We start from the raw sequence: 576,716 nt of genomic DNA on the forward strand, positions 1-576,716 counted from the left end.
GTAGGTAATTCTTCCAAAGAACTGTTCAGTCTCCACATGTACAACATACGGCACTCTGAAATTCATTGAAATGCACTAGCTGTGTTAGTATGCCGTCTTGTGTGTCTGTTACTATTGTCATTCAGATACGCCTGTGTCTTATGTTTCGTATCCATGTACGCTGCTAGGAACAGTAGACTTCTGTTTTTAAGCACGTTAGATATTGTTATTATTGTTTTATCGATTCCAAAGCTAGTAAATTGTTACTAGTCTGTTGCTCAAATAGTTAACATCCCTCCAATTTTCATCCACAAATATTTGTTTCATTAGCGTCTTTTAAAGATTTTCATTTCTTATTTTCCATGCATGTAGCTTGGTTGTCAATTATAGTGGACGAGCAATGAACGTATGAAAAAATGAAAATGCACACACCTTTTATGCAGTCATACTTACGTCGATTTTTCAAACGAATTTATTATAAAGTTTTCTGTAACACATCTGAAGTAGTACAAAAACATTGTTATTGTGATTTCTTTGGTGGTGTAATACTTACAACTAACTCTCTTTACATAAACAAAAAGAGATCACATTGATAAGTTCAAATACTACATTAAATATGTTGTATTTGTTTGAAAGGGAGGCGCGAGCATGCATTATTTCATGCTTCTGTCCAAAATTTCTAAAATTTGCATAGATAACTGCAGCTGCTATAGCGATGGGTAGCAGTTCCTGAAAAGTAATATTTCAGGCAATATTTTTCGTTCTCTTTCTGTAACATAGAAAAAATAAAAGACATTTTCTTGAAAATTAGAATAATAAAGAAAGCTATAAAAGCATTTCTTCACCTCCTCTATGATAGGAGGTTTCGAAGCTCAGGCTGGTTACACCTTCATGTTCATGATAGGAGGTTTCGAAGCTCAGGCTGAGTACACCTTCGTGTTAACTTTATTAAATGCTTGAAAGGCGAAAATGCGTTCCTACTACTTTATCTCTTATATGAAATGGCATCTTCCTCAAGTAATGCCCTCTTGCTATATTCCAGCACTTGTCGCACTGAAATCTCGGCAACATTTTCATCGATGAATCCTTTAGAACTTGCTACCGAGGTTTGAATATTGACTATAGAAGAAATACACACTCTCTGTAACCTAGCGGCTGCTCGCGGGCGATCGCACACCGTGGGGCCATTGTTAAAATAGCCTGCTACAATAGAACGCCTTCATTAACGTAGTCTGTAGTGTATGCACACGGTTTAAGTTATGAAATGTTCTGTCACGATGGATTGTGTGCTGTAACACCGTTAGGTCGCAACAGCTCTTAAGGTAAACGTCGTAACATCACATTATTTTGGAAAGTATGCAGGGAACTCAGGTAACCATCCTATGTCTGCCATTCCCGTTGACGGTCAATGTGCGTATGTGGGAATGTTTCCATTCTTTTCTTGGCAAGTGGTGACGCAAATCACAGTAGAAAAAAATCTACTCAAGGAATGTGGCGGCACGTCTAGGTGTAGTAGGGCGGGTAGCAGTCCCTGCCGGCGTTCCAGAAGTCGCCGAGGCGGCTGTACACCTTGGGCGTGCGTTCGTTGTAGTTGAGGGCCTCGCACAGGCGGCAGTAGTGTCGGCTGGGCGCGCCAAAGTAGCCGTGCTCGTTGAGCACGCGGAAACGGCGGCGCCAACGGAAGAAGGCGGCGTAGTCGCGCGGGGATCTGTCCAGGTGCTGCAGGTAGCGCGCCAGGTCCGCCAGGCTCGCGAAGTCCGCCGCGTGCAGGTAGGACCCGGGCGGCAGCAGCCGCTTGCAGTCTGCAACCGGCCGACACGTTCAGGGATGCACAAAATCTCAAATGTTTATAAGCGTCTGTGAAAATGATAAGAAGGGCGTTCAATAAAGAATGCAACAATTTTTTTCTCGACCAATTTCGGTTTAAAAAATGCGAATTTTGTTCTGGGACATCATGCAATATTCCCGTGTCAGGCCCTATAAATTCATGAAATTCCGACAGGTGGTGTGCTATATGTAGCCTTCAAAATGGCGTCTGGAACGGAGGGGCGTTCGAAGCAGAGAGTTCTCATTGAGTATCACACATATTCATAGGCGCTTGTAGAATATCTACAGAGACCTGGCAGTGAACAAAACAACGGCGAGTCGTTGGGCGAGAAGTCTGCCATCAATAACACCCCAACGACTCCTTAAAGTGAATTAAGACAGAATATCATAATATGAAGTAGGGAAGAGTTATCTTGAAACGGTACAGTAGTTTCCGCTCTATAAGCAGCAGGTTTCGCTGCTCGCTCGTACCGGGAAATAGAAACAGAGGCGGCTCCGCAGCCAGTTTTATTACACGACGCGGCCGGCCGCAGGTGCAACGGAACCCATGTGGACGGGTGGAAAGAAATGTGTCAGGCTTCATAACACGTATTTATATGTGTCGTGTATTACGCATTTCTTGTACGTGAATGTGAATCTGCACATTAACTTTCCTAATCCTCCTCACACCTTTCCGTAAAGCGTGGCCAAATCTTTAATGGGAAGTAGTTCTGTACTATAGTAGTGCCAACCTTACTCCTGGGTGGGGGACCAGAGAGACAGCACAGGCAGGTAAAAGTCAGACTTTCCAGTGTCACAAGATTTGGGGTGGAGAGGTTGGTCACTGCCAAGGGGTTCGACCACCCCCTCCACTGGGGCCCATGAAGACCTCCGGGTGCCCGCCATATTCTTAGAGTGTTACAGAAAACGGGTAAGTGAGCAGACGTGCCCTCAGTGCGTCTCTCTCAATGTTCACGCATGGAAGAGAGGTATTTGAATATTTGTACTAATTCTTTTATTTCCAGCTTCGGATTGTGTAACGTAATGAATGTGCTCGTTTAATTCCGGAAATTTGACCCCCTGTGTTAAAGTATCTGGTCCCCAGTTTGCCCGTTATCCTCCTCACATAGTGAATGTCCTATGTAAAATAAAGGATGACTTTGGTGGTATACATTTGGCCAACGCAATTCCGTCTTACCCGTAGAAATGTGCGTTGAGATTAGTATATAATATACCCGAGCTATATGTTGTAAAATTGCAATATCTGTAAACTGAAACAATTGCTGCAATCGCTGTAAAATCGAGTGATAATATTTAAAATAAATACGTAATCAATTGCCATCAATCTTTAACATACTTAAAAAATCACAAAGAAGTCAAGTTAAAGGAATTCATTTAAAATAAAAGATATAGAATGCAGGGACCCACACATCAGCGTGCGAGCCCTCCAGCCCCTTGCCTAATATCGTACAGAAAGTACACGCTCTCTAGGTAGCGCTCTCAAGTTCCTCTCCCCAGTTATCCGTTGCGCGATTTTGATTCAGGGCTTGACGACATCAACTTTCATCTGGCGTCCCTATGCAAGGAGGTAAGACGGTAAACTTTCAATCTTGGCAAATACGACATCTTTGCCGATAAGCTAACACCAAGAAGTTTTGATAACAACAACATTATACATCACTGAGAGTTTTTATTTTGAAAAGAGGAGGAAGAAAGCTTAGATTTAATTAATGGACAAATATCCAAGTAATAATTGCAATTAATATCTTGAAAGCTAAGTCCAAGGTGATGTTAGTCAGAGATAACTTTTATGTGGAAGAGAGTTGTAAGCGCCTACAATACTCTTTCACAGAAGAAGTCGCTTGCTGGCTCTCGTCCTGTAAAGACGTGAGAGAACAATTCTTGTCTTAGTTATTGAGAGTACGGAACGCGACGAGATTGTTTTGCGTTCAGAAGTGTTTCTTGCGTGACGTTATTCACAAACTTCGGAAATTGATTTTCTAAGCTGAGACAGGAAACGATAGACGCGTTTAACCGCGCATAACGGGTTAATTGAAGTTTATTGACGAAACTAGTGAATATTGGACTTGACTTTCAAATAGTTGGAACTAAAAGAAGAGTGGATAGTATATCAAAGGACTACACTCAATTAGTCTAGAGTAGGACACAATTACAAGACTTCACGAAGATAATACAATTACGCTGAAGAGTCAAGTTGTCGTAATTGCCAAGAAACTTAATTTTAATAGAACTGACTTTACCAGCCAACTGCGTGTGCGTTTGGTGCGAAAGTTATAAAGTATTTAGTGGCCAAGGAACAATAAACTGTTCGTTCCAAGTGTAATATCAAGCGTGGACTACATTATTAAGTGATTTAATCAATGATAGTTAACCTACGACTGTTCAGCAGGGACAATTTAATCTGAATATCAAAATACCTACTTCATTAACTGAAAAGAGAACTTCTGAACATTTTTTTTAAACATTACGGCGTAGGTTCACTCAGACGTGATCAAAGAGTATCCGTGGATCTCGCTTCATACAGGTTCAACAACTCTATAGCAACGAGCCAACAACGTACGAGAAGACTGATAATTACAATGTTTCCTCGCAATTGGTGGTGTGTACGATGCGGATGAGATAAGATTTAACAACTACTGCATATCGGGGAAATGAATCATTCAATCTTAAAACAGAAGAAGCATCCATCGTACGAGTTCGCATTTCTGTCTCCCGTTCACCAACGGGGACCCACGTCATCGCGCATCGTGTCTCAACTCCACTGCGAGAGCTGTGGCAGTAGCAGCTCTACGGTGTCGACAATATCAGCACGTGGCTGGAGTGCGGGGACGCCACACACATCATCGGAACAAGGTCGCGCAAACCTGTCCGATCTCCCGCGTGCCGGCCGGCAACACCCAGCCGTGACCCTCTGCAACGTTGGAACGTGTGGACACACTCATTCGAGGTGATCGAGGATCACAGTCAAACACCTTACTGCACAACTGGATGTATCTGTTGATAGATATGACTCACTCATCCACCAGTTGGCGTATTCAAAAGTGTGTGCTCGCTGGGGTCCTCATCGCCGAACAGAAGGCCACAAAAAGCAACGAAGAAGCAACTGCGCGGAATGGCTTGCTCGTCATGAGGCTGATCGAGACAATTTTTCTTGAACATCGTCAGAAGCCGTGAAACATGGATTCATCACTTCGAACCGGAAATAAAACGGCAATCCATGGAGTGAAGCCACACCACCTCTCCTCCGACGAAAACGTTGAAAGTCTCACCCTTAGCCACTAAGCCATGGCGACGGTCTTCTGAGACTCTGTCAGCCTTATTTACTTGATGTACTCCCTCCTGGTGCAACGATAAACTCTGAAGTGTATTGTGCTATCCTCAGAAAAATGAAGATACGACTTCGGCGTATTCTTCGGCACAAAAATACAAACGAATTTCTCCTTCTCCATGGCAACTCAAGGCGTGACAAGTCCGCGAAGCTTAGAGGAGTTCACAAAACTTCATTGGACTGTTCTTTGCCATCCACCCTACAGACCGTATCTCGCACTTTCCGACTTCCATCTGTTTGGCCCAGTGAAGGATGCACGCCTCGGGAAGCAGTACGTGGTTGATGCAGCAAGTCTTTGGTTCTGGCGTCGATGCGTGCATACAGGTCCTCCCAGTGAGATAGTGTAAGGCCGTCGCATTGAACGGACCTTATGTTGAAAAATACGCTTTTGTAGTCAAGAGAGAGGGGAATAACATGTTTTATCGGAATACTGAATGAAACCATCCTGTTTTCACAAGAAAGTGTTGCATCACTTATTGATAAGCCCTCGTAAAACCTAGTAACAAGTCCTATATCAATGCAGAGGCATAATGAGAAGTGAAAGTAGTGTCTGTCCTATCTCAAGGCAGCAATGGCATACGTTTGAGTTCTAAGAACATAGTTTCGGCGTACTTCATTCCTATAAAGAATGGCTAGAGGTTCAGACAAAAGGAAAAGTCGAGATATGAAAGTTATATATCTCTTTGAGCATAAAGCATTACATGTGATGTGTGTAGTTAAAGTTATATCGTTCAAATCTGTAGAAATTTTGATATATATTTTAAGAAGCACATTAACTCAGGCTTCAAATCAGCCTTAAGTACCAACTCACAGGAAACTGGGCATTCGATTACGTATCTTCTCGCTAATCTTCAGGTTTTACATCGAGAAATCAATGGCAATGACTTAATATTTTGGAAGAACTAAAAATCTGTCGATCATTAAAAAATTTTTCTGACGAAACACGTAATGTACAGGCGGATTTACGCCATAGAAACCTACTGGGCATTTCAGTTGTTTAAATAAGTAGTTTAGTGGTTTCCAGAGGCATATTCTTTAGGCATTGCCTTTAGATTTCTGTATATTCATCCACTTGCTTATTGGAGGGTTAATTTTAGTAACACAGAACAGCCACTTTCCATCCTGCTCGTCGGACACACGATTCAGCCCTTATGTAACTTTGCGCATGAGCCATTTCCAGCACTGTGTTATAACAGCGTTATATTGTGAGTTTCATGCCCGTATCAGCTACCTCAGCAGTCTACGGATTACATATGTGTTCAGCCTTCCTTCTTTCTTTCTGGCTTTACTTGAAGTTGGGCTACGTTTATTGAACTTCGTTTGTTCGGATATTCTTATGACACCTGTGGATTTTCCGATTTCTTCAGTTTTTCATAGTTACTTAGATATGCCTTTATTTTTTTACATTTTAGCTTGGACCACCGCTTAACAGCGACTTACTTTTTTTATTGCTTTGACGATGAACAACGGAATTTGCCTGCAGCTGTCTTTTCTGTATACTGCAATGATTTGAAAGGTAATGTAAAGGTACTGTTCTTAGCTGCCTTGCTTGATTACGATCGCTTATTTTTAAAAACTGTTTTTTTCCAAAGAGTAAATATGTTATTTTTCCAGTGTTCATATCACTTGATGGTTCATTTTACGAATGCGAACCGGTCGTGATCCTTCAATGACGAACTGTAACGGTGAGCAGAAGACGTTTTATCCAACATCCTGTTGTAGAATGCTACAAATCGTTTTATACTCGCATGTTATGGCTCTCCAAGATCCTAAAAGTCTCTTAGGAAGGAATTAACATGGATTCTGCGAACAACGGTCGTGTGAAATCCAGTTCGGTCTGTTCGCCCACGAGACTGACAAGGAAGTAGATGGGGGACGCACAGTGTTCATGAAGTGTTGCTTGACTTCCAGGCGCCATTCGATACCGTTCCGCACTCCCACCTAGTGAACGCATAAGAGCATACTGTATCTCAGATCATATTCTGATGTGACTGAAAAGTTTCTAGTAAACAAAACACAGCACACCATTCTTAACGAAGAGAAATCTGCTGACGCAAAGGTAACGGAGGATGTACTCCAAGGGAGTGCTGTAGGACAATTACTGTTCACAAGAGACGACCTGGTGGATAAGGTCGGAAGTTCTAAGAGGCTGTTCGCAGATGGTGCTGCTATAAACGGAGAAAATTGAAGCGAAATGCAAGAAGGCCAGCAGAACGTCGAAGCTTCGTCCAGGGACTGTCGCTTGATCCTCAACATAAACAAATGTAGCAAATTTTGCATAAATGATGACCCATCAATGTATGATTACATGATTTCCGAACAAGTACTAAAAGCGGTGCCATCCATTAAGTATCTGGCAGTGTTGAAATGTAACGGTTCAAACCGGAACGAGCGTATAAAGGAAATCGCAGGATGAGCAGAAGACAGACTGAGATTAATTGCAAGAATCAACACGAAATTTAGTTCCCCACGAAGTAGGTAGCTTACGAAGAACTTGATCGATCTTGTTCGACTAATACTTCAGTATTACTTGTTGTCCTGGGACTTACCCCTTATAGAATTAATACAGTAAACAGAGAACAACCAAAGAAGAACTGCACGTTTAATCAAAGGTTCGTTTGCTAAATGCGAAAACGTTACGGAGATGCTCATCCTACTGCAGCGGCGGATGGTGTAAGAGAGTTTGCTGTAGAAATTAGGAGAGCACGCTTTGCTAGAAGAAATATCAATGTATTACTTCCTCCTACGTATGTCTCCCGAGAAGACCAAAAAGTTAAAATGAGACAGGTTAGAACTCACTCGGATTCCTAGTAGCGATCGTTTTCTCCGCACACGATTCACGACTGGAGCAGGTCATGGAGGGGGGGAGAGGGGGGGGGGGGGGGGAGGGCGTTGAACACAGTGATACACAAACTACTCTCTGCCACGCATTATAAGATGGCTTGCCGAGTATAGATGAAGATGCAGATAAGGCCTGTACTGTTAAAGATATATTCGGAGCGAGCCAGCTAAAGCTTTCATCGAACTTATTTTGTGCACTATTCAAGATTCTGAAACGAGGATTTTGGCAAATGAAAGTAGCCAGAGAAGCACGCAGTTTTGTTGCACGTAAATCCTGCATCAATCGAATATTAGAACAAGTATGTTTGCTTTGCTGTAGAACGATATACTTTAGCTGCCAAAACTGCTCTTGAAAAGGCGAATGTAGTGGTAAAATGCTCGTTAACGTCGGCGATGAAACTTTTCGGAAAATCATCGGAGAAAGGTGGTAAAATTGAAGAGCATCGCGCTAGAATCTGCTGTTGTAGTGTAAACACCACCTAGTATGACTTTGTCTGCACAAAAGGTCTCCAATTAACCATGGGCATGTACACATATCTGACGTGGTTCAGCTAATTCGCTTCTGATGCTCTGGAAATTAGGATATAGTTGTATTTATAACTATCGTTGCTACCCCTGTATGTATCTCGCATAAAGCAGGGCCAAGTGTAAATACGTTTCATCTTTGTAGATTAAGTCGATCTTCTTGATGCATAAAACTCCCAGCCTGGCATGAGAGCACCGCAATAGCCGATTCCGCCGTCTGGCTTTCAGCTTTAGCGGATTTTTCGGGCACTTTTGCGTACAATATCGACGTCAGTCTTAACGAGCGCTGTATCACAGTACTAGTTTTTCAAGATTTTTCGAATGCCGTTAAAGAATATGGTTCCATTTAAAAAGAATCGTACTTCCTTAAATATTTCGTTTAGCACAAGAGTCAAGAGTATTCCAATGAAACGTGATTGCAAGCCTCTGAACATACTATCGTTTACACCTCGTTTAGGTATCTTGAACCATTCGAGAAATTAAAGTGGCCAAGTTTCAGGTAATTTATTCAGCATAAACGATGAGGCGGATTAAAGTCTGCCACCAAAATGAGGCAGTTATCTGATGACGTAGCTGCCTTAATGGAGGTGACATCGTAAGAAATTCGTTACGGAATGCATAGAGATTTGCAGACGGTCAGTGCCTCGTACAAAAATTGGCTGCTGGCCCTTGACGTAAATAAGAGCAACATAATGCGAATAAACCGACGAAAGTATCTGATAGACGGTACCCTTTCACAGCCTATGTCTACTACAGTTAAAATTCTGGGCTGAGAGGTCGTTCTGACCGTGCCCATGTGGGCAGCTGGTGCGCACATGCGCAGAATGCATGTAATAAGGTCGACCAGCGGGTAGCGTACACTACTAACACCTGCCCACGAGCTAGCTTAGGGATACTTAGGAATGCTCACATCCTAAGGAGTAAAATGCGAATAGTCTAGTCGAGTGCGTGTGTAGAACAAAAATTGCAATGAACGATTAATGCTGCACAGAGACATCATATGTATAGGCCATAAAGCGTCCACCCTTATGCACTGTGAAGGTCGATGTTAGGCCAATGTAGAGTAGCCATGCAAGGAAAAAGTATTAATGCAGTGCTAGTATGTCTCTTTCATGTGAAAGGGTGGAATATCAGCAGATTAGTGAGACCGAACGGGGCAGAAACATCTGCCTCTGGAAAATGACTATTGTCATACTGTAAAATTCGGCCTCATACATAACAAGCTAAGTGATGCATGTGTTGAGTCATCGGATAGGAAAGAGTACTGGATCACAGAATGAGGTCATAGAACAGGATGATCGCCAACTTATGTGCATGCGCATACCAGTCAGATCCCATTTGAGTACTATTCTGCTACAACCTGTTCTGAAGTCCATGTTACTGAGTGGCATGGCAGTGAAGTGCCTAGAGCGTTTATTTAGGGCACTGTTGCATAACACTCACGAACTTGACGCCTACATACCAAAGGCAGACTTAACATTTGCCCTTCCTTCAAGCAACTCCCCCGCAAGCTGAGCTTCAGTAGGACAATGTCCAGTCGATGAGACGAGGGATTTGGAAGTCCTTTGCGAAAAGCGATGGGTGCACCACTTCACTGGTCTGCATCCTCCAAATATTATGGAAAAGGAAGAGGAGGTAGATGAAGATGAAATGGGAGATATGATACTGGGTGAAGAGTTCGACAGAGCACTGAAAGACCTGAGTCGAAACAAAGCCCCGGAAGTAGACAACATTCCATTAGAACTACTGATAGCTTTGGGAGACCCAGTCCTGACAAAACTCTACCATCTGGTGAGCAAGATGTATGAGGCAGTCGAAATTCCCTCAGATTTCCAGAAGAATATAATAATTCCAATCCCAAAGAAAGCAGGTGTTCACACATGTGAAAATTACCAAACTATCAGTTTAATAAGTTACAGCTGCAAAATACTAACGCGAATTCTTTACAGACGAATGGAAAAACTGGTAGAAGCTGACCTCGGGGAAGATCTGTTTGGATTCCGTACAAATGTTAGAACACGTGAGGCAATACTGACCCTACGACATCTCTTAGAAGAAAGATTAAGGAAAGGCAAACCTACGTTTATAGCATCTACATCTACATCTACATCTACATGACTACTCTGCAATTCACATTTAAGTGCTTGGCAGAGGGTTCATCGAACCATAATCATACTATCTCTCTACTATTCCACTCCCGAACAGTGAGCGGGAAAAACGAACACCTAAACCTTTCTGTTCGAGCTCTGGTTTCTCTTATTTTATTTCGATGATCATTCCTACCTATGTAGGTTGGGCTCAACAAAATATTTTCGCATTCGGTAGAGAAAGTTGGTGACTGAAATTTCGTAAAAAGGTCTCGCCGCGACGAAAAACGTCTATGCTGTAATGACTTCCATCCCAACTCGTGTATCATATCTGCCACACTCTCTCCCCTATAACGTGATAATACAAAACGAGCTGCCCTTTTTTGCACCCTTTCGATGTCCTCCGTCAATCCCACCTGGTAAGGATCCCACACCGCGCAGCAATATTCTAAGAGAGGACGAACGAGTTTAGTGTAAGCTGTCTCTTTAGTGGACTTGTTGCATCTTCTAAGTGTCCTGCCAATGAAACGCAACCTTTGGCTCGCCTTCCCGACAATATTATCTATGTGGTCCTTCCAATTGAAGTTGTTCGTAATTTTAACACCCAGGTACTTAGTTGAATTGACAGCCTTGAGAATTGTACTATTTATCGAGTAATCGAATTCCAACGGATTTCTTTTGGAACTCATGTGGATCATCTCACACTTTTCGTTATTTAGTGTCAACTGCCACCTGACACGCCATACAGCAATCTTTTCTAAATCGCTTTGCAACTGATACTGGTCTTTGGATGACCTTACTAGACGGTAAATTACAGCATCATCTGCGAACAATCTAAGAGAACTGCTCAGATTGTCACCCAGGTCATTTATATAGATCAGGAGCAGCAGAGGTCCCAGGACGCTTCCCTGGGGAACACCTGATATCACTTCAGTTTTACTCGATGATTTGCCGTCTATTACTACGAACTGCGACCTTCCTGACAGGAAATCACGAATCCAGTCGCACAACTGAGACGATACCCCATAGCTCCGCAGCTTGATTAGTAGTCGCTTGTGAGGAACGGTGTCAAAAGCTTTCCGGAAATCTAGAAATACGGAATCAACTTGAGATCCCCTGTCGATAGCGGCCATTACTTCGTGCGAATAAAGAGCTAGCTTCGTTGCACAAGAGCGATGTTTCCTGAAACCATGGTGATTACGTGTCAATAGATCGTTCCCTTCGAGGTGATTCATAATGTTTGAATACAGTATATGCTCCAAAACCCTACTGCAAACCGACGTCAATGATATAGGTCTGTAGTTAAATGGATTACTCCTACTACCCTTCTTGAACACTGGTGCGACCTGCGCAATTTTCCAATCTGTAGGTACAGATCTATCGGTGAGCGAGCGGTTGTATATGAGTGCTAAGTAGGGAGCTATAGTATCAGCGAAATCTGAAAGGAACCTAATCGGTATACAATCTGGACCTGGAGACTTGCCCGTATCAAGCGATTTGAGTTGCTTCGCAACCCCTAAGGTATCTACTTCTAAGAAACTCATGCTAGCAGATGTTCGTGTTTCAAATTCTGGAATATTCCATTCGTCTTCCCTGGTGAAGGAATTTCGGAAAACTCACAGTCGTCGATAACAGTACCATCGGCACTGCGCAGCGAAGGTATTGACTGCGTCTTGCCGCTTGTGTACTTTACATAAGACCAGAATTTCTTCGGATTTTCTACCAAATTTCGAGACAATGTTTCGTTGTGGAACCTATTAAAGGCATCTCGCATCGAAGTACGTGCCAAATTTCGCGCGTCTGTAAATTTTAGCCCATCTTCGGGATTTCGCGTTCTTCTGAACTTCGCATGCTTTTTCCGTTGCCTCTGCAACAGCGTTCGGACTTTTTTTGTGTACCACGGGGGATCCGTTCCATCTCTTACCAATTTATGAGGTATGAATATCTCAATTGCTGTTGCTACTATATCTTTGAATTTGAGCCACATCTCGTCTACATTCGCATAGTCAGTTCGAAAGGAATGGAAATTATCTTTTAGGAAGGCTTCTAGTGACACTTTATCCGCTTTTTTAAATAAAATTATTTTGCGTTTGTTTCTGATGGATTTGGAAGAAATGGTATTGAGCCTAGCTACAACGACCTTGTGATCACTAATCCCTGTATCAGTCATGATGCTCTCTATCAGCTCTGGATTGTTTGTGGCTAAGAGGTCAAGTGTGTTTTCGCAACCATTTACAATTCGCGTGGGTTCGTGGACTAACTGCTCGAAATAATTTTCGGAGAAAGCATTTAGGACAATCTCGGAAGACGTTTTCTGCCTACCACCGGTTTTGAACAAGTATTTTTGCCAACATACCGAGGGTAGGTTGAAGTCCCCACCAACTATAACCGTATGAGTGGGGTATTTATTTGTTACGAGACTCAAACTTTCTCTGAACTGTTCCGCAACTGTAACATCGGAGTCTGGGGGTCGGTAGAAGGAGCCAATTATTAACTTAATTCGGCTGTTAAGTATAACCTCCACCCACACCAATTCGCACGGAGTATCTACTTCGACTTCACTACAAGATAAACCACTACTGACAGACACAAACACTCCACCACCAATTCTGCCTAATCTATCTTTCCTGAACACCGTCTGAGACTCCGTAAAAATTTCTGCAGAACTTATTTCAGGCTTTAGCCAGCTTTCTGTACCTATAACGATATCAGCTTCTGTGCTTTCTATTAGCGCTTGAAGCTCAGGGACTTTTCCAGCGCAACTACAACAATTTACAACTATAATTCCGACTGTTCCTTGATCCAAGCACGTCCTGTATTTGCCAAGCACCCTTTGACATTGCAGCCCATCCCGCACTTTCCCGAGGCCTTCTAACCTAAAAAACCGCCCAGTCCACGCCACACAGCCTCCGCTACCCATGTAGCCGCCAGCTGAGTGTAGTGAACTCCTGACCTATTCAGCGGAACCCGAAACCCCACCACCCTATGGCGCAAGTCAAGGAATCTGCAGCCAATACGGTCGCAAAACCGTCTGAGCCTCTGATTCAGACCCTCCACCCGGCTCTGCACCAAAGGTCCGCAGTCGGTTCTGTCAACGATGCTGCAGATGGTGAGCTCTGCCTTCATCTCGTAAGCAAGACCGGCAGCCTTCACCAAATCAGATAGCCGCTGGAATCCAGAGAGAATTTCCTCAGATCCAAAGCGACACACGTCATTAGTGCCGACATGTGCCACCATCTGCAGCTGGCTGCACCCTTTGCTCTTCATGGCATCCGGAAGGACCCTTTCCACATCAGGAATGACTCCTCCCGGAATGCACACGGAGTGCACACTGGATTTCTTCCCTTCCTTAGCCGCCGTATCCCTAAGGGGCCCCATTACGCGCCTAACATTGGAGCTCCCAACTACCAGTAAGCCCACCCTCTGAGATTGCCCGGACCTTGAAGGCTGATAATGATCCTCTGAAACAGGGCAGGCAGCTGCATCTGGCTCAGCCAGAGACAGTGCCTGAAACCGGTTTGTCAGACGCACCGGGGAGGCTTTCTGATCAGCCTCCGGGGACGCCTTTCGCTGCCTGCCACGCCTTGGAACAACCTCCCAATCAACCACAGGCGAGGGCTCAGCCCCACTGCGGGCAGCAACCGGGGCAACCACAGCGGCAGACCGATCTGGGGACAGACGGGACGAGGTTGACATCCCCGTGATACCCAAGTCCGGCTCCCCACAGTGGTGCCCATTGGCAACAGCCTCAAGCTGCGCATCCGAAGTCAGCGCCGATTGCAGCTGTGAGCGAAGGGATGCCAAGTCAGCCCTCATCCTAACACAGCAATCGCAGTCCCTGTCCATTCTAATCGATGTTGAACAACAGTTACTGAAACACGAGTCCGTGCCTAGATAACACAAGCGAAACACGCAAAGAATGTATCAACTAACCTGTACAAATGCCTAACGACTGCGCTACAATCTGCTGAATTTACGATTACAGTAACTAAAACTCGAAATTGCACCTGCTATACGAAACTCACACGCAATTTAAATAAGAATCTACCAAGTAAACACTAAAGCGCGATGCTACAACGGTCAAATACTATAATACGCCCGAAATATATGAATTAAAAATTGCAAGTACCCAAAAAACGCCAAGAAATTCATTAAACTATCTAACAAATAAGTAAGCTAGGGTTATACGACTTGCTGCTGCAGCTGCTTATCCAACGGCGGCAGGGAGCACAATGGCTGTTTGTAGACTTAGAGAATGCTTTAGAAAATGTTGACTAGAATACTCTCTTTCAAATTCTGAAGACGGCAGGGGTAAGATACAGGGAGCGAAAGGCTATTTACAATTTGTACAGAAACCAGATGGCAGTTATAAGAGTCGAGGGGCATGAAAGGGAAGCAGTGGTTGGGAAGGGAGTGAGAGAGGGTCGTAGCCTCTCCCCGATGCTATTCAATCTGTTTATTGAGCAAGCAGTAAAGGAAACAAAAGAAAAATTCGGAGTAGGTATTAAAATCCATGGAGAAAAAATAAAAGCTTTGAGGTTCGCCGATCACATTGTAATTCTGTCAGAGACAGCAAAGGACTTGGAAGAGCAGTTGAACGGAATGGATAGTGTCTTGAAAGGAGGGTATAGGATGAACATCAACAAAAGCAAAACGAGGATAATGGAATGTAGTAGTATCAAGTCGGGTGATGCTGAGAGAATTAGATTAGGAAATGAGACACTTAAAGTAGTAAAGGAGTTTTGCTATTTGGGGAGCAAAATAACTGATGATGGTCGAAGTAGAGAGGATATAAAATGTAGACTGGCAATGGCAACGAAAGCGTTTCTGAAGAAGAGAAATCTGTTAACATGGAGTATAAATTTGTGTCAGGAAGTCGTTTCTGAAAGAATTTGTATGGAGTGTAGTGTATGGAAGTGAAACATGGGCGATAAATAGTATGGACAAGAAGAGAATAGAAGCTTTCGAAATGTGGTGCTACAGAAGAATGCTGAAGATAAGGTGGATGGATCACTTAACAAATGAGGAGGTATTGAATAGGATTGGGGAGAAGAGAAGTTTATGGCACAACTTGACTAGCAGAAGGGATCAGTTGGTAGGACATGTTCTGAGGCATTAAGGGATTACCAATTTAGTACTGGAGGGCAGGGTGGAGGGTAAAAATCGTAGAGAGAGACCAATAGATGAATACACTAAGCAGATTCAGAAGGATGTAGGCTGCAGCAGGTACTGGGAGATGAAGAGGCTTGCACAGGATAGAGTAGCATGGAGGGCTGCATCAAACCAGTCTCAGGACTGAAGACCACAACAACAACAGCCTGTTAGTCTGCCATACTCTGGCATATCGTTTTATTGAGAGCAGCATATCCAAGGTATACAGGATAATTTTAACTCAGAAGGTACATAAAATATATAATAGCACATGGAAACTGTAAGAGGGCTCGTGAATCATGCTAGAATAGCTAGTAAGGTAACTGCCTACGGAAAACATATTTTCCAGTTGGAATTGTAATTTGATACACAACTGAAATCTGAAAAGTAATTTCATAACAGCGCACACACTTCCACAAGATAAGAGATTTATTTTGCTTTCATTCCCTCAATTTATTTACCTTTGAATCATAGATAGAACATGTCCCATATAACGTAAGCCAGCAACTTCTTCTTGTGTTTCTCCAACAAACACTGTTAATGATTATGGATTTCCATCATACTGAGTTAATAACGGGAGAGCGACTTGTGTTAACCAGTTTGATGCAGAAACAGCCGAAGTTGCAAGATTTAGTTTTTCTGTTTAATTGATGACTAGTTTCGGTTACCTGAACCCAATTAAATAATAAAAAAATGGTTCTTGCAGCTTTGGCTATTTCTACATGAAACTGTTAATGTTTTCTGCTTATTCGTAAGACGACGATTCAGATGCTAATCCGTGTGTAGAGATTCCTGTAATTTCTCTAAATCACGTAGGCAAATGGTGGTATGGTTTCTGCTTGTAGGGCAGGGCCCATTTCCTTATACGATTGTCTTGTGAATATGAAATCAATGAGCTCAAGAGGGCAGTACTCAACATCATGCATTAACTCCGTGGCAACAAGCGACTAGCACCGTAGAAGACAGACGTGTTGTTTCCTTAGTCATGCTGGATCGTGCAGGCACGTCACGTGCCTTGAGACAGGTATCCACACAAACATTGCGACAATGTATGTAGTACCACAAACTGTGAACAGAGAAACCGTTGGTGCAGGCTCCCGTGAAGTCGCAGCAGGTAGCCACGCCAATACTGAAGCACCAAACGACAACATTGGACACAGAATGCAACCACATGGCTGATCGTGGTAATCGTTTGACACCATGACAGACGCATTTGTATGTTAAGGGTCACAGGAGAATAAAGTTGCCAGGTTGCGTCCGTGATTAGACCAGTGGCTGCAATCTTTCTTCGATGTGTCCGTGAGCTGTATTTCAACACGATAACGCAAGACCGCATACTCTAGTGTTGCCTGGACCTACCTTGTTCAGAGCTGGTCGACTGTTTCCCTGGCTAGCGGATATTCCGCACTTACTGAAAATGTCTGGCTGTAGGTTGCTGAGAGACTGGAAAGTCACCACCCGCCAGACCGATGAATTATAGCATGGAATAGCATACCCGCATCTGTCATCGAGATCATTTCGACTCGACCCCCAGCCGCATTAGAGCCATTACTGTTGCGACGGATGGCAGCTCTGTGCACCAATTTCGCACACTGTATACCTCCACATACAAATTTAATAATGTATCCACCCTACCATATTGTATAAGCCCAGTAAGTAATTTTTGTTATTTGCTATCATGGTTGGTGTAGCAGTTTTAATGGTCAACTGTGCAAATCACCAGTAGCCAATATCATGTTCATCTGTTCTAGAGTTTCAACGAAATCAAACTTAAAGTAATTAATAATTTTTCCCGCTTTTTTGTACAAAGTAACTAGATTCATCAATAGGTCCTCGTTTAGTTAGTCCTCTCACGCCTCATGTTTAAGAGGAACAGCACGAAACCGCAGTACATGTGATTACGACGTCTGTACCGCGCTTTATAGTTATTTTGAGACTGTAGACAGACGTACCTTGCTGGGAGGCGCCCATGACGACGGGCACCGCGCCGTGATGGTAGGCGTTCCACCACAGCTTCTCCGTGACGTACTCGCGACAGTTGCTGTTCTCGAACGACAAGTAGAACTTGTACTGCGACAGCGCAGGGCAGTCCTTCGTGAAGTGGCCAGGGCAGCTGTAACAAAGAGGCGGCGGTTCTGTTTCATGATGATTCACACTGTTTTGGACTAGTGCTAATGCTGGGGTGCATGCGGTACATTGGAGTAGGTGTTTTTATGTTTCTAAGCATACAGTAAAATAAGTTAGGTTATTTTTCAAAATGATCAAAGCTGCAGTCTCTAAAACTTCCAAAGCAATGCGGAAATACCATCTCACACCGGTATCTTGCAGAAGCACTAATGGAAATCATCGGGAACTGTAATTTGGCGCTAGAAGTTAGAAAAGATGAAACATTGCTGTTTCGTTACTGAAATACAGATACCCCTTGACATGTAAACGCGTTCCCCTACTTCCTTCTCTTCACTTTTTCCTTCTGCTTATTAATCTCGATTTAATTGTAAGATGAGTCTTTAGTCGTCGTCAATCTGTCGCTCCCTGGTACCTGAGTGGTCAGGGCGACGGAATGTCATGCCTAACGGCCCGCGTTCGATTCCCGGCTGGGTCGGAGATTTTCTCCGCTCAGGGACTGGGTGTTGTGTTGTCCTAATCATCATCATCGTTCATCCCCATCGCCTGCCGGAGTGGCCGAGCGGTTCTTGGCGCTTCAGTCTGTAACCGCGCGACCGCTACGGTCGCAGGTTCGAATCCTGCCTCGGGCATGGATGTCCTTAGGTTAGTTAGGTTTAAGTAGTTCTAAGTTCCAGGGGACTGATGACCTGAGATGTTATGTCCCATAGTGCTTAGAGCCATTTGAACCATTTTTTTCATCCCCATCGACACCCAAGTCGCCGACGTGGCGTGAACTCGAAAGACTTGCACGAGGCGAACGGTCTATCCGCCGGAGGCCCCAGCCACACGGCATTTTCATTTCCAATCTGTCGCTTGAACATGTGTTGGAAGTTAAGGTTTTCATGAGATCCTGGCTGAACAATTTGTGCACAGTGTGTGGATTAACGAGACATTCTTAGCTCAAGATTAATGACAGTATCAACGCTGAGGTGGTCAGCTCGAACACAGGAGCTTAAAGACGACACCCATAGCCACTCTCTATGCTGAGGTTGTGGAGCCGCCACTGAAATCTAGATGCCACTTATTATGGAGCATCCGGCTTATGATATCTTTGATGTTCTAAATTGACTGATTCACCATACCGTTGCTCGCCTAACAATGGCAGAAGTTTTTCAGATCGTCTGAGATTAGCGATCTGTGTAGATTACAAGCTAGTTACTTGGTGTTAACAAGTACAAATCCAAACCCAAGTCTGGATCGACTGCCACTGTAGATACTGAATAATTCCAGAGAAATTTTTGATTTAATGAGTCCTAGGAGATACTGGACACCGGCACATGTTCTTTATATAAAGTTTTATGAAACCTTATATCACCATCGCAACTACACAAGGTGGTCAGAAACAGTCTGGAAAGCTTGTAAGAAGTGTTGCAGGGAAGCCTGTGCTGAGAAGTAAGTTTTAGGACAAAGATTCGATACGTTGCGTCGGTTCCGAATTAATAAGCATTGAAGTAATTCAACCAGGCCATTACGGGCATACGTAAGAGGCCCGCATGATATAATTAGTGTCAGTTCTTTTTACAGTGCAGACGATTGCCGATGAGACTACTCAGCCTTTGGGTCAGTTTCGATCCATCTCTTGTTCAGTTGTAGCAAACCAAACGAAAAATACGTTTGGGGGCACTGCCTCTGGCGGGTCGCTTGAATTTGTGATCGCAATAGCCTTATTGACTAACTTAAATGCTAATTAACCCAGAAAAGGTGCAACGTACCGAAATTTTTTCTTAACGATTATCAGCACCACCTACACTGCAGCCCATTTATGAGCTTTTCACATTGTTTCTAACCGCCTTGTATAGCTATACTAACAGTTTAACTGACTGGCAGTACTACTTCGTTGTCTGCTCTGCGGTTTTTGGTGATTGTCTCCTCAAGATCCGGTTACCTAAGAATTCACTGCATACGATGTAGAATTACAGGTGGTGGACAAAAGTACGGGAATACGAAAAATACAACACATTACCGTGACTAATATGTTGTATGAAAACCAGTTGCATTCAAAGCATCTTCCTGTCGTCTCGCAATGGATAAATACAAGCCCCGTGTGGTTTTCAGAGAATCTTACACCATTTTTCCGTAAAATAGTGGCCAGTTCAGCTAACGATGAAGATGGACAGCGATCACGCACCATTCTCTCCAGTGTAGACCACAAAGCAAGGCACTCCGTCTTCAGGCCACAAGTTGCCCATCGGGACCAACCGACCGCCGTGTCATCCTCAGATAAGGATGGCGATACGAGGGGTGTGCGGTCAGCACACCACTCTCCCGGTCCTTATGATGGTGTTCTTTGACCGGAGCCGCTACTATTCGCTCGAGTAGCTCCTCAATTGGCATTATGAGGCAGTGTGCACCCCGAAAAATGGCAACAGCGCATGGCGGCCACGCCCGACAGCGCTTAACTTCGGTGATCAGACGGGAACCGGTGTATCCACTGTGGCAAGGCCGTTGCCTTAGACCACAAAGACTCAATAATATTTAGATCTGGTGCAGTGGTGACCAAAGGACATTTTCCAATTCATCCTCGCACTCACAAAACCAGTCCTGCACCATGTGGACTGTGTGAACAGGGGTCCTGTCGTAGTGAAACACATCATCACTATTGCGGAAACGTGGTGTTAATTTGCGTTGAAAGGGTTCGCAAGTGCGATTTTCAGTTATACAGTGACTTTTGTCCTCTTATTTTCCTTCCTAATCCTCTTCAATAATCGCCCGTCATGATCACTCAACACACACTGTCGCCAACGTTGTGACTTAGCAGATGACGTTTTTCCGGTTTCCCTATAAGTCATATAAATCTAAACACGAAGCACTTCGGCTAATTTGGTTACGGAAGTAGCCAAATGTTCAAATGTTTGTGAATTTCTAAGGGAGCAAACTGCTGAGGTCATCGGCCCGTAGACTTACACACTACTTAAACCAACTTATGGTAAGAACAACACACACACCCATGCCCGAGGCAGGATTCGAACTTCCGGCGGGAGGGACCGACGGAAGTACCCACAATATGAGCAATTAGCCCATGCTCGAATGAACTGAGCGTCGACGTAATGTCCTCACAACTACATATAACACTTTTCTGAATGCGCCTGACACCTGCAACTCATTGAACATCGCACTACTGCTTTTCGTGGTCAAATACAACTCTGCTTTCTGCAGAGGGCACTCTTGAGGGAACTGGGGGTGTTTTCATACTGTGAAATTCCTAATCCTTTAACCCACTGTAACGATTTTACCCAGCAGATAACGTAGTCAAGAGTACCCTGGACGCCCTTCACCGGCTACATGAAAAGGAGACGTTGTTCTGCTGATACCAGAGCACATGGGTATTAAGGGAATCGAATTAATGTGGGAGCTAAGGTGATGTGTAGTGTTAAGTAGAGGGTTCAGTATGTCGTCCCCCTACATGCTAATACTTCATTGTTGAGGCACAGAGCAATTTGCAAATGGGAAGAGGTTGTTGGAAGTGATGGACAATAAGCTGCAGCTAGTAAAGTCAACAACATGACTTTGACGTACCTTACATTCACAAAGAAGAAGAGGCCCTTCTCATTTGTCTTCGCATAGAACACAGCACTCTGATCATGACATCTGGCTCCAGCGGGAGGACACTGTAGCATGTAGCGCTTGCGCTGCTCTTATCGAAATGAACAACACTTCTCTTAATTGTATTTTGTTTTCGGAAAAGTGGACAACGACTAATTTATCTGCAGATTTGCCCTCTGTTTTAACTGAGAATGAGACGATACTGAACTCCTTCATACAAGTAGTTGGACAGCCTAGGTAAAACAGAAATATTACGGATCTCCTTGCTACAACTTAATCGATCTTTTCGGGAATGTTACCGAAGAAATAACGTTAGAAAACACTGACGCTATTACAGCCGTGCCAAGGCCAATCTTTTATTTAGTCAATCTGGCTGTATTTGAATACGGTAGTAATAACTGACAGTCACTTGAATCCTCCTTAAGAGGGAAAATAGAAATATTCAATTTCAATCTGATAAACGTAGGCAAGTTGGAATTAAATTTCAACAAGTAACATAAATCACGCTCTAAATAACACAATTCTAAATAAGTTAATAATACGGGGGAGCCACGCAGCGTCATTTAGGAATAAACACTCCTGGAAATTGAAATAAGAACACCGTGAATTCATTGTCCCAAGAAGGGGAAACTTTATTGACACATTCCTGGGGTCAGATACATCACATGATCACACTGACAGAACCACAGGCACATAGACATAGGCAACAGAGCATGCACAATGTCGGCACTAGTACAGTGTATATCCACCTTTCGCAGCAATGCAGGCTGCTATTCTCCCATGGAGACGATCGTAGAGATGCTGGATGTAGTCCTGTGGAACGGCTTGCCATGCCATTTCCACCTGGCGCCTCAGTAGGACCAGCGTTCGTGCTGGACGTGCAGACCGCGTGAGACGACGCTTCATCCAGTCCCAAACATGCTCAATGGGGGACAGATCCGGAGATCTTGCTGGCCAGGGTAGTTGACTTACACCTTCTAGAGCACGTTGGGTGGCACGGGATACATGCGAACGTGCATTGTCCTGTTGGAACAGCAAGTTCCCTTGCCGGTCTAGGAATGGTAGAACGATGGGTTCGATGACGGTTTGGATGTACCGTCCACTATTCAGTGTCCCCTCGACGATCACCAGAGGTGTACGGCCAGTGTAGGAGATCGCTCCCCACACCATGATGCCGGGTGTTGGCCCTCGGTCGTATGCAGTCCTGATTGTGGCGCTCACCTGCACGGCGCCAAACACGCATACGACCATCATTGGCACCAAGGCAGAAGCGACTCTCATCGCTGAAGACGACACGTCTCCATTCGTCCCTCCATTCACGCCTGTCGCGACACCACTGGAGGCGGGCTGCACGATGTTGGGGCGTGAGCGGAAGACGGCCTAACGGTGTGCGGGACCGTAGCCCAGCTTCATGGAGACGGTTGCGAATGGTCCTCGCCGATACCCCAGGAGCAACAGTGTCCCTAATTTGCTGGGAAGTGGCGGTGCGGTCCCCTACGGCACTGCGTAGGATCCTACGGTCTTGGCGGGCATCCGTGCGTCGCTGCGGTCCGGTCCCAGGTCGACGGGCACGTGCACCTTCCGCCGACCACTGGCGACAACATCGATGTACTGTGGAGACCTCACGCCCCACCGGTTGAGCAATTCGGCGGTACGCCCACCCAGCCTCCTGCATGCCCACTATACGCCCTCGCTCAAAGTCCGTCAATTGCACATACGGTTCACGTCCACGCTGTCGCGGCATGCTACCAGTGTTAAAGACTGCGATGGAGCTCCGTATGCCACGGCAAACTGGCTGACACTGACGGCGGCGGTGCAGAAATGCTGCGCAGCTAGCGCCATTCGACGGCCAACACTGCGGTTCCTGGTGTGTCCGCTGTGCCGTGCGTGTGATCATTGCTTGTACAGCCCTCTCGCAGTGTCCGGAGCAAGTATGGTGGGTCTGACACACCGGTGTCAATGTGTTCTTTTTTCCATTTCCAGGAGTGTAATTCTGAGGATTTGGAACCAGAAAACCGCTTCGCTCTCCCTCCATAAGATAGTGTAGGGAAACTAACACAGAAAGATTAATGGCAACTCGTTCATTCGCAAGAGTGGCAATACATCAAGTCTGCAACAAAATCCACAGTCAGATCTTGGCGAAAGATATACTAGAAAATAATAGGAAGTTTTTATCGTATATTAAAACGAAGAACGTATCCTAATTCGCGATTTAGTCTTTGTTGGGTTCGTAGGAGTTGTTTTTAAAATACGAAAGTACTTGCGTAAATATCTCTAATCTACGACTTGCCTGCGGTCAGAATTTTGTATGGTACTAGTATGCATTTTAAATGCAGAGTTTAATATCTCGTCTTTCTGTACGTTGTCATCACTCTTTCGAAACTCACATCTGTGTTAGAAGTCATCTCGCAACTCACCTCCTAAACGTTGTCATGGTATGCCGGGAGAATACGATTTTGGGATTTTACTTCCATCACTCCTCTGGGCACTGGGTTTCGGACATCATAACTGGCTGTCCATCTCACTGATTCTGCTTGCTTCCCACTGTGTGTGAATTATGGTGCTCTGCCATAGTTCTGTCACTTCATAACCACAATCAATTCCAAATCCTTACGCAGGATCATCAGTGAAGAACAACACTTAAGCATTGAAAGCACATTTATTACTGACACCTACGTACAGACATGACTGAACTGAATTCTGGACGGAGAGTGCTGATATTTACATATTCACCGAATATTCCAGAATATGAAAACGTTAAAAACGTAAGGAATTTGAAGAAACTTGCAGAAATGATATGTATATAATAACTTGCCGCGTCGGGTAGCCATGCGGTCTGAGGCGACTTGCCAAGGTTCGCGAGGCTGCCTCTGTTGGAGGTTCGAGTTCTCTTGGGCATGGGTGTGTGTGTTGTCCTTAGCGTAAGTTAGTGTAAGCCAGATAAATAGTGTATAAGCTTAGGGACCGATGACCTCAGCAGTTTGGCCCCATCGGAACTTACCACAAATTTCCAAAAATTTATAATAAATAACAAACAGTCCCACTCCTGGAGCAACAGCGACTCACTGTTTGAGAGGTTCTTGTTGGAGTCAACTACAGCTTTCTGGATGTAGATCTTGTTAGGATCCTCTGTGTAGCAGCACTAGTGGATCCTCGCATTGTGGTCGCATTGTCACATCCTCTACACTATGATGATCATGAGAGGTAGCTTCTGCCGTCGAAGCTTCGTGATCGTCGAGCGGATCTTCATTTTCTTTTAACGAGAAGTCTCCATCGACACTCTGTTCCTTAGTACCATAGTAGGGCTTCATACGCAGGACATGAAGACGTGCTGCACTTTTGCCTTCTTGATAAAAGGTTACAATCCTCAGCTTCATGCGTGACGTCTGACAAGCAATGAAGGATACGACGCTGCTCAAAGTATCACTTCAGCGTCTTTTGCAATAGTTCCAAAGGGGTGAAGTTCCATACCAAGTCTCCTGGGCTAGGTTTATAGCGCTCTCGGGACATCTCCTGGGCCTCAAGGGTTCGTATTGAGCCAACCGTCTTGCTTCTTCGAACCTAGCGATGATATGTTTCATGTAATCAACCTGAATATCGTCACGTTGAAATGGGGTCAATGTGTCGATTGTCATTTCGTTCTCACGACGGTGGAGCAGAAAGAACAGTGTGAAGGCTGTGGAGTCTTCCTTCTCTATGTCGTATGTGAGCGTCGTGATGGGCAGTATTGTAGCCCAGTCTCTCTGTTCAACATCAGTGTGCGTAAAGAGCATATCTGACAATACGTTATTAAGCCATTCTGTCAGGCTATTCGTCTGTGGATGCTAGGCAGTTTGTATCCTGTGGGTGATGTCGCAGCGTGACATTACCTCTGATACTAGTCTCGCGTGGAAAACTCTTTCAGAATCAGAGCTTATCACATGGGATGCACCATGCTTCAAAATGATGTCTTCTACAAGGAACCGCAGCCTTAGTGACAGCTTAGCAGGTGACGTAATCAGCGTAGACTACTCTCCATCGATTTCCGTTTGTCGACTTCGGTATCCCGCCCAAGAGATCGATTCCATTTCACTATAATGGAATTGCCGCAGGCGGAATTCGTACGAGATGCCCAAAAGGCAGGTGGTTCTGTCGTTGTCTTCATTATTATTATTATTATTATTATTATTATTATTATTATTATTATTATTATTTTATTTTATTTTACAGAGGCTCACATAGCGTCTAACGGATGAGCAGAGACCTGGACAGTAATACCTGCGTCTCTTACTGTCTACAGTCTTCACAAACTCCAGGCGACCAGATGTTGGGGCATCGTGTAAATACTTCAGGATAGCTGACAATAGATGAGCTTTGAAGACGAGTAACCATTTCTGCCCTGTTGCATCATAGCTCCTCTTATACAATGTTCCACCTATTAATTATAATTCTTCTTTGGTCGGTTCCTCCTTCTTAAATGATTCTGTCGTAGTCAGCAATGCTGGATTTTACCTTCGTTCAACAGCAACGTCAACCAATGCAATGATGACTGAGATACCGTTCACACTGCTGTGTTCCTCCAAAGGATTCTTTGAAAGACAGTCGATGTCCTTGTGTTTGCGTCCACTTTTGTATACCACTGTGACATAGTACTTCTGAAGTCTCAATGTCCATCTCACCGGTGGATCCGAAGGATCCTTCTGGCTAGTCAGCCAGCACAGCGACTGGTGGTGTGCCACAATTATGAGTGGTTTGCCAAACAAATGTGATCAGATGTTTTTGATGGCCACACAAATGCAAAGCATTCTTTTTCCGTCGTAGAGTTGTTCATCTCGGACTTGGAGAGTAATCTGGATGCATAAGCTCTCACGAGTTCAGCACATTTTCCAAATTTGTATCAGAACTGCACCTGTCCTATACACGGTAGTGATGCATGAAATTCTGTCTCTACATTATCGAATACAATGCTAGGACTGGAGATGATGTTAATGCCAAGGAAATGAAAGCTCTTTCTTGCACCTCGTTCCAAGAAAATTTGGCGTCTCGCAGCAATAAATAGTTCTTGCAAAGGACGTGTCTAAGTACTGAAGTCCTTTACGAATTGCCAGTATTACGAGCACATTCCAAGAATACTTCTCACATTACAAATGTGTCAAGGATTGTGAAAAGATCTGTGACTGTTCATATTTTCTCTGAATTGGGGCGACAGACTCCATTACTGTTCACTAGGTCTCGAAAATTTTACATTTACATGGCGAAGGCCTGTCTCAACACACATTGACACGTTGTCATGTGGCTTAGATCTTCTTCAAATGTTTTCAAAAATCAACAGTGATATCAAACAGAAAAGAAACGTCGTTCATTTAAAGAGGCGAAGCAGGTTGTCCATCATACAATCAAAGACGGCTCGAGCGTCAAATAGTAAAAACGGAATGTAATTGAAATCATACAGGCTGTCAGTTGTTATGAAGGCAGTCTTTTCCAAGTCAATCTTGTCGACCTAGATTTGTCCGTAGCTTGCCTGCACCTCTATAGCTAAAAAATACTTCGCTTGTTTCAAATAACCTAGGATTTCATCAATACGTGGCAACTTGTAGACACCTTTTCGTGATTTTGTTCGGTCGTCTCTTGCTTACATGAAATGCCATAAGCCATTCTTCTTCTTCACAAGGACCACAGGAAAGGAAGATGAAGTCTTTTGAGAGTTTAATGATGTCATCTTGCAGTATCTTCTTCACATCAACCTGACTTACCCGTCCTTTAGCTGATGATACCCTTTATGAGCACTGGCTAAAAGATGTATGATCCCCATTGTTAATGCAGTGTTTTATAATTTGCCGCACAGTCTGTCTTTTCTCCACTTCAGATTTAAAAGTATGTGTAAATGGGCCACTAGCAGTTGCCGTCATGGACAGACCAGATCTTATTGGCACTTCGATAATAGCGTCCTCCATTTCGTTGTTTGTAATGGTAGCGGACCACGATTCTTCATCGATGGCCCTAAGCTGCCTTTCGCGGGTTGAGTCGGATGATCCTATGCTCATACAGAAATGAACTTTGTCTGCTCGAGGCAGTTACTGATCCAAAATTCTCCTTCATCAGCTTATGATCGTCGCTGGCATGCAGATTTGTATAGTGAGTCTTAATAGATTTTTGCAATTGGCGAAAGTTTCACAGCTTTACTCAGCATCTAAATTGACAACTGTAACCCCTCTCGTTGACGGCGGTGGGATAACAACATCTATAATGGTAAACAACGGCCCAGAGCAATCTTCGATACTTGTGGACGTTAGAGTACCTTCATCGCTTTGAAGCTCTGGTCTTCCACAGTCTATGACTGTTTGTGTGCCTGCAGGAACTCTCATCCGGCAACATTATGACTACATTATGTTAAAACGAGAAATTCGAGGGCTATATTTTGTTACTGTTGGTTATTTTTGCTATACACGTTCTTTTTGACTGGACATATTTGCCGTTTCCGACTTTCAGGACAATCGACTTCGTATCACGGAAGATAATAGTCTTCTTTGGCTGGGGACAACAAGCCTTTGACATCATAGAAAAATAAGTCACTGAGTCGACCATCACCTGGACAAATTAACTGTCGATGATTACATATAGCCGGCCGGGGTGGCCGAGCGGATCTAGGCGCTACAGTCTGGAACCGCGCGACCGATATGGTAGCAGGTATGAATCCTGCCTCGGGTATGGATGTGTGATGTCTTTAGGCTAGTTCCGTTTAAGTAGTTCTAAGTTCTAGGGGACTGATGACCTCAGAAGTAAAGTCACACAGTGCTCAGAGTCATTTGAACCATTTTTGATGACGACATAAATAAGATTTCTTAACGTATTGTTAACTGTCACTTTTGGAGGATTTTTGATCTGCAGTGTTCTCTGCCTCTCGTCCATAGATTTCTCACCTCGCTTAATTTACCACTATTCGAGTGGTTGGTACCTCTATTCTGCGGTGAGGAATGCCTACGACGTGTTGGGGAGCGACATCGTCCAGGCCGCGGCGGTGGGCTTTGTCCCACCGGTCGAATATAATCGTCTCCACTTGACTGGGTTGAATAGGACTGTTGTGAGGCTGGCGTCTGGCGGCGTAGCAGCCGTCGAACACTCGCCTTCTTTCTCTGAAGACCCATACGAGTCGAGGGCGTCCACAGCGAAAACAAACTAGTGTGTTGCATTACGTCTTCTGTGGGGCGCTATACTTCGGGCAGGAGTTGGTTCTAATTGCGTGATCCGGTGCCAGGTTGTTGTTTGACAGCTGCGGCCTAAGTTCGAGGTGACCGTGTCCATTCTTCAAGACGAGCGAGGCGCAGACTGGTGCTAAATAACGATACATCTTTTCTTCAACTTTTTCTTTTACCTTCTGACGTATGGGGTCAGCGGTCATAGCTGTTATCTCTTGCTTACGCAGTCTGACGGTTCTGGCTTCTGTAAACTGCAGTATCTTTTGTCTTACTACCGGGCGTATGAGAGAAACGACTCATTGTCGTTTTCCACAAATGTCATAGGCACAACAGTCGGCAGTCTGTCATACTTCTTTTGTCCAACTCATTTTCTGTTGCATTTCCTGGATGCGCTGGCACAGCTTGATGTATTCCTCTGTTACTCTGGCATCCATTGCCAGAATAGCTTGTTACCTGTCTTCTGGGATCCATTTGATCAGCTTCTGGAAAACTCGGATTCACATTGTGGCATAGGGCCGTATCATTAAATGTGTAAGATGATATCGTTTCCCTGTGACTTTGGGCTATATTCTTCAATTGTTCTTCGCTAAGAGAATTTCCATCTAATTGTCACCAAATGTTTTCTTCAGTCTGATCTGGAATTTGTCCCAGCCGCCGTGCTTCTTTTTGTTGTTCTCAGACCACTGCTAGGTCGTGTCGTTCAGCTAAAAGTATACATTTGCCAAACGTATAAAGTCATCCGACCTTGGCAATTAGGTCGAATCTTTTCACACGTTTCGTCTGGTCTTAACCAGAGCGCCTCTGGGAAACACTGGTGGCTGCCAGATGTGTAACCGATTTCTTGCTGTTTCGGAATCCATTGCTCTGCTGAAGACTCAGACAGACCTGCGGAACGACGTACTGCTTGTATTCTGGTTACTCTCCGTGTAGGCAAAGACTTTTGCTTCGTCTAATTGGAGCCGCGGTAAGTGTATATTTTGGAAGTACCCGGCATCTCTATTAAACAAAGCCATGTGGTAACTACAGTCAAATCCAAATCCGAAAGCAGTATCGTCAATGATGTACAGCCCTCAGCACTGCAACCACGTTTATTACTGACATCAACGTACAGATAAGACAGAACTGAACGCACACCAGTATTTACGTTTGTTTAATATAAGGCCAAGTAATTCTAAACAGTGTAAACTTTTATCGCAGCTGTGAATACTTTTGACATGAGCTGTATTAGGCAACGAAACCACATCAATTAGTGATACATGAAAATTTGTGCTGGACTGGGATTCGAACCCGGATTTCCTGTTTATCGCGAGAGGTTGCCTTACCAATACTGGCTATCCAGGCATGCTTCCAGGACCGATCCAAACATCATATGCTACAGTGTCTACGGCCCCCCTGCTCACAGCTTACCTGGGTGTCCGCAACAGGAGTAATGAGACAAACGTGTTCAACTCTACTATTACCATGGTTTTGCATGAGTGCATGTTTGAAGAAACAAATATCGTAATAATAAACACATAACTGTATAAATCGTGAACTGATGCGAAAATTTCCGTTATTTTCGCCAGCAACAGGACCCCAATGCCTACCTGCACATAATCCATAAAATAATGTTCCTGTACTACGTACATCCGATGACCAGCGTGAGTGACTCGATAAATAGGCCACGGTACAATAAACAGTATTAACTTCAAAAAGCGAATGACTGTATATTATACATACACCGTCAACGATGTTTTCGCAAATACGTCACACTGCAATCAGATTTTTGTAATTTTTTTAATTTATGATATGTGAAGTTCAGAACTAAAACATCAATTGGTCAAAGCAGTTTGATGCAACTCTGAAGAATTCTCGAAAATATCGACCTTGAGGTTTTCCGACTTCCTTTAACATCCTAACTAAGTAAGATAGATTTTTCTGTAAGGCAGCAAAGCTCTGTGGTAGAATGCTTACGTCCCATTAAGGGGTCTTCGGTTCGATTCCTGGTTTATGCACGTTTTAAACATGGATTCATGTTCTATTAGCATTACAGTGAAGCGTAAAATACATAAAGGTGGAAATAAATCTGTAACGCTCGAAACTGATAATCTCAGGTTCGACCCTTGTCTCACACATACATTTTTCGTTTCTTTCCGTTCAATTCGATTATTTACGTCATTTAAACATAAAATTCATCACATATATGCTAATTAATACATATCTAATTGATATTTTTACGAAAAATTCACGTCTTCTTATTTCTACTTAGGTATAGTCTACAAAAATTTCGTTTTTGTTGCAAATATAAATTCATAATTACCGATTAATAAAAACATTAAAAATTGATTTTTTCATTCTTACGTATTTTTATGCTTCACGGAAATCTTCATGAAACCTGTACCTTTGTTTAAAATTTTACCGTGTTTGGGAATCGAACCGATGCCACGCATATCGTACATAAGTAGTTTACCTTAGAGCCACACGGCGCACCAGACTTGTTGGTTTGCTGTAGGGTATTACGGAAGTTCAGGCAACACCAATAGTCGATTTTCTCGAGAATTTTTGAGAATTGTATCGTTTTGCTTTCACTAATAGATGTTTGAGTTCTGAACTTCACGTTCCATAAATATAACAAAGTACAAATATCCGATTGCCGTGTAGTCCCCTAGTCATTATATTCTGCGACCTTATATAGCTACGACTTTTCATATCGTCTTGGAGGATAATGTTCGAGTCTATGAGCTTCCTGCCACTGTGGCAGTGTCGTTCCATAATGGAATATATTGGACTTGAAGAAGAATGTCAACTGGCATAGCGACAGACAACGCCGAGAAAGTCAGACATAGTTGCATAAAGTCAAAGACTACGTCTGACATTGATATCAGCAGAATATTTGATTAGCAATAACACTGAAAACACCATCATTTACCAAGACTTTAGTATCCTCAGTAACTGTTTCATGTTTGTGCAACAAAATTAATCGACGAGTAGAAGGTAACGTAATTGAAAAATGATGGCAGATTTTAGTGAACGTATGACAAGGTTGTAGTATTTCCGCCTGATATAACCACAAGTGTTGAGATACACTGCTACCACATCGATTCAGATTTTGAGATTTGGGTAGGCAACGACAAAGGTCAGAGTTCACAACTACTGACGCAAAATTCCGATGCACATCTAAGGACTTATGATGCTTGTATTTCAAACGGTTCTAAAAATAACCTACGATGACAATTTCCAGCAGTTTTATACAAAAGTGTGTTGTGGCTGTTGATGGTTGCTTTGAGGCTAAGGAAAATGATCAATAACTAATGAAATACCTTTACATAAACAATGAAAATGAACCATCTTTACGTTGTGAAAGTGAAACACATTAATTAATTAAAAGTCCTGAGACATCAGTCAAAAGTCACACTCCAAGTTTTCCTTAAGGAGCATTTTATTAAAGAAAATCCGCATAATTTAATGTGTGTGATAACGATCATTAAACTTATGGGACTTCAATAGGACTTATCACAGCTAATAGTTCACTGTCACTATTGAAAACGTTTCATAGCCATTCACATATTTTCTTTTAAAGTGAAATTCCTGTAGGATAGCACAATACAAGCGTTTATTGTTAGATTATGGTATTCACCATCAGTTCAGTCTCTCAATTTAGTACTGAAAAAAGGCAACAGATCGTCAATATAACTACACTTTGTCTCTATGCCACTATCTTTCTTTGTATAAATGGTAAATTTTTTGTGCTGACTATAACAGACAGAACAATTACGTTACTAATAGCATAGAAATAGATAAAAAGTACAACTTGGCAGCTAACACGAAATTTCATTTATCTAATCCTATTTAACATTTGCAAGATATTTTAGTAGTTCTCTTTGTATGAGGTTGTAACATTCATGGTATGAGGAAGTAGATGGAGAGTCGAATTGGAAAGGAAGAGGATGAAGACAGAAGCTGAATAAAAAGAAGAGCAAGAAGTATGTGTACATTGAGGAAGAAGGATGAAGAGATGAAAACAGTAGGGTGAGATATGATAGGATGAGTAGAGAAGGAGGATAACAAGGAGAGAAAACTGGAAAATAAGAACAAAGTAACGAGAACAATAAAAGTAACAAGAAATCCTAAAAGAGAAGTAACAAGAACGAGAAGAATAAGTTAACAAGAGGAGAAGGAAGAGGCAAAAGGACGGTGAGGAAAGAGGCAAATGTAAAAAGGATAAGAAGGAAGGGAATAACAGAATGTGGAGGGGAAAAGGGTCAGGGAGAAGAAAAACAAGAACTGAAAGTAAAGAAGAGGAGAAAGACTCTTAGAAGAATGATATTAAAAATCAGGAAAAGGAAGGAGACGAACACTAACACAGAGGAACATTTAAGATGTGACAAATAAAAGATGTGGTATGATAAGAAGAGGATAGAGTAAAAAAAATTATGATGGGAAAAGCAAAATTGAGTAACAATCAAATGCATGAAATGAGAACAGAAACAATGGAATAGGAGGAGCAGCAGAGAGATGTAGAGTAGACTATGAGAAAGAATGAACAGATAGAAGAGTAGAAAGAAAATTAATACCACAAGAAAAGGGAGCAGAAGGAGTACATGAAAAAGAGAAAAGGGGGGGGGGGGGGGGTGTAACATCATAGATTAAGGCTCGACCAGCGACAGCAAACGCACAACTTGCGTACGGGACACTAGACGCCGCAGCGAACGCTAAGAGTGCATTGCGATAACAGTCGCGCGTCTTGCGTACGGGCCGCGAGGTGCCGCCACGAGCGCAACTGTATATTAGTGCAAACGGAGTTCGGCCAGCTTACTCCCAAAACTGTAAAGCCCGACCCCCTCCGACCACTCCTGAACCCACCGTCCCTGTCCGCCCTCTGGACGCCCCCACCCCTCCTGGCAATTCCCTTCGTCTCCCCGCCCCCACCACTGAGGACATCATCAGGTTCCTCACCATTGTCCTGCAAAACGTCCACCCCTTCCAACGCCCTCACACCCTCCAACAGGTCTTCCGCGCCGCCCGTTCCGTCTTCCACCTAAAGATGTATGCCACCTACTCCCACAGCCCGGCCCATTTCCCCTTCTCCCGTCTCCACACCCTCGTCTAAATCCCTGTCATGGCGCGACAGCACCGTATCCTGTTCAACAACATCCGTTCCCTTCTCGCCAACAGGAACCCTTTCATGCACACCCTTGCAACCTACCGTGTGGATGCCTTCCTCCTCAATAAAACCTTCCTCCAAACCCCCCCACACCATCCACACTTCACCCTACCTTCTCCACCACTCCGATAATCTTCTCCCGATTGTGCGTGGTGGAGTTGCCATTGGTCACCCCTGCCAGATCCCGGTTCGGCTCCAACCTCTCCTTCCCGACCCCACCAAACACCTGATCCTTAGTCCGTTCTTCCCTGGCCTTACCGTCACCTGCGCCACCATGTATGTCCGCCCGAACACCCCTATTCCTTTCGACTTCCTCTCCCACATTGATCGGACCTTCTCCTCCTATGTGATCGCCGCCGACCTCAACATCCATAGTCGTTCCGCCACCTAGTTACGGCGGTGGCATTGGTTCCTCTCCACCCGCCAAGGCGACCTCGTCCCCATTCCCCAGCACACGTGCCCCAAATCCAACTTCACTCTCGATGTCATCCTCTCCTCCCCCAACCTCCTTGACCACATAGCGGTGGATGTCCTGGACGCTATTGGTAGTGACCAATCTCCCGGTCCTCCTCACCGTTTCAGATGGTTGTCACCCATGCCCCAACCCTCGTAATGACTCTCCCCCAAAGTACGTCCATGATTATTCCCGTGCCAACTGGAATGCCTACCAGGATACCCTCTCCACCCAGGTCGAAGGCCACCTCTTCACCTACCACCACCCTGACGATGTTACCCATGCCGCCTCCTTTCTCCAGCAGACCTTGTCTGAGGCGGTGGGGGCCCACGTCCCTACTGTCGTCATCCATCCCCACCGTCCTGCCTTACTCCAACAGGCTGTCCTCCTCCGTGAATCCCACCGTCACTACCATGCCTTCCTCTAGACGCGTGACTCGGACACACTACGACGCCACCGGCAACTCCAGCGACACATCTGCAACTTGCTCGCGGCTAGGAAACGCCGAGACTGGTGACAGACATGCACCCGTTTAATGTTACCCTGCCTATAAACTCGTCCAAGTTCTGGTAAGCCTTCCGTCGCCTTACCGGAACTAAACCCTCCCCCTACTATCCTCTTCTCCATGATGTTCACCCCTTCCCTGACACCCTTAGTAAGGCCAATCACTTTGCCTCCTAACTCTCTGATGTCTTTTCCATCCCCGACGATCCCCATTTTGATTACTCCCTCTTCCCGGATGTCCATGATCGAACTGACACCTCAGTCCCTCCCCTCGCACCTGGTTTCCAGTACTTGGACAACATTGAACACACGGAACTCAATGCCCGTATCACTCCACAGGATATCATTGCTACACTCCGCACAAAACGCAACACCGCTCCTGGTCACAATCGTGTCACTTACTGCCACCTTCATGAAGCTCCTGTCTCTTTCCTCTCCACCCTGGCCAGGTTCTACAATGTATTCCTGTCCACTGGCTACTACCCCGACCTGTGGAAAACCTCCCATATCTTGATGTTCCTTAAACCTGGCAAACCGCCGTCCACTGTCTCCTCGTACCATCCCATCAGTCTTACCTCGGTCTTCAGCAAGGTCCTGGAATCCATCCTCACCTGACGCATCCACCAGCATCTCCGCCAGCACCGCCTCCTTCCCGTTACCCAGTGTGGCTTTCAGCCGTCCTCCTCTTCCGATGATCTTCTCCTTCACCTCACTCATCTCCTTTCTGAACAGCTTAATTCCCATCACTCCACAGTCTTCCTCTCCCTGGACCTCGAACGTGCCTATGACCACGTATTGCATTCTGGTCTCCTCTTCAAGCTCCAAACCTTTGCCCTTCCATCTGACCGGCTCCTTTCTCTCCCACAGTCCTTCCTACATCACCATCCATAACACGGATTCCTACACCTTTTTTCCCTCCGCCGGTGTGCCCCACAGTTCCGTCCTCTCCCCCCTTCTGTGCCTTTTGTATACGGAGGACATGCCGCCGCCGTTACCCCCGTCCACCTTCTCCAGTTTGCCGATGACACCGCCTTCCTTGCATTCGCCCCCACCCTGCAGCGTTCCCAACACCTTCTCCAATCCCATCTTGACCAGTTTGCCGCTTGGTGCAACCAGTGGTTGCTCAAGGTCAATCCCTCCTAAACCCAGGAGATCATTGTAGGCAAAAGCACCCCTTCCTTCCTCCTCCTTGATTTCTATCTAACCATCTATGGCTGTCCTATCGCCCTCACCCCCACCCTAAAGTACCTGGCCGTCACCCTCAACCATCGACTCTCCTGGACTCCCATCTCCAGACAATCCAAGCCAAGGTACGCTCCCGACTCTGACTCCTCAAGCTCCTTTCCGGCCGTATTTGGGGTCTGGACCCCTCCACCATACTCCACACCTATAAATCCATCATCCGCCCTATCCTCTGTTACGCCCATCCTACCTGGATCTCCGCCCCCCTACCTTTTACAAATCCCTTCAGATCCTTGAACGCCATGCTCTCCGCCTCGCCTATCGCATCCGTCTACCCTCCCCCACGCAGATCCTTACGACCTCACTCTGTTCCCCCACCTCCTCCTTTTCCTTGAAAGGATACAGATCCTCTACACCTCCCATAAACTCGATCCTCCTCACCCACTTTTCTCCCCCATCCTCTCCCACCCCCGCTCACTGCCGCACTTGTATTCCCACATCCCACCTGCTCTCCATCTCTCCACCCTCCTTATCATCTCCCAAGGTGGCTTCCGCCAGCTCCCCCTGCCTGATGATGCCCTCCTCCCGTACATCCTCCCTCGCTCTTCCTGTGTTTGTTCCTTTGGGCACCCTCCCTCCCTTCTCTCCCCCTTCCCTCCCTCCTCCATTTCTCCCCCGGGCTTCCCCTCCCCTGTCCCTCTACTACTCCTCCCATCTCCTCAGCCATTGGCATCTTTCTTCTCCCCCCTCCCCTTCTTCCCCTCTTGGCAGGTCCCTCCCCCCCCCCCCCACACACACACGCTACGTGGACATTCGCGCGCCAGAGATCATCGTCATTAGTGTCTTGTGTGAGCCGTGGTGTTTATTGTTCAGTGTTCACCGTCACACTCCATCGTTCACCTGTGCCATCGGCACCTTCAGTGTTTGTGCATCGTGTCAACAGTTTGTAGTGTGGATTATCGTCAAGTGTGAACGGATCCGTGTTTGTATTTATGTGTTTACTGTTTTATTACCCACCGTTATATAACTTATGTTTCCTCATTGTCTATTCTATGGCTGAAGAGCGGCGTAGAAAGCTGCTGACAGCCTGCCTGTTGTACAGGGCCGGCTGCGGTGGTCTAGCGGTTCTAGGCGAGCAGTCCGGAAGCGCCCGACTGCTACGGCCACAGGTTCGAATCCTGCCTCGTGAATTGATGTGTGTGATGTCGTTAGGTTAGTTAGGTTTAAGTAGTTCTAAGTTCTAGGGGACTGATGACCTCAGCAGTTGAGTCCCATAGTGCTCAGAGCCATATGAACCATTTTTTGTTGTTGTACAGGTTTTAAATTAACAATAAAGAAAAAAAATCGGCGAGATCTCATTTTGTTGGCATCTCATTTTTGCCTATTTTCTTATTTGCTTAGTTGCTTAGCTCTCATTCGTTTATGGCGCATGTTATTGTGCTCTCTTTCAGCCATTCTGATTGTTTTGATTTACTCCCAATTGAGAAGTGCTCATTTTGGCATTTCACTTTTGCCTATTTCTCATTTTGCTAATAATATGCTCCTTAGCTTTTTACAGTTAAATTGCTCAACATAGTTTCATGTACTACTTGTTCATTTCAGCCTGTTCATATTTTGATGTTCTTTAAATACTGTATAATTATCGGAAGCATTTCTTCCCTTAAACTTGTGTAGAGTATTCTCGGTGTAGGGTTTGTTCTGTGACACAGGTGTGAGGTTTTGAATATAAATCATATAGGAAACTATGCTTTAAAAGGAATTTATTTTTTCTGTTTGTACTACATCGGACGACAATTTTGTGATATGAGGTAGAAATTTGAGGGGCAAACCCATGGAAATAGACTTAAGTGATCCCCTTTAAAAATAAAAAATTGTGTGACACTGAAAGACGTGACACTGTAGGCATCGAAAATTTTATTAATAAGATTATACGTCACAAGGGGTTAAGAGGTGAGAAGACAGTGGAGGAATAGAACTTGAATAAAAGAAAGTAGAGAGCAGGAGAACGAGAAGTATGAAGAAGAAAAGGAGGTAAAACGCACATGAAGAAAAGGAGCGGAGGTTAAGAAGAAGAGAGAAGGGGAAACGCAAACAACGAAAACCACAAGTAAGTGGGATAAAGCGGAAGCAGACGGGGGGATTAAGTGGTTGAAGAAGGAAAGGAGGAAGAAGGAAAGGAGGAAAAAGGAAAGAAGATGAGGGTTTTGCATCTGGTGATATGGGATCGCCTTAAAGTAAACAAAAAAAAAGATTAGGGTTCAAAGTCCCATTGACGATGCGCTTACATGAGACAGATGAAAAGCTCTGTTAGGCATCTGTATCAAAGGACTTGGGGAAAACTAAGAAAACCTAAATCACGATAGCTGGACACAAATTTATTCAGGGCGGAAGCGGTTTAAGCAGAGAGGCAGCGTACGCACCTGAGAGTGCCGCAGCGGCCGTAGACGTCGACCTGGCCGGGCAGCAGCTGCTGCAGGCGGCGGACGTAGTCCCAGCGGTGGTTGCCGCTGCGGGCGCAGTTGGAGCCCATGATGACGGCGAGGCGCGTCCGCGGCTCCGGGGGCTGCCAGCCGCGGTCGCCGTCCGCGGGCAACGCCAGCGTGCGCCCGTACGGCACCGGCACGTCAGAGTCCATCCTGCGCCGGCCACAACGCCAGTTTGGAACACAACAATCAAGTCTAAAGGCCGTAAATTCAACTAAATGCCTAGGAATTATAATTACGAGCAACTTAAATTGTAAAGAACATACCAAAATATTGGGGGAATAGCAAACTAAGGACTGCGTTTTATTGGCAGAACACTTGGAAAGTGTAGCAGATCTGCTAAAGAGACTGCCTACATTACGCTTGTCAGTCCTATTTTGAAGTACTGCTGCACGATCTGCGATCCCTACCAGATACGATTAACGGAGTACATCGACAAAGTTCAGAGAAGACCTGCGCGTTTTGTATTATCCCGGTGTAGGGAAGAGAGTATCACTGACATGATACAGGGTCGGCGTGGACAAGATGAAAAGGAAAGGGTTTTTCGTTGAAGCGGAATCTTCTTACGAAATTTCAATCCTCAACTCTCTCCTCCGAATGCCACGCGGGATTAGCCGACCGGGCTAAGGCGCTGAAGTCATGCACTGTGCAGTTGGTCCCGGTGGAGGTTCGAGTCCTCCCTCGGGCATGGGTGTGTGTGTTTGTGCTTAGGATAACTTAGGTTAAGTAGTGTGTAAGCTTAGGGACTGATGAACTTAGCAGTTAAGGCCCATAAGATTTCACACACATTTGAACATTTTTTTTCTCCTCCGAACGCGAAAATATTTTTTTGACGCCGACCTATATAAGGAGAAACGATAATCTTAATAAAATAAGGGAAATCAGAGCTCGCACGGAAAGATGTAGGGTGTTCGTTTTTTCCGGGCGCTATTCGATTTTGAAACAATAGAGAATTACTGTGAAGGTGGTTCTATGAACCCTCTGTGTGGAATTTATGTTTGATTTGGAGAGTACCCATGTAGATGTACGTGATCTGCGCACACCCACACACCTTAGTACAGGATAATCCGACTGTGCGGCAGAAGGTACAACTGAAAATTGCTTCTAACGCATGGTGAGGAAATAATAAATAGGGTTGAAACTTTAAAATCAAATAAAACCTTCTCTCCAACCTGTAATGCATAAAATTCAGTTTAAAGAAACAGAATTATATCGAATGTGATATTCAAAAATAAATACACCTTAACGTCACTGATCTATTATTTCCAGTGATTTTACCCTTTAGTGGTTAAATTTAATTTTACACCTGTTTGAAGAGTAAAAGGTCAAAAATTCTCTTTTGTTACGGTCAATAATGCACTTCCAATTTAAAAAAAATTTATAGTTGACCGGTACTGAAAATCGTGCGACGTGGAAAACATGTGGCTCACGAACGTAACCAAGTCCATGTTTTCATGTGAAAGTAGGATATTCAAAATTACATTTTTACAATATTACTAATCTTGGGCACAGCATATTTATTCTCGCGACAGTGAAAATCACGAAATAGCTCACAAATTTCCAACTTAAGACTTCAAGATGGCTTTGACATATCACGTACCAATGTTTTAACATTCTAGGAACTTTTCCAGGGCATATACATCACATTAATACAAGTTACGTACAAAGAATTAGAATCACTGATGAATATGGTAATGCTCAAAACAATTTCTATGATGAATAAGAAAACAAATTACTTTTCAGACAGTCTAGGATCGAAGAAGATGATGATTTGATTTCACTTTTGAGAAAGAGACGAACTGAACTAGCTATTCGTACAAACACATGCAGCCGCATTTGATCCCTCACACTCTGCTATATATCAACCATATGGTCCATAGTATTTATATGCAAGTCGCGAAAGCTTCCCGGTACAGGGTAGCTTTAAACAGATACGGGATATAGACGTCCCAACAGCCAAAAGTTCGTATTACTGTATGGGAACATACAGGGAGGGCATTAAAATATGGAAACTCTAAAAAAAGCCGGCAGCGGTGGTCTCGCGGTTCTAGGCGCGCAGTCCGGAACCGTGCGACTGCTACGGTCGCAGGTTCGAATCCTGCCTCGGGCATGGATGTGTGTGATGTCCTTAGGTTAGTTAGGTTTAAGTAGTTCTAAGTTCTAGGGGACTGATGACCACAGCAGTTGAGTCCCATAGTGCTCAGAGCCATTTGAACCATTTTGAACACTAAAAAAACAACACATTACCATGCCTAACACGGTGTACCCGACCAAAACAGACATGACTTGCCTTGGCTCAAATTCAAATGGCTCTAAGAACTATGGGACAGCATCTGAGGTCATCAGTCCCCTAGACTTAGAACTCCTTATACCTAACTAACCTAAGGACATCACACACATCCATGCACGGGGAAGGATTCGAACCCGCGACGGTGGCAGCAGCGCGGTTCTGGACTGAAGCGCCTAGAACCGCTCGGCCACAACGGCCGGCACTTGTCTTGGAATGGATACATGCAGGTGCTGTATGATTATCAAGTGAATCTTATATCGCTAGTCTTGCAAAACAGTGTCAAGTTCAGGAAACGAAGATAGAGGTAGATCGATCACATACCCTATTCTCCAAAATAGACCACACAGGCTCAATAAATTGAGATCTGGTGACTGGTGGGCAGAGGAAATGTGAACATTCATCCTCGTGTTTTAAAACCAGTCCCGGAAGATGCGAGATGTATGAACAGGGGCCCTGTAACCTTGGAACACAGCATTACCACTGGAAAACAAACATAGTACAATCGGATGGACCTGACCATCCAAACTAGTCATAATCCTTGACGGTAATGCGACATTGCACGGTAACCATGGGGCCCATGGAATAGTACGTTATGGCTGACCCAATCATCACCGACCACCAGCCATGTTTCAGTCTTGTCAGCAAGCAGTCTGAATCGTAGGCTTGGGACGGCGTACGCCAGACGTAAAATCGGCCAGAAGCTGGAAGCAGCAAGAAACGAGACTCATCCAACCAAACAACTACCTTCCATTGCTCCAAGGTCCAGGTTTTATGGTTTCGGCACCATGTTTTCATGTTACGGGCATTTGAATGACTGATCTTTGGTTTTGGAATTGCAGCTCACCTTACGATTCCTTTCTTAAGGACCTCTCTTCGCGTTGTTTTGGTGCTGGCGGGGTTCGCGAGTGCTACATTCATTTCTGCAGTGACTTTTGCAGCGGTCGTCCTCTTATTTTTCGTCACAAACCTCTTCAATGATCATCTGTCACACTTTCGTCTGCGTTGTGACTTAGCACATGACAGTTTTTCGCTTTCCCTGTATGTGGTATAAATTTACGACACGGTGCCTCTGGAAACACCAGACGCTTCGACTACCTTGGTTAGGGAAGCACTCCCCATACGGTCACCAACAACTTGCCACCCTTCCAATTCGGTTAACTCCGACGTAACGCACACACAACTACGCCGAACACTGTTATGACCGCTGATGACACTTTAACGTATTGCGGGCACTGCACATGTCGTGTCTGTGGTCAAATACAACAGCGCCACCTGCAGACTCGTATACCATCTGCACTTATGTTCAAGCGGGTATATCTTGTCTAGCCCCGGTACGTCTCTTATCAATAACAAAAGGATCATGAAGCACTTCACAATCAAGTGCACATAATCTCCACAGTGTTATTTTCATTTCAAAGCTGCATACTTACAGCAAACAAAGTTCATATTGCGGGCAACCACAGCTGTAAGAATACATTCTTGTTAAACAAAACCGCAGCAGCTGTTGAATCATCCTTTATTAGTACAACCGGTTACGCAACAGTAAAGCTGCATCATCAAGAACTCGCAAGAGAATCGGAAAGTCAAAAAGTGAAATACTCAAATTAATATCATTTACAGCGAAACGTAGACTTTATTGAATGTCTCCAATACTTTCAGTCGAGTTGTATTAAATTGTCCTTTAAAAGGAGTGATAGTGAAAATATGAGTGGCAGAATGAAGGAGACGGCCAAGGAAACGGTCAAGGTAAATATCTCAATCCTGGAATGAAATCTGAAGAAAAATATTACAGAATTATATCAATCGGATCAATAACTGTATCGGCCATGGTAAATACCTCAATCCGTAAATGAAATCTGAAGAATAATATTACAAAATTATATCAATCGGATCAAGAATGGTATTGACTATAGCTTATATCACTCCAGTACTCCTGTAATATAGTGCATTTCATAGCCCTACACAATGCAATAGACTTTCAAGACACTTTAGTTTATATCACTCTAGTACCCTTATAGTACTGCCAATTTCAGAGTCCTTCACAATACCATGGTTATTTTATCCAGGTGAGCAAGATGCAACAGACTTTCTCGACCCATATTCATTCATTGATCCGGTTGATGGTATTCTCCATGTTTCTTAACGCATTTATCGTAACTGTCTCCTTAATTTCAGCACTTATTTTTACGACCACTCCTTCTCAAGGACTTTTTAATACAACATGACAGACTGATCTGGGCGTCCAATGATCTCTACATGTCACTGTAAGTGATTTTAGTGTCAGTTTCTGCTGACTGCCTACCCGATTCTCTTGAGATTTATTGTCCATTTCGTACATTTAGCATCTAATTTTTCCTGAGGGCATGCAGCTTTACTGTATGGTTAAATGATGATGGCGTCCTGTTGGGTAAAATATTCCGGAGGTAAAATAGTCCCCCATTCGGATCTCCGGGCGGGGTCTACTCAAGAGGATGTCGTTATCAGGAGAAAGAAAACTGGCGTTCTACGGATCGCAGCGTGGAATGTCAGATCCCTAAATCGGGCAGGTAGGTTAGAAAATTTAAAAAGGGAAATGGATAGGTTAAAGTTAGATATAGTGGGAATTAGTGAAGTTCAGTGGCAGGAGGAACAAGACTTTTGGTCAGGTGAATACAGGGTTATAAATACAAAATCAAACAGGGGTAATGGAGGAGTAGGTTTAATAATGAATAGGAAAATAGGAATGCAGGTAAGCTACTACAAACAGCATATTGAACGCAAGGCCAAGATAGACACGAAGGCCATGCCTACCACAGTAGTACAAGTTTATATGCCAACTAGCTCTGCAGATTAGGAAGAGATTGAATAAATGTATGATGAAATAAAATACATTATTCAGATAGTGAAGGGAGACGACAATTTAATGGTCATGGGTGACAGGAATTCGGTAGTAGGAAAAGGGAGAGAAGGAAACGTAGTAGGTGAATATGGACTGGGGCAAAGAAATGAAAGAGGAAGCCGCCTGGTAGAATTTTGCACAGAGCACAACTTAATCATAGCTGACACTAGGTTAAAGAATCATAAAAGAAGGTTGCATACATGGAAGAAGCCTGGAGATACTGACAGGTTTCAGATAGATTATATAATGGTAAGACAGAGATTTATGAACCAGGTTTTAAATTGTAAGACTTTTCCTGGGGCAGATGTGGACTCTGACCACCATCTATTGGTTATGAACTGTAGATTAAAACTGAAGAAACTGCAAAAGGTGGGAATTTAAGGAGATGGGACCTGGATAAACTGACTAAACCAGAGGTTGAACAGAGTTTCAGGGAGAGCATAAGGGAACAATTGACAGGAATGGGGGAAACAAATAGCGTAGAAGAAGAATGGGTAGCTTTGAGGGATGAAGTAGTGAATGCAGCAGAAGATAAAGTAGGTAAAAAGGCGAGGGCTGCTAGAAATCCTTCGGTAACAGAAGAAATATTGAACTTAATTGATGAAAGGAGAAAATATAAAAATGCAGTAAATTAAGCAGGCAAAAAGGAATACAAATGTCTCAAAAATGAGATCGACTGTAAGTGCAAAATGGCTAAGCAGGCATGGCTACAGGACAAATGTATGGATGTAGAGGCTTGTATCACCAGGGGTAAGAGAGATACTGCCTACAGGAAAATTAAAGAGACCTTTGGAGAAAAGAGAACCACTTGTATGAATATCAAGAGCTCAGATGGAAACCCAGTTCTAAGCAAAGAAGGGAATACAGAAAGCTGGAAGGAGTATATAGAGGGTCTATACAAGGGCGATGTACTTGAGGACAATATTATGGAAATGGAAGAGGATGTAGATGAAGGTGAAATGGGAGATATGATGCTGCGTGAAGAGTTTGACAGAGCACTGAAAGACCTGATTCGAAACAAGACACCGGGAGTAGACAACATTCCATTAGAACTACTAACAGCCTTGGGAGAGCCAGTCCTGGGAAAACTCTACCATCTGGTGAGCAAGATATATGAGACAGGGGAAATACCCTCAGACTTCAAGAAGAATATAATAATTCCAATCCCAAAGAAAGCAGGTGTTGACAGATGCGAAAATTACCGAACTGTCAGTTTAATAAGTCACGGCTGCAAAATACTAAAGCGAATTCTTTACAGACGAATGGAGAAACTAGTAGAAGCCGACCTCGGGGACGATCAGTTTGGATTCCGTAGAAATATTGGAACACGTGAGGCAATACTGACCCTAAGAGTTATCTTAGAAGCTAGATTAAGGAAAAGCAAACATAAGTTTCTAGCATTTGTAGACTTAGAGAAAGCTTTTGAGAATGTTGACTGGAATACTCTCTTTGAAATTCTGAAGGTGGAAGGGGTAAAATACAGGGAGCGAAAGGCTATTTACAATTTGTACAGAAACCAGATGTCAGTTATAAGAGTCGAGGGGCAGGAAAGGGAAGCAGTGGTTGGGAAGGGAGTAAGACAGGGTTGTAGCCTCTCCCCGACGTTATTCAATGTGTATATTGAGCAAGCAGTAAAGGAATCAAAAGAAAAATTCGAAGTAGGTATAAAATCCATGGAGAAGAAATAAAAACTTTGAGGTTCACCGATGACATTGTAATTCTGTCTGAGACAGCAAAGGACTTGGAAGAGCAGTAGAATGGAATGGACAGTGTCTTGAAAGGAGGGTATAAGATGAAAATCAACAAAAGCAAAACTAGGATAATGTAATGTAGTCGAATTAAGTCGGGTGATGCTGAGGGAATTAGATTAGGAAATCAAACACTTAAAGTAGTAAAGGAGTTTTTCTATTTGGGGAGCAAAATAACTGATGATGGTCGAAGTAGAGAGGATATAAAATGTAGACTGGCAATGGCAAGGAAAGCGTTTCTGAAGAAGAGAAATTTGTTAACATCGAGTATCGATTTAAGTGTCAGGAAGTCGTTTCTGAAAGTATTTGTGTGGAGTGTAGTCATGTATGGAAGTGAAACATGAACGATAAATAGTTTGGACAAGAAGAGAATAGAAGCTTTCGTAATGTGGTGCTACAGAAGAATGCTGAAGACTAGATGGGTAGATCACATAACTAATGAGATGGTATTGAATAGGATTGGGGGAAGAGAACTTTGTGCCACAACTTGACTAGAAGAAGGGATCTGTTGGTAGGACATGTTCTGAGGCATCAAGGGATCACCAATTTAGTACTGGAGGGCAGCGTCGAGGGTAAAAATCGTAGAGAGAGACCAAGCGATGAATACACTAAGCAGATTCAGAAGGATGTAGGTTGCAGTAGTTACTGGGAGATGAAGAAGCTTGCACAGGATAGAGTAGCATGGAGAGCTGCATCAAACCAGTCTCAGGACTGAAGATCACAACAACAACAACAACAAAAACAACAACAGTATCTAAATATCAATGGAGTTACGTATTGATTTAAATGGATCCCTTTTCCAATTTTTTTAAAGTTTTTCTCCTGTCTCTATCTCCCCAGTCAGATATACCTGCTGATGGAACTTTACTGTTGCGAAACCGGCTGTACTGATACAGGATTACTCATAAGTTGCTGTAGTTTGGTTTAACAACAATGTTAACGAATAATTTTCCTCCGAAAAAACAGACATTTCAGTGCGCCTCCAAGCCTCCACATACACACATAACGTGGGGCCCGTAGGATGTGCTACACGTGCTATATATGTAAGTAAACCGCCTCTGGTTAACAGTAACATGTGAAACCAATACACTACTCCCCTTCCTCCTCCATACTAGTAGCCAACCACTTAGAATCTTCATTCAGACGAATCTGCGACGTTCACTTTTGGTTCATCCTCGATACTGCTAAATTCAATAATTAAGAGGTCCTGCTGCGAGTGAAAACACACGGATATAGTTGTCTGGAATACATTCAAATGTTTCTGTTGGTTTGTTAGAAAACTGCTTCTCCGCAGACGGAAGTTTTGTACGGATAGCTAAATTTCATTACGCAGTTGATGCGAGATAGGAACATGATGTGGGGTGGTCACTTTTGGTCGATCATCTAATGCTTGCACTTAAATTCTTTGCATCTCAGAACCGTCATCAAGGCACTGTAGTGTGCCTTAGAGACTTCTAAATGTCCTTATATTCTACCTTGTTAAACAGGCTACAGATGGCATATCTGCGACAATGGGCTTTAAACATTACCAAAAGATAAAAAAATCGCACAATGGAAGAGCAGACAGCACAGAGATATTATGCATCTAATGTACTGTATTTTACTATCTATAATCATTCCCCTACAAGTAATTAGGTGTGCTCTTCCCCTGCACAGATAGAGAAAAGTAAAAGACGTAAAATAGAAGGTGAAAGAAGGAAAGACGCTTTAGAAAATAATTGCCTCTATGTTGAACAGGCGTTTGTTCATTAAAATTTCATTCCTCACAGGAGATCAAAGGTACCGCAATCACAGTCTCTTTGTAACTCGGTTCTACGTTGTCCTCACGTTTCCTCGTTTGTGTAGCTTTTTCGCAAGAAGGACACAGGACCCTGGATATCAGCAATATTCGCTTTGAAATTGACTGAAAGCTAATCCGGAACGCCCTGTTGTCTTAACTTTATAGCAGTGACGTCATAAAACCCAACTACGGTACCAGAACAAAATGACTCAATGAAGCCATTTAATAACTTCTGAAGTAGTAGCTCGCTCATTCAGATTATCTGGATATAGGAAGGCGGCTGTTTCGGCTGTTTGTCAAATGAATTCCTTCCATTTTTATCAATACAAAGAGAATGTGGTTAACAGGTGGCGTCCTGCCCACGCTGACTCTTCCCCAATGGTATAACTGACATGAAGTGTTAGAATATTTCGGTGCCTTCTTTGGTTGAATGTGGTTTCTCAGGACACACGCAGTATCCTTTTTGAGTATGACCGATGTGTGCTAAATCTGTCGCATAAGTGTGCCTGGGAAGTACATACACCCGAACAGAGATACCTGATCAGGATTTAGTATTTTGTACATCACAACCTAATGAATTATTTCTTCTTTTGGAGTATTCAGACGGTGCATTTTTATCATAAAACGATATGAGAATGAGTGATTGAATCTCCTTAAAATTACTAACGTCAGTTTATTAGAGACATGTACGGGATGGGGGGAAATGTTTCCAAACTTTAGAATTGGTTCCAGTAGTTGTGTATGATTTACTTTCCCCCAATTTTATGTGATAAATCGCTTATGTATATTTAGACATTAGTGGTCCTATTACACTTTCTTGGGGTATGAGGATACTGTGTACTACAAGCAAAAATTCATCAAGGCAGACGCTTATCGTAGATCACTCGAATAAGTAAGTACGTCAAGTGATTTACAGCAAGCACACGTTGCATCCGTTTACAAAAAGTGTAGCAGAAGCGATCCAGTATCTTAGAACATATTCGGAGCTCAAACATAATAACGTATCTCGAAATGAATGACCTATATGCTAACCAGCATCTATTCCGTAAACAATGGTCACAAGTAATCCAACCCCCACTTCTGCCGTATGACATCCTGAAAGCCATGGAACACGGGAATTAGCTAAGTGCAGTATTTCTTACAATTCAGAAAGTATTCTTCTCAGTACATAAGTCAACACTTAAATTTGCGAATGTACTGTCATAAGGGGTAACAAACTAAATTTGTGACTCGACCTAGATTTTCTTGGTAGGATGGACACTATATATTAGGTTGGATCAAGCATCATTGCCAGGCGTAATTTCAGGCGTGTCCCAGTAAAGTGTGTTGGACCCTTGCTGTTAATGTTAAAATGAACTTGCAAGCAATAGTAATAATAACTACAGAAATTTTGCAGGTGACACTGTTATCTGTAATGAAATGCCATCTGAAAAAATACAAAGAATTTCTGGTCATATTTAAAGGCTGTCAGTGACTCTAAATTTAGTTTCCAGACACTTGTAGATAACACAGGAACTGAAATCGAGGGTAGCAAGACAAAAGAAGAAATGTTAATCTCTGTTTTTTACTCCTCCTTTAGAAAAGATAACAGAGGCATATTGCCCCATTTTGATTCTCACATTACTGTCAATATGAGTGATACAGAAATCAGTTTCAGTGGTGTTGAGAAACAATTGAAATCAATAAATCTGATCAAAACTGCAGGACCCAATGGAATACCTGTCAGATTCTTGTATTTTGTTTCCTTTAAAGAATTTTTTTTTAAATATTGAAGGTTTATTTTTACAGGTTCATGAATCATCATTAAGTTTTCTAAATTGAATTTGGTGAGGAATTTACTTAAACACCTTAAGGACTGTAACTGTGAATTTAGTAATTGCTTTTTGTTGGAGTTGTTTTTAATCAAATTCATTTCGATCGAAATTATTATTTTCTTTCATGCAATGTGGACGTCTTGTATTGTGAAAGAAAATGTTAAAGCTGATTCCACGCTCTGTTTTTTTAATATTAAAATAAATTTGTTGAAATTAGAGAGCGCCACTCCACCACGTAGCTCCCTATCAGATTAGTTTGGATGGTGTGATAACGTTGGAGGAATGTTTCATTGAAGATGAAGGTGTGGACTCGGTATTGCAAGAAGGTGTGCAAGTGTACGGAAATAACTGTTTGTTTGTTAAAAAGAAACGCATATTATGGAACAGGATGGTATACTGCTCCAACGTCATTAAGATGTTTAGGCGGCGGCGAGAACAGTGAGCAGTTTAAACTGAGGTCTCAAAGTGGTTAACAACAAAATGTATCTGGTCGTGGGAATAGCAGGCTTGTATGTATAGGTGTAACTTTTCCTGCCTGGAAGGGAGATTGATTTGAGGCTGTGTGATCTCTGGAAATAGCAAGTCATTGGCAAAACGATGATTATGAATCAATCTGATTATCCTTCAGCACTGAGATCTGGGCGGAGGCAACTGTTAGGATGGATGGGACTACCATAGGACGAATGGGTACAGACAATTCTGGTTTTGTGGGCGGAGGTTTGGGTTTACATTTAGAGGAATAAGTGGGATGGAAATGGTCGCAGGTGTTGCAGGAGAGAGAGGAGAAAAGACTGGGGGAATATGTTAGGGGATGAGCGCTTCTGCAATGGGATCAGTTTGGTGGATTTGCACAATTGGTGATGAGATGGTTATACGAGTAGATCAGGTATTTTTAGCAATGGCAGGACCAGAATTTCGAAGAGGATTTTGAAAGTTCAGCTTTACGAGGGCGATAGTAAAACAGGACTCCTATTTAAACGAATCTCTTTTGATTCAGAGAGCTTTAAAGATTTCGATGTCATGGTGGGGGTTGCGTTCGGATTTTACCACCTCTCCTGTGGTCTCAGGTTTGACCTTAGTGGCCATAGCAGTGATGGTGGACAGATGGAGGGGAAGTCATGGTTGTTTGACCTGGGGGATTCTGAGAGAAGCTGTTTGGGACCGAAGGTAATACATGGGAGTTTATGGAGGAGATTGGAGTAACTGTTGGGACTGTTTTATCAGGACCAAATGGTTCCTGGGCATTATTTACTGGATGGTGCAGTTTGGGATGTATTTTTTGTTTTCTAGAACTAAGGTTCTGGCGTTCTGAAATTCTGGTTCTGAGTGGGTGAAGATGAAGGTGTGAAACTTAGGAAAAGGTAGAGGAGGAGTAAATATTGTATCTAAATATTCAGTGTTACCGGGTTTTGTATGGGATTTTGGGGATGATGTTAGAGATAATGTCTGTATTTAGTTTAGAAGGCGTTTTGGTTCCAGTAGGATAGGAGGTGGCGGGTTGCTATGTCCTGAGAGATGGTGGAATGAGTCGGTATTGGAAGTTACCTCAAGACGTTACAGTTCACTTGGGATAGTTTTGTGATGGTGTAGCTACAGTTGCTTCTTGGGTATTTACTCTTGCTAGGGTAGCAATAGACTGTTCTGAGGATGTTGCTGTAGAGGCACATGTTGGCAGGGTATGGTACAGAGTGGGGGTGGGGGGTTGGATTGGATTGGATTAATTTGGGAAAGAGACCAAACAGAGAGGTCATCGGTCTCATCGGATAAGGAAAGGACAAGGAAGGAAATTGGCCATGCCCTTTCAAAGGAACCATCCCGGCATTTGCCTGGAGCGATTTAGGGAAATCACTGAAAATCTATATCAGGATGGCCAGAGATGGGATTGAACTGTCGTCCTCCCGAATGCGAGTCCAGTGTGCTAGCCACTGCGCCACCTCGCTCGGTGTGGGGTGGGGGGAGTAAGGAGGGCTTTAGAGACTAGATGAAAGTATTAGTTGGGAGTTCATCTGGAGAGTGGCAATTCTATGAAAGCGAAAGGATGAGTTTGAGGTTAGTGACGTGAGGGACGGCACTGCTGGTCACTAGCAGGCCATGAGGACGCAAACGTGATGAGAAGAGACGTCTGATATGGAGGTGAGTAGTCTGACATATAGATGAGCATGAGATGAAACACAGCCACGGTGAGGATACCAACATATAGGTGAGCAGACGACGGCACGAAGCCCCGATGGAGACACGGACGTGTAGACGGGATGCGATAAACTAAGCAATGGAGAGTAGCACCAGCCAGCCTAGGCGACAAATAAAGGACGAAAACGCATAGTAACTTTTTGACTAAAGTGAGAGAGTGGCTCTAGACTCTCTAGGAAGAGAGGATATATGGGATACCATCCCACAATGTACATATTAGTCTTTTGCACATTTGCATTTGAATTTTGTCCTCAGTTATTGTATTAATGAGGACAAATGTTAGAATTGTAATGTACCGTGTAGCACTAGCATCATTAATACGGGTGTATGTTACATACGACTTACACATTATGACCGGATAATAGTTCATGTGGGCATGACACTGATATGGTACAGGCTTTTATTACAATTATGACATTTACCCTCACAAGTGCAATGGTGCAACAATCTTCAAGAGAACATGTGCAAGAGACTAGTATGGAATAATGTAAAATCGCTGATTTTTGATAAGGGTATTGTCTACAAATGTCCAAAAGCCCCAAAGCCGAAATTGTACAAAAGTACAAAAAATATGTAAAGTTGACAGATTGAGATGGTATACAACCTACTGTGGCCTTCTACACCAGACATCACGGCGCCTAGAGTGTCAGCAACCAAACTGACAGCCTGCAGCCATGGGTTGCCCGCTTCGCAGGCACACCGAAGCACTACGCAACCGACAGGCAATATTGATGAACAGCCACAACAACAACAACACAGAAAAGAAACCAGCGGCCACCAGGAGCCACTACCGACCCACATAAACATAAGGAAGAGGTCGCTGCAGATCCCGGAACTATTTTCACCCGTCAAACCACGTGGTGGAAAATAGTTCTGAGGTACTCATCCGCCCAAGCGCTACAAAGGCCGGAATCGGCCGCCAGCAGACGTGGATAGCTGCCACCCCGGCAGCCCGGCTTGGATCTTCTCGCTGATCTCTGGATTAGGCTTGGTATATCGGAGAAGTCTCTGACGGAGACTAGTAGGAAATTATTTCAGTTGTTTTCTATATTATTCTTGTGTGTAGTTGGGATTCGAAGACGGATCACTGTTTTGTGTTGGCGTTATACTTGGAGAATTTTTTTTGGTTAATTGAAGAGTCCAATAAATTGTTTTCGGGCTTTGATCGTTAGTTTCTTCTGCTTAAGCCGACATATCACAATCTTTGAAGGATTGGTTGTAGGTACAAGTTCAATGAAAGTTATATTACTGTCAATTTTATATCCGCCAATTTGCCGTAGTTTACAAGGTAGAAGTGTTACGAGCGCAGCGGACGAGGTACGTCAGTGTTAAATAGAAGTAACAGAGGAGCAAGACGCAACAGATGTGTGGCGGACCTGTACGTCATAGACCAGTTGAAGAGGCCGTCGAAGTGTGAGAGCTTGGTGCCCTTGCGAGCCTTGAGGAAGGTGTGCAGGGGGCTCTCGTCGGTGAGGAAGACCCAGCGCTGGTGCGCGTGCTGCGGCCCCCGGGCGGGCAGCGCGGCCGGCGACTCCGTGCGGTGCAGGTGGAAGACGACGGCGTCGGCCACCGCCAGGTCCACGTCCGCGTACGTCAGCCGGCAGTTGGACACGGCGCACCCCTCCCACGGCGACAGCCTGCGCAGCGGGGAGGACAGCTGCATTAAACACCTCCCTACATTCAGCTAAACCAGTAATATGAGCTGTGGCAATTAAACAACCGGACTGGTGCCACAAAACATTTTATTGATCACCAGTACATTACAAAGTTTGTCACCTCCAGTGCACTCACCTTGCCGATTCTCTACATTGTTCAGTTTTCCATTGTTCAAGGCAGTGCTGGAAGTCCGGTTCTGTCAGGGTGTTGACAACCTCCGTCGCTTTTGTTTTCGCTGCTTCCACACTGTCGAATCCTGTCTCCTTAAACGCCAATTTGACCTTAGGAAATGAAACGAGTCACAGGGGGGCAGGGGGAGGGGAGGGGAGGGGGCAGGTGGGCGAATACGACGGGTGATGCCGCATATTTAGTAAAGGACGCCTTTACAGGCAAGGCAGAATGGGTGGCGCATTGTGTTATTGAAGCATCCAAGACTTTCCGTTCAACAAATCGAATCTTTTTGGTTCAAATGGCTCTGAGCACTATGGGACTTAACATCTATGGTCATCAGTCCCCTACAACTTAGAACTACTTAAACCTACTAATCTAAGGACATCACACAACACTCAGACTCGAATCTTTTTCCTTACTCGTTCACGAACAACAGTCTGAATCTTCGGGGACCCAGAGAACGTAAGAAAATAAAGTTGGGCGCTTCCAATGCATCGCTTAAGACTTTGTTTCAGAATCGTAGTTGAAAAAACCCATGATTCACCACAAGTAATTACCCCGCGTAAAAATCCTGGATTATTATCAGTGTGGTGTGTGTTCGTAGATTTTCCCGGCGAATGAGATGCTTGAAGGTCTCTCGGGCATGCAGGTGGGTTGACTGGTCGTTGCAGAACGAATTTTCGACGGCGTAACGTGTCATCATCATCAGGTTACTCCTGTTCACTGACGTCCAAGGCCGCCGGGTGGTGTGGTACATATATACCTGTCAGTGGAGGGGAGAGGTGACAGGTATATATACCACACCACCCGCTTGCCTTGGACATCAAAGGAGTAACCTGATGATGATGGCACGTTACGCCGTCGAAAATTGGTTCTACAACAACCAGTCCACCCGCGTGCATGCCCGAGAGACCTTCAAGCATTATCAGTGTTGTTTAAAATGTGAGCAGAATTGTCTGTTTTTACGCAAACTTTGTGCATGCTGAATGGTTTATGCAAAATCTGTTATGTATATGTCTCTTTTCTGGAGACTAGAAATCTACTCTGTAGGAATCAGCATGGGTTTCGAAAAAGACGGTCGTGTGAAAACCAGCTCGCGCTATTCGTCCACGAGACTCAGAGGGCCTTAGACACGGGTTCACAGGTAGATGCCGTGTTTCTTGACTTCCGCAAGGCGTTTGACACAGTTCCCCACAGTCGTTTAATGAACAAAGTAAGAGCATACGGACTATCAGATCAATTGTGTGATTGGATTGAGGAGTTCCTAGATAACAGAACGCAGCATGTCATTCTCAATGGAGAGAAGTCTTCCGAAGTGAGAGTCATTTCAGGTGTGCCGCAGGGGAGTGTCATAGGACCGTTGCTATTCACAATATACATAAATGACCTGGTGGATGACATCGGAAGTTCACTGAGGCTTTTTGCAGATGATGCTGTGGTGTATCGAGAGGTTGCAACAATGGAAAATTGTACTGAAATGCAGGAGGATCTGCAGAAAATTGACGCATGGTGCACGGAATGGAAATTGAATCTCAATGTAGACAAGTGTAATGTGATGCGAATACATAGAAAGATAGGTCCCTTATCATTTAGCTACAAAATAGCAGGTCAGCAACTGGAAGCAGTTAATTCCATAAATTATCTGGGAGTACTCATTAGGAGTGATTTAAAATGGAATGATCATATAAAGTTGATCGTCGGTAAAGCAGATGCAGACTGAGATTCATTGGAAGAATCCTAAGGAAATGCAATCCGACAACAAAGGAAGTAGGTTACAGTACGCTTGTTCGCCCACTGCTTGAATACTGCTCAGCAGTGTGGGATCCGTACCAGATAGGGTTGATAGAAGAGATAGATAAGATCCAACGGAGAGTAGCGCGCTTCGTTACAGGATCATTTAGTAATTGCGAAAGCGTTACGGTGATGATAGATGAACTCCAGTGGAAGACTCTGCAGGAGAGACGCTCAGTAGCTCGGTACGGGCTTTTGTTAAAGTTTCGAGAACATACCTTCACCGAAGAGTCAAGCAGTATATTGGTCCCTCCTAGGTATATCTCGCGAAGATACCATGAGGATGAAATCAGAGAGATTAGAGCCCACACAGTGGCATACCGACAATCCTTCTTTCCACGTACAATACGAGACTGGAATAGAAGGGAGAACCGATAGAGGTACTCAGGGTACCCCCCGCCACACACCGTCAGGTGGCTTGCGGAGTATGGATGTAGATATGGGTGTGGAAAGTACACAGTGTCCTGTTAAATGAATGTGCAAAGGCTAGTAAGCTTCCTGTTAGTAAGGTTCTTCGTACATTAAGTGTTGTGAAAGTTGTTCTTGTACGCTGATTGGTATGTGCAAGATTAAATCCATAAAATTCGAGATGTGTACGTCTGGGAACGTATATTTCCCCACGTAACACGCGACAAAATTTTTAAATGTGATTGACAATTCACCAATATCAAACAGTCGGTAAGGGCCTAAGACCGAATCTGGCCAGTAATGTAATTTATATGCATAGTCCATTAAGGGAATAAAACTGAAAGCCTACGGTGGTTAAAATGGTGACATCATTTATAGGGAAAAGACAGGTAAATAAGGAGATGAGACGTTAATAAAATGAAGGAAGCATAGGTTGTTAAGAATTTCAGAGGGAGCGATAGAGAACGAAGGACTGAAACTGAGGAAAGGAATACGGCAAAAGACTAAATGGCAACTTCGACAGATGAAATACTGAAGGTAGCACATGATTACAGGAGACAATCTCTAGCAGAAATTCCTGGATAACATAGGAGATATTTAATTTAAATGATTAAAGGAGAAAATATAAAAATTCAGCAAATTAACCAGGCGAAAGGTAATACAGATATCTAAAATAAGAGCACCAGCAGAGGCAAAATGGCTGCACAGGAATGCTCAGAGAACAAATGCAGGATTGTAGGAGAATGCATGGCTACGGAAATATAGACGCCACCTACAAAAAATTAAAGGGACCTTTGAAGAAAAGGAAAGTAGCTAAATCATGTAAAGATTTCGGATGACAAGCCACTACTGAATAAAGAAGAGAAAGCTGCAGGATGGAAGAATTAATTAGAAGGGCCATATAAGTAAAATAACCTTGAAGCCATTCGATTCCCGGCGGGGTCAGGGATTTTCTCTGCCTCGTAATCACTGGATGTTGTGTGATGTCCTTAGGTTAGTTAGGTTTCAGTAGTTCTAAGTTCTAGGGGACTGATGACCATAGATGTTAAGTCCCATAGTGCTCAGAGCCATTTTTGAACCTTGAAGCCATTACTGCAGAAAGGTAAACGGAAGAAATGAAGATGAAGTGGGAGATATGATACCGCGAGAAGATTTAACGATCATCTGTGGGCGCTACATATACGAGCATGGGCATGTGCGTAAGTTGCCTCTGATGCCTCTTTTTTTTACATTGAGCTGTTTCAACATACCATTTCAGGTTAAAAAAAAAAAAACGGTGAAGAAACATCGTCCGCAAGCAGCTGCGCCTCCTAACCCTAACGGACTACCTAAAGCCAATAACGAAGGAATGTCTCTTCGCCCGATTGTAAGCAACACTGGAACACCAACATACGATTTAGCAAAACACCTTACGGCGATGTTCAGTCCCTTTGGCGCAAATGTGAGCACCACATTAGAAACTCGACGCATCTCGTCCAGCAGCTCCAGAACTTCCGACTGGGCCGAGAAGATCTCACGCTGAGCTTTAACGTGATATCCCTCTTTACTAGGGTACCTCGGAGAGGCTCCCTAAGACTCGTAGGAGAAAAATTCGGAGCAGCGTTAACGAAAGTTTACGGATTCGTGCTTACATCAACATACTTTCTGTTCGACGGGAACTATTATGAAGAAACATATGGAGAAGGGATAGGCTGTCTGCTATCACGAATAGTGGCCAATATGTGTATAGAGTCTTTTGAAGTAGAATATCTCGAGTCGCCAGCCTACAAGCCCTCTTGCTTATTTCGATACGTAGACGATACATTTGTAATTTGGTCGCACGGACGACATCGTCTTCAAGATTTGCTGCAGCATCTGAACACGCTGCACCACAATATCAAGTTCACTATGGGGGTAGATGGAAGCAACCAGCTTCCATTTCTAGATGTGCTCGTCAAGCGAAGACCAGATGCCACACTAAGACACATGGTCTACCGCAAGCCGACACATACAGATTTTTACTTGCATGCCTCCAGCTGTCATGCTTGTTCACGGCGAGAGGGAGTCCTGAGCACACTGGTGCACAAAGCACGCGAAGTCTCGGACCGTGACAGCCTAATAGCTGAATTGCAGTACTTACAGGCCGTGTTCCGCACGAACGGTTACAACAGCTGCCTTAAGGCCGAAGAAGCCGAGACCGCAGCCTTCCCAGGACGAAGACAAGCCGTCTGCTACGGCGATTATACCATACGTGGAGAACACATCGGCAAAGATATGCAGAATACTCCTAAAATACAATGACAAGTGCGTGTTTCGCCCTCCATCCAAAACAAAGACGTTATTTGGATCAGTCAAGGACGACTTAGGATTCCGAAAACAGGGAGTTTCCCGCTTCCCTTGCCAGTGCCGGAAAATGTATGTAGGCCAGACCGTCCGGACTGTACAAGAGAGATGCTGTGAACATAAACGCCACGAAGACAACGCACAGCCGACCAAGTCCGCCGTGGCAGACCACTACATTTCACATGGACATGACACGAGCTACGATGGCACAAAGCTATTACAGCAATAGAACACCTTCTGGGACGGTATCCTAAAAGAGGCAGTGGAGATCCGGCCGCTTAACGAGCTAATAAGAAAGAGCGGTTTCCAGTCATGCAAGGCCTGGGATCAAGCCATGAGTATGATTAAAACAGTCAACACAGAAATCCGCCCCTGTCAGAACACCTGATGAAGAAGACGCATTGTCACCATGGCGGCAGAGTTCCCCAGACGGCCGTAGCCGCGGAAGGACTGCTGTCCACAATATCTGTCGCGGGGCGCCGCGCTTCCTCCACGATCCGGCGCAATGCTTCCCCCACCACCGGTGGCGGACGCACGGAAGAGCTAAGACAGAGACGCGGGAGAGGGGTAAACATTATATAAAGTCGTCATCTATCAGTGATTAATCAGACTCCAGGGAAACCTGAAGTTGGCAAGAAGTTGGCTTGCCGAAATATCGTACCTGTTGGAACACGCCACCCGTCTGAATACCCCCAAATTTTCAAGATTTCCGTGGGCCGGTAAAACCTCTGATCACACATCAAGATGCCTTTAATTTTAAATGTTTTATTTCTTTCAAACCTTTTATGAAGTACTACATTTTATCCACTAATATCGCAACATAGCATGTGGCTCTTACTCACAACGAACATGTATTGTAACAAATATTGTAAAGGGAGAAGAAGACAGCAAAGTCAGTCGAAAGCAGTAGTCGAAAGTAAAAAAGAATTTATGCGATATTGGCTATAGGGAGTTCTTTCTTTTACGATGTAAAACAGATCGCTCCTTCTAATTTCTCATGTTGAGAAAAGTCAATCACTGTGAGAAGAATTTGACAGAGCACTGAAAGAGTTAAGAGGGAACAAGACACCTGGAGTAGATGACATTCCCTCAGCATTACTGAGGTCCTTGGGATAACTAATCAGGCAAAATTATTCCACCAGGTTTGCAAGATAGATGAGACAAGGAAAAAAGCCTGAGCCTTCAATAAGAATGACTTCAATTCCAAAAACATGCAGGTGCAGACATACACGAATACCGCCGAACCATCAGTTTAGTAAATCAAAATTGCAAAATACTGATATGAAATATTCACAAAACGAATGTAAAAACTGATAGATCAGTTTGGGTTGTGCAGAAAAGTAGGGATACGCGAGACTATACTGATCCTACAACACATCTTAAAAGGTAAGCTAAAGAGAGAAAACCGTACGTTTATAGCATTTGCAGATTTTGAGGAATATTTTGGAATTCTGAAGGCAGCAAGGATAAAACATAAGGAGGGAAAGTCATTTATGTGCAGAAACCAGACTGCAGTTATAATTGTCGACGGTCATGAAACAGAAGCAGAAATTGAGAAGGGAGTGAGATAGGGTTGCAGCATCTCCCCTGTGTTATTCGATTTGTACGTTAAGCAAGTAGTAAATGAAACGAAGGAGAAATTTGGAAACGGAGTTATAGCTCAAGGAGCAAATAAAAACTTTGGGGTTTGTTGCTGATATTATAATTCTGTCAGACACAGCACAAACTTGTAAGAGCAGCTGAACGAGATAAACAGTTTCTTGAAAAGGGGTTGTAAGACGAACAGCAACAAAAGTAAAACAAGGGTGATAAGATGCTGAGGGAATTTGATTAAGAAATGAGATTGCAAGAGCAGTAAATGAGTTTTGCGTTTTGGGCAGCAAAATGGCTCAAATGGCTCTGAGCACTATGGGACTTAACATGTGATGTCATCAGTCCCCTAGACTTAGAACTACTCAAACCTTACTAACCTAAGGACATCACATACATCCATGCCCAAGGCAGGATTCGAACCTGCGACCGTAGCAGCAGCGCGGTTCGGGACAAGCGTTTACAACCGCTCAGCTACAACGGCCGGCTTTGGGCAGCAAAATAACCGTTGATGGGCGAAGTAGAGAGGATATAAAATGTAGTCTCGCGACAGAAATAAACTCGTTTTCGGAAAAGAGGTATTTATTATATCTAATACAAATTTTGGTATCAGGAAGCCTTTTCTGGAGATATTTGTCTGGTGTGTAGTCTTATATGGAATTATAGCTCAAGATAAGCAGTTCAGGCGATAAGAGACTAAAAGCGACAGAAGAGTGCTGATGATTAAAGGGTATATCGAGTAAGTGATGAAGAAGTACTGAATCAAAATGAGGAAAAAAGAAATTTACTTGATTAAAAAAGGGATGTGGTTAATAGGACACATCCTATGGCATCGAGTAATAGTCAATTTGGCAGTGGAAAGAGAAGTGTGGGATAAAAATAATTGTACAGGGAAATCTAGGCATAAATACTGAAACAATAAGTTTTTAATTTATTGGACGACCGTTTTGGAAAGATAAAGTTTTCATCTTGAGGTGTCGCCAAATAATTAGAGGAACATAAACGTGTAGCGGTCGGGCCAGTCAGTCATGGGAGAGGGGTGGTGACACCCACGTCAAACAACAAACAAGCCCATTGGAGCGTAAGACTAGAAAACACAGCACCCACCTTGACAACACGATGCGGAAGTGACTAGTGCAGATGTCCCAGACACATTTATATTCCCACTATTTGATAGCGCCTGAACACGAAGCTTTATCCTTCCAAACCGGTCGTGGAATGAATGAAGAAATTACTAACAAATGAAGTAGTATTCTATAAATATGTTCCCCAGTTGTTGAATTTCACTGGATCAAATATTTTGTACAGTAAGTATGTTGAAATGATGTAGGTTGCAGGTGTTATTCGGAGATGAAAAGACTTGCACAGGGCAGACTATAGCACCAGTCCAGTATTCAGGCTGAAGATCACAACAATAGCAACAAGAGCAACGTAAGTTACTCTGGGCTCTGGTATGTATAGAAGGAAGTACCGTGAATTTTCAGTATTGTAAATAAATTATAACATCTAAATCATAATAATAATGAAAAATACAATGCTTGGGTAATGGGATAAACATTTATAATACTCATTGCTGAATAAGGAATGCTGTTTAGAGCTTGACGTTTCGTCGAGGACGAGGTCAGTACAGATACAACAGAAGCCTACATAGGACAAAGACAGAGCAAGAAATCTATGGCTTCTTTTCTAGAAAAGCAAACCGATCATTATATCCTAACTGCTTTAGGCAAAAAAATCAGTTCGGAATCTGTATCGCTGAACTGGGAATCAAAGCCCAATCCTTACGGAGTATTAACAACTGAGATGCTTCAAATGGCTCTGAGCACTGTGGGACTTAAGATCTGAGGTCATCAGTCCCCTAGAACTTAGAACTACTTAAATCTAACTAACCTAAAGACATCACACACATCCATGCCCGAGGCAGGATTCGAACCTGCGACCGCAGTGGTTGCGGCATTACAGACTGATGCGCCTAGAATCGCTCGGCCACAGCGGCCGGCAACAACTGAGACAAATAACTTGCTGCCTTACCTTGAGAATCACTTAAAACGGAGAATAACTAGGCAGACGCTTTTTCATTAAATTGCCATTCCTATTTGCTACCAAGACATTGAGTTATCGTCCTGGGAGACACATCATAACAGAAAATGATTTATTGCTCACAAGTAAACAATATAGGTATATCAAACGAACAAAAGTTTACTTAAATGAAGAAGAACACAACACAACTTATTAAAGGCACGTTTTGTGGATGATGAACAAAAATAAGCTCCGCTGAGTAAACACAAAAATCCTTCATACCCATGAAAGGAGAAAACCAGTTCTCAAGGTTTTGATCAATCTTCATTAAAGGAAGTCCAAATAAACTGTTCTATGTAGAACACCCTCCCAGAAAAAACAGTGAATTGCCTGGTAATGAGGAAAACTAGGTATTGTTCTAAGTCTTGGTACACCGTTTTGAGTAAAGTTCACAACGCATTTAGTATGAGGACAAAGTCTGGCAGAAAATCTAAACACCTCTAGCATAAAACAGAGTCGGGCGCTGAACAGTTACAATCTAATTCCAACCAAAAAAATTATCCAACTCCAGTGAGGCCGAATTACAGTCAGTCACAGAAATATTACGACTCCGATAATCAGATTCCCAGACAGGCCGCTTTTTCTTGAGAGAGGCCACGCTGCAGGATCCAGAGCGAGGAGGCTGGCTCGGACGGCGATTGCAGCATAGCGTCGACTACGGAGTGACTTCCTGAATATGGAAATGCATAAACATTCAGCAGCTGGCACCAAGAAGCCAGCTCAGAGAGAATTCCCCCCCACCCCCACCCCCACCCCCACCCCTCCCCTCCACCGCCCCCTCTCCTAAGGGCCGCGCTTCGTTGTTAAGTACAGCCCTCGGCGCCGGAATATGGTTTGTTTTGCTTTCTGTCACGTGGCTGGCGTGAGTAAGAGGTACCCGATACCATCAGCCTCTGCTGGCGCTTTGATAGACATCTAATGGTCTGGCCAGCATGCTGTTGGGACCCTCTGCTGATGTGGCAATGGTATTCCATCGTTCCTAAGTCTCAAGGCGTCTGCTCCCTAGCAGATGGGCTTGTGGCAACCAGAACGACTATGTGTGCGTGGTGCCCTTGGCGCATGATATCTAGCATGCCATGACCTTCCCCCCCCCTCCCCCCCGTCCCCTCCCACCTCCCACCGAGGCGAAAAGGTGGAGGACTGTGTGACTGTGTGACGTCCGAAGGCGGAGTCTGTACCTACAACCTGCCTGAAGTGCTATGAGCATAGCGTCGAAAAGCAGGCAGGCCAGGACCTGCGGCTGCGGCGTCCAGGACGTCTGGTGGCCACGGCCAAAAAGATGGGTAAGCAGGCCTGGGGCGGCTGGTAAGAGAGGCAGTGGCCATTGGGCAGGCTTTCCGAAGCCAATCTGGAAGGAGACCATACCAGAACAGTGACAGACTGGACACGGATGGCCGAAAAACGCAGGGAGGGAAGTTTTCCAAAGCAAGTAGGAAGGATACGAACTGTGCAGTAGCGCAAGGGACGATAAATTGTCGTGCAAAAACACATAAGATAAAAAGCTGCTCTGTGGAAGCAATTGATAAGAAACATTGTTGTACAGAACCACGTGGGAGACATAAACACATGAAGTGCATAAACTATGCACAGTAAGTACATTGAATAGGAAGGGACTGGACCACTTGATGACATCCGGAACACCGAGAGGAGAAACCCCAAGGCAGTGCAGAAACATGTAAGGACGGCAGCGCAGTGTCCAGAGAAAGAGACGGCGACGGTGCAGTCCGGTGGCAGAGGACTCAGGCGGAGTGACGGTGACGGCGCCAGGAATCCAGCTAGCAGCAGAATGCTGTCTAGTGCTACGCCAGGAACGAGAGGCTGCACTGGTGGTTGTGGTCGAACGCGGCTCATCAAATTGCCGGCCGTTGGTTAGCGTGCTGAGCCATAAACTGCAGCGATGCCAGGAGAGCAACTTCGACGGGCAGCTCCTGCATCGTGGGATAACAAGCCAACAAGTCCAAAGGCGGCGTTCTATGTGCCAACAGTCGCACGAGAAGTAGAAGATCGACAGCTACTTCAGTGCAGCAGGCAGACTGGATTAGGCACACTACGCACTGATTCAATCTCGGGATGCAAATGTACCGGACACTGGTGACGTTAACTAACATAAACAAGTCGAAAGTCACACAAACTACAAGAGGCTCCCACATAGTGTCCAGTCTCAATGAACGAAGTGAAGTTCCGAAAACAAAATGGTCAACAGTAGAAGATGGGAAACGAAAAAGCGTCTCTAAAGTTACAGGACAACATAAAAACGAAACGAAACGAAAACGCACTATGTATCTGGGCGAGAGACATACTGGAAAACCAAACAAACCCTTTTACCTCGTTGCCAGTTAATGTACGGCGGACTAGACAAGAGACAACATCAAAGTGCACTGACAAACGACACTAAACTTTATCCTCATGGCCATTTGATGAATCCACCACACGCAGGCCGCAATTAAACAGGCCATAATGTAAAACAAACAAACGTTTATTTAAATAAAGATGAACACAGTCTTGGGAGTCATTAACAAAAGTAAACTCCGTTGAGTAGACACAAATAATCCTTCAGCCATTGGGAGGAGAAAACAAGTTTTCAAGATTCTGAGCAACCTTAATTGAAAGAAGTCTAAAAAACTTTTCTAATTAGAACACAAACGCTCGCGCGAACGCACAGACACACACAAACACAATCTACTGTCTGGTTATGAGGAAAACTAGGTACTGAACTAAATCTTGGCACACTTAATATAAAACACTGTTGTGAGTAAAGGTCTTCACTAAATCTGTTCGAAGTATAAGGGAAACGTCTGATAGAAAAAACACCTCCAACATCAAACAGAGTCCAGTACAGAAAAGTTGGGGCCTAAGTTCGTAAGAAGAATTTTCTAAGTACAGCGAGACTGAACCACTGGCAGTCAAAGAAATATTACAACTCAGATAATCAGACTTCCTCTTGTAGACACTTCTTCTTCCGAGAGGCCACGCTGCAATATAAAGGGGGAGGAGTTAGGTTCGAAAGACGATTGCAATGTATCGACGAACCAGGAGTGATTTCCTGATTGTGGAAATGCGTAAGCATGCGGCGCTTGGCCCAGGAAGCCCCCTCGGAGTGAACTGGCCCCATTCAGTGTACCTGCAAAAAATGAGCTACTGTACGACACATACTTTAGGAGATTTGACGTGAAACACTCACTTTCGAGAAAAAACTGCCGCATCATGCACGACGTTTTAATTTATTGCTTCTGTGTTACCAACTCTATCCACAACACATTTCGTAGGAGGTATCTAAATATTCCTCTGAATGCACAAAAATATATCACTGTATGATACGTAGTTCATCAGATACGACGTCAAATACTAAGATGCGTAAACAACTGTTACATCAAGTATGACGTTTTATTTTACTACGTATCTGCTACTAACTCTATTTGCAACACTTTTCGCAGACGACATTCGCATATGACGAATAGTGTACCTAGAAAAATGTATCTTTTCATAACAAATAATGCAGGAGATATGACGTCGTATGGGAAAATGAAACTGCAGGGCAAAAAACAGCTAGACATGCAGGTGAGATATGCATAGAAATACGCACTAAATTTTGTTAAATATGTACGATATATGGGTACATCGGCAACGCCACTGGGGAAAATTTCTTCCTAAAGTCTTGGCTCGTTTCCAACCAAACTTGGTACATGTACCAGTAACTATCTGAAAAGAAATACTTTGAGGGTAAGAACCAGCAACGTCTTACTGGTGTAGGGGTGATAACGCGGAGAGAGAAGGGGGAAGATGGACTTATGGAGAGGAAGAAGGAGAAGATGGACAGAGATAGGGGACGACGAGCACGACAGAGAGAGGGGGGGGGGGGGGGCAAGGAGAAATTTACAGAAAGAGGAGGAGATGGACAAAGAGGGGGAGAGGAGATCTGGACAGGGAAAAGAAAGAGGAGGAGATGGACAGAAAAAAGGAGGAGAAAGAGAGGGAACATGGGAGGAGGAAATGGTCAGAGAAGTGGAGGAGGAGATGAACAGAGGGAAAGGAGCAGATTGACAGAGGAGACAGGAGAGGGGGGGGGGGGGCGAGCAAGAGTTGGATAGAGAGAGAGAGAGAGAGAGAGAGAGAGAGATGGAGATGATGGACAAAGAGGTGGGAAGGTGTGCGAGGAACTACTTCTAGAGTAAAGGAAACTAGTATGGATCTAAATAGTAGTATCTGATGACTCACTTGCGGTCGCCGAAGCGGCGGAGGTGCCTCCTCTCGAGCAGCTTGCCGTGCCTCCAGACCAGTATGGTGAAGTTGCGGGGGCGTGGCGGTGGCCGCAGCGACGGGTCCACGAACAACAGCCGGCCCAGCTCTGACATCTGGCCGATCTGAACACACACCACACCGAGTCGCTCTAAACTTGGTTCCTTTAGTAGTTTGTAACGTAGCTATACTGTCAGACACATACAAATACCACATATCTGCTTATTTTTAAATACATAATTTCAGTATACTCGTATAACTTTCTATTATACTTGTACAGCGTTGGTCTAAAGTACATTCAGGCTTTTAGAACGCGAAAACTACATACACCCAGAAGAAAACACCCATCAGTGGATAGAGCTACTACCACTTGCCAGGTTAGCTGAGATCGCTAATGCACTGCTGCTGCTTCCTGGACTCCGCCTGGCGGATTAACGACGAGGGCCAGCCCAGCCTCGATGTGGTTTTTAGGCCGTTTTCCACACATCCAGAGGTGAATACCGGGCTGGTCCCCCCGTTCCACCTTCGTTACACGACTCGCAGACATTTGAAACACATTCGCACTCTCTTGAATTACACTAGACGCAAACAGCTGGGGTACAGTAATTCCGTTCCGGGGGGGTTGGGGTGGCGGAAAGAACAGCATCCGGCCACCCCTTAATCGTTAACCAAGCCAAATCCGTCCTTAACCGTGCCGACCCTGCGCAAAGCGGGACCACGGCAGTAGCGAAAGAAGAATAACAAGTGGATAGAGCTACTTCCCAAGTGTTTGACTCACATTACACGTAATGAATAAGGGCACTTGTGACGAGGCAAAACGTCAATACGCTAGTCACAGTGTTGCCATACAAGACCCAACACCTTACAGCTTAGATCATCGACATCATTATTTGTCTTTTCTTGCAACTCTTCCAAATGAATTGGAAATGGAGACAGGAATACTCGATCTTTGACATAATATACTAAGAGGAAATCACATGGAGTTAATTCCAGCGAAAGGAGGGGCGGAGCATAGAATAAAAGGAGAGTCGTGACTCATGATGGGAAGCACGTCAGACCCAACCCTGAGGCCGTTCGGCACTGAGGTAATCATAAATGTCTGAAAGAAAGTGTGGTGGAGCACTGTCTTGTTGCAAAATGAAGTGTCCACTGTCTTGCTGTAATTGCGGCATAAGCCATTACTGCAGCATGCCCAGATACACAAAATCAGTCACAGTTTCCTCCGCCAAGAAAAATGGCACATAAACTTTTGAAGAAGGCATGGCACAAAAGATCTTAACTTCTGGTGAAGCACAAACGCCTTCCTCAATCTCGTACGGATGTTCTGTGAAATAAATACGCAAACTAGGACTATTCACTTTTCCACAGGCACGAAACGTGACTTTTCCATTAAAAACCTACTTCTGTGAAAAACCGTCATCCTAAAGTAGCCACTAAAACTCACTGCAAATGTCGGAACGGAGTTCATTATCTCGAGTAGTTAGAACATGTAACACGTACAACTGGTACAGTTTTTCACGCAGACCTAGGGTTCATGAGACAGCTTGCAATGACTGCACCCAGAAATTCAGTATGTAAGTCAGAGTGGGCGCTGTTTTAACATACGGTTTAAAGAACAACTAAACCTTGCTGGCCCTAAATCAGCTAGCTCAGCTCATCTGAACGAAACGGGTCATTTATACCGAATGTTAAGAAAAATTTCCTTATTATATTTAAGGAAACAAAAGGAAATGTTTTAAATGTTTTGGAAGAAATACATATCACGAAGGTATTAAAGCGAGCCCCAGGTTCAACTCTGAATAATCAGATTGACTTGTGTGATTTCCCTAAATCACTCCAGGCAAATGACGGGAGGGTTCCTCTGAAAGGGCACGATCGACTTCCTTCCCCATCCTTCCCTAATCCGATGAGACCGATGACCGCGCTGTTTGGTCTCCTTCCCCAAAACAACCAACCAACCAACAGATTGACTTGAGACACTATTCAATTTGAATTGTCGCCAGTAGCGATTAGGATGATTTTAACATCAATTTAGCAACCGTTTAATACCCAAATACTACTCCGTTGGTAATTTTAGAATACTGAGGTACTGATGATTATTTTTCATATATACCTACAACAAACTATGGATTTTAAAAGTTATGTATTACGGTTCCCAGGCTTCGGTTGTTTCCCTAGTTACAATTTCCTCCTCGCAGTAGCTCGTAAGTTTAGTTTGGTTGCCTCTTAGCCAACGACCTCTTCCGCCTTCCAGTGTACTGCTAGCCTCCACGGGCTGCTCATCATCCGGTTCTCAATACGACGAAAGCACGCACATTTCGTGGGATTTTGAGTTATACTTCATTGGCTTTATGCAGTTGGTGTCCCCCGGATCTTACAATATACCCCACGTGGTGTTTTACGGTAAGTTATGTTTCAGATTTCTTCCATTCTCGACGTTTTGGTTACGTACTGGATTTTTATTTTTGGGATAATATTTCCCGCATACTTATAGTACTCTATGTAGAAGTAAATTCTCTTTAGACATTCTCAATGTTTTGATTCCATACTGAAATATTATTTTTGGGATAATATGTACTATAAGTACTTTCCCTAGCCGTTAGTTATTTTCAGGCATTTTATACCTTGTCCAGTAACGCTCCGTTCATTATTAGTTTTCCTCCCTCTTTCGTCTAGGCCTGGCACATTCAGTAGTCATGCTCTGTATATTTTTACAAGAATTTTTTGAGTGCACTCAGTTTCATTACAACCCACCACTGTGGCTTGAATTTTACCCTGGATAACTTTCCGAAAGCTGTGACTCCTTAATAGTCCATCTACATTACGGAAATATAACCATTGTGAGTACTCGTCGTTGTTTCTTGTTGAATGTCAACACTATAGTTTTTGTGTTTCTACCATTTCGAAAACTCCACACAGTGATTTGTATTTTTGGTAGTTAAACCTGAAGATGTGTGTATACTGACATGGAACCGGTAGTTGCGAATAAAGCACCTTCATACAAATATACAACTTTTGGAAACGCCTTATCATTGTTGACTTTTTAATTTTAATTTTTATGACAATTGGAACGGGTATTGAGGGCTCAGTTTTGCTATTGTTCTTCATAATATGTCTGAGCTGCGGTTGCCGTCCCAGTGAAGTTACCCGCATGTGACGTCGATTGCTTTAGACTCCAGACAAATGATTCCTGCACGCGCCCTGCCCCCTGGCTGTGCTTTCTGCAACCACGACACGGTGCTTTTTATGAATTTAAATTTCGAGAGATGTTCTACCTACTGATACATGCAATCTTTGCGCAGTACTCTGCTGACAACCTAGAGGTGCTCATGAAATATCTGTTCTATGATTGTATCCCAGGTATTTGAATGAATTGTTCTTTTTTTGTGACTGCGACAGTGAAAAGATCCAAAACTCATGTCACCAAGGTCTTATGATTTATAGGATTTGTGATCTCGCCCTGAGTGGCTAGTACTTTCGTTAATATTTAAATCCAGTTAATATGTCGCACTAAGGTTGGTGCCCGCGCTTATAGGCGCTTCAGAATAAGCAATACTCATGGTCGAACGTGCTAACGAGGAGAATACGGCATGTGCTACAACCAGATTTCTCAGGAACTTCGCTTAGAGGAAGAGGAGTAAAAATAACCGAACACGTGTTTCAGCTTATTCGTTGATTCTCGGCCGTTTGCGAGAAAAGGGCCGTCAAAGTTTTTAAGTTAGTTTATATGCCGTTTAAGGAGTAAACAGTTCCACCAAAGCAATGGCATAGTGGCCAACGTCGCGGCTTCACACATATGCGTCCCGTGATCGGAAACCTATCATTTATTTTATTTTTCATTTACCCACCCATGTCCGTAGAAGACTACTAAACGAATTGTGTTCGGTGAAATACCTACAGTGTATTTTGAATCAGTCATTTGCAATCGCTAGTTTTTGGAAAAATGATCCGTTATGCGTGGTTTCTCGTGAAATTATTGCCAACGCGCAAAATCTTCAGCATTGATAGCGACGTGTCTTTTCTGAGTAAAATTCATACGAAGAAATGCCACTGTGACAAACGTGGCTACATGCGGTGCTCGTGATGTTTGGAATTTCTATGTTTCTAACATTACTACGGTCGGCATCATACAAGGGAGTGCACAAAACTTTTCTGAAGAATAAACGTAAGAATAAAATATAAGAACTAATTTAAGAATTGATATATGAATTAAATATAATAATACGGGAATTTAAAAAGATTATAACCCTTGGAAATACCATGCGCACTTTCAGAAGTGATGGTCAATGTTCAAGGATATGACAAGAATTTTCATTTGAAACAAAAGTGGTTCAAATGGCTCTTAGCACCATGCGACTTAACTTCTGAGGTTCAAATGGTTCAAATGGCTCTGAGCACTATGGGACTTAACATCTGAGGTCATCAGTCCCCTAGAACTTAGAACTACTTAAACCGAACTATCCTAAGGACAGCACACACATCCGTGCTCGAGGCAGGATTCGAACCTGCGACTATAGCGGTCGCGCGGTTCCAGACTGAAGCGTCTAGAACTGCTCATCCACTTCCAAAAGTTGTGAATAAAGCAATTAAATGAAAATAGTGACTTTGTAATTACTTTTCTTTATGGCATCAACAAAGGAATTTCAATATACAGTGGGGAATAACATATCAGTAAGAACATCAGAAAACGGAGGCGATCAAAGTAGTATATTTCTCTCCAAAATTTGTAATTCACTTAGATCTTAAAATACGATAAGAAGGAAAAATTTGCAAATAATCAAGTAGATTATTAGACTCATTATTACGGTGGATACTGTTTACCCATACTGAGTAATATTGTTGTTATAATTGTTCAATTTCCTCTCATTTAGATTACAGTATGAGGAATTTCACTGGAACCATTGACTTAAACTTCGGAGGCTGTAACAGAAATCTCACACCAGTGCATGCTGTTTTACTAACTAATATTACTGTAAAACTGCAGTGACTGAACATCTTCCCATGCTGGGCCAAAGTGTTTCTACATGAGACTTTTTTATGTATTTTCTTTTAGGGACAGAAAGCGTAATGGCTTTCACCACTGTGTGATCGCGATAAGAAGCCCGCGAATACAGAAATTAGTGCAAAAGATTGGTGTTGCCAACTTACAAATGAAATATTGTGACTTAAAGAATATAGAATACAATGAATTATTTTTTCTTTTATGTACATAGACTGAAAATTTGTACCGAGACTGGGAATCGAAACCAGGTCTTCTGCTTACTATGCAGGTGCGTTAGCCATTAAGCCACCTTGGCACAGCAGTTCACACAACTGTACGGATTACTCTGGCACGCCTCCATCCTCCATCCAACTTCTCACTTCCGCCCCAGTCTACTTTAAATTCTCCCTTACACACGAACCAAATTGCCAAGGCTCTTAATCTTCTGGAATTGCACCTCAACAACGAAGGTAAAAAGGGGGGAGTTGGGGGGGGGGGGGGGGGTTGTCCAGCCTGAAACCCAGATGCAGGTACTTACACAAATGTAGTGACAAATTTCAGAGACTTTACTGGCCTCAAACATGTATAATTTTAGGCATATCGTTCGTGTGTAAGGTGGAATTTAAAGCAGACTGGGCCGGCGTGAGAAGTTGGATTGAGGAGAGAGACCTGCCAGGGTAATCCGTACAGTTGTGTGACCTTATATGCCAAGGTGGCTCAGTGGCAGTTAGCTGTCAGGGACGGAGCGGTGAGGATGTATGCTTAGCGTTCAGCCGGTCTGGTGGCTTACGCGAGTTTGCGCGAGCGCCAGTCGCTTACAGGAAGTTCATGGAAGTAACATGACGAACTCCTTTAGGAAGAACACTATCAAGGTTACGCTCAAGGCCGAATATCCACGTCCGCGAGCATTTGAAGTATAAAACTTCTTGCGTCATGAAATAAATATAGATCCACATGACATCATAGGTATTCTCTTTTCGATCACGACCAGTTTCGTAAATGATTAACGAAGAAGCGTGCACGAAGTTTGTTACTGATGTCGCCTTCAGACTCCAGTTTAGGCACTCCTATGGACATATCGGCGCTTTTACTGTTGAACTTGCATGCCTGACCACGAGAAACCTCTGGATTTCCCAGCTACCTTTTGAGAACTCGCCGATTCTGTTATCTCCACTCTTAAGCCGTACAGGACTGTCTTTAATCACATGGCTGTGGTGGCAGACTTTACAATGTATTCCATATGCAGTGGAGTAACCGGTCAAAATTGACCTCACGAAGCATGTTCCTTCATACCTAAACATTGCCGGTTGTCGCTCAATTATCATGTACGATGGAGAACTGTGTACATGCTCAGGATATGGGCAGGATTGTTTGCAGTGGCAGGTCACCCAGATTCCATCGGGCGGAGAGGTACATTTTCCTCCTCCGATTCTACCAATTACGTATGCACAAGTGACGGCACCTAGGACGCCTGGAGCCGGCCGTTGCGGTCCTGCGGTTCTAGGCACTTCAGTCTGGAAGCGCGTGACCGCCACGGTCACAGGTTCGAATCCTGCCTCGGGCATGGATGTGTGTGATGTCCGTAGGTTAGTTAGGTTTAAGTAGTTTTAAGTTCTAGGGTTCTGATGACCTCGGCTGTTAAGTCTCATAGTGCTCAGAGCCATTTGAACCATTATAACGACGCCTGCAGGTGGTAATCGGGAAAGGTTACCACCTCAGACAAACCGACACGTTATTGACGGGGCACATACCGTCCACTCGCTGCAGAGGGAGGTGCCAGATAACCCCGAATGGCAACTGTCGCCGCAGAATGAGCGGATGGATATTAATCCACGACTCGTGTGAACTCAGTCTTTGGTCTCAGAAGGTCCAGAGAAGTCGGATCTACACTCACATTCTAACATGGAGATGTACATCCGGAAGCACCGTTTACCTCGCAAGCACTAGAAACGCCGACAGACGCCGTCTGACGACTGTCTCTTGAGCAAAGATAAACGCGATCCTACTGATTTTGACCGTGTTGTAAATGCAGCTGCTACGGAGGCGTAGACCGACAATGCTTTCCCTTTAAGAACTGCGATGACGTATTCTTCTTCTCCTGGAAACACGTTCGGAGATGGAGAGGGCGATGGAACACCGTCGCAGCCGCGAGAAACAGGTTCAGTCGTGGGTAACGCAGGTGGCAGACTTCGGTTTATTGGTAGAATACTGGGGAAGTGCAATCAGTCCACAAAAAAGATTTCTCACAAACCACTCGTGCTACCGCTTCTAGAATATTGCTCAAGTGTGGGACCATAACAGATAGGACTAACAGGGGACACTGATCGTGTACAGAAAAGAGCGCCACGAGTGGTCACAGGTTCGTTTAATACGTGGGAGAGTGTCACAGAGATACTGAAGAAAGTGAACTGGCTGACTCTTAGAAGACAGAGGTAAACTACCCCGAGAAATTCTATTAACAAATCTTCAAGAACCAGCTTTAAATGATTACTCTACGGATATACTACAACCCACCTCGTATCTCTCACATAGGGATTGTGACGATAAGATTAGAATAACCACTGTACGCACAAAGGCATTCAAATAATCATACTTCCTGCGCTCCGTACGTGGGTTGAACAGGAATAAACTGTAATAACTGGTTCAATGGGACGTACCACTGCCATGCACCTCACCGTGGTTTGCAGAGTATAGATGTAGATGTAGATGCACACAAAGGCTCTTTGGTAGACGCTGTAAGGGACGGCTGCTTGTCCCCAGTGACTCGTGGGCCGATGTCGTAGAAGACGACTCTTTAGCGGGGACAGTACTTGTAGAAGAGGTAAGATACACAATCCCCTCCGCCCCCCCCCCCCCCCCCACACTTCCTGCGGACAATATGATAATACGCTACTGGCCATTGAAATTGCTACACCACGAAGATGACTTGCTACAGACGCGAAATTTAACCGACAGGAAGAAGATGCTGTAATATGCAAATGATTAGCTTTTCAGAGCATTCACACAAGGTTGGCGACGGGGGCGACACCTGTAACGTGCTGATATGAGGGAAGTTTCCAACCGATTTCTCATACACAAACAGCAGTTGACCGGCGTTGCCTGATGAAACGTTGTTGTGATGCCTCGTGTAAAGAGGAGAAATGCGTACCATCACGTTTCCGACTTTTATAAAGGTCGGATTGTAGCCTATCGCGACTGCGGTTTATCGTATCGCGACACTGCTGCTCGCGTTGGTCGAGATCCAATGACTGTTAGCAGAATATCTAATCGGTGGATTCAGGAGGGTAATAGGAACGCCGTGCTGGATCCCAACGGCCTCGTATCACTAGGAGTCGAGATGACAGGCATCTTATCGGCACGGCTGTAACGGATCGTGCAGCCACGTCTCGATTCCTGAGTCAACAGATGGGAACGTTTGCACGAACAGTTCGACGACATTTGCAGCAGCATGGACTATCAGCTCGGAGACCATGTCTGCGGTTACACTTGACGCTGCATCACAGACAGGAGCGCGACTCAATGAAGAACCTGGGTGCACGAATGGCAAAACGTCATTTTTTCGGATGAATCCAGGTTCTGTTTACATGATGGTCGCATCCGTGTTTGGCGACATCGCGGTGAACGCACAATGGAAGCGTGTATTCGTCATCGCCATACTGGCGTATCACCCGGCGTGATGGTATGGGGTGCCATTGGTTACACGTCTCGGTCACCTCTTGTTCACCTTGACCGCACTTTGAACAGTGGACGTTACATTTCAGATGTGCTACGACCCGTGGCTCTACCCTTCATTCGATCCCTGCGAAACCCTACATTTCAGCAGGATAATGCACGACCGCATGTTGCAGGTCCTGTACGGGCCTTTCTGGATACATGAAATGTTCGACTTCTGCCCTGTGCAGTACATTCTCCAGATCTCTCAGCAATTTAAAACGTCTGGTCAATGGTGGCCGAGCAACTGACTCGTCATAATACGCCAGTCCCTACTCTTGATGAACTGTGGTATCGTGTTGTAGCTGCATGGGCAGCTGCAACTGTACACGCCATCCAAGCTCTGTTCGACTCAATGCTCAGGCGTATCAAGGCCGTTATTACGGCCAGAGGTGGTTGTTCTCTGTACTGATTTTTCAGGATCTATGCAGCCAAATTGAGTGAAAATGTAATCACATGTCAGTTTCAGTATAATATATTTATCCAATGAATACCCGTTCATTATCTTCATTTCTTCTTGGCGTAGCAATTTTAATGACCAGTAGTGTAGAAACGACAAGGTGGCGTTGGATTGACCGCAGTCGTCGCCACTGCTTACGCTGATGACAGCCACTGCGTTAAGAGGCCGAACGACAGTCATATCGATTCGCGACTATCAAGATCAATACCATCTGGTCGCGCAAGAATCTGTCACTGCTACGCGACACACTTTAGGCGGGCGATACTGACTTGGACAAACTGCAAGAGGTATACCGTTTTGGCTTCCTGGAATTTTCTGGATACATGATATGCATATCACATGAGGCGGATACGGGTAGTGGGTCGCAATACTTCTCCAAGAAGGTTCAGTAGCAACCGATGTACGTTACCTACCAAATGCCAGGTGTATGGCACTTTTGGTCCAAGAGATACACCTCGTCAGTGTCTACGTATCGTCCTGTGCCAGTAACAGGCGGAACTTTTGCTGTTTTTCACTGAGGAATTATCGCAGATATGGCAAGGCAGGGTAGATGATGTGGTGACTGGGGGCAATTTTAATTGTACACAATCCTCAGCATTCACCGTGCCGAACACGCGCTGTCATTCGTGAGCTCGGACTGATAGAAACTTGGGTCATTATCTGTGCTGATGGAAGGGGTTCCACATACTTTACGAAACATTTGTTCATCAGAATGGGCAGGATGTATACCTCCCGCTCTCTCTGGGATGTGGTCACGGCATCCGAATTGTGCTGCAGCATTTACTGACCACATTGCTTACATCTGTACCATCACTCTTGGACGCCAACGGATGCGGTGCAGCCGCAACCCGTGAAAATTTATCACTGCTCGCCTGGCCTCACCGGAATGTTGAGAGGCGGTGGGAGAAACGTGGAGGCTGTGTCTACGACGACGAAGAGCATATACGTCCCTTTACTGTGGTGGCTGGACTCTGCCAACCCGAGCCTTCGCCGCATCTTTAAGACGTTGAGCATGGAAGCTGCGGCGTGGAGGCGCAGCACTACAGAGTTCTGCTACGCCATCCTCGGGGAATGTTCCGTTATGCCTCCATCACCGGACCACCAGGTGACTGTCAGTCGAGCAAAAGCAAAGATTGTGACTTTGATGCGTCAGCATTTGGAAGGTTTTGTTTTGTTGTAGGGCGCAAAAACAACTTAGGTCATACGCGCCCATGTCAAAACCTTAGAACGCTAATACGAAAATGGAGCTAAAACGACTACACGTTAAGCCCAATCGATGGGAAGAAAGAGAGCTAAGAACATTGACTTCCTCTTGGAGAAAAGTCCATAAAATACGCCGTAGAGACAACAGGGGTTCTGAACTAAAGATTAAATGTCCTTGGCCATATTGCTGCGACGGATAAAAAGTAAAACCCGGGCGACAGCCAGGACTTTGATCCATGATATGACGTCAGAAGGTGGCGTGCGTCAAGTCACGCAAGGAGACTTAAGCAATTCATACTTTACCCATTATTCTCACCTGTACACGGAGAAGAGATCTATTCCACAGATCAATGCTACGTTCCCTGGTTTGACGCACGCTACGGTTACTCCGGAACTCCAAAAGGAACTGCCAGAAGCGATGATTCAAGAAGAAGTGTTGTATGTCATAGGAAAAGGGACACCCACTAAGACACCAGGTCCAGGTGGGCTACCCTTGGAGTTCTATGGGACGTTCCAGAGGCTACTGGTACCCTTTTGATGTAGTATATGTCAAGACCTCATGATGCCAGAGGTGCAACTTCGGACTGCCTTTGTGGAAGCTGTCATCATCTCAATCCGAAAAACTTCGCGGAGGATCACGTATTAAGAACTACCGACCATTAACTTTGTTGAACTGTGACATAAAAATCTTCACACGTCTAAGGGCAGCTCGAATTAGGCCTACGACGTCTCGTTTCATATCAATGAATCAGTTATCGACGTGTGGTACGCATAATATCCGCGCCGCACTATGTCGCTAAGAAACCTGATTACCCACTCTAAGAGTGTCTTGTACCGGGAGCACTGGCTGCAACAGACTTAAGTGTTTATTCGTTCAGTCAAATGTACTTAACTGCTGTTCTTCAGAATACCGAACATTGAAAGTGCTTGTCAACGGTAGACTGTCCACCTCCTAGTAGATTCGCGGCTCTTTTAGACAGGAATGCCCTTTATCGACGGTATCCTATGCTTTAGCATTGGAGCCTTTGTTGTGGGGTCTGCAACGAGATTCTCTCTTGGTGGCGTCGTTTTTAGGTGAACTGCCTATGCAGATGATCTGATGTTAATTCTTCGCGTTGAAAATGATTTCCGCATAGCCACTCATGGGGAGCCACAAAAATTTACATAAGTCGGTGGCCTTGAATATTGGCACTGGGATGACAACTGCAAGCGTCGCCCCAATCAGGCTTTGCGATAAAATCCGTTGCCTTGGTATCGACTTCACGGACGACATTTCACGCACGGCGACCATTATTATCGGAGACACTTGCAACAAATGCGTGCTGGACTTGTAGATCATCATCTCCGTGCTTTGGACCATCATCGACGGACCGCATTTATTTATATCAATCAGGCTTCACGAATTCCGCATGTAGCACAAACGCTACAGATGCCTAAATACACAGCTCGGAGTCTCACAGTGGTGTTCGGTCAGAGCGGGATGCTATTCAAGGTTCGATACGAAACCGTTACCCCTACTAAAGAACGTGGCGGACTTTGCCTTGTCAATATTCGTGATAGAGCAGTGTCTCTGTATGTTGGAATGCAACTCAAGCTTTGACTTCGATGACCGACCAGCCTCACGGGCTTTCTGATAGAGGCTCTGGCACAATCTTCCCTTGACCCTCCGGTGGAGCTTACTGAGATGTCGGTGACATTTTCCTACTTTGGTAGGTTTTTATCTGGAGTACAGCTACCTACGGAACGACCAACGGCCAGTGACATTTACCGCACCCTACTTTGCCATCGATGAACTAATGTCGTCGAACTGACAGAGCCTAACGTGTATTGGAAGTTAGTTAGTGCACTGTCAAAGAGGTAACGCTAAATTCAGAAGTGCGTTCAACTTGGTACGTGATGGTGAACAAAGAAACAGATTACTCGAGATAGAATCCATGGGATTCATCATGCCGAATCACCTTTATGTGTGAAGTGCAATGTTCGGGATACAGAACAACACCGGCTACATTGTGGGCCGGCTGAAGAGATATGGTATTTTTTGCGTCAAATTTTGTCACCCACTTACGTCGATTCCCGCACTCTCCTCTACTCGGACGTTGTTTATTACCCGAGGGCGAAACACACCGCTGTCGCGTTGATCAGAGGTCACCCGACTCGTTATTTGTTTGGAGGTGGTGTCATAGGACTCACGGATTTTTGGCACTATTTAAACGATTGTCATTGTGCTGTTGTGAAGAACTCGAAGTACAGCCAACACTTTAGAACTTTTGCGGAGCACATCAGCCCTGTAGATGGATCATCCATAGCAGAAGGTAAATTTGATGCAGCCACACATAGGAGGTTGAACAGATAACCTTAGCTACGTGACAGACCGAGAAAACATGCCATGAAGATGGATCGGGGGCGTCCGTGGAATATCGACGCCGCAAGTGCGTGTTCTAGAAGTTATACTTTGTGTTTGTGTACTTTCTTTTTCAAGTAAGTAGTACATAGCCCTTCCTCTTTTAAAATCTTGGCGACGGAGACAATTTAAGGAAAACACGGATTTATTTGTTTGTCAATAAATAAATGAATACTCTCCTGTTACCATTTACTTCTTTTATATGAGATAACGTGGTCAGGCCTCGTAAAATCACCCCTGCCCATTTTGTCCCGGGCACCATCCAATTTTTCTTTTTTTTTCTTTAATAAAAAAGTGGTCAGAGCATTAAAAAAAGTAAAAAATGTCGCTAAGACGCCTTCCTAGTAAGCAAGAGACCTGGGTTCGATTACCGGTTTTCGTATAAATTTTTACTCGGCGATTCAGTGTATATACATAAAATCGTCCCTGCATGAGATCAGTAAACTCCCTGAAATTATGTCATTTCATTTGTAATTCTTTTTCTTGCTGATATGGTCACACCATTGTGTAATGTAACACAAGATTCCAGACATAAATTATAACATGAAAAAGTCTATTGCTCGTTCCTTGACATAGCCGATTCAGTGCCTGCAAAACATGGCCCATTCTGCTGCACAACCAAGATCTCAGCGGTTTGTAACACGAACACACAGCCGCTTTTGAAAGATATTCTTGTTTCTCCTAATAGTAACAAAACTGTAATTTAAACTGACAATTTTAACTCGTTTTTGTAAATTTTGTGGCGGTAGATTTTGATAGCAGACGCTAATGGCTTCCGTGTGTAAGTTTAACTCATTTCATGTATGATTATGACAATAATAAATGATCTCAAATTAAGATAAAATGACTGTTAAGCATAAGTAACTACTGTTAGTAGTATGGATACGGCATTAGCGTTAGCAGAATAAGTATTAATAATAGTCAGAAAAATAAAGGTAACGGAAGTAGACTTCGATCCTGTGAGAGTAGTAAAGTTGTATGGCATAACTGATTGCGAGGTAGTTTAACCGCTGAACACAAAATGTTTTTTTCCTTGGAGCACTATGGCACCTTTCCTTCACGAAACGAACGTTGTATGTCTGTTCAAGAAAGACAAAGGAAGCTTAGGGTTTAACGATCTGTCAACGACAGGTTCTTACTAGGGAAGGATGAGGACGGATATAGAGCGCATCCCTTTCCAAAGAACCATCCCCGTATTTGTCAAAGAAATTTGGGAAACCACTGTATCTGTTCAGTGTAGCTGATTATGAAGAGTGATTATAGAGTATAGTGTCATGTTTATGTTATTGATAACGATGAGAGAGAAAGGGGTGAACGAAACCGGGTGCCAGCATTCTCCTCAAATAATACCAAAGGAACTGTGTCGTGTGCCCACACTCTGAGATACTGCGGAGAATTTGGAACGGAATCCAGGACACTCGCGTCAAGTTTCATAATCGCAGGCTGTACGTCAGTACACCTCACGTTGTCGGCCAAAAACTAGCTATAAAAATACCTTACACCACGTGGACTGGAACTGAATAACTTCCAGTCAAATGCCAACGGACAAGCGTGAATTGGTGACACCGAATACGAAGGTGAGTAATTAAGAACTAACAAAATTAATAATGATTATTGCAGTTGCAATGTCCATTATTACTCAGAAAGGAAATTATTGTTTTATTAGTACCGAACAGTAGCAGATCATACAGCTCAATGAAAGAAAAATAAGAATAGATAATACAAAGAGAAAACTACCTACTTTTCTTGTTACAAGAAACAAAGTACTCGCCAGGGAGTGTAAAATATTACCACGAATACCTGTATGTAGAGCAGCGTCCAATGAGCTACTAGCAACTGGAATGTTTTATTGGTAGTGTTATGAGTAAGTTAAATGTATCAAAATTAATATGATATGTACAAAGTGATGTTAATACGAGCTGACAAACTCGACGTTGCCCACGTATTTATTTATTCCAGTGTTCTGTTAGTCAATCTCTTCCTTTCCCTTCTCTCTGTCCATCTCATTCTTCCCCTTCTTTCTGTCTATCTCCTCTTGCCCTATCTCTCTGTCCATCTCCTTCCCCCTGTCTTTATCTACCTCCTTCTCCTCCTCCTCCTTCTCTCTACCCATCCACTCTCACTTGATCGACATCAGCTCCCTCCTTTCCTATCCCCCTGTCATTTTCCATCACTTAAAGCCCTCCCTCTCTCTGCCCATGTCCACTGCCTCCCACTCTCTGTTCATCCTCTCCTACATTTCTTTCTGTCTGTCTCCTCCCCCCCCCCCTAATTCCATCTCCTCCCCTCCGTCTTTTTCTCTCCTACTGCCCCATCTCTCTCCCTGTCTCTTCCTCCATTTATCTTTTTCCACCCCCTCCTCTTTCCTTTCTCTGTCTTATTTCCTCCTTCCCCTTCTCTTTGTCCATTTCTCTCTCCTCTATCTCTACCTATCTCATCTTTCGCATATCTATGCACACCTTCTACTTCTCCATCTATCCACCTCCTCATCCTTCTCTCTCTCTCTCTCTCTCTCTCTCTCTCTCTCTCTCTCTCTCTCTCTCTCTCTCTCTCTCTCTGCAAGTTATTACACTCATCCCAGTAGGAGGCTGGTGGTTCTTACCTCTCCATTATTTCTTTCCAGTTTGTAAACAATACGTGTACCAAATGTGATTGAAATTCTCCCAGGGGCGAAGGGTGAGCTTCTTACCTGTGGCTTTCCTCGCATACGCACGTGTCATGTATACACACATCAAAAAACGTTTTCCATCACTTCGATTCCAAGAGTTCGGGAGCCTGTACAGAGAATTGGAACACAGATCAACGCAAACATCATTTCCGCCCTTTTTATTGCTCATGAAAACAACGCATTGCATGTTTTACTACCATACAACGAGACCTATTGAGGTGGTGGTCAGATTGCTGTACACACCGGTACGTCTAATACCCAGTAGCACGTCCTCTTTCATTGATGCATGCCTGTATTCGTCGTGGCATACTATCCACAAGTTCATCAAGGCACTGTTGCTCCAGATTGTCCCACTCCACAACGGCGATTTTGTGTAGATCCCCCAGAGTGTTTGGTGAGTCACGTCGTCCATAAACAGCCCTTTTGAATCTATCCCAGGCATGTTCGATACGATTCATCTCTGGAAAACATGCTGGCCACCCCAGTCGATCGATGTCGTTATCCTGAAGGAAATCATTCACAAGATGTGCACGATGGGGGCACGAATTGTCATCCATGAAGACGAATGCCTTGCCAATATGCTGCCGATATGGTTGCACTATCGGTCGGAGGATGGCATTCTCCATGACCACCAGCGACGTACGGCGGCCCGACATCATGCCACCCCAAAACAGCAGGGAACCTCCACCTTGCTGCACTCGTCGGACAGAGTGTCTAAGGCGTTCAGCCTGACCAGGTTGCCTCCAAACACGTCTCCGACGATTGTCTGGTTGAAGGCATATGCGACACTCATCGCTGAAGAGAACGTGATGCCAATCCTGAGCGGTCCATTCGGCATGTTGTTGGACCCATCTGTACCGCGCTGCATGGTTTCGTGGTTGCAAAGATGGACGTCGCCATGGACGTCGGGAGTGAATTTGCGCATCATGCAGCTTATTGCGCACAGTTTTAATCGTAACACGACGTCCTGTGGATGCACGAAAAGCATTATTCAATATGGTGGCATTGCTGCCAGGATTCCTCCGAGCCTTAATCCATAGGTAGCGGTCATCCACTGCAGTAGTAGCCCTTGGGCAGCATGAGCGAGACATGTCGTCGACAGTTCCGGTCTCTCTGTGTGTCCTCCACAACATCGCTTTGGTTCACTCCGAGACGCCTGCACACTTCCCTTGTTGAGAGCCCTTCCTGGCACAAAGTAACAATGCAAACGTGATCGAACAGCTGGACTGACCGTCTAGGCATGGTTGAAATACAGACAACATGAGCCGTGTACCTCCTTCCTGGTAGAATGACTGGAACTGATTGTCTGTCGGATACCCTCCGTCTAATAGGGGCTGCTCGTGCATGGTTGTTTACATCTTTGGATGGATTTAGTGACATCTCTGAACAGTCAAAGGGACTGTGTCTGTGATACAATATCCACAGTCAACGTCTATCTTCAGGAGTTCTGGGAACCGGGGTGATGCAAAAGTTTTTCTGATTTGTGTATTTCACACATATATAACATATTTCACGCGATTTGTACACATGTCATCTGTATGTCTATGGAATTTCGCCCTGTAGTTTCATTTCACGCAGTTTAGCGGTTATGACATCATATCCGCTAAACCATGTGCCGTATAATGATCTATTTGTGTAGGTACATTTAGCAACAAATGTGGACACAGCCTACGAAAAATGTTGCGAATATAGTTAGTAGCAACGAAGCAATAAATTTAAATATCTTGCATGATGCGGTAGTTTTTAACGCATTCAGTGTTTTTGACGTCGTATCTTCTGAACGAAGAATTGGCTAATAATGTAATTTTTCTGGTTTATTCAGTGGTATATGTGAATACTGTCTGTGAAATGTGTCACGAATACAGTCAGTATTAAAGAAGTAATAAATTAAAAGCCATGCTTCATGTATAACTTTTACTCCATGAACAGTGAAAATATACTAAGCGACAAACGTTCTTCCTTTCATCATTTCGTGGATGTAGTAAGCGAGAAAAAGTTTCATGAAGGCTTGAAATAATGCGTAAAGTTTGTTGCAAGTCCCTGAGTGCTCTCGTTCCGAAATACTCAGTAACTAAGCATGAGTATTCTGGATTAATGGCCCACACTGCTTTTTCATTCCCACGCCCGCCCCTTTGACAGGTGGATGATTTTTACCCCACTCTGGTTCTGTCTAGACGGTAAACATAATGTGCAACAAGTTTGGTTGAAATCGGTGCAGTGGTTTAGGACGAATACATACGTATGTAATCCATTTTTTATAATTAGTATGGTTTAGTGCAGAGTTCAAGCACAATGAATTGGAAATGATACACCTGTCTACTTTTTGAATAAATGTCAGTTTTGACAGCAACAACTAATTTTTGCTCCGCGGATATTAGATTGCAACGAATAAAAAATCTCGTTATATAGTGGTTCATTCGAAGTTCTATATCAAGTACCATTGTGACGGCACTTCATTGAGAATACTGCAGTATGCAGTAGTGCTAATGTGCGGTACACAAAGTGTGTGTCGTCCTTGTAAGGAAATCGTCTTCCATTGCCTCATTGTAGCTGTGGACAATAGAAAGAACACTTGCCTCTCAATCATCGACTTAAAATGTCTTCTCTTCAGATATTTCTGGGGTTTTATTTCAGGCACTGCTAATCGCAAACCGGTAACATATAACTGCATGAACTTCCGTATGCGAAACTGGCTGATTAACATCTTGTGTAGAGGTGTCGGGAATGTAATCGAGGATCAGTACAACTTCGCTAAGAAGAGCTTTTCCTGTGGCGACGCCTACATCGTCGCAATAGGTTTGCACCTTTTCGACGAGCAGGATCCTTTGGATAGAGTATATGTTAAATGCGATTGGTCACGAGTACTCCTCAAGTTAACAGCTCGTCTCATGAGTTCTGAACGTGTGATAAACCACTATACTGAGAATATTGCAAGAACAAAGACTGCATCCATATCATATCAGAAGATAGAATCATCTCATTTAACGGAATTCCTACAACGAGCGGAGTTTTCGTATATTAGCAAGTGCAGCAAACAGATTTACTTTCTACTTATTTTACGCAGAGTAGGCCACTCAATCTCTGGCTCTTTGACTATTCCTGAGAGAACAATGATGTAAAGGGCAAAAATTAATTTTTCATTTCTTCTTCATGAACTTTAGTTCGCTTTACAGAAGTTCTCTTTAGTTTATTTTGCTACTTGATGAATTTACAGACTGAACATTATGATGATAAGTAACAACACGATGCGATGGCGTGAAGTGACACCATACAGAGGGCTATAATTAGCGAGGTTCCCGGGTTCGATTCCCGGCAGGGTCAGGGATTTTCTCTGCCTCGTGATGGCTGGGTGTTATGTGTTGTCCTTAGGTTAGTTAGGTTTACGTCGTTCTAAGTTCTAGGGGACTGATGACCATAGATGTTAAGTCCCATAGTGCTCAGAGCCATTTGAACCATTTTTTTATAATTAGCGAAATAGGAGTTACAACAAATGGGCATTCCTGTAATAGAAGCAAAAGACAATCTAACCACAGCTGCAGTTCTGACCAGGTGAAAGGATGAAATGTCAGCCAATGTACGAGGATTACTTTGTACTGACCTTTAGTTGGAGTCAAGCGTAGGTTCCTGCAGGTTTACGAGTTACTGCGTGACTTTCACAACACGGAGCTGCGAGGGCAGAGGTCTGGCACTTGTGCGGTGTTTGAAGACTGGGGTCCAGAAGGACAGACGGACTTGCAACTCAGGTACGCAGAGTGAGAGTCAGGTTACGCTTACGTTTATTTTTCCTGGCGTCTAATGCAGAAGAGACATCTAGGAGGACTGGCTGCGTTTAGTCAAAGGACTTGAGACATTTTTTGTTGGAGCACTATGTAGATGAGTTAATTAAATGAAAAGTTGAGAGAGATACTGGAAACCAAATCACGAACAACCTTAATTTAAAGCCTTCAAGAATGTGGTAAAGGAACTATGACGGTAAGGTCGCTGGCCTCATATTTACGATTAGTCGCCTGAGATTCGCGAAAGAACGAAACTGTAGTGTGCGAACCTAAGTTGAGGTACGATCCATTTCACAAAGGAAACGGCCAGACAGGTTTGAGGTCAGTACACCAGATCATCTTGTGTTACCGTGTCGTCTGAGCTGTGCCTGGACTAGGATTTTAGGGGCAACAATGTGTAACGCCACGTGTTCGGACATTGTGTGCGCTCCTCACTAGGATTCATTCAAAGAAAAACACTAACAATAATCAGTAATCAAGTAATGCGATTTCAAATTCAGGAACCTTTGGTAATGAAAAACGTACGTAGGCAGCTTCGTCGGCAAGGAAGGCGTGACCATCTCAATTTAGGTCCGCAAACTGACAGCGCCAGCCAAGCAGTCATGTTTCAGTACGACAAACCAATTTGCAGCCTTGGTCGGTAACTTGTGGATCAGTACTCTGTCTGTGGTTTAACGGAACTTCGTCACACGTTATACACTTACCGCAGAACCTTCGTTTGTACAGTCCAAGTATCTTTGTTTCAAACTATGTGGTTTTTACTCACCTTAGCTAAAATCTTTGTACAGCTAGTGTCCTGTACGGCTTAAAGTCAGTAGAGGCTGCCCTCAGCTACTAATATTGTGTGTAATTTCAGAATAAAACTGTACAATAATGTGCAATAGAAATCAGAAAAGCATTTGGTTTCGATGACGCCGCACACATTTTAAAACAGCTGTTTTGCCGCGTAACACTGATTTCATGGTGTGGTACACAACGCAAAAAAGAAAAAAAAAACTATTTAATTGCAAACTGTTGGTACTATTTTTTGTGTGTGAACCAGAGTACTGATTGAACAGATCTTAGTCAACTACTTTCCGTGTGTAATAAAGGACGATGTCCAGTACATGAAGAGTTACTCGCATTTGTTCCGATGCTCAGAACAACGCGTTTGGATCTTTTAATGCAGTTAAAAAGTACGTTGACAGAATTAGTGGTTTTAAAAAATGTTTTGCAATTTTTACCTATGGTGCACAAGTTGTGATCGGTAGGTAAAATGGATACGTTGGTCTATTATGAAAACACGCAACAGTTTCATTTTCGTTGCACTATTAATTAGGAAGTACCATGTGTGAAAAGACGGACTGAGATTCGTAATGAAAGGCGTAACGAAAACTACGAATAAAATATGCTGAGGAAATCGAGTTCTACCTCATCGAAAATTTAAATAATTTTGGAAGAAGTTAACACGGTATACGGAGATACACTTCTTCTCTCCGAAAACCGTTGGTTGAGTGCAGGAAAATGTGTAACTAGTTTTTTTGCTCTTAGACTATAAGAACACAACTTTTCAAGTTTCTAAATAGAGGAGAAGAATCAGATAACACGGAATTAGAAGACGAGCAGACTGATTAACACCTGTTTACAAAATCTGCATTTCTAATATATTTTACAAATCATTTACGTAATGTGAATTTACGTCTGCAAGGAAAGGAACACAATATTTGCGATATATTCGCGGATATTAATGATTTCCTTTGAAACTGACGTTGTTTAAATTATAACTAAACAAGAGAGATTTTTATTATTTGCAGAGTTGCTATGAACTGAAAATGGTTCAAATGGCTCTGAGCACTATGGGACTTAACTTCTGAGGTCATCAATCCCCTAGAACTTAGAACTACTTAAACCTAACTAACCTAAGGACATCACGCACACCCATTCCCGAGGCAGGATTGGAACCTGCGACCGTAGCGGTCGCTCGGTTCCAGACTGTAGCGCCTAGAACCGCTCGGCCACCCCGGCCGGCTGTGAATTGAAACAAGAATACGCGAAGGTAAACTTCTGAAGTTCTACTTCCATTATTGGTGAAACCTCCAATGAGTTTCATGGTTGTTTTCTGTATTATAGAGCCGAATATAATTTTATTTCATAATCCAATGAATATCAGTTTTCTTCGAGAAGAAGTTTTCAGGTTATACAACGATGCATTCATGCTATCCACAGCAGAAACAGATGCTGAAATTTTTTAATTATGCCACAACATCGGTGCCCAAAAATCACAGACTTCACTCTTAAAACAAAATAATTTTCGGGTCAACATACGTTTGTGAAACTACATTTTCTTCACTAAAGTACATTAACTCTGCTGAGCATAATGGAAGGTCGAATGAGTAGATTGAACGTACACTCTGTTTCGCTACAATGCAAGCTGAAATCGAATTGCAGATCTTGTCAGCATCAAAAATAAATCTAACTTAAATATTTAATTAGCTCATTAATGCAAGTACACGACTCTGAGACAAATAACTAAATAAAAATCAACGTTTTAGTATTGTATGTCTTTTGGTGTTTGCGTCTAGGAAGCTGATGATACAGAGCTTACGATCCACTGCGACTGACACTCGTCCGGCGTGGCCGTGTCGGGGCTGTCACGTCACCGCGCGAGTCGAGTTGGAGGGGGAAGCACTCGCTGGAGGGGGATGACTCGTGAGCCACGCTTTGCCAGCCCTGGTTTAGACAAATTAACCTTCGCAGTACCACTGGGGTTAATAAACTCCCTAAGCACACAGGAAATACACAGGGTGAAGCGAAATTCGCGCACTCGGGATTCGCAGCGCGACTCCTCAAATGTCAACAATAAAAAAATGTTGTCCGACGAGTACATCCGGCAGAAAAAGGTCGTTAAAGAGAGTCAGTCTGGCAACAGTGTAACAACATGTAGGGTAACTACCTCTGTCAGAATCTGATAGTCGCGCTGTACAGTTGATGCAATAGAGAAAGTTCTGGGTTAGCATGCAGGAGGTCGATCGTTCGATCCTGGATCGAGGCATTTGTTTTTTATTTGGTAAATATAGTCTAGGTGGTACGGTATCTGGCATCTTAATCGTCAACAGGGATTTCAGAGGGTCCTCTAGAAAACATTTGCGCTTACATACTACACTCGTAGAAATGGAAGATTGGTCAGCTTCGAAAGAAGCCCATTTCACGTCGTGTGCGTGAATTCATTCGCACCTCTTCATCTACTAGATATTAAACCTGTTTCCTTTGTACCTTCCTCCAATGGTCCCATAGATAAGTACCAACTATTATTCTTGCCTCGTTCAGGTCCACTACATTTCGTTAGGGCCTTACGTTACCAGAAGGACTAGCAGCATGCTTTCCGAATAATGTCCAAACTCGGTTACTATTTGAATGTGTTATCACCATGGTCCCACTAATTATGCCTTTCAACAATGAGCCTGGTATTCGCATGCTGTTTGGTACGTATCTGAGTGCATTATTATTATTATTTTATCGATGGGATTGTGGAAACGTCATATCTGTTACTGTTAGGGAAACAATGTAATTCGAAACCGAACATTTCACAATTAGCGGTATCGGGATGAATCATGCTAAAAAATATCTGTCGGAGGGGTAATGCGCGTTAGGTGGAGCAGTGTGCCGGACTGACGGCGTGTTTACACTGTATGCGCTGTCCACCAGACAAGGACTAGTTGCGAGCGGAGTAACGCGCCCGTGACAGACTCCACTGTACATGTGTACACGTATTGAATTCCAATAACAACAGGAAGCCAAAGATGACTGCGTGAACATCGCAATATGGTCAGATGACGCAGCATTCACTCGTGAGGTGTCTTCAATATGCACAGTGCCCACCGTTGGTGTAAGGTTAACCAACACGTCACCAGCGACCGTGGATATCAAGTTCCCTTTGGTTTCAACGTCTGGGCTGGAATATTGGGCGACAGGTGTTTGGGCCCCTACATGTTGCCTGAACGGTTGACTGCATGAGGCTCTCATGTATTCCTCTCAAACTATCAGCCTGATACGCTGGAAGATGTTTCACTAAATGTGATGGTTCCAACATGATGGTGGAGGAATTAATGTGCGACAGTATTTGGACAGAGCATTTCCAGGGAAATGGCTCAGGCTTGGAGGTCAATTTGTATGGCCACCACGTTCATCTGACCTAAATCCCTGGATTTCTTCCTGCGGGGACATCTGAAGGAGCACGTGTACTGTATTCCACCGACGAATGGGGAAGAACTGGTAGCTCATGTTAATGCTGCTCTTGTTACTGTGGACACAGCTTTGCTGCAAGGGGTCCAGAGCTGTATGATCCGGCAGGTTGCGCAATGTTTGGACGTGCAGAGATCGTTTTGAGTATCTGTTGTTCTGAGGGTAACGTATTCTGTTGTGAAGGTCACGCGGTCTTTAGTATGGACATTATTATTGTCACAATTTGCTAATGTGCGACATCTGACGCTCATATTACATGTTGTATGAATGAGAAGTAGATGTTGTGTTATTGTACTGTGCCATCATCTGTATCATCTCGAAATTGATAATGTTTTTGAAATTATTCTGTTCTATGGCACGTCGTTTCAACTGTCTATTTCTTATTTGTATAACCACGTACTTGTTATGCTCAGAGTTACAAAATGTTGTAAATTTAGGATACATGTCAGATAAAAAACTGTGTACATTACAGTATGAAATTATCAATTAAAAAAAAAATGCGCCTCAATCCTGGATCGAACCCACGACCTCCTGCATGCTAACCCAAAACACTATACACTGCACCAATCGTACAGTACAACAAACATGTGCTGACAGAGGTAGTTACCATACATGTGGTTTCAGTGGTGCCAAATTGCCACTCTTTAACGTCCTTCTTCGCTGGAGGTACTCGCCGGACGAATTTTGACGAGAAATTTCTTGTCGCTGACATGTGAGGAGTCTCGGTGTGAAGCCCGAGTGCCCGAATTTCGCTCTGTGTAGTTTTTAAAACTATTATTTTCAAAATACATGACTTTGTACCTCGTGTCTGTCCGTTGTGTCTGGCTCTAAGCACCATTGGACTTAACATCTGAGGTCATCAGTCCCCAAGAACTTAGAACTACTTAAACCTAACTAACCTAAGGACATCACACACATCTATGCCCGAGGTAGTATTCGAACCTGCCACCGTAGGGGTCACGCGGTTCCAGATTGAAGCGCCTAGAACCGCTCGGCCACCTCGGTGGCTCCGTTCGTTGTATCCAGTGATTTATTGTCCATATTTATATCAACATTACATTAAAATTCATGGTGTTTGCAATGAGTACCATTCGGTTAATAGGATACTAATTTAAATTGTTTGTTCTTGTTTATTTCTGTACTCACTGTTAGGGTATCTTGTCTTAGCTATTGGTGTACCCTTCCTAGCACCACTCGGATTAATATGGTTCCCTAAGTCTATTTGTAACATTTGCCTCCCTTGTTTACAATACTATTAACTTCCAAAAATGTTACTTTCTTTCTCTGTGTCAATTGTATCCAGTGACGTTTTGTTCGATACTGTATTCAAAATAAATTAAATTTTACTCTTGGTTCTTTTACTGATTGTTACTGGGGTCGATATAAACCAACCTAATTTTCTTCTCGTTTATTAAATGTAACTGTTATGAAAACAGAATAAGGAGTGTTACGTTTTCTTCATGTGGGGTACCACAGCCTAATGTTTTTGATAAGCATTCACGTTATCATATCCCGTACGATTGCCAATTTCGGCTTTACAGGTCATTTGCAATCGCAGTCTACAAAGAATCAGATCAAAGGTACAGTAAATACAAGTTTGGTTTACTGAAATACGAAAATAATATTTTACAATAGACAGTCGCCGGCCGCGGTAGCCGTGCGGTTCTAGGCGCTTCAGTCCAGAACCGCGGGTCTGCTACGGTTACAGGTTCGAATCCTGCCTCGGGCATGGATGTGTGTGATGTCCTTAGGTTAGTTAGGTTTAAGTAGTTCTAAGTTCTAGGGGACTGATGACCTAAGATGGTAAGTCCCATAGTGCTCAGAGCCATTTAAACAGACAGTCTAAAATTGTTACTGTTACATTGAACACCTGTAATTATGTTTTCATGTCTGTTAAAATGCTTAGAATGTATCCCATGTAAATTACTTGGGGTTTTTAACACCCAAGTGGACTCAGTGAAACAGAAATATCCTGGTAGCAGGAAAGTTAATCAAAATGGTTCAAATGGCTCTGAGCACTATGGGACTTAACATCTGAGATCATCAGTCCCCTAGAACTAAGAACTACTGAAACCTAACTTAACCTAAGGACATCACACACATCCATGCCCGAGGCAGGATTCGAACCTGCGACCGTAGCGGTCGCGCGGTTCCAAACTGTCGCACCTAGAACCGCTCGGCCAAGGTTAATCGGTCAGCTTCAGAAACCTATGAAATCTGGTATAATATGTATAATAAAACATACATTTATGTATAGTCTAGGAAGTGTGTTAGAAAAACTTACTTAATATTGGTTTACTACAATACATGGCAATGTCTTCTTCAAGAAAAATAATGCCATGACATCTCCAAAAATGTACGTACTGGATGTGAATCACAAACTGGTAATGCACAGAAAATGTATCACGGAGGATGGCCCAGCCACAACTTGGGACCTATTTGCAGAATAAATCTTTACTTCTGTAGATAAGTGTAATCTTTTGGGAAACATCTTGACAGGCTGACACTGTCTGCCAGACCAGATACTAACCGCGACCGTTGTACTGTGCCAGAGTACTAGGAAGCGGAAAGGAAGTACCTTCAGAACGTATGCTGAAAAGACGAGTTGAGTCACGCCTTGATGGCAGCCTGGTTAAACCACTGTCCTCGATAGAAAGGGGTGTGCGTATGTGTGTCAAGCGGCACACAGATTTAATCTTTCAGGGAGATTATACACTCTGCTGCAGTATGACGAACTAATCGTAGACTGGCGCATTGGATCGACGTGGGATGCCCCCTTAGGTGCAGGTTCTGTATTACTAGTCGTCCAGAAAATAATCGACAATGAAGATAAAACTCATACAGAACAGGTTTTTAAATTTGTGACAGACGTTCTGCGTAATAGAACGCTGTACATTATCGTTGATGGCAGATGTTCATCAGAGACAAAGTCAGGAGTGCCGCAGAGAAGTATTGCTGGACTACTACTGTACTGGTGACGTCTTAAAGTCTTCTCTCACACTGACTGATTTCTAAAGTTCCTTGGTTTCTTATGTGTCTAGGGGACGGCCAGACACTTGTTACATTACTCGTTTATTGTTCTGTTGACTACCTGCAAATATTCAAATGTGTGTGAATTCCTAAGGGACCAAACTGCTGAGCTCATCGGTCCCTAGACTTACACACTACTGAAACTAACTTACGCCAAGAACGACACACACACCGATGCCTGAGGGAGGACTCGAACCTCCGGCGGGAGGGCCCCGCAATCCGTGACATGGCGCCTCAAACCACGCGGGCATTCCTCGCGCCTAACTTCCTACGACTTGACTAAACTGCAGTTAGGAACACGGTTGGTGAAATGAATAAATGTCTTTAATTTACTTTGAGTATTATTTAGTAATTAAAATGTTTATTCAACCATTGCTTAATGCCGCGAGAACAATGACAGACGCAATCACTTCCTAGATTAAGAATGCACTAAGTCTGGCACATCACGATGCTGTTCCGAGTTCGAAAAATCAGTTTTGAAATACTTTTCCAAGTCCACGAGCCTATGCTGAAATTCAAGAAGTCTGTAAACACGACACTGCAGGTCGTAGGTAAAGTCTAAGAGTGCTATTGCTGAAAGAGAGGGGAAAGAGGAGGTGGGGAGTGGTATGGGGAAGGGAAAACAGATAACCAGAGCGGGAAGGAGGTCTTAGAAATACGGAGAGGGAGGACGAGATGTGCCAACGAGAGGGGGTTTGAGAATCCGCACAGAGATAGGGGAGAAGAAGATGGGCTGAGAGAGGGGAGGAGGGTGGAAGAGGAGATGTACCAGGTGTAGAATAATGAAATAGGAATTTGGTTGCAATTATTACACGTCTGGTGTGTGAAGCTTATAAACAATATTATATTCAAAATAATCTCTATTGATGTTTATATATTTCTCCCACCTCTCCAGCAGGCGATGAATGCCAAAAAGAAAACCGTTCTTCTTTTGAAGCGAAACAGTCAGCGAGCCATTTTCGTACGTTTTCATGAAGCGTTGTCCTGCGAGAGCGTGTCCCAGTGATGCAAACAGATGATAATCGGAAAGAGCCAAGTGGGGAGAATAACCTGCATGCTCTAGTATTTCACAACTGAATTTCTCGATCGTTTCCCTGGCCCATTTTTCTGTGTGTCATAGGGCGTTTTGAAGGAGCAATATGACTCTGTGTTGCCTTTTTCCATATTCCGGTCGTTTTCACGTAATGCTCGATTTAAATCGATTATTTGCTGTTGGTAGCAATCAATGTTAATGGTTTCACATGGTTTTATCAGCTCGTAATAGATGACACACTTATGATCCCACCAAACACAGAGCACTGTCTAGCACTGGATGTCGATGGTTTGCCTGGATTCATCCATGATTTACGACGATTAGGATTCTCAAAACAGCTCCGTTTTTCATCACCTGTCACTATTCGATGGACAAACGACTTTCGTTTGCATCTGTCGAGCAGCATTTCTCAAGTGGTCCCTCGAGTTGCTTGCTGTTTTTCATTCAGTTCGTGAGGAACCAATATTCCCACTTTCTGCATCTTTCCCATAGCTTTCGACCGAAGAGAAACGGCTTTCTGCGTCACATTCAATTGTTTCACGAGTTCTTGTTGAGTCTGAGTATCATCATTATACAACAAGGCCTGCAATTCATTGTCTTCGAGCGTTTTCGGTGGTTTCCCGCGCTCGTCGTTTCTCACGTCAAAGTCACCACTTTTGAATTTTTTGAACCACTGGAAAAACTGTGTTTTCCCAAGAGCATGTTCGCCGAAAGCTTTGACAATCATTCGACACGATTCTGCAGCAGTTTTCTTCAATTGATAACAGAAAACCAATTATATCCGCAAATCGTATTTCGTAGGTATAAAACTCGACATGTTTACAGGTTTGAAACAGATACCGATGTATGGAACTTGGGCTACTGTATTTTGACTTTCGCCGTCAGCCGTCACAGGAAGCAGATGGTCTTTCTGCTCTGGTGATGGCAACCTCTCTAGAGGTTGTCTGTATTCTGGAGTTTGTTGTCCTTGGACATTTATTCCACTGGTACTGGTTGAAGTTGGTTTCCGGGACAAAAAAGTAAAGAAATACGGGAATATGAAGGAACAGAAAGAAACAGACAGTATGGGAGCATTTGGACAACTGCGAGGATTAAATGATGGTCAGAAGAGGGGAAGTGTTGAGCTGCGTTTGGTGATTCAAGATTATAACAGCACTATGTTCCAGATGTTTGTTGCGTTCCAGGGCTTCTAACAGTTTGAGTTTTTTTTTCCTACCTGAAGGACATGAGACTGTTGCTGGTAGCTGTGGTCCTCACTCAATACATGCTCAGCAAATGTGTAGTCATAATATTGCAACCTCAAGCCATTTTTATGTTCAACCAACGTAGATGCGATTTCTCTACCTGACTGACCTACATAAAACTCATCACAATCAGGACGAGTAATTTTGTATACCCCGATGTTGGCTAGTAACTGGGTCTTATCTTTGCTATTGAGAATACAGTATGCTGTAATGTTACCCACATAGCAGAAAATCCTGTAGTTGCAGTATTTCAGTCATTTTGCTACACTCTACAATGCCTATCTTAGGTATGGCTACTGTACACCACTTCCTGCAGACAGTGGTAGGAATAGCAGAGGGATCATACAAGAGGTGTATAAATTCGATTTTTGTTTCCCATGCAAGATGTGCACAATCAGGTCAGGACTGCATCCATTGGCCATGGCAATAAATTTTAGTATGTCTAAGCCTGTTCTGAAATCTTCCTTGAACATAGGAACAAATATCAGATGGTGCACCATTGAAAGGAAAGTTGCATGTTACTGGTGTTGTAAGCAAGGAGGTACTAGTATGTCTGTAGTTGTAGCATTTCTATGAATTTTGAAACAATGATAAGATGTTTATATATTTGTTGCCTATCTCCATTGAAAACTGAGTATTTTCATGTTGATTCTTTAAGCAATGAAAAAAGTTTTCACCTGTTTTGTAGTGCCTGTTCGCATACATGCTACATCATCTACGTGGTTGAAACAGTATTTTGTACTCAAAACGTTCGTTAGTGCTCTTGTCAAGTATTAATATTATTTTATTTGGATTGTTACGTTAAACTGAATTTTCATATAGGCACTGTTGTTCGAGTTTAGTGAAAACTTTTTTCCTGGTATGCTTCCTTTAAATTTATATTTATTTGATATTCAGATTTTTACCTTCTTTATTGCATTAGTGCTGCACTGTCAAAAATCACATTTACTGTGTGTTAGTGCCTCTGTCTAAATGAGTAACACCTTTTTCAGTATTCTACATAAATACTGTAACTTTTTTGAGACAGAACTCACAAGGGAACCTCCACATCGCACCCCCCTCAGATTGAGTTATAAGTTGGCACAGTGGATAGACCGTGAAAAACTGAACACAGATCACTCGAGAAAACAGGAACAAGTTGTGTGGAACTATGAAAAAAATAAGCAAAATATACAAACTGAGTAGTCCATACACAACACAGGTAACATCAAGGACATTAAGAGCCCAGGAGCGCCGTGGTCTCGTGGTTAGCGTGAGCAGCTGCGGACCGAAAGGTCCTTGGTTCATGTCTTCCCCCAAGTAAAAAGGTTTTTATTTTTTATTTTCGCAAAGTTATGATCTGTCCGTTCGTTCATTGACGTCTCTGTTCACTGTAATAAGTTTAGTTAGTGTCTGTGTTTTACGACCGCACAGCAAAACCGTGCGATTAGTACGGACGTGCCTCTCCAATTGGAACCGAAAACGTTTGATCGCAAGGTCATAGGTCAACCGATTCCTCCACAGGAAAACTCGTCTGATATATTCTATACGACACTGGTGACGGCATGTGCGCCACATGACAGGAATATGTTGTCGACCCACCTAACTTGTACACTTGGCGAATGGGTAAAAAGATTCTTCTACCTTGCCCGATTTAGGTTTTCTTGTGGATGTGATAATCACTCCCTAAAAGTGATGAAACCATAAGAGTTTGTCACATAACTGCAACAAAAGAATGCAACAGTTTCATAGTCGCACAGTTTACTCTGTGCTCTGTCACAACATATGTTTTTAACGTTTTCAAATTTTTCCGTGTGTAGACCGTCAAATCCTGCATATATCAAAGCAATCTGAACATGTCCTGGAATTTTGGAGAGCGAAGTTGATTATGTGTAAGTGGCTGAACTTTGATAATTGTCTGAAAATAAAAAATTAAAATTTTCACTCCAGGGAAGACTTGAACGAAGAACCACAAGAGAAGCGAAGAACCACAAGAGAACGGCAGAAAACTGATAAATTACGTGAGCACTGTCAGATTGTTATAATGTTGGAGAATATATATAGCTGATGGTTAATTTCTGTCTTATCTTTACTATTGGTTTACAAAGACTAATAGAGAAAAGTTTTTGAAATATGTACTGTTCTGATATAGATCTGTTACGGCTCACTACGATAATCTTCCATAAAATGTAAAATATCCACAACATGAGCGTGCCTAAGTCGGCATGTATTAGATAGATATTATACATTTTGGACTCCTAAACATACTATGTTTATGTGGTGTCCTGCATCATACTCAAGTAGTATGGAATTGGGGCAACTCAGTTAATGAATTATTCATGTAACTGCATGTCTGTATTTACCAAAACCAAAAATTATCAGTAGAAGCATAAAAGGCAATATCATATATGCAGTACCAAAAGTTTGTTGCCCTTTCCTTATGGGGTACTGGAAGTAGTGAGATGACTAACAAAGGAGAAATATCCTAAGCTATCTTAAATAATTTTCGGTATGGCTGTTTGTAGTTCTGTCACAGAACAGATAAAAATTTGGTCTACATTGAGTCTGAAATAGAAAACGAATTCAGCCATTACTTTACAGTGGGATTCCGTAACTCAGAGGGAACAAAGAGCTATGAATTCCTCTGTCCTTTAGTGCCATAGTAGTGAGTATGACAGACACACTGAAGACCCAAAGAAACTGGTACACCAGCCTAATATCGTGTAGGGGCCCGCGAGCAGCCAGAAGTGCCTCAACACGGCGTCGCATGGACTCGAGTAATGTCTGAAGTAGCGCCGAAGGGAATTGACACCATGAATACTGCAGAGCTGTCCATAAATCCATAAGAGTACGAGGGGGTGGATATCTCTTCTGAACAGCACGTTGCAAGTCACTCCAGATATGCTCAATAAAGTTCATGTCTGGAGGTTTGGTGGTCAGCGGAAGTGATTAAATTCAGAAGAGTGTTCCTGGAGCTATGCTGTAACAAATCTGGCCGTACCGGGTGTAGCATTGTCCTGCTGGAACTGCCCAAGTCCGTCGGAATGCACAATGGAGATGAATGGATGCAGGTGATCAGACAGGATGCTTACGTATATGTCACCTGTCAGAGTCGTATCTAGACGTATCAGAGGTCCCATATCACTCCAACTGCACACGTCCCACACCATTACATAGCCTCCATCAACTTGAACAATCCCCTGCTGACATGCTGAGTCCGTGGATTCAAGAGGTTGTCTCAGTACCCGTACACGTCCATCCGCTCGATACAATTTGAAAAGAGACTCGTCCGACTAAGCGACATGTTTCCAGTCATCGAGAGTCCAATGTTGGATTTTACGGGCCCAGATGCGGCGCAAAGCTTTGTGTCGTACAGTCATCAAGGGTACTCGAATGGACATTCGGCTGTGAAAGCCCATATCGATGATGTTTCGGTGAATGGTTCGCACGCTGATATTTGTTGATGGCCTAGCATTGAAATGTGCAGCAATTTGCGGAAGTGTTGCATATCTGTGACGTTGAACGATTCTCTTCAGTCATAGTTGGTCCCATTCTTGCAGCATCTTTTTCCGGCCGCAGCGATGTCGGAGATTTGATGTTTTACCAGATTTCTGATATTCACGGTACACTCATGTTATGGTCATACGGGAAAATCCCACTTCATCACTACCTCGAAGATGCTGTGTCCTGTCGTTCGTTCGTCGACCGTAAGACCACATTCAAACTCTTAAATGTTGATAACCTGCCATTGTAGCAGCAGTATCGATCTAACAACTGCGCCAGACACTTGTTGTCTTACAGAGGCGTTGCCGACTGCAGCGCCGTATTCTGCTTGTTTACACATCTCTGTATTTGAATATGTATGCCTGTACCAGTTTCTTTGGCGAGTGTGTAATTCTATTTTATACCAGTACTTCAATTTAAAGGTGTCGTGGTGGTTTCACTTACAGTTTATCAGAAATTAGCGATGTTTGCGTTATTACAGAGTTGATATGCAGATCTTTCATTATTCATGTGTCAGCCCGTAGAAGTTCTATGATGTCCTTTTACAGTCAGCCTGTAGTTCCCAGAAAGATGGACGATAACATTAATAGGTCTAGTGAAATTGCCAGTATCGGTACATAACTCGGGGTTATAGCCAAATTTTGCTTTCGTAAATGTAATCTTGCATGTAGTTATTGATACCAACAATACATACATTGCAATTAGCATATAAAAATAATCATTTGAATATGGAGAAGAAATCATTAACATTGATGGTGAATATAAATGTCGTTTTACATCACATTGCAATCTCTAATGTGTAGGAAGAAAAACAAGACATTATTTAAAAAGAAATACGTCCTTACGTTCAGTTCATAATGCGATTCACGATATAATTTTTTAAATATTGGAGCTCAGCTCTGTTGTATCTTTTTTGCTTTACCCAAGAACTTTAGTGTAAGCAGCATCTTCAGCAGCATTCATGCGCTCTTCGTGTAATGAGACAAGCACTTTCGGATATTAGATTGAGAAAGTTGACAGATGCTTCCTACCAAATGTTACCAGTTTTTGATTCCATTTTCTGCTCGTTCTTAATGGAAACGCAATACCCAGCGTAACATCCATACGGCACGAGGTCAACCCGTCCTATTGGCACGTGTGTGCGTGGAGGGTACTGCTTGCAGAGCAGGATGAAATTGGTAGAGCCTAACCAGAGTTGTTGCTCATAAAAAGTGGAGACGCCTCTACGCTATCTTTATTTACGTCCTCAGCATTGGATCAGGTACAGCACAACTAACGTCATGCGGAGCATTCAGCCAGTGTGACATCGCGTCATTCACTCAGCACCCGTACAGTTCTCATCATAGAGTTGTTCATGTCATCTCGCATCGATCACATATAATTGCTGCTGACGCTTTTCCAATAAAATCGAAAAGATCCTTATAAATTGTATTTTTCTGTTTACAGTACGCCTGTCGTGTTTAATGCTAGATCTGAATATATTTTCTTTATCTAATAAAATATCGGATTCCGAGTGTCACATGCCTAACACGAGTGGATTTGTGGCGACACCACAGTATATTTCGCCGCGATAAGTGAACAATAGTGTGCTGACGATTATAATCATCTTTGCCGCTGTCGGCATTGTTTCTTGTTACAGCCGTTCAGTTTTCTGTGTTTTGCCTTCCTATTCTTGCACAGTAAAGTTCATTATCGAATACTGAACTATATTTATTGCAAACGCGAGAATAAGTAGCGTTCCCATAGTGGTAACCCCTTAAAGGCAAAGAAGCAAAGGAGAACAGGGAAACCTATCGTCAGAAACAATGCATCCGTTAACGCAAGTACTGGAAACGAAAATCGGGACAGATCAAAGCTTATTGCTCGACAATGGATCACCACTTGACAACTTCTAATTAGCCGCGAAACGACATGATAAATGTAAATACGCAAGAAGAGAATATGTATGCGCGAATGGAAATGTTAAGCGTCAGTGTTCCGGTCGACGAGGCATCAGCTTTGGTTTACGCAAATCGAATGCATATTTCAGCCTCGTCGGCTGTTCGATAACATGGACAGATTTAATATTGTGGTTTATCATTTGGATTCAGAAGTGATTGAGGATACTGAAGAAATATTGTCACAATAAAGTTAGGCTGCGCTAAAGGAAAATCTTGTACGGCGCTACACACTGTCACCAGAACGGCCATTACAAAAGATTTGCGCAGATGGAAACATGGGCGATATATCTTCGACATAACTGCTCAAAACTTTACCTTCACAAGCACGTCCGAAACTTCTGCCTCAACACTCTTTTCTCACATTGTGGCTTCATAAACTATCAACCACTACCCAAGCCATCATTGTGGCACAAACAGACGTTCTACTGCAACACTTCGCAAAGAAGGCAGATACCATATAATACAGCTGTGAGATTTCCTCGTGTGCAAAATTCAGCAGGAGTCAAGACAAAGACGCTGGAACAGACAAGGCAGTGGAAGGTCACGTCGCTGGTCCTGTAGCGTGTATGAATATTTCTGACCAACAGCACGCATCGGGTGAACCCACCAAGGACCAGCTAGCAACACAAGTGGCAAAACTAAATATGCAGGAAGCCGCACATCAACAGCGACTACAAGATGGCTGTTTGAAAAATAGGAAGACTGTCATGGAACAAGACTCGCTGGAACGGTGGTGCTGGTATCATAGGCGTTTCGGCAACTCAGCACGTCAATGACCTCAATCCTTTAATTACCCAAATTTCAAACGCGAACGGTAGAAGGCGCTAATGTCCATCAGCAGCAGGACAACAGCCCAGACCCGAATGGGAAGCAGAAGATACATGCAAACGCCACGTTAGCAGCAATCAACGAGTCACATGAATTGATTATCAGATGGCAAGTGTCTTATCGATACAGTTTCGGGAGTTAGTGTCTGAGCAAGATATGTCGGTGACATCCTGGCGACACGCAACATAAACTTACTGTGGCCAACGGTTTCAGGACCGCTACCAACAGTGAAGAACATTTAGCGCTATTCCTCGATTCAAACTTCCACCCGTCATGGGCTTCTGTGATCGCAGACGTGTCTGATCAAGTGATCTGAGCGGACATTTTACGTCATTATTTATGCCCAACAAGGTCTACCCATCGAATAGTACCAGTACTCACACATCCACACAATGAATAACACTTGCCGTGAGTTCCGCGCTTGAGCAAAAGCAGTTCGACATGCCCGTTACGTTCCACACGAAGATGTCCGGCGTCTCCATCGCGTCATCCGTGCCGGAGTATTGATTAGATTCTGTACCCGCAATAACGCGAGGCGCACACGTGTGAGTCACACACGAAGATTCCCGGGAGTCTTGAAGCTTCATGGCGTCATCTGAGGACTCATCTTTTCGTAATCTACTCCTAAATTTTCAAGCATTCACTGAACCCTTCTGTGCCACCACGAAACGCTGACACAATGCACAGCGTCACATCCATACGACACGATCTCAACCCGTCTCATTTCCGCCTGAGGCGTCTCCTTTCAGAGAAGCTACTTGTAGGACGAGTAGGGTTCGATTAGCAGCTGAAAGCGGGTATCGTGACCAGATCGGATAGTTGATAGGCCTCCCCGATCAACGTGGTTCGTAAAAAGGATAATTCCTGGAGAAAGATGGAGATTATAGAGTGCTTAACAGAATCACAATTCAAGACCGCTACCCCGTACCTAACGTAACTGATTTTAGCAACACCATTAGTAACGCATAAATATTCGGTGTGATATATTGCACCAAAACCATGGAGAAGAAATAAAAACTTTGAGGTTCGCTGATGACATTGTAATTCTATCAGAGACAGCAAGGGACTTGGAAGAGCAGTTGAATGAATGTACAGTGTCTTGAAAGGAGGGTATAAGATGAACATCAACAAAAGCAAAACGAAGATAATGGAGTGTAGTCGAATTACGTTGGCTGAAGCTGAAGGAATTAGATTAGGAAATGAGACACTTAAAGTAGTAAAGGAGTTTTGCTATTTGGGGAGCAAAATAAATGATGATGGTCGAAGTAGAGAGGATATAAAATGTAGACTGGCAATGGCAAGAAAAGCGTTTCTGAAGAAGAGAAATTCGTTAACATCGAGTATAGATTTAAACGTCAGGAAGTCGTTTCTTAAAGTATATGTATGGAGTGTAGCCATGTATGAAGTGAAACGTGGACGATAAATAGTTTACACAAGAATAGAAGTTTTAGAAATGTGGCGCTATAGAAGAATGCTGAAGATTTGATGGGTTGATCACATAACTAATGAGGAGGTACTGAATAGAACTGGGGAGAAGAGAAATTTGTGGCACAGCTTGACTAGAAGAAGGGATCGGTTGGTAGGACATGTTCTGAGACATCGACGGATCACCAATTTATTATTGGAGGGCAGCGTGGAGGGTGAAAATCGTAGAGGGAGACCAAGAGATGAATACACTAGGCAGATTCAGAAGGATGTAGGCTGCAGTAGGTACTGGGGGATGAAGAGGCTTGCACAGGATAGAGTAGCATGGAGAGCTGCATCAAACCAGTCCCAGGACTGAAGACCACAACAACAACAAACAACAACAACATATTGCACCAAAGCATATTCACAAATTTCCATAGCGCCAGCTGATGTTAAGAAAACAGCAGTGACCCCACAATTCGGCTTGTACGAGTATCAGTAATACCATCTGACCTCAGGAATGTCGCACGTACTTGGCAACGGTTCCTGCACGAAGTGCTTAGATAATTACCGTTTGTTTTTTGTTATGTGGACGACATTCTCGTATTTTCGGATACAGTACAACAGCAAACGCACACCTCTGATAGCTTTTCAGCAGCCGTAAAGAATATGACATAATTCTTAATGTAGCAGAGGGTGTATTAGGAAAACGTAAATTCCTGTTATACTTTATCTCCACAGCAGGATTGCAGGATTGTCATCAGAGAGGGTCGAAGTAGTACGACAGATGCCTCTTCCCAAAACTTATAAGGCGCTTGGAAGATACTTAGGCACTCTGAACTATCATGGACGATACATGATTCACCTAGCTGCTGTCCAAGAGCCGCTCACAGCGCAACTCACTGGCAAGAACCCAGCAGGGATTCGTAAGGCACCGTAGATTCTGAGTATCGAAACAACTCTCCAGGACCCCAGGAACACAGGTAACAGGTAACAATGCTGCGAAACCGTCGACTGAAAGCCGCCTCGGTAATTTTCAAGTAACTATTGTGATAGTCTAGAGGCATTGGTCATATGAAACCATCAGGGAGTAAATTAATAACTATGCAGCAATTGTGAGGCACTGCTTAGAAATTCAGCAGCACTCTTTGCTTACGGAACCTATTATTATTTCGCGTTCTTTTTTTATTTTATTTTTTTAAGTGTGCTGTAAGTTGCAAAGTTCTTCAATTTAAGGCCGCGCGGGGTGGCCGAGTGGTCTAGGGCAAATTGTCACGGTTTGAGCGGTTCCTCCGCGTAGGAGGTCCGAGTCCTCCCTCGAGCATGGGTGTGTGTGTTGTACTTAGCATAAGTTAGTTTAAGTTAGATTAAGTAGTGTGTAAGCTTAGGGACTGATGACCTCAGCAGTTTGGTCCCATAGGAACTTACCAAAAATTTCCATTTTCTTCAATCTAGGCACATTTCATTTTTTTTTGGGGGGGGGGGGGAGAATCAGCATTGCTTACACTGTAATCATTAGGAACAGAAGATACTTGTCTTGCAGTATCTACAGACGGAGTGACAGTGTTGCTTAAGGATGACTTTTTCTAGACATTATTGTCAGAGTTTCCTGTTCCTTGTTGTACATTCTGATAACAATTACTTTTCCTTTAATGTTAGCAGAGGATGGAATCGAACTTCGGTTGCACACGTTTCATTTTCTTCACAGCTGTTTGAGCCGGTTTTTGGTCGCTGCATATGGTTCCCTTGTACAACAGACTTCGTTGATTTATAATGTACTGTTATTCGTAGCTCTCTGTAGATGTTCTCGTTGCGAAATCAGTGTTGTGTTGTTAATATTGCATTGTCCGCCTGCTTAGCTGGATGGTAACGTGCTCGCCTCACATGCAAGCAGGCCCGGGTTTGGGATTTTCTGCGTTTGGGGACTGGGTTTGTGTTGTCCTCATCATTTCATCCTCATCACGGGCACGCAAGTCGCCCGATGTGGCGTCGACTGAAATAAGATTTGCACTCGGCGGCCAAACTTCCCCGGATGGGGCCTCCAGGCCATCGATGTCATTCGCTCATTTCATTTTCAATTTCTCATTTGTTTTAATGTGTTTTGGGGATGGTACCAATGACAATATTCTTAAGAAAAACGTTTTCCACAATCATGATGATCAAAGGACGTGATTACTACTCTTTGTTAACTGTGTAACCGCCGGCCGGGGTTGCACAGATAGCCGCTACGGTCGCAGGTTCGAATCCTGCCTCGAGCATGGATGTGTGTGATGTCCTAGGGTTAGTTAGGTTTAACTAGTTCTAAGTTCTAGGGGAGTGATGACTTCAGAAGTTAAGGCCTATAGTGCTCAGAGCCATTTGAACCATTTGAACAGTGTAACAGAGGTTCCAAAAAATGTGAATCACGCATGGTGAAACCAGAGATGGAGAAACCAGAGATACGAAAGTAACTGTGGTATTATCGGTTTATGATGTTTAGTTTGCAGTAGGTTCATCTGATTATAATGAACAACAACGCTGTAGCCGCTAAAGCTATTTACAGGGGTGGTAATAAAACTGCTTGGCTTATGCTTTCGGTATTTTGGCCCTCGGCGGCCGCGTCTTTGAGACACTGGCTGTATTCTGTATCGATCACTATCAAGGATCACATAGCCGTGGAAATTATTTTTACTGTTGGTAGTATAACTGTAAATTGGCACTAACGCAGAATACACTCCTGGAAATGGAAAAAAGAACACATTGACACCGGTGTGTCAGACCCACCATACTTGCTCCGGACACTGCGAGAGGGCTGGACAAGCAATGATCACACGCATGGCACAGCGGACACACCAGGAACCGCGGTGTTGGCCGTCGAATGGCGCTAGCTGCGCAGCATTTGTGCACCGCCGCCGTCAGTGTCAGCCAGTTTGCCGTGGCATACGGAGCTCCATCGCAGTCTGGTAGCATGCCGCGACAGCGTGGACGTGAACCGTATGTGCATTTGACGGACTTTGAGCGAGGGCGTATAGTGGGCATGCGGGAGGCCGGGTGGACGTACCGCCGAATTGCTCAACATGTGGGGCGTGAGGTCTCCACAGTACATCGATGTTGTCGCCAGTGGTCGGCGGAAGGTGCACGTGCCCGTCGAGCTGGGACCGGACCGCAGCGACTCACGATGCACGACGCACGGATGCACGCCAAGACCGTAGGATCCTACGCAGTGCCGTAGGGGACCACACCGCCACTTCTCGGCAAATTAGGGACACTGTTGCTCCTGGGGTATCGGCGAGGACCATTCGCAACCGTCTCCATGAAGCTGGCCTACGGTCCCGCACACCGTTAGGCCGTCTTCCGCTCACGCCCCAACATCGTGCAGCCCGCCTCCAGTGGAGTCGCAACAGGCGTGAATGGAGACGTGTCGTCTTCAGCAATGAGAGTCGCTTCTGCCTTGGTGCCAATGATGGTCGTATGCGTGTTTGGCGCCGTGCAGGTGAGCGCCACAATCAGGACTGCATACGACCGAGGCACACAGGGCATCATGGTGTGGGGAGCGATCTCCTACACTGGCCATACACCTCTGGTGATCGTCGAGGGGACACTGAATAGTGCACGGTACATCCAAACCGTCATCGAACCCATGGTTCTACCATTCCTAGACCGGCAAGGGAATTTGCTGTTCCAACAGGACAATGCACGTCCGCATGTATCCCGTGCCACCCAACATGCTCTAGAAGGTGTAAGTCAACTACCCTGGCCAGCAAGATCTCCGGATCTGTCCCCCATTGAGCATGTTTGGGACTGGATGAAGCGTCGTCTCACGCGGTCTGCACGTCCAGCACGAACGCTGGTCCAACTGAGGCGCTAGGTGGAAATGGCATGGCAAGCCGTTCCACAGGACTACATCCAGCATCTCTACGATCGTCTCCATGGGAGAATAGCAGCCTGCATTGCTGCGAAAGGTGGATATACACTGTACTAGTGCCGACATTGTGCATGCTCTGTTGCCTGTGTCTATGTGCCTGTGGTTCTGTCAGTGTGATCATGTGATGTATCTGACCCCAGGAATGTGTCAATAAAGTTTCCCCTTCCTGGGACAATCAATTCAAGGTGGTCTTATTTCAATTTCCAGGAGTGTATATTGTCAACTATGTGATCATCGCATTACTTTCTGGATGGCACAGAACTATCGTGTTAAATTCACTTGATATTTTGTTGTCACGGAAGGTGGATTACAGTTCAATGTTCCATCATTACAGACTAAGCAAACGCTGGAATGTTTCAAACATGGGGACAGAAATCGGCTGTGCCCTTTCAAAGGAACCACCCTGGCATCGGTCATCTGTCTTGAAAGAATTATGGAAATCACGGTAAACCTATGAATCTGGATGGCCTGGTATAAATTTAAACCGTCGTCCTCTAGAATGTGAGAATTGTGTGCCAACCGTTGTGCCTACTAGCTATTGTATTGTTATTTCCACTGAATAATCCGATTTTCCCTTTAGGGATGACATCAGGTTATCAATTTATGGTTTTGAAACCACAAACCCCGTTCCACGCTGAAAATGCAACTAATCTCGTCTTTTGCATTCGTATATATGTATAGGTCCTAATAACTACTACAGCACTAAGGGAGAGACAGATGCCGCAACACTTCGCTAGTGCTGGGGGAAAGCGATAGCGCTGTAATGTAAACGCTGCAATGGTTCTCGGTTGCAGTCTAGGATCATCACCAAGTTGGATTAAAGTAAGACATAGAGGTAATTCAGAGGTGTGCTGACAGATTTTATATCAGTTGTTTTAATGAGGGTGTTGCGGAAACTGTGCGTGATCTTAGATGGGAGTCATTGGAAGGAATAAGTCGCAAAACGTTATTGACCAAGTTCAGTGAATAATACTTTGATACACGACACGAGAGCGAGTACTGTACTTTTGCCAGCTTCCGTCCATGATAATAACCATAGGAATAAAATAAGAAAGATTAGGGCTCGTATAGAAGCATATAGGGAATTATGTTTTCCCTTGCTCCATTTGTTTCAGGGGCAAGAAAGTGAATGACTAAAGCCCCGTACACAGCAGGCCAGCCAAAGCCAACTAACGATTGACAGAAGGTTCGGCAGGACGTTGGTCGTCAATGCTCTGGCTTTTGGCCTCGCATCCTCACCAAACGAAGGGTTTGGGGCCAAGAGAAACGGCCATTTGGAACTGCAGTTGGCTCTGATGACTTGTCGAGGTTGTTCCCATTTTGTTAATGGTATAAAGAAGCATTTTAACTGCATTTTTACCCGTCGATATTACGAGGACAGAAGAGGATTTAGCACTTGTCACATTTGTGGCATTTATTTTATTGTAAGTAGCTCTCACTCCCTCCGTCCGAACAGGCCTTGGAAGGCCCAACGGAACCTACCGGCCGACGTGTCATCCTCAGCCCACAGGCGTCACTGGATGCGGATATGAAGGGGCATGTGGTCAGCACACCGCTCTCCCGGCCGTATGTCAGTTTACGAGACCGGAGCCACTGCTTCTCAATAAAGTAGCTCCTCAGTTTGCCTCACAAGGGCTGAGTGCACCCCGCTTGCCAACAGCGCTCGGTAGACCGGATGGTCACCCATCGAAGTGCTAGCTCAGCCCGACAGCGCTTAACTTCGGTGATATGACAGGAACCGGTGTTACCACTGCGGCAAGGCAGTTGGCATTATAAGTAGCTGATTAACAGGAAAAGAAGAAGAAGAAACGGTGATGGTCGACGACATATCTTCTAAAAAATAGTGAAAAGCATGGCGGGTCAAAATTAATGTCTGACAAAGACGAAATGTAATATCGGCTATTTCATAATTTTTCCGAACGAAAGAAACAGATGTCAGTTCAGGTTTCATTTTCTTTTTCACACCGTGGACATTACTTTCTAATAGCTCGCTTATTTCCCACCAGCCGTCTAACCTATTCAGTTGGTTTTTATAGTAGCAGTTCATAGGATTCCATAAACACTCACATTGACGGTAAAAATCTGTCAGCTTACCGTTGAATCCACATTCCACTCCACAGACCAACATTTTTAAACGCAGTAAATACAGACACACACATGTTCAAATGTGTGTGAAATCTTATGGGACTTAACTGCTAAGGTGATTAGTTCTAAGCTTACACACTACTTAACCTAAATTATCCTATGGACAAACACACACACCCATGCCCAAGGGAGGACTCGAACCTCCGCCGGGACCAGCCGCACAGTCCATGACTGCAGCGCCCTAGGCAGCTCGGTTAATCCCACGCGGCCACACCCGTTCAACAGACACAGCAAATAGTTACTGAACTACGACCATGCGACCCGACGTCCATACTAGGAAAGGGGACCCAAGGCCAACCCACCGCCAACGCTTTGATGTAGGGCTGGCAGTCAGAACAACAGCCAAGGCCAACTGCTCCGTTGATACCGATTTGCTGCCCACACACTCTAAGCACATCTCGGCCAACAAAGTGGTTGGTTGTAGTTCGTTGGCCTTTGTTGGCCCAGTGTGTGCGCGCCTTAACTGTGGCACAGGATACGTCCCATAATTTGGTACTCTGTGGCCAGCGGCGTATGCAAGTGGATGTAGAACACCTCAGGGAAGGCAGCGGTCGCCACATAACACACCTGTTCGTCGGTGAGGCCGCGCCAGTTGGCCAGGGTGCCATCCAGGTCTCCATCAGGCTCGTCGCTGTCTTCCCAGGCGTTGTGAACAGGGGCATCGGACAGGCTGTTGTTGTAGACGTCGTTGACGGACAGCAGCGTCCAGCCGCACACCAGCGCCGCCACCACCAGCAGCGACCACACCGCGCGGCTCCTCCGCATCCTGTACAACAACACCACTTATCATTGGGCAACTACAAACCGGCTGACACAGACTTCGATATTGCCATGTACGCTGAAGTGACGAAAGTCATCAGATAACGACATGCACGTACACAGATGCAGGTAACATCGTGCATACAAGGTATAAACGGGCAGTGTATTGGGGAGCTGTCATTTGTACTCAGGTGTTCCGTATGAAACGGTTTCCGGCGTAATTATAGCCGCACGGCGGGACTTTGAACGCAGAATGATAGTTGGATCTAGACGCAAGCGACATTCCATTTCGGAAATCGTTAGAGAACTCAATATTCTGCGATTCACAGTGTCAAGAGTGTGCCGAGAATACCAAGCTTCAGGCATTACCTCTGTACGCGGACAACACAGTGGCCGACGGCCAACTCTTGTTGGCCGAGAGCAGCAGCGATCGCATAGGGGTGTCAGTGCTAACAGACATACAACACTGCGGGAAATAGCCGCAGAAATCAATGTGGGACACACGACGTATGTATCCGTTGTGACCGCGCGACGAAATTTGTCTTTGGTGGCCTGTGGCAGCAGACGACCGACGTGAGTGCCTTTCATAACAGCTCGACATCCCCTGCAGCGCTTCTCCTGGGCTCGTGACCATATCTGTTGGATATACTTATATGGATATGATGACTGTCCTTTAGGACATGTCCCAAATAACAGACACCATTGATGACCTGCAGCCGTCTAGAACGAAATTAGAATTATATATTAATACCTTCAGCTGCTGACGGGTGTTGATGTTTATCAACGTGGAGTGGTAAAAATGTGTGCCCCGAACGGGACTCGAACTCGGGATCTCCTGTTTGCATGGCAGACGCGCTATCCATTCGAGTCCCGGTCGGGGCACACAATATCACCTGTCCCCGTTGATATATATCAACGCCCGTCAGCATCTGAAGGTATTAATGTATAATTCTAATATCTGTTGGATTCTAGACGCCTGTAAAACTGGTGGCCTGGTCAGGTGAGTGCTGATTTCAGTTGGTACGAGCTGATGGTATGGTCCGACTGTGGCGCCAGCACCACAAAGCAATGGACCCAAGTTGTCAACAACGCACTGTGCAAGCCGTGGTCGCTGCGTAATGGTGCGGGCTGTGTTTACATGGAATGGACTGAGTCCTCTGGTCCAAGTGAACTGATCATTAGGTGGAAACGGTTATGTTCGGCTACTTGGAGACGATTTGCAACCATTCATGGACCTCATTTTCCCATGGTAACGCGCCATGTCACCGGGCTACAGCTGTTCGCGATTGTTTTGAAGAAAATTCTGGACATGTGACTTTCATTCTTTCCCGACGGATGCGTTGCAAATACACTCCACGTGTTTTCCGACGAATCTCATTGTGTAAATCGCAACAATATTTCATCGATGCCACTGCTCTGCATCATCAGGTGATGGCAGTTGTACGGCGGACAATAAGCACCGCCTGGAATCCAGCACCGACTACAATTAAATCAAAACAGGGAAAACGAGAACTTCCAATTCATGCGACGCAGCGCACTGCTGAGATTTAATTCAGCTTTTAACCACAGGAGCGTCCGGCAGCACAGTCATTGCCCACAGGGCACACGTGGAAGGCCTTTCTGCTGCTCCGAGCAGGCGACACTAGGAGCGCCGGTTTCCCCCAACCGCGAGGGTCTTCCCGCGCACGCGTATTTCTTGCTCCCGACCTGATAAATTCCGATTATCATCAGTCACGCCTTGCATCAGTGACAGCAGCAACTGCCACCACCTGATGATGTCGAGCAGTTGCATCGATGAAACACTGTGCGGTTTACACAATACGACCCGGCGGCAAACTCGAGAAGTGCATTTGCAAATTCTGGACAGATCGAGAGAATGATCTGGTCACCGAGATCACTCGATATGAATTCAATCGAACATTTATGGGACATAACTGAGAGGTCAGTTCGTGCGCAAAATCTTGCACCGTCAACACTTTCGCAATTATGGACAGCAATAGAAGCAGAATGGCTCAGTATTTCTACGGGGACTTCCAACTGTTTGTTGATTCCATACCAGGGCGAGTTGGTGCACTACACCGGACAAAAAGAGATCCGACACTATTTTAGGAGGTATCACATGATTTTTGTCACCTCACCGCATTAGTGCCACCAGTAACAGATACATTAACGTTGTTGATATGCCCATTGTTCATTCCCATTCCCTCCCCCCCCCCCCCCCCCCCTCAAAGAAAAAGAAGCGGACTCTGTCCAGGTAATAGTAGCACAACAGACACAAAAGTAAAGTAGAATCAGACAGTTTGCTAACGTTACTGAGTGCAGAAGCTATTACTTGTAGAGTACACAAACGTTATTGCGAAGGTTACAGATTAAAATAGCAATTAGAAACATATGTAGAACGTTATGTTTTCTGAAAAAGAAATGTATTAAGCTACAATATAAATGTATTATAAACTCTTTTCCTATCTACTTTGTCCGGAAGTGAAACAAAATGTTTACATACTTTTTGTAAGTGTGATTCAATAGAAGAATGCTGAAGATCAAATTGGTATGCGCGTATATCGGATAATTCATGAAACGACACTGAACGAAATCGAAGAGAGAAGAAATTTATCGCACAGCTTGACTAAAAGAAGACATACTTTGACAGGATATATGGTTCAAATGGCTCTGAGCACTATGGGACTCAACTGCTGTGGTCATCAGTGCCCTAGAACTTAGAACTACTTAAACCTAACTAACCTAAGGACATCACACACATCCTTGCCCGAGGCAGGATACGAACCTGCGACCGTAGCAGTCGCACGGTTCCGGACTGCGCGCCAAGAACCACGAGACCACCGCGGCTGGCGATAGGATATATCATGAGGTATCAAGGAACAATTACGGCGGAGTGCTGAAGAGTAATACCACAGAATTTTTTTGGTGAAAACGCTTAAAGCTTTTTAATTAAATCAAATGTTATTAACATTCTACGTCTTTACATTCCATGTCTACATACTTATTTCTCAACGTAATCACCCTGGTGACGAACCACATTTTCCGCAACGACAGACCAATTTATTGATACCGTCACTGTAAAATGCCTGACTTCGTTGATAGAACCACAACCTGACCACTGCTCGCACCGCTTCATAACTATCAAAGTGAAGTTTTCGAAAGCGTTCTTTAAGCTCTGGAAACGGATGAAAATGGGATGGGACCAAGTCGGGACTGTATGGAAGATGAATCATGAGAGCGAAATCAACGATCGAATCGATTACAGCACTCTGTTTCTCACGCACCGACATATTTACGTTATACACCGTAATGTTACACATCACAATTCGGAGCTTTCTAGCGGCAGAGGATTGCAAATATAAAGACGTGAAGAATAAAGATGGAGAACGTTAATAACATTTGTTCTTATTTAAGAAGGTTTATGAATTTTCACATTAAAAAATTCGGATGCGTTTCTTGTCAGCATGGCCTCGTTATTTGGTAATGGCAAGAAGAGTGGGAGGATATAAACTGTAGAGAGAGACCAAGGCTACACCACACTATTTTTTCCTATGACCTGTTCTCTGCGATCAAGTCCTGACGACGGCGAGTTGATGACCGACCACCGTATCGCCTTCTTCTCAATGGCGTCATTTGAAGGTAGTACGGAAGAACATGGGGTGAGCACACCACTCTGCCTGCCGTTTTCATGTTTCCGAACCTACGAGCCATTACTAATCATTCCAGTAGCTTCTCAGTTGTCCTCACAAGGCTGTGGGCAACTCATTTCACTCCCCCTAACGAGGAAATACGTTGCTGGATATGCTGAAAGCTGAATACGGCTCCTTCAATGGACGTCGGACATGCTAACTGCTGAGCTACGGAGATCGACCTCGAATGCAGCGCCCATGTTCGAATCGCTGTGGGGTGCCGTATTATACAGACAAACAAAGTCTTGCATACGTTAGATAAGTTAGACTACCGTGGAGCGCTGCATGAAACCATTCTTTAACAACAACAAGAACAACAATGTTGACAAACATTCTTTTTTTAACCATAAGAAAAGCTCTTCGAAAAAGGCGAACGCAGTAAAACCTTCAAGAAGTAGAATCTGTCGAACATAGGAACCTACCTGAAGCCATTCATGGTCAATGCGTCAGCTATGCAAAGACTGACTGAGACAAACCATGTGTTGGTAGGACACATCCAGATGTATAAAGCCATACACCTCCACATCCTCATATCCTCTCTCAAAAATTTTGACTGTCTCCCTCGACAAATCATGCATCCGCACGGACATTTACCCATCCTACCAACTATAAATCCACCCCACTTTTTCGTTATTTCCGTTTCAAAGTAAAACCGAAGATATCCCTGTGTCTAGTACATAAAAACATCCTTTAATTTCATCTTTAAACATTTCAATTCACTTGTGAATATCTCATATTTGTATTAGTGTTTTATATAGTCTAGTTAGCTTAACATGTCACTTGACTGACAAGTAGGTTGAATTTACCGCTGACTGTCTACTGTGCCGCCCATATGGGCTGGGAGGGGGGGGAGGATAAAATAAGAAAGAAAAGAGTACAGCTATATAATAGATTTGCTCTGAACAATTAAAATTAAATGACAATTTAAAATTAGATTATGTCATTCTGTTCAGAAGTTTAAAACTTTAAAAGTAAGTGAAACTATTTCATAAATAACTCAAAATCGTCAGATGGAACCAAATGTACCGTGACTATTATTACGGACTTCGCATTAATTCTACTTCTGCAGTGCAATCTTTAAAACGCTAATCATTGCAAAATACAGGAACGTATTTTTTATTACTTCTTAACATAAATAGCAACTCCGGCCTAACCTCAGTTCTCGAAGTGGTTCCTGGTCCCTGAATATCTATAAATACTAAAGTAAATTTTTTACTCATCCCCCTAACCAATAGGTTCGATGTGCTGTCATTTACTGAAACTGGAACTTTACCAATTGGAAACCCGCCTTACTCTGTGTCAAGAAGAAGCAAATGCAAAAGGTTAGGTATATATTAATCGTTAGCGAATAAAGGTACCCCTCAGCAAAATGGCAGCAAGGGACAGGTAGAAACACCAGGTGTACTTAATGTGTACGCTTGGTGGCCTCGTTCAACATAATGAAGAGGCTATTCCGGCAGTCATTGAGGGAACATGGTGCAGTCAACTGGAGATCGTGGCGCAAGTTGGAACAAACGAGGCCTGTCTTCTGGCTTCCGAGATCATACTTGAGTCGTTTTCCAGCCACTGGCGGAGATAGTTGAGAAGACCAGCCTCGATCACAGAGTTTGAAAGAAGCTTACAATTTGCAGCATTGTCACCAGAAATTATCGTGACCGCTGGTTCTGAGTCGACTCGAAGGACTGAACCAGAGACTTCAAGGATTCTGTGACAAGCTAGGTAGCGACATCCTGGACTTTGGACTTGTAAGATCTTTCTAAATGGGTCAGATGTGCACTACACTTCAAAAGTTGCTACCCTGGTAGCTGACTGCTTGTGGAGGATTATATTAGGTTACTATCCATCCAGTGCAGATAAGAACAGCTGTATGAGAGGCAAAAGTATTAGAGTAAGATCCAAAGGAATGCCCACCATAAGGGAGAGTATTAAAATTCTAATAGTTAACTGTTAAAGCATTCGCAATAAAATCCCAGAATTTGAAGCGCTCCTGAAGAGCAGTGAACTTCACGTAATATTAGACTGAGAAAGCTTGTTAAAACTTGAAGCTGAGAGGGGGAGATTTTTTGAAAAATTTTAGTGTACATCGAGAGGATTGGTAAATAGAGGTGGTGTATTTGTCGCAGTACATAAGGCACTCAAATCTGCCGAAATAGAAATTGAAGGTGCATGCCAAATTAGGTATCAAATTGCAATTGAATCATTCTATCAACCACCAAACTCACCTCCAGACGTTAAAGACATCTTTAGCGATAAACTAAATTCGCTTGTACTTAAGTTCCACAATCATACTGTAATTACCATGACATTCTAGTGGCAACAACGATTATCGACTGCAAAGGGCAACTTAACCAAGTAGAAAAATATATACGTTCAGTAAACTAAATAAATAAGCAGTAGTGTCGTATCTCAATGAAGAAACTGAAACTTTTAGCTCAGGACAGGAGAATTTAGAGGAGCTATGGGTCAATTTTAATAGAACAAATGACAATGCACTGGATAGATATGTACCCAATGGACAGTTCATAATAAGAGAGAATCTCCAAGGTACACAGTCAATGGGAAGAAACTTCTAAGGAATTCGAGATAACTGCATAATAAGTACAAAACAAAGCATATGACTATAGCTAGAGAGATGCTGAAAGAAACGCGTTCGTAGCAGAATTTTGTTTTATGATATTACACAAAATTCGAAGCAATTCTGTTTGTATTTAAAGGCTTCTAGTGGCACCAAAGTGAGCGTCCAGTCACTCACAGATGAGACAGGAACTGAAATTGAGGGTAGGAAAGCAAAAGCAGAAATGCTCAACTCCGTTTTAAAATGTCATTTTACAAAGGATAATCCAGGAGACTTGCCCCATTTTAATCCTCGTACCACTGAAAAGATGAGTGAAGTACGTGTTAGTATCAGTAGTGTGGAGAAAAAATAGAGAATCAATTAAACTAAACAAACCTCCAGGGTCTATTGGAATTCCTATAAGATTTTATGCTGAATTTGCTGCTGCCTTATCCCCTCTTTTAACTATAATCTAGCGTAGATGCCTCAAACAATAATCCGTGCCCAGTAGTTAGAAGAAAGCACAGGTCACATCCGATCATAAGAATGGCGGTAGAAGTGATCCGCAAAACTACAATGCAATATTCTTGGCATAGATTTATTTTAGAATCTTAGAACATATTCTGAAGTCGAACATAAAGAGAAAGAATGACCTCCTGCATGCCAACCAACAGGCATGTTTTCCGAATCATCGATCATATGAAACCTAACTCGCGTTTTTCTCATATGACATGCTGAAAGCTTTGGATCAAAACAATCAGATAGATGCAGTTCAAATGGCTCTGAGCACTATGGGACTTAAAATCTGAGGTCATCAGTTCCCTAGAACTTAGAACTACTTAAACCTAACTAACCTAAGGACATCACACACATTCATGCCCAAGGCTGGATTCGAACCTGCGACGGTAGCGGTCGCGCGGTCCCAGACTGTAGCGCCTAGAACCGCTCGGCCACTCCGGCAGGCTGTAGATGCCGTATTTCTCGATTTCCAAAAATCATTTGACTCAGGACCATATCGACGGTTATTATCAAATGTAAAATCGTATGAGGTACCAAGAGAAATTTGTGTATGGTTCGAGGATTTCTTGTTAGACAGGGCTATGGAGAGTCATCGAAATATGTAAAAGTAACTTCAGAGTTGCCTCACGGAAATGTGTTGAGACCCTTACTGTTCATGGTGTGGATTACAGACTTCGCACACAGTATCAATGGTACTCTCAGAGTTTTTGCAAATAATAGTTATCTATAAAAAAGGACTATCTGAAAGAAGTTGCCTAAATATTCATTCGGAGCTTGATAAGATTTCAAAGTTCTGCAAAGCTTGGAAAATAGCTTTAAATGTTCAGAAATATAAAACTGTGCACTTCACAAAATGAAAAAAAAAGTGGTATCCTACGACCTAAGTATCAGTGAGTCAACGTTGCTATCTGTTGGGTGCAACACTTCGAATGGATAAGAAACTTACGATCACATAAGCTCAGCTGTGGGTAAAGCGATGGGTAAACTTGGGTTAATTGGGTGAATACTGGGGAAATACGATCAGTTTACGAAGGAAACTGCTTATATAGATAACTTGTTCTGCCCATCCTAGAACATCGCTCAAGTTTGTGGGACCCTTGTCAAATACTACTAATAGGGGATACTGAAAGTATAAAAAAACTGTCAGCACGAATAGTCACAGGTGTGTCTGATCCAAGGAAGAGTGTCACGTAGATGCTGAAGAAATTGGATTTGCAGAACCTTGATAGACGTAAACCGTCTTGAGAAAGGCTACATACAGGGATCGAAGAACCGGTTTTAAATTATGACACTAGGAATATACAACACCCATTTATTGATCCTGTAGGTATCGTGAGGACAAGATTAGATCAATTATAGCATGCTCGGAGGCATTGAAACTATCATTCTTTCGCGTTTCATACGTGAATGGAACCAAAAAAGCTAATAATTGTTAGATTTGGACGTGCCCCGCTGCCATAAGGTTGACAATGGTTTTCGCAGTATAGATGTAGATGCAGATGTTAATAACTAGGCAAACGAGTCGCAGCCAGACAGCCGTATTGCCACACATTGTATCACATAACCAGTCAGGCAGTCACGTTTCATGCACGAATATCATGTACAATCCATCAGGTTGCCTGTGATATCCATGTGATTTACGAAGTGATCCTTCAGCAATGCTCGTGTGGGTGGCACTTTAATAACTCTGGAACTAAAAAGAAGTAAAATACAATTGCAACCGACTATCGAGGATCGAATTAGCGACGTTACTGCTAAAATTTGATCACGCTATGATTGAGCAACCTATGTATTCAGTACTAACATAGATATGTTTTTAAGTAAACAGCGCTAGGAAATATTCTAAACTTCAAAATAGATTATTCTTTTTTATTTGTTTTTATAATTATTTTTATTATTACTTTTTTTGTTTTAGAAATGCGTCGTTTTGCTTTAAAGAAACTGATGTCTAGACAGGCACTGACCACATCCCAAAGTCGTAGGGAGCCACTCCATATGACCCATTGTTAGAACAAGAACCAAGCTACAATTTCATTGAATAACGTGTCTGCTTTGAAAAAGTGAAGTTAGCGCTTCTTTAGCAAATTTTGCTGTCGCGATGAATGGTATTCTGTGGAATCGCCAGATTTTAGTACGTACAGTAGGTGGACTGTCAAGGCGTAGTTAATTTAGAAGAATGACTGCCTATCGAACGGGAGGCCCCTAACGATATACATCGAACGTGTGACATGATGCTGACCATACGAATGTGATGGCGCGAGTTACCTATTCTGTGTACAGTGTTCACGAGAACAACAACAAAACACGAAAGTTTATTAAGTTACAGCTAATTACAAATGAAAGAAGTAACTTAAGTTTCTTTACTCGTCAGCTATGTCTTCGTCATGCACTATTACCCGTGCTGTGTAAGCCGCCAGCAGCAATTTTTTTCCATAATCTGGGTTCAGTCTTGCTATGTCAGTCAGAAACATCGGGAGAGTATAAAGAAGATCGATTTTTCCACGAAAGCTTAAGTTATGTAGATATTACAAGAGGTATAACTCCCATACTACATAACCGAGGAATTAGATTTTGTCATGTGAGGATATGGCACTCTGTTAAATTTTCACTCATTCTATTCACAACCGAAAATGATAAACTACTTTCCCCTGGTAACGCACTAAAATTTTACCATAATTCACGCCACCAGACTCAAGTGGTCGACATCGGGTGACATTCTACACACATATTTATGGACCCTTGCGTTAGATAGGCAAACCTTGGAAATTACTAACGTTTCCTGCTGCGGTGTAGCAGAGTTCTCTGTTTCGGTTGATATTTTTATTCACGACCTAATATCAAACAGATGTGTGTCAAATATACCCCATAAGATTTCTATAAACATGTTTGAGTATCAGCTCTACAGATTTTAATAATATGAGTTTGATTCGAGAGCTGCTGATGGCGGTTCCAGAAAAGAAGTACTGCAAAGTGGTCTTACTGACCAGCCCGTAATCTACAAAATCTAACTCACAATATAAATTGGTGTCTGCGGAAAAAAAACCTTCATTCGTTTACAATCCTGGCCACTTCAGGCATAATTGCATAATTATCGTTATGGAATAGTGGTATTGTTAGATAGCTGTATTAGTAATACACTGCACTGCACATTGTGCTAACTGTATAGAATTGGTAGTGAACTGCATTGTGAACTCAATAGCAATTTAACGGGTTTATGCGTATATGCATTGCCGATTCCAAACATCTATAATGACTCTCTAGCGTATGAAGGTGTTGTTTGTTAAAAGGAAATAAAAATGTAACAACAAGTTTGAAATACCTTACAAAAACGTCTTACATCTGTCAATCTGTTTGCGGCAGTTAAGTAATTATAGCACCATCAAAACGTTCACATTATTCGAATACTCATTCAACAAAAAGATAAAAAACTGAAATTATTTGATTTATGTCATATGTCTTACCTTTGCAACTGGCATGACTCTGGATAACAGTGAGTAAATAAAACTCTGAAGTACTCTACATTTCTCAAGAAAAGTAGCATCAGCGTTGACGAAAGATAAACGCTTAGTAAAACCGCAGACTGTGCCTGCTGCCAACAACATCTTTGACAGAGGAGAAGACAAAGTAATTGTTTGAGACGTGATATCTGAATATACGACAAAACTAGGAATTGATGAAAGTTGTATTTCGACGTGATTGTTATTGCATTGTTGTATGCAATAGGATGTCCTATTTTATAGGTATTTAAAAAGAATAACGCTGTGGACATTCGTACTTTCATCAAAATGGAACGAGTCAAGGTGTACATTAACAAAAGACAAGTACATCATTCATACTCAATGTTACACTGTATTAATAATAAAGGTTTCTTAAAGTTAGTCATGCTAATACCAGCTAAATTTAACCAAGACAATCAGACAGAAAGTTGCTGCTATGAAAAAAAAAAAAAAAAAGGTTCGAATGGCTCTGAGCACTACGGGGCTTAACTTCTGAGTTCATCAGTCCCCTAGGACTTAGAACTACTTAAACCTAACTAACCTAAGGACAAAACACACATCCATGCCCGAGGCAGGATTCGAACCTGCGACCGTAGCGGTCGCTCGGTGCCGGACTGTAGTGCGTGGAAGCGCTCGGCCACCCCGGCCGGCTATGAAAATTCTACTACTTTCCCGTTTATATTAAATATCCATAATTTATCTCCAACTGTTGGTTGGTTGATTTGGAGGAAGGGACCAAATAGCGAGGTCGTCGGTTCCGTCGCATGAGAGAAGAATGGAGAAGAAAGTCTGCCGTGCCCTTTCAAAGGAACCATCCCTGCATTTGAGTGAAGCGATTTCACGGAAAACCGAAATCAGGACGAGCGGACGCGGGTTTGAATCGTCGTCCTTCGCATACACGTCCAGTGTGCCGACCAATGCACCATCTTGTTGGGTATCTCCTACAATTAGGTTAATATTTACATGGTTGCACTGGTGTTTTAGAAAGCAAATAGTGCGATCCGCACACCGTTTTCCTCGCTGTTGTCGACGTTCTTGATCTCGGACCATCTTCGTACTCAAGTAGCTCTTCAGGTGGCATCACGAGGCAGAGTGAAACAAAGTTCAATCCTCCGTTCACAGAAAATACCCTAACAGTAAAGTGAATCGAACCCAGGTCCTCCGCACAGTACACATAAACGCTGATGACTGGGCTATGGCAATATTATTCAAAGATATAGACCAAGGGAACATTAAAAATAAAAACAGTTGTAAAAGCTGTAGTAGACTCCGGTATAAACTACACAGAACTGAAATTTAGGCAAATAAGTATTAATGAAGAAGCAGTAAAATATTCTTAAATAATTTACGACTGAGCAAAATAGATGTTAGAGATAAAATTTATGTTTGGCGGCGCATGGGTTGATGGTCACTTGCTCTTGGAGAGGTGTTTTGGAAGTTACTTAGGATGCACAAATTTGCGATACTTTTTATCCACCAAAAATTGCGCCCTGTGGCGAACAGGAATGCGGGAGCTCCATGTGTGATACAAAGATACAGTTGCTCCTTCAATTTGATTTATCACTGCCACAAAAAGGTTGACCAGTTTTTCATGCAGACAATATAAAGGAAAACTGCATAGGTGCTAGATAAACCTCGTGACGCGCTGAGGCAGCTCCGGTTTACATTTGAATGATATTTATGCTCATGAGCCAGGTAAATGTTTTACAATAAACTGAACTGCCAGCTGGAAGGCATGTATTTGGAACCACTCTATTAATTATCGGTCCTAGTATACGTTTGCTGCATTCGTCGTTAATCATTGATGTAGTATGTGGACATTAGCAAAAATATGAAACTAAGAAAAGAAAATAGACGCTTTCATTCCGAAGTTCTGAACACCAAGCTCAACGACGTTTTAGTTATGTCGTTAAAAATATTGAAAACAATGAAATTTTAGATTTGCTTGTAAGCGATATCTATGTAGGCATGAAGCTGTTTCCGTTCAGCGGTCATCTTTTTTGGGGTGAGGAGTATATGCGCATGTGCATATGTTGAGTTAGCGCATGCTAGTTTTTTTTACTATAAACCAACGAGAAATTTGGAAAAGGAAATAACATTCAAAATAAAAAAAAGCTTTGAGGTTTGCTGATGATATCGGAATTCCGTCTGGGGTCCAAACGGCTGAGAGCTGCCGCTGAACGTAATGAGTAGTGTCATCGAAAGTGGTTATACGATGTGTATCTACATAAACGTAAGAAGGGTAGTTGACTTTAGTTAAATTATATTAGCTGATGCTGAGAAATGCCAGCAGTGGTAACACCGGTTCCCGTCAGATCACCGAAATTAAGCGCTGTTGGGCTGGGCTAGCACTCAGATGGGTGACCATCCGGTTTGCCGAGCGCTGTTGGCAAGCGGGGCAGTCAGCCCTTGTGAGGCAAACTGAGGAGCTAATTCACTGAGAATTAGCGGCTCCGATCTCGGAAACTGACATACGGCCGGGAGAGCGGGGGCTGACCATATGCCCCTCCATATCCGCATCAAGTGCCGCCTACGGGCTGAGGATGACACGGCGGCCGGTCGGTCCCGTTGGGCCTTCATGTCCTGTTCGGGAGGAGTTTATTTTAGTTTTACATGTTGAGAAATCTAGATTTGGGAAGGAGACACTAAAAATACTAAATGAGTTTCGCTATTTGGACAGCAAAAGCCTGACGATGATTGAAGTAGAGAGGACATAAAATGCAGAGTGGCAACAGCGAGAAAAGCATTCCTGAGAAAGAGAAATTCATTACATCGAGTACATATTTAAATGTTGGAAGGTAATTGAAACATGGACAACAAACAATTCAGGCAAAAAGAGAACAGAAATTTTTGAAATGTGACGCTACCGAAGAAAGCTGAAGATTAGGTGCATCAATCGAATAGTTAGGAGGTATGAAATGAACTGTGGAAGAAAGATAATTATGATACAACTTGGCCAGAATAAGGGTTCGACTGACAGGCATTAAGAGATCGTAAGTTTGATAATGGGGGAATGGTGGGGGAAAGAATTGTAAAGAGAGACCAAAGTATGAATACAGTTTAAGTAGGCTCAAGTGGACGTGGGTTGCGGTAGTTACGCAGAGAGGAAAATACACGCACAGAATAGGGTAGCGTGGAGAGTTGCATCATGTCAATTTTCGGACTGAAATTCACAAAAACAAAAGCACAGTTTAAATTGCTGCGAGTGTAACGAAAAATATACAATCTTCGTTGTCACAAATATATTTCTGATTTCCCGTAAAATGTTGTAGTTTCCGAGGTTACAGTTAGGTAGGAAACTAATAGCACAGCTTAAGGGGAGTGTCATGGATTTTTCACTTTCTTTCGTAATATGCAGAGTTCAATCTATGTTATGTATAAAATTGATCTTTACAGTAGCATTACGACTGTCTTTAAAATGTTGAAATACTTAAATCTGCACCCGTAGTCATGCCCGACTCATTTCGGAAACTCAGTGTTTCAGCGGAATTTCTGTGTGTGTAAAGGATCTTTCCTTTCGATGATTTTGGTTGACAACAGTATCTTTGGTTGACATCTGTATCTTTATATATGTATGAAGACGGTATCTGTTCTTTCGGGCATGTCCGAAAGAACAGGCGAGATAAGTCCCTGCAGTCGCACTATTCTCCGTGTCCTCGGTGGCTCAGATGGACGCCGCCACGGTATTTCTGCGTGTTCGGTCAGGGTGTTAGTTGCCGTCTGTAATAAAAAGACTGAATTAATCGATCAACAGCGAACTTCAACGGGTGTCTTACGACGTCCGCCCCGAGCAGAAGCGACGAACAAAAAAAAAAAAAAAAAAAAAAAAAAAAAGATGGATAGAGCGTCTGCCATGTAAGCAGGAGATCCCGCGTTCGAGTCCCGGTTGGAGTCCTGTACCTGTTACTTATATCAACGCCTGTATGCAGCTAAGGGTATACATTTCATTGTAATCTACACTCCTGGAAATTGAAATAAGAACACCGTGAATTCATTGTCCCAGGAAGCGGAAACTTTATTGACACATTCCTGGGGTCAGATACATCACATGATCACACTGACAGAACCACAGGCACATAGACACAGGCAACAGAGCATGCACAATGTCGGCACTAGTACTGTGTATATCCACCTTTCGCAGCAATGCAGGCTGCTATTCTCCCATGGAGACGATCGTACAGATGCGGGATGTAGTCCTGTGGAACGGCTTGCCATGCCATTTCCACCTGGCGCCTCAGTTGGACCAGCGTTCGTGCTGGACGTGCAGACCGCGTGAGACGACGCTTCATCCAGTCCCAAACATGCTCAATGGGGGACAGATCCGAAGATCTTGCTGGCCAGGGTAGTTGACTTACACCTTCTAGAGCACGTTGGGTGGCACGGGATACGTGCGGACGAGCATTGTCCTGCTGAAACAGCAAGTTCCCTTGCCGGTCTAGGAAAGGTAGAACGATGGGTTCGATGACGGTTTGGATGTACCGTGCACTATTCAGTGTCCCCTCGACGATCACCAGAGGTGTACGGCCAGTGTAGGAGATTGCTCCCCACACCATGATACCGGGTGTTGGCCCTGTGTGCCTCGGTGGTATGCAGTCCTGACTGTGGCGCTCACCTGCACGGCGCCAAACACGCATACGACCATCATTGGCACCAAGGCAGAAGCTACTCTCATCGCTGAAGACGACACGTCTCCATTCGTCCCTCCATTCACGCCTGTCGCGACACCACTGGAGGCGGGCTGCACGATGTTGGGGCGTGAGCGGAAGACGGCCTAACGGTGTGCGGGACCGTAGCCCAGCTTCATGGAGACGGTTGCGAATGGTCCTCGCCGATACCCCAGGAGCAACAGTGTCCCTAATTTGCTGGGAAGTGGCGGTGCGGTCCCCTACGGCACTGCGTAGGATCCTACAGTCTTGGCGTGTATCCGTGCGTCGCTGCGGTCCGGTCCCAGGTCGACGGGCACGTGCACCCTCCGCCGACCACTGGCGACAACATCGATGTACTGTGGAGACCTCACGCCCCACGTGTTGAGTAATTCGGGGGTACGTCCACCCGGCCTCCCGCATGCCCACTATACGCCCTCGCTCAAAGTCCGTCAACTGCACATACGGTTCACGTCCACGCTGTCGCGGTATGCTACCAGTGTTAAAGACTGCTATGGAGCTCCGTATGCCACGGCAAACTGGCTGACACTGACGGCGACGGTGCACAAATGCTGCGCAGCTAGCGCCATTCGACGGCCAACACCGCGGTTCCTGGTGTGTCCGCTGTGCCGTGCGTGTGATCATTGCTTGTACAGCCCTCTCGCAGTGTCCGGAGCAAGTATGGTGGGTCTGACACATCGGTGTCATTGTGTTCTTTTTTCCATTTCCAGGAGTATATATATTTGTCTGATAACTCCCATTAATGTCCTTTCTTTCCGTTTCGTCGGTACGAAGGGATGTTAGAGAGTGGGGCAAATATGAGTGGCCCTGAGGAGTGGATACAATTAGATGTAAATGGATGCGTATAGCCACAGACCCACAGCCCATGGCACACACACTATGTGTACCGGGGCCACGCGATCCACACTGCTTCAGAGCGTAGTGCGGCCTGCCTCAGTGTGAGTGCAGCAGTGCAAAGAGGACGATGGCACTCACTGTGGAGCAGCGGGTGTTTGTTGTGGAAAGTCGCGTGACAACGAAGTCATGGAAACGGTTTGGTTAGTAGTGTGCTGAGAAGTTCAGTGATGTCGAAGTGACAGTAAAGACTGCCATGCAACACTTGGCCGAAAATGGGGTCAGACAGAAGCTGTTTTGAACAAGTCAAAAACATTCCGAAACGTGCCCACACACCACAAAATGTGGCTGCAGTTCACCAGAAAATGCTTCAGAGTCCTACCAAATCAGTCCGATCCCTGTCGCAAGAGACCGGCACGCGCTCCTGGGCGCGGACCGCAACCGGAACGGATGCTGGACGCTCTGTGTCCGGGCGCGGACGGCGTTTGGAGCCCCTGGAGGGCGGAGATAAAAGCCCAGCGCACGACCATTAGCACGTCTGCCAAGCATATTCCATACATTGGTTCAATGTCCACCGTTCGGAAGGCATCTCTGGTGACGCCCGTCACATGGGCCCTGGCATTATTGTGTATGATGAGGAATTTAGGGCCATCACATTATGCAGCAACTACCACATAGTACTTCGCTGTGTAGCCACGTGGTCTAGGGAGCCTTATCACGGTTCGCGTGGCTCCCCCCGTCGGTGGTTCGAATCCTCCCTTTGGCATGGGAGTATGTGTTATCCTTAGCGCAAGTTAGTTTAAGCTATATTAAATAGTGTGTGAGTCTAGAGACCGATGACCTCAGCAGTTTGGTCCCATAGTACGTCACCACAAATTTCCAAATTCCTACTACATGGTCGAACTCGATCTCCTCTATGTACTGCTTGGCGGTAAGGCGACCGTGGGCAACGACAAGATCTCTATGGCTGTCAACACTGATGCCTCCCCACACCATCACAGAACCTTGATAGGCTCTGTCGATTTTCTGGATACAATTTGGCAGGTACCGCTCACTGCGGCATCTCCATACACGAACACGGCCACCACTTTGCAGCAGAATAAATGTCGACTCGTTTGTGAAAAACACGTTTCGCCAGCAGTGACGAAGTTGCCAGTTGACGTGGGTACGACAGAACTGAAGGCGAGGTGCGATGTGCTGTCATGTCAAGCGGGAGTCTCGAACAGGACGTCTGGATCGTAAGGTCCTTCCTCGTAACCGTTTCCTTACAATCTCATCGGACGCAACAGCTCCCGTGGTCCTTCTGAGATCGTCTTTCAGAGCTCTGGCGGTAGCTCTACGTCGCCGAAACCCAGAGATGGCCATCTATCAGTCTTCACGTGGGATTGTAATGCTTCACCGACCTTGTCAAACTTGGCTTATGTACTGACTTGTTGACCCTGGAGCGTGTCCGCAACCTATGGATGACAAGTGGAATGATATTGACACGTGCAGCAACATTACGGAAACTCCATTCTTCTTTAATCAAACAGACCGCCCTTGCAACTTGCACTGCATTAAAATGTCGCATCACATGTGTTTGGTTGACTACAACGTCTTCAAATGACAACTGCCATCTGTGTGCCTCACTAGAGAACACTGCGACACAGATATTCACTCCCTTGTAAGGGATCACCTGATAGTGTAACGCATAAGACAGCCGACAGTTAGTGAACGACTTCAGTTGTTGCATACATTGGAAGCGGAGATTCTTGATTCTTGAAAAAGTAATGTATTCAAGAGTAGCATCACATATTTGTAAAAATGAAGTACTAACAAAATGTCACTTTGGTTTTCCAACCGGCTTTTCAACAGAAAATGCTATATATGCTTCCATTGATCAAATATTAAATGCAGTGAATAACCGAACATCACCCATTGGGATATTTTGTGATCTCTCAAAGGCTTTCGATTGTGTGAATCGTGGTAAGTATTGTGGTATGAGTGGGACAGTGCAAATGGTTTAATTCATACTTGACCGGAAGAATGCAGAAGGTTGAAATTAACAGTACAGATAGTCTAGAAAACCCAGCAGTCCTCTAACTGGGGAGATATCAAGAATGGTGTCTCACAGGGTTTAGTCTTGGGTCCGTTATTGTTCTTGATATATATTAACGACTTGCCACTCTATATTCATGAAGATGCAAAGTTAGTTCTTGTTGCTTATGATACAAGTATAGTAATAACACCCGAGAAGAAAGAATCAGCTGAGGAAATTGCAAATAATGTCTTTCAGAAAATTATTAAGTGGTTCTCTGCAAATGGACTCTCCCTAAGTTCTGAGAAAACAAAGTTCATACAATTCTGTTCAGTAAATGGCATAACACCATTGATACATATAGACTTTGAATGGAAGTCTGTTGGTAAGGTAGACTACTCAAAATTTCTGGGTGTGTGCACTGATGAGAAATTGAATAGGAAGAAACGCATCGATGATCTGCTGAAACGGTTAGGTTCAGATACTTATGCTATTAATGTTATTGCAAATTTTGGTGACAAACATATCAGTAAATTAGCCTACTATGCCTGCTTTCATTTACTGCTTTCATATCGTATCATATTTTGGGACAATTCGTCACACTGGCACAGAAAGAGGTGAATTATGCTGCCAAAAAAATCTCGTCATTTGCCAAAGATAGCCAACTAACATTTAAAAGAATATTAAAAAAATTATGAATGACAACTCCTTCTGTTCAACAGATGAATTCTTAGATATGAAGTAGTAACTGTAAATAATTAATTAATTAATTAATTTGTGTAAAGAAATATTATGTTAAAGTGACACGTTCCACATCATTAAGAAATGTCGTATTCATGGTCTATGGCACAACGATTAATGTGATGTAATGTGTAATGTCAGGCTATACAATTAGACCACAGGTGTCGTCTGTATCAAGATAGATTTAACATACCGAAAGTTGACACACATGTTCCCTAATTCTTTTGAGTATTATATTGAGATATTTAGTTTTTATTCTTCACAAAGTATGGTAGCATTAAAATCTTATACTCTACCGAAGTGTGCTTTCGACTGCAGAGCCTCCTCTGCCCTTTGCCACCGGCTCCCACGGCGGCACGCAACACGCGTCTTCCCGTAACGTTATGAAGTCGTCACAAGGCCGCCTGGTGTCCGCTACCTGCGCATTGCCGCAGTTGCGTCATCGGCCTCCGAAGGAGCGCTCTGTCCGTTAGCACAGCTGAGAGGCCGGTCTTTTCAAATCATGTCCACAATAAACAAACAGAGCCACGCCGTGTCACTCTGTCTGTTCATACGACAGGTACACTGTCATACTCTGAAGCGCCAAAGAAACTGCACATACAGATACAGAGATATGTAAACAGGCAGAATACGGCACTGAGCTCAGCAACGCCTATGTAAGACTAGTGTGTGGCGTAATTATTATATAGGTTACTGCTGCTAAAATGACAGGTTATCAAGGTTTAAGTCAGACTGAACGTGGTGTTACAGTCGTCGCACGAGCGATGGGACACAGCATCTCCGTGGTAGCAATGAAGTGAGGATTTACCCGTGCGACCATTTCACTTGTATACCGTGAATATTAGGAATACGATAAAACATCAAATCTCCGACATCGCTGCGACCGGAAGAAGGTCCTGCAAGAACGGGATTAATGACGACTGAAGAGAACCGTTCAGCGTGACAGAAGTGCAGCCCTTCCGAAAATTGCTGCAGATTTCAATGCTGGGCCATCGGCAACACATCGATATGGACTTTCGGAGCCGGAGGCACGTACGTGTACCCTTGATGACTGCACGACACAAAGCTTTACGCCTCGCCTGGGCCCGTCAACGCCGACATTGGACTTTTGATAACTCGAAACATGTTGCCTGGTCTGACGAGTCTCGTTTCAAATTGTATCGAGCTGATAAACGTGTATGGGTATGGAGACAACCTCATGAGTCCATGGACCTTGCATGTCAGCAGGGGACTGTTCAAGCTGGTGGAGGCTCTGTAATGGTGTGGAACGTGTGCAGTTAGAGTGATATGGGACCCCTGATACGTCTAGGTAAGACTGTCACTGGTGAAACGTACGTAAGCATCCTGTCTGGTCACATGCATCCATTCGTGTCCGATGGACTTGGGAAATTCCAGCAAGACAATGCGACACCCCACTTGTCCAGAATTGCTGCAGAGTGGTACCGGAAACACTCTTCTGAGTTTAAAGATTTCCGCTGGCCACCAAACTCTCCAAACATGAACATTCTTGAGCGTACCTGGGGTGCCGTGCAACGTGCTGTTCAGGAAAGATCTCCACCCCCTCGTGCTCTTACGGATTTATGGACAGTCCCACAGGATTCATGGCGTCAGTTGCCTCCAGCACTACTTCACACATTAGTCGAGTCTACGCCACTTCGTGTTCCGGCACTTCTGCCTGCCCGCGGAGGTCGTACACGATATTAAGCAGGTGCACCAGTTTCTTTGGCTCTTCATTGTAGCTCCAGAATACACAAGAGCGGCGCAACAGAATACGACGGATCTCTTTGACGGAACATGTGGGACATACAAATGATGTTGAATGCAGTCGAGAAGTTACACGCATGTCACATGTTCGATTCCTGTTCAGCGCAGTTTTGAAGTGGTATTTTCCGATCTGACGTAGTATAAACTACATCCATTTCTTTATGTCCATAAACAGTAGAAAATGTAACGAAAAGTACTCGGGTTTAACATGACTGCAGTGTGGAGCTCACATAAAGGTAAGCACGGGAAGGCTAAGACCTGTGATCGTGTGCCTGATACTCATCTCATGCCCTGTTTAGGTTTAATTATGGGTCGATTATGACTAGTTTCACTTACAGTGGTCAGTAATATGACAATGGTCAATATTCAGTTACTAACTGCTAGCAAAATATGTAAATATTGTCACTGCTTTTTGATAAGCAATTCATCCCGAACACTTCCACTTCGCCAATCACTCGTTACTATTTTTGCAATACTATTTTCGCTATAGTTCGATGTCAGTCTGTTTTTTCCTTCATGAAAACCACGAAAATTTATTTCAAATATCATCTACATTTCTTATCAAACAGAGGCAAAGGTTACCTTGAACGGCTGAAATATTTTCATCTGTGTTACTAATCAATATTCTTTCTTTCATCACATTTCCTCTGTTTTACTCATCGTCTACATTCAGTTCATATTTAATATTAATTCCTATTAAAGATATCATTCTTCTAAATTCTGACTGCCCCAGCTCCACTCGAACGACGCCCCCTGTAAAACCCAATGTGCGCTCGAATCAAAAGTTCGCGTTGTTCGCATTGTAATGCCCAAACAGTGTATGCCATATTACAAAAGAAATTAACCTCCGTAGGCAGTTAGGCTTTCAGGGGGTCGCTCACTAAGACTCTTTGGGAGCAGCGATGTTCATATAACTTTTAGGAAACGCTGCTTTATCTTTGGCACAGATATACCAACATAATTAATAGAAATGCCGGAATCGTTGTCAGGACAAGTACTTAGCCGTTTATCTTCCTTATCGATCTTCTGACAGATAGTGTTCTCTATCAATTCGAACGCTAATGAGATGTTAAACATCACCCCTCTGTATTCTGTTCCACTCTAAACTATATTGAAGGGGGCCTGCAAATGGATAGAAGGGGACCTGCAATGTGCATTGTGGCCGGTGAAAGTAAATTTTGCAGGCAGCTCGACAGTACAAAGGGAACAACGACCTAGCACTAGGGCTCGACCGGACGCTGCTCCTTTGTCAAATGGTTCAAATGGTTCTGAGGACTATGGGACCTAACATCTAAGATCATCAGTCCCCTAGAACTTAGAACTACTTAAACCTAACTAACCTAAGGACATCACACACATCCATGCCCGAGGCAGGATTCGAACCTGCGACCGGTCGCGCGGTTCCAGACTGAAGCGCCTAGAACCACTCGGCCACACCGGCCAGCTCCTTTGTCAGAAAACGAAGAAGACAGAAGCACATTGAAGTTAAGGTTAGTAAGTAATTTGTAAAAGGAACAGACACGGTATATGAGAAATGAGATGATGACTCCAGTTTCGTCAAAGCCTGTGAAATCCATATTTACATTTGTTGTACAAGTACGGTAGCCCTTGTAACACTACAGAAGGTGAATCAGTATTGTCCTGTTTGCATGTGCAAAATGGAAGAGGCAAAGACAACATTTTTTTACACAATTACGTCGTCTAAAATCAGAGTTTCCTATGAGTGCCACCATTCTATTTTCATCGAATGCTCCTCCCGAACAGGCCATGAAGGCCCACCGGTACCTACCGGCCGTCGTGTTATCCTCATCCCACATGCGTCACTGGATGTGGATATGAAGGGGCATGTGGTCAGCACACCATTCTCCCGGCCGTGTGTCAGTTCACGAGACCGGAACCGTTATTTCTCAATCAAGGAGCTCTTCAGTTCGCCTCATCAGTGCTAGGTTCTCCCCCCCCCCCCCCCCCCCCCCACACCTTGCCAAAAGCGCTCGGCAGACTGGATGGTCACCCATCCAAGTGCTAGCCCATCCCAACAGCGCTTAATTTAGGTAATCTGACGGGAACTGGCGTTACCACTGCGGAAAGACCGATGACCGTCTTAATACGAGGTATCTGTGTATCATACAACCATATTGGTGAAGTAACATATATTAATCTACTAAATGGGTAATCGTTCTTTAAGTGTCGAATGGTTTCATCAGTACTGAACTTCGTATCTACTGATGCTACAGATCAAGTGGCAGAAATGAAACAAAAGAAATGACGAAATAAATCTCAGGTGAACAGCCTGGTATGAGTGTGAATATGACACAATATTTCGGCAATCGGTCACGTTGCCATCATTAGTGCACCTGATGACGGCAACGTGGTCGATTGCCAAATATTGTGCCCTATGCACACTCATACCAGGCTGTTCACCCGAGATTTATTTCGTCATAAAATACGCCTGGAGGAATTGAAGAATCACAAACAAGAGAAATGTTTCACGATTCAGTATAGCAGTCTCCATTACATCTTGGGCCATCTGTAATCAGCCTCTACAGCCATCTTTGAAGAGGCAAATAGTAATATGAAGGAATAATAAACGTTTTAAAAATCTAGATAATGGTAAAGTAACAACCGACTGCCTGCAGGCGTTTCTGTTTTGAAATGTGCTGTACTCAGTTTGCCAACACAGTCGAAACAAGTGAAACCGTTCACCTGTAGACGACCTAGTTACACATCCACTTTCAGGCCGATACCAATTAGCCTGCAGACGGTGTGAGGCAAGATGGTCTTTTGCGGTCACGGTTGTACGTAAGGGTCGGGGGAAGGGGGAGGGGGGAGTAACCATATTTTCTTCAGGCCGCAGAACCGCTCAGTTACGCGGCACGTGTCAATATATTCAAAACGCTTCCTTTTGCTCTGAGAGCGCGCGGAATACCATTGCTGTTCAGATCTGACTGGCAAATTATGACTCGTATGTCAACATACCCACCTCCCCACCTCCTGCCAAACATTGACGTCAGCGATACGTATATACAACTATCTTCCAGATCAATCGTGTCAAACAACACATACGAATTTCATTTGCACCTACATCTACATTCATTCGCAGAAAACCACTATGAAAGGCTTATCAAGGCTATTTAGCGTGTGTGTGCTGTGATTAGTACAATCGTTTCTTCAAAGTCCCTATGGAAGCGGTACGTAGAGGAGATGAAGTTTATCTTGAGATGCTTCATTCAATACTGGTTCCTAAAACTTTGCGAACAGGCTCTAGCGAAATAATTTGCGTCTATCTTCAGGTGTAAGATAATCGGGGGTTTTCAGTATTTCCGTGACGCTCTACCGTGAGTCTATCTGACTTGTGACCATTCTTGCCGTCGCCTTCTCATACGTCCAAATGGTAGGTTTTTGTTAAAATTTACAGTATACCTTCGAACTTTGCCATGTTCAGTGCTGTATGATATCACTCCCCCATGTGGACTGCAGAAATGTCGGTAAGAGTATTCATTTAAGAACATGGACATATACAATGTTAAGAAATCCATAATCTCACACAAGTTCTTCAACAAAGGCAATTATTCAGAAATGGAAAAGGTGTTGCAGGCATGAAAAGACGAAAAGGAGGAAAATCTCACATGGAACGAGGGAACGATAAAAAGAAGGCGAGAGTTTCATGCAGTCGATTGTATCAACGTGAAAGAAGTTGCTCCGATATAGTTGGAATTGAAGGTGCGAAATTTACAGCGACGGTGCCATTCGTCCGGCAAAGACCTTTGTTACACTGATCATCAGCATTTCCGTTGCGAAGTATGTGAATGACTTTTTAACGAGGTTGTGGGTTGTTTATGCGAAAATGAAGCCATTTATACCTACCAGTGCAACGTTACGTGTATCTTGGCGAGCTAATCGGCTGCCTAGAATTGCTTCGAGGTTTAAGGTGAATTTGATGTATGGCTGAACGCTAGCTGCTCCAGGGCTCAGGGAGCGCCGCGTCTAGTCTGGTTAGCTGAAAGTTTCTGACCAGGTTTAGAGACAGTGAGCGCATCGCTTGAAACGGGTAAATCCCAGAACTGGGAATTTGGACCGCTGATGCTCGCAATGTTTTCGTGAAGAATATGCCTCATAAAATGGCGGAGTGTCAGACACTCTTAAAGATGGAAAAGTAACAGCTCTTTGAGATTCGACAACAACTCACATCGAATATTAATGCAAATCGGAATACATTTACAATCTCAGAAAAATGATGCACATCCAGTGACACAGCAACATCTCAATATCTTTAAAACTACAGGAGTTAATATCTCACAGCGAATAAACATTTTCACAGGGACCCACTGAATTAACACCTTTTAATAGCTTCATACAATTTCAACAAACGTTATTTCAGACGATATCATCGCGCTATAGCTACTTTCCCTGAAAGATACTTATCTGCATATATTTTATTTATTGATTTACTTCGTCTTATACATCTTCTTCATTATGCAAATTTTTGACAGAACATCTTATTTTCCACATTTTCACAGAAAATGCATCCTGCATGAGTGCTCATATTTTGTTATACTTGTGTTGCTGTTTACTGAATAGTTTACTGTTTTACCAGTAACTTTATTTAAATGGTGACTGCTAGTGCTATTGCCGGCCGCGGTGGTCTCTAGGCGCGCAGTCCGGAACCGTGCGACTGCTACGGTCGCAGGTTCGAATCCTGCCTCGGGCATGGATGTGTGTGATGTCCTTAGGTTAGTTAGGTTTAAGTAGTTATAAGTTCTAGGGGACTGATGACCACAGCAGTTGAGTCCCATAGTGCTCAGAGTCATTTGAACCATTTTTTGCTAGTGCTATTAAAAAACTGTGCCGATTTAAACGTGGTCAATCGCATATATTAGCGGACGCCACCTTTATAGGGGAAAGCCAAAAGCCTCTTCTGACAGGCAGGCCTAAATAATTGTTTAAACTATTTTTAACGACAGTTCGTTGTAATTTAAAGTGAGCACACTTGTACAAGAGTGCTGGCTGATTGATTTACGAGCCAATTATTACTTACAGTTGTTGTAAATGGCCTGAATGTAACCAAATGTTTATAATAATTCTTTTATTTAAATATTGTTATAAAGTATTAGTGTGGTGCGGGAAAGTGGTCAAGTGAGTCAAATCGTGTCTGTAGAGTCTGAGTACGAGGTATTTTTGGTGAGGATGGCCTTCAGCCAATTAGAGTTGGACAGTGGCGGATCACTGCTGAAGTCAAGTGGAGACTTTCTGAGTGAAGTGCTCGAGGGAGTGATTCTGAACGTTTTATGTCGATTTCTTGAGGAAGCGTGCGTGAACGGTAGCATAGGTGAACGGACGCTGCCCTCGTACTTTAACTTTTGAAGGGATTTTATTTTTCGAGAGGTCTGAGTGTGGTCTACTGTAGGACTCTTAACTTTTGCCGCTTGATTTACGGAACTGAGAAAAGACAGAGTATGAGTTACTATTCTTTGTATCGGGTGCGTTAATTTGTGAATCACCATGTTGAACTCTGAATCATTTTAAGCTGGTGAATGTTTGGTGTATTGTTATCACGAAATGGACTTAGTTTTTGCGTATTTTTGTTGAATATCTAGTTTACGGTTTTTGCCAGCATCCTCGTAACGCTATCAACGTAATTTTACTGCATTTGATAAGGGTATTTTCTGTGTGGATTGTAACTTAACATCTTAGGACCATTTCCCATTCATTTGAGATATTAATTCTTGAATAAAAGTTATTGAACACAGCTTGCTGCCGTCTTCATCATACAGACGTTAGAATAGAACCAATTTAATTAAATTATTCGTTTATCTTTTATTTTATATTTCTGTGTATTTTATTAACTTGCCTTTATAGCCAACGCACAGACTATATGACTGCAGGATCGCCGCTGCAGGTTATTATCTGCAGCGAGTTAGCTACGGGACATGAAAGCAGACGTGCGTGGCTCGACCCTATGACTACATCGAGCTATTCTTTTTTAAACAGAGCCGTGCACAGTCCCATTGCGTAACGTATGAGTAACCGCAGGTAAAGACGCAACTAGTTTGCTCGTATTGACTCTGTTTGCAAGAACAATCACACTTAGCAGTAACCATTAGGTACCGACGCACAGGGCTCAGCTTCCTTTTGACAGGCTACCCCCTACGTAGCGAAATTCTTCGGAACACTGTACCTTTGTTATTCTGATAGAGTTTAATTGAATTGCTCTGTAGATATAACAGTTGGAAAATAATGACATGATGAAATAGAAATTCTCGTATACGATCAGTAAACAGAAAGCGATTGTCAAATGATGCTCAGATGCCTTGTAGTTGTGTAAAGCAGCGCAACTTTATTTCCCTGCGAAGAGCTGCGTTATAAAGGAAAACTTAATCCTACCCTTACGCATGCTACCTGACATGTCACACTGCTTCGATAATTGCTTCACGCGTATATTGCCGCTTCAGTTGTGGGCGTAACGTCAGGCTTTCGAAGACTCATGCCTTCGTCATCGTTATTTGCCGGTAGATTGCGTAGAATTTTATGTAACTGAACAAACTGTAGTGGAGACGTATGGTACCAGTAACTATTTCTATGCCAGCTGCGGAGGAACATTTCCAGCGATGCTGATTTCATTACATAGTGGATAATTCAGATCATTTCTTCGTAACATTTCAGCGTCAAACGCCCGCACCTCTAATTAATGATATAGCTACTGTCCTGGTAAAAGATTTTGGATAAAGATATCAGTTTTATGAAACATAATCGTATGTTTGTTAGTGAGATGTGTTCAGCAACCACAGATTAACCGAAATCACGATATGTAATGTGGCGACGATGCTTTATGCAGCGTTCTGGAACCGTTCGTTTTGCCCCATCAGCGGAACTGCTAGCACAGCCACAAGGAATTTTACATATTCATGGAACACCGATACCGAGGTTGTCTTTTAGTGGGAGCAGCATCTCTGATTCTCTTGTGTGGTCGTAAAATGCATTTACACTACTAGCCATTAAAACTGCTACACCACGAAGATGACGTGCTACAGACACGAAATTTAACCGACAGGAAGAAGATGCTGTGTTATGCAAATGATTAGCTTTTCAGAGCATTCACACATGGTTGGCGCCGGTGGCGACACGTACAACGTGCTGACATGAGAAAGGTTCCAACCGATTTCTCATACACAAACAGCAGTTCACCGGCGTTGCCTGGTGGAACGTTGTTGTGATGCCTCGTGTAAGGAGGAGAAATGCGTACCATCGCGTTTCCGACTTTTATAAAGGTCGGATTGTAGCCTATCGCGATTGCGGTTTATAATATAGCGACATTTCTGCTCGCGTTGGTCGAGATCCAATGACTGGTAACAGAATATGGATCGGTGGGTTCAGGAAGGTAATACGGAATACCTTGCTGGATCCCAACGGCCTCGTATCACTAGCAGTTGAGATGACAGCCATCTTACCCGCATGGCTGTAACGGATCGTGCAGCCACGTCTCGATCCCTGAGTCAACACATGGTTTACAAGACGACAACCATCTACAAGAACAGTTCGACGGCGTTTGTAGCACCATGGACTATCAGCTCGGAGACCACGGCTGCGGTTACCCTTGACGCTGCATCACAGACAGGAGCACCTGCGATGGTGTACCAACGACGAACCTTGGTGCACGAGCGGCAAAAAGTAATTTTTTCGGATGAATCCAGGTTCTGTTTACAGCATCATGATGGTCGCATCCGTGTTTGGCGACATAGCGGTGGACGCACATTGGAAGCGTGTATTCGTCATCGCCATACTGGCGTATCACCCGGCGTGATGGTATGGGCTGCCATTGGTTACACGTCTCGGTCATCTCTTGTTCGCATTGACGGCATTATGAACAGTGGACGTTACATTTCAGATGTGTTACGACCCGGGGCTCTACCCTTTATTCGATCTCTGCGAAACCCTACATTTCAGCAGAATAATGCACGACCGCATGTTGCAGGTCCTGTACGGGCCATTCTGGACACTGAAAGTGATCGACTGCTACCCCGGCCAGCACATTCTCCAGATCTCTCACCAACTCAAAACGTCTGGTCAATGGTGGGCGAGCAACTGGTTCGTCACAATACGCCAGTCACCGCTCTTGATGAACTGTGGTATCGTGTTGAAGCTGCATGGGCAGCTGTACCTGTACACGCCATCCTGGTTCTGTTTGTCTCAATGCCCAGACGTATCAAGGCCGCTATTACGGACAGACGTGGTTGTTCTGGGTGCTGGTTTCTCAGGATCTATGCACCCACATTGCTTGAAAATGTAATCACATGTCAGTTCTAGTATAATATATTTGTCCAATGAATACCCCTTTATCATCTGCATTTATTCTTGGTGTATCAATTTTAATGGCCAGTAGTGTAATACAATGTCTGCACACGAATAAGCTTGTTTTATTTACTGTAGCTCCGAGGAATGAAAGGAGTACTACAGGCTGATCATCTTGTATGATTATCTCCGTATTTTAGTTGCTAACTTCATATGTGGTTCACTACAACAGTTCGCCGAGAACGCGTTTTTAGGATATCTGATCTCGTAATTGAAGTGATTCTTATCATATACAGTTTTCTGTAAACTGGAGGTGGAGGGGCAGAAAGCAAAGAAAAAGGAAAGAGCTGATGATATCAGCTGCATCAGGACATTATACAGAATCAGCAGTGACGACTGAAATTATGTGTCAAATTGTGACCCTAATTTGGGATAACCTCCTTAGTAGGCAGTTGCGATAATCACTGCTCCATCCTAGACACAGGGACAGTAGCAAACTCGCTGACCATCTCGCCATGCTACTCGACGTGTCCACATTCTCACCTCACCAGTCTGTAATCCATGTCCGTGCCCGCTAAATTTAGATTGCCGCCGGAGGTCGAACGTGAATGTGCACTGATGGTCGTGTATTCATAGCCCGTCAAGGCAAATCAGTTATATGACAGTGTAGTGTCTGTTCATTGGGACAAGCAACTGATATCATCAGTTCCTTCATATTCCTTTCCTTTCTGTCACTCTGCCTTCAGTTTAGATAATATGTATCACCGTTGCGGATTCCTCGTGGTGTCTGTTCTTTCGGACACATTCGTATGAACAGACACCACGCAAATCATATAGCTGAGATGTCTCGATGGTCTGTGAATCCACAACCAATAGTTCAGATGTACATTTATGTTAGGCCTCCGTTGGGAATCTAAAGTTAGCGAGCACGGAGAACATGGACAAGGACTGTGGATAAATGGTGGTGCTAGGTGGGAATTTGGGTCGGTTGATGAGCGTGCCGAGGTGTCCAGGCATTTGCGATTGACACTGTGCCCGCATGGTGCAGTGGTTAACGCAACTACCTAGTAAGCAGGAGATCCCGGGTTCGAGTCCAGGTCCGCACACGCTTTCAATCCTCTCTGCTGATTTCGCATAAAGTCCCGATGCAACTACTGTCGTCATTTCCTTCCCTTTGCTTTCCTTTCTCCGTTCTACATTCCCTCACTTTCTTTTCCTTGCTCTCCCTCCATTTTCAGTTTACGTAATAGATATCGCAGCTGTGGATTCCGCTGGGTGTCTGTTCTTTTAGATGTGTTCGAAATAAGACAGTACGCATTCATATAATAAAGAGTTTCAACTCATTGTATGAATATGTTTAGAACCACTCTCTTTTGGGCTGGCTAAATAAAGTTTAACATAATTTAGATAAAGGTCAGTATATGTTGAATTCCCAGTGGCCGAGCCACCCATCCTATTTTCGTTCAACTAAAACAACTACAAACAGTATTTTTTTGTTATTCTCAGCATTTATCCTAGAATGCCACCGTGATCAACTGTATTCTCATGTCACACTACTATCTGGCAGGGTAAAAGGATCAGGTTACACGTTGTGTTTAGTTCTTCCATGGAATGGAGGGGACTAACGGATCATATAACAGAATTTTATTTTCATCTTATAAAAATAGCTATATAGTGCAATGTACCAGTTTACCATTCACAGTAAGATTCATCACACTGGATAACTGCTGGTACCAGTCACTCCTGAAAACAGTGATTGGAGCTGAATAGAGTGACGAACACGCAGAAGAGAGAAGGACACAGTTGTGGTGATCTAATGTTTCAAGAACCCTGCTGTCCGAATATGAAAACAAATGTAAGAAAAATCACCTACTGTGAATGAACTACTGCCTGGCCGAAAAATTAAGGTAATTAACTAGAAAAGAGTTTACTAAACGAAGAAAAGGAAGAGAGATAAATTCATTGATGTGGAAGATGCTTACAACTTAGGCAAACAACACTAGAAATTAATGGACAGCTTAACAATAAATTCCGTCTATCTTTTTAATGGAATTTTCGCTACAACAGCGTACATTTCGAAGTCACAGCTTCATTATCGTGGCTTCAGTTGTAAGTAAGGCTCCTCCCTGCGTTGTCAAAACACCAAAAACGAGTAGTGAGGGTTATAGGGCGTTTCAGGTTCCATTGGCGAAATTATAGGGAAAATATACTGAATTATAGATGAATATACGTAGATTTCTCTTAAAACATTCAATATGGCTACGTGAAAATTTTCTGTTTTCTCTCGAAGATGATATTAGAATTAAGTAACTTTGACAAGTGGAAGTCAGAAATAGCGATTTTGAAGATTTATTTAAGAACATTAAGTCATGACAGACGCTCAGCACCTTAGACAATGTTTATCCACACATTGACAAAAAAAGAAAGAAATTTGTTCAAATGGCCAAAGATGTCGCAGCTGCGAAGACACCGGATGAAAGAAAATCTGGCGTTTGAACGAGGCAGCTACAAATAGAAGGCGACAGTTCCCAACATCCAGTAAAAGGAACATGAAAGAAAATTCTACATTGAATAAAACTATTCGTAAATGTCTTCGAGAGGATGTGAGAAAAAACAGCATAATAAAAATAACCGAAACAATTTTAAAGAAAAAAACGTACGAAGAAGAGAAAACGAAAACCTTTATTTTTTAGACACCATATTTCAACAATTAACGTTACAGAAACATAATAACCAACACCACAGAGAAAAATGTAGAAGAATTTCAAAGACTTGTTTAAATCTTTGTGTAGTTAAAGAGATGAATTGAAAACACACGTAGTTAATAATGAAAATAACATTTATGATGTAATACCGGATTGCAAAGCCATTGGAGGTGTGAAGAAATTGAAGATGCTGTACACACCTACGTTTCAATGAGATTTGGGAAATATGGATTGAAAATAATACTAAAGGAACTTGTAAAATATTTTACAGAATGTTTTTAAAGGAAGAAAATTTCCCGAAACTAACTATGCAGTATGTATGATGTTAACTACCAAAAGGCAGAAAAACAGACGACACATAAAAGAAACTACAGACTTGAAAACCTTCTCTCCGTAATGTACCTGATATTCATTAAAACTGTATCCAACCGCATACAACAACACTGCATTTTAATCAAGTAAAGAAACAATCTTAGAAGTCGTTGTGCCTCAATGAAGCAACGAGGTTGTAGACTGGAGCAGCCGCATAAATTACCACACTGACTGCTGTTCGTAGATCTTCAGAACATTTTGGACCGGATTTCAACGTAATTTGTACTCATAACCTCAGGAAAACGGGGCCACGATTCAGTTAATTTTAGTACGCTGAAGAGTGTACACCTAATTGTAAAACTTCCACTAGACTTAATCAACAGAGTGAGACGCTTAGAATTGAAGTGAGGGTAATGCAAAATGATTCCTTGTAACCAAAATTATTCTCAGTAGCTCTGGAGTAAGCTTTCGGGCGAATTGGGAAAACGAAGAACGAGCGCCTGTTACTAGAACATATAAGAAACAAGTCCATGTGCTGAAGTTTCGTTAGTTAGTCAGTTATTTTTATCGTAGATCAAATTCACGTTATGATATGGAACGTTTAAACAGAACAAACACGTAACACTTATAAGAAGTTACAACAAAAATTAAAAATAGTAAATAATATTTATGACCACATGCTGGCCTTTACAGGTTTTTTAATGACTAATTACATCTGCTCAAGCAATCCTCTATGGTTAGAACGATTTTTTTTCTATCAGTAGAGTGTGAAAGACGTTTTTAGCTGCATATTTCACTCCTTTCTGTGCCAAAGATATATTCATTAAAGGGTAATGCAGATTATTTTTCCTTTTTCCTTTTTATTGTCGAGAGCTCCACTCAATTTCTAATTACTTTCTTCTGCACAGCCGGCCGGTGTGGTCGAGTGGTTCTAGGCGCTTCAGTCTGGAACCACGCGACCACTACGGTCGCAGGTTCGAATCCTGCCTCGGGCATGGATGTTTGTGACGTCCTTAGGTTAGCTAGGTTTAAGCAGTTCTAAGTTCTAGGGGACTGATGGCCTTAGCAGTGAAGTCCCATAGTGCTCAGACCCATTTGAACCAAATCTTCTGCTCAATAATTGCTTTTTGCCTTAGCGAGGAGTTATCTCAGTATCTTGTCTCATAAGCTATGAACAAACGAAAATATGCGGAATACCTTAACTTACTGACTTACATATCCACAAATTTGGCTGTTTTACTGGGCTCTAAGCACTACGGGACTTAACTTTTGAGGTCATCAGTCCCCTAGAACTTAGAACTACTTAAACTTGACTAACCTAAGGACATCGCACACAGCCATGCCCGAGACAGGATTCGTATCTGCGACTGTAGCGGTCGCGCGGTTCCAGACTGTAACGCCTAGAACCGCTCGGCCACTACGGTCGGCGGCTGTTTTACACTCTGCTTCTATCGTGGATAAACTCCAAGAACGAATGGATGAAGTTAATATTTGACGTTTGAAAGCAAGCTTTAAAATCAATTAAACTAATAGTTAAACAACGAATAACAACTGTATCGGAAGAAAATAGTGCTGATTAACTATGAAGTGTTGACTGGTGGGTTTTGTATTGAGGGCGCAAAAAGACAATGCCGGGCTAGAAGTATGAAGTAGGAGAGCAAAAATTTCCCGGGATGCCTTTGGCTAACTAAATATGGTTTTCAAAGCCAAGCTTCCGATCAGTTTGTCAAGAATATTTCATAATATGTCGAACCGTGGCAATATGCCCAAGACCGCTCGGCTACACCGCACGGCAAATAGAAGGAGGTATAGGCGGGACTGTGGCCAAGCGAATGAATCTTAGTGAATTATGGAAGTAGTGGTCCGGAGGGCATTCTACAGTGCGTGAAGGAGGGTAAATCGTAACGATATTATCGATTTTCTTTACTATAATTGTTGTCTGTATGTCTCTGCAAGCGCCCTACACTCTCTCAGTGCCTTATTCTAATCACTCCAACACTTCTTCGAAGGAAGTCTTATTTCTTTTCTTTGCACTTTTTATTAGGTCGATTTTTTGTCTGATTGTTTAGTACAAATTTTGCAGTTGGCTTGACACTAATTTGGGAATGGGCTAGAGACTTTAAACTTTCGACGTAGCTCAGAGCTAGTTGACTGTGCAATATTAACTCATTTTCTTGCCTGTTTTGTGGCGAAGGGTACTTTGTGTACCACTGCTATTTTCCCCTTCTACTGTTGAAGCCGCGAATTTTTCGCTATAAGAACGATTGCTGAGAAGCCTCCATGTCAAGTCGATTCTCTCTCATTTTTACTTTAAGGGATATTCTCGAGATACACGTACGAGAAATAAATGTATTGCTAAGGTGAAGAGAAAGTGAAATAAACCGGAAATTTACGACATGTTTCTGTTGTAATCTCATCTAGATAATTGAAACCTACTGAAAAATTTGACACAGATGGCACTAAACAACAGTAAATCATGATTTAAATATGAAACTTATTAAAACTTTTTTAAAGAGGATTTAAAAAATGGGCAAAATGTTTCTTGTAGCCACGTACAGATTCCTACTCCCCCACACACAGTCCTCAAAATGTGTGTTTGTGAACTTTTAATTGCTATGACAATAGTTCTAAAGTTTAAGACGAAAAACAGGGGGCTCATACCATAGTAAGGATGTAGAGAATAATTGTTGTTCAGACAAATCAGTTCACATCACTATTAGTACAATAATATTGACTCTGACTTAAGTAAAGTATTCATGCCTCTATTATCTACTGGAAGCGCACTATGTGTTTTATTTAAAATTTTACAACTATTATCATAGCTATTAAAATTTAATGAGCACAAATTTTCAGTGTTATCCATCGGGGGCAAATCTGTATTTGGCAAGGAGAAATTATTTTATACTTTTTAGTCCGTTTTAAAAACGTGTTACGTTAGAAAGTTTTTATTTCAATTATTAGCTTTTTAAATTTACTCAACAGATTTTGTGAGAACTACGTCGTCTTTCTTCTAGGAATCGGATTTAAGTTTCCCTAGCATTTCAGTTGTGATTTCGTACCGTCTGAACCAAGCTGTTGATCCGAGCAGCACGTTAGACACCTGTTGTCGTACCTGTTCAGTAAGGACTCCAAACAAAGAAATGACACTCTAGAATAGGTCACGCTAGCGTCTTGTATGCGACTGCCTTGACAGGACCTTCCCAAAAACTCATAAATCTTCCATTCATCTTCGCTCATATCCGTTCATGTGATCGTCCAGTTCTGAATCGCTTCGTAATATTATCCCTAAATACAAGTAACATGTGGCGTGCTCAATATGTTCACCACTAATCTTGCAATCATACACTATCGGGTTCTTTCCCTTTGGCACAGACATTCCTTTACATTTATCGACATTTAAAGAGCAGTCATTTATTGTACAAAGTCGAAATTTTTCCCAAGGGTTTCAGTAGTTAATTACCATCGACCGTTAGCGAACTATCTTAGAGTGGTTCTCACTGTTTCTGATGCATCGTTTACGTATATTGAGAACAGTAAGGGTCCTATTATGCTGATGGTGCTGGTTGAGAAGAGAGGAGTTAAATAGCAGATGAGATCGAAGATGAAGGTGAAAAGAGAAGTCAGAAGAAAAGTGTGCTGGCGTAAGCTGTCGCCAGCAGACCGGTCGGCAAAGATGAAGCGCGAAGATCTATTAACAGATGCTGGATCAAGCGCTCTCTCATGAGAGAGGTCAGAGACACACCCACAAGCAATATGCCGCAAATGCCCTTTCAACAGCATGTATTTAGGCCAACACCACTGGCCACAAGGTCTCACTCACTCCCTCCCTCACTCATCCAGTTTGGCGTCTGTCAGTTTACTCTCGAAGTGGGTTTTGTTCATCACAGGTTACGACAGTACATAGCGACGAGATCAGTGACTATAGCGGGACTATTACTGATGAGCTTGTACCACAAGCATGGACTCTATTCAAGTTATGTAAATGTTTCAGTACATGTAAATAAAGAAGCGCAATAATCAACGTGTGCATTTGTGTTGTGGAAATAAGATAACGGCCACGTTTAACATCCTCTCCCTTGCTTCCTTGCAGTACAAGACTCCAACGTTAGGCACGTTATGGGGCCCCTTAGGGACTTGGTGACAAGAAGGGAAAGAAAACCATTGTGCACTCCCTGTGCATACAGGGTGGAGTTATTCCAGATGTGGAAAGGGTCCTCCCGGATGCCATGAAGAGCAGAAGTTGCAGCCAACTGTAGGTGGTTGCTCACGTCGGTACCAATGATGTCTGTCATTTCGTATCAGAAGAGATTCTCTCTGGTTTCGAGCGGCTAACAGAAGTGATAAAGGCTGCCAGTGTTGCCTGCATGATGAAAGCAGAACTGACCAATAGTCGGCAGGACTGATTGCGGACCTCTGGTACAAACGCGAGTGGAGGGTCTGAATCAGAGGATCAGATGGTTCAGCAACCGTGTAGGCTGCAGATTCCTCGACTTGTGCCAAAGGGTGTTTGGGTTTCGGGCTCCGCTGAATTGGTCAGATGACCACTATACGCAGGAGGCGGCTACACTTGTAGCAGGGGTCGTCTGGCGTGGACTGGCGGTTTTTTAGGTTAGAGGTTCTCGGGAAAACACAAGAAGGCCTTCAGTCAAAAAGAGAGCAGGCCGAACACAGGAAGAACATAGATACAGGAAGTATTGGTATAACAGTTGTAAATTGTCGTAGCTGTGTTGGGAAAGTAACAGAGCTGCAAGTGCCAATAGAAAGCACGGATGCTCAAATCGTTATAGACACTGAAAGCTGGCTAAAGCCAGACGTAAGCTCTGCCGAAATTTTTGCGAAGAACCTAACGGTGTTCCGAAAGGACAGGCTAAACACAGTAGGCGGTGGCGTGTTTGTTGCTGTCAGAAGTAGTTTACTTCCTGTGAGTTGGTATGGGCAGAGGTCGTTGTTGGCAACCGGAATAAAAGAATAATTGTATCCTTTTACCTACCTCCCAATTCAGATGACACAGTTGCTGAAAACTTGAGTTTGATTTCAAACACGTACCCGACTCATACGATAATAGTTGGTGGTGACTTTAATTTACCCTCGATATGATGGAGAAAATACATGTTCTGATCCGGAGGTACGCATAAAATATCATCCGAAATTGTGCTAAAGGCATTCTCTGAAAATTATTTCTAGCGGTTAGTTCATGAGCCCACTCGAGTACTAAACGGTTGTGAAGACACACCTGACCTCTTAGCAACAAATAATCCTGAGCTAATAACGAGCATCAAAACCGATACAGGAATTAGTGAACACAGGGTTGTCGTACGAGATTGAATATTGTAATCGCCAAATCCTCCAAAATTAATCGAAAAATATACCTATTAAAAAAAAGATAAAAATTCACTTGACGCCTTCCTGAGAGACAATCTCCACTCATTCCAAATTAATAATATAAGTGTAGACCAGATGTGGTTTGAATTCAAAGAAACGGTATCGGCAGCAATTGAGAGATTTAGACCAAATAAACTAACAAACGACGGAGCTGATCTTTCTTGGTTCACAAAACGTGTTAGAACACTGCTGCAGAAACAAACACGCCCAATTTAAACAGACGTAAAATCCCCAAGATTGGCGTTCTTTTACAGAAGCTCGAATCTTAGGGCGGGACTGAATGCGAGATGCTTATAGTAGTTTCCACAATGAAACTTTGTCTCGAAACCTGGCAGAAAATCCGAAGAGATTCTGGTCGTATGTGAAGTATGTTAACCGCGCGACCGCTACGGTCGCAGCTTCGAAACCTGCCGCGGGCATGGATGTGTGTGATGTCCTTAGGTTAATTAGGTTTAAGTAGTTCTAAGTTCTAGGGGACTGATGACCTGAGGGAAGTCCCATAGTGCTCAGAGCCATTTGAACCAATTTGAAGTATGTTAGCGGCAAGAAACAATGAACGCCTTCTCTGCGAGATAGCAATGGAGATACTATCGAAGACAGTGCTTCCAAAGCAGAGTTACTAATCACAGCCTTGCGAAACGCCGTCACAAAAGAAGACGAAGTAAATATTCCAGAATTCGAATCAAATTGGTTCTCTGAGCACCACGATAAAGTAAGGAAAATCAGAGCTCGTACGGAAAGATGTATGTGTCCGTTCTTTCCGCGAGCTATAAGAGATTGGAATAATAAAGAAATATGAAGGTGGTTCGATGAACCCACTGCCAGGCACTGTGGCAATACCTGTAAGACACCGCTAGCCCACGCCTCTCGCGGTGTGCGTTTAACCCCATTTAAATGACGCGCCAAGCGCGCGCCCAACGGCTGTACGATTAATTAAATAATCGGCGTGCTAATCACAGTTGAAATCTCTGGTCCAGAGGGACGTGAAGAGGCTGTGGTCCAGAGAGAGAGTAGAGTCAGTCGAGTCTTGTTCAGTCTTAAGAGTCAGTCGAACTAGAAAGTGTCTTGTGAAACGATCATTCTGTGGATAATATTAGTGTGATGATTTCTTTTATATGTGTTGTGTTGTCTTCTTCGATGAGTAAAAAAAAATATAGGTAAAATAAATTTTGGTGATGTCCATCAATAAGTTCATTCTAGTAAAAATAGAACCACTTCCCTTCACCTTTATTCACCCTTTTCTCTTTCTTTCCTTTCAACAAAACAAAAACAAAAAAAATTACCACCCACCCCTTTTTTTTAATTCCGGACATCACAGCACTTAAATGTGATTTGCATATTATCCATGTAGATGTAGAAACGACAAAGAGTTGTGACCTGGGAGTGACAGGAGAAGACACAAGAATGGTTGTACCTGAGGAGCGAGTGATTTAGATACTACGTAACGCCGAGCGTGGTGCACCGGTCGTCGGGTTGAAGTACGTACCGCCTAAAGGCCATTGCCCTACAGCTGGGACGGCAAGCCGCAGTCGCTCGCAGCTACGCCCATCCGTCGGATCCACAACAGCTCCTTCGGGAGGAGAGTAGCCACTGTACGGTGCCATGCGCGACGCGTCATTGCAGAGACGCGCGATGACCTGGTCGGACGGCCTGATAGCACTGCCCACGCACTACACAGCAGCAGCGGCAGCAGCAGTACGTGCCGTGGGCGGCCGCACCGGAGACTGGCGGGCGCGGCTACGCCGGCATGGGCTCCGTGCGGCCGCGTGCTGCGCTGCGCTGCGCCGCGCGGGATCCGTGTCACGGCCGCGGCGCACTCACCTTCCACCCGTGGCCACCTGCCGACGTAATCGGAGCGGGAAAACCCACACGTTCGCCGCCCCGCGTTCCACTCTGAAGCAGCTCTCCCTCTCGTAGTCTATTGCGCGTCGTGTCCACCGGCGTGACGCTCTGCACTCTTGTTGACAACCACAACGAGTACCACCTCGAGACCTTGGTGGCAGTAACTCGCCACATCTCTGTACGTGACCTCGAGATTTTCGAGTGTAGCTCCTTCTTTCAGATTCTAGGGAATTACGATCAAAAATGACGGGTAACAGACAAGTGACGTCGTACGGAAAGCTTAAATACATAAACACAGACAACCTGACGTCTGTACCACTCCTGTACCACAGCAATACTGAATGTCTTCTCAAGCTATAATAGTACAATCCAACATCTACGTCTACATCTACATGATTAATCTGCAATTCACATTTAAGTGCTTGGCAGAGGGTTCATAGAACCACAATCATACTGTCTACATCTACATCTACATGACTACTCTGCAATCCACATTTAAGTGCTTGCAGAGGGTTCATCGAAACAACAATCATACTATCTCTCTACCAATCCACTCCCTAACAGCGCGCGGGAAAAACGAACACCTAAACCTTTCTGTTCGAGCTCTCATTTCTCTTATTTTATTTTGATGATCATTCCTACCTATGTAGGTTGGGCTCAACAAAATATTTCCGCATTCGGAAGAGAAAGTTGGTGACTGAAATTTCGTAAATAGCTCTAGCCGCGACGATAAATGTCTTTGCTTTAATGACTTCCATCCCAATTCGCGTATCATATCTGGCACACTATCTCCCCTATTACGTGATAATACAAAACGAGATGCCATTTTTTGCACCCTTTCGATGTCCTCCGTCAATCCCACCTGGTAAGGATCCAACACCGCGCAGCAATATTCTAACAGAGGAGGGACGAGTGTAGTGTAAGCTGTCTCTTTAGTGGACTTGTTGCATCTTCTAAGTGTCCTGCCAACGAAACGCAACCTTTCGCTCGCCTTCCCCACAATATTATCTATGTGGTCTTTCCAACTGAAGTTGTTTGTAATTTTTACACCCAGGTAATTAGTTGAATTGACAGCCTTAAGAATTGTACTATTTATCGAGTAATCGAATTCCAACGGATTTCTTTTGGAACTCATGTGGATCACCTCACACTTTTCGTTATTTAGCGTCAACTGCCACCTGCCACACCATACGGCAATCTTTTCTAAATCGCTTTGCAAGTGATACTGGTCTTCGGATGACCTTACTAGACGGTAAATTACAGCATCATCTGCGAACAACCTAACAGAACTGCTCAGATTGTCACCCAGGTCATTTATATAGATCAGGAACAGCAGAGGTCCCATGACGCTTCCCTGGGGAACACCTGATATCACTTCAGTTTTACTCGATGATTTGTCGTCTATTACTACGAACTGCGACCTTCCTGACAGGAAATCACGAATCCAGTCGCTCAACTGAGACGATACCCCATAGGCCCGCAGCTTGATTAGAAGTCGCTTGTCAGGAAAAGTGTCAAAAGCCTTCCGAAAATCCAGAAACCCGGAATCAACTTGAGATCCCCTTTCGATAGCGGCCATTACTTCGGGCTATCACAGGGAAACTGACAACACGTTAATCAAAAGAACGATGTACTAGATAATTTACACGAAGCGACCGAGTTTCTAATAAGGCTGATGACTATGGCGTATAGACCGCTGCGGTTGATCCAGGAGTTTTGGTCGGTGCCCAGCAACAATCAGACTTTCCCCGGTATTGCTGGTCCTTACTCCCCTGGACGAACAGTCACTGCGGCCAGCGTAATCCGCCAGCAGCCCTAAACACCCGTCTAGACGGTCGCGGGAGGGCTTTCCAACGGCTTGCCGTGGCACTCTTTTCCCCCTTATAGCGCAACCCTTCACAAGTCTCTACATACTACTTGTCTGATGGGAAAAAATTATAAGGTAATCGTTCCCAGATGAAAACGTCATGTAGCACTGATGGCCAGGAGGCCCCATGCAGGGAAGTTCGGCAGCCGAGTTGCAAGACTTACTGTAGGTGACGCTACATTGGGCGACTTGCGTGTCGGTGATGTTGAAGTAATGATGAGGACAACAGAACACCCATCTCAAGAGCTTAGAAAATCTGCATCCCGACCGGGGATCGAACCCAGGCCTGCTGTATGGTAGGCAAATACAGTACCACCAGCTAAGCAGGCGGACTGCTCCCACATGTATGGACGACAAGGAAGACCGGCATCCTAGGAATCCTTGACAATAACCACACCATTTCGCAGCGGCGACACAAGAAATCTTGTGTTGGTCACCATGCAAGGGCGGGCACGGGGATGACAAATGGCTCTGAGCAGCATGGGACTTAATATCTGAGGTCATCAAACCCCTAGAACTACTTAAACCTAACTGACGTAAGGAGATCACACACATCCACGCCCAAGGCAGGATTCGAACCTGCGACCGTAACAGTCGCTCGGTTCCAGACTGAGGCGCCTAGAACCACTCGGCCACCGCGTCCGGGGAGCATGGAGAGACGTTACATTGTTATTACGCTTGCATAATGGCACCAGTGGTCTAGAGGTATGGTACCGAGTAGTAATCAGAACATCGTGCTTTTTCTATTCGATCTCGGCCACCGCTTAAATTCTGAATAACAAACGTCAGCAATGGCAGTTGAGGAATACTTGCGTAAGAAGTCGTCGTCGCTCTCGCAACGGCCTTCTCAAAGAGGGCGGGGCAGCGGACCCACTTACACGACAACCTCTTGCGCTCGTGACGGGAAACTACTCCTAAAAGGCGGAACAAACACAAATGATCAATCTTCGTACATCCATATTTAAAATGGATGAAGGTGGGACACACATGGTATAATTTTTATTAAAAATGAAATTCCTTTAGCTGTACTTAAGATTTTATATTTACTTCACTACTAGTTTCGACGTTGCGTCAACGCCATCATCAGGCCTGTACACTTTGATGAGACCAGTCTAGAAGTCCGCGGTGAAAAATGGCTCTGAGCACTACGGGACTGGACAGCGGAGGTCATCAGTCCCCTAGAACTACTTAAACCTAACTAACCTAAGGACATCACACACATCCATGCCCGAGGCAGGATTCGAACTTGCGACCGTAGCGGTCGCGAAGCTCCAAACTGAAGCGCCTAGAACCGCTCGGCTACTCCGGCCAGCAGTCCGCGGTGAGACCAACACGTTCTCCACATGGATGGCTGGCAGTAAAAAAAAAGAAAAAAGAAAAAAAAGAAAAAGATAACTACGTACATCCATGGAGAACGTGTTGGTCTCACTGTGGACTTCTAGACTGAGCCACACACAACTGATCTCACCAAAGTATACGAGTCTGAAGATGGCGTTGACGCAACGTCGAAACTAGTAGCGAAATAAATATAAAATCTTACGTACAGCTGGAGCGACCGAGCGAGGTGGTGCAGTGGTTAGCACACTGGACTCGCATACGGGAGGACGACGGTTCAATCCCGCGTCCGGCCATCCTGATTTAGGTTTTCCATAATTTCCCTAAATCGCTCCAGGCACATGCCGGGAGGGTTCCTTTGAAAGGGTACGGTCGACTTCCTCCCCTAATCCGATGAGACCGGTGACCTCGTAGTTTGATCTCTTCCCTCAAAACAACCCAACCCAACAGCTGGAGGAATTTCAGTTTTAATACAAATGATCAACGCCTACAGGAATAAGAAGGCAGTGGAAACTACTCCATTAAAGACACAGAGTGTATCCACAAGACATGTGGCCTGTAACTGAGAAAATTATCTTGAACACCTCTACTAGCATATTAGCGAATGATTACAAATTAGTCACCCTTTCGGTGCTCTGGGAGGGGACTTCCAAGAGGAGGGTAAACATCACAAAAGATGGAATAATCAACAATGGGCGATGGGCGGTGGGGGTGATGATGTGAGTGGGGAAGAGGGGTTTGGCAAGTGTGGAGGACGGGGCCAAGGAGGAGGGGGAGAGGGGGGGGGGCACGGACTCTAAAATAATACGAACGATGAGAAGGACAATATCAGAAAAAAGAAATCATACGACACTGCTCTCAGTGCTATATAAGTTTCTGTTTTTTTTACTTACAGCGTGTAAATAGTTTTCAGTACATTCAATAACAGTTATAATAATAATAATAATAATAATAATAATAATATGTAGGATGACAAATATTAGAAAATGTGGCGCGGATAAACTGTTGCAACTCTAAATAATTGTACTTTGTTGGTTTGGAAACAAATATCGCCGTCCCGACAGCAGCACCACAGAACGTATATTTAGGGTACCCCCTCCTGTGCGCTGGTTACCGAATTAGACAAGCGGCAGGTGATCCGTCTGTTCCTCATGCGGGCTGCGTGTCCGTTATGCTGTGGGACCGTGAGAAACTGCCACGAAGTTAGCTCGCCACGGCTATTTCCTTTGCTTCTTGTCTCATCACAACACGACCTCCGTGGCTATTCAGGAAAACTACTTACTGCATCGCAACAGATGTCATTTGCACTCATCTGAGTTTATGTTCAACAACACAAAGATTGAAAATGTGTCTTTAACAAAATTAGTTGTTCTTTCCTCTTTACCACACTGGTAACGGAAATGACCATGAAAATTTCCATTTGGCTCCTCAGTTTCCAAGGCATTGCGATGGGGAGATGCGTCATTGAATGATATCGTTATCTCACTAATGATACGCAATAACTTTGACATTCCTGAAACTACTTTCAGACTGTGTCCTGTGGTAACGGTCTATTTCCTGTTCATGAAACACTCTGGATGAATTGTTGTTTATAGTCCAATATTAACCTGGATGCGCATCAACTTGGGAACCAGAAGGAAGGGGCATTCGTGTGGTCTACTATGGTGATGTTGCTTACCATACAACGAAACAACTGTCTGCAGGGTAATCTAAGTTTATGTAGCACCTGCAGGGTGAAATCAATGTCATATTCGTATCAGCTGGTTTTCAAGAGGACTGAATCAAATTTTGTAGCACGCTGAGGCTGTACGATAGTCGTGCTAAGTCATGTTGCAACAAATGTAAAGACTAACCCATACGTCAGAAATGATTTTCTTCTTGCACTGGACGTTAATAAAATTCTAAGGCCATAGTTAACAGTGGAAAATTCTTTTTCTACCTGCATGCAACTTTCCACATCACAATGAAACCCCAATTAAGGCGATGATACCTGTTGGTCAATAGATACGCAAACGAAGCGAGAACACCTCAATAATAATCAAAACTGACGGGAAGTTAGTCAGAAAATCCGGTTGTCAAATGCCCAACGACTTATCTCGAAATTCAGAGATTGAGTACTGTAATGTTGTAGGGGAAAGCCTCTGGCATTTCCATGGAACACTGAAGGGTAATATGTCCCTTACAGTTCTTACTTTCTTATTTGCTTCTTTTCTGAAAGCTGTACGGTGAAATGGTAAAAAAGATACTGGGGAAAGTCTTGTGAATAGATGTTTCATGGTGACTGTTCCACACTCATCAGAGAATTATCAACAATGGTACATACGTTCGGGAAATGTAACTGGAATACATTACAAAGGCGTACACTCAAAACACTGGGAGCGAAAGGCTATTTACAACTTGTACAGAAACCAGAAGAGTCGAGAGGCATGGAACGGAAGCAGTGATTGAGAAGGGAGCGAGACAGGTTGGTAGCCTATCCTCGACATGATTCAATATGTACAATCAACAAGAAGTAAAGAAAACTAAAGAAAAAATTGGAGTAGGAGTTAAAGTTCACGGCGGAGAAACAAAAATTTTGAGGTCTGCCAATAACATTCCAATTCTGTCAGAGACAACAACGGATTTGGAAGAGCAGTTGAACGGAACGGAAGGTGTATTAAAAGGGGGATATAAGATAAATATAAACAAAAGCAAAACAAGAATAATGAAATGTAGTTGAATTAAATTAGGTGATGCTAAAAGAATGAGATTAGGAAATGACACCTGAAGCAGTACAAGAGTTTTGCTATTTTGGGCAGCAAAATAGCTGATAATGGTCGAAGGATATGAAAGGATATGAAATGTAGACTAGCAACAGCAAGAAATGCGTTTCTGAAGAAGAGAAATTTATTAACATGGATTATAAATGTAAGTGCTGGGAAGTGATTTATGAGAAATTTGTCTGGAGTGTTGCCATGCATGGAAGCGAAATACAGGCGGTAAACAGTTTAGACAAAAAGAGAATAGAAGCTTTCGAAATGTGGCGATGCTGAAGAATTTTGAAGATCAGATGGATAAATCAGGAAACTAATGAGCAAATACCGAGTAGAATCGGGGAGAAAAGAAATTTGAGGCACAGCTGGACCAAAAGAACGGATCAGTTGGTATGATGGATTCTGAGGTATCAAGGCTCAAATGCTTCAAATGACTCTGAGCACTATCGGACTTAACATCTGAGCTCATCAGTCCCCTATAACTTAGAACAACTTAAACCTAACTAACCTAAGGACATCTCACTCATAAAGAACGAGGCAGGATTTGATCCTGCGACTGTAGCGGTCGCATGGTTCCAGACTCAAGAGTCTAGAACCGCTCGGCCACAACAGCCGGCAGGCATCAAGGGATCACCAGTACAGTACTTTGGGATGTGGGGGACGGAGGGGGAGGGGAGGAAGGGAATACAAATCGAAGAAGGAGACCTAGAAATGAATGCACTAAGAAGATTCAGAAAGCTGTAGGTTACTCGGACATGAAGAGGCTCGCACAGGATAGAGTAGCATTGGGAGCTGTATCAAACCAATCGTTGGACTGACACAACAACAACAACAACAACAACAAAACTCTCCTAACTCTGTGGCGCTGAAACGTTTAAAAGAAACTCGAGATAAATGCGCTGCTGACAATATTTAGTACTGAAAAACATATAAAGGTTGGATTTTGATCAAATGTACAGAGAAGAAATGTAGAGCGAAATTTGTTAACTATTTTTACAATCGTTTATAACTACAAACGTTGTTTGTTGAAATATGGAAGATCCCTTTCACGAGCTATATTATAACTACTGAACTGGATTTTTCCAATTTCCGAATGCTCATGACAGTGCTGTGTTACGGCAAGCTATCGTCCTAGTAGTACAGGACGGAGCAAATAAAAGTGGCCCGGACTAGTGGATACGATTGGACATGAATTTGTGGCACCATGACGGAGGAGGAAAAGAACTACTTCACAGAAGATCTTGCCCGCGAAAGGCTCATGTTCCGAGTTCGAGTCTCGGTCCGAACACAGTTTTAATCTGCCAGGATATTTCATAACAGCGCACACTCCGATGCAAAGTGAAAATTTCGTTCTGCAAAACCAAGCCATGTCTCCGAAATATCCTTTTTTCCAGGAGTGCGAGTTCTGCAAGTATAGCAGGAGAGCTTCTGTGCACTTTGGAAGGTAGGAGACAAGGTACTGGCGGAAGTGAAGCTGTGAGGACGGGTCGCGAATGGTGATTGGGTAACTCAGATGGTAGAGCATCTGCCCGCGAAAGGCAAAGGTCCCGAGTTCGAGTCTCAGTCCGGCACACAGTTTTAATCTGCTAGGAAGTTTCAATAAGTGGAATGTTCCTCGTAAAGATAGATTAGATTCTTCAGGAGGAGGAGTGTTTACAACGAAAAGAAAATGATTGGGACGAGTGAGGTCCAAAAGGAATCCGATTGCGAACTTACATGGGCAAGAGAAAGCACCGTCAGTGGACTTACATTAAAAACTAGGTGTCTCTACCGAACACCAGATGCTGCTACACCGATCACAGAGCGATTCCGAGATATCCTAAATTCAAGTTCACAGATATATCCTGAATATACGGCAATGCTGTGACTTTAACCTGCCCGTATCGACTGGAAAAACTACACGTATGTTAATGTGATAAGGACGAACAGTTTTACGTAGTGATACTCAAATCTTTATATTTATATGGATTTGGTGTCTGTTCTTTCGGACATGTCCGGACATGTCACTATAGATATATCGTTCTGGCAATACTGGCCATGACCTTCATCTTCTGCGCTGATGCACACATATTCCCCGAACTCTTACGGGACTTTGTAACAATGTCTTCCATGAGTAATAAGTGTGTTGGGGTGGGACACTACGAATGTAGTGTGTGGACATACAAGGTGAGAATGTGGGACTCGCGGGAGGCGTGTGCAAGGTAGTCCCTGCAGTCGTACAATCCTCTGTGCCCTCGGTGGCTCAGATGGATAGAGCGTCTGCCATGTAAGCAGGAGATCCCGGATTCGAGTCCCGGTCGGCGCACACATTTTCACCTATCCCCGTTGATATATATCAACGTCCGTCACCAGCTGAATGTATTAATATACTTCTAATTTCACTCAGATCTTTGTCTGATACCTGCCTCGGACAGCTAGGCCGACAACCACCAAGCGAAAGAAGTATTCCAGACCTCCTACTTAAAAACAAAACTGATCCTTTCGAGAGTGTCACCAGCAAGAGAGGATACAGCGAGCACAATCCTGTTACAGGAACAACAGTCATCAAAAGCAAAAAGCTGCTAAGAAAGCTACGAGAGTACTGGTGTTTTGTGGGACTGATTGCGTGTCACTGTCAACTTAGTTAAACGACGAAATGAGAACATTGGTTTAAATCTGGAAAACGTGGAAAACACTTGGTTACAATTGAAAGACATTATAAACGGTGATCCCGCAAAGTACGTTCCAATTAAAGTAACAAAAGAAGCCGAAGACACACACTGGTTTAATGGTAACATTCGAAGAAAGCTGGGAAAATAGTGTCTGTTACGTTCTCAGTACAAGAAAGCTGGCAGGGATGCTGATAGAGAAAAGATACTTGCAAGATCGTACTTCTGCAAGGGGCTATGCGTGAAGCTTGGAATGATTTTGATAGTCAGTTCCTGGGACTTTCATCAGTTAGTCCTAAGAAGTTTGTTCATATGCTAAGTCAAGGAGCGGATCAAAGCTCTTCATACATCCGTTTGGTAGACAGCAAACAGAAAGTACAAATTTAAAATTCCACATTTAAAAAAGTATTCACACAAGAGGGTAATAACTAACGTACCAATGTCTGACCGCCACACAGACTCACAGATGAGCGATATCTGTATTGGCATCTTCGGTGTTTATGGAGAATAATTTGCGTAGCAAATAGTGTCATGTGATTGGAAAAGAGAACACATCGCTCCAGTTTACAAAGAAGATAACATACTGGATGCTCAGAACTACAGATCAATACAGGTAACGTCTGTTCGTTGCAGGATCCTAGAGCACATTCTAAGCTCAAACATTATGATGTTCCTGAAGGAAAATACCCTTACCTCAAAGACTCATCACCGATTCAGAAAGAAAAAGCACTCACGTGAAACAAGCTTGCTTTATTCGTACACGGCATCTTGCAAGAAAAAGATGCAGCTGACAGGTAAACTGCTTCGCCCTATATTCCTGTAAGGCTTTCGGCACTCTCTGTCGTCTGCTAATCAAGATACGACGATACGGAGCGTGTGGCTAATGTGTGATTGGCTGGAGGAATATTTGACCAACAGAACCTGTACGAGTGGGTGCTGATAAGATCGTGGCTTTTCCTAATTAAATTTTATAGAGATTATTTCTGGTATTTTGGAATTAAACATTGTTCTTTAAATTACATGTGACAATAAGTAGTTTTTATTTTTGTGCGAGCCTGAAGTGAACATGAAGCAAGAAAATAGAGACTACACAGATGAAAGAGAGTGATGCGGTGATTAACTATTCTTTTTAAGGCGAATACGACCAAACAAATAATTGATGATGCGTCTGATACATGCCATTTCTACTCTACTATCAAGAATTTGGTTGACATCTTGGACATTCGGGAATCCAGCCGGATGTTCGCGTCGTTCTCGCACGATATTTCAACAGCGTGCCTCGCTGTCTTCTTCAGGTGCTACCTGAGACTGGTCCATGAGTCGATCGAGTCCAGTATTTATGCCTGGGAGGAGCTGGGTGTTCCCTAATCGGTCCGCGCCGAGTCGAGTGTTCCATCTGTGGTCCGCGCCCGCCAGACTCGGCTTCAACGGACCCCTCCAGTCGCGGATGTTCCGACTGCCGTCGGCGCCGGTTTTGGCCATCCTCAACGGTTGTGTTTGTCATTTGAGGTGTGTCAGACCCGATCTGAGAAGTTAGGTACTCTATCTCATGACTGTTACTACGGTTTCCACTTCTGTTGCGTGCTGGGCGCTCCCTAATCGGTCCGCGCCGCGTCGTGTGTTCCATCTGAGGTCCGCGCCCGCCAGACACATCTTTCCTTATATAAATCTGCTGTTAGTAGTAAATGCCTAATTGGTAAACACTACATTTCCTAAGTTGAAGACACTCTGATGATGCGGACCGGCCCGCCAGACACGTATACATTGTCTCTCTCTGGTGGCCGGTGTTCCCTCCACCGTCCGCGCCCGGCCTGGCCGTCTTCTGAAGTCGAGTTCATGACCTGGGGTGTGTCAGATCTAATCAACCGTGACTCGGGATACCAAATCAGCACTGCCTGGAATCCTGCGCTTGAGCTTGTGAAAACTCAACGCAGGACACTCCAGGATTCAGCAAGAAATATAAGTGGAGACCGAGGGAACAGCCGTGAGACAAGGTGTTGGACATTAGAGACCAGATCTGACACACCCCAGGTCATGAACTCGACTTCAGAAGACGGCCAGGCCGGGCGCGGACGGCGGAGGGAACACCGGCCACCAGAGAGGGACAATGTATCCGCGTCTGGCGGGCGCGGACCTCAGATGGAACACACGACGCGGCGCGGACCGATTAGGGAGCGCCCAGCACGCAACAGAAGTGGAAACCGTAGTAACAGTCATGAGATAGAGTACCTAACTTCTCAGATCGGGTCTGACACACCTCAAATGACAAACACAACCGTTGAGGACGGCCAAAACCGGCGCCGACGGCAGTCGGAACATCCGCGACTGGAGGGGTCCGTTGAAGCCGAGTCTGGCGGGCGCGGTCCACAGATGGAACACTCGACTCGGCGCGGACCGATTAGGGAACGCCCAGCTCCTCCCAGGCATAAATACTGGACTCGATCGACCCAAGGACCAGTCTCAGGTAGCACCTGAAGAAGACAGCGAGGCACGCTGTTGAAATATCGTGCGAGAACGACGCGAACATCCGGCTGGATTCCCGAATATCCAAGATGTCAACAGATCGCCGGGAAAGCATGAAGAATTACATCACAAGAATTTGGTTGCTTCATTTAAAACAGGGAATTTGAGCACTGAAGATAAAGAGCGTCCTGGTAAGCCAAATGAAGTCACAGTTCCGGATGCTATTGATTTCACGGTCCTGGATGATCGGAGAATAACTCCTAGAAAGATAGCAGAGACCCTGGGATATCCTGAGAATGTGTGGCTCATATTATTCATGATATGTTGGGCATGAAAAAGCTCTCAGTCAAATGTGTATCCAAATGTGTCAGAACAGGCTAAAAACGTGAAAGAGTGGTTGCTTCACAGTCCATTTTGGTCCAGATTCACCGAAATCCTGTGAGATTTTTGATCGTCTCGTCACCATGGATGAAACGGGGATATACTCGTACGTATAATTATGATCCAGAGACCAAAGAACAGCCTAAAGAATGGAAACACAGTGGTTCTCTACGTCCAAAGAAGTTTAAGACACCAAGGTCAGCAGACAAGTTGCTTGCATTCGTCTTTTGCGATAAGAATGAAGTCCTAGTAATTTACTACTTACTAGATGGTAAAACCATAATATCAAGGTGCTATGTTGAACCTCTCGATGAACGGAAGCAACAATAGGTGTCCAAACGCCAAGGAAAACTGAGAAAAGAAATGTTGTTTCTGAAAGACAATCCCCCTCCTCTTAAGGCAAAATTTCGCAAATATTTACTTTGAAATACTCATATATCCTCACTCAAATATCCTCTACTTTCACCTGACGTAACTCACTGAGGGACGATTTATTAAAACTGAGAAAGCCAGAATGGATGCGGGTGCTTCGTTTTGACTCTAATCTCATTTTTTCTTTTCTTTTAGCTGGGTTAAAGAATGAGTAATAAAGACAACATATATGTGTTGAGCTCTTGGGGGGAAGGGGGGGGGGGGTGGCGGGGGAATGTGTTGAGTAAACAATATTTTTCAAACCCAAAACAGCATATTTTCTTTATAAAAGGAAGGACTTATTAGCACCTACTCGTAAGTTATACTGGTCGGGACTGTTCCACAGAAACGAAAATAACACAGGGCATCCCCCAAGGAAGACCAATAGGACCTACAATGTTTTGACTATATATAAGTTATTTGTCAGATAGTATCAGCAGCACTGTAAGATTGTTGGCTGGGGATGGAAGAGTTTGTACACGAAAGAGGAAAGTGACATCGTTGAATGATCCTAAGGAATGAGGACAATATTTCCATGTGGTGTAATTAACAACAGCTGTCCGTAAAACTTGCTAAAAGTAGGACAATGTCTGTAACAAAGAGAAACAACGGTATAGTACCTGATTATAAGATTTTACATTTAAACCACATAACATCGTACCAGTATTCCGTGATAATACCAAGAAGCGATATGAAATGGAACAATCACGTAAATTAGTACTACGAACGGTGAATGGAGGACTAAGATTTGTTGGAAGAGATCTGGAAAAGTGCAGCTTGAGTATAAAGGAAATCACATGCAAGACGCCAGTGTGACCAGTTCTAGAATCTTTTTCCAGTGTTTGGAGTCCTAATCAGGTAGGTGTGACAATAGACGTAAATTCAGAAACGCGCTGCTAGGATCTTAATAGGTGGAAACAGAAGACGTGAAAGTCTAACCTCAGTGCTACGAGAACGTAAATGGCAATCTACAGAAAATAAAGGCTATGTACTTCTCGTGTAACCCTGTTGCGTGAATTTAGAGAACCTGTATTCGAATGTGATTGTGTGACCATTATGTTGCCACCGTTGTATATCTCGCACAGAAATTACGAGAAAATAAGAGAGATTAGGGCGCGTACAGAGGTACTCTGCAGTCATTCTTACCTCTTTCAACAGGCGAATGGAATAGTGAATAAAATCGATACAATGGGTACCAGTATTCTCAAACATGTGCACAATTCATGCATCGTTTTTATGAAGAACTACCGTAAACAGTCGGCAATTTGTGCTATTGTGTCATTCTGCAAACCGAGGGCATAAACTCCGTGTGAAACGAACGTTCTTTCAAGATCTTCTAGCGGAAAATGTGGCGATATCGACAATTACCGCTTACTGAATATTAAGACAGGAATTGGTGAATCTTATCTAATTAAATGGAAGTGTAAGCTTCCAAAGACCTTCCAAAGTCTAGAACATCTATGATCTACATTCGCAGACAGAAGCGACGAATGAAAATTTGTACCAAGAATTGTATTTAATTAGGAACAGCCGCCCCCATGAACTACAGACTTACTGAGGTGGGGTGGCTTGCGTACCTCAACGATAAAGATAACCGTACCACAGCTGTAACCACAATAGATGGGTATCTGTGGATACTAGGAGAGGCCAGACAAATATTGTTTGACGCCCTCGTCGGACATTTTTTCTTTGCAAGTAAACCATTAGCCGCTTTAAATCTGACGCTTCGTTTTTTTCGTAAGATAGCTACTCTCTCGTCGACACACGAGTATAATGATTCGTTCATTCAGGCATCTATTAAAATCAAATCCCATTGATGGAACAGTATTTTTTCCGAGTTGATCTGTTAACATGGAAGGCCAGGTTTCTGTAACAGAAGTTGTGAAGCTTTTGGAGAGACAGTTAACCTTGTGTTGCTCATAACACACCATAAATTACGCTCTAATAGTACTTTTATTGTATCGTCAATTAAATATTTATTGTGTGTATTTTACTTGTCCCGCTTTTGGGCAGGTACTTGAATACTGGTCCAGGCGGCATCGTGTTTCTGCTTCTGTAATTTCCACGTCACCGACTTATTTAACGTGTGCGTGTCAACAACTGCTTGCACTTTCCATCAGCTTCTCTGCCGGCACTATCACAACTTTTTCGTTCTCATTAACTGTAAAATTAATGACGTTAACAGCAAGTTGGCGTGTCTTCCTAGGGAGATATATTCTGCAGTCGTTATTAATTTTCACGCTCACACTGCGAGGTTACAACGTACGCTGCTTTGTACTGAAACACCACTGTACTTAGTTACGTAATCAAGTTGGTTTCTGCTACTGCTGGGTTACCACTTCACCTTGCTGGTTAATGCTTCGTAGAGCACCTTGTCAGCCACGAAAATGTGAGTTGGCAACCTGAATCTTTATAATAACAATATAACATCATACATAACGATCTCGCCACATGCTCACAGACACACTGTGACGTATCAATACGTTAGCGTCAGGAAGTGAGTTTATGGCAGCAGATCGCCTTTTTAAAGTAAATGCCGTTTCTCCAGCGCAGCTAATACGCTCGGCTCACTTGCTATCACGGTATTTGTTATAAATGTTACAGGTCTAGCATGTGGGATATTAGGATCGATTTTGTATGTTAAAATATATACATTTTTTGAGTGATGTTTTAATGGATTTGCAAATTTTATCACTTACGAGAAAACTGCTAGCACATGAAATGTGTGAGTGAGAAATTTTTGAATCCATTCGTTTTATGTAAGACAAGTGGGAATCACTTATTACATAAGGTTGGCATTCCAACAGAGTATTAGAGTTGTTGGATGTGAGGTCCGCCAGTTACGCAAAACACCGTTTTTCTCACTACCCAAACATGTTTCTGCACCACTATGCCATCATGAGTGGGTTTTCGTTCTTATTTATTCTGCAATGTGAACATTTTTGTTAAATGACTACAAAATTATGTGCGTTTGTAGTTCAAACAACAGCTCGTTCCTTTTTGTAAATGCCTTTACATTTGGTGTGCATGAATTTTCTGGATCACTTTCGTGTTAATTACTACAGGTAGCTTGTCATCTGCAACCAAACGATGTTGATGAGAAAGTTTATTGCTGGGAGACAACATATCTTCTAGAATGTAATTTAGTTTCTCGCGTAGTTTTCGCGCCTAATTTCGAATTTATTATGTTTTCGTCTTGGCAAGCACTTCCATTCACCGCATCATGCAGAGATGTTGTGATGAACACGTAATTATAACAAGTATTTTCCACAAATAACGTTGTAAAACACTTTTCACTACACCAGAACACAGTGTGTTTGTGGTTCGTTATTTGTCCCAGCCCAGTCAGTGTTCATTTGCTCACCAGAGAGTTCGGCGCCAAATTTGAATTTTGTTAGCATTTTATCTTTGCGTGTGTGTTTTCTGTGTGATTTTTAGCTGTGTGCGTTGTCTTTATATGGTATTCCTTTTGTGTGTAAATGGTGTGTCTTTTCAGATTTTAGTGTATCTTTCTTTTCGTGTGTGTGTGTGTGTGTGTGTGTGTGTGTGTGCGAGTGTGTAGGCTTTATCTGTTTGTGCTGTTTTTATTTGTAAAGTTCCTTTAATGTGTTAATTAGTGTGCCCTTGCAGAGTGTAGTGTATTCGTTTCAGACTGTTTTCCTTCTGCTAATGCCTTCTGTATATGGAAGTTTTCCTCAATGGTAAGTTTGCTGTATAGGCTGTGGCTGGGTTTTAGTATTCTTAAGTCTATGTCTATTGTGGTTGGGTGGTGATTGGTGGCTACATGGTGGTCAGCAAATGTGCTATGGGAGCTGTTGCTTTTTAAAACTCTGAGATGGGCTGGGACAAATAACAAACCACAATCACACGTTGTTCAGGTGTAGTGAATAGTGTTTTACTACGTTATTTGTGGAAAATACCTGTTATAGTTACGTGTGCATCACAACATGTCAGCATGATGCAGAGAATGGAAGTGCTTGCCACACGAAAACCTAAGTAAATTCGAAAATAGGTGCGACAATATCGCCAAAAACTATATTACATTCTAGAAGATAGATTGACTCCCACCAAAAAACTTTCTCATCAACATCGTTTGGTTGCAGATGACAAGCTACCTGTAGTAATTAACACAAAAGTGATCCAGAAAATTCATGCACATCAAATGTAAAGATATTTACAAAAAAAAAACGATCTTTTGTTTGAACTAAAAATGCACGTAATTTTATAATCATTTTACAAAAATGTTCACATCACAGAATGAATAAAAACGAAAACCCACTGATGATGGCACAGTGGTGCCGAAACATGTTTGGGTAGTGAAAAAAACGGTGTTTTGCATAACTGGCGGACCTCACATCCAACAATTTTCACTGCAAACACGGCCAATACAAGGAGCTGCAAATCAAAAGATGGATGAGAGTATTAGAGACTTGGAAGGTGTGGTTTTTCCAGCAGGTAACACACTGCTCTGGTCCTGATAAACATTAACATGTCTTATGATGTTTGAAGACACTGGAGATCCATTTTGATGTTAAAGACGGGAGCTCTGAGGTATATTATTGTGGTTTGGTTGAAGAATGGTTAGTTTAATGAAGGAGAGCCTGGCCATCCTTCAAGATGGTGATTAGAAGAGCTTATATGAGCAGTTTCGATAGGTGTGGATCTAGTATACGTGAAACCTCGCTGTAAGTTCGAACTGTAACTATTGTGCAATAGTTGTGAACAGTGGCATGAATTAAAAGTTAATTTAATCGGTCGTTACAGTTCTTCCCTCTCAAGAACTTTCTTTGAGAAATTATAATAAATATTTCTCGGAGAAGAAACTGCTTTCTATTCTTAAGTTACAAACATTTTCAGTGTATGAAGGGAAATTTAACTATATCCTGGCTTTGACCGTAAAGTATAGGTAGCTCAGCGTAATTTTGAAAAAAAAAATTACTTTGAGTTGCCATCATGTAGGAGGGACGACAAACCAGAACTGCAAGAAAAGATACTGGGAAGAACAGCTACTGATATTATATGAGAACGAAGTATTCCGCGACGTCACTGTTGTAGAAAACATTCTCGGATTTCTTGCAGCGTCAGTTTGGGGTGATAACTCGAGCTTTCGACGATTTTCACCATCGTCACCGTAAGGAGCAACCGACGATGACGATGGTGGAAACAGTCGAAAGTTCGAGATTTTACCTCGAACTGATGCTGGAAGAATTCCAGGGACTGTATTATATTACAGATACTGTTGCTATTTTTGAAATAGGCTATAATCATTTCAACATCACTGAAGAAAGAATTAAACTTGGAGGTATTTGACGTTGTCAGAAGTAACAGTAAGTGTAAAACAGTTAAATTTTCTTGTATATCACTTTGCTTTCAAACAAGTATGTTTGTTGTCCATTGTTCATGATGGAGCTGCTTTATACATGAGACATTAAGAACACTCATTTTATAAAGTATTACACTTGATCCTGTGGTTAATTGTTCAAGTTCAATGCCAAGAGATGTCGATAAGATAAGACAGTGCTTTATTATGCACGTAACTGTTCCATTAGGCTTAAGTATCACGTTACTGTGGTTTTAGTAATTCTTGTGTTGCATTATATTTAGTCGGAACTGCCTTAATAGTAAGTGTTTGTGATTATGTGGCAAACGCTACAACTGTTTATAATGCTTCTGACTTTTTAGAACTTACGTTCAGTTGACAACAGATTCTGAGAATGTTTCCACTGAAGGTACTAACACATTAATTGTTCTCGTTCTGTGAGTGGTAATGAGGAATGCTACGACTACACACCCCACTGTTAATACTACTGACTAGTACCAAACTATATTGCCTGAATCATTAACTTAGACATTGAGAGAGAGATGCCAGCAAGTGTCTTTGTCCGATGCGTTAGGATCTGCACAGATCTTGTTTATTATTTTAGCTATTCTAAAATTACAGAACAACATTTAAACGTTTTACAATTTTTTTTTAATTTCACTAAAGAGTAAAGAGTAGATGGAGTATAAACACATCCCATATTACTAGTGCATAAAAAATTGTATTTGTGTACTACCTCGAGCTGATGATACAACCGATCTTTATCTGTTACCGGTTTTCGTGACTGTCCACAGAGCACTCCACACGAAAATAACGAATATCAACACGGACAAGGTCCTATAATTGGTGCAATTGGGGATTATATCTCTGACGACAGAGACGCAGGACAAGCTTTAATGCCTGTAATTTTATTACGAGGCTGCACTAAATGTGACACCGTACACACTGCGATGAATATTTGATGTTATCTGCTGATGATGACTTCGATCGAAACTGCCAACAAAGATTTTTTTTTTTCATCCGTACATTTTGGTAATACATAATGGCCATCTTTAAATATGTACGAACTGTGGGGGGGGGGGGGGGGGGGGAGTGGCACCACCTGCTCAAAATAAGTTGTTAGTATAGTTTGATATATTCCTGGAAAGAGTAAAATGCATGATCAGTGGATATCCTACTTGGAAATATTTCTTCAGCGTCCATGAGTGACGCACATAATTAAAAGCTTCGTGAATGTCGTAAATAAAACATAATTTAGTAACTTTGACCAATCTATTTTAAAATGATGTGTTAACGGAGTCAGATGTGTCTCGCTTACTCATTATTTTCAGAATCCATCTTCGTTTGCGGTGATAGCTCGCAAGGGAAGCCCCCTCCTAAGAGCGTATTAACCTACGCAGCTGCGGCAAGTCTTGTCGCTTCATGCTAATGGAATGTGTTCGCTCATTGCAATGCAGATCGCTCATCGGAATTCAGCCGCAGACGAATGGCAGCAGGAGGCAGGAGTGCGAAGACGATGTCTTTCCCCACTAACAAAAGAACTGGGTGGGCGCTTAACGCATTCGAACACCTGCCATAACAGACAAGTAACATACAGACCGAAATTAATGCAAGGCACCAAATGTTCCCAACGATATGGTGTCTGTGTCATTACGGCATGACTACTGTAGACTATGTCTTATCACTTATGAACAAGAACCAATAATAACCCTTCGATTCAAAAAATAGGGGAACTTTCAAGGTTAACTGATAACAGAAATTTGCTATGATTTCCAAAACCTTCAGAGGAGAGTTGCTCCGTAGCACTACGTATATCATACTTGGTACTCTCCGAATTAAGGGTTCATTTGTCATCTCCCTGTCCTAAACCTGGTGCAATGTCTCTTTTACCATGTGTGAGGTGAAGTAATTAGTGCCTTTGATTTTGGAAGGTAACAGTTGATGAGAAATGTAAAGGAGATAGCATGGGTATTTTCTGTGGATACATAGGGTATCGAGGATATCCCAATAACCTGCAGATTATATTGACTAGAGGACCTTCTGATGTTCCAACCAACTTTATGTATGGGAACAGGTACATGGTAACACGGCTGCCGCAGCAGGTGAAGTTTTCCGCCACTGCGAAAAAGCCATGGTCGAAAGGAGCTAAACAAGGTGATGACCAAACGCCGACGTCTTCAAAGTTTTGCAGCAAGTGTGGCATTAGACAACACGTGACTGAAATAGGGGAAATAAATAAAACACACAATGAGTGATAAGCTTTGAGGGATGAAATACTGAAGACAGCTGAGAACCAAATAAACGAAACGAAAAGTACCAGTAGAAATCCATTGATAACACACGTGTAATAAATGAAGGAAGAAAAATGAAATGCAGCAAATGAAGCAAACGTGAATACAGACATTCGAAAAATTAGAAATAACAGAAACTTCAAAATGGAAAACGAGGAAAGGCTAGACGAGATACGTAAGGCTGCAAAAGCATATGTACTATTGGAAATATAGATGACGCGCAAGGCGAATAAAAACAAAATCTTTGAAGAAATGAGAAGCCACGTGAAGCCGTACCAAGAGTACGCTTCATGAATAAGCCAACTAATAGACATGTAGAAGGAAAATAAGTTTTTTTATTCCGATTACGTTTTCAATGTGTGACACCTCCTCGACCTCTCTGTACCTTTCGATTATGTATGGGGGCGTGTTGTGTGAATGTGTTGGGCTTATGAAGGTGAAGTACTGTTTAAAGATTGTCAATAGTTGCACCAGGCTTCTCAAAAGAGAAACTATGGAAGCTAAACACAGGGATTGCTTGAGACACTTCGGAAAGATTGGTTCTGAGGAGTGTAGAGGGTGAAGGTTGGCACTCAACCAATAGGAACGTGGCGGTTCGTATAACGGCCAGGGTGGCGGGAAGGTAGCCAAGCCGTGCTGACGAGAGGACGCAGTGCGGAGACGCTCCGTCTGGAAGGTGGTAAGTTTGGAAATATAGTATATCGTAGTAGACACAGTTCTCGAACCAACTTCCCCTCTTTGACTCGTTTCACGAGAGCACTTAAAATTATGTGCTCAAGCGTCTCTGTGGGTAGATTCCCGATTCTGTGCGGTCGCGCTTTTGCATTAATTTATGTAGTTGTGGCGTTTCTCTTAGTGCTTCGCGGTGTGCTTCAGCGTAGAGACGCATGGGACGGTTGTGCCCTGGTGTGTGATAATGTAGGGTCACCATTGATAGATTGGTAATACGAGACCAATTAGCTATTGCAATACTTGTCGGAACCGATAATAGTATGGACCAGTGATTCCAGATTAGATTCAATTACAACATCTAAATTTGTAATAAAATTTCAATCACCTATGAGAAACATAGTTGGAATTTTCAGACAATTGCCTCTCGCCTCCCAAAAATCTCAAATTAATGATTATGGGTAAGAACCTCCTTAGCACCTTAGTAAATAATGCCAAATCAACTAGCATTTGCCACTCTTCATAAACCAATTTGAATATGGGCCTAGCCCTAAAAAATGCTAGCGGTTAGCACCTCCCTTACCGAGTGCGTTGGTTTTGTGTGTGTGTCTTGTTATCCGTTGCGTACGGTAGTATTTCATCTATAATTAAAAATCAGGGTCGCACTCACACGAAATATTGTCACGCACACCCAGCCACAGAATCCAGAAGGGGAGATAAAAATACTGTGTTATTCTAGTCGTATACCGCTACGGTCGCAGATTCGAATCTTGCCTCGGTCACGGATTTGTGTAACGTCCTTAGGTTAGTTAGGTTTAATTAGTTCTAAGTTCTAGGAGACTGATGACCGCAGAAGTTAAGTCCCATAGTGCTCAGAGCCATTTAAACCATTTTAGGTAAGCATCACAGGCTAGCAACACAAACAGGGAAGACCGTTACCGCGCAAGCTGTATAAATATAAAGGACTAAAATAACGAGCTGGTACTAAATAACGGAAGGCTGGAACATATTATGACTGTATAGAAGGGCTATGTAAAAGAAATAAAACTTGAAGGTAATATATGGGAAAAGAAGATAAAATGGATTAAGATCAGATGGAGGATGTGATACTGCGAGAAGAATTTGGCAAAGACCTGAATCGAAGTAACGCACCATGAACAGTCATCAATCTCACAGAATTATTATGAATGAAGATTGGGTGTAACGTTCTGCCGAGACCTATGTCACTAGAGATGGAGCACAATCTCGGATAGGGTCAAGGGTGGGGAAATAATTTAGCTGTGCTCTTTCAAAGGAACCATCCCTGCATTTTCCTGGAGCGATTTAGGGAAATAACTGAAAATCTCTATCTGGGTGACCGGACGTGGATTTCAATCGTCGTCCTCCTAAATGCAAGTGCAGTGTGCTAACCACAGCGCAACCTCTCTCGGTAGAATTATTAGGACTCTTGGAAGAATCAGTCTCGACAAAACAGTTCGATCTGACGTAATGGATCCACGAGACAGAGAAACGTCCTCAGATCTGAAGATAAACGAAGTATTCCTAATATCTATGAAGGTAGATGTTAATAGGAATATTACAGGACCGTCAGTTTAATAGGTTACGGTTGAAATGCTAACATGAATTACCTACGCAAAAGTTGTGACTAAAAGTTGTGGAGACGTACAGAGCACATGCAGAAATCTCATCAGCTATTTCGTCCAGTCCCCTGTCAATGAGAGAAAGCTGAATAAAACTGTGAACTTATTTCCAATTATAGACTCGTACTGATCAAGTAATCACTCCATCCTACAAGTCAGTTAACTAAAAACTCAATGAAATTAATCTGCCAATTTATGTATTAAAATCCATTTTCTGCGGCCAGCTGAGACTACAGATAAGTTGCCTGAGTTGAGAGGTGGAGAATTTTCATAGTCGCCTATATTTTAATTCATAAAATACGCAAGATGGCGATAATGGGCAGAAGATCTTGGGGCGTTACTTTCACATTCATACCACAGCAACATCGGCGCCTACGAACATTGACCTCATCCGCGTTCAGAGAACTGGCGCCACCACAGTGTCACCTACTTGAAGGGGCGGAAGTCTGTGGAGCCCCCTCGGCCGAAAGCAGTTGGAATGCTTTGCACTGTCACCCCCCAGTCAATCTGGCTACAGGGACATTTTCTATTAGAGGTGACTCACTGCATTTCTGCGTCTGAGGTTACAAAACAACTGAGAGACGCTCTCTCAGCTCCATTTCGTGGCAGTTCTTAGTCAGCTTCACTTCGTGACTATCCCTCAGGCCACGTCCACGGCGAACTTGAAGCCCCAAGCTATTGCTGCATACTTTCTTTCTTGTGCTGCAATCTCCCATTTCCGACTACCTTATTTTTCCTTCACTTTCATGGTGGCAGCCCTTGATGTCGACCTGGCCCTTTCCATACGTGGTGCCTTCTCTCGTCGATATCTTCATTCATTTCTCTTACATCACTTTATGGTTGAAGTAATTTTGGTACCCTTTTCTATCTGACCTCCAGTTTCAATTTTTTTTCTGCAGTGTGGAGTGACTGAGAATGAACGCCTTAAATAATGGCTACAGCTTACAGTGTTGAGGACCTTTGTGAACAACCGCTTTGTGTGTGTGTTGTACTGAATACCATCCTCCACATTCAATGGTTTTGCCAGTATTTAAAAATAAAAGAAAATACGAGAATCTAAATCACTTGACTGCATGTAATATACAAATGAAAAAGAGAAATTTAGACGACTGCCTCCTGTTGGAGTGATGATAAATCACGCAACTGTCACTGTAGTCACCCCAGTCACCTCAATTTTTTCTAAACCAGACCTATCACCACCTCCACTTGTGTGGTTCCAGTGACACAATCTTCAGGAACCACTTCCCACATCCACCTGGAGAAATATATTCCTCCTCCAGCGTCTACTAGTGACAAGACTCAATCAGGAGTCCTCTCCCCGAAATATCGCAGACCAGAGGTTCAACACGAGCCAATGGCTGAAGGAGCCACGGGCTGTGGGTCTCAGCGTTGCCCGCTATTCATCCACCCCTCACCTATAGTGGGTAAGCCCTTTCGAGAATGGCGGCCAACAAAATTTGTGAAACACCAGAAGAAGAAGAAGCAGAAGAAGAAGAAAAAGAAGAAGACGAATCGGGAGAAGGACTTTCCAGTGATCCCAGGGACAGCAGATCCCGTCTCCCACGCCGTCGAATTATGAACCAATGTTCATTGATGATATCGTGCCTTCACGAGTGGCAGATAATGGTCCTGCGACGTGATCAGTCCTCCTGTCCCATTCGCACCTGACCAGGAAACCATCAACGTTATGACCCAGTGGAAATGTAATAGATGCTACTGTCACCTGCCAGAACGGCAACTAGTTTCTTGTTATTTTGCAGTCTACATCGTCCTCCAAGAAATTCAGTTCACTGACTGACATTCCACAAGTCTTTGTGGTTGCTGTAAATTCTGTGTGAACAATACTGGCTTCAGGAGCGTAACTGGAAGAGTTTGTACATTCGTTCATGAAGATGTCGTCAGTCAATGGATTCCCCTCCTTACCACATTGGGAGAAATAGCGATGCGAGTGCAAACTATTCAAGCAGTCACCATTTATAACATTTACTTTCAGGTAGGGCTCGTACTTCCCTTGGGATGACGACCTTAATACAACTGCTCTACTTCCCTTTTCTCCTATTTGGAGATTCGATGAGTACCACTCCCTACAGGGAAGAAACATTTTGTCTGGAACAGATCTTCTGAATGACCAGCTGCTTTACAACCTCGATCTGTGCCTCACCAATGACGCTCCTTCTCATTTCCGTGCTGCTCGTGGCATCTTTTCGACTGTCGACCTTAAGAGCTCTTCCTCACTTTTCCTTGTCACCGCCCGAAGGACCAATTACCACGATGGACTTTTTGAAGAGCCGCCTGGCAGTTACATACCTCTGCTGTCACATTCATCCCATCTCTGTCAGACTGTATCGATGAGGTTCTGGGAGACATCTCCGACGGAATCACCCGAGTCGCTGGAACTGCTATTCCTCTTTCTACAGGCATGCTCCCCCAGCACCACGGTGGACAAAACACACTACAACGGCTATTCAGGAGCATAGTTCGGCCCTGCAGTGTCCCAAGCGGCATCCTTCACATGCTGCCCTCCTCACTGTTAAGTGGCTCCAAGTCAAGGCTTGTTATCAGATTAAGCACATCAGGAATGAGTGCCAAACGCTCTACGTCTTCATAAATTATGAATAATCCGCCTCGGTTGCGAAAATTCCCGGTGTTTACCCAGGTTTCAACGTGGATAACCACGCCTTCTTCAGAACGAAATAAAAAACAACTTGCCTAAATGGGCATAGTCAATTTCTAAAAATTTTTATTTCGTTCTGAAGAAGGCGTGGTTATCCACGTTGAAACCTGGGTAAACACCGGGAATTTTCGCAACCGAGGCGGATTATTCATAATTTATTTAGATAATTACGACTGCTGACGCGCTGCAATGCTGAAAGTTCTTAAGCTCTACGTCTTCCCTTTCTTAACGTGTTCCCCTTCCTTTCAGGTGTGTACCAAGCCCTGTAATCTTCTATCCGAGCTTGTGCTCCATCTCTAATGACCTAGATCTCGACGAGACGTTACACTCTAATCTTCATTCATAATAATTCTGGGAGAATGATGACTGTTCATGGTGCCTTACTTCGATTTAGGTTTTTGTCAAATTCTTCTCACAGTATCACATCCTCCATCTGATCTTAATGCATTTTATCTTCTTTTTACACAAAACGAATCAACAACTGTTCAGTAAGTCGTACCTCAGAGTGGTCTTTGTATCAATGTGTCGGTTATTGCTGAACATCTTGCAACCAACTTTGCGACTGCATAGGCACACTCTTCTTACCCAGCTTCCTTTCTGAAATGAAAACGATACGTTGAAGATGTCCATCTATGTCTTACCCCTTACCGAGTTGAATTATATAATGAATTTTTCACTGAGGAAGGAAAATTCATCATCAGATGATTTGGGGTGCGACGTGTAGACAACCTCCAGGACAACCACGAGGAAATTTGCTATATTCGAATTGAGAATATGTTCAATTATTCTACAGCAAACCGATGTTTAAAATATTGGTCTGTAATTTTGCGGGGTCGTTCTTTTACCCTTCTTATATACATGAATCACCTGCGCTTTTTTCCCAATCGCCTGGGACTTTGCGCTAGGCAAGAGGATCACGGTACGTGAAAGATAAGCACGGAGCCAATGCTGTGAGTACCTCTTGTGAAACCGAATTGGGATTACATCAGGTTGTGGTGACTTATTTGCTTGCAACTCTTTCAGTTGTTTCTCTACAGCGGGTCTGATTATTACCATGTTCTCCATACGGACGTCTGTGCGATGGCCAAACGATCATACGTTCGTGTGATTCTCCTGCGTGACGGATTTCTTAACTGTGAAACTTAAAACTTTGGCTTTACTTTGCTGTCTTCTACTACCACACCCGACTGGTCAGCGAGTGACTGGATAGAAGTCTTAGGTCCACTTAGTGATTTTATGTATTACCAGAGTTTTCTCGGGTTCTCGGCAGGAAGTATTGCTAAGGTATGACGGTCTTCGTTGCTGTACGGTTGCCGCATCGATCTTTTTACAGACGCCCGAAGTTCTGTTAACTTTTGCCTGTGGTCATTTGTGCGTTTTCTTTTGAACGGAGAGTGCAATAACCTTTGCCTGCTCTCAACATTTTTGGAATTTCGTTGTTAAGCAACGGTGGGTCTTTTCCGTTCTTAATCCACTTACTCGGATCACCCTTCTCCAGAGTGTGATTTACAATCACTTTAAACTTTGCCCATAATTCCTCTACGTCCATCTTGCTGGAACTAAATTATTATGTGGCCTGACACTTCATAATTAACTGACCACTAAAGGAACATACGGCAATACGGAGTAGAGCGTATCCTTGAGTAAGTGAGCTAAAGCTGTCTACAACGGTACGGACATGTACTTCAAGCAGAACAAGATTCAATAGCAAAATGCCTATTTTCGTTGGTAGCCGATGGTAAACGAGACGAGACAAGACCGTGGCAACGTTGGCTAGAGATCCTCCGTATAGAGCTCAAGTTAGCAGACCGCCACCCTGACCGAGCACAAGATCGCGTCAAATGGAGACAGATAGCTAGAAAAAACAGACCACGCTACATTGCACAACAAACGATGAGGAATAAATAAAAATTGGGCGATTGTAATAAAGTCCTGCAATTGACTGTAAAAGAAATAAAGAGACGTATATGTAGTACAGTTGCCCATGTTGGTATATTAATGTGAAGATAGTCAACAATACGGATTGATACCAACAGCACTGTCGTTCTTCGTCTACAGGTTCGTCATTAGAGATGGTGCTCAACCGGAACAGCATTACTGCGCCCCACCTGTGGCTGGGACGCCAATAACACGCTGTGCGAGTGCCCGCCTCACCAATTATGACTCGCTGGTGAGGCGCAAGTGAGGCTCTCTGCACCAGCTGCTGGAGAGAACCGCTGCCACTCTTCGCGTCCTCCTCGTCGCTAATGCGAAGCCTGACGAGGGGTGCTGAGCGACCTGATGTCCTGGGAAGACACGATGGAGTTAATGCCCAGATGACGTCAGCCGTGTCAGTAAGTGCGACGCGTGAGTCACGACTGGACGGCTTCCAAGGTTGCCAGTCCCCCCTATCACTGGGCAATTTCAGGCAACTTCCGGGAACCTTATTGGCCGTTCTCTTACGTCCTGTTTCACAATAAACGTGCTATTAATCACTTTTAGAATTTTTCTTCTGATGTATGAGATGATGTCCTCAGAAAACTCTGACCACTTTTGGTATACTGCCGGCCGGTGTGGCCGAGCGGTTCTAGGCGCTTCAGTCTGGAACCGCGTTACCGCAACGGTCGCAGGTTCGAATCCTGCCTCGGGCATAGGTGTGTGTGATGTCCTTAGGTAGTTAGGTTTAAGTCGTTCTAAGTTCTAGAGGACTGATGGACTCAGATGTTAAGTCCCATAGTGCTCAAAGCCATTTGAACCATTTTGAATTTGGTAAACTGCAATGTCAATATATTTACTGGTTTCATCAGCGATTTCGATCTGATTAGGCCATGATATTGTGTAAGAGGACAGACTTCAGAAGGTGAATCCTTACAGGAAAGAAACAGGAAAGTGCACGTCAACTTTCGTGATTGCAAGAACGCAGTAAAGCACTCTTGTATTAGTAAGCGGTTAACTCGAGGCACGGCAAACCACTTCCAGTTACATACTGCCTCTCTAACGGCTCCCAGGGGCAACAAAAATCTGATTTCCAGTAGTTTTATAATTACTGCCGGATTTAAAAATTTAAAATGATGGCTCTATTTACTCATGAATGGGTATAATCTGCATTTATATCTACTGTACGGGTACTCCGTAATTCTAAATAAAGTACCTGGCAGAGGATTTTTGGAAATTTGTGGTAAGGTCTTATGGGACCAAACTGCTGAGGTCATCGGTCCCTAAGCTTACGCATTACTTAATGTAACTTAAACTAACTGACACTAAGGCCAATATACACACACATGCCCGAGGGAGGAGTCGAACCTACGACGAGGAGAGCCGCGCGGGCCGTGACAAGGCGCCCTAGAACGCGCGGTGGCAGAGGATTCTTCGAACCATCTTCAAGTTATTTCTCTACCGTTCCACTCAAGAACAGTACGCGGAAAATAACATTTAAATGGTTCAAATTGCTCTGAGAACTATGGGACTCAACTGCTGTGGTCATTAGTCCCCTATAACTTAGAACTACTTAAACCTAACTAACCTAAGGACATCACACACATCCATGCCCGAGGCAGGATTCGAACCTGCGACCGTAGCAGTCGTACGGTTCCGGACTGCGCGCCTAGAACCGCGAGACCACCGCGGCCGGCATAACATTTAAATCTTTCCAGGCGAACTCTGACTCATTTTATTATAACGATCATTCCTCCCTATGCCAACAAAATACTTTTACACGCTGAGCAGAAAGTTGCTGCCTAAAATTTTACGAGAAGATCCTGTGCTTTTGCCTGCCACCGCAATTCGCACTCTGTCTCCTTCTTCGCGATAATACAAAACAAGCAGCCCTTCTGTGAACTTTTTCGATGTCCTCCGTCAATTCTGTGTGATGCGGATCCCACACCGCACAGCAACACTGTAGAAGGCGATGGACAATCGTAATGTAAGCTTTCTGTTTAGTACCCCTGTTGCATTTTCTAAGTGTTCTGCCAGTAAATCGTTGTCATTGGTTTGGTACCCCTCAAAATAATTACATGCTACAAGTTTAACATAGTAACACAGGAACTGCAGTTAGACACTGTGTATATACAGGATAAATAACCTAAAATTTGCACCGCAAATATTGTGGAGGCGTAATGTGCTATTGACGTGCGGTTTCGACAGACTGGACTGATAGTAAGGGACTTGTACCGTTAACCAATACACAAATTATTGTAATAATACCGGGAGGTCAAAAAGTCAGTACAAATTTGAAAACTTAATAAACAACAAACACCAATGACATTCTCGTTTACCCTACTTTTTGTTTCTTAATGTTAATAGTCACTGTTCCGGTTGAAAAGTGTGTATTTGCACAATAATGCACTTTCTAAGTACCCGGTGATCAAGAAATCAGTATAAATTTGAAAACTGAATAAATCACGGAATAATGTAGATAGAGAGGTAAAAATTGACACACATGTTTGGAATGACATGGGGTTTTATGAGAACAAAAAAAAACTAAGTTCACTAAATGTGGCGCTGTATTATCAGAATGGGGAATGTGCTAGTTCAGCGTTACGATCCTATCGCCATAGGAAGGGAATTCGAACGGGTAAGGGTCCATTGACAAATGCTGTTGAGGCGAGAATGCTTTCGAAGTTCGAAGCCACGGGTTGTTTAGACGATAAACCTCGTAGTGGCCGACCGAGCACAGGGCGTAATGCTGCTGAGGCAGTTCAGGAAGAAATGGAGACTTTAGCGGGTTCGTCTATGCACGGGGAAGTCAGCGCTCGTGCAGTCGCACGTCGCCGCGGCATTCCATACACTACTGTTTGGTTGGCACCGAGGCGTACCCTCGGATGCTATCCGTACAAAATCCATCGGCATCGTGAACTGTTACCTGGCGATTTCGTGAAGCGGAGGGCATTTGCGGTGCGGGCGTTTCAAAAGATGGCGGAAGATGACGATTGGTTGAGTAACGTGTTGTGGACCGACGAAGCTCATTCCGTGCTCCGAGGGTCTGTCAACGCCAACAACTGCAGAATTTGGGCTACCGAAAATCCTAGAACTGTCGTGGAAACTCCATTGCACGACGTTTGTCACGGTATGGGTTGGATTTACCACATCTACAGTTATCGGGCCTTTTTTCTTTGAGGAAATGCGTGATTCCGGTTTTGTAACTGCTACCGTGACGGGTGAGAGGTAAGCCGCTATGTTACAGAATCGCATCATCCACAGCCTGGCTGATAAACATCTGCTGGAACATACGATGTTTATGCACGATGGCGCTCCACCCCATGTTGCCAGACGCGTGAAAGATCTCTTGCTCGCGTCGTTTGGTGAGGATCGTTTGCTCAGCCGCCACTTTCGTCATGCTTGGTGTCCCAGGTCCCCAGACCTCAGTCCGTGCGATTATTGGCTTTGGGGTTACCTGAAGTCGCAAGTTTATCGTGATCGACCGACATATCTAGGGATTCTGAAAGACAACATCCAACGACAATGCCTCACCATAACTCTGGACATGCTTTACTGTGCTGTTCACAACATCATTCCTCGACTACAGCTATTGTTGAGGAATGATGGTGGACATATTGAGCATTCCCTGTAAAGAACATTATCTTTGCTTTGTCTTAGTTTGTTATGCTAATTATTGCTATTCTGATCAGATGAAGCGCCATATGTTGGAATTTTTTTGAACTTTTGTATTGTTTTGGTTCTAATAAAACCCCATGTCATTCCAAGCATGTGTGTGAATTTGTACCTCTCTATCTACATTATTCCGTGATTTATTCAGTTTTCAAATTTATACTGATTTCTTGATCACCCGGTACTTAGAAAGTGCATTATTGTGCAAATACACACTTTTCAACCGGAACAGTGCCTATTAACATTAAGAAACAAAAAGTAGGGTAAGCGAGAATGTCATTGGTGTTTGTTGCAGAATTGTAGAGCGAGTCGTTTACGAGATATTGTATTTTGAAAAGTTGCCACACTGTCGCTTGCACAATATCTGTGGTATCACACACCAGTGAGGAACACAGGCGCATACACTATTTACGTGGATTCTGACCAGTATCATTGTATTCAAAACGACCGCCAGCAGAAGCAATATACCCTCTGTCTGGCTTGGAACGACTGCTGCACACATACTAACATTTCAGCGGAGATGTCCGAGCAGGTTGCAGTAATACGTCGTTGCATATGATCGGTTGTAGTTGACAAGTCCTTGTAGACAGTGTCTTTTAGCTTTCTCCACAAAAGAAAAGTCTATACGCGTCAAATGGGGGGAACGGGCCGGCCAAGATACAGATCGTCTGCATCCAATCAACGAACTGGGAACAGTTCGTGAACACATGCTTTAGTACATCGCGCACTATGGGCTATACAATCATCACGTTGGTACCACAAGTCTTTCGTAGTCTGCACAGGAGCGTCTTCTAGCGTTAGTGGAAGATAGTCTGCTAGAAGGCTGTGTTCAGTATTCCATATATGATAAACGAGCCTATGAACTGATGGTCTCCTATTCGACACCATATGTCATCACTCCATGGACGCTGATATTCCACCTGACGAAGCCAACAGGGACTGTCAACAGACCAGGAGTACATGTTTCGCGGTTTACATGACCATGTTTGGTGAATTGGGGTTCATCACTAAACAAGATACATGATACATCTGGAGTGTCGTGTACTAATGCCCATGTAGAGAAATTAACACAATTCTCATAATCATTTCCATGCAGCTCATGATGGAGAAAGACATGATAGGGAAGGGACCTATAGAGAATGAGTAGGGAATTAGCCTGACTCATGCCTCGTACGATTGTGGCGGGAGCTAACGTGCGGATCAACTGCAAAAGCAGCAAGAACATTATTTTCCCCTCTTCTGTCGCCACTTATTTCCTGCTGTTACGTTGTCTAGGTGTTATACCACAACTTTCACGTAACTGACTGAAGAGGTTGTTAAATAATTGCCGAGATGCTTGACGTCTATTGGTAAACGCACGATCTGCAGCGTGGACTGTTACACACTGAGTAGAGAGGCGCAATGCACTCAAGAAACACACAAGCGCACTGTAAGCAAACATAATAACATCGTAATCAGATACTACTCAGGTAGACTGGCAGAAACAAATGTCGATGTGCTAACATTTCAAAATACGACATCTTGCGAACGAATCGCACTAGAATCCTGTAACAAACAACATTAACATTCTAAGTTATCCTATTATTGGTTTGTTAATGTTATGCTAATGTTAATGGACATACTAAAGGGTGTCAGATAGATTATGTAATGGTAAGACAGAGACTTAGGAACCAGGTTTTAAACTGTAAGACATTTCCAGGGGCAGATGTGGACTCTGACCACAATCTATTGGTTATGACCTGTAGATTAAAACTGAAGAAACTGCAAAAAGGTGGGAATTTAAGGAGATGGGACCTGTATAAACTGAAAGAACCATAGGTTGTACAGAGTTTCAGGGAGAGCATAAGGGAACAATTGACAGGAATGGGGGAAAGAAATACAGTACAGGAAGAATGGGTAGCTTTGAGGGATGAAATATTGAAGGCAGCAGAGGATCAAACAGGTAAAAGGACGAGGGCTAGTAGAAACCCTTGGGGAACAGAAGAAATATTGAATTTAATTGATGAAAGGAGAAAATATAAAAATGCAGTAAATGAAGCAGGCAAAAGGAATAGAAACGAATCAAAAATGATATCGACAGGAAGTTCACAATGGCTAAGCAGGAATGGCTAGAGGACAAATGTAAGGATGTAGAGGCTTATCTCACTAGGGGAAAGATAGATACTGCCTACAGGAAAATTAAAGAGAGCTTTGGAGAAAGAAGAATCACTTGCATGAATATCAAGAGCTCATATGGCAACCCAGTTCTAAGACAAGAAGGGAAAGCAGAAAGATGGAAGGAGTATATAGAGGGTCTATACAAGGGAGATGTACTAGAGGACAATATTTGGAAATGGAAGAGGATGTAGATGAAAATGAAATGGGAGATATGTTACTGCGTGAAGAGTTTAACAGAGCACTGAAAGACCTGAGTCAAAACAAGATCCCCGGTGTAGACAACATTCCACTAGAACTACTGACAGCCTTGGGAGAGCCAGTCCTGAAAAAACTCTCCCATCTCGTGAGCAAGATGTATGAGACAGGCGAAATACCCTCAGACTTCAAGAAGAATGTAATAATTCCAATCCCAAAGAAAGCTGGTGTTGACAGATGTGAAAATTACCGAACTATCAGTTTAATAAGTCACAGCTGCAAAATACTAACGCGAATTCTTTACAGACTAATGGAAAAATTGATAGAAGCCAACCTCGGGGAAGATCAATTTGGATTCCGTAGAAATGTTGGAACACGTGAGGCAATACTGACCCTACGACTTAACTGAGAAGAAAGATTAAGCAAAGGCAAACCTACTTTTCTAGCATTTGTAGACTTAGATAAAGCTTTTGACAATATTGATTGGAATACTCTCTTCCAAATTCTGAAGGTGGCAGGGGTAAAATACAGGGAACGAAAGGCTATTTACAATTTGTACAAAAAGCAGATGGCAGTCATACGAGTCGAGGGGTATGAAAGGGAGGCAGTGGTTGGGAAGGGAGTGAGACAGGGTTGTAGCCTATCCCCGATGTTATTCAATCTGTATAGTGAGCAAGCAATGAAGAAAAGAAAAGAAAAGTTCGGAGTAGGTATTAAAATCCATGGAGAAGAAATAAAAACTTTGAGGTTCGCCGATGGCATTGTAATTCTGTCAGAGACAGCAAAGGACTTGGAAGAGCAGTTGAACAGAATGGACAGTGTCTTGAAAGGGGCTATAAGATGAACATTAACAAAAGCAAAACGAGGATAATGGATTGTAGTCGAATTAAGTCGGGTGATTCTGAGGGAATTAGATCAGGATATGAGACACTTAAAGTAGTAAAGGAGTTTTGCTATTTGGGGAGCAAAATAACTGATGATGGTCGAAGTAGAGAGGATATAAAATGTAGACTGGCAATGGCAAGGATAGTGTTTCTGAAGAAGAGAAATTTGTTAACATCGAGTATAGATTTAAATGTCAGGAAGTCGTTTCTGAAAGTATTTGTATGGAGTGTAGCCATGTATGGAAGAGCAACGTGGACGATAAATAGTTTAGACAAGAAGAGAATAGAAGCTTTCGAAATGTGGTGCTACAGAAGAATGCTGAAGATTAGATGGGTAGATCACATAACTAATGAGGAGGTATTGAATAGAATTGGGGAGAAGAGGAGTTTGTGACACAACTTGACAAGAAGAAGGGATCGGTTGGTAGGACATGTTCTGAGACATCAAGGGATCTCCAATTTAGTATTGGAGGGCGGCGTGGAGGGTAAAAATCGAAGAGGGAGACCACGAGATGAATACACTAAGCAAATTCAGAAGGATGTAGGCTGCAGTCGGTACTGGGAGATGAAGAAGCTTGCACAGGATAGAGTAGCATGGAGAGCTGCATCAAATCAGTCTCAGGACTGAAGATCACAACAACAACAACAACAACAACAACAATGTTAATAGGCATTGTTCCATTTAAAAAAGTGTTTGTTTTAAAAAAAATTACATATTATGTATTATTATAATCTAAATAATGGATAACAGTACGAGCCCTGACTATCAATCCAGTCTGCGGAAATAGCATAACACTTTACATTTCGGCAGTATTTGTGGCGCAAGTTTTAGGTGATTCAATCTGAATACGAGTTGAACAGGACGGGTTGCTAGGACAGAGCCTTGTCGTAGTACAGTAAAGAATCGGTACTTCGACTCTCCTCGCGTAGTCACCGCTCAGTAAGGGAAACCCTTAATATCCAGTAGCTCTACGCCTGAGTCACATACAGAGAGCCACCAGAGAGTTGGCTGCCGGCAGCGGCGCTGCACGCGGGGCTTTGTGGGGTCGCTGCTCCCGGCCGCTGGAGCTGGAGTCGTTAAGGGGAATGACGGACGGAAAGCACTAGCACAATGCTCACACCGCGGCTGCGAGCGGAAATGCACCGGGCGGCGCGCCGGGATGCTCTCGCAAGTTCTCACACTGAACTACAACAGGACAACAAAAAATGAGACAGCTCGGCTACTGGCTGCTGCGCGAAGAAGCGCAGTATTCCTCTGTTGGCGGAAATGAGCCGCCAGCGTGCTTCCTCAACGTCAGCAGTTAAATATAGTAGAAAATCCTTTTGGTGCATGTAATACTCTGTTTTGTTTCTCTCTTTTTATGCGGGAAATGAGATTTACATACGAGGGACGTTACATCGAGATGCGTAAAAAAGAAAGTGAGCGTTTATGCGGAGAAGAATATCAAGAGAAACCCCCGGGATAAAATTTTGTAGACCAGCGGAGCCAGGATTATACTGAATAAATCACGTTTCTGTCTCGACGACACCCATGGCTGCTCACAGTGGATAGAAAACACAATTTGGTCATGATCATTACAGCGAATCCCACGCGCATGTTAGAACTCAGTTAGGAAGAGAAGACGCAGCCAATAAAAACGACGTGAAGGAACTAAAACCCTCGAATTATAGAAACAACACAAATGACTTACTACATTGTTACGCATTATTCAGTCTCAGTGACGTAGCCGCAGTCCTACCTACACCAGAAAAATGTGCAAGATAAACACTTTTAGTGGTTGCGTAACATCTCTGGAGGTTCAATTTGTTCAGACTGCCTTTTGTCAATACAGCCATTTCGTTTATCAACGACGGACAGGGGTTGAGAAACCTATACCAGAATTGTCAGAAATGGGTGACAATATTCCTCTAACGAACAAGTAGTATATTCATAGAAGGCGCAAGGAGCATCACATAAAAGACCTATCAGTTGCTTCGATCCACAGTTCTAGGCTCACCGATTTACGTGGATCCAGAATGCCAAATTAACAGATTTGTCTGCATCTAATATACCGGGTGATCAAAAAGTCAGTATAAATTTGAAAACTTAATAAACCACGGAATAATGTAGAAGAGGGGTAAAAATTGGCGCACATGCTTGGAATGACATGGGGTTTTATTAGAACAAAATAACCAAAATATTGCTAGACGATTGAAAGATATTTTACGCGCGTCGTTTGGTGATGATCGTGTGCTCAGCCGCCACTTTCGTCATGCTTCGCCTCCCAGGTCTCCAGACCTCAGTCCGTGCGATTATTGGTTTTGGGGTTACCTGAAGTCGGAAGTGTATCATGTCGACCGACAACTCTAGGGATGCTGAAAGACAACATCCGACGCCAATGCCTAACCATAACTCCGGGCATGCTTTACAGTGCCGTTCACAACATTATTCCTCGACTACAGCTATTGTTGAGGAATGATGGTGGACATATTGAGCATTTTCTGTAAAGAGCATCATCTTTGCTTTGTCTTACTTTGTTATGCTAATTATTGCTATTCTGATCAGATGAAGAGCCATCTGTCGGACATTTTTTGAATGTTTGTATTTCTTTGGTTCTAATAAAACCCCATGTCATTCCAGGCATGTGTGTGAATTTGTACCTCTCTATCTACATTATTCCGTGATTTATTCAGTTTTCAAATTTATACTGACTTTTGATCACCCGGTATACACAGTCAAGCTACATAGGAGAAAACATACTGAGGCAATCTTCAGTAAGATTCTGTCAACGACTAACCAAAGCACTCCTACCCATAGTAAGGCAGATATCCTAACACAAATGGGTCACAAGTTTGAAGAAGTGCCCAGGTGAAGATTTTAGAAACAATCTATGCTTAGAAATTTTTACCGAAACCTACCGAAACCCTTGCTGAGAAGCATAAAATGAAACTGATCGTTCTGCCTTACACGAAGTGTGTAGTGTTGAAGTGAACAGGGTACACAGACACTGTCCAGTCATATTAAAGTGACCACCGCCTGTGTTCGACGTCAACGTGCAACGACAGATGGCAGCACTGGTACTACTACTACCACGTGATCAGGCCCAGTGGACCACACGTATCTACAAGTTTCCTCCTCCGCTGTATTCTGTCCATTGCTGCTATCCGCGATCCGTTCACATCTATTGACACTTGGTTTAAATCTTCGTGGAGTCCATCCCTCCAACGCTTCTTGGGTCTTCCTGGCGGTCTTTTTCCTGTAGGTGTGAAATCCATGAGCTTCCGAGGCCATCTGTGACCCTCCATCTGGGCCACATGCCCGGCCCACTGCATTCGTTTGGCTTTGACAGTTCCTGGTATGTTGGGCTCCTGGTAGAGTTCCTCAAGCTCTTGGTTGTATCTGATCCTCCATTCCCTTGTATCTGCATCCAGATGGGAGGACGCGGAAAACAGTGCAGTCGTTGTTGTCAAGTGGAAACGTAACGTTTCATCTGACGTCCAAAACGACATGATTATTGGGGGCAAGGCTGGAAGCATTGTAAATGTTCATGTGCCGCCATGGTTTAAGTACAGTATACCGTGCATGGCAGAATGGAACTATCCAAAACCGGTGATGAGGCAACTGTGGCACACCACGGGCCATAGATGATAGAGCTGAATGATGACAGCAGAGAGGTGTACGGGCGAACTGTAGAGCAACTGAACGAGGAGATGAACCAAGGGGCTGCCAACAGCATCTACGAACATTGCTGCGTGTGGGCCCCCACAGCAGGCACCTGGTTCGTGCATCATACTGGCTACTGTTCATCGACGACGAAGGCAGGAATTTGAACGCCAATACCGCAACTGGACATCCACAGAATAGCGACAGTCTCATTTTCAGATGAATCACGTCTCCATCGGACAGATGGCCGTTGGCGTGTACGGCGTAAAATGTCTGAAAGCAAACATCATGCAACCAAGAGGGAGTGAAATGGTTTTGTCCACAACTACATGCAGCTTGTTTTTCCTCAGCACTATGGCATCTACCAGCAGAAGAGTGCAAGATTTCACATAGCTCGAAGTGTACGGGCCTGGTTCGAAGAGCACCAGGATTTGTTTACCGTACTCCCCTGGCTACCAAACTCCTCGGATATGAACCCAGTGGAGCATCTGCGGCACAAACCCCATCGGGCAGTTGGCGCCATGGATCCGGGGCCGAGAAATCTAACGCAGCTGACCAAGGGCCTGGAGTCGGCATACCTCCACATCCCTGTCGGTACCTTCCAGAATCGTACTGACTTTCTTCCTACACCCCTCGCACTGCAAAAGGTGGTTATTCAAACTTTTGATAGGTGGTCACATTAATGTGTCTGGACCGTTTATACCTATGCAAGTTGCCACTAGATGAGAAAAAAGTACTCTACCTTCACAAGAATCTCCATAAATATAATTGATGTTGAAAATGTTTTATGGCCACATTGAAAATCTTTTCCTGACAATTCCTTCGCCTGGTTTATTGGTCATTTGACATATCCTTTTTCGGCAAACTCAAGGAAAGTCTTTTCAACGTTGGAGCTCCAAGTTTCACAAATGGGGGGGGGGGGGGGGGAGGATTTTTGTTGTGTTGGCAGAAGAACCAACACCGAGTTACTAGTGGATGCCGAAATGCACGCGTTTTAGCTCACGCAGGCTGGCGTGAGGAGGGAAGAACTATACTGGTCTATAGGTCTGGAACATGACAAGGAATGAGAATTCAGAAAGCGGGCGTAATTAGTTTGATACTTAACTTTAATCCATTAATGATGAACGTCGCTCTTGACGATACATGATTCACAATATTATCTGTTCAGAATACATTCTTGAAGAATATGGCGCCTTGCTAGGTCGTAGCAAATGACGTAGCTGAAGACTATGCTAAACTGTCGTCTCTGCAAATGAAAGTGTATGTAGACAGTGAACCATCGCTAGCAAAGTCGGCTGTACAACTGGGGCGAGTCCTAGGGAGAGTCTGTAGACTAGACCTGACGTGTGGCGGCGCTCCGTCTGCAATCACTGATAGTGGCGACACGCCGGTCCGACGTATACTAACGGACCGCGGCCGATTTAAAGGCTACCACCTAGCAAGTGTGGTGTCTGGCGGTGACACCACAATTTTAGTACGAGAATAAAGCTGAAGTGAGCGCAACCTGCATCGTTGCCAAATTTATTCAAGATGGCAACTTTTCGTAGGTGGTCCCCCCACCTCCTCTCCATGGGTAGTAGATGCGGTAAAGTCACATTGATGTTGAACAAGATTAATGGCCTCATTGAAAATTTTTCCCTGACAATGCCTTTGCCTGGCATATTGGTCATTTGAAATATCCTTTTTCCACAAACTCAATGAACGTTTCAAGTCTCACCTGGGGGGGGGGGGGGCAAATACGAGTAGGAGAATAAAGTTGAAGTGATCACAATCTGCATTGTTGCTAAATTTATTCGAGATGGCAAATCGTCCTGGGTGGTCCCCCCACCTTCTCTCTGTGGGGGGTAGATGTTACAATATCGCGTTTTTGACGTCACCACTCCCCCTCCTGACCCCTCCTCCACTACCCTCCCTGCCATTTCCCCTCTCACCTCTCCCACTCCCACTCACACTTGCGAATTGGTGAGGGAAAGACTCAATCTGCACTGAGCTGCTGGAGATAAAGGACGTAAGGTACTGTCTTCAGAACTGTGTTCGTTTATTTATGTGTTTATTATCTTGCTGGAAGAAATTCCTAAATTTTGATGGTGAAACAAAATTGACAATTACACTGCAGCCTTGCTGCTTGAAATTCAGATAAACAAAAAATGTTTACAATTTTCAGAAAAAAAGATTCAGTCTGTGCTAAGCTCCAGGAGAGGAAGGACATAAGGTATTTATTTATATACTTTCTGGGAAATGTGTTCAGTTGATGAGACATTGTGCTGGATGAAGAGGAGCTTTATAAGTGTATTACCTGTAGGTATACAGCGGAGGACTGCGTCCACAGCCTCCTACACAATGAATGGAAGGAGGTGACAATCGATGAGCATAGGGGGAATACTTTTCAGAAAATAATGGTGACCGTGCAGGATGGACTGAAGATGCTTTTGGCAACTCATTGAGACTACTTACTGACTATGCTGGAGCTTTCATGTTTTTCGCAATGGTTGGTCAATTCACAGCGTATGAGAAAATTGTGTCCTATTCCACTACCCCAGACTGAAAGAACCAGAGATGTTCGTGTTGGTGTATGGAGTTCGACTGAGAGCGCTTGAAATGGCTCTTGTTCCCCTTTCAGACCAACTGCGTGTATATATACATCTTGTTGCGTGTTCTAGTCCACAATCCCATTCGAAATTGGCGGGGGACTGTCCTACGGCCGCTGCCGGAAACATTACCTCCTACCAATCTACAAGTGTACAGCTGTTGAAGAAATTGTACACGAATACATGGTACGAAGGGACAGCACAGTAAACTATCACTGAATTGTAGAAAGAGTTGCCTCCTACAGATGTGCAAGTGAAATAGGTGCTGAAGAAGTTGTACACAGATGATAAATGTAGGGAGCACGATACACGCTACCACAACTAACGGAAAGTGCTTCACTGCTCTAATTACACATCGAAATCTACATTTAGAGCTACATTTACATCTACATGGATACTCAGCAAATCACATTTAAGTGCCTGGCAGATGGTTCATCGAACCATCTTCACAATAATTATCTATTGTTCCTCTATCTAACAGAGTGCTCAAAAGAGATACACCTATTTCTTCCCGTGCAAGTTCTGATTTCCCTTATTTTATTATGATGATCGTTTCTCCCTATGCAGGTCGACGTCAACAAAACACTTTCACATTCGGAGGAGTAAGTTGATGGTTGAAATTTCGTGAGAAGATCCCGCTGCAACGAGAAATGCCTTTGGTTTAATGATGTCCACCGCAAATCCTGTATCGTATCCGTGACCCTCTCTCCCCTATTTCTCGGTAATACAATACGTGCTGATCTTCTTCGAACTTTCTCGATGTGCTCCGTAAATCCTATCTGGTAAGGATCCCACACCACGCATTACTACTCTAAAAGTGAACGGACAAGCGTAGTGTAGGCAGTCTCTTTAGTCGTTCTGTTGCACCTGTTCTGCCAATAAACCACAGTCTTTTGTTCGCCTTCCGCACAACCATTCCTATGTGTTGTTTCCAGTTTAAGTTGTTCATAATTGTAATTCCTTAGTACTCAGCTGAATTTACGGTCTTTAGATTTGATTGATTTCCCGTGTAACCGAAGTTTAATGGATTTCTCCTAGCACTCATGTGGACGACTCGCTTGTGAGGTACGGTGTCAAAAGCCTTCTGGAAATCTAGAAATACGGAATCAACTTGAAATCATTGTCAATAGCACTCCACACTTTGTGTGAGTAAAGAGCCAGTTGTGTTTCACAAGAACGATGTTTTCAAAATCCGTGTTGACTGTCAACAGACCATTCTCTTCGAGGTAACTCTTAAGGTTCGAACACAATATATGTTCCAAAATCCAGCTGCATATCGACGTTAATGACATGAGCCTGTAATTCAGTGGATTAGTCTTATTGCCTTTCTTGAATATTGGTGTGACCTGTGCAACATTCCGGTCTTTGGGAACGAATCTTTCGTCGAGAGAGCGCTTGCGTGTGATTGTTAAGTATGGAGCTGTTGCATCAGCATATCCTGAAAAGTACCTAATTGGTATGCAGTCTGCACAGAAGGACTTGCTTTTATTAAGTGATGTAAGTTGCTTCTATAATCCCAGGATGGCAGCTGTTCTTGATTCGAATTCTAGAATATTTACTACGTCTTTTATGGTGAAGGAATTTCGGAAGGCTGTGTTTAGTAGCTCTGCTTTAGCAGCACTGTCATCGATAGTATTTCCTTTGCTATCGCGCAGAGACAGCATTGATTATGTTTTGCCGCTAGCATACTTTACATACGACTAGAATCTCTCTGGATTTTCTGCCAAGTTTCGTTGTTTAAGCTATTATAAGCATCTCTTAGCGAAGTCCGCACTAAATTTCTAGCTTCTGTACAATATCGCCAATTCTGAGGGTTTTGCGTTCGTTTGAATTTGGCATGATTTTCGTCGTTTCTACAACAGTATTCTGACCCGTTTGTGTGCCGAGAGGGATGAGCTCCGTCTTCTGTTAATTTATTGCTTATAAATCTCTCAGTTACTTTCGATACTATTTGTGGTTCACTAATCCCTGTATCCGTTGTAATGCTCGTTCTTTGCTCAGGATTATTTGTTGCAAAGGGATGAAGCGTGTTTTCACAATCGTTTACTATTACAGTGGGCTCGTGAGCTAACTGCTCGAAATACTTTTCAGAGAATGCGTTTAGTACAATTTCGGATGATATTTAATACTTACCTCCGGGTTTAAACATGTGTCTTCGCCTTCAAAGTGACGGTAAAGTAAAGTCACTATCAACTATAAACGTTCAAATCGGTGCATGTTTCAAATTAGACTCAATTTTTCTTCGAACCCTTTAGAAATTGTGTCATCTGAGTTGGGAGGTCGGTAAAAGGATACAGTTATTATTTTATTCTGGTTGCCAAGAATGGCCTCTACCAATAATAACTGACAGAAACTATCGTCTTCAGTTTCACTGCATGGTAAACTACTTGCAACAGCAACAAATACACCACCGCCAACTGTGTTTAGCCTATTCCTTATGAACAAGTTAGGTCCTTCGCCAAAATTTCGGCTGAACTTATCTGCAGCTTTAGCCAGACTCCAGTGCCTGTAACAATTTGAACATTAGTGTCTGCTGTTAGCGCTTGGGGCTCTGGTACTTTCCAACACAGCTACGACAATTTACAACTCTCATAGCAATGGTTCCCAGATCTATGGTCTTCCTGTGTTCGACCTGCACCCCTTGAGACTGAAACTCTTTTTGTGTTTCCCCGAGACCTGCTAACCTAAAAAACCGCCCAGTCCACGCCACGCGTCCTCTGCCGCTCATGTAGCCTCCTCCTGCGAGTAGTGGACTCCTGACTTTTTTAGCAGAACCCCGAAACCGCACCGCCCTATGGCGGAAGTCAAGGAATCTGCAGCCTAAACTGTCGCAGAACTATCTGAGCCTCTGATTCAGATCCTCCATTTTGGAGGTCCACAATGAGTCCTGTCGACTGTGCTGCAAATTGTGAGCTCTGCTTTTACCCCGCATGTCGACAAAATAGACACCATTTGTGAATAACAGGTCATAATGCAACACACGCACTGGCAATCGATAAAAATCGTTGTTTTAACACAACTACCTCATAAACTGACCCGAAAAGATTTTGTCAGGAGATAATGGCGGCAATTAAACGTGTGTTCACCTCGATGTGTGGATACAGAGTAAACAGCTCAGAATCAGTCTTACCTTTCCTCGTGCCTTATATCCTCCTCCCCCTCTCCACCCCTTCACAGGTAGAGATATCGCTTTTCCAGTTGTGTTCCAACCTGCTGCTGATTGTACACAAAGAGATCCATCTGCTGGCAGTGACATACTGTTTACAGTCTGTACAAATCAGCCACAGATAGACAAAAGAGGGCAAAAGAGTCCAGAACAGCACACTTCCAGAAAGCCGTTAAACGCATTTCTCGGAAAGAATCTCCCCCCCCCCCCCCCCCATGGAACAATAGCGAAATACGTGACAATGAGTCACAGATGAACAACTGAACGGTCAAAAGTGGTGTGCTTTTAAAGGTTCTGGATGTGCTGCAACTGTCTTACAGTTCTCCTCAGCTAAGTAAAATCGGTCTCATGTAAGAAAAACATTGCAATAATACAACTATCCGAAGGTTGCCTGGTAGCTGTTACTGAATAACAGTTTTGTGTGTGTGTATGTGTGTGTGTTTTCTCGTACACTGTGAAAGGATATGATTCCTGCTGTACAGACAGCAAAGGAATAGACTGTGGAGGAATTTTACAGAGGAAACTCGGTCCTCCAGGAGTAACATACTGCATGCCTGTCTAAAGTGTTGCCATTCTTAATAGCTCAACTGCTATTATATCAACTCATTTCTTTATAGAAAGAGACTAAACAAGAAAACTCATTTGCTACATGAAGTATTACCATAGTGTATTCTTCTAGTGTGTTTCTTATGCTTGCTACAACGAATATCGTACCGACAGACCTCATCTCACAGTGTGGAAGGGGCGTAGTATTACATTTTTAAACGGTTACTCTGGCGATGCAAACAGTGGATATAGTACTAAAATCAACCGAGTCTCCAACTAAACAAGTGTAAAATCACTCTCCAGTTGTGATTATTTTGCTTGCTACGACGAATATTGTACCGACAGACCTCACACACCTCGTGTAAAGGATGTAGTCTTACTCTATTAAAACGAATACTGTGACAATTCAAATAGTGGATGTAGTACTAAATCAATGAAATAATGAAATCTCTAGCTAAATAAGCGTAAATTAATTCCCCAGGTGTGATTTTTATGTTTGCTACAGCGAATATTGTACCGAAAGACCTCACACCGTGTAAAGGCCGGTGATCTCAAGCTTTTAAATCAAGTACTGTGATAGCAACAGTACAAATAGCGGATGTAGTACTAAAATCAATGAAACCTCCAGCTAAATAAGTGTAAATTCAGTCTCGTGCTATGAAATTATACTTGCTACAGTGAATACTAAGCCGAGAACATTGAATCTTCCATTGAATGAACTACAAAATAAGCACTTAACAGCATCCAGCAGTCGTTAAAAATACGTTCAGCTAACAATTTCCGCTCACTATGGAAAGTAGAAGACTTTGCCAATAATATAATGCTGGTATGGCCAAACAAGAACACGATAACCAATAGTAATCGAACACTCGGGGATGGATAGACAGCCGGCCGGTGTGGCCGAGCAGTCCTAGGCGCTTCAGTCTGGAACCGCGCTACTGCCACGGTTGCAGGTTCGAATCCTGCCTCGGGCATGGATGTATGTGATGTCCTTAGGTTAGTTAGGTTTAAGTAGTTCTAAGTTCTAGGGGACTGATGACCACGTAAGTTAAGTCCCATAGTGTTCAGAGCCATTTGAAGCATTTTTGAACCACAGAATGTTCTTGTTATTTGGGAACATCCATCTGAGAAAAACTCAGAACTTTAATGTCCAAAAACATTCAGTCTACTAAAACATCCATGTTATGAGCTGTTGTGTGAATTTTGGGGGAACAGTTATATCTAACGTTAACTTACCTCTTAAATGCAATCAGCTATTAAAAAACACATTCGTGATGATAATAAAGCAGTCATGGTTCATGAGAACATATTAACAAATTTCTTTCAGTTTGATGGACAACCTGACATAATTGAGACCGTTCCTCACTTTAAAAATTAGTGTTTGAGGATGTCTTGTAACTAAATTGTCGTCCACGTTGGTATTACACGAATTTCACACGCATGAAATATCAGTAGAAAACAGTATTATTCATGCTATTTATTGGCGTATTGGAAAAAAAAAAAAAACAGAGTCAGTTTTACGTCCAACAGCAAGCCACAAAAAATGGCTCTGAGCACTATGGAACTTCTGAGGTCATCAGTCCCCTAGAACTACTTAAACCTAACTAACCTAAGGACACCACACACATCCATGGCCGAGGCAGGATTCGAACCTGCGACCGTAGCAGTCGCGCAGTTCGGGACTGAAGCGCCTAAAGCCGCTCGGCCACCGCGGACGGGAGCAAGCCACCACTCGCGTCTCTCTCTCTCTTCTATTTTGTAACATCCAGCGAAGTAAATCAACGAATTATACAGACTTCACTAACTCGATAAGATTTTATTACATCTCTCTGTTCCTATACATCGAAAACAAATACTGTTCACGCGTTGACATCCAGCGTATGTGGTGATCTCATAAATTCTGTACATATTGGCCCAAGGGAGCCGGTGGCCTGTGATCTAAGTCACTTCCACAGACCAGCGTAAAGTTTTATAGCCTGTACTGCAACATGACGATTTCCCACAGACTATCAATCACAATAGACGGTGCCTCTGTTAGAGTTTCATAAGCAGTTTGATACATTGTTTTTTTTTTCTATAACACATCCAAACAGTTTATGACTACAGATTTCTAACCGCCACACATTCTCTTTTCATACCATGACTTTCAGTACTACGTCAGACGCTACACACATTAACACGTTTCGACATTGCATGGTGTAGAGTATGTTGTCTCCAAACACACATGATGGTGGAAATTAAAGATGGAGGCAGTGTTTCTTACTGACAAAACTGTGGAAGGCATCACAACACATGGAAACTGGCAGAGTTTGCAGCATTGTCAAGCGTTTACAAATGGCTGTCAGAAGGTGATGACCTCTGCATTTAATCTCATGTTCCACTATGACGCAGTAGCAGATGTTTCGGTGTTGTGTTTTCGAAGAAACCGAGAACATGTGGTGTTCTTTCCATTACAGTTTCTATGAGTAATTAAAGCAGTAAGGAATATTCCATTGGTTGTGCTAGAGTGTATTGGCGTTCATACACTTCAGTGACAGTTTGCTCTCGTATCCCTTCTTACCATGTGGCGTGCACATGGTTTTTTTTTTTAGGCTAGGCAGTATTGCGAGGTGTCCTGATGAACACTCACCAGTCGACGTGCAGATAGGGAAATCAGGACTCGCTCAGTATAAAGACACTTCAGCTATCAAGATATTAGCACCAAATTTTCAGAGTGTTCGGAATAAAGTTCCTGAATTTACTGCCCTCTAGGAAGCGTGTGGCGCGCAAATTATTCTCGAGACTGAGACCTGGCCGAACCCTGAGATAGCAAGTTCTAAAATATTTAGTGAGGGTTGGAACGTGTATCGGAAAGAAGATTAGACACCGTAGGAGGTGGTGTCTTCATTGCAGTTGACAAAACTATTGTGTCTAGTGAGGTCGAAATAGAGTGTGATTGTGAAGTTATCTGGACACGTTTAACAGGGCTAGGGGAAATAAAATTAATTGTAGGATGTTATTACCGGCCACCAGGTTCCACCGTGACAGTTCTAGAATCATTCAAAGAGAGTTTACAATATGTATCGCAGACGTACCCGGATCGTGCTATATTAGTCGGAGGCGACTTCAACCTACCTAGTATAGACTGGGATGTCTATGGATTCATTACAGGTGGTACAGACAAGCTGTCGTGTGAATTACTTTTGAACACATTATCCGAAAACTGTCTTGAGCAGCTGAATCGACAGTCAACTAGTAATGGAAATATTTTAGATCTGGTAGCCACGAACAGACCAGACATCATCGACGGTTGAGACAGGGATTAGTGATCATGATGTTGTCATTACGACTATGGTTACGAAGTTAAAAAGTCGGTCAAGAAGTCTAGGAAAGTATTCTTACTAGAAAGAGCAGATAAGCAGTGGTTAGCATCCCACTTAGTAAATGAATCGACTTCATTTACTTCCGGTACGATGGACGTGGAAGAATTATTGGCAAATTTTAAACACATTGTAAATCACGCATTGGACAAGTATGTGCCGAAAAAGTGGGTTGCGGACGGGAAAGACCCACCGTGGTTTAACAGCGCAATTCGGAGAATGCTCAGGAAGCAAAGGCAGTTGCACTCGCGGTACAAGAAAGATCGGGAGAATGAGGACAGGCAAAAGTTAGTAGAGATTCGTGCTGCTGTAAAAAGAGCGATGTGCGAAACATTCAACCACTACCACCGTCATACCTTAGCAAAAGATCTTGCTGAAAACCAAAGGAAATTCTGGTTTTACGTAAAATCGGTAAGCGGGTCGAACGCTTCCATCCAGTCACTCATTGATCAGTCTGGCCTGGCAACGGAAGACAGCAAACAAAAGCTGAAACTTTAAATTTAGCATTTGAGAAATCTTTCACACAGGAGGATCGTACAAACGTACCGCCGTTTGGGTCTCGTACAGATTCCCGTATGGAGGACATAGTAATAGACATGCCTGGGGTTGTGAAGCAGCTGAATGGGTTGAAAATAAATAAATCGCCGGGTCCTGATGGGATTACTTTAAGACAAAAAACACGATGGCGGGTGAAGCATGTTCTTATGTAACTACAGAAGTGACAACTGAATCCTAAGAAAGAAAATGATGAAAGAATTGAAGCAACTGAGATCAGGTTTCTGAGATCACTTCTACAACTAATTGTAAGGGACAGAATGCAGTGCAGATATAAGACAACAACCAGATGTAAGAACAACAACAGAATAGGTTAAACACTACCAAAAATATGATGACCTCTCAAAAAGAATGACACCTGAGTGCCTGACATGGCAAGCTTACATTTCAGCTGAACTAGAAAACGGATTATAGGACGGCCTTGAAGAGATTAGTGTGAATGAATTATCTGGCATCGACATGGTTTGTTGGCACAATTTTGAAATTTTGTGTGTCGCTCAAGAGCGTTATTTTCTGATGAATGTGCTATATATCTTAGTTTAGAAACGAGTGATGTGGCTTTCTGGTGTAAATAAAATCCTCATCACGTGAAAGAGGTGGAAAGGAACTCATAATACAAGCGCAGACATCATTTGCTTGGAGGGTAGACCTACATGAATGGAAATTCTTATTTGGACATGTTGCAAACGTTGTTCACACCCAGCTGGAAGACAAGCAAATTACAGCAAGTAAGAGCTCCAAGATACTTTGCTTTACAGATTAGTACCGTAAAAGTGACGTAAGCTACCCTGTTGCAGGGACAATGGAGTAGCCACATAGTGAGCTGGGGGTCATGGATTAGGTGATCATTTTAGTTTTACTGGACATAAATTCTCGATCACACGACTACATCGCATTCTGCTCTACAGTTATGTGAAGCAGTTCCTGGCAACCAGCAGCTTCCGAATATCTTATATCGGGATCATATTGTAGTTGCTTATCATCAACTTCCGAGTATCTTATGTCTAGGTCGTATTGTTGTTGTATATCTACTGGACTCAGTGGTGGATACAGAAAAATCTCAAGGAGGGGGCACTAAAGATATCTTGAGCTACCTTTACCGAATAAACTCTTTGTTCGCACTGAAAAATGCAACACTAGTACACTTAGCACTAAAACACACATGGTTACACTTCGCGTATTTCCAATATCACTAAGCACAACACTGTCTGAAGTCCGTGGTAATAGCCATGAATCGCAGTTGTTCACTTTTGATCACTTCCAAGTTAACGCGACGATTGCTGCTTTCGAATTGACAACAAGGCAGCAATTTTGCTTCCCTTATGTAAGTGGTTTGGTTGTTTCGAGAACATTCGCTGCCAGAATTGTTGTGTACATAGTTCCGCGTAGTTAGCGCGTACACAACTTTCCCCATAGAGCGCGCCCCGCTAAGCACAACAGCGCAGGCGCAGCGCTCGTCCATCTCCGCACTACGAGATGGCGCTGTCTTAGAGATGGACCAAGTTCTGCTTCCGCCGATCCGCGTATTAATTCAGCAGCCAATGAGATTGCTGCTAACGTAGAACCTTTTCTTCGCGCGGATCACACTCACGCAGTGATACCTGAACGCGCGAGATATTATTACGAGTGTACAGACCTCCGATAAGTCAGTCTGCATCAGTCTGCATTAGTCTGCATTAGTCTGTAGTCAAGTTTCAGTCTGCACGTAATAAGATTATCATATTCCTGTACATAGCCATGAAGTGAAATGTATAGGCAGTTTGTCAAGTATCAGAGATATGTGAGAATAAGATTAATGTACCAAGACCGAAGGAACTTCCGATTGTCAATTGTAAATAGCATCCAGAATCAAGTCAAGTAAGGTTTATGATTGTTGTTATCTTAATAAATGTGTGTGTGAAAATTAATCAAGTTTTGTTTAAAGTTGGTCACCGTAAATCTGCTACTCTAAGCGTGCAAGTGGCACTTCTATCGCTGACCTAACGGCAGAAGATAAACACGCCACGATAAGACCACGATACATATTGCTGACACTCGCCTACTTCGTTAGAACTACAAGTCAAATAATCTGATGATGTGTGTACCGAAGGTCTTACAGCACGCACACCACAAGAATGTTTGCTTCCAGACTTTTATGGAGTGTGAACAAATATGTACTGTGAAAGCAACAAGCCAATATGTACCTTACGACGTATAATGTAAGGGCGAGTTTCCAATGATGATGTCATCTGGCAGTTTATGTATGTGTAACTTTTAATTTTCGATTCAGTTTCTTCCTAGTATAGAGGGCCTATACAGGTGGTGGTGGTGGTGGTTAGTGTTTAACGTCCCGTCGACAACGAGGTCATTAGAGACGGAGCGCAAGCTCGGGTTAGGGAAGGATTGGGAAGGAAATCGGCCGTGCCCTTTCAAAGGAACCGCCCCGGCATTTGCCTGAAACTATTTAGAGAAATCACGGAAAACCTAAATCAGGATGGCAAGAGACGGGATTGAGCCGTCGTCGTCCCGAATGGAAGTCCAGTGTGCTAACCACTGCGCCACCTCGCTCGGTGGGGCATATACAGTAACAATGCATATTTAGAAATCTTCTCGAAAGTCAGTATTACCGGAGATATAAGCATCAATAATTTCCCATACCTAACTCGTATAACGAGTTACATATGGGAAACTATTGTTACGTTGTTAGTAAAAATATTGTTTCGAGTCTCGCAACAATATTTTACTGAGAAATAACTATGAATTACTATCATTAATACTTCACAATCAGCTGCTCTCACTCTTGACTAATCTTCACACCTGCACTTGCTACAGCTAGGACGTTTTACTTATTCATTCTTCAGTCTTAATATTTCTGCTTCTGAATGTAAACTAACTTCCTATTCGGTAAATAGTCCGTATTTGTAACGCTACGTATCGAAGGTTATCTGTACAAGAAAACAGTAGAGTATTAGCGAATTTTCTCGAACAGATGCCAGACAGAATAACGTATCGAGATCACTGGAATGGCCGCAATTTTTCTCTTTGGTATGTGTTAGCTATCTATGTGCCAGACAGAAACGCGTAAAATACGGTGACGCAGACGTGCGTGCTACATAGGAAAGTACAACTACTCGATAAGTCGATTCAGTCGAGTCGACTGACGAAAGAAACGAACGAATTATGTGCGGGCTGACTGGCGTGGCGGCGCGGGTGCCAATGCAGACTGGACTAAGGACTACATGGAACATGAGACTTACGGCGTTACACCATCCTCATTTCTGCTACGAATCGTCGCCGTAGGTGACAAAAAGCAGAATCAATGTTGGTGTCAGGTTGGCTACTACAGGGAGCAAAATCTCGCTAGAGTTTCTGACACTTTTCTTCTACAATTGCACCTATGAGCTCGTAGTGCTTTCCACGTGGTTTTCTAAACATACTTGTCTCTGTCTCTATCTATCTACCTATCTATCTGCGCACGCGGCGTTTGTATGTATGTGTGTGTGTGTGTGTGTGTGTGTGAGAGAGAGAGAGAGAGAGAGAGAGAGAGAGAGAGAGAGAGAGAGAGAGAGAGGAAGATGGGGAGAGGCAGAGTGAGGGGAGGGGGGGGGGGGCGGAAGAGCTCAACGTTTGCAAGTTCCGCAGATAGCGTCAGTGAAACAGTTCTTGATGTTGCTGAGAAATAATAATAAGTTTTAAATGAACACGCCACCGTTTGACTGTATTATTGTGTATTTAATGATGTCCCAGATTTCGGCTTTTTATGGCATACTTTCCTTAATTCATGGCCAATTTTGAGATTGATGTCCTGCAATGACATAAGTTAATCACTTGAAAAGGCATAAATGGCCGAAACCTGGATCGTATTTAAATATAACAATGATACAGTGTAATGGCGGTGTGTTCACTTAGAAACATCATTGTCAGATATGTGAAGCAGGATTCGGCAATGTTATTACTCGAGTGATGAAGAAGCAGTTGTGGAAATGTCGCCTGCTACTTTAGAAAACGTAAGAGAAACTTAGTAGACATTGCATAGTTACCACCAAGCAGGCGTCAATGCGATGAGACCGAACAATGATAATCTGGAGCAGTCTGATGTTATCACGCATGGTAGTCACTAGATCGGTAAGAAAGGCGAGAGGGTAACGAAGAAAGCGCAAATGATACCTCGGTCTACTGATATATTAGGGAATTTATTAAGTCGTCGTCTGCCCATTCACCTTACAGTTAACCTAAACATTTTCATTTTCTCTGATACCTTTACTAGAACGTGTCTTTAGATTATCGTTGAAGATACAGCGTTGTTCAGTAGTTTGAGGTTACTAGCAGTAGGTCCTATGTATATAAAGGGAGGTTGAGTTGAGCGTCATGTTGCTGGCCAGTTGCAGCGAGGAAGCACACCGTGGTGGGCGAGAAGCGTAGTGACTGAGAGAGGATGGGGTCCACCATCCACCTGCCGACAGCTGTTACGTGCTGCTCTCGACATGCCGTTCTCGAACAACAGGTTAATACGCCGAGGGTCTGACTGTGACCAAATTCCAATCATACTGTGAAAACACTACAATCGGTTCCGGATTAGTAGCAGAAAATGTGCCACAGCTTTAAATCCATAATAAAGAGACGATTCCAGTAAAACCATCACCACACTTGTACGACCAATATTAGCAATTAAAATCATCTGGGTTGTTAGGACGCATCACAATTTTTCTGAGTGATCGATACTCCGACCCCTCTGCTGGGATCTTCTTCAGAACCTAAGCCACTGTTGATTGAAGAAGTATGACGTGGCATAACAACCTATAAGATTTTAACAAGAGTGACAACGGCCGCCGGCAGACTTAGAGTATTGGTAATCTTGTTAATGTTTCTGTGTAAAATTGTTTATAACAAAACCTAGGCCCAAGACACATATACATATGACACGCTATCTGAAAGACAATGAACTCAAGTATAAAATGAGCATATTTAACATACCAATAAATTGGATATTTATCATAAATAAATTACTATGCAATTGTATCCGAAGTACCAAAACAAAATTTTATCCACTGTTACACGAAAAGATCGGATTCTGTGTAAAATATTTATTCTACTGTTTCTAATTTTTTACTTATTTAATAAGAAATTTGTGAATCAATGTTCGTAAAACATCTGTTTGTCAAGGCAATGAGGGATTAGCGAAAAGAATAAAGAGGCTTACTCATTGCCGCCGTTGGATCAGCAGCTGCAGCAGCAAGTCGTATACTCCTAGCTCATTCATTTGTTACATAGTTTAATTCTTAATTTCTTTGCGTGTTTTTGATACTTGCACTGTTTAATTCATAAATTTCGGGCGTATTATGGTATTTGCGAGTTGTAGCATCGCGTTTTAGTACCTGAATAGTGTAAAATCTCGTAGTCTCCTTCCGCCGCCGAGCAGTGTGTCAGCAGTGCGCAAGTAGCAGCATTACTGCATTTACTAGGCAATATTGTATTTTAGTAAGCGTTTAAATTTTGTGTCGATTTGTTTGCGCTCTCTGTAGATTAGTTCAGACGTTCTTTGCACAACAGTTTTTAGCATGGATAGGGACTGCAACTGCTGTGTTCGGATGCAGGCTGAGTTGGCATCCCTTCGCTCCCAGCTTCAGGCAGAGTTGGCTTCGGTCACACAGCTTGAGGCTGTTGCCAATGGGCATCACTGTGGGGGTCCGGATGGGGGTTTGTCGGGGACGGCCATCTCGTCCCACGCATCCCCCAATCGGACTACGACTGTGGTTGCCCGGGATACTGCCCGCATTGAGGCTGATCCCTCACCTGTGGTAGAGTGGGAGGTCGTCTCAAGGTGTGGCAGGGGGCGAAAGACATTCCGGAGGGCTGAACGGAAGGCCTATCCAGTTTGTCCGACGAACCGGTTTCAGGCTTTGTCTCAGGCTGATACTGATCTTCGGCCTGACATGGCTGCTTGTCCTGTTCCAGAGGTTGCCCCTCAGTCTGCAAGACCTGGGCGTTCGCAGAGGGTGGGCTTACTGGTAGTTGGGAGCCCCAACGTCAGGAGCGTAATGGGGCCCCTTAGGGATATGGCAGCAAGAGAGGGGAAGAAATCCAATGTGCACTCTGTGTGCATACCGGGTGGAGTCACTCCAGATGTGGAAAGGGTCCTTCCAGATGCCATGAAGGGTACAGGGTGCACCGATCTGCAGGTGGTTGCTCATGTCGGCACCAATGATGTGTATCGCTATGGATCAGAGGAAATCCTCTCTGGCTTCCGGCGGCTATCTGATTTGGTCAAGACTGCCAGTCTTGCTAGCGGGATGAAAGCAGAGCTCACCATCTGCAGCATTCTCGACAGGACTGACTGCGGATCTTTGGTACAGAGGCGAGTGGAGTGTCTGAATCAGAGGCTGACACGGTTCTGCGACCGTGTGGGCTGCAGATTCCTCGACTTGCGCCATAGGGTGGTGGGGTTTCGGGTTCCGCTGGATAGGTCAGGAGTCCACTACACGCAGCAAGCGGCAACACGGGTAGCAGGGGCTGTGTGGCATGGACTGGGCGGTTTTTTTAGGTTAGATGGCCTCGGGAAAGTACAGAAAGGGCAACAGCTTCAAAGCGTGCGGGGCAAAGTCAGGACATGCGGAGACCAAGCAGCAGTCGGTATTGTAATTGTAAACTGTCGAAGCTGCATTGGTAAAGTACCGGAACTTCAAGCGCTGATAGAAAGCACCGAATCTGAAATCGTTATAGGTACAGAAAGCTGGCTGAAGCCGGAGATAAATTCAGCCGAAATTTTTACAAAGGCACAGACGGTGTTTAGAAAGGATAGATTGCATGCAACCGGTGGTGGCGTGTTTGTCGCTGTTAGTAGTAGATTATCCTGTAGTGAAGTAGAAGTGGATAGTTCCTGCGAGATATTATGGGTGGAGGTTACACTCAACAACCGAGCTAGGTTAATAATTGGCTCCTTTTACCGACCTCCTGACTCAGCAGCATTAGTGGCAGAACAACTGAAAGAAAATTTGGAATACATTTCACATAAATTTTCTCAGCATGTTATCGTCTTAGGTGGAGATTTCAGTTTACCAGATATAGACTGGGACACTCAGATGTTTAGGACGGGTGGTAGGGACAGAGCATCGAGTGACATTATTCTGAGTGCACTATCCGAAAATTACCTCGAGCAATTAAACAGAGAACCGATTCGTGGAGATAACATTTTGGACCTACTGATAACAAACAGACCAGAACTTTTCGACTCTGTATGCGCAGAGCAGGGAATCAGTGATCATAAGGCCGTGGCAGCATCCCTGAATATGGAAGTTAATAGGAATATAAAAAAAGGGAGGAAGATTTATCTGTTTAGCCACAGTAATAGAAGGCAGATTTCACACTACCTAACAGATCAAAACGAAAATTTCTGTTCCGACACTGTCAATGTTGAGTGTTTAGGGATAAAGTTCAAGGCAATCGTAAAATGCGTTTTAGACAGGTACGTACCGAGTAAAACTGTGAGGGACGGGGAAAACCCACCGTGATACAACAACAAAGTTAGGAAACTACTGCGAAAGCAAAGAGAGCTTCACTCCAAGTTTAAACGCAACCAAAACCTCTCAGACAAACAGAAGCTAAGCAATGTCAAAGTTAGCGTAAGGATGGCTATGCGTGAAGCGTTCAGTGAATTCGAAAGTAAAATTCTATGTACTGACTTGACAGAAAATCCTAGGAAGTTCTGGTCTTACCTTAAATAAGTAAGTGGCTCGAAACAGCATATCCAGACACTCCGGGATGATGATGGCATTGAAACAGAGGATGACACGCGTAAAGCTGAAATACTTAACACATTTTTCCAAAGCTGTGTCACAGAGGAAAACCGCATTGCAGTTCCTTCTCTATATCCTCGCACAAATGAAAAAATGGCTGACATCGAAATAAGTGTCCAAGGAATAGAAAAGCAACTTGAATCACTCAACAGAGGAAAGTCCACTGGACCTGACGGGATACCAGTTCGATTCTACACAGAGTACGCGAAAGAACTTGCCCCCATTCTAACAGCTGTATACCGCAAGTCTCTAGAGGAACGGTAGGTTCCAAATGAGTGGAAAAGAGCACAGGTAGTCCCAGTCTTCAAGAAGGGTCGTCGAGCAGATGCGCAAAAGTATAGACCTGTATCTCTGACGTCGATCTGTTGTAGAATTTTAGAACATGTTTTTTGTTCGAGTATCATGTCAATTTTGGAAACACAGAATCTACTCTGTAGGAATCAACATGGATTCAGGAAACAGCGATCGTGTGAGACCCAACTCGCTTTATTTGTTCATGAGACTCAGAAAATATTAGGTACAGGCTCCCAGGTAGATTCTATTTTTCTTGACTTACGGAAGGCGTTCGGTACTGTTCCGCACTGTCGCCTGATAAACAAAGAGCCTACGGAATATCAGAGCAGCTGTGTGGCTGGATTGAAGAGTTTTTAGCAAACAGAACACAGCATGTTGTTATCAATGGAGAGACGTCTACAGCCGTTAAAGTAAACTCTGGCGTGCCACAGGGGAGTGTTATGGGACCATTGCTTTTCACAATATATATAAATGACTTAGTAGAGAGTGTCGGAAGTTCCATGCGGCTTTTCGCGGATGGTGGTGTAGTATACAGAGAAGTTGCAGCATTAGAAAATTGCAGCGAAATGCAGGAAGATATGCAGCGCATTGGCACTTGGTGCAGGGAGTGGCAACTGACCCTTAACATAGACAAATATAATGTATTGCGAATACATAGAAAGAAGGATCCTTTATTGTATGATTATATGATAGCGGAACAAACACTGGTAGCAGTTACTTCTGTAAAATATCTGGGAGTATGCGTGCGGTACGATATGAAGTGGAATGATCATATAAAATTAATTGTCGGTAAGGCGGGTACCAGGTTGAGATTCATTGGGAGAGTCCTTAGGAAATGGAGTCCATCAACATAGGAGGTGGCTTACAAAACACTCGTTCGACCTATACTTGAGTATTGCTAATCAGTGTGGGATCCGTACCAGATCGGGTTGACGGAGGAGATAGAGAAGATCCAAAGAAGAGCGGCGCGTTTCGTCTCAGGGTTATTTGGTAACCGTGATAGCGTTACGGAGATGTTTAACAAACTCAAGTGGCAGACTCTGCAAAAGAGGCGCTCTACATCGCGGTGTAGCTTGCTCGCCAGGTTTCGAGAGGGTGCGTTTCTGTATAAGGTATCGAATATATTGCTTCCCCCTACTTATACCTCCCGAGGGGATCACGAATGTAAAATTAGAGAGATTAGAGCGCGCACGGAAGCTTTCAGACAGTCGTTCTTCCCGCGAACCATACGTGACTGGAACAGGAAAGGGAGGTAATGACAGTGGCACGTAAAGTGCCCTCCGCCACACACCGTTGGGTGGCTTGCGGAGTATAAATGTAGATGTAGAACCGGCAATCATCGTTACGGTTTCTCAGGCCTCCATCCGAATGGCTGTGCTGAATTTCCGCGATGTTTTATAGTATTACTTTTCATTCGAGAAACATATCTGTATCTCTCATACATAAAGTGTATAAGAACTATTTAACTAGAGATTTCTTTTGCCTATACTGAGGAGCCACTTATACGATTTCCCATCTATTTTGTAACAAGAGAGTTCTCTTCTTTCCTCGAAACTCTCTCTTATGTGTAGCTTTACTGGGTGGAAGCATGATATAAGTTCTTATCTGTACGCTGCTTTATGAATAATAACCGATGTAATCTATTAACCAGTGTTTTATGTAGTAGAAATGTTTGAAAATACGTTATTTCCATGTCAATAATCAGTCAGAGCAATAAATTGCTGTTGTCGCAGCAGGCTGACTTAAATATCATTGCAACATCATTTTTAATAACAATAAAATTTGAGCCTCATGTCGGCTCATTCTCGCGTTAGAGAAAGAACCTATCTTTGTCAGAATAGAATTCCGATTCTACTAATCTTTTGTACGATGTAAGATTTTCATTGACGTTTCTGGGCAAAAGTCGCTGAACAATGACGGTACCTTCCCACAATGCACTGGCGTGAACGTCCATTAGGTATATAAAAATTTTTCTTTGTATAATTTTCTCTAACAACTGGCAACCGTGACAGAACGACCGTTGTACACTATTTAATATAAATTGTTATTAAAATTGTACCTTCTTTTTCCCTGCACATCAATCAACGAGCCCGGAAACATGCTTGAACGGAACGAGAATAATTAAAAATGATACTATAGTTTCGATGAGTGTCACTGTTCATAAGATGATGAGAATTTGAACGCAGCCTCCTTGATGTAAGCGTACGCCGGGTATGTCTACATTCATATAAGTAATTAATATTACTTGTTCGCGGTTGAGTAATTAAAGGTTAATGATATTCAGCGGCAATTGTTCATAAGTGAAAATTTGTAAATATTTAAAATATTTAAAACCTTTAAAGAATTGCGTTCTTAACACAGTTGTCAGCCATGCACTTACTCTTCCCACTAAAGCAGCCAGTCACATGTCTTTTTTTTTTTTTTTTTTTTTTTCATAGTACAAAATTTATTTTTTTAATACAAATGAGATTCAATTACAAAATAGTACACAAGAAAACAACTTATTGGGAAAAGTCTTACAAAGCTTCACCTTTGTGGTGCAGAACATAACAATTAAGCCCAAATTTTACACTTCAAATGGAAAATAAAAATATTACAAAAAAAAGAAAAGAAAAAATCAGTCTGTGCATAAAATAACCTCCCATCTTTTTGGTTACTTTCATGGAAATGCGATGACAAAGCCACAAAACTGAAGTTGTACTAAGGCACTTATGCAAATAACATGTACAGAAATATGTCAATGAATACTTAAAGAAAATGGTGTTTCTATACACACTAATTATTAAGCTCAACAAAAATATAATCACAGCCTACAATGCTTATTTCACAAACTACTAACTACATTTTTTTTTGAGAATGCATAAAAAAAAAAGAAAACAAGGCAGCCATGCGCAAAAAGTTGCCAATAAAGAGAACTAAAAAGGGCCATCTTGCTCGCCGCGGTCACATTGCTAGGCGGGCGGCCAGGAACGGGCGGTCGTCATTGCATTGGACATCACCAGCCACCGATCGTTGGAGCGCCCGGGGCCGCTGCACACAGTCAGAGACTGTTTCTGTTACCATAGGGGAATCGTGGAAAGATCACATCTACAAGTTAATGTCTTCTCACACCCGGCACACCCCAGCTGGGTGGTGGGTCCATGAATGACGAACCCAAATAGTTCGCAAAAAGGTTCCGGTAATCCTGTCTGTTCGTTAAGACCAGAAACTCGTCGATCATATAGTACCATAAATCGAGGACGTCTTTGTCTCCATCGCGGTATATGTAGTGTATCGCCATTCCTCGTACCCAATTAACCGCATTCATCCGGGTCATAGGGAAATAGGCAGCGTCGGGATGAAAGAGTTCTTGGGGTAAAATCGAAACGTAGGGGCGGCGGAGCAGGAAAGCCAGGATCTGGCGGATCAGTTTCCAGCACTCACGCGCGGGGCCACAGTTCAGTCTATGTTCGTCCGTGTCTAACGTCGTGCAACGGGGGCACACAGGGTCGTCAATTAGGTGAATGGCATGCAGCCGTTGTCGGGTTGGAAGTTTCTCGTTAACGACCACATACCACGTCGACCGCACGAAAGTAGACAGGAACGGCGCGTGGATGGCTCGCCATACTCGTGGCCAGTCGACCGTAGGGTGGCGCCGTACAATGTCGTTATCCGGAGTCCAGTGCTGGAGAGCACTATAATAAGTCTTCGCTGTCGGATTCCGTGTCTCCGATATAACCCGTAACACATAGCTATGCTCTACGAAAAACGTTCTAATGTGTGACAGCGAGGGCGATAAATGTCCAACTGGTACCGGTGGGTACAGCGTACGTGGGGCCACTTCTTCAATCAGTAGGCCGGGGAGACTGGCTGTTGGTGAAAGCCAGAGTCGCCTCATGGAACGGAGATACAGTGCCAGCGCTCTGTGCTTGACGTGAGTGAGTCCAACACCGCCTTTGTCGAAGGGTAAAGTAAGCGTAACAAAACGGATCTTGAAAACAGCACCATCGTTCACCACGTGTCCAAACACTGCCTGTATCCTGGAAGCCATCGTGTCCGTTATCGGCAGCACATGGGCGTAATGGTTAAGGTGAGAAGCCATGTACACATTAACGTATTGGGCGCGTTGCAAAATGTTCAATGATCTGAATTTATTGAGACGAGCCTCTAAACGGAGTCGTCGTAAGACCATACGATACGTAAAGGCCGCCGTGCGTTGTATTTGTCGATGGAGTGATATCCCTAAACACTTGAGCATCGGGACCTTTGTCAGAGGTACGGCCAGACCTGCAGGCATTCCTCGTCCTACCTCCATGTAGCGTGATTTCCGAAGGTTGAGCACACTGCCTGCCACCGCCCCATACTGGTGGAGCCAGGAAAACGCCGTGTGTATTTCGTCACCAGACCGTGCTAAGAGCATCACATCGTCGGCGTATGCACCACATCGAAAGGTTACGGAACGGAGGGTAAGTCCTTCTAAGCGTCGCCGTAGTCCGTGAAGAGCTGGTTCGAGGGCAACGGCGAAGAGCATGGCAGAAAGAGGACAACCCTGCCGGACGGACCTGTTGACACGGACGGGGGCGGACCGACAGCCGTTGATCATAATCCTCGTGACAGCCCCATGGATCAATCGAAGCACAACAGACGTCGTCAGACGCGGGACACCGATGTGTTCCATAACAGTACGCAGGAAACCATGGTTAACGCGGTCGAAAGCATGGTCGAAGTCCAGCGCAACAAGAGCGCCTTGGAGGCGGCAAGTTTGCATGAGCGCCACCACGTCTCTATAGGTGCTTAAAGTCGTAAACACATTAGTGTCGCCCCCGAGACAGGTTTGATCAGTGTGAATGGCCGCCATTACCGTAGGTTTGAGCCTCTCACGGAGCATGCGTGTCAACAGCTTGTAGTCAGTGTTTAGCATTGTCAACGGGCGAAAATCAAGAGGGCGACGGCCTCCGCCGGGTTTGGGCACAGGGATCAAGAGACCCTCAGTAAAGTCAGATGGTACCTGAAAATCGGCGTCCAGGAGTTCACTGTACATCCTGACCCACATTGGGCCCATGAGATCAAAGAACCGCTTGTAAAATTCAAGAGGGAGGCCGTCAGGGCCAGGCGTTTTGTTGGGAGAGCCACGCAACAGAGCCTCTCGCAGTTCTTCCAAAGTCACCGCCGACAAGAGCGTAGCATCATCTTGTAGGTTCCGAGAGACTGGTAGGTCAGATAGGACTTCCCTGACCCCTACATTCATGTGGGACTCCCTCTCGTAAAGAAGTTTATATGACTGTGTGAACTCTCGGACGATATCCATTTGTGCGTCAACGCGTCGCCCGTCCTCCGTCTCAACCTCGGTAATGAGCTGCCTCTTGCGTCTTCGGCGATCTTGAATGATATGGTGGAGGGAAGGTCGTTCACCACGAACATCATCAGTCGTCCTCGCTCGCACCCGCACACCCGCAAGACGTACGGCGTTGATACGAAGCAATTGTGCCTTGACGCGTTGTACTGCTGATTGTCGCTCTGGCGACGGCGGTTGTACAGCCAGTTCACGGAGCGCAGTATAGTAAAAATCAGTAGTCGCAGTATACCATCGCGCTCGGTCGCGTCCATAGCTGACTAATGTTCGGCACAGTGCGGGTTTTGCACACCGTAACCACCATTGAAGTACAGAACGGTAGGCGGGTAAACGCCGGTGGCAATTGCTCCATGTGGACTCGACTGCGCGTCTGCAATTTATCTCATCAAGAAGGGCCACATTGAGGCGCCACGGACCCCTACTTCGGCGGACGCGCTGGCGGGGAAGGGTGAGAGTACACACATATGCGAGGTGATCCGTGAACGCTGCCGGCCACATCTCAGCGTCGACAACGGCCGATCGTAGGCCGCGGGTGACGTAGACTCGATCCAAACGGCTCGCGGAGTGACTAGTAAAGTAGGTGTGTGCTCGACGGTCGCCGTGTTGGATGATCCAGGTGTCCAACAAGGCCAAGTCCTGTACAAGTGCCTGGAGTGCCGGGCAGGTGGTATAGTGTGGCTCCTGGTCGGATGGGCGGAGCACACAATTAAAATCGCCGCCTACTACGAAGTGGTCGGTATTGCCCTGGAAGAGCGGGGCTATATCTTCGGCAAAAAAGGTGCGCCGTTCTCTCCTTTTGCCGGTGCCTGAAGGAGCATATAAGTTCACCAGACGTACTGTACCAATCGTGAGTGCGACCCCCCGGGCCGACGGTAAATAGGAGACATCAGTGGCCATTATCCCTTCCCGCAGTAGAATCGCCGTACCTCCGCCGCCCACATCTGCAGGCATAGTGTAGGCGTCATATCCGTAGGCACCGAGACAGAGTCCTGATCGGACTTCTTGCAGGAAAACAACGTCCAGATCCGCAGCGCGTAACGTATCCTTCAGCATACGGGTCTTGACATCAGATGTAATGCCATTGACGTTGATCGTGGTGAGGCGGTATGCCTGGTCCATCAAGTCTCGGGAGGTGACCATGGTATGACAGGAGGGCAGTAGTCGTGACGTGGAGCGCCGTTCTTGCGAAGTGCTAGGCAGCGACGAGAGGTGCTCATGCCGTCCTAGGCGTCTGTCGCCGGCCGCGTAGACGCTGCCATCGGCATCGGTGCATCGTCTTGGTTCTGAAACGCATCCTGCAACTCCATCTCCTGCGCCCAGTCGCCCAGGGACGTTGACACCACTGGATCTCGAGAAGCAGACGGAGGCAAGGGTGCATCCCCGGTGTCGGAGCTGCGGTGATCTCCCGCATCCCCATGTGGTCCAGACCCAGCGGTAGTGGGAGAAGACGTCGAACCGTGTGAGACGGTAGGGTCGCCTGTGTCGGCGCGGTGGAGCGGTTGTGGCACCTCGTCATCCAGCGGTGTCGCCTCGGGCTGTTCTACGTCGTCGGTTGTCTTGCGCCGCTTCTTATGACGCTTGGGTGATTTCTGCTTACGCTGCCGCGCCTCTGTTTCCGACGTAGGGCAAGGGGAGGACGCTGCATCCTGTGCTTCAACTTCCATCGCACCGTCGGCGAGCCGTTGTGACGGTGCGCCGGGGTCCGACGAAAGGACATCAGTAGCATCAGCACTGAAAGACGCTTGGGGCTCCGTGGAAGCTACTGCAGGGTCCTCCAAAGCACGCACCAATACAGTGGGGTCGTCATATACAGCTGGCGTCTCCCGTCTCGCCGCCGCAACATACGTAATCGGCAGAGAGGTCGGTGTCGACGGACGAATCTGGTCGGTCGAGGGTGTCTGCGCGAGACGGCGTTGCAGGCATTCGGTACGCATGTGTCCCGTCTGGCCACAACCGGAGCAGGTTCTCGGCTGACCGTCGTAAATAATTATTGCCCTGCAACCAGCGATCGTGAGATACGAAGGAATATGGCGATGCAGGTCAATACGGACTTGTCTCACCCCGTTAAGGACAGGGTAGGTGTCGAAGGTCTTCCATTTTTCGGCCGTGTGGCCGAGAACTGTTCCATAGGGTCGAAGAGCAAGGGTGACCAAATCCGCTGGAACTTCAAAAGGGAGCTCAAACACGCGCACATTTTGGATTCCCAATCCAGCACGTTCAAGCGTCACCACACCCACGTTTCCGTCTGAGTGGCAGAACCGATAACCCGCCGTCGAGCGTCTGAGAAGTTTGTCACATGCTTCGTCGTCAGTGAACTTAAGATATACGACGCTGGAGACAATAGATAAGTGGATACCGATCAGCTCGTTAGGATCAACATGTACCACATCGCGTAAAAAACGCTCTACTTCGTGGGCCTTGGGTCTAGAGTACGTAGTGTCGAACTGCAGCTTGATCGTGGCTTTCCGATACGAAAGAGCCATCGTGTGTCAGGAACGTGACGGCAATACGTAACACTAGCGCGCCGGCGCGGTAAACAACAACACACCCGGAAACGCGACACGGAGCGGCCGGGACGTACCGCACCGCTCCACAGCCAAAGGCCGACTGATGTCCGGGGTTCTAAATAAGCGAGGAGAGCATGTAACGTTGCTTTTGGGAGCTTTCATCAGGACCACGCGACCGCTACGGTCGCAGGTTCGAATCCTGCCTCGAGCATGGATGTATGCGATGTCCTTAGGTTAGTTCGGTTTAAGTAGTCCTAAGTTCTAGGGGACTGATGACTTCAGATGTTAAGTCCCATAGTGCTCACAGCCATTTGAACCAGTTTTTCTTTCATTAGGTTGCGTAAGATTGTTGATAAGAGAGAGTGTCCAGAGAGCCGAATGTGTTCAGATGTGTCCGTGTTATGTTATTTCGAAGTGCACCGATTCGGGACTTAGCTGCTTTGCCATGGAAAAGTTTGAACAGAATGAGGCAATATAGACATTTGTTACGTAACTCTGCAATTGGAGTTGAATGAACTTGTTAAATGATAGAAACTTATTCAGATTAATGATTTTATCTTGTGCAAAATGCCTTTGGCACATATTAGTCGTTGCCTGTGTATACACTGCTTGCTTTAATAGATCAGTTTGTTTCAAATCTAGTTCGTTTCACTGTGTGTAATATTTGTAAGGCCACCATTCATTATAACTTGTTTTCTTGTGGTACATAAAAGTGAGAGTGAATCTTAATTCATCCTTGTCCTAACAGACTGTTCCCATCTTGTTTACTAGCTTACACTTCTTAGTTTTTGCAATTTATTCATTGATTTTACATTAGGCTGGGCTCTCATTACTTAAAAGATTTTATTACACAAAGCTGCGACACCGCACAACGAGCCACTAAAGTAATACATGGTTATACGAGTGCATGCTGAAAGGAAATGACTCCTAATTTTTTATGTTAAAGCTTTTTAAACAAAGCAAACGTTATGAACATTCTATATCTTTATTCTTCACGTCTACGTACTTGCAGCCATCTGCCGCTAGAGCGAGTAGCATGTAAGATGGCGTTGTGTGACGTAGCTATCTCGGTGCGTGAGAAACAGTGTGCTGTAATCGAGTTTCGTATTCAATAAGTTCGTCCACACAGGGAGCACTCGCTGCTTCGGCGTGACAATGCCAGAACACACACGAGCGCCGGAGACATCCGCAACAATGTAGGGTCCACTGTCATCAACCATCGTCCATACAGTCCCAACTTGGGCCCATACCATTTTCGTCTGTTTCCAAAATTTGAAAACTCCTCCTAGGACTTCATTTCGATAGTGATGACGAGATACAAACAGAGGTGAGGTTTTTGTTCCGTCAACAAACTCAAACATTCTACTGTGACGTTATCAACAGTGTGGTCTCTGGTTGGAAGAAATGTGTTCGTCGCCAGGGTGACTTCTTTGAGAAATAAATGTGTAGACCTGAAGAATAAAGATGTAGAATTTAGTAACTTTTGTTTCGTCTAAAAAGCCTTAAGTTTTCACACAAAAAAAATGGGAGACATTAATTCTCGGTACACATTGGGACGCTCGCCCTCTAGTCGTTAGGTAGCAACAAATCGGTTTCATCTGACGATTAATCACACTTCATTTATTTGTTACTATAAACCACCTGGAACTTTGGTCAGTGATAATTTGACCACTCTACCTATATAGTTAGGACTACATTATCACCTAGACAGTGGAACCCTCCCGCCTCCCCGTGGTTAGGGATGGGTACTCGCCACAAGGGATGTGTTAAGTGCCATAAAGTATACAACATGTTACATGACATACTCTAAAGTAGAACGAAAACCACAATGATAATTTGAAGTACTTATTGTTTCGTGAGTAGCACAGCTCCTTAATGATCTTAAGGAAGAGGCTTTCTTCTTTTTTCTGCGTTACAGCCTTCTAGGCAACCACGTTCCAGTTTCATTTCATTCATCTTTCATTCTTCTTTCCTTTCCTTCCACTACTCCCTCATTACTCCACCGTATTTCTTTTCCCGTTCTTCAAACACGTTGTGCCTATTTTCTCTTCCTTTCTCCTTAGGAAATTTTCCATTTTTAAAACTTTTCTTGTAAACAATTCCTTTTTTATTACGTTATTTGTCTTTCATTACATATTTGAATTTTCTTTTGGTTAGTCCATTATCACCCATTTCGTAAATATGAGCAAATAATAGAAATCTTGCTTCCTCAAAGTTTCTGACACGTTTCCCATATTCTGATAAATTTCACTGTTACTCTTTGATTTGTAAAGTGACAAGTATTTAGAGAACCTAATCTTCTACTTACAAATTTTCTCAACAGTTGGCTTTCGTTTCGGGATCTTCGGTCGACGCGGCTGGCATTGTCAAAGATTCACACTCCTTCGCTCGTGACGCCACCAGCAGTCCAGGATGAATGCTTCACAACGCTAGTCACTCGTGCTGGCGAATCATCAGGAAAGTTGTTAAACAAACGTCTGTCGAAAATCTCGACCAAAGCTAGAGGGCAATATGTGAACAAGTAAGCAAGAAAACCTCAACACATTTGTAATTCCATCCCGTACTTCTAACTTTTCAAGCTTATAATTTAGCACTAAGAGTTTGCAGACATATAGTCGATAGAGATTCATTGTAGTGTTGCAGTGCTTTATTTCAGAATTTTGAGATAAGTATTCTTTTCTTGTGGGTACTGTTCGTTTTATATCATAAGTTTTTTTCCGTCTTTTATCAGATATTTCTAATATTTTTTCTTGGATTAGTTTCCCCAAATATGTAGAAGTATATACGTTTTCTATGGGTGCTGTACCTGTTCTTAAACACTCTGGGCCATTTTTATCATTGTCATAAATTTTTGTTTTGTCTGCAAATATTCTACAGGCTGCTATGTTGGTTATATATTACTGGCCATTAAAATTACTACACCAAGAAGAAATGCAGACGATAATCGGGTATTCAATGGACAAATATATTATACTAGAAATGACATGTGATTACATTTTCCCGCAATTTGGGTGCCTAGATCCTGAGAAATCAGTACCCTGAACAACCACCTCTGGCGGTAATAACGGCCTTGATACGCCGTGGCATTGAGTCAAACAGAGCTTGGATTGCGTATACAGGTACAGCTGTTTATGCAGCTTCAACACGATACGACAGTTTATCAAAAGTAATGACTGGCGTATTGTGACGAGCCAGTTGCTCGGTCACCATTGACCAGACGTTTTCAATTGGTGAGATTTCTGCAGAATGGGTGGCCAGGCCTGCAGTCGAACATTTCCTGTATCCAGAAAGGCACGTACAGGACCTGCAACATGCGGTCGTACATTATCCTGCTGAAATGTAGGGTTTCGCAGGGATCGAATGTTGGGTAGAGCCACGGGTCTTAGCACATATGAAATGTAACGTCCACTGTTTAAAGTGCCGTCAATGCGAACAAGAAGTGACCGAGACGTGTAACCCGTGGCACCCCATACCATCACGCCGGATTATACGCCAGTATGACGATGATGAATACACGCTTCCAATGTGCGTTCACCGCAATGTCGCCAAACACGAGGAGGTAGTCCATGCTGCTGCAAACGTCGTCGAACTGTTCGTGCAGATGGTTGTTGTCTTGCAAACGTCCCCATCTGTTGACTCAGGGATAGTGACGTGGCTGCACGATCCGTTACAGCCATGCGGATAAGATGCCTGTCATCTCGACTGCTAGTGTTACGAGGCCGTTGAGATCCAGCACGGCGTTCCGTATTACCCTCCTGAACCCGATGATTCCATATTCTGCTAACAGTAATTGGATCTCGACCAACGCGAGCAGCAATGTCGCGATACGATAAACCGCAATCGCGATAGGCTACAATCCCACCTTTATAAAAGTCGGAAACGCGATGGTACGCATTTCTCCTCCTTACACGAGGCATCACAACAACGTTTCACCGGCAACGCCGGTCAACTGCTGTTTGTGTATGAGAAAACGGTTGGAGACTTTCCTCATGTCAGCACATTGTAGGTGTCACCACCGGCGCCAACCTTGTGTGAATGCTCTGAAAAGCTAATCATTTGCATATCACAGCTTCTTCTTCCCGTCGGTTAAATTTCGCGTGTGTAGCATGTCTTCTTCGTGGTGCAGCAATTTTAATGGTCAGTAGTATATCTTCCAGGGTGTACACTTACACTGCTGTTCTCGTTAAGCTTTCAGAAAAAAAATGTAAAAGTGCTTTATTGAAACACATTTATTCTGCCTTCCCACCGGAAGCGGTATTACTTTTTATTCTTCAAGTTTTTCAGCTTCCATTTTCCAAGATGAAAGAGAAGTGACCAGGGCTGTAACTGTGCTCCGTCTCTAATGAGTTGTGAGAAACTCTGAAACTGGCCGACTTGTTTCACTTTTCAACAACGATCCTCGCGGGGAAGAGCTGTTGGCGGCCGCCGCTGCGGCACGGCCCGGCCCCGCCTGCAAGGGCGGAGGAGGGCCGGGTGACGGGAAGGGGATAAGCGTGACTCCCAGACTGGAGCGCCGGTCGTCGACTCGGGTGACGCCCTGGCCCGTGTCTCCGGCGGCGTCATCACCGCCGTTCTGCAGTAGCGGCTTACGTCATCACGACACGACTGTCTTCCCGCCCTGTGGCTCCACAGGCAGCAGCGTCTCTGGCTTTGCTACCCTGCCACATTCAGGCACTGGATACCACATTACTACTGGATCGCACACTTATGGACAAATTGTCTTGGATAGTCATTGCAGTATATTGCACTGAGATCACGGGCTAGAGATATGTACATACACTACTGGCCATTAAAATAGCTACACCACAGAGATGAGGTGCTACAGGCGCGAAGTGTAACCAACAGGAAGCAGATGCTATGATATGCAAATGATAAGCTTTTCAGAGCATTTGAACTAGGTTGGCGCCGGTGGCGACACCTACAACGTGTTGACATGAGGAAAGTTTCCAACCGATTTCTCACACACAAACAGCAGTTGACCGGCGTTGCATGGTGAAACGTTGTTGTGATGCCTCGTGTAAGGAGGAGAAATGCGTACCATCACGTTTCCGACTTTGATAAAGGTCGGATTGTAGCCTATCGCGATTGCGGTTTATCGTATCGCGACATTACTGCTCGCGTTGGTCGAGATCCAAGGACTGTTAGCAGAATATGGAATCGGTGGGTTCAGGAGGGTAATACGGAACGCCGTGCTGGATCCCAACGTCCTCGTATCACTAGCAGTCGAGATGACAGGCATCTTATCCGAATGGCTCTAACGGATCGTGCAGCCACGTCTCTATCCCTGAGTCAACAGATGGAGACGTTTGCAAGACAACAATCATCTGCACGAACAGTTCGACGACGTTTGCAGCAGCATGGACTATCATCTCGGAGACCATGGCCGCGGTTACCCTTGACGCTGCATCACAGACAGGAGGGCCAGCGATGGTGGGGCTCATCGACTAATGACGAACCTGGGTGCACGAAGGACAGAACGTCATTTTTTCGGATGAATCCAGGTCGCATCATGATGGTCGCATCAGTGTTTGGCGACATCGCTGTGAACGCACATTGGAACCGTTTATTCGTCATCGCTATACTGGCGTATCACCCGGCGTGATGGTGTGGGGTGCCATTAGTTACTCGTCTCGGTCACCTCTTGTTCGTATTGACGGCACTCCGAAAAGTGGACGTCACATTTCAGATGTGTTTCGACTCATCGCTCTACCCTTCATTCGATCCCTGCGAAACCCTACATTTCAGCAGGATAATGCACGACCGCATGTTGCAGGTCCTGTACGGGCCTTTCTGGATAATGTTCGACTGCTGCGTTGGCCAGCACATTCTCCAGATCTCTCACCAATTGAAAACGTATGGTCAATAGTGGTCGAGCAACTGGCTCGTCACAATACCGCAGTCAATACTCTTGATAAACTGTGGTACCGTGTTAGATCCGCATGGGCAGATGTCCATGCACACGCCATCCAAGCTCTGTTTGACTCAATGCCCAGGCGTATCAAGGCCGTTATTACGGCCAGAGGTGGTTGTTCTGGGTACTGATTTCTCAGGATCTATGCACTCAAATTGCGTGAAAATGTAATCACATGTCAGTTCTAGTATATATAATTGTCCAGTGAATATCCGTTTATCATTTGCATTTCTCATTGGTGTAGCAATTTTAATGGTCAGTAGTGTATACAGATGGCGGTAGTATCGCATACACAAGGCACGAAAGGGCTTTACGTTGGAGGAGCTGTAATTTGTACTGAGGTGATAAATGTGAAAAGGTTTCCAATGTGATTAAGGGCGCAGGACGAGAACAGACTTTAGCCGTGAAATGTTAGTTGAAGCTAAACGAATGCGTTTTTCTATTTCGAAATTCGTAAGGGAATTCAATATTACGTGATCCACAGTGTCAAGAGTGTGCCGAAAATACCAAATTTCAGTCATTACCTCTATTTAACGGCGGAGAGGTTAGCTCTGAGCACTATGGGACTTAACATCTGAGGTCACCAGTCCCCTAGAACTTAGAACGACTTAAACCTAACTAACCTAAGGACATCACACACATCCATGCCCGAGGCAGGATTCGAACCTGCGATCGTAGCGGTCACGCGGTTCCAGACTGAAACGACCGAGAGCAGAGGAGTTTGCGTAGAGTTGTGAGTGCTAACAGACAAGCAATAAATAATAGCAGAAATCAATGTGGGACGTACAACGAACGTGTCCGTTGGCGTTGATGGGCTATAGCAGCAGATGGCTGATACGAGTGCGTTTGCTGAGAGCACATCATCTGCACCGCCTCTGCTAGGTTCATTACCATATCGGTTGGATCGTAGGCGACTGAAGTGTCCTGGTAAGATGTGTCCCAATTTCAGCTGCTAAGAGCGGATGATAGGGTTCGTGTGTGGCGCAGACTCCACGAAAGCAAGAACCCATGTCTTCAACAAGGCAAAGTGCAAGTAGCAGTGGCTTCACAGTGATGTGCGCTGTGTTTACAAGAAACTGAATTGATCATTGGTTGGAAACGGCTACTCGGTAGCCGTTTGCAGCGGGTCATGCAATTCGTGTTCCCAAACAACGATGTCATGTCACCTGGCCACAATTACTCGAGACTGCTTTGAAGAACTTTCTGGACAACTAGAGGAAATTATTTGGCTACCAGATCGTCCTACATGAATCCCATCGAAAGTTTTGGTCAGTTCGTGCGCAGCATCGTGCATCGGTAACACTTCTGCAATTATGGAGGCAGCATGACTCAATATTTCTGCACGTAGGCAGTATGGATCAATGTTTCTGCACGGGACTTCTAGCGACTTGTTGAGTCCATGCCACGTCGAGTTGCTGCACTACGCCGAGCAAAAGGAGGTCCCACAAGATCTAAGGAGGTGTACCACGGCTTCTGTCACGTCGGTGCACATAGCCTTGCAATAAAATCCATCAATCGTGGGTAGCAGCATCGGCAGTAGAAACGATCAAAGAGGCGTGGTTACTTGCCAATCACGCAGACCGAACTAGAAACCGTATTGCTGTGTTCTACACAGGTACACTATCTAATCAGATGTTTCCGGACATCCCTGTGCAATGCGATGTTGTCTACGAGATGTCACGGGAACTCGCAATACAAAAGAAGGCAGGGAGTTATGCGCCATCGGTAGAGAACAAGTAACAGCAGGATGTGTTGGTCGCGCGAGCTCAGAGAATTTGAATGTGGGCTAGTCTTTGAATGGCGCCTACGTAAGAAATTAATCAAGGGCATTTCAACCCGGCTAAAGCTGCTCACGTCGATGGTTGATCATGTGACAAATGGCAAAGAGAAAGATAAACTATTGCTAAACCAAGACCAAGCAGACGTGATCCATTGACGGACGGGGAACGGTTAGCATTGCAAAACGTGATTGTAAGAAATCGCACGAAATCAGCGGAAGGAATCAAGTGTGCGATACAGAGTGCTAACTGCAATCCAGATACTACACTTCTGGCTATTAAAACTGCTACACCAAGAAGAAATGCAGATGATAAACGGGTATTCATTGGAAAAATATATCATTCTAGATCTGACATGTGATTACATTTTCATGCAATTTGGGTGCATAGATCCTGAGAAATCAGTACAGAACAACCACCTCATGCCGTAATAACGGCCTTGATACGCCTGGGCATTGAGCCAAACAGAGCTTGGATGGCATGTACAGGTACAGCTGCCCATGCAGCTTCAACACGATTCCACAGTTCATGAAGAGGAGTGACTGGCGTATTGTGGTGAGCCAGTTGATCGGCCACCATTGACAAGACGTTTTCAATTGGTGAGAGATCTCGCGAATGTGCTGACCAGGGCAGCAGTCGAACATTTTCTGTATCCAGAAAGGCCCGTCCAGGAGCCGCAACATGCGATCGTGCATTATCCTGCTGAAATGTAGGGTTTCGCAGATATCGAATGGAGGGTAGAGCCGCGGGTCGTAACATATCTGAAATGTAACATCCATCATGATGCTGAAAACAGAACCTGTATTCATCCGAAAAAAATGATATTTTGCCATTCGTGTACCCAGGTTCGTCGTTGAGTACACCATCGGAGGCGCTCCTGTCTGTGATGCAGCGTCAAGGGTAACCGCAGCCATGGTCTCCGACCTGATAGTCCATGCTGCTGCAAACGTCGTCGAACTGTTAGTGCAGATGGTTGTTGTCTTGCAAACGTTCCCATCTGTTGACTCAGGGCTCGAGACGTGGCTGCACGATCTGTTACATCCATGTGGATAAGATGCCTGTCATCTCGACTGCTAGTGGTACGAGGCCGTTGGGATCCAGCACGGCGTTCCGTATTACCCTCCTGAACCCACCGATTCCATATTCCTAAGTCATTGGATCTCGACCAACGCGAGCAGGAATGTCGCGATACCATAAACCGCAATCGCGATAGGCTACAATCCGAAAGCAGTTTTTTGCCAACAAACTTTATTGTATACAAGCCGTTTGTAGAAAACATGCTTTGTACAGATTGCTTCGTATTCTAGAAATGGGATAGGCCAGAGAAGCATTAAACGTCATAATTTAGGAGTTTAGTGAGGAAAGTTGTCCGTATGGTCATCAGGAACCGCTGTATCATAATAAGGTACGTCGACAGTCGTTTATGTCTGAGTAACTACGCATATAACTTTATAAGTGTGATTTTCGATTTATATATGTAATGCCGTTATTGATGAAAGCTCGCGTTTGATTTGACTACATGTTTTGCTTTATTTCAGCATGCTAGGAAGGAGAAACCAATAGTCGGAGACAGAGTCCGATCACAAAATGGATAAACAAATGATGTAATTCTTACTTCTTGTTAGTTGAAACTGCTTCCTATGTTACTGCCTCACTTGGGCGAAGTGCTTCCTGTATCATCAACAGCAGCTTTTAGAAATAAGTCATGTCCACTCTCAAGAAGTTACGAGATTCCTGCGGATATTCGGGCCTCAATTCCTTCGTTAACAGGGCATGTATGCCACTGCCTTCGCCCCTTCTCCCCAGGAACGTCTAAGCCCATCAACGTTGGCTTTTCCCGTCATTATCTTCCCCTAATTCTAAGGGTTTTAGGCACTATCGGGGCAATATTTTCAAAAACAGCTGTATCTCCCATGTGAAAGATGCTTTATAAAAGTAAATTGAGATATATTCTCGAGTACACGAACTGTCATATAAAAAACGAGCTGTTCAGCCCATAATTTAGAACAGCAATTAGATAATTTCGTGAGATTTACATAGGAAAACAATTACCTGATAAATATTAAGAACAAAAATAAAAATAATTACTTAGTAAATATGAACGTTGAGGTCTCCGAAATTTTTGTTTGAATGAACGAATTTACAAAAAATCAGACAGTTCACGTGGATATTAGCAGTGTATTGCCATCTAGTGCGCATGCGTGGATTCACGCCACGACTGTTCCATGTGTGTCTTGTAATCTGGCGGCGTGAACAAGTCTGCAGTTCCTAACATGTACGCTTAGGGCGCTGCTGCGTAGGTGTGGACCTTAGGTGCAGTGTGTGACTTACTGTCACAATTTCTTAGAATTTGCAGGTCACGAGAGGTAGCGTCCTTGCACTTGTCCAGTATGATGGTTTCAGTGCGCTATCCCAATTAAGTGATCCAGTTCCAGCAGGATCACTCACCGGTGCACACAAGTCGTCCAGCAATGGTTTCCGCAACAAGCCGAGTGATCGAGTAGCCTGCACGAGCGCTACATTTGGATCCCATCCAAAATTAGTGGGCCAAAGTGAAGCATCACATGAACTTACACAGGCCGACACCGACAGCCGGACCCAATGTTGGATATATGAGAGAGCCTCGCAGACGACGAGTCATACATCAATGTGACAAAAGACAACGGGCACCTCCTAATACCGTGTCGGACCTCCTTTTGACCGGCGCAGTGTAGGAACTCGACGTACCATGGACTTAACAAGGCGTTGGAAGTTCCCTCCAGAAATATTGAGCCGTTCTGTATCTATAGCCGTCCATCGGTTATGTCCAACAACTGCTCTGTAGGATTCATGCCGGGCAGTCTGAATGGTCAAAACATACTAACAACTAGTACATAACGTTTTTCAAACCAGTTGCGAACAATTGGGGACCGGTAAGAATTCCATCGTTAATTGGGGCCATGATGGATGTGAACAGCTGCAAATGGTCTCCAAGTAGCCAAACATAACCATTTCCACCCAGTATCGGTTCAATTGGATCACAGGACCCAGTGCATTCCATATAAACACAGCCTACACCGTTCTGGAGCCACCACCAGCTCGCACAGTGCCTTATTGACAACATTGGTCTATGGCTTCGTGGTGTCTGCGCCATACTCGGACCGTAAATCAGCTCTTACCAACAGAAATTGGGACTTATTTGCCCAGGCCACGGTGTCACATTTATCTAGAGTCGATATGATCACGAGCCCAGGAGAGGCACTGCTGGCGATGTCGTGCTATTAGCAAAGGAACTCGTGTCGGTCGTCTGCTCGTGTAGCCCATTAACGCCAAATTTCGCAGCACTGTCGTAACGGATGCGTACGCCGTACATCCCACACCCATTATTGCAGCTAACTGAGTAGTTGTGCTTGTCTGTCAGCACTGGCAACTGTACACAAACGCCAAGGGTCTGGGTGGTCAAGTGAAGGCTTTCGTGGTGAGAGGTAATGCCTGATATTTGGTTTTCTCGGCACAATCTTGACGCTGAATTCCCTAACTGTTTCTGAATTCGAATGTCCCTTGACTGTAGGTTCAACTGCCACCCCACGTTCAAAGTGTGTTAATTTCTTAACAAATGTAAACAGGGTGGGCAGTAGGCTGTAATGCGATGTTTATTTAATCGTGCGATTAGCTAGTTTCGACTAAGCGTCATTGTAAAACACATTTATAACATCTGTATTTTATGTCATTTTCATATGACTGTTAATTAAAAGTAAAATGTAGCCATATTCCACTGTTAATTTAATCGTGCGGCCGAAAACCTTGTCACATGAATCACCTAAGTACAAATGACAGCTCCGCCAATTCACTGCGTGTACCTGTGTACGCGTTACTGCTACCAACTGTATACGTATGTACATGACGCTATCCCACGACTTTCGTCAAATGATCAAATGCGAGTAAATTCCTATGAGACCTAACTGCCAAGGTCATCGGTCCCTAGACTTACACACTACTTAAACTAACTTATGCCAAGAACAACACACACACCCATGCCCGAAGGAGGGAGGGGCCGCGCAGTCCATGACATAGCGCCTCTAACCGCGCGGTCACTCCGCGCGGCTGACTTTGTCACCGCAGTTTATTTGCAGAGACTGACCGCCTCCACGCCTCGTCGGATTGAGGCAGGTAATTGTTACCAGTGGTGACTGAACCTCATAATAACCGCATCCTTGAAGTGAAACTTTCCTGGTTTCACATGCCTGCAGTTTATATTACTACATCACAGACAACTGTATGTTTATGAAATCTACGTGAAATCATTGTACTTTACAGTTTACTTATTTAATTCGAGCTACCGGTCACTAAATGCATGTAAATTTTACAAAAGCTCAAACAAGTCAATTTTAATACAAACAGAACTGATGTCCTAACGCGAGACAGTCAGAGAAAACAGTATCGACGAATATAAGAGCAGATAATTCCTAAAATAATAATGTTCTCTTTCTTACTATCTTTCCGATATTGTCTGACTTTGTAAGTGCGGCCAAGGCATAAAAAGCGCTTTTGCAAGCGAACATTCTTCGAGAGCCCAAGGACAGCTTATATATACCGTGGTCATTTTTCTGTTAGTCTTCAGAGATATGACCACTGTAAAATATAGATTTAATTTCTTCTTTTTCTTCTCCTTCTTCTTCCGACTGCATGCCTGAAGCATTGTCGTCGCTCAAATTTATATCAGACTACGACTGACTAGGAGATTGTTTTCCGTGTGATTCTCTTTCTCTTTTTCAACAATAAAACCTCCACTGCTGTCTCCTTTGGTGCCGCAATAGTTTTCATGTCTTTGAATCTTTTCAAGCAGTCCCTCTTTTGGGGTTGATGATCGCTATTTAACAGAGTCAAAAACTGATGATTGTGCTAGATCCGGTGGCTTTTGATGTTGCTTGCTGACTTTGGGAGCTAGCCGGATACCAATGCGATTCACATTTACTGCGTTGTTCACCCCTTATATGTCAATCTCCTGATGTACTCCAAATCCGTTACACGGGAAGAGTTCAGAATTCTGCCTACAGGACATTCCATTGTTACTGCTCTCAAATAGGCCGCGACAAATAACCCCTTAATCAAATATGAGGTTGCTTCTTGACCTCAGTTATTTGTCCATCACATTTATGTTTTTCGTGGATACTGGGGGATGATAAACAGATGAGAACACGGTTTTCCCCTGCTCTGTCTATCTCAAAAATGTCATATGATGCCTATCAAGTATTAGCACAAGAGGATCATCACCAGATGGCTTCATAATGTTTACAAAATGATGAAACCAGTTAGTAGGAATACGATTCTGTAACTAGCTACTAAGGCGTCCTAACATGCGAAATACTCACTACACTAATATTATCGCAATTTAGGAACAACCCATCCTGTATTAACAACACGGCCTCATAATCACTATATTCGGTTTGAAGGATAGTTCATTATAGCGAATGAAAGAGCACTTCGTGATGAACATACATATATCAACTAAACTTCACGTATCGAAGCCCAACAAGCACACATACTTACGAAACGTGAAATTGAACACTTTTAAAATCAAGGATTTTCGGCAGGATCCAGATGCTAAATAGTCTTACTGTCACTGTCCCCGTCTCAGGTGCTACGAGAACTGTATTCTGATACTTCCCAACAGAACTGGGTACTTACTTTAATCAGAATCTAGCTGTCACACATTAGCGAACACTTCGGTAAAAACCACCTTCCTTCAACACTCAGAATCATTTTCTAATGAGAGCGTCCTTTGGCTAAATTAAAAACAATGTCAGATCACAATATAAATAATCATTTTCTTGAATTAAATTCGAATTGTAGTAAGACAAAGAGTAGTGAATTCCATCATCTCGCGTCTGTAGCTACCCAGTAGTGCGACAGGCTGACCCAGGCCTAATACGAAGATATGAGCAACCACAGATTCGGAAGTCCTGATTAAACTTCACTCAGAAACCACTCGCGCAACTCAAAACATGGAAGCTCGTCTGGTCATTTGAACTCATGCACAGGGGTAAATTTGTAAAATGCGGATGAAGGTCCTTAATTCTCAATTGCACGGAAACACGGCTTCGAGATTTCGTCGGACTTTTTTTTTTAAGCTTTCCTTCACTCGAGCCATTTTTTCTGGTGTTCGAACTCTTTTCGGACAGTTACAATTTTTTTCCGGTACTGAGCACATTTCAATCCGTCAATCAGTTTTGCACTGCAGACTTTGCTGGAGGTTTTTTCAAAACGCTTCTAGTCTTAAACAGTTGCGCAAATAGTTCTGCAAACATTTTCCGCGAATTGTGCTTCGCTTATCACTCGACTATGAACATCCGCTATCTTATTGCGAGCACCATTTTGTGTTTCATTCGTCTGTCAGTAAACACGCCTGCTCTAGTCGCTCACTGAAACATAATCACACAGCGAAGTACTCTGGACAGAGCAGGCAGGCACGAGATGCGCACGTGCAGACATGTGGTGTCAACTGATTGATGCATCGAAATCACGGTTTCCAGCATTTTCTTTGACGGGCGGCTTCTTTCATTCATTAACAAGATTCATTTCACAGTCAGTCGTAAGTATTTTCTAAGTCAGTTTCATTTTAGCTGATCTGTTGTATCCGCTGCAGACTTCGTGGTCTTAGCGAAAGACCTCTGTGACCGGCACACAGCCACCTATGGCAAACCGGACGGCACATCGCAGTCCTAGCAGAGATACTTGTATAAATGAATGTGCTGCCCTGCTGCGCGTCAGTTCTACATGACGGATCGTTCATTACTGTTACTGCTACAAATTTGGGCTTGGTATAGTGTTTCGAACCTGCCGGTGATGATGATGTCTGGTTTGTGGGGTGCTCAACTGCACCGTCATCAGCGCCCGTACACAGTCCAAACTCGCCACTTTCACGAATGATGGTGGAAAGATGAGGACAACACAAACACCCAGTCCTCGGAGAGAGAAAATCCCCAACTCGACAGGAAATCGAACTTGACCACGCGCTGCGGACTACGTGCCGGTGATGACCCACAGTACGGCGGCGACCTCACAGATCTTAAGAGCAGGAATTGTTTACTGAGCATGTGACTGTCTTGTTAGTACTGTGATTGTTACTTAGTACCGTTCCGGTCGAGGAGAAGCAGTTCATAACAACTACAGTTCTATGACCGCCTCTGGAAGTTGATAATCATGACTGGTAATAGCGCACTATACAAGAGCAGTTGTTCCTGAAATGGGCGCGGAAGTATCGTACTGTTAGTGAATTACACACTCACTGCCGAAAGTGCTGACTGAAGATGACGATCTACATTGACTGCTTCTTGTACAGACGTATCGTAACGGTTTACGAACAAAAAGGAGACGGTGTTCTGTACTGCACTGTGAAGTGCGATGAAAGTTAGTTAGCTTATACAAACCTGTGAATAATCGAAAAATCAGTGGGATAAAAAAGCTAAAACTCACTCTGAAAAATCACGGCATTCATCCCGGTCTTGAAACATAAAGGGATCACACAACCAAAAAATTTTGCTTAGTCTAAGATACCTTTCACTTGTTATAGACGAAACGATGTGTAGGTGTCAAGACTTTCGCCAATGACACTGAGGACCACGAAGCGGTAGAAAAGCTGGCGCTGTAACAAGAAAGTTTGTACCTACGTTCGGGATACAGGCCGTACAGCGAAGGAGACCCTGATTTCAGAATTAGATACCTCGGAAATTACGATTGGCAGACAAGTGCAGCGGAAGGACTTTTTATTGTCAAAGCTGTAGGAAATTTATACAGAAGTTAAACGGAAGTTTCTAAACAGTTCGATACGTTATTAACAGACTGCGCTCTACGCTGTGCAGCTCGTACAGTATCAGCGTGCATAATTAAGTTCGTCCTCTGCAAAGCTGTCTTTGCAATCACATCTTAATCTTTTCGAAATTTCCGCCACTCGCATTGCGGAGGTCGCCAAAACGAAATTTTCCGTCATATTTTCTATCGTCTCAACGGAAATGGGTTCAGATGCTACACACACCGCCGATTCAAGCTCGTTCAGCGTGGTGGCATGGTTCCGGTACGCAGCGTCTTCCCATGTGCCCCACCAAAGGAGGTCACAGGGAGTTAAATCGGGCGAATATGAAGGCCAATCCATCCATTCACCATTAAATTTACAATAATTCAACACATTGAGTCCATTCCCGAAATACTCATGAAGAAAGCGAAACACCTGATCGATGCGATGGTGTGGCCCCATCTTGCACGAACCATTCGGTGCCTGGACGCTCCTCTAACGATAGATGTGTGGCGACAAATTATAGCAAAATTGCAACGTTCACTAATGATTGTTTCTCTCAAGAAAAAAGTGCCAATAATGCCTCTGCTGCATACAGCACCTCAAAGAGTAATTTTAGGAGAACACAGGTTTTGCGTAACACAAAAGTGGGTTTTCGGCTCCCCAAAATCGCCGGTTTCGTTTATTCACGACTACATTCAGGTGGAAGTGCGCTTCATCTTGAAGAAGATGTAGTCAGATTAAGTCCTTTATTATCCATAATTCTGACACTTGGTGTGCAAAATCCACCCTCTGTCGCACAACACGTACAGGTATGTCCTGGTGGCTTTGGATTTCCTTGGATTTTGCTGAATAATTACAGAGACCGTGGCAACATTTTCAGGAGTAACAACATTTCGCTTGGGGCCCACATGCCCCCTAGATCATCAGCTACTCTGTCTGTTCGTTGGAATTTGACGAAGAGCTTGCAAACGGTTTTTGCATCAGGTCCTTTTGGAATATTAAATTGTTTTTGAAAACTGCACCTTGTTGCCGTAGGACTTAGATCCAGTCCGTGATAGTCGAGTACCAGAGAAACACGTTGTTCAATAGAACACATTACTTCAATCTCTTCCTTCCATAAGCTAACCTCCTTCCACGTTTCAACGGTCCAACTGATTGATCTGAGCTCCGGTGCACTAGTTATGTGCATTACGTATTACGATTACAGCACCATCTGTTAGATGCTTTTCTATGTTGCAAACATAAATGAAGCCAATAAACAGACGTAATTAGTAATTTCTGCGTCTTTATCTTGTAAGTACCTCTCAATATTTGAACAAAAAGGAACAGCAACCTGATGATCTTTCTCCTGATGTAACTACCTAGTTCTGGATGAACTCTGGACATGGTTCAAAATTTTTTGTGATTACCAACGACTTTACTCAACAGTAACGATTGAAATAATAGCGAATTTGCATTTGGAAATTTGTGGTAAGTTCTGTGGGACCAAGAATTTGTGTTTCACAGTACTATTCACTATCACGTCGTCACGTAAGCACCGCATATACGTATCCTTTTGTTTCATTGCTCTGAACATTGAAGAAAATGCGAAGAAAAAATTCAAAACAATAATATCTGAAATACTGTTAAAGCAATAGAATGGGTGCTGGGGAGACCAGCAACAGAAAGGAAACCGCAGTGTGTTGCAATATTACTTTCTATGACGCGAAGCTGAGAGTTGCATTAAAGTCGAAAACATTATGCACTGCCGTTCAAAGGTCTTAGAACTGAAGCTCTTCTCTCGAGTTGCGGTTGCAGAAAAAGATGCACCTCCGACGTTTAGGTCGCCGCGTCTCTAGTTCTTGCTTGTCCCGTTCCTTCTGCGGTTAGAGCGTGACCGGCAGTACCTGTGTGTCCCTGCGGATGCCTGTATTGAACAGTTTTTCCAGCAGACAGCGGGCCGCCCAATTCAGCAAGGGCTGCAGCGCTGGTATTTCTTCCGCTGTGGATCAGCCACCCGAGAAAAATGGTGACAGGGAAACAGTTGCAGCCTGTAACAGGGCTACGCAAAGTGAAATCTTGACGGCGATCTGCGAGATAGTTGTGGACGCCGCTGGGGGCGCAGACACGGCGTGAAACCGCTGTCCTGCAACGGCGCCCGTGCCGGGACAGTCGCTATAAAACGTAATGGAGTGGGCCCGCCCATTGTGAGCCAAACTCGAGGGCCGCCGGCCGAGCGCAACGCTTTTCTCTTCTGCTCACTGCTGTTGGAGACGTGCTTAGCAAACAATATTGTGTATACCACGGTAAGCATGACACTTCTATCTACTATATAACTTATTTGAGTTAGTAACACTATCAATCAATTCCCACTGTAAAGTTCCTAACTAGGGTAGCCAATTATTCACAAGCAGCCATTGATAACATATTTGTAAAAAAGTGCAATGAACAAAATTATATTACAAAACCAATAGTCAATGGCCTCTCAGACCATGACATGCAGTTCCTTTTGTTAAATATTAATACTGAACAGGATATATAATGTGTTAAATCTGAACTCAAGAGGGTAATCAATAAGCCAAAAACTGATTATTTTAGGATACTCCTCAGAGACATTCACTGGAGTGATGTTTACAGTACTCATGCCATGAATGAAAAATATAACACTTTTGCTAATAAGGTGCTTACGTTATTTGACAACTGGCGTCCCCCAAAACTAACCAAGATTATAGCAGAGCCCACAAAGAAGCCATTGATTACTCAAAGAATAGAGGTATCTTGTAAAACAAAAAGAAAGCTGTATCTTTCAATTCGAAACTGTTCTGAAGTTGATGCTATAGAACATTACAAGAAATACTGTAAAATATTCAAGACTATAAAGCGGACATCAAAGGAAATATATTACAAGGAAAAGATAGTCATATCAGATAACAAAATAAAGACAATATGGGATATAGTGAAGGAGGAGACCGGTAGAACCAGACATGAAGAGGAGCAATTAGGATTAAGAGTAAATGATACATTGCTGACAGATGTGTAAAGTGTTGCAGAACTTTTAACAATCATTTTATAACTGTTACTGAAAATATGGGGTTGTCAGGTTCTGAAGATGCTGCTATGGGATATCTCAGACCAGAAATTTCAAGTAACTTCCATAATATGATTTTTACCCTCACTACCCCAACAGAATCTTTAAAATCAAAAACATCTAGTGGGTATGATGAAATACCAACAAAGGTAATTAAAGAATGTGATTCTGAGTTAAGTAACATATTAAGCTATCTGTGTAACCAGTCTTTTATAAGTGAAATATTTTCTGAATGGTTGAAATATGCTTAAGTTAAGACACTGTTTAAGAAGGAACATAAGGAAATAGCTTCAAATTTCTGTACAGTTTCACTTTTGCCAGAATTCACAACAGTTTTAGAAAAGGTAATGTACAATCGGCTTTATAACCATATTATTACAAATAACATTCTGTCGAAGTCTCAGTTCGGCTTTCTAAAGGGTTTTGATGATGAGAAGGCTGTCTACACTTACAGTGAAAATGTACTTAATTCATTAGACAAAAAACTGAAGGCAACTGGTATATTTTGCGATCTGTCACATGCATTTGACCGTGTAAATCACAATATCATTTTAAGTAAATTAGGATATTATGGTGTAACAGGAAATTCTGCAAAATGGTTCAAATATTATATCTCTGGCAGGAAACAAAGGGTGTTATTAGGAAAGAGGCATGTATTAAGCTATCAAGCATCGTCCAACTGGGATTTAATTACATGTGGGGACCCACAAGGTTCCATCTTAGGGCCCTTACTTTTTCTTGAGGATATCAATGACCTTCCATCAGTAACATTTCCAGATGCCAAGTTTGTTTGGTTTGTCGATGATACAAACATTGCAATAAATAGCAAACCAAATGTAGTCTTAGAAAGATCGGCTGGTAAAATATTTTTGGACATTAATCACTGGTTCCTACCCACTTCTTTGTCGCTAAACTTTGAAAAAAACACACTACATTCAGTTCAGAACTTGTAAGGGGTATCCCACGAGTATATGTCTAACATATGATGACAAGCAGATAGAAGAAATGGACAGTGTTAAATTTTTGGGATTACAGCTTGATAATAAATTCAACTGCGAGGAGCACACCACAGAATTGCTGAAGCGTCTAAAACAATCTCTATTTGCAATGCGAATTCTGTCAGACATAGGGGATGTAAAAATAAAAAAGCTGGGACACTATGATTACTTTCACTCCATAATGTCATATGGGGTTATTTTTCAGGGCAATTCATCATGCCAAGCTAAAGTTTTCCAGGTACCAAAGCTTGCAATAAGAGTTATTTGTGGTGTGAACTCGAGAACATCCTGCAGAGGCCTGCTTAGGGATACTAACTACTGCTTACCAATATATTTATTACTTAATGAAATTTTAATTATGTAATCGTGCGTAAACCACATGGCTTGAAATCACGCCATGCATCTGAGGTTGTTATTTACTTTTCTTGTGTACTGTAAGCCAACGACATTCAACGACGTTTAGTAGAAACGGACCTACAGTGAGGAGATTCACCTGGCGTTGGATATTATCAACACAAATAAATACAGAATATTTATTTTGTACACTGAAGCCAAAGAAAATGGCACACCTGCCTAATATCATGTAGGACCCCGCGAGCACAAAGAAATGCCGTAACATGACGTGGCATGAACTCGACTAATGCCTGAAGTAGTACCACTTCTCAACAGCACGTTGCAAGGTATCCCAGATATGTTCAATGATGTTCATGTCTTGGGAGTTTGGTGATCAACGGAAGTGTTTAAACTCAGAAGACTGTCCCTGGAGCCACTCTGTGCTAATTCTGGACGTCTGGGGTGCCGCATTATCCTGCTCGAATTGCCCAAGTTCGTCGGCATGCACAACGGGTATGAATCGGTGCAAGTGATCAGACATGGATTCCATATCACTTCAGCTGCACACTCCCCAAACAATTACACAGCTTTACCACCTTGGACGGTTCCCTGCTGACACGCAGGGTCCATGGATTCATGAGGTGGTCTCCCAACCCGTACACATCTATCCGCTCGAAACAGTTTCAAACGAGACTCGTCCGATCAGTCAACATGATACCAGTCGTCAACAGTCCAATGACGGTGCTGACAGGCCCAAGCAAGGGGTAAAGGTTCGTGTCGTGCAGTCATCAAGGGTACATGAGTGGGCCTTCGGCTCTGAAAGCCAATATCGATGATGTTTCGTTGAATAGTCCGCAAGCTGACACTTGTTAATGGTCCAGCACTGAAATCTGGAGCAATTTGAACAAATATCTCGTTGATTATGTTCTTGCAGGATTTTTTTCCGACCGCAGCGATGTCGGAGATTTGATGTTTTACCGGATTCCTGATATCCACGGTACACTCGTGATGTGGTCGTACAGGAAAATCCTCACTTCATCGCTGCCTTGGAGATGCTGTGTCCAATCGCTCGTGCGCCGACTACAACACCACGTTCAAACTCACTTAAATCTTGATAACCTGTTATTATAACAGCAGTAGCCTATCTAGCAAATTTGCCAGACACTTGCTCTCTTATATAGGTGTTGCCGACCACAAGTCCTTATTCTTGCTCTTTGGATATCTCTGTACTTGAATACGCATGCCTATACCAATTTCTTTGGAACTTCAGTATAATAATCAAGTAGTGTTAAGATTCTTGGTCACTCAATATATCCTTAGAACAGCGATCCTCAAAGTCGAGTAAGAAGGCAAAAAGGTACACTATTTATTAATTAATATAATAGGATACATAGACAGCGCATACATACACACAAAAGTCTCTGAAATTATTCCTTGTTTTCTTCAGGTAAGTACTCTTAGAAGAAAAGGGTTTACAATATTTACTTACTCTTATTATATTTCCGAACTAGAGGTAAAAAGAAGCCAAATAAAAGGTAGAAATCGCATTATAGGATATTATGAATAATATGCACAGCAACTAATTTTGTCTATAAATTTCAATGGAGTAGAAAAGATTGTACATCAGTAAATCCTTTAGCCTATTATTCAGCTACACTTTATTCGAAGAGAAACTTTCTGTAGTTACTGGTACTTATTGATACACGTGTTCCTGAATAACAGTAATGATTTTGAATGAAATGATTCTGTGAATTGAATTGTTGGCTGGAAATGCATGATGTATTATTTTAATTAAGGAATAAATCAGCTGAGAATCACTAATTACTGAACCTGATTTTTTGAAAAAGCTTTTCCAGTTCGTTCTTTAAGTCATTCCATGACTAATTTGCGCTCCATACTTTCGGGTTCGGAAAAGTATCACTCGTCATTAGTAGTTATCCTAACTGGGAATTTTATGTCACATTTGACCAAACTACATTGAAAATGGAGATCGATTTATGCTCCTTGGCCGTTTTGTAGTAAGCTCCTCCCACTGCATTTTAATATCAACTAATAATCCCCAAAACCTAACGCTCTCAGTCTCTACTATGATTGTGTCCATTACTTCTCCCCTGAGACACACACGAGCTGACAATGGAGTACTGCATAGGCGATGTTCTGTTTTTACTGAATCAGCGTTCTCTGGAGCTAAACCAAACTTCTTGATTGGAAAAATGTAGAGAGAAATCAACAGCAACAGAAACTGCACCATCGTTCTACAGATCCTGCCCCATCACACAGTTACTATTCGATAAGCCACGGGGTGTATTTTAAAACAAGTCATAGAGTTTGTGTCTCAACAGGCACGAATATAAATTATGAGAAACTTGATCATACTGGATGTATGAAATTTTTACTAGACGAGAAAGTACAGAGAAACGAAATTTCGTCAGACGTAATGACCCACTCAGCCAATTCCGTGTTTCGTGACTTCGGGCGAAAGTCGATAATGAGGTGATTACGGTGTGACCTGTCATCACCGGAGTAGGACACGTTCATAGTTCTCATTCCGGTAAGCTTTCAGGCAATGCACAACTGTCTCGTGATTTGTTGTGCACACTCTGCGCATGCGCGGGGCCAATGGATGGCAACAGCCATGCGTGACGTGCCGCATGCATTGTCCTTCTGCATCCGGACTATGGAATGAGAAAACAAAGCCACCGCATGTTACGGCTCCTGCATATTCACATCTGTACTCTGCAAATGACACAAGCCGTACCGCCAATGAATTGTTGGATCTGTTTCTTAACCCGTTCGTTGAGACAAATGTGAGCAGAGAGGGAGGTTATCGAAATATCTGGGCCCATCGTAAATAATGGTAGTACAGGTGTAATAGCAGATGAGGTACGTAAAGCCGTTCTAGGTACGAGAATGAGCTCGAAATGATGACGGTCCCATTGAAATGATTATAACTGGAGACAAAATACTACAGAGAGAACTGAAAAATTATTTATAGAGTGTTTGAAGAAAATTACAATTCTTCTAAATTTGAACAATTACGCACTTATCGTTTTCCTTCAGACAGGGGTCAGAGTATACGTAGAAACAGTAGCCCTGTCAGACATCTGCCCATAATGTGCGAACGAGATCTTCACTAGGCTACTGCCAACCGCATAAAACAATTAGATTTGCAACAAGCAGAGGAGCAAGTTTCGAAATAGAATATACGATTTGCAGACCGTCAACAAATTCTAGAAAAGGGAAATGAATATGAATTACCAGTTGGTCTGTGATTCGTAGATTTTCAGATGTGAGAAATTCAGGTTACAAAGCGGAGTCACGTAAGGAGAGTGCACGTCTGCAGAACTATTCCCAGCAGCCATAGTGCAAGCTTTGATTCTTATACTGGGAGAACAAAAGAATAATGTGTGTTAATGGAAGCCGGCCGGAGTGGCCGTGCGTTTCTAGGCGCCACAGTCTGGAACCGCTGGACCGCTACGGTCGCAAGTTCGAATCCTGCTTCGGGCATGGATGTGTGTGACGTCCTTAGGTTTGTTAGGTTTAGGTAGTTCTAAGTACTAGGGAACTGATGACCTCAGGAATTAAGTTCCATAGTGCCCAGAGCCATTTGAACAATTTTTTGTTAATGGAACATAAGTGAACCACCTTCGACTTCTTGTCGACATTACACTTTTTTTCAATTTGAAGTACAAAACAGCCAAAGTTGCTGGTAATCGATTATATTTTTTGTCATCATCATCATCATCATCATCATCATCATCATCATTTATGACTGATTATGCCTTTCAGCGTTCAGTCTAGAGCATAGCCCCCTTATAAAATTCCTCCATGTTCCCCTATTCAGTGCTAACATTGGTGCCTCTTCCGATGTTAAACCTATTACTTCAAAATCATTCTTAACCGAATCCAGGTACCTTCTCCTTGGTCTGCCCCGACTCCTCCTACCCTCTACTGCTGAACCCATGACTCTCTTGGGTAACCTTGCTTCTCCCATGCGTGTAACATGACCCCACCATCTGAGCCTGTTCGCCCTGACTGCTACATCTATAGAATTCATTCCCAGTTTTTCTTTGATTTCCTCATTGTGGACACCCTCCTGCCATTGTTCTCATCTACTAGTATCTGCAATCATCCTAGCTACTTTCATATCCGTAACCTCAATCTTGTTGATAAGGTAACCTGAATCCACCCAGCTTTCGCTCCCATACAACAAAGTTGGTCGAAAGATTGAACGGTGCACAGATAACTTAGTCTTGGTACTGACTTCCTTCTTGCAGAAGAGAGTAGATCGTAGCTGAGCGCTCACTGTTTCAGTTGGAAATCAAATTCGACAACCGCTGGAAAACTTTAATACCGATAGTTTAAAGTAGGCTTGAAAATCAAGAACAATGAGGGTAAAATAATACGTAACTACCACACCAAAAATGAAATAGTACAAACTGACCACGAATTCAAAGAACCATTTCATGAGTTTTAGTATGAACAGTACTTGAAGACTGAATGGAGAGGAGAAGAAGGAAGACAAATATTAGCTGGAATGCTTTTGATCAACTAATTAGTATTTTCAAAAATGAGCAGCGGTTTTGTCTGAGAAGGAAAATTTAATTCACTCTTGATTTGTGACAATGACATATGAATTTTAACGACAGGATTATTCAGAAAATGAGGGTGAGCGGAAGATGTAGCCAGGCAAATCGATGATAGACCGAGAAAGGAAGTTGTTTACTCGATTGGAAGATATACTAAAAGACGTATCCGACAAGCTAATGCATGGTGCGTAAATGGGATAAGAAAAGAGAGGAGTTATATAGGTGTGTATAGGTGATGACAGTAAAGCACGAAAAAAGCTACAGAAGGTCTTTACCAGCAGGAAATGACGGCGCCTCACTCTGCTTGCTGTAGCTTTTAAAGTTTAGTTCTGGGCTGACGCCGACGACTCCACAACGTGTGATGAGCGTCCTACTTATTAGCTAAAAATGTTCCACGTGGGTTTAATGCGAATCGCGGAATACGTCGGGCACTGGTCTACTTCAGTCGGAATGAATCGTGCTGGGTACTTGACGACGATCTAGAGTCAGAAACTAAAAGTACCACGGAAATAAACGCAGCTGTTGGAAAAGTGAGGTCTGGTATTTTTCCGCTGTTCAATCGATGAATCAGAGCGACGTCAGCGTTCTGGTGCCCTGCATAGTGTAGGTCAACATTTGCCACATGTGTCTATTGACGCAAGGCGCTGATGTCGACCCAAAAAAGACACGCTTTGGACAAGGAGATCGTGTTTTCCCAGCCGACAGGATGAAAGTGAGCGCGTGGGCTTCTGCAGCGGCGTCCTTCCAAGGTCGCTTCTGGGCGCGGGGCGTGGTCGGTCGCGCCCCGGTAGCAGCCGTTTCATTTATCCGTGGATCACTCTTAATGGGATATTGGGCTCGTCATGCTATTAGAGGTTTATAAGAATATAAAATTAGTGAATGCATGCTTTTACATAGTTACAGGTCTAGTTTGATAAGGATGCGGTATGTAGTCTGATAGTCGGGAATGGCTTCGTGGTATTCCCGATATTTGTCCGAAGTAATTTAGGGAAAACACGGAAAACCTGCAAGATGTGTAAATTCGAGCGCTCCTGGGTCAGAATTCGTCACAAACCTAAAAAAAAGACAGTACACGTGTTTCGCTCATGAAATAAGTATTGCCCCTCGATCTTGAACTGATTATTGTAAACACCCCTGCGTCTTGAAAGAGCCATTGTCTCTTGTAGCACTTACCATTGACATTATTTTATGGGCGGACAACCATTCATTCCACTATTGATTTTTACGCACAAATAGTTAGCAACCACAAGAATAACTTATATTTAGTTATAAAGTGTGTGGATATTGGAAATTTTTTACATATACTCTTAGCAAAAACTAGGGTAGTAGTGAAAAGCTTAATCGAGATCTAGCTGTTGGATGCTAGCTTGACATCAGGGTAAGAACATAGAAATATAGTGAAGAAGAGAGGAGAACAAACATTTGATTACATATAAGATTTCCTTGGCTTCGCTGGTTTCTTATGATAAAAATTAAATAAAGTCTTTAGCTTCCATAGTGCGCGGGATTAGCCCAGAGGTCTATGGCACTGCAGTCATGGACTGTGCGGCTGGTCCGGCGGAGGTTTGAGTTCTCCCTCGGGCATGGGTGTGTGTGTTTGCCTTAGGATAATTTAGGTTAAGTAGTGTGTAAGCTTAGGGACTGATGACCTCAGCAGTTAAGTCCCATAAGATTTGACACACATTTGAATATTCTTTAGCTTCCTCTACATAGTATCAGAATTTTCAGCAAAAAGATTTTTATCCAACAACAATGACATAGGTTTCGACTTACCGTCCCATAATGCACCTGTTATATTCTGTAAATTTTACGTCATCATAGTGAAGTGCCAGCCGCGTGGCCGAGAGGTTTTAGGCGCTACAGACTGTAACAGTGGGACCGCTACCGTTGCAGGTTCGAACCCTGCCTCGGGCATGGATGTGTGTGATGCCATTAGGTTAGTTAGATTTAAGTAGTTCTCAGTTCTAGGGCACTGGTGACCTCTCATAGTGCTCAGAGCCACTTGAACCTAGTGAAGTACATATTTAACTATATATTTTTGTATGTATAAATTACATGCGAAAACGTCCTTTAAACAGCTTTCCAACTAAATTACTTCATGTTCGAAACAATATGTAAATTTTATCTGCAATTTGTATCACTAGGACATGTGCAGGCGAACTATACTGTAAGATCAGGAATAGGGATTTGTTCAAACAGAAACAGTGCGCACGTAAGTGGATAAGGAGCCGCTGCTTTGCGTATTGTACTACATTCAATGCTTCCAAAATCTATGAACCGCAACGATCCAGACGATATCAAGAAAACGGTCATAACATACTGCCGTACACCGTTGCGCCTATTGTCAACGAACTAGAAGGACCAGATGAAACATCATCTTCAGCCATACGGCGGCATCGTCTTCAGTAGTTGTTACGTGACAACTTCGACTTACAATTAGACGTATTATACACTCCTGAAAATTGAAATAAGAACACCGTGAATTCATTGTCCCAGGAAGGGGAAACTTTATTGACACATTCCTGGGGTCAGATACATCACATGATCACACTGACAGAACCACAGGCACATAGACACAGGCAACAGAGCATGCACAATGTCCGCACTAGTACAGTGTATATCCACCTTTCGCAGCAATGCAGGCTGCTATTCTCCCATGGAGACGATCGTAGAGATGCTGGATGTAGTCCTGTGGAACGGCTTGCCATGCCATTTCCACCTGGCGCCTCAGTTGGACCAGCGTTCTTGCTGGACGTGCAGACCGCGTGAGACGACGCTTCATCCAGTCCCAAACATGCTCAATGGGGGACAGATCCGGAGATCTTGCTGGCCATGGTAGTTGACTTACACCTTCTAGAGCACGTTGGGTGGCACGGGATACATGCAGACGTGCATTGTCCTGTTGGAACAGCAAGTTCCCTTGTCGGTCTAGGAATGGTAGAACGATGGGTTCGATGACGGTTTGGATGTACCGTGCACTATTCAGTGTCCCCTCGACGATCACCAGAGGTGTACGGCCGGTGTAGGAGATCGCTCCCCACACCATGATGCCGGGTGTTGGCCCTGTGTGCCTCGGTCGTATGCAGTCCTGATTGTGGAGCTCACCTGCACGGCACCAAACACGCATACGACCATCATTGGCACCAAGGCAGAAGCGACTCTCATCGCTGAAGACGACACGTCTCCATTCGTCCCTCCATTCACGCCTGTCGCGACACCACTGGAGGCGGGCTGCACGATGTTGGGGCGTGAGCGGAAGACGGCCTAACGGTGTGCGGGACCGTAGCCCAGCTTCATGGAGACGGTTGCGAATGGTCCTCGCCGATACCCCAGGAGCAACAGTGTCTCTAATTTGCTGGGAAGTAGCGGTGCGGTCCCCTACGGCACTGCGTAGGATCCTACGGTCTTGGCGTGCATCCGTGCGTCGCTGCGGTCCGGTCCCAGGTCGACGGGCACGTGCACCTTCCGCCGACCACTGGCGACAACATCGATGTACTGTGGAGAGCTCACGCCCCACGTGTTGAGCAATTCGGCGGTACGTCCACCCGGCCTCCCGCATGCCCACTATATGCCCTCGCTCAAAGTCCGTCAACTGCACATACGGTTCACGTCCACGCAGTCGCGGCATGCTACCAGTGTTGAAGACTGCGATGGAGCTCCGTATGCCACGGCAAACTGGCTGACACTGACGGCGGCGGTGCACAAATGCTGCGCAGCTAGCGCCATTCGACCGCCAACACCGCGGTTCCTGGTGTGTCCGCTGTGCCGTGCGTGTGATCATTGCTTGTACAGCCCTCTCGCAGTGTCCGGAGCAAGTATGGTGGGTCTGACACACCGGTGTCAATGTATTCTTTTTTCCATTTCCAGGAGTGTAGATTTGTTTGGCACTCACAGTGAAGGTTTCCTTCTCTTAAATACAGTCGTGTTTATATCTGTAATTTGTGGCAGAGCTGTCATTTTCCTAGTGTACTGTTACATGGAATAAAATTCGGTTCCAGTTCCGTGACTATATTTTCAATATCGGGAAATGCTGTTTACAAATTATTATTGGATGAAACAAACATGTTAACTTCAGTTTAATTGTAACACATGTTCGCAGAAAGTACAGGGGAATCGTACGAAGAATGGTGTCGTCCTTGTGAACCCCTCTTGGATTAGTTGAGAGAAAGATATTTGACATACGAGGGTCGGTCAAAAAGTAATGCCTCCCATTTTTTCTACTTAAAAAAATTAAGTTAAGTGAAAAATTTGAATTTGGCGCCATTCCTCAAACCTTCTTCTGCAATCCACTGCAGTAGTAACTTTCTGTGTTAACAGGTGGCAGCACAGCAGAAGTTTGTAAGATGGCCGACATCGATGTTCGTTCGAGACAGCGTTGTGTGATTGAATTCTTGAATGCAGAAGGTGAAACGCCCATACGCATTCATGAAAGACTGAAGAAGGTGTATGGTGTTGTGACAGTGGATGTCAGCACTGTTAGACGATGGGTTCGTCGTTGTAAGGAAGCTGAAGGGCAAACACCGTTGACTGACGAAAAGCGGAGCGGCAGGCCGGTGAGTGCAGTGACTCCACATAACATTCAGCAAGTTGATGACATCATTCGTGGTGACCGTCGGGTGACTGCAGATGAAGTGTGTCGCATTATTTCTCTTAGTAAAGGCAGTGTGATCACTATTATTAAACAATTGGGGTACTCAAAAGTTTGTGCACGGTGGGTTCCAAGAATGTTAACCGATCAGAATAAAGAGGCAAGGAAAACAATAGCCTCCCAACACTTGCAACGCTTCGGTTTGGAGGGAGATGAGTTTCTGAAAAAAATTGTGACCGGGGACGAAACATGGGCGCATTTTTTTGAACCCGAATCAAAGAGGCAGTCAATGGAGTGGCGTCACACAAGCTCGCCGAGGAAGAAAAAATTCAAAACTGTGCGATCGGCAGGGAAAGTTATGCCAACAGTTTTCTGGGATACAGAGGGTGTGATTCTGGTTGATTTTTTGGAGCAGGGATGCACAATAAATTCTGTTCAATACGTCACAACCCTCAAAAAACTTAAAGCACGTCTTCAGCGAGTTCGCCCAACAAAATCAATGGCAGATGTTCTTCTTTTGCATGACAATGCAAGACCACACACCAGTCGTCACACCTCTGACGAGATTGTCAAAATTGGATGGGAAGTTTTGCCTCATCCCCCATACAGCCCTGACCTGGCACCATCAGACTTCCATCTGTTCGGGCCACTAAAAGAAGCTCATCGTGGGATTCATTTTGAAGATAAGGAGGCCGTCAAAACATCCGTGCGTCAATGGCTTAGGAAGCAGAGCTGTGATTTTTACCGTACTGGGATACATGCCCTTGTTCACAGATGGACCAAAACTGTAGAGATGGGCGGAGATTACATTGAAAAATGACAAAATGATCCTCAATGTTGTGGTTTTCAACCTATGTAATTGCATTTAAATTTCCTGACAATTAAACGTAGAAAAAAAATAGGAGGCATTACTTTTTGACTGACCCTCGTAAAACCTACAGTTTCCATGGCAAGTTTGTGTAAGTGTCGGTACCTACGGAAACACGGAACCATTTTCGCTCCACTGCATTTGCGAACATACTAGGATATAGAGTCGCTAATATAAGAACAAAGAACCTTCCCAATACAGTTTAGATTACTAATGAAAAGCATCCCGACACCTATTAGTCGTAATTAATGTGGGGTACATCTGCAATTCGAATTTAGGAGAGCTTCAACACAGTTGGGAACACTTTCAGTGAGGTGTCCGAATGTCTGACGAAGAGTGGCAGCCCGTCTCCAGTACTGAAACCTCCACTGTTTGAGATGCCGCTGCTCCCAGGGTCGGTGAGACCAACCGCAACAGGTGGAGTCTGTCAGATTGGCAGAAGCTATTAGCCGCCTTCTGCTTCTTAATGTTAGTTTCGATTTAGTATTATTTTTATTAGCGAACTGCAACCGGTGGTATTTTCTGCCTTGTGGCCGCTAAGGCTCCAGTTAGCTGCCCTGGAGATTAGCTTACTTTCCCGCCAGTGTACCTTTCCTCGTCGTGTTGATGCTGTCCGACACGCCGTGTAGTTTGACACCATTTTGAACTGTACTGTGCATATGTTTTTGGGAGGTCTACCTGGGTTCTAGTATTTCCTTAGGCCTTGGGTGTGTTTCTGAAGACGTGGTGCTGTCCGTCTCTTCGCCCTTGAATAAAAATATTCCATCGTTGTACCGGTGATTGGAAGTTACGCGAATTGGTTAGTCGTTCGGTCGGCGCTTAAGCTACCCCTAGTGTGAGTTGCCACCCTGTTACGTCAGTACAGGTCTTCACTGCCTGTCTCACCGCTTACACGGCTGTAGTCACCTTCCTCAGGTCGATCCAGGGAGCACTGTCTGTGGATCACTCCGTCTTATTGGGACAAGTTGTCATAATTGTTTAAAATTTACCCTAATGTTTTAACATGTTATTGCCTTCCCCACTTGTAATTCCGGCCTTCAGCCGTTAATTGTTGTAACACAGCTTGTGGCTTTCAGCCGACAAATTATTTTCAGTTTTCTCTTAATAAGGATTGCAGCCGTCACTATAGCCCGTTACAGTTCGTTAACATTATTTTAAAATAATTTAAGTATTTTAACATGCAATTGCCTTCCTTACTTGTAATTCTGGCCTTCAGCCGTTATTCGTTTGTATCATTGCTTGTGGTTTCCAGCAGACAAATAGTTTCAGTTCTATCTTGATAAGGCAGTCATTACAACTTGTTACAGTTACTAAGATTGTAGAAAGGGTTTTTGGTATTTTTAAAGATGTAAGTGTCCACCTTATTGGTAATTCAGTCATTCAGCCGTTGTCTATTTTTGAAACTGCTTCTGGTCTTCTGACGATGAACAATTTTGAACCTTCTTAATCAGGTCTTCAGCCGCTGATTGTGTGTAACATTGCTTGTGGCCATCAGCCGACAATAACTGGCAACTCCTCTATTAGAGCTTTCAGCCACCAGTGTAATAAAACCTTTTAAAAATGATTATTGAGAGTTTTTTTTTAAAATAAAGTGTATGTGTTTTCCGTGCAACCAACGGTAACTGACTAGACCCCGACCACACCTTTCCTGCTTTCCAAAGTCCCACATCTCAGGCATATTGAACGTTGCCTTTGAATTTTTTTTTCATTTGTTCTCCACATCTTTGTCGTCATCACCGAATATTTGATGCTGACTGCTGATATAGTTTTAAAATTTATATCCTGTCACCCTTGCTGAGCAAATGCATCTTCCTACTTTCTTAACATTCCTTGCAGGCCCGTCGTCATAGATGCCGTCACAGCCTTGTGATCACTGATGCCTTCCTCTGCCTTAACTTATTCGATAAGTTCAGGTCTGTTTGTTGCCAGGAGGTCTAAGGAGTTACCCTCACGAGTCGGTTCTCTATCTGCTCAAGGTAATTTTCGGACAAGACATCCAGAACAATGTCCCGACACCAGTTTCGTTGGTATAACACTCCCAATCTGTACCTGGTAAGTTGAAGTCATTCCCTATTACAACGACATAAAACTCCTCCCGAACAGGCCATGAAGGCCCAACGGTACCAACTGGCCGCCGTATCATCCTCAGGCCACATGCGTCACTGGATGCGGATATAGAGGGGCATGTGGTTAACACACCACTCTCGCGGCCGTATGTCAGTTTCCGACACCGATTACAAGGACATGATCAGGAAAATTACTAATTATATTCTTGTAAAGCTTCGGCGGTAAGAGGAAGAAGGAAGAAAACCGGAACACTTGTACAAAACGTACGCTGTGCCATGCACGTAGGAATGATTGAGAGTTATGCGACGGGTGTGCTCGTTCTTCCTCATACTGTTCCTAGGTCATTAGCGAGATATCGGGCTTCTGGGATATTGAGGGTAAACTGGGTTGTAAACATATTACATTTACCAGACAGAAGAAGGAACTGTATTCTGTTTGACAATGGATGAGATGAGGAAATGGAAAAGAATGCTACGGCAAAACGGTAAGCCCTTGAGACAGGCAGAGTTTCCTTCGTGCCACGAGACAGGCTGTTACGTGAAACGCTAAACGAGCAGATGCGCCTCGGCCTTAGACATGCTTGTTAGCGCGATCACGCCGCGGAACCGAACGGCCCAGGTGGACGGCGTTCGGGCTTTCTCCCGCTAACGACTGCCATTGGGGAGAAAGTGGGAGCCGGCAACTTACTGTAAACAAAGGGCTGTTTTGCGTGACGAGGCGTCTCGGTAACGGACCCGAGCCTTATCCCGCAGACAGGCTTAGATTTTACGTGTCACAGAACACTGCCGACATCGAATTGGCTGTTACTCTTTCACAACGGCAAGCACCCTTGAAGCCGAAAAAACATCCAACTATGAAAACAGTGCTGCGGAAAACAGTCAGTTTACGTGCAAACTCCGACAACGTTCAACTACAAAGTTGTGCGAGTTGTTGTTTCGTAGGACGTACACAGTAAACGATAACTGAACGTGTCTTTACAGGTAGATGCAGCGGGTTATTGTTCACCGTATTAAATTACAGGGGCTGGACAGAAATATGCAAATTGTGTGAGAAATCCTTCATTGAAGATAAATGAAGATCTTAGCCAAGCCTGCAGGTTGCGCTGTTGTGTTTGATGACGAACTGCACCTTTCTTTCAGGTGTGCTAGTTCTGCAAGGCTCGCAGGAGAGCTCCTGTAAAGTTTGGAAGGTAGGAGACGAGATACTGTCAGAAGTAAGGCTGTGAGTACCGGGTGTCAGTCGTGCTTGGGTAGCTCAGATGGTAGACCACTTGCCCGCGAAAGGCAAAGGTCCCGAGTTCGGGTCTCGGTCGGGCACACAGTTTTAATCTGCCAGGAAGTTACATATCAGCGCACACTCCGCTGCAGAGTGAAAATCTCATTCTGGAAACATCCCCCAGGCTGTGGCCAAGCCATGTCTCCGCACTATTCTTTCTTTCAGGAGTGCTAGTTCTGCAAGGTTCGCAGGAGAGCTTCTGTAAAGTTTGGAAGGTAGGAGACGAGATACTGGCAGAAGTACGGCTGTGAGTAGCGAGCGTGAGTCGTGCTTCGGTAGCGCAGATGGTAGACCACTTGCCCGCGAAGGGCAAAGGTCCTGAGTTCGAGTCCCGGTCGGGCACACAGTTTTAATCTGCCAGCAAGTTTCCTATCAGCGCACACTCCGCTGCAGAGTGAAAATCTCATTCTGGAAACAATCCATAAAATCAAACACATAAACATAAATCGCCTAGGCACTTTTAATGTAAATGCACGCTTACAACCAGGAAAAATGAAATTTTAATAAACCTCATAAGGGAAAAAAATGTAATGGTAACAACGCCACAAGAAACAACATTTACGCCGGCCGGGGTGGCCATGCGGTTCTAGGCGCTACAGTCGGGATCCGCGCGACCGCTACGATCGCAGGTTCGAATCCTGTCTCGGGCATGGGTGTGTGTGATGTCCTTAGGCTAGTTAGGTTTAAGTATTTCTACGTTCTAGGGGACTGATGAGCTCTGAAGTTAAGTCCCTTGGTGCTCAGAGCCATTTGAACCATTTGAACAACATTTACTGCAGAAATTTCTTTCGATTCAGAAGGATTCAGGATATTTAAGGGAAACACCAGGAAAAAGAGTTATGAAAAGTGTGCCCCAATTTGGGACAGGTATCCTTGTAAACAAAAATATATTAAACTCAACAATGTAATCTCAATAATGCAATTTAAATCAGTTAATGGTAGACTTTCCACACTAACATTTAAATCGTTGAACAAAGTTCACATTGTTTTAAATGCACGTGCAATAACAAATGAAAAAAATAAGACACAGAAAGAGCAAACAGAAAAGTTTGGTCAAAATTTGTCAAATATCCTAGGTAATTTTCGATCGAAGAACTCGGTGTTACTACTTGGAGGTTTTAATGCACAAATCGGCAAAGAACGTCAGCGCATATCAATAGTAGAAAAATTCCCTCCACATGAAGGAACCAACGCAAACCACAAGGACTCTGTACCTTAAGGCGGCAGCATAACATGGTACTAAAATGTACATTCCTCAAACCTCGTAGAAAACAAACTACATGTGTATCATGTAATTCTACAGGTTTCCGTGGCCGTTGTCACTGTAGTTAAAATCTTCTGGGTTATCTGAAGCGATCGACGTTTCGATCCCTCTGCTGGGATCTTCCTCAGGCTCTTCTGGTGTCCACTACAGCTAGAACACTGTATAGGTGGATGCGACACTCGTCTCTGACAGTGTTCTAGCAGTAGTGGACACCAGAAGGTGCCGAGGAAGAACCCAGCAGAAGGGTCGAAACGTCGATCATTTTAGCAGAAATATGACGTGGCCTAATAACCCAGAAGATTTTAACTATATGTGTATCACCAGAGCTGATTTGTACCGAAAAGCTACTCGATCACATTGCTATAAGCAAACACTCTGCAATGGTGGTACTCAATGTAAAAGTTTCCAAGAGCGCTGCTTCAGATTGAGACCACTACCTATCTGTCGTTAAATTCAATGTTAGACCAATATTTAGAAAATAGAACCAATACCAAACCAGTAATTTTGACTTACATAAGCTAACTAGAGATCATGATTACAAAACTAAGTTAGAAGAAAGAATACCTAAATCTTGGGAACAACTTCAAAAAGCCATTACTGAGACTGCAGAAGAAATTACTCCTCTTCAAAGCAAATTAACACAAGTCTGGTGCAATGATGATTGTAATGACTTAATTATAGAATGACAGCGAGCTTGGAAAATCTGTAACGCTAATGAAAGTGATAAGAACAGAAAATTGTATCGATGGAAGGAAACATCTATCAAGAGGTGTCAAGAAGACCGAAGTACAACATATAAAAGGTCAACTAACGCCAACTGAGTCACTTTTTAAGCAAAAACCACAAGAAACCTTTATAAAACAATCAAAAATAATTTAAAGGCATTAGTTTAAAGATGTACACACCACCAAGTTTATAGTTGACAGGTCCAAAAATACAAAAGACTATATGCAATAACAAAAAGAACTGCAGAATACTTGCGGACTAAGTCAGAGAACTATACAGCTGCCATGCATCTAAAGAAGAATTTCATTTTGATAACGTAATCTAAATACTACCAGACCCAAAGCCACCAACAATAGAGGAAATCAGCGAGATCACATAAAATATAAAAACAACAAAGCATCAGGAGAAGACAATATAGTTGCTGAATTGTGAAAATACTCTAGTGACAGTATTATTCTGCGTCCGATAGTAACCATGAATGAAATGTGGACAACAACCAGTTTACCATCAGAACGGAATTCGGCGCTAATAGATTCACTACATAAAAAGCAAAGAAATCTGATAATTACAATTAAAGAGGGTTCTCACTCTTACCAGTGAAATACAAGATCTTGTCCACGGCACTTTTAAAGAGAGCTGAAAGAATACTCAACTCACAACTAGGAGAGCATCAAGCAGAATTTAGGAAGGAAAGGTCTTGTGCACAAGAAATACTAAACACAAGGAACATAAACAGAAATGAGGGAAATCAGAAACTTGAAATACATGATTGCTTTGGTAGATTTTAAAAAGGAATATGATTCAATTGGTCGAAATGTACTAATCAAAACTTTAAATGAATTTTGAAAAAAATGGTTCAAATGGCTCTGAGCACTATGGGACTTAACATCTTAGGCCATCAGTCCCCTAGAACTTAGAACTACTTAAAAATAACTAACCTAAGGACATCACACACATCCATGCCCGAGGCAGGATTCGAACATGCGACCGTAGCAGTCTCGCGGTTCCGGACTGCAGCACCGAGAACCGCACGGCCACCGCGGACGGTGAAGGAATTCCGACTCGACAATAAAAGAATTAAAGAAAATTTAACAAACACAATGTCAAAGATAAAGTTTATAGGGGAACTGTCAAAAGCCATCGAAATAAAATCAGGAGTAAGAGAGGGAGACGGTTTGTCACCCCTATATTTTAATTGCCCATTGTAGGAGATAGTGAGTGTATGGAGAAAATTCGTCATAGTCTTTGAGCTAGGAAGAAGCTCAAATAAAATCAGATATGCTGTCTAGCTTTTGTAGATGACATGGGACTACAGAAAAAAGTGGACTAAGTAAGATTAAAAATATAAATTGAACTGTAATTTCTAAGACTTTCCCGGAGATTTGTTGACATCTCGGAAAATCGGGTGTACTGCCGGTGGTCCGCGTCTTCCCAACAGGATATTTCGACGTCGTAACTCGGCGTCGTCATCAGGTGTTCTCTGAGACTGGTTGTCGAGCTGACCCCGTCCCATATTTATGCCTGGGCGGTGTGTGGTGTTCCCTATGCCGTCCGCGCCCGCTGCGGCTCTCTTGTGAGGTAGCGGACGTCCCAAGGCGTTCCCTATTGGGTCCGCACCCGATAGGCGCGATCCTAGCACCATCATGGCTCTGCTGAAGCTCCTTATGCTGTCCGTGACCGCGGCGAGTTTCTCTCCTGCTCAGATGCAGAGAAGGTGACGTGGTGCCTGTTTTTGCCAAGATTAAACATCATATCACATCCAGGGCGGCTAATAGGATCAAGCATCGTGCCAGTATAGCCATGGTGAGGTAAAGGATCCGGGACATGCGGCATAGACTGGACGTCACCTCCAGGGATCTACTACGTCTACATCTGGATTTAGCCAGCAACTTGGCACCTGAAGACTGGGACAGGATAGATGGTATATCGTGGGCGCTGGCGGCATGCATCAAACACAATGCTACAGCTCGACAAATGGCGAAATTTGAGCGCCTGAATAATAGAGTGCAACCAACATATGACACACGCACAGTGGTAAATCTGAGCGGTCGCACATTTGATGATGTCACCTTGAAATTACTCAGTAAGGGCCTGAACTTTGCTGTCACTCCTAGAGAACTACCAGTTTCCAGCTTCATCAGCTCTGTGGAGCATGTGGTCAACACTCTACCATCAAGTGTTGCAGAAGAGATTCGGAGAGAGACATGCAGGGCGCTAACTAGAGCCAGGCCGCACAAAACAAACATCTCAAGAGACGAAAGGATGGCGCTCAAGAGTTTGCGGGAAGATGAAGACTTGGTGATGTTACCAGCGGACAAGGGGAACTCTACTGTCATATTGCTGAAGACTGACTATGACCAGAAGATCTGTCAACTTTCTGGAGGACCCTGCTTATAATCTATTAGAGAATGACCCCACCGATAGAGTGGACAGAAAAACCCGGTCTCTTCTTAAGGAAACAGGATGGCCTGAGAAGGTTGTCAAACAATTAAAAGCTAAAGCACCGGTACCACCCAGACTGTATGGATTACCTAAGATCCATAAACAGGGTGTACCACTTCGCCCGATTGTCAGTAATATCGGCGCAGCCACCTACCCTACAGCCTCCCATCTTAAAAAGATGTTGGCACCATATGTGGGAAAGTGTGTCCACCACATCCGCAACTCCTCGGATTTTGTGGAACGTCTCAACAACCTACGGATCTCGGACACAGACATCATGGTCAGTTTTGATGTGGTGTCTCTGTTCACCAGGGTACCACTTCAGGACACACTCGATGTTATTAGTGAGAAATTTGACGGAGCCTTGCTGGATCTCTTCAAGCATATTTTGACATCGACGTAGTTCCTTTGTGGAGGCCAATTCTATGAGCAGACTGAGGGAGTGGCCATGGGCAGCCCCTTATCTCCGGTAGTGGTGAATCTGTTTATGGAGAAATTCGAGGATGAGGCACTTACAACTGCTGCCTACCAGCCAACGTGTTTCATCAGATACATTGATGATACATTCGTCATCTGGCCACATGGCAAGAGAAGACTGTATGAGTTCCTGGACCATCTGAACACAAGACACCCCAACATCAAGTTCACCATGGAACTAGAGAGTGATGGTCAGCTCCCATTCCTCGATGTCCTGGTAAAGAGGAAGGCAGACGGCACCTTAGGCCACAGTGTGTACAGGAAACCAACAGACACTAACTTGTATCTACAGGCTGACAGCTGCCATCACCCAGCACAGAAGCATGGAGTGCTGAGAACACTCGTGCACCGAGCCAAATCACTCTCTGACCCAGACAGCCTGACAGTGGAATTAGAACATCTACAAAGAGTGTTCACAGACAATGGATACTTCACCAGGGACATCCGCAAAGCGCTCCGTCCCACCAGATGACCTGAGGCAACAGAAGAGGAGCAGGAAGAAGAGACCAGGAAAGTAGCCTTTCTACCACATGCGGGGCCTATATCTGCCAAGATCAGCAGAATCCTGAAGAAACACAATATCAAGAGTGTGTTCTGCCCACCTAACAAGATCAGGACACTCCTTGGAATTGTCAAGGATGATTTGGGGTTAAGGAAACCTGGTGTCTACCATATACCATGTGATGCGGGATGGCTAACATGGGTCAAACTACAAGAACAGTTGAAATAAGATGTAAAGAACACCAGAGACACACCAGGCTACGACAGGTAACTAAATCTGCAATAGCAGAACATTGCCTTGACCTTGAGCACACCATGGAGTATGACAAAACTAGGATCCTGGCTCAGACCCCCCGATTCTGGGCTAGTGTCATTAATGAATCGATTGAAATCAAGATGACAGAGAACTTGATCAACGGAGAAGCAGGATATCAGCTTAGTACTGCGTGGAATCCTGCTTTGGCACTACTACAGAAACAACGGAAGGAAGTTCCATCCTCCAGGAATGAACTACAGACGTCCAAGGGTATAAGTAACGGAACAGAAAGGCATACGCGACACCCGGCGGCAGCAAGCTCCTTGGAGGATGGCCATCATAATATGCAGCTCCAACAACAGCTGGATGCCACAGGAAGCGCACCGCACAGGCGCATACCGGGTTCAGAAGGCCGGGACAATGGCTCGGCCACGAGAGAAACTCGCCGCGGTCGCGGACAGCATAAGGAGCTTGAGCAGAGCCATGATAGTGCTAGGATCGCGCCTATCGGGCGCGGACCCAATAGGGAACGCCTTGGGACGTCCGATACCTCAGAAGAGAGCCGCAACGGGCGCGGACCGAAGAGGAAGCGCCTAGAGACTGATACCTCCGACAGAAAGGGCCACAGCGGGCGCGGACGGCATAGGGAGCACCACACACCGCCCAGGCATAAATATGGGACGAGGTCAGCTCGCCAACCAGTCTCAGGGAACACCTGATGAAGACGCCGAGTTACGACGTCGAAATATCGTGTTGGGAAGACTCGGACCACCGGCAGTACACCCGATTTTACGAGATGTCATAAATTGAACTGTTTAAATACATAGGAGAATACATGGCAAGTAACAAAAAAGAAAAGTTAGCTGTAGAAAATAGAGTACATATAATGCAAAGGGCATTTCAAATGACAAAAACAATAAATAAAAAAGAAAAATTAGTCCTCAAACACAGAACTAAGACATTAACAAACAATGGTAAGGCCTGAAACGCTGTATGTAGCAGAAACATTTAAACTAACAAGATTTGGACATCTTGAAAAACTGGGAAAAGCTGAAAGAAGACTCCAAAGGAAAATATTAGGATTAGAAATAATAGTAATGTTGATTAACATTAAGATAAAACGCAGAGCACTATTTGAAAATGGAAAAGATAATCAGGAACGAAGATTACAGTTTTATTGACACATATACCAAACAATTAGTAACAGATTAACCAAGCAGATCTTCCACTTACGAAACAGCTAAAAATCTAAGTCCACTTGCTTCACAGATATTGACAAATAAATGAAAAACACAGGAATTACAATGGGCATAATAGATAGCAGAATACTTTTTACAGAAGTAAGACACAAAGCAGGGTTTCAGGAAAGAAATAGGGCTGCAAAAGGAAGAAAGTGGACCGAGGAAGAAAAAGAATGACACTCTCGAAAGACGGAGGAAGTCTGGAAGCAACGGAAATGAAACACAAAGAAGCAAAATTAAAATCTGATTAATCGTGTACTCTAAAGGAGATACTCGCATAAATGAATAAATAAAGACAAGGCTGACGAATGTGTATGTTAAATGGTGCTGGCGGACGGTGATTGAAGAGGACTGTGATGAAAATAAGAGTATGATAGCTGTGAAAGTCATTGCGGAGCTTGCTGAAGTGAATATCGCACTCGCGAACCTGTCAGATCCAAAACATCTCGAAGGGAGATTCATAACCAGGGAACTGCAGAACGGGTCGGAATTCCAAAGCCACTGAGCACTGATGCAAATGCTCGTTACAGGAAAACGTCGTGGCAAAGCCATAAAACCTGGGCTATGGAGCAAAGCAAGAATGTCATTTGGTCGACTGACTTGTTTCACCCTGTCCCCAACTAATGGCATAATGTATGTCCCAACTGTAAAACATTTCGAAGGTTCGGTGATGATTTGTGCCGCCATATCATGGTATTCCACGGTCTCCATCGTTGTGCTGCAAAGACACATTCCTGCCGAGGATTATGTAACCATTTTGGCTGATCAGATCCATCCCACGTTGCAGTGTTTGTTCCCCAATGGTACCGTTGTGTCCCAAAATGGTAGCGCCAGTGTTGATACAGCTCGCATCATCCAGGACTGGTTCTGAGAGCACGGGGATGAACCGTCGTATCTCTCCTAGCCACTACGCACACCAGATCTCAATACCATTGAAACTTTGTGACCTACTTTGAAGAGAATGGTGCGCGATTGCTTTGCACCTCCATAATCGTTTCCTGAACTACTGTTCTGCAGGAAGAATCATATCACACTCCCTTGAACACCGTACAGGACCTGCATTTATCTATTTAGAGATGATTGGAGCCTCCTTTAAATGCAACGGTTTTCCTTCACTTTATTAGGCATCGTAGTGGGTCGCGTTTCTGGTGTTTCCATGTTTTTGCCCACCCCCTGTAATTGTGAGTGAACAAAATGTAGGACGGAAGATTAGGATTGAACAAAACGTCTTTTGGTTATGCTCCACAGCTTTAATAAAAGATATTTTTATGCCCTGCCACCAAAAGGCTGTTAAAACCTGTGTTACGGTGCAACTACTTTCGATAGATCATGGCGTCATCTGGCACATTTAAAAGATTGGGGTTTATCGTCCCGTCATCGACTACGGTATTGTAATACGAGCTCGGATTAGGCAAATATGGGAAAGGGACTCGGCTGTGCCCTCTGAAAGAAACCATTCCTGCGTTGACTTTAACCGTGTTAATGGGACAACGGAGAAGCTAGACCAAGATGATAACAAGTAGGAGATTTGAACTCCCGTCTTCCCGAACGCGAGTCGTCCTCACTCGATGCACAACGAAATACCAGCTCTATGGAGACTTGGCCACTTTCCTTTTATAAAAAAGGTCTGTAGGATAGGAGAGACACACAAGAAAATACTTTGCCAATTCACTTCATTCCGAACGAAAACCAGAAGATGAGTGCATAATGCACCATTAATACGAGGGTTGCTCAGAATATAATTCGCCGCATTTTGTTTCTCAACCGAGAGCGAAGCTACGAATGAGAAACGTTACGTACGTATTATTTGAACTCTTCTGAGTGAGTGCGCCAAGTTCCCACCACTTCCGACAGATAGTGTAGGTGTGGGACAGTTTCAAAATGGTTTCTGTAGGTGATGTATGTTGCAAGCAATGCGCCGTCATTGAATTTCTCACTGCAGAGAAAGAAACTTTGCGGATTATTCACAAACGCATAGGCAAAGTCTATGGAGCATCTGCTGTCTACAGAAGTACAGTTAGTCGCTGGGTACGGAGGGTGAGATCATCAAAAGGTGGTTCGGCGGCGCTCCACGATTTGCAGCGGTCGGGGAGACCAACTACGGCTGTCACACTTTACATGTTGCAGAGAGCTGATGTCATTCACGAGGACAGACGTATTACGACTCGGCGGTTGGCGCTGCATCTATCAATCAGCAGAGGAAGTTCACACAGTGAAGCACTGTCTCCGCCACCAGGACAAAGTTTGGTACCGACAGCGCATACACGCCTTTGTTTCGCGCTGGAGGAAGGCCATAGAACGGGATGGAGATTACGTGAAAGAAAAGAGGATGTAGATAAAACACCGATCTGTAGTGTGTGTAATTCTCATTTTGTTCAACAAAGAAATGTTGAAGAAAAAAATGCGGTGCATTTCTTTCTTGGCAACCCTCGTATTTTACCACTTCCTAGGAGTAATGATTGGTTATGGAAGAACAGCTATCAGTACATCTCAATGCAAGCCATGTTTACTGCCACTGCGAACAAAGCGTGATGTTCGTGAGACGGGTAACATGTTTTGTGGCGCGTCTTCGAATGAATGTCCAAATGGTTCAAATGGCTCTGAGCACTATGGGACTTAACATCTGAGGTCATCAGTCCCCTAGAACTTAGAACTACTTCAACCTAACTGAAGCGCCTAGAACCGCTCGGCCGCACTGGCCGGCAATGAATGTCCAGTCAGCTGCTCACCAATGTTGGTTTACTTCCGACACCACACCTGTGTGACTTCTTGCGTGTTGCTGTTACTTGCAGGCAGTGCATCCGTAATCTTGCTCTTCAGACAAGACTTGATGGGTGCATGATGATTTATAAAAATGGTCGGAATGTAATACTTTCTTTTTGTATAGCGTCTCTTTCTCCAAGGCAAGATCTGGTGATAGTCCCTTGTCCAATATGTGACAATTATTTTATTTTATTCCAATTCTCGGCGCCGCTATCCTTCATATCACCTCACTCACCTTTTCCTTGAAGGAAGAGAGCCTTGTTAGCTGTATGTCAATGAAGACTGATTTCTTATCACTGACACGAGAAAACACACAGCGTTAGTTTAGATTATGTCGAAATGCGTTTAAAAATTTCAAACGGACTGACCAGTGTACAAGGCTGATGGTTGGTCGTGCAGTGCACACTTTCGAAGGGTTTCAATGTGGTTTTGTCTGACTTCTCTGCTAGTGCGCTGCGGATGAAGCAGCAGCCAAGCTATAAATAAGCTACTCAAGAACAGAGCAATGCTTTAAAAGCCAGTAACGGATAAGCAGAGACCTTCAAAAGAATTATGTTAACTGGCTATTGAATCTCGGTGCCCTTACCTTTTACCCTGCCCTTTTCATCATAAAAAATATGAATTGTATAGTGCTTAACATAAATATTTATTTGCTTCTTTGTTAATTTTTGTCTACATTCGACGTAATAATGCCCGCAACTATTCTGAATGGCGTGAATAACAGCCACCACGCTTTCCAGTAGCAATTTTGAAATCTAGTTACACGTGGCATCACACTATCTCTACGGTTCGGGATGATAAGTTTTTCCGTGTGAACCTCAAAGGCTAAAGGAAAAGATGCATTCTACACATTGATAGTGTAGATTGCCGTCTGTTTTTCTCTGTTAATGGACAACTGCTGCGTAGCAGCCGAAAGGCATGAACTATGTTTCACGCTGTTAGTGGCAGTCTGTCCTGAGGTTTGCACCGACACACTGTTCAAGTAGAGGAGTCTTAGGAATTAATCACACTGAACTTTTTGTTTGTTTATTGCTGGTGTACATACAGGCCTACAACCTAACTAAAGCAAGCAAACCGCAAGCTTTTATTGCCTATCCCTTTAAGTGTTTTAAGGGACAAGGGCGAAGCTAGACCTACATGACCTATGGGTGGGGATTTGAACTCCAGTGTTCACCTCTCTTCTACAATTACAGCAGAGTCCCGCTAATTCGAACGCCGGTAATCTGAACGTTCGGTTAATCCGAAAATGAAAAATGTTAGTCTAAGTATGAAAAACTGTGCGGTAAACTGCTGTACATGCACACTATTTTAATTTACACAGTACAGTAAACATGTATTAGCGAAATTGGCAAGAAAACATTAGGTTTAAGCAATGCATAACAAACTGTCAAACTTACTAAAATACAGCGGACATTTTATCCCTACTTTTTACATGACAAAAACACATTACTTTTTGGTATAATTAAGACAGTCTATTATATGAAGCATAGTTGCGCCATCGTCTCATAAACATCTAATCAGCAGGTGTAGGAAATAACGTAGCGCGAGGTCAAGGACTTCTGCTGCGTCACTGTGTGGCAACAGCTCTCCTTTGTCGCTTTCAGGCTCATTGTCGCTTCCGTCACAAGACTCTTCCTGGTCTTGAGTCACAGCAGCAACCAAATCAGCGCCACTAAGGTTCTCCACACATGTCTCATCCGCTGCCATCCGCTCATCTATGTCTCCTCCGCTAACTACTTCACATCCAAGGATTGCCTGTATCATTTGTAGTAGATGTTCCTCTTCATTTTCAACTAGGTTGTCCTGAAATTCAAGAGATATCCACACTTTTCTTCACAATTTTCTCAGAGTATTTTCTGAAAAATTCTGCCAAGGCTGAGCGGCTCAATAAAAAACATCCTTCACATTGGTGTTTTTTATTTTGTCCACTAAGGGAACGCTATCATCTTGGATCAGCATTCTTAAAAATTGTTCTCTGTAAATCAGTTTTAATGTGTGCAGTACGCCCTGGTCAATCGGCTGTGGAAATGGTGTAACATTCGGCGGCAAAAATTCGCCACAGTTTCTCCATCACATAATTCCTCAGTGCTGGGGTGAGATGGCGCGTTATAAGGATTGCACGGGGAGACAAATGATATTCCTTAAAAAAACCGTCAAACAGAGAGAACAAACTGGCCTTGAAACGATTCTTTGAACGGCTTACCATCAATCCGTGCTTTTTTCTGGTTGCGATAATATACTGGTAGAGACTTCAAGTTGCTGTTTCTAAAAGCTCTGGGCCTAGCAGATTCCCCGATCAGTATTAAAGGCAGCTTGTGATTAACAGCAGCGTTGCTGCACGCTAATAAAGTCACACAATTTTCGTACATTTTAAAACCAGGAGCATGATCTTTTGCTTTTCATGCCAGCCTTTTTGTTAGCAATGCCCTAAAATTAAGGCCAGTCTCGTCAGCGTTATAAATTTGTTGGGGAGAATACTTTCCCACTCTTACCATTTTTTCAAACTCAACCAAGCATTCCTTCGCTACATCACTGTCAGAAGACCACTTCTCTCCAGTAATTGTTAGCTTACGGACTCCATGACGTTTTTAATCTGTCCAACCAGTCCGCACTCTCACTAAAGGACTCATCATCATTCATTAACTTGTTAAGACAAACAGCCTTCTCCTGAACCAGTGCTGCACTCAAAGGAGTTCCTCTTTCTCTTCCCTGAGTAAACAAAAGGAAAAGTGCTTGATCCACTTTATCTTACTGGGTCTGTTTCAAAGTCTTCCGAATTTCGAGTGTTTTTCCCGAAGACGTTGCACAGGACTGTTCAAGCTTTACGAGGTTCTTATTCCAATCACAAATGGTTGCTTCACCAACACCCAGTTCCGTTGTCAGTTTAGATACATTCTCACCATTGTCTTTCAGCTTCAAGGCATTCAGTTTTTCTACGAAAGTTGTATGTTTCCGTTTACTCATGATGAAAATATGTACACCACTACACCTGAACGAATACACTACAACTGTTACGCGTGCCAGTGATCGGTAACTAACAAAAGGAAGAGCTGTTGCGAGCCAACTGGCAGTGCACTGGCCTCAGACACTACAAAGGTCGCAACAATGCACAACAACAAGGGCAGGAAGTGAGAGTGAGCTATTGTTCCGATACTTATTCCCATTTGTTACCATGGGGTACCTACTTATCTGCTTGGTATACTTCATTCTAGAAACTCGTTACTGTAATTCCGGCTAATCCGAACAAATCGGTAATCCGAACAAGGTCCGGTTCCAATTACTTCGGATTAATGGGACTCTACTGTACTCTATGCCCGCAGCTTGTGGTCTCGCGGTAGCGTTCTCGCTTCCCGAGAACCGGGTCCCGGGTTCGATTCCCGGCAGGGTCAGGGATTTTCAACTTCCTCGAGATGGCTGGGGGTTATTGTGTCGTCTTCATCATCGTCATTCATCCTCATTACTGTCGGAAGAAGGCAATGGCAAACCACCTCCACTAGGATCTTGCCTAGTAGGGCGGTGCGGGTCTTCCGCATCGTCCCCTGCGCTCTGTTACGGAATATGGGGCTTCATCATCATCACTGTACTCTAAAATTTTATTTGGTAACTACTTTCAAATAAATAAAATGTTCACATGGTTTGTTAATACCAAGATAAAACTCCTTCCTAATCGAATTTATGTCTGTCCTAGGTACTTGCTAATTACTAATTAGGATCTCGGCGTGTGCCTTTAGCATAGCGTTACTGGAACCCAGAAGACCTTGATACGACTGAAGAGTTCAAATCTCTGGACAGTCCTTTAGGGATATCCAGTGACTTGCAGTACGGTCTCATAGTAACATTTTGCACCGCCATCAGCGCCGTACATCCTCAACCTCTGAACTGGCCTCCATGCCTCCAGTAAGGACACACGCTGCGACAACAGCGAATGATCAGTCTTATTGTGAGCTGCAACTGCTCCACTGTAAACTCGCGCCAACGGCAGCCTCGGGGTCCATAGATATTTTAACATCCATCCATTCTCAATATGACCAAATGCAGCTCAGAACGCATATACGCCGCGATCTTCACTTATATTCATCATAATCAGTGCACTGTCTTAGGACTGCTCTTAACATGTAGCTTTCCATGCAGTCCTATCATTTACTGCCCTCTTCGTTTTCTCATAATTGTTTCCTATCCTTATACTATGCACCATCTGGTATCTTCTGCATCATCTTCTTCTTCTTCCATTCACCGTTCCTTCCATAGCATCCACCAGTAAACAATGTCTTCTAGTCCAGGGTCCAAACTAATTGTGTTTACTCTTCCCTGTCACCTTAAAATTTCTCCTTCTTCCCCCACTCTTCTCAACACCCCATTTCTCGCTTTGTCTACCCATTTCTTCCTTTCCATACTCTTCCGAATCTGCATCGAAAATCCTTCTATACTTCTTTCTTTCTCTTTCCTCGGTGTCCATGTCTGAGCTCCGTATAATACCACGCTCCATATAAAGCACTCTGCAGTCTCTTCGTCGGGTTCCTGTCCACCCACCCACATGGAAACCTTCTATTTTTATTAAATGCCTCCTTGGCAATTGTTATACGCGTTTTCACTTCCTTATTTCGTCTCATGTCTCTTGTTATCATGCTTCAAAGATATTTGAAAGCACTAACTCATTCTATATCCCCCTGTCCTAACTTTATAGTTGTGCTTACTTTTCTAGCACTTATCACCATGCAATTTGTCTTTTTCTTATTAATTCTCATCCCGATTTCCTCACAGGTCTTATTTAATTATTTTAACATTCCAGTCATAGCTCTTTCGCTTTTTGCCGATGACACCATATCATCTGCAAACCGAATACATTCTATCCTCCTACTACCAAAACGTAATCCTCTTTTTCTTTAAAAAATTTCAGAATAACATGCTCCAAATATTTGTTAAACAGTATTGGAGAGAGACAGTAACCTTGGCGCACTCCCCTTCCGAATGCACTTTTTTCTGTCGTCTTATCGCCAATCTGTACTAGTATTTTGTGTTGTAGGTAGAGGTTCTTAATTATCCTTCTAGCCCTCCAGTCGACTCCATTCTTCCTTAGAATGTTCATTAATGTGTTACACTGTAATCTGTCGAGGGCCTTCTATACGCCAATGAAAACAGTACAAAACTCTCTTCCTCTTTCAATGTATCCCCCACTTAAATTTCTCAACAGTCCAATTGCATATCTTGTACCATTTCATCTTCTAAATTCATAGCGTTCCTCTGCAGTATCTTTCTTCAGTCTTCTGGTAATTCTACTCAGCAAGTGTAGATGAATTTCCACCGTATGGGAAATCAAACTTATGGTTCTAAATTCCTCACATTTTTCTGCATTCCTTTCCTTCTCAATCGGTATCACTACTGCAGAGAGAAAGTCATCTGGCTATTCACCTTTTTCGTATACCATGCTACATAGGAAAGTTGAGGCTTTCGCACCACTACTCCCAGGGCTCTAAAACAACTCTGCTGGTAATCCATCAATTCCACTAGATACGTCATTTACATTTATCACCTAAATTTACAAAAGTAATTAATTATTTACAGCGACTAAGCGTTTCTAGTCTCTTTTCTTAGAATATACATCTCTAGCACTCTCTTGTATACAATTCTGGCTATTTTGTTTAGCTTTTTTCGCTTTGATGACCTATAATTTGTGAACTATTTAATCCCATATTTTAGCTCTTTTGTATTTCGTGAAGAATCTTGAATTAATATAGTGCCAAACAATATGGTCCAGCTTTGCAGTTTTTCCACAGTCCCATTCACCTTTAAGTGAATGTCCTGTTCTGTTCAGTTTTGTTCTATAAGACCCCTATAAGTAGACCTATAAGACCATGTCCCTCAGGGTTAAAGCAGATTTAATTTGAAGTCTTCTTCTCACGCTGCGAAAGATCTCTTAGGTGCATCGTCCTGTTGCTCCTGCATCGCAGATCTCCTGTCTCTCTGCCAATACGCACAAAGCAATCTGTTCCTAGACCTTGCTATTTGCCTTAATATACCTTTTAATTTTTTCGTAACCATTATTGCGCTCTCTTCTTTCTGATTAGTAGATCTAAGGGGCATGTTTCCAATATCATGAAAAGAACTTCAGTACGAGTGGTCCTGTATGTCACCTAAAATCTCAGTAATATGCTTCTCTGCATTCTAAGGAAAGCTAGTTTGTATATAACTAGTCTTGCCCTAAAGGTTCACACATTTGCAGCATAGTCAACTAGGGCAGTAAGTATGGCCCCAGGAAAAATTTTGAGGACGTCTACATGGAGAATGAATTTATTATGGCTAATCGTTGCAATTTTAGTCAGGAGACTAGAAGGAGATGCGTCTTTCAATGCGAACAGTGAATGACTGGATCTCCCACGAGGACTGATACTGTAGAAATGCCTCAGCAACTCCTGTTTTGAGTGATCATTTGCGATGACTATTGGCTGCGGTACTTGTCTACGGAAGCCTTCAGCATTCATGATGTCCATCGCGCGCGTAATTCAAAATTTATTCGCTGACTGCACGTGTACCTTCTGTAACACCATGTTGGAACTCACTTAAATCTTGATAATCTACCATTGTAGCAGCAGTAACCGATCTAACAGCTGTGCCAGAATCTTGTTGTCTTTTATAGGCGTTGCCGACTGCAGCGCCGTATTCTGCGTGCTTGCGTATGTCTGTATTTGAATACGCATGCCTATACCAGTTTCTTTGGCGCTTCGGTGCATTAGTGATGTATGAAAATTTGTGACGGATCGGGACACGAATCCGGATTTCCCGCTTATTGCGTCTTAACCATTTCGGCTAACCGTTCACGCTCCCCGGACCGAACCAAACCTCCGTATGTGACGTTGTCTACATCCTTATGCCGTAGTACACTAAGGATCGTCAACTCTCTGGCGTTTCGGCAGATTTTTCAATTTCATTTTTGCAGTGTGTAGCTGAAGCCATCGTAAACAAATACCGCTCCTCATGTCTTTTATACCACGCACAGTATCGACGAAAAGCGTCGGTTTGTTTCGCAGAACAAACAAAATGAGTTTTGACGTTCCTGCATTAGTCTAGCGCGATATTTGTTTTATTGATATGCATTATCAGAGATAGTAAAACACGAAGAATACCCAATGCTGAAGCGACGACTGAGAGGTAATCGCCAGTGCGGACCAAGGCGACGCTGTCGCTGATGGACTACTGGGTATTTTTAATGTTTTACCGTCCCTGTTAACACATATCGATAAAACCAATATCCCACTAGGCTAATTTGGGACCACTGTACCGTACGGATACATGATATTCCGCTTTAAAAATTATTTTGTATGCAACGAGGAACCAACCGACGCGTCCGTCGACACCGAGCGTTGTATGAAAGACGTGATGAGCACTGTTTTCCTGGACTGACTGCAACCAAACACCGAAAAAGTCTGGATACGCGCGAGTAGGACTCGTTCACCGATAGTTCCGAACAAACTTAGTAAGGCGTACAGATAGTTCATGCACGGGAATCGAGATATCGACAATTTTTGCATGTTATCGATGTCAATACACGCAAAACATACGTCTAAACATCGATGAGAAAAAGGGACTGAACGGACGGACAGACAGAAAGATAAGAAACTACAAAAAAAAGAATTTTTGTCGTGTTATATAATTATAAATTAACGATTTTCGGTCTTTTTCCTTTGGCTGTACCGTGAAACCTTGCTACTTGCCAAATTTCGTGATTCAATGGGAAATACCCTATATGTTTTGATGAATGAGTTTGCGAGCATCAAAATATATGACAAAATAGCCGTATGTTTTGTTTGCACTGACTTAGAGGCTTATATTTATTACACCGACGGAGCTAAAACTCTTGGTATGCGACATAAATTTCAGCTTGATATTGAAACATACACTTTTGTATGTAAAGAATGATTGAGCTGGTAAAACTTCAACGTTACTTGATTTTCAAACTCCAGAGTGAAACTGAACGTACTGAGACAGTTTTCTCTTTACTTATTCTGATCATTGCTAAACTGACACACAATTTTTAGCGCAACAGATCTTTCAATAATCCCTACAAAAGAATAGCCCTGACTAACAATAACCTATACTCTTCATGAATCACTTAACTCACAAAAATCTTCATTACGCGAACTACTGCAATACAGCGAGCGCCACTACTGCCAGCTAAATAAAATATTCTAACTACTGAAGGCACTAACTACTGATGGGCATAGTTAGCGAATGAAAGATTTTGATAAGGAACAAACAATGTATTTACCTTAATAGTATTCAAAAGTCAAATGACATCATGTCTTACAAATTTCCTCGTCCTGACGGACACACGTCCAGCTCGTCCACTCTCAAAACTCCGCCATTTCTCTCCCCACATCCACCACTGCTGGCGGCTCACCTCCAACTGCTCAACGGTACGCGCTGTTCACATCCAACTGCCCAACACTACACAAGCAAATATTCCAACAATGAGTCCAACCAGCCACAGACTGCACACAGCGCAGTCAGCGATTTTCATACAGAGCACTACGTGGCGTTACCAACGTATAAACCTAAACAGCCTACTTACACTACGACTACAGTCAGTTAAATTTCGAAGTACAGTTTGGGGTGAACCATTACTCTATCAAAATACAAATGAAATAAAAGGATAAGATTGCTACTGGTTCATCTCCAGTGGCGTCACCGTCTAAAGGACGTTGAACCGTAATGAAGCAAAAACATATATCGCCAGGGAAGGGAGCTTTAAGTGCTGCACGTAGACCAGAGGTATAATGAAGCCAAGTTTCTGCGCGTCCAATGACACAAACTGCGGAACCACAATGAGGCGGGAGGGGGAAGATAATGGCGAAGCAGCCGAGGCCGTGACCGCGCACAAAGGCGCCGACAGAGCGCACGCCGTGCGAGGACGCCTGCAATTAGAGGCCGAGAGGTGTCCAGATAACGCGGGCCCCCGCGCTACACTCGCCTATCCCAGCAGGTGAGCAGCGCCGAAACACGACGTTAGCACCGTGCCAAGAAAACTTCTCCACAACAGAATGCGCTCAGTGATTGTTAAAATGGTTCAAATGGCTCTGAGTACTATGGGACTTAACTTCTTAGGTCATCAGTCCCCTAGAACTTAGAACTACTTAAACCTAACTAAGGCCGCCGCGGTGGTCTCGCGGTTAAGGCGCTCAGTCCGGAACCGCGTGACTGCTACGGTCGCAGGTTCGAATCCTGCCTCGGGCATGGATGTGTGTGATGTCCTTAGGTTAGTTAGGTTTAAGTAGTTCTAAGTTCTAGGGGACTGATGACCTCAGATGTTAAGTCCCATAGTGCTCAGAGCCATTTGATTTGAAACCTAACTAACCTAAGGACATCACAGACATCCATGCCCGAGGCAGGATTCGAACCTGCGACCGTAGCAGTCACGCGGTTCCAAACTGTAGCGCCTAGAGCCGCTCGTCCACTCAGTGATTGGTAATTCGGATTTAGAAAATGCAGGAGCATAGAAGATGACACAAACTACGTAATGACTAAATACAAGGCGTGAACAAAAATTACGGGGAATAAATGTATTTTAGCGGCAACTGCTGATGCTACAACCAGCATGCTCTGTTGAGACAGTCAGTGTCAACTGACAGCACTCCAGCAGTTAAATAGGTAAAAATGTATTATCTTTGTCTAATATATGAGAGATTAGCCAGGCTATTCAGAAGCACAGATGAAAAAGTAAGATTCAGCACCAACAACTACCTAAGTAGGAAGCTCATTTACAACATAAAATCGCCAGATGCAAATCCTGATGCATCTGGCATTTACTAAATTACCTGTAATAAACAATAAACTGAGATGACAAAAGTCATGATTTACCTCCTAATATTGTCTCCAACCCACTTTTGCCCAGCGCAGTGCAGCAACTGGACGTGGCATGGACTCAACAAGTTGCTGAATGCCCCTTGCACAAGTATTGAGCCATACTGCCTCTACAGCCGTCTATAATTGCGAAAGTGTTGTCAGTGCAGGATTTTGTGCACCAACTGAACTCTCGATTATGTGCTATAAATGTACGATGGTATTCCTGTCGGGCGATCCGAGTGGCCAAATCATTCGCTCGAATTTTTCGAAATGTTCTTCAATCCAATTACAAACAATGGCTTGGCGCATTGTTGTCTATGAAAACGGAAGGCCATGAATGGTTGCAAATGGCCTCTAGGAAGCCTAAAATAACCGTTTCCAGTCAAATGTTCGGTTCACTTGGAGCAGACGACGCAGTCCATTCAAAAAATGGTTCAAATGGCTCTGAGCACAATGCGACTTAACATCTGTGGTCATCAGTCGCCTAGAACTTAGAACTAATTAAACCTAACTAACCTAAGAACATCACACACATCCATGCCCGAGGCAGGATTCGAACCTGCGACCGTAGCAGTCGCGCGGTTCCGGACTGAGCCCCTAGAACCGCGAGACCACTGCGGCCGGCCAGTCCATTCCATTTCAACACAGCCGACACCATTATGGAGCTACCACAAGCTTGCACAGTGCCTTGTTGTCAACTTCGGTCCATGGCTTCTTGGGGTCTGCACCGCACTCGAACTCTACTGTAGGCTCTTACCAAGTGAAATCGGGACACATCTGAACGGTTCACTGTTTTCCAGTCGTCTGGAGGCTAATCGATATGGTGACTTTCCCAGGAGAGGTGCTCTAGACGATATCTTGTTGTTAGCAAAGGCACGCGCGTCGGTCGTCTGCTGCCATAGCCCACTGAAGCCAAATTTCACCCCACTGTCCCAACGGATCCGTTTTTCGTACTTCCCACATTTATTTGCGTGGTTATTTCACGCAGTCTTGCTTGTCTGTTGGCAAGGAAAACTCCAAGCAAACGCCGCTGCTCTCGGTCGTTAAGTGAAGGCCGTCGGCCACTGCGTTCTCCGCACACACTTGATACAGTATCTCTCGGAGCGCTAAATTGCCTAACGATTTCGTTAATGGGATGTCTCGTGCGTCTGTTTCCAACTATCATACCGCTTTCAACGTCTGTTAATCCCCAGATCAGCTGAGTACAAATGACAGCTCGACTGACGCTATCGTAGCTTTGGCGAGATTTTCTTGCTCGGCATGTTGAGCAGCGTAAGGATGAAAATGCTGTTCCTGCTATTCCTGTGGGGGAGAAAAGAGAAATCTTACCTATATGAATTGGCCTTGTGTTACATAATGATGATTTCCTGTGTCTACTGCGACAATGGCCTGTGATGTGGTTGGTGGCCCAGGTCACGGGCGAGCCGTCTGCGGGATAGCACCGCTTTCTTGTAGAACGACCTCGTGATGATACTCACTCTTACAAGAGCGGAATGCCTGTCTCTTCGTGCAGTAGACGAGCGGAATAGTTCCTCAGATGACATAGAATGGTAATCAGAGCTCGGTTCTGGATCCTTTACAGAGTAGCAGTGACTGAATCTTCGGCCTTTCCCCATACCACATCTGTGTATTCTTTGACACTGGTCTCACCAGTATTAGGCGCAGCGTTATGCCGTATTCCGGCGGCGGGTCGACTACGGGTTGAGCAGCGGGTATAGAGAGCCAAGGCGCCCTATGGCTCTACTTCTGACGTCCCGGATATGCGGCGCTCAGGACACTCTTTTATCTGTAGTGACGGACAGAATCGAAGTCTTGGACCACTGCGTCAAGGTATTCTCATGTATCCAGTGCTCTTATCGCTGGCTTTGCAAGTCGCTGTAGATGCTGAGAGGCTGAACGGTAGCTTCGACAGCCGAATTGCTCGTCTAGGATGACACCCACCTGGGTGACGTGTTCCATCAGCCATCTCGTGTAAAGCCTCTCGAAAACTTTCGAAAGTTACAGGAGCATGCGGGATGGCCAGAATTTTGGCTTGTTTCCATGTTGTAGAGTAGCAGCCTGAGCGGAGTATCTCGTTGAACACGAAGGCTAAGTGCTGGTGGGAGGCTCTCCAGCAGGTGGTCCGAATGCCGCACAAAACTGGATATAACGCGATTCAACCAGCCGCCAAAATGGAGATCCACAATGAGGCCCAGATGCTGATATCGCAGTCTCACAGCAGAATGCAGCATTTCCATATCCTTCTCAATGATCACTCATCATCACGTCTCTTATAAGCTTTGCCAGGTCCGGTAGGAACAGTAACGCACTCTGGTGGCAGTTTTACTTGCCGCAGAGAATTGCAACTCTGATGATTTACATACTAGTGATGCTGTGTACAGGTACAGAGCTCTACTGACGTGTAACAATGTCTTCAGGGCGCCTCACTTTATTTGTCAGACAATATATGATGGAAATAAGTTGTACTGCCTGTACCGGTTAACAAATGCACAGAGGAATGTTACCAACAAGCGTCAGCAAAACTGGAAGAAATTTGTGATTCTTGAGTTTCTCCCGGCGTATTTGATAATCAAAATATCCACGGGTGTACTGCCGGTCTATAGTGTCCAACGGGCACAATATTTCGGCGATCAAACATGTCGCCATCATCAGGTGAACTGACGGACTGAGCTCCTGTGAACGCGCCGGCACGGAGATCCGTACGCTATGGCTGCTCAGGGGGAACTGGGTTCGGTCGCTGACGCTGACGCTGGAATGACGAGCCTGTCCTTGGCTCGAGGTGATGCAGTGTAGACATACATATGTCGTTCCTGCAGTTCCTGTAGGGGGGAGAAATATTAATTAACAGTCTAGTCGAATGGTCCTGTCTGGTTTTACCTGAAAAAGAGAAAGACACACTCTGTTGAGGGATTAGTAAAAAACTTAATCCCTCAGCAGGTCAGGCCAACGCGTGGTTGGCCTGTGATGTGGTTGTTGGCCCAGTCCACGGATGAGCCGGTTGCGGGAGTGTTCCGTCCTCTCGTAGAACTTCGTGGCGATGGCGCGGAACCTTTCTCGAAGAGGCAGGATTCCGGTGTCCTCGTGGAGTTGGCGCGTCGAAAAGCGCCTCGGAAGGTGCATAGCAGTCTTCAGGGCGCGGTTCTGTATCCGTTGCAGAGTCACAATGTGAGCATCTCCGGCTTTCCCCCAGACCACGGCCGCATACTCTAACAGTGGACGAACTAATGTTAGGTAAAGCGTGATGCCGTGTTGCGGTGGCAATGTCGACTGCGGGTTTAGCAGTGGATACAGGGCGCGGAGGAGTCCAATTGCTCTCCCTTTCACATCACGGATGTGATGCTTCCAGGTGAGCCTGTGGTCTAGGGTAACCCTTAGGTATTTCGCCGTCCCACTCCATGGGATGGGTTATCCCAGGATTTCGAGCGGCGTAAGCCCTGGCGGCAGAAGTCTTCGAGTGAAGACGACTGCCTGGCTCTTTGTGGCGTTGAATTTCAACCGCCACTTTGTTGCCCATGAGCCCAAGGCGTCGCACCCGCGTTGGAGCCGGTTTCTCAGCACCTGGGCATTCATGCTGCGCGTGAACAGGGCTGTATCATCAGCATACAGCGCCAGTTCGACTCCTGCCACTTTCGGCGCGTCTGCAGTGTACAGGGAGTACAGCGAGGGGCCGAGAACCGACCCCTGTGGCACCCCTGCTTGTATCTGCCGGTCTGTGGACGTACCGTCGTCAGCTCTCACGTGGAAGGTTCGTTCGGACAGGTACGACCGCAGCAACGTCATGCGAGACGTCGGTATCCCTTGTTCAAAGAGTTTGAACTCGAGACCGTCGTGCCACACCGAGTCAAACGCTCGGGAGACGTCGAGGAACACTGCGCCAAGGAGTTCCCTTGTCTCCAGTGCCCTCATGGCCGGTTCTACCACCCGCAACAGCTGGTGGGAAGTGGCATGCTCTTCTCGGAATCCGAACTGCTCGTCCGGGATGATGCCCACCTGGGTGACGTGTCGCATCAGTCTTCTCGCGTACAGCCTCTCGAAAACTTTCAAGAGGGACGGGAGTAGGCTGATGGGTCGGTAGCTCGATGCCTGGCGTGGGTCCTTGCCAGATTTCAGGATGGCCACGACCTCCGCGTGTTTCCACGCAGAGGGGTAGTCAGCCGATCGGAGAATCTCGTTGAAAACATCTGCAAGTTGCCGGTGTAGGCCCGGTGGAAGGTTCTTCAGCAGGAGGTTTGTGACGCCATCGCTGCCTCCGGCCTTCTTGGGGTTCAGCGAGCGAAGTTGTACCCCAACCTCCTCCTCCGTTATCGGCTCGATAACGTCGCCTTCCTCCCTTGCGCCGCGGAAGGTTGGCAGTCGCTCGTGGACTCGCCGTATGTGGTCGACGTCGATGACGTCGGCCACCGGTGTGAAGTTGGCTGCAAAGGCGTCAGCCAGGACGCTGGCTTTCGCGTCGGGGTCGCTGGCGAAGTCGTTCCCGACCTGTAAAGGCGGTATTCGCTGTCGCCGGCGTAGGAAGGACTTTACCACCCTCCATGCACTGCCATCCTCAGGACTGAGGGTAGACACAAGGTCTTCCCATTCCTGGTTCCGGTGATGCTCGACTGCTGCCTTGATTTCCCGTCCCATGCGGTTTAATAGGCGCTTCGTGTCTGGTAGGCGAGTGAGCTGCCATTCACGAAACAGTCGGTTCTTCTCGGTGATCACGTCCAATATAGGGCGCGGTAGCTGTCGCGAGAAGTCTCGTGTTCCTTGGCGACGTCTCGGCGTGGCTTCCTCAGCTGCTCGGAGTATTCTTCGGGTGAAGAATGCTAGGGCGGCGTCTGCCCCTACCACGGTGGGGTTTGGCGCGTCCTCGAGCAGTTCGAGCGCTTTCATCCGAAAGCGCTCGGCGTCGAGCCTGCGATAGCTCGGACGGCTGTCTGGAAGATAAGTTCCGGCCACGTCGAGGCCAAAAATGACCGGTACGTGGTCGGAGGAGAGAACGTTCCGCGTCTCGGCGGTCGCGAAGTGCCCGATGCCCTTCAGAAGGGCAATGTCGAGCACGTCGGGCTGTCCCCGTGCAGGGAAGATCGTGGGGTCAAACGGCCCCATGGTGATCGCGCCGTTGCGGTGAACAACGCGGGAGAGGCGGCGCCCGCTGCGGCTAACGGTCCGCGAGTTCCATTCGGTGTATTTCGCATTGAAATCCACGGCAATGAAAACTCGCCCCTCCAGCGACAGCAGGACGTCGAAGTCGGCTTCGTCTAGCGGTCTGCTAGGCTGCCGGTAGACCGACACGAAAAGAATCTTTCCGGCGGACTGGGTTCGGTCGCGGCGGCGGCCGATTTAAATACCCTTCGACCGCGGCGCGCTGCCTCCGCCGTCCGCGCCTCGCGCCACGGTAGCGCGGTGGAACAGATTGCGATGGCGTCTGAGATGACGTCGGTGTGACGGCTCTGTCCGCCGTGGTCGTCACAACTATGCGTTTGCTCGATTTACTCTTGATTAACCCAATCGCTGGTTCCCAAGCCTTGCTAAGATTATAGCCACAGTCACGGTTTATGAGGTCGTCATTTGTGCGAATTTCGATGGCCTCGCTAACAACGCTGTCACAGTATCTCGACGTCTGTACCAGAATCCTCGTGCGGTCATACTCCATAGCGTGATTTTCCGACAAACAATGTTCAGCGACCGCCAACTTGCTCGGATACATCAGTCGAGTGTGCCTCTGGTGTTCACGGCATCGATCCTCTACGGTACGCATCGTCTGATCAATATACGACTTGCCACATTGACACGGAATCTGGTACACGCCAGCCTTCCTCAAACGGAGGTCATCTTTGGCGTTCCCAACCAGTGCACGAGTTTTATTCGGAGGACAAAACACAGTTCCGACCCGGTGTTTCTTCAGAATGCGGGCGATTTTCCCCGAGAGTGCGCCTGTGTATGGAATAAATGCAGTGCCTACCTCCTCCCTCGTGACTTCATCCATCTCAACAGGTTGTGATGCATTGGTTGGGCGGGGAGCACGTTGGATCTGCCACTCTGAGTACCCATTTTTTCGAAATACAGTTCTCAGATGTTCCAATTCCTGGGGTATACTCTCTGTGTCAGAGATAGTGCGCGCCCTATGTACAAGAGTTTTAAGTACCCCATTCCTCTGTGAAAAGTGGTGGCAGCTGTCTGCGTGCAAATACAGATCAGTTCCCCCTGAGCAGCCATAGCGTACGGATCTCCGTGCCGGCGCGTTCACAGGAGCTCAGTCCGTCAGTTCACCTGATGATGGCGACATGTTTGATCGCCGAAATATTGTGCCCGTTGGACACTATAGACCGGCAGTACATCCATGGATATTTTGATTGGAAGAAATTTATTGATGTAGATGGAAAATTACGAGAAAAAAAGAGGAGGAGCGTTCAAGTCACTAAAAGCCGTCCAAGGTGACCGAAAAAGAATGGTTCGTACTTTAGACTTGAAGAGATGCCACTAGATTGTGCAGGGGAAGATTTATCAACGATCCGTATCGAAATGATGCGGAACGAGCTTTTTGACAGGAAGTCGAGTAGCGCACTATGGAGAGAACCGATAAAGCATTAATTTTGCTTCAATCACAGACAACGTGTTCAAACTATGACGCCAAATTATTTTAAATCGAAGGTTCATTTATGTTGTTCGATTAAGTTATAACGAGTGCAAAGAACTGACAGTCTTCAATTTGAGCAGTTGCTACGATCTTAGGTGATGGCTGTGTAAGGTGGTCACGTCATTTTGGCTTTTGCATGTTATCGAAGTGCACGCCAAACAGAGATCAAGTTACATTACTGTTAAGCATTCTTTATCCTTGTCGTGGCACAGTCTTTGCCTCTGTGCAGCCTGATAACGTTTCTTAGTTGAAGTGTGGTAGGTGCTGCGTTGACATCTGGTTGTTTCTGTTAGATGAAGGAGGATTAATTGAAAAGGACAGTAAGGATGAATATGGTGTATATATTTGAAAGCGAAGGGAAAATAAAATTTAAATAACTTTCTTTAAATCATTCTTCAACTTGTTAAGCATAGTATTGACCAAACCTATGTCATGTGTGAATATCACGCGAAGTATTTTACTCTGTCATTTGAATATATACTTCATTCTAAAATCGTTGTCTTGGAATATCATTTCATAGGAATAATTACTCTCTCCACCCCACTATTTATCATTACGCTTTACCACATGTATGCAACAGCTGGAAATTTTATTCAGAAAGAGAAATCTATCTTAACCGCTGCCTGCTCGCTATTTGCTGTTGTGCTTTCGAGAAATCTGCAACAATTATGTTAAGACGCGAGGTAAGTGAAAATTTGGATTAAGGCCAGATAATTGTTTTACTTCAGATGCGGATTTAATATAAAAACAAGTTGTATTCAGACCAGTTACAGTTCAATTCAAATTAGGTTCTGTGTACTTAAAGGTTAGCATACGATTTAAGTTGGATAACAGCTTGTGAGTACATAGTTTTGGTAATACGTGGACTTTTCTAGAGTGTGAGGTAACGTTGGTCTAAGTTTCAGACAGAAATAATATATAGTAGGGCGCTTACACCTTGTAATTTGAAAGTTGTTTGTTTCATAAAAAGACTAAGGATACTCGTTTTCGACCATTAGTTCCTTAGTTCAACGTACTCATTTTAGGATCCTCTACCACCTGCATTATTCTCGTTCTGTTAGTAATAGCAATATTCTAATCGTATGTCGGTCATTAGATAAATATTTATCATCAATGATAAATGTAAAGTCATTCAAATATTTTAGCCTTTATCTCACTGATAATCTGGAAGTGACAACGAAAGATATTTTCCTACAAAAAATGTGCTGCCCCTAGGCTAAATTACTTTGACCAAAGCCTCTGTTCAAAACGACTTCGTAACAATACAGCCTACTGCTTCTTTCTGGGTGGTAGCATACACTTGTCTATCGAAATTCGGGACGTTTGACAAAAAATGGTACCGTATTACGTGCAATCTACAGAGCATCTGAAATAGAATAACCCAGTTTTAAAACTTCACATACATTGATGGAAGCATATTAGAAAAAAATTGCAATATACTCACAAAATATTTTATAACAAGTTACTGCAAATGCTCTATGTTTCTACCAGAAGCAGTGTGCACATCTAGACGAAGGTCAATTCACCATAAGCCCTGTGTAACATATGTATGCCGACAGCTTTTATTCTGTTATTCAGCTGATCTATCTCACGAGGTACAGGGCAGACGAAACACTTTCCTTCAGATATCATCATAAGGAAAATGCACGTGCGGTCATGTCTGGAGATCTTAGGGGCAAAGAATGTAGGGTAGTGTCCCTGGTTCCCATTTGTCCCATCAAGTGTAGATGCGGCGTGTCATTGAAGAATTGTCCAGTAATGTTGTGCCAGTGAGGTTAAGTTTCATCGTGCTGTAATATGAAGTTATTAGAGTCCTCAAGTTGTGCGAAAAGCCAAGTCAGCAGGACTCGAAGATAGATCATTCAGGTCACTGTGCATTTGTCAAAAAAAGAACTGGTCACAAACTTTCTTATAAGAAATGACACAAAAAACCTATCACGCTCAACAATTACGTAAGGGCTCTGAAATCCCCGCCTGTGCACATTCTGACAGTTCACTTTAGTGCTAACATGAAATGCTGCTGCATCACAGGAAACGTATCATAATAACAATAAATAGTGTTCCATGTGTTCCAGCAGAGCTTTGCTGAAGTAACAAGTTTCCATCTATCACCGAAGCAGAAAGCTTGCACTAGTTGTAGTCAGTATTGTTTACAGAGCAAACGTTACCTTAACACTCACCACATAGCCATATGAGGTACTGAATATTTGCTGCTTGCGCAGCGAGTAGACATTTGTCGACTCTGCACAGATGTTTGTCGACTTCCTTCCACGGTTTCATCAGAATAGTAGGGTCGGCCTCTACCTTGACCTATGCATCAACATCCTGTCTCTTCAAGCTGAAGGGCCCTTCGATCTTCAGGCAAGTGAACTGTTTCGTTTGCCGGCCGGAATGGCCGAGCGGTTCTAGGCGCTACCGTCTGGAACCGCGCAACCGCTACGGTCGCAGGTTCGAATCCTGACTCGGGCATGGATGTGTTTGATGTCCTTAGGTTAGTTAGGAATTTAAGTCCCATAGTGCTCAGAGCCATTTGAACTGTTTCGTTTATACACGTAATCGACGAGATGCTTTCAGTATTACTAGTGCTGACGCAGTCACGTCTCTGTTTGACCTACTGAGGACCGTTAGACTCCGTTCCAAATAGTGCTGTCACGGATAAATAAAGAAACGAATAGTTGAATGTGAGACATCCATGCTACGATCCAACAGCGCTAATCCCAGAACGAATGAAAATTAAGTGAAAAATTCGTTTAATGCCAAGGCACTTCTACGTTTGAAAGCTTTCTGCCAAACCCTTCCCGACCACGTAAGAGGCTTCTTGTACAGGAACAAAAAAATAAATTCGAGAGTGTCTGAATGCAGTGACCTGTTTCCATTTTACAGAGAATGCTATTACAGCACCGAGCAATGTGCGCAGTTGTTACCGTATTGGAGTCCATCCTGGCTTAGCGAGGTTCAGTTTTCTTCAGCAGTTCTCTTACGGGCTTGCGAATGCACCGTAAATCATTTTAAGCGTCTGGTATTATGATTCCAAAATAAGATTCCTGTCACCATGTTGGCAAATCACTGCCGACACCCTAAGAAATACGACGTCGATGGGACTTGAAGCTGTTAAGTTCCATTCCCTACCATCATCAAACAAAATGCTGTTTCAGTCTGTTCGTGCCCAGTGACTGAATGACCTCGTGTAGTTCCCAGGTACTTGCTACTACATTTCGCAAGCGCGATGCGCTGGCTAATTTTCTTGCGTGAGATAACTTACCAGCCGCTCCGACCTTGCTATGTTCTCGCACGTATTTCCCGAGCGGTCGGATTCAGCCATGTTATATGCCTGTAGTTCTCTTAAGCTGAGTAAATGCTCAGTTCATGAAGAGACAACTTTTAAATACATTGCAGAACATCCACGTCAACAGATAGAGGCTTGTTCTTGATGCGTGAAACATGAGGACCAAGGTAACCTGTGTACTAAAAGGCGCCATGACTGCGTTGTCACTCAGTGACACAGATAACAGGTGTACCGCAAAACCAGGCTTTGCCCGTGGGCGAGCGGTTATCTAAAGCAGAACTTTCCAAACTTAACCTCATTGTGATGTACTTCTAGAAAATACAGTTTCGCGATATACGCTTTCATTAATATTAATACAAGAGATTTTGTTGTAACAAATGATATTTTAAAGAAATAATAATTTTCCTATTTCATTTCTGAGTACATATAATTATATATCAAAGACCTTTCCACATCCACAAAAGTTTTCAATACTATTATGAATTCAGTGACTTACAAGGGCGTCACGAACTTTAAAATCTGTCTTATATTAGCTCGGGCGTAGGACAAATTTATACGCATTTCATCGTCTAACTTTTTCAGACTTCCACGTTCAACAATTTTTATATTATTCATATTAGAGCAGTTGAATTGAATGGACAGTGTCCAGAAAGGAGCATCATCAACAAAAGCAAATGGAATGTAGTCGAATTAAATCAGGTGATGCTGAGGGAATTAGATTAGGAAATGAGACACTTAAGGTAGTAGATGAGTTTTACTATTTGGGGAGCGAATTGAGATAGGCCATTTACATAGGTAAATTCATCCAGGTGAATTGCAAATATTGAATTTGTTTCACCACTCGAGTTTTAACAAAATGTCCAATGTTTTCAGACGTATTCTGAATACGTCTTCCAACTGTATTACCAACGAAGACAATATATTTTCTCATCACGTTTAAGCTATAAAATTGTTTTCAGTGCAGTACAGCAAGTTGTAATGATGGCTTTCTCTGCAACTACATGAGATAACTATTTTTTGCCGTAAGCTCACATCTCGTGGTCGTGCGGTACCTTTCTCGCTTCCCACGCCCGGGTTCCCGGGTTCGATTCCCGGCGGGGTCAGGGATTTTCTCTGCCTCGTGATGGCTGGATGTTGTGTGATGTCCTTAGGTTAGTTATGTTTAAGTAATTCTAAGTTCTAGGGGACTGATGACCATAGATGTTAAGTCCCATAGTGCTCAGAGCCATTTTTGTGCCGTAATCGTAGCTGCCAGGTAACAAACTTCTTGAGCTTTATCACAGGTCTTAAGTTTCTTACTAACCAAAGAACTCTGCTGATTTGTCTTAGAAATTCTTTGAAATACTCAAAACTTTTTCCTTGTAGATATTTGAGTTTTGCTAAAATATGGCGCAGAAAGTAATTCGGTACCACTGGAACGATTCTCTCCACACATCACACACTCCGATGTAGAACAGTAAATTAGTCTACACACTACGAGAACCCCATTTTTAAGTATTCTTCATTATGCAGCCTCACCTTTGGGTTCTTGCTACTGCACGATGGTGCGAAATAAACAGAGGTTTCAGACGCACTATGTTATTGTTATTCTGTACGTACTGAAGTTACAGACACATTGCTTGACTGTTGCTCTGCATCTGCACTGTACCGTCTGGCCACAAAGAATGCCTTTCAACAATGACAAGAGGACTGGAACGTATCTCAACTAGTCAGGGGAAGATATTACGACTGTGTTCAACCTGTTATCCCACGTAGATTCTAGTTTCACGATATTCGCTTACCCAAATGGCTGACATGTACAGTGTCCCGTATGAGAGCCAACCACGGAAGCTTTCCGACGCACATCCAGTGCACTAAAATTACTCCAGTCCCGCTTTATGACTGTAATAACACTAAAGAAGGTGAATCAATTTTGTCGTCTGTGTTTTTTGGCAGTTGGGAAAAAAAACATTTTTACGTAACTCATAGAATCTGACTGGAAACAGGATGTCCAGTTACCTCTTTAGGATAGATAGTTTCTCTTAAAAGACTATATTTTAATTATTGCTAATTAATTTAGTCATCAAGAGAGGAGTATGCATGAGGATAAAATCAGATTGATCAGAGCCCACAGAAGCATACCGACAATCTTTCTTTCCACGAACAATACGAGACTGGAATAGAAGGGAGAACCGATAGAGGTACTCAGGGTACCCTCCGCCACACACCGTCAGGTGGCTTGCGGAGTATGGATGTAATTTCTCTTAAAAGACCATATTTTAATTACTGCTAATTAATTTAAACATCAGAAGAAGAGTATCCATGAGAATAAAATCAGAGAGATTAGAGCCCACAGAAGCATACCGACAATCCTTCTTTCCACGAACAATACGAGACTGGAATAGAAGGGATAACCGATAGAGGTACTCAGGGTACCCTCCGCCACACACCGTCAGGTGGCTTGCGGAGTATGGAAGAGGCACAGACAACATTTTATACACAATTACGTCGTCTAAAAGCAGAGTTTCCTAAGAGTGCCACAATTATATTATCTTTGAATACTGCTGCATGTAAAAAACTGTTTTCAAATTTTTACAAGCTGCAAAGATATCTTTGTAATAACTATCCAGCAATGGGAAGTATATGAATTGTTATGTTAATATGTACTTCATATGTATGATTATTTTAATTTAGACCCTCAACAGCTATATATCTACTGCTTCTATTTTTTCGTTTTATGTATTAACTTGTGATGTTAATCTTTGTATCATTGTTAAGTTATCAATGTACAGATTGTACAACATGTCTCTTACTTAGAGTTTAGATGACTAAATGGCTGTTACCTGCCGGAGGCCAAATGAATAAAATAAAATAAATCTGATGTTTCATAAACTGCCAAAGTTATCTTCCTCACAATAAATTTAGCCACTTCCGATGGCTTCTGTAAATTAAATGACTTTGAAAGCACTAAAATAATGACACAAGTCAACGAAAGAGACTAAAGGGAAAGTGTGCAGTCTCCCAACATCGCCGATCGAAGACCTTTTTTGAGGCATGGACCTATAGAGAGCGCCGACATATAGCAGCAGGAGAGAGAGAGAGACCTCTAGCGCCACAATTAGAAGTTACATGCACAACATGTGGAACTCAGCACACCGATCACTGGTTTAATGCGTGATATACATAGCCATAGAACGAAGAGAAAGATGTTTTGTATTTTATCACAACTTTTTCACTTGTTTTACATTCTGAATTTACTAGTCTCGCGACACGCTTAATGCTACTGCTCTACTCGCCGGTGTGTCAGGAGAGCGAGCTTAGAAAGCTCTGGTGTGGGGAGTCAGCACTGGGCATGAGGTCCTGAATCTATAACAGCTTTCCACACTGTGGATCAAGGGTCGACTAATACTGTTAAATTTTTCGTTCTTTACGTCAATGTAAGATGGATTCCAAATACTGGATCAATACATCTAACGTCTCACTTCTCGTTGTGTGTTTCAAGCCTTCGAATTTGGTTTGCTACTAAAATTTGTACCTAACATTACTTACATTGCTTGAAAGTGGGAACCATCCATTATTCGCATAACGTATCATGTTTTGTGAAGGTAGCTTCCTCGAATTAATTCCCTACTACTGCTACAACAACACCGGTCAACGGAGTTTTTTGGCAGATGGAAAAAAAAAACATTTTTACGTAACTCATGGAATGTGATTGGAAACAGGATGTCCAATTACCTCTTTAGGATAGATATTTTCTCTTAAAAGACGATATTTTAATTACTGCTAATTAATTTAAACATCAAAAGAAGAGTATCGATTAATTTCAAAATACTTTGGCTTAACAAAATCCCATTGCGGATTGTACTTCATCAAGTTCAAACACAAGTTATATACATAACAAAACAAGTTATATACATAACACCAACATTTTTATCGATCTTTACTGTAGTATTTTGTACTGAGTTTTGTTTTTAGTTTTTCTGTCCTCATGGCAATCGTGTTAAAGCAACGTACTACACACATGATTTGCATGTGATTATGATAATAATAATAATTATTATTATTATTATGGGATGAGGCTCACTGATTTAGCTTAAGGAACAATATAATTTCAAAATACTTGCCAAACATTTTGATCAACTTCTTATCTTTAACTTCTTATCTTGCATAAAACTGTCCTTCAGTTCAGTTTAAAATTTACTCAAGAAATAATTTATGATGTTATGATGCAAGTCTTGATTGGTACCATAACAACAGAGTGAAATCCACCAACAGAATAGAAACTGCATCAGTTACAGGTGGGTAGTGACAGGTGCAGGGCGGCGCTGACAGCGAGCGGTCGATCTGACATGAGTTAAAAGGCTAACATGTTGTGTGATGAAAGGTATTTTTGCTGTAAATATCTGTATGGTGGTAACAGCGGTGACAGTCAGGTTGGTGTGTGTGTGTGTGTGTGTGTGTGTGTGTGTGCGTGCGCGTGTGTGTGTGTGTGTGTGTGTGTGTGTGTGTGTTTGTGTGTGTGTGTGTGTGTGATAATAAACAAACATTTCCAGTGGGCCGCTTATAGTGTTCTAGTGCACTACAGCACACTGTAAATATCGCACTAAAATTATGCTGTTTCGCATTGAATGCGAGTCGGAAATTGCACTAAAATGACGCCATTTATCTTCGAAAGCGAACCGGAAATGACACTAAAGTTACATAATTTCTCTTCATGTGCATGCTGGCTAGCAAATAAAACGGACGATAACATGTTACGTAACACTCTCTCTCCAATAAATAGAAACCAGTGTTGAGTGCTGAAATGATGGTGAGCGGCGCTACTATCAATTCAGAGAAGCGACAAAGTTATTTGTTTTTCGTTGCGCATGTTGTGTTATGATGTAATCCCTTCTAGCACTACGAGTGCTACATTCGCACAGCACCAGGTCAGCATTTCTCTTTGAAATGCCATGTAGCACATTGTGCAACTGTACAGCATCAGGACCTTTTAAAGAACCATTGTCGTGACGCAACTATGGGTGAGTGACATAAAGCACAGTTATTTGCAGAGCGGGGTTCGATGCTTGCTGTCACCAACAAATTTTTCTCTCATTTCTTTATTCCTCGCAATGTTGAATTATTAATCATAAAAATTAAAAACAACAGCTCAGTTTATATACCTAAAATTAATATATTCTATTTAGTTATGTATATTCTATTTAGTTATGATTACTGCCATTGTAAGTCAAAAGGCTGTAGCCTAGGCAGTAGTGAAACAAGCGATTGTACGAAGAACTTTAGTACGAAAGTGTTTTTCTGTCGATGAGCTACTAAAGAGGCCCCTTCCCACGAAATCTCTGGAGGACAAAGTGAGATTTAGAGAGTTGCTTGAAACAGAAATCTAACAATAAACGGTCGTGATATGAGGCTCACTGATTTAGTTTAAGTAACAACGAAAATTTCAAAATACTTCCCAAATATTTTGATCAGATTTTTAATTGTCCAGAACCAATTCATAAGACCGTATATTCAAACACCCATAAAAATCTAGAAGAAGATTTACTCTCAACTATCAAATAAATAGAATAAATTATTATAAAGCTAGTGAGAAGTCTCTGTTACAGCGGAACCTTTGAAACGGTCTCTTTAAGAAAACTTGGAAAATAGAAAAACTTCCTGGAGAGTGGAAGCTGACCTTGATACATCAACTACATAATAAAGAAAATAAACAAGATGCAAACAACAACAAGGGAATTTCTTTGGAACCACTTGTTGTTGTTGTTGTTGTGGTCTTCAGTCGAGAGACTGGTTTGATCCAGCTCTCCATGCTACTCTATCGCGTACAAGCTTCTTCGTCTCCCAGGACCTACTACAACCTACATCCTTCTGAACCTGCCTAGTGTATTCATCTCTTGGTCTCTTCTCCCCATTCTCTTCTCCTCATTAGTTACGTGACTACCCATGTAATCTTCAGCAGCAATTCGAAAGTTTCTATTCTCTTCTTGTCTAAACTATTTATGTCCAAGTTTCAATTCCATACATGGCTACACTCCACAAAAATAATCTCAGAAGCGACTTCCTGACACTTAGATCTATACTCGATGTTAACAAATTTCTCTTCTTCAGAAGCGCTTCCCTTGGCATTGACAGTCTACATTTTATATCCTCTCTACTTTGATCGTCATCAGTTATTTTGCTCCACAAATAGCAAAAATATTTTACTACTTTAAGTGTCTCATTTCCTAATCTAATTCCCTCAACATCACCAGATTTAATTCGACTACATTCCATTATCCTCGTTTTGCTTATTTCTTCTCCATGGATTTTAATTCGTATTCCGAATTTGTCTTTTGTTTCCTTTACTGCTTGCTCAATATACAGATTGAATAATATTGGGGATAGGCTACAACCCTTTCTCACTCCCTTCGGCCGGCCAGAGTGGGCGAGAGGTTCTAGGCGAGTCAGTCTGGAACAGCAAGACCGCTACGGTCGCAGGTTCGAATCCTGCCTCGGGTATGGATGTGTGTGATGTCCTTAGGTTAGTTAGGTTTAAGTAGTTCTGACTTCTAGGGGACTGGTGACGTCAGATGTTAAGTCCCATAGTGCTCAGACCCATTTGAACCATTTCACTTCCTTCTCAGCACTGATTCCCTTTCATGCCCCTCGACTCCTATCACTGCTATCTGGTTTCTGTGCAAATTGTTAATAGCCTTTCGCTCCCTGTATGTTACCACTCCCACCTTCAGATTTTGAAAGAGAGTATTCCAGTCAACATTGTCAAAACGACTGTAAAGAATTCGTCTTAGTATTTTGCAGCCGTGACTTATAAAACTGATAGTTCGGTAATTTTGACATCTGTCAAAACCTGCTTTCTTTGGGGTTGGAATTATTATATTCTTCTTGAAGTCTTCGGGTATTTCGCCTGTCTCATACATCTTGCTCACCAGATGGTAGAGTTTTGTCAGGGTTGGCTCTCCCAAGGCTATCAATAGTTCTAATGGAATTTTGTCTACTCCCGGGGCCTTGTTTCGACTTAGGTCTTTCAGTGCTCTGTCAAACTCTTCACGCAGTATCATATCTCCCATTTCATCTTCATCTACATCCTCTTCCATTTCCTCAACTACATCGCCCTTGTATAGATCCTCTATATACTCCTTGCATCTCTCTGCTTTCCTTTCTTTGCTTAGAATTGGGTTTCCACCTGAGCTCTTGATATTCACAGAAGTGGTTCTCTTTTCTGCAAAGGTCTCTTTAATTTTCCTGTAGGCAGTATCTACCTTACCCCTACTGATATATGCCACTACATCTTTAAATTTTCCTCTAGCAATCCCTACTAAGCCATTTTGCACTTCTTATCGATTTCTCTTTTGAGACGTTTATATTCCTTTTTGCCCGCTTCATTTACTACATTTTATATTTTCTCCTTTCATCAATTAAATTTAATGTATCTTTGTATTACCCAAAGATTTCCACCAGCTCTCATATTTTTACCTACTTGATCCGCTGTTGTCTTCACTATTTCATCTTTCAAAGCTATCCATTCTTCTTCTACTGTATTTCTTTCCCCCATTCCTAACAATCGTTCCCTAATGCTCTCCCTGAAACTCTCTACAACCTCTGGTTTTGTCAGTCCCATCTCCTTAAATTCCCACTTTTTACCACTTACATGTAACAAATTTTCCAAGATTATACTAAACAGAATACAAACAATAATGTAGAGTAATTTAGGTGAATATCAAAGTGGCTTTAAGAAGGACAGAGAATGTTCTGAACAAATATGTAATCGGAAATCAATCATTTGCCACAGATTACTGAACTAAAAGGTCAGTACTTTTCTTTGAAATTGGGCGTAGCTTACTGTGCAAGCGTAGATTTTTTTTGTTTCTGAGTGACTATAACGTCCGTCACAGGACTTAGTTGTTACGCTGTGGCATTGCCTCTCAGAAAACAGTGCTGCGTCTGACGTAGACGTTGCGTGCTTTGAAATGTTCTAGCTGAGTCGCTGCAAGATAATCCTTTCGAACACTTTCGAAGAGTTCGCTTATCGATGTATAATTTTTCGCTTCGGTGCACTTGTTCTTGGCTTTAGAAAGTGACTTCTCGTCCGCATTTTTACAAGCTTTCCCGAAGGTCTTATTTACGGCTATGACGAAAATTTTCGCTATGATGTTTCCAGCGCAGCGCGCCAGGTTAATTGATGTCATCACGTCTCGGGGCTTTGTTGTGTGATGCATATATGTTCTTCCTGCGGGATGAGTGAAGATTCTTCTTCTTCAAATTCTGCTGCTCCTGTTATGTAAAACACATCGATTCAGTTTTGGAGGTTCTGGCGAGCCTTCACAATAATAAGTAAAAATCAATATCGAGAAAGAAATGGGAAGAAGAGAGATGAGAAAAACAAAAGCCGTCCTTTTGAAAATTTCTGGCTGTGGGTCACGAACAATACCTGCAGAGTGGACAGGTAGTTAACGAGCGTGATCAGCATTTCTTGATCACTGGTAGAACTGAACATCACTGCCAATGAAACATTTATGTCCCATACCAATGGCAACAGCTAGTTGCCAAAGCTACCTAAACGTTTGCTGTCCTGAGGACAGAAGAGGTAGATGTTAAAACAGTTTAAACGAGACATTAAGAATGCATGGAGAGGAATGAGTAACACACAATAGATACTTTCCAAGAAAGGATAACAATAGTGTTTTATAATCAAACAATGAACACAATACAGGATTTTGGGTAGCTATGTCTGTGCCTACAGTCACTGGAGAAGCATAGAAATGTCGTGCTTGTAAAAGAACTCCCTCGAAGGTCGAAGCCAGTTTCTGCTGAAGACAAAAGACATGAAAGAAATAGGTAGGAATATTGAAGTTTAACGTCCCGTCAACCACGAGATCATTGGAGAAGTAGTATAAGTTCGGGCTAGGTAAGGATGGAGAAGGAAACCGACCGTGAACTCAAAAGAGTCATTCCGCCATTCACCTTAAACAGTTTAGGGAAACGGCAGAAAACTTGTATCAAGTTAATAGGATAGAGATTTGAACGGCTGCCTTCCTGAAAGTGAGTTCAGGGCCTTAACCACCAGCGCCCTCTCTATTAGAGGAAAATAAATGATTATGAACTTACTGTGCTTCATCTCACCAATCTAAGTAGATTTCATTTTATACAATTCTAGTTCACGAATATGAGAGTCTAAGTGTACATTAAAGACAACAGTGGTAACAGGAAGCCGTGTGTGGTTCTTGATTGAAACTGTGAGACAAAGATGCTTCATAGGTACAAAGTTTTATACCAGTTTTTTTAATAATATAATACAACTTTTTCCACTTAATTTGTCTTGTCATAATAGGACTTGAAAACGTGACAACAGAGACATCAATGGAAATAACGCAACACACACTTTTGTGACGTCCCTGAAAATACAGGGCAAAATCAGAAAAAGCGGAGCACCCATAAGATAGAATATCCCGTGCTCCCTTGACTGCTATGCGCCTCATCTGTAAATATGATACTACAGACGTCTGCTCAGACGTAAGAGGGGCCTCGCAGAGCCTAGTTTGCGCAAAATAAATAAGTTAATGGCCACATTTGAGGTGCTCTACCTATAACTGCTGTAGGAACGACATCATAAAGTCAGTGCCAGTGCTGATGTAAGTCGCAGATGGAGCCCTCTGGCTACGACCCGTGTAGGGCCCTTCTCGACACAACATGGGACGCCATGGCAAGTGATCTAGTTTCATGTCTAGAATGCCGCAAGCTGCGTTGTCGACTAGAGAGGTAGAAAATACACAGCGAAACTGTAAGATGCAATTCAGTCCTCCCTTCACTGCCATGGCGTACTATCATGTTTACGAAATTCATTCTGTGGTTTTTTTGAAAGCTAAATGGTTCTTGTGTGGTTTTATGAGCTACACAAGCTGAAATTATTTTCAGAATCATGCCTGCCGTACCCTCAGACTACAAATGCACACATGTATCGGGAAACATGAGTGGTGTACATATTTTACGTATTCTGTAACTTTGTTTGTTTTGTGTTCGTTGATGTACTTGTCTTCTTTTGTTATAAACCTCATTTCATCCAAATTCTCCATGGCATGTACTTTAAACCACGCGATGTACAGAGAATTTTGTCAGATGGAGAAACCCGACAAATAAGCCAGTAGCATCAGGTCGTAAGTTTTTGTTGTGACTGAAAACATGGTTGCTGGATGGAAGGTGTGGTGAACTACGTCTTTTATGTATAACTAAGATATTCATTTTCGACGTTACAACAGACCTTGATCCATTAGTTGTTTTTGTTGGTTTTTAGATATTTTGAATGAAATAAGCCTTCACATTAGCGAATATGTATTACAGACAGAAAGGCCTGTAATTTCTTGTGAACAGATTATTTATATTTTCTAAATTATATCTTACAATTGTAATAGGAGACATTTTTATTAAAAGTAAAAAGTGAAAATTACTCTATGAAATAATCTTGGCGTGTTCTTATACACGGATACTTATTTATTAAAATTTGGATCTATATAATGAGCATTTGATAAAGTATTCAGTGTAGCTAGGCAGTGTCTTACGTTTTAATAACTTTATTATCATACAACAACTTCGTTGTCTGTCCAGCTGACTGTGTCGGTTATGTCGTAATGTAGCTGATCCGCGAGTCGCAGGTTACGTATGTGATCCTTGTTAATCACAGCTTGCTTCACTTTTCTCAAACCCAAATTTAAGAATTTGCTCCATATAATTTACGTAAAAGAAAACTTTTTCCAGAACGAAGAAGTGTTTTCTCAGGAACTTGTGGTTTACGTATATCTTCAATTGATTTTGGAAATTTTCTGTACTGGGTTTGCATTAAACGACACAAAGATTGATACACAAAGGATGATCGTAAACCGGATTTTCCAGTCCATGCATTCTAACTCTAAATGTACGCAATAGAACATCTGGGATTGGAATATTGGCTTGCAGGAGTCACAGTAATTGCAGAAAGACAATCTGTATCTAGTGTTCGTTCGTAGTCACCAGGGAAAATTTCGCTGCTGGCTGTAATTGCTAAACGTAAACAGTTGGACCTCATTTCGTAGTTCCTTGACACAGTTTTTATTCTACAGTGAGATGACAGAAGTCATGGGATAGCGATACGCAAGTATAGGCCTACAGATGGGGGTAGCATTGTGTACACATGGTATAACGGGGCAGTGCATCGGTGGAGCTGTCAATTGTACTCAGGTTTTCGATGTTATTATGGCCGGCCGGTCGGTGTGGCCGAGCGGTTCTAGGCGCTTCAGTCCGGAACCGCGCTGATGCTACGATCGCAGGTTGGAATCCTGCCTCGGGCATGGATGTGTGTGATGTCCTTAGGTTAGTTAGGTTTAAGTAGTTCTAAGTTCTAGGGTACTGATGATCTCAGATGTTCAGTCCCATTGTGCCTAGAGCCATTAGAACCATTTTGATAATTGCCGCACTATGGGAATTAACAGACTCTGATCGCGGAATGGTAACTAGCTAGACTCATGGGACATTCCATTTCGGGAATCATAAGGGAATTCAATTTCTAAGATCCACAGTGTCAAGAATGAGCTGAGTGAACCAGATTTCAGGCATTACGTCTCACCACGCACATCGCAGTGGCCAATGGCCCGCACTTAACGATCGACAGCAGCGGCATTTGCATAGAGCCACACCTCGTGAAATAATAGCAGAAATCACTGTAGTTGGGTTGGGTTGTTTTGAGGGAGGAGACCTGATGGAGAGGTCATCGGTCCCATTGGATTAGGGAAGGACGGGGAAGAAAGTCGGCAATGCCCTTTCGAAGGAACCATCCCGGCATTTGCCTGGAGCGAATTAGGGAAAATCACAGAAAACCTAAATCAGGATGGCCGGCCTCGGGATTAAACCGTCCTCCTCCTGAATGACAGTCCAGTGTGCTGACCACTCAGCCACCTCGCTCGGTAATCAATGTGGGACGTACGACGGACGTATCCGTCGGGGTAGTGCGGCGAAACTAGGCGTTAATGGGCTGTGGCGGTAGGCAACCGACGCGAGTGCATTTTCCTGCAGCGCTTGATCTCCTCACCATATCGGTTGGACCCTAGACGATTGGAAAACCGTCGCCTGGTCGGATGAGACCCGATTTCAGTTGTTAAGAACTGACTGTAAGGTTCGAATGTGGCGTAGATCCAACAAAGCCATCGACCCAAGTTGTCAACAAGGCGCTGTGCAAGCTGGTAGTGTCTCCACAATGATGCAGGGCTGTGCTTACATGGAATAGACTGGTTCCTCTGGTCTAGCTGAACCGATATTCGACTAGAGATGGATATTTTCAGCTACTAGGAGACCATCTGCAGCCATTCATGGACTTCATGTTCCCATGGACATTGTGCCACAGTTGTTTACGATTGGTTTGAAGAACATTGTGGATAATTCGAGCGAATGATTTGTCCACCCACATCGCCCGTCAGGAATCCCATCGAACATTTCTGGTACGTAGCTAAGTCTGAGCACAAAATCCTGCACCGGCAACACTTCTGCAATTATGGACGGTTACAGAGACAGCATGGCTCAGTATTTTCGCATGGGCCTCCCAACGACTTGTTGAGTCCAAGCCACGACGAGTTCGTGCATTACGCTGGACAAAAAGCGGTCTGACACATTATTATTAGGTGTCCCATGACTTTGCCGCACTCTGGGCGCAATGTTACCACTCTATAGTGTTCTGTCTCTCTGCTGCCGACTTACCGTAGGAAGGTGAACACGAGGACCAGAGGGTACTCTGCGATCTTCCCCAGAGCTCAGCGACGCGCCGACCAGCCTGGCCCGCAGTTTGCCGTCTCCGCACACAATGGAGCTGGAGCTCCTGCGGAAGGCCGCTGTGCTTATCTTGGCTGAAGCGCCGTACACAAGCGACACATGTGACAGTTACAGTGGTGTCGCGTCGTGACGCGGGAATCTCTGCAGGTCACGCGTAACTGCCACCTCAAGTTTTAACAGCCACCACAACACCAGGTACAGAAATCTCGATGCCAGCAACGTGCGTAGGCTTAACGCCTCATTGACAAATACACTATGTGATCAAAAGTATCCGGACACATGGCTGAAAATTACTTACAACTTCCCATCGGTAACATTGGAATTCAATATAGTGTTAGCCCACCCTTAGCCTTGATGACAGCTTCCAGTATCGCAGGCACACGTTCAATCAGATGTTGGAAAGTTTCTTTGGGAATGGCAACCCATTCATCTCGGAGTGCTGCAGTGAGGGGAGGCATCGATGTCGGTTGGTAAGGCCTGGCACGGAGTCGGCGTTCCAAAACATTCGAAACGTGTTTTACAGGATTCAGGTCAGGACTCTGTGCAGGCCAGTCCATTACAGAGGTGTTATTGTCGTGTAACCACTCCGCCACAGGCGGTGAATTATGAACAAGTGCTGGATCGTGGTGAAAGATGAAATCGACATCTCCGAATTGCTCTTCAACAGTGGGAAGCAAGAAGGTGCTTAAAACATCAATGTAGGCCTGTGCTGTGATAGTGTCACGCCAAACAACAATGGGTGCAAGCCCCCTCCATGCAAAACACGACCACACCATAGCACCACCGCCTCCGAATTTTACTGCTGGCACTACACACCGTGATTCATCATTCCACACAACGTTATCCACCGTTCAATCGCCCAGTGTTTAGGCTCCTTACACCAAGCGAGGCGTCGTTTGGCATTTACCGGTGTGATGTGTGGCAGCCGCTCTACCATGAAATCCACGTTTTCTCGCCTCCTACCTAACTGACGTAGTACTTGCAAGGGATCCTGATGCCGTTTGGAATTCCTGTGTGATGGTCTGGATACTTTCTGCCACTACACATTACGACCCTCTTCGACTGTCGGCGGTCTCTGTCAGTCAACAGACGAGGTCGGCCAGTATGCTTTTGTGCTGCACGTGTCCCCTCACGTTTCCACTTCACTATCACGTCGGAAACAGTAGACTTAGGGATGTTTAGGAGTGTGGAAATCTCGCGTACAGATGTATAACATAAGTGACACCCAATCACCTGACCACGTTCGGAGTCTGTGAGTTTCGCGGAGCGCCCCATTCTACTCTGTCACGATGTTTAATGAGTACTGAGGTCGCTAATATGGAGTACCTGGCAGTAGGTGGCAGCACAATGCACCTATTGTGGAAAACGTATGTTTTTGGGTATGTCTGAATACTCTTGATGACGTAGTGTAAGTCTTCCCGCGCATTTTTCATGTGTTTGATCGCCAGAAATGTGAGAAAGAATAGCAAACTGGAACAAGGATCAGTACTCTCCTTTCCTTACGCGTTCACTCATGGTGGCTCACTGAGATTGAAAAAACGCATCATCCCAAAAATATTTCTTTGGTATGATTACCACAACGTTATTAAGTGTCCGTCTGAAATGGAATGCAATATCTGGTGACAAACGTCCGGATACCTATTAGTGGGCATTAATATCTAGTGCGTCCACCGATCGCCTTTATGACGGCTTGAATACTGCCGGCGACACATCCAACGACGTTTCTGAACGACGACCAACTGATGTTCAAGAGGCCTCAAGACGCTGGGATCTCGAACGAAATCGGTGTTCTAACTCACCTCAAAGGTGTTCCATTGTATTCAGATCGGAATTCTGAGCACACCAGTCCATTTCAGAAATGACTTTATCCACGTACCATAGCTTCACAGATGCTGCTTTATGACAGCGTGCGTTGTCATGCTCATACAAGCAACCATGGTCTCCGAACTGTTCCTCTACTGCATTCAACAGAAAGTGCTGTAAAATTTGTCCATATCCTTCGCAGATAGCGTTTTATTTATCGTAATATGATGACCACAACCTAACCACGAAAAACATCGTCGTACTGTACCAGCACTTCCTCCGTACATCAGTGTTGGCAGTACACAGGGTCGAAGGTAACGTTCTCCAGGCATTCGCAAAGCCCGAAACCTTCCATCGGACCGGCGCAGCATACAGCGTGGCTCATCACTCCAAGACACTCATTTCCAGTCATCAGTAACATCACCATTGTTATCGCACGCTGAAGGTATCGATTGCTTCTTCCCGCCAGTGTGCTTTAAATACTATTATAATCTGTTTGGGATTTCTGCCTGATTTCGAGACAGTATACTTTGCCTTAACTTTAATAAGGGTTACTTCCCCCCACCCCATGAACCATGGACCTTGCCGTTGGTGGGGAGGCTTGCGTGCCTCAGCGATACAGATAGCCGTAGCGTATGTGCAACCACAACGGATGGGTATCCGTTGAGAGGCCAGACAAACGAGTGGTTCCTGAGGAGGGGCAGCAGCCTTTTCAGTAGTTGCAGGGGTAACAGTCTGGACGATTGACTGATCTGGCCTAACCAAAACAGCCTCGCTGTGGTGGTACTGCGAACGGCTGAAAGCGAGGGAAATCTACAGCCGTAACTTTTCCTGAGGGCATGCAGCTTTACTGTATGGTTAAATGATGATGGCGTCCTCTTGGGTAAAATATTCCGGAGGTAAAATATTTCCCCATTCGGATCTTCGGGCGGGGACTACTCATAAAGACGTCGTTATGAGGAGAAAGAAAACTGGCGCTCTACGGATCAGAGCTTGGAATGTCAGATCCCTTAATCAGGCAGGTAGATAAGAAATTTTAAAAAGGGAAATGGATAGGTTTAAGTTAGATATAGTGGGAATGAGTGAAATTCGGTGGTAGGGGGAACAAGACCTCTGGTGAGGTGAATACAGGGTTATAAATACAAACTCAAGTAGGTTTAATACTGTATAGAAAAATAGGAGTGCGGGTAAGCTACTACAAACAGCATATTGAGCGCATTATTGTGGCCAAGATAATCACGAAGCCCACGCCTACCACAGTAGTACAAGTTTAGTATCATCGAGAGTTGCATCAAACCAGTGTCTGGGCTCAAGGCCACAACAACAACAACAACAACAACAACAACAACAAGGGTTTCTTGATATCAGATTTTTAAATTTAACAACACTTTCATAAAAACATTGTACTAGTAATTTTGTGTTGATGCTTATGGTATAGATGCCGTTGCTCTACCCATATTATGTAAGCTGAAGATGTTTGTACTGCTGTCTAAACAACACCCTCAGTTAGAATCTGGCAATCTGCATCCTAAAGTTGTACAGTAACATATCTGGTCAAAAGCTTGACGGGCCTATATGACTCGCTTCAAATGGTACGTTATCTAAATTTGTCAATACTATTGTACAACGTGGTTTTGAATTACGTCTTTTAAGTTTTGATTCATGAATAATTTCTTTATTTTTTGGACTAAAGATAGGTCTTCAGAGCTGAAATACAGATCTGCAATAAAAATACGGGTCGGGTTTGTGACTGGTTGCTGAATTCCGTTTCCTGTTGTGAAATAAAAATGTAGTTCAGTGCCCTTAAGAGAGTCTGGGCCGCAATGTGGCATCCCGCATTTTTGTGGACGTTGTTGTAATGCAGGTGGCAGACAATCCGAACGTGTGGCCTTTGCATCGTATGTTCCTATCTGGCATCGAAATGGAAGCAAGTCAGAGGGCAAATTGCAATGTTAACACATATCCGCATGGTTTCCGGTTAGAGTATTATTAATTCTTCCACTCGTTTTTGACGGCATTTGTTGACTGTCTGCATCGCACACAGCACCTTATTGGACTGAAGCTCGTGAAATCAAGCACGGATCTTAAATATACTGTCACGCGGTGTGTGCTGTTGTACCATCAGCAGATTAACCTTTACTTCTCGTAGCGGCACATGTCACCCCTCGCTGTTATCGTTAACACTGGATTCTTACTACAGTCGAAGGACGAATTTGCAAAATGCGGTCTTTCCAAACGATGTCCATCACTGTCTGCAATGGTCAAGTTAGTAAACTCTGCAAAAGCGAAACAGTGACTACAAGAAAAATTCTTTGAACTATTTTCGTCAGAACCTAATAAAAGCTGCAGAGCGTCACATCAACGAGTCGTAATATGTATGACCTGTCTCCGTACAAGGCATAACTGTTGTTACGCTTTCTGTTTATATCATATAGCATTAAATATCACTCATATGCTGTTTTCATTCTCTACACCTGAAGGTTAAGGATATGACACACTGTAGTCAGGGTCATTTCAGCCAAATAGCAGGCAGCGTGACAGGGGGAGTCGCAACTGGGCATATTTGAGAATGGAAAACCACTTGTGGTATGTTTTACGCTTTTCATTCTCTACCCTTAAAGAAAGAACGGGCCGTTGGAAGCTGATGTTGTGGAGAGTCAGGTTCATTTGAGCCAAATACAAGGAGAGCTGCTAGGGAGGTACATGGGAGTCCCAACTAGGGCTATTTTGGAGGGGATACCAAGTTGTGATTTGAATGTGGAGATTTAAATTAGTGATTCCCTGCAGACCACTAGTAAGGCTGTCTCCAGCTTTCTGGATGTGCCTGTGGCGAATTAATTTTATCTGTTGCTGTTGTTGTTGTGGTCTTCAGTCCTGAGACTGGTTTGATGCAGCTCTCCATGCTACTTTGACCTGTGCAAGCTTCTTCATCTCCTATTACCTACTGCAACCTGCATCCTTCTGTATCTTTAGTGCATTCATCTCTTGGTCTCCCTCCACGATTTTTACCCTTACGCTACCCTCCAATGCTAAATTGGTGATCCCTTGATGCCTCAGAACATGTCCTACCAACCGATCCCTTCTTCTGTCAAGTTGTGCCACAATCTCCTCTTCTCCCCAATTCTATTCAGTACTTCCTCATTAGTTATGTGATCTACCCATATAATCTTCAGCATTCTTCTGTAGCACCACATTTCGAAAGCTTCTGTTCTCTTAATTTTATCTAGAAAGGGTTTTCTTCATTGTCACAGTATTCACAGTTATGTTGTGCCACACTTTTGTGATTTCATCGTATTGTAATCAGGATCAGTGAAGCATGGAAGAGGAAATGTACAATAAGTGCCAACTGCATGGGTACCACAGATCGGAGGCAGTAAATTTTGGAAAATGAAACTTCCTAGCAACGCGTGGTCAGGGATGATCAGAAAAAGGGAACGTACCTTGCGGGGTACGACTCCGGCAATTATTGGTAGGGGATATATATTTCTGCGGCGTGCGCCTGAAGGTTACCTGAGCAAACTCTAGATCACATTGTGCAAGAGTGCCCACCAAGGAAGTACTTGGCAGCGTTCTAAAATGATTGGCGCTACACTATTTTTGTGGTCGCAGGAATCACTTACTGAACAAACGAATACAGATTATACTACAGGTATTTCGCGCCAATGTCTAAGAATTTTTTCCATTATTCTGACAACTTCCGTATTTGCGTAGCAAACCATTATTTAGGACTATCCTAGTTCCACTGGTGGACGGCAGGATGAAGTTCGTCTTCAGTGATGAACTTCTTATTCCGCAGGACATCTTTCATTGCGTCGAATAGGGCATAGTCGCTAAGAGCCAGATACAGTTCATGTGGAGGATGTGACAGTACAGTAAAACCTAATTCACGCACGGTGGCAGTGGTCCTGCGACAGGTGTGTCGCCTCACATTGTCGTTATGGAACTGAACACCACGGTCCCGTTTTCCTGGCGGCGTTGTTAAATGCGTCGCCGGAATTTGGGCGGTGAAGTGCAGTACTGATCACTGCTGAGGGTCGATTTGGGAGGGAGGCAATCCACCAGCAGTATCCCTCCCTGATTCTAGAACACAATCGCAATTTGTGTGTGAGATTAGGACCATGATGACTGATCACGGCACCTCCTGGCCATAGTTGGAACTGGTCGGTGGTGTGGTGACGCATGGAAATCATGCACCCCATATTCCGGACATTAATACTACTAAGTTTGGTACCCGTACTGTAATAACGTGTTAAGTAGGGGAACTTTAATTATAACCGCCAGTCGTCTAGTAACATGAGTGCGGAGCGATCTGCAAGAATGCTCAGAAATATGGTCCATCAACAGAAGCTTAAAAAACACTCGTTCGACCATTACTTGAATACTGCTCGTCAGTATAGGATCCGTAGCAGATACGATTTGTAGAGGAAACAGAGAAGATCCAAAACAGAGCAGCATGTTTCATTACAGGCTCATTTAGTAAGCACGAAAGTGTAGGAGAGATTCTCAGCCCACTCCAGTCGCATACGCTGCAAAAGAGACGTTCTGCATCACCTTGTTGTTTTCTGTTAAAAATCCAAGGGCACAAATTCCTGTAATAGTCAACCAACATACTGTTCTCCTAAGTGTGTCTAGCGAAAAGACCATGAAGGTAAAGTTTGAGAGGTTGCAACCCACACGGAGGCTTACCAGCATTTGTGCTACTCCTGAACTAGAACAGGAAAAGCGGAAAGTGACACATACATAAAGTACCCCGCGCTGCACACCGAAAGGTGACTTCCGGATACAGATGTAGATTTAGATCAGATCATTGTTCGTTCAATTTTGATTGGCATTCCGCCTATAACTCCTGCAAAGTAGCAGTTTGGTATGTTTGAAGATATAGTGCTGTCTACCGCTTCGCTTAGATGGTGCATTGCCTCAATCCTTGTTACGTCTTGCAAGTACACTGTTAGACATCGATAAGACAACATGGAATCAGATAAGCATGGGCAACGGTGGACGGGGTAGTTTTTCTGCTTTAAACATCCAGAAGAGGTTAGTAGCCGTATGTAGGGAAATAGCACCAAGTGGCAGATCGAGTTTCGTTGAGTGACAGGCTTATGAGATGGCAGGGACAGTGCTCAGAAACCCTAATCCATCTTGCGTCCAGTAACTGTACGCCAAGAAAACTATGTTCAGTGTGTCAACGACTTGATAATGAGGTGCTGGAGAATGCCGATTGATGAGCTACAGAGGGCAACAGGTCTATCATAGGGAACCCTCAGCATTATTCATGAGGATGTGAAGATGAAGAAGGTGTGTGCACAATGCGTGCCCCATGCCCTCAATATTGCGGAGAAACATACGGGTGTGGAGATATGTCAAAAGTTTGTGCAACAGTACGGAGCAGATTTATCGGAGTTCTTTGAACGTCTGGTAACCGTCGATGGGTCTTGGTTCTTCCACGTGACTCCAGAAAAGAAACGCCAGTCTACGTAGTGAAGCATACTGGGCGTTCTCGTCCCAAGAAATCATGACAGTGCACTTGGTGACGTGTCAACATAGACAAAAGGAGCAGGACATTGCTGGTGAAGCTCTATTATGAAACAACAGTAATACGGCAGCTGCACTTCGAGAATATGACCGGCTGAAAGGATTATGGAAGGGTCCTCTTTCTCCACCTGGTGTGTGAAGCTTGATGAAGAAATTCGATTCAACTGGAGAACTGAGGGTCGCTCCAGGAAGAGACCGACGACCGGTCGCATCACAGGTGGTTGATGAAATCGCAGTTGCTATGGCAGACAAGGCTGCGCGCAGTTTCCGATCGTCAGGCAGAGAGCGCGCTGTGTCACGACAGTTGAACATCCCGTGGTCCACTGTACGAAAGGGGCTTCCAACCATTCTCAAACGGTATTTATCCAAAATCCACATGATACAGCAGTTTGTGTCACAGGACGCACAATGACGTGTTGACTTCGCTCTCCCCTTTTTCACAAGGATTGAGGTTGACGAGGGCTGGCCCTGAACCAGCCTATGGACAGACGGAGCTCATTTTTCTCTGATGGGTGAACACATAGAATTGCCGAGTGTGGGGATCTTCACTTGCAGTCACTGTGCTTGAAGTTCCTCTGTATGGTGAACGTATCACCGCATGGTGTGGCTTCACGGCTAACGTTCATCATTGGCCCATTCTTTTTGGAACAGGTTGGCGCTCAAGGACAAAAGATATGCAGTGTGATTGGCCAGCGTTATTGCGATAAACTTCGCCAGCATGTCACAACCGCCCTACAAAAGAGAAATGCATTGAACGTGAGTCTTCATTCAAGATGGGGCCCCACCGCACATCGATCGTGAAGTTCACGTGCTTCTCCAAAACGCATTTGGACCCGATGGAATCATCAGCCGATCGTTTCCAATTGCTTGAAATGATCACCTGATCTCACTCCGTGTGATGTCTGGAAGGGTTTACCAGGGGAATGTTCACAAATGTGCTGATCTGAAGTGCAGGATATCACTCCAACATACCTATGGATAGGCTTCGTTCTGCTGTGCAGAATGCAATCCTGCCCTTTCAGACTCTTCTGGACACTGATGGGTGCCATCTTGAGCCTCTTAGTAGCAGTATTGATACCAGTATGTAATGGTATGCTGTACCTTAGCACCACATTAAAAGTGTTTCAATTGGATTGATTCCACATTATTTCTCTTCACCATGTCCTTGACATTAATGCTACCAAGTTTGATACTCTTACGGTGACTAGTTTCCGTGTTATAACGTGTTAAACAGGGAAGTTTAATTATAACCACTCGGTATATTATCGGAGTAACTGCTTGGAGTGATTGTTCTGCAATGGTGTTGTCACAGGATAATTTGTTTTTATATGTAAGTATTCGCAGTACGTTACATTTGTTAATGTTACCAGTCAATTTCCACTCATTGCACCAAGCGTGAATCCTCTGCAGGTCTTCCTATATTTGTCTATAATCCTCCAGCGCTGCGACTTATCTGTATACAACAGCGTCATCCGCGAAAAGCCTCGTAGTAGTTCCGAGGTTATTCAGTAGCTCGTTTATGTACGAGTATATTGTGAAATGTAATGGTCCTATAACACTCCTCTGGTGTGCGCACGAAATTACTCTTACGTCTGAAGATTTCCGTTCATTGAAAATGACTTGCTATGTTCTGTTTGCTAGAAACGGTTAAGCCTAGTCACACGGCTGTCTTGATATTCCGTATGCTCGTATTGTGTTTATTGAAGGAATCGGTTGGTAGGACGTATTCTGAGGCATCAAGGGATCATCAATTTAGTATTGGAGGTCAGCGTGGAGGGTAAAAATCGCAGAAGGAGACCAAGAGATGACTACACTAAACAGATTCAGAAGGATGTAGGTTGCAATAGGTATTGGGAGATGAAGAAGCTTGCACAAGATAAAGTAGCATGGAGAGCTGCATCAAACCAGTCTCTGGACTGAAGACCACAACAACAACAATAAAGGCGAGAGTCTGGAACTGTATTGAAACACCTTCCGGTTGTCAAAGAACACAGAATGTACCTGATTGCCTGTACCTATTGCTTTCTGAGACACAGGCACGAGATGGGTTTCAAACGGTCTTTGTTTTCTGAACCCATGTTGGTTCCTACAAAGAAGATTTTCGGTCTGGAGAATACGAGAGCATAAAACATGTTCGAAAATTCTACGACAGGCCGACGTCAGAGATAAAGGTGACAGCTCTGTGCGTCTGCTCGGCGACCCTTCTTAAAAACGGGAATGATCTGAGCTTTTCCCCGATCATTAGGAAAGGTTCGCTGCTCCAGAGACCTACGGTACTCTGCAGCTAGAAGAGGAGCAACTTCTTTCACATATGTGTAAAATCTAATTGGTATCCCATCAAGTCTAGTGGCCTTTACTATATTGAGCGGTTAAAGTTGCTTTCCTATCTTATGGTCACATGTTGACGTCTGTCATTTTGTCATTCATGTGACGATTTAAAGGGGAAATTACAGTCTGATCTTCTGTGAAACCGTTCCGAAAAAAAGCAGGTTACTATTTCGGCCTTTTCTGTGTCATCTTTCGTTTCTTTGCCACTATAGACACAGAGTGTCTGTCAGATGGTTTCGATCCGTTTATTGAATTAGGTTAAGAACAGAGCTTAGTAGGATTTTCTGGTCAAAGCAGCCGATTCTGCCACTATGTTGTAAGAGGTCCATCATTAAGGAATTTGTTGCTAGCGCACTCGAGCAGATGTAATTTGGATGGATTGCTCGCGCTGCCTGCGATATGTAAGCTATATGAGAATCTCAGACCAGAGGGCAGTGTTGTCAGCAGTAGGAACTGTGTAGCAGATGTAGTAGTAGTGGCGAGCAGTCGTGTGTATCGTGTTGGCTGGGCCGGTCGTGAGAGCGATGGCTGCGGCTGAGCGCTGTAGTATAAGGTAAAAGCAGCCTCGCGCATATGTACAACTGTTATATCAAGTCCCATGTAAAGGCTTTTAAAAAGAAATCTCTTAATAATAATCTTTCTTATAAAAATTAACTTTTAACAAACATTCAACTCAATTTAAAGATTTTACTAATTTTTCCAATCTTTGGTCATCCTGATTATTATAAAGAAAAATGAGTTGTTTCTTTTTACACATGACAAATCTATCGGCCAGCAATGCACTGAGCTGTGCCAGAAAAAATTCTTATAGCAGCAGATATATACGCGTTATCCGGCGATCTTATTTAGGTAAAATTTTTCTATTTATTCAGAATGGTATTTCAGGGCCATGACGCAGCACTGCTGACGTCCAAAATTTACCAGTTTAAATTCACAGTCAATTACTGAAAGGTTATAAGTGCGCCACAACTTTTTTTATTGAGAGATAAGTCACATTTTATTATTGATGGGTTACGCAATTTATTTATTGGGAGGTTACGCTAAATGTGAATATTATTTATATTATTTTACTGTGGGGAGGTTGCACTTGGCGACAAGCAGCCAGGATCGTATTTTTGTGAATTTCTGAGAAGTAGTCAGTTATATATCTGCTCTTATTGACCAAATATTAAACTTAGTTTGCATCTGGCGCAACGCATTTACTAACTTGTCACGCTTTCTTTCACAGACCATCGGCAATTTATTGCTCTGTGTTGTTATTGTATTTGTTCCATTTTTGCTTTGTCATTGTTTGATTTTGTACTTGTGAAAATGCCGCGAAAAGCTGCCAACAGTACATCGCGATCCGTAATGAGTGAAAAAGCCGACTTGAATAATTTGACTGATAATACTAGCGACACTCAGTGTCTTAATGATAATCCTCCAGTTACAATCAGAGCGTGCCGACCACCAGTAATGATTTTAATCCAAATGAAGAGCAAACAAATTCAGTTATGTCCACACTAAACTTAACGATAATTGATGACGCCGCACGTTCCTACAATGAACGCTGCCCAGTTTAACACATCTGATTTGCAAAATTTACACAGTGAGCACATAAATGTTTCTAGAGAAGATGAATAATGTGCTCAAAATACGTCAGATTTGTTTGACTCCGATGTAGTGACCAACAGTGAACATCCAATTAGCAAACCTTTTCGTGAATCACACAATGACCAAATGGTTACACAAAACGCGACACTTGCAGATACACCATCACACAGCACAGAAAATAGAGTCGCTAATTTTGGCAAGGATAAAGTTATGGCATTATTGCTACAACTTAATGATAATCTCAAACAACAAATTAATGAAAATTACAAAAAGTTGAATGAAAAACACGACAACCTTAATTAATCGAACAAACAACTTAATGAAAATCTCAAACAACAAATTCATGAAAATTTCAAACTGTTGAATGAAAAACACGAAAACATTAATGAATCGAACAAACAACTTAATGAAAATTTCAAACAGTCGAATGAAAACCATGACAGGTCGTTCAAACAAGTTAATGAAAAGCTCGACACCTCTATTGAACAGCTTACTGAACAGATTGCAGCCGTTGCGGAGCAATGTAGTGAAACTAAAAAACAATTACGTGAAGAAATTAAGGCTGTAGTGAAGAGATACGCAATACACATGCAGCCACAACGAAATTACTTAGAGATGAAATTAGTGCAGTCGCTAAACAACGTTCTGCAAACGCAACACATTTAGGCGACGAGTTTAAGTTAATGTCAGCAGAACTTTCACACACGCTGGATGCGAAAGTCGACAAGAAATTTGAACAACAAAACACCCTAATTGACGAACGTTTTAATCACCACGTACAAAACAGTGAAACACGTTACCGTAAATTCATACAGGGACAGATCAAAGTAAAGAAACAAGTCATGGAAACAATTATTGCACAGAGACAGTAAGATAAGCGTAAAATGTATACGAAGGCGAAAACATACGTAGAGAACAATATTGCTACAGTGTCAGACGAAATCAAACAGTTGAACACCGAATTGCATGATGAAATCTCCGATCTTAAAACAAAAACAGACACACACACAGTAGCTTTTCAGACAGTGACCAACAGACTTGAACAACTACAATTAATACAGGATCCTGATGCTATCAAAGCAGACGTTAAGAAATTGGACAAAACCACACTTAAAATACAAAAACATATTATTGCTTATGACACTAAAAACGACGATCACGTAAAAGCACTGACTGAAAAATTTGATGAATTGGCCAGTCGTATTGACGCTATCGAAAATAACAATGACACCAAATAAGACGGTACCTCACCAGTTTCGTTTAATCAAACACCCGAATTCCAAAATTTACAGCAGACAACCAGTGAGGTAGGTTCGTTCAACAATACATTGCGTAAAAGATTGTCATCTTTACAGCAAGAAGTGACAGAAATGAAAAATTTTTCAGCCTCTAACACGTCACCGCATACGCCACATTCTGACCATTTGTCACACTCAAAAAGCCAGTGTAACTTCGGTAACTTACTGAGAATACGTGACTTGGATTCCGGGCAGACACAGACAAACAGATTATTATACAATCCTGAACCTGCTCAGACATTCAGAGACGATAATTTTGATTATAAGCACTTTCTATCCGTGAGAAAATTTAAGATATTTAAGAATGACAGAACCCAGATTCACCCCTTGGAATGGGTACAACAATTTAGCTTTGCTTTTCCACCAACTTGGCCTGTAACACACAAACTTGAATTAATTTGCAGGTTTTTGGAAGGCGAACCGGCAACTCGTATGAGACAGATCGCGAGACAATGTTATTCGGTAGAAGAATTTCAGAATGCTTTTCTGTCAGCGTATTGGTCGAAAACGACAAAGCGTGGAATCAAGGATCAATTAATTAGCTTACCGAATTATGAGAACTCAAATTTTCCCACTATCACGCAATTTTTTGAACACGTTGTTCAACAAAACCAATACTTAAGTGAGCCATTCAGTGAATCAGTACTTATCCAATTATGCACTTCCAAATTACCACGATCGTTAAAGAGTATCACTTTTAATAGGAAAGGAGAAAGAAAATATTTCGGCATTTAGAGATGTGCTACAGCTTTTGGAAGTTCTGCAATCAGACTATTCTTTCATAAACAAAAATTTTTCACATCATAACCAAGGCCAACTAGCATACAGTAATTACGACCAGCCACGCTATTTTAATAGCAAAGGTGATAGACGATCTAGGAATGGCAACCACCAGAATTTTAATAACAGGCAAAATTTTAATTATCAGTACCGTCAAAATTATCAGCAACAGCAAACGCATTTTGGTAACAATAGAGGCTTTTCCCCACAGACAGCAACAAAACCAGCCGGTTAGCATAACTAACCAACAATGTGGTTTGCAAGGTCAACCAAGCTTTAATATTTCTCCGCCTACACGTATAGCGTCGGCTACACCAAATAGTAGCGCACAGCAACAAGGAAATCAGTACATACAGAAAACCCATCATTTCAATTCCAATCGCAAAGCGCCGTATAGCACTGATTATTATGACAGACGTAAAAGTAATGGGCACAGTTTTCAGCGTAACAGTCGGTCTTACCAGCAGCAGAATCATCGGCAACAACAGATTATTATGAATGAACCAGACAGTCGGTATCATCCCGAACCTAATACGTCAGGAAGAAATAACAGAACAGTACAAATAGTCGAGATGCCACAGCATCCTCCCGCAAATAACAGCACGTCAGAAAGGATTTGACTAGATACAGTACAGATTGAATCTTCCAGTAACGTAAGCAATACTTTTGACACACAGACTCTTGTTCACGAAAATGTTATTACTTTTGACGACATCTGAGACTCTTTTGCATGGAAAACCAGTTATTCAAAAAACCATTTCCCACCCTGTCATTGAAGTAAAGATTGGATCATCCACATTTTCAGCAGTAATCGCTTCTGGATCACCTATGTCAGTTATAAATGAAGAAACCTTCAACGAATGTAACAAAGAGAATATTTATCCTACGTTACCATTAGGCAAAACTAAAGTAAAAGGAGCAGTATCTAGTAAAGGAGTAGATGTAAAATTACAGACACACTTATTTTGTATTGCAGGTCATACGTTCCACTCAAATTTTTGGATTGTTCCCTTATTGACAACAGACGTTATTTTAGGTACAAATTTTCTGGTACAACATGACGCAGTTATTGACTTCAAAATTCCTATTTAATGTTAAGGGATGAGAATGTACAACTGGCATTAGAATTTCAGCACGCTTTATCTGCAGATGAACAGCCAATTAATCGAACAGAGGTCATTTCTACATCGCGTAACACAGACCGTCATTCCACATTGTTCACAGATACGTACGTACACAACTATAATACATCAGACGAAGCTGACGGTGACGTTATGCAAATGATTTCTGATAAAGTAAAACAAAGCAGCGCAAATACAGACGACGAACTTACGCAACTACGCAAAATTCTTTTACAGCAAGCTCCAGTTTTTCACAACATCTCTGGTACGATGTCTGGTTTTATGTATGAATTTAAAGTTAAACAGCATGAAACATTTAAAGCCAAACATGATCCTTTTCCGTATATCTACAGAGAACAAGTTAAGAAAGAATTACAAGCTATGCTAGACCACGGAATTATTGAACCGGCAGTTAGTCCGTACATAAACCTGCTCCATATTGTTAAGAAAAAGGATGGCTCACTTCGCCTCGTACTTGATTCGCGTCATGTCAACGACATTATTATTAATGAAACAGATCGCCCATAGACACTATAACAACTTGTACAGAAATTTCATGGTACTGCTGTTTATTCCACATTAGATTTGAAATAGGGATTTTGGCAAATTCAGCTCCATCCGAACTGCAGAAAGTACACAGCATTTCTCTGTTTTGGTGACTGTTATCAATTTTGCAAATTACCGTTCGGTTTAACAATTTCTTCAGCAGCATTTATTCGCGGTTTGAATGCTATACTTCCGACAGAACTTAAAGACAGAATCACAACGTATGTAGACGACATTCTTATTGCAGAAGCTAACTGGTCTGAACACAATTTGATTCTGGAACCACTGTTGCAAACTTTTTGTGCACGAGGACTGACAGTTAGTCTTAGCAAATCACACTTTGGCAAAACTTCTATAAAATTTCTTGGACATGTAATTTCAGCAGAAGGCATAGCGCCTGACCCGGAAAAGCTTCAAGCTTTACGTGACATTACTGTTCCAACGACAAAGAAACAATTACGCAGCTTTCTGGGATTAATTAACTTTTCCGTAAATTTATTCATTACTCTGTTTTAGACACCCCTAGATTATACCAACTGACTGGTAAAAACACTATTTGATCCTGGGATAGCCAAGCGCAGTCTGAATTTGTCAATCTGAAACAAGCTTTGTTGAATGCACCACTTTTATCACACCCAGATCTCACTAGAAATTTTTCCATTGCCACCGACAGTTCTAACACAGCTTTAGGCGTACACATTTTTCAGTGAATTGAAGAAGACGGTAATACAGTAATTATAAACATCGCCTTTGCAAGTCGCATTCTGTCATCTCCTGAAAGCAATTATTCTGTTACAGAACTTGAAACATTATATGTTGATGGGCATTTACCAGATTTAGGCATTTTCTTTATGGAAGACATACTACCGTTTACACAGACCATAGAGCTATACAGTTTTTACTTTCCGCTAAATTTTCACATAACAGATTAAAAAGATGGAAACTTTATTTACAGGAATTTAATTTTACAATTGTTCACATTCCCGGTACACAAAATGTTGGAGCAGACGCACTATCCCGTTCTCTCAGCAACAATCAGCAAGACATCCCAACCAACTTCTGCCAAGCAAATTCTAGCGTCAAGTATATTCAACGATGTGCATTTGAAAATTTCATTTCGTCGTCATTATGAGACACAGCACAACAGCAGAGCAAAGACAACGTATGGAAGAAATTAAACACCTTTGGCAAGATAGGAATAACGTTACCATTACAAACCATTATACTGTACACAATAACATTCTGTTTCGCCGCTCTCACCCTGACAGCAACAACTGGTTATTATGTATTCCAGACGAACTTGTTAACAATTTAATTTGGTATACTCATTTACGTTACGCACATTATGGAGCCAGAAAATGATTTCTTATACAGAGTCAAAACTGTTATTTTGCCAACATGGAGAAAAGTATTCGACGAGTTTTAGCGTCATGTAAAATCTGCCAGAAAGCTAAATCAGACACGACTTCACATATTCCTCTGTTACATCCCATTGTACCCGTTAAATTGAGACACATGGCCGCTGTAGACATTTTTGGCCCGATTCCCAGATCTAATAGAGGTTTTTGTTACATCTTTGTCGCTGTTGAACTCACTTCGAAATTTGTTACCTTCTCTCCGTTACGGAAAGCTACTGCTACATCTATTTCGCATGGATTTGTAAAACATGTTTTATTTCATATAGGTCATGTATTGAAAGTAATTTCCGACAATGGACCACAATTTTGATCTGCGATATGAACACGTGTGTTACGAGCTAGAAACATTTCTCCGATCTATATAGCCAGGTATCACGCTTCTGCGAACACTTCTGAACAACTGATGAAAGAGATTGGTAAACTATGTAGAATATACTGCCATAAAAGACATATTGATTGGGACACACACACTCTCATTCCAGGATGTAATTAACTCCATACCAAATGAATCTACTATGCTACCTCCACTGTTATTTTGAAAAATGTTGAACCACCCAACAAAATTAAAGAATTAATATCTTTTCCTACATCTCGTCGACTACGCCACCATGAAATAATTGACATTGTGCTCAAAAACATCAAACGTGCGGCAAAGCGCCGGAGAAGACAGCAAAAACAGGTTTGTACACGCCGTGACTTTCACATAGGACAGAAAATATTAGTACGCACACATTATTTATCCAACAGAGGAAAGAGTAGATGCAGTAAATTTGAGCTTGTATACGCAGGTCCATATAGAATTTGCAGCATTCCTCACCTCAATGTAGTACATGTCGAAGCTTTGAGAACCAGAAAAAGCAAAGGCAATCACCATGTCTCCAATATTAAACACTTTATTGAATGAACATACTTTATGATTTATCATACTGTAATGCCATTTCCAGACATTTATATGAACACTTACTGATGATTATCATATTTTTTCCTGGCAAGTGCCCGGCAAGGTAAGGTTAGCAGGTCGCTTTTCTTGTCGTTATATATCAGACCGTGCACATTTTCCATTTTTTGTGTATGTATGATTGTTTTCCGGTTGTAAGTAGAGTTTTTTTCTGCATGCCCTATGAAATCTTTAAGATCTAACAAGCAAGTTGACTTTGATATTTTTGCCTTGTGGTATCTTAATATCTTGACTATTCTACATTTTTTGCTACTACATTATGATTCTGCGTGTACATTTTTTGCACTTGAAAATTGTCTATGTTTTTGACCTAATACGTTTTCTGTCATGCTGTGCTGTTTGCTTAGTTATATCACTAGAAACAAGTTTTTATTTAATGGGTATATGAATTAAATGCAAGATATTAATCCATATTCATCATTTTCAGAAAGCAAAACCATGTAAAGGAAATAAATTATACAACCATAGTGGTTAACTACGAAATGGAAATTTCACAAATGGAATGAAAGAAAGAAAATGCAATACCTTGTCATGAAGAGTAAATGGGTCAGAATTAACAAGCATTAACAAGAATATGCTGTACACACTGTATAATAGTAGTCTTAACTAATTATTTTTCTTTCAGAAAATACAAGGCGATTGATGCAGGCTGTCAGACAGAACTACACATGTTAATTTTGCTGATGAAATATCCTAGAAGTAAGAAAGTCTATACTATATTAAGTAATGAATAATTGTATGCAGTAAATGGTAATATGAATATGGATAATGAAGTGTCTATTTTTTGCAGATGATAAATGATGATGAATAGTTATTTGATGAAGTTATGGTAATGTGAATAATGAAGTTTTTGTTTGAAGATGATGATAATGAAGAAGTCATATATTTTCTGTTAGTTAAGAAATGCTATGTAGTTATTTAAGTTTTTGTTGCAGTTCCTTTTGACAGTATGTCTTATGTCACATAGTATAATGACTGAATGTTTTGGGAAAGACAGCTAGAGTACATACATATTAAGTACACGTTTCATTACCTGTTAATTTGAAGTTTACTACTTTTCAGTATAATATACATTTTTTCTTTCAGCTCAATAATCCACCTTCTATTTCTTTCCAGGAGAAACTCTGCAGGAGAGACGCTCAGTAGCTCGGTACGGGCTTTTGTTAAAGTTCCGAGAACATACCTTCACCGAAGAGTCAAGCAGTATATTGCTCCCTCCTACGTATATCTCGCGAAGAGACCATGAGGATAAAATCAGAGAGATTAGAGCCCACACAGAATCATACCGAAAATCCTTTCCACGTATAATACGAGACTGGAATAGAAGGGAGAACCGATAGAGGTACTCAGGGTACCCTCCGCCACACACCGTCAGGTGGCTTGTGGAGTATGGATGTAGATGTAGATGATATTAATATGCTATAAGCAATTAGTTATGAAACCTGTTCTAATACTTGCATTTTTTTACCCAGTAGTGACTATCATTTATAAATGTTATCATATATACTCTACTTGTTTCATAACCTTGCTACAGCTGACTCATGACGAATGACGTTATTAATCATTATTTCCAGAAATAAGTCAGAAGTAAATATTTTCATGCCCCAGCAATCCACTGCTAGCACAAAAAAAGTTTTATTACCAGTCCCAACTATGACCGGTATACAACTAAATAATGCTACCAGTTTAAGATATATTTGTAGTCCTAAAGATAATGCAAATTTCTCTGATGTATTGATTCCATTATTTCTATATATTATTGGACTAAACACCTTGAATACTAGTTTCAATGTCTTACATTTTAAATATGTCTTATGTCACTTACATGATATCATATATAAACACCAGTAATTTGATGCTACATTCAATAACTCCTGTTTTAAATGATGACTTGTGAATAACACTGAATAATGTTTTGTAAAACTATATGAATACTTTGTAACTGGCCAATGAGTGCCAATAAGTACTGCAATGACATGAGTTCTTAATAATATTTTGTTATACTCTATAAATGAATGCCAATAATTAGTGCAATGAGATGAGTTATGAATAGTGTTTAGTAATACTCAATACTTGCTACATGTTTAGTAACTGGCCAGTGACTGCCACTATTACTGTAATGAGATGACTTATGAATAAATGAATGCCACTGATTACTGTAACGAGATGATATATGCATAAATGAATGCCACTGATTACTGTAATGAGATGACTTATGCATAAATGTTATGCCAATAATTACTGTAATGAGATGACATGATGCCGATAATTACTGTAATGAGACGAGCTATGAATTTTTGTTATACTCTGTAAATACTATGCCAATGATTAGTGTAATGAGATGACTTGCGAATAATGTTCTGTAATACTCCATACATAGTACAGAAATGTTTAGTAAATAGCCAATGAATGCCAATAATTATTCAAATAGGTTGATATACTAGTGTAATTCTATGATGACTAGCATAAGACTTAATGTATCCTTCACCTTCTGACCTAATTACCAGCAGTTACTGCAATATCTGTATGTCCTGTCCATCCTCATGATCATGGAACACTATATTTGGTTTTTGCACTAATTCTACGTTGACGTAAGACTATGGATTCTACAAGAATGTGGTGTTAACATATCAAGGTGTCCACCACCTTGAACGATGGAGATGTTATTATGGTCCTACTGTTTGGTGTACCTAATGTACTACCAAAATGATAACACTGAAGATCAATACAATATTTCAGTGTCTTGTCTACACTGATAAATACTTCAGAGAAGAGAACTTCAGATTGTCCCACTTGGTATTTTGCTTCTGTGGAAAGATATGGACTTTCAGTGCAGCCACGTGCAACCCACTGTGCTACAACCATGATGCTATCCTTCCCATACCTTTCCTAGTTCTTGTAAAATGATAGACTTACACAGTGCCTTTAAATTCTTGTAAATGATAAAGACATATACAGTGCATGTGAACTTTGTTTCACTCCTTCAATGTGTAATTCATGTATAAATGCTAAGGAGTTTCACAGTGTGTATGTGTTCTTCATTTCATTTCTTAATGTATTTAGTTCTTGTAAAAAATGCTAAACACTTTTACAGTGCGTATTCACTTCATTTCACTTCTTAATGTATTCAGTTGTACGAAATACTAAAACATTTTACAGTGCATGTGCACTTTATTTCATTTGTTAATGTTTACAGTTCTTGTAAAAAATGCTAAAGACTTTATACAGTGCGTGTGCACTTTATTTCATTTCTTAATGTATTCAGTTCTTGTAAAAAAAATTCTAGAGACTTAAACAGTGTGTGTGCACTTTGTCATTTGTTAATATATTTTGTTCTCATTGCGTATACATTTTGTCATTTCTTAATATGTTCAGAACTCAGTGCGTGCGCACTCTATTTCATTTCTTAAAATGTTCTGCACTTGTCAATAATGTATACACTCGGTGATTCAAGACTTCGTAACTAAATGGATTATAGAAAAATTTGATGCTTATGGCAAGTCCAATTGACTCACCATCGCTGACAAATTTTTGCCCCTCCCCCCATCATTAAGGAATTTGTTGCTAGCGCACTCGAGCAGATGTAATTTCGATGGACTGCTCGCGCTGCCTGCGATATGTAAGCTATATGAGAATCTCAGACCAGAGAGCATTGTTGTCAGCAGTAGGAACTGTGTAGCAGATGTATTAGTAGTTGCGAGCAGTCGTGTGTATCGTGTTGGCTGGGCCGGTCGTGAGAGCGATGGCGGTGGCTGAGCGTTGTAGTATAAGGTAAAAGCAGCCTCGCGCATATGTAGTATTGTTATATCAAGTCCCATGTAAAGGCTTTTAAAAAGAAATCTCTTAGTAATAATCTTTCTTATAAAAATTAACTTTTGACATTCACTCAACTCAATTTAAAGATTTTACTAATTTTTCCAATCCTTGGTCTTCCTGATTATTGTAAAGAAAAATCAGTTGTTTCTTTTTATACATGACAAATCTATCGACCAGCATTGCACTGAGCTGTGCCAGAAAAATTTCTTATAGGAGCAGATATATACGTGTTATCCGGTGACCTTATTTAGGTAAGAATTTCCTATTTATTCAGAATGATCTTTCAGGATCATGATGCAGCACTGCTGACGTCCAAAATTTACCAGTTTAAATTCACAGTCAATTATTGAAAGGTTATAACTGAGGCACAATTTTTTTTATTGAGAGATAAGTCACATTTTATTGATAGGTTACGCAATTTATTTATTGGGAGGTTACTCTAAATGTCAATGTTATAGTTATATTTTTTTACTGTTGGGAGGTTTCGGAACTTTTCTGTTGGGAGGTTACACTAAATGTGAATAATATTTATATTATTTTACTGTAGGGAGGTTACAATGTAGTTGATGGCACTGGACTATTATTAAATTTACAACTGCCAGTAATAAATGTTATGTTTTATGATTTTATATACGTATATTTTTAATTCTATGAACTGCTATTGTGTATTGGAATAGGACAATAAACAAAGAATAAAGAAATTAAAATCTGTCTTGTAATGGGGTGAAAGGCTTGTGATAAATTTGTTGATCTTTGTAAAAGTCTGTAGAGATTGAGAAAACAGTTCCGCATATGGAGATACGAAAAATATTCGTGGGTACTGTAGTCAATGCTTCTTGTCTGACTCAACGAATTTCTGGCAAATGAAAATAATTTTGTAGCTTCCATGGCTACTGATGTTTGCTAATACTGCGTATAGTACACAGAAAAAGTATAACATCTGACTGGAATTTGAGAAATGTTGACAAGAAGGTGTTTGTTGGCTGTCAGGTAGTTTACCAATGCCTGACTCACGTGTCTGAGAAAGGAATCTGAACACAAAGTGAGTGGATTACTATCCTTGAAAGCGAATCAGCTAGTTGCTCATAAACTTTTCCCTGCGGTTGCGATTAAGCTGCTATCCGGGAATCTAATGTTTTCCTGCAGTTTGCTACAGCATATGAACAGGAGCGCGGTTTTACTGCAATGCGGCAGTGTGCAGTGTTAACCGTCGACGTGTTTACATGGAGAAAAGTATTTCTACGGACAAAGCTGGCATTGAGGAAATTTGACCCAGAGCTTCTCAGATACCATTTCTTCCTCCCTCATTCTGTAAATTCTAAATAATATATGGATAAATTCGTGATGGTGCATGTCATCTGCAATATTCACATGTAAAAAGTACACTCTGACTGTTTTACAGTAACGTTGGAAAACAAATATTCCATTCTTTCACTGCTCCACTAATTCTTTCAGCAACACTTTTCCAATACCTACTTGACTTTAGAATGTCAGGTATTGAATTTTTTCACCACTTTTGTCATCTGATTTTTACTTCCTATATTTTCTACATAAAACTTCACATTTCTCTGATATTAAAGGAGTTATGTAGCGTAACAATAGGTCTATGCAACTAATATGATCCTCAGATGGGACTGGTCGATTAGTATCGATGAACACTTTTTAATCAGAGAATTATGAACTTCTGCGCCTTCCATGGAGCAATGATACGATTTTACGCTGTTGTAAAAATGGTTGAAATGGCTCTGAGCACTATGGGACTGAACTGCTGAGGTCATCAGTCCCCTAGAACTTAGAACTACTTAAACCTAACCAACCTAAAGACATCACACAGATCCATGCCCGAGTCAGGATTCGAACCTGCGACCGTAGCGGTCGCGCGGTTCGAGACTGTAGCGCCTAGAACCGCTCGACCATACCGGCCGGCTGACTCCGTTGTAGTCAGACGTGAATAGTAATTTTGTGTTGCGACCAGTCGTGCTGCTTTCAATTGTGACGTCTAAATGGAACACTTAATGAGTGAATTCCTCGAAGAACTTGATATGATTAAACCCCCTTAGGCCTATGGGACCATCAAAACAATGAAAGTGTGAATTGAATACTTGATCCATTCGTACGAACGGCATGTGTTGTCAGTTGGGTAAATCACATCACCTCCTGGAAAGTAGTGGAAAGAATCAGTCTACATGGCCGTCGTAAAAACCAGAATCCTTCATTATTGTCGTCTACAGACATTAAACGACCAACCTCTTCTCTTTTGAGTAAACTGAGTGCTATGGAATCTCTAACGACGGCAATTTTTATCCATTTACCGTGGCATGTAATCGTAATTTCATGTAAATAAATCAGTATCACACACAGGTGCCGACTCGTTTTGCTACTGAAGTAGCTGATATACTGGGTGATCAAAAAGTCAGCATAAATTTGAAAACTAAATAAACCACAGAATAATGTAGATAGAGAAGTAAACATTGACACACATCTTTGGAATGACATGTTGTTTTATTAGAACAAAAAAAGTTCACAAAATGTCCGACAGGTGGCGCTGGACAGCAAAACGTCAGTGACTGCGCATGACAATCGTGTATAAAAGGTGCTTTAATGAGAGTGAGAGAATCAGATGCGCCAGCAGTCGCAGCATGTTGACGTTGCCTGAAAAGGCGCTTTTATTGAAGGTGTATTATCAGAATGGGGAATGTGCCAGTTCAGCGTTACGATCCTATCAGCACAGGAAGGGGATTCGAACGGGTAAAGGTCCGTTGACGAATGCAGCTGTGGCGAGAATGATTTCGAAGATTGAAGCCACGAGTTGTTTAGACAATAGACCCTATAGTGGCCGACCGAGCACAAGGCGTAATGCTGCTGAGACAGTTCAGGAAGAAATGGAGGCTGTAGCGGGTTCGTCTATGCACGGGGAAGTCAGCGCTCGTGCAGTCGCACGTCGCACCGGCATTCCATGCACTACTGTTTGGTTTGCACTTAGGCGTACCCTCCGATTCTATCCGTAGAAAACCCATCGGCATCATGAACTGCTACCTGGCGATTTAGTGAAGCGGAGGGCATTTGCGGTGTGAACGTTTCAAAAGATAGCGGAAAATGACGACTGGTTGAGTAACGTGTTGTGGCCCGACGAAGCTCATTTCACGCTCCGAGGGTCTGTCAACGACCTCAACTGCAGAATTTGGGCTACCGAAAATACTAGAACTGTCGTGGAAACTCCACTGCACGACGAGAAAAGTAACGGTGAGGGTTGGATTTACCACATCTACCGTTATCGGGCCTTTTTTCTTTGAGGAAATGCGTGATTCCGGTTTTGTAACTGCTACCGTGACGGGTGAGAGGTACGCCGATATGTTACAGAATGGTATCATCCCCATCCTTGCTGATAAACACCTGCTGGAACGTACGATGTTTATGCAGGATGGCGCTCCACCCCATATTGCTAGACGCGTGAAAGATCTCTTGTGCGCGTCGTTTGGTGATGATCGTTTGCTCAGCCGCCAGTTTCGTCACGCTTGGCCTCCCAGGTCCCCAGACATCAGTCCGTGAGATTATTGGCTTTCGGGTTACCTGAAGTCGCAATTGAATCGTGACCGACCGACGTCTCTAGGGCTGCTGAAAGACAACATCCGACGCCAATGCCTCACCATAAAATGCTTTACAGTGCTGTTCACAACATTATTCCACGACTACAGCTATTGTTGAGGAATAATGGTGGACATATTGAGCATTTCTTGTAAAGATAATCTTTGCTTTGTCTTACTTTGTTATGCTAATTATTGCTATTCTGATCAGATGAAGCGCCATCTGTTGGAAATTTTTTGAACTTTTGTATTTTTTATTTGGTTCTAATAAAACCCCATGTCATTCCAAGCATGTGTGTCAATTTGTACCTCTCTATCTACATTATTCCGTGATTTATTCAGTTTTCAAACTTATTCTGACTTTTTGGTTACCCAGTATGTGTGTGCAAAGTTCAGGGCCATCAGGCGCCATGATAAGTTCATGTCTCTGTATGTCCATCTTTTCTGTGATAGTTGCGGGACTTCGGCTGTTCAGCACAGAACGTCAAATCAAACGCCTGTCAGCCGTCTAAATTTCCAAACTGTTATTTTATTGGACCGAAACTGGTAGCTCAATAAAATAGCAATTCGAAAATTTAGATGTCTGAAATGTGCTTGGTTTGGCATTCTGTTAAGTCCATCGCCTGTTGAATATGGTGGGTCTATTAACGTCAACCATTTTTCAAGCTTAATTATATATTGTGCTTCCTCGTATTGGTTCAAATCAGAACAGATTTGAGTTAAGCTAGTGCTAGAGCAGTACGCAAGTCCAACCACTTGATAGAACAGGCCACTTGTCCTCAGGGCCTGCAGAATGGAGGTCTGCCATGCCCCAAACAGTACGTACTCTATTTCAATGTCCTGTCAATTTTAAGTGCTCACTACCTACTAACTTACTAACTGCGCTGTCATGTAGCAGTTTTTTGTCGTCATCATCAGTTGGTCCCATGTTCCACTTATCAAAATGTGTGCAGGATGGTCGTAAGATTCAGTGGTCTCTCCCAGAAGTTTTAGTCCCTCTCATCATCATTCATCCACCCACGTGTTCGCTAAATTTTGTGCAACAAACGTCAAATTGGCAAAGGAGTGTTACTAGATGCTTGGGTATGGAAATGATCTGCATTTGAATCAACCACAAAAAGTAGATAGGAATATCGCTATTTATACTCAGTATACAGGGTGTCCTAGCATTGTTGCGAGAACCTTCTAGAGACGTAGAGGGTACCGAATGGAACAAATCGAGGATAGGAACCTGTGTCCAGAAACGTCATCCAACGATGCTACAGAACCTGGCATTACTCCAACCCCTCGGCAGAAAATGTGACTTTATACGCCTACAGACCACCGGCTGAAGGTCTCAAAACGTTGTTTGTTATTCAGTGACCTTGGATGACTGCCACGATCGCCAGTGGAGAAGATGGATCTATCAGCTATGTAGAAAACCCTTGTCTCCAATGAATACGATGCTCTGTTGGCTTGGGAGATGACTGTTTCGGACATCAGCAGTTTACTTTTCACCTGGATCCCTCTAAAATCTCCAAGGCTTTACGGTATAGATGACAAAAATAAACTGCAGATGGAAACTCGTGTCATCCATCAAAGCAACAAAACATCGCATACTCGGGGGACAAGGCCCGTGTACGCAGCAGCTGGCTCCATTTCTTCACTGGCGGTAGTGGCGGTCAGACGCGACCACTGAATAACAATAAACACCGCAGGCCGTTCCATCTGCATTCCGTAAGTGTACGGAAATTACGGTTGCTGCCGAAAGGGTGGCCTAAAAGCAGGCGCCAGCGTCTATAACTTTGATGCTCCGTAGCGTCGTGGGATGACACATCCCAACACCGGTTCCTGTCCTCGTTTTCTTCATCCAGACGCCCTCTAAAACACCTCGAAATTTGCCGCAACGTTTCTAGGACAATCTTTGTAAGGAAAGAATATTATCTGCTTGAGATATGATCGTCTTACGCCACGTGTAAGAAGGACAAATGCCTCTCACCATGCGTTGAAATTTGGTGGTGGTTTGTTCGTGACTTACCGAGACTGCGATTTATTGTTCCGCGATATGTTGCATGAGATCGCAGACTAGATTCCACAACTAATGACATGCCATTAAGGAACTGATGCATTCAGGAGTATAGTCAACGCTATACAGGATATTAGCAGCCTCACGCAACTAGTGCTTGAAAGGACAGACATAGTGCTCTTTCGGCCGTGCAAGATCGTACAGCCACGTTAACTCGCTTGAGTTGTGAAATGAGCTTTATGTGCATCCACGAGGACAGTGTGGCGGCGTCTTGCGTACCACAGACTGTCAGTAAGGCCAGAAAAGTTGTAACTTACTTCAATGCGGCAGCACAGAAAGGCGCGGCGACGTTGGTGCGCCCAACTACAACACTGGAGACAGACAGGTACCACGCTGTCTCTTCAGATGAGTTTCGGTGCTGTGTACAGCATCACGATGGATAAAACGTTGTGCAGAGGCTCTGAGGCGAGCGAACGTTGGCATTCATCATCGTCATAGAGGCCCAGCAACTGGCTTGGGAGAATGGGGTGCCATTGGGTACACAAGACGATCACCTCCGGATCACATACGTGATGTGTTAACTCCAATCGCTACGGCCCATCTCGACCTTATTTTTTTAACAAGACAACGCAATACCGCCATGTTCCTCGTGCTGTCCTCACTTACCTCGATGAAAAGGGTGTTAGACAAGCAAGCTCTCCTGATTTATTCTATACTAGCTTAGCGCCCGCTGCTTTGCTCGTGTGGTTTGTACGGATTGCGAAGTCATCTTTTTTTCTGTAATCGCAGAGGAAGACTGCACTGTGCTTCCTTCTCTAGATTGTCGCACAGTTGACAAAATGGTAGATATCGAAGTAGACGACAGAGGGATAGAGAAACAATTAAAATCTCTCAAAAGAGGAAAGGCCGCAGGTCCTGATGGGATACCAGTTCGATTTTACACAGAGTACGCGAAGGAACTTGCCCCCCTTCTTGCAGCGGTGTACCGTAGGTCTCTAGAAGAGCGAAGCGTTCCAAAGGATTGGAAAAGGGCACAGGTCATCCCCGTTCTCAAGAAGGGACGTCGAACAGATGTGCAGAACTATAGACCTATATCTCTAACGTCGATCAGTTGTAGAATTTTGGAACACATATTATGTTCGAGTATAATGTCTTTTCTGGAGACTAGAAATCTACTCTGTAGGAATCAGCATGGGTTTCGAAAAAGACGATCGTGTGAAACCAAGCTCGCGCTATTCGTCCACGAGACTCAGAGGGCCTTAGACACGGGTTCACAGGTGGATGCCGTGTTTCTTGACTTCCGCAAGGCGTTTGACACAGTTCCCCACAGTCGTTTAATGAACAAAGTAAGAGCATACCGACTATCAGATCAATTGTGTGATTGGATTGAGGAGTTCCTAGATAACAGAACGCAGCACGTCATTCTCAATGGAGAGAAGTCTTCCGAAGTAAGAATGATTTCAGGTGTGCCGCAGGGGAGTGTCATAGGACCGTTGCTGTTCACAATATACATAAATGACCTGGTGGATGACATCGGAAGTTCACTGAGGCTTTTTGCAGATGATGCTATGGTGTATCGAGAGGTTGCAACAATGGAAAATTGTACTGAAATGCAGGAGGATCTGCAGCGAATTGACGCATGGTGCACGGAATGGCAATTGAATCTCAATGTAGCGAAGTGTAATGTGATGCGAATACATAGAAAGATAGGTCCCTTATCATTTAGCTACAAAATAGCAGGTCAGCAACTGGAAGCAGTTAATTCCATAAATTATCTGGGAGTACGCATTAGGAGTGATTTAAAATGGAATGATCATATAAAGTTGATCGTCGGTAAAGCAGATGCCAGACTGAGATTCATTGGAAGAATCCTAAGGAAATGCAATCCGACAACAAAGGAAGTAGGTTACAGTACACTTGTTCGCCCAATGCTTGAATACTGCTCAGCAGTGTGGGATCCTCACCAGGTAGGGTTGATAGAAGAGATAGAGAAGATCCAACGGAGAGCAGCGCGCTTCGTTACAGGATCATTTAGTAATTGCGAAAGCGTTACGGAGATGATAGATAAACTCCAGTGGAAGACTCTGCAGGAGAGACGCTCAGTAGCTCGGTACGGGCTTTTGTTAAAGTTTCGAGAACATACCTTCACCGAAGAGTCAAGCAGTATATTGCTGCCTCCTACGTATATCTCGCGAAGAGACCATGAGGATAAAATCAGAGAGATTAGAGCCCACACAGAAGCATACCGACAATCCTTCTTTCCACGTACAATACGAGACTGGAATAGAAGGGAGAACCGATAGAGGTACTCAGGGTACCCTCCGCCACACACCGTCAGGTGGCTTGCGGAGTACGGATGTAGATGTAGATGTAGATGTAGATTATGTTGCTCACAAATTGCAACATTTTCTATACTTTTCATACCAATTAAGGCTATAGTAGCATGGTCTCCTCCTAATGTATTTATGGCGAGAAGCAGTTCTGTTAGCTGGATCGGGGGTCTTAGCTAATGCTGCCTTTGGGTTCTTGTGGTGATATTTCCACAGAAGCTATCATCCCCCAAGACATATACACTAGCAGTCAAATAGTAATTTTAATAAGTTTGGGTTTAAAAATGTTTTAATATAACGAAATATTTCCACAAAAGTTCATCCCCAGTTTTCCCCCCTTTGGGGTTGAAAGTCCAAAAATCACTGAGACACGTAATTTTTCTTGTTGGTAACCAAGAAGACAAACAGAAAATTTCGGAGATTTAGTTTCAAAACTGCTTTCATGATGAAATATTTCTATAAAAACTGTCATCTCCTGTTTTAACCCTATAGGGTAGAACTTCCATAAAGCAATGAAACATATTTTTTGTTTCTTAACGAGAAGTCAAATACAAAATTCTTCGGTTTTCTTAAAACAAGCTCTCATAGTGACATATTTTCATAAAAATGTTCGTCTCCTATTTCACCCTCTAAGGGACTAAATTTCCTAAAAACCTTAAACAAGTAGTTTTTTATATCTAACCGAGAACTCAGTCACCAGTTTTCATAGATGTATCTATATTAGTACTGTAATAGGGATTTATTTTCAAAACATTTCACGCACTATTTTACTCCCTTAGTTGTTGAAATTCTAACAATGCTGAAGTACGTATCTTTTTATTTCTTATAAAGAAACCAAATACCAATTTTCGTAGTTATAGCTTGTCTTAATAGCAAAAAATGTTCAGAAAACGTTTCATCCCCTATTCACCACGTCAGGTGTGTTATTTTTAGGGAAAAGCCTTTTTGAACGGTTTCGCCAAATTTCAAGTTTCTCTCCTTAGCAGTTTAGACTGGACAATGGTGAGTCAGTCAGCAAGTCAGTCATGATATTTTCTTTTAGTTATAGAGATTGAAAGGTCTGGTCTTCGATTGTAGCACGCCACCATTAACGGCCACTACGGCTGACGTTCACCGACATGAAGCTGAAGCGACGAACGACGATGTACCGGTATGTGTCATCCAAGCTCAGTTCAATTTGGTGTCCACTGGGGTCGGAGCCTTAGTTGCCCTGATCAGTCGTACTTTACTTCTTATAGAGGGGTGCTTTTTTCTAATGACAGGGAACATTTCTCCGCTCCAGAAATCTGTGGTAGATTAGGTTCAACAATGAACGTCATTTCACTCGAAAATTATGCTGTATTTATTTCAAATGACAACCATATCTCTTGATTTTCTTTTGTGAAGGGACATTTGAAGACGCAATTACACACTTTTGTTCCACTTTCTTGCCCACATGTGTTTGAATTTTGTGGAGCTGGAATCCTTAGCTTACGGCAAAAGATTTTTTTGGTATTTTGGAACGTATCCTGCGATATCATTTAGCTGTGGTTGCTGTACAAGACTTGTCGCTATGGCAGGCGAGAGCGGCTATACGTAATGTTTTCATTCGAATCTATTGTCTATGGACCCAATATTTTGTAAACAGGACGATCTGCTCCTAAATACATTCAGTAATCCAGTCTTGTGCTTCGCGTCTTATCGGCCATATAAAGTTGGCTGGGATTGAGTAACGAAGTCCTAAACAAGCTTATTGGTACTAGCCGTAAAATTAGCTCGCAAAATGAAAGGTCAGTCATGGCGGTAAGAGCACAGAGCTAATGAAATTTCAGTTTATGGACGACCAGTAACGTCGCATCTGTCTTTATTTCCTTTGTGTCTTATCGCTTATGACTATGATAGCACAGAATATGACGATGAAGTCTTGGCTGCTGAGGGTCGAGTATGGGCAAGGAGGCGCATTTGCATGTCACTTTTGTACATTTTTCTCAAATAATTAGGAAACAGTGGCCTCCAGTGGAAACGTATCCCACTATAAAATTTAACTGCATTAAATTTCCCACAAAAAGGTCCTACTCATTTTTCTGTGGTACTAATAGTTAGTACGTAGCGACGGGGAGAATATGAAAATCTCAGGCGTGAGTTTTGGAGGCCAACTGTAACGTTGCGGGTTGCATAAAACGACATCGGCAGGGAACGCTGAATCACCACATAAGTCCCCAATTAAAGTTCTAATTTCAAAACGCTGTAGAAAGAGAATCACTATTCAGAACGACGTCAAATGTGAACAGCATATTAATGATGCAGGGGGAAACGTCTTGGAACAAAAATGAAGAAAAAAGTAACGAAAATTTGGCCAATAGACGGCGCTTTAAGCGTCGGAATATGCACACCAACAGACGTTCAACACACGGCTATTCCTCAGTTTGCGTCCGAGATTCCGACATGACTGTCTCCTTGGAGGATCGTGCTGCTGGTAAAGCTCTTTTACACGAACGGTGACTAAGCGCCTGTAGCCCTGTAAAAGTTCTAGACATAAAAAAAAGGTATTTGTTCGATGTCTGCGAAGGGTCTGGAGAAAATTATTACAGAAGTACATGAGGCAGAGGGAGGAAAGCAGTTGATTCAACATCTGTAAAATATATGGCATTGCAGGAGATGTAGAGATTTGAGACGCAAAGATACAGCGTACAGAGAATTGCTCGAATGTTGGACATACCTGGGAACATGGTGTATAAAATACTATGAAACATCCTGCATTGCTATCCATAAGAAACCACTCATGTTCAGGAGTTACTTCCTGCTGACCTTCGCTCTGGAATGCCTTGCTCGCATGGGACAATGAACGGGCTTGGAACATTCTGTAGACAGACGAAGCTCATTTCCATTTCCCAGGACATGTGAATACGTAGAATTGTAGAATATGTGTAATAGAAAACCCGCATGCTCATCATCTGGTACGGCTTCATTTTGCAAACGAGACTTTGTGATATTGGTTGACGGCATCGTTTATTTTTCTTTTTTTTCTTTTTTTCGAAGACATGGGTCCTGCGGGTCCTGTTACTTCTACCGTCACAAGTACACGCTATGAGAGTTTTTTTGCACACCAACGTCACTCCAAATTGTTCAACAACGTGGATGTGTGGGTAGGATCACTCCTCTGCAAGATGGCGCTCCTTCGCACTTTGCAGCGTAATGAAGCGGCTGCTGCAGAGTCATTTCGGAAATGCTACTAGCATTATCAACCGTCATGTCATTACAACCTGGCCATCCAGATCACTTGATCTCAGTCTGAGAGACTTCTCACTGAGGAGAAAGATGAGTTCAGTGCTCCGATTACAAACGTAGCTGAATTGAAGACACGCATCGCGCCACGCATTCTGACCGTGACATCCGAGACACTCCGATCTACTGTGGAACATGCTGTTTCTCTGTTTCAATTTGCGGTTGAAAAAGGCGAACAGCATATTGAACATGTACTGCGCCAGTCTCACGACCGCTACAGATGGATGTCATTTTGCTCTTTGTGAGATTTTTGGCCCCAGGCCAATCACAAACCAATGTCATTTTGCTTTTTTATGCAGATTTTGGCCTCTGGACAGATAAAAAACACTTTGTCACATCCGATACTACCTTGCTATGGTGTGTAGACTAGCTAACAGTGCCACAACTGTTGACTGCCAAACTTGAGCAGTCATGAACATTCAACAGTACGGACGTCTACTGTGCAACTCAAATTATAGCCGTCGTATTGTGATTCATGTCTCATTTGTAGCCGATCCTATTTACCCTGTTTACAGAGCCATCTACAATCTTACAACTATCCCTGCTGCTACCCAAATTAGTCTGTGTAGTTTCGCAATTGACAGTGGAGTTTGAATTTTTTCTTGCCATCGCCTTCATTTGTAGAGGAGGAGGGCAATGGAAAGCGATCAGTTCGTTACGGTTAGTGTCCGCACTAAGAACAACTCATACTCCAATTTCAGGAATCAAAATCTGTTCAGTATTTGTGAGTGAATTACGAACAAGTCAATAAAGGTGAGTAAACGCAAAATTTTGCACTCGCTTACATTACTTGCCACAATTAATTAACCATACTCCATGTTTCAGTAATTAAATCATCTCACAATACACCGAAGTAAGACGTAATAATCTGCAAATCGCAAATAAAGCGGTTCTGTTTACACATAGGCAAGCGAGGTATAGAAAGAGATGGCTCTGAGAGCTATGCGACTTAACTTCTGTGGTCATCAGTCGCCTCGAACTTAGAACTAATTAAACCTAACTAACCTAAAGACATCACACACATCCATGCCCGAGGCAGGATTCGAACCTGCGACCGTAGCGGTCGCTCGGTTCCAGACAGTAGCGCACAGAACCACACGGCCACTCAGTCCGACGTAGAAAGAGAAATCTGTTGAAAAGTCATATAGACGGGAAGGGCATACAAATAAAAGCAGAATTCCTGAGAACACGTATACACACACACACACACACACACACACACACACACACACACACACACACATACACACACACACACACTGATAAGAATACGAGATCATACCTGTTCCAGCAGGACCATACGTAGCGAAATCAGTCGTTCGTTTGGCTTAAGAAGACGCACCCAGTAAAAAGACACAAATTACACAATGTTCTTGTCTCAGCTTCCGCCTTTGAAATAGATGCTGTGGTTACCAGATTCTTTATTCTGAGTATACTTATTGTTGGTGCCTCGTCTACATCTACATTTGTAGTTCCACGTTCTAGACCTAGATGAGACAATCAACCCAGACCGACCGACCTTTCATCCTTCCTGTGGCGTTATTGGATGCGTTACGGAGAGGCATATGGACAGCACACCGTCCTCCCACTCGTTGTCAGTTTTTTTCTTGGCCTTGGAACCGCTACTGATCGATCGTAAGACTGGCTCCACAAGACCGAGAGCATCCCATTCCACATTCATGGATACTTTCAAGTTTCCTGGCTAGGATGTCATAAATTATTGGACGAGAAAAACAGTGAGAAAAAGTATTGAACTGGTGTTTGCTGGAACAGGACTGGCCCATTTTATAGCTACAGAAAATTAAAATGAAAGGGTCGATTGCAGGAAAGACTGCAGAAGTGAATCGTTAGATCAGGTTTGGATTTTACGGGTAGGGACACACACCGGAATGGAACTCCCCAACGCTGTCAACGTTGTCAGTAAGTGTAGGAATGGATTTTATGTGAAAATATGAGGCTGTTGCATGAAGTGTTGAGTGGTATTGAGAAGGGATTTCAGATTGATTCCGTATTTCTGGATTTCCAGAAGGCTTTTGAAACCGTACCACACAAGCGCTTGTCGTTAAATTGTGTGCTTACGGAATATCGCCTCAGTTATGCGTCTGGATTCGTGACTTCCTGTCAAAGAGGTCACAGTTCCTAGTAACCGACGGAAAGTCATCGAGTAAAAAAGAAGGTATTTCTGTTGTTCCCCAAGGTAGTGTCATAGGCCCTTTCATGTTCCTTATCTATGTAAACGATTTGGGAGACAATCTGAGCAGCCGTCTTAGGTTCTTTGCAGATGACGCTGTCGTTTATAGACTAATACAGTCATCAAACGGTCAAAACAAATTGCAAAACGGCTTAGAAAAGATATCTGTATGGTGCGAAATTTGGCAGTTGACCCTAAATAACGAAAAGTGCGAGGTCATCCACATGAGTGCTAAAAGGAATCCGTTAAACTTCGGTTCCACGATAAATCAGTCTAATCTAAAACCCACAAATTTAACTAAATACCTAGGTATTACAATTACGAACAACTTAAATTGGAAGGAACACATAGATAATGTTGTGGAGAAGGCTAACCAAAGACTGCGTTTTATTGGCAGGACACTCGGAAAATGTAACAGATCTACTAAGGAGACTGCCTACACTACGCTTGTCCGTCCTCTTTCAGAATACTGTTGTGTGGTGTAGGACCCTTACCAGACAGGATTAATGAAGTACATCGAAAAGTTTCAGAGAAGGGCAGCATGTTTTGCATTATCGCGAAATAGGGGAGAGAGTTTTTCGTTGTGGTGGAAGGGTTCGCATCAAATGGTTAGCATCAAATGGTGAGTATTAAACCATATATGAGTAAACGTATCGAGAAAATTGAACGGAGACCAAATAGCTGAGAGATGTGTTTATTATTTTTTGAGAATTTTGGAATTTAGGGGACTGATTGACAGTTTAATAACGTGTGTTTAGTATGAAACGAATTCGATGTTGATGTTAGAGGGCAATGATGCTCGGTATGAGGAAAGAGTTAAGGGTTTTTTTTTAGTTTGGAGTTGTGGTTCAAATGTGAGAGACCGCAGGGATCGGGCTTAGAACCAATGATACTGCTTACATTTCGTAGTCCACGTGTGCAATAACTTAGTAAGATAATGGAGTCAGAGAGAAAGAATACACAGGAGTAGAGCTGTTATCATGAGGTCGGAAAGAAGGTGCCGTGTTGAGATGTCCAACTTGTGGCGGAATGCCGGACGAACCAGATATTAGTCAACACATGGAAATAGATCTAGGGTAAGAAGCTATGGAAGAATGTAAGCTGACAATCCAGTGAGACTGGTAAGTAACTGATAATACGAAGGGCTAATTGATTATAAACTGTTAAGGGTTCTCACCCATGAAGATAACGAAGATGGAGGACTTTGCCGACTTAAATATGAGCTTGTATGAGAAGCTTGTTAGCCAGATCTAAGAGCATTTGTAAAAAATGAATAGATAGACGTAGAAGTATTTTTGTTCATGTTAAGAAATGTCTGGACCACATATACTTGAAGAATTAGGCGCTCAAGTCAAGTATGTTGCGACTTCCAGTGTTAAGGGAATTAGAGATGAGTGACCGATTGTCAGCGAACCTCAGAAAGAGTATTAGAAACTGCTTGCAGTTTTCGAGTAGTACCAAGCATCTGAAAGAGACAAATTCAAGTCAGAGCAATCAAAACAGAACATTAGGCATCAAATATTGCTGAGTGGAATTATTTAGTCACTGATGTCAGTCCATTATACCCATACGGTAACTACTGTGACGTTTTGTTTGAATTACGAGAATGTAGCAGGAGACCGTCACGGTCGACGTGTAATTCGAATCTGATAAAGTCTAACGAGAAACGAGTTAACGACCAAGAGCAGTATGAGAAGGCCCACGTGCATTAAAAGTGTAGAGGAATCAACGGAAAACTGAGATACGTGAAGAAAAGGGTAAAACAAATAAGTACGGCAGAGAACCGAATATCAACTAATAGATTCAAAAAGTTGATGATGCGTAAGTCAAGAATGCACAAAACAGGTATTTGAACATTCTAAATTTTGTTGATTTTAATGTGAAACAAACAGTGCTCACCACTGGTTCTTAGGATGATAGGTTATTTTAAGCAGAAAAATAATGAAGAGTAGGGTGTGAAGACGAAAGGGATGGGAGAAACGTTTTTCTTCAGGAACAAAAATGAGGTGGCACTACCGAATGGAAGTACTGAATGAGGATCAACGACGACAGAAGCCGCACTAGGAAGGAATGATTTGCTAACGAGAAAGCTGTACCAGACATGAAGGATGAGGAAAAAGGAGAATAGACGTGTCGTCGCAGTTTTTGTAGCGTGACTCAGTGTATGACTTTCAACCACTACATGACGCTCGTATGAAAATGTGTGTACAGTAGAGAATAAGATAAACAACGTATGCATCTAATCTACCATAAAGAGGACGAGGGTGAACGTCAGATATCGAGGAAAAGTGCATAATACACTGGCAGAAATCACAACAAAAAATAATTAATGTACAGTAACGTAATTTTGGGAATACATTTGCCTGGGAATGTTGATCATGAACGGCAGCACAACAAGCCGAATCACCATTCCGACGTACAGACTCAGGGTGCGTGGGATAATCACCAGAGTGCTCCTGCTGTCACGCGAAATCGCACCTCAGGCGATAACTGCAGGTGTGGGTCCAGTGTGTCCAGGCGGCAGACAGGCTAGCTACAGGTGCTCACCTAGCCTCCTCTTAACCAACATACAGCCACCACTGGCACCGCGGCAGAACCAGGCTTCATCAGAAAATACAACATTCCTTCAATGAGCTCGCGCTTGACACCACTGAAGTCGCAAATAGTGGTGGTTTGGGGTCGGAGGAATGCACGGTACAGGGCGTCTGGTTCCGAACTGTCCTTGACGGAATGGATTTGTAGCAGTTCTTTATGTCTCTGTGGTGCCAACTGATGCCTAGACTGCTGCTGCAAATGCAGTACGATGGGCGAGAGCTATACACCAAACGCAATGTCTTCCCTCGGTAGTGCCAAGTGGCCGTCCAGAGCCCGGTCTTCTTGCGACCACCCGGTAACGGTGGCCGAGCGCCTCAGTCCGGAACCGCGCGATGGCTAAGGTCGCAGGTTCCAATCTTGCCTCGGGCATGGATGTGTGCGATCTCCTTAGGTTAGTTATGTTTAAGTAGTTCTCAGTTCTAGGGGACTGATGACCTCAGATGTTAAGTCCCATAGCGCTCAGAGCGATCGATCGAGCAGCGGCACTGACTAACGGAGCGTTGAGTTTGACACGAACAAGGCTACGGTGCCGTGGTTCCGGTGGGTGGTGGCCCATTAGTGCTGTTCTGCTGAGGATGTTTGGTGGACACAAAAGACACGCCAACAACTCTCCAGGGTGGCAAGACTCCACGCTTTCTGAGAAGCCATGACAACAGCTGTAGCTGGGCGGCTTCGTCTTTGGCAGCAGGACGCAACGGCAGCTTGCTCGATTGTTCCAGTCACGGCGGCCACCACAAAAAGTAAAGCAGTCAGCACGAGAGTGAAAGCCACTGAATGAGGCGACGGGCTGAGTGAAAGAGTGGAATGCTTAAAAAGAAGAATGCTCGGTTTCAACATTTCAATTGCGTCCAAGCAGCATCTGCATCTAGTCATGAGCACTGTGACAGTCCTTATTCTCTGTTTTTACCATAGAGAATGAAAGTCGAATGGTTGTAAGTGCGTATTTCAAATGAAACTTTCTCTTAATAATAAATCAGCACGACGTGTAATGCACGAAGCGCAGAAAATCGTTGTTTTTTGGTCTTGTTAATAGAACCAACCTGGCCTTTGGAGAGACTAGCTTACCATTTCTCTGTAAGAGATTTCTTGTAATTGATGAAACATTATTCTAGATTTTGGACACATAAGCCTGGCCTTATTTAATTTTGGATCAGGTTTGTGTTATATATCATGAATGTTTTTATTTTCTTAAATTTTTTGTTTTACCTGTGACTCCAAAGCTCCGATGTGCATGTCTCAGTTGATATGAATAGATGTTAGCCGCGCGGGATTAGCCGAGCGACTTGGGGCGCTGCAGTCATGGACTGTGTGGCTCGTCCGGCGGAAGTTCGAATTTCCCTCGGGCGTGGCCGTGTGTGTTAGTCCTTAAAATAATTTAGGTTAAGTAATCTGTAAGCGTAGGGACTGATGACCTTAGCAGTACAGTCCCATAAGATTTCACACACATTTGAACATTTGAATAAATGTTAGGTGAACGGAATAGCACAGCATGGTTAGGACACTGAGTGGATGACTATGCAGCATAGTAAGATCAATGGCAAGAATCCGAATAATGTGGAGCCGTCATAAGATGAGAGAGTGTGAAGTTGTGAAATGCAGCACTGAAAACCCTTTGTAAAGCAGTACAGATTTTACAATGAAATGAATACCCCTATCTGCATACAGGCATTCATATAAGTCAACGAGGACAGTTGAAAATGTGTGCCCCGACCGGGACTCGAACCCGGGATCTCCTGCTTACATGGCAGACGCTCTATACATCTGTGCAACCGAGAACACAGAAGATACTGCGACGGCAGGGACAAAAGAAAATGTCCGAAAGAACAGATACCATCTTCATATATACAGTACTGATTTAATGGGAATACCCACACTGTTGTAGCTAATGAAGAACGAGTGAGGGTTAAGATCAGGGTTCGTTGGTATTGTGTAACAAATTATGTTGGGAGTCCATCAGTGAGGGAGTCTGAGTGTGAGGGTGGGGATGGCTCAATTGAACGAATGTGGATCGAATGCTGAAGCAGAGACCAGAAAAGAATAAATTTTACTTTCGTATCCCTCGCACTATTTTGGTTTCTTTTCAAGGCAGGTGGTTTTGGCATAAGTCGAATGGGAAAGGCTCCACCCTGTTTTTTAGTTTAATCTCATCAGCATCGATTTCATTTATGGTGGAGGACATGATGTGAGGCAGCAGTGTAATCTTGGCCACCTTCCCTCCCATTTTCATTCCATACTGATATAAAACGAATTCCTGTTTATGTGACTTCGTTTACTTTTTAGTTTGTCTTGTTTTCTATCAATGAACGAGTGGTTCTGAGGTTTAGGTGTAATGGTTTTTCATCAATTTCTTTTCATATGTTTACCTTGCAGTTCAGATACCAACAGCACATGTGTTATACAGTGGTAGCTTTCTGGCCAGTATTAGATTCACTTGGCTCTGTGGTGCGAGACGAATTGGAAAGAGGGTAGATGGTGATCTATGGCAGATCTGCTGACAGGTTACAATGATACAACAGGAACAAGTGCTTCCGACAACACAATTCAGCGCAAATTGTTGGACATGGGACTCTGCAGCACAGGACTGTGTATTTCCATGCTGGCCCAACGAGATCGTCAGTTACGACTCCAGTGTGTGTAGAACTAGGCGGATATGGTTGCATAGGGGGTGGAGGTTGGGGAGGAAGATGTTCTACCCTGTCTGTCGTCATGCCTGTGGCGACAGCAGATAAAATCTTGGGGATGTTCTGCCTATCACTGTTTCCTATCAGACAAGATGTTGCATTCACCGCCTGACCTTGTGTCCCAGGGCCGTCGGGATTCTTCACTTATTGCATTTCGCCTAAGTTGACAGTATAGTTAAAAGAAAAGTTGCAAAGCAGCAGATCAACATTAGCAGTAAATTCTATTAACTTTGAATATATTGCAGAAGAGAAGACAAAAGTAGGGTAGTCCTGTCACAGTGATTCCATGAGCACACTCACAACACTGAGATTCCGAGCTGCCACGTTGTGTTATAGGACAAAAACTGCATTGGTACACAACAGGAACTAATCAAGAATACTCGTATGTCCAGTCACTAGGTAGAGTGACGATTGTGTAATCGAAGTGAATCGAGTTAATCAAAAATGTTACCCACGAATTCCGAAATATGATCACGCATACAGAAACCGAACGACAAACCTTACTGGACTGCGATAACTTCACAGCAAACATAAACATAGCCAAAGCCTTGCATACAAACAAAAATTGCGCGATGCGAAATGTAGTGCGAGGAGGGCTATGCGAGAGGCGTTCAATGAATTCGAAAGTTAAGTTTTATGTACTGACTTAGCAGAAAATCTTAAGAAATTTTGGTCTGATGTCAAAGCGAAAGGTGGATCAAACCGAAACGTCCAGACACTCTGTGACCAAAATGGTACTGAAACAGAGGATGACAGACTAAAGGCCGAAATACTAAATGTCTTTTTCCAACGCTGTTTCACGGAGGAAGACTGCTCTGTAGTTTCTTCTCTAGATTGTCGCACAGTTGACAAAATGGTAGATATCGAAATAGACGACAGAGGGATAGAGAAACAATTAAAATCGCTCAAAAGAGGAAAGGCCGCTGGTCCTGATGGGATACCAGTTCGATTTTACACAGAGTACGCAAAGGAACTTGCCCCCCTTCTTGCAGCGGTGTACCGTAGGTCTCTAGAAGAGCGAAGCGTTCCAAAGGATTGGAAAAGGGCACAGGTCATCCCCGTTCTCAAGAAGGGACGTCGAACAGATGTGCAGAACTATAGACCTATATCTCTAACGTCGATCAGTTGTAGAATTTTGGAACACGTATTATGTTCGAGTATAATGTCTTTTCTGGAGACTAGAAATCTACTCTGTAGGAATCAGCATGGGTTTCGAAAAAGACGGTCGTGTGAAACCCAGCTCGCGCTATTCGTCCACGAGGCTCAGAGGGCCTTAGACACGGGTTCACAGGTGGATGCCGTGTTTCTTGACTTCCGCAAGGCGTTTGACACAGTTCCCCACAGTCGTTTAATGAACAAAGTAAGAGCATACCGACTATCAGATCAATTGTGTGATTGGATTGAGGAGTTCCTAGATAACAGAACGCAGCACGTCATTCTCAATGGAGAGAAGTCTTCCGAAGTAAGAATGATTTCAGGTGTGCCGCAGGGGAGTGTCATAGGACCGTTGCTGTTCACAATATACATAAATGACCTGGTGGATGACATCGGAAGTTCACTGAGGCTTTTTGCAGATGATGCTATGGTGTATCGAGAGGTTGCAACAATGGGAAATTGTACTGAAATGCAGGAGGATCTGCAGCGAAGTGACGCATGGTGCAGGGAATGGCTATTGAATCTTAATGTAGACAAGTGTAATGTGTTGCGAATACATAGAAGGCAAGTCCCCTTACCATTTAACTACAATATAGCAGGTCAACAACTGGAAACAGTTAATTCCATAAATTATCTGGGAGTACGCATTAGAAGTGATTTAAAATCGAGATCATATCAATTTGAACGTAGGTAAAGCAGATGCCAGACTGCGATTCATTGGAAGAATCCTAAGGAAATGCAATCCGAAAACAAAGGAAGTAGGTTACAGTACGCTTGTTCGCCCACTGCTTGAATACTGCTCAGCAGTGTGGGATCCGTACCAGATAGGGTTGATAGAAGAGATAGAGAAGATCCAACGGAGAGCAGCGCGCTTCGTTACAGGATCATTTAGTAATCGCGAAAGCGTTACGGAGATGATAGATAAACTGCAGTGGAAGACTCTGCAGGAAGCGCTCAGTAGCTCGGTACGGGCTTTTGTTGAAGTTTCGAGAACATACCTTCACCGAGGAGTCAAGCAGTATATTGCTCCCTCCTAGGTATATCTCGCGAAGATACCATGAGGATAAAATCAGAGAGATTAGAGCCCACACAGTGGCATATCGACAATCCTTCTTTCCACGAACAATACGAGACTGGAATAGAAGGTAGAACCGATAGAGGTACTCAATGTACCCTCCGCCACACACGGTCACGTGGCTTGTGGAGTATGGATGTAGATGTAGACTGCAACCAGTGGAGTCACCATGCCAGATACTGTTGCGGTGCAAACGGCGTACACAGTAGCGACGAATGTAGCTGCTACATGCTTCCTATCTCGAAACGTGGTGACAAAACTGGACGCTCTTTGCGCAAGGCTGCTCCCAAGGTAATGGAAGATAAGGCTTGCTAATCACAGTGGTGGTAACTACCGCACGACTACTATACGGAGTGTGGAATTTCCAGGATCTGTAGCCGAATGCTATTTGCAAACATGCCATACAATCCGCCTGTGTTTAACGAGGAGGTTCCCATATCCAACACGACACAGAGCGAAGGCGAACCGTTGCTGCTGCCTCGACCCGTGGTACAGTACAGATTCTTGACGTTCATGTTGGTACACCTGTCTACACCTAAAGCTGCACCACCGTCTTCTCAAATTCTGTCTCCAGCTCTCTGTGGCTTGAACGACACAATTTTTCATCCGTTTCTGTCACTATGATAAATATCTTCCATATATGGTGACGCCCATCTCTTAACTTTTCCCGATACATTTGGTCTGCTTTCTGTGCACTACATTGCATATGTTTTTACATTACTCACATGTCTGCAAGTTTATGTAGCGAGAAATTCTCCGTCCCCGAGAAGTAGTCATGAACGGTGAACAGTGGTAATAAACTCCAGTATGGACAGCTGCGCGTTGCTTGTAGAAGCGATTAAGCAGCAACCGCGAACCATAAACAGTAGTAATAAACTCCGTTATGGGTATATTAGGCCAGAGTGCGTTGTCCTCTGAGATAGCACCACAAGCGATTACGAGGCAGGCAGTAATTTTTATCAAACATAAGCGCATTACAAACATTGCCTCACTTGAATTAGTCGTTGATGAGCTCATATTACTCGAAATATTCCTTGCTGACTGTTGGTTCCTTAGTAGTTTACTTGTTATTATTATTTTTTTTTTACTTGCTCTCCAGATTGTAAAGCAGACAATACGTGTTGCACATAAACCTGTATACAGGTTGTCCCAGGACGAACGGTCAATATTCCCACATATGATAGGAACGACAATTCGAATCAAAAGAGTACACTGCACTTGGGCCGTAAACTGCATACATTAAGAAACATGAGCACATCTTCATGCTCGATACCGTGAAGCAAATCTGTTAAACTGCAAGCTCTTTGCATTTCAGCTTTTGGGAAATGGTAGTAGGTACCAAAATAAAAAAAATGTCGAGTAAACATGGGGTTTACAGTGCATATAATATGAGCTATGAGTACTTCTTCATCCTCGCTGGTGTGAAATACACTATGTGATCAAAAGTATCTGGACATCCGGCTGTAAATGACGCCGTGGCGCCGTCCTTCGGCAATGCTTGAATTCAGTATGGTCATGGCCCACCCTTAGCCTTGATGACGGCTTCCACTCTCGCAGGCATACGTTCAATCAGGTGCTGGAAGGTATCTTGCGGAATGGCAGCCCATTCTTCACGGAGTGCTGCCTCCACTGAAGAGAGGTATCCATGTTAGTCGATGAGGCCTGGCCCAAAGGTGTTCTATAGGATTCAGGTCAGGACTCTGTGCAGGCCAGTCCACTACAGGGATGTCACTGTCGTGTAACCACTTCGCTACAGGCCGTGCATTATGAACAGGTGCTCGGTTGTGTTGAAACATGCAATTGAAACATGCAGTCGTAATCCCCGAATTGCTGTTCAACAGTGGGAAGCAAGAAGGTGCTTAAAACATCAATGTAGGTCTGCGTTGTGATAATGCAACACATAATAAACAAGGGTGTAAGCCCCCTCCATGAGAAACACCACCACACCATAACACCACCGTCCCAGAATTTTACTGTTGGCACTACACACGCTGTCAGATAACGTTCACCGGGCATTCGCCATACCCACACCCTACCATCGGATCGCCACATTGTGTACCGTGGTTCGTCAATCTACACAACGTTTTTTCCTTATTCAATCGTCCAATGTTTACGCTCCTTACACCAAGCGAGGCGTCGGTTTCCATTTGCCGGCGTGATGTGTGGCTTCTGAGCAGCCGCTCGACCATGAAATCCAAGTTTACTCACCTACCGCCTAACTGTCATAGTACTTGCAGTGGATCCTGATACAGTTTGGAATTCCTATGTGATGGTCTGGATAGATGTATGCCTAATACACATTACGACCCTTCTTCAACTGTCGGCGGTCTCTGTCAGTCAACGTACGAGGTCGACTTGTATGCTTTTGTGCTGTACGTGTCCCTTCACGTTTCCACTTCACTATCAAATAGGAAACAGTGGACCCAGGGATGTTTGGGAGTGTGGAGATCTCGCTAACAGACGCATGACACAAGTGACACCCAATCACCTGACCACGTTCGAAGTCCGTATTTCCGCGGAGCGCCCCATTTTCCTCTCTCACGATGTCTAATGACTACTGAGGTCGCTAATATGGAGTATATGGCAGTAGATGGCAGAAAAGTGCACCTAACATGAAAAACGTTTATTTTTTGGGGTCGTCCGGATACTTTTGATCACATAGTGTATTTGTCTGAACAAGTGCTCATAGCGCTCACGATATGCATTTTAGAAACCACGCTTACTAGACAACTTTTTCTTATTTATGTCGCTACTGCCTCCTCCAAAACAGTGGACAACAAAGAGATTGCGTCTGATGAGACTTGTTTCACAGTAGCGAACATGAAGAACTGCTCATAACTCTCAAGTAATGCATTTTTGTGTCCATGTTGACTAGACTTTTCTTGCTTTCAATGATCGTTCCTGACATTTCCCTGAATATTTACATTCTTCCTTGGCCACATTGAACAGAACACTAACAATCACCACCCGACAAAAAAGGAGGAAACAGGAGAGAATGTGACTTGATTAACATATACATTATCTGCAGATATGTAAACGGTGGTAATTCTCTGTGGCAAGTAGTACCCGTCAGAGCTCATTGGTATTCTTCATGTTTACGTTGTTACTAGCCCTGGTAGATCATATAGGAGATACGAACAGCGCCAAATATTACGAGATCACTGTGAAGGGCACGGAGATACCGCGTACTCTTATGGGACAGCGTCACGAGCTACAAACGGAGCTTGAGAGGATTCTCATTCTTGGCCTCCATGTAGCCGGCTGGTCGAATCGTGCTGTATCCACATTTGTGGGGCATTCGGATGACACTTTGGTTCAGTGTCTGGTGGTATGGATACGGGAGACTGGACATACTGGTCGTCAACGTTCCAGCCGGCCACCTTTCTTCACCACAAGGGACGATCACGTCGACCAGTTGTAGAATTTTGGAACACGTATTATGTTCGAGTATAACGACTTTTCTGGAGACTAGAAATCTACTCTGTAGGAATCAGCAGGGGTTTCGAAAAAGACGACCGTGTGAAACCCAGCTCGCGCTATTCGTCCACGAGACTCAGAGGGCCATGGATACTGGTTCACAGGCAGATGCCGTGTTTCTTGACTTCCGCAAGGCGTTCGATACAGTTCCCACAGCAGTTTAATGAACAAAGTAAGAGCATACGGACTATCAGACCAATTGTGTGATTGGATTGAAGAGTTCCTAGATAACAGAACGCAGCATGTCATTCTCAATGGCGAGAAGTGTTCCGAAGTAAGAGTGATTTCACGTGTGCCGCAGGGGAGTGTCGTAGGACCGTTGCTATCCACAATATACATAAATGACCTTGTGGATGACATCGGAAGTTGACTGAGGCTGTTTGCGGATGATGCTGTGGTATATCGAGAGGTTGTAACAATGGAAAATTGTACTGACATGCAGGAGGATCTGCAGCGAAGTTACGCATGGTGCAGGGAATGGCTATTGAATCTTAATGTAGACAAGTGTAATGTGTTGCGAATACATAGAAGGCAAGTCCCCTTATCATTTAGCTACAATATTGCAGGTCAACAACTGGAAACAGTTAATTCCATAAATTATCTGGGAGTACGCATTAGAAGTGATGTAAAATGGAATGATCATATAAAGTTGATCGTCGGTAAAGCAGATGCCGGACTGAGATTCATTGGAAGAATCTTAAGGAAATGCAATCCGACAACAAAGGAAGTAGGTTACAGTTCGCTTGTTCGCCCAATGCTTGAATACTGCTCAGCAGTGTGGGATCCGCACCAGGTAGGGTTGATAGAAGAGATAGAGAAGATCCAACGGAGAGCAGCGGGCATCGTTACAGGATCATTTAGTAATCGCGAAAGCGTTACGGAGATGATAGATAAACTGCAGTGGAAGACTGCAGGAGAGACGCTCAGTAGCTCGGTACGGGCTTTTGTTGAAGTTTCGAGAACATGCCTTCACCTAAGAGTCAAGTAGTATATTGCTCCCTCCTAGGTATATCTCGCGAAGAGACCATGAGGATAAAATCAGAGAGATTAGAGCCCACACAGAAGCATACCGACAATCCTTCTTTCCACGAATAATACGAGACTGGAATAGAACGGAGAACCGATAGAGATACTCAAGGTACCCTCCGCCACACACCGTCAGGTGGCTTGCGGAGTATGGATGTAGATGTAGATGTATTGTGCTACAAGCACATCGCAATCTCTTGACTTCTGCACCTGACATCCGAGAACAAGTAATGGATTCCATGCTAGGTACTGTGTTATCTAGCAGAATGGTCGGAGACTGGTAGCAGGCGAATTAGGAGCTACTGCCCTATGCGTGGGCTGCCTCACGATACAAATGGCTGCTTCTGGAATGGTGCCATGATGGGGAGGCGTTCAGCGATCGATCATAGTTTTAGAGTGTCCCGGATGACCGTCATCAGCAGATATGGCGGCGAACTGGGGAGAGGTCCCATTCTTCTAATGTTTTGGGGAGGCACAGTGCTGCGGTAGCGACATTGGTATGACTTCAGGTCACGGCTAGTAGCAATTGAGGGAACTCAGATTGCACAGTGGCATATCTCGGACATACTGCGTCCTCATTGTGACAGTATTGTGGTGTAAGTTTTCAACAGGACAACACTCTTCCAGAGCTGGCGCATCTGTCTATGAACAGTCTGCGTGATGTTGAAGTACTCCAGCGGCCAGCAACATTCGAGGTCTATCCACAACAGAACATGTTTGTCATCTGCTCTGACGTCAACGCTCTCCCAATGCCCACCCAAGACAGCAAGGACCACATACAATACTTGTGGGCCAGCTTGTTTCAGGAGAGGATACTAAGGCTTTGTGACACCCTTCCTAAAGGAGCCAGTGCAAATATCCAGGCCAGTGCGGGTGCAACGTCATACTGATAAGTTGGCTCACAGTGATAAGTTGTTTCTGGATTTGACTCAATATTGTTATCACCGAAATAACTTCACATAGCCTCACAAATCGTGAAGTTTCATTTTGTTTCCTTCTCCTCTATGTATTTTACTTCTTTTCTCAGTACGTTGATATGCATAAAACTGTGCACAAATACATGGAAGAGATGAAGAACCCAGGGAGAGAAACGGAGAAGAGCAATCAGTTACATATTTACAAGAAAAAAGTCTACTTACGAGCGTTTGGACGTCTGGTATGCGTATGTATATTTATCCAGGATCCAGTAGTCACGTGTTTTTGTAATACTGTGGTCTACCTTACACATCACTATACAACTGCATTTGGAGCTAGACGCATAACTTGTCGATTGATTCTCTTTACGATGTACGTCCACTTCCTTTAAAACTTCTTCAAACCACTGGCTTATTTTAAGAATGATTCCCATCTCATTTTTGTGCTAATCGTTGATCATCCATTACCAACTTCTGTTAGGCTCTCTCATTTATCTGATGCGAGTTAGGAACAGCCTCTCTCCCATTGTCTTGGTTCTAGAATTTTCCTTCAAAATCTGTTTAGCTCCTCAGTGACACGATCACGGGACTCAGCAAACCCTTTGCAGGAAGTACAGACTGTGGTTGGAATTTTTTCTGTGAATGCACATTTCATATATTGGTACAGATCCGAAAAACGATAAATTTATGTAAAAAAGGAGTCGCAGAAGCGACGTTTTGAAAGCTACCTTTTCTCTATAAGCTACTTCTCTTACTACGTGTCAAGATAATCGTAGTGTGGTGCTAGGCTTTACCCCCACAGCGTCCTCTTCTCTCGTATCTCATTTCAAGACATCACCTGCCGTCATCTGAATGATGTGAAGGACTCTCGTGACGTTTTCAGCGATGCAGAAGATATTGGCTTAGTTATGCTCATCCTGCTGCATCTGTTCACGCATTGCACAACAGCTCTAGCGAAGGACTGGCCTGCATCGTAGCCGAGGTTGCTTCTACGGTGATGCCCGAACCAGGGGAAGCTGCTTCGAGTCACGATGATCGCCACTATTTGAATGGAAAATTGGTGACTTCTACGTCTGAGGACTGTATCTCAGGAAGTGAGGTCACTTGGTAAGGATGGTGATGGTCTGAACGAATGGGAACTTTAACCTTGGCGCTATCCCAGAACATTATGCTCTGTTCTGGTAATGCATTTTACCATCTCTTTCATCATTTTAAGACTTCTCTCTATATGCATTCATCAACCATCTACACCAAAGTACTTGCACATAATGCCCGCGACATGCGAGTTCCCGAAGTTGCGACAGCAATTTTTTTTTCTTCCTTTCAACAGTCATTCCATTATGAGATTTTTACTCTGCAGCGGAGTGTGCGCTGATATGAAACTTCCTGGCAGATTAAAACTGTGTGCCGGACCGAGACTCGAACTCGGGACCTTTGCCCTTCGCGGGCAAGTGCTCTACCATCTGAGCTACCCAAGCACGACTCACGCCCCGTCTTCACAGCTTTACTTCTGCCAGTACCTCGTCTCCTTCCTTCCAAACCTTACAGAAACTCTACTGCGAACCTTGCAGAACTAGCACTCGTGAAAGAAAGGCAAACGTCCCGAGTTTGAGTCTCGGTCCGGCACTCAGTTTTAAGTTGCCAGTAAGTTTCAGTGATTCGATTGGTTTTATGCCATTCCCCACCTTTTCGTATCTTGTGATGATTTTTTATGTCGAACCAACTGCTACATCCAATATCCGTCTTGTTTGTCTACAATTTTTCCAGGCGCCTAGTTATGTTATTATTATTGTACTAGACTACATTCACGTTTTCTACCACAGACGTAGAGTGAGAAGATCCTTAAGTATGCAGAGTATGTCATACAAAAATAATATACAACAAACATTTGGAATGTAAAATACGTATGCTAATGTATCTTCCAGATATCGAAAAAGAAATTATCTTCATGGAAGTGGAATAACACAAAAAATCATACTCTTATTTTCATTTAAAAGTTAGTAATAAAGTTGTCACAATACTCGTAAATGTACAATACAATCACGTGCATACAATCAAACAGAAGATCAGTTAACAACATTTATTTCCAATGCCCACGTTACTGCTCCGAAGATGGGCAGAAGTAAGATTTTGTTACTCTCTCGTTATTTGATATCAATTATAATATTTACACATCAATCGGTTATACTAAGGAAATTAATCAAAGGAGTAGAAGGTGTTGGCTACCAACAAATTCTTTGGCTTTATTAGTAGATAAACGTTTTATGGGTGCTGACTGGTTAATAAAGATATGCGTTCATGAATAATGGACATCTTTCTGGACGAAGGTAGTGATTTTGAGTCTTTGGTCTCATTTATAGTAGGTGTTGGTTTGAAAGGGATGTATTATTTATGATTGCATTAAGGAGTAAATGTATAGGAAGTATTAGTTAGTATCCTCAGTTCTTGAACAGCCCTCTGGAGGACAGTCTCGATTTAACCACATATAATTCGTATTACGCGCTTTTTTTTTAGCTTGGATTCATCTCTTACTACAGAAATAACTCCATATGGCATTACGTAATGAAAGAATGCAAACTATGCTAATTTTTTAATTTTGATGTCACGTACGTCTGACAACATCCACGTTACAAATGAAAATACGTGCAAGTGCTTCATAAATGATGTAGTATTCTCCTCCCAACTGAATTTCCTGCAAAGCTGTAATCCCAAGAATTTAACACTATCAACTTCTTTTGTCAGCTTCTCGTATTTTAGATATAGACTGGGGACAAATATTTTACAAGATTTGAACTGCAAATAGTTTTTACTTTCCAACTTCAAACAAAACAAACTTATTATCTGGTAACGCGACTGGTGAAACGTCATTAACTTGCAAAAATAAAAATAATGGCCGAGCGGTTCTAGGCGCTACAGTCTGGAACCGCGCGACCGTTACGGTCGCAGGTTCGAATCCTGCACCGGGCATGGATGTGTGTGACGTCCTTAGGTTAATTAGGTTTAAGTAGTTCTAAGTTCTAGGGGACTGATGACCTCAGAAGTTGAGTCCCATAGTGCTCAGAGCCATTTGAACCATTTTTTTGTGTTTCGACAGGAACAGTTTCCCGCTGGTGTCCTTCTTCTCCCTGCTGCAGCAACTTTTACTGCTTGTATGCAACGAATCCTATATGTCAATCACGTTTTGATATTTCATTCATACACTCAGACACATTGACACACTTTAACACACCTAAACAACAAATAAGAACTCATAATATAAGGTTAATGTAAAATCATTTGCTTTACACTTATTATCCGTACTTTTATAACGAATCGCTTACCATTTTTATCTTAAAAGATTAAAAATGTTATTAGAAGTATTTTATTGAATATATAACTTTTGGCAGTCACTTTAAGTTTTTGTAACACATGTTGAGACGATTTCGAGCCAGTTGGTTGTCACTGTAGTACCACTGTGGACATATTTGTACAGCCGTGAGTTGCCCATTGTACAGTTCTTGCGAACACACGATAAAAATTTTGACCATCTGCCATAGTACCGTGAATGGAAATCATAGAAGGGGTCATCCTCGCAATTCGTACTTTTCGCGTCCAAAAATAATTGTTTTTCGGGATTTTCTCAAGAACCGCCCGTGAACAAACGGTGGTTTTGTAATCCGCCTGAGATCGAACCTAGACCAGCCCTAATGCAGAAAAACTAGCCGATTTTCTCAACTTTCCTGGGCTGTAGGAAGTGTGTAATTTGTAAATATATCCCTGTACTGTAGGACAGGCACACGATGATCGTTCTTCCGAATGGTCGCTAGGCCAATGATTACCGAAAACATTTCACCCATCCATTTTGTTATCAATAGAACGTAGGATACGATCCCGTGAAAAATCGCGATTTCGCACACAGCTTTTGGAAACATAAACACAGACGGTATCACTTAGTATCATCGTTAGAACATTTTCCATTTTCGCTAGTTATTTTCCTACATTCGCGTCATAAAGAACTATCTTCGGTTCATTTGGTATTTTGGCATGTGTCTTCATCACCAGTAAAGCTGGTTCATTAAATACGTGCCTCCCGACGTTAGCTTTACAGCAACATTGCTGAGCAGAAAAAAAAGTCTTCTGATATGTTACAACTACACATTTTTGGGTCTAAGGGATGAAAAATGAATTTGATAGAATCTAGACAAATAAAATGTTTGCCGATTTCCTGAGTACTTCGCGTTTGCAATTATTTTGAGATGAGTCAGTATCTCATATTACTCGTATCCACTATTGCGTGGCTACTGTGGCTACCAATATTTGGACATGGTTGTAAGGGAGATGACCTACATCTGACGACGATTTTAAGGGAGGTTTAAAAGACATTTAGTAGCAATAAATTTCAACAGCACAACGTTGAATTTCCTTGGAATGAGTGGCAGTTGAAATATAAATAAAATTTTGTTTACTTTCATGTAAAATGGTATCATATTTTGGTTAACTCCACAATAGCAGAGAATGTTTTTAGAAGGAAAAAGCATGTAATAAGACTCATTTGTGGTGCAAATTCAGAAATCAATACTCGGTCCGCCTCTATAGATGGGTGTGCCGGCACGGTACCACAGTGTATTCTGTCAGACAGTTAGTTGCTCTCTGTAATTAAAAAAGCTGAGTGAGGTGTTCAACGACCATCTTGAGAAACTGTCATGTGACGTCATCCCAGACCAAACGCCGAGAACAGTAACGATCAAAATGAAGAAACAAATAAAAAAAGTGGTCCACGTGACAAGACCCTCACGCGGGGGACCCACGTTCGTTTCCTGGTACAGACAGGAATTCAACCCTGGGACAGGGTTGCACCCAGCCTCGTGTGCCAATTAAGGAGCTGCCTGAACTCCAAGGTCTGAACGTGGACAACAGCCGTGAGTGCGGTGCATACCGTGTCCAATTATGAATGACAGGACGATAAAGCGGTCGGCCGACTGTCCCGTAATCTTAAGGGCTGATCGCGGAGTTTCCGTATTAAACTCAAATCTTTTAAACATGTTTTTTATATGAAGTTTTCCGACGTGTTACACACCTATGGATATCCCCTCATTTTTGGGTTTATCGTATTCTTAAAAATGATCCTAACAGAATCGAAACAAAACAGTTTTTTTGCTCTTCGCATGTAATACACAAATTTACACACACATACGTAACATATACGCGCTACAAGCACTTATTTTCAAAAACTGTTGAAATCTGCAATTTTTTTTCTTCTTGTACAAGTAGTTTTTGCAGTCTTCAACTACATCTACATTCGCAAATAGTATTTAACTGCCTGGCAAAGTGTTCATTGAACCACCTTCACAATAAGTCTCTAATATTCCAAACTCGTACAGCGCGCGGAAAAGACGAACACCCATATCTTTCCGTGCGAGCTCTGATTTCTCTTATTTTGTTATGATGATCGTTTCTCCCTAAGTAGGTCGGCGTAAACAAAATATTTTCGCATTTGTAGGAGAAAATTGGTGATCGAAATTTCGTGAGAAGGTTCTGCCGCAATGAAAAACGCCTTTGTTTTAATTATGTCCCACCCCAAATCATGTATCATTTCAGTGACACTTCCTACTCTATTTCGCGATAATACAAAGCCTGCTGTCCTTTGCCCTTTGTCGATGCCCTCCGTCAATCCTATTTAACAAGAATCCCTCGCCACGCAGCAGTATTCTAAAAGAGGACGGACAAGCGTAGTGTAGGCAGTCTCTTTAGTAGGTCTTTTACATTTTCTAAGTATCCTGTCAATAAAACGCGGTCTTTGGTTAGCCTTCCCCAAAACATTTTCTATGGATTTCTTCCCATTTAATTTGTTTGTAATTGTGATTCCTAGATACTTAGTTGAATTTACTGCTTTAGATTTGACTGATTTATCGTGTAACCGAAGTTTAACGGATTCCTCTTAGCGCTCACGTGGATGACCTCACACTTTTCGTTACTTAGGGTACATTGCCAATTTTTGCACCTCACAGATACCTTTTGCAAATCGTTTGCAATTTGTTTTGATCTTCTGATGACTAGACGGCTGCTCAGATTGTCTCCTAAATCGTTTATATGAGGACCCGTAACACAACCTTGGAGAACATCATAAATAACTTTTGTTTTACTGGATGGCTTTCCGCCAAGTACAACAAACTGTGACCTCTGTGGCAGGAAATGTCGAATCCAGCCACATAACTGAGACGACATTTCATAACCACGAAATTTCACTGCAAGCCGTTTGTGTGGTACAGTGTCAAAAGCCTTCTGGAAATCTAGAAATACGGACTCAATATGACGTCCCTTGTCAACAGCACTCAACACTTCGTGTGAGTAAAGAGCTAGTTGTGTTTCACAAGAATGATGTTTTCTAAATCCGTGTTGAATGTGTGTCAATAGACCGTTTTCTTCGAGGTAATCCATAATGTTCGAACCCAATATAAGTTCCAAAATCAACTGCATGTCGACGTTAATGATATGGGCCTGTAACTTAGTGAAGTACTCCTACTTCATTTCTCGAATATTCCTGCGACCTGCGTCTTTTGGTACGGATCTTGCGTCGAGCTAACGCTTGGATATGATTGTTAGGTATGGAGCAAATGCATCAGCATACTCTGAAAGGAGCCCAACTGGTATACGGTCTGGACAGGAAGATTTGCTTTCGTTAAGTGATTTAAGTTGCTTCACTACTCCGAGGATATCTACTTCTACGTTACTCATGTTTGCAGCTGTTCTTGATTCGGATTCTGGAATATTTACTTCGTCTTCTTTTGTGAAGGAATTTCGGGAGGCTGTGTTTAGTAACTCGGCTTTGGCAGCATTTTCGCCAACAGTATTTCCTTTGCTATCGCGCAGGAAAGGCATTGATTGTGTCTTGCCGCTAACACACTTCACGAACTACCAGAATCTCTTTGAATTTTCTGCCAGTTTTCGAGAGAGAGTTTCATTGTGCAAACTATTATAAGCATCTCGCATTGAAGTCCGCGCTAAATTTCTAGCTTCTGTGAAAGATCGCCAAACTAGGAGATTTTGGATCCGTTTGAATTTGGCATGTTTTCTCGTTCTTTCTGCAACAGTACTCTGAACCGTTTTGGGTACCAAGGAGGATCATCTCCGCAGTTTGTTAATTTATTGGTTAAATCTCTCAATTGATACTATCTCTTTGAACTCAAGCCGCATCCAGGCTACACTTACATTGTTAAAATGAAAGGGGTGGTGATTGCCTCACAGAAGGCGACAAGTGAATTCTTATCTGATTTTTTGAATACGTATATGTTTCGTTTATTTTTGTAGGATTTGGGAATTATAATGTTCAGTCTATCTACCCCGTGTTGACTAATCCCTACATCCGTTTTGATGCTCGTTATTAGCGCAGGATTATTTGTTGCTAAGAGGTCAAGTGTGTTTTCACAACCATTTACTGTACGTGTCGGTTCATGAACTAACTGCTCGAAATAATTTTTTCAGACAATGCTTTTAGATAATTTCGGATGATGTTTTACGGGTAGCTCCTGATTTAAACATGTATTTTTGCCAACATATCAAGGGTAAATTAAAGTCACCGCGAACTATAATTGTATGAGTCGGGTACGTGTTTGAAATGAACCCTTATTTGAACCCTTCAGCAACTGTATCTCAGAATTGGAAGGCCGGTAAAAGGATCATATTATTACTTATTCCGGTTGCCAAGAATGACCTCTGCCCTTGCTAACTGACAGGAACTATGTACTTCAATTTCGCGAAAGATAAACTACTTCTAACAGCAAGAAACACCCCACCGCCAACTGTGTGTAGCCTACCCTTGCGAAACACTGGTAGATTTTTCGAAAAAATTTCGGCTGAACTTATCTCCGTCTTTAGCCAGCTTTCAGTGCCTATAACGATTTGAGCATCAGTGATTTCTAGTAGCGACTGGATCTCTGATACTCCCCTACACAACTACAAAAATTTACAACTGTTATACCGATGGTTCCTGTATATACGTACTTACTGTGTTCGGCCTGCAACCTTTGAAAATGAAGTCCTTTTTGTGTTTTCTCGAGACCCTGTAACCTAAAAAATCGCCCAGTCCACGCCATACAACCTTTGCTACCCTGGTAGCTGCCTCCTGCGTGTAGTGGACTCCTGACCTGCTCAGCAGAACCCGAAAACCCACCACCCTATGACGCAAGTCGAGGAATCTGCGGCCTACACGGTCGCAGAACCGTCTGAGCCTCTGATTCAGACTCTCTACTAGGCTCTGTACCAGAAATAAGCAATCGGTCATGTAGACTATGCTACAAATGGCGAGCTCTGCTCTCATCTCTCAAACAAGACTGGCAGCCTTCACCACTTCTGTTAGCCGCTCTGTTCCGATCCGAAGCGACACGCATCACTGGTACCGACGTGAGCAACAGCCTGCTGTTGGCTGCACCCTGCACTCTTCATGTCACCCGAAAGTACCCCTTCCACTTCTGGAATGACATCACGCGTATGCACGCAGAGTGCACATTGGCTTTCTTCCCTTTCTTGGCAGCCACGTCGCTAAGGGGCCCCATAAAGCCCCTAACGTTGGCGCTCCCTACTACCAATAATCAAATTTAATTTACATCGTAATCTGTGACTTAACCAGTGTGCTGCTGTTTCTCTGAACAGTCCACTTATTGTTCATAAGAGAAAGAACTCTTTCGAAGAGTTAAAAAATGTTCTTGTGTTGTATGAGTCAACTGAAAAATAAGTGATGTATCGAGCGTCTCTGTAATCCTCTTTCGCGAGACCTTGTTACTTGCGTTATTTGTAGCACAGCTACCGATCGGTATGAGGCGAGGGTTGCTAGTACAGTACTGACCGAGAAAGAAACATTCCCCGTGTCACGACCTCTGTAGGCTGTATACTTCTTTCTCCAATCCTTGCATTTCTTTGAATCTAACCGTCTTCTTTCCGTAGAAGCACAGATCTAAAAGAGACTATATGTCGACAACAGTATACTTTATTATACGAAAACTTATCGATATCTGTCGCTTATGGAACTTGAACTATCGATAGTACTTCGCGGGATTAATGTTCACAACAGTGATGACTAACGAAATATTACCGGAAAACAGGTGGGTCAATAAGGGAGCCGGGCAGAGTAAGAAAATATTGCTATAATACAGGAGAACCCGGGAAATACGGGAGAGCTGGTCATCCTAGTGAGTACGAAAGTATCTTAGATTCGCCTAACAATACGCGGCAGGCATGTACATCTGGCACGTACTGAACTGCGCTGCGGGTGTTTACCTGCAGACTACAGCCGCACGTCAAACGACGAAGGCGCCGGTCCCGGTGCCGGTGCTGCTGCCTGTCGGCGCCCCGGAGAGATTGGCTTCCATGTTTCGAGCCGAGCTCACGAACACGGTGGCGGTGTGCGCGCGCACCGCGGGAACAACTGACGACGCGAGCTCCGCCAATATTTCGCGCGCTGCTTCACTCCCGACAACAGCGCCTCTGCGGCGGCACCTCAAAACTATTTCTCCCAGGTAGTAGACGGCGGAAGTGCCATTACCCACTGCAGTCACAGTTTTTGCCAGATTCTATACCGACGCTTTCGGTTGCTTTATTCCGCTTCTTTCTGTCAGATCGCGTCTCGGTTACCCTGTTCATATATGTCATGAAAATGAAAGACCACTGTTGGGCATATTCCACGACGGTTACTTCCATGAAATGTATATTCAGAAAAGTGGTCTCACGCACCCAATGGTGCAGACGGAAAAAGCAGACATGTAGTGGGATCATTGATTGTTGCCGGCAACACGTGTCGATATGTCATAGTACAACGTTAGGCGTCCGCAAGGGGCATAACGGAGGGGCGGAGTAGGGGGAACATGAGGGAGCACTTTTCCGCTCCCAGAAACCAAAAGTACAGGCTTAATTTTCGCACATTTCTGACAATGGTTGCGTGCAATTCTACTGAATCGCAGGTTTAACGTTGTCGTTAACGTTGTTTCCGTTGAACGGAAATTGTTGTGGTTTTCAAAGTTTAGCTCTGCTGTTATCTTCGGCTCAGTATCACTCGAAAAGGAATTTATCCTTCCATAAGTTTTTAATATTTAAATGATATTGCTCCAGACTTTATGACCTTGCTTTTCTAATCATTCTAAATACGTTAAAGTTCAAATTAAAAATGTTGCTTACCTCCCACTTCCTAAAACTTAATTTGTTACGATTTTGTTCCTCGGGTTAGTATGACCTAGGGGGCTTAAAAATTCACAGAATGTACAAATATCGTAGTCAATTTTTATATCTACATCCCTGAGGTATATGTTTAACTGTTTTCTATGATAAAGTAAATACCCGATTTCTTATCGTTGACATGTGCGGAAGTTACGCAACAATGTAAGTCGCTAATTGGGTTCAGATTTTTAGAGCACATTCTCACTAACAGTTACTTTTCATCAACTGTTGTGTGCAGACGCATTTCGTGCACCTATCGTAGTAATTTCAGTGCGGCTATCATGACGAAACGAGTTCTTTCCGATGATCAATTGGAAGCATTAGTAAATGCCTCTGGCAACGAGGAGAATATTTCTGAAGAAGAAAATCACGCCAGTAATAACACTCATCCTTCATGTGATTTAGAAAACATTTCAGGTACTGATATCTCATCAACTGATTTAGACTAAAGGCAAAAATCTGTGAAAACCTTATAAGACTGATCCTGGTCTGACAAGACACACTGTCGCCAGAGTAATTCATATAAAATCACTTTTTCAAGTTACGATGAACGATAATACTCACAGTGTTGTGGTGGAAATGACAAATATCGGGGGTCGAAGAGTTCATGGGGATAGCTGGGAAACATTAGATTAAATTACACTTGCAGCCCATATGGGCCTGTTATTAATGGCTGGTGAGTAGAATTAATATGGGGAAATAAAAAAGACTCTGTGGGACCCAGAAACAGGCAGAGCCATCTTTCCCTCCCGTAATGTCGCTGAAACGGTTCTGTTGCATCTCACGTGTGTTTCGTTTCGATAAAAAGCCTGATCGAAGAGCACGAAGAGTAAATGACAAGTTGGCACCTATTAGAGTTGTATGGGGTAAGTGGGTGGAAATGCTTTAAACCTATGTAATCCTGCCACAAATGTAACCGTCGATGAACAACTATTGCCTTTCCGTTCAAACAATATATACCAAGAAAACCCTAGAAATGCGCGTTAAAAATGTGGACACTGTGTAACTGTGCTACTTCTTACGTTTTGAAGACATAATCTACAGATTAAAATTACCTGGACAAGCACCTGGGAAAACCAAAGTATGAGGGTTGTCATGGACCTGACACATGAGCTTAAAGGACAAAATGTCGCATGTGGCAATTTATTCTCATCATATGCATTAGGCCAAGGATTGCTCAAAAGACATCTTACAATGCTAGAGACGGTGAGAAAAAATAGGCCTGAACTCCCTAATAATATATCAAGCGAAGATGGAGAGAAGTCATACGAAGTAAGAGTGATTTGAGGTGTGCCGCAGGGGAGTGTCAAAGGACCGTTGCTATTCACAATATACATAAATGACCTTGTGGATGACATTGGAAGTTCACTGAGGCTTTTTGCAGATGATGCTGTGGTGTATCGAGAGGTTGTAACAATGGAAAATTGTACCGAGGAGGATCTGCAGCGAATTGACGCATGACGCAGGGATTGGTAATTCAATCTCAATGTAGACACGTGTAATGTGCTGCGAATACATAGAAAGATATATCCCTTATCATTTAGCTACAAAATAGCAGGTCTACAACTGGAAGCAGTTAATTCCATAAATTACCTGGGAGTACGCATTAGCAGTGATTTAAAATCGAATGGTCATATAAAGTTGATCGTCGGTAAAGCAGATGCCAGACTGAGATTCATTGGAAGAATCCTAAGGAAATGCAATCCGAAAACAAAGGAAGTAGGTTACAGTACGCTTGTTCGCCCACTGCTTGAATACTGCTCAGCAGTGTGGAATCCGTACCAGATAGGGTTGATAGAAGAGATAGAGAAGATCCAACGGAGAGCAGTACGCTTCGTTATACTATCATTTAGTAATCGCGAAAGCGTTACGGAGATGATAGATAAACTGCAGTGGAAGACTCTGCAGGAGAGATGCTCAGTAGCTCGTTGCGGGCTTTCGTTAAAGTTTCGAGAACATACCTTCACCGAAGAGTCAAGCAGTATATTGCACCATCCTATGTATATTTCGTGAAGAGACCATGAGGATAAAATCAGAGAAATTAGAGCCCACACAGAAGCATACCGACAATCCTTCTTTCCACGAACAATGCGAGACTGGAATAGAAGGGAGAACCGATAAAGGTACTCAGGGTACCCTCCGCCACACACCGTCAGGGGCTTGCGGAGTATGGATGTAGATGTAGATGTAGATGATGCTCACACTTCCAGTTTCTTTTTTATTGAGAATCCCATGGTGATATCTTGCCTTCCAATGAAGAACGAAAAGGCTTTCCTAATGAGAAAAATGCACAACAGTGAGGACAGTGAGGAAATATGCAATAGAGAAACAAGACACCAAAAATAAAATTGGACTCCAAAGCAAGTAAGGGAGCAGTTGACACATCGGATCAGCAAGGAAGAGGAAAACCAACTGGGGGCCAAGGACCATATTCTACAATATTATTGATACTTCTGCCTACAATACTTTTGTGCTGCAGAGAAAAAGAAATGTTCTTTACAAAAGAAGAATATTTCTCGATGAATTGGTAAAATTCCTAGTTACTCCTTACACTGAAGCTAGAAAAATACTGTCAAGAAATGGGCCGTCACCGGCCGCTGTTAGAAGAATACAAACAGGAAGTCCGTCAATACCAAGCTCCAGAGGTGGCAACCAGAACAGAAACGTGCCAGGTGTAAATTATGTCCATCAAGCTATGACAATTAGATGGGCATAGAAGTGAAGTTTTCAAATTGTAACAAACGTGATTGTGCAGCTCACGTTAGATATCACTACATAAATAGTGGAATTCTAAGTAAAATTCTGTTCCAATTTTTCCTATGACTGACAGTGTATACGGTAAGTATAATTCCATAGCGCAACAACTCATTGAGCGCCAGAGCTTATGTCTTTCTTGAGATTGTTGGCATGTAATATTGTAAAATTTATTTATATTTTTAAATAATTATTAATTTTAATAGTTTAATAGTTTATAATAGTCATGTCCTTTAAATACCATACTGCGACCTTACGACATGAAAGAGCAAATATGTATACCTTTTTTTTTAAGGTAGATCTCAGGGTTAAATCTGTTTGTACACTATGGGGAGTAATAACTTGTTGTTTATTCCTGATTATTTTTGTTGCTATCGAACAGGATTTCCCCACTTGCAGTGACAATTTTTTTCTGTTTGAGGTTTGTAATTTTCGGTGAAAATCTAATATTATTGGTACATGAAGAAAACCTTTTTTGTGAATAACTCATTGAATAAAACTGAATTCCGCCCGAACAGGCCTCAAAGGACCAGCGGTTCCCACCGACCGCCGTGTCATCCTCAACCCACAGGCGTCACTGGATGCGAATATGGATGAGCATGTGGTCGCACACCGCTCTCCTGGCCGTCACTAGTTTTCGTGGTGGAGCCGCTACTTCTCAGTCAAGTAGCTCCTCAATTCGCCTCACCAGAGCTGAGTGCACCCCGCTTGCCAACAGCATTCAGCAGACCGGACGCCACCCATCCAAATGTTAGCCAGGCCCGACAGCGTATAACTTCGGGGATCTGATGGAAACAGGCGTTACCACCGAGCCTCTGACTCGTTGAATACCACATATTTAATCACAATATGGATGTAATTTTAGAACGTGAGATCGAAACAGTGGCATTCATATTCGTATTTAATAACATAAAAATGCACACTTATCTTGTAGTAATGAAATATGCTTGCGATTTCGATATCAAAATAATATGTCGGTTGTTTGAAATATGGTAAGTTTACTGTGATTCCCATTAAACATAGCCTTAGAGACAGCACATTTTCAAAACGTCACGAAGTTAGTCACTGTATATAAAAAAAAACTGCAATTTTGAAAATCTACCCCTTCTTAAATAAATTTTTGATTGCACCCGCGTGCACGACATAGATGACTGTAAATTCTAAACGTACAGAGCAATCGACTTACAGTTTTGTCAATGTCTGTAATAGTGCCGCCACTGTAAGCAGCAAACATTACAATATATTGCTACAGTGGTACACAATAAGAAATTTCAGAAGAGGGAGAAGCAATAGGCTATCCAACAATGACGTGGGTTCAAACACCGTGAACAAACAGACGAAATATTTATCCAAGTGTAGACGCAGAGTAATCAAGATACTGGACTCGTTTCAGTTAGCTCCAATGAGGTCTCGGCCACACATCTCTAGGTTTTCCATGGTATTCCTAAATCTCTAAATGCGAGTACTGTAACGATTCTTCTGAAAGCACATGACAGATTATCTACCCATCCTCGTCCGAGCTAGTGGTTCTGTTGCATCTGTATAACCTCATCCTTCGATCTTGTGAAATATTTAGTTTTTAGGCCATCTGCAGTTTACTTCTCTCCTATGCTCCTACCTTCAAAGACACCGTATCGAAGATTTATACTGCATACAGGGAAATCGGAAGAACATCATCCTCTTAGTCACAGCGTGGAAAGTGTGAGTTGGCGTGTTCGTGACGGTCGGTCACGGAAGAGAGCTATGACAGAAAATGAAAGGACTATACCTGTAGAGGCAAGCTGGAATCCCGAAACCACTCATCAATGATACAAATACCCATAACAGAAAAAACGTGGTGCCGTTGTCATAAAACCTCGGCTAAGGAGCAATGGATGAAAGTGTTTTGGCCAGATGAGTCTTGTTTCAGACTCCAACTTGTTTCCAAGTTCAGATTGCAAAAGTATGGCGGGAGTTCGGTGTTGATCTGGGCAGCAATAATGAGGTATTCCATGGACCCCATGGTTACTCTGCAAGCCTGCGTCATTGTCAAAGATTATACGACCATGGAACAGTGTTTGTTCCCCAGTGGCAATGCTGTGTTGCAAGACGACAGGGCTCCTGTTCACACACATCGTATCGCTCATGACTGTCACTTGATCTTATATTACTGACCTTTCGTCGTCTGCTCAGGACAGAAGGGTGCGTAATCGTTATCCACCTCCATCATGGTTACCTGAAATTGCCGCTATTTTGCAGATATAAGATTCCCTTAAAAACTGTACAGGACCTATATTTGCCCATTTCGGGAGGACTGAAAGCTGGTTTGGACGTCAACGGTTTTGCTACACCGTATTAGGCATGGAGGGATGGTCATGTGTTGTGTTTTTGGTCTTTTCATATTCCTGACCACTTCTCCCCCCCCCCCCCCCCCCTCCCTACGCACCTACATCCCCTCTGTCCAGCACGTGCCTTTATTACAGATAATTTTACGTAGGTCTGCACAAAGCCTGAGTATTTCGCCTTATATTAAGACTGTGTGCTGGACGAGAACCGCTACCTCTACACCTCTGAACTGGAGCCTGCACTGCATTAGCTGAGCCATCTGAGAACACCTCAGCGCCATTCTGTAAAGTTCATCTGCTACTAGGTCCTCTCGGCTTATTTTGAGTTCAAAGTCGTTTCTGGTATCACACAGTGTGGTAAACATACTTTTGGAAGAAAATAGCCGAGAATTACACTTTATCGTAGTCTGAGAATGAGGAACTCCGTATAATATTCTAAGTGGCAAGATGACTCTCTAAATCAGCGGTATGTACAATTTCCAGACTCTAGGTCTGACATGGCATAGGGTTCTAGCCGGTAACACACGTCATAGTCCCAAACTCTCTTGAAAAAGAGAGACAGCTTCGGCTTAAAATAAACTGCAAAACCTCATAAATATTATGGAAAAGACGAGGTCTTTTGAACAAAAGAAACAATAAACTACCCTATCCTTTGTACACAGCATGACTGAAGTTACAAGAATGTTAAAAGTATCATTGCTCAGCAAACATAAATCTCACAAAGGCACAGGTGCACGACTAAAACATACTAAGTTACTGCAACATATGCATATAGTCTTGCGTTTTATGTTTACTTACGAAAGTCTCACTCGGCATACAGACGGTTCATTCATTCAAGCGCGCTTGACAAGCATAGTGAGAACGTAGTGCTCTGAGATAAGACATGCGTATGTGTCATCCGAAGTTCTTTACCTAACTGTCTAGCTATAGGCTCAAATTATGATTTCCTTAGCATGCACTGAAAATCTCTCACTAGTGTGCAGCCACTGTTTCATTGTTACCTGTTTTCTTTCGCTGTCTTTGAAATTAGGAGAGTAGGCAAATGGAAACACAGTGGACTCGTATTCAGGAAGATGGCGTTTCAAATCCCCGTTAGGGCATCCAGATTTACTCTGAGACGACAAACGTCATGGGATAGTTACTAGTATCTTCTCGGACCTCCTTTTGAGGGGCACAGTACAAATCGTCGGAAGTCCCCTGCAGAAATATTGAGTCATGCTCTCTCTATAGCCGTCCATAACTGCGAAACTGTGTTGCCGGCGCAGGATTTTGAGCACGAACTGACCTCACGATTATGTGCCATAAATGTTCGGTGGAAGTCATGTCAGGTGATCTACGTGGCCAAATCATTCGCTCAAACTGTCCAGAAAGTTCTTCAAACGAGTCGCGAAGAGCTGTGACCTAGTGACTCGGTGCGTCGTTGTTTGGGAATACGAAACAGGTGTGACATGGCGCATTATATTGCTGAAAAATGCCACTGCTGTCTGGAAACATGATCGTCATGAACGCGTGCACATGGTATGCAGCCAGTGTACAATATTCCATGGCCGTCTTGGTGCTATGCACGAACTCCACTGCACCCGCGGACACCCAATTCACCGCCAGCTTGTCTATGTCCCGCAGTACAGATGTCGATCAGTTGGTCCCCTGGAAGACGACGGATTCGCGCCCTTCCATCGGCATGATTAAGAAGGTATTGGGATTCATCAGACCATGTAAAGCTCTGCCACTGCACCAACGTCCAGTGCAGATGGTCACTTGCCCATTTCAGAAGTAGCTGCCGATGTCCTGGTGTTAACATTGGCATTTGCGTGGGTCGTCGGCTGCCGAGTCCCAGCGCGTGGAGTGTTCGGCACTTTGTGTACGTAGGCACACATGTACTCCAGTTCGCCACCTATCCTGTGTTACCAGTCTGCCCAGCCTGCGGCATGTGACATCTGTAATGATGAGTGGCCGTCAAACCCCACGACGTCTGGACGTGGTTTCACCTTGGTTTCGAGACGTGTTGAAGACACTCACCACAGCTCTCTTCGAACACCTGGCAGTCGTGCAGTTCCACAAGTGCTCGTACCGAGTCTCCGGGGCATCACAATCTGCCCTCGGTCAAACTGAGATATATCGCGTGCCTTACCCGTCCTACACACGGACAGAACGCTCACTGATACAACATGTACCGTATGTGTGTCTGGCTGGCAGTCATTCCTCGCCAGGTGACGCTGCTGTCTCCTGGTCGCGTTTAAATCGATAGTAGGTCGGTAGTTATAATGTACTAGCTGATCAGTGTAGGTCCTTCAGTGCTCTTTCAAATTTTTTTCTCAGTGTCATATTATCTTCTATCTCATGTCCATTTACGTCATGTTCCATTTCTACAATACTGCCTTCAAATACATTTTCCTTGTATACCTTCTCTTATCCCTCTCTTACATACTCCTTCCACATTTGATCTTTCACTTATTTGCTTAGTTGTGTTTTTTCTCACTTGGTCTGTTGATGCTCATTAAGTTGTTTCTCCTTCTTCAAAAACCCCTTTAATTTTCCTGTGAGAATTTCAATCTGTCCACTAGTGATATATGCTTCTATATCCTTACATCTGTCCTCCAGCCATTCCTTCTTAGTCATTCTGCACTTCTATCAGCCTAATTTTACAATTGTATACCCTTCTGCCTGCTTCATTCGCTGCATGTTTGAATTTTGTCCTTTCTTCAATTAAATTCAATATCTCCCGTGATATCCAAGGATTTCCACCGTGCCTTTTCTTCTTACGTATTTGCTACTTTTTGTACATTACATGCACCACTAACGACGCGAACAAGTAAAAGCAATTCTACAGAATTCTGTTCAAAATTCTAAAAGAATAGCTTAAGCTACCATTTTTAATACGTTTTAAAATTCTACTAATTTTAGTGAAGGGTCTTGGTGTTATTTCAAACCGCTTAACGTTTCTGAAAGCTATTTTTGTAAATATATTCCCTAGTTTCCTCGACTGAACTATTTACTCCTACTGCTTCTGCTACATTTAAAAACTGCTTGTTGGAAACACTTGCAAATTGTGAATTATCAGTAACATTACAGTAGTTTAGTTTAACTGTGATAGTGTTTTGTGTACTGACTTGGTGTCTGGTTCCTCGTTTCTCAGTATTCCTCGTAGTTTCCAGTTTTAATTATTACCAAAATTGTTAATTTATGTCGTGATGTGTATAATTCTGGATGTTTTAGTAATTTTCCTTAACCTACTACATTATTTTGTATAACACAAGTGATAATGGACCGTCACGTTTTCCGTCTTCCTCTTCTTTTATGTCATATTTTAATACCTTCGTTTTTCATGGCATACTTATTTCTTTCCGTAGCGCTATTTAGGCTCTTGGCATATTTATCCTGGAGAGAAAAACTGCTCCCAGACATTTATGTTGAAAGTTTTTTACCGCAGCAAGAAAAGAGAATTTTATTCTCTTGCGTCTTGAGACATGTGGAAGTTACGGGAAATACGCTCCCTGATGCAGCAGTAGAGTAACAAAGGCTGTCTCACTCCTCCGCAGATTAGTGTCTAGAGTTAAAAATTCATGTGTTTTTTGAGTGATACTTCCCCTACACGAAGTTACTATTCAACATGATACATTTTATAGCGATGCATTTGCACTACTACCGAACATAGTTGCTAGATCCTCTTCCAAGTGGTCAAATGTGCACCTTAACATTTACCTTAAAGGCGGTTCTTCATTAAACCCAATATCTTAAAGTCGAATAATACCACGTCTCTTCTAGAAAGCGTGTATGAACCACGGACTAGTTAAATTTGCTGATTACTCGAGTCCTTTCCAAAAATGGGTACGTTAACGTAAATTATCAGGGTGGATTTACGTTCCTTTTCTAACAACATCGCAAAGCTTCTGTAACTTTTTACTGAAGCGCTCGCTTGAAGGTACAGCTGCTTCCCAGAAAATCGAGAAGAACCTCTGTTTCATTCTGCAAATATAGCCACCAAAATAATGTGCTGAAGTCTGGCACTCAAAATTCCTGTAACTTTGAGATGTGTCTGTATCGGTTTTGAACTTTTCACATAAATCAGAGCATACCTCCATCCTTCGCTCGCTCAATTTAGATGTCAACTGTCGAGTTACTTATTCCCTACATACTTTTTGGTATCCCAAGCTTGCCTTTCGTAATTTTTGTGGCATTTTTAACACCGTTCGGTTCGCAGCAAGCTTTGCTTCGTATTTCGACACATCTTTTCTCGCGGATCGTATCTTACACTACACAACGAACGTGTCGGTGACGCTAATATATGGTCTCTGCTTTTCTTCAATCCTGTTTTCCCCAAATGATATCTTCTTTACCCATCAACACACATTGCTCTCTTCATTGGTATCCTTCTCGTACACATGGTGTGATCTTCTATGGATGTGAGGCATCTTGCATACATTGTTTGCCAAACTGCAAAAGAAGTAACAGGAAAAAAAGCAAGTTGCTTCTGCTTGAGCGTAATGTTTATAAATTATTAACCCTAATGTGCAAATGTATCTTGACTAATGAAGACTATTCTTGGCTAGGACAATCAATTGTTTTAGCGTCTGGTACTACTCTTGGTTTTTGTGAATATTTTCAACTGTTAACGAATGTTTTAGAATATAAGTTCTATGGAACTTAACTGCTAAGGTCATCAGTCCCTAAGCTTACACACTACTTAACCTAAATTATCCTAAGGACAAACACACACACCCATGCCCGAGGGAGGACTGGAACCTCCGCCGGGACCAGCCACACAGTCCATGACTGCAGCGCCTAGACCGTTCGGCTACTCCCGCGCGGCTTTTAGAATATTCTAGAATATTTTTTAATGTTCTGAAATACAGCTTGGAACAGAAAATATCACATGTTCTGCCTCTTTTGCATCAACTTATTTTCCAAGGAAACAGAATTGGACGTTGTTCTGTAATGTTCCCGAACTTTTGAGAATATATGTCTGTTAACTACCGTTTTAAAATTCTCTAGAATATTTTCTAATGTTTTATAATACAGCTTGCAACGTAACATATTAAACTGTTCCGCATATCGGCAAACTGACGATTTGTACAATGTGGGAAAGATAGAGAAACAACTCATCCAAACAACATATCCAATTATAGAGAGATGTTATACAAACAAAGAATGGTTGAGTGAGTAACCAATTTTAGCAACAGAAACTGACGTAGTTCAATGAACAATTCAGTGAATGCATAATATAATATCAGAAGATGAAAAATATTTAAATCCATTGATGCAATGATAAACCGAAACGAAGGCTCCAACTTTCCAGCAGAATTCCTCAATTCGCTGCATTATCTCTGTGTTCCATTGCAAAAGGCTTCTAAACATTTTTGCGCAAACAGAAGTAGTAACCATAAAGGAAAAGTTCAAAAGATCAAAAGGACAAAAAGTCGAAAAAAACTAAGTTACCAATCACTTTTAAAATGCTCCAATTTCCGGTAAGATTAGCGTACAGTATGACTATCAATAAAGCGTGATGGCAAACACATCAGTATTGCGGAATGGATTTAAAAGAATAGTGTCTCTCATGCGTAGCGAATTCTCAAGTAGAACAATTACAAAAATTATTGAGCTTTGCGCTCGAAAGTAAAACACCGAATGTAGTTTATAACCAATAGTTTTAATACGTTAGATACTAGACAAATCAGATTTCCAATTCAGAAAATGTATGGAAAAAGACTAACCGATGTGGGTCCTTTCGGCTAGTTTATTTTAAAAGTTAACTACTATACTGAACGTTACTTACCGGTACTGATATAATTTTATATCATTGCATCCTCATTGATTTCATCCTCATAACATCCCTTCCCATGTGTCAATGAAATTAACTCATGCTGTTCAAGCGATCATACAACATTTAATTGGGGAACTGCGCATTAAAACTGGGCTCAGATCTTCAAACAAGTGTGTAATCCTGCACTGAAAGCAGATTTTCCCGATATGTACCGGGGAACAAGGAAAAAGTTAATAAAACTGTCGACTTCGTACTAAGCGCTAATCCTCACAATTCTCGCAATAATAACTGATATCTTACTGTATATGGCGAATGGAAGAGTGCCTGGGATACAGGAATTCTGCGCTACGACCGTGAGTACAGTGTGAACATATGTTCGGGTAATGCGTCTCACAGTGGCACCATTCCAAGAGTGTATAGGCGATTGCCTGAAACACTATACATGCACGTTACCACAAATATGGTCGCTCCTAGATATAGATCTATTGTGTATTGGACTACACTGACGTAAACGCATTTTCTACGACTTGGCTTGCCGACAATATAGTGAACGTATTACATCGTTCACAGTAGCGCACATCTTTTTCCTCCTGACTGGCTTAGGCATTCAGAGTGTTGGAAAGGGTTCAAACGTCCACTTAGTTGAGCCTTTATGGTACTGCGCTGTTGGCTAAGAAAGCATCATCCACGTTGCAAAACTCTTCAACCTTCACAATGAGAGTGTACGGGAACACACGAAGCTCAATGCAGAATAGGAATCCCATTGCCAAGAAATGTCTTACCAGAGAGTTTGGCCAGGAACTCTCTGTGGAATGCTTATTGATAGACACTTCATTCGTCGACATTTCTTTGAGATCTTCGCAGACGTCAAACTGCTACATTAACTTGACGTGCAACCGAACTTTGCAATAACCTATGGTACAAGCCCAGTGACACAGAATCTCACTTGAATCGTATAGTAAGGTAGCATATTATTGCAGGGAAGGAATGGAAAGATTAGGGATCAAAGTCCTGTTGAGAACGTGGGCATTACAGACACAGCACAAGCTTGGCTTGAGAGAAGGGTGGGGAAGCTAGCCATCCATGTTCTTGTCAAAGGCAGCACCAGAAATTTGCCTTAAGAGGCTTAAGAAAACCCCAGAAAGTCTAAATCAAGATGGCTGGGTGGGGATCTGAACAGCCGTCCTCCCTAATTCGAGACCAGTTTCTTACTATTGCATTCGAATACACCGTACCATAAGCGAGGGACTGGTTGAGGTGGTTCGGTAGGTTAATCAGCGAGTAAATCGATTGACTTCTACTGCTGGGGTCACTTAAAGTTGTATTCAACATAATTTAAAAAAAAATGCAGAATAACGCTTTGAAACTAATTTTGGGATGGTTCAAAAAATGGTTCAAATGGCTCTGAGCACTATGGGACTCAACTGCTGTGGTCATCAGTCCCCTAGAACTTAGAACTACTTAAACCTAACTAACCTAAGGACATCACACACATCCATGCCCGAGGCAGGATTCGAACCTGCGACCGTAGCAGTCGCACGGTTCCAGACTGCAATTTTGGGATGACAGAGACTATGCAGTGGCTATTGCGGCCAGATATACTTCCCTCTATAGGGGTAGTTGTCACACTCTCTGAGCACATGATGTAACTTATTGCATTAGGAAAAAATTAAAACAATAATACTAGACGCTGCGTTAACACACCAGGTTGTCGTCAGGTCACGTCTTCAGTACACTGGTGCTGACTACGATGATGTGTGTCAACACGACATGCTTGCGAGTAATGTGGGCTGCCTAACTTCCAGGCCACGACTCGTTCTCTTGGACGGAGATACACTACCCGAACGCAGACCGGTCGCAGAGAATAAATACGATTAAAGAAATTGTAGCGAACGCAGCCGTTGAAACATTACGAATTAGCAAAAAGATATACTCTAAAGGGGGATCAGCGATTTGAAATGATCACATTAGCCAGTTAATAAATGGAAAAGGAGCCATATCTACAAACTTTGTCGTCAGCTAATAACTTAATTACAGAAAGGGTATTAAAAGTAAATTTGCTTCAATAAGGAAAGAAATACGAAAAACTAGAGGGAAAAGCTGGGATTGATATCTGAGTGAAATGGAAGATGATATTCATGGAGTACAAAACAAAGCATACAAGAGCATGAAGCGCTTGAATAAGCAACAACGAGATACTTTACAATTAAATGTAATACCCGAAAACGAATGTTTAAAACATTTCAAATGTTTGTCGGCTGATTATGTGAAAGAACCAGAAACAAACAGCAATACAAGCGACTCTTTAGATTTGATAACAATGTAAGAACTACAAAATGTGATAAAATAAACAAAAAATAAAAAATCTCCTGACCCTGATAATATAAACATGGAACTGATTAAATATTCATATGACCAACTAAAGCACAGATCCTTATATTTTATGAATGTTTGTTGTCTGAACGGACATTTACCAGGCAAATGAAATGAATATTTGATAAGCCATATTTGTAAGAAAGGCAATAAATCAAAATGGGCAAATTTCCGAGAAATATAGCTACTAAATTCTCGCTATAAGCTGTTCGCTGAAATTAGAGACAAGAGATTCGCAGCAATAGCAGAAGCACGTACATTAGAGGTGCAACATGATTTCAGAAAAGTTAGATCATGTTCTGATTGTCTTTTCGCTTTGGCACAAGTAACCGAGAAAAGAAGGGAATTTATATTGCCACCTTACAGTGTTTATATCGACTGTGAAAAGGTGTTCGACAAGGTAAAGCAGAAAATGCTATAGGAATCACTGAAGGAATTGGGAGTTCCAATACATCTGACTACGACAATTCAGTAATTACACAATAATAATAAAATAAGAATAAGTACTGTGAGGAATGGGACAGAATCTGACGATATCAGTCAATGAGTCAGACAACGTTGCCACTGTCCCCCACACTTCTTAATGTTTATATTGACAATATCAATGTTATTCGTAAATGGGTGACTTTATTAAATGACATTTTAACAAGTGATAATCTTAATGTTATGACGATGATATTTGCTGATGATGGGAGAATCAGAAGCGAAGGATCAAATTTCAGTATGCAGAGTAAAACTTTCCTGAAAACGGAATGAGAATATCAACAGATAAAACAGAAATGATGGCATTTCAAGAACTGTAACGCACAAGAGCCAAAATTTTTACAGATGGACAAATAATTGAACAAGTAAGAGAATTTAAATATTTATGGTTCGACTTTAAATTTCTCAAGTGAACTAAAATTGGCCACATTTCTGTGGAACTATTCAACGTACATTATAACATAATGTGCGGAAAGAAGCATTAATTGAACTATACAAAGTAATAGCGTCACCTTTGCTGCTGTATGGTAGCGAATGTTGGACTTAACATCGGATCAGTCATCAGAGATGAAGTTCCTTGGCTTTGTAGTGGGATATTCATTGTTGGACCATAAAAGATATAACGATATTAGACAAAATCTAAGTGTGGAATATATTAGAAATATAATTGAAAAATACCGACTGAACTGGAAAGACCATGTCCAGCGTATTTCTAACAATAGAATAACGAAAGCGGCAATAATATGTAACCCAACCGGCAAGAACAACGGCGCGAAACATTCTGAGATGAATAAGCCAAAATGCGTTGTCCTTGAAGACAATTATGATCATGATAATGAGCCTGTAGTGGAATGGAAAAAGCTACTAAATGAAAACACAGAACCTTTCAACAACATCCTCTTTACGGCTTTAAGAGGACTGCCACAGAACACAGAAGAGGAACAACACACATACGCCAAGAAGCACACACACACACACACACACACACACAGAGAGAGAGAGAGAAGCGCGCACTTTCTTCACACGCGTAGGTATAAATAAGGAACAAAAGTCGTCAAAATTCTCCCTAGAATTTTCAAAACCTTCTCGCAGTATGCGATACGTTCTCGCGACACACACAAACAGCAAGCTAGCGTAATGTGTTGAATTACGACCAAGGTTTAAAATTCATGTTTTTCTGGGTTTGATTTTGTGCGGTCACAACCTGTGCGATCGCTTCGGTTATGCTCTGTTATTGTAAATAACAAAAGTATTACTTCTTGTTAAATTTTTACAAAGTTCTGTCTCACATTCGGCGGAGTGTTATCTTGTCAGCACACATGTCAAGCAGACATTGACCGTACGTAATCTGTTACATTTGTATTTACATTGTGCATAAAATGCGTGAGTCTCGCGGCACTGAGAAGTACCAGTTGTTTGTTTGTTATTTCTTGCCTTTCGACTTATTGTGTGCCAGTTCGGCGTGACATGGTATTTATATTTTGAGTGTTGTGGTCTCTTACACTGGTAACCATTTGGTGATTGCTCTTGGATGTACTCTTTATTTTTTGCTTTACTGTCGGAAGACTAAACATTTTATCTGATTTCCGTATTTCAAATTTAGTTTTATGTGCTTGTCGAAGCAGTATTTAAAAGCTTAAAGACTTTTGACGTGTTTCAGGTAGTCTGTAACTATTTATGGGCTTTGACATTTTAAGGAATTTAAAATTTTAGAAGGTACCCCAATGAAGGGCTTTGTTATCTAAAGGCTTTTGTTCAAGAGCTGCCTTCCAAGTTTTGTAGCTCATCTGAAACGTAATTTACCACCCGATGCAGGTACTTACATTTTGATGTTTTTGTTTTGGTGATTTCAACTTTATTTCTGGCACTATTAGTTACCAAATATTATTTATTATTTAATTTTTCTTATACTGGTTGTCGACTAGAGTAAGCTATTAATTGTAACTAATTGTTAAAAGTTACACAGTAATTAACTAAGTGGCTACACAGCGACCAATGTGCTTAAATTCAGTTTCAAAACAGCCACTAAGTTAAGCACGTTGGTCGCTGTGAAGGCCCTTACTTAATTACTGTGACGCTTTATTTCCGTTTAAGGTGGCTAATACTTAAGCGTTTTTCATATTTTATTGTTTACCAGGTCGGAAAGTTAACATGATATAAATTGCTTTTCTTATGTGTTCTCCCGGTACATTAAGACATTTTTCTTGATTTTTTGATGTTTGACCTTGTTGATAAATAAAGTAACTGAAACTGTATAAGTTTATTTTACCCAGTATCCAATCCTAACGGTCACCAAGCGAGCTTCCTACCATTTCAGTTTTGTCTGTCCATTTATGTGTGGACGGCACCATATGTGAATGAGAGAGAAGAAAACTTCAGTGCTGCGATAAAAATTTGTTTCTTAGCGCCACTTTTGAACTGTCTCTCCCAACAAAATGTTTCATGAGTACACAGAGCATAGAGGTACATGGCGACAAATACAGAAACCACACCTGACTGTAATCTCAGAACTGCAAAAGACAAGAAAAGCGACAAGCTACTGATCTCATTCGCTGGGCCACGCATCGGCGGACGGCACAACAATACAGCAACGGCCCCGTCGGTTAGAACAAGAAAAAATGCAGTAATGTAACATTGCTTTTAACTATTGGCAACAGTTATTGTTTTGATGGTTTCTTAACTGTCTTGAAGATTTAGAAGGCCAGTATAACTATGAAAGCAGGTTAATTAGTGGTGCCTGAAGTTTTATGTAATATGTCAATAAAATTCATCGTACTGTGTGACCTGCGTTGACCACTCCAAGCCATCAAAACACCTCAGTGCGAACAAATTAGTACTTTACGTTATATTTTATCTGTTTTGTTTCACCTTAGAACAAGGGGTTATCAGAAATTTTCCGTTCGAATGCCGTACAGTCCACAGTCTGTATGCCAATCAGCCAAAATTGCCGTGAGCACTGAGATAACCTTCACATCTATGCACCACGTTGAAGATACCCGTTGGCTAATACACAGTGTCCTGCTGCGTGAAGGAGTCCGTAACTGCCTGTTGCACATCCCTGTCGGACGGGGACCCTTCAAGACATTCTTAAAGGGAACGAAGGTGTGGTAATGGCATGGGAGAGATAAGGACTATGGGGCGGGTGTTGGGAATTGGCGTAACTTCTGAGTTACGTCATTTGCGGTACGGGGAAGTGCATTATCATGAAGCGAACAGCACGGAATTCGGAGCACCGTTCCACAGCCGTGATTTTCGACTGACATGCTGCTCCATACACGTTCCTCTTTCTCGATGGATGTCTACCGACGTCTGTCCTTCGGCAGCCAAGAAAGGAACGACGGAATGGTGGTCCTGAGGCATTTGGTAATAACATCACCATAGTTCATTTACCGCACATACATCGGAAAGACACGAATGCCACATAATCCCTCGCCTACATGTCAGTGCTTATATACCCACATCGGAAACGCGCTACTTCGCATGTACTCTGCAGTAACGCCCTCAAATGGAAACTTTTTGATCGCACCTTTCAAATTGGATGACCTGAATGGCCTGGCGGGAGAATGGTAAATTGAACTTTAATAAAACCGCAAAAGGCTGTTAATTGATTTATTCAAGATTGATTTCATTACGTTAAGAGGTATCTTCAGGTGGTTCTATGTAAAGGAAAACATCCTTGTAATCTATATATTTCAAGGGCCAATTAAGGACAGCCAATAAAACGAAGCCAAAATAAAAATTACTACCAGTAATGTCACATAGATTAGTACACCAAGAGACTCCAACGTTCGTAGACACAGAACCCTACTCTGTGAAGAGAATAAGTGGTCAACAAATAATAGCCCGAAGAGAATTGGGCGAATAGTGTAGCGGATGAGGCGCAACAGCAAAAATAACCGCAGTTACTATAATAAATATGATTAAAAAGTAATACAAGAAGCACAAAATTAGATACCATCAACACAGCGCCTACCTAAAGAACAGAACTCTTTTGCAACCCTATTTCCACAAAGATAAAAAAACCTCAAAAGGGAATAGGGAAGCGTGAAGTTAATTAAGCTGTTAGCCCTACATGCGCGTCCAAGTACAAACAGAATGCAACACAGGACGAAAAGCGTTAAAGAAACCTTATAAAGTTGTGACACCTATTTAAGGCAAATTATCAATAACAAATAAGTCAGAACAGATGGTGCATATATGATCAATTAACAGCTGTTTACGGTTTTATTCCAGTTCAGTTTACCATGAATTCCAACAGCTGTGGCTGTCCATGTTACTAATTCGTATTTGGAACGTTCAAAATTTGTGCTTCGTGAAGAAACCGACAATACTAAAAGTAATGAATTTATATCCGTAAGTTACATGAATGTAGAAGCACAGCACGGCGATAACGTGAATCCTGGCCGTACTGCGAGACGTGACACAGTGACACAGATACAAAGTGAACGACGACAATGGCCTTACGTCGTGGGTAACACTGACAGCAAGTGATGTCTCTCGGCTAGTCGCACACAGGCCGCCAAAGCGCGGTGTGATTCTGTCGCATGGCAGTACAGGGTGTGAAATGGATCCCCACATGACGGATCCGGCCTGCGCTAACGCCTGCCGTTGCTGGCGTAGACCACATAGGATGTCGACAACGATCCGTGACCGTGGTGGTGTTATGACATTAGTCCTTCAGATTTTAGTGTCACAAGCAATTTGAAATGACTTCGGTTTGGTGAGCCCACTGGCAAGTCTAAGGACGTGGTTCCCAACGTTGGAGTTAACTCTTCCACAGACATAATGCTATACTCGTATACACGGAAAATATCATCAATCATATGGCAATTTAGTTGATGTTCCACAAGAAAGGCGGTCATACCGTTGTATTTTTCATCCCCTTACGTTACTATTCCCCCCCCCCCCCCCGCCCCATGAACCATGGACCTTGCCGTGGTGGGGAGGCTTGCGTGCCTCAGCGATACAGGTAGCCGTACGGTAGGTACAACCACAACGAAGGGGTATCTGTTGAGAGGCCATACAAACGTGTGGTTCCTGAAGAGGGGAAGCAGCCTTTTCAGTAGTTGCAAGGGCAACAGTCTGGATGATGGACTGATCTGGCCTTGTAACAATAACCAAAACGGCCTTGCTGTGCTGGTACTGCGAACGGCTGAAAGCAAGGGAAACTACGGCCGTAATCTTTCCCGAGGGCATGCAGCTTTACTGTATGATTAAATGATGATGGCGTCCTCTTGGGTAAAATATTCCGGAGGTAAAACGGTCCCCCATTCGGATCTTCGGGCGGGGACTACTCAAGAGGACGTCGTTACCAGGAGAAAGAAAACTGGCGTTCTACGGATCGGAGCGTGGAATGTCAGATCCCTTAATCGGGCAGATAGGTTAGAAAATTTAAAAAGGGAAATGGACAGGTTAAAGTTAGATATAGTAGGAATTAGTGAAGTTCGGTTGCAGGAGGACCAAGACCTCTGGTCAGGTGACTAAAGGGTTATAAACACAAAATCAAATAGGGGTAATGCAGGAGTAGGTTTAATAATGAATAGGAAAACAGGAATGCGGGTAAGCTACTACAAACAACATAGTGAACCCATTACTGTGGCCAAGATAGATACGAAGCCCACACCTACTACAGTAGTACTAGTTTGTATGCCAACTAGCTCTGCAGATGACGAAGAAATTGAAGAAGAAATTATTCAGATAATGAAGGGAGATGAAAATTTAGTAGTCATGGGTGACTGGAATTCGAGTGAAGGAAAAGGGAGAGAAGGAAACGTAGTAGGTGGATATGGATTGTGGCTAAGAAATGAAAGAGGAAGCCGCCTGGTAGAATTTTGCACAGAGCTAACTTAGTCATAGCTAACACTTGGTTTAAGAATCATGAAAGAAGGTTGTATACATGGAAGAACCCTGGAGATACTAAAAGGTATCAGATAGATTATATAATGGTAAGACAGATATTTAGGAACCAGGTTTTAAATTGTAAGACATTACCAGGGGCAGATGTGGACTCTGACCACAATCTATTGGTTAGGACCTGTAGATTAAAACTGAAGAAACTGCAAAAAGGTGGGAATTTAAGGAGATGGGACCCAGGTAACCTGAAAGAACAAGAGGTTCTAAAGAGTTTCAGGGAGAGCATAAGGGAACAATTGTTAGGAATGGGGGAAATAAATACAGTAGAAGAAGAATGGGTAGCGTTGAGGGATGAAGTAGTGAAGGCAGCAGAGGATCAAGTAGGTAAAAAGACGAGGGCTAGTAGAAACCCTTGGGTAACAGAAGAAATATTGAATTTAATTGATGAAAGGAGAATATATAAAAATGCAATAAATGAAGCAGGCAAAAGGAATACAATCGTCTCAAAAATGAGATCGACAGGAAGTGCAAAATGGCTAAGCAGGGATGGCTAGAGAACAAATGTAAAGATGTAGAGGCTTATCTGCCTACAGGAAAATTAAAGAGACCTTTGGAGATAAGAGAACCACTTGTATGAACATCAAGAGCTCAGACGGAAACCCAGTTCTAAGCAAAGAAGGGAAAGCAGAAAGGTGGAAGGAGTATACAGAGGGTCTATACAAGGGCGATGTACTTCAGGGCAATATTATGGAAATGGAAGAGGATGTAGATGAAGATGAAATGGAAGATACGATACTGCGTAAAGAGTTTGACAGAGCACTGAAAGACCTGAGTCGAAACAAGGCCCCCGGCGTAGACAACTTTCCATTGGAACGACTAACAGCCTTGGGAGAGCCAGTCCTGACAAAACTTTACCATCTGGTGAGCAAGATGTATGAGACAGGCGAAATACCCTCAGACTTCAAGAAGAATATAATAATTCCAATCCCAAAGAAAGCAGGTGTTGATAGATGTGAAAATTACCGAACAATCAGTTTAATAAGCCATAGCTGCAAAATACTAACACGAATTCTTTACAGACGAATGGGAAAACTAGTAGAAGCCGACCTCGGGGAAGATCAGTTTGGATTCCATAGAAATACTGGAACACGTGAGGCAATACTGACCTTACGACTTATCTTAAAAGAAAGATTAACAAAAGGCAAACCTACGTTTCTATTATTTGTAGACTTAGAGAAAGCTTTTGACAATGTTGACTGGAATACTCTCTTTCAAATTCTAAAGGTGGCAGGGGTAAAATACAGGGAGCGAAAGACTATTTACAATTTGTACAGAATCCAGATGGCAGTTATAAGAGTCGAAGGACATGAAAGGGAAGCAGTGGTTGGGAAGGGAGTAAGATAGGGTTGTAGCCTCTCCCCGATGTTGTTCAATCTGTATAGTGAGCAAGAAGTAAAGAAAACAAAGTAAAAAATCGGTATTAAAATCCATGGAGAAGAAATAAAAACTTTGAGGTTCGCCGATGTCATTGTCATTCTGTCAGAGACAGCAAGGGACTTGGAAGAGCAGTTGAATGGAATGGACAGTGTCTTGAATGGATGATATAAGATGAACATCAAAAAAAGCAAAACGACGATAATGGAATGTAGTCGAATTAAGTCGGGTGATGCTGACGGAATTACATTAGGAAATGAGACACTTAAAGTAGTAAAGGAGTTTTGCTATTTGGGGAGCAAAATAACTGATGATGATCAAAGTAGAGAGGATATAAAATGTAGACTGGCAATGGCAAGGAAAGCGTTTCTGAAGAAGAGAAATTTGTTAACATCGAGTATAGATTTAAGTGTCACGAAGTCTTTTCTGAAAGTATTTGTATGGAGTGTAGCCATGTATGCAAGTGGAACATGAACGATAAATATTTTGGACAAGAAGAGAATAGAAGCTTTCGAAATGTGGTGCTACAAAAGAATGCTGAAGATTAGATGGGTAGATCATATAACTAATGAGGAAGTATTGAATAGGATTGGGGAGAAGAGAAGTTTGTGGCACAACTTGACAAGAAGAAGGGATCGGTTGGTAGGACATGTTCTGAGGCATCAAGTGATCACCAATTTAGTATTGAAGGGCAGCGTCGAGGGTAAAAATCTTAGAGGGAGACCAAGAGATGAGTACACCAATCAGATTCAGAAGGATGTAGGTTGCGGTAGGTACTGAGAGATGAAGAAGCTTGTACAGGATAGAGTAGCATGGAGAGCTGCATCAAACCATTCTCAGGACTGAAGACCACAACAACAACAACAACATGTTACTATTGTCACAGTGCAACTAAGAAAAAAAAATGCACAACCATTTGTGCTCTAAACATGGTGCCGTCCAGGCAGTAACACGTTGGCAGGGTCGTGACGTGTTCGGAGGGGCGGCAAATGAACAATCGGCAAGAGTCACCCTCCAGGCTAACCGGCGACTCATCATTAAACGGGAGGTCACCCATTATTCCTAGGTGCTGTTAATGGATCAAGGCTCCACGTCCCAAAGCCTCCTTTTCATAGACACTAGCGTGCTTTTGTATAAAGGGAACTTCTATGGCGGACTCCTTATTGAAGATGACAAAACACAGTCTCACGGGAGATGTGTGGTCAATAGCCAGTGGCACTGTTTCCACCCAAGACATGTACAGTGTTAATCAGTCTCTTTTCCGCTCAACATGGCTCAAATTGCTCTGAGCACTATGGGACTTAAAATCTGAGGTCATTAGTCCCTCAGAACTTAGAACTACTTGAACCCTAAAATGTGAGGTCATCAGTCCCCCAGAACTTAGAACTACTTAAACATAACTAACCTAAGGGCATCACACACATCCATGCCCGAGGCAGGGTTCGAACCTGCGACCGTAGCTGTCACGCGGTTCCAGACTGAAGCGCCTAGAACCGCTGGGCCACACCGGCCGGCGTCTTTTCCGCGTATTCACTTGGAAGAGATCTCTAGATGTGTCAAATTTGCATTGACAGATGTTTCAAGATAAAGATCATTTGTTGTTAAGACCATACATTTTCAATAGAAATAGCGCCACGTCACTGTGAAAGCCAATTCAGTACCTGTACATCTTTCTCCTTTTTCCAGTCCCTGCAAACCTTATTGTCCTGTTTCGAATCTTTGTCCTCCTGCAGTATCCGATCTTCATTTTTGTCGATCGGCCAACATTTGATAGGTGGCATCAAACATCTTCGACAAACGTGCATACATGTCTCTTCTTGTGCATCTCAGTTAAGAATTCACAGTAAACCAATGCTTTATGACACTGCATGAAGAAGAAAGGTTCCCCATTGTTGAGTTGTGAAAGAACTAATGCGATATCTCTCACCATTTGTGTGTAATGCTGACCACGCTCTAACATAACAGACTGTAACAATTCTGAAGGTGGCTATTGCATTTTATTGACCTTCCCCTGTTGTCACTGAATGAGTCCTCTGTCCTGGAATCTTCTTCACACCAATAAAATTTTAGTGTGGATGACACAACACCCTCCCTCCCTCCCCCCGGTCGTTTTACGCTTACTTCGACAATGACCCAGATTTTCGTAACACACAAGGTCAACGAAATAGTTCAGCCACTCTACCTCTGGAATAATATGCGGCACCCTATCTTTTAGAGCATTATTTAGATATGATGGTAATGTTCCTTTGCCTTTACAATATTAGCGACCGAAGCAAACGTATCTTCGATTGTTGAGTGTGCTTTCATTGTAAAGGTGAAAATAACTATACGTTGTCCTTGAAATTTTTCATACAATAACATCAGTCTCGAGTGCTATAACTGAGAAGCAACAGGGAACTCATGATGGCGTTTCAGATTACTACTCTAAAATGTAACATCGTCGTTTGACATAAAGTACACTACATTACCCATTCTATGTTTATAAACGAATTCCTCTCTCCAGTACTTCCTAAATCTCTGTTATCTTCTTTATACACCATTTGAAGCGATTATCATGTGCCCTCACTTTCTCATGCAGTCTGACATCAGGACACTGTCACATCTGACACAAATCTGGATACTGCACGATTCGATCTATCGGTCAAGTGGAAACATATTATGATGCTCCTTACAACTGTTTCATGTGCTGGTTACTGTGTTCCACAGACGTATGCAGCGCCTCCACGTCCTTCACAGTCAGTGTTCAACATCTGACACTGTTCACACCTCTTACATACCCTACCATCTGACGCTGTTCACGCCCCTTATATACCCACCGCCTGACACTGTTCGCGCCCCTTACATACCCTACCATCTGACACTGTTCACGCCCCACGTACCCTACCATACGACGCTGTTCACGTTCCTTAGATACCCTACCACCTGACGCTGTTCACACAGCTTGCATGCCCTACCATCTGATGCTGTTCACGCCCCTTACATACCCTACCATCTGACACTGTTCACGCCCCTTAGATACCCTACCATCTGACGCTGTTCACGCCCATTACATACCATACCATCTGACGCTGTTCTCGCCCCTTACATACCCTACCACCTGACACTGTTCACGCCCCTTACATACCCTACCATCTGACGCTGTTCACGCCCCTTACATACCATACCATCTGACGCTGTTCATGCCCCTTCCATACCATACCATCTGACGCTGTTCATGCCCCTTATATAGACTACCATCTGACACTGTTCACGCCCCTTACATACCATACCGTTTGACACTGTCCATGCCCCTTATATAGAATACCATCTTACGATGTTCACGCGCCTCACACAGGGTGAGTCACCAACTGTTGCCACCAAGAATATCTCCGAAAGTATGATAGGAGTTGAAAAGTTTGTGGAACAAAAGTTGCATGGGACAATGTGGGCCATAATATGACGTTGGTATTTTGTTGCTAGGAGGTCACAAAGGTGGCATGAAAGTCCATTTACACAGATGGTATTCGAAGTGATGACCATTGGTATCAATGCAGTGCTGCAGTCTCCTTATCATGGGTTGAGTGGTATTCCTCATCACATCGGCTCTTATTGAAGCACATGCACTGACAGTTCTTCCTCGCATATCTTCAACTGTACTTGGAGCGTCTTTATAAAAAATGCCTTTTACGAATCCCCACTAGAAAAAAATCCAGAGGTGTCAAGTCGCGCGAACGAGCCGGCCACGACACACCTTCTGCTCGTCCAATCCAACGATATAGAAATTGTCTCTGCAACTCATTTCTAGCCATAAGCGAAAAATGTGTCGGACACCCATCGTGTTGATTCCACATTCTGTTCCTTGTTCCTAAAGGTATTTCCTCGAATAACAGACCTAATGTTTTTTGCAGGAATGTGGTATGCTTCCTACCATTAAGATTTCCTTCGATGAAACAGGGATCTATAATTCTGTTCTCCAGAATCCCTCACCATACAATCACCGACCACGGTTTATGGTGTGCAACTTGCTGCAGCCAACATGGATTTTCAGTTGCCCAGTAATGCATGTTATGCAAATTAACATTTCCATGGTTCGTGAATGTAGCCTCGTCAGTAAATAAAATCAAACTAATAAATGCGTCATCCTTCTTAATCTGAAATTGAGCCCATCGGCAGAATTCAATGTGACGCATACAATCCGTACCAGTTAATCCTTGGTGGAGACTGATATGGTAAGGATGATATTTATGGCGATGCAAAACACAAACAACACTACTCTGGCTCATGCCAGATTCCATTGCGATTTGACGCGAACTAACACAAGCATCTCGAACCACAGTGGCAAGAGTACCAATTTCCGTTTCCTCGTTAGCAACTTTCCTTCCCAGATATGTTTCCGATGCGTTAAAGATCCAGATGCTCTCAATTTATCACACACATATTTAAATGAATCTTCCTGACAGAAAATTGTGTATCGGACCGAGACTCGAACTCGCGACTTTTGCCTTTCGCGGGCAAGTGCTCTACCAACTGAACTAACCCAAGCACGACTCGCGACCCGTTGTCCCATTCTCACACCTTCAATCCTGCCAGTACCTCGTCTCCTGCCTTCCATTCTGGAAATATCCCCCACGCTGTGACTAAGCCACGTTTCCATAATAGCCTTTCCTCCAGGAGTGCTAGTTCTGCAAGGTTCGCAGAAGAGCTTCTGTGAAATTGGTAGGTAGTAGATGAGGTACTGGTAGAATTGAAGCTATGAGAGCGGTCGTGAGTAGTGCTTGGGTAGCTCAGTTAGAAGAGCACTTGAGCAGGAAAGGCGTCTCGGTCCGACAAACAGTTTTGATCTGCCAGGAAGTTTCATATCAGCGCACACTCCACTGCAGGGTAAAAATTGCATTCTGGAAACATATTTAAATGTACAATGTGTAGGGTGACTGCGCCGAGGATATCTTTCAGCGTATGTCTCTAGCTCTCATTAAACTTCGCTGGCCGTTGTGGCCCAGCGACCCGGAACCATGCTGCTGCTACCGTCGCAGGCTCGAATCCTGCCTCGGTCATGGGTGTATGTGATGCCCTTAGGTTACTTAGGTATAAATAGTTCAAAGTCTAGGGGACTGATGACCTCAGATGTTAAGTCCCATAGTGCTTAGAGCTATTTGAACCAATCTCACTGAATTTCGTTGGCATTCTCTGTAAATTAAAACCATATCCACTTGTTCTTCGAAAGAATATATCGTTCACATTCGCTTGATTCTACATACTAGTCTTACCGTTCCTATTAGTGTTGTATTGCGAAACCGTCGAATAGTGTTTACATGTCAATGGCACATTAGATGGATACGCCGTATTCGGCGAATATTTACTATTTTCACGATCTAGGAGAGGGAATTGAGGGGGCATGTGCTTCGACAAGCACCGAAGTGATAAAGAATATCACTCAATCCATGATAAGAAGATTGCACCACTGCATTGATACCAATGGTCATCACTTCGAACACCTTCTGTCAATGAACGTTAATGCACCTTTATGACCTTCGTCGATCTTAGTGTTAAATATCATTGGACTCGTCTCGATAGCCGCTATCAGAAAAAAACTACCAAACTGTAGCATCCCATTTAAAAAAAAACAAAGGTGACCTTCATATCTCAGACGCCATCCCGCCTAGCAACAAAAAACCACCGTCATATTATGGCCCCCGTTGTCCCATGCGACATTTGTCCCACAAACTCTTCAGCTACTAACATACTTTCGGAGTTATTCTAGGTGGCAATAGTTAGTGACTCATCTTGTATACCCTACCAGTCCTGGGAACAACATTAAACACGAACAACACTAATGTACCCTGGCGGCCGGTCTACAGACAACAGCAACTTTTATCGTTGTGTTGTATCCCAATAAAAAAAAGAGAAGGAATTGAGCTGCAGTGATGGCGTTGTATTCTTCTGAAATCTAATTGTTCAGAAGTCGGGAATGATCACAGTGACTACAGAACGAGGAGAACATGGAAAGACATAGTAAAATAATTTCAATTTTGAGTAACTCATACGGCTGATGGTCGAATAAAACGTACTTGTTACCTGACTTTGTAGTCGTCAGGTCCAAGAGTCTTTCTTGGAGAGCAGATAGATTTTGTGACGCAAGACCGAGGTATCAGGAAGTACAATGCGACAAAATGTTTTGTATTACACCATACAATATTAATCGCATTGAGAGAAGGAAACTTAAACTGGAAGGTTCGGGTTGAGTAACGTGGAAATATACACATAATGTCGCGCAGATAAGACACAAATCGGCACATCACTATACTAATCGCTTCCCACCGTAATTAAAACTGAAGAATAAGTAGTTTCTGGGCCTTTCATTAGCAACAGAATCTCAAGTAATTACAATAAAATAAAAACCTATATTCAAATAAATATTATAATTATTATTTGAATACACATGTTGTTGTTGTGGTCTTCAGTCCTGAGACTGGTTTGATGTAGCTCTCCATGCTACTCTATCCTGTGCAAGCTTCTTCATCTCCCGGCTACTGCCAGTTTTTCCATTCGTTTGTAAAGAATTCGCGTTAGTATATTGCAGCTGTGATTTATTATACTGATAGTTCGATAATTTTCACATCTGTCAACACCTGCTTTCCTTGGGATTGGAATTACTATATACTTCTTGAAGTCTGAGGAAATTTTGTCTGTCTCATACAACTTGCTCACCAGATGATACAGTTTTGTCAGGACTGGCTCTCCCAAGGCTGTCAGTAGTTCTAATGGAATGTTGTCTACTCCGGGGGCCTTGTTTCGACTTAGTTCTTTCAGTGCTCTGTCAAACTCTTCACGCAGTATCATATCTCCCATTTCATCTTCATCTACATCCTCTTCCATTTCCATAATATTGTCCTCAATAACAGGGCCCCTGTATAGACACTCTATATACTCATTGCACCTTTCTGCTTTCCCTTCTTTGCTTAGAACTGGATTTCCATCTGAGCTCTTGATTTTCATACAAGTGCTTCTCTTTTCTCCAAAGGTCTCTTTAATTTTCCTGTAGGCAGTATCTACCTTACCCCTAGTGAGATAAGCCTCTACATCCTTACACTTGTCCTCTAGCCATCCCTGATTAGCCATTTTGCACTTTCTGTCGATCTTGTTTTAGAGACATTTGTATTCCTTTTTGCCTGCTTCATTTACTGCATTTTTGTCTCTTCTCCATTCGTCAATTAAATTCAGTATCTCTTCCGTTATCCAAGGATTTCTACTAGCACTCATCTTATTACCTACTTGATCCTTTGCTGCCATCACTATTTCATTCCTCAAAGCTACCCATTCTTCTTCTACTGTATTTCTTCCCCCAATTCCTGTCAATTTTTCCCTTATACTCTCCCTGAATCTCTGTACAAACCCTGGTTCTTTCAGTTTATCCAGCTCCCATCTCCTTAAATTCCCACCTGTTGGCAGTTTCCTCAGTTTTAATCTACAGTTCATAACCAATAGATTGTGGTCAGAGTCCACATCTGCCCCTGGAAATGTCTTACAATTTAAAACCTGGTTCCTAAATCTCTGTCTTACCATAATATAATCTATCTGAAACCTGTTAGTATCTCCAGGGTTCTTCCATGTATACAACCTTCTTCCATGATTCTTGACCAAGTGTTAGCTATGATTAAGTTGTGCTCTGTGCAAAATTCTACTAGGCGGCTTCCTCTTTCATTTCTTAGCCCCAACCCATATTCACCTACTACGTTTCCTTCTCTTCCTTTTCCTACTGTAGAATTCCAGTCACCCACGACTATTAAATTTTCATCTCCCTTTACTACAGGGTGTTTTAAAAATGTCCGGTATATTTGAAACGGCAATACAAACTAAACGAGGAGCGATAGAAATACACTGTTTGTTGCAATATGCTTGGCACAACAGTACATTTTCAGGCAGACAAACTTTCGAAATTACAGTAGTTACAATTGTCAACAAAAGATGGCGCTGCGGCCTGGGAAACTCTATAGTACGATATTTTCCACATATCCACCATGCATAGCAATAATATGGCGTAGTCTCTGAATGAAATTATCCGAAACTTTCGAAAACGTGTCTGGCGGAATGGCTTCACATGCAGATGAGATGTACTGCTTCAGCTGTTCAATTGTTTCTGGATTCTGGCGGTACACCTGGTCTTTCAAGTGTCCCCACAGAAAGAAGTCACAGGGGTTCATGTGTGGCGAATAGGGAGGCCAATCCACGCCGCCTCCTGTATGTTTCGGATAGCCCAAAGCAATCACACGATCATCGAAATATTCATTCAGGAAATTAAAGACGTCGGCCGTGCAATGTGGCCGGGCACCATCTTGCATAAACCACGAGGTGTTCGCAGTGTCGTCTAAGGCAGTTTGTACGGCCACAAATTCACGAAGAATGTCCAGAAAGAGTGATGCAGTAATCGTTTCAGATCTGAAAAATGGGCCAATGATTCCTTTGGAAGAAATGGCGGCCCAGAACAGTACTTTTTGAGGGACGATGGGACTGCAACATGGGGCTTTTCGGTTCCCCATACGCGCCAGTTCTGTTTATTGACGAAGCCGTCCAGGTAAAAATAAGCTTCGTCAGTAAACCAAATGTTGCCCACATGCATATCGCCGTCATCAATCAATGTCTCTCGTGCAGCAATGGTAGTGACGCTGAGGGGTTGCCGCGTTTGAATTTTGTATCGATATAGGTGTAAACTCTGGCGCATGAGACGATACGTCGACGTTGGCGTCATTTGGACCGCAGCTGCAACACGGCGAACGGAAACCCGAGGCCGCTGTTGGATCACCTGCTGCACTAGCTGCGCGTTGCCCTCTGTGGTTGCCGTACGCGGTCGCCCTACCTTTCCAGCACGTTCATCCGTCACGTTCCCAGTCCGTTGAAATTTTTCAAACAGATCCTTTATTGTATCGCTTTTCGGTCCGTTGGTTACATTAAACCTCCGTTGAAAGCTTCGTCTTGTTGCAACAACACTGTGTTCTAGGCGGTGGAATTCCAACACCAGGAAAATCCTCTGTCCACAGCACACTTGCACGTTGTGAACAGCACACGCTTACAGCAGAAAGACGACGTACAGAATGGCGCACCCACAGACTGCGTTGTCTTCTATATCTTCACATCACTTGCAGAGCAATCTGTTGTTGAAAATTGTAACTACTGTAATTTCGAAAGTTTGTCCGCCTGAAAATGTACTGTTGTCCCAAGCATATTGCAACAAGCGGTGTATTTCTATCGCTGCTCGTTTAGTTTTTATTGCCGTTTCAAATATACCGGTAATTTTTGAAACACCCTGTACCTGAATAATTTCTTATATCTCATCATACATTTCATCAATTTCTTCATCATCTGCAGAGCTACTGTAGTAGGCGTGGGCTTCGTGTCTATCTTGGCCACAATAATGCGTTCACTACGCTGTTTGTAGTAGCTTATACGCACTCCTATTTTTTTAATTCATTATTAAACCTACTCCTGCATTACCCCTATTTGATTTTGTATTTATAACCCTGTATTCTCCTGACCAAAAGTCTTGTTCCTCCTGCCACCGAACTTCACTAGTTCCCACTACATCTAACTTTAACCTACCCATTTCCCTTTTTAAATTTTCTAACCTATCTGCCCGATTAAGGGATCTGACATTCCACACATAATAATATACACATAAGTAATATAAAATGGCGTCCTTACGTTTAGGTGCACAGATGAAGAAAGAAGCTATAGACTGCTCAGAATTACTTTAGGGTTGACAGCGAGGACAAAAACGGGCCGGCCGGGGTGGCCGAGCGGTTCTACGCAGGTTCGAATCCTGCCTCTGGCATGGATGCGTGTGATGTCCTTAAATAGGTTAGGTTTAAGTAGTTATATGTTCTAGGTGACTGATGACCTTAGAAGTTAAGTGCCATAGTGCTCAGCACCATTTGACAAAAGTGGAAGGGGGGAGGAGAGCCCACATGGCAGGCTCGGGACCCGGGACACTTTCCGCCAATACCTCGCTGTCTGCAGCCGCAGCGAAACCCCTAAGTTGCCACACTTTCACCTCACACATCAACATTTCGTGCTTGCAGTAGACTTCAGATCAGTAACGTCGCTGTCCTGTGTGATCGTTACTCCCTGTAACTTTCTGTGTGTTCGTTTTTACAATTGTAGGGAGTTCCTATTTTGTTTGTTGTTACTGTTATTCGTTGTTACCATTATTCTTTGTTACTGTTATTGTTTGTTTGGTACTTAATAATGTCAGCGGGAAGTTCATTGAAAGTTACAGGCCACGAGACTGCCGCGCGATGGCAATCGGCTTAAATGATTTGCGCATTATGTGGCTACTTTAAGAATGAAAAACTTAATGGTGGCCTGCTATTCTCCATTAACAACGTAACCAACAGAACTGCTGCAGCTTTAAATACACACTAAAGCACTGTTTTGGAGATTGGGACTGGTCAAGCGTAAGTAATCGGCCAGAGCAGTCGCACACGCTTGTACTCAGTTTCACACAATCCAGGCTTTCACTATGAATATTTTTGTGGCCATAAACTGTTAATGGAGAGGGGGCACTTAGCTTCATGATGCTGTTTTTTGAGCGACATCCACGATGGCATTAAAGAGGAGGAGCTTATGGAAAAAATGTCCTTCCTTACGCCACAGTTTCCCCTGTACGAAATCGAAGAACTGCCTAAAAACTTGGGCGTACAGTCGTTAGGCTATCATCTCATCACTGTCATTTCTGGGCAAGAGAGTTCAAATGGGCCTAAATTAAAGGTTACGTTGTCAGGAATAAGATTAAATTTACCCTCTCTGCAGCCGAATCACACAAAAGAGAAGCTGTTAGGAAATGTCACCTATGAAAATTAGAAGAAATCGGTCAACATACCCAGAGCGTCATGGAACGAGCATGGCAGAATGAAGCCCGTAGTTACAGAATTGCTTTACATTAGCAGTGAAATTATATTTTTCACTTGAGTTCGTGATGTTATCATGAACAGTAGAGTACAATTAATTTTGAGAATACGGTTTTCCTGCTAAGCATCTTGTTGAAACAGAAAACAACTATATAATGACATCTTTTATATTCGGGAATCCAGTCGGATATTCACGTCGTTCTCGCACGATATTTCAACAGAACGCCTCACTGTCCTCTTCTGGTGTTACCTGAGACTATGCGAGAACGACGCGAATATCTGGCTGGATTCCCGAATATCCTAAATGTCAACAAAACGCCGGGAAAGCATGAAGAATTACTATATAATGTTTAGATTTTGTTAGCAGAACATCATGTCTCATGAATTAGTTTGAGCAGCTGGAATCATCCTGCCACGCCTCTTTCCCCAGCCCCTCCCCCCATCACTCCTGCCCACCCCCGCCTAGTCTGAGTATAGTCCATAGGAAAGGGGAGAAACCTGCGACGGGGCTTTCAGACGTTGACTTTACAGGGATCAAATGTGTTTAGAAGTGTTTCCACTATGGAAAATTTAACTAATATATTATGTTTTACACAGCAATAGTTTAAGAATCACTATTTTGGAATGACTCGTGATGTATGGAGAGGTTTACCATTTCATCTGTTGTAGATAATTTAATGAAGTGACAAACGTCGCGGGATAGCGATATGCACATATATAGACGGTTTTAGTATCTTGTAGATAAGGTATAAAAAGGCAGTGCATTGGCGGAGCTGTTTATTTTTACTCAGGTAATTCATGTGAAAAGATTTCCGAAGTGATTTTGCCCGCAAGGCGGGAATTAATAGACTTTGAACGCGGAATGGTAGTTGGAGCCAGACGCATGCGACATTCCATTTCGAAAATCGTTACGGAATTCAACATCCATAGACCAACCGTGTCACGAGTGTGCTGAGAATATCATATTTCAGGCATTACCTCTCACCAAAGACAATGCAGTGGCCGACGGCCTTCACTTAACGACCGAGAGCAACGGCGCTTGCATAGAGTTATCAGTGCTAACATACAACAAGCAACACTGCCTGAAATAACCGCAGAAATAAATGTGGGACGTATGACGAACTTACCCATTAAGACAGTGCGGCGAAATTTGGCGCTATTAAGCTATGTCACCAGACGACTGACGAGAGCGCCTTTGCTAACAGCACGAAATTGCTTACAACGCCTCTCCTTTCCTTGTGACCATATCGATTGGACCTTAGACGACTGTAACAGCGTGGCATGGTCAGTGAGTCTCGATTTTAGTTGTAAGAGCTAATGGTAGGGTTCGAGATGGCGCAGACCCCACGAAGGCAAAGTCCCAAGTTGTGAACAAGGCGCTGTGCTAGCTGGTGGTGGCTCCATAAAGCTGTGGGCTGTAAATACGTGAAATGGACTGAGGTCCTGTGGCCCACCCAAACCAATCATTCTGAAAATGTTTATGTTCGACTGCGTGGAGATCATTTGCAACCATTCGTGGACTTCGTGTTCCCAAACAACGATGGAATTTTTGTGGACGACAATGCGCCAAGTCACCGGGCCACTGTTGTTCGCAGTTGGTTATACTTCCAGCGAATGATTTGGCCATCCACATAGCTCGATATGAATCCTACCGAATATTTACAGGACATAATCTAGAAGTCAGTTCATGCAGAAAATCCTGCACCGGCTACACTTCTGCAGTTGTGTACGGCTTTAGAGGCAGCATGGCTCAATATATCTGCAGGGGACTTCCAAAGACTTGTTCAGCCCACACCAACAGTTCATTTGAGGGTGTATTATTGTACTGGTTGTAGAATGCAGTAGATGATGGACAGACGCGTAGGACGCAAGGATTTGATTCAGGCCTCCTCGTCGGCTGAAGTAGGAACCATATAAATGATACGATTCTCGGCAGGAAAGGTCAGGTTCGAAACGGCAGGCGGGGATATCCGCCGAGAGTCCTTTATTTCTCAAGGTTCTCTCATACATCATCGTACCACTAGGTTACGTGAAACAATTGTACAATTCAGTTACTACTGCTGCATAACCAGTAAGGTTATACAGAAAAAAGCAATATTTTTCTTACATACACATGACAGCATAGGTTTATATCATACACTACCGGCCATTAAAATTGCTACACCAAGAAGAAATGCAGATGATAAACGGGTATTCATTGGACAACTATATTATACTAGAATTGACATGTGATTATCTTTTCACATAATGTGGGTGCATAGATCCTGAGAACTCAGTACGAAGAACAACCACCTTTGACCATAATAACGGCCTTGATACGCCTGGCAACTGAGTCAAACAGAGCTTGGATGGCGTGTACAGGTACAGCTGCCCATGCAGTTTCAACACGATACCACAGTTCATCAAGAGTAGTGACTGGCGTATTTTGACGCGCCAGTTGCTCGGCCACCATTGATCAGACGTTTTCAGTTGGTGAGAGATCTGGAGAATGTACTGTCCAGGGTAGCAGTCGAACATTTTCTGTATCCCCAAAGGCCCGTACAGGACCTGCAACATGCGGTCGTGCATTATCCCGCTGAATAGTAGGGTTTCGCAGGGATCGAATGAAGGGTAGAGCCACGGGTCGTAACACATCTGAAATGTAACGTCAATGCGAACAAGAGGTGACCGAGACGTGTAAACAATGGTAGCCCATACCATCACGCCAGGTGATATGCCAGTGTGGCGATGACGAATAAGCGCTTCGACTGTGCGTTCACCGCGATGTCGCCAAACACAGGTGCGATCAACATGATGCTGTAAACAGAACCTGTATTTATGCGAAAAAATGATGTTTTACCATTCATGCACCCAGGTTCGTCGTTGAGTACACCACAGCAAGCCCTACTGTCTGTGTGATGCACCCTCAAGGTCTCCGAGCTGATAGTCCATGCTGCTGCAAACGTCGTCGAACTGTTCGTGCAGATGATTGTTGTCTTGCAAACGTCCCCATCTGTTCACCCAGGGATCGAGACGTGGCTGCACGATCCGTTACAGCCATGCGGATAAGATGCCTGTCATCTCAACTGCTAGTGATACGACGCCGCTGGGATCCTGCACGGCGTTCCGTATTACCCTCCTGAACTCACCGGTTCCATATTCTGCTAACAGTCATTGGATCTCGAGGAACGCTAGCAGCTATGTTGCGTTACGATAAACCGCAATCCCGATAGGCTACAATCCGACCCTTTATCAAAGTCGGAAACGTGATGGTACGCATTTCTCCTCCTTACACGAGGCATCACAACAACGTTTCACCAGGCAACGCCGGCCTACTGTTGTTTGTGTATGAGAAATCGGTTGGAAACTTTCCTCATGTCGCATGATGTAGGTGTTGCCAACCTTGTGTGAATGCTCTGAAAATTCAATCAAAAATGGCTCTGAGCACTATGGGACTCAACTGCTGTGGTCATCAGTCCCCTAGAACTTAGAACTACTTAAACCTAACTAACCTAAGGACATCACACACATCCATGCCCGAGGCAGGATTCGAAACTGCGACAGTAGAGGTCTCACGGTTCCGGACTGCGTGCCTAGAACAGCGAGACTACCGCGGCCGGCGAAAAGTTAATCATTTGCATATCACGGCACTTCTTCCTGCCGGTTAAATTTCGCGTCTGTAGCACATCATCTTCGTGGTGTAGCAGTTTTAATGGCCAGTAGTGTATTAAACGGATCCGTGTTTTACAGGGCGGACATTTTCGTTTTTCATTTATAAGGCGTCACTCCTCGTTTTGTACATATTGTCAGAACTATTAGAGTCTGTGATGAACGTGTTCATTTAGTTAAAATCGCTCCTTCAGATAGGGTTCACAACATTTTTAGTGTCTCTGTGGGCAATCCTTTTTATTTACAGACACATATTTCAGTTCCATAATAACGGCGTGCTGAGCGTTCGTAGCGACAATCAGGCCTGGCGCCCCGCCCATAGGCCGTTGTATCACGCCACCGGCTCGCTGATTCTTGTGTGTCGACACAGTGCGTTCCTTAGTGTGGGTGCTTGCGAAGTGTGCACCACAGACGTCGCATCCTACACTTAGATAACACTGTCATCTACCTGCACTACATCATCAGCGAATTGTCTTTAGTTGAGTTTACGCCTGGTAAGTGCTAATTTTCGTCGTAAGCCGTGTGCGGGTAGTTTTTTTTTTCCACATTATCACTCCCTGACACACTGCTAGCTTGACTGGTGATCACTGCCTCGATGTGTTCATCACTGACTACATTCTTCTCGTATACCCGCTAACGTAGAATTTTTATCTTCAGGAATCGAGTTGACATTACCACAATTCTTTAGTTTATTGTCCCCCACGGGTCCCAATTGTTCTTAGTAGAACATATGTAATTTTCACATTTAAAAAGTAATTGCATATCTCTTGTCGTAGGAATCATCACCACACACTACAAAAAGTGGGTTTTATAATCATTAATTTTTCTTCGTGTGTGCCTCTGTCCTAGCTGTAATGTGTTCCAGCATTATGCACGGACCACTTTTCGTAGAGTTAACGATGACATTGCCTACTTATAGGACAAAAAAATTTAACTGTTGCACAGAATGTTAGATCAAAATATCACACCTGATTCGGAGAAGCGAGGAAACACAGAAGGACACCAGAATCCCAAAGCAGAGAAAAATATACATTCAAACTCGCGAGAAGGTAGGAGACTGTACTCATACGAAACCAGTCTGCCTTACTAAAACTAATAGTTACGAGCTTTTGAACTGTACTAAAGCCATATCACTATATTAAACCTATTTTACTGTGACATGAAATATATCAATATTTTCAAAGCTTTGCGTTTATAGCATTTTTTGCGAAGTATTTCGTATATTAATTCTAAAGTACTGGAAGAAAATATCTGGTTAACAGCCATCTACCTTTACAACTTAATATTGCAGATATTCCAGTTTGTTCACATCGTAAAGAATCAACTCAGACGACTATACCAGTTCCTTGGTTTTCTTTTCTTAACATAAATATGAAAGTACTCTATGGCAAAAGCACAGTCTCATTGTGATAAAGGAACTGGAACTTCTAAATCTTCTCATTGAGTTCATAGTTGACGTTGTCACACCACAAATCATTACAGCGCTTAGGATCTGTGTGAAATCGTACTTCGAAGCAGTGTACAAATTAACACCACAGCATTTTGGTGTAACTATTCTTACAACTACTATTTACCACAATCATGTAAATCGTTTAATATCAGAAAATTCTAGGGCGTACAAGGCCTAGCAAGTAATAATGCACTCAACGCATACTGTCTGTAAGCGGGAGCTATGCTCACTTAAACATCACTAATCTAAATTTTTTCTCACAAGTGAATGTCTAATTATTAGTAGCGTTAACATCCTAATATTTCTCCAATCCATACAGATATATTTCTCATATAGCAGTAAATTTCCCACGGACATCACAGATTAATCCAGTTACAAATTTCAAAGTAATTACATGAAACACAAGTATAAATAAGTCCATTCATTGATGGAAATATTGTTTCAGGTCCTGGTGTGCATGCAAAGTGGTTTTAGGATAAGCCAAGAGGTAACTTCCTTCATGTGGAATGCTTTCGATGTTACAGACCCTTATACGAAAGGTACCGTTTGCAGTTTCTTTTGCGAAGCAGTAGTCATTTCTAGTGATTTTTCAGCAGAATGTATTCTCCTTCCTAATACATCTGCATTTTTAGAATCTTCTGTCATAATATATTTTTCTCTGGCGTACCTGTTCGGTGAGTGAGACTAAGATTTTTCTTACCATTTCTTCCTAGGAACACTCTTTTCTCCGTAGACGTGGAAGAGGATGTATTCATTCATTTTCCTCATTCGAGCTACTTGTGAGTTCAGCCGATGTGCATCGTGTATTGTACAGTGGCAAATTGTTCACAAGCTGCTTAAAAAGTTCTAAATATTCTATCCAACTGGCTTCATTACTGTATACTTATGTTCTAATGAATGTATTAAATTATCAAAATATACATTCACTTGGATTTTCGTGAGGACTAAAGCATGATACTAGTATTTGTTTAATATCATTTAGGTGTAAAAATGTTTTTTCATGCGTGACAAATGAAATTCGAAGAGTGATATGGCAGCAAAGTGGCAGTCTTGCCAACTGTTGATAATAATTGACGACTGTAGATAATAACTTGATGTCATACAGTGCTGCTAAATACTCAACCTTTAGCTGAGGCTAAAGACCCTGTAACTTCTATCACGATAATTCCAGTGCGTTTGTTGGTATTATAGGGTGAAACTCTGTCTGCCATCATTTGTTTGCGGGTTTAGCTTTGTGAGTTATCAGGCATGTTTTTAACGGCTGCTGCACGTGCCTTCTCATGTTTGGAGATCAGCTGTATAAACTGATCTTGCGAATACACTTGGCTGTGTCACAGTGACCTCACACATTATGTGCATACCAGATTAAAGCATCCTCACCTGCAGTTGCAATACAGATGCTCCATATGTCAGATTGTGGATCACGTCTGTAAAATAGAGCATAATTCTGTAATTTCAAATGCTGTGTTAGCTTATGTGAAGGATTTAGTGTCAGCAATGTATTTACTTTGTACCAACGTGAGTCAGCATTCTGTAGATCTGTCATGTCCCTCCAAATATCTTAATAATTTTGGCGGTAATTGTTATCCGTCATGAGTAGATCACTGTAGTCATTAAATATCTCAATAAACTCTGTGTATTCTGGTAAGCCCTGTGGTAGTCGTGATAGAACAACTGCTACAATGTTATCTTTTCTTGAAATGCGAATGACCACATAATTGTATTGGTCTTGAAAGAAAAGCCAATGTGATAAGTGCAGGTGGAGTAATTTTGCAAGGCAACAAAATGCTGAACGCTTGATTATCTTAATGATCTTAGTCAACCTCAATCTTCTTTCCATTAACATGATTATTAAATATTTTAAACTCCCACACTACTGCTAATGTTTCCAACTCTATGGCTGAGTATGCAAATTCACCATCCAACAATGTTTGACTTGCAAATCTAATAGCACAAATATTCTGACTTCCATCATCTTCACGCAACTAAAGTACACAGGCTTCTAGACCAGAAAATTATGCAGCAGTGACTAGGCAGAAAGCTTCGTTGGTCATAACAGGAAGGTGCAAATTGTTTAAGTTAACTGCCGGATCTTTTATAGCATCAAAATCTCTCTTGCAGACATTGTTCCACACCCATGGGGCATTCTTCTTCAATAGACATAATAGGACGGTACTATTCAAGAACTGATTGCACACGAATCTTCAAAAATATGAAAACAAAGCGAGAATTCTTTACGGTGTTTTTTCGTGCTGGGATAAAGGAAATGCTTAATTGCATTCATTTTTTTCGGGTTTTGTGTAATTCCTGCAGATGAGATTATGTGTCATAGAAACTTAATTTTGCCCTCAAAAATGTTGAAGTTTTCCTGCTTGAAGTCACTCCTGCTTCATAAAATTTATCTAGTGTCTCTTCTAGCAAATATACATGTTCTTCCCATATGTGAGTGGCTATTAATACATCGTTGATGCATATCGTAACTTTGTTGGATAGTTTGGGCAGTTATGAACATGCTTGAACTAACATTTAGACCAAATGCTAGCACACAAAATTGGTAGCTTCTCCCTCCAAAGATAAAAGTTGTATAAATCCTATATTCCTTACAGACACTCATCTGCTCGTAGGCACTTATAAAATATATGCTAATAAGATAGCTGCCCCTGTGAAATTTCTTCATTTGTTTATCCAAGTTTTCATTTAGGGTTCTCACAGGAACATATCTTATTAAGGGCCCTTGAATCCAAAGCCAGACGAAGACTCCTATCAAGTTTTGACGCAATTAATAGTGAACTACAATACGATGGCGTGAAAGGATCAGTTATTCTCCATTCAAGCATTTCATTGATTTCATATGTGATGGCTGACCTCTTGGGGCAAGAGATGGAATACATGTTGTGACAATAGATCTTGTGGGGACTGACTTCCATTTAATTCTGCTTTGTTTTTATAATACCAGGCTTACTCCCAAACACATGTGTCTACCTGTTACTTCTGCTTGTTGTAGTGTATCAGTAGTAGTGGATTCAGGAGTATTACCATTACCAAATAGACAATGTCTTCCTCAGCTTTCTTATACAGTCTAGTGTAGGCATCGAACTTTCACTCATGATGTATTTATCCAGTCTTATTTTCTATATTATTGTCTTCTTTTATATCCCTTCTAATTAATTTCTTCCATTTTCGGCCGTTGTTTTCCATGCGTTGTTTTCAGGAAAAAGAATAAAAGACGATTATAACAATGTCATGTCTTGTACCTCAAATTTGCATATGTATATATACATGTGAATGTGGCCCTGAGACCGTGTAGCCAGTGTAATAAAATTAAAAAAAAGGAGAAGGAATTTACGTAAAAAGTTCATATTGCATACTTCCGAAAACCAATTTTTCGGAAGTCGGGATATGTCACAGCGACCACTGTATGAGCAGAACACGGAAAGACATAGTAAAATAATTTATGTTTTAAGTAACTTATCCTGCCGACAGTCGAATCTGCGTATTTGATACCCGCTGTTGTATTCGACAGGTTCAGACTTTGTTGGGAAGCAGGTAAGTTTGGTGACAGTGGACGGCCATTATATGAAGTGAAACGCAACAAAATGTTTTGCATAATGCTATAAAATATTAATCTGCCTTCGTGAGAGAAATTTAAACTGCAAGGGTCGACTTTTGTAACGTGCAAGTCTTCACATACTGACGCGCGGATGGCACATAAATCGACACGTCACCATACCACTCGCTTTCCAACGTGATTGAAACTGTAACATAAAGAATTTCTAGACATTTAATTAAAAACAAAATCTCAAGTAATTACTACAAAATAAAATACGTATATTCAAATAAATATTACAATTATTATTTGAATTAACGGATGTGACGTCAAAGAGCGTTCTTACATTTAGGTAGACAGGTGAAGACCCACAGAAAATTATTTTTTAAAGTTAAAAATCGAATATCACAGCAATGATGGCTGTTAAATAAATCCCGTTGCAGCGTACAATTTTACCTTTGCAGTGTAATAACAAATTAATTACAACGTTTAAAAACCCTCCGATGGTATGAAATTGTACGAAATTAGATTGACATTTGATCATGTCTTTTAGATGGTCATTTTTTTGTCACGCAGTGCATTTAGGCTTCTCAAACATCCTAACTGTTAGGGTATATGCAACAGTCACAGTTTTATTCCACAGAGAACAAATATCGCCTTATATGCTGTATATAAAGCTACAACAAAATTACGTGAGAACAACACTTGAAGACAAGTGTCACAAACCACTGCATCCACATGGAATCTTGCAGAATATTCAAGCTATATGTTACTGACGTGGCGTGCATGTCACGTGTTACTGTGCTGTTTCACCACATCTTAATGCGAACTGTGTCATAATGACGTCCAAGATCTCTTGATGTAAAGGACACTAATGTAAGGTTTCAATGAAATACAAGCTCGACATTATGGAGGAAGGTAACAGTCCAGTAATGGCTGAAAAGGTTCTACATTCCACATTTTGTTTGATAATTGTAGCAAATAATGACCACTTTCCCTCGACCATACTTGTTTTTAGGTCTGTGTATTCCAATATGCTAACATACATTTAAAGTAGTATATTTCAACATAGGCTCTGAACAACAGCCATTGTGGACTGAAATTGTCATCATGTGAGTTCAACTACTGGAGTAAAGAACTTGTTTAGTGTAATTATAAGAGTACTTATAACTTCGTGTCTAAAAGGAGAGGTGATAAACAGCAGCGATCTGCAGTCTCTCAGGCTGTATTTACAGAAGTGATCATGAATTTTCATTTGTTTCTTTCTGCAGGAACCAAAAGTTCTGGCTGCACCCAAGTTACACGAATACGGTCCATGCAAGAGACTGTACAGTTGAGGAAGGAAGCGTCATGACCGTAGGTCTCTAGATTTCCCACTCAGTGGTGGCGCAAAATAGGAAGAGTTTCACGAAACCGAAACTGGATGCAACTTTTCTCTTGGAGAACTGACAACATTCCAGAGAGAGGGGATAAACCCTGATACACTTAGGGGGAGCAACTAACAGTAATTATATTTGAAATGGAATATGATTTTAAAGACTGTACCAACAGATGAAGTCGCGGTCTTTGCCTTACCTTCTAAGCTTCTAGGGAAATAGTTGTGAGTGATCATGGAAAGATATATATGAAGATGGTATCTGTTCTTTCGGACATGTGCGAAACAACAGATACCATATATAGTTAAGCCTCTCCGGCCATTTGGCCATCTACTTCTGTGCGGATGGGAACCGGCAAAAAGCTGCGAGTAATGAGTATAATGGGCAGTGGCACTATGAATATAGTGTGGGACAATAAGTTGAGAATGTGGGTCTCACGGGAGGCGTGCCAGAGATAAATCCCAGCAGTCTCACTATCCTCTGTATACTCGGTGGCTCAGAAGGTTCGCCGGCACGGTAACTCAGCGTGTTCGGTCACAGGGTCAGCTGAACTCTCTCTCTCTCTATATATATATATATAAAACTGAGTCAATGGCTCAACACCGAACTTGAACGGGTGCCATGGGACATCCGCACCGTACAAATGCAACGAACAAAATGCGTCTGCCATTTAAGCAGGAGATCCCGGGTTCGAGTCCCGGTCGGGGCACAGATTTTCAACTGTCCCCGTTTACTTGTATCAACGCCTGTATGCAGCTAGGGCTATTCATTTAATTGTAATCATGGAAAGAGTTCGATCTGGGTACTACAGTGCATGAATTCCAGAAAATTAAAAAAAGTCACTTACTTTTCTTCATGCAACATTGAATATTTCCTTTCCTCTTGCTGCCAAAACATATTTTTAATTAATAAGGCAGTATTGTGCTGCAGATTTCACTCAGCCATTCTGCCTGTTGCAGATATCATTGTAGTAGAGTTTCTCGAGCGGGACGCGTATGACCAATTCCGTTCATGGAAGGGTTGCGTGAATAATTCATCCCATATGGTTGCATGGTCGATGTTGCTTACCGTTGTTTTACCTGTATTACCGTGTTCATGATGTTAGCAGTGCAGGCGTTATGTCGTATTCTCAGTTATTTACTTACTTCCCGATGTAGAGATTTCGTTGATACGATCCACTTGGTCGATGTGCCTGCGCGCCACACTGGCGCAGCAGATTGAAATCACGACACTGCTGTTCTCTTGACAGTGGAGTCATATCAAAAGATTATCTACTATAGCTTATATGTGCACAGTTTCAGACTTACAGTATAGCAAATTTTTCACCTTCTAGCTCTAACAAGTCCCGTTTACGTAGTAGTAACGAATACAAGATCTGTTAGCCACACAACTGTCTTAGTATTGACTACATTTTGATCAATCCCTAGAAATTACGCAATGTATATCTGTGCAAAATTTTCATAGCCAAACGAAAAATGTGATACGTGTAAAACGGGTATCACAGTGATCAAAGTGAGATCTAGTTTACATAAAAAAAGATTTACTTGCTTGAAAGTAATCAGGGTATTCAGAAGAAACTAGTGATTTGCCGGAAAATGGAAGTATTTCACGAACAGCTGATGCTAGTTTAGCAAAAGTGTCGAGAGGTTCAGTTCTTCAATGCCTAGCAATTTTGCGCATAAAAAGTTGCGCTGATGTAAAAATTGTGGAGTTCGTCCGCGTGGAAAAACTAAAATAAATATTAGGGTCGCAGCATAAACTGAAGCTGCTATACTTTCTCTTAAACTACATACTCTCAAAAATATTAGATTACTGATCGATAGTAAAATATTGTAGGGTGTCTAATAACTAGGTATAATAATTATGCATAATAATTAAGTGTTATTTATGGTTGTGTATAATAATTATGTGTTATTTACGATGTTCTGAGACATCGTAGGAAATCTACTGAGACATCGAGGGATCACCAATTAAATATTGGAGGGCATCGTGGAGGGTAAAAATCATAGAGGGAGACCAAGAGATGAATGAATACACTAAGCAGATTCAGAAGGATGTAGGCTGCAGTAGGTACTGGGAGATGAAGAAGCTTGCACAGGATAGAGTAGCATGGAGAGGTGCATCAAACCAGCCTCAGGACTGAAGACCACAACAACAACACGATTGTGCAAAGCAGAGATCTGGCAGAAAAATACGTACAGATTTATTATAGGTTAAGTGAGTATTTTACAGAATTTTGACACGTTAAGCCATAGCATTCGGAAGTGGCAGCAGTCGAACAAGGCGGCTGATTACCAGCGGAGTTTGCGCAGCAGCATCCAGCACGTCAACAGATCAGCGACCAAGAGCCAGTCGCTATCCTAGAAACTTCGCGACATTCGTGAAAACACCGAGTAAATACCTGTGACAAACGGGCATGAGGTGTTCCTTTGAGGGCAGAAAACAGTCGAAGAAAACAGGCGGACCGATCGTTATCCAGCGGACGTGATACTTCGCTGCAACGAATTAGCTGCTACGCTGCTCAACAGAAGAAGATGTCGGTACCGCACCAGTAGGTCAAAACAGAAGGTGCCATCCCGAATGTTATCAGAAAGAAGTTCGTGTGGTACTTACCCAGGTGGCTGGTGACGACGAAGGGACTGCGGCCTCACCAAATGGGGCATCTGGCAACCTAAAGGTTGATGAACTCCGTCGGAAGGCGCCGTATCTGAGGTCGCTGGTTCGATTACAGGACGGCGAATTCTGCGCCACGCCGTAGCTGCTTCTTAATACCGCAAAGAGCGAATTCACAAGGAGAAGACCGCGCCGCCAAGGTAGTGAGTGGGTCACGGGTCGCTGCCGCGAATAATTGAGCGAGTTAAAACATAATGTATTACTCTCTTTGCTTACTGACAGATAATGGAACCACCAATGTTTCACTCACACCTCACCCACTGAACCAAGGAAAGAAACCATTCCACCGCCCACAAAGTCTCGTTTTCCCTCCCACCATTCCTGACAAAATTATGACCTTAGCTCACCTCTGTCACTGACGGTCAGTATCTAGTGTCACAAAACTACGACACGCTACATTTGGTGTCAGATAACCTTGGCTATATTTTGAGGTGTAAATGTTAGAGAATTTTTGGTACAAGAAATTCATGACGCCATTGCCAGCGACGGGCCACGAAGAACCCATAACCTGGAGCCAATGGACAGTATTTCAGTACTTTGGTGAGTGCAAATTGGTCCCAAATATTTCTCCCTTTCAAGTAACACTTCCGCAGTAAACAAAAAAAAAAAAAAAAAAAAAAAAAAAGAAAGAAAAAAAAAAGATAATGTAAAGCTCTCATTCATTCAAAGAAATCTGACACCAGAAAATTTCTTTTCGGATGGTATTAGATGGTCATGTTATTTTGATCAGAATTGTAATCAGATTTCTAATGTTACTTGTAATATAGCTGAGTGTATGCTCTTCTGGTCATAAGAAGTATATTTGTGTGGATAACCATTTGTTAAACAGGAAAGCATTACAATGACAGACAGTAAGACACAAGGAGTTTCCATCCACGAGGCTTTTCATGGCAGGTCGAAATCTAGAGCAACCCCTCCCATACCAGATTCGTCAGCAGCCACCATTGCGAGCCAAGCATTTTTTTGCTGATTCCTTGGTAGCCATAACTTGGTTCCCTTGGTTCTTGATCAGATGGACAGATGTTGCAAATGACAAAGTTGCAGTTAATCAGGGAAGCTAAGGCGCATGTACTACATCACGAGGAGTTACGAAATGTATTAACTTTTGAAGAATTGAAACAAGGTTTGCTCAAAAGGTTTAAAATGCACAACAGTTGCCGTTTTTATAGGGAGTAGTTGAACACCATGTCCCAAAGACAGAACGAAACAATACAAAGCTTTGTAGATAGAATACGATAATTTAATATTAACACTCACCAGTTGTCAGTCAGTGATGAAGCCAGTACGTATATGCCACTTTTTTTTTTTTTGTTGCAAGGACTGCCACCCGAAACATCGCGCCGTGTTAAGGCACAATTTCCGAAGAATTTAACTGATGCAGTCAACACTGCTCCAGCATTAGAAGAAATACACCCCGCGACGAGGTACAAGGAAAGGAAAAATGTATTTTCCACAGGGATTCGTTGTTTCAGATGCGATAGGCACCGGCACATCGCGAAAAACTTTCGCCAACCACTGTGTACAAATTTGGCAATGGATGGGCCATACATATCAGTACAAGGAAATTTGCAAACAGCGGTCCGTTAAACAACAACGGGAAACCCAGAACCGCCGCTAGGAGTTCCCATTAAAGTTGCATGCTATTAGAGCGCATGCAAAGGTGGGGTGCTGGTTACCATTAACTATTCAGAATAAAACACATGCACCATTAGTCGACACTGGGGCTCACGTGTCAGTATTGTACTGATGTCAGGAGGAGGTGACGTACGTTCATTACGCCGTACTTCACTGACCTTCCACATTCAGGGTGTAAGATTCCAGGAGGTTGTGTAAGTCGTGTCAACGGTAAGCGACGAATGTGATGGTATCCTAGCGTTAGATTTCCTGAATAAACATCACGCCATAATCAACCTCGGGCAGCAAACAATGGAGCTTAAAGGACCATTGTTTCGACTATGTGACACACCTGCCAAGGACGCTCAAGGATACAGATCCATTTCTGAGGAAAGAGGAATCTACTGCGAGCAACGTCCTTGAAGGTAGATTCGGGGGAAAAAATACCATTCGGTACAGGAAAGCTACTTTGGGTGGACATTAATGCTGCTTTACCTGCAAACACATTACGCATAGTGGAACTGTTAGAGGAAAATAATGAATTAAACAGAGCACATTGTTTTACGCGCAGGAGTATAGTTCGTGCCGCAACGATTGTTGGTGTACAGAAGGTACCGGTGCATTAAGATAATTTTGGGTCAGAAGATAAGGAGTTACGAAAGGAAAGTTAACAGCAGACATAAGTGCTTTAGACTAAGATGATTTTGATTGGTGAGACGTAGACAGTAGCGACAAACCAACTGCCTACAAAATGCATTGCGCCCGAAGATAATACACTTCACAGAAAACAAACGAGATGTGACTGAAGCAGTGCTGGACGAGTTTCAGGATCTGTTTAGTTCACAGAGACCACAACCAGCAACGAACATCACACAACACAGGACTCCAACAAGAGATAACACGCTAATTTATAGGAGACCATACAGAGTTCCTTACCAGTTAAGACCATTACTTCATGAATTCATAGCTCAGCAATTACAGGATGGTATAGCAGAGTATTTGGGTTCACCATACGGCGCAATTGTGCCAAAGAAATCGGCTGACTGTGGAAAAACTTTATAGATTCTGTTGTGACTACATGAATTTAAATAACAAAACAATATGGGACGTGTATGGTTCAAATGGTTCAAATGGCTCTGAGCACTGTGGGACTCAACTGCTGTGGTCATCAGTCCCCTAGAACTTAGAACTACTTAAACCTAACTAACCTAAGGACATCACACACATCCATGCCCGAGGCAGGATTCGAACCTGCGACCGTAGCAGTCGCACGGTTCCGGACTGCGCGCCTAGAACCACGAGACCACCGCGGCCGGCCTGGGACGTGTATCCATTACCGAATATCGTAGATAACATTGACCATCTCCGCAACAGTAAATATTTCTCCAAAACTGACTTGAGGAGTCGGTACCATCAAATAGAAGTTGCACCAGTGGACAGATATAAAAATGCTTTCTCTACTCCTTCAGGTCATTGGCAATTTTTGAGGATGCCTTTCGAAGTAAAAAATGCCTCGCAATTCCAAAGATGGTTAGATGGAGTGTTACATGGGTTAAAACGTCGACAATGCATGATATACCTCGCTGATATATTCGCATTTCCAAAAGACATTAAGGAGCATGCAATTCGGTTACGAGAAGTTTTCCAGCGTCTCAGGGACACTAAATTAACATTAAATTTGGAAAAGCGTCACTTTGCGTTAAATAAAGTAACAAATTTAGGCCATGTTATCAGCGAATCAAAACCGATCCACGGCTAGTAACCGCAGTTAAAGATTTTCCAACACCGCAGTCAATCAAGGAAGTGCAGCATTTTCTAAGCCTCTGAAATTACTATCGAAAATTTGTAAAAGACTGTGCAGAAAGAGCACGACCTCTCACGCAGTTATTGAAAAAGGTACTAAATTTCACTGGACAAGAGAATGCGACACAACATTTGAATCACTGAAATACAAACTAACATAGAGTACTGTATTAATCTATACAGATTTCAGCCAAGAATTCATCCAGTACTGCGATGCATCTGGGCATGCTGTCGGAGCAGTTTTGGGTCAAAACGTAAACGACGCTCAACATCCAGTAGCCTGTGTGTCCAGAGAATTAAATACAGTAGAAAAGAATTACTCAACAACAGAAAAAGATTTAAGGAGTGTCCTCTATGGTATAAAAAATTTCAGGTGCTATCTGAACGGGAATAAATTCGAGATAATCATGGAGCATGCTTCTCTCAAGTGGTCACTTGGGCTAAAAGTCCGATCAAGTCGTTTGATGCGTTGGTCCCTATGCCTCTCCGAAATCGACTTTGAAGTCATTCATAACTGGAGGAAGAAACATGCCAGCGCAGACTGTCCTAGTAGAAAGGTAACAGTATCAGAAACAGTGGTTCGCGATGCAGAAGAATAGCAAAAGGCATAGGCTTCAGATACAGATCGCAAAAGATATACGACACAATGACATCAGGTGCATAAATACACTCCTGGAAATGGAAAAAAGAACACATTGACACCAGTGTGTCAGACCCACCATACTTGCTCCGGACACTACGAGAGGGCTGTACAAGCAATGGTCACACGCACGGCACAGCGGACACACCAGGACCCGCGGTGTTGGCAGTCGAATGGCGCTAGCTGCGCAGCATTTGTGCACCGCCGCCGTCAGTGTCAGCCAGTTTGCCGTGGCATACGGAGCTCCATCGCAGTCTTTAACACTGGTAGTATGCCGCGTGGACAAGGACCGTATGTGCAGTTGACGGACTTTGAGCGAGGGCGTATAGTGGACATGCGGGAGGCCGGGTGGACGTACCGCCGAATTGCTCAACACGTGGGGCGTCAGGTCTCCACAGTACATCGATGTTGTCGCCAGTGGTCGGCGGAAGGTGCACGTGCCCGTCGACCTGGGACCGGACCGCAGCGACGCACGGATGCACGCCAAGACCGTAGGATCCTACGCAGTGCCGTAGGGGACCGCACCGCCACTTCCCAGCAAATTAGGGACACTGTTGCTCCTGGGGTATCGGCGAGGACCATTCGCAACCGTCTCCATGAAGATGGGCTACGGTCCCGCACACCGTTAGGCCGTCTTCCGCTCACGCCCCAACATCGTGCAGCCCGCCTCCAGTGGTGTCGCGACAGCCGTGAATGGAGGGACGAAATCAGACGTGTCGTCTTCAGCGATGGGAGTCGCTTCTGCCTTGGTGCCAATGATGGTCGTATGCGTGTTTGGCGCCGTGCAGGTGAGCGCCACAATCAGGACTGCATACGACCGAGACACACAGGGCCAACACCCGGCATCATGGTGTGGAGAGCGATCTCCTACACTGACCGTACACCTCTGATGATCGTCGAGGGGACACTGAATAGTGCACGGTACATCCAAACCGTCATCGAACCCATCGTTCTACCATTCCTAGATCGGCAAGGGAACTTGCTGTTCCAACAGGACAATGCACGTTCGCATGTATCCCGTGCCACCCAACGTGCTCTAGAAGGTGTAAGTCAACTACCCTGGCCAGTAAGATCTCCGGATCTGTCCCCCATTGAGCATGTTTGGGACTGGATGAAGCGTCGTCTCACGCGGTCTGCACGTCCAGCACGAACGCTGGTCCAACTGAGGCGCCAGGTGGAAATGGCATGGCAAGCCGTTCCACAGGACTACATCCAGCATCTCTACGATCGTCTCCATGGGAGAATAGCAGCCTGCATTGCTGGGAAAGGGCGATATACACTGTACTAGTGCCGACATTGTGCATGCTCTGTTGCCTGTGTCTATGTGCCTGTGGTTCTGTCAGTGTGATCATGTGATGTATCTGACCCCAGGAATGTGTCAATAAAGTTTCCCCTTCCTGGGACAATGAATTCACAGTGTTGTTATTTCAATTTCCAGGAGTGTAGCTCATTCGGCAGAATATATCAATAAGGGTATCTGGGTCATACAGAGTGGGCAATAATTTTTCTTTTGCCATGAAATCACAATAATGTAAGATGTGCTTAGCAATACTGCTTTCCATATTGCAGGTATCGCCTTCTGATACTTAGCTAAGGTACTAGTAGACACGGATGACATAAATTTACGAATTCATATTTCCTTCCCGCTGACTGGAAAAACAGATGTCCGTGACTGTTTTACAATGCACTCCTTCCCAGTGAAACGGCGCCAATTTAACAAATTTGTATAATTTCTAACAATTCAAGTATTCCTAATCTCCAGATCATCGAGTGCTAATGCAGTAATGACAGCTGCAGAAGTAAGTAACTGCTTACATCAGCGGTTTACTATATGCCCATCACGTGTCAGGCGGCGTATTATCGCATTCCGTAACGTACTCATAATTGTGAATCCCAGCTATTTTTGAGGGAACACTGGCTTTATTCAGTTAATCAAACGACCGATATCTATGCATACTGTTTAGACCACGATGACACTGCTAAAACTGAATATGTTGATTTCCACTGATAGTTAATGGCACATTATGTTCTCTCTCAGTTGTGAAATTTCACTTAGCCGCAACCATAACCAGTTAGACCATTATCACCTTATCGTACCCACTAAATTACTGGCCAGAAAACACCTGTGCAACTATTGGCTCTTCAAAATTTGTCTTATCTAAACAACTTCCTTGATTCCACCACCCTGCAGTCATAAGATGTTCTTATCACTGCGCAACAAGGCAGGTTTGATACCAACACTATGATACAGCATTTTGTACAGCATTTTGTACATTTGAAAGAGGAACATAAAACGCGAATTATGATATTGGACACAGGTATTTCTGAAATATTCTTTGTTCATAATTATACTTTGTACTGCTTTCCTGTGTATCAGCCGAAAGACCGAGACAAACAATAACAAATCACTACATAAATTCTAGTTGAATGGCTACAAAAATTCAGAGCATACGCGTGTACTGCTAAAATGTATGAAGAGACAATTGTTGCTTGCTAGTTTATTATATTGTTAGTGATCGTAATTCTACCATATTTTATGATTGCTCTCAGAAGTTTTCTTAATGCTGATGTATTTTAAGCCATTACGGCATGAATAATTCTCCTGACAGACAAAGATTTCCACTTTGCTTTTGTTCCTTGTTAGTTAGTCATTTGTAGATGGACATAGGAGAAAATTCGAGGACGAGTTTTGCTGGATAGGATAGGACTGTAAGGTGTATAATAATTATGTATCACAATTTTGTGTTATTTATGGTTGTGTATAATAATTATGTGTTGTTTATTGTTGTTCAAAGCAGAGATCCGGCAGACAAACATGTAAAGACTTATTATAGATTAAGTGCACATTTTAGAGACTTTGACAAGTTAAACCACAGTATTCCGAAGCGGCAGCAATCGAACAAGAAGGCCGATGATTAGAAGAGTTTGTGCAGCAGCAGTCAGCATTTCAACAGATCCACGACCGAGCAGATCGGCAACGCTTCCAAGGAGAACAACGACCAGCACAGCTCGCACATCAGAGGCCAGCACCCAAGAAACTGTCACCATACTGAACTCACTTGCGTGACATATCTGGCAATACGGAGGACGACAGGGCAACGCCCGACCACGCCAGCATAGAGGTAAGACAAGAAAAGCCGACACGTGTGCCGGAATGGGTCACGTTTCTGTCCAATGTGAGAAGCATAGATCAACGACCAAAGAGTCAGTCACCACTCTAGGAACTTCGTGATATTGGCGAAAACATCGAGTAAATACCTCCGACAAATGGGGAAGAGGTGATCCTTTGAGGAGAGAAAGGGGAGATGTCTCCTGGACAGATGGACCGATTGTTAGTCAGTGGATGCAGTATTTCGCTGTAACGACTTAGCTGCTATGCTGCTCGACAGAAGAATATTTCTGTACCGTACCAGAGAATATGCCATCCCAGATGTTACCAGAAATAAGTTTTTGTGGTACTTACCCAGGTGGCTGGCGAGGACGAAGTGACTGCGGCCGTACCAATGGGCCACCTATGAACCTAGAGGTTGATGACCTCCGCCAGAAGACGCCGAATCTGAGGTCACTGATTCAAGTACTTTTACCTTAAACTAAAGATGTTGTATGTGGCTTCCATTGGTTATCCTGTACACTGTAACTTGCTGAGTGGCGGCGTAAATTCCTGCTCTAAGTACAGTTCAAATGGTTCAAATGGCTCTGAGCACTATGGGACTTAACATCTATGGTCATCAGTCCCCTAGAACTTAGAACTACTTAAACCTAACTAACCTAAGGACATCACACAACACCCAGCTATCACGAGGCAGAGAAAATCCCTCACCCCGCCACTAAGTTCAGTTAGAGAAGCCGGCACAGGAGGCACAAACACGATATCCTTGATGAATCCCCATTAAAAAAATCGAGTGGTCTGGGGAACGTGGGGGCTGTGCAATTGGCGCATCACGGCCAATCCATTGACTTAGAAAGCGGTCACTGAGAAAATATCGGATGCCAGCCAGGTAGTGGGTTGGTGCACCATCTTGCATGAAGTAAACATTTCGTTCTTGGTCATCCTCATCGATCTGTGGTATCAAAAAATTTTTAACGTACACAGGTACACAATCTCGTTGATCGCTCTCTCACAGAAACAAAAGAGGCTGTACACTCTGATTTTTCTCAATGAAAAAAAAAAAAGTACATTTTAGGGCTCCCACGAACTTGTTGCAGTGTTTTATGTGGATTTTCACTGACCCAAATCCTACAGTTATGTATGTTATCCTTGCCAACTACGTGTCAGGTCGACTCCTCAGAGAAGATGTCTAAGAAATGTTCACCCTCATGTAATCGATTTACCATAACCGCACAGAAGTTCTTGCGACCAGTTTTATCAGTGTCTTCTGTTGCTTGTACGATCGTCAGTCTGAACGGTTTCAAATGAAAACGGTTTCTCAACACACGCCAAACAGTCGTATGTGGGATTTGCAGTTCGTGAGATGCACACCGTGTCGATTTCGTAGGACTGTTGACAAAACGTTGTCTCACTCGCTCAGTGAAGTCGTCGGATGTGCTTGGACGACCTGATGATTTCCCATGTCTTACCGAGCACCCTGTTTCTACAAAACATTTAAATTGTAACGCTACTAGGAGGATCTTTAGTGTACTTGGAAGGGAAATTACACTGAACTCTTGTCGCCGACTTCGAGTCTTCAAACCGAAACACGTAGCTAGCACGCTCGGGTCCAGTGAAGTGTGTGTGTGTGTGTGTGTGTGTGTGTGTGTGTGTTTTTGTGGCTTATGGACGCTCAACGTGGAGGTCATCTGCACCCTGACACATAAGAAACGAATGTGGACCAACTTAGTAAAATGTAAGCATACAAGTAAAATGTAAGCATACACGCAAATAAAGAGGGAATAGGTGAAAAATACTGTATAAGAAAATAAAACGTAAGGAAAACGAGAAAGGAGCGTCAAGCATGCCACGAGAAATTGTCACTAGCTGGCCACTTACGTAAAATATGGGTAGCCAGCCACCCTGTGAACAAATTAAGATCCTCTCCCTAAAATCTTGGTAAAAACAATGGACAAGTCAAGGTAGCCATCTTTAACACAACTACCGCTAGAACTCCTCACGGAGCGCTTCGCCACTAGGAAACTATGTTAGAAAAAAGTGATGTATTTCCCTAGAAATTGACACTAGAATCACCTGTGTAGGTACTACGAATTAATTTATATGAATTTTCAAAATTGTACAGTCTTTTTCGAAAAACCCTGTATATTATATTCCATGCCCTCTGAACAAAACCTGAAGGGAAAAAACTGACAAAAATAACAATCAAATATTTGTGAAATGATTTGTCCAAAAGTAAAAAAATGAAACAGATTAAAGAAACATTTGGAGCATAACTCACGGGTGCGTCAGATGTTTTTTTTTTCTAATTTATTAGAAATGTAAGGACTATGGCATGAAGATTAGCATCTCCAAAACTAATGTAATGTCAGTGGGAAAGAGATATAAAGAGATTGAGTGCCAAATAGGAGGAACTAAGTTAGAACAGGTGGACAGTTTCAAGTACTTGGGATGCATATTCTCACAGGATGGAAACGTAGTGAAAGAACTGGAAGCGAGGTGTAGCAAAGATAATTCAGTGAGTGCTCAGCTACGATCTACTCTCTTCTGCAAGAAGGAAGTCAGTACCAAGACTAAGTTCTCTGTGCACCGTTCAATCTTTCGACCAACTTTATTGTATGAGAGCGAAAGCTGGGTGGATTCAGAGTACCTTATCAATAAGGTTGAGGTTACGGATATGAAAGTAGCTAGGATGATTGCAGGTACTTGTAGATGGGAACAATGGCAGGAGGGTGTCCTCAATGAGGAAATCAAAGAAAAACTGGGAATGAACTCTATAAACGTAGCAGTCAGGGCGAATAGGCTTAGATGGTGGGGCCATGTTACACGCATGGGAGAAGCAAGATTACCCAAGAGACTCATGGGTTCGCCAGTGGAGGGTAGGAGGAGTCGGGGCAGACCAAGGAGAAGGTACCTGGATTCGGTTAAGAATGATTTTGAAGTAATAGGCTTAACATCAGAAGAGGCACCAATGTTAGCATGAAATAGGGGATCATGGAGGAATTTTATAAGGGGGAACGCTGAAAGGCATAATCAGTCTTAAATGATGATGATGATGATGACGATGATGAGTTTTAGACAGATCATTACAGAAAATTTTGCGTTTTCTTTCAGAAATTTTTTTTCCAGTCCAGAATAATGCTATATTCGAAGGCAAGGTCCATTTGGCGATAACTCCTGACAAGCATCTCGACTGTTCAGCTGCCCCATTAGAAAGCAGTAGTTTTTGTAGCAGTAGTAGCAGTTTTGTGCGACTGTAGATGGCTTTTACGTGGATATTGGCTATGTCTTGGTATTACAACTGAAGAAAAACAAAATAACGTAATTCATGTAGAAAGATATTTTCATACTTACAGGTCTAGTTTGACACGGATGGAAAAGGTCGCGGCCTTATTGCAGGAACTGTCCCAGCACATGCGTAAAGTAGCGTAGGAAAACCTAAATCTTGTGCTGTTAATGTTACGCAACTTTTTATTTTATTTTGTTGAGCGCTAATCGGCTTAAGTCGCAGTCATCAGAAACATTTGACAGTCGTCATCAAAGACCGTAACAAGTTGCTCAACAATTAGGAAAACAGACATCAGGGTGGAAAGCCGTATGGTAAACTCCTGAGAGCAAATATTTACTTGTTGCTGTATCCTTTGAAAATGATTCCGTTGTTTCCCTTTCCCAATCTTTGTCCGATCTAAAGTTGTCTCCGTCGCTGACGAATTGGACATCAATGAAACGTTCGACTACACGTTAAGCCCAAATCCTCCTGTCTTAACGCTTTCACTACGTTGATTACTATGGGCTGGGAACTTTGGTTAGGTATGAGAGTGCGAACAGAACGGGAAAAACAGTGCACACAGGCGCCAATCTTGCGAAAGTAAGAGTAGATGCATGCAAATAGCATTGTGACAGAAGGAAATGCTCGTACACTATGTGATCAAAAGTATCCGGACACCTGGCTGAAAATGACTTAAAAGTTCGTGGCGCCAACCATCGGTATTGCCAGAAATCAGTATGGTATTGGCCCACCTTTAGCTTTGATGATAGCTTCCACTCTCGCAGGCATACGTTCAGTCATGTGCTGGAAGGTTTCTTGGGGAATGGCAGCCCATTCTTCACGGAGTACTGCACTGAGGAGAGGTATCGATGTCGGTCGGTGAGGCCTGGCACGGAGTCGCTGTTCCAAAACATCCCAAAGGTGTTCTGTAGGGTTCAGATCAGGACTCTGTGCAGGCCAGTGCATTAGAGGGATGTTATTGTAGTGTAGCCAATCCACCGGCCGCTGTAGCCGAGCGTTCTAGGCGCTTCAGTCTGGAACAGCGTGACCGCTATGGTTGCAGGTTCGAATCCTGCCTCGGGTATGGATGTGTGTGATGTCCTTAGGTTACTTAGGTTTAAGTAGTTCTAAGTTCTAGGGAAATGATGACCTCAGATGTTAAGTCCCATAGTGCTCAGAGCCATTTGAACCATTTGCAACCACTCCACCAAAGGCCGTGCATTATGAACAGGTGCTCGATCATGTTGAAAGACGCAATCGCCATTCCCGAACTGCACTTCAAAGTGGGAAGCAAGAGGGTGCTTAAAACACCAATGTTGGCCTGTGCTGTGATAGTGCCACGCAAAACAACAAGGGAAGCAACCCTCCTCGATGAACAACACGACCACATCATAACACCACCGCTTCCGAATTTTACTGTTGGCACTACACACGATGGCAGATGACCTTCACCGGGCATTCGCCATACCTACACCCTGACATAGGATCGCCACATTGTGTACCGTGATTCGTGACTCCACACAACGTTTTTCCACTGTTCAATCGTCGAATGTTTACGCTCCTTACACCAAACGGGCATCGTTTGGCACTTACGGGCGTGGTGTGTGGCTTATGAGTAGCCCCTCGACCAACTTTTCTCACCTTCCGCCTAACTGTCATAGTACTTGCTGTGGATCCTGATCCAGTTTGGAATTCCTGTATGATGGTCTGGATAGATGTCTGCCTATTACAGATTACGACCCTCTTCAACTGCCGGTGATCTCTGTCAGTCAACAGGCGAAGTCGGCCTGGACACTTTCGTGCTGTTCGTGTCATTTTACGTTTCCACTTCACTATCACATCGGAAACCGTGGGCCCAGGGACGTTTAGGAGCGTGGAAATCTCGCGTACAGATGTATGGCACAAGTGACACCCAATCTCACCTGACCACGTTGGAAGTCCGTTAGTTCCGCGGAGCGCTCCATTCTGCTCTCTCGCGAAGTCTAATGACTACTGAGGTCGCTGATATGGGGTATGTGGCAGTAGGTGGCAGCACAATGCACCTTGCATGAAAAACGTATGTTTTCGGGGGTGTCCATATAGTTTTGATCACATAGTGTAGCAGGCTCAAAAAAACTCCAAGGAAAAAAGAGAGAAGAGCAAATAATCTACAGAGAAAGGTAAAGTCTAAAGGAAGTGAGTAGGGAAGGAACAAAAAATGTGCAATGCAGCTGACAACAGTTCCACTTTCGCTTGAAAGGCCATACTGTGAAAATGAGCTTAATGAGATGAAAACGCGAACAAAGCACAATTAAGCTTGTGCAGCCAATTATACTTGGCTTATCATAGGATTAAACCTGACATAAACAAACACAACCGCGATAGTTGTTCTAAATTTATATCACACGTAAACTGGTGTTGTTATGCTCTTGCAACTAGGTCCTAGTTATGCATTCGATATCTTATAATAAGTTAGGGTAGATGACACTTAAAGATATTCTAATATATTTACAGCCATTAACTGCTGTCTTAATCTTGCTTTAGCTATTTATTTTTTGTTCCAAAACTTTTATACAGTTCCACTCCCCATACTTCGCGCTTCTAATACGCAGTGTAAAAATGGCTGACTCTGTTTGCTGCTCCGTAGCGAAAGACTCACTTGGAACACCGTTAAAAAGTGGCGGGAAACAAGTTGTTGTTAATGTTCCTCACAAATTTACTGAAAAAGATTTCCGAGGAACTGTGATTCATACAGATGTCCCGCTTCAGCTATGGCATGCATAGCCGAGTCGGTAGCGACGGAGAATGATTAATAGATTTAGTCCAAGGATTGATGATTCAGATCTCGGTTTGATCTCTTTGTGTGTCGTTCAATTGTGGATACCTTCATCTACAAAATGTAAAACTCATCAAATTTGTGCTAATTAATACATCTAATTACTTGTTGTGAAAAATACACTTCTTGTTATTTCTAATTGCACACTGTACACAAAATTCCAGTTTTCATTGCGAAAATAAATTCTTAATTATCGATATTTTATATAAGATCGTTATTGAAAATTGTTGTAATTAAAAACATAACAAATTAATTTTTTGGGCAAAAATGAAAAATCAAGAACTCTTTATTTGGAGTTTGTCCCTTGTTTTATACCACAGATGTGGTCCCACACGAGCCACAATTATAAATGTGATTGAAACATGAACAACGATCATTTCTACAGCATCGAGCACACCACACAGCTGCTGCACTTTTACAGCTGCAACTTTACAGTTTCTATACCCAACATAACTGATCTGGAGCCAAGTTCAGGGATTTGTGGCAAGAAATATGACATTTAAGCTGCCTGGAAGCAACGTATGAAGTCATGTCACCCGTCACTGCCGAACTCTGGCGAGATACAGAACGGCACGTCAAAAGAAGGGCAGAAAATGTGGCGCTTGAAATGCTTCGTGGGTTTTGTTGTTGATCGACCTGTTAACAGTCGACATGTTACCAGCGTAGCAGACGACAGTTTCACTGTTGAAACGTATTTCTCGGATTCGAATATGGAAAGAGCACAGATTACTAGGCGACTGACTATGAGAACACCTTCACCGGCTTTATGTTTTAACTGTACGATGAAATCCCTGCACTACGCTTTTGCGTCACGCATAGCTAGCTCAGAAAAATTACCATATGTTTAAGTAACGAATCTTCATCATTCTTGTTCGTAATTGCAATACTAAGTTAAGAACTAGAGCATATCACGCTTCCAGATTGATGCTCTAAGAAGCGTGCGGTATTGCTGGAATTTCGCCGATTGTCATTTCATTCTCTTTAAAAATTAAATGATATTCGAAGGTATATTTTTTCTCTACTAGTCTGTTTTTTCTACTTAACTGCAACTGTTTATATCACTGCAGGTTATTTGGACCAGCTGGCTGGCCGCTGCAGTCCAAGTTCAATGCACCGGTAAAACAACAGTCCTGTAGTATCGGTATCTTTACAATCGTACATGACTATACTCGACACAGCTTGGCTTCCGCTCCATGTGAAACGAAATCCAGCGAGATTCGAGAATGAGGAAGAATACGTGGTGTAAAGGTCACAATACGTTTATACTTATCATGAGTACAGTATAGTCAGTTTTCAAGTTATTGTTAACAGCTGAGTGAGAGGTAGCAAGTCTATGTTGCGTTGTATTGTTATTAGCTCCATTGATTATATCATCGTCTCTGCTTCTTACAAATGGATGTGAGCATTACGTGTGAATCTATAGAACTGACACATGATAGCTCACAGTAACACAATACATTTACTAGTTTTAGGAAGGTCCATTATCGCCTATTTTCAGATTACATGTATCTACTATGGACGTTGAGTTGATGAAGTAAAGGGTAACTATGTTAATTGTGTATTCCGGGAATCATCATACTAGTGTCGATCGATTAGTTTACAGAATATTACTCTAATTAGTATTTACGTGTAGATGTATCCTGATCATTTACAGATGTATTCAAACAACAGAAAATATTAATTAATTTGGTAACTAAGGGTATACAATTTTTTTTAATAGTTTTCATGCAACATATATGATATGAAAACAAATCGTATAAAAAGATAAAACAGTATAAATAGGCCACTGTGTGGCAGATTTAGTCATTATAAGCTTGGAAGTCTCTGCTCGAGTGCGTCATTTTTTTTTTAAATTATTTGTCTTTTCTTGGGCGCACTTCGTTATTTCATTAATTATTCTATCTTCTTTCTTTTAGCGCCCAATTGGTCAGTTGTATGTATCATGTAAAGAACTTTACGCTAATAATAACACCATTTTAATGCAAATCTGTTTAAAGAAATTCGTTTAAAACAGTTATTTCCTTCATTGTATGAGAAGTATCAAGTTATGACTTCGAAATTCTCGGCCGTATAAAAAGTTGGGACCGGATTTTTTAGTGCGCCAGTCTCGTACTATCGTAAACCAACTTTTTATTTTTAGCATTAACCTGCTTTCATACAAAACAAAGTCTGATTATATTTCAATCGGAATGTCGTTGCATGAGAGTTTCAATACCTTACGCGGTTAAATACCACTGACAACGACGGGAGTCAACATTGCATATTGATCTGATTCGAATGAAATTTTGTGATGGTGCCGTATTTAAAAAATCATTTGTTTAGTAGCTTTCCAATATCTTAACTAATTTTCAGCCTGCCATAGCTTTTGAAGTCTGCGTTCTCGATGTGGCGATACGATAACTTTACTTTCATTTTTATATTCTTTACAGTCGACTTCTTTAGAGACCAAATGTAAGACCACCATAAATTATATGCGAGAAGGTACGCTTGAACTGGCGACCTTCCTTCAAGGACGTGAGTACGAAATAATTGAAATCTTATGTACACATTTATAATCTACTAGGTAGGTACCTGGCTTTGCCCAGGTATGTATTTATTCCAGTATTCTATTTTCTCCTCCTCCATCTCTCTGTGTCTAACTACTTCTCTGCCCTCTGACTGTCTCCTCCTTCCCCCTCTGTCCATTTCGTCCTCCACCCTGTAATTCCATTTCCTCCTTCTCTCCTCTTCCTACCCTGACCATATCTTCTTCCCTCTTTTTCCTTCCTCTAGCTTGTCATCTCCTCCTTTCCATCTCTCTGTCCATCTCCTCCTCTATCCTTTTGCTGCCCATCTGCTCATCCATCTTCCCTCTGCCCATCTCTTCCTTACCCTCTTCTTTGTCTGTCTCCTTCTGTTTCCTTACTACATCCGTTTCCACCTCTCCTCTCTCTATTTCCTCCCCTTATCTGTGCCCATCTCTTTCTTCATCTTCTTTATCCGTCCGTCTCCTCCTCCCCATTGTCTCTGCGAGTTATCACCCCCACACCAATAGGAGGGTTTTGGTTCTCACCCTCACATTATTTCTTTCCAGATCGCAACTAATATGTGTACCAAACTTGGTTAAAATCGTTCTAGGGGTTTATGACGAGCGTTTTGCCCGCAGCTTTCTCCGTGTACGCCCATATCAAACATATTTCATATATATTTAACATACATCACATTTGTACACATATTTCATTTGTATATTTAGCGAATTTCGTCCTGTAATTTCATTTTTAGGTAGCTGAATCTTTATGACGCTGTATCTCCTGAACCGTGTGTCTTACAATGATATAATTTTGCAGGTACATCCAGCGGTATATGTGACTTGATTGTGAAATATGTTGTGAACATAGTTAGCAGTAAAGAGGTAATAAATTGATACGCCCTACATAATCCGGCAATTTATCACGCATATAAGTTTTTACGATGCCACATCTGAACTATTCGACGTATAATGACATATTTTTCCATGTACATTCAGTGGCATATGTCGATACGGTTTGTGAAATGTGTTGCGAATAGTAGTAAAGAGGTAATCAATTAAAACGCCATGCGTGATGCAGCAGTTTTTCACATATCTCAATATTTGACGTCACATCTCCTGAACCATGTGTCGAACTATGTCAAAATTTTGGTGATACTTTCTACGGTATATGTGAACATTATTTGCACAATGTGTCTTAAATACAGTTGGCAGTAAATAAGTTGTATGTGAATCGAAGATTTCACATAAAAAAGGAAACGCCGTATCTACGTGCAGAAATCGCTCGTGGATATGTGATGATCGACAAATTGTGAAACGCTTCATATGAGCAATAAAGGTTTTCCTTGCCTGATGTTTGACACCCAGTCACCCTGAATGCAGAACGACTGGTTATTATCATAATGGTCACCTACCTCCTGCATGACTTTGTCACATTTATGTTGACACATGTATTTCTAATGTTCCGAACAGTAGTCGAAACTGTAAGTATCAGGCCAATACCGCCATACATATCGAGAATCAAAAATTACATCGTGCAACAATACAAATGTAAATCGAATGAAAGTAACCAGTTCCTATAAGTAATGTCAAGATCGCGAATATCATAAAGACAATTCAAAATCAACTCTAGTTTTCATTTTACACTGTTTTATTACGGCGAGATAATTATATACGGATTTTTATGTTAAGCTTAAAATCAGATATTATAATGGTTTGTCAAAGTCGCAATAACTAGTAACAATGGATTATATTATTTTTCCTTGTCTTAATCGTTTCCAATGTTTTGGATGTAAACATTTTGATACCAATTTTAGGGATCTTTTTGTATCACTCCTCTTCAACTTCAGTGACTTTATTAACACAATAATTTTTGCACATTTATTTCCAAACTAACCACCTGTTGTTCAAGTTGACTGCTACTTAAGTGAACAAAAATGCCGCGAGTTTGTGTTAACAGTGGTGACACATTTTGCTATGTGTGTGGAGAAGTGACATTTGCTTCACAAAAACAGCAAATAGCTCCATCGATTAAAAAAGCTTAAAGTTGTTATTTTGGGTGCAAAATAGGTGTTCAGGATAAACCCTAGGCTCCACATGTGATCTGCAAGACTTGTGCCAGCAACCTTAGGAACTGAATGCATGGGAAATGACGTTCAGTGCCCTTCGCAGTGCCCATGATCTGGCGTGCCAACTAACCACGTCGGTGACTACTACTTTTGTGCGGTTCCTCCTATCAAGAAGGGAATATCTAAGAAGAAGAAACGGACAGTGATCTATCCTAAAATTTCATCTGCCATAGTCCAGTTCTACATGGGGAAGCACTGCCAATTCCTGAACCACGACAGAGTACGAGATTACTTCTGATGCGGATTCTGAATGTCCTGAACCATATGCATCACAAGATTCAGAGTTTCTTCCAAATATATCATCAACTGCTGATCCACAAAAATTGTCTCAAATGATTTAAGTGATCTCCTTAAAGATTTGGAGCTCTCTAAAGCTAAGGCTGAGATTTTAGCATCAAGACTGCAGCAGCGCAATTTTCTAGAAAGCAATATAAATATTTCGTTCTACCGCATAAGACAGCAACAATTCACTCCTTTTTTTTAACATGGAAGATAGTCTTGTGGAATTTGTAGACATAAATGGTCTAATGAAGGCTTTCAGAATTAATTACAACCCTGATGAGTGGAGATTCTTTATTGATTCGTCAATGTTGAACTTAAAGGCAGTGCTTTTACGTATTGGTAATGAGCTTCCTTCTATTCCAGTTGGGCATAGCGTGCATACGAAAGAGTCATACCAAAACATTAAAATTTTACTAGAAGCCATCAAGTATGATGAATCTCAATGGCAGATTTGTGGTGACCTGAAAGTGGTTGCACTGCTAATAGGTATGCAGTTAGGATATACTAAATATTTCTGCTTTCTCTGTGAATGGGATAGCCGAGTTCGTGCATCTCATTACAGCAAACATGAATGGCCCACCATAAAATATCTTCAACCAGGTATAAAGAACATTAAGAGTGAACCTCTACTAGACCCTAATCAATTTCTGTTCCCTCCCTTGCTGATGAAGTAGGGTCTCATGAAAAACTTTGTGAAGGGAATGAACAAAGATGGTGATGCGTTTAAGTATTTAAGGCAAAAATTCCCTTATTTAAGTGATGCCAAAGTAAAGGAGGGCATCTTTGTAGGCCCACAGGTTCGAGAGCTTTTTGGAGACCATAATTTTGATGGAATCATACAAGGTGATGAGAAGCATGCATGGGAATGTTTCAAGACAGTCCGTTTACAATTCATATTGAACAAACGAGCAATAAATTACAAGGAGAGTGTAGATAACATGTTGTTATCTTATGAAAAACTTGGTAGCAACATGCCATTGAAAATGCATTTCTTAGATAGTCATCTTCTTCCCCAAAGATTGTGGTGCAGTAAGTAATGAACATGGGGAACGGTTTCATCAAAATATTGCCACATTTAAGAGGTAAGCCGGAAAGTGGAACCCTACTATTTTAGCAGATTACTGTCATAAGGGATGTTCCCGAGTATGAGTGTAAATGTCAAGCCAAGCGAAAACAGTCATCCTCTGAATTTATCTCTGAATAAAACATGTAATTGTATATATTGTGAATATGAATACTTAACATTTATAATCCTTTACACACATTTGTGACAATTTAATTTATATATCTTCTTTTGTATTTACATAGTTCTGGTACAAAGTAGATTTACAAAGTTTTTTCAATCATGTAACCATATCTCCATTTTTTCTTAATATTTTACTTTTGTACTTCCAGAATGTCACTGAAATTTATCGGTGCATAACACACAACGTAATTCAAGTACTTATTCATTTAAAATTTGTTAAGCTGTATCTTGGAACTCGAATGCATATTTAGGTGGCGAGTTATTTATACAAAAATTGAAAGGTGGCTACACTGAGTCACAGCGACAGAGATTGCGGCAAAGAATATTATTCCGCTGCCTCCACTGGCGCAGTGATTGTTCAGAGAATGTCGAAGGCAATTGTAGTTCAGAGGTTGCCGTGGGCATTACTTGTTGAGAGAATGTCGAGAGCAGTACTAGTTGAGAGCATGTCGTGTGCAATTGTTGTTCTGTTGGGCGAGACAGCAGATGCTGTTCGGTTGGTGTAATGTATAGATGGAAGATGTTGCAATTATCACAGTGTATTTTTCGTCAATATATATTAAGGTAACAAAAAACATTTATTTCAAATTTCCTTAATAACAATGCCTTTTGGTCACGGGTTCAGCCAACAAAGGATCTGGCTCGTGATCATGTATTAGACTGTAATTCTGGTTTCTATGTTCAGTTATAGTATTTCTGGTTTTTTTTAAATTACTTCATTGTAAAGGGTGTTTAAAATATCTTGTCGTATTGAGGAAGAACCGTGCCAGATACATGTACGTTGAATCACACTACCACACACAGAACAGTTACGCTTGTGCTTTGTTGTTTAGTAGCTTTTATAGTTGCAGGGGACTTAATTAATCAATTGTGTTAACGGAAATTTCCTTCCATTCTTTATTGTTATTTTATGCAGTCTGATTGGGTACTAATACTACTCAGGGCCAACCGGTTACGAGACTGCGTAACCGGACACACAGCTACTAAAATTATATTTTCATTTAATAATTAAGCTCCCATGAAAAATGTAGATTAATTAAAAAAACTAGAGCTAAATATTTATGAAGATGGTGACTTTGTACCATTTTACACTAAAATAAACATAACCAGCCCAAAATCATGCAATTTATACACTTTCAATTCAAATTTGTTGTTCAGTCTTATTTTTATTCACAAGGAATTTTATAATAATGTAAATCCATTTATTCACTGAAACATCCGTGGAGGCAGAGGAGACAATACTTGTTCTCATCTGAAACGAAAATACAGATGGTGAAATAAAAGGCGAAATAAGGACAATGTGAACCCAGTGCCAAAGTCACAGAGGAGGTGTGTGATTAATCCAATGACAGCCCTTGCTTTGGACGAACTCTGCTTTCGCTACGTCACACAAGCACTTATACACTGGAGAGCACAAGTTCTCGCGGCGTGTGACAATACCTGCTGCTCTCACTTCATTGTCGTCTTGTGAAAGCTGTATGTATGTATTCCACAGAAATTTCGAGAAGAGTGATAAAACAATTAATGACTAGCACTTCAGAGATACTTGTAATGAACATTTATTTTCACGAAAATGTGCGAATGGATTGTGAAATAGGTCGCAGACAGCGAAAGACAGTTGCGTCCGAAAGTCGGCGGATAACATGCAGGCCTGCCAAATGTAAAAGTAGAAAAAACAATGTCCTCCGCTATAAGACAGAGAAATCTAATACACAGGATGTCACTTATTTTTAATGCATTTCATAGAATTGAGAACATAACAACCGATTTTTTATTTCAGAACCGCTTGGATTTTGCTAAACATTATGTATCCCTTTATTTCAGAACCACATACATATGCTAAGCATTATGTACTCTGCTGCTGCTGTACAGATGTTTCATGTGCACAGCCAAAGGGCTGCCTGATGTACCTATGAAAACTCGACAAGCCTGTTCTCCACCGGCAGACTCATCACCTGCGCACAAGTCCGTCGAGCGTCCGGAAATAGACGTGCATTGCCACCCCTCGCCGAAGGTCACACCACGTGCCAGCAGCCATGAACACATGATTTTAATACATTGCCAAGTAGCATCGATTTAAAAAAAATCTACAAAATGTTGTTTGTCAAACTGTACGTTTCTATAATTTATTCGTCCACAAACCTCCGTATGTGAACATAAAAGATTTTAATCTGATTTGATCCAATATAAATGGTTTTTGAAATGATGTCGACGAACTAAGAGCACCAACGAAGAACTACACGGTTACTAAGCTGTTTCAGTATACCGATATATAATGATTACCTCGGTAAACATTAACTGAAAATTGTACAAATATTCACCTAACGCATATCATGTGCAGTAAATTACGCTATCAAATGCTGGTAAACAACGCTGGGAGCCCAAATTGCACGTTGGTATGATTCAATTGACATTTTGTAATATGGAAAGTTTTTAAAAATTCATTTTTAAAGTAACTTATATCTATTTAAATTAATTTTCAGGTTTGCATCGCTAGTGGGGCGTGCTTCGTCAATGCCACTGGTTATAGATACTGTAACTTTACCTACATTTTTATATAGTTTACTGTCGGGTTCTTTAGTCAGATCAGTATATATTATAGGTGAGAAGGTACGATTTACAATAAACGTAAACAGGAACCATTTTTATGTAAATATGGTATAAGCTCTGAAGTTACTGCCACAATTTGACGTTAGTCTCACGTATCGCTACGTAATATTATGTCATTTTTCTGCTTCTATTTCGCAGTTATCTACTTAATATACCGGAGCAGTGTTTCTGGGAAGGTAGCCGCGAGCCGTGTGCTCACCAAGTGGGTTGTGTGCCACTGGAAGTATCTCTATAGCCTCCTTTGTTGACAGACAGATATTCACTATATCTCATTATGCCGAACAGGTCTACTGTGGTGAAGGGGTATGGCCAGTTCACTTAGCTTGGGCGATGAACTGGTTCAGTGTGTTAACTGTAAGACTGCAGAGTTGTGAGGAGAGTGCGGGGAGAAGAGGAAGCAAGCATTGGCTGGCGAGGGGTGGCGAGCCGTTGAGGGGGGGGGGGGGGGGGGGGGAGAGAGACAAGGCACGCCTACCAGTTGCAGTGCTGGCACTACAAATTGCGCGTCATGCCTTACACGAAAGCAGATGTAAGGCTTGGAAGTAAAACTCGCTTTAGATGTTTTTCGTAAACCAAACTGAAATCGTTATATATATATATATATATATATATATATATATATATATATATATATATATATATATATATATATATGTGTGTGTGTGTGTGTTTTCTGCTCCCTTTTCCTTTCGCAGCATTCAATCACACGCAATATAATTTTGCGAGCATCGCTACGTAGTACTGGTTTCCTTGTAACCGTAGGCCTCCCGGTAGGGGTTGTTGGCGACTTCCGAGATGGGCCAGCAACTGCCTCTTCACTCATTTTGATAATGTTTACACAACTGCACAATAAAAACACGCAGAACAGTACAGCGCAAAACAATAACGAAGCAGACGACAATGGCTACCTTGTACAACAGTCAGCTACGTAATGTAGGCAGCAGTCGGAACTGCGTACCTACCGAAGCCTCCCGACGTTTACCAACTTATACCGATTCAGGACTAGAGAGAGGTCTGCCATCTAAAAGTTTACACGTTGTACATGTCTATTGAAGGCTGGGCTGGCGCCTTCACCCCTCGGGTCAGTGTAAGCCGCAGCCACCGCAAAGCCCTCGGAGAGTATCTGAATGCGGTATTCTGTCTTTTCTGTGCTACTCAAAGGTTCAGGTAACATGACACCAGAAAACCAATGTGGGAGATTCGGTCGCATTTCTTCGAAAAATTTGGTTCAGCCAATAGTGTTGTGTCACTCTGGACAGAGTTTTTGGCACGTAAGGGCGACCAATCATGAAGACCCAAGGTATGTTAAATGTGCTCCCTCCTGCTTTTCCATGAACTCAGCATACAATTCTTGCCCATCACACTGACAACAGCATCACCTCCATGTAGTGTTTTCTAGAGAGTGGAGACTTGAGGGCCATGAACTTGGATTTTGGGCATTCTATTACGGGCCGTCGTGAGGAGACAGTTCAGCTCTGGACCTATGTAGAAGGCATCGTATCCACCCGCTATTTGGTGCTTGTCGGCGCATGATACCTGTTAAATGGAATGTAATAAGCGCAACTGAGAGTGCGCGATCCATATTATGCGCAGCTCGGTACTTGTTTACTTGCCACACAAATTGTGATAGCTTATTTTCGTTACATTTGTGACCTCTTGTTGTAATACTTGCTTTGATTACGCCGGCTATCCAGATAAGCAGTAAACCCGTGGAAGGGAGAAAACAAGTAGAGGAAGACAGAAAAAAATCATGATGAACATGGCAGCGTTATGAAGAGAATTCGATGACCGTCTTAATTCGCAGGACGGAAAATTGGTTCAAGTCTCTAAAACAGTCGTCTCTGGTCTTTAATTGGCATCTTAATGTGACAACTTATGATGACAAATTTAACCAGTTTGGCCGTACAAAATAAGCTACGATGAACGTTCTACCCAAAAATAGAACAAACTGGCCGTAGCATTCACACAAGCATGAAGGAACATATAAAAGCATTCCAACATAAAACACGTGAAAAATACAGGTCATAACTTTGAGAACACATGTGTTGACCTCAAGACTTAACTTATTTTTATTTTTTTTAAATTTAAATGTCAAGTTCCGTAGGACCAAATTGAGGAGCCAACCTCCAAGGTCGTGGAACGTGTCAGTACATGAACTTACAACATAAAAAGTAATAACAGATAAAAATAAATGTTCATGAACTTGAAAGAAAATCAGTCCATAAGTTTAAGCAAACGCTGCCAACACTACAATGAGAATCATCTTAATTTTTTAAGGAACTCCTTGACAGAATAGAAGGAGTGAACCATGAGGAAACTCTTCAGTTTCGATTTGAAAGCGCGTGGATTACTGCAAAGATTTTTGAATTCGAGTGGCAGCTTATTGAAAATGAATGCAGCAGTATACTGCACACCTTTTTGCACAAGAGTTAAGGAAGTTCGATCCAAATGGAGGTTTGATTTCTGCCGAGCATTAACCGAGTGAAAGCTGCTTATTGTTGGAAATAAACTAATATTGGTAACAAGAAACGACAATAAGGAATATACATAATGAGAAGCCAATGTCAAAATACCCAGACTCGAGAAAAGAGGTCGACAAGAGGTTCGTGAACTCACACCACTTACTGCCCGAAACGCCCGTTTCTAAGCCAAAAATATCCTTCTAGAAAGGGAAGAGTTACCCCAAAACATTACACCATACGACATAAGTGAATGAAAATAAGCAAAGTAGACTAATTTACGTGTCGAAATATCACTCACTTTCGATACTGTTCGAATAGTGAAAATGGCAGTATTAAGTCTTTGAACAAGATCCTGAACGTGGGCTTTCCACGACAGCTTACTATCTACCTGAACACCTAGGAATTTGAACTGTTCAGTTTCACTAATCATATGCCCCTTCTGTGAGATTAAAACGTCAGGTTTTGTTGAATTGTGTGTTAGGAACGGTAAAAACCGAGTATTACTGTGATTTAACGTTAGTTTCTTTTCTACAAGCCATGAACTGAGGTCATGTACTGCTCTACTTGAAACCGAGTCAATGTTGCACACAGCATCCTTTACTACCAAGCTAGTGTCATCAGCAAACAGAAATATTTTAGAATTACTCATAATACTATAGAGCAAATCATTTATATAAATAAGGAACAGGAGCGGCCCCAACACTGATCCCTGGGGCACCCCACACTTGACAGTACCCCACTCAGATCCCACATCACAGCCATTATCAACATTGTGAATAATGACCTTTTGTTGCATGTTGGTAAAGTAAGAGGTGAACCAATTGTGAGCTACTCCCCTTATTCTGTAATGGTCCAACTTCTGGAGCAATATTGTGTGATCAACACATTCAGATGCCTTTGTTAAACCAAAAAATATGCCAAGCGTTCGAAACTTTTTGTTTAGCCCATCCAGTACCTCACAGAGAAAAGAGAATATAGCATTTTCAGTTGTCAAACGACTTCTAAAGGCGAACTGTACATTTGATAGCAAATCGTGTGATATAAAATGATCAATTAACCTCATATACAAAGCCTTTTAGATAACTTTTGTAAATACTAATGGCATAGAAATAGCTCTAAAATTATCTACATTATCTCTTTCTCCCTTTTTATAAAACGGCTTTACTACTGAGTACTTTAATCGCTCAGGAAACTGACCATTCCTAAAGGAAAAATTACAAATATGGCTATATACAGGGCTAAGATGTCCAGCACAGTACTTTAATATTCTACTAGACACTCCATCATAACCATGAGAGTCTTTAGTCTTCAGTGATTTCATTATTGTCTCAATCTCCCTCTTGTATGTATTTCAGACGTCAATCTCGGAAAGGTATTTGCTAAGAAATTTATATGATTTCCTGTAGATACTACATTTTTATTCAATTCGCCAGCAATGCTCAGAAAATGGTTGCTAAATACTGTACATATATCTGATTTATCAGTAACAGAAATATTATTACTGCAAACTGACTTTATATCGTCAACCTTGTGCTGCTGACCAGACACTTCCTTCCCAGCTGACCACCATCATCATCATTTAAGACTGATAATGCCTTTCAGCGTTCAGTCTGGAGCATAGCCCCCTTATAAAATTCCTCCATGATCCCCTACACAGTGCTAACATTGGTGCCTCTTCTGATGTTAAACCTATTACTTCAAAATCACTCTTAACCGAATCCAGGTACCTTCTCCTTGGTCTGCCCCGACTCCTCCTACCCTCTACTGCTGAACCCATGAGTCTCTTGGGTAACCTTGCTTCTCCCATGAGTGTAAGATGACCCCACCTTCTAAGCCTGTTCGCACTGACTGCTGCATCTATAGAGTTCATTCCCAGTTTTTCTTTGATTTCCTCATTGTGGACGCCCTCCTGCCATTGTTCCCATCTACTAGTACCTGCAATCATCCTAGCTACCTTCATATCCGTAACCTCAGCCTTGTTGATAAGGTAACCTGAATCCACCCAGCTTTCGCTCCTATACAACAAAGTTGGTCGAAAGATTGAACGGTGCACAGATAACTTAGTCTTCCTTCTTGCAGAAGAGAGTAGATCGTAGCTGAGCGCTCACTGCATTGGCTTTGCTACACCTTGCTTCCAGTTCTTTCACTATGTTGCCATCCTGTGAGAATATGCATCCTAAGTGCTTGAAACCGTCCACCTGTTCTAACTTTGTTCCTCCTATTTGGCACTCAATCCGTTTATATTTCTTTCCCACTGACATTACTTTCGTTTTGGAGATGCTAATCTTCATACCATAGTCCTTACATTTCTGATCTAGCTCTGAAATATTACTTTGCAAACTTTCAATCGAATCTGCCCTCACAACTAAGTCATCCACATATGCAAGTCTGCTTGTTTTGTGTTCACATATCTTAATCTCACTCAGCCAGTCTATTGTTTTCAACATATGTTCCATAAATAATATGAACAACAGTGGAGACAGGTTGCAGCCTTGTCTTACCCCTGAAATTACTCTGAACCATGAACTCAATTACCGTCAACTCTAACTGCTGCCTGACTATCCATGTAAAGACCTTTAATTGCTTGCAAAAGTTTGCCTCCTATTCCATAATCTTGTAGAACAGACAATAACTTCCTCCTAGGAACCCGGTCATATGCCTTTTCTAGATCTATAAAGCATAGATACAGTTCCCTGTTCCACTCATAACACTTCTCCATTATTTGCCGTAAGCTAAAGATCTGGTCCTGACAACCTGTAAAAGGCCTAAACCCACACTGATTTTCATCCAATTGGTCCTCAACTAATACTCGCACTTTCCTTTCAACAATACCTGAGAAGATTTTACCCACAACGATCATTAAAGAGATACCTCTGTACTTGTTACAATCTTTTCTGTTTCCATGTTTAAAGATTGGTGTGATTACTGCTTTTGTCCAGTCTGATGAAACCTGTCCCGACTCCCAGGTCATTTCACTTATACTGTCTAGCCATTTAAGACCTGCCATTCCACTGTATTTGATGAGTTCTGACGTAATTTCATCCACCCCAGCTGCTTTATTGCATTGCAATCTATTGACCATTTTCTCCACTTCCTCAAATGTGATCCTATTTCCATCATCATTCCTATCCCATTCTACCTCGAAATCTGAAACATTACTAATCGTATTTTCACCTACATTGAGCAACTCTTCAAAATATTCCCTCCATCTGCCCAAGGCATCCACAGGATTCACCAGTAGTTTTCCTGACCTGTTCAAAATACTTGTCATTTCCTTCTTACCTCCCTTTCTAAGACTGCTAATTACACTCCAGAATGGTTTTCCAGCCACTTGACCCATAGTCTTCAACCTGTTTCCAAAGTCTTCCCAAGATTTCTTCTTGGATGCTGCAATTATCTGTTTGGTTTTGTTTCTTTCTTCAACATAACTTTCTCTGTCTACCTGAGTTTAAGTATGTAGCTATTTTTGATACGCCTTTTTCTTCCTTTTACAGGCTGCCTTGACTGTGTCATTCCACCAAGCTGTTCGCTTCATCCTACTTTTACACATTACTGTTCCAAGACATTCTTTAGCCTCTTCTAGTACTGTGTCCCTGTACCTTGTCCATTCCTTTTCCAATGACTTAATTGACTACATTCAACTAACTGGTACCTTTCTGAGATTGCTGTCATGTACTTGTACCTGATTTCCTTATCCTGAAGTTTCTCCACTCTTATCCTCCTACATATGGACCTGACCTCCTGCACTTTCGGTCTCACAATCCCAATTTCAGTGCAGATTAAGTAATGATCAGTGTCATCAAAGAATCCCCTGAATACACGTGTGTCCCTCACAGCCTTCCTGAATTCCTGATCTGTTATTATACAGTCAATGACAGATCTGGTTCCCCTGCCTTCCCAAGTATACCAGTGAATGTTCTTATGTTTAAAAAATGAGTTTGTGATTACTAAGCCCATACTGGCACAGAAATTCAAGAGTTGTTTCCCGTTCCTGTTGGCCTCCATATCCTCTCCAAATTTACCCATAACCTTTTCATACTCTTCTGTTCGATTTCCAATCCTGGCATTAAAATCACCCATGAGCAGAACACTGTCCTTGTCCTTTACTCTAACAACTACATCACTGAGTGCCTCATAAAAACTATCCATCTTATCTTTATCTGTCCCTTCACAATGCGAATATACTGACACAATCCTAATTTTCTTGCTATACACTGTCAAATCAATCCACATCAGTCGTTCGTTTACATACCTTATTGCAACTACGCTGGGTTCCATTTCTTTCCTTATGTAAAGCCCTACACGCCACTGTGCTATTCCTGCTTTGACTCCTGACAGGTAGACCTTGTATTCTCCCACTTCCTTTTCTTTATCACCCCTTACCCGAATGTCACTAACAGCTAAAACGTCCAGCCCCATCTTACTTGCAGCCTCTGCTAACTCTACCTTCGTCCCTGAGTAGCCCCCATTGATATTAATAGCTCCCCGTCTCATTACCATTTGTTTACCAAGTCGTATCTTAGGAGTCCCTGGTTTGTCAGTTAGAAGTGGGACTTCGTCACCTCCAAACGTCCGAGGCATTTTGCTCTGATTGTTGCCAGCATCATATTTAAAGTACCAGGGAAGCAGGTTGCTAGCCTTACTTGCCCCGAGTCCCATTGGGTTTTACCCCTAACGGTTGATGGACTAACCGGTGGATTTGGTTGTCTTTGCCGTATGAGCACAAAGGTGACCACGACTCAGAATATGTCCGAGATGCCCAGCCTTCTTCCAAAGTAACTGGTATTCCGACTGTCGGGACCACTTACTTGGCCACTCATACGTTGCCCGTGGTTCATGAACTAGGACATGACTACAGGAACCCACACCATGAACCACAACTGACCATATGGCTTTAATTTTATCCTGTGAGTTATATTATTATTATTATTATTATTATTAAATAAAGGCCACAAAATGTGCCTTTTTGAGGCTGCGACATTCACGGTCATAGAAAGAAACCGCACCAGAACTCACACAATGACCATTCTGAACGCAAATCAAGCATTTTTTTTTAAGTTTCAACACGGTATTGGATGATTTTTAAACATTTATCTTTTTCCCATGAGCTAATCGGTAGTGTAGCTATTTCCTCATGTGCACCTTAACAGCCCCAGAATGTTACAGTAAAAATTGTTATCAACTTATCATGTAGGTAATAACCGTAGAGCTATATACGTATAAGTGTAAGTGATATATTATAGACAATGTAACTCCCATTATCGATTTCGTGTGCCTGTGAATAGTTTCATCCTTATTATGCTGCTATGGAAAAATGTTGAGAAACTGCACGTTACTCAGAAGGAATTTATTGAGTCCCTATAGTTGTGAAACGTATAATTAAAAAGAATCAGGGCTTTCACAGCGCCACAATAACGCAAGAAATGTATGTACATCTGCTAATAAAGTCGTTATCAATCATCTGTTTGCTATAATTCTGTTACATTAACTCTTTAGTTTTCACCGCACTGGCGAAAATATGTATTTTCCTTGCTACATAACCATAGGATTGTGCGATTGATGTACAGCTAATTAGCGTCTGGATGCAATACACACAGAATTCTTCCTGCGCTGTAAGTACCTTTTACACGTGTAAACGTAGCCTCCCGGAGCCGTTGTTACTGTCCATAAAATTCACCAAGCAAAACACCCTGAGTTATTGTGATCGTTTAATAGAATTGGTTACTGATAATAATTTGACACCAGTGTCTACGAGTGTAATTTGTTCACAACAGCATTGAAGATTATCACTATGTGATTGAAAATCGATTTTTCTGTCAATAAACCATCAATATTACGGCCAATTTTGACCTTCCTTCTAATTTAACCCTGAGGAAGGCCATTTGCGACAGTGGCCGTAACGTTGGAGACATTTTACGTATTGACATATCTTGAAAAATTTTGTGTATTTTCATGACTTTAAGGCATCTCTTACGACACATCTATAAGCGCTGTGCAAACCTCGGCAACTTAACGTGTAGCTGCACGATATCGCCACTAAGGACTGCCATGTAAGAGATGCCTTCCACATGATGATGATGGTTAACCATCGAAACGCGTAGTGGATGACGTAAAAAACTTCATTACCAGCGTAGTATTATATAATTTTTCCTATGGTAAGGCATTTCTTGTTACCTAATTTTGTCACTCTGTTTGCATCGTTCTTTTCAGTTTTCAAGTTTTCTTACATCCAGATTCTGCCTGTGGCGAGAAATTCGCGTAGTACCTCGAATATAAAATCAACAAAGGTGCTATACGTTCACATAATATTACGTACACACGTCAACACAATGTACAACGCAACGTGTTATTATTCCTCAGCTATTGTGAAAAAACGTGCAGGTAATACGCCATAGCAGTTGGTTAGGTAACCGCAGAGCGATCAAAGAAATTGGTACTGCCTGCGGTCGTAGTTATGTGGAGCTGACGGCAGCGTGGGGCAGTAGCGACACGCGAGTTGAGCGAGCTACTTATCTCATGGATCAAATCGCGTCTCTGACAGACACGCGATACGTTATTCCTCTTTCGTCACGAATGGCAGTTTACGGAGTTTATATCTAATTCATTGCTGGACACTTGTCTTCATAACACGCAAAAACAGAAATTCATAGCAAGCCAATTACATACAGTTGATATTTGTTTAGCCCCCATTGTATTTGACTTCGTTTATCTCCAAAACAACGTCTTTCACCCATGTGAACAAACTGAGGCTATCATCTATTATTTGTGAAATACTTTAATACTCGCTTACGTCATTAAACAATAGTAACGACAGACAATCCACTTCAACTCGATTTTTGATAGAGCTTAAAAGACTTTGCGTTAAAAGTTGCCAAAGTTGGAATTATTTGGTAAAGACATTTGTAGCTTTCCTGTCAGAAATTGCTCTTAAAGACAAAGATAGTAATCTGTAATTTGTGTATCTTATTCAACGTGCACCATTGGAGGCGCAATTGGAAAACTGTTGAGGTAAACAATGTACCATAGTTTATTTGATCATTAAAGAACGCATACCCCCTTCGTAGAGTGTTGAGTTGCTTGTAAGACAAGCAAATAATGATTTATCGATGGCCGAAGACCAAAATGAGTAACAAATAATGTTGGCACAAGGCCGAAATGTGAAGAGAGAAAGTCACTGCCATAAGCTTCATACGGATTATAAAATAAACATTTCACGGGGAGCGTTCGATGTAGATTCCTTAGCGAGTCTGTGACTGATGGGCTGAGGTACCAGCCAGTGCCTGGCGCAGAGAGATAGAAGGAATAATTTGTTCGATGGCTGAGACAGAACTGCCTGTTTTCTTTCTTTCTTTCCTTTTTTTTTTTTTTTTTTTTTTTTGGCATTTCATTCCTCTCACCTCAGATGGGCAGAAGTGGGCGGTCAGCGGATGCAAGTCGCAGCTCGTCAGTCATATGGGTGCAATAAGTTTAAAAAATGTAAAATTGGATACGGCAGTTGACAAAAATGAATGTTTGACATAGTAAAAAGACATTGTTTCAGGCGCATAATTTAAAATTAAAAGGCAGGTGGTGTTGATTAATTATAAGATTGAGACAGATGAAAGGGCAAATGAATGTATCAGAGAAGGTAAAAGAAAAATGGACAGTTGCATAAAAAGCTGTTGTGTTGATTGATTAAAATAGAGACATAGGTGAGCGAAGTGATAAAAGGGTCAGGAAGAGGCGTACCATGGGAACAGAGCAATTTGAGTAGCGTGTAAGTGGATGTTTGTGTGGGAGGGTGTTTGGAGGAGGAATTGGAGAGAGTGAAGAGGGATGCCGTTTCGAACGAAATCTTAAGATGTGGGTGGAGAAGAATGAAGGCAGCCCTGACTGTAGGAGGTGGGATGGATTATTTTGGACCTGGTAGGATGGGTATAGATCAGGGTGGTCGGGAAAGGGAAGGCGTTTACACTTTCGTTGGGAGACGATGTGTAGTGTTGGTGGAATGTGGAGGTAGAAGCACGGCAGAGTACCAAGAGCTGTAAGCAGGAGCAAAACTAGGGGGTGGCTAGTGTCGATTTCACGAGTAACATGGGATATTCGGAGGTGTGCAAGATGGAAGAGTAGAGAGGGGAATTTATAAGTAGGTAGAGGATGACGGTGGGGGAGGGTAAGCGGTTTCGAAAGGCTAGGTGGATTTCATGGCGTTCGAGGATCGGTAGAGGGTGATAAAAGGAGGGAGGAGCAGAAGTCCATGCCACATTTGCGCAGCAAAGAATGACTCGGATCATGGATTTATAGGTATGGATGATTGTGGAGGGATGCAATCCCCATGTTCGACCGGTTAGTAGTTTTAGTAATTTTAGACTATTGTGGGCTTTCTGTTGAATGGGTAGTAGATGGGACTTCCAAGTTAGGCGGCGATTAAGTGTTAGCCGCCCCTCCGTGGTTGAGCGAGAGCTCTGTTACACTGTCACGGAGCAGGGATACGGTGCGTTGTGCTGGAAGCGCACTTGGTGCCTCACGTGTGGCTGCCAGGGACTCTGTGGGCAGCAAAGCAGCTTGTCGTTCTTGTCCAGAACATAAAGCAGCACGCGAGAGGAGCGTGCATCTTTGCTTGGCTTGAAGCTGCTTGTCCGTTAGCGGCGGACAATGCCCGAAGTCTAGTCAGTCACGAGGACAGAGTTGCTAGTTGTTCTCTTGGAAGCACACAGCGTCCATTTCCACCAGGGAAGAGACGGAGAAATTATATACGATGGGGCTTCTTCCTTCCCCGGTAAACGATGGCGACACCGTCGGTAGACGTAGGTCGGGGATCCATCGTCACATTGTCTCTGATGAAGTGGCATAAGTGGTGTCCAGCAGTCGTGTCCAGAAGCCGCAATCCTGGACTTACTGCGGACCTCGGGTGGAGTGATTTGGAGCGACTGGCAAGAATGGCAGCAGCCGCGGAGTGAGATGTCTGGAGCATTACCACGAGGTTACCAAAGATGGTGAGAGGCGCACTGCGTAAGGATAGCTGATAAAGGTGTGAGAGCACCATGGGAAGGATGTGCGAAAAACCGTACCCGGAGAGTGGAAGGAATTGCGTGAGCACCCAGAAAATAGAATAGTGGCCCTCAGAGGGCTGACGTAAGTGCGGGAGCACGTATAAACTACACTTCCAGAATGAAATTTTCACTCTGCAGCGGAGAAACTTATTGGCAGATTAAAACGGTGTACCGGACCGAGACTCGAACTCGGAACATTTCCTTTTCGCAGGCAAGTGCTCTACCAACTGAGCTACCCAAGAACGACCCACGAATCGTTCTCACAGTTCTACTTCCGCCAATACCTCGTCTCCTACCTTGCAAACTTCACAGTTCGCAGGAGAAGTTCTGTGAAGTTTGGATGGTAGTCTAGACGAGGTATTGGCGGAAGTAAAACTGTGAGAACGGGTCGTGGATCGTGCTTGGGTAGCTCAGTTGGTAGAGCAATTACCCGCTAAGGTAAAGGTCCCGAATTCGAGTCTCGGTGCCGGCAGACAGTTTTAATCTGCCAGAAAATTTCAGAACTACACTTGTTGTACTTGTAGAACATAGCTCCATGTAGAAACGAGTGAATGCTTTAGGCACGGGAAGGGTAGTCGTAAATCATCTGCGTTGATTAGGCACAGAAAAATGGAACAGAAATTGCATATGTGGATAGAGGTAGGGTGGCTATTTGTAGCACATGTGTTTCGATTAGCCACGGAAAATGGTACGTAAATTACGTGAGTGCATTAGACACAGGGGAAAGGGAGTTGGTTCGACTGTGAGGTTCTCTGGTGAGAGTCGCCATGAGGTTATTACGTGTGGAAAGTTTTGGTACACTTGATATGTTGTAGAAAAATACGAGGGGCGTTCATTACGTAATGAAACACATTTTCTTCTCCGAAAGTCTATTAGTTTTGTTTAGGATCCCAGTACACTATTTTGACTACAAAACCCTACTTTTTAGCATAATCTCCGTTCAATGCGATGGCCTTAGGCCGCCTTACTGGGAGGATCTGTATACCCGCATGGTACGACTCTGCTTGCCGACGCCGGGGTCAACGTCTTGCTGCATCAACAAACTCCCCATGATCCGTGTACTGGTTCCTGCGGAGTGCATCCTTCATTGGCCTAGACAGATGGAAGTAGGAAGGTGCGAGATCCGGGCTGTAGGGTGGATGAGGAAGAACAGTCCAGTGACGTTTTGTGAGCTCCTCTCGGGTGTGCAAACTTGTGAGAGGCCCTGCGTTATCCTGGAGAAGACGAAGTTCGTTTGCATTTTTGTGCCACCGAACACGTTTGTCCGCTGTTTGCGGCCGGTCGGCACGAAGGAGATGGGACACGTTTGGGCGACCTTGTTGCGATGATGAGAGACGCCTCGCCGAACGACTCACCATATTTTTATTTACTGCCAGATATCCGTAGACATTCTACAAAACCTACGAATAACTGCGATGCTCTTGTTTCCGCAAAATAAACGAAGTGACAGCTCTCTGCTGGGAACGTACCTCCGTTACAGACGACATTTTGAAGGCTACGTATTACGCCGACATCTATCAGAACTTCATGAAACTATAGGGGCTGAATCGGGAATATTCTGCGTTGTCCCAACAAATCCCGCTCTGTTTCAACCGAAATTATCGGAGTAAAAATACATTCCATAACTTATTGGACGCCCCGTGATCGTGGAAACGATTTCTATTGGCAGTGAAATTGGCGCCTCTAGTGGCAGCTGCCACTGACTGTGTGGACAACAGACCATCATGTGGCTGTTGTGTGGGTATTGTAGTTCGGAACATTTATCAACTTGCAAGACGATCATGAATCGTCATTTGGCTTGCAGGCGACTGTACCGGTGGCGGCGGACGAAGCCAGAAGCGTGGCCACTAACAAGACGTGTGTGTGTTGCAGGTTTGCATGTTGCTGTCTTGTAGGAGCGGTACCGCAGTATTGGAGGCGTATGAGAAAAGGTAATCCATTTATTATAAGTAAAGATTTAATAAATTCCAGTGATTAATTCGATAGGAGAACTTGAAGCAGAGGCTACTCCAATTGAATTTGAACCAAACGCAGGCAAGAATGTAGATGCAGCATAGTTAAGACTTAGCTTGCTCTTCAGACCCTGACTGTGTTCTGATTCGTGACCATATTCCCTTGCGATGACAAGCGAATTGAACCAATCCGCTCGTTTGACTCGTTAGCCATCCGCACTGAGTGACATCTTTCCAGGTCTGCACGATCTGCCTGCCAGAGCGAACACTATGTCTGTTCTCTCTGGCGCTAGTTACTTGTGGTCTAGCCTACCTGACCCCAGAGATCTCGCATTTGCTTGATGGTCGTGGGGTCCCACGAGCACTAATAGCGCCTAATGCAAACCATGATACTGTCACTATCATGTTGGTAGGCATCTCCCCTTTTTACAGTAGAAGTAATGACAAACACGCCAATGTAATTTCTGAAAGAGAAACCCGTTGCGTAATCTTTCCTTATAAACAGAATGTGGATGGTGTTACTCCTACAAAATGTGTAAGCTAGTACTGGAATGCTAATCAAGTGTACAGTATATCTGAATCAAGTAGTTCACTTCACGCAAATTTGACTTTGTTTGATGGTGTCTTCGTACCGTTACAATGGTCAGACATCGTTTTTGGGACATATCATGTATCGTTTTCCTTTGTTCTACTGTTGTCTGTGGCTTGACGGTTCCTCTACTAAAGACAAGTTTAACGAAGGCCCATTCGTGACTGCACGACACAAAGCATTACGCCTCGCCTGGGCCCGTGAATACTGACATCCTTCAATACCGACATTGGACTGTTGATGAGTCGTAACATGTTGCCTGGTCGGACGTGTCTCATTTCAAATTGTATCGAGCGGAAGGACTTGCACAGGTATGGAGACAACGTCGTGAATACATGGAAACTGCATTTCAGTAGCGGACTGTTCAAGTTGTTGGAGGCTTTGTAATGGTTTGGGGCGCGTGCTGTTGTAGTGATATGGGAACCCTCGTACGTCTAGATAAGATCACATACGTAAGCGTCCTGTCTCATCGCCTGCACCCGTCCATGTCCATTGAGCATTCTGACGGACTTGGATAGTTCCAGCCGGACAATGAGACACTCCACAAGTCCGAAATTGCTATAGAGTGGCGCCAGGAACATTCTTCTAAGCTTAAACACTTCCGCTGGCCACTAAACTCCCCAGACATGAACATTATTGAGCATATCTGGGATGCCTTGCAACAAGCTGTTCAGAAGAGATCTCCACCCTTCGTAATCTTACGGATTTGTGGACAGCCCTGCAGGATTCATGGTGTCAGTTCCCTGTAACACAACTTCACCAAAACAGAGCAGTTATGGTAATTGTACAGCACATTTTGTTCTTGAACAGGTGCTGTAGATGAGGAGGGAATGGCGGTAAAGTGAAGTATACGACGAGGTGCAGACATTTAGTTATCTGTGATATCATAACTGCTATGGTGCATACAAGTATTTACATCAGCAAATTGTGAGATACGCACACACACAAAAATACACACACACGCACACACACAGCCGGTCAGTGTGGCCAAGCGGATCTAGTCGCTTCAGTTTGGAACCACACGACTGCTACGGTCCCAGGTTCAAATCCTGCCTCGGGCATGGATGTGTGTGATGTTCTTAGGTTAGTTAGGTTTAAGTAGTTCTAAGCTCTAGGGGACTGATGACCTCAGATGTTAAGTCCCATAGTGCTCAGAGCCTTTTGAACCACACGCACACACAAATGTGTGCATGTGCACACACAGACATACACAGTACATTCACTGTAATCTAATTATGTTATTATCTACGTAATTGCATTCCCAAACGTATGGTTTGATAACCAGGTGTGATCGTCTGGTGAGCCGTTTATTTTCATAGTGAAACCCCTTTGATTGTGTCACGCAGCACTCTTACAGCAGAGCGGTATGTCGACAGTATTCTACGCCCCGTTTTGTTGCCCTCGTGCAAGCAAGCCTGATTTTACTTTTAGCCGGATAACGCCAGCTCGCGCACGTCGGGAGTTTCTACTGCTTGTCTTCGCGCTCGCCAAATTCTACTTTGGCCAGCAAGGACATCGATCTCTCCCTAACTGAGAACGTCTGGAGCGTTATCGGCAGGGTCCTGCAACCATCTCGGTATTTTGACGATCTTACGCGCCAACCATAGGAGGACATCTAACAACTCTGCCAATCAATGACCAGCCGATCAATTGCTTCCACAGAGGCCTGGCGTGTACCAACGCCTTATTGATTTGCTCTGTTTGTGAAGGTCTGTCTCTTGAATAGGTCATCCATTTTTTTCTGAAAGGTAGTCATTTATTTGTCTGCACATGTACATCGCATCTACCCATTCCCATCCGATTCGGATAATTCCAATGTGATCCGTCGATTATTTTGTCGAAGTATATGTGTCTTAACACATTATGTTGTAATTTCCATGTTGCTACAGCTAGCCGTAGAAGGAAAAAAATGTAGTGGATGACACAAAGGAATACATACAACAAATAGCCGAACATATTAGGTGTAAGTGCTGCTGTGAGACAAATAGATTGGCAGAGGAGAGGAAGTCTTTGCAGTTTGCATAAAACCTATGAGATATTGGCCCCTCCCTGCTTCCCACTTCCCGATCTCCTCCCCCCTCCCCCCCAAAAAAGTTTGCGAATACTAATTTGCTTGTGTAACGGAAGTATTTACACAAATTGTGTCGAATGTTAGTAGTGGGGGTGCAAATCAGCTACAATGGCCATCTGAAATATTATCGTCATTTCCAAAGACTTTTCTTTTTTAAAATTACTATTCTTATTTTTCAGAGTGACATTAACGGACAGTTGTTTCAATATTTTTCAGTACACAGCAAGAATGGCTACATTTCTTTAACAGTTCGTTTTTGACTTCAGTTTAATATCACTCCTAAATATTTTCCATTAGGAGAGGTCATTAGGCTGATGTACATTTTTGTATCTTACTCAGTTTAGAAAGAAGAAACTGATGAAGTTATTTTCATTGGAAGTTTAAAATTTTATTTTTGAATATTTGTACCGTTTGTTTTGACTCCATAGGGCTGATGTCCACCGCGCTGTGCTTCATCTGAAAGATCAGCTGTGTTTAATAGTTGCAAAAGAGGAAGACTTCTTCGCGTTGTTGCCATTTCTTCCTCAAAAGGACAACGAGTAAATTGTGTAACATCTGACCCCAAGAATGGAGTTGTGTAAGAAACAGAAGCCTGATTCTGAGAGACTCTTTTTTTTAGTTTAATGTTGTTAATCTCTTGTAAATAAGGTTAAAGATATGACAAATGATTTTTGTAGACTACAGCTCCACTTGTTAAAAAATATCTGGTGATTTTCTGTACATGTGTTACCACATACGAAATTTATGGCTCATTGTTAATGTTCCCTGAAACCAAATCCTCCTTACCAACACTTAGAACAAGTCAGTTCTCTGGTAAGGCACTTAGAAGGTTGTTAATTTCTCCCATTATTTTGGCAGTGATAAAGAGAGGGCTATAAATTTGTTGTATCAGCGTACAGTTTCATTTTTTAGGATACAACGATGTTAAGTACAAAATAAGATACATTATTATTATTCATTCCCTTCACAAATTTGAAATTTGGGTTCTTCATTTTTGTGGCCATATTATCCGTGGTTGCTTTACAATTCGTGAGCGTAATTTCATTGTGCTGTTGCACCTACAAAAAAGCGTGTTTTTATGCGCCAGACGCGTTTCATGAGTGATGTATAACTAAGTTATTACATTTTTCTTTGGTTTAAGATGGAAAAACAGTTCGTTAACAATATGTTGGTTTTTATTACGGAAATCTCCGCTTGATTTCTCGCTTGTATCGGGAAATGCCGTCTAGTAGCACATCTTTGATGCTTTCCTTTTTTTGACACTGATACCTGTGGTCTAATACGCTCAAGAATTGAAATCTGGAACATATAACTTTTGGCAGTTCTACTCTTCGTATATTGTTCAAGTCGTCCAGTACCCATGCAAGTCTGTCAACATTCAGCAGTAAGAATTGCAATATCGCTGAATATTTACAGTCTATCATGCAAGGCTACTTTGTAAGTTTTCAAATAAATAATTCTACCTAAGATAATACAAAAATGTGGATTATTGTTAATTTAAATAAAGGGATTTCTCCAGCATTATAAGTTACTACAGAATTACGCTCTGGTGACATTCCATTTACTGCATATTTGAAGGATATACCAATACTTGGAAAAAAATAGTATTAATATGTGTGTTAATGTTTAAGGTATCCAGTTCTCTAGTAAGGAGTGGCTGAAAACCTGTAAATCTTTTAGAAACCTGTAAATCTGTTGGAAACCTGTAAATCTGCTGAAAACCAGTAAATCAACAAATATCATAGTTTGCTAACACAGAACTACATCAACTCTTTTTACATATGAAATCTGCCTTCGCTAGTCAAAATAATGCATTACTGACCACCTTCAATCCACGTGTGTTTGCGAATGTTGCTTATGGCGAGGGTCCCCTAAGAGTCTGCCGTCCGCACCTCGTGGTCGTACGGTAGCGTTCTCGCTTCCCGCGCCCGGGTTCCTGGGTTCGATTCCCGGCGGGGTCAGGGTTTTTCTCTGCTTCGTGATGTCCTTAGGTTAGTTAAGTTTAAGTAGTTCTAAGTTCTACGGGACTGATGACCACAGATGTTATGTCACATAGTGTTCAGAGCCATTTCAAGAGTTTGCCACAATAAACGAATTAATAAAATAAATAATAGAACAACAATAACGCTGCCGCTATGAGAGAAGACTACGGGGGAAAATAGAAGGTGCAACAAACAGTGTGAAAGGAGAAAATTATTTGAAGATTATTACGAATGATAATGTTGTAAGTAAAAATTATGTTTACTATCTTTTCCAAAATTTGACCTGCAAAATCAGTTTACTGCCGTTGGTAATCTAGCATATGACGTAAGAGCTCTGCTTAAAAGTAATGCCTCCGAGTTTTTATGTGAAAACTCTTAAAGCTTTTTAAATAAAAAACGTTATTAACATACTTCATCTTTATTCTTCATGTCTAAATATTTATTTCTCAACATAGTTACCCCGGCGATGAACATATTTCTTCCAACCAGAGATCAGTTTGTTGATATCATCATTGTAGAATGTTGGCTTTGTTGGCATAGCCATAACGTCACCTCCCCTTGCACTGATTCATCACTATGAAAGCCTCGAAGGTGTTCTTTAAGTTTTGGAAACAGATTTAAAAGGGGATGAAGCCGAGTCAGGACTATTTGGAGGATCAGCGATAACCGTAAACCAAAAGCGTTAGTTTTTTGCAGGTGTCGCGGAACTCAGTGTGGTCTGACACTGTCATGCTGCAGGAGAGGGTGCTCCATGCGTGGGCGAACTTTTCGGATTCGATTATATCACGCTGTTTGTCAAGCACCGACATTCAGTCATGGGAAAAAGTATTCATACACTGTTGGTCACGCAGAACAACTGAAATGCAGCGAAACTAAAAGTTTCGTCGATTTTCACATTATCGATATCTGATACGCAAACTATATAGAGTGATACGTAGACCGAATTAATTTGACTTGAAAAGAGCGTACTCCTTTATTTTTATTAAAGATTATCTGATACTGAATGCCGATACATGAAGTACCTGTAGGCATTTTCTTTCTTGAGAGTTACCTTTGGCTGGGGCTGGCAATTTCTCAGACATGCAGACAGCAGATCAAAACGAGCCAAACGGCATCATGAACTTAATGCAGATTGTAAAAGGTGACAATGATGCCAGGTTGGACAGCGTTCGCCGAAGGCTCTTGTGTGTATTGGACAGGATGAGGGGACACCTGTCGCAAGCTGACTCATTGCAGACAGCAGGTAACGACGTGACTGTCCAGATAAGCGCAGAGAAGTAGCTGGAATTCTGCACAAGATGACCGCTGCTCCCAGTTTCCTAAAGCGCTTTTCTGCGGTGAGTTCGTTGTAATGATCCCTTGGGGCAGTACTGGGTGGAGAATGCAGAGAAGATGGCGCCAGTGTCCCTACTGGACAGTAGTATACTGATGGACACTATGCAGGCTCCGTGAAAGCTACAGGAAAGGTTTGAAGGTTCTGTAAGTGTGAGACTGGAGCTTTCTTGTCCCAAAAAAATCTATAGCTAGCCCCTCATATATATAAAGCACATAGGGAGATCCGAAGAAAAATTCTTCGAAACTATAAACGCAACTAATCAAAAAATCAAATACTACTACAGATACGTAGGCTACAATTTAATGTTTAAGAAGGTAACGCCACTGACATAGACGAAATACATAAAGCACTGAACCAGTTGCACCCCTGTACATAATTTACCGTGGACTTGAAACTAACAAACCACTTCATTTGGCGACTTAATTACGAAAAAAAGTAACAGTTTACAGGAAACCCTTGCCGTCTATTTAAATATTATTTTTCTCTAAAAAGTGAGATTCGAAACAACTTCCATCTGTTTTTCTTTGACCACAATATTACATTTTATAACGAATATGAATAACCGTTGGCTAAGCTAAGTTGTATCGCATCTAGAATATCATTTATTACAATTCCCACGTAAGGTGGAGAAAGTCATAAGGATTCGCAATGGCCTGTGTACTTCTTTAGCTTCTGTAAAGATATTGACTGTGGGAGAAATACTTTACTGTTATTTTAGTTTATGCTTTCATTACTTTATATAGCAATTTAAATATATAGAGCGCCGAGAGGGACAGCACAGCATTCGTAAGGAACCACTTGAAGATGGCAGCGCGTACGTCTGCCGAAATATTGTGGAGAAATTACGACGCTACTCGGTCGGACATCCGAGAACTGATCAAATTTAAAGTTCCTTTTTTACGCACAGTTAATAAGTTTGTTGCACATGTGAAAATGTAGCACCTGAAGTCGTTGTAGGTCGTGCGCCTTTAGCGCGGTTAGGTTAAATTCAAGTTTGCCGCGTAATGGCTGCGACTGCAGCTCGTCAGCCAAAATGCTCGAACAGCTAAAAATTCTAATTGCTGAAAAATCTTAATGAATTTGGCATTGAGGGGGGGTGGATTTACAGTACTTACATAATACCTACAAATGCTCTACAGTCATATCTTGAAATATTTAACAGTGTGCAAAAAAAGGCCAGCTCGTTTTGTATTATCACGTTATAGGGGAGAGAGTGTGGCAGATATGATACACGAGTTGGGATGGAAGTCATTACAGCATAGACGTTTTTCGTCGCGGCGAGACCTTTTTACGAAATTTCAGTCACCAACTTTCTCTTCCGAATGCGAAAATATTTTGTTGAGCCCAACCTACATAGGTAGGAATGATCATCAAAATAAAATAAGAGAAATCCGATCTCGAACAGAAAGGTTTAGGTGTTCGTTTTTCCCGCTCGCTGTTCGGGAGTGGAATAGTAGAGAGATAGTATGATTGTGGTTCGATGAACCCTCTGTCAAGCACTTAAATGTGAATTGCAAAGTAGTCATGTAGATGTAGCGCGCTCGTCTGATTTCTCAGATAGGTACAGTTCGACCATTAACATGGAAAGGAAACAGAAAAGAAATCGAAAACTGTAACTGCGCACTTGTTTTAATAAAGAAAAACTAAGGTGACCTCAGATGTTATTATAATGTAACTAACTCTAAGATACATATTCTTTAACATATTGATATTACTTGATGATTACATTAAACACAAAAAATAATTTTTGATAGATAAAGTAGATGTTATATTTTCACTACGCAATGATTCTTAGCGTTTTGTGAACGTTGTTAGAAAAAGGTTTACGTGACTGGTTATTATTGATCGTTCCTAAGAATATGTTACGTAGCCCCGTGGAATGCTATGAAGACAGTCATTCAAAGTTTCTGAGCAGCACGACTCAACACTCAGTCCTGTTTACCACTTCAACTTAAAGTTCCGTTTTCAGGCACAGTTTATAAGTTTCTTGCACACGTTTGTTGTTATATTAATGAGCAAATATATACATTGCTTTCTGTCACAAGTACTTTTGCCATATATTGTGTTATTTTGGAATGAACAAGACATTTGGGATGGTCCGCATTATTCAATCTTTGGAAAATTTATCTTCTGCTGTCCCATCTGGGCAAAGGTCACTGCGAAACGAAGGACAAACAGGACAGATTCATGGACTATCCCCTTTTCAAATATCACTTTAAAATGTTTGTGACACACTACGTGTTGAACGTCATTTTTAAGATATAATGGTATCTTTGTTTATGACATTTTCCATAAGCCGGCCGAGGTGGCCGAGCGGTTCCAGGCGCTACAGTCCGGAACCCCGCGACCGCTACGGTCGCAGGTTCGAAACCTACCTCGGAATGGATGTGTGTGATGTTCAAATGCCTCTGAGCACTATGGGACTCAACTGCTGTGGTCATCAGTCCCCTAGAACTTAGAACTACTTAAACCTAACTCACCTAAGGACATCACACACATCCATGCCCGAGGCAGGATTCGAACCTGCGACCGCAGCAGTCGCACGGTTCCGGACTGCGCGCCTAGAACCGCGAGACCACCGCGGCCGGCGTGTGTGATGTCCTTAGGTTAGTTAGGTTTAAGTAGTTCTAAGTTCTAGGGGACTAATGACCTCAGAAATTAAGACCCATAGTGCTCAGAACCATTTGAACCATTGTCCATAGTGAAATTCGAGTTATTGTTCCGGTTCCATTAATATCACAAATCGTAATAAACTTTCCAAAAGTTCGTGTTACTCGCTCAGTTTTATATCAGTTTTTCACATAATGTTTCAAAATTAGGAAAAGTCTTTTTAGAGGTGAACTTATATAATTCAGGTTTACACTGAGACGTGATCGTCTTACCAGATGGATCTTATATCTGCAGGAGTTTGATTTTTCAATAACATACGAACGTTGTGGCATTATCACGGTCTCCAATAGATTTGCCGGAAGAAATGAATGAGAATTCTGTATAAAATAGCTTCAGTTTGTTTTATTTTTAAAAAGTAACTGGAAAACCTCAATCAGATCACCAAAGGAAAAAGCAGAAAGTGAAGGCAAAGACCAAGTACTACTAGACGTCAAGAATAGGTGGAAGAACAAAAGCTAAGCGAATATCAAGCAGTATTAGTTACGGAGAAAAGTGATATCATACTGTATAAAGAACGTAGACGAGTCGCTGTGACTGCTCAGCCTTCCAGACGATAGGATGCTATACGGTACAGTCATGTGAGCTATGCTCAAATTGGACCAAGAAAATACTTTTTGAAGTGAAAGACATTGTGTCGTTATAAGAAGACGGAAATGAGGAATAGAAAGTTGTTGGCTGATTGAAAGGGCTGTCAAAAGGGTAAACCCTCCACACAAGGTACGCAGGCACCTATTTTTCCGAAGCAACTGAAACAGCTTGCAGTTTGTGATCTTCTAGGGCCCCCGCCCTGGTAAAAACATGGTTTATGTTTTGTTGATACAGAATAAACTTCAAGCAGAAGCAGCGACTGCTTCGAAAGAAGTCGGGAGCAACTTCTTGATACAAGAGGTTCGGTTTGTTTCGGATAACGGTCCACAGTTTCGATCGCAACAATGGGTGGAAACGTTAAAATGCATAGGATTAGATCTATTTTCATTCCATCCTACAGGCCTGCATCCAATCTTACAGATCGTATTATGCGTGATTTAGAAAGTCCGTGTAGGATTTATTGAATGAAACAGCACACGATCAGTTTCCTTGCCCGACTTCCATGATGCCATGAACTGAGTTGCCCACACGGCTCCACCAAGCTTCTGCGCATGACGGTACTGAAGAGCCGACAACCGCCAGATCGGATGAGAAAAGTAGTGGACTATACACCGGGAGAAAAGGAACGACACGAAAACATTGACAAATAAGCGCTAATCAACGGGAAAGAAGTAAAGAGTAGACAAAAAGAGAGGTCATATTTTAAAAGTCCGTCCTCATCTCACAAACTTTTACACTTCGCTGTTACCGGTTTCGGCTACTGCCATCTTTAGATCATAAAGTAGTCCGATGTAGGTATCAACGTCAGATTATGAACGTGGGTACATAGTAAGTACGACATATATAATTTGACATAGATACCTATATCAAAATATTTTATGATTTGAAGATAGCAGTAGCCGAACATTGTAATAGTGAAATGTTAGTTTGTGTGATCAAGATGGATCTTTCAAATACTGTGACAATATGATCACGGACTCGTTTTCAGACTTCATGTTTACAGTTAATAAGAAAGCGAGGATCAGACAGTCCCACGTATGACAAAATACACTCCTGGAAATGGAAAAAAGAAAACATTGACACCGGTGTGTCAGACCCACCATACTTGCTCCGGACACTGCGAGAGGGCTGTACAAGTAATGATCACACGCACGGCACAGCGAACACACCAGGAACCGCGGTGTTGGCCGTCGAATGGCGCTAGCTGCGCAGCATTTGTGCACCGCCGCTGTCAGTGTCAGCCAGTTTGCCGTGGCATACGGAGCTCCATCGCAGTCTTTAACACTGGTAGCATGCTGCGACAGCGTGTATAGTGGGCATGCGGGAGGCCGGGTGGACGTACCGCCGAACTGCCTAACACGTGGGGCGTGAGGTCTCCACAGTACATCGATGTTGTCGCCAGTGGTCGGCGGAAGGTGCACGTGCCCGTCGACCTGCGACCGGACCGCAGCGACGCACGGATGCACGCCAAGACCGTAGGATACTACGCAGTGCCGTAGGGGACCGCACCACCACTTCCCAGCAAATTAGGGACACTGTTGCTCCTGGGGTATCGGCGAGGACCATTCGCAACCGTCTCCATGAATCTGGCTACGGTCCCGCACACCGTTAGGCCGTCTTCCGCTCACGCCCCAACATCGTGCAGCCCGCCTCCAGTGGTGTCGCGACAGGCGTGAATGGAGGGACGAATGGAGACGTGTCGTCTTCAGCGATGAGAGTCGCTTCTGCCTTGGTGCCAATGATGGTCGTATGCGTGTTTCGCGCCGTGCATGTGAGCGCCACAATCAGGACTGCATACGACCGAGGCACACAGGGCCCACACCCGGCATCATGGTGTGGGGAGCGATCTCCTACACTGGCCGTACACCTCTGGTGATCGTCGAGGGGACACTGAATAGGGCACGGTACATCCAAACCGTCATCGAACCCATCGTTCTACCATTCCTAGACCGGCAAGGGAACTTGCTGTTCCAACAGGACAATGCACGTCCGCATGTATCCCGTGCCACCCAACGTGCTCTAGAAGGTGTAAGTCAACTACCCTGGCCAGCAAGATCTCCGGATCTGTCCCCCATTGAGCATGTTTGGGACTGGATGAAGCGTCGTCTCACGCGGTCTGCACGTCCAGCACGAACGCTGGTCCAACTGAGGCGCCAGGTGGAAGTGGCATGGCAAGCCGTTCCACAGGACTACATCCAGCATCTCTACGATCGTCTCCATGGGAGAATAGCAGCCTGCATTGGTGCGAAAGGTGGATATACACTGTACTAGTGCCGACATTGTGCATGCTCTGTTGCCTGTGTCTATGTGCCTGTGGTTCTGTCAGTGTGATCATGTGATATATCTGACCCCAGGAATGTGTCAATAAAGTTTCCTCTTCCTGGGACAATGAATTCACGGTGTTCTTATTTCAATTTCCAGGAGTGTATTTTGGTACGTCCTGATCGTCTCTTGAAGAAACAAAAAGCGGCGTGGCACAAATTCTATTCGGTTTTTTGAGTAACTATGCGAATCCGCATAATTGCGCTCGAGAACGTACTGGAACTGGAATGAATGTAAACAGGATAATCAATTGGTTTCCACCATTTTAGCAGAATTTAAATTCGAGCAGGAGGTAATCGGCCTTGCATAATGGAGCAAAAGTCAATGTTACATTTTCTTTTGCAAGTCTCATTTAGCCCATGTGGGAAACATTTGAATGGATTAATTATTTCGGAGTCAAAGGACAAATTAGTAATTTAGGAGTAGTGATTATTATCGTAGAGTTTTGTGATGTTTTCTTCTGTTATGGGTGCTATTTAAGCAGTAAATAAAATTGTCACTGTCCCTAAAGGCTGATGGGCTGTGAAAGGTATCGGGACGTTTTAGAAGAAGAAACCCGTTTCTGCGTGTGGTCAGTAATACGTTTTAACTTGAGGAGGAAAACCGGGGTTTTGATAATAAGTATGGAGATCGGAGAAGTTCGGTTGGGCTGTTTGGGGGAGGAGACCAGACAGCGAGGTCATCGGTCTCATCGGATTATGGAAGGATAGAGAAGGAAGTTGGCCGTGCCCTATCAAAGGAACCATCCCGGCATTTGCCTGGAGCGATTTAGGGAAATCACGGAAAACCTAAATCAGGATGGCCGGACGCGGGATTGTACGGTTGTCCTCCCGAATGCGAGTCCAGTGTGCTAACCACTGCGCCATCTCGCTCGGTATCGGAGAAGTAAGTTAGTGGCAATAGAAAGGGAAAAGATTAAGTTATCTTTTGTGATAAATGGGCATAATGTGGGGAAGGTTTCTGCTACTCATAGTATCGAGACCGACTATGCGGTTGATGTTTCGTAGGGCTGTTCTTAGAAGGGAGGGAACTAGAGTCGATGTTTGTGATATTAAGGTCCACGCTGAGGTTGCTTTTGGACTCAGATTAATAGAATGGAAAGACTGTTAGGGGGATGGTGAGAAGCGGTTCCACCCGGCTATAGGTAGGAAAGGTAAGAAGAGATATTTTGGCTGCGCCAAGATGCGCTTGTGCAGCATATTGAAGCAATTCGGTAGGAATGAAGTTGGCAACATTTTTTTTATATTTGTTTAGGATCACGCGGATGCCGTAACATGTGGAACGCCAATTACAGCTAGAAACAGAGGCTGTACGACGACAGTCAGCCGAGAATTGTACTATAAACGTACGCATAACATCTTAAGGTTTGCTTTAACAAGACATACGTTTTTGGAAGGGGTGAGCCTTTGGCAAAACACAATTTTGTTTTTTATCCCAAACATGTTTCACTGCAGTTGCAGCATCATCAGTGGGCTTTTATTTTACGGCTGTTAAACATAAAGAATGTTCTTTACTGTTTGTATACAAGTAAATATTAGTTTTTAAAAAGTAATTACAGATTTTTGAAGAACACAAAAAATTAGTATTCTCAGCTTTTTACCACATGGTCTAGTTTTCCTGCTACATTATGTCTTTACAGAGTCTGTTTTCTTTTACAGTATGTCATCAAGAACCATATACAACTTAATGTAGACAAAATATTTAAGCAAAAATTACGATCTGGAAACTGTTATAGCAGAAATTAATTAATTTTATGTGACGGTTGTGTGTGTATGAATGCTTATGTGTTTATTTTATCTTCCACTTACGTTTTCTTTACTCCTCATCTTTTTCTCTGTGAAGTTCTGTGTATTGAGCTGTTGCTGTCACTGTTTTCACTGTTTGCCATCTGTGAAAACAAGTTGATGGACAGTGGAACAGTTGAAGGTGTGAACAACAAGATGGCTGACAGTTGAAGGTGTTCCTGGCGGTTATTTTGAATCCTTCAGATGTGTATGTGTCATTCTTTGTGTGTGTGTGTGTGTGTGTGTGTGTGTGTGTGTGTGTGTGTGTGAGTGTGTGTGTGTGTGTGTGTGTGTGTGTGTGTGTGAAAGAGAGAGAGAGAGTAGATTTGAGGATTTCTTACTATTATTATTATTATTATTATTATTATTATTATTATTATTATTTTAGTTTTGTATGTATGTATGTGTGTGTGGGTGGGTAGGTTGGTTGGCTGTTCTATAGGTTGGTGTTATCTAATAATTCTTTGACGGCAGAGAACATAGTTCCACTGGAAGAGCTGCATTTGAGGATTTTCACGTCAGTATTGATGTCTGTTGGGTTACGTTTCTTGTCCATAAGGTGTTCAGCAAATACGGAATGACAGCTGTTACTTTTTAACGCTCTTCTGTCCTATATAAACTGATTTGCAGTCCTGACATGTTAGTTGGTTAATACCAGATGTGTTGTGTTTATCTATGCTTGTGTTGTTTGTTCATAGTTGTCTTTGTGTTGAGTTGTCTGTCCTGTAGGCTATTTTTAGCCCTTCCTTTTTGAGTATGTTGCCTATTGGCGTGTGTGGGCTGCTTTGTTGTTGTAGGTGAGAGTGAACCACTTGTTTGTTGTTGTGTGTGTATCTTGTTTATGTGTCCTCATATGTGTGTTCTGTATGTTTGTAAGTTGGTGAAAACGCTTTTGCTTCTGTGTGCTGGGTGTTCTTTTTAACTTTGTTTTCATTTTGTGGTTCAGTTTATCTATAGTGTTTGCATCATATCCAACACCAATTCTCCATATTGAGGAAAGTGATCACCACCAGCACAGCCTTCCCAAACATTCTAATCATCCTATTGCGCACAAACTAGCCGGTTTCCAACAAACGCTACACAGACTAAACAAAAGCCCGCTCACTGAATTCAGACAATCAGTCAAATATCTGCAGAGAATGTATATGACGAAAGCACTACAGATGTACTGAAATGTAAAATTAAAAAGAACACCCAAAACACAGCTTTCAAAATCGATACCAGTTCGTGGGAAGGACTACGTGAGGAGTAATAAGGGGAAGTCGATCGACAGGTAGTTAGATGGGCCAGATAAATTCATTTATGATTTGGAAGAAGTCTTTTGATCAGCTTCTTGTCCAAACGTGAGATAAATTGTATTATGTTAAAATTAAATAGGGGCACGAAAGCATCCACGACTATATTCCCCAGGGAAGCGTCCTGGGACCTCTACTGTTCCTGATCTATATAAATGACCTGGGTGACAATCTGAGCAGTTCTCTTAGGTTGTTCGCAGATGATGCTGTAATTTACCGTCTAGTAAGGTCATCCGAAGACCAGTATCAGCTGCAAAGCGATTTAGAAAAGATTGCTGTATGGTGTGTCAGGTGGCAGTTGACGCTAAATAACGAAAAGTGTGAGATGATCCACATGAGTTCCAAAAGAAATCCGTTGGAATTCGATTACTCGATAAATAGTACAATTCTCAAGGCTGTCAATTCAACTAAGTACCTGGGTGTTAAAATTACAAACAACTTCAGTTGGAAGGACCACATAGATAATATTGTCGGGAAGGCGAGCCAAAGGTTGCGTTTCATTGGCAGGACACTTAGAAGATGCAACAAGTCCACTAAAGAGACAGCTTACACTACACTCGTTCGTCCTCTGTTAGAATATTGCTGCGCGGTGTGGGATCCTTACCAGGTGGGATTGACGGAGGACATCGAGAGGGTGCAAAGAAGGGCAGCTCGTTTTGTATTATCGCGTTATAGGGGAGAGAGTGTGGCAGATATGATACACGAGTTGGGATGGAAGTCATTACAGCATAGACGTTTTTCGTCGCGGCGAGACCTTTTTACGAAATTTCAGTCACCAACTTTCTCTTCCGAATGCGAAAATATTTTGTTGAGCCCAACCTACATAGGTAGGAATGATCATCAAAATAAAATAAGAGAAATCAGAGCTCGAACAGAAAGGTTTAGGTGTTCGTTTTTCCCGCTCGCTGTTCGGGAGTGGAATAGTAGAGAGATAGTATGATTGTGGTTCGATGAACCCTCTGCCAAGCACTTAAATGTGAATTGCAGAGTAGTCATGTAGATGTAGATGTAGATACCAGCGTGATGGTGCTGAAGGGTTAAGGGGGCATGTAATGGATTTTGGTCCAAAAAAGTCGCTCTTTCAAAAACATTATTTTTTTCATATACACAGTTTCAACAAACCAGATTTAGAAATGCCTTTAAATTACTACACTAACTCCGTACTGGCAGACACTCGCACCTTTTCTGACATTTGGGAAACTGCTTCAGCGGAATCTTTGTCAGTGTGAAGGCTATTTGCTTTCGATATCTTTGGCTGACATCTATATCTCTAGCTAAAACTTTCTTGCATGTGATTTATTTACGTTGGACAATACTTACATGTATTAGTATGTGGAAGGTTGAATTCGCAAACCTTTACGTGGAACTCAAGATTTATGCATATAATGGGTGATGAAAAAACTGTATTTAGGATCGGACGTTTCATGGAAATCGGTTTACCAACAAAAACGAGGAAGCAGCAACTTTTCTCCACAAACTATCCATTGATCAAACACCAATGCACAATCTATGTGCGAAAGACAATTGGTGTTAGTTCAAAAAGAGAAATGAGCCATATTCACATAAACACTCGTTACATTATGAATGCAGTTAAGCTTACGGTCAGGTTTCTTACAAACCCTGACTTATTGAGGAAGTATCTTCATGGAAAGACACAATATGCAAATTAAAACCACAGTAATTTAATTTGGATTAGATGCTCGAAAAGGACGTTCTGTGGACTTTAAGTACCCAAAATATGTGCCTATTGTGCAGTTTTATGCTACAATAGCAAAAATAATGGCAGAATTGAAGTGCTGAAGAGAGCTGGTGTATATACTGGTGTGTTTACAACAAAAGCACTTACACCTGCGACGAGAGCAGGGTCAAGAAAACTAACATATGTGTCTTAGTTGGAGGGTGAGGAGTATCAGGAACTGTTTGCACTGTGTTGCTGTCTCCCTGGAACTAAAAAACAAGAGATCCTGCAATTGCATTCTGATTTTTAGATGACTGTACGTAGAAAAAAAGTTAATTTTGGATATGTAAAATTAAAAAATCTTTTAATGATAGAATTTGTACCATAAATTAATAACTGTAGTTCAGTGGTCTTATAACGTTCTGGTACTGCGAACGGCTGAAAGCAAGAGGAAACTACAGCCGTAATTTTTCCCGAGGACATGCAGCTTTACTGTATGATTAAATGATGATGGCGTCCTCTTGGGTAAAATATTCCGGAGGTAAAATAGTCCCCCATTCGGATCTCCGGGCGGGGACTACTCAAGAGAATGCCGTAATCAGGAGAAAGAAAACAGGCGTTCTACAGATAGGAGCGTGGAATGTCAGATCCCTTAATCGGGCAGATAGGTTAGAAAATTTAAAAAGGGAAATGGATAGGTTAAAGTTAGATATAGTGCGAATTATTGAAGCTCGGTGGCACGAGGAACAAGACTTTTGGTCAGGTGACAACAGGGTTATAAATACAAAATCAAATGGGGGTAATGCAGGAGTAGGTTTAATAATGAATAAAAAAATAGTAATGCGGGTAAGCTACTACAAACAGCATAGTGAACGTATTATTGTGGCCAAGATAGATACGAAGCCCACGCCTACTACAGTAGTACAAGTTTATATGCCAACTAGCTTTGCAGACGACGAAGAAATTGAAGAAATGTATGATAAAATAAAAGAAATTATTCAGATAGTGAAGAGAGACGAAAATTTAATAGTCATGGGTGACTGGAATTCGAGTGAAGGAAAAGGGAGAGAAGGAAACATAGTAGGTGAATATGGATTGGGGCTAAGAAATGAAAGAGGAAGCCGCCTAGTAGAATTTAGCACAGAGCACAACTTAATCGTAGCTAACACTTGGTTTAAGAATCATGAAAGAAGGTTGTATACATGGAAGAACCCTGGAGATACTAAAAGGTATCAGATAGATTATATAATGGTAAGACAGAGATTTAGGAACCAGGTTTTAAGTTGTAAGACATTTCCAGGGGTAGATGTGGACTCTGACCACAATTTATTGGTTATGACCTGTAGATTAAAACTGAAGAAATTGCAAAAGGGTGTGAATTTAAGGAGATGGGACCTGGACAAACTGAAAGAACCAGAGGTTGTACAGAGTTTCAGGGAGAGTATAAGGGAACAATTGACAAGACTAGGGGAAAGAAATACAGTAGGAGAAGAATGGGTACCTCTGAGGGATGAAGTAGTGAAGGCAGCAGAGGATAAAGTAGGTAAAAAGACGAGGGCTAGTAGAAATCCTTGGGTAACAGAAGAAATATTGAATTTAATTGATGAAAGGAGAAAATATAAAAATGCAGTAAATGAAGCAGGCAAAAAGAAATACAAAAGTCTCAAAAATGAGATCGACAGGAAGTGCAAACTGGCTAAGCAGGGATGGCTAGAGGACAAATGTAAGGATGTAGAAGCTTATCTCACTAGGGGTAAGATAGATACTGCCTACAGGAAAATTAGAGAGACCTTTGGAGAGAAGAGAACCACGTGTATGAAAATCAAGAGCTCAGATGGCAACCCAGTTCTACGCAAAGAAGGGAAGGCAGAAAGGTGGAAGGAGTATATAGAAGGTTTATACAAGGGCGATGTACTTGAGGACAATATTATGGAAATGGAAGAGGTTGTAGATGAAGATGAAATTGGAGATGTGATACTGCGTGAAGAGTTTGACAGAGCACTGAAAGACCTGAGTCGAAACAAGGCCCCGGGAGTAGACAATATTCCATTAGAACTACTGACGGCCTTGGGAGAGCCAGTCCTGACAAAACTCTACCATCTGGTGAGCAAGATGTATGAGACAGGTGAAATACCCTCAGACTTCAAGAAGAATATAATAATTCCAATCCCAAAGAAAACAGGTGCTGACAGATGTGAAAATTACCGAACTATCAGTTTAATAAGTCACACCTGCAAAATACTAACGCGAAATCTTTACAGACGAATGGAAAAACTGGTAGGTGCGGACCTCGGGGAGGATCAGTTTGGATTCCGTAGAAATGTTGGAACACGTGAGGCAATACTGACCTTACGACTTATCTTAGAAGAAAGATTAAGAAAAGGCAAACCTACGTTCCTAGCATTTGTAGACTTAGAGAAAGCTTTTCACAATGTTGACTGGAATACTCTCTTTCAAATTCTAAAGGTGACAGGAGTAAAATACAGGAAGCGAAAGGCTATTTACAATTTGTACAGAAACCAGATGGCAGTCATAAGAGTCGAGGGGCATGAAAGGGAAGCAGTGGTTGGGAAAGGAGTGAGACAGGGTTGTAGCCTCTCCCCGATGTTATTCAATCTGTATATTGAGCAAGCAGTAAAGGAAACAAGGGAAAAATTCGGAGTAGGTATTGAAATTCATGGAGAAGAAATAAAAACTTTGAGGTTCGCCGATGACATTGTAATTCTGTCAGAGACAGCAAAGGACTTAGAAGAGCAGTTGAACGGAATGGACAGCGTCTTGAAAGGAGGATATAAGATGAACGTCAACAAAAGCAAAACGAGGATAATGGAATGTAGTCAAATTAAGTCGGGTTATGCTGAGGGAATTAGATTAGGAAATGAGACACTTAAAGTAGTAAAGGAGTTTTGCTATTTAGGAAGTAAAATAACTGATGATGGTCGAAGTAGAGAGGATATAAAATGTAGACTGGCAATGGCAAGGAAAGCGTTTCCGAAGAAGAAAAATTTGTTAACATCGAATATGGTTTTATGTATTAGGAAGTCGTTTCTGATAGTATTTGTTTGGAGTGTAGCCATGTATGGAAATGAAACATGGACGATAACTAGTTTGGACAAGAAGAGAATAGAAGCTTTGAAATATGGTGCTACAGAAGAATACTGAAGATAAGGTGGAAAGATCTCGTACCTAATGAGGAGGTATTGAATATGATTGGGGAGAAGAGAAGTTTGTGGCACAACTTGACTAGAAGAAGAGATCGGTTGGTAGGACATGTTTTGAGACATCAAGGGATCACAAATTTAGCATTGGAGGGCAGCGTGGAAGGTACAAATCGTAGAGGGAGACCAAGAGATGAATACACTAAGCAGATTCAGAAGGATGTAGGTTGCAGTAGGTAGTGGGAGATGAAGAAGCTTGCACAGGATAGAGTAACATGGAGAGCTGCATTAAACCAGTCTCAGGACTGAATACAACAACAACATAACGTTCTCAGGACACTACAATAAAATTTCCAGATTAATTGCATGATTAGAATTTGAGTTATGCCTTTTTATAAAAAAAAGACAATAAAAAATTAAAAATTCAGATTTCTGGCAAAATATTAATCCTGTATATTTTATAATATTTTTCCGTTAAAACACAGTTCTTGTGCTTTAAACATACAAAATTTTAGACTTGTACATTAATAAAAATGATTGTAATGATTTTTAAATAAATGTTTACTTTTTCCATTACATCCCCCCCCCCCCTTAAGGCATGTAAAATTACTGAAAACGCTAGAGTGTATACGCCAGTTATCATAAAGGACTAAATGTCCACCTTCTAATGTATTTCTGTTATTACAAGTGGTAAATAAATACTGAATCTCTTGTCTCTCTTGAAATGATCTTAGGGCACTGAGCCAAAGAATTTATCTTACACGAAAGAAAAAAAAAATATTGAAGGTCATAGAGCCATTGTATGTATAAGGAATTTCATGATTAATTTCATGAGGAATATTGTCGGTTAAGATTTATTCAGTTTAATTTCTGATTGACTGTGAATGCATAAAGTGTTTGTAAAAATCTATTGTTTAGTTTTAAGCAAGGTGCAAATGGTCCAGTAGACAACAAAGCAAAAGTAGAGACTGGTTGACCCACCTTCTGCGGGACAAGACGACAGAGGCTGCAACCGAGTGCAGTACTGAAAGGTGGTAGGGGTGCCACATTGTCTGGCGTCGTCCCATTGTCGTCCCTATAGAGCGACTTCCTCACTGCCAGACTACAATGGCGACTGGGACACACCCACAAAGGCAGTCGCCGACGTCGGGGTAGGAGTCATAATATGTGCCGACGGCTGAGTTTGGACGTTGACAAAAATGACTCTACAAACGGCAGCGGAAATCAAGCTGCGATACCAGCTGGCATCACATGAAATGGAGCTAAACTAATACAAACGGCAGCGGAAATCAAGCTGCGATACCAGCTGGCATCACATGAAATGGAGCTAAACTAATCCATAATCCGAAGTCAGCGTTAACCCGATTCTTTGTGCCATACCGTGAACTATAGGGTCAAACGGCATATCTGGTTAACCCATTCCAACACCACATACCATAGCAGTTTTGCTGCATCATATCCTTATGAATACCTCGTATAACTACGCTCTCCACTAGTACATGCAGGACGCATCAACCCGTAATAGCATCTTGATAATGAGCTAGAAGCAATACCAGCCAATACAAGAATCCCAGCGCAGTCCTACAGTCCAGTCAACGAAGAAGACGTTGCTAATGCAACATCATACTTAGAACCTGACTCCTCATTAATGAGCCTTGGGTATGCCCATGCCAGCCGTCACTAATGCATGAGATGCGACGAAGAACAACAGCAACGGTAACAGATTTCTCTTCGCCAAGAAGCAAGGACAATGCCTTTTCTCTTAGCAACTTCACTTTCGCCTCCAACATAGGAGCTGGAATGAATCATTAGCTCCATAATAAGTGTGTTAACTCTGTGTCTCCAAAACTACGGAAAAATGTGTTATCATACGTGTCATGTGCCATCTATAATTCAATGTAGAAAAAGAATTTTGTGAATGAAATTTAAATTTTTTTGACAAACATTCTTTCTTTTCAGCAAGAATGTTCTGGAATTCTTTGCAAAGTTTATATTTTATGTCTATGTCATTCATTTGTTTCACGCTATGTAACTAAATTGTTTCTCAATTTCATGGTATATGATTTAGTTGGAAATTTATCATTATGTTATTCCGTAATTGTTATATAAGTTTCAATTGTTGTAAAAGTGGGAATTTCAACTAATTACTTTTGGATCTCTTTGTAAACTCGTAGTGTATTTCTGAATTCGCTTGTGATCTTTACTTTTATTAAAAATATTTTTTTTTATATTGTAATTTATAAAGTATAGTTATTGTGTAACTGATTACGTTTCTCATTTTTAATTTCAAGTAAAAGTGATACGTGTGTGTGTGTGTGTGTGTGTGTGTGTGTGTGTGTGTGTGTGTGGATCTTATGTCAAATCATGGTTACTTTGTAATGGGATGCAGTAAAAGATGGCGAAACTAATGGTTCATCACGTTTCATTATGTAAACTAGAGCGATATGTACTAGATCGAATTAGTTTGATGAGAAAATATCATATTCCTTTTTTTTTAAAAAAAAAAAAAAAAGGTTTCTGTTACTGATTGCCAATACGCGATATACTTGTAGGCATTTTCTTTCTTGAGAGTTACGTTTGACTGGGCTGGCAATTCCCCAGACAAACAGCAGATCAAAGTCGGCCGAAAGTCGCCAATAACTTAATGAAGGCTATAAAAGGTAACGCTATCACCAGGTAGGACAGCGTTTGCCGAAGGCTTTTGTGTTTATTGGACAGGATGAGGGGATACCTGTCACAAACCGACATAACCTGATCAGCAGGTAATGCCGCGACCGTCGAGACGGCCGCAGAGAAGTCGCTGGAATTCTGCACAAGATGGCCGCTGCTTCCACGGTTATAAACCGATTTTCTGTAGTAAAGGCGTTGCAAAATACAGTAGAGATCCTGGAAGGCAGGCAGCAATGAGCTTTGGGCGGAGAATGCAGAGAAGACGGTGCCAATATACCAATATACTGGTGGACACTATGCAGGCTCTGTGAAAGCTGCAGATATTTATGTCCCTATGCTCTCGACAGGGCCGGCCGCGGTGGTCTCGCGGTTCTAGGCGCTCAGTCCGGAGCCGCGTGACTGCTACGGTCGCAGGTTCGAATCCTGCCTCGGGCATGGATGTGTGTGATGTCCTTAGGTTAGTTAGGTTTAAGAAGTTCTAAGTTCTAGGGGACTGATGACCACAGATGTTAAGTCCCATAGAGCTCAGAGCCATTTGAAGCTCTCGACAGAAAATGGCAGGATTCAGTAAGTGTAGGACTGCAACTTTTTAGTCTCAAAAATACCTATATCTGGCCCCTCATATATATGCAGGTGTCTTAGGAGAGTCGTAGGAAACGACGTGTTATAACACAATAACGTGTTCCTTTGAGGTACTGACAGGACAGAGCCAAAACAAATTTCTTTCTTTCGTTCTAGGCTTCCGGGCGCGAAAATGTAAGGATTTCATGGATCAACCTGGTCTGACGTAGTAGTTTTGGAAAATCATTGACTAGTGGGAGAACGTTCAAGGAGAACTGACACTTGTTAGGTGACTGCTCGTGAGAGGCTAGGATTGGTTCTCGAAGAAGGGGCAAACGTTACGAGGGAAGACATTAGAAACTGAGGAGACCCTTCGTCTGTGCTAGTGATAGAAACACTTCGAATTCTGCTCACAGAATTTGGTGTGAGGAGTAATCTTTTCACTTTGCATCTCCAACTGGAGCACGATGTAACATTTGCTTTAGGTAGCTTTTCAGGATTCACAGGCATTGTATCCGACACTGTGGGCGCCGACAGTAGTAGCGGCGGACAACACAACGACACTTTTAAAGAGAAACGGTACGATCTGGAGTCAGCTTCGGCGTGCATAGGTCGCGATTTACTTAGTAAACGTTAGAGTGTAAATGAGTAGGAGGTAGACGCCCTTCTGGCGTGCATAATTTCAGAAACTCAAAATTTTGCCATCTCTGTCACGAGACCACGGAAACTGATCAGCGAGCTAATAATGTAGTAAGCTATGTATCGGACCCTTGTCTTTGAACATCTGCCAATCTTAGTTACTTGTAACTGTTTTATGTTCTTGCGATAATTTGTCAGTGCCAGTATTGCACTCGTTTTGTGTGAGGATTTGTAATAAACAATAGAACGTATGGTAACTTTGACTTTCATCACATGTATATCTCACCTATTCACAAAATTTAATTACAGTGTCAGTATTTCGCCAACTATCTGAAATCTGTCGGGACATAATTTAGCGTAAATCAAAAATACTTCTGTAAACTATTTGTTACAGTGGCAATACATAACTTTGTTTATTAGAACTAAAGATTACAACCAGAAATGTTATTTGCTGAACTAACAAAAAAAAAATGGTTCAAATGGCTCTGAGCACTATGGGACTCAACTGCTGTGGTCATCAGTCCCCTAGAACTTAGAACTACTTAAACCTAACTAACCTAAGGACATTACACACATCCATGCCCGAGGCAGGATTCGAACCTGCGACCGTAGCAGTCTCACGGTTCCGGACTGCGCGCCTAGAACCGCGGCGCTGAACTAACAGTACAGGGTTTCTTTCCTAATCTGTACATATGAAAGAGTTAAAGAACTTATCCTTCTGGAAAAAGCAAATAAAAATACTGTACCAGTATTCTCAGAAATTTGTTTCTCAAATTAAGGTCCATGTTTGATACTAGTAGACATGTATTGAACAGGAATGCTTTTTGTGCCAGTGTTAGTCTGCTTTTGATGTTGTCCCTGCTACGACCGTCATTTTCTATTTTGCTGCCTACGTAGTACAATTCCTTAACCTCATCTACTTCGTAACCATCAATCCTGATATAAAGTTTCTCGCTGTTCTGATTTCTACTAATTCTCACTACTTTCGTCTTTTTTCGATTTATTCGCAATCCATATTCTGTACTCATTAGATCGTTCATTCCATTCAGCAGATCACGCAATTTTTCTTCACTTTCACTAAGGATAGCAGTGTCATCATCGAATCGTACATACATCAAAAAAAGTTTTGCTCCTGTAGATTGACGTTGACTGTAGATATTGTATCACAGACGCAGTCCCTTTGACAGTTCAGAGGTGTCACTAAACCCACCCAAAGACGTAAACAACCTTGCATGAGCAGCGCCTATTACACGGAGGGAGTCCGACAGTCGATCAGTTCGAGTTATTCCACCAGGAATGCCTGTAGTTCAACCATGTCTAGACGGTCAATATCGTGGTTTGATCGCGGCCGCATTGTTGCTAGTACTTTGTGGTAGGAAGGTCTCTCAACAACGAAAGTGTCCAGGCGTACGGAGTGAACCAAGGCGATGTCGTTCAGACATGCAGGAGATACAAAGAAACAGGAACTGTCGGTGACATCCCTCACTCAGGCCGCCCAAGGGCTGCTACTGCAGTGGATGACCGCTACCAACGGATTATGGCCCGCAGGAACCCTGACAGCAACGCCACCATGTTGAATAATGTTTTTCGTGCAGTCACAGGAGGTCGTGTTACGATTCAAACTGTGCGCAATAGGCGGCACGATGCGCAACTTCACTCCCGACGTCCATGGCGACGTGCATCCTTGCAACCACGACATCATGCAGTGTGGTACAGATGGGCCCAACAACATGCCGAATGGACCACTCACTATTGGCATCACGTTCTCTTCACCGGTGAGTGTCACATATGTCTGCAACCAGAGAATCGTCGGATACTCTCCAGCGAGTGCAGCCAAGTGGAGGTTCCCTGATGTTTTGGGGTGTCATTATGTGGGGCCGACGTACGCCGCTGGCGGTCATGGAAGGCACCGTAACGGCTGTACGATACGTGTGTGCCATCCTCCGACCGACAGTGCAACCATATCGGCAGCTTACTGATGAAGCATTGGTCTTCAAGGACGACAATTCGCGCCCTCATCGTACACGTCCTGTGAATGACCTCCTTCGGGACAACGACATTACTCGACTAGAGTGGCCAGCATGTTCCCCAAACATGAACCCTATGGAACATTCCTGGGATAGATTGAAAAGGATTGTTTATGGAAGACGTGACCCACCAAACACTCTGAGGGATGTACGCCTAATACCCGTTGAGTAGTGGGACAATCTGGACCAACAGTGCCTTGATGAACTTGTGGATAGTATGTCACGACGAATACAGGCGTGCATCAGTGCAAGAGGACGTGCTACTGGATATTAGAGGTACCGGTGTGTACAGCAGTCTGGACCACCACCTCTGAAGGTCTCGCTGTATGGTGGTACAACATGCAATGTGTAGTTTTCATGAGCAATAAAAAGGGTGGAAATGATGTTTATGTTGATGACTATTCCAATTTTCTGTAAAGGTTACGGAACTCTCGAAACCGAGGTGATGCATAACTTTTTTGATGTGTGAATCATCGATTCCTATCAACTTGAATTTTAATTCCACTCCTTAATCTTTCATTTATTTCCATTATTGCTTCTTCGCTGTACAGATTGAATAGTAGGGGCGAAAGATTACATCCCTTGGTTTTTTGTGTCCACTCTTATTATTTCCTCTTGGCTCTTGTACATACTGTATACTACCCGTCTCTCCCTACATCTTACAGCTATTTTTCTGAGAATATCGAACATCTTGCACAAATTTACATTGTCGGACGGTTTTTCCAGATCGACAAATCCTGTGAACGTGTCTTGAGTTTTCGTTAGTCTCGCTTCCATTATCAACCGCAATGTCAGAATTGCCTCTCTGGTTCCTTTACCTTTGCTAAAGCCAAACTGATCGTCATCTAACACATCCTCAGTTTTATTCTTCAATATTCTCTATATTATTCTTGTAAGTATCATTGTATCGTGAGCTTTTAAGCTGATTGTGCAATAATTCTCGAACTTGTCAGCTCTTGCAGTCTTCGGAAGTGTTTGGATGATATTTAGATGGTACGTCCCCAAACTCATACATTCTACACACATGCGTGAATAGCCGTTTCCTTGCAACTTCCCCTAACGATTTTAGATTTCTAATGGAATGTTCTCTACCCCTTCTGCCTTACTTGATTTAAAGTCCTGCAAAGCTCTTTTACATTCTGATTCTAATTTTGGATCCTCTACCTCTTCTAAATCGACTCCTGTTTCTCTTTCTATCACATCAGACAAATCTTCCCTCTCATAGAGGCCTCCAGTGTATTCTGTCCACCTATCCGCTCTCTCCTCTACATTAAACAGTAATATTCCAGTTGCACTCTTGATGTTACCCCTCTTGCTTTTAATTGCACCGAAGGTTATTTTTAATTTCCTGTATTCTGAGACAGTCTGTCTGACAGTCATTTCATTTTCGGTTTCTTCACATTCTTCATGGATCCATTTCATCTTAGCTTCTCTGCACTTTCTTTTTATTTCATTCCGCAGCGACTTGTATTTCTATATTGCTGAATTTCTCTTTACCTTTTTGTGTTTAATTTTTTCATCGGTCAACTGAAGTATTTCTTCTTTTACGCATGGTTTCTTCGCTGTTACGTTCTTTGTACCTGTGTTTCTCTTTCCAACTTCTGTGACTGTCCTTTTTAGGGATGTCCATTCCTCTTCAACTGCACTGACGACTAAGCTTTTCCTTATTGCTGCGTCTATAGCCTTAAAGAGCTTCAAGTGTATCTCGTCACTCCTTAGTACTTCCGTACCGCACTTCTTTGCGTATTGATTCTTCCTGACTAATCTCTTCAGCTTCAGCCTACTCTCAAATCTCCATATGAGCTACAGTTTGCTTGCGTTTATAATTTTAGTCGATTTAACGAGACTCTAGCCAAGTTTTGAGGAGGTCAACAGCACAATGTTTTTTCATAAATTCGAATTTTACGACCGTCAGTCGGAAACAAAACAGTGAAACAAGCGGCTATCAACAGCGCCTCAATAAACGAAAATAGTGCCGTGAAATTAGTGTGTAAGCCACAGCAACGTAACATGATCCAGAATTCTCTAATGAGAGCGAGAAAATACAAGTAAACGTTGTTAAAGTTCAAAAAATAATTTATAAATAATAAATCACACCAAATAGCTCTCAATAAAACTATAACTAGTGTGCACAGGTTGTTTTAAATACAAAAACAGCACCAAAACACGTTTTGCAGAGAAACGAGAGCCAAGCATAGCCCAGGAGAAGACAAATATAGCAACAATAAGCTTGAAAAAGGAGGACATGCCACGATTTTACCGGAACGTATAGTTTTTTAAACGTTGTATTCCAAACAAAAACTCAGTTCAGCCGTGGGCTTGCATCACTGTATTGCAAGTGACGTGGAACTGACGTACCTATAACTTTTACATGGGATGTCCAACACCGCCCTTTGGAAAGTTGAACTAGACTGTGCCCGTAACTTCGTTCACGTCATAAAAAGATGTTGCTGTTAACCCGAATAGAATCAGTATACTGGAAAGTAAAAACTGCATAAACCAATTGGAATCTACGGGTTGGTATATCACGTGCAATTTAAGCTGCAGGTAAACGCTAATTAATCCAAGCAACCTTAAATAAAACATATGTAGTTAGCATTAAAGTATTTATTTAGGACGAAAGTAACAAAGCTAAAACAGTACACTGTCATATAGCATCAAATAATATAATTAATTATATTATGTGAGACAATACTGTAATATTATTTCATTATTGTTTGTGTATATTTAAGTTCTTAACGCTTTGGTATTTAGCTCCAACTTACGGTCACGAATAAATGTAATTTAATGAATAACAACAAATACTTTAATTTAATGTCTTATATTTAGCGTGCTACATGTTACTACTAAGTTCCTTGGAATCTAATTCTATCGCCAGATTACTGCAAACAATTATTAAGGCAAAACCAGTAAGTCTTTCATCGTCCATTTTATTTCTAATGTAAGTTTGAAGCCGCTTTAGGGTGGAGGAGCGTCTTTCAGATGTCGCATTGGGCGCTGGGAATGTGGCTAAAGTGACAAGATACTTTCTGTGAATGGATAAAGTGTTCATTGCACGGATTAATAGCTTCTACTGCAGTTGCGCGTTTTTTTCTACAAATTTCTAGTGATTGTGCTATATTTCGTATTCACTTAGACATACTGTGCGTCCATTTGTACCCATAAATGTTTCTGTAATCTCTGTAAGCCTTTCTTTTTCCTGGAATTTACCCGTTTTCTCAAGCAAAGGCATCTGACTCCCTTAAATCGTTTCTTCATGTGATGTAAAAGAGCATCAAGTACTGTAATCACATATTCAATGAAGGGGTAAAATACGTTAGGATGGTGATATATTTCGTCAGTTCCTCCTGGTACATTGTTGTGCTGGGTTTGCTTTCCAGTCATTCTTGGAACGACAAGGTCGCTTGAACTCCTCTCCTTTACCTATTGAAAGAGGATTGAAAACTGGATTTTATACCGAATATTTTGCAAATTAGCTTTTATTGTCTTCGTACGACTGCAAGTGTTGATCATGTTCACATTGACCTTCTGCATTGCTTTGTTTAGGTCTGCTGCATGTGAAACAAAAACCTGTCCTTAGCACCACAATAAACAAATGTAGCACGTAGTACTGGAACCATTTCTGTACATCTTTCGACAGGCACGTGCTTTTCGGTCCACCGCACCTCACAAAGTGGGATAAGCGTTGAATGAGATCAGTGATTTTGATCCACAATTTTCGTCCAAAGGTCTTCCCGAAGTAGGCCGGCCGGATGGCCGAGCGGTGCTAGGCGCTACAGTCTTGAACCGCGCGACCACTACGGTCGCAGGTTCGAATCCTGCCTCAGGCATGGATGTGTGCGATGTCCTCGGGTTAGTTATGTTTAAGTAGTTCTAAGTTCTAGGGGACTGATGACCTCAGAAGTTAAGTCCCATAGTGCTCAGAGCCATTTTCTTCCAGAAGTAGAGGTTGTCGAGAAAGATTACTATACTTTTTTTTGCTTCCGATACAGTTCCGTATAACAGGTATCTCACATGAATGTTCTGGAACTAAAATAAGAATGTGTGACACCCAGTGTACGAGTTGCTTTCTCGGGTATTGGTCTGCAATTATTGTTCTCGTGCCTCGTAACTTGCCGCTCATCATTGTGGTACCATCAACGCCTTGTCCAATCACTCTGACCACATCGAAGTTATAGGCAAGATAAGAGATGAGTCATAATCGTTCCTGCCAATACTTGCCCTAATACATATAATACCTCGATAATTTCATAAAAATCGTCCTCGATAACTGATTTTCCAAATGAGCATCCTTCGTACAGTAAACATAAGGCTAACTGTTCTCATCGTGATATATCTTCTGTTTCGTCAGCCATTACAGTAGAAATATCTGCCTCTTTGGGCATTTTAAATACTTGCGCTTGAATAGCATTACAACAAATTCAGGAACGACCCTATTGTGGATAGTTTTATAACTGATTCCGTAAGTGCTACATCGCCTTATCAAGCGCTAAAACGGTGTTCGTTTTTTCTTCCTAACTTTCCAAGAATCGCAGTATCCTTTTAGGACAATTTACTGTTCTCCAGACAGAAGAATTGTTTCCACGATAGACTTTAAGCTTTTTCTGTTCTCTACAGCAATTTTGCTGTTTTCCACATTGGTGGACGCTTAACATCAAGTGCTTGCCTTTACTCAATTTAGCTAATTTATATTTTGTGTCTATATGGTGATGAAAGCTCTCTAAAGCTTTCTTCCAATTAATAAATGGCTTACTAACAAGGGCTCCAAGTTCTTGATGTCCACGACCCCTTGTATTTTTCCAAGTAAAACACATACTTTGCAAACTGCGGTCCTCGAATGACGTTTGAATATACAAGCCATGACTGTCTAGTAGTCCAGTGACGTTGAAAAGAAATGTTTTTCTTGCCAGTGACTGGAAACTTGAAAATATCCGATAGGGTACAAGGCTCTTTTAATGCTTTCATCTTTCCCTCATCATTGCTTGGAGGGTGAGCGACATATCTCTCAACATCATAAACCATGAATGAAGTCAGAAACAAATCCACCTTGACTTAAAAAAAAGAACAGAATTAAAATTAAACACTACGGCAACACGCATTCTTTCTCGCTGGTGTACAATTGACTATAGGGATCGTCGATAAATCACAGGTTTTTGTGAAAATTTGCTACATTAATCCGCATTTTACAAAGGCAAATACTCAGTTTTGTCGTATTTTCCTTTAGCTGTTGTGTGGGACTCGTATTAAAGCACCATTACCCGTCAAAAACGCATTTTGAAGGAATCGGCGTTTGTTGCGTTTTGTTAAAATGTTCCTGGTTTATTCTCCGGTAGTTTCCTGGCTGAGCTAGCACACTGTCTCGTGATCGCACCATCAGTCTGACAAAGATTTTACAAAGTTAAAAAAAAATGGAGTGGTAGATGAGAAAGATACGTGTCTTTCATCTCATACGACAAGTTAAGGAATGTTACGTTAGGAGTCAAAGACAGTCAGAGAATACCAGTGTATGATGTGCAGCGAAAAACCACGTTTAGGTAAGTGGGGATAACCAGTGCGTCGAGGTCTGTAGAACCCTCGCGAGCACCAGATGTTACAATTTTTCGCCGAGTACCTCAGAATTCCAGGAAAGGGTGTCATGGAATTGCGTCGTACTCATTTCGGATAGCTCAACTTCGTACCTCTACATCACGGCGATCCTACTGCCAACTGCTGTATCGTCCTTATCCTCCCGTTACGGCACTAATTGAGCAAAGAAACTGCCGACCTCATTCAGAAACCACGCTTAGAAACTGTCTGCAAGTTAGCAACAGCAAATAAGATCCCGCATCATTGCGTTATCTTTCGTGGATATAAATAGTACGGAGCAAAATTGCACGTGTCTACGAAAGTGTGCTACTTTCTATAAAGGACTGAGACAATTAAAACCATTTGGGATGGATTGAATGTCACCAAAAACTTGCAGTGAACGTGTAGTTTCTGGTGAAACATAGTTCGTTTACTAACTGACGAAAAATAGATTACATGAACTGCTTCCTGGTATTTTAGAAATTTTATTTGCCGATATGCATATAGTTCAACGCCTATTTGTCCATTTTTTCACTACCTATTTCGGTTGAAAAAGTGCGGAAATATTTTTTGTGGGACATCGTGGAATATTCCCGCTTCAGCCTCCATAGTTTCGTGAAATTCCGATAGGTGGCGGCGCTGTACGTAGCTTTCAAAATGTCATCTTTCTGCTTAAGACATTTGGTCGTTCATTCACTTATACCATGATTATAAGAAAATGCTGGTCACTCTGTCTCATTTTTTATAACCGTAATAAAAATTCCTAGTGATACATACAAAATTTAGGATGCCTGAAATATAAAAATGGCAAATTTGACATTAGGCTCTTGCTGATGTCTCATACGCTTAGTGCAGCTGGTTTAGTTGTCAAATGTCGGCAAATACAATACTTAAAATCACTTATGCGTCGCGTGACGCTTGTAGCGAATGTCTGCTTCGTGCAAATACCTTCACAGAGGAACCAGTGTTGCATTTGTGTTAGATGGTATTTCGTAATTACTATAACATTGCTTCACTGCCATGAAAACGCGAACACGTGCTTGTACATTTATCACGCGAGGTTCTGTAGGACAGTCACAGTTGCGTACACCAGCAGTCTCATCAGCAGCCGCACACCGTTATAGCTGTTCTCGCCTATCTTCGAGAGGTACCGCTTGTGCTTACTACCTGTACACTTTCTCGATCTCGAGTTAATCTTACTAGACAGCTCGAACGCCTGTGGCACATGACGCTGGTTAACTGACCTTACCTGTGTGTTCAGGTGAATAAATTACGAGCGGCGTTCAGTAAATAATGTAACACTTTTTTCACGATCAATTTCGGTTGAAAAAGTTCGGAAATATTTGTTGTGGGACATCGTGGAGTTTTCCCGCTTCAGCCTCCATAGTTTGATGAAATGTTGATAGATGGCGGCGCTATATGTTGCTTTCAGAATGGCAACTGTGACAGACATGCGTTCCAAGCAGAGAGCTGTCATTGAGTTTCTTTTGGAGAAAAACCAGAGCATCGAGAATAGTCACAGGCGCCTGCACATTATCTACGGTGACCTGGCAGTGAACAAAAGCACAGTGAGTCGTTGGGTGAGGAGTCCGACATCATCGCAAGGTCGCGCAAAGCTACTCGATCTCCCCCGCACCGAACGGCCGCACACGGCTTTGACTCCTGCAGCGTTGGAACGTGCGGACACACTCATTCGAAGTTACTGAAGGATTACAATCAAATAGATTGCTGCACATTTCTACAATTTTTTGTCGAACATTGTCAAAATAGATGATACATGGGTTCATCACTTCATACCGGAAACAAAACGGCAATTTACAGAGTGTCGCCTCACTACTTCTCCTTCGAAGAAAATTTAAAAGCCACACCCTCAGCTTGGATCTCACAGCTTCCATCTTCCATCTCTTTAGCACAATGAAGAATGCACTCTACGAGAAACATTACGTGGATAACGGGGAGGTTATTAATGCAGCGAGACTTTGGGTCCGAAGTCGACATGTAGGGTCAACCATGCGAGTATACAGGCTCACCCAGTGTGGTGACGTCAGGCACTCTCGTTGAACGGTGATTATGTTGATAAATAGAGTTTTAGAGCCAAAAGAGTGCGGAATAATAGGATCTGTTGGAATGCTGAGTAAAACCAATCCACTTACTTGCCGAACTCTCCTCGTATACAGGGGTAGTAGCACACGTTACGTAGGACTATCGGGGATCCCGAGCTACTTAAGTAACTGAATAACACCGCAGCATTCCACTGAGTAGGAAACCGGTGTTTAAAGCACTCAATCCAGAAGTCAGGCTTTGAAATTTTATTCGGAAATTGGAATCATAACGTCAGTTCTATAAAATATTTTGCATGCTACTTTCTTTTCTTCTATAGACATAATCTTCTGAGATAAATGCGGATTAATATTCTTAATTCTTAGTTTCGAATATCATCTTAAGTTGCGCACTGCTAGTTGTAACTTGTTTACTGTATGCTAAAGTATCTGTGTTACCATTTGAGTTATTTGTTACGGTTGTTCTACTTATACATACATAACTGTATCATTCACTTACACGAAGACGGATGGTTTAAGATTGGACGCAAATCCGAAACTAGTCACCATCGGTAAATAAAGGAGACTTTCTAGCGCCACCTACAACCTAATTCCAACTCTTTCTTTCCTTAGAGAGGAAGTTGCGAATCCACTTCACCACCGGCTTGCTGGAGATCAGTAAATTAATATTTTAGACAATTGCAGAGAAATTCAGCGCATTCAGTGCCTTCATATTTTTGTGCTTCCGAATCAAAACTCGTACAGACTGTGACATGAAACTCAGACAGAAATCACAGTTGTCCATTATTCTTATCCAAAAAGGCTCATAGTAGTTCAAAGTGTGCTCATTTGGTTTCAGGAAGGATGCCCAGTCAAATCCTGTTTCCAACCATGAGCGGAATGTCAGTGGTGATGTTATACTCATACGGCCCCAAATGTTTTGCAGTTAAGCACACTATTTTTTGTGACATTCTGAGGTCACATGAAGCCATCAATCTTATCAATTTGCCAATCATAATATTTGTCAGGCTCTGTGCAATTTCCAACTGAGAAACTTCAATCGCGTGGTTTAGTATTCTAAATGGTGCTCCACTGCGTTTGTATGTTCTTCTCTATGTGTGAATGGAAAGAAGTACGTGCGAATGGAAGAGACTATTTTCATATTAAAGTTGTAACATGCGGCACTGAAGACAAAATTTTACTGTACTAGTGACTTGCACTTGAAATATGAAACTGAAATCAGAATTGGTTTTTGGATCACTCTGTTAATGAACGAGGATTAGGAATTACTGTCAAATCACCTGCAACGTAGCTGGAGTACGGACGCTTACATTAAAAGATAAACAGAAACAACAGACAACCTAAAACTAAATCCATGAACGGTGAATTGAAAGTCAGTCCTAACGAAGGCGAATCTCTTGTCTTAATATCTGTACCATCTCCTCAGTGACCACAGTGTAGTTCAAACTTGGTCTCAAATAATAAAGTGCAAACACCTACAAAGGGAATCCGCAATTAACGCTAATAATGAACATACGTGCTTCACTGATTGTGGTAAGCCTCCTTTCACTATATTCAGACCATTCAGGATAGAATCGTCCAAATAAACACAAAAAATATTCATTAAAAACTGTCTTTCTCAGTGGAGTCCAAACTCAAAATGTGTAACACATTTACAGGCAAAACAGGCATGGAATTTATGTTTGAACTTAGAATATGTGTGGAATATACAGCATGGATACACCAGATATATCTCTTTTTTAACTAACTGATTGGATTTTGGCGTTGTTACTGCATTTGCTGGTTGAACTAAACTAACGTAAGCATACACGTATCATTTATGATTTAATAACACATAGTGATAGCACATAACAGATAACGTATAAGTAACACAAGTAATGGCATACAACAATCATAACAATGAGCATTGTTTGTAGTTAATGATAATAGGTGTGAACTACAATCTAATGTAATATTCTAATCACGCATTTTTCTTCTTCTATTTAAAACTGCTCTCAACGACTAGTAAGTTACCCAGTGTTATGTTCATGGATCATTTGCATTCTAACTCGTAACGATGTGGAATGAACCACTTTATATTCGTATCACGAATCATTTTGTAAATGTGCTTCATTGGTGCTGAGAAAGCTTTTTTTAAACAATAAATAGCATAGATGAGATGTGAGTAAGTAATTCTTTCCCACCGGCTTTTACATGTTACAATAATAAAAATTCTTCTGCTGAATATTTTATTTTCCAAAAAATTTTACTTTGCTCTCTATCAGACTTTTCAAGTCACTGAATAAATGATCAAGGATGATCATTGGTGAATACCATACATTATTTTGGCAGCACGTTTTTGGGCAATGAAGATTCTTTTTTAAAAATGAGTTACCCATATGACAGTTACTGAATTAAAAATGCAAAATCAATTTACTAATTTGCCTCTTCCGACATTTTTAAGGAATCTAGGTGCAAAAGTGTTTGAACTAAGTTTTTCCAGGAGTTCGAAAATATGCGTTTGGTATCAATATGGGCGCATAAGAATTTTGAAGTTTCCACACTATTTTCTATTTACTCACTATTGTTATATTTATCATTGGTGTAGTATTCTAGATGTGCAGAACTGGATATATTGTATCTTTTTAAAAATGAAGGTGAGATCATTCGCAGAAAATTAGTCAATGACACTTTTAAGCTCATTGTTTACAATTGTTTTGTTTTTGTATGTATGTTCAGATTCATTACAACAGCAGTGTAATCTGCAAAAAGAACTAATTCAGTTTGTTGTACATTAGACGGGAGGTCGTTTACATATGTGAGGAACCGTAGTGGACCTAAGATTGAGGCTTGTGCAACCACATATGTCGTTTCACCCCAGTCCGAATAATGTCCCCAGACTACATTGGTTGAATTACTAAGTACAACTTTTAGTTAAATGTAAAATTAGCTGTTGGTTGGCTAAGCCATTAGTCGTATAAAACCATTTTATTTGGAGAATATTGTGATTCACACAGTCAAATACCTCAGTTAGGTGACAGAAAATACCAACCAGTACTACTTTGTTATTTAATGCGTGTAGAATTTGGTGAGTGAGCATGTAAATGGCATTTTCAGTAGAAAAACTCTTAAGAAATTAAAAACTGTGATTTATTGCGGACATCATTGTTGCTCAGGTGAGATACTATTCTAGAGGTCGTCACCTTCTCAACAATTTTGGAAAATGGCGTCAGTAGCGAAACAGGTCGGTAGTTACTGACATCTCTCTTATCGCCTTTCTTAATGAGGGCTTTAATAACGCCATATTTCAGTCTCTCTGAGAAAATGCCGTGTGGTAGTGATGCATTACATATTTCAGGTAAGACAGGGCTTATTATGTGGGATCAAAATCCTTACTGCTCTATTGGAAACACCATCAAATCCAGGTGAGACTTTATTTTTGAAAGAATATACAATTTTCTTAATTTCAGAAGGAGAGGTTGGTAACAAGTTTATATGAATGAATTTTATGAGGGTTACTGTTTCAACGTACTACTGTGATTTTTCTCTTGATCTGTTTTCCCCATATTTTCTACCATATTTAACAAATGTTTATGAAATGTATTTACTATTGTGAGTCTTCATTTATAGCCTTTCCATCCAACTCAGTAGTCATGTTATCCTGTTATGCGGCTGTATGTACTGTCTCTCGTTTCTCTAGTTTCCGTATAGCTTTGAGTCTGCTTTCTGAATTATTGATTTCTGACGTAATATGCAGCTTCCTTAATTTTTAATAACTCTTCTTTGTAATTTTCTGTAATTTTTGTACTGTGCAACTACTGCAGGATTACATTTCCATTTTCCTTCCACAAGATTTTTTTTACATGTCCTTTCTGATTCGTTTGTGCGGAAAGCTGTTTTCGAGTACTGATGTGAATTTACCACGGAATAGCTTATATTTTATGTCAGCATTTGATTCATGTAAATTTCATCCTGGATCTTTTCTTGTAAAATATTCATAAAAACATTTGTTCTGGACTCATTAATTATTCTAACATTTCCGTTGCGCAGTACCGATATTGTAAGGCACTATCTCAATTATCCTAATTAACTGTGTATTACGACCAGAGAGAGTGTTTGTTAGGGACACATAGTTATTTTCTTCCTTTGTGCTTTTGCAAGGAAAATATCATCAGTTATTGTCCCACTGCCTTTATCCACTGGTATTAGAAATTTAATGACTGAGATCGAATAGTAGAATACAAATCAGGCTACCAGTTCATTTTTCCTATCACAGACCTTTAGAGAATCTACAATGAAACCAGACTATTACCTGTTTGCTATTGTCTGGCAGATAGTATAGTAAGGACTCCAATGCCTGATAAAAAGCTCAAAATATCCCAATGGGGATCTGCATATAATACAACCCATAAATTTTATGGAAGAAGGTCAGCCAACCTAACTTTTCCCTTCTTATTCATGTATAGGCTGTATCCAGAATATCTCCATCTCCCAACTGCGGCTGTAGACAATGCACTCATATGAGATTTCACTTCAGTCAACAGCAGCCAGCTCAACTCACTGTTCACACGACTCAATGGAGCGTTAACCCAGGGTTGGTCATGGCGGTGTAGGACATCCGCAAAATTTACATTTATGTGTGTAGTTGCTACTCCTATTTCTTCGCAGTCACATTTAATGGTTTAATTTCTGTCTTTGTCATACTGTTCCCCACTCCACCTACTATCATAACGTGATCTTCTCTGTCAAAATCTTTCCACAACTTTCCTATGTCCTCTGCCACCTTGCTAAAGCTAGCACCTGACCTCAGAAAACTTATGACCTCGTGCCCCATTCCTAATCTGCCCTGTACGAACTGCCTACATCCCTGCCATGGCTACTACCTAGCAGCAAGACTCATTTTTCCCATTTAATTTTGGGTACAGACTTGCACTTAGTTGCTTTGCTAATAATCTTCTGCACCCTAATTTGACCTACAGCTTGTTGAGGCTCTTCAGCCCCTACTTCAGGTAACAACTCATATTTATTAAACACAGTAATCTCAAATGAAGATAAAGAAGTTGTTTCCCTTTTTCCCATTGCTTGTTATTTTTATCCAGTTCACGCGATCTCTTTCCCCTTTCAACTTATCTAGTTCAGAATTCGCGTGTTTCAATTCAGCCTGCAGAGCAAACATCATTGCCTCGTGTTTAGCGATTCTCTTGCCGTTTTTGCAGAGCCTACGGTTCCAAGCGAGAGCCTCGTTGAGTTCCCATTTCAGTTCTCCACTACAGTCACCCCAGTGAAACTCCAACTCACAATCGACGCACACCATCCTGTCTAACTACCGTACGGAAAGAACAAGCAGTAACATGGTTTCCAAGAATTTACATTTCTATCTGCTATTGTGGTCTTCAGTTCCAAGAATGACAGGACGCAGCTTTCCATGCTAGTCTGTTCTGTGCAAGCTCCCTCATGTCAAAATAACTACTGCAACTTACATCCATTTGATCTTGCTTACTATATTCAATGAATCCTTCGTACCACTCTACAATTTTCGTCCCTCACATTTCCTTCCTGATAGACAAGCATGTGTTCCATCAAGCAGTCCTTCCTTTCAGTCTAGTTGTGACAAAATTTTATTCTTTTTCTGATTCGGTACTGTACCTCCTTATTAGTTATTCTACTTACCCATCTCACTTCAAACATTCTTCTCTAGCACCGTATTCCGAAAGCTATTTTCTTTTTTTTCCTAAACTGTTTATCATGTTTGGCTCACTCCAGTATGAGGCTACACTTCATAAAAATACTTTCTGAAAATATTCCAAGAGACTCAGATCTACATTGTTGGCCATCCAAAATGCAATACCCAGAAGGACTGAAGATATCACAATCAGACTGATTTCGGAGGTAACATTTTGTAGAAAGATCACATAACTGAAATTACAATCCCACGTGAAGTAAGGGAAGATGATGAAATCAGCACTGAGTGTTGCCACCATTGCTGGCTACAACCGCTGCTACACACCTCGGCGTTGAATCGAAGAGGCTCTCGATGTGTCGTTGGGGTATAATAATCCATGCTACCTCCACATATTAAGAAATCTGGTGTAGCACAGGGTGGAGTATCCCGGATCAGTCGTTCCGGAATCATCGATGATACTTTTTCGATAGGCAAGAGATCTGGAGAACAGGAAGGCCAATAGCAATTCAACGCGAAGGGCGACGAATAAGTCTTGAACTCTGCGTGCCACGTGTGGTGCCGTATTACCCTGTTGCAATGTGGCCATCGGCAAGCTCCGAAGTTATTGGAGAACAACAGGCTCCAACACTTCAATGTAACGTTGACTAGTTAGTGTACCGGCAACGCGTTCCTAGTGGTTGCGGCAATGGGATCCAATACCACCCCAGATCCTGCTACCGGGTGCAGAACCAGCATGGCGATTTATGAGGCAACTGTTCAACAGTCTCTTACCACGATGTCTGCACACTCTAATCCTACCTGCGTCGTGGTGTAGCAGAATCAGAATTCTTCGCTAAAAACATTGTCTTTCCATTCAGTTCTCCATGTCCGTCGATCATCGCACAACTGCTGGCGCAAACACCTGTGGCGTTGACGCAGTGATTAACGCAGGAATACAAACCTTACAGACTGCCAACTCAGCTGCAAGCAACGCCGAATGCTACGCGCGGTCACTGCTTGTTGCGCAACAGACCGAACTTAGTGCGATATTTTTCGTGTTGTTGCAGAGCGATCCATCGCTGCCATTCACTCAATATGCCTATCATCACACGTAGTGGTCGGTGCAACGAGGTGAGTGCAATCAGTCGCATCGATCTGTCGTTCCCTCCTGCATCCAACTGTCACTCATCCGCATCACACTTTCTTGGTTCCGTCCGAGGTGATCACCGATTTCTCTGAAGGATAATCCGCAATCTCTATGGGCGACGATTCTTCTTCCTCAGTGGAACTCCTAAATGTGCTCGAACGACGCTCGCTGTCTTCTACGAGACATACTAAAGCTGCTTGTGCAAAAGAACCGCATGGACGAACAATTAACTACGTCCACATGATAGTCTTTTTCCCCTTATATAACGCTTGCAGGTGGTGGTATTGGCGCCCGTGATGTGCGCCTGCTGTGAAACGCTAATGAAGTTAACCTTTCGTTGCCGCAAAGTATGCTGCAGATTTCACCTGATTTGGACGCTTCCTTCAGAATGTTGTATTTTGGATGGCCGGCAGTGTATGCTAGATATCAGAAAATGTGTCTTTCTCCGAAATGCTTTTCTTGCTATTGGCAATCTGCAGTCCACTGTTTCACTTACTATCACAATCTCGTTGAACGATTCCTCCAGGTATTTGTATTATATTGTATGTTAACCGGGGGTCTAGAAACGACGGAGAGGCTCCGTCGCCGCCGCAGCCGCAGTGGTCCACAACCCCACGACGACTACCGCAGTCCATTTCACCCCTCCGCCGCCTCACACCGAACCACTCTTTCAGGGTTATTGTGCTGTTCGGCCACCAGTGGACAAGCCCCCCCCCCCCCCTGGGGAGCGTCACACACCAGACGAGTGTAACCCCTATGTTTGCATGGTAGAGCAATGGTGGTACACGCGTATTTGGAGAAATTGTTTGCGCAGCATTCGCCGACAAGTGTAGCTGAGGCGGAATAAGGGGAACCATCCCGCATTCGCTGAGGCAGATGGAAAACCGCCTAAAAACCACCCACAGACTGGCCAGCTTACCCGACCTCGACACAAGTCCGCCGGGCGGATTCGTGCCGGGGACCAGGCTCTCCTTCCCAATACGGAAAGCCGTGCGTTAGACCGCACGGTTAACAGAGCGGGCATTCTTGAGGTACTTTGGTGTCTCTGACAGAATTTTACTATCATCAGGACACCTCAAAATCATTATTACTTTGCCTTGAACTTTAATTCCTTCTTCAAATATCTCCTTGGTTTTCTCTACTACTTGCACACTCTACAAACTGAATAACACCAGGGATAGGCTAAGACTTTGTCTCATTCCCTTTTCAACTACTGCTTGCCTTTCACGTCCTTCGACTCTTACAACTGGCGTATGGTTTCTGTACAAACAGCCTCTCGTATCTTGCATTTTATCCCTGCTACCTTCAGAATATCAAAATGTCTCTTCCGGCCACAATGTCAAAAGTTTTCTCTAAGTCCACAAATGCTATAAACGAAGGTTTGCCGTTCGTTAACCTATCTTCTAAGATAATTCATGGGTTCAGTAGCGCATCGCATGTTCCTTCATTTTTCCGAATTCCAAGCTGATCTTCCTCGATGTTGGCTTTAACCACCTTTTACATTCTTTTGTAAATAGTTCGTGTCATTTTTTTGCACTCATCACTAATTAAACTGATTGCTCGGAAATATTCACACCTTCGAATACCTGCCTTCTCTGGAATAAGGGTAATTGTATTCTTCTGAAAGTATTAGAGTTTCTCACCTTTCTGATGTATCTTCCACACACGATGGAATAGTGTTATCGTGTCTGGCTCCCTCAAGGATCTTAGTAACTCCTACGAAATATTTACTCAATGAGATTTGCTTCGTTTAATGTCTGTCACAATTCTATCAAATTATCTATCTTCTCGCAGTATCATATTCCCCATCTCATCTTCATCTTCATTTTCAAGTTTATTTCACTTATGTACAGGTTGTTCAGAGACACTCTGAAAAGCTTGCAAGAGTGTTGCTGGTCAGGTTACACTGCGAAATAATTAAGAAAAAAAATCCTAAACATTGCGGCGTTCCCGATTTGATTAGCACTGAAGTTAACCAATCAAGTCGTTGAACGAGTAAATTCATGGAGGTAGCCACAGACGGTGTTACCAAAAGTGTTCCTCGTTTGGTTTACTCAAGAGATCCTCGCTACCATCCATCGTCCAAGTTTTGTATCATTTTCTTATTCGTTCTGATGTCACCAAACATATGGATTCCACACTACAAGCTGCCATTTTTTTCTTAGTATAGGATTATCATCTGAGCTCTGAATACTCACGCAAGTGACTCTCTTTCCCTAAAGACCTCTTTAATTTTCCTGTAGGTAATAGCTATCTTCCCCCAAGCTATGCATGCCTCTGTAGCCTTGAATTTGTCCTTTAGACATCCCTGCTTAGCCATTTTGTACTTTATATTAATCTCGTTTTTTAGACGACTGTATTCACTTTCGTCTGCTTCATTTGCAATGTTTCGTATATTTACTTCTTTCGTCAATTAGATGCAGTATCTCGTCTATAATCCAAGGATCTCTACTGGATCTTTGTCTTTTTGCCTATTTGATGTTCTGCTACCATTACTACACTCCTGGAAATGGAAAAAAGAACACATTGACACCGGTGTGTCAGACCCACCATACTTGCTCCGGACACTGCGAGAGGGCTGTACAAGCAATGATCACACGCACGGCACAGTGGACACACCAGGAACCGCGGTGTTGGCCGTCGAATGGCGCTAGCTGCGCAGCATTTGTGCACCGCCGCCGTCAGTGTCAGCCAGTTTGCCGTGGCATACGGAGCTCCATCGCAGTCTTTAACAATAGTAGCATGCCGCGACAGCGTGGACGTGAACCGTATGTGCAGCTGACGGACTTTGAGCGAGGGCGTATAGTGGGCATGCGGGAGGCTGGGTGGACGTACCGCCGAATTGCTCAATACGTGGGGCGTGAGGTCTCCACAGTACATCGATGTTGTCGCCAGTGGTCGGCGGAAGGTGCACGTGCCCGTCGACCTGGGACCGGACCACAGGGACGCACGGATGCACGCCAAGACCGTAGGATCCTACGCAGTGCCGTAGGGGACCGCACCGGCACTTCCCAGCAAATTAGGGACACTGTTGCTCCTGGGGTATCGGCGAGGACCATTCGCAACCGTCTTCATGAAGCTGGGCTACGCTCCCGCACACCGTTAGGCCGTCTTCCACTCACGCCCCAACATCGTGCAGCCCGCCTCCAGTGGTGTCGCGACAGGCGTGAATGGAGGGACGAATGGCTTCTGCCTTGGTGCCAATGATGGTTGTGTGCGTGTTTGCCGCCGTGCAGGTGAGCGCCACAATCAGGACTGCATACGACCGAGGCACACAGGGCCAACACCCGGCATCATGGTGTGAGGAGCGATCTCCTACACTGGTCGTACACCTCTGGTGATCGTCGAGGGGACACTGAATAGTGCACGGTACATCCAAACCGTCATCGAACCCATCGTTCTACCATCCCTTGACCGGCAAGGGAACTTGCTGTTCCAACAAGACAATGCACGTCCGCATGTATCCCGTGCCACCCAACGTGCTCTAGAAGGTGTATGTCAACTACCCTGGCCAGCAAGATCTCCGGATCTGTCCCCCTTTGAGCATGTTTGGGACTGGATGAAGCGTCGTCACACGCGGACTGCACGTCCAGCAGGAACGCTGGTCCAACTGAGGCGCCAGGTGGAAATGGCATGGCAAGCCGTTCCACAGGACTACATCCAGCATCTCTACGATCGTCTCCATGGGAGAATAGCAGCCTGCATTGCTGCGAAAGGTGGATATACACTGTACTAGTGCCTACATTGTGCATGCTCTGTTGCCTGTGTCTATGTGCCTGTGGTTCTGTCAGTGTGATCATGTGATGTATCTGACCCCAGGAATGTGTCAATGAAGTTTCCCCTTCCTGGGACAATGAATTCACGGTGTTCTTATTTCAATTTCCAGGAGTGTATTTCATCTCTTATTCTATAGTACTCCTTCCACTAGTTTTAGTTTATTGTTGCCTAATGCTTCCTGTGAAACATACAAAAATCACTGTATATATTTGTTTTCAGCTTATCCAGCTTCCATCTCGTTAATTTCCTGCCTTTCTGCAATTTATTTAATTTTAATGCGTAATTTGTAATTAATAAATTATGATCAGTGGCTACATATGCCCTTGGAAATAGTTTGCAATTCAAAATTTTGTTTATAAATATCTGTCTTACCATTAGATATCTGTCTTACACTTTCCGGTGCCTCGAGGTATCTTTCTCCTCTCTTTGATTATTAGACTAATTCCTTCATTACCCCTTTCAATATTGTGTTTATAGCTCTGTGCTGAACTGATCGTTATCTAATTTCAACCTATTGATTTCCCTTTTTAAATTCCCTAGCCTATCTGTCCGATTAAAATGTCAAACTTCCCACGCTCCTACCTTTAGAACGTCCGTTTCATTTATGCTGATAACTGCAATAATACACTGACGGAAATAAATAGCAACATCACAAAATAATTAATGTACAGTAATGAAAATTCGAGAATGCATTTTTCAAGGTAACATTACGTGATTAACATTTCATGATCACATGATAATGCAAGCGCGATATAAGCTACTCCATATGCGAAGTGCTGGTACATTAATAACCAGTGTAACTGCCAGAATGTTAAATTCAAACGTGCAAACGTACATGTAATGTGTCGTTCAGGGTATGTCATTTTGTGCGCTGGAGTTCCATGGCTATTGCACTTGGTCTTTCAATACAGGGACGGTTAGTGCTGGTTATGGGTGAGTTCCATGGCTATTGCACTTGGTCTTTCAATACAGGGACGGTTAGTGCTGGTTATGGGTGAAGATAGAGTTGTAGTTCAATATGTGTTCGATTGCGACAGATTTGGCGACCGAGTAGGTCAAGACTATATGTCAACGCTTTGTAGAACGTAAGGGTATGTGGGCTAGCGTTACACTGTTGGAAAACACCTCCTGGAATGCTGTTCATGAATGTGAGCCGCGCTGAGTGACCGCGCGGTTGAGGCGCTATGTAGCGGATTGTGCGGCCCTTACCGCCGGAGGTTCGAGTTCAGCCTTGGGCATGGGTGTCTGTGTTGTTCTTAACATAAGTTAGTGTAAGTTAGTTTAAATAGTCTGTAAGTCTAGGGACGATGACCTTAGCAGTTTGGTCCCTTACGAAGTCACACACACACACACACACACACACACATACACACACAAACACATGAATGTCAGCACAACAGGGCGAATCATCAGGCAGACGTACAAATTTGCAGTTAGGGTGCGTGGGATAACCACGAGAATGCTCCTGCTGTGGTACGGTATCGCACCCCCGACTGTAACTCCACGTGTAGGTCCAGATTGTCTAGCATGCAGACATGTTGGTTGCAGGCCCTGAACTGGCTTCCTTCTGACCAACACATGACCACCACTGGCACCGAGGCAAAGCAGGCTTTCTTAAGAAAACACAACAGACCTGCACCATGCCCTCCTATGAGGTGCCATTTGGCACCACTTACGTCGCAAAAGGCGGTGACTACGTGTCAGCGAAATGCATGCTGTAAGGCGTATCTCTGGGAGCTGTCCCTGGGGTAATCCATCCGTAACAGATAATTCTGTCACTATGATGCCAGCCGCTGTTCAAATTGCTGCACCAAATGCAGTACAATGCGACAGAGCCACAAGCTGGACGCGATGGTGTTTCCTCCCGGCAATGCCACGTGACCGTCGGAGCCCGGTCCTCTTGCAACCGTAGATTCTCGTCACTACCGCTGCTAGCAGTCGGGTACAGTGGCTATAATTCCGCCAAGTCTTTTTGCAGTACCGCAGAAAGAACATCCAGCTTCTCATAGCTCTATTACTCGACATCGTTAAAGCTCAGTGATGTATTGATAATGACATCTTTGTCGCGTTGACGGCAATCTTCACTAGCATAAACTCACCACGCCGAACCTCAAAGGTAACAACTCTCACGACCGTTACAGCGAGTATTTGAAGGCAACCTGATTTTCAACTTTGTAGTGACGCTACCAGCGCCAGTCTTATACGACTGGTGCGAAAGTTAAACAGTCATCATCTTTCAGATGTAGAAACTGTAACTACCCACGTCGTGTTGTGCCGACTCCACTGTAGCTTGAATGGATTTTTAAGTTTGTTTTATATGCCCGATTTCTAATTTCACCACAAAAGTCTCCAGGGTTGAGAAGTTATTGCCCGATGACGAAACGCAATACAGTTTGTTAAAGCGGAGTTCGCCGTTATTAATTATGTTTTTAGATTTAATTTTATTACTCGTACAGAGACTCCACGTTCCTTTGTTTAACAGCGCGTCGTCAAAATAAGTATGAAATGCTAATGTCTTTGCAATATATAATGTCGACTATTGAGTTAAAGTTCGTACCTATTTTGCCATTTTAGAGAAGAGAAACCTTAAGCGCTTCTGTTTCTATAGTCTCAGTATCAAATTTTCACTAATTTCAATTTACTTCCTATCTCAATTCAGTATCGAACACAAATTATATATCAATGTCATTTCAGAGATATTACGTTGGTTCAACACTAACAGAATAACACGTATTTGTCATTGAACATCACTTTTATTAATAATCTTTTTCTTATGACGTAAATGTTAATGAATGATCACTATCTAGGAGGAAAGAGGGATTGATCCTAATCATGAGATAATAGCTTTTAATGAGCCCGCAATCGTTAATTAAATAAAAACTCACGTTCAAGGATGATATGCGAACAACTTTCAAAACTGTCAAAACTAAACCTGTTCAAATTAACACTGACGTTAACCCCTTTTGTCGGAACATCGAATCATAACTATCATGTGAAAGTTTATTATAGTCCCCGAATTAATTCTTTTCAGATACTCTTACGACCGAACAGCAGTACGGAACACAAACGACTTGTTTTAACAATCGAACAACGCAATGACGTTACATTACGAAAATGTCCACCCAATGAACATCTCTTTGACTTTATCGTCTCTACTCTGTTTAATTAAATTATTCCTAATTACTATTTATTCAGCTATTTAACGAAAACATCTATCAAAAAATAAAATAAATTTATCCCAACATGAAAGATCCGTTATAAAACACACCTACCAACTTTCGTTTATGTCGCAGAACTGCTTCTTGGTGTTGCGGTCTTTTTCAGTCAAGTTTCTGTCCTTCCTGGTGTCGCAATTTTAATGATCAGGAATGTAGTATAAGGAAAATATCAAGTTGCTTACCTATGTCAAGACGCGGCTTTGTGTCTGCTTTGCTTCTCAGATTTCATGGTTGTGGCGCAACTCCTGCTGCTGGCTTCAGCGATGCTGTGGCAGGAGCAGTCTTCGCCGGTACTAAATCGTCTTCTGGTAGTGCTGATGGAGAGAGGATTCGACCGGGGTCCTATACTGGTGGTGGACACTGGGACCGCGCCTGGACTGGTGACGGCGCTGCTTCGAGCTTCGCACTTGCCCACCTTGCTGCTACGCACACGTTTTCCAACCGCTGTCACTGCAGCTGTCATGACCGAGTCGACTGCTGGTTACGTGGTTGTTCTGCGTGACGACAAAGCAGCTGACGCAACACTGCGGTCGCTTCTGGAGGCGCTGCGGAGGCGATCAGCCCACTGGACGCCGCGCACCAAGTTCTTGGTCGTTCTCGTTGCAGAAGGTCGTGGGCAGCACGAGTCTCAATCCATGCTACTACAGACGCTTGACGAGACTGGTATACTAGACGCTTCTGTCGTAACTGTAGCTGAGCGGGCCAATCCGACAACAGTTCCACCATCAACCATCGAAGTGGCGCTGTACACCTGGTTTCGTTACCCGACGCACGGCAGTTCTGCAAGAACGTACGGTCGCCTATCTGTACTCGGAAAATGGAATCTGGGAGAAAATCAAAGTGTGGAATTAGCGACTGCCCTCTTCCCGAGGAAAGTACCACCTACTCTGGAACGATGGCCGTTAACTGCTCTTTTGTACTCTTATCCTCCTCTGACTATGGTCCAGATAGATAGGAGTGGCAGGGAAGAGTTTACAGGCTACGAAGTGTCTATCCTCAAGATCATAGCGAGCGCACACAAATTCAAGCTGAGAATCGTTAACAGAGGACCGAGGACGCAGATATATGGACATCAACTAGAGGACGGATCGTGGAATGGCATGGCTGGCGACCTGTTGAACGGACGTGCCGATGTAGCTCTCGGGGGTCTGGTCTTTGCTCTCACTGAAGGCACACCTATAGAAACCACCACCAGCTACATTTGGCAAGGGCTGTCGTGGTTCACACCATCCCCACAGAAGTTACCTGGTTGGGATTCTGTACTTACTGCCATGCCTACAGAGATCGTTCTCCCTACATTCGTCTTGGGTGTGATAGTCAGCTTGCTGCTCAAAGCATCTTCCTTGCAGGGGGGAACGCAACACTACCAAAGTCTGATGAACTGCTTCCTGGCAGTGTTCGCTGTCAGCCTCTCCATGTCTGCCGTCCAACCGGAGTCCGTCAGTGCCAGGCTGCTCCTCCTCTCTTGGGTCATCTTCTCCATGGTCGTGCAGACGGCGCTGTTGTCGCTCATAACGAGCTGCCTGTCGAGTCCCGCTTTGAGTCCCCAGATCACCACCCTGGAAGAGCTACTACGGTCAGGCCTTCTGGGAGCCTCTACACGAATCACTACAGAACTGTACATCAGTTTCGTTAATCCTCGCCCATTAGAGGTCACGGTGCTGTGTCATTCATTCGATGAATGCTCTCGGAGGCTGGCTTACGAGAGAGATGTGGCCGTCCTGGCTCCGGATATGGGATTCAGGTACAACGCAACGACGGCCTACAGTGACGAGGCGGGCGTCCCGCGCTTTATGCCCCTCGCACAGAGGGTTGTCTCCAGCCCCGTGGCGATGCTTCTCACCAGAGGCAGCCCGCTCACCCCGCTGATCAGCAACACAATCCAGCGCGTTCTGGAGGGCCGGCTGGTCAGGTTAGAGGACAGCTTGCCACGGGGTGCAGCTGCTGGTGACACGGCAGACCAGGAGGAAGGAGATGACGACGCATTCGCCCACCGTTTTCTAGTTTACTTGGCTGCCCTGGGAGGATGTGCCGTCGTTTTCTTGTGCGAAATAGCTATAAATAAACATCAGAGGCGGAGTCTCGAGAACAGAAGGATAAGAAGACTGAGAACTGATAAAAATGCTTTGTTTTTGTATTGAGAGTCAGCTCTCCTAACAGTGGACCTTTCGCAACTTTATCACTGATACTACTGCTTAAGACGATCTTTCAGAACTGTTCTTGTGGTACAGACAATATGAAACCATTTCAAACAAAGACGGTGAGTAGTTGTAATGCTGTTACTTAGGGTTGTATATTTGCTTGTTTACTCTTTTTCTGTTTTTCGGTTTGTTGCTCGTCTAATACATGTGTTTCTCTGAGTTTCACCAGCCTTTCCCATAGGAATTCTGCTGAAACCATGTTTCGTTGGAGCTGAGGTGGTATTACATTACGCCGGCCACTGTGCCGAGCGGTTCTAGGCGCTTCAGTCCGGAACCACGCGGCTACTACGGTCGCAGGTTCGAATCCTGCCTAGGGCATGGATGTCTTTGACGTAAGTTCTATGGGACTAATGACCTGAGAAGTTAAGTCCCGTAGTGCTCAGAGCCATTTGAACCACAAGCAACGAGTTGTTCATGTCACATTCATTGGACTGTTGCCTGCAAATACGTGCCACGTCAGTGCTCTTGGAAGAGAGCTGTGGCAGTGACGTGGCTCTGTTGTTGTTCCTGCGTAGTGATTTGCAAGGATGGAAAAAATCGAGATTCTAGCAGTAATTAAGTACTTTGTAAAGAAAGGTATGAATGCAAAAGACATTCATGCCGATTTCCAGAATACACTGGAGGACTCTTGCTCCGTGTTCAACTGTTGCCAAGTGGAAAAAAAAGGCTCAAATGGCTCTGAGCACTATGGGACTTAACATCTGTGGTCAACAGTCCCCTAGAAAGTAGAACTACTTGTACCTAACTAACCTAAGGACATCACACACATCCATGCCCGAGGCAGGATTCGAACCTGCGACCGTAGCGGTCACGCGGTTCCCGACTGAAGCGCCTAGAATCGCACGGCCACACCGGCCGCTTGCCAAGTGGCAAATTAATTTAAATTTGGTCGGGAGAGCTTAGATGATGATCCGCACAGCGGTCGGCCAAGATGCGTCACTACTCCAATAATCAATGCAAAAGTGCACAAAATGGTCATGGAGGATCGCCGATTTCATGTGCGTGAAATTGCTCACATTTGCCAGATATCATCTGAAAGGGTATATCACAATTTAATTGAAGAATTAGAAATGAGAAAATTATCTGCATGATGGGTGCCGCGACTCTTATCGCTGGATCAAAAATGGATGAGAATGGACGTATCGGAATAGTGTTTGCCCCGTTTTAGGTGAAACTAAGAAGATTATTTGGTTCAAATGGCTCTGAGCACTATAGGACTTAACATCTGAGGTCATCAGTCCCCCAGAACTTAGAACTACTTAAACCTAACTAACCTAAGAACATCACATACATCCATGCCCGAGGCAGGATTCGAACCTGCGACCGTAGCAGTTACGCAACAAGATTTTTTTGCGCCGGTTTGTAATCACAGATGAAACTTGGGTGCACTACATTCTGTTTGTATATTACCTCCCCACTGGGCAAAGAATTACTAGAGAATACTATGCTAACATCCTCGACAAATTACAACAAAAGTTACGCGAAAAAAAGGCCAGGTATAGAAAGGAAGAAAGTCATCTCAAATAAACACAATGCGCCTGCACACATGTGCCGTCGCCATGGGAAAATTACACGAACTAAGGTATGAATTGTTGCCACACCCGCCTCATTCACCTGATACGGCTCCGTCAGACTTCTATCACTTTCCAAACCTGATAATTTTTGTTAGTGGACGAAGATTCACTTCAAATGAGGAATTGATAGCCAGAGTTGATAACTCTTTGCAAGCATGGAGGAAACTCATTTTCGAGATGGGATCAAGGCACTGGCACATCGTTGGACTAGGTGCCTTAATCTACAAGGAGACTACATTAAAAAATAAGTTTCAGTGATGTAAGTACTTTTCTTCCATTCCGTTCGGAGAATATTTCAAAACCACTCTCGCAGCAACTCTCGTTTAGAGTCTGGTCGTATTTGGTTTCTTTCGGGAGAAGCAATCGTCAGACAGGCAGCCATTTACATTACATTGGTTTTATACTGTGTACACTCGCTCAACAAATCTGGGGTTTCTTGAAGATATGATGTTGGAAAAAGTCAACAATGTACATTTTATTAATGTGCAGTGACACCAATGTTTGAAATGTTATATTATAGTGATAACCGTCATCATCATCGTCATCATCATCAGCCAGTTCGATCACCTGGTGATGTGGCCTCTTTAAGACGGCGTGCAACATGGGATCCCTGCCTTTAACTGCATGTTGCCAGTTCAGTCCAGCTGTCTTTCTTAAGTCTCTGCCCCATCTGTCTGGTTGTCTTCCCGTTGGCATTCTTTGGAAAATTGGGCTCCAGTCTAGTACCTGTTATGGACACCTGCCATCTTTTCTTCGAGCAAATTTTAATTACAAAATACCATGATATGTTAATTTTTGTGTTTCTACGTAAATCTTCAGTGTAGGTGAAGGATTTGACAATTCCACTCAGTGCTCTCGACAGCCGCCGACGGAGCCTCCACCATGTCTCGGACGAGATCCCCCAGCACACTTACCGACTACACAATGACACTCTTTCTCGACCTGACAGCCATTTTCCTGAAGGGCTAACGTAGGAGCTCCCATTGACTAGCATACTTGCCTTCTGCACTGGGTAGGAAGATCAGCCACTGGCCCAACAGTAAAGTCTTCCCATGCTGGATCAGAAGCTTTATCGACACTGAGTAGCGCCTCAGACCTGTTGCCAAGGCGTATGGAGTCATCCGTGCCGCCAGTTTTCTGTTGCGCCCTCCACCCCTGACATGCGAACCCACCACTGCCCGCCACACACTCTCGAGCAAAGACAGATTGGTCAGACGTTTTTTATTAGTAGTTGCAGCGTCAACCAGATCACCAGCGGATTCGAACGGCATCAAAGGTTTCACAGGTCTCGTCTCCAGTGTTCCGATGCCGTCACAGCTTTAAGCAGGAGCCAGAAACCTGCTGACTGTGGTCAATAAAGCGTCAAGCTGTTTGCCGACAGTAGTCAATTGCTCTTGTGTGCACACACAACAAGTACAGTGCCTTGCTATATCGTTCTGTGTAAGATATTGTAGAAGATTTCAAAAAATACAAATCAGTAGTTTGGACTAACTGAGAAGAATCAAGCAGACTACAGCAAAAGAGAAAATTACACACTATTGCGTTACTGAAGTTGGGATGTTCGCTAGACGGAAAAGAGAAGAACGAACAATTATTAAAATCTCCTCTGTATAGGTCCGGTCATAGCCTAAGATAGCAATTTAGAAAAAACAGCTTGAGGTAAGCTGGTAAACACTGTTGAACACACTAAAATACACAGGCACAATTCCCTTCCTCGCAGAATGACGTGAAAAACGAAAAGTTAGCTAAATTACTGTGTATCAGACCAAATACTACAGCTTTAGCTGACAGTTAAGTGTGCAGAACTTATCTGTTGTTTTATGATATGTTCTCGTAATGTGATGGTGTATTTCCTACTATATACAGATGGTGTATTTGACAAAGACTAACGCAAGTTATAAGGTCTCAGTCATTTACATTTCTGTATTATCAGCACGTCAGTCCTTTGTAGTTTGCTTTTTAACCCAGATTATTCCTGGCCATACTCCGAAACATGTATCTATGTATTTCTGTCAGTGCTTTGTGTAACCTTGATATAGATTTTGACTGTATTTGTAACCTAAGGTCGAAATAGCAATAGTGAATATTGTAGTACATGATAAAGTCGGTGGCGAATGTGAAGTCATTTAATAAATATCTCAACTATTTATGCAATTCCTTATTCTAATGAACACATTTTTTCAACATCTGTCTTTTATTGGTGAATCGAGAACGTACATTTAGTTAAACTACATTTAAAGCTATGAGAGAATGAAGGGCCTTCAACAGTGGTGGTATTTTTATTTTAAATGACATTTTCAGCTATGCGGGTAAGTTAATGTTGCTGTGGAACTGCAAGACATGTGTTTGTGGAGACAGAGACTTCGAGATAAAATTTTGCTACCACTCTAGCTCATATATTTTCCATTTACTACCTGTTGTAGACCACAGACTGCGAGCAATTTGGCACCAACAAACTACATCTATACTGAGTAGTCTACACACACTGAAGAGCCAAAGAAACCGGTACACCTGCCTAATATCGTGTAGAGTCCCCGCGAGCACGCAAAAATGCAGCAAAAAGACGTGGCATGGACTCGACTAATGTCTGAATAACTGGTGGAGGGAATTAACACCACGAATCCTGCATGGTTGTCTATAAATCAGTAAGAGTGCGAGGGAGTGGAGATCTCTTCTGAACAGCACGTTGCAAGGCATTCCAGATATGCTCAAGAATGCGGAATTTGGGGCCAGCGGAAATTTTTAAACTCAGAAGAGTGTTCCTAGAGCCACTCTGTAGCAATTCTGGACGTGCGGGGTGTCGTATTGTCCTGTTCAAATTACCCACGTCCTTCGGAATGAACAATGGACACGTATAGATGCAGGTATTCAGACAGGATGCTTACTTACTTGTCACCTGTCAGAGTCGTATCTAGGCGTATCAGGGGTCCCATATAAGTCCAACTGCACACGCCCCTCACCATTATACAGCCTCCACCGGCTAGAACAGTCCCCTGCTGACATGCTGGATCCATGGGTTCATCAGGTTTTCTCCATATCCGTACACGTCCACCCGCTCGATACAATATGAAACGAGACTCATCCGACGAGGCAATATGTTTCCAGTTGTCAACAGTCTAGTGTCGGTGTTGATGTGTCCAGGCGAGGCATAAAGCTTTGTGTCGTGCAGTCATCAAGGGTACACGGGTGGGCCTTCGCCTCCGAACGCCCAAATCGATGATCTTTCGGTGAATGGTTCGCACGCTGACACTTGTTGGTAGCCCAGCACTGAAATCTGCAACAATTTATGAAAGAGTTGCACTACCACCACGTTGATCGGTTTCCTTCCTTCGTCGATGGTCCCGTTGTTGCAGTATCTTTTTCCGGCCGCAGCGATATCGGAGATTTCATGTTTCACCGGATTCCTGATATTCACGGTACACTCGTGAAATGGCCGCACGGGATCCCCACTTCATCGCTAAATCGGAGATGCTGTGTCCCATCGCCCGTGCGCCGTCTATAACACCACGTTCAAACTCACTTAAATCTTGATAACCTGCCATTGTAGCAGCAGAAACCGGTATAACAACTGCACCAGACCCTTTTTGTCTTATGTAGGCGTTGCCGACCGCAGCGCCGTACATTGCCTGTTTACGTGTTCAAAAAAATGGTTCAAAAGGCTCTGAGCACTATGGGACTCAACTGCTGTGGTCATCAGTCCCCTAGAACCTAGAACTACTTAAACCTAACTAACCTAAGGACATCACACTCATCCATGCCCGAGGCAGGATTCGAACCTGCGACCGTCACAGTCGCGCGGTTCTGGACTGCGCGCCTAGAACCGCGAGACCACCGCGGCCGGCGCCTGTTTACATGTCTCTGTATATGAATACTCATGTCTATACCATTTATTTGGCGCATCACTGTGCATATTGTAAGTAGACGTAAGAGTACCATTGGAAATATTTTGGTTTGTGTGGTATCCCGGCCCAGTGATTCTGAAAGATGGGGACAGATCTTTCCCGCTGTTACCTCCACGAGCGCTGTCATCGCCTTGCCGCAACGCCTCATCCATTTCACCGGCAGACAGAGCTCGCGATCGTATTACAAAAAGGTGTGAAAAGTCATGGTGTACCTCCTAATATGGAGTCGGTTTTCATTTTGCCCGTTGTAGTTCAGATACTTGATGTGCCATGGACTCAACAAATCGTTGGAAGTCCCTTGCAGAGTTATTGTGCTATGCTGCCTCCATAGGTCGTCCGTAGTTGCGTAAATATCGCCGATACAGGATATTGTACATGAACTGACCTCTCGCTTGTACCCCACTAATTTTAATGGGCTTCATGTAGGGTGATTTGGGCAGCCAAATTGTTGGCTCGAATTGTATCGCGAACATCTGTGGCCGCCGGCCGGAGTGGCCGTACGCTTCTAGGCGCTTGAGTCTGGAACCGAGCGACCGCTACGGTCGCAGGTTCGAATCCTGCCTCGGGCATGGATGTGTGTGATGTCCTTAGGTTGGTTAGGTTTAATTAGTTCTAAGTTCTAGGCGACTGATGACCTCGGAAGTTAAGTCGCATAGTGCTCAGAACCATTTGAACCAACTTTCGCCCAGTGACTTGACATCATTCTTTCGGGACATGAAGTCCTTGAATGGCTACAAATGATCTCCAAATAGGCTAATTTAAACACTTCCAATCAGTGACCGGCTAAACTGGACCAGAGGATCCATTCCATTCCACGTAAGCATAGATCACATTATTATGGAGCCACAACTTCCACAGTGCCTTGTTGACAGCTTGTGCGGACCGTAGTGGCCGTACGGTTCTAGACGCTTCAGTCTGGAACCGCGCGACCGCTACGGTCGCTGGTTCGATCCTGCTTCGGGCATGGATGTGTGTGATGTCCTTACATTAGTTAGATTTAAGCAGTCTACGTTCTAAGGGAATGATGGCCTACCATAGTGCTCAGGGCCATTTGAACCATGTGACAACTTGGTTTCACGGCTTCGTGGGGCCTGTGCTATACTCTAACTCTATCATCAGCTTTTATCAACTGAAATCAGGACTCATCTTACCAGCCCAAGGTTTCACTGACGTCGTACTGTTAGCAAAAGCAGGTGCTTCGGTAGTCTGCTGCCGTAACCCATTAACGACAAATTTCCTCGCAGTGTCCTAATGCGTACGTTCGTCGTACATCCCACATTCATTTCTGCAGTTATTTGACGCAGTTCTGCGTGTCTGTTAGCATTAACAACTATATGCAAACGTCTTTGCTCTCGGTTGTCAAGTGAAGGCCGCCCGCCATTGCGTTGTTCGTGGTGAGGGGTAATATCTGAAATTTGGTATTCTCGCCAGGCTATTGTCACTGTTGATCTTTGAATATTCAGTTTAGTAACGATTTCCGGAATAGCGTGTCCCATGCATGTAGCTCCAACTACCATTTCGCGTTCAAAGACTTTTAATTCCAGTCGTGCAACCATATTTTAAGTCTGAAAAGTTTTCACATGAATCACCTGAATACAAATGACAGCTCCGCCAATGCCCTGTCCTTCTATACACAGTTTTTCTCACTACAGAGTATAAATTTCACCCCGTAGCGACACACCACTCTGTAATGTGTTAGCTTTGCTGTGGTGTCATTGCAACACACCCTTGATTCTTGCTCTCAACCGTGTCTACGTCGCATGACTTATCACTCTTGATGACTCGTTGCATTTTGTTTATATTTAGTTCCGTCTCCTCTAGTCCGTTCGCTCTTTGTTTGCCCATCTGTCCGCACCTCGGCGTCCGCTATTGACGACCCCCGTCTGTCGGCCTCGCCTCAACGAGTTTCTTTTGCATCCTTCCGGACCTTCCGTCGAATTCAGATCAGAAATAGTCTCATCTGTTTTGGTGTAACTCCTGTCAAATCCATGTTATTTATTCTGTTGTGCTATGAGAAACTTCTTGCAACCACGAAATTTAAGTTAATCATATTGCGTTTATTTGTTGTTTTTGTGGACTTCAGTCCTGAGACTGGTTTGATGCAGCTCTCCATGCTACTCTATCCTGTGCAATCTTCTTCATCTCCCAGTACCTACTGAAACCTACATCCTTCTGAATCTGCTTAGTGTATTCATCTCTTGGTCCCCCTCTACGATTTTTACCCTCCACGCTGCCCTCCAATGCTAAATTTGTGATCCCTTAATGCCTTAGGACATGTCCTACCAATCGATCCCTTCTTCTAGTCAAGTTGTGCCACAAACTTCTCTTCTCCCCAACTCTATTCAATACCTCCTCATTGGTTACGTGATCTATCCACCTTATCTTCAGCATTCTTCTGTAGCACCACATTCCGAAAACTTCTATTCTCTTCTTGTCCAAACTAGTCATCGTCCATGTTTCACTTCCATACATGGCTACACTCCAAACAAATACTTTCAGAAACGACTTACTGATACATAAATCTATATTCGGTGTTAACAAATTTCTCTTCTTCAGAAACGCTTTCCTTGCCATTGCCAGTCTACATTTTATATCCTCTCTACTTCGACCATCATCAGTTATTTTGATCCCCAAATAGCAAAACTCCTTTATTACTTTAAGTGTCTCATTTCCTAATCTAATTCCCTCAGCATCACCCGACTTAATTCGACTGCATTCCATTATCCTCGTTTTGCTTTTGTTGATGTTCATCATATATCCTCTTTTCAAGACACTGTCCATGCCATTCAACTGCTCTTCCAAGTCCTTTGCTGTCTCTGACAGAATTACAATGTCATCGGCAAACCTTAAAGTTTTTATTCCTTCTCCATGGATTTTAATACCTACTGCCAATTTTTCTTTTGATTCCTTTACTGCTTGCTCAATATACAGATTGAATAACATCGGGGAGAGGCTACAACCCTGTCTTACTCTCTTCCCAACCAATGCTTCCCTTTCATATCCCTCCACTCTTATAACTGCCGTCTGGTTTCTGTACAAATTGTAAATAGCCTTTCGCTCCCTGTATTTTACCCCTGACACCTTCAGAATTTGAAAGAGATTATTCCACTCAACATTGTCAAAAGCTTTCTCTAAGACTACAAATGCTAGAAACGTAGGTTTGCCTTTCCTTAATCTTTCTTCTAAGGTAAGTCGTAAGGTAAGTTGATACTTAAGGATCAGATTTATGTAAAGGGGTAACATTCCAGGGCGTTAAAACTCGGTTCAAGGTCTCTTAAGAACTCACAGGTTTAAGTGTAAACTAGTGCAATGCTTTCAATACGGCCACCAAAAGCAACGAAATGAAGCCAGACTTTGGACAGATTTATTTTTAGGTGATGCAGACTCTATGATAGACGTCCCGCTGATTTAGTATGCTTGCAAACTAACAAAATGTAGGTCTCCGTAAGCATTTGATATTTCATCGTGCCTCTTTATTACGTTATCTTCCAGGCACTTTCTGCACAGAGATGCACGTCAACGTTAACAAATGTGGCAATCTTCTGGTCACGAACTTCCTAACCCTGTTGAATCGTTTGGTAATGTGATCGTTGTAATTCTTGATACTGAGTTTCCGCAGCGTGTACTCACTGAAAATGATGAAGCATATCCATATGTGGCCTTTGTCAAGCGTGCATTCTGGCCCATTCCGTAGTGTTTTTGTCGTTTTAATGAAACACCATAGCTGCACGAAGACTGGTAATAGAGGAAGAAAGTACGACTACACAGCAACTTTTATTTTGCGAAATTTGACTCTGCAAGTGTCTGCGTTTCTAACAAATTTTACTAATCAGTGCCTCATTTACATTTAGTGTGAATCTGCTGGTCACAGTCGTCTGTCACACGGTATTGTGTCTTCAGTGCTATGTGGTGCCGTAGTTTTAGATCCGTTAACCTTTAAACCTCGAGTACACACAAATTCATGCAACGATCAGTGTCCTTGATGGGTGGTACAAGAGACACATCTCTCTATTTTAAAATATCTTTACACGATTTTATCCATTCCAGCTAGGATGCTGCCCTTGTCAGGTTATTACTTTCTGCTGATGGTGATGCGAGACGTTCGCAGTTAGCAGTTGTTAGATGCCTCGCTTTCCCTCGCTGCTTTTAGAAAGTAGCCACATCGATGTCACAACATAACGTCGTATTGACTACATAGTAATAAGCATCCCTGGCTTAGAGAAAGAGATGAAAGCAAATAATTCGCCAGAACCTGATGGAATGTCCATTCGGTTTTACAAAGAGTATTCTACCGCAATGGCCGCTTACTTATCTTGCATTTCGCGAGAATTTCTCGCCCAGCGCAAAATCCCAAGAAACCGAATAAAAGCGCATGCGACTATAGTATAAAAGAAAGGCAAAAGGACGGACCTGCAAAATTACGGACCAACATGCTTAACGTCGGTTTGCTGCATAATTCTTGAACAAATTTTGAGTTCGAGAATAACAAATTTCCTAGAGTCGGAAAAGTTTAAGTCCACGATTCAGCGCGGCTTTAGAAATCAGAGCTCGTGCGATGCCCTTTTTTCACAAGATTTACTGAGAACTATGGCTCAAGGACAACAGGCAGATTCCATATTTCTAGATTTCTGGAGAACATTTGACACGATGCCCCATTGCAGATTGTTAACGAAGGTACGAGAGTATGAAATAGGTTCCGAGATACATGAGTGGCTGGAAGACTTCGTAACTAATAAAATCCGCTACGTTGTTTGCGGCTGTAACTATTCATCACAGACAAGGATATAATCAGGACGAGCATGTGAGGATTATGGTTTTATTTGGAGAATTTTAGGAAAACGTGGTTGATCTGTAAAGGAGACTGCTTATAGGACGCTGAAGCAACCTATTCTTGAGTACTACTCGAGTGTTTAGGATCCGTACCAGGTCGGATTAAAGAAAGACATCGAAGTAATTCAGAGGCGGGCTGCTAGATTTGTTACCGGTAGGTTGGAACAACACGCAGGTGTTACAGAACTGCTTCGTGAACTCAAACGGGAATCCCTGGAGGGAAGACGTCTTTCTTTTGGAGAAACGATATTGGGATAATTTAGAGAACCGGCATTTGATGTTGACTGCCGAGCGATTCTACTGCCACCAACATACATTGCACGTAAGCACCACAAAGATACGAGAAAATAGGGTTCAGACGGAGGCGTATAGACAGTCTTCTTTCCCTCGCTCTATTTGAGAGTGGAACAGGAAAAGAAATGTTCAGTAGTGGTACAGGGTACCTTTCACCAAGCACCGTACGGTGGCTTGCGGAGTATCTATGTAGATGTAGAACACGGAAAGAACACAAGGCTGTGCCTGCTCTCTGTTTTTACTGTCCCGTGTTTCACTAATATACGCAAAGTAAGCAGTCACGTCACGCAACCGTTAATTCGGCGCCCAGTACGGTGCGATTATCTCGCACGGTTATCGCTTTGCGGTCGGCAGTCCTCCAGCAGCTTGCCTCCTACATCGGCCGCTCCTAGCGACACCCGCGGCGCTGTCCACGTCACCACGCTCATCTACACACTCAGGTCTTAGTGTCACTGTCAGCGAGGTAAGTTTCGATTTCATTAACAAGGGCCGGCCGCGGTGGTCTCGCGGTTCTAGGCGCGCAGTCCGGAATCGCGCGGCTGCTACGGTCGCAGGTTCGAATCCTGCCTTGGGCATGGATGTGTGTGATGTGCTTAGGTTAGTTAGGTTTAAGTAGTTCTAAGTTCTAGGGGACTGATGACCACAGCTGTTAAGTCCCATAGTGCTCAGAGCCATTAACAAGGAGTACTGCCTACTATCTGTGTTCCACGCGAGAATACACTATCTGATCACAAGAATCCGGACACCCCTATACCCCTATGTTAGCGGAATTGACCACTAGATGTCACGAGAGGCGCAGTCCCCAGTATAAAAGGAGGCGGGGAATACTGTGATGACAGCAGAGAAGTTGTGACAGCAGAATGGAGCCGGTCAGGAGTGTTCAGTGACTTTGAACCTTACTAGTTATTGACCGTCACCTTAGTAGCAAACCCTGTAGGAACATTCCAACCTTTCTAAAACTATCCAAGCTGACTGCTGGTGATGCGATTGAAGTGGAAACGTGAAAGAATAACCACACCTAAACCAAGTCTTTAAAAATAACTTCAGTAAAATGGAAATGACATCCACATCTCCCAAAGAGGTAGCATCCAGCATAAAATCCTTAAAATCTAAGTATGCCAGTAAGTATGATAACATATCGACGAAGTTAATCAAAGAGTGCTCATGTGAGTTGAGTTGTAACTTAAGTTATTTGTTTAAATAATCTCTTATCAGCGGAACATTTCCAGGCTGGCTAAAATATGCTGACGTTAAGCCTCTTTAAAAGAAGGCGGCTAAATAGATGCCATTAAACTATCGACCAGTTTGACTTTTGTAGGCTTTCTCAAAAATCTTTGAAAAGGTTGTGTTCAAGCGTCTCATTCAGCATCTGACTGCAAATAATATATTGTTCTAGTCACAATTTGGGTTTCTTAAGGGTTCTTATACAGACAAATCTATTTACACTTACAGTGAGAATGTACTTAATTCATTAGATAATAAATTAGATGCTACTGGCACTTTTTGTGAGCTGTCAAATACCTTTGACTGTGTGAACTGCAGCATTCTTTTATATAAATTAAAATATTATGATGTCATCGGTAATACTGCGGAATGGTCTGAGTGTTATCTAACTAACTGGGAACAAAGGATGTCATTGCGGAACACCTGTGCAGTAAGAAGTCAGTTTTCACATGACTGGGAATTTATTACATGTCGTGTTCCTCAAGATTCCATCTTGGGTCCATTGTTTTTTCTTGTGTACATTAATAACCTCTCGTCGGTTACATTGCCAGATGCCAAGTTTGTTTTGTTTGCAGATTATACAAACATTGCAATAAGTAGCAAGTCAAGTACAGATTTAGAAGTAGCTGCTAACTTGTACTGACATTAACAGATGGTTTAAAGCTAATTCACTGTAATTAAACTTTGAAAAGACACACTACATAAAGACATGCAGATCGAAGGGGTTGGCAGTGTTAAATTTCTGGGATTACAACTCGATAACAAATTCAGTTGGGAAGGGCATTACGCAGAATTGCTTAAGGGCCTAAACAAGTCTGTATCTGCGATGGAAATGATGTCAGATGTAGAAGATACAAATAGAAAAAAACTTACATACTTTGCTTACTTTCATTCTGTTATGTCTGGGGTAACTCATCAAACCGAACAAGAGTTTTTCGCGTGAAAATGCGTGTAATAAGAATCATTTGTGCCGTAACTTAAAGAAAATCATGTAGAAACCTGTTCAAGGAACTATGTATTCTATCCACTGCTGTCAGTATATTTATTACTTAATGAAATTTGTTGCAAGTAACATATCTCTATTTCCAACCAATAGCTCAATACATAGTATGAATACGAGGAATAAGAACAATGTACATAAAGACCTAAAATCACTTACTTTGGCCCAAAAGGGGTCCATCGTTCAAGAACACACATTTTCAATAAATTGCCAGCAACCATTAACAGCTTTATTTCAGATGAATCACGGTTTAAACAGACTTTGAAAGACTTTTTGATAGACAACTCCTTCTACTCTACAAATTAATATTTTAACACGGTGCCTCAGCGATACAGATAGCCGTACCGTAGGTATAACCGCAACGGAGGGGTATCCGTTGAGAGGTCAGACAAACGTGTGGTTCCTGAAGACGGGCAGCAGCCTTTTCAGTAGTTGCAAGGGCAACAGTCTGGATGATTGACTGATCTGGCCTTGTAACAATAACCAAAACGGCCTTGCTGTGCTGGTACTGCGAACGGCTGAAAGCAAGGGGAAACTACGGCCGTAATTTTTCCCGAGGGCATGCAGCTTTACTGTATGATTAAATGATGACGGCGTCCTCTTGGGTAAAATATTTCGGAGGTAAAATAGTCCCCCATTCGGATCTCCGGGCGGGGACTACTCAAGAGGATGCCGTTATCAGGAGAAAGAAAACTGGCGTTCTACGGATCTGAGCGTGGAATTTCAGATCCCTTAATCGGGCAGATAGGTTAGAAAATTTAAAAAGGGAAATGGATAGGTTACAGTTAGATATAGTGGGAATTAGTGAAGTTCGGTGGCAGGAGAAACAAGACTTTTGGTCAGGTGACTACAGGGTTATAAATACACAATCAAATAGGGGTAATGCAGGAGTAGGTTTAATAATGAACAGGAAAATAGGAATGCGGGTAAGCTACTACAAACAGCATAGTGAACGCATTATTGTGGCCAAGATAGATACGAAGCCCACACCTACTACAGTAGTACAAGTTTATATGCCAACTACCTCTGCAGATGACAAAGAAACTACAGAAATGTATGATGAAATAAAAGAAAATATTCAGATAGTGAAGGGAGACGAAAATTTAATAGTCATGGGTCACTAGAATTCGAGTGTAGGAAAAGGGAGAGAAGGAAACGTAGTAGGTGAATATGGATTGGGGCTAAGAAATGAAAGAGGAAGCCACCTGGTAGAATTTTGCACAGAGCACGACTTAATCATAGCTAACACTTGGTTTCAGAATCATGAAAGGAGGTTGTATACATGGAAGAACCCTGGAGATACTAAAAGGTATCAGATAGATTATATAATGGTAAGGCAGAGATTTAGGAATCAGGTTTTAAATTGTAGGACATTTCCAGGGGCAGATGTGGACTCTGACCACAATCTATTGGCTATGACCTGTAGGTTAAAACTGAAGAAACTGCAAAAAGGTGGGAATTTAAGGACATGGGATCTGGATAAGATGAAAGAACCAGAGGTTGTACTGAGTTTCAAGGAGAGCATAAGGGAACAATTTACAGGAATGGGGAAAGAAACACAGTAGAACTCTGAGGGATGAAGTAGTGAAGGCAGCAGAGGATAAAGTAGGTAAAAAGACGAGGGCTGCTAGAAATCCTTGGGTAACAGAAGAAATATTGAATTTAATTGATGAAAGGAGAAAATATAAAAATGCAGTAAATGAAGCAGGCAAAAAGGAATACAGACGTCTCAAAAATGAAATCGACAGGAAACGCAAAATGGCTAAGCAGGGATGGCTAGAGGACAAATGTAAGGATGTAGAGGCTTATCACACTAGGAGTAAGATAGATACTTCCTACAGGAAAATTAAAGAGACCTTTGGAGTAAAGAGAACCACTTGTATGAATATCAAGAGCTCAGATGGAAACCCAGTTCTAAGCAAAGAAGCGAAGGCAGAAAGGTGGAAGGAGTACATAGAGGGTCTATACAAGGGCGATGCACTTGAGGACGATATTATGGAAATGGAAGAGGATGTAGATGAAGATGAAATGGGAGATACGATACTGCGTGAAGAGTTTGACAGAGCACAGGAAGACCTGAGTCGAAACAAGGCCCCAGGAGTAGACAACATTCCATTGGAACTACTGACGGCCTTGGGAGAGCCAGTCCTGACAAAAGTGTACCATCTGGTGAGCAAGATGCATGAAACAGGCGAAATACCCTTAGACTTCAAGAAGAATATAATAATTCGAATCCCAAAGAAAGTAGGTGTCGACAGATGTGAAAATTACCGAACTATCAGTTTAATAAGCCACAGCTGCAAAATACTAACTCGAATTCTTTACAGACGAATGGAAAAACTAGTAGAAGCCGACCTTGGGGAAGATCAGTTTGGGTTCCGTAGAAATACTGGAACACGTGAGGCAATACTGACCTTACGACTTATCCTAGAAGAAAGATTAAGGAAAGGCAAACCTACGTTTCTAGCATTTGTTGACTTAGAGAAAGCTTTTGACAATGTTGGCTGGAATACTCTCATTCAAATTGTAAAGGTGGCAGGGGTAAAATACAGGGAGCGAAAGGTTATTTACAATTCCTACAGAAACCAGATGGCAGTTATAAGAGTCGAGGAACATGAAAGGGAAGCATTGGTTGGGAAGGGAGTAAGGCAGGGTTGCAGCCTCTCCCCGATGTTATTCAATCTGTATATTGAGCAAGCAGTAAAGTAAACGAAAGAAAAATTCGGAGTAGGTATTAAAATCCATGGAGAAGAAATAAAAACTTTGAGGTTCGCCGATGACATTGTAATTCTGTCGGAGAAAGCAAAGGACTTGGAAGAGCAGTTGAATGGAATGGACAGTGTCTTGAAAGGAGGATATAAGATGAACATCAACAAATCAAAACGAGGATAATGGAATGCAGTCGAATTAAGTCGGGTGATGCTGAGGGAATTAGATTAGGAAATGAGACTCTTAAAGTAGTAAAGGAGTTTTGCTATTTGGGGAGCAAAGTAACTGATGATGGTCGAAGTAGAGAGGATATAAAATGTAGACTGGCAATGGCAAGGAAAGCGTTTCTGAAGAAGAGAAATTTGTTAATATCGAATATAGATTTAAATGTCAGGTAGTCGTTTCTGAAAGTATTTGTATGGAGTGTAGGCATGTATGGGAGTGAAACATGGACAATAAATAGGTTGGACAAGAAGAGAATAGATGCTTTCGAAATGTGGTGCTACAGAAGGATGCTGAAGATTACGTGGGTAGATCACGTAACTAATGAGGAGGTATTGAATAGAATTGGGGAGAAGTTTGTGGCACAACTTGATCAGAAGAAGGGATCGATTGGTAGGACATGTCCTAAGGCATTAAGGGATCACAAATTTAGCATTGGAGGGCAGCGTGAAGGGTAAAAATCGTAGAGGGAGACCAAGAGACGATTACACTAAGCAGATTCAGAAGGATGTAGGTTGCAGTAGGTACTGGGAGGTGAAGAAACTTGCACAGGATAGAGTAGCATGGAGAGCTGCATCAAACCAGTCTCAGGACTGAAGACAAGAACATCACTGACTGTTAAACCAGATTAAGTAATTTCAGTTTTGACAGCACATGGACACAACAATCCAGCTTAAGTTTTTTTGTGTGTATATTTAATTTATTAAAAGTGCGTAGCATTGTTTCATTCTGACATGGTATTAATACTGTAAATATTATCAGTTTTAGTTTACTGTAATGTATTCACTTATTTTGACAGTCCCCTGACAAATGACCGGGGTAGTATGTACTATATTCATATGTTTTTTTTATGTTGTACGTTCTGACATGTTCCACAGCCACGAGAATCGTCTCATTCTTTTGGGCCCATGGAGCCAAGCGAGACCCGAGGTGGCTTAAAAGACGACGCCAATAGACAGTAGTCGAATGAAAACGAACGATTTGAGTTACTGGACACACTAAACCCTGTGGCGATCTGATGGGTTGGTTCGGATTTGCTGAAAGCTTTCAGAACGTTATCTGCCATCACGTGTAGTGTCAACAGTGAAGTACGAGGGTACTTTGAAATGTTCTCGGAATGAAATACAAGGAAACCACTTACCTCGGCGAAACTTTTTATTCTTCACTGTCGTCTCCCAGTATACTACTGCACTCGGTCCAGCGATGTTCCAATGCCTTGATCCAATCTTGAAGATTAGATTCCTTCAAGCCTGCAAAATATCCGCCAACTTCGGCTGTCAGTCGTTCGTGTGAAGAGAAACTCTGTCCACTGAGGAACATTTTTAGCTTGGTGAAGAGGTGGAAGTGTAATGGAGTCAAATCAGGCGAACAACGCGGATGTGGCAACAATTCATATCTTAGCTTCTGCATTCTCTGCCGCGGCAACGATACGTGTGTGGGCGCACATTATCTAGATGTAAGATGCGTTTTCCTTGCCAAACCCAGCCTTATTTCGTGTATCTTTTGCTGAGTTGGTCCAGGAGGATACTGTATTGTATTGTATGGAATTGAGGACCTAGAAACGATGGGAAAGCGTCGTCCCTGCCGTAGCCTTCAGTGTTTCACAACCCCACAACAGGCTACAGCAGTCCACTCACCCCACCGCCGCACCACACCGAACCCAGGGTTACTGTGCGGTTCGGTCCCCAGTGGACCTCTCCCCCCACCCCCTCCACCTTCCACCCACCGGGAACGTCCCAGACCAGACGAGTTTAACCTTTACTGAGGCGAAATAAGGGGAACCAGCCTGCATTCGCCGAGGCAGAAGGAAAACCGCCTTAAATCCATCGACAGACTGGCCGGCACACCGGACCTTGACGAGAACCCGCTGAGCAGATTCATGCCGGGAACCGGCACGACTTCCCGACCGGAAAACAGTGCGCTAGTTCGCACTGCTAACCGGGCGAGCGGAGGATATTGTAGTATTGTTATTGTTTAATGAGCGAGAAGATAATCTACCTACGCTTCCCTTTCGCATCCAAGAAAACTGACGCGATGATCTTTCTAGCCAACCGTATTGATGTTGCGTTCTTTGGTTTTGGTATCTGAACATGTATGCACTGCGTTGACTTGCTTTGTCTGTGGGTGTAGTAGTGGACCCAAGTTTCATCTGTAGACACAAACCGGCGCAAAAAATTTCGTTACTTGCTCTGAAAACGGGACGAATGTTGTTCAGACATTTACACTTGATCCGTTTCTTATCCTGTGTTAAGATTCGCGGTACCCATCTAGCAAATAATTTTCTCATAGGGAATTCAACTGTTAAAATGTGATACGTCCGTTCAGATTACATCCCTACAGCTTCAGCACTTTCTCGCACTTTCAGTCAGCGATCCTTTGGGACCATTTTATGCACTTTTGCAGAAATTTGAGGAGTAATGGAGATCATGACCGACCACTAAACGGAACTTTATCTATGCTGTTGCGATCAAATTTAAACTCTTTGGTCTACTCAGTCATAGTTGATTACGAAGTAGCAGGGTCCCCCAGTCTGTTCTGAAAACCAGCATGAATTTCCTTTGACTTTCATACCTTTCTTTACAAAGTACTTAAATACTTTTCGTATATCGATTTTTTCATCTTTACAAATCATTACATGGGGACAACACAGAGCCGTCCGCTCAACAGATCTCTACCCGGGCACTGGCGTGTCACGTTATTACTCATAATGAATGTACTATTATTACACTAGAACAGCAGTGCGCTAGTGTAAATTATTTTATGCATCAAATTACTGCAACCCTGCTTTAAAAATTTAATAAAGTAATGTTACTATCTACTTTATAAATCACCATCCATTAGGTTCCTTTCAGAGCATGTTGATGCAACAGCTCCGTACTTTACAATAATATACAACCGCTCCCTCGACGAAAGATTTGTACCCAAAGACTGGAAATTTGCGCAGCTCATTCTAATAATCAAGAAAGGTAATAGGAATAATCCACTAAATTACAGGCCCATATCATTAACGTCGATATGCAGCAGGATTTTGGAACATATATTGCGTTCGAACATTATGAAATACTTCGAAGAGAATGGTCTATTAACACACAGTCAACTGGATTTAGTAGTAATTGTTCTTGTGAAACACAACTAGTTCTGTACACACGCGAAGTGTTGAGTGCTATTGACAAGGGATCTAAAATTGATTCCGTGTTTCTGAGTTTCCGAAGGCCTTTGACACTGTACCTCACAAGCGGTTTGCACCGAAATTGCGTGCTTATGGAATATCGTCTCAGTTACGTGACTGGATTCGTGATTTCCTGTCAGAACAGTCACAGTTCGTAGTAACCGACGAAAAGACATCGAATAAAACAGAAGTGATTTCTGGCGTTCCCCAAGGTAGAGTTATAGGCCCTCTGCTTGTTTCTTACCTTATAAGCGATTTTGGACTTAATCTGACCAGCTATCTTAGCGTGTTTGTAGATGATGCTGCAGTTTATCGTCTATTAAGATCAAAACAAATTGCAAGACGTCTTAGAAAGGGTATCTGAATGACGCGAAAATTGGCAATTGACCGTAAATAATGAATAGTGTGAGGTCATCCACATGTGTGCTAAAAGAAATCCGTTAAACTTCAGTGACACTAAAAATCGCTCTAATCTAAAAGCCGCAAATTCACCTAAATACCCAGGAATTACTATTACTAACAATTTAAATGGGATAGAACGCATAGAAAATGTTGTGGGGAAGGCAAACCAGAGACTGCGTTTTGTTGGTGGAACAGTTACCAAATGTAACAGATCTACTAAGGCGAGTCCCTACACTACGCTTATCTGTCCTCTTTTAGGGTACTGCTGGGCGGTTTGGTATCCTTACCAGATAGGATTAACGGAGTACATCAAGAAAGCTCAAAGAAGAGCAGCACGTTTTATATTATCGAGAAATAGAGGGGAGGGTGTTACGGACGTGATACAGGTTTTGGGATGGACACCATTAAAACAAAGGCGTTTTTCGTTGCGGTGGTATCTTCTCACGAAATTTCAATCACCAACTTTCTCCTTCGAATGCAAAAATATTTTGTTGGCGCCGACCTACCTAATGAGAAACGATCATCACAATAAAATAAGGGAAATCAGAACTCGCACGGAAGGAATAGGTCAAGCTGTTCGAGTGTGGAATAATAGAGAATTATGGTGAATGTGGTTCGATGAACCCTCTCCCAAGCACTTACCTGTGATCTGGAGAGTAGCCATGTAGACGTCGATGTAGATGTAGACCATTACTGTGAAACTGGTGGGCGTTTAGAAATTTTTACTACTAGCAGAAATACAGAAGTGGTCGGTACGCTATTGAGTGTTTCACAATTCATCAAGTCTTACATAGGAACCCATGTCCGGAAACGTCATCGAACCACACTACAGAGTGCCAAAGTTACAAGCACTGGCGCTTCAATACAGTAATGATACTGATTTTCTTTGCAAGATGTGGCAACCCTGCAGGCTTGCGTAGGCACCATAGCTTTGACATTGGTCTTTAAGCTGCTTCTAGTCCAAGCGGCACATCGATGCAACTGCCCGGTCATGAATTGTGCTGTAATAAGTTAACAATTGTTTGAGTCTCTCGTCACGGAAATGGAACCGCATAATATTGCGCAACCGTATGCCATTTGTTTTTGGGTTAAATTGGGTTAAAACGCAACGACAACTTACGATAAGCTTCAGAAGACTTTTATAGGTGAGGTTTTGTCAAGAGCTCAAGTTTTTCGTTGGCATAAAATGTTTAGCGAAGGCAGAACGAATGTTGAAGATTAAGACCGCAATGGACGACCATCAACCTCACGGACGGATGTAAACATGGCCAGGGTGTGTGAACACGTACCATCTGATCAAAGATTATCCATGAAAATGATTGAAGAAGAACTGAACATCAATCGAGAAACGGTTCGTCTAATAATAACTTATGATCTTGGAATGAGAAATATTTGTGCAAAAATGGTCCCCAAAAATCTCACACCACAACAGCAAGAAACAGAAAAATGTGGCAGTCGATCTGTTAGAGCAAACGGAAATCAATCCAGAATTGTTGAGCCGTGTTATCACTGGTGATGGAAGTTGTTTTTTTCAGTACGATCCAGAGACAAAACGCCAATTTTCGCATTCGTGCTCAAAGGGATCACCTAGACCAAAAAAAGCTTGAATGTCAATGACAAAAGTGAAATGCGTGCTTGTGTGCTTCTTTGATTCCAAGTGAATTGTTCATAAAAAGTGGGTGCCTCCTGGACAAATAGTTACCAATATCACTACAAAGAAATTTTAGAAAGACTTCGTAAAAGAGTTCTTCGTGTCCGTGCCAACATTGGTGATAATTGGATCCTGCGTCACGATAATGCGCCATCCCATACTGCTCTGTCGGTACAGCAATTTTTACCTCAAAACAAATTTCAGTACTACCACAGCCACTTTATTCTCCACATATCACTCCGTGCGACTGTTTTCCATTTCCAAGAGCCAAAAGGGCGGTCAAGGGACACAATTTTCAAACAATACAAGATGTCCAAAAAGCTGTGACGAGGGTCTTGGGTGATATTACAGAAGATGAATTCCAGAAATGTTACCATCAAAGGCAGAAGCGCTGGAAAAAGTGTGATATCAGAAGGGAACTACTTTGAAGGAGACAACACTAAACTTGACTAAAACGGCAAGCATCATTTTTTTCACATCAGTTTCATTACTTTATTGTCGCACCTCGTATGCATGTATGTATGGACAGGATGATTTAGTGGTTGTGTAACAAACTTCCAAGCACGATGGACACGAACAAATATATCAATTTGAAGTATGGGTCCCTGGTTCGGAAACGAACGAGTATATATATTTACAAGCGAAAACCATTCTGATACCTGTGACAGTGGAATACATGTACAAGTACTGTTTCTGCTAAGAATCGAGGCTGTGCGTCTTTCAGATGTTGTTGTATGGACCAAGACAAGAAAAAATAAAAAATATCTATTAAATATAGGCTCTGAAATCCGTACCTTTTGAGCTATGAGCAAAATGGTTCAAATGGCTCTGAGCACCATGGGACTTAACATCTATGGTCATCAGTCCCCTAGAACTTAGAATTACTTAAACTTAACGAACCTAAGGACGTCACACAATACCCAGTCATCACGAGGCAGAGAAATCCCTGACCCCGCAAGGAATCGAACCCGGGAACCCGGGCGTGGGAACCGAGAACGCTACCACACAACCACGAGATGCGGGATTTCATTTATCCTGTGATCGATTAATTATCTTGGTATCATTTGGATATTTAGATCAAATAAGTATAGCTTTCTCGTATTAGAAACTAAACAAACACTGGGCCGTCCTCGTGGTGTTATCTTCGTGCCACCAATAAGGAGGACGTCTGTACCCCGCCGAATGTGAAGCACTACATTATGAGTCTTTACTTGAATGACATACTTGACCAGTGTTTCGATAATGCCATTTCAACCCCGTTTCCTGAATAAAGTGTAATGAAGTATCTAACATAAATTATTATGTTTACTGGTTACTGATCACAATTTAGATTTTTGCTATACTGCACTTTTATATGCTAATTATGTGATGCTCTTACGAACATTTTATGGATGGTATTTATATGTAGATCCCGTCACCCTAGACTCCCAAAAGGTGTTAGACGCTTTACCACATCGACTAACAACCGTGCTACGATCATACTCAATAGTTTTGCAGATATGCGATTGGCTCTATATTTGTTTGACTGAGAGGAGCCAGCACTCTATACTGGCCAGCAAGTGCTCAGCAGAGCAGAAAGTAACATTTCGTAAGCTCCGCGGAAGTCTTATAGGACGTCTAACGACATAAACGATTTATCATAGGACTAGCAGCACTTTCAGAATTTTCTCTGACAGTCGTATAAGGTACATTAAAATGTCGTCGTAGGACTATTGTAAACGAATGTAGAAAGATTTTAACTAAATTCCCATTTGTAGTATTTAACAGATCCCTTTAAACGTGGATAAACGCAAGGTAACACCTATAACAAAGAGAAACGATACTATCCTATTACAGAATTTAGTGGAGAACATCTGAAGTCGGTCTTATCGTTTAAATACTTAAGGGCAACCATTTTGACACTGATTTCATGAACATTGGGCCATGATCTACGATTTCTCGATATCCTGCAGGACGAACCGTTATGCGTGCCAACATGTAGTAGAGCACTGCACAATGCCGATAACTTAGGCTCCCCAATGATGACAATGGTCCACAAGTGAGTTTTGCACCGTTTAATGGTGGGTGGCATTGAGATATGATATAAAATTAAATGAAGAAATAAAAACAGTATTTGTTCGGTGAATGGAAATTTTAGATTTCTTACGAGGGTAAAGTGCTGTGCATTTGTCAAGTACTTCCGGCTTTTCAGAAGTCGAATGCAGTAACACTACCATCAAGACATACAGCAAACTGATACATATCATTGTACAGAACATCTCTCCAAGTTTTTAACTCACATTACAGGTGCTCAGTATGGACACCATTTGTGACACGATAAGCGTCAATTAAGGCAGACGAGCACGTGCGTGCCGTTCACTGAAGTTGCTGCTACTAAGAGAGCAGTTCACCTAAAAATGAATTAATTAGGTTGCCTATCTGCAGGTGCTAACTAATTCGACGCGACGTAAAGGAGTGAATGATTTGTCTACATGTTGACACACTCGCCCCTTAGTAGTGCACTCTCTCTAACTGCTCCCCGGTGCGTATTAGAAATCGGAACTTAGAGAGACGCACTAACCATTGATATTTGTCATTTTTCTGTATCTCTTGTTGTTTTCATGCAGTCGTCTTCCGAAACTTCAGATGTAATTATGAATAACCCTTTCTTATTGGAGTCCTTATCAGACAGATACGATAACAGACACGAGATGAATTTAGAGTTGCGCCCTTAGGATTCTAGCAAGCTGATATAGTCCACATGAGAGCATAACATAAATATAACAGTAGTATAGATATTTGCTCTTAGATCCACTTTGTTTGCATTGACGACAGCTGAAACGGGGTCATTGACCTAGTGACGTCATCATACTTATCAGTGATGTCATCAGTGACGTTATCGCTTTATCAATGAATCAATGACATCATCATCGTTAGATATGGGCAATTACATTTCCGCCGCCCCCCCTACCCCCCGCCCCCCCCCCACACACACACACACCGTGACCCACTCCTTATCATCGTAACTCAGTATTAAAAATCCAAGATGGTGGAAACAGACCAACTGTGTTAGTGGGAAGTAGAAATAATGTCCTCCCCTCCCCCTATCTTCAAACAATCACAGCACAGTATTAAAAATGCAAGATAATGAAAACAGACCCATTGTGTACTTTATACTCTCTCCCTCTCATCTTTCCAACAGTACTAGGAAATAGTCCAGTTGTATTAACGGGAAGTTAAAAACTCTTTTTTTCTCCCTCTCTCCATATCTCCAACCAATGACAGTACAGTATCAGAGACGCAGCATTGTGGAAATAGCCCAGCCGTGTTAGTGGAACATTTAAAACTCATCCCACCCAGTCAGAGTGTAGTATTAAATGACGCGTAAAACTTATGTCATATTACTTTATTTCTAACATATAAATCAAGTCATGCCACTTCTCCTACTCTTCTCCCGCCTTACCTCCAGCCAATTAAAAAAAAAAAAAAAACAGCCAAGGTAATGTATACAGACCTATTTTCTGTCTTGTAACTTCTGCCCCTACTTGCTCCGAGCAATCAAAGTGTAGTATTAAAATGATACGCCTGCTATACAGGAAAATATTTCGTAACACTCAGCTTAAAGTCAAAGCTGCTTACTATTTCCATGACTTAATATTAAAGTGAAGCCAAGACCATAGTTATACATGCATACAAACTTATACATGCATACAAAGTCAAATATACATATGAAGTTATACATAAGTCTGGCGTAGTATTAAAATAACTCCAAGGTCAAAGATATGCACTATACATGTAAAATGGCATGAACACAGACATATCTTGCTAGCTAATACGTCAAATACTGTGATCTCCAGCAACCCTTTCTCTCTCTCTCTCTCTCTCTCTCTCTCTCTCTCTCTCTCTTCAAAACACATACATCTCTGCATTTCATACCGTACTTCTCATAAACATGTGATCGGTCTGTAATTTTTATTTCAAAAATACTACGCACAACTGTGATCAGCCCTCAAGCAAAGAAGTAATTATTCTCTGTCTTCTCTATGATGCACACACACACACACACACACACACACACACATATATATATATATATATATATATATATATATATATATATATATATATATATATATATATATATTAATGGCTTACGTCTAAAGCTTGACATCTAATGGCTAATGCCCAGTTCCTAATATCCAAAATTCTGTGCACATACATTGGTAATATTAAAAAATGACTCCAAGGTCAAATATAAGTATTACTGCATTCTGTCAGAACGGTGTTATTTATCCAAAGTTACAAACATTCTTTATTTAAAAGCCACCACACTCCATGAGTTGATAGCTGTATTACTCTCTGCTAACGAAGTAATTGTATGTCAGCCCTTTGCACTATACAGAAAATGGGTGGAAGGTATTTTATAGGGAATTCCTGTACTATTTCATAGAGACGACTGCATATATATGTACTACAATCTATCTTAACATAGTGACTCTAGAATGATTGTACAACCTTTCCAAAACAGAATTATGTTCACTCTTATTTCAAATAATTTCAGGGAGACCTTAACTTCACTCATCTGAATTCATAATCTTTTAAAGATTCTAATATGACTTTAAGAAATCTTGGAGACCAGAATATACCTATTTTGCAAAAAACTTACATAAAAGATGCGATCTGTGGTGAAACAATTATATGCTCCTAAGGCAGATAAAATACTACTAATATTGGATAATGTAAGTGTTTTAATTCCATCAAAGAGAGGTAATATCATTATTTATTGCCTAGCAAATTTCTCTCGAGGTAAAAAAAAAAAAAAAAAAAACCGTCTCCCTTCAAGATACCCAATACTGAGTCAGGTGACTTGTGTAATGTCCAATCTAAAGTGCGCTGAGAATTTTCAATATCATGTCCTGCTGTGCAAAAAACCTCTACCTTGTTCACTCATTACAGCCTTACACCGATATTACAACGTTATTTCGTGATTGAAGTAAATGTTGCAGAGAGAGAGGCTTGTATTGAGGTTAGTGTCATTGCCTTCGGTGCGGAAGGATGCAGGTTTGATTCCCAGTACTCCTCAGATTTGTCTGATGCTGGGAGATATGCAACGTGTAGTAGAAAAGTAGAAGCGTCTTGGAAATATGTGAAGTCGCCATTCCCACAGTAATTTGTTTCATTAAGCCTTCTCACTTCGATAACCATGGATTCTGATTAAAAAATAACAGTACTCTGAAAATTTGCCTTTGGATATTAATTCAGCTTCCTGTGTATCAAACTTCCAACGATGTCTTTACAACTCTGAAGCTTCTACAGGAATAACGTTTGCCGAGATGAGACTCTGCTGTTCATGCCATGCAAATTGTGGAACAGAAATTTCTGTGCATTTTAATTAAACAGTGTTACTATAAGATGGACTAATCGAAGCGAAAGACACTGTTGACGAGGACCTTCGATTATTGCCTGAAAGGTGTCCGATGGTTCAATGGTCCGTAAAATTTCTGGAGATGCATACGAGACAGGTCAACGTCTCTAGATAATTTTCAAGGTCGAACAGAATTTCTGCACAAAACCAGTTGGGAGTCGTAAAATCGAAAAAAATTAAGTATTATTCTTCTTAAGCACACTCTCATTCAAACAATTTGTTCGTCATCTCTATGAATACATGTTTTTGTCTCTCACAAGGACCCTGATGAATCCACCATCGCTCATAAGATACACACTCTACTACACTGAAAAATTATGTGCATATTAATGGGAATTGCCTCCCGATCATACGAATAAATATTGATGTTTTAAAACTGGTACACCACGATTTTTGTTTTTTAATACAGAACGTCTCCTCGGCTTGTAGTTGCTTGCAGCTGGGACAATCTGAATGCGATAAGCCCCGATAAACCTATGGGAACAAGGCTCAACTCGCTATTTCTTGACGGGAAACAAGTCTCAGCTTGAATCCAGCCTTGAAGAGAAATGCTTGATGTTTTTGAGAAGCTGATATTTCCTGGAAGTATGCTTATGCAAGCTCTGATTCAAGACATAAGTTAAAAAACCTTTCCTGACTCAACAGGAAGGCGAGGATATAAAAACACAGACTAAGCTCTCGGAAGTCAGTTACGTTCTGTCAGTCCAACTGTCTTCATTGTGGAATCAGTTGTGAGTTGAGACAGCAGAGACAGAATACCTATGAATACAAGTCTTTTTTTTTGTCATTGATGTTACAGAATCCAGATCGAGCAGATATGAAATAAGAACCTGGAGTAACAGATGCAGGAAGATTCACTCCGAAGTATTCATAACTTTTCGGAGGATATAAAAAGCAGAGATTCCAATTTCCTGAAGTCATTTCTGCTTCATATTCAGACCTTCCAACATCTTTTGAACTCTTGGAGTGGAATAAGCTGCACGAAAAATCTGTAAGAAGAACAGAATTACTGCACAAAAATAGTTGGGAGTCGGAAATTCGAAAAAAATGTAAGTATTCTTCTTCTTAAGCACACTCTCATTTAAACATATTGTTTCTCATCTCTATGAGTACATGTTTTTGTCTGTTATTTAATGCTACAGAATCTGCTGTCCTCCTGATTGAGCAGGTGGGAAATTTACAAGAAGTAGCATCAGTAGCAAACAGTGAGAAACTGCAGAAGAAGACTTAACAAGACTAACCTAATAATAATAGTAATAGCACTGTTATAATGGCTGAACCAGAATCAGTACGAGTTAGATGATGAACTCGAATGGTTTGTTGCTGAGTCTGCATTTAGAAGACGAGTATGTACTGGTGTTACAGAGAACAGGCTTAGATTTAAGGATCATTGATATTTGTTGGGTGCTTGTTGTCCCATTTTCGGGAGCAGTGTTCGTCAGATTAACCAATCTATGAAGATTAATTGTCCACAACTTCCTCTCGTCCAAGACATGTGATAAGAAAGAGATTTGCTTCAGTACAAAGAATGCTCCTCTATCGCTGACTGGTTACATCAGTGAATGTTACTCAACGAATGTCACAGGGAAACTTTTGAAAAATCTAGAAACTTTCCAAGCTCGTGATTCTGGCTGGACAGTGAAAGAAATAATTTAATAATGGATTTTGTGGAGGAGTATACATGAAACGGCCTAAGGCAGTAGTAAACAAACATCCAGTTGTAAACGTTCCCTCAGAGGACATTGCTTGCTACAAGTGGTCAATTCTAACACGATTATATACAGTAAATAAGCATATGTGGACTGAGTCCAAATGTTGGCCACATGCAAAGAAATTAAACTCTGGCAAGATACCATTCCTCACAGACCTCAAACATATTCACATTTTCGAAAAACAGAACGAAGACGTTTCTGAAAACGTCTATGGCATCCAGTATTTAGACTATGAGTGGATGACTATAGAGGGCAACAGGGAAGTCTAGGAAATTGGATTATATGAATGGGTGGAGTCTACACTCTCAGACATGTCCGAAAGAACAGAGATCACTCATTCATAAAATTGATTCGCTTCGCTGGGTAAGGAAGCACCACCTTCAGTGCAGATTCACAATTATGTCCGACCTCCTGTAGGTATATCAAAGTGGCGAGCATGGAGGACACGGATGGGGACTGTGGCGCTAGATGGGAGTGTGGATGGGCCGAGTGGACAGTTGCTGCAATGGCGGGAAATACAGGGCGTTTATAAATGAATATCGGCGTTTTAACGCTTTATAATGTTTATTATATTAAACTTACAGTTATAAATATTATGTCAAATGAAAGAGCAACTCAAACAGTTTTACCAAGAACCTTATAAACCTTCAATGTGAGTACCATTTGTCACACGGCACACATCAAGTCTATAGCCGAGTTCTTCCAAAACGTTGATTAGTGTTTCTTCAGTGATTGTAGCAACAGCTGCCTCAATCCGGTTTCTTAAATCAGGGAGGTCTGCTGGTAGTGGAGGCATGTACACACCGTTTTTTAGGCTTATCCAGGGCTTGGGTACAGTGAAGCTCAACCAATCGTGTACTTCGCTATGCCAGTGAGGTGGTGCATCATCTTGCCGGAAAATGAAGTTCTCCGGCTCATCTTCTTCCAGTTGAGGGAAGAGCCATCGCTCTAGTGTATCAAGGTAAGAAGTGCCAGTTACAGTAGGTTCACGAAAAAAGAAAGGCCCATAAACTTTCCGCTGGGATACGGCACAAAAAACAGTCTTGTTGCATTTCTACCAGCTGTTGAGGGTTTTCTGAGCCCCAGATGCGCACATTGGAGTGTTAACATGTCCACTAAGGTGAAAGGTCGATTCATCACTGAAGACAACATGATCCAGAAAATCTCCATCATCATGAAACATTTTGTTTGCCAATTTGGCACGTAATCCATGGTCTGGCGCTGTAGAGCCTGTAATAACTGTAAACAGTAAGGACATAGTTGTATGCGTTCACTTAAAACTTTCCAAACAGTCAAACACGAGAACTTGTAATTCACGACTAGCCATCCGGAGTGCTTTCTTTGGGCTACGAGTGAACGACTCTCTCACTCGCTCAACAGTCTCTTCACTAAGTCTTGCTCGTCTTGTGCTCTTCTCTTTACAAAGGTAGGCAGTATCTTCAAATTGATGATACCATCTATGAATGTTATTATCACTTGGAGGATCACAACCGAACTTCAGCCGGAACACACGTTGCACAGTAATTACGGACTCGGTCTTTGCAAACTTCAAAACACAAAACGCTTTCTGTTCACTAGTCGCCATCTTCTCTACTATCGCTGTCTAGCGGATTGCGGCGGAAACATTGCGCGCTGCGCATGCGCACTGGTGCCAAACACAGCTGTTTCAGTAGCTCATTCATTTGACATATTATTTATAACTGTAAATTTAATGTAATAAATATTATAAAGCGTTAAAACCCCGATATTCATTTATAAACACTCTGTACTGTGTCCGAGTGATACAGTAATTGACGCAAGTGCCTAGTAAGCAGGAGATCTTGGCTTCAAGTCCCTGTCTAACACACATTTTCACTCTTGACCGCGGATTCCGCAAAAAGTCCTGATGCACCTGGCATCAACATTTTCTTTATTTTCCTTTCTTCCCTTCCACCTAAAATTTACATAAGGAGAAAACTGAGTTGTACCACTGCATATTACAGTGTTAGGTAGTACTTAGCGAGGTTATCACGGATCCCGACTGACAATTGATATGGGTGAAGTTATGTATCAAAGCTCGGTAAAAATGGCAATCGGATGCTTTTACAGACTGCCCGGGTCAGGAGCAATAGCGGTAAAGGGCATTTGAACGTATTTGCAGAATATCGTTCATAACTTTCCTGACCGTATGGTTGCAGTAGGGGGTGATTTCATTGAGAGAGAGATGCTATGAAAGTTGGGGCCACAGACCAAGATTCGTGTGACATTATTGCGAATGTCTTGTTGGAAAATTACTTCGAGTGGATAATTATAGAACCAGCTCGTGAAAATATTTTCTTAGACGTCCTAGCAAGAAACAGATCTGAACTTGTCGAATCAAAAAGATTCAGAAGCATAGTTCAATATCCTTTAGACAGGGATTTGCCGAGCAAGGGATTGAGGGATGGGAAAGAGCCGACGTGGTTCAATAGCCGTGTTAGAAAACTGCTGTGTGAACAAAGAGAAGTCAGAAATTAGTTGACAAACAAAAAATGAACTAAGCGAAAATGAGGTTAGGGAGAGCAATGAGAGAAGCGTTCAATGTCTTTCAACTAAAATTTTGTGAAACCGTCAGACTTAAAACCCTAAGAGGTCTTGGCCTTGCGTAAAAGTTTAGAAACTATGTCTCCAGTCTCTCAATGAATATACTGGAACCAAAACGAAAGATAATAGACAGAGGGTCGAAATTTAGAATTTGGTCATCGGAAATAACGTTTCACCGCGTAAGATTGTAATGAGGTCCCTCCAGTCTTCGGAAGAATGAAGCAATGGCGGATATTGAGATAACCGATCGCTGAACTTAAAAGCAAGTACTAGCGCTTAGTAGTGGCAAACCACCGGGCCCAGATGAGACACCTCTAAGATTCTACAAACATTATGGGAAAGACAATTGAAAGAAAACAGCCCTTGGTCACTATTTTTAATGAATTAACCGGGTTGCAACACTGCTAGGAGTGTCTTCCTCAGAATTTAAATCAAAGAATGGTCTATAACATGGTCACAGACTTGTGACTAAAAACGTATGATACAGAGTATACGTACAGAATCAGCGTGAAAGACTGGCAGTACTTATATGTCATTTATGAAACAATAAATGTGCCAAAAGGGCATTACTCACAAATATGTTTAAGATAAAAAATTGTGATGGCTGCTCGGTACTTAACGCGGTTACAGGTTGCAGTCTTTCACGATGATTCTGTACTTATACGCTGTATCATACGTTTTTAGTCGCAATTCTGTGACCAAGTTATAGACCATTCTTTGACTTAAATTCTGAGGAAGACACTCCTAGCAGTGTTGAAACCCGGTTAAGTCGTTAAAAATAGTGACCGAGAGCTATTTTCTTTCAGTTGTAACTATTCACGGTCTCTGAACGTGCAGCCATGTACAAAAAATTACGAGAAAGAATTTGTTTCCTTCTAGCCGCAGTTTATGGTTTTGAGGAACGAAGGGTACCTCCCGACTGTAATAGAAGCACTGGACGTTTTTCAAGAAGGTTCGTAGGACAGATGCACGTAATCATAGGCCTATAACGTTGACGCTAATCTGCTGAAGAATTACGAAACATGTTTCATGCTCAAGAATTAGGAATTTTTTTGAGAGCGAAAATATCCTCTAGAACATGGGTTCCGCAAACCGAGATCTTGGGAAACTCAGCTCGCTCTGTTTCTCTATGAGAGCCATTACCACTGTAGACATCGGCGCTCGAGCTGACGCAGTGTTCCTTAACTTAAAGAAAGCATTTGATGCCTTCTCGCACTGCCTTTTAGTGAACAAACACGAGCTTACAGAGTATCGACCGAGATCTGTAACTGGGTTTAGGATCTTGTTGCAGATACAACTATACATTTCGCTCTTCGTAGAACAAAATCGACAGATGTAATTTCCGAAGTACATGATACAGTAGAAACCGTTGGAAGCTGAAGGACTGTTCTCATATCATGCGGTTCTCAATAAGAAAGTAGCAACGCCAGAGGACGGTACTTAGGAAAAAAATCCACTACTGCAAACTAGCCTACTGATGACAAACTGCCGGAAACAGTACGTAGTAGTAACTATCCAGAGCGAGCTTACTTGGAATGACCACATAAAGCTAATAGTAGGAAAAGCAGAGAACAGTCCGTGCTTCGTAGGAAAAGCTTTAAGGGAGATTCACGAAAGATTCTTGAGAATTTATTCGTCAATCTTGAACCATTTCGGGCAGGAGTGACTGAAGGGACAGGAAAGATTCAATGAGGAGTGGCGCGTCTCGTCGGGTCGACAGTGTTACGGATGCTCCACAGACTCACGTGTCAGAGGCTACAAGAGAGGCGTTGCGGATCACACAGATGTTTACTGTTGAAATTTCGAGAGAGTACGTTCCGGTAAGAGTCGGACATCGTACTACCTCCTCCTACATACGTCTAGCGAAATGACCACGTCAAAATAATCGAGAATTTTGAGCTAATACACAGCATTGCCGGCAGTCATTCTTCCTGCGCGCCATTCGCGAGAGGAACAGCGAAGGGATAATCAGTGAGTGGAGTAAGAATTACTCCCGGCCATTTATCGTCAGGTGGCTTGCTGTGTACTGAGTAGATACAGAAACGTAATTACTTGAAAAAATTATGATTATGTGTAATATAAATACTTGATTGGGTTTTTTATGTAAAATGTAATTGTTTAACAATGTAAAGTGAATATTATAAAAACGTAAATAACCTAAATGTATCTAAAACGCTGTAGGAAAGAATTATTTCGTGATAAATTTTATTTGTAGCATTTTTTTATGTTTGGGTTTTACGTCCTACTACCTCTGTAGTATGTTTGCAAACAGTGTTAGAGTGTTTCTACCTATCTTTCAGCTGCACTACATCTTATCAGGATAGCTGAGACGTGTGGATATGTTTCCTTCTCAGTACTGGTGCTTCCTCCGCAAGCAGCAGAAAGAGTACGCTGTATTGACACGCGTATTCTATGTACGTCTGTGACGAAAGAGCTTGGGAGATCGATGTATTTATGTTCTTTTTCTCAGTATGAGACATAAATACGAAGTATCTTTCTTCACTCTTGTGAGAGACGGAATTAGATGTGTGTTTGAAGACTGCAGTATTTGATGAATGAAGGTCAGAGATATGTTTGTGAAAGAGATGGGTGACTATTGAACTTGAGAGAGATCATATGTTTGTAAGGAAAATACAGTGTAACATATGTAATAAGAAAGAACAGATGTTTGAAAGGAGTACAGAATTTGACATAACGAGACGCCGTTTTTACGTATATAATGCACACATTTGACCTTGGAGTAATTTTAATATTACGCCAGAGGTATGTATGTACCTATCTATGTATAGGTGAATAACGTATAACCTCGATTTCGGCTTCACTTTAATATTAAGTTTTAGGAACGCGACTTTCATGAAATTAATGAATATTTTTGAGTTTAAACTGAGGGTTACGTAATTTTTTACTGCATATCTGACGCATCAATTCAATACTACGCCCTAATTGGTTGGGAAGTGGAGGCAGAGAGGCTGTAACGCACAAAACTGGTTTTTCCATCATGTTGTATTTTTAAAAACTGGTCTATGATTGGCTTCATTTTGCACTTACACAATTACGCTATTTCCTCAGTCTTGGATTTTTCATACCACACTAGTATTGGATGGATATGAGGTGCGCTGCACTGCGAATGGTTGGAGAAGAGAGGAGAGGACGTTATAGATTTTAATTTTGCACTAACACAGTTGCTATTATTGCCTGGAGATAGGGAGACCGGAGGCTTTGTGGGAGGGACATGGCTTCCTACTCATAAGGACGATAAAAGTGATCTCACTGGTGACATCACTTATACGGATCATTACATCACAAGGTGAAATATCTCGGTGTACCAACATCGCCAATGTAAAAAAAGTGGATGAAAGAGTTGTCACAAAAACTACTTACAAACTTTGTGAGAATTACCGTTCTCTTGAAGCCATCTTGAATAAAGTTGGAGAGCCTTTATTCAAGGAAAGCTACCCGATCCTTCCGTTGCACCATCTTACGTCTCGTATAGGCATCATGAGAAAAGGCGAGATTGCGTACAGAGACTTAGACACGTTCTCTTCTCTCGTTCGACATGTGAATACAGTAGTACATAAATATGCTAACGATAGTACGAGGTTAATCCCATCACACTCTGTACGGTGACTTCTGAATTACATATGTAGACGGAGGTTTAGACGTAGGGTAATTTGTAAAACAAATGATTCTGTGCAGTAGTACGGACGTATCGGTTGTTTAATTTGCCATTATCTGGGTGGGTAACACACAACCTAATCAGTAGACTAATCTCATTATGATGTCATAGCGATAGCTCAAGCACCGTAGCTTTAAAGGCCATGTTATTAAATAAGTGAGCCCTTTTAAATAAATAAAAATGTCAGCGATTTTATGTATATGTATATACAGGGTGAATCACCTAAACCTTGTGCCACAAATATTGTGGAAATGGAAAGTACTATTGATGTGTGGTTTCCACAGAATGAATTCGTAGTCAGAAGCTCGTATTGTTAGCCAATCAACAGATTGAAAAAGTACTTAGAAAGTCAATTTTTTGTGCAAACATACATTTTTCTTAAATAGAAGTGTGCCTATTGACATAAAAAAACTGAAAGTAGCGTAAATTTTAGAATGTCAGTGGTGTTGGTGCAGGATTCTAGTGTGAGATATTTACGAGGTATCGTATTTGAAGAAGTTTCCACATCGACACTTGTCTGTGCCATTCAATGTGCGTAGTCGCTAGGCACCATGTTGTAACGTTTGCTTATAGCGTGCTTGTGAGGTCCTTGAGTGCATTGCGACTTGCCACTCAGTTACTGTGTAACAGTCCAGGATCGTGAGTGGACGGTGAGATTTGCCAATGCAGAAAGAGCCGACATGCTTATGGTGTACGGAGGGTGTAGGAAGAATACAGTTCGTTCTTCTACGGTGTATGCGTCCAAATAATCAAAATCGTCAAGCATTTCGGCAATTATTTATCAGCCTCTTCAACCAGTTTGCATGGAAGTTGTAGTGTAACACCTAGACGACGTAACAGAAGGAAACAGGTAACGAAAGAAGAGGGGAAATTGATGTTCTTACTGCTGTTGCAGCTGATTCGCACGTTAAACTCACGCCCAATCGTACGAAGAAATGGCACGAGTCAGACATGTGTGCTGTGCGCACTCTATCGACATATGTTCCATCCCTAACACACGTCTCTACATCAAGAGCTGCATGGAAATGATTATGAAAATCGTGTTAACCACTGCACTCGGGCATTACGACAGGATAAACCAGATGTGTCACGTATCTCACTTAGTGATGAAGCCACATTTACTACTCATGGCCAGGTAAACTGCAGAAACATGAGCTTTTGGCTTGTTGAAAATCTCTTTGGCTTCTTCAGGTGGAACATCAGCGTTCAAGGAGTGTAAACGTGTGGTGTGGGGCAGTGAACCTTCAGCTCATAGGCCCGTTTTTCATAGACAGAACACTGAAGGCGCACAGGTATCGCACCCTCCTAAGAGAAAGGGTTACTGCCTATCCCCAATCAGTCCATGTATTGAAGAAAAAGAAGGAGAAAGGAATTGACTTGAGGGCTTGAAAATGGAAAAGGAACGGATACGTATGAAGCAGAATCACGAAGAAGTTCTTACTGGACTGTGCTGAATTTCATGCGAGCTAGCTTTCCCTGTTGCAGGTAAACGAAACCAAGGGAAAATTCGGAAACGGACTTAAAGTTCAGGTAGAAGGAAACAAATTAAGGTTCGATAATGACACTGTAATTGTGTCAGAGGTAGTAAAGAACATGAAAGAGCTGCTGATCCGAATGTGTAGTGTCTTGAAAAGAGGTTATAACATGAACTAAAGAGGGGTAATGAAAAGCAGTAAAATTAAATTAGATGTTACTGAGATTATTAGACGAGGAAACGAGACATTGACAGTAGCAGGCGAGTTGTGATATTTGAGCAGCAAAATAAATGCTGACGGCCGCAGTAGAGAGGATACAGAATGTAGACAGACAACAGCGTTTCTGAAAAAGAGTAATGCGTTGACATGGATTTTAAATTTAACTGTTAGGAAGTCTTTCCTGAAGGTATATGTCTGGAGTCTAGCCTTCTACGAAAGTGAGACGTAGACGTTGAACTGCTCAGATGAGAGTACAATAGAAAGATTTTGGAATATGGTTTTTCCCAAGGCTTTTTTGTAATGTAGCTTTTTTTTATTGTACCCATCAACGACATTTGAGCAATGTGTTGAGCCTAGTGCAAAGCACTTTACAAATATTATTTTTCTGTCGCTGTTCCTCTTCCAGTCGCCTCACTTCAGACTGTCAGCTACAACAGACAACTGAAGAAAGAAACTGAAGAAAGAAGTGTAGAACCGAGGTATCTTTTGCTACAGAAAAATAATTTATTAATGTTAGCTTTGTCATCGTCAAGTTTTAAATGTGTTAACGTAAAAGGTTGTAGAGCTGTTTTACTGATTCATGAAGCATTCCGAATGCCTTATTTGATGAAAAGTTGCTATCCTTCAGTAAGCTGAAATGCGATGTTTACATCTTCATTCCTACTCCACGAGGAATTACCAGCAGAAAAATGCTAGAAGAGGTTCCTACGCAGACTAGGAGGAAACAGTGGTACGAACATGGTGGCTGTCCAGCCCATAGTGCATAAAGTACTACAGCACGTCTTCACGAATTGTATGAGATTCGTTGGATTGGACGCAGAGAACCTGTACCTTGGTCCACCCGTTCCCTGGATTTGACGCCTGAAGGCTGTCTTCTGTGGAGAAAGCTGAAAGACACTGTCTCCGAGGACATGCCAATTACACCCGATGAGATGCAGCGACGTATTACTTCAGCCTGCTCGGACAACTCTGCTGAAATGCTAGCACGTCTGCAGTAGTCATTCCATACCAGACGGGAAGCGTGTCTTGCCGCTGCCGGTGGTCGTTCTGAACACAACCAGTTGTGGTCAGTTGTCTCCGTACTGGTCGGAATCCACATAATTAGTGTACGCACTTGTGTTTTGCGTTAGTGTGCGCTACCACAGGTATTGCACAAGTGTCGGTGTGGGACAGCTTCAAAATATTTCTCGTAAACGACTCGCACTAGAACCTTGCAACAAACACCTCTGACATTCTAATTTACATTACTTTTAGTTTGTTAATGTTGATAAGCATTCTTCCATTTTAGAAACTGTATGTTCGCACATAACATACACTTTCTAAATATTATTACAGTCTGTTGCTTGGCTATCAATACGAAGCCATGACTACAAAAGCAGTCTGTGAAAACTCCACATCAGTAGCAATTATCATTTCTACAATATTTCCTGTGCAAATTTTAGGTGATTCACCACACATACAGAGTGGACCATTTTGATCTGGAATAACACAACATAGAAAAGAGATACAGCAAAATGTTTTAGATACAAGGTCTATGTGGTTAAGAGGCTCACAGAATTACTACTAATGACCGTGACCCTGATCTTGATTTTCAAGGTATTTTGGAGGTTACAGTGTTTTTCTTTTTTTTTAAAAAAAAGAGAACCCTAATGTTTGATTTCAGATTTGAAAGTAGCGGAAAATTTTATTTACAAAATGATACGAGTACATTATTGAAGATCGTGGCAAGGTTCGATGAAGGTAAAACAATCAAATATGATTTTAGTTCTGGTAGAATAGTTGAGGGATACAGCAAAACAGAATGCTAGATACAAAGTGATCATCTCTTCTCAGAGTAGTTTTTTTCTTTTTTGGTGGTCCGGATCCTTCCGTGCCACTTGCCTGTCGATCCAACTGCAGTGAAGTTCCCTGGAATGCTTCCGCAAGTTCTCTCTCTTGCGCCACTAAATAAGTCATGTATCATTACCAACATCCATGATCTTAAAGGTAATTATCGAAGGTCGTTAGAAGGTTGAGTTTTGTTTCTTGGAAACACCAACTTGTCACGACGTATTTGGATAAAGTGAAGAGAGGTTTCAACCTTTTAAATTTTAATTAACGTTCTTATTGGAAAAATAAATAAATAACACTATATAAATGTTATCGTAATATTTGCAAGACAGAACGAACGTAAATGAAAGGTATGTTACTAGCTGAGTGAGTTCCCTCGCGTCTCATTCCTCATCATGCCCTTTCTGATTTGTGTCTAACATTGTCTTTTGCTGTACCCTCCTCCGTCCCGAGTTAATCCTTACTAAAACTAAAAACAGATTTGCTGATTTGACCTTCATTGATCTTTGTCATGTCCATAGTGGAAAGTAGTGGGAAAGGAGAGAAGTAAAAGACTGAGTGTCATGATGGAATGAGAACAGGGAAGGGGCTGGATGAGTGAGGACAGTTACTAACGAATGTTGAGGCTAGGAGGGTTACAGGACTGTAGGATGTATCGCAGGGAAATCCAATTTCACACTTATCAGTTATAGCTAATGGAATCAGTATTCGTAAGGCTTTTTCTGGTAATAATGGGTACTTGCCACCTATCTTTCTCCGAAATGTTACCAGTTTGTTTTATACAATGTTATTTTCAGTGTGTTGTCTTCACACGGTTCAAGTAATTATACTCTGGACTGAACTTCACTACCAGAAAACATTCATTCATTCACCGATAACTGTCTTTAAACTCAGGCACTTACTGGTCGATTCTCCAGTTCAGGAAAATAGTTACTTGCTGACTATTATCGATTATACGTGCTGATGTATTTCACGTGCGAATGAGAATTTTTCACTGTTGGCGTCGAGTATCTCTCAGGGAGTGTTAAAATGAACTGCAGCGCTGCGTTGCTAAAGCGCTAACCTGCGAAGTAAACTAGTAATTTTGCCTTGTGCTGCGAAAATGTTCACCATATTTTCTTGAAAGCCGAGATTAAATGAATTTCTACAAACAAATCCGCAAGATACGCCACATTAAATGAACTTATTTTGGAGCTTATTTCTCTTTCCCCGTCGTTCCACTGTCCACGTATAAAGGAGTTTGTTGTCAACCCCCGAGCACTCGCTTTAACACTTTGCCACGTGACAGCCATCTTACTTCTGTATGGAGAAAGACCACATCAAATTTGGCTCCAACCTCTTTGTACAACTGAGAACGGTGTTCATTGTACTACATTGGATGTGGTTTATTGCCTTTACTGCCTGAGAGAATACATTCGATAAATCAGATGGAAGTGTTTTCACTGCCACAGCGTAACCATGTATAATGTAGATGCTGAACTTCGCATTTGGAGCAATTTCTTTATACGATGTCTGAAATCCGAAGCGAACGCTCAACATTTAATGTGCTCCGTTCGTACATAGGTCTACGAAATATGACCAATGCGTTTCATTTTCTTCAGTAAAAGTCTTCAGTGATCGGAAAACATCTTTGTCACTTGTAGTAGATACTGAGAACAAGTACTTTTTCTCTCACATGATTGATTACTGCTGTACTTCCAGGTGCTCAGCAGACTTGCTTTTTCCATTTTTTAATATTACAACGACCGAATCATTCATCTCCTTCAGGTTCTGCGACGTTGTGCCCTTATATGTGCCCGTTGCCTGGGGTCCCAGCAGACTGAACTATCGTTGGTCCCAAGCCGCTATTTATAACTGGCTACGAGCTTGACTCCGAACGTCCACTACCCCTTTGATGCTCTTTTGTTTCAGAGCCCACGCTGATATTCTGTGACATGCACATTGTCTTAGTGTGTGCCACTTCTAGTGGATGGGCTGGCTGGAGAGATCTTAACTGAGTGCCAGACCTCAAGCCTTGTTTAAACTGAAGCCTCTCTCCCTGTTAATTAGCATTTCCTATATCTTTGCTTCAATAGACTCCTTAATTACGCTGTCTCCGAAACTTGGAACTTGCAACGCGATGCTGTTCTCATTCCATAATTATATTCGAGGCAGCCCTCGGCAACAGCTGATCTGATTGGTTATTTTAGCCGAGTGTGTGGTTGATATTACTTATGTATCTCCTCAACTGTGTTTTTAGTCTGCACTACGTAAGACATGCCACATTCGCAAGAAGTGACGGAAACAATATACGCTGGGTACCTTGTTTCAATAGAGTTCTTCCGATCTTTCCGGATATTGGGTCAGCATGGGCAGACAAGCCATTCTTAATTTCTCTTTGACACAGTCTGAACTTTTACATGCGTTTTTAATTTTGACAGCAACGGCTGCTTAATACGACTATTTGAGTATTCATTCCTTCGGAAGAGTATTCGCGGGTGGTAAGGTATAGGATTATTAAGCAGGCTACATGGGCTGCTTCAGTGGAATGCTCACCCCATTTGTGGATACATACATTTATTTTCATCACCTTAATTTAAAAAGCACTTGTAACAACAATGATTAATTATCATTTGCAAATTTCTGTGATCTACACCGGTTATTCAATTCTATAAAAGCAATGACAATTTTTTTTAAAAAATTAAAAGAAAAGCAGCCTTATGGCCCCAACCTTAATTAATAAAAAAAGTACTTCACACAAATATAACCTTAACAAAACTGCGGATCTGAGCTCACTAGTTGTGAAATTAAGTCAGTTATCAGACCACGTGAATATGAAAAATAGCAACACGTAAAGGCTATTAGGTTTCAAAAAATACTCAAACAGCAAAATCTCATAAATCTGTGAATTATCTATTATAGAAAACATTCTGCAATGTGCTATTACGATAGCCTGAAAGATCTACACAACCATCAGTGCATTCTCGACGTTTTGCGTTCACATCGGCCGCGCGTCTGAATTCCGTGCTCGAGAGCAGTTCAAATGGCAATAGGCAGGAGGGTCCGAGCACACCAATAACGGCTTCTAGAACACACAAACCCAGTATTAATACACTGTTGGACAGTTCACTAAAATACTAAAGCCAACAGCCAAGCAGTGGGTAGTGCCAAATATAGGAAGAGATGGTAAACGTTATAGTGTGACTCCCGCAGTTACATTTTAAAGCAATAGTTCACTAAACACTCTTCAATGACGTGAAATTTCACTTGATAAATTTATAAACCACAACTAGATCATGGTGATAATGACCAGACAACCCGCACACAACCTTAAATATCAAATCACCGTTTGACGGAGCAAAACTGTTACTATTGTAGTTGCCAACAAGCAAGTTTGTAATTCCAATTTAAATTAGCGGCTGAAGTTTTATACAGAGAATAAACTTTTATTCACAAAATTGACCACTCAGCATATTAACAAGAATAATAAAAATAAATCATCAAATATCGTCCACACTTGTAATTAAAGGTAAATGCAACAAAACCAGGGCACAGCCCTGATACATCGACTTGCAGTATCCCGGACCCACGTCCAAGTGGTTTAAGGAATGACTAGCGAAAATCAATGTTTCTACACGAAGAAATCATATCCAAAACTTCCACCACAAAATGGCTCACCATTTAAAGTTAGTCCAGGAGCTCGCTGTTAACGTGCACGCCAGGTTAAAACTCCGCGCTCTCCTCAGGATTCGAGATAGACACGACTGTTAAACAGAACCAGTGTTGACAAGTGAGTGCTGCCGCACTCCAGTTCCGCTCGCCGCCAAACCCAGGCGCCGGAATCTCAGCACAGTGCGTCCTCGCAGTATACGAAACGTCGACTGACTACTCGCGATGCTTCGTGCGCTGTCTTCCCTCTGTGACTGCCCCCGACCGAGTCTTCCCTCGCGAGCTGTGGCCGTCCTAAATAGAGGGCGCTAGCCAACCAGGACGCCACAAAGCGCCTAACTTCGACAGAGAAACTATACTGCCAAGAGCTTCGCAGGAAGTCACCGCTCAACCTCCTTCCCTTAACGCCGAACTAGAGGGCAGCAATTTTCATTCTCGTGACTTGACCCCTTGTGTGTGGTACCTTCCCCGCCTGCCTTATCTGTCTGAGACGTGCCCTGGTTTGTTTACCCGATTTTACAATCCTGAGTAGGAAGTTCAGCAGTGACAGCTTCTTCAAAAACAGCTATGGTCCTACCCTTCTCGCAACATCTCTACAATCCCCTGACTGTCCTGACCTTGCCTGTGGAAGTTCTTCAAACACTCTGTCTCCTACTTCCCCTCATTCCAACCGCCTGCCTTTATTATACGTTCCTCATTCTCGGCGATGCACTATTCTGCTGTTCCTTTTGGCTGCCTCCCACGACCGCTTAATATCCTCAGAACTAAACTGTTCTGGCAACAACTCATTAGGAGTGCACAAATATACCAACGGTGAGTTCAGGCTGAAAGAAAATTTCGTGAGAGTCGTCCTATGCGCCTCATGATTTGCGGTGTTGAACGAGAAGGACAACCAATTAAGGGACAAATCCCATCCTCTGCGACTCGGAACGATACGCAATCAGGGTCGCCTTAAGATTACGATTGATCATTTCGGAGAAAAAGGACAGCGGGTAATAGGGTGTTGTGGTGACATGTTTTATGCCCTGTTCAAACAAAACTTCCGAAACACTTTGGAAGTTAAAGCCGGAGCATTATCGCTGACCAATGCCTTGGGCATTCCAAAACTGGTGAATATCCTCTCCAAATGCCGGATACTTGCAGCTGCTATGGTGCTACTACTAGGAATGAGCCAGACAAACATGGTTAAATCATCTACAATTAGTAACACGAATCGGTTCCAATTTGAGTGTAAGGTAAGGATCCCAGGTAATCGATATATAATTTGTCCATAGGTTAAAACTACTAAGTGCCGGCCGTTGTGGCCGAGCGGTTCTAGGCGCTTTAGTCTGGAACCGCGCGACCGCTACGATCGCAGGTTCAAATCCTACCTCGGCCATGGATGTGCGTGATGTCCTTACGTTAGATAGGTGTAAGTGGTTCTAAGTTCTAGGGGACTGATGACCACAGATGTTAAGTCCCATAGTGCTCAGAACCAACTGAACCATTTTTTTGAAACTTCTTATCAGACTGAAGGAACCCTCGCCTAGGCCCAGTGTCTGGGTTGGAGACTTTCCACACCTTACACTAGGCAACCACCCATGCCCCTCCAGGTCAATTGTCCACCTTGATGACCATCGCACAAGGAGTGGTCAAAATAACTGAACACCCCTGATATTAAGCTCTTAGGTACGCACAATTTCAGATGGTTATCTCTAGACGCCTGATAACCCAAGAAGTCTTTGTGCAAGGAATCTCTGGGCACCTGTTCACCAGCCTCCAATTTGACCCGAACAGTTTCTGATTCAGGGTCCAGCCGTTCTGCCTTGAGATTAATAAATAATGAAGGAATTCTCACCCGAGACCTCCATGGAATGACCCACTTCACCTGGCGATCAATGCTATGTTCCTCCTCAGGCTTATTGAACATCTGACTCAAAGCATCAGCAGTCTGATTCTGTCCCCCTCTTGTAGGGCAAACGTCAAACTGAAATGCCGACATCCTAACCGCCCATCGGGCTATCCACCCAGTTTTGTGGGGTCGAGCCTAAAAAACCCAACTTGGTTATCCGTCTCAAGCCTGAATTTGGGATGCTCAAGATAAAATTTGAATCTTTCTGAGGCAAACAAGACTGCTAATACCTCTCGTAACTCATAAACTGAATATTTAGTTTCAGTTGCTCACAATGCATGAGGCATGAGGCATGTAGGCTAACAGACGTCTCTCCCCGTTCTGTTCTTGCAACAGAACCGCCGCCACCCCCACACTCGATGCGTCTGTTTGTACTACAAAGAGCAAATTGAAGTCAGGTGTACATAACACTGAGGCCTTGCTTAACGTCTGTTTCAGTCCTTCAAATGCAGCTTGCTGTGATTCTCCCCAGATAAATTTTTCGCCCTTCCTATGTAACTGATTAAGGGGTGTCACCAACTGACCAAAATTGGGAATAAATTTACGAAAAAAATTTATAATGCCGATAAATCGGGCAATGCCCTTTTTATCTCGTGATACAGGGAACTGACTGATGGCTTCAGAGCGGCTCTAGTCCACTTCGACTTCCCTTTGAGAGACCATATGCTCAGAGACGGAAATCAGCTCACAGGCTAGAGTCACCTAAGTAGTGTAGTGGTGTAGTGGCGACTTCTGCCACTGATTGTATCAGGATGACCAAATGTAGTGAGAAGACACCAAACGTAGTGTGTGATGCCAGGAGATTCCATATTAAAACTCAGTGAGAGCTTTCCAAGTTATTTTTTTTTCCACTACAGTACCCCGTTCACATCAGTCCATATCACAGGGCCCTGCCATGCTGAGGCCACCGCCCCAGTGACCCAGTGCAATGTGCTGTATGTCGGCCTTGTACACCAGCGGAGTACAGCATCGTCAGGATGCCGGGAGTTGGCTCAGCGGTCTGCATCCTTGCCGACTCAGCACCACTCAGTGTGAGCTGCAGGTGGCCAGCTGCATACTTCTTCTCACTGGCGTGGTTGAAATCACAGCGACGAACAAACGCCTGTGATCCGGCGTCCGAATCTGCGGCCCTCGCCTCAGGAAGTCCCGGCGTGTGTCGGGAGCTGAGACGACTGCCCGCAGTAGCGAGCTGAAGAGTGGCCCGCCGCTGACTGGCTGCGGACCCCACGTCGGCCTCAGAGGGTCGAACCAACGACCCGCCGTGGACTGGGACGCTGGTGCCCCAACTGTTGCTGCGTGTAGCTGGTGGTGTGACGTGCCTCGCCGTCCAGGAGAGCTGCCACACTTAAATGAATTTCTTTAAAAAATGGCACATATTTATACTCGACTGTACGCCTCTGTTCCGCTAATGCCCCACTTCGAGTCATTTACTCACCACAACCCGGTTGCGCCAGTGGGCCCCTTCTGCCTGTAACTTGTGCCATGCGAACCGCTGCGTTAACGCTTTTCAGCGGTTCGTCGACTCTGTGGCGTCCATTGTACTTGGCAACTGTTGGTATGCGTAACTCACTGCAATCTGGCCTGCACCTGGCTGTAACTTGTGGTCAGAATACCGCACAAAACTAATTTTCCCTATTCTAAGCGGTGGTGCCGCCATAGTAGGTTTTACGGCGAGCCCTGCTCCGATTAGACGGCGGAAAACTTCCCTAAGATGTTCGCAGTCCTCCTGGAAACTCACGCTATAGATCACCACATCAAATAGTTATACATAAATTTAAATATCAGGTCGCCCAAGACCGAATCCAACAGACGCAACAAAACCGCTACACCAGTAGCCAACCCAAAAAGGCACTCTATTGGGTTCGACTAAGTTGTAATCAGTACAAAATGAGGTAGACTCCTCAGCCAGGGGAATCTGATAATATGCTTGGTTCAAGTCTAGGACAGTGAAAACCTTATCACCCGCAAACCAAGTAAAGCAATTATGAAGCTCTGGAAGTGGAACGGATCCCAAAACGATATTCTGATTTAAGGCCTGATAGTTAACCACTGGCTGGAAACCTTCACCACGAGTCTTGAGAACTAGAAAATCTGGGCTGCATATGGCAAGACGGAAGGGCTAATTACACCATCAGCTAATAGCTGATCAATTATTTTTTTTTCATTTTCGGAGGAGACAATCGGTACGGTGTGTAACGTAGAGGTTTCTGGTCCTTGAACTGAATATTATACTTGATTTTATTAGTCATGCCCAACCCATCCGTGAATACTTGAGGAAACTCGTACAGCAGCTTAATGATCTCAACCGCTTGAGTTTCCGACAGATGACTCACATCTACCCTGTTCACTTGAACGCTCACCTTACAAGCCTTCATCCCACCATTATGAGGGCAAATTAAGATTTTCACTTGACCTAAACTTAAAATAAAAACTGCCACTGGCTTAATCCATTTTACATTGGGTTAAGAGCAAAAAGTACGTCCCAATAGGACTGTCACTCCGTTAACAACAACGCATTCCAAGGGCCATGTAAGGCCTTGAATGCTTGATTTAAAACAGGCCTGACCTACTACTTCAAGAGGTCGCCCATACACAGAAAAGAATGATTAACTCGACCCTACATCGATAAGCTAGTTATACGTCGGCATCTCCTTTACCTATCATAATGAATGAGGGAAATGCTACTGCCTGAATCAACTAAAGCACAACCAGGTTCAGTACCTATCACCGCACATACGTAAGGGAGGCGGTCACCTTCTACAGCACTTATTCTGCGACCTCCCGCCGGCAATTTTCTGCGGAAGGCTCACGGGCCCTTTTTCTTCTGGCGTCAGCTATTTATTCCCCTACTCTTTCGGCTCGGGCAATCTAACGAAATGCCCTGTTTCTCCACAACGGTAGCACACTCCTTTAGCTGTCGACCCCTGCCGGTAATGTTGAACGTCAATACTACTTACTCTATCCCCACTACAGCCAGCTTCTAATTCTTCGCGTGTGCCATCACTATAACGAACATTTTCAATTTTAGAGAACAGTTCGTCCAATTCGGCAAAGGGAGACGGTTAATCGTAAGAATTCTACTCATATCGACGCACTGTATACCTTCCAAAATATTCACGATCGCTTCAGCCTCAGATTTCAACACCCAAGGCTAAGATAGCAAGACGCACCTGGTTAACGTAATGGGATAGTGTTTCATGCTTTCATTGTATCCGATAAACATGTATATCAGCAATGTCTTCCTTCTCACGAGTACCAACACATTTATTTAAGAGTGTTTTCCGGAAATCCCACAATGTTTCCTTGTTCTCTAAGGCCTCAGTAATAATCCTGTCTATACGTCCCATGGCTGAAGGATAAGTAAGTTGCAATACTACACTATGATTGACGCCCAACACATTGACATGCCCGTGCAACCTACCTAACAACCACAAAAGTTCACGTAACTCGGTAGTACTTTCCACTGACAACTTTGACACCCCATGAAGAACTGCCATTACCGGGTTAGGTAATCTCGCTAACGCATTATGACCGCTTGACGCTGAATTTTCGTGACTAACATTAACCTCAAAATATTGCTCATCCTCATGCCAACTGAAACAACATTTGCTGCTGCACGACTGAAACATCGTCTTACAACCTTTGAAGCTCGACAACACAGGGGGATTTTTACTAACAGCACATATATCGCGCATTCTATTAACTACATGGTCTAGTAGGGCCTGTACCGGCAAATTTGTCTTTGTGGTGGAGAGGCAGCTTCAAAACCTACCACGTCATCCTGAATATCAACTAACAAATTTCTACAAAAAAGCATGGCTTCACTCACCTCTCCCTCCGATTCCTGCCAAATGTATACTGGCAAGGTCAAAGCAGCGCGCAAGCGCTGAGCAAGTTCCGTTACGCTCTCTTCCTCACTTTGCTTCCGAATCCTCAATTCATATTGCAGACAAGGTTTTCTAAGACTGGCTATACCGATGACCTTCCTTGCACTTGTGGGAATTCACACTGTAAAATATACAGCATAATAGCCAAAACCCAAAGATCAAGCGAAACAATTCCATGAATACAAGTTTTACACTAATTACTATGCTCTTACCAGTGAACTCAACAGTGTTCCTGAACCGGCGCTCTCACTGAGAATCAATTTCAGATACTTTGCCAGCTGGTATGTAAGTGAGCTAAAATTACTAAGAGTCTTAAAGGAACGCATTTTATACCTTACGTAGGGCATATAGTCATGGTGGCAAAGGTTCTGAGAGCTACAGTGACGTTATGCGGCAAGCCTGATTGGCCGAGAAGAATCATCTTTCTCACGATTTTATTTGCAGGGTCGACATCTGTCTGCCATTATGCAGTGCCATTCAAAAGACGGAGAATACTCTTACTGCGGTCCACATGTGACATCGGGATCTTAGTTTGCCCTTGTCGGGTATCAGAATTACACTCCTGGAAATGGAAAAAAGAACACATTGACACCGGTGTATCAGACCCACCATACTTGCTCCGGACACTGCGAGAGAGCTGTACAAGCAATGATCACACGCACGGCACAACGGACACACCAGGAACCGCGGTGTTGGGCGTCGAATGGCGCTAGCTGCGCAGCATTTGTGCACCGCCGCCGTCAGTGTCAGCCAGTTTGCCGTGGCATACGGAGCTCCATCGCAGTCTTTAACACTGGAAGCATGCCGCGACAGCGTGGACGTGAACCATATGTGCAGTTGCCGGACTTTGAGCGAGGGCGTATAGTGGGCATGCGGGAGGCCGGGTGGACGTACCGCCGAATTGCTCAACACGTGGGGCGTGAGGTCTCCACAGTACATCGATGTTGTCGCCAGTGGTCGGCGGAAGGTGCACGTGCCCGTCGACCTGGGACCGGACCGTAGCGACGCACGGATGCACCTCAAGACCGTAGGATCCTACGCAGTGCCGTAGGGGACCGCACCGCCACTTCCTAGCAAATTAGTGACACTGTTGCTCCTGGGGTATCGGCGAGGACCATTCGCAACCGGCTCCATGAAGCTGGGCTACGGTCCCGCACACCGTTAGGCCGTCTTCCGCTCACGCCCCAACATCGTGCAGCCCTTCTCCAGTGGTGTCGCGACAGGCGTGATTGGAGGAACGAATGGAGACGTGTCGTCTTCAGCGATGAGAGTCGCTTCTTCCCTGGTGCCAATGATGGTCGTATGCGTGTTTGGCGCCTTGCAGGTGAGCGCCACAATCAGGACTGCATACGACCGAGGCACACAGGGCCAACACCTGGCATCATGGTGTGGGGAGCGATCTCCTACACTGGCCGTACACCTCTGTTGATCGTCGAGGGGACACTGAATAGGGCACGGTACATCCAAACCGTCATCGAACCCATCATTCTACCATTCCTAGACCGGCAAGGGAACTTGCTCTTCCAACAGTACAATGCACGTCCGCATGTATCCCGTGCCACCCAACGTGCTCTAGAAGGTGTAAGTCAACTACATTGGCCAGCAAGATCTCCGGATCTGTCCCCCATTGAGCATGTTTGGGACTGGATGAAGCGTCGTCTCACGCGGTCTGCACGTTCAGCACGAACGTTGGTCCAACTGAGGCTCCAGGTGGAAATGGCATGGCAAGCCGTTCCACAGGACTACATCCAGCATCTCTACGATCGTCTCCATGGGAGAATAGCAGCGTGCATTGCTGCAAAATGTAGATATACACTGTACTAGTGCCGACATTGTGCATGCTCTGTTGCCTGTGTCTATGTGCCTGTGGTTCTGTCAGTGTGATCATGTGATGTATCTGACCCCAGGAATGTGTCAATAAAGTTTCCCCTTCGTGGGACAATGAATTCACGGTGTTCTTATTTCAATTTCCAGGAGTGTATATAGTTTTCTCTTTTTGTTAATTATATTATTGTAACGAGACATGGCTCATAGATTCCTGTAATGAATCTAATCGCTGTACATTTCTTCAGCTTCACTAGCTTGCAACCACGACTAGGCCCATTTTTGAGATCAGAGACCTGTGTGTGTGCATCCTCAATTTTGTATTGAAAATGCTGGCTTGAAGTAGATGCAGTATTCAGTTCTGCCCTCACTGTGAAGTAATGTTTAGATTTGTATTGCATACGTCATTTATGGTGATATTGTCATAATTAATGTTTATTGGCACCACGTCTACAAATAAGAAACAAACATACAAACAGCTGTTATCAACTAAGCTATTTATCTCCAATAGTAAACGAAAGGCAGTGCTGTAAGTTAACTTTTTCTTACCCAGTGGTTCGTATTTGAATAGGAAAAAAGTTACTCGCTTGCTGCAGTTTCTTGTCTAATAGTTCGAAATACATTAACATGGTGGCGGAACAAACGTCACCAAACAATGTATCCCTTCCACGTGTCAGCCGAGTTGGTTCGAGCAAACAAGTAACGAAGGAAGAACAATGAGCTATCCGATGACGCATGGTAGAGCCAATAATTGCCACGCCAAACAAATGACCGACTGCCGCTAGATCAGCCGTCACGAAATCAAGAAACCTCAAATGCGTGCAAATTCCTTAGGGACCGAACTGCTGAGGTCATTGGTCCCTAGTCTTACACACTGCTTAAGCTAACTCAAACTGACTCACCGAAGCGCGAGGGAGGACTCGGACCTCCTACGGGATGGGCTCGCCATCCGCGGCATCTCGCCTCTGACCTCGCGGCCACTCCATGCGGCTAACACCGCGAGGTCACATCCGCTCCCTGCAATCCGTCTGAGCTAAGCGTTGTGGCTCGGCCGCCTCACTCGTATTTCTGTGTTGCTACTCGTACCCTGTTATAGGAGCAGTACGTCAGCGCCAGTTGAATATTCTGTTTCCGTGTGATGTTGTATATTCATGTATTGTTTCAATCTGCCGTGGAACGGTGCATTGAAGCGTGCAAGGTACGGAGCGAAATGTACGAGCAAGAGCCTATGTGTAATCCTATTCCTGTCAGTGTTCGTAAAGGGCAAAAACACATTCGGAAACTATCTCAAATTGTCGTATCGAAAGTACTGAAGATTTTTTTATTGATCCGGTCAATAGAGAAGAAGCAAGTAATAATATAAATTTCGCGCTACTTCATACAATGCAAACAAAACCGTGAATTTTCTCTAATCGACTGTATTTCATATTAACAGTACAGTAACGCCGGCAGAATCTCTGGATCTAAGCACGTGTTTTTATTCTCCAAGAAAGGGGTGTAAATGAAAACGGAAATAGGTAATTTGACGATTTTTACAAAAAGTTAGTGCATTTAACTATACTTCGATACCACGACAGAGAAGAGTATCGGATGTATAGAAAAATTATGAAAAGGCAGATTACTCTGGCTCAGCGACCTTGTCTTCTCCAGTCACTTGGTTTTTAGTTCATAAAAATATAATGATGGACAAAAATTTTTAATGAAATACAGAAACATAGCAGCAGCAAGAACGAAGTTTTGTGTAAAACGCAGTTGATCCAGTCCGAGGACAAAGTCTTGCAGTATATGCCAGACCACACTGGACTTGCGGTCTGTTTTAAAAAACTACAGGCGACTATGAGTGTACGCCCTGTACGCCTGAGCAGTCACTTTTAACCAGTAAGCCTTCCACTCCACTATGTGACTATCTGCGTCTGCTAAACTGATGTTTCCTTTCTCTCTGTTGGTTGGTGTTAGCCTGCATTTAAGGTTATCAGATTTATGAAAATCTAAATGACCTTGAGTGCTAAATACACTCCTGGAAATTGAAATAAGAACACCGTGAATTCATTGTCCCAGGAAGGGGAAACTTTATTGACACATTCCTGGGGTCAGATACATCACATGATCACACTGACAGAACCACAGGCACATAGACACAGGCAACAGAGCATGCACAATGTCGGTTCACGTCCACGCTGTCGCGGCATGCTACCAGTGTTAAAGACTACGATGGAGCTCCGTATGCCACGGCAAACTGCCTGACACTGACGGCGGCGATACACAAATGCTGCGCAGCTAGCGCCATTCGACGGCCAACACCGACGTTCCTGGTGTGTCCGCTGTGCCGTGCGTGTGATCATTGCTTGTACAGCCCTCTCAGTCCGGAACAAGTATGGTGGGTCTGACACACCGGTGTCAATGTGTTCTTTTTTCCATTTCCAGGAGTGTATAATAAATGCCGTGTGGCTAGGGCCTCCCATCGGATAGACCCTTTGTCGGATGCAGATCTTTCGATGTGATACTACTTGGGCGGCTTGCCTGTCGATGGGAATGAGACGATGTTGATCAGGACTACACAACACCCAGTCCCTGAGCGGAGAAAATCTCCGACCCAGCCGGGAATCGAACCCTTAGGACTGACACTGTCCCGCTGACCACTTAGCTAGCGGGGGCGGACAGCTTGAGTGCTGAAGTAATATTAATAGAACTGTGACCCCGTCATTATTTTAGCCAATTGTTGATGGGTGATTAACATATCAACACGGGATTGAACTTCTAAAAAGGCTACGGTGCAAGTTTATTGTTAAAATACACTGAACCGCCAAAGAAACTGGTATAGGGATGCGCATTCAAATACAAAGACATGTAAAGAAGCAGAAGGCGAAACTGCGGTCGGCAACGCCTATATAAGACAACAAGTGTCTGGCGCAGTTCTTAGAACGATTACTGCTGCTACAGTGCCAGGTTACCAAGATTTAAGTGAGTTTGAACGTGGTGTTACAGTCGGCGCACGAGCGGTGGGATACAGCATCTCCGAGGTAGCGATGAAGTGTGGATTTTCCCGTACGACCATTTCACGAGTGTATCGTGAATATCAGGAGTCTGGTACGACATCAAATCTCCGACGTCTTTGAGACCGAAAAAAGAACGGGACCATCGACGACTGAAGAGAATCGTTCAGCGTGGCAGAAGTGAAGTCCTTCCACAAATTGCTGCAGATTTCAATGCTGAGCCATCAACAAATGTCAGCGTGCGAACCATTCAGTGAAACAAGGTCGACGTGGGCTTTCGGAGCAAAAGGCCCTCTCGTGACTGCACGACACAACGCTTTACGCCTCGACTGCGCCCGTCAGTAGCGACATAGGACTGTTGATGACTGGAAACACATTGCCTGGTCGGAGGAGTCTCGTTTCAAATTGTATCGAACTGATGGACGTCTACGGGTATGGAGATAACTTCATGAATACATGGACCCTGCATGTCAACATGGGACTGTTCAAGGTGGTGGAAGCTCTGTAACGGTGTGGAGCGTGTGCAGCTGAAGTGATATGGGACCCCTGTTACTGGTATGGGTCCCCTGATACGTCTAGATACGACTCTGACAGGTGACACGTACATAAAAATCTTGTCTGATCACCTGCATCCATTCATGTCCATAGTGCACTCCGACGGGCTTGAGCAATTCTATTAGGACAATGCGACACTCCACACGTCCGGAATTGCTACAGAGTGGCTCAAGAAACAATCTTCTGAATTTAAACACTTCCGCTGGCCACCAAACTTCCAAGTCATGAACTTTAATAAGCATATCTGGGAAGTGGATAGGTTAAAGTTAGATATAGTGGGAATTAGTGAAGTTCGGTGGCAGGAGGAAAAAGACTTCTGGTCAGGTGACTGCAGCGTTATAAACACAAAATAAAATAGGGGTAATGCAGGAGTAGGTTTCATAATGAATAGGAAAATAGGAATGAGGGCAAGCTACTACAAACAGCATAGTGAACGCATTATTGTCGCCAAGATAGATACGAAGCCCACACCTACTACCGTAGCACAAGTTTATATGCCAACTAGCTCTGTAGATGACGAAGAAATTGAAGAAATGTATGATGAAATAAAAGAAATTATTCAGATAGTGAAGGGTGACAAAAATTTAATAGGCATGGGTGACTGGAATTCAGTAGTAGGAAAAGGGAGAGAAGGAAATGTAGTAGGGAATATGGGTTGGTGCTAAGAAACGAAAGAGGAAGCAGCCTGGTAGAATATTGCACAGAGCACAACTTAATCATAGCTAACACTTGGTTTAAGAATCATGAAAGAAGGTTGTATACATGGAAGAACCCTGGAGATACTAAAAGGTATCAGATAAATTATATAATGGTAAGACAGAGATTTAGGAACCAGGTTTTCAATTGTAAGACATTTCCAGGGGCAGATGTGGACTCTGACCACAATCTATTGGTTATTTAAGGACATGGGATCTGGATAAGCTGAAAGAACCAGAGGTTGTACAAAGTTTCAAGGAGAGCATAAGGGAACAATTGACAGGAATGGGGGAAAGAAACACAGCAGAAGAAGAATGGGTAGCTTTGATGGATTTAGTAGTGAAGGCAGCAGAGGATAAAGTAGGTAAAAGACGAGGGCTAGTAGAAATCCTTGGGTATCAGAAGAAATATTGAATTTAATGGATGAAAGGAGAAAATATAGAAATGCAGTAAATGAAGCAGGCAAAAAGGAATACAAACGTCTCAAAAATGAGATCGACAGGAAGTGCAAAATGGCTAAGCAGGGATGGCTAGAGGACAAATGTAATGATGTAGAGGCTTCTCTCACTAGGGGTAAGATAGATACTGCCTACAGGAAAATTAAAGAAACCTTTGGAGATAAGAGAACCACTTGTATGAACATCAAGAGCTCAGATGGGAACCCAGTTCCAAGCAAAGAAGGGAAAGCAGAGAGGTGGAAGGAGTATATAGAAGGTCTATACAAGGGCGATGCACTTGAGGACAATATTATGGAAATGAAAGAGGATGTAGATGAAGATGAAATGGGAGATACGATACTGCGTGAAGAGTTCGACAGAGCACTGAAAGACCTGAGTCGAAACAAGGCCCCCGGAGTAGACAACATTCCATTGGAAATACTGACAGCCTTGGGAGAGCTACTCCTGACAAAACTCTACCATCTAGTGAGCAAGGTGTATGAAACAGGCGAAATATCCTCAGACTTCAAGAAGAATATAATAATTCCGATCCCAAAGAAAGCAGGTGTTGACAGATGTGAAAATTACCGAACAATCAGTTTAGTAAGCCACAGCTGCAAAATACTAAAACGAATTCTTTAGAGACGAATGGAAAAGCTAGTAGAAGCCGACCTCGGGGAAGATCAGTTTGGACTCCGTAGAAATACTGGAACACGTGAAGCAATACTGACCTTACGACTTAACTTAGAAGAAAGATTAAAAAAAGGAAAACCTACGTTTTTAGCATTCGTCGAGAGAGATGAAAGGGAAGCAGTAGTTGGGATGGGAGTAATACAGGGTTGTAGCGTCTCCCCGATGTTATTCAATCTGTACATTGAGCAAGCAGTAAAGGAAACAAAAGAAAAATTCGGAGTAGGTATTAAAATCAATGGAGATAAAATAAAAACTTTGGGGTTTGCCGATGACATTGTAATTCTGTCAGAGACAGCAAAGGACTTGGAAGAGCAGTTGAATGGAATGGACATTGTCATGAAAGGAGGATATAAGATGAACATCAACAAAAGCAAAACGAGGATAATGGAATGTAGTCCAATTAAGTCTAGTGATGCTGAGGGAACTAGATTAGGAAATGAGTTACTTAAAGTAGAAAAGGAGTTTTGCTATTTGGGGAGCAAAATAACTGATGATGGTCGAAGTAGAGAGGATATAAAATGTAGACTGGCAATGGCAAGGAAAGTGTTTCTGAAGAAGAGAAATTTGTTAACATCGAGTATAGAATTAAGTGTCAGGAAGTCATTTCTGAAAGTATTTGTATGGAGTGTAACCATGTATGGAAGTGAAACATGGACGAAAAATAGTTTGGACAAGAAGAGAATAGAAGCTTTCGAAATGTGGTGCTACAGAAGAATGCTGAAGATTAGATGGGTAGATCACATAACTAATGAGGAAGTATTGAATAGGATTGGGGAGAAGAGAAGTTTGTGGCACAACTTGACCAGAAGAAGGGATCGGTTGGTAATATATGTGCTGAGGCCTCAAGTGATCACCAATTTAGTATTGGAGGGCAGTGTGGAAGGTAAAAATCGTACAGGTAGACCAAGAGATGAATACACTAAGAAGAATCAGAAGGATGTAGGTTGCAGTAGGTACTGGGAGATGAAGAAGCTTGCACAGGATAGAGTAGCATGGAGAGCTGCATCAAACCAGTCTCAGGACTGAAGACCACAACAACAACATCTGGGATGCCTTGAAATGGGCTCTTCAGAAGAGATCTCTATCTGCGCCGTACTCTTACTGATTTATGTACAGCCCTGCAGGATTCATGGTGTCAATTTCCTCCACCATTACTTCAGACATTAGTCGAGTCCATGCCACATCGTGATACGGCACTTCTGTATGCTTGTGGGGGTCCTACATGATATTAGGAAGGTGTACCAGTTTCCTTGGCTCTTCAAAGTAATAGGACAAACAAAATATGTTACCGTGAAGACAAATAAAACATGACTGTTAGCAACACAAATACACACAACAAACAGTTAACACTCCACTGGGTGCCGACTGCTTCGCAAAATCTTAGGTTTGTCTGACTGAACTATTTACTCGGGCTCAAAAATGTGTGTGAAATCTTATGGGACTTAACTGCTGAGGTTATCAGTCCCTAAGCTTACACACTACTTAACCTAAATTATCCTTAGGACAAACACACACACACACACACACACACACACACACACACACACACACACACACACACACACACACACATGCCCGAGGGAGGACTCGAACCTTCGCCAGGACCAGCCGCACGGTCCATGACTGCAGCGCCTTAGACCGCTCGGCACTCGGACTCAATACATGGGTAACACAGTCTGAAATTATCCAATACTGGATAGGCCCTGATTGATTTATTCTACACAGAAGTTATACTACACTGGTGCAGCTGAGGAAAAGTCAGGAGACAGTGATTCTGCTTGCCCTAAGAAGCCAGAGTAGCGGTACTGTGCTCCTTTCTCGAAGTGTAGCGTTGTCGTAGGTGACGGTCACGGTTCAAGTGTGTGCAGATCAACGATGTGCGGCGTCTGTAATTTTGTACCGCGGGCACAAATATGACACGTCGCGGCTGGCGATCTGTTAGACGAATCGCAATTACTCTCTAATGGGGCCCTGAAATCTCGACATATTCCAGCGTCTGACACTCCTGGTCGCTGGTCACACCGTGGACCAATTTGACTTACTTATACGGCAGTGTGTACAAGGATATCAAACGCCAAAGCAGCAGACCTGTCACAAATATGACTGCCCTCGGCGCAGCGAGTTGTCCGAGATGACTGACGTCTAAATTGTCGGTACACCTAAATCCTCACCACAGGCTCCCCTGTCAAGATCAGTGCTAACGCGAAGTCACGCACAGGACAAATGTCCCAAGTGCAGTCCACTCATAACAATAGTCAAGACTGCAATCCTGTCCAGACCGGAGTCTGAATCAGAAGATCTCCCCAGATTAGAGTCTGCATCAGAAGACTCTGTTTCTCCTCTCCTTACTTTCCATCAAACCTCAGTAAACCCCACAGAAACACTCCAGCATCTGCCACCATTAGGGTTTCGCGTCAGTCAGAAGACTCCACGAGCTCCATGTGTCCCCTCTAATTCATCTGCTCAACCCATCGGCCAATCCTAAGCAAAGTTAACAATATTCTTCTCTTTTCTTGATAAGCAGCGGATCCTCTACTCTAGAATTCTCGCGCGGAGGAAAGGAGACATTTTATTCCTAACTTTTTTTCACAGCCTGTTTAGGCAACGTATTTTGAGTTTCCGTACAGCTCTAAAACGAACAACACATTTGTCACAGAGATCATTATCTGGACGGCCCGAATGATAACAGCATGTCTGACCAGAGGCCTCGTCTCAACTAAGGAAAGTGCTTTTGTGTCCCAATGTAGATCATTTCAGAGCCGCCATAACTGTTGTGTTCCATCTAAGACTGTTTCTAAGGCTTGAGGCTTCCCAAAAAACTCTGCAGGCCTAGGGACACCACCACCTGATGGCTCCCTCGATAGCGTCTGATACTCAGTGAACATGGAAACTCGCAAATTTTTATGGCCGCCATGCCTGTTCGCAATGGCCGTTTGCGACACTGTCAAATGCGTTTGCGAGGCGTCCTGGCTTTCCCTCACACCCCTGCTACAGCTGTGGTCAGAAACGTCTAAAAGGTAGGTTCAGGTAGGCAATTTTTCCCTCTCTTCGGCTGAAAGCATTGTCCACACACCGGTGCGAGAATTTCTTGGGAACAGCGTTCCCTTCCCGGTAAGTGCTTCTTTCCCTAATACCTGCACATGGCTTTCAAGCCCCGAATGTCCACTGTAAAATTTACTGTTAAATGACTAAAATCTCTTCTTGTTCTCAACTCCAGAAAATACTGTTCAAAGGACACCCACTTTTGTGACGGCTCCCTAACCCAAGGTCCTTGGCAGTACTTTTGGGGCAGCCACCACAAATTGTATAAAGCGTGGGTAGTGACCAGGATTTAGCTACGTCTGTTGACCGAAAAATTACTAATGACAAGAATTGCGCCAGATAGAATGAAGAGATCTTTATTTCTGACGAAACGTGCACCAGCAATACAAGTCCAAGTAATATCCAAGAGTAATCCGTGTTCTGAGCCTAGTCGAATACAATAGCAAATATCACACTGCAATGGCTCCGCTATCAACTCCACGAAAGGCTAGCAATAGACAATTGACAATAAACTGTCCGTGTCGGGGCCAGCGCTCCTCCTTATATGCAGAAGGCAGAGGGCGCTGCGGACCCGAGCTCAGCCATGGCGCAACATCTTCCCTCGGCGGCAACGCCCTGAGGCGCCAGCTATGTCACGGTCAGAACCGCGTGCGCGAGTTCGTTGGTTGGTTGGGTCCATATGGAGAATAGTGAGAGAGTAACGCGTTCTCTCTCGTATGCTTCGATAAAACTTGGTTCTCACAAACACAGAAACAATCAAAGGTTTTCTCGTCTTCAATGGAAGTATTGGCCTCATAAGTGTTGGTAGTTACTTTTTTTGTACAACGTGTATTGGCAATTTGGGAGATGGGTACAGTGACGAAGCGTCGGTAAAAAAAAAAATATATATTCAGGATGCAGCCAATAATGCCTGTCGTGCCAAGGTCAGCTGTCGAACCTAAAACTACTCAAGCGCTGTCGTGCACACTCTCTTGTAAATAAAATGCGTTAATAGGTGACACGATACAATTATGATGTCTCAGTTCTTACCAAAATTCCCAGTTCCCAGAGTTTCCATAACAAATTTCTCACTGGAAGTTTCCACAACGTCGAACAGAATGCAAATTCATCAGTTACGACATTCTTCGTACACAGGCGGAACATATTCACATCTCTTATGGTACTTTATTTCTTAACTCGTCCTATTCTTATGTTTGCGCGATAAAAAGTGAATCATATGCATGTACAAGCCATAAGAATGTTCATATATAACTTTTAGTTGAAATATGTTTGTGATCCTGTTTTTTCTGCATGTTGAAGTAAAAAATTTTTTTTTCTTTAAGAATTCGTATAACGTTAGTTTTTATTTATTTATTTGTAGCAGCAGGCAAGACTTTTCTTTTGGAAAGTTTTCTATCATATTCTTGCATAAAAGTTGAGATTTTTAACATATTTTTGGAATTTTTACAAACATTTGAAACCATCACAAATTGGCAATGCTGAGCGATGCATATTTTTGGGACGGCCGCTATAGTTATCATAGTTTGCTGCATGAAGATTCCAAATCATGTCATTAACACATTCGCTGCTTAGTCCGCTGTGTCAAACCATGCGTTAATCCGCATATTTAACAGTATCAGATTTAGTTATCCACCTAAAAATTATTGGTCTGACGAGATAGCAATACTGACATCTTAAAACAATTTAGTTTAATGACTGTGGTATAATCCAACTCTTTCTTCTTCTCCCCCTTGCACCCTCCCCAGAGAGATTATTTTACCCCTCAGGAGGTAGCTACCACCAATGTGAAAACCTTTGTTTAAACCTTGTTGACATTTCATAGAAACCTCATCTGCTTACTTTTGATGTTATTTACTGACTTGTCTACCATCTATGATTCAGTTCCACATAATAGTATAGTCTCACAAAACTTTAATCCACCGTGAATAAAACTAGTTGGGTACTAGATCACCTCGTTATAAAATACTAAGAAAACTATACAACCCCCAATTCGTCTGTCTAATTGTAAGATACTAAGACAACTATACAACTAACGTTTCGGCCGTCTCATTGTAAAATACTAAAATTACCATACAACCAACGGCCATCTTTGCTACAATCGAAATAACGCTTGTATACTTGTTTCATTTTATTTATTTATTCTTTATTTTGCCTGGGCGTGATAGGGCCTTAACATACACTCTTACAGCAGAACAAGAACAGTACATACCAAACATATTAGAAAACGTTGACACTAATGGTAATAAATAATAACAATAACAAAAATAATGGCAATAGTAAGAAAAATGATAGTGTGGAACAATGCCGGATGTTTGTGTCACTCTGGCACAATACTTCGGCCACGTAACTTGTTGCCTTCTTTAAGTGCTATCTGACACTGCCGTATTAGAGGATCTTGTCCAGTATTTATGCCCAGAGGCCGCTGGGCGCTCTGTTTGCCGTCCGGGCCCACCTGGCGCTGCTTGTAAGGTGTTGTCTCTTCCCCGGTGCTCCCTCGGACGTCCACGCCAGACTTGGTCACCATCTGTGGCAGCTCTCTGAGGCTTGTCCTGTGTCGGGCGTTCCTATCGCGGTCCGCGCCCGCCTGGTGCTGCTCCTGAGGTTTTGGCCCTTCCCTGGTGCTCCCACAGACGTCCGTGCCGGGCAGTCTGAGGTAGCACCTGAAGAAGGCAACGAGTTAGGTGCCAGAGCTACTCAAACATCCGGCAGTAGACCCGATTACTCCACATGTCAAGATCTCGCCGGGAAAGCCTGAAGAGTTACAATAATAATAGTAATGACAATAACTGGCACTAAAATAGAAATTATTACAATTACTGGCATGAAGTATGATATTGAGTGGCTTAGCGCATTTGAAGCCTTGTTTAGTAATATGAGAAGCCGAAGGGATAATGAAAGAGTAGAAGAGTGAACTGACGTGGATAGTGCCTGTCAAAAGAGAACAAAATCAAAAAGGGAACTCTGCAGACAAGAGGAGAGAAAATTTGTGGTTGTGGCCAAGTGAGTGCTTGTGTGAGGAGGGGAGAGGGGAGGTGATGAGAGTGAGCTGAGCAAATATATGGAGAACATAGCTATTGTGGTAGAAGTAAACCAGCAGCTGACTTTTGAAATTTGAAAGGAACTTAATTTCTCCAATACCTTGGGGAAGACTGTTTCAAAGTTGGGTTCCTGATACAGAAAACGATTTAGAGAAGATGGCAGTTACACGTAGCATTATAGAGAGAATTTTATTTCCTTGAGAATGGGTATTTCTGCTGTGGTGCTCAGACAGTAGTGTAAGCGTTGAAGATACGTAAATGGGAATGCAATGATTTAGAAGATCATACACTAAAAACAGGGTAGTAGTCACAATGCTTATGAGCATATAGCACATTTGTTCAAAGAAATGAGTGATAACGTAAAATGAGTGTACGTCACAAGTGTATCATACACACACATTCAGAGACAGTTCCAGTTGATATGAGCTCTCGTACGAAAATCCTATGAAAATATGATTCCCATAATAAAGTATGTGACATATTAGTGAGTCTGCATGTTTATTTTTAAGCTTGAGAGCGAATAGCACTTTTATATTTCTATAGTGAATGAAGTAACCTTGACGCCTTCTTAGAGACTAGTTGAGAGTTGAAAGTCTAAGTCTAGGCGCGCAGTCCGGAACCGTGCGACTGCTACGGTCGCAGGTTCGAATCCTGCCTCGGGCATGGATGTGTGTGATGTCCTTAGGTTAGTTAGGTTTAAGTAGTTCTAAGTTCTAGGGGACTGATGACCACAGCAGTTGAGTCCCATAGTGCTCAGAGCCATTTTGAAAGTCTAAGTGATGGTCCAGAGTTATCACCAAGTTCTTCGCGTATTTTTGTGCCATTTAGGGTGAATGGTGGAAATTGTTCTCTGAAGTAAGGTATTATAAGTCTTTTGTGAGTGACTAAGATAGCTTAGCTTTTATGTGGATTATGTGTCAAACCTCTGTTCTGCGCCCAGGCAAGCATATCAGCATTGATATGCTAGTTTGCTGTGCACAGATTTGTTGGACTTAAATGCAGGGATAACCGAAGGTCGTCAGCATTTTAGTGATATATTCAATGGGAGGGAATAACATGTAATTAACATATCAAGAAAAAACAATGGACCAAATACAGATGCTTGGGGGACCCCTGACAGTACACCGCTCCATTTCGATCACTTTGTTCAGATTGTAGGTTTTTTTTATAAAAACGTAGTTCCACACCCAAAAGATTTTATTTGGATTTACAGAGGCTTTCGTAGCCTACGAACTTACATTTCATAGCCTATTTTTGAGAGTTTTACTTATCATTTCTGCTGATTACTCGAAAAATATTACTCGTACTTTACTCATTCTCCTTGCCAATAATCCCTTTACTATATTCACACATTAATCAATGTTTTTCTTTTTTCATACTATTTTATTGCCAACAACAATTTTATTTCAAAGTCTATTCAGCTAAAACTGAAAATGCGAGATGAAAATATTATGTTGAGACTCAACACATTTTCTTTTGTTTTCTCTATGCATAGAATACAAGCACTTAGCTTCTACATCATTTTGTTAGCGTGCCTTTTAGATTTTCGGATGAAAATATATCTTCAACGTTGTTTAGTATTGGATGCTTTTCTGTTACAGTGCGGATGCTGTGGGCGCAGATGATGTTGGTGGCCTCGGCTGGTCTTTGGCAGTACCAGCCCTCGCCAGTGCTGGAGCGCCTTCTGTTTCTGACGCTGCGAGAGCGCGGCTTCTCTCGAGGCCCCCTGCTGGTGATGGACTATGCGGTGGCGCCTGGTGTCTTGACGTCACTTCTGCGCGTCTTGCACTTTCCAGTCCTGCTATTACGTACGCCTGTCTCCCGTGCCGCCACAGCAGCCGTCGCTAGTGAACCTGTGACAGGCCGCATTGTTATCCTACGTGACGATGTAGGCTTCAATTTGAAGTTGCAGAGTTTCCTAACTACGTCCCAGAAATGGCCACGTCACTGTACGCTACACACTACGTTCCTGGTCATCCTTATTTCAGCAGACCTACGGGGACGGGACTCTGAGTATTCCTTGCACCAAATCCTCGATAAAAGTCACGTACTCGACGCCTCTATCTTGGTACTCGATGTTAATCCCCAACCAGCATTTGAGAAGACAAGTAGTGCAGCGATACTGTACACTTGGCTTCGCAACTTGTCATACACAAACTGTACAGGCGCTTCCGGGAGTCTGACTTTAATTGGCCACTGGGATCTGAGAAGTAGCCCCATCATAAAATTTCCGACAGTAGCCTTACCACGAAAACTACCGAGAACTGAGGAAGGATGCCCAGTGACTGCTTTGGTCTATCCGTATGTGCCACTAACCATGGTTCAGGAAAATGAAGACGGCAAAAAATACTTTGCGGGCTACGAAGTGTCGATGCTGCAGCTGGTAGCCCAGATTCGCGGTTTCCCTCTGAAACTGACTGATGATGGTACTTGGCTCCCAGCGTTTGGTCGGCTGCTATCCAATGGAACGTGGAGTGGAGTGGCTGGAGAGCTCATTGCTGGCCATGCAGACCTTGCACTTGGAGGTTTGCCTGTGGCCATCTGCAATTTGAGCCCTCTCGAATGCACCACCAGCTACATGCAACAAGGCCTCGTGTGGTTCACGCCGCGTCCAGAGAGATTGTCCGGTTTACATTCCGTGTTTTCAGAAGCGCCTGCAGAGGTTCTACTCATCATGGCAGCTCTTAATGCAGTTATCAGTCTCGTCATTTGGGCTGCATCGTTCAATCGAGGAGTACGGGAGTATAGCAGCTATGAGGACAGCTGCTTCGCCACGTTCTCTGTTAGCTTCTCCGTGCCAGTCAAAGAACCCTCTGTTCTTAGCGCCAGGGTGGCTTTCCTCAGTTGGATTTTATTTTCTATGGCAATGGAGGCCTCACTGTCGTCAGTCATTACAAGTCGCTTATCGCAGCCCGTATTCACCCGCGCGATTACAGACGACGAGGACCTTCTACAGTCGGGGCTGCGAGGAGCCTCTTTAACCCCCATAGCCGAGTTCTACCCCATTTTTCAGAAACCTGGCTCAATCAATATCACCGAGATATGCACGTCATTTGATGACTGTGCTCGGCGCATTGCGTACGATAGAGATGTAGCTGTGCTCGCACCCGATGTAGGCTTCAAGTATATTGGGAGAACCAAATATCGCGACGAGTTGGGCGCCCCGCTATTCACTCCTCTAAGAGATAGCGTCGTCTCCAGCCCTATAGCGATGGTGCTGGCCAAAGGCAACCCTCTGGCGCCTGTGATCAGCGACACGATCCTCCGCATTGTGGAGGCCGGTTTGCTGAGGTATGACGGTCAACCATCAGCTAGCGGGGTGGTCACAGACGCCAACAATGACAAGGAGGTCCTTGTCTTCTACTTTGTAATTTACTTTACAATGACGGTGAGCTGGTTCGTCGTCTTGTTAGGAGAAATATCATTCAAGAAGTGGTGCCACTGGCGCAAGAGAATTAAAATCGGTCCTAGTCATGAGTTTTATCTCCAAGGCACAGTTGGGATGAGAGGTGGCTTCAACACGCCTATTACTTTCAGAGTCTAGCTACATTGTTCCTTCTTTGCATCAGTCACAGCGGGAAATTACTGCTGAGCAGGGTACAGCAGCTGTGTAGAAAGCCAGCAGGCTAAAACACTGTAAGAATGCCTTCCTCCTTTGAATGATATGAAGGGCTCCTCTGTTATCACTGAATTGATGAGGTACCACAGTACCTTTTCGTTCTTTCTTCCGTAATGATGAAAAGCGATGATATGGACCTACAGGAAGACTAAATCAAAGTTTTTTAATCAAACTGTTTCGTAGTATTTCAGTCAAAGACAGCTACCACTCATTTCTGTTACAGGTTGGTTTAAGTATAGATAACCTGTTACTGAATAGTACTGCGCATTGCGTAAAGAATGAAGACGGAAGGCTGTACTATTGGTTTCAAAACTATAGTAAAGATTTATCATACATCATATCTCTGACCTTAAGTCGCTAATGTACATTAGTGAGCAGTATGTCCGCTTACTGTCTGGAACAGTTTGACCTTTGCACTGACTTTATCTACACGCAGGGGCAGGGAAATGACGTCGAACGAACAACGTTATCAAGCCACATCACTCGCATATTCCCCTCCCCCTCTCATCCCACCTTCTTCGCTTCTTCCTTTGCCTCCAACACACTCCTCCATTCTGCCTACCCCGCCCCTCATCCCCCTCACATTACTAAAAAAAAATGGTTCAAATGGCTCTGAGCACTATGGGACTTAACTTCTGAGGTCGTCAGTCCCCTAGAACTTAGAAGTAATGAAACCTAATTAACCTAAGGACATCACACATATCCATGCCCGAGATAGGATTCGAACCTGCGACAGTAGCAGTCCCGCCGTTCCGGACTGAAGTGCCTAGAACAGCACGGCCACAGCGGCCGGACTCACCTTTCTCCCTCTCCAGCTAAAGACAGTTTGGGATTAAAATGAAACAAAGAATCATAACAATAGAAGGGAGGAACTAGCCCAACTGTGCTAGTGGGAAAAGTAAGAAATAAAGAAACAAGCTAAACCCCCTTCTTCGATAACATAACAAAGATGGAGTAGAATTTAAAATTCTAAAAAGTCTGAAAAGTTAATGGGTAATTTTAAGGAAAAGCAATTAATGGTAACAATGACTCGTAAATTTAAACAAACACACACTCACTCACACACACACACACACACACACACACACACACACATACACTGCATAATGTACCAAATTTCTCTCCTCTCAATCAATCAGATCTTAGAATCTTAGCCACCATTAAAATGAAAGAGCCAACTACAATGTAGCCCCATCAGGGCTATGACGGAAGTATCCGCGTGACCTCAATTATTTACCAAAAGCACTACACCCACTTGAAAAAAAATCATGTGAATCGAGTAAAAAGTAGAAAATATTGTCAGTTATGTTTTTATTACTGACTGCAAAAAATTGTTTATGGACTGGCTCACCAGTTGTATCAGTAAATTTCATTGGAATATTAGAATGTTAAACCAACATTTGCTTATCCAGTGCAATTAACAAATTAGTAATATGTCGTTGTGGAACATGAGTTTTACTTTAAATGCTGTTCTGCAAAACTTCAAACAGGTGAAATAAATTCAATAACTGCTTTATTCTCCTTTTGCTTGTCTTCATCGAACAGCTGGCTTCACTATTAAATATTCATTAAGATTGCTCTACCATACTATAAGACATAGCATAATCTACTTCTTTTTCGAATCTAAAATCGTTCTCAAGGATCAAATGTTCTTTCCATTTCTAAAATGACTAATAAAATACGTCAGCAACCCAAAAAGTGCAAGGTTTATGTCAAGTATCGTTATTTTATTGTCCTCATACACGCATATCAACCAACATAGAGACTAAAAAACGATTTTGAATTCTAAAGGAAGTGCTCCAATGCTATTTGCATTCCTAAAATCTACAAATAACATGCTAAACTTGACTGTCGACATTAGGCCTAAGTTAGGCCCAAGAGCATGAAATCGTGTAACTAGCCGGACAAGGCTTATAACTGCAGGAAATAATGTTATCTAAAATACTACGGTAAGCAGACAAGCACACAAACAAATAGGCTGTCTAATTTACTGTAATAATATAATTAATTAGACCTATTGCTGATGTGAGTCACAACAGACCCACGAACCAAAATATTTCCGCATCTAAATTGTTCTCAGCCACCAGTTTAGGGAGGATAAAGACAATGCGTCATATTATACACAAGAAAAATATAACTAATGGTACTGATTGACGGTCACTGCTTTTATCACAAATGACTCAGGTCTATTAGTGGGTATGTAGAATAGCAACTTTCAACGAAGTTTCCAATATTTAAAGTCAGAAGTACGGTACAAAGGCTCTCTAATCGTTTTCAGATTATATTTCCTGTAATCAACTATTAAATTACAGCAATGTATAATATAGATACATGACATGAAAACACACAATCACATACACAACATGGCCCAAATACGAACAAACTGAGCAAACAGCATATTAGGAAGAAGGTGTTTTGACGATTTTATTGCGACTTAATACTTCAACTACATAATTTTTAATAGACAACGACAACTTCTCTTATGTTTAAACTCATATCACACCCAAAGATTATGACAGAGTTGAAACATCTCCAAAAAAAGTTAGTGTAACGAGACAGAATCGATATCGAGAAAGCAAACTCTTTGATAACATTATTCATCATTTATCGAGTACATGAAAACACATTCACACATTGCTTATCAAAAAAACACAAGTATAATTACCGATCTCTGTGAAAATTTGAACTTAGCAGCAAAAAAAGTTATATTATTTTGCATAGTGTGTAAGATTTCACTCACTTTTTTAGCACAATGAAGTTTCAAATTAAATATTTCCACATCTAAATTGTCTTTAAATTAAATATTTGCACATCTATATTGTCTGTATTAATCAAAAAGACACTTGTAGCTTATATGCTTATCGTATTATGAAAATATAAATACAGTGCTCTACGAAAATTCGATCAAAATAGAATTGTATTATTTCCTGAAATATGTAAGATTCTATGGACTATAATATTAAATATTTACGCATCTAAATTGCTGTATTAGAAGCTGAAACAGACACGGCTCGTTTGTTGACAACATTACATTCATCTCGAGAGCTACTGCAGATCTAACTTACAGCCTATACTCCACCAACAATTAGCAAGGTTAGCAATAAGAACATGGAAAAAAGCAGTTTAGCCTGCAATGTATGAGAACGTGCTGAAAAGTAATGCCTACAAATTATTTTATTCTGTTCACAATATCTGTAGAGATATTTTCTGTCATGCACATTCCTGAGTCCACTTTCCCATTTCGCTGAAGCAAATTGCAACACTCTGCCATTTTAGGGCTCCCAACTGTAGCATGTAACATGGTGGCATTAACACAACTGTTTTTATGTGTGAGAAAAACTGAAATCTATTCGAGAAAATTGAAAGCACGAATTCAGCATGACAGTGCCCGACCATATACAACTGCTATGACATGTGCAACAAATCGACGCCTTGGGTTCACTGTCATTAAACATCCTCTACAAGTCCTGCCTTGGCCCCATCTGATTATCATCTGTTTGCACAACTTAAAGAACACCTCTGAGGTATTCTCTTCGATATGAATGAATCATGCAAGAGGAGGTGAGGTTGCGGCTCAAACATTCTACAGTGATGGTATCAATAATCTCTTCTCTTTATGAGAGAAATGTGTTCATTGACATGGTGACTATGCTGACGAAATGTAGACATGAAGATTAAGGAGGAATACTGTTAATGAAGTTTTTTATTTATGAAGCTTTAAGAGTTTTTACATTAAAAAATTTAAAGTGTTACTTTTCTTCACGGCCTGGTAATCCGATCGTAATGGCCACCTCCAACACAGTACAGAAAGTTGTCATTTTTCACCGTTTCATAATAGAAAACTGTAATCCCTCTGTAATATATATAATAATTTTGTGCCGCTTTAAAGTAACAGTTACTTAGAGAGGAAATATTCCATAACTCATTAATATCAGTGTGTATATGCAGTGGGTGTCAGCAACTGGGTGTGTAAGTTGCTGGCAGTGCCATCAACTCTGTGGGAGGTGACAGCTACTGAATGTGTCAGCTTCTGGGAGAGGACTTGATGTGTCGAAAGTACACACACACACACACACACACACACACACACACACACACATAAAAGGTGTGTGATAAATGTAATAAGACTGACAACGCTGTAAGCGATCTGGTAACACTGTGTTGTTTTGTTCGTGTGGACCGGGGTGCTCAACCCTTCCAGATGCTCGGTCCTAGATTCAGTTCCGTATACGCTTCACGTGATTTTTGAGGGCGGCATCAGTAAATTTGTGTTTTGTTGTTTGTTACGAAAATGGATCGGAAGAATGTAGAGCAACCTTATGCCATCAAGTTTTGTGTTAAACTTGGGGAATATGGGAGGGCAGCCTTTGAAAAGCTGAAACAAGGAAACATTTCTTGTCGAGCACAAGTTTCTCACTGGCATAAATCATTTTTGCAAGGCCGAAAACACGTTGAAAATGAATCTCTCAGGGAGACCTTCAACTTCAAAAACCGAGGAAAACGTCGAACGGCTTCTTGCTCTTGTGAGGTAAGACCAGTTTTCAACAATAAGGATGGTGGATGACCTGTTAAACTTCAACATTTCCAGAGTAGATCAAATTGTGTCCGAAGTGTTGCATATGCAGTTGGCTTGTGCCGAAATGATGCCGTGAAACCTCACAACTGAGCAGGACAGTCGAAGAAACGACTGCGTTGATCTCCTTGAGAGGACTATCAATGACCACGAATGGTTCAGTCGTGTTATCACATGTGATGAACCCTAAATTTTTAAGTATGATCCTGAGACAAAGTGGAAAAGTAAGGAATGGCACATTAACACATCTCCTTACACGAAAAAAGCTCAAAAAAGCAAATCAAAGATCAAAACAATGCTGAGTTTGTTTTTTTGCTTAAATAAATAATTTGTTCCTCCAGATAAGCTGTCATCCAAGTGTTTTACAAAGATGACCTTGAAGGGCTCAGGAAAAGGTGAGTCGAGTGAGCCAGATACTGCAGACAAGTGACGCCTCACGTCACATGGCCAATTTCTCTACACACTTTTGGCCACAAAGGGCATTCCTGTTGTTCTACAACCTCCTTACTCACCTGATCTGCATCCCTGTGACCTTCTTCTTTCCCTGAAATTGAAAAATTTATGGCATCATTTTGCGACTCTGTAGAACACTTAAAAGAATGTGACTGACATTTTAAAGGCCAAGCTACTTGAAAAGTTTCAGCGCTGCTGTCAGGACTGGGAACAAAGATTCCGCCGGTGCACAGTTGCCAAAGGGAACTGCTTTGAAGAGGAGAATGTTGTTGCATGAAAAAAATAAAATCTTTGGAAGATAAAAAATCAGTTTCATTACTTTTCTCACACATCTCGCAAGCAGATTGCTTATCGAAATATGGAAGTATAATTATATATCTCTACAAAAATTCGAACTTTGCACCAAAATTAAATCATATTATTTCTTAAAGTATGTAAGATTCTGCACTCTTTGCAAGCACAACAATGCTTCAAGTTAATTATCTCCGTGCCTAAATGGTCCGTATTACTTATCAAAATACAAGCATGCCGCTTATTGACACTACTTGAACAATTACCATAGCCCGGTAAACCATAACCTGTATCCCATAACTAGTAACATGTAGCCCAAAGCCTTTAACCCATAACTGGTAACTCAAAACCCTATCATCTTTTTGTAATTTCTAACCATCTGAAACACAAAGAAAATAAATAATATTAGGGCAATGACGGATTGAATACGGGCATCCAGAACTCATGATTCATTTAACAACTATGTGATATAAAGTAGTATTTGCCTTAATGCAGTTTATTCAGTAGTATGTTATCAGTAGAAGATAAATCGTGATCTGTACTATGGCTATTGATGAAGTCTTCTCCTTTAAGAAGAAACCCAGCCAACTACTGGACGTTGTTACGTCCAGGCTTCTGGGCAGACACATCAGAGGTACTTCATGTCTAGTCCATAACTGAAACTGAAACTAATTGTTCAAACAGTCTTGAACAGGGGTTCGGTAGCGTCCAGAGGCACCATCCCGTTGCATAACAACATCGTTCAGAAGGGAAACTTTGAAAAGTTCTGGTAACAGCCAGTTAGATAACATCTGGAGTTGTGATGCCCCTGTTACAGATCCATCGAAGAAATATGGCCCGATGATAATGTCCTTTATAACACCTGTCAATAGCATAACACGATGTGGAGGTGGATTAATTTCTTCGTCATGACGATGCTCGTTGTTTGCCCATATATAAACTGTTGAATGCAACCAACTCGTCAAATGTGTGGTGTCTGAGAAACTTGCTTTCTCTGATCGCTGGACAAACAATTCAAACTAATCGTAGTAGTGAGTTTTATTACAAAACGCAAGTGACAATGATTAACTTTGAGCAATAAACAGATATGTGGGAAGCGAAGGGCGACATAAACAATAAGAAAGTTCTTCAGTTTATGGCAGAAATGGGCCACAGGCAGTCGGGCGCTTAGCTTATGCTCTCTTCGCATAGAGGTCGCTACTGTCGCGTTGTCGTCCAGGAGAGTGGTTGATAAGCGTGCAATTGGCTGACTGCTTCTTCACAGCTATCTTTGTTCCCTCGTTCCCGAGTGGCGTGCCGGCGCTTGACTTTTCGCAGTAACATTCCGTCCCCCCCTCCCCGCAGCGACGGACCATCGTCGTATAGGGAACTCGACAGCTGCGGGAGAGGCAGGAGCGTGGATACCGCGATGGACTGGAAGCGGCGGCTGCAGGGGACGGCACACCTTCAGTCGCACCCCGCCATCTGGCCTTTGCTCTGGCGAAAACGTCCCCAGAAAACGACCAGAAGGACATGCGTCCACGTCCTCAGGCCCGTAACAAGATGTAGAAGGCGTTAGCTGCTGCGTTGTGGACGGATCCAGCTCCATCGGTAGGACGAGAGGCGGCGGAGTAGCCGAAGGCTCCGTCTCCATGGGGTTGTTTGCGGTGTCGTGATGACACCCTCTGGCTCTCTCTGGCTATGAGCACTATGGGACTTAACATCTATGGTCATTAGTCCCCTAGAACTAACCTAAGCCACATCACACAAAACCCAGTCATCACCAGGCAGAGAAAATCCCTGACCCCGCCGGGAACCCGGGCGTGGGAAGCGAGAACGCTACCGCACGACCACGAGCTGCCACCCTCTGGCAGCTGCTGTGGCCCTGCTGTAGGTGGTATCCGTGAATCTGGGTGAAGAGACAGAGAAGGATACTGCAATTCGTCTGGGACTGAAATGTGATACATGTATGCGGCAAGTTGACGAAAGACATCCCTTGTCGCACCGCCCGGGGCCATCCTTCAGCGCCGAATGCTGAGGAAGGTGGAGCAGGTGGAGCAGTCACTTTAGAGTGTGCGCGTCTCCGCTGGCGCTCCGCCAAGGCCATGCGATAAGGGTGTTTACATAGCAAAACTGTTGAATCTTTGAGCCTCAGGTTCTAGATGTACTCTTTTCCGGTTAATGGCTGACGCTAAAGATCTTTATTTACGAAAATATACAGTACAATCACCAACAAATTTTACATATTCACATACACCTTGACCTTTTATCCATATAAATACAGATTCATTAGGATTGAGTTTTATTTTGTTACGTGTATACAGTACAAGTGGAGACGTAGAGTCATAAGCTGATTTACCAAAGTCTTTATTAGCAATTTCAAACATATGATAAGGGCGAAATGAAATTCGTTCCGCTGGCCACTGCGGAAACTCTAAGTCCCTTATCTAAGGCCAAAGTTTTCGCACGCTATATAAGCGAGCGCGAATTCGCGCTACGCTCAGTCTGTGTCTTGCTGCCGCACAGGCAACTGCATTGAACGCCGCCAACATGCCTTACAGGAGATATCGACCCCGTCGTCGCACAACAGTTTACAAAAATATAGAAAACATCAAACTAACAACAACAACAGGCGACAAGAAAAATCGCATTCCAGTGAAGAGTGTTGCAGCAAACGCGCTTGTTGATGGACGATGTGTGTTTCTTGGCTATACTCTTAATTTTAGTTTGGACATAAACGATACTTCCTCTCATGGTAATGGATGGTTGACCGTTGCAATAGTGAGAGGAGGTAGCGGAGTTCCAAGTGTACCTTGACTCGAAAGTTTTAATGATAGAGATGTAATTTCATTTCGCACTTATCATATGTTGGAAATTGCTCATAAATACTTTGGCAAATCTGCTTATGACTCTACGTCTCCACTTGTATTGTATACACGTAACAAAAGAAAACTAAATCCCAATGAATCTGTATTTATTTCGATAAAAGGTAAAGGTGTATGTGAATATGTAAAATTTGTTGTCCGATGGCGGAGGCCGTGAATCAATTCCTCCGGTGATGGTCCATCTTGTGGATGCGAACGACAGGAGGCGAGAAACAGTTGCAATGCTTGACCCCTGGTGTGTGTGATGCGAAGTTTGACCATCTGCTGCCTGAATGTTCTGACAAGATATTCTGCTTCGCTGATGGGCTGTCGATGGAACGGTGCACTAGTTAGATGCTGAATGCCATTGCCTTCGCGAAATGTTTGAGATTCATTTGACGTGAACTGAGGGCCATTGTCCGACAATGACTTCAGGCAAGCCTTTGAGGCAAGAAGTGGAGGAGAACGCCTGAACTGTTCTACATGACGTTGCCGAGTTCATTGGCACAGCAAAAGGGAAGTTGCTATAAGAGTTTACCACAATGAACCAGCGAGTGTTCCGAAAAGGTCCCGCAAAGTCTATGTGCACACGTTGCCTGCCACTTAGACCAAGCCGAGAATTTTTGTCGGGGAGTGGAGTGACACTGTGACGTCATCTGTTTTATTTGGGTATCCATACTCTGCCAAGTACAGTGTCGACGTGCTAACTACTCCGCACGAACAATCCTCCAGTGTCTGTGGTGAAGTAACTGCAACGCTTCTTTTTGCAAAGCTTTGGAGATCAACACACGTGACTGTTCACTGTCATTTTGGGCAAGAATCATATCTTGCTGTATAGCGAGGCTATGCGGCTGTACAAAGTATCAGCGCACTACAGAGTTCTGTATGCTAAGCAATGAGCGAGGCCAAGGTGTACGAACGTATTGTAGTAAAATGTTCAAATCTGAATCAGTTTCCATGGCCTGTGCAATTTTCCTATAGTTCAGAGAAAAGGATTGAAGCAGTTCAGAATCCTGAGCATCGATATGACAAAAAGATGCAGCAGAAGCGCCAAAGTCTGTATCAGAGCCAATTGGAAGACGTGAAAGCGGGTCCGCGTTGCCATGTTGAACTGTCGGACGATACACTATCTCGTACTGGTATTGAGACAACAACAAATCCCATCCTTGTCGCCAAATGTTGAATCCTGCCTGGTCGTTAAATTTGGGATGTCTAGGAAACCTGCTTTCTCGGATCGCTAGACAAACAAATCGTATTAATGAGATTTATTACGAAATTGACAACACTTAACTTTGAGAAATACATAGATGTGCCGCAAGCGAAGGGAGACAAAAACAATAAGCAGCTTCTTCAGTATATACAATTCCTATGTCTGAGCTACATAGAATGTACGAACAAAGTAATGAGCTTCGACCGCTTCTACTCAGGTCGCTGGTCTTGAAGCTTCTCGTAGAAATGGGCTGCGGCCAGTTGGGCGCGGCAGTTATGTTCTCTGCTGTCGCGTTGTCGTCCTGGAGAGGGGTCGGTCAGCGTGCAGTTGGCTGACGCCTTCTTCAAAGACCTCTCTGCTCTCTCGTTCCCGACTGGCGTGTCGGCGCTTGACTTTACGCCGTAACATAAACATTTTGAGACCAGAAGCTAAGACACACAGCACATTCATCTGTCTTTATAACCTTAAGGTCAGTCACTAATGTTGGAAAATCTGCAAGTAAATTTTTGAACTGATCACATCATGTGTTCATATCATGATCTCTTAATTCATCGATGCTTCCAGGTCGAAATGAATGCTAACCTTCTTTCTTCATCCAATGACGCATGGAGGTTCTAGGCATGTCCATCTCTGCTGACCAGTTCCTTGTCAACTTTGCTGGTGAAAGACACAATGAAGCATTTAAGCGTGCAGTGACTTCTGTCACAGTTGTCACATAACTTGGATCTTTCACTATATGGTGCATCGGTCACAGTCTCAGTTTTGAAGGGCTCTCTTTCCAATTTCTGCAGATTAGCCACTATTAGGACTTCTGTAGTGAAAGAATTAAAGAAATTTTTCCTAATTTCATCATATGTCTGACCCCTTTTCATACACCCATACGCTAAGAAGATGACAATCTTCAGTCGTGTATATACTTGTATCCACCTTTACAGCACAAATATTCACAAAAGTATCACCTTGGTAGGAAAACAGAACACTATCACATGCCATAGCATTTACCACAGCCACAAGCAAAATAACATGATCGCATGGAGTGACACATGATTTGTTGTAATTTGAGTGACCTCTACCAGAAGAAAGATGTACTATGAGCAGGGAACATCACTTTCAACTTAGAGTACATTTGCAGATCCATGAAATCGCGAAACTACTTGTCAAATTACTTGAAAATTTTCCAATCATGACCGCTCGCGCACTCTGGTTCAAAATGGCTCTGAGCACTATGGGACTCAACTGCTATGGTCATTAGTCCCCTAGAACTTAGAACTACTTAAACCTAACTAACCTAAGGACATCACACACATCCATGCCCGAGGCAGGATTCGAACCTGCGACCGTAGCAGTCGCACGGTTCCGGACTGCGCGCCTAGAACCGCGAGACCACCGCGGCTCGCGCACTCTGATGTAGATATAGAAGAACATCGCTCACTTGACTTCAGCTGATCCAGACCTCTCAGAGAATGTTGCGAACAAATAGTATATAAGACTGGTACAAATTTCATTGATTATTATTGACCACTAATCATGATTATTGACCATTGACCAGTCCAATGATCGTCTTTCACCACTGATAACCCTCATTGATCACTGACCATCGTTGACCAATTTGATGTTGATCCTTGACCACTGTTCATCATCATTGAACACTGACCATCACTGACTAACCAAGTGATAATCACTAACAAGTGATCATCTTCACTGACCACTGACGATTCTTGACCAGTCCAGTTATCATTACTGAGTACTAATCGTAGAATGAAATTGCAATGAAATCCAGACCATTAGCTGTTTACAGGCGTTGATAAATATGAACGGGGACAGTTCAAAATGTGTGCCCCGACCTGTACCCGGGATCTCCTGCTTACATGGCAGACGCTCTATCGCGTTTTTTAAATGTTTTTAAGATCTCAATTTGATCGTAATTGTTTGTGGGATATGTTTGGGGCGGACCTCCCATGAAACCTGTTAAAGTTCACCGTTGATTCGTTTACTAAGTTTTATATTACAGAGGGCAGCTAACCCTCTGACCCAACACACTGAGCTTGCCGAGCCAGCTCTCTAGCCAAATGCACCTTCGAGCACACAGAGGATGTTTCGACTGCAGGGACGTATCTCTGGTTCGCTCCCTGTGGGACTGACACTTCCAACTTCAAGTCCACACATTACATTTGTAGTACCCCCGCCCACTATACTAATTACTCGCGCAAGTCAATCTACCGATTCCCGTAAGAGTTTGAGCAACATGAGTGGATCCGTACTGAAGAAGATCAATGGCTGGTTAGCCTTATTTGTATGTAGACGGTATCTATTATTTCGGACATGTCCAAAGGAACAGATACCATCTTCATGTACGGTAATCGTAGAATAGGTGACAGGTTACCCGTTTACAGGCTACTAGTTAGTGGTTACAGATAATAGGTTATGGTGCTTATTATTTAAGTAGTGTCAATAAGTAAACTATGTGTCTTCTAATCAGTATTACAGACAAGTTAGGTGCGGAAATAATTAATCTCAACCCTCCATGTGTTTACAAAGTGTGCAAAACATTACATATTTTGAGAGATAATACAGTTTTATTTTGGTGCAAAATTTGAATTTTCACAGGGATCTGATATGATACTTGCTTATTTCGACATGCAACCTGTGTGTCTGCGTGCATGTGTGTGTGTGTGTGTGTGTGTGTGTGTGTGTGTGTGTGTGTGTGCGTGCTTAAATTACCGCTCATGGGCAGCTTTTTTGTCTAAATTTCCATCTAAGTTTTAAAATTTCGTTGAATTTAAAATTTGCATCCATCTTGTTGATGTCATCGAAAAATCGCTATGACTTACTGTTTTCTTTTCTTTTTATTTTCCCAGTAGCATGACCGATTTAGCTCTACCATCTCGGTATTCTGATTGGTTGTTTATTTTAATGGCACACTATGATTGGTTGGAGAGGGTGTAGTGGTACGCTAGATGGGTGGGGCTGAGGATGGATGAGGGGCAAGGGGGCGGTAATGGGAGTGCAGGGAATGCGGCATGGCTCGATAACGTCATATGCTCAAGGCCGTTGCCCTGCTCCTGTATGTAAGCAAGCCCACTGCAAAGACACAAAGCAAGTGTGCATCTTCTGTCATAACGAAGTATAAATTCACCTCACAATGGAAATTGTGACTTGCAACAAATATCTTTGTGTTTAAACGGAAATCACTCCTCTTCAGAGAGACAATGTTTCAGAAATTGTGTTTGTACCATTTGAAATAAAGTTTCCACCTCCGATGAGTGGCGTTCTACATCCTATTCAGAACCTCTCTCTGTAGCGACAACATGGGCGCTTGCTGCTGGTACATCTTCCGTATAGATATCGGCTCTCATCTGACATCCAAACCTAATTAAATATTTTGAAGCGCGAAAATGTTAACTAATAGGGTGAGCTGATGAAGAAATCTTTCCAACTTGGAGTGTGGAAAAATCCATTCCCATCGACAGTATGAATCATTGTACAGTTGCAGTTTCAACTCACAAATCGAAACGTCCCCTTAGAACAATTATACAAGACTGTGCTTAAACTGACACACAATAGTTTTTAGCGCAACGCAATCTGACTTTCAATAATCCCTACAAAAGAATGGCCCTGACTAACGTTAACCTATATGTTTCACAAATCACTTACCTCACAAAAATCTTCGTTACTCGAACTACTGCAATACAGCGAGCGCCACTACCGCCAGCTAACTAAAAGATTCAAACTACGGAAGTCACTAACTACAGAGGCACAGTTAGCAAATGAAAGATTTTAATAGAGAACAAACAATGTATTTACCTTAATAGTCATAATATATATATATATCAGTTCATGACACCAATTCTTACAAATTTCAAATCTCCGCCATCTCTCTCCCCATGTCCACCACTGCTGGCAGCTCACCTCCAACTGCGCAACGCTACGCGCTGTTAGCATCCAGCTGACGCTGCCCAACACTACAATGGCAGACAACAATGCAAACTAAACACAGACTGTGCACAGCACACCCAGTGATTTTTCATACCGAGCGCTAAGTGGTGTTACCAATAAAAAAACCTAAACAGCCTACTTACATAGCCGTCATGCTCCCCACAAAAAATTTTTACAAATTGTTTTGGGCAGTGGCCAATAATGATTTGATAAAATTTTTCATAATTACTATAACAAAGATATCAAATGCACACACTTATTGTTACAATGTTGGATAAAAGCTAAAATTGTCTCACAGTCCATAAAGAAAGTCCTGATCATTCATCAAATAAAATTGCAGTGTTTTCCTCAAAGACTGAGTAGTAAAAGAAAATGCACACGGAAGTAGTGGATTTCTAAACAGTCTTGAAGAAGTAGTGTTGTTCTTCCAACGAAAGAGAGTGCTGACTCTTGACATGCAGACAGGTAATGGGCCACAGCAGAGTCAGTCGACGTTGAAGACTATCGGTAGGTAGGTCATCACAGAGCAGACCCACTGTAGTCCTGGTAGAGATTACTATTGGTGGGCCACCAGAGGTGCAGACCCATTGTAGTCCTTGTAGAAATAATGGTACCGGTGGGTCGTCAAAGGTGTAGACCCACTGTAGTCCTTGTAGAGATGGCCAGCAGCCATCTGTTTGACTGTGCAGGCGCACAATCACCATTGAAGAGTCTTGCGGATAACATAGCAAGTCCATAACCCACCACTTGTCCACTCACAAAGTTTTTGGAATTGTCCTAAGAACCAGCAATGCTTTTATCCCTTGCTGAATTATTAACACACGTGGAAACACTATCAGTCCCTACTTCTCACATATTGTCCATATACTATGACCAACAGAAACGTGTGCAATGAAATGTAGTTTACAAGTTACTTAATTTGATGAACTATGAAACGTCCCCTTAGAACAATTATACACGACTGTGCTTAATCTGACACACAATATTTTTTAGCGCAACGCAATCTGACTTTCAAAAATCCCTACAAAAGAATGGCCCTGACCAACATTAACCTATACCTTTCACAAATCACTTACCTCACAAAAATCTTCGTTACTCGAACTACTGCAACACAGCGAGCGCCACTACTGCCAGCTAAATAAAAGATTCAAACTACGGAAGGCACTAACTACTGATAGGTATAGTTAGCAAATGAAAGATTTTAATAGAGAACAAACAGTGTATTTACCTTAATAGTCAAAATATATATGGTAGTTCATGACATCCAGTCTTACAAATTACAAAACTCCGCCATCTCTCTCCCCACGTCCACCACTGCTGGCGGCTCACCTCCAACTGCGCAACGCTACGCGTCTAACTTTTGAAGATTTTGTTCCATTGTGTCTAACTGTTGCTGTGTTTGTCTCTGGTTTTGTTTCATTTGTTGCATTAATTGCAATAATAATGTATTAGTGTCTGGAATCTGATCATCTATGCATTTCGGCAGTGCATTTGCACCGGCAACATTCACAGTTTGACAAGCAGAAAATGTGTCTCGGCTTATTTGAGAAAACGGTGAGGACGCAAAACCTGAATGTACAGTATTTGCAAGATTGTGTCCTGTCATATCGGATGCCTGACGCGAGCTGTTGCCGACCAATCGATCGATAATGCTTCCCTGTTCACTAACTGTTTCACTTCCTACACCATTATTTGCAGCCCGCTCCATTTCCCTATGCACTATTACCAAATTACTACTTTGAACATTTGTGAATTCATTACATGGTAGCGCTAACACATTGCTTCCGTCTTCACTGTCATTTTTCAGTTTACTTTGTAGCCTAGTATTACGTTTTTCACACGCCATTATTGTCACAATATTTCACACGATAACACAGAAAAGCACAATTTGAAGAGCAAAAATAAGAGAACACATTAACATAGCACTGAAAATAATATCTAGTTAATTGCAAGCGCAGCTGCGAAATACTTGGTGCAACTCTACATGCATGCCACAACTGTTTTACTGTACAACAATGAAAGACTACAACTACAAAGGAAATTCACTCTAAGATTACGCGCTAGCAATAAACAAAAGCTACACTAATTACACAAACTACAAGGAAAAAATCAGAAGATTCCAGTGAGGTATCCTCGGCTAAGGGTCGACATATGAAACGTCCCCTTAGAACAATTATACAAGACTGTGCTTAAACTGACACACAATAGTTTTTAGCGCAACGCAATCTGACTTTCAATAATCCCTACAAAAGAATGGCCCTGACTAACGTTAACCTATATGTTTCACAAATCACTTACCTCACAAAAATCTTCGTTACTCGAACTACTGCAATACAGCGAGCGCCACTACCGCCAGCTAACTAAAAGATTCAAACTACGGAAGTCACTAACTACAGAGGCACAGTTAGCAAATGAAAGATTTTAATAGAGAACAAACAATGTATTTACCTTAATAGTCATAATATATATATCAGTTCATGACACCAATTCTTACCAATTTCAAATCTCCGCCATCTCTCTCCCCATGTCCACCACTGCTGGCGGCTCACCTCCAACTGCGCAGCGCTACGCGCTGTTAGCATCCAGCTGACGCTGCCCAACACTACAATGGCAGACAACAATGCAAACTAAACACAAACTGCGCACAGCACACCCAGTGATTTTTCATATCGAGCGCTAAGCGGCGTTACCAATAAAAAAACCTAAACAGCCTACTTACAAAATTAGCTGCTTTTGTTCTTGTTTCCAGAACAGACAGAATAGATTTTGTTGATAATTACTACACATGTTCTTATACTAAATCTTAAAATGACATTTTCTGTGACTTTCCATTTCCAATCGTGTGCTTATGGCATAAACAGATTATCAGAAACAGATGCCATTTTGAGCGACTAGTGTCCTACGTTAATTAATAAATTAAAGTACCTCTAGCTGAGTATGCACAACGAATAGTCTGTACACTAACTAATTTTGAGAAATTCCTCATGCTCTTTTCCAGGAAATTGATGCTAATTTCAAAATAATAAGATTTCATACAATCTGAGCTGCCAACCCATTGCTGGCATTCGCCACGATGCTGTTCTCAGAGTCTATTCTTCATTTGTCACAATACAAGCAAAAGATACATTCACTGAGCAGTATTTGTGAGCTGATATTGGGCTGTTGCAGGGCTGATGCATCTAAGGCTAAACAGCTATAGTTGTCGTGGCATGGATACTATAAATCCTCAGGACATGTATGCAGGTGCACAACACCAGGCGTCCATGAGCTATCCACAGGCAATTACTGTAAGCTACAAGGAACTTCTTTTCTAATTATTCAAATTTTTTGAGAAATCGAGGCTTTTACTCGTAATCAGGAATCATTTACCTGACTGTTTTCCTCTCACCATCTGCTACGTGACACATTATCCAAACATTACCTGACTTATTCATTGTAAATAACTATCACAAAACTCAAGTACATTCAGCGTCCTAAAAAGCGTTTGCGGTTTATTAATTTATAGGTACTTATAATACTCATGAGTAACGATGTATTGCACGTCATCACATATGCCTCTAAGGGTCATCCAGTATTCTCAAAATAAATAAATAAATAAAATCTCTGTTATGTTACTCAGCCACATGACTGTTTTCATAGTACTGTTGTAATACTGCATTATGATTTTATGTGGATGTTCATGACAGAACTAAATACACTAATGGTTTTCATCCTTATCTTGAAATAATATACATTTGTTTGTGTTAAAAGTAGCTTTTCCTTGATTTTGTTGTAAATCACCACAGTTTTTTCAACATAATCCACAACCACAGGTCAGAAATCTGTGTATGGAAAGGTGCTAGAAGGGCAGTGGAAATATTACACAGCGTAAGTTAGAAAAACTTTTAAACACGACTCACTACTTGGAATAATTGTATAAAAAAACGAACATACTGTCAATGTAAAATGATCTCTCTGTTAATATCAAGCGAGTAACAACATTTTAAATAATTTAATCTCCAAACATGCATTTTTTTCTTTTTCCTACTTCAGGTTTCGCGTAGAGCTTCGAGATATAATATCTGCCTAGTCTTAAATCTCTTTCCAGAAGTTAGTAAAATTTAAAAAAAAAACATAATAAATGCTCTTCCATTACGTTAGTGTAATTTAAGTGATAAGCGTAACCAGTGCAAAGCACAAGAAATAGGATCATAACTGGGGTAAGTATTACTCAACCTCAATTACTTTAGTGACTGAGTGAAATTATTTTAGAAATAGTCATTTGTGGAAACATATAACTGAAAGGTGTAGCATTTAGAGCACATAATGAACACTCAGATGACAAAGAAAAGTTAATGTATAAATATCCGTAACTGAAACATTGTTCAAAAGAACCACACTACGATAAATGTCCTCTAAACCAAAAGAAAAACGAAGAATTAAAAAAATTTTCCGTACCACTTATTATTAGAATAAATGGAATTATTAGAATCTATAACAAGAACAGTTAACTGAATGTGGAGTCTTTTGCACATGTTCTAGCTCGGGATGATGACCATAATTTACGGTAGCAAGTTAAAATTTTGTGAAACGAGGGTAATCTGTTGTCAGGCAGTTCTACCTTGAACAATGAACAAAGCAACACTCTTTTGAAAGCAAACTGATAGACATGGAGAGTTAATCACACTTCTTTCCTGATTAATTTCCGAGAAAATTAACGTCATTCACATTTAACATCGTAGCGAGATATTAACAATTATGTAACAGAAACAATAATATACTCCTACCTCCCAACAAGTTCCTTTTGAGTCATGATTAATCGACCTGTTTTGACTGATAATTTCCTTTAGGAATCAACGTAATAAACAAAGACATTCAAGAAATCTTTACAATGGTATCAGGTCTTAAGTAATCCTTCAGAAGTCTTTAAACTGGTCATGGCTTAGTAAGCCGATAGAGTTCGCCTTTTTAAAGCCAAATATATCTTCTTTGCATGTAAATTATTATAACTAAGTCCATTTTGCTATTAGAGAGACTGCAAAATAACTGTAGTAATATTCTGTAAGAAAAGAGCTGAAGTCAGAGACAATTATTTGTTACACCTGTTCTGAAATAGGTTGTCGAAGACCAGAACTGTTAATGTTAGTCACAATGGATGCTGTTACGATCAGTTAACAATGTTCAACTGTTGCATAACTGGTGAGTATTTCACTGTTTGGAAGTGGAGCAGACTCTCAAAAAAATAGCCCTGAGCACTATTGGACTCAACATCTGAGTCATCAATCCCTTAGAACTTAGAAATACTTAAACCTAACTAACCTAAGGACATCACACACATCCATGCAAGAGGCAGGATTCTCACATGCGACTGTAGCGGTAGCGCGTTTCCAGGCTGAAGCGCCTAGTATCTCTCGGCCACACCGGCCAGCTCAGATTCTCAAATTTACGTCATCTTCAATCAATGGCATTTACTTTCATACGAGGATCTCTTATAAACTGTATCTTGATGTGTAGCCTAAAGTATTCTTCCACAATTTCTCCAAATTTCCATTTGATCACAATAAATATTTAGAGCTCACATCACAATAGATACAATTACTGTGCCAATTTGCTCCAATAATGTGCCACTTTCACAGCTACTCTTACTTGAAAGTTCTTAATTTCTGTTGTTGTTGTGGTCTTCAGTCCTGAGACTGGTTTGATGCAGTTCTCCATGCTACCTTATCCTGTGCAAGCGTCTTCATCTCCCAGTACCTACTGTAACCCACATCCTTCTGAATCTTCTTAGTGTATTCATCTCTTGGTCTCTCTCTACGATTTTTACCCTACACGCTGCCCTCCAATGCTACATTTGTGATCCCTTGATGCCTCAGGTCCTACCAACCCATCCCTTCTTCTAGTCAAGTTGTGCCACAAACTCCTCTTCTCCCCAATCTTATTCAATGCCTCCTCATTAGTTACGTGATCTACCCATCTAATCTTCAGCATTCTTCGGTAGCACCACGTTTCGTAAGATTCTCTTCTCTTCTTGTCCAAACTATTTATCGTCCATGTTTCACTTCCATGCATGGCTACACCCCATACAAATACTTTCAGAAATGACTTCCTGACACTTAAATCTATACTCGATGTTAACAAATTTCTCTTCTTCAGAAACACTTCCCTTGCCATTGCCAGTCTACATTTTATATCCTCTCTACTTCGACCATCATCAGTTATTTTGCTCCCCAAATAGCAAAACTCCTTTACTACTTTAAGTGTCTCATTACCTAATCTAATTCCCTCAGCATCACCCGACTTAATTCGACTACATTCCATTATCCTCGTTTTGCTTTTGTTGATGTTCATCTTATATCCTCCTTCAAGACACTGTCCATTCCATTCAACTGTTCTTCCAAGTCCTTTGCTGTCTCTGATAGAATTACAATGTCATCGACGAACCTCAACGTTTTTATTTCTTCTCCATGGATTTTAATACCTACTCCGAATTTTTCTTTTGTTTCCTTTACTGCTTGCTCAATATACAGATTGAATAACATCGAGGAGAGGCTACAACCCTCTCTGACTCCCTTCCCAACCACTGCTTCCCTTTCATGTCCCTCGACACTTATAACTGCCATCTGGTTTCAGTACAATTAGTAAATAGCCTATCGTTCTCTGTGTTTTACCCCTGCCACTTTCAGAATTTGAAAGAGAGTATTCCAGTGAACATTGTCAAAAGCTTTCTCTAAGTCTACAAAGGCTAGAAACGTGGGTTTGCATTTCCTTAATCTTTCTTCTAAGATAAGTCGTAAGGTCAGTATTGCCTCACGTGTTCCAATATTTCTACGGAATCCAAACTGCTCTTCCCCGAGGTCGGCTTCTACCAGTTTTTCCATTCGTCTGTAAAGAATTCGTGTTAGTATTTTGCAGCTGTGGCTTATTAAACTGATAGTTCGGTGATTTTCACATTTGTCAACACCTACTTTCTTTGGGATTGGAATTATTATATTCTTCTTGAAGTCTGAGGGTATTTCGCCTGTCTCATACATCTTGCTCACCAGCTGGTAGAGTTTTGTCAGGACTGGCTCTCCCAAGACGTCAGTAGTTCTAATGGAATCTTGTCTACCCCCGGGACCTTGTTTCGACTCAGATCTTTCAGTGCTCTGTCAAACTCTTCACGCAGTATCGTATCTCCCATTTCATCTTCTTCTACATCCTCTTCCATTTCCATAGTATTGTCCTCAAGTACATCGCCATTGTATAGACCCTCTATATACTCCTTCCACCTTTGTGCTTTCCCTTCTTTGCTTAGAACTGGGTTTCCATCTGAGCTCTTGATATTCATACAAGTGGTTCTCTTTTCTCCACAGGTCTGTTTAATTTTCCTGTAGGCAGTATCGATCATACCCCTAGTGAGAGAAGCCTCTACATCCTTACATTTGTCCTCGAGCCATCCCTGCTTAGCCATTTTTCACTTCCTGTCGATCTCATTTTTGAGACGTCTGTATTCCTCTTTGCCTGCTTCATTTACAGCATTTTTATATTATCTCCTTTCATCAATTCAATTCAATATTTACCCAAGGAGTTCTACTAGCCTTCGTCTTTTACCTACTTGATCCTTTGCTTCCTTCACTACTTCATCTCTCAGAGCTACCCATTCTTCTTCTATTGTACTTCTTTCCCCCATTCCTGTCAATTGTTCCCTTATGCTCATACTGAAACTCTGTACAACCTATGGTTCTTTCAGTTTATCCGGGTCCCATCTCCTTAAATTCCCACCTTTTTGCGGTTTCTTCAGTTTTAATCTACAGTTCATAACCAATAGATTGTGGTCAGAGTCCACATCTGCCCCTGGAAATGTCTTACAATTTAAAACCTGCTTCCTAAATCTCTGTCTTACCATTATATAATCTATCTGATAACTTCTAGTATCTCCAGGATTCTTCCATGTGTACTACCTTGTTCCCTAATTCTTGAACCGGGCGGCTTCCTCTTTCATTTCTTAGCCCCAATCCATATTCAGCTACTACGTTTCATTCTCTCCCTTTTCCTACTCTCGAATTCCAGTCACCCATGACTATTAAATTTTCGTCTCCCTTCACTACCTGAATAATTTCTCTTATCTCATCATACCTTTCATCAATTTCTTCATCATTTGCAGAGCTAGTTGGCATATAAACCTGTACTACAGTAGTAGGCGTGGGCTTCGTGTCTATCTGGGCCACAATAATGCGTTCACTATGCTGTTTGTAGTAGCTTACCCGCACTCCTATTTTTTTATTCATTATTAAACCTGTAACCTCCCCCTCACTTATCGACAGTGAAAAATTAAACCACGTGTACCTAATGGAAATTTGGGAAAAGCAATCGTCACTGAAGTTAATCTGTCGGTAAAGAGGGAGGAAAGGAAAAATGCAAATTAAACTGGTGGAAATTAATTCTGAAAAGGGGTAAAGTTAATAAAAAAAGTAATTGTGCGGCCGTTACGTTAACAATTAACTAGCGGAAATTAGATATTTGAGATTTGGGGGAAATTACGGTCGCCAGTCCTATGGACAATTACTATAGTAACTGAAAAAGAAAGGCTATTACACAAATAACTAGCACTAGAAGCGTGGCAACTGAAGGCTGAAACGTATAGTGTGAATACTGAAAGTTTGTCAGAAGTAATAAATTTCGCTACACTCTCACTTAACTTTCAATTTTCCGATTTTATAAATCCTTTTGCTAAATTAATTAGTGACTGAAATTAATAGTGAGCTTTGTTTCTGATGTACATCGAAATTCTGTAAAATATGGTTAGTCTTGGGCTAGCTCAACAATCATTTCAAAAGCTACTTGATTCTACGCAATTTAGAAGTAAGAGATTTAACTTTGAGCTTGAATTAAATGATTCTGGACAATTAACAATGGTAACATTTAGTACGTACCAAGCTGAGCTGCAGTCACAGGTAACCAAAAATATGCTAACAAAACTCGCCCTCTTATTTTGTGCTTGTGTAATCTAAATATTGTAGCCAGCTATGAATACCTTAACTGAACTTTGAAATTAAAGCAGTGAAATGGAATGATATTACGTTAATGCTGGCGTCTGAATTTCAACGATACTCGGGTTCATTTCGGAAAAGGAAGGGACCCTGCTTGGTAATGCAATTGGGACAATGAGCAACAAAGGTTCATGCTAAGTTGCTGTAATTTTGTGACGCAACAATTTTAAAAGCTGAGTTCTGCCATACAGTTCTAAAACTTTACGTGGTTTTAGTCTCCCTTGTTGGTTGATTGAAGATTTGCAGTCGTCGATCGAGGAGGTGGCGACAGTCACTCATTGTCGGCCGTCGCTGTTGCAGAAGCTGGATGTTGGCGCGCCTCCTCCTCGACATGGTCACCAGGCGAAACGGGCTCTTGATGTGCGCCAGCTAATGCTTCCCGTCCGCGACACCGTGTCAGAAACTATCATAGCAAGTCGAGGGCAATTACATGCTGCCAAACCCCGAAAGCGCGGCAACTCGCGGGAGCGTTACACAACACACCTGCTCCACCGCCCTACCCCAACCACTCTCTCCTCTGCCCGCCCTCCACGCGACAAAGTTAACACTACCAAAGATCCTAAACACTTTGGTTCTCCACACGACCTATCGATGTATTCGATTCATAGCGTAGTTTTCCCTAGACCAGACCCAGCGTATAAATACAAATAATATTCACAAAACAAACCAATTATATATCGACATAAATGCATAAATATATATATACAAATAGTAAACCAATTACAATATATATAGACACAGAAATGTCATATCTTCAGGTAAAAAAATAAGGAAAGAATTTATAGTACAATAGATGGAAATAGGAGGATATGCATTTCCGGCGTTGCAAACCTACTCCTGCATTACCCCTATTCGATTTTGTATTTATAACCCTGTACTCACCTGACCAAAAGTCTTGTTCCTCCTGCCACCGAACTTCACTAATTCCCACTATATCTAACTTTAACCTATCCATTTCCCTTTTTAAATTTTCTAATCTACCTGCCCGGTTAAGGGATTTGACATTCCACGCTCCTATACGTGGAACGCCAGTTTTCTTTCTCCTGATAACGACATCCTCTTGAGTAGTCCCCGTCCGGAGATCCGATTCGGGGACTATTTTACCTCCGGAATATTTTCCCTAAGCGGACGCCATCATCATTTAATCATACAGTAAAGCTGCATGCCCTCGGGAAAAATTGCGGCCGTAGTTTTCCCTTGCCTTCAGCCGTTCGTTGTACCAGCAGAGCAAGGCCGTTTTCGTTAATGTTGCAAGGCCAGGTCAGTCAATCATCCAGACTGTTGCCCCTGCAACTACTGAAAAGTCTGCTGCCCCTCTACAGGAACCACACGTTTGTCTGGCCTCTCAACAGATACCCCTCCGTTGTGGTTGCACCTACGGTACGGCTATCTGTATCGCTGAGGCACGCAAGCCTCCCCACCAACGGCAAGGTCCATGGTTCGTGGGGACGGCTTAATTTCTAGTTCGGTGAAAAACTCTTGCCAACTCTTTCCATTGGTGTTTTATTGAATTTACCTGTAGCGTTCAATGTTGAAAATGACAGTTAGTGGTGAACCTTACGCTTTCAGATTAGATTCAGGAAATGAGCATGGTAAAATTCCTTACCTATGTCAGTAAATGATTTGCAATCCTGTTTTGTTTTGTATATTTTTCGAAATGCACCGACAAATTTAGCACCAGTTTTTATCTTTAGATTTGCGATCCATACATATTTCGAGTACACATAAATCACTATTAATAAATATTTACAATCAGAATTGTATCTGTAAATGCAATCAGGCCAACCAAATCGGCTTGATGAAGATTGTCGATTGCTTTCACAATAACCGCTCTCCCAGAATAAACTTTGCATGGTCGGCAATGCAGTTCTTCAACTATTTCAGCTTTCACGCTGATTACATCGAAGTCAGTAAACAGAGGAAGATCTTGACAGAACGAGTTATCTATAGTGAAGCGTTTCTTTGAATAATGTATAACAGAGTGAGAAAAAACAAATAGTACTCTTTATTTTATTACTAAAAGCACTACTTCTCCTTCATTGTCAACTACAAGGTCCACTCTCCTTGTTGGCATCATATGGGAAATATCGAAATTGACAGTCACGCCATGCCTGCTCAAACAGCTTCACATTTAACTCTCCAGCCTCTGATTCGTATTTGTTAATACACATTTACAATTGGAATGCACGATATGAGATGCAACTATTACCGCAATGCTATGTACATCTTATTCCAGCAGCGTCTACACTTTCTCCAAACCCTTCACGGAGATAAGTGGCTCAGGTGGAACAGCTGCCTGTATACTATTCAGCGCGGTCTACAACTATTTTCTATTAACCATTTTCCAGAAGTTATGTCCAGATCACAGTAGGACGTTATCAAATTTAGAATGGAATCTGAAGAAGCAGCCACGCTACTTCGGGCACGACGCAGCATTCGAAATGGAAGTTAGTTCAGAGCAAATCGATTGTCTCTGGTGCGGAAACCTTGGTAATGAAAGAAGACAACGACATCCTACAAGGGTCTGAGGGATAAAGCATCCACACACACACGCACACACACACACACACACACATAGATTCTCACGTTAGCAAATAGAGAATTTTGCATGAGAGAAGGTTCTCCCTTGCCTTGAGGAGAATTCTGCCTTCTGCGATATGCACACAATGGCGAAGTACCTCACAGCTTCCAGGTGCATCCACAATCAAGAAGTGTTTTACTAACACATTCCTCGGCATTAAAAGGTGTTTCTGAGAAAGAAAGAGAACATAGCAATGGCCAGCCTGACATGAAATCAAACACTCTCCGTAAGCGTGAGGGAAGTGTTATTTCATTACCTTGAGTGAAATGTCTGACAAATTACTGATCACTTGTGTCTATTGTTATGTCTTCCTTTGCACGCTGTGTGGAGTTTTGGTGGATACAGGAGCGAGGAACAGATGCCGTTAATAAACAGAAAACTCATCTATTAATTTATTCTACATATAAAATCAAACAGTAAAAACTACACACAACTTTGTTGCTGTAGTAGCAGCGTAAGTTAATAACAGTAGATATGAATGTGGAAATATATACGGACACAAAAGATTTATTCCATTCTGAAGATGTCGGGCACTGGCTACTATGAAAATCTGTAAATGTTATTCAACTGGAAAATAAACAAAATGAGGTCAGCGCACGAATGGTGCAACTTAAGTACACCCGCCGCTTGAATCTCATTGGCAGCGGCGTAATCGCTAGTGGCAGCGCCCGTGTGCCACGTCAGTGGCTGTAGAAATCGCGGCGGGGAAACTGGCGGCGCGCATATTAGAAAATGCGGCCGATACCACAGCTACTTAGGCTTCTCGTAAACTCTAAAGATTCACAATGGCCACCCTTCCGATCACGTCATCATGACGTCATTTCTGGCCAAGAAATTGCGAATGTTCTTTATACCACACATCAAAAAAAAGTTATGCATCACCCCGGTTCTCAGAACTCTTGAAGATACACGTTCGCTGTGGATATTGTATCACAAACACAGTCCTTCTGACTGTTCAGAGGCGTCACTAAACCCGCCCAAAGATTTAAACAACCATGCATGAGCGCGCCTATTAGACGGAAGGGGCCCGACAGCCCATCAGCTCCAGTCATTCCACAGGAGGGGGTACACGGCTCGTGTTGCCTGTAGTTCAACCATGCCTAGACGGTCAGTACCACGGTTCGATCGAGTCCTCATTGTTGCTTTGTGCCAGGAAGGGTTCTCAACAAGGGAAGTGTCCACGCGTCTCGGAGTGAACCAAGGCGATGTTGTAGGAGATACGGAGAGACGGGAACTGTCGATGACATGCCTCGCTTAGACTGCGCCGTGGATGACCGCTACCTATGGATTATGGCTGAGAGGAACCCTGACAGCAACGCCACCATGTTGAATGATGCTTTTCGTGCAGCCACAGGACGTCGTGTTACGGCTCTATGCGCAACAGACCGTATGATGCGCAACTTGACTCCCGACGTCCATGGCGAGGTCCATTTTTGCAACCACGACATCATGCAGCGCGGTACAGATTGGTCCTAGAACATCCCAAATGTACAACTCAGGATTGGCATCACGTTCTAGTCACCGATGACTGTTGCATATGCCTTCAACCAGACATTCGTCGGAGACGAATCTGGAGGCAATCCGGTCAGGCTGAACGCCTTAGACACACTGTCCAGCGAGTGCAGCAAGGTAGAGGTTCCTTGCCGTTTTGTGGCGGCATTATGTGGGGTCGACGTACGCCGCTGGTGTTCATGGCGCTGTAACGGCTGTGCGATACGTGAATGCCATCCCCCGACCGATAGTGGAACCATATCGGCAGCATTTTGGCGAGGCATTCGTCTTCATGGACGACAGTTCGGGCCCCATCGTGCACATCTTGTGAATGACTTCCTTCAGGATAACGAAATCGCTAGACTAGAGTGGCCAGCATCTTCTCCAGACATGAATCCTATCGAACGTGCCTGGAATATATTTAAAGGTCTGTTTGTGGATGACGTGACCCACCAACCACTCTGAGGGATCTATGCCGAATCGCCGTTGAGGAGTGGGACAATCTGGACCAACAGTGCCTTGATGAATTTGCGGACAGTATGCCACGACTAATTCAGGCATGAATCAATGGAAGAGGGGGTGCAACTGAGTATTAGAGGTACGGGTATGAACTGCAGTTTGGACCACCACCTCTGAAGGTCTCCCTGTATGGTGGTACAACATGCAATGCGTGATTTTCATGAGCAATGAAAAAGGGCGGAAATGATGTTTATGTTGATGTCTATTTAAATTTTCTGTACAGGTTCCGGAACTCTCGGAACCGAGGTGATGCAAACCTTGTTTTGATGTTTGTATATACCGTGTTTAATCTCCCTTGCGTGGATTAATTTGGCGCACCAGATGTATGAAAAACGGCAAATACAGAGTGAGACAATAATAAGGAAAATACTGTATTCTGAGGAAATAAAGCGGTTATGTATAATAAGTCTAGAACTAGCGCTTTTTTTTATTTTGACCCTCCTGGTCATACTGTTCAAAACAGGAATAACGTTACCCTTCAACAACAGACTGAATGACCTCAGGAGAGAAGATACAGGAAAAGCCCCTTCTCATCGTGAGTACGAGCAGCCATATAAGAACTTGTGAACCATAGGTTTCCGAAAGCTGAAGTTTATATAACTAGGCACCATGTGAAGTTTGAGCTGTAACTGGAAAGAACCGCCGGGGATACAAGGAATAATGCTGTTTACAACGCTTGCAACTTGTGCTATTTCCTCGTGGCATATGCAGGTGTGCAGGAACACTCAAAGTTTTCCTTCACAATCCTAGACTTTATGAAGAACCTTGTATTTTTTTATTTAGCATCTTGAACGTGGTTCAGACTATCCGCAACTGTGGTAATTAATTGCAAACATATTATAGCACCAATTGCAACTTTAATATTTACACGACAAACGGTTTCCAACCCTAGTATAATTTTCATGTGTTTATCTGAATAAAGTAACTTAACAATCTTAAAAAAGGCGCAAATGGACTAAGTTACATATTTGTTGTATAACAACTCATCGAAACAAATTTTAAGGTGGTAACGCAATTACAGGAACGGCCTGTGGAGGGCAGGGAAGTTTGGCAGGAGGAAACTAATATTTTTAAGATCATTACTAACAAAGGAAACCAAGGAGAAATGTGCAGTGGGAATTAAAGTTCAAGGAGATTAAATAAAAACTTCAAGGCGCTGTGAAGATGTCAGAGACAGCAAAGGATTTGGAAATACAGTTGAGTAGAATGGAGACGAAATTACAATATGGACATCAAACGTAAAACAAGAGTAATGGAGTGTAATGGAATTATACCAGGCGATGCTGAGGATATTACATTAGGTAGTGAGAAACTAAAAGTAGTAGATGAGTTTTACTATTTGAGCAGTAAAATAATTGATGGTGGCCGAAATAGAGAGCATATAAAATGCAGACTGGTAGTAACACAAACAGCACTTCTGAAAACAGGAAATTATTACTACATAAATTTTAAGTGTTATGAAGTGTTTTCTGAATGTATTTGTTGCAATATAGTCATGTAAGGAAGTTAAACATGAACGATAAACAGTTCAGACAATAAAAGAACAGAATCTTGTAAAATGTGAGGCTACAGTAGAATGCTGAAGATTAGATGGTAAATCGTGTAACTCATGATGAGGTACTAAATCGAATTGCAGAGGAAAGAAATTTGTGACACAGTTTGACTATAATCGGGGATCAGTTGATAAGGCACACGCTGTACGTCAAGACAAGACACTCATTGGGCAAATAGGTGAGGCCAGACAGCCAGCCTCAACACTGGCCCTCCGTCTCAAGCTACAAGAACGTATTACCACCCACCACTCACCCTGCTATGAGGGCAGAACCACCGTTTTATGTATAGTAGCAGGTGCCTTGGCGGAAGAGCTCGTAGGCAAAACAAGCGTCAACTAAGGTGTTCCATGTGGCACACCAGATTCTCAGCGACCACTACGTCCCAAGGCAGAAGTCTGAAGAGGGTTGACCACACCCAAATGCGCATTCATCTGATTTTTTCGCGAACTGCATCCCTGTACAGCACGCACGAAATTTAAGAAATACACTACTAAGAAAATAAAGGAAAAGCTGTACGTAACTTGCTGCTCTAGAGATGTGAACAAGAGACAGTAGAGGACTTTCTTCGGTGTACAAAAACTGAATTCCAAAACGTCGACAACTCACTGACCTTCTGGAAACAGTTTTACAGTTTACGAAAACCTAATTATCATTTACATAACAATAGTTACTATGAGCTGAGCAGTATTGTGTCCTTCCCTTAAGACGAAAGAGCAAACTCATAGGAGATAACAAAACATCCAATGTGCAAGAATATCAGACGAATGAAATTAGTCCAGCGACTAGATGTGAGGTTTTAGGAGTCGATACGCTCACATAAATGCGCAAAGTTAAAGTAAGAGAACAGGTGCATCGTTTACAGAGTTACTTCACAAACAATTCATACATTCAAAAATAGGATGAAATAAAAAGTAATAATGCAAGTACAGCAAAAGAATGAACTTATGCACTTGCTGTTGATATACGTACACATTTTTCTAAGACGCCTGGTGTTGTAAAGGGGTGCAACGATGACATGAAGATTGTTCCCCATACCACTTACTGTAATCAAACCTAGGTCATCCTGTGGAGCAGGAGGTAGGTGGTAAAACAAGAATTATACAAGGTGCTCGCGTGGGATATTATTGAGACCTCATTCCTGCCCTACTGCAGTCCTTTGTTAGCCTTAGTGAGGCTAGGAGGTGGCATATCGAATATATTGCTTCCCCCTACTTATACCTCCCGAGAAGATCACGAATGTAAAATTAGAGAGATTCGAGAGCGCACGGAGGCTTTCCGGTAGTTGTTCTTCCCGCGAACCATACGCGACTGGAATAGGAAAGGGAGGTAATGACAGTGGCACGCAAAGTGCCCCCCGGCACACACCGTTTGGTGGCTTGTGGAGTATAAATGTAAATGTAGATGTAGAAACAAATCATCATGCACGTACAAACCCGTCCAGAAGCTCTGGAAGACTTATTACAATAGTTTTCGGAAACGAACTTTCTAATGACACTTGATCTCCGAAAATCACACTGGCCGACCCCATTGTCATATGATTCTAGGAATTATACTGCTTTTGTCTTCACTAGACGGTCATACCAGTTTGAGGCGCTGCCGTTAGATTGGAATGACATCTCTGGCGTATTTATTGCGGCCTTTGACACCATTCTCAGACCGTGTTTCTTAGATAAAGTTACCGTCTACGTTGATAATTTGATAATAGGCACAGATTCGTGGGAGGAACACATAAAACTGTTAGGACAAGTGTTGCAACGATTTTCAGTCAGTAGTCACTGCGAATTTGGAGAAATCGAAATTCAGTTTTTAGGACATATCATATGTCCAGTAGGTAGAGAACCTGATCCGGACGAGATACAAGCTATAGCGAAATGTCCGCCACCACTGTCACGAAAAAGGTGAAAGCCATTCTGGGCATGACGTCATACTTTAGGAGGTTCGTTTCGAATCAACTCTTAAACAACCAACAACTACTGGCTTTGTTAAAATAAAATGCTTCCTGGTCCTGGTCACCCCTGTGCTAGGAAGCTTTTGACAGAACTACAGATGTGCTAGTCCGCACTGAGATCTTGCACCATTCGAATATGAAAATGGATTTTTATATCGCCTGAGATGCGTCGTACTCAGGACTTGGATCATATTTATTTCCGACTATCAAATTTGATGGCTGAACACAAGTTTGTGTCAGCTTGGTTAGTAGGGTATTGACAGAAAGTGTAGGGTCATACTCGGCCATGGTATTAGAGGGCATTTCTGTGGTCCGATCTTTTAAAAAGTTTAATCAATTTATCTGCTGTGGGCATGTTAAATTGTTCTGCAACGACGAAGCTTTAAGTTTTCTTTTAATATGTAGGCTACTCCATTAGAGATGAACAGAGTGGAAGCAGTTCTTGCAAGAAAATGATTTTGAAATTGTTCATATAAAAGGCTTTGAAAACATTGTCACAGATACCTTATCCAGGTTACCCTATGGCTTGCCTAAGTTTAATGAACTTTCGAAACAGGTGACAGATTACAAAGTGTTGCTTATGAAGGACCCTGTTCACTGACGATATTATTTAGAGTTGTGTAAAACATGAAAGCATTGGAGGATGCAAATCTTAAGTGGTCAATAGTTGAACATGTTTTCGTACTGCAGGGAAATCACAAAATGAGGTAGTATTACACGTTGCATAGTGATGTGTTGTTTCATGGGAGCAACCTGCACAGGTGCGTGCGTCATTTAATGTCAGCATGCGTTGTCTGTCAGAAGACTAAACTCATGACCTGCCAAGAAAATTCCCCTAAATCGGATTCTGAAAACAAAACCAGGAGAAATGGCCTCTATTGACATCATTGGATCATACCCCCAAGAAACTGGAGGTGTAAAATATCTGGTTGCAATACATGATCAATTTTGAAAAACTCATCCTTCTATACGTCACAAAGCCTATACAATCCAACTAATAGTCAACAGTTTGAGGGAAGACCACTTCCCTTACTTCAGAAAGCTGGACGCAATATTATACGATAGTGCATCAAATTTTACTTGGCGAATTTGGTCCTCATTTCTGGGTCAACATAACATCAAAGGAATTCTGGTTTCACTTCTCCACCCTGAAAGTAATTGTACAGAACGAATAACGAAAGAATTCGACCGTTTTATTCGGACTTACACACCACATCAACATACAAAGTAGGTTGATTTTGTCACCGTCATTGAGGAGACAATGGCTGATCTTCTGAATCTTCCTACAGGGCTCACATCAAATGAAATTATGCCACGCAAATTCGAGAAGAAAGAGTGGCTGCCTCCACTTCCACTCGCTCTGAGACGTGGCGTCTCAGCGGAAGAGGAAACACGCCAAGTTCAAATGGTTCAAATGGCTCTGGGCACTACGGGACTTAACATCTATGGTCATCAGTCCCCTAGAACTTAGAAATACTTAAACCTAACTAACCTAAGGACATCACACAACACCCAGCCATCACGAGGCAGAGAAAATCCCTGACCCGCCGGGAATCGAACCCGGGAACCCGGGCGCGGGAAGCGAGAACGCTACCGCACAACCACGAGATGCGGGTAAACACGCCAAGTGCTTGTAGCCTTGAATGCTAGCGCAGTGCCACCCAAGAGAGCATATGATAAAAAGCTAGACCAAACCAGTCGTTTGACTTCGAGAAGATGGTGCTACTTAGGTCTCATCCTAAACCATCCCCTCTAAAGTAGAGCAACAAGAAGTGGCAGTTATTATATACAGACCCATACCGAATAGTGAACATTCCTCAAGACGGATGCTTCCTCTTAGCGTATCCAAACTCGTGTAAAGTCAAAGGACTTTATCAGCAGTGAAAACTAAGGTAATTTGTAAAGCAGAATTTTGTTTTTATTGTTGTATACAGTTATATCTGTACTTGTTTTATTTGTGATGTGTTTTTATCATGCTCTTTGTATAATTGAGCAAAGCAATGTAAAATATATACTCCTGGAAATGGAAAAAAGAACACATTGACACCGGTGTGTCAGACCCACCATACTTGCTCCGGACACTGCGAGAGGGCTGTACAAGCAATGATCACACGCACGGCACAGCGGACACACCAGGAACCGCGGTGTTGGCCGTCGAATGGCGCTAGCTGCGCAGCATTTGTGCACCGCCGCCGTCAGTGCCAGCCAGTTTGCCGTGGCATACGGAGCTCCATCGCAGTCTTTAACACTGGTAGCATGCCGCGACAGCGTGGACGTGAACCGTATGTGCAGTTGACGGACTTTGAGCGAGGGCGTATAGTGGGCATGCGGGAGGCCGGGTGGACGTACCGCCGAATTGCTCAACACGTGGGGCGTGAGGTCTCCACAGTACATCGATGTTGTCGCCAGTGGTCGGCGGAAGGTGCACGTGCCCGTCGACCTGGGACCGGACCGCAGCGACGCACGGATGCACGCCAAGACCGTAGGATTCTACGCAGTGCCGTAGGGGACCGCACCGCCACTTCCCAGCAAATTAGGGACACTGTTGCTCCTGGGGTATCGGCGAGGACCATTCGCAACCGTCTCCATGAAGCTGGGCTACGGTCCCGCACACCGTTAGGCTGTCTTCCTCTCACGTCCCAACATCGTGCAGCACGCCTCCAGTGGAGTCGCGACAGGCGTGAATGGAGGGACGAATGGAGACGTGTCGTCTTCAGCGATGAGAGTTGCTTCTGCCTTGGTGCCAATGATGGTCGTATGCGTGTTTGGCGCCGTGCAGGTGAGCGCCACAATCAGGACTGCATACGACCGAGGCACACAGGGCCAACACCCGGCATCATGGTGTGGGGAGCGATCTCCTACACTGGCCGTACACCTGTGGTGATCGTCGAGGGGACACTGAATAGTGCACGGTACATCCAAACCGTCATCGAACCCATCGTTCTACCATTCCTAGACCGGCAAGGGAACTTGCTGTTCCAACAGGACAATGCACGTCCGCATGTACCCCGTGCCACCCAACGTGCTCTAGAAGGTGTAAGTCAACTACCCTGGCCAGCAAGATCTCCGGATCTGTCCCCCATTGAGCATGTTTGGGACTGGATGAAGCGTCGTCTCACGCGGTCTGCACGTCCAGCACGAACGCTGGTCCAACTGAGGCGCCAGGTGGAAATGGCATGGCAAACCGTTCCACAGGACTACATCCAGCATCTCTACGATCGTCTCCATGGGAAAATAGCAGCCTGCATTGGATATACACTGTACTAGTGCCGACATTGTGCATGCTCTGTTGCCTGTGTCTATGTGCCTGTGGTTCTGTCAGTGTGATCATGTGATGTATCTGACCCCAGGAATGTGTCAATAAAGTTTCCCCTTCCTGGGACAATGAATTCACGGTGTTCTTATTTCAATTTCCAGGAGTGTATAAAAGGACTCGACATTTTGTCAAATAATGCATGAATGATACGGTTTTCACTAGAAAATTTTATTACAGTAAGCGAATTCAAGCTAATAGTTTTTATCTTGTCATTTGACTAATGTCTTCTTTCATGTATTTCAAATAGTAATCTAGAATTTCGCCACTGAGGATGGGATCATCTCCTTAAATGTGTCACTAGTGAGTGACGCTTCACTGTACGAACCTGTATAGGGATGACTTTTGTGCCTAGATCACATCTAACAAGAGCATTCAAAACCAGTCCTCAGATAGACTACTAATCACAGCAAACATGGACTTAGCGCTAGTCGCTATTCGCTAACTTTCCATGATACGCAGATCTCTAGAACCAAAATGGTTGTAGTAGTTTTAAGATTCATAAACGGAATACTTCATTTAAAGTAATTATAAAGTGTCTAATTCCTAACCAATTTTTTATCCTATGATTTCTGCATTTGCTGTTACATGATATTTTTTTCAAGTGTATATGTATTTATGGTTTGAGTAAACGTATGTACATATATTTTGTTTATATCGTGAACATGATGCGGAACGGGACTTATTGGGTAGATGTTTAAAGTGCGTCATGTGAGGTTAGGTTCCGTCGAACTTCCGTGTTGCATTCACGTTTGCAAGCCTTGCTGTTTTCCGAGTTTGAACGATTTGTTTCGCTTTCTGTTATCTATGGGTTCAGAAGACTTGATAATCCAACATTTTATCTATATTCTCTTATTTTTTAGACCTTGGGCCATTTGCAACTGCTAACTGACCATCTGTAATTGATTAGAAAGTATGCCCTTATGAAAAAGGTTCTTGAAAAGACTGGTGTCACGTTCCTGGAACTGTAGTGCCAATATTATGCACAGTTCTCGTGCACAAGTTATTCACAGTCACTCGTGTGACGAATACTGATAACACAGTAAATTGTACCCTTATTTAGTTAGGTAAAAAGGGTGAAGGCCCTCTCCAAATATAGTCTTACGCTTTTAAAATTAGTATTGTACCGACAACACTGAATTTTGCGTTGAAAACAGTGAATGTTATACCAAAATCAATGAACGTAGTTGAGGACAATTTGCTGTTTGCTAGGAACTGTTCAATCCAGTCACAATTCGGACTTAATATTCTTTATTTTGCTCATGTGGTGCCATCTTGGAATTCTAATTAACAACAACCAGAAGTTGGAACATGAACTTTATGTGAGAAAACGTACTTGATAACATCGTCAAGCAGCAGATCACGATATCACCGCCATATGCTGAGTCTCTCCATAATCATCGATGAGAGTTCACATACTGATGGTACCCCACATGCGTCATAGCAACGGAGCTGGAAGTTTGTTAGATGCCTATAGCAGTCGTGCATGATCTGGCAAACCCAATGGTGCACGCCTGCCGAATCACACCTCCAGCGGCTCTGGACAGTGAACGCCCTCTGGTGCCGCGATACAGGATGGCGGCGGCAGCCTCTCAGCCCACTTGCGTTCGGAGCCAATACGCCACCTGAAGCTTCACCGATGTTATCTGGTGGCAGCTTCAACACCATAGTATGTGCGTAGTACAGCCAGACTCTTCCTTGTTGACACCGATTAGTTGGACTCTGTTTCCTGCTGCATCATATGTATTGAGTCTTCGTTTGCTTCGAGGGATACAAGTTATTCTGCTTGGTGTGTTCACTTGTTCGCTAATCATTTCTACTCCTGTCCAGCTTTCGTATGATGATAGTTGCAGAACCGCTCTGTAGCCCACCTCGTCTTACCATTGGTGTGAAGTTGGATACAACAATCCATGTTGCAGCGCACAAGCCACGAAGTTTCGTGGCACTTGGATGCTTCAGAGTTACTGGACACAGGTCACCTCGTGCACAAAGGCACTAGATTGTTCTCCCATTGCCCCATTGCAAGTGGAATGAGGCAGGGAATGACTGGCAGTGATATAAACTCCACAATGTGTTCCACGAAAGCTTGCAGATTATATATAGTCGCTTTTCTAAGATTCATAGTTTAGCAGTAGCAGCGAGACAGTCTAACTTTGAATAATACAATAATGATTTTAGTAGTACATTAATCTACAGTCATGCCTACTGTTAATAGAAGCGATTCCTCACGTAAATTATACCTGTTTTACGTTGTACATAAGACATCCAACATTTCTAGCGGATTTCTTTTGGCACTGCCCTCTTGATTTAACGTGTGGACCTGTAAGCCATTGATCTCAACCTGATCGTAAGGAAGATGAACGTAGTTACTTTTTGGATAGATCTCGCGATTGTAAATTTGTCGTATTGTCTCCTGCCTGATTCCACTGAGAGACACATTTCTTTTTCGAAGAGAATCACCAATACAGTTACCGGTCCTTGTGACCGAGAGGTTCTAGACGCTTCAGTCTGAAACCGCGCTGCTACTACGGTCGCAGGTTCGAATCCTGCCTCGGGCATGGATGTGTGTGTTGTCCTTAGGTTAGTTAGGTTTCAGTAGATCTCAGTCTAAGGGACTGATGACCTCAGATGTTAAGTCCCATAGTGCCTAGAGCCATTTGAACCATTTTGAGCCGATACAGTTACGCTGCAGTTCCTCGACAAGCGCTGCACATATCACTAGATTCATTGATGATGTATCTTAAGGACTTCGGTATCTCTCGAGGATGGTGTTTCACGTCAGCTGTATAGATTTCTCAAACATGCTTTGGTTTTGACGTTTTCTACGGTAAACCAACAGCTTTTCACATTTTGTTACCGGTTGTACTTACATAACTCCGACTATTATCGATGCCCATCTCACACGATCCTTGGTTAAAGCACATGCACTCAGGACAGCAGAGCCTGACATTTGAACTTAACAGTATGCCGATGATATTGCTCTAACACATCAGTCTCTCTCTCACAACAGCAGTCAAGAACATGGCTAGAGGAACGTATGCCTAGAGGTGACAGGTTCTCTCAAAATCCTGACTGAGAAGCGCTACAGTCATTAGACTTAACGACTCGATTTATATCCAAGATGTGAAAGTAAACGATGTTCTTCACATCATACCACATTCATCTTCTTTTGATGCTCTCTAACCTCTAAACGAGATGCAACTTGATTTTTCAGTTTTGCACCAGAAACAAGGAATTTTACTTATATATTGGTTTTCCAGCTGTTTGTATCTGCTTAAAGCAATCACGGCCAACATAGTTGCTTTCCTAATATTTCCGTTTATGGTTTAGCAGAAGTAGCATGAAAGTCTTGTACTTACAAGTGTTACAAATAGTTCTAGACATGACACAGTAGCCTCTTTTGATTGGTACTGCAAGTGTCCTATATAAGTCAATATACATAATCGACTGAGATTTAAATCGAACGTTTCCGAGGGATTTATAATTCATTTATGATGAATTGTAAGGGTGCTTATACAGGAAATTGTGCGTAATAACGAGGGTTGTTCCGAAAGTAATGCCTCCTATTTTCATTGATGGAAACTATAGGAGATATATAAATAGCACAGCTACATACAGCAATTTTTCAGCTACAAACTGTCATTTTTCCACATTGTCACCAATATATACACTTTTGCCAACGATGAACCAGAGCCTGCATCGAAACCAGCTGAGGCTAACCATTTCCTTATAGCTCTGACTACAGCATCCGACTCTTGAAAATATTCGTCACATAGTTCATCTTTCAGAGGTGCAAAGAGATGCAAGTCCGAAGGTGCTAAATCGGGACTGTAGGTGGATGTGATAAGACAATCCTCCCGAATTCTGCAATGAGTTGCGTAGTCGCAAAACTGGTCTGGGGCCTGGCGTTATCATATTGTAGATGAAAGTTAGTCTTCTGCTCTGGCCTTACCCTGGAAATTCGTGCTTTCTGCATAGTCATTGTCGTCTTGTAGCATGCTGAATTGACAGTTTCTCCGGGCTCCAGGACATCCAAAAGAACCACACCCTGGCTATCCAAGAACACTGTGCACATCACTTTACCAGCAGACGGCTGTATCTTCAATTTCGTGTTTGATGGAGAAGTCGCATGTCACCGTAACATGAACTGTTTTTTGGGTTCTGGCTTGTAGTGGTGACACCACGTCTCATGTCTGGTGACAAATTCTATTCAGAAAATTTTCACCTTCACCTTCATATTGGTCCATCAGTTCCCGACTAATTTCCATTCGATGAACATTCAAAGAGTTTTTTGTTGCTCTCCAAGCATCCGCGGGACGTATCTCGCACAGACTGTGCGAAAATCAAAATGTTCCAACATTGTTTCCAAGGCATTACAGCCTACATTCAGCTTTGCGCGTAATTCTCTGGTCGTTTTCCGCCAATCACCAAGGATGAGTTGATGAAGACATTCTTTATTTGGAGGGATGAGATCTGTACAGTGTAGATCGATCCATAGCTTGTCATGCAGACCCTTCTCACCACGTTTAAAATGCTGTAGCCATTTCCTTCCCATTTCTCACGTCTATTGAATCGTCTCCATACGTCTTCAGGAACCGTCAATAGATTTCAAACGGCGCAATTTCTTCAGCAGTGAGGATTTCAATCACACATCGCTGTTTTATATGCGCATCCATATCAGACTCCATTTTGGAACACTCCTCTGGTCGGCCACGGTGGATGAGTAGCGCTGGGCGTTTCAGTCCGGAACGGCGCTGTTGCTACGGTCACAGGTTCGAATCCTGCCTCGGTCCTTAGGGTAGTTAGGTTTAAATAGTTCTAAGTCCCATACTGGTCAGAGCCATTTGAACACTCCTCTGCTGTCGCCAACAACCGCAGGACAACGCAATCGCCTACAAATGAAAGAGGAAGTTTCAAGCATTAGCACCACACCAACGACATATGGCGCGGACTGCAGAAGTCACCCATCGATTACTAGCGGTTGTAGCAGTACTAGTAATAGTAGTAGTAGTAGTAGTAGTAGTAGTCGGTTCAGTAGATTCAAACAGTAGGTCCCATGGCGAATTCAGTATGTGACAACGGCATATTCACACTGTACGCTGCAATAGGTTTCCAACTGCTCTTGCGCAGCAAAATGAAAGGATCACTTTTTAGAAACTCTATAATTGTCTCCCACTGCAACACCTAAGTTTGAATTTTTGCTCAAAGGGGCCTACACCCTTCCTCTATAGTACAGAAATAGAGTGGCAAACTGCGAGATCACCCTCGTATCAATGAAGCGTCAAACAGCAGGAAGTCGACAATGCGGAAAAGGGACCACAGCTCATTTCATGTGAGGCTTAATGTGAGTTCATGACGTCACATTGTCGCCAAATTTCCTTACAATTCTGATCAATGTCACCGTGGACGTGTCACACGAAGGGAATGTCATCCACCTCCTCTTACCACAGTTCACACCTTCTTTTGACCTCCCAGCGACGGGGGTCTGAACCCCGACACTCAGCCTTGATATCACACGGTTTTCTTATGAGCAGCGAGAAAGACATTCCAGAAACACCGCCGCTCAGAAGCGACATGAAAAGGCCGCATGGGATACACAAAGGCCGTCAATGAAACCACTCCTTCCCTTCAGACGTTGATTCTCACATATTTCACGGTCGTAAACGACAGTTCACAGTGAGATGACCAACAGAACATCTTTCTGGACAACGCTAGACACTATTGCCACTCATTAGGGTGTGTCAGCTCTCCTCTAAAGATATCTTGGGCTTGCAACTCCACTGAACGTCATGTGACCATCTGCAGTGTAGTTCGACTGCAATTTTCGCTCTAGTATACGGCATGGAACATCTATGGACCATCCAGAACCATTCGACGAAATCTGAACATGGCCCAAAGCAGCAAAATGTGTTATGCTTTCTCAATCCTTCTATTTCCAGCCCTCCTGTGACGTGATCACGGTTTGTGTGTGTGTGTGTGTGGGGGGGGGGGGGGGGGGGACGAAGAAGAGGTGAAATATTGAAATATAATAAAACGTCAAAGATCCCCTCTAAGAAACCCCCCCCCCCCCCCAAGTTCGGCAATACTCTCGGTGCCACCCAGTCACCTTTGTTGAGCATGTTAAAGATGTAACTTTCTGGCAGATTAAAACTGCGTGCCCGACCGAGACTCAAACTCGGGACCTTTGCCTTTCGCGGGCAAGTGCTCTACCAACTGAGCTACCGAAGCACGACTCACGCCCGGTACTCATAGCTTTACTTCTGCCAGTATCCGTCTCCTACCTTCCAAACATTACAGAAGCTCTGCTGCGAACCTTGCAGAACTAGCACTCCTGAA

The 576,716-nt window shown here is 42.9% G+C and overlaps 2 protein-coding genes across 5 annotated transcripts; one reads left to right on the forward strand and one right to left on the reverse strand.

Annotated features, from left to right (window-relative positions):
- Positions 1 to 410: 410 nt before the first annotated feature.
- On the reverse strand, positions 411 to 342,677 carry LOC126325143 (alpha-(1,3)-fucosyltransferase 7-like). 4 transcript variants are annotated; one of them, XM_049995150.1, is made up of 7 exons: positions 342,551 to 342,677; positions 108,344 to 108,542; positions 65,321 to 65,466; positions 52,465 to 52,725; positions 38,326 to 38,541; positions 17,691 to 17,851; positions 411 to 1,781 (listed from the first exon to the last, which is right to left on the reverse strand). In XM_049995150.1, the coding sequence occupies exons 2-7, from the start codon at positions 108,539 to 108,541 to the stop codon at positions 1,483 to 1,485; spliced, it is 1,281 nt and encodes a 426-aa protein (XP_049851107.1). In that variant the 5' UTR covers position 108,542; positions 342,551 to 342,677; the 3' UTR covers positions 411 to 1,482. The 4 variants fall into 4 exon arrangements, with proteins under 4 accessions (XP_049851107.1, XP_049851108.1, XP_049851106.1 ...); XM_049995151.1 differs by lacking the exon at positions 342,551 to 342,677 and adding an exon at positions 324,177 to 324,295; XM_049995149.1 differs by lacking the exon at positions 342,551 to 342,677 and adding an exon at positions 146,986 to 147,564.
- A 192,682-nt stretch (positions 342,678 to 535,359) lies between these two features.
- Positions 535,360 to 536,586, forward strand: LOC126335823 (uncharacterized). Its single transcript, XM_049999288.1, has one exon. The coding sequence runs from the start codon at positions 535,360 to 535,362 to the stop codon at positions 536,584 to 536,586; it is 1,227 nt and encodes a 408-aa protein (XP_049855245.1).
- The last annotated feature ends 40,130 nt before the right edge of the window (positions 536,587 to 576,716 follow it).

This window comes from Schistocerca gregaria, chromosome 2 (genome assembly GCF_023897955.1).
Source record: "Schistocerca gregaria isolate iqSchGreg1 chromosome 2, iqSchGreg1.2, whole genome shotgun sequence".
In the NCBI taxonomy this organism is placed as follows: Eukaryota; Metazoa; Arthropoda; class Insecta; order Orthoptera; family Acrididae; genus Schistocerca; species Schistocerca gregaria.

Excerpts from the sequence above, each read along its gene's own strand:
- LOC126325143 (XM_049995148.1), bottom strand. The coding sequence starts at position 118,838 with ATGCTACTTTTCTTGAGAAATGTAGAGTACTTCAGAGTTTTATTTACT. Across the intron at positions 108,543-118,758 it reads GAGTCATGCCAGTTGCAAAG|GATGCGGAGGAGCCGCGCGG; the intron begins GTAAGACATATG and ends GTTGTTGTACAG. Across the intron at positions 52,726-65,320 it reads CGCCGCTTCGGCGACCGCAA|GCTGTCGCCGTGGGAGGGGT; the intron begins GTGAGTCATCAG and ends CCCGCTGCGCAG.
- LOC126335823 (XM_049999288.1), top strand. The coding sequence starts at position 535,360 with ATGGTTCAGGAAAATGAAGACGGCAAAAAATACTTTGCGGGCTACGAA.